This window comes from Bubalus bubalis, chromosome 22 (genome assembly GCF_019923935.1).
Source record: "Bubalus bubalis isolate 160015118507 breed Murrah chromosome 22, NDDB_SH_1, whole genome shotgun sequence".
Classification (NCBI taxonomy): Eukaryota; Metazoa; Chordata; class Mammalia; order Artiodactyla; family Bovidae; genus Bubalus; species Bubalus bubalis.
The window spans coordinates 392,326-938,944 of NC_059178.1; the positions used below are offsets into that span (position 1 = coordinate 392,326).

A 546,619-nucleotide genomic window follows, 5' to 3' on the forward strand; every position below is an offset into this window, starting at 1 on the left:
ACACACACACACACACACACAACTAAGCCAGCTGGCAAGGAAAGGCCTGGAGCTCCCTCCCCCGGTACCTGCAGGAAGTGCAAGCCAAGCAAGCCTGACCATGCCCAGGAGCCCTTCCCCGGGCCAGCTCCTAACCATCGTCAAGCCCTGCAGGCTCTCGGTAGCCAGGAACCCTGCCACAGGCTCCCCAGAAACTTCATTACACGAGGAATTAACATTTTTGTGTGGAATCATTAATCTCAGTATCCAACTTTTTTTTTTTTGATGGGGAGTCCATTTTACATCCATGGGATAACCACAACATCCCAGTCTACAATGTCTACTTAAAACAAAAATCAGGACTTCCCTGGTGGTCCAGTGGTCAAGAATCTGCCTGCCAATGCAGAGGACACCGTTTCAATCCCTGGTCCAGGAAGACCCCGCATGCTAGGCAGCCACAGCTGCTGAGCCCCTGCCCCCGAGAGTCTGTGCTCCACAGCCAAAGAAGCCACCGCGTGAGAAGCCCGAGAACGGCAACTAGAGAAAGCCTGCGTGCAGCAACAAAAACCCAGAGCACTCAAAAATAAACTAACTAAATAAATAAATCTTTTTTAAAAACCTCACTTAGGAACACATACAGGTTAACTGAAAGGATGGCAAAAGGCACAGCCTGCCGACACTGGCCATATGAAAGCTTAATTGGTTACATTATTATTAGACAGATTAGACCACAGGAGGGGCTATTGTCAGGGATAAAGAGGTGGTGACCTGTGATAGAAACAGATCAGGGGACCAGAAGAGGGTCTAGAAGCAGATCCAGCATGTGTACATGTCACAAAGATTCCAAGGCACTTAAATCACCTGAGGATGAATGTAGTCTTTTCAGAATACAAGTGGCTGGAACGATTGAATGTCCACATTAATAATAATGAGCCACTGAAGAGGAAAAGTTAAAATTTTACATAACCTCCTTCTCCTTCTGCCTCTGTAACTCAGCTTGCCCCTTGCAACATCTGGATCACGTAGGTCACGTAGTCTCAGAAAGTGGGGACTTGCAATACTGGGAAATGGACTTTATCTCATTCACCCTTGTCCTGCTCTTTGCAATCGCCCAGACCCTGCAAACCTGCTTAATCGTGCCCGTCCATATAAAGACCAGATATCCCCCTCCCCATCTTGACCACTGTCCCCACGCATGAAACCCCTTAGTTTAAACCAGCCTGTTAACAGCTAGTGTTGCCCACTACAGTCTGTCTGTAAAAGCTCTGTAATCCCTTTGTTCAGGGCTCAGAGCTTGGAGAGTTAGCTCCTCTGGGCCTGCCGGCGTAATAAACCTGAGTTCTCTAACTCTCTGAGTGTAGTGCTTGGTTTCTCAAGTACTGGTTTCTGCAAGACCACAAAGCATATTTCACAAAAATTAATTTAAAATAAATCATAGAACTGCCATATGATCCAGCAATTCCACTGCTGGGCATACACACCGAGGAAACCAGAATTGAAAGAGACACGTGTACCGCAATGTTCATCGCAGCACTGTTTATAATAGCCGGGACATGGAAGCAACCTAGATGTCCATCAGCAGACGAATGGATAAGACAGCTGTGGTACATATACACAATGGAATATTACTCATTAAACAGAATGCATTTGAATCAGTTCTAATGAGGTAGATGAAACTTGAGCCTATTATACAGAGTGAAGTAAGCCAGAAAGAAAAACACCAATACAGTATACTAACTCATATATATGGAATTTAGAAAGATGGTAGCGATAACCCTGTATGCAAGACAGCAAAAGAGACACAGATGTATGGAACAGTCTTTTGGACTCTGTGGGAGAAGGCAAGGGAAAGTGGTCTCAGAAAGTGGGGACTTGCAATACTGGGAAATGGACTTTATCTCACTCACCCTTGTCCTGCTCTTTGCAATCGCCCAGACCCTGCAAACCTGCTTAATCGTGCCCGTCCATAGAAAGACCAGACATCCCCCTCCCCATCTTGACCACTGTCCCCACGCATGAAACCCGTGCGTGGATGATTTGAGAGAATAGCATTGAAACATGTATATTATCATATGTGAAACAGATCGCCAGTCCAGGTTCGTTGCATGAGACAGGGTGCTCAGGGCTGGTGCACTGGGATGACCCTGAGGGATGGGGTGGGGAAGGAGGTGGGAGGGAGGGTCAGGATTGGGAACACATGTACAACCATGGGTGATTCATTTCAATGTATGGCAAAACCACTACAATATTGTAAAGTAGGTAGCCTCCAATTAAAATAAATAAATAAATAAAACAAAGACTATTGGGTATACAAAAAAAAAAATAGATCATAGATCTAAATGCAAAAGCTAATATCATAAAAGTTCTAGGAGAAAGTCTTAGCAGACTTGAGATAGACAAAGATTTCTCAAATAAGACAGAAAAATAGAAACTATATAAGAAAAAATTAATGAATTGGATCCCATTAAAATTTAAAACTGCTTTTCAATGACACTTCAATGATTAAGAAAAATATATCTGACAGAAAATTTTTATTTAGAATATATTAAAAGCAATTGCACATCAATAATGAGAAAGCAAACAATCTAATAAAAATGGGCAAAAGATCTGAACAGACATTTCACAAAAGAATATATACGCAGGGTCAATATGCACATGAAAAGATGCTCAACATTATTCGTCAAAAGGAAGATGCACAACCACAATGAGATACCACCTCACATCCACGAGAACGGCTATAATGAAGAAGACGGGCCACACCACCAACTGGTGTGTCTTCAGGATGCCTGCAATGCTCACTCATTGCTTGTAGTAGAAAATGATATGGGCGTTTTGGAGAACATACTGGCTGTTTCCTATACAATTAAACATGTATTTATCATCTGACTCAGTAATTTCGCTCCTAGTTATCTACTCAAAGAGAAGTGAAAACATACGTTCACGCAAACTTCTGGGCATAGTAACATTATTCACTGGCTTCCCTGGTGACTCGGTGGTAAAGAACCCACCTGCAATGCAGGAGACGTGAGTTCAACCTCCATGTTGGGGCGATCCCCTGGAGGAGGAAATGCTGCCCACTCCAGTATTCTTGTCTGGAGAATCTCAAGGACAGCGGAGTCTGGCGGGCTACAGTCCATGGGTCACAAAAGATTTGGACACGACTGAGCAACTAGACAACAATTATTATGTATAGCTGCCACACACTGGAAGCAACAAAAATGCCCGTCAATGAGTAAATGGATAAACAAATGTGGTTTATCCAGATGATGGAACACTGCTTGTCAGTAGAAAGTAATCAACTTCTGATATCCCACCTAGTCTCATGAATCTGAAAACACAGTGCCGAGCCACAGAAGCTAGACATGAAAGAGGACATGGTCGGAATCCGTTTGCGTGAAGCTAGAGACGGCAGGTCTACCCTGGACTGACGGAAGGCAGGTCAGCTGCCGGCTGAGCAGGGCTTGTTCAGGGACAGTTGACTCAGAAGCAGAGCAGAGAACCCTGGAGGATGACGAAGCGTTCTGTATTCTGAATGTGGTAGCGTTTTCATGTGCACATTTATCAAAATGTGTCAGGTTCTAGGCTTAAAATGGTGGATTTTATGATCACATTTATTTCACAATATCAAAGTGTTCATGTAACTGACCATGGATAATCTACTATTAGAACAGAGGATGAAAATATGGGAATCCTCTCTGCCTGGTAGATTGTTTTATTTTGTTTTGGTTTTTGAGTTTTAATTTATGTTTTGCTAACGTGTTTCTCAATTCTCTTTCCTAGGTTCAGTGTGCCAGACTATATGCTAAGAAAGAAAAAAGCAACACATGAACTGAATATAAATGTTTGTTTTCTTTTACTCCTGTATTATAATCTACCAAAATATTAGAACTGGTGGGACTCTCAAAATCACTAGTCCACGGTCTTCAGCAAAGAGACTCTTTCTCTCCATTAGTGCACAAAAGTACAAAGCATTGATTTCCTAGAGGAAATCAGTGGAAGATTATTAAGGAGCCTTGATTTGACCTGCTATCTGCACGTCACAAACAAAACATTTCAGTTTCAGAGAAAACCGTAAATATATACAGTATTGCCGTCATTAATCATTGATTTTGATGGTAAGGCTGGAATTCAAGTAAAACAAATTTTTAAAGAGCGGGCTATTTCCATACGCCTGTGAACGCCCCGGCAGCGGCGGTGGTGGTCGCTTTCCGCCAAGGCAGGGACTGTACTAAGGAGAAGAAAATCGGCCAAAGAAAAGGACGCTGTCGGACTCGTTGTGCCTGATGAAGAACAGGAAAGGGTGATTGCAGTGAAAACGTTCCCAGTCCTGGGCCGGCGTGACGGCGAAGCCCACAGCGGTGGCGGCCGCAGCCTCCGTGCCCGCCTCGGTCACCTCCAGCACCGACCTGTGCAGCAGCCTCTGGGCGCGCAGCCCGGCGCCCACGGGGCTCCCCGCGAGGCCAGCGGCGCGCAGCCCCGCGGAGGCGGCCTCCAGGTGATAGCTGCCCACCGCCCGGAACCGGGGCAAGTGCAAGTCCACGGCCTTCTCTTCCATACGCCCCGCGCTGGTCCACTCGATTAACTTCTCAGGAGTTATTTTATCTATAATCTGGTAAGGAAAAAAAGAGGGAAGAATGGCTTGATCATCAGTGCAAATTCAAAACAGTGCAATACTAATGTCAGTCAGTCAGAAATTATTAATATTAGCTTTACTAACAAATGAAACCAGAAATTTTATTTCACTCAACTGCTATTTATATATATACATATACCAGCTACTTGTCTTATATTTCTATATTTAAATTATCTGTGTATGTATGAAAACTCTATTGCATGTAAATAAATTTAAGTCATTTCTTATTCTATCAATTTAATATATATTATTTCATTTTTTACTATTCCCCTTTAATCTTTGCTGCTGCTGCTGCTGCTGCTGCTAAGTTGCTTCAGTCATGTCCGACTCTGTGCTACCCCATAGACGGCAGCCCACCAGGCTCCCCCGTCCCTGGGATTCTCCAGGCAAGAACATGGAGTGGGTTGCCATTTCCTTCTCCAACGCATGAAAGTGAAAAGTCAAAGTGAAGTCGCTCAGTCGTGCTTGACTCTTAGCGACCCCATGGACTGCAGCCCACCAGGCTCCTCCATCCATGGGATTCTCCAGGCAAGAGTACTGGAGTGGGGTGCCATTGCCTTCTCCATAATCTTTGTCAACATATGTATTATATAATTTATATACTATCTTATATAATGAATATTATAATATAGTTTATATATTACTATATTATAATGAACTTAATTTATAAAATTATAATGAATGTAATTTATATTATATTAATATAATATATATTATATAGTTGCAATTACATTGAATATCCACTTTTCTTGTTATAAAGTAAATATATTTCACAGCACTGCATATCTCTAAGTATCTTCAAACTGATATTTCCATCAAGCTGATAAATTCCACCTAACACTCATCCTCTCATTCATTTTACAATCATCTAAATATGTATCAAGTGGATGCTGATAGATACTGTGGATGCAGCATCTATTAATAATAAATTATGATTACTATTATATAAATTTCAAGCCGAGCATCCTAGTGTCTGACTCTTTGCAACCCCGTAGACTCTAGACTGCAAGCTCCTCTGTCCATGGAATTCTCCAGACAGCTATACTGGAGTGGCTTTCCATTCCCTTCTCCAGGGGATCTTTCCTACCCAGGGATGGAACCTGGGTCTCCTGTATTGCAGGCAGATTCTTTACCGTCTGAGCCACCAGGTATTTAATGAAGATGCTGCTGATTTGGCTCAGAAAGTAAATTTTATTCTTGAATTATTTCCCTACAGTAATTCCCACAACTGGGCTTTTTGAGTCAGATTATGAATACTTTTAAAGCTTGCAGATAAGTGCCTTGTTAGAACAGGAAGTAGTGTGTCGATCTCATAAAGCTTGCACGTCCTGTCATTTTGCTTTCCCAAAATATTTGCCAACATATAACGCTGCTAATGGAGAAGGCGATGGCACCCACACCAGTACTCTTGCCTGGGAAATCCCATGGACGGAAGAGTCTGGCAGGCTGCAGTCCATGGGGTCTCGAAGAGTCGGACACAACTGAGCAACTTCACTTTCACTTTTCACTTTCATGCATGGGAGAAGGAAAATGGCAACCCACTCCAGTGTTCTTGCCTGGAGAATCCCAGGGACGGGGGAGCCTGGTGGGCTTCCGTCTATGGGGTAGCACAGAGTCGGACACGACTGAAGCAACTTAGCAGCAGCTAAACACGTTTCACAGAAGCAGGAGAGCTTCTAGTATCTTAATAATACAGCATCCATCGATTTATCAAGCACTTTCCAAGAACTGGAACCATCCTAGGCAAATTTTTTCATGTCCTAGATCCATTCTGGGCTTCCCTAGTGGCTCAGACAGTAAAGCATCTGCCTACAATGCGGGAGACCCATGTTCAATCCCTGGGTCGGGAAGATCTCCTGGAGAAGGAAATGGAGGAACCTGGTAGGCTACTCTCCACAGGGTCACAAAGAGTCGGACACGACTGAGAAACTTCACTTTTCAGATCCATTCTTAGAAGATATCTTAGAGTTGGTCCAGGATGTACATGTATATGTATGTGTGTGTGTGTGTGTGTGTGTATTCTAATCATTACAACACACACATTAAGAACTATGGAACTCATTTTATAAATGAGGGAATATTGAGGTTCAAAAAAAAATATTGAGGTTCAAAGAAATTAAGAAACGTCAAAGGGTAGAAAGCTACTAAATAGAATAGGGATTTAAAACAACCTTCCTGTTCTCCAAAATATAGGCTACTCACCACATCAATATTTTAACTACAAAGTAGCTTTAGTTTAAGTGTTAGTCACTCAGTTGTGTTTGACTTTTTTCGACCCCATGGACTATAGCTTGCCAGGCTCCTGTGTCCATGGGATTTTCCAGGCAAGAATCCTGGAGAAGGTTGCCATTCCCTTTTCCAGCAGACCGTCCCACCCCAGGAATCAAACCCAGGTCTCCCCCATTACAGCAGATTCTTCACTGTCTGAGCAACCAGTGGGCAGGACTAAATCAAGGGATTTATGATTAAGGGTCCTATGGACTTTTATTATGAGTCGAGGTAGGTTTATTTGGGGTTAAAAAAAATACACTGGTGAGTGATGCCGATTATGGGGAGGCCGTGGCACGTGGGGCACAAGGTGTATTGGAAATCACTGTACCTGCCTCTAAGTTTTGCTGTAAACATAAAATTGCCCTAAAAAAGTCTTTTAAAAAATGAAATGTCTAAAAAAGGAACTCAGAAAGTCCAATAGCCTGTGAATAGAATTCAAAATTGCTGTCTACGTGCATAGGTGATTTTCTTCCCTGGGAAAGAGGGTCTACAGAGATCAACCACTTTGGAGAATGGTGGGTTATCTTTAGAACTCCTATATGACCTCAAATGTTCATGTTATCTCATCCCCAAATATTTTAGTAGTGGTTCTTCTCAATAAACCTGACACCATTTAATGCTCCTCTTTAGATACCCATCTTTACCTGCTGCAGAGACAGAAATATTTTCTATTTCACCAGCTCCAGATCAGAGCCCTAACTCCAGACTCACCCAGAAACAAGGTGTGGGACAGAGAGCCTCGGGAGATGAAGGCAGAACCAGGAAGAGGCAAGGCTTTACCTTCTCCAGACCGTCGATGTCATTGGGCAGCAGCAGGAACATGCTGAGGGCATGGTTTCGATACGGAAGGCCCAGAATTTTGGCCGGCACGTCCTCCAGGGTCTTGAAGCTAAAGGACTGGTGCTGCGTCATCATCGGCACAGACTTGCTTGTGCTCTGCAACGAGTCAGCAGAGCTCGAGGCGTCAAGGGGCGGAAGGCCACCAAGGGGGCTCCCCAGAATAATTCGCTCAACCTAAGACCATGCTAAAGACCAGAGCCTAGGAATCAGCATTTTATATATACACATATATCACTGTTGTTGTTTAGTGGCTTAAGATGTGTCTGACTCTTTGTGACCCTTTGGACTGTAGCCCACCAGGCTCCTCTGTCCATTGGATTTTTCAGGCAAGAAAACTGGAATGGGTTGTCATTTCCTCCTCAAGGGGATCTTCCCGACCCAGGGATCGAAGCTGTGTCTCCTACACTAGCAGCCAGATTCTTTACGACTGAGCCACCTGGGAAGCCATATACCATGTACATTTGCTCAAATACGACTTCAGAGTCTACATTTTATCTGTAAGCATATCACATAAATTAATTAAAGAACATACCTTATTCAGCCAAAATTCCTCCTCCTTGGTATTTTCTTTCTTAAACTCCCTGTCCCATCGTCCTTTAAAATAAATTACGTTCACCACCACCAGCTTGATGGAGCTGCTTAAAGAGCCGTCTGGAAGCAGGTCCTTGATTTTTTCTGCAAATGAACAGCAACAAGAACAAAATGGGTCCATCTTCAAAATTACAAGTCAGATCTACACATGTCAGATACGATGAACACGGACTTGACCGATCATTCAAACCTCAGCCAGGTCAGCGCCTGAAGGCTTAGCCGATAAAGAGTTCGCTGGCAGAAATCATAGGAGGTTCTCACTTTGCCCATCTCCAATTTATCCCATGGGATAAACGGAGGTGTGAGGGCTAAGAGCTCAGGCTCTGGAGTCAGATTGCCTCTGCTGGCATCCAGCTTTGCCTCTCATCAGCTGAGGGGTCCTGGGTAAGTTACTTAAGCTCTCTGAGCCTCAGTTTCCACACCTGTAAAACAGGAATAAAACCTGCCTCACAGAGCTGCTGAAAGGAAGCAATGATTCCCTATGTAGAGAAGCACTTGGAATATTATCCAGCTCATAATAAGCACTCGGAGTTAGCTATTATTATTTTTAACCCATTCATTATAGCTACCTGAGGTTTAGAGATCTCTTATTTTATTGCAAAGGAGCTGATGTTTTATCTCTGGGTTCAGCCCATCCCACTGAAATTCTGAAGAATACTGCCCTCAACCAACCCTTTGATAGATCCTCTTTTATCCCCCTTTTAAAATTTTCATTTCCTTTGAACTGAGTATGAAGAAAAAATGCAATCTGAAATGACAGCTGTCTCTCTAATAACCGGAATTTTGTTTTTTAAATGTATTCTCCCTGGTCAGGGAGCGCGATCCCACAGACCGCACCTAAGAGTTTGCATGCTGCAGTTAAAGACCTCGCGTGCCTTCACGGAAGATTCCACAAGCCAAAACTAAGACCTGGCACAGTCAAATCCATAAATAAATCTTTTTTTTTTTTTTAATGTATTCTGAAATACTAACACTAAAGTATCAGCACTGCTCTGCAAAATCTTAACATTGCTCTCTGCTATTCCCTGCGAGTTTGGCTCGTACCGGGGCGTGAGGCGGGGCGGAGGAGGCGGGGCTTTGTCGAGTCCCTGCTGCGGACGAGGCTCAAGGCTGCCGCCCTCCGCGCAGGAGCCCAGCCGCCGACGGCCCAGGCGCGTCTTTAGTGAGCTGATGCTTCTCACTGACCGAGAGAAAGGAGCCCTCTGACGTTTTTACTTATGGACCCAGGCTCAGAAAGAAAGGTGCTCACGTAAAAGTCAAATGTGACCTCACGACAGACATGAGCCAGGTATCAGGAGCCCCAAAGTCACTGGGATCCCCAGCTATGCGCAAATAATTCTCCACTACGTGTCTCCACGAAGTTGGCTTCCTGTGGTCCCCTGCCCAATTCCCTTGGCTCTCTCCACATCTGCTGAGGCCATTCCACTGTCTGCAGTGGATTCCCCCAATCCTTGGCTCCAGTCCTGCCCCTCCAAGCTGAAATACCCATCTCAGGTCCCCTCCCAAAGCTTGTACACCCTTATACCCTATGCAGCGTCCAGCACAGGGCTTCACTCACAGGTACTCAGAAGTGTTTTTATGATGAACGATTCATCCATACACTACCATTTGTTTGGCTTTCGACCCAGGAATTAATCTTCTTTCGACTTTCATCTGCTGCATTTACAAAATCAACAGGTTCCAGAGAAGCATGGTAATGTTTTTCAACATAATCTAAGTATTTCTTTAGGAGAAACAGGGAAGGAATAGAAATAGCTTTAAAATTCAATTCATCCATTACCATCATTTCTAAACAAATTTATCTGTACAGGAAGATGACTAACATTGTAAGAAGAGATCTTTTTAGGGCCTGGGTGAATCACTTTGAGTACTTCCATGCATATTTTTGTGCAGGTTCAATAGGGTTAAGGCAAAAATCAGATTTCAAGATGAAAAAGAAGCTCCCAAAAGGTCTGGGTATCTGGAGAACAGGTTGAGAGGCGGGTGGGGTAGAGGGTGAGAGGGAGAGATGGGAGGGACACCCCCAGTGATGTGGGCTGAGTCAAGCACTCAAATTAGGCATCTTGCCTCAAAGATCCCAGTCTTAACAGAGTCATTTGGCCATTCCTGAGTACCACTCACAGATGTTGTGAACTCAGCAAAACTCACTTGAAGGAAGAGGTATGTCTTTTCTCCAAACAGCCGGTTGGCTATTTTCAGTTCATAATCATCATTGGGTTTCCTTATCTCACTCAAAACCCTTTGGAGCTCTTCTGTCTTCTCTAACTTCAAAATCAAAACAAAAACTCGGTGAGTTATCTTGGCAAAAGTAAACCTAGATTCACCACCCTCCCCACACCAAGAAGACACGGCAGCCTTGGGGGTCATCCATGAGCTTGGTGTAGGTTCTGGATGCCATTCTTACCCCACTGGAAACACCAACTTAACAACAATACAAGAAACCCAGGAACCAGCTCAGAGATTCCTGTAGCCCAGAGAAGCATGAACCCAGGACAATTCATGACGTTCACACACCAGCTTCTGCCTGCCACACCTCATGGTGTGACTGGGGGAAAACTCGCAACCCCAAGTCCCTGAGGAGAGAAGCGTGTGGAATGTGTGTCCAACACTGTGACTTTTCAGAGGCTGCCTGAGGGACTGGTTTGTGTCTTGCCTGAATCTAAGCGTCAAGAGGAACAGGCACCAGGTTGGTCCCTGAGCACAAAGGCCATCCACACACACCCTGGTCTGCAGCACTACAGACAGACACCAGGGGGCGCTCCTGAGTAGAAACCAGCAAAGCAGAGAGGTCAGTACTGCACTTCGCGGTGGGTCAGCGGAAAAGGACGCGCCTGCCAGTGCGAGAGACGAAAGAGACCCGGTTCAATCCCCGGGTCAGGAAGACTCGCTAGAGGAGGGCATGGCAATCCACTCCAGTATTCTTGCCTGGAGAATCCCATGGACAGAATGCCATACATGAAAAGCCCACAGATAACATCACACTCAATGGTGAAAGATTAAAAGCTTTTCACCTAGCAGTAGGCATCTGTCACCCAAGGTGTACCTGTTTCTAGTTTGCACAAAGACTCTGCACAGGACCGTGCTTGGGAGAGAAAGTGCCTGAAAACAGCTGTAGCACGGACTGGCTAGATAACGGAGCAGCCATTGGACCCAGCTTTGCTGTGCACACTCCGCAAGGAAGCCTGACTCCTCATATGTGCAACTGAGCCGTGCAGACAACCTGGCCACGTGGGATCGTGGAACGAATGGCTCATACTGTTGGGGGACTCGAGCCACAATGTAATGAGGGCCTGGGAAAAGAGCTGTGATAGAGGTCATGGCAGACGTGACCTGCCAGGGAGCTCTGTCCACCTCTGAGGGCCAGCCCTGACCTGCGGACTCTGCCACGCGTGCACAGACTGCCCCATGAGTGAGGAATACTATAACCCTAGAGCTGGAAGAGATCTCAAGAAGTCATTGGTTCTGGCCTAATATTTTTTTGAGTAAAACATCAACAGAGTAGGCAGAGGTCCTTAAAATAAAAATAGAATGTGATAAAAGTGTTAGTCACTCAGTCCTGCCTGACTCTGTGACCCCATGGACTGTAGCCCGCCAGGCTCCTCTGTCCATGGAATTCTCCAGGCAGGAATACTGAAGTGGGTTGCCAGTCCCTTCTCCAGGGGATCTTCTTGATCCAGAGATCAATCCTGGGTCTCCTGCATTGCAGGCAGATTCTTTACCATCTGAGCCACCAGGGAAGTCTGTAGTAATATTATCAGCCACTATTACCGCAGCGCCCATGGGGTGAGTCACCAGGTTCTGGTTGCTCTACTAGACATTTTACAGAGGCTTAAAGATGAACAACTTGCACAGACTAGCACAGCTGTTAAGTGACAAAGCCAGGATTTGAACTCTAACTCCAAAATGGGCTCCCCGGGTGGCGCTAATGGTAAAGAACTCCCCTGCTGATGCAGGAGACACATGAAACACGGGTTAGCTCCCTGGGTCGGGAAGATCCTCTGGAGAAGGAAATGGCAACCCACTCCAGTATTCTTGCCTGGAAAATTCCATGGACAGAGGAGCCTGGTGGGCTACAGTCCACAGGGTCACAAAGAGCCGGACACGACTGAAGTGACTTAGCATGAACATGTGCTAACTCCAAAACACATTCCCTCTGCTACAGGGACTCTTCAGTCTATTCGCCTTTATGGATATATACCCTAGTGATTAGTGAGCACTAAAGCTGAGGTCTCCTCTTGACACTGGGGTTTATTATTGTATGGTTCTCTATAAGCCACATTATTTGGCTGCCGTTGTTATTATTGCTTAACAGTAAGTATCACACCTTTCTACCCGTTTCCCCAGGGAACCCACATCTACCAAGACATCACTGGATGCTTTAGGACATGTCCTGTTGTTTGTTGTTTAGTCACTGAGTCACTCTTTTGCAACCCCACAGACTGTAGCTCTCCAGGCTCCTCCGTCCATGGGATTCTCCAGGCAAGAATACTGGAGCGGGTTGCCAGTTCCTTCTCCAGGGGATCTTCCCAACCCAGAGATCGAACCCACGTCTCCTGCATTGGCAGGCGGGTTCTTTACCAGTGAGCCACGAGGGAAGCCCATGTCTCCCCACCTCTTTTTCTTCAGCTTTCATTCTTGAGCTTTCCGTGTCACTTTCAGAGAAAGGCACCTAGGAAGAAAAAAAAGTACTATGGCCGTGGTGAGAGCAGAGAAAAGCTCACAGGGACCCAGTCAGGGTAAAATGGATGACTGTTAAACAGGCCTCCTTGGTCCACAAGGAACAGGGCTGTCCCTGCAAAATCATGAGAAGTTCTGGGCTGTGCGCTCATCTCACCCCTACTGGTTAGTCCCTTCATTCATCCCTCCTCGATGCGTCATTCACACCATGTGGAGATCGTGTCATTTCCCCCAGGAGGCTCTGTCCTTCTTGCTCTACCTTTAATTATAAGCTTAATGGCTTTCCCACTTCACGGCAAATAGATGAGAAAACAGTGGCTGGCTTTATTTTGGGGGGCTCCAAAATTAGTGCAGATGGCAACTGCAGCCATGAAATTAAAAGACGCTTGATCCTTGGAAGAAAAGGAGCAAGCTACGACAAACCTAGACAGCATATTAAATAGCAGAGACACTACTTTGCCAACAAAAGTCTGTCTAGTCAAAGCTATGGTTTTTCCAGAAGTCCTGTATGGATGTGAGAGTTGGACTATAAAGAAAGCTGAGCACCGAAGAATTGATGCTTTTGAACTGTGGTGTTGGAGAAGACTCTTGAGAGTCCCTTGGACTGCAAGGAGATCCAACCAGTCCATCCTAAAAGAAATCAGTCCTGAATATTCATTGGAAGGACTGATGCTGAAGCTGAAACTCCAATACTTTAGTCACCTGATGCAAAGAACTGACTCATTGGAAAAGACCCTGATGCTGAGAAAGATTGAAGGCAAGAGGAGAAGGGGACGACAGAGGGTGGGATGGTTGGATGGCATCACTGACTTGATGGATGTGAGTTTAAGTGAACTCCGGGAGTTGGTGATGGACAGGGAAGCCTGGCATGCTACAGTTCATGGGGTTGCAAAGAGTTGGACACGACTGAGTGACTGAACTGAACTGAATTGCTTTGGACAAAGACACTCACCCAAAGGAATCTCAAGCATTTGGGAGCAGAAGCCATGATGGTATTGGAAGAGGGGAAAGGACTTTGCTGATAGGCCTGAAATCGCCCCAGTCAGATACTGTCTTTTCCTGGCACCCGATCAAGGGAGGCAGGTTTTCGAGGTAATGCCAGAGTGTTGCCCCAGAGACAAGCCTGTGGCTGGAAAGCAAGGAAAACCCACGCTACCTCCTGCTCCTGGGTGGCGGTGGCTCCTCGGGTCATGGGGGGCAGCATTCCAATGGTGGTTGAGATGCCCACAGGGGAAAACAAGATGTTGCCTTCATCTGTTTTACTCCGGTCTTTGAAAAGATCCAACCCAAACCAAGTGCTTGCTGGGACCAGCGAGTCCATGATGATTCCAGCAGGACCTGGAACAACAGCAACCAGAACCCGGCACTCAGCCGCAGGGCTTCGTGTCAGGGCACCCTCTCCCGCTTCTCTTCGGGCACTGAGCCAGGACGTAGGGAGTTTCACCCTCGCAGCGAAAGGTCACTTCCCAGCCCTGCTCTTGACGGGACGTGAATCACAGGGCATCACCGCACACTCTGGGTTCCCAGGTCCCAGGGAGCAGGGTGAATCCCCTAGAGGCTCTGCTCTCTCTCCTTCTGTCGGAACTGCCTGCACTGGCACCTCCCTGCTCGCCGCCCCTCCCGGGCTGGCCCAGCCTGGCCCTCCCATGTCGGGCGTGTCCCACTGCGGAGAACAAGGCCAGGGGCTTGTTCTGTAGGAAGGGTTGGCCTCAAGTCCGAGCAGAGTTCTCAGATTCAGCCTCAACAAAAGCAAAGTGGCCTTCTCTGACGCTGTTTTCTCAGCTGCTTCAAATCCAGCACAAAGTGACCAGATACACGAGAGTTCCTAAACCCCAGTCCCTAGCTGCGTGCAAACCCGACCCCAGGCTGAATGCTCCTTAAAGGGCAGTGACGCGTCTCTGGTCATGGATTATTAACTGGGGGCAAAAGAGCTTTTTTTATATAGCTTTCTATATTGTTTCAAGCTTATGCAGTGAGTTCATATTACTTTTGTTTATCTCACAAAAGTTAAAGAGCAATTAACATTTACCAAAAATAACTAGAACATGTTTTGTATTTTCTTCTTCACCAGCTAAATCTGCCTGCAATACAGAAGACCCGTGTTCGACCCCTGGATCGGGAAGATCCCCTGGTGAAGGAAATGGCTACCCAGTCCAGTATTCTTTTCTGAAGAATTCCATGGACAGAGGAGCCTGGCCGGCTACAGTCTGTAGGGTCGAAAAGAGTCAGACATGACTGAGTGACTAAAGCTTTCACTTTCACCAGCCAAATTACAACTAGTTAATAAAGAAAAATCTTAAAACAAAAATGAGATTAAAGCCAATCAAAAGCCTACTCTGAGGGATTTTTGCTCTCAAGGGCCCATCTCTGCAAAGGCATCTTACATCTGCTGTTTAAACTTCCATTTCAACACCATGTTTCCTTGCAAGGATTTCTTGCAGGTTCACTCAAAAACAAAATGAATTAACTTACTGCCAGACAAGATAACATTGTCACGGCTGAGTAAACACTGAATTAAACAAAACCACCCCAAGGCAAGTTAGGTGCTTGGGATTAGTACAAGTACTTCTTTCAAACTAACAAACATGGGGGCTCTCATAACACAGAAATCTCAAGTTGGTGCAGAAGGAACTTACCTGGTTTCTGGAAAGACAGAGGTGACAGGGCAAGGAACCAGGAAGCATGTGCTAAATGAGCAGGTGAAGTCTTTAATTTATAGCTCTCTCTGCCTCTCCCTAGTCATCATGGCTCGCATTTCCCGTGAAACAAGCTTTGGTTTCTCAATGGCTATTTCCCTAATAAAATTAGCATGCAAGGGTTACAACAAAACTGAGGCTTGAATTTTCTGTTTCTTTCCTTCATGATCGCGAAGTTCTGCACTTGAAGTTGTCAGCAACTGTGTTGTGAATAATACACACCTCGACATAGAGGAATAGAGTTTCAATTCTCACTTCTCCAAAGTCTCTGAGACATTCTTTTAGGGGCCCAAGCATAAAGAGATCTAAGTTAACCGGATGACAAAATAAGACTAAAAGCAGGAATACACCCTGGGATGAAAGGGACTGGAATGACCAAGAGAAATGAATTACGTCCCACGCTGGGGGTAGGAGCAGACAGTGATAAGAGGGTCTTCCTCCCTAATGATATGGGGGACCCTCTGAAAAGAACCATTCAGACCACTGGTTTTCCACCCTGGATGCACAGCAAAATCCCCTGGGAAACTTAAAAAGAAAATCTATGGCCAAGTGACCCTGCCGCCCCCCCGCCTCCCACCACCAGACAACTGAGTCAGCATCGTTAAGGCAGGAACAGGCGTCAGAATTTTTATCACCTCAGGTGATCCTGGTGTGCAGCCAAGGTCAGGAAGCGCTGGTTTACAGGCTGGGTGAACATCTGAGTGAGAGCATACTTCCTAACCTCAGACGTACAAAGCACTGTCCTGACAAGACCAGAGCCCGCAATAAAGTTAACTTCGCAGTTGCTTGACTTGGGGTTACCAAATGCAAAGGAAGAAGAAAAGTATGAAAGCTAACTTCCTAGAAAAGAAAGAGAAAAGGTACTGAGGAAAACTGGAGAGGCAACACACACACACCACTCCCGTTCTCAAGGATTCTGCCCATTCATTATGAAACGTCTCATTTTAATTCATTTACCGAACATTTGTTGAGAGTTTACTGTGTACCAGACACAGGTTGTTATTGTCTTAGTCACTAAATCGTGTCCAACTCTTTCGCAACCCCATAGACTGTAGCCTGCCAGGCTCCTCTGTCCGGGATTTCCCAGGCAAGGATACTGGAGTGGGTTGCCATTTCCTTTTCTAGGTGTCTTCAAGATCTAGGGATTGAATCCAAGTCTCCTGCATTTCCTGCATTGGCTGGCAGATTCTTTACCACTAGCCCACCAGACACTGGAACCAGTTCAGTTCAGTTCAGTTGCTCAGTCGTGTCCGACTCTTTGCGGCCCCATGAATTGCAGCACGCCAGGCCTCCCTGTCCATAACAAACTCCCAGAGTTCACTCAGACTCAAGTCCATTGAGTCAGTGATGCCATCCAGCCATCTCATCCTCTGTCGTCCCCTTCTCCTCCTGCCCCCAATCCCTCCCAGCATCAGAGTCTTTTCCAATGAGTCAGCTCTTTGCATGAGGTGGCCAAAGTACTGGAGTTTCAGCTTCAGCATCATTCCCTCCAAAGAAATCCCAAGTGCCAATAATTCATGAACATCCAACAAGCTCACTGATTTCAGGAAAACAACATTATTTTTGAAAACGCATTCGGAAATTACACCTCCAAATTCCAGCCTTTCCTGCCACCCCTAGGGTCTTCCTACTGGCTCTGTTGGCTCTTCAGACGATTCTCATTGGTAAAGTGTGTGAGGATTTTTCGCCATTGCCAAGCAGCGAATCCTAGAAGTCCATCTCAGCTCTTCCCTCTCACCTGACTGTCTAAAGAAGCAGCTTAGTGAAGCAGCTGCTAAGACCATGGATAATGTACGTACCAATCTCAATATTCACAATTTGCTCAATGCAAACAAACAAAAAAAAAAACACTAAAAAATAAAATAAAATGACTTTTTATTTTAATAAATAATATAGCAAAAAATATTTGAGCTGGCCATAGTGCTCTATATTTTAATATGTCCATCAGCTGATATCTCCTAATCCCTTTCTCTGTGACCCTGGACTCTCGGTTCTAGTTCCCACTTATCTCCATAAGCCCTCTGCTTTCTCCTAAAGCATTTTTTCTACCACCTCATTTTTACAGGAAAACTTGGCTTTCCCCTGAAGACCACCACAGACCACAAAGTCTTCGCCTGGGGACAACCACTCTCATCTTGCAATCAGGAGGTGAGGTCCCCATTCCTTGCCTCTCTGCTTACTTCTGCTTCTCCCAAGCCTTTCTTCCTTCAGTCACCTTCAGGGTGACACCTTCAGGGTGTCCTTTAGAGATGGCCCCCATCTTGCTGTGGCATCCTTTCCCCCTCCAGAAGCCCCCTTGGTCCTTGTCACATGTCTTCCTGTCCCCCTGCCTGCCACCACCCCTCTCTGTGTCTTCACATGTGTGTCAGTGACCCTCACCTTCCCTCTGGCTTGTAGCTCATGCACAGGGTCACGCTTTGGATGCTACCATCAGCAGGAACTGTTCCTGCTGTAAACTGCTGAACTCTGCAATTCCTCCCTTGGGTTGTGTGTACGCATGCTCAGTACCGTCAGTTGTGTCCGACTCTGCGATCCCATGCTAATCCATGGGATTATCCTGGCAAAAATACTAGAGTGGGTTGGCATGACTTCCTCCAGAGGATCTTCGGACCCAGGGATCAAACGCGAGTGTCCTGCAGATTCCTTGTGCAGGTGGATTCTTTACCGCTGAGCCGCCAGGGAAGCCGTCCTCTCTTTGGCTATGGATCGCATTATTCTCCTCTTTAAACCTAATTGTCAATGTCATCGCAGCCTCCAGTCGTTAGGCCCTGCCCCAATCCCATTTTCTGTCAGTTTCTTCCTTCCTGTATCAAAACGATCCTAAAGGTAGGAAATAGGTGGATGATTAGAAAATAGGAGAATGCTTTCTATGCTTAGGAGTGAGGAGAAGAAGGAGTTAAGCCCCAAACCAGGGCACTAATGGTTTCCCCACCGCCCCTCAAGTTTTGGCACAACTTCCACATGTCTGTTACTGATACTGCCTATAAGATTCTCATTCTTCATTAAAAGGCATGGTTGCTCCTGGGGTCCCAGTCGGATTGCTTCCCCCACTGCTCCTGCGCCCAGCTGCTGTTTTGCCTGATAGTTCATAGTCACTCTTTTGTCAGTCAAATGACTTCCAGCTCACTGGAAGCCACCTGCCCGGGAAGCTAGGCAGCAGCCTGCCCCCAGCCAAGCCACACCTCAGGTGTGACTCACCTGCAGAAGGGTAAAAAGGACAGATGGGTCCCTTGCATCAGAATGAGGCCAGTTTTCTAGGGCAGCGTGTCCTCCAGAGCCCCCACAGGGTCACAGAAGCCAGCCTCCACTGGAGACCTCAGAGTGGTTAACTTGCCCCTTACCCTGCCCTGGTTCTCTCTGAGGACCACTCCCCTCACCTCCACCCCCCAGAGGACCTGAACAAGCCTCTCTGTCTTTGGTTCTACCCATAGGACAGCTCACCTGAGGCAAGCGTGTTTTAATTATCTAGCCAAGCCCTTTCACTCTTTTTTGCTTCCCCCAAATTCCTTGGCAAATCTTATATATAGTCTCCTTTAGATAAACTCTGTATCAGTTTATCAAGGTCTGTGAAGAATCCTCCGGGGACTTCTCAGAACTGGCACATTAATGGCACGAACGTTGGAGTCTTCACACATTGAGTAGGAATCACACTCATACTACACGTTCTTCAATGGAGTCAATACACAGAAAGAAATGGAGAGACAGGAAAAAACAGTATTCTATTTGTGATCAAACAAAAAACAAGTGTGTCGGCTATCACTGCTTCCGTTCAAAACTGAACCAAATCATACGATACCACTTATATGTGAAATCTTAAAAAAAAAAGTACAAATTAACTTTTTTACAAAACAGAAAAAGAGTCACAGATGTAGAAAACAAACTTATGGTCTCCAAGGAAGGAAAGAGGTGGGGAGGAAGGATAAATTGGGAGGTTGGGACTGACATATGTACATTATTATTAATATATAAAAAAATCACCAACTCAATGGACATGAAATAGAGCAGACTCCTCCTGGAGACGGTGAGAGACAGAGGAACCTAGCCTGCTGTAGTCCATGGGGTCCCAAAGAGTAGAACTTGACTTAGCAACTGAACAAGAACACAACATAAATATACAATCCAATAAAGACCTACTGTATAGCACAGAGAAATCTACTCCATACTCTGTAATGACCTATATGGGAAAAGAGTCTAAAAAGAGCGGATATATGTGTGTGTGCAAGTGACGCACTTGCTGTACAAACTAACACAAAATTGTGAATCAACTCCAATAAAAATTAATTTTAAAAACTGAAGTAAAGAAACTTTAACCACAAACAATTGATAGATCAAATCATTAAAGTCTCAAGACTCAAAATGAAAAAACAGAATAATCATTTACAAAGGAACCCACACATACATTATAAGAATTGAAAAGTGAGTTTAGCAAATTGCTGACTGTGAGGTCAATATTTAAAAAATCAAATATTTTCATATACTAGCAACATACAGTTAGAAATTGAAATTTTCTTAAATGTACAATTTAAAAGATTATCAAAAAAGCATCTCATATTTATTAAAACTGAAAAATGTGCAAACCTGTAAATAGAAAAATATCAAACATAATATAGAAACATTAAGAAGATTTAAGCAAATGGTGGGAAATATTTTGTGGTTTGGAAGACTCGATACTGTAAAAATTTCAATTCTCCCAAATTGATTATTATAATTTCAATCAAAATCCCAAGAGGTTTCATTTTTCAAAATATTAACCAGCCGATTCCAAATTTATATGGAATAGCAGAGCACCAAAAATAGCCCAAATGCTCTTGAAGGAGAAGAATGTAAGACCTGTTCTATTGGAGGGCAAGGCTTGTCATTAAATACTTAAATGTGGTTTTGGCAAAGGGTAGGCCAGAATAGAGGAGGGCATGGCAACCCACTCCAATATTCCTGCCTGGAGAATTCAGGGGACAGGAGCCTGGTATTAGAAAAGACCCTGATACTGGGAAAGACTGAGGGCAGGAGGAGAAAGGGGCGACAGAGGATGAGATGGTTGGATGGCATCACCGACTCCATGGACATGAGTTTGAGCAAGTGCCAGGGGATGGCGAAGGACAGGGGAGCCTGGGGAGCTGTAGTCCATGAAGTCACGAAGAGTCAGACATGGCTTAGCAACTGAACAGCAACAGCAACAATTCTTTTAAGATTTATTTGTTTATTTTTGACTGTGCTGGGTCTTCACTGCTGCTCATGGGCTTTTTAGCCATGTCTAGTTTTTTGGCTCATCTGGTTTTGGCCAGCAGAAGCTACTCTGTAGTTGCAGTGTGTGGGCTTCTAATTGCAGGAGACATGGTTTCGATCCCTGGGTTGGGAAGATTCCCTGGAGAAGGAAATGGCAACCCACTCCAGTATTCTTACCTGGGAAATCCCATGGACAGAGGAGCCTGGCAGGCTACAGTCCGTGGGGTCGCAAAGAGTCAAACACAACTGAGCAACTAACACACACATTATATTTTTAGCTCCCTAGTAGTCTTCTTATATTTCATTCCATTCTTTCACATCTTATCACAGCTGACTTCAGCTCCAATTCCATAAAGGTGAAGCCTCCTTAAATCTGACTCTTCAGGCCAAAAGTTGTCTACACCCCTCTTCTGGCTCTTGTCATAAAGAATTTTCTGAAGTCTCATAGCTTGATGTATCCCATCCTTATTTGGCTCTACTTTTTTCTGTAACCCTGCAGGTTTTCCCTATGTATTCAGCCTTGGACATGGGCTGGTTTATTCAGAACCTATGTCAATTGACAAAACCTGCGTGGATTTCCATCAGCCTCACTGTCATGCATTTGGTTGCTTCTTAAATCCTTTTTGCCATTTGTAGTTAAAACATACTTTGATGCACTAATATGGATATCATTATTTATAAGCAAAATTGTGCATTAGAATATGAGAATTTTTAAATCAGATATTAAATATCCAGAATATACTGGTACGAGGTGTGCAAATATGGGGATAAATTTTGTGGAGCTTTTATTAAGAAGAAAAGAATAAGACAGTAGATTCGGAAAAGCAAGAATACAACGTTAGCAATGTGAAGAAAGAACAACTTTGAAGCTGGCATTCAACCTTGGAGCAAAGAAACCCACGGAGGCAACCGCTCAGCTTCCTTTCCCTGTCGCCACTTACGGGACCTGCAGCACAGGTTAAGGAAGTGGTGGTTTTATTAAAAGCCACACGTGCAAAAGAAGTAAACAGCCATCGGGGACGAAGCACTACAAGTTCTGGCTCGCCCCAGTTTAAGGGGAAACTGAAGAGCAACTTCAGGCAGAAATTTGTAAGAAAAATGTATGCAGTCGAAGAGAACTAGAGCTGCACTAAGACGGGACAGACAGAGCCTGCGCAGTAGGGAGCGCCGGGGCGCCCTTGCCACTGTGCTCGTGGCTCTCTTGCCAGAACATCGAGGGTAGACGTGAGTGAGTACATTTTTGACGATGTTGTCTCATGTGTCGGCCTGCAGCGTTGTGGACGGAGGAGACCTTGGACCAGAAGTGCTGATCCCACCCCCGACTCGCCAGCCCTGGCTGGCCCTCCGGCCCTCACCGCAGCCCACCAACCGGCGGGCCCGCACTGCCTCCGGCTGCCATACTGAAGGGTCGCTCATGCTGGTTTGAGAGTAGAAAAAAGAGTCAGAGGGCTTCTAATTTTGAGCTTAATTCCCCAGGTCTCAGGGGTTCCATCTACTGTGGTTCTGTGGTTCTGTCTCCTCAGATGGCCTGACTCTGACACGCAAAGCAGAGAGGTACCATACAAACCCAAGAACATCTCCACCAGGACTCCTTCTGTTTTTGTTCCCCCAGAAGGACTTCACTTGGAATGACTAAACTGCCTGGACTGGAGAGCACGCTGCCTGCCCTCGCCTTCCTCTGAGTCAAACTCGAGGAGCTTCATCCAGTCTTTCAGTGGCTTCAGAAAGAAAACAGATTTGTTTTAACTTTTTATTTTGTATTGGGGTATAGCAGATTAACACTGTTGTGATGGTCTCAGGTGAAAAGCAAAGGGAGCCAGCCATACATTTAAGAGTATCCCTTCTCCCCCAGACTCCCCTCCCATCCAGGCTGCCACGTGACACTGAGCAGAGCTCCCTGTGCTCTGCAATAGGTCCTTGTCAGTGATCCATTTTCAACACAGCAGTGTGTACACGTCCATCCCACACAGACTCCGGCTGGGAGACAGCAACAAATACGAAGTAGAGAGATGGGTGTCTGGTTTAGACTGGCCGCTGTCTTGTATTTCTGAACTCAGGGGATGGCAGTTGTGGGGAGAAAAGAAGGCAGGTTGACACACAGGCACCTCCCAGGTCCCCTCTCAACCATGCCTTTCCACCCGGCCATATCAACTTGCAATCAGCAGAGGTGTCTTCCTTATTCTGATGATCCACTGGCCATCATTCTCAGATTTTAGAATTACTGTGAGTTTTCATCTTTTTTTATATGTCTTTGTATGTACTTAGGGTGGAAAGCTGGGAAAAGAATTATTCCTGGCACAAGATGTATTACTCCTAAATAACTGAAAAGAATTGTTAGCTTTATAGGGTATGTATTATTGCATTTTTGGATGAAGAGCTTAAAAGTATTTATGTCACTAAAAAAAGTCAGTTGGTAACACATCATACATATTTTATGACAAAATGTTTTATTCACTAGGAAACATTTTGATCAGTGAAAGGTCAGTAAAGATGGGGTTTACTGACTTCAGACAGATTTAAGAATCACACTCTTCTCTTTATTGTAAATAGATTCATTTTCCCTTCGTGATTAAAATTCTGAAAAACCCCAATGCAAATGAGAAAATATGCATAGCAAAGAAAATAATAAGAACAAAAGCAACACCAGACAATGCCAGACCCATAATACAGGTCAAGGTCAGTGTCCAACCGCACTGTCAGGTCAGTATGGAACCAGCCCTGGAAACCCTACCCTCAAAAAGGAACCACGGGAGAGACGATTTTTGATTATCTGAGATAAATTTGACACATGGGAGATGTATTCTGGGTAAAGGACTTGGAAGAACAGCCTCATGTTACCAATGAGAATCTTTTATGCTGTGAGCAAGTCTGAACCATGAGACGCCTGTATAAAGGGCATGACCCTTGTCTCTTCAGAGAGAACGAGAGAGAGAACTAGAGAGAGAACAAGAGAGAGAACGAGAGAGAGCACAGACAGAACCAGGGGAAGGCCCAGCACAAGAGCATGTGAAGTTAACCCGCCTCCTCCTGTAGAAACTGCTACAGCCACACTTCACCAACACAGGGGCAGCCGGAAGGAGGGCAGTCACAGGGCAAGGAAACCGGACCACAAGCCAGACCAGAATCCACCTTTACGGGAGAGTGTCAGTGGTCACTCCAGACCATGCAGTTGAGGCAGAGATCAAGATCTCAGATCGGCACCTCCGAGAACAAAGGCCCTGTGTCCTGGGGTCTTGAACGCTCTGGTGTCTAGCTTGCAGTTGATGGGAAAGGGTTTCCACGAGCATCGTGCCCAGGCCCCAGTGGGCTCTTAGGAGGCCTCTGGGAGGACAGATCGGGCCACGTGGCAGAGGATGGAGGGAGGCACGGGAGGGGCCGCAGTGAGGGCGGCCCCTGCCTCCCTCCCGCAGCGCGCTGTCAGGGGCCACCAGCGCATGCCCGGTGCGGCGCAGCTCCGTCCCTCAGGCGTGTCCAACTCTGCGACCCCGTGGACTGCAGCCACCAGGCTCCTCTGTCCATGGGGTTTTCCAGTATTCTAATACTGGAGTGGGTTGCCATTTCCTTCTCCAGGAGATCTTCCCAACCCTGGGATCCAACCCAGGTCTCCTGCATTGGCAGGCGGGTTCTTTACCGTCTAAGCCACCAGGGAAGCCCTTAGGAGCAACTTCAGAGCAGAATTCTCTGAGGACAGGTGTGAAGAAGAGACAGAGGAAGTGCCTCATGCTGATGGCTTTATAAGGAGAACTGAGACTGCGTCTCTCTTTAATTCACTGGCTACTCTCCCGAGTCCATGTCAGATTCACAAGACAAATGCCACCCTGCTCTCTGCAAAACGCTGGCTGCTGGGGGAGTCTTACTCCCTTGAGCCACCACCAAGCCCAGCCCCACAGGACACCCTCCAGGCAGCAGAAGACAGAAGAGGAGGAGCGCCCCGCCCGGGGCACAGGGTCACAGCAGGAGCAGCTGCGTTTCCAAAACAGATCCCACGGAAACCTTTTCTCTTGCCACTCGTGGAAAAGTGTTTTCTGAGTCTGCCAGTTCCTAGAAGCAGACTAATGACTTGAACTTTCAGGATTCCTTTATAAGGAGGTCTGTAACTTAGAATCTATATCGTCCTCAATGATGCTGACCTTGAGGTCACAGTGGGTAAATTTATATGCTTGAAAGCTTAGGGTGGTGAAAGTTCAGGGAGGGAGCAGGACCTTTTAGCACTAAAGGACTTAGATGAGAACCTGCGACAGGGTGAGAGAAAGGTCAGGAGAAGTGCGGACCAACGGCCGGAGGTGGCGAGCGTGGAGTCGTGATGAAATTCAGTCAGCTTTGGATGCTAGCGAAACGCAAATGCCCGTGTGATACCAGGGGTGAATCGTATCATCGCTTTCTCCCAGCTCCAAGCACCAGACCATGTTCCCCTTTCAAGGAGAGCAGACCCTGCCATAGAAGAGAATGGTTTGGGTTTTGTTGTGTCTGATGAAAAAGAGAAAAGGGCGGTTAGCATTAAATGTCTCCCAGGATGGTGAGGACTTTTCCATGCCGACAACCCCACTGGGTGCGACTGCCTGGGTGCCATTTTCATCCACCTGCACAAAAGTTTTATGGACAACTTTTGACAGGTACAAACTGGGACTTGGAGAGATTCCAGTAAGGTCAGCCTTTGTTTCATCAAAGATATCCGTGATGCCCATGTCTTGTAGAACAGGGTTGAGATCGTAGCTGTCTTCCAGGCTGAACCGAGGGAAGGAAACAGCTACTCTTTTTTCTGATATATTTTCTGAACTGCTCCAGGACACGAATTTTTCGTAGGTGATATTTCTTTCAAGCTACAAGAGGAAGAAAATCATATTCAAGGTCAGATGATGAGCTTGCAAAGGATGCCCTATACACTTCAAAGGGGGGCCTGACTCTATTTCCACCGCTGGTAACAATCCTCAAGGTCTCTGCCTCAGAATCCTCTGATTTCATTTAAAAGTCCTCCAAGAAAATCTCTTTCCTCTTTAAAAGATACCAGAAAATTTGGATTCCTCTGTTCTTTGGTGTCTGACAGGTTAGTGTTCAATGCTCAGCAAAGCTCATTAGATTACATCAGGTGAGCTTGGCCAATCCTTAATATTCTGAAGTTCAACCTCCTCTTTATAAAACAGAGGTAATACCACTGGAGTTTTGCAAGGATTAAGCAAACTAATGTATGTCAAGTACTTCCCATAGTACGGCTGTGCTCAGTTGCTCAGTCATGTCAGGCTCTCTGTGGCCTCATGGACTGCAGCCCACCAGGCTCCTCTGTTCATGGAATTTTCCAGGCGAGAACAGTGGAGCGGAGGGTCATTTCCTTCTCCAGGGGATCTTCCCAACCCAGGGATGGAAGCCGCGTCTCTCGTGTCTCCTGCATGGCAGGCGGGTTCTTTACCACTGAGCGCCCTGGGAAGCCCTCACATAGTGCTGGCACGTGATAAACTTGGAATAAGAGTTATGATTCTCATTGTCACCCTGTTCTCCCATATCCCTGTATTTCTGTCTCACTTTCTCTCTTCCCCACCCCCACCCCACCAAGCTGGACCTTTATTCTTAATTCCTACTTCACAAGTAATCTGCTTCAACATCAGCATCTCCACTTCTGTCCAAGCACGAGGACCGAGGAAGAGGATTAAGCTAAAGGAACACTAAATGAGCTACAGCAAAATAGTGGAGAAGAGGCCAGACGTCAGGATATTCAGGAAAAAGGAAAAGTGACTTCATTTTTGCAATTCTCAAGTTCCTCAGCTTCCAGATCCCTTGGTCTGGAAAAATAACTGCAGAGAACCATGAGATGAGCAAAAAAAGTCCTATCTAATATTTTTGGCATTTGTTCTTTAGTTCCCAACAAATGAAAAATAAATATCTCATGAATTCAGATTCGTATGTATTCTCTGATTCTCTGATAGCCCAGATACCATCCTTCCTCAAGATGATATGATGAAATATGGTGTGTGTGTGTGTGTTAGTCGCTCAGTCGTGTCCGATTCCTTGCAACCCCATGGACTGTACCCCGCCAGGCTCCTCTGTCCATGGGATTCTCCAGGCAAGAGTACTGGAGTGGGTTGCCATTCCCTTCTGCAGGGGATCTTCCCGACCTAGAAATTGAACCTGGGTCTCCTGCATTGCAGGAGGATTCTCTACCAGCTGAGCCACAAGGGGAGCCCCAAATATGCTGTCGTCGTTGCTGCGTCGCTCAGTTGTGTCCGACTCTTTGCGCCCCCATGGACTGCAGCTGCAGAGATGTGCAAATGAAGACTTACCTCTTCCAGGGCCTTCAGGTTGTCCTCAGAGCCGGACGGCAGCAGCACGACCATGTCAAGCTTCCCCTTCGTGTACGGAAGCTCCAAGATCTGCACCTTCAGCTCGTCCACAAAGCCGATTCTGAACAGCCCGTTCTGGTTCATCATCTTCACGTTCTTCTTTTCACTCTGAGGCAGACAAGGTAGAAAGTCACAACATGGCCACAAGAAGCTCACAAACCCACACAGTCCCCAACTTCCCTGAAAACATGGTCAGTCCAGGTGAGAAGGGGCTTCCCCCCGAAAGTTCAGAGCCACAGGGGTCCAGTCTAACAAAGCCTTCTGCCCGCTGACCAGGTGGCCCCTACTTTGCCAACATCCCATCTTTCCATGGTTTTGGTAGGTTCTTCAGCTCCTAAGACCCCTTGTTGGTAGGATGTCCATCCAGGTGTCTACCCACAGCCTCTCCAGCTGAAACCAGCCCTGCCAGCTTCCTCATCCTTACCTGCTCCACCCCAGCCTCTGGCCTCCCAGGATGCTCTATCCCTACTGGCCTGGATGGCCCCACAGAAGCATCAGTGGGAAACTTAGTTAAACGCTAAGCTTCTGGGTACTAAATAACAACTCCTGCCGCCTGGGCTTCTGCCAGAGGAAAGGGCGCAGTAAGCCTCATGACAGCCTCACAGTATGCAGCAGGTCGCCAATGGACAGAGGAGCACGCACCGTGCTGGAGAGAACAGCACAGCTGTTCTTGTGCAGAAAGTTAGAAAATGTAGAAAAATAAACAAATGTACACACCATCTCTCTCTCCTGGCATTACCTATGCTAATAGATAAACGTATGTTCCCTACTGGGTCTCTTTCTATACATGTATAATACTCATATATAGTTATAAGTCACATACAATATACAAAATACAATATATATAATACTGATAATATATATTTGCTCTTTTGAAATGAGGACACAGGTTTTTGAGGCAAATACGTGAATCATAACGCATGAGTTTGGCTGAGTAACCTATGCATTTTTTCCCCCTGGACTCCTAAGTAGGACTAATAATAACACCTATTTCCATAATGTTAATTTGGGGAAGAAATGAAATAATGAAGGAAAAATGCTCAGTGCAGCACCTAGCACAAAAATTCTTCGTAATCTTTAGGCACTGATTTTCATTAATAACCAAATGCTCTTGTAAACGTCAGTCGTAACCCAGAGACCTAAGTTTAGATGTGAGTACACATACTGCCCATCATTCAGTGGAAGTTCTGAGTGAATATCTAGAAAACTGTGCTCTGGTACCTCACTTAGAGAGAAAACAGCATCAACCGTGTTTTCGCAGTCAAAATATTTCTCCCATTTGGCCTTGAAGTAGACAGCATTCACCAGCACCAGCACGGTCTCACTGTTGATACTGTCCTCGCTGAAGAGTTCCTTGATTTTACCTAAAAAAAGTTTCCAGAGAACATCCCAAATATGAATTGTAGCAAAAGTATTCAAGTTAGACAGATTTTTTAAATGCAGTTTAGTATTCCCAAGACTAAAGTATGTCTCATCCAGGAAGTAATCCAAGAAAATTGGTGGTGGTTTAGTTGTTGTTGTGTCCAACTCTTGTGACCCCATGGACTGCAGACCGCCAGGCTCCTCTGTCCATGAGATTTCCCAAGCAAACATACTGGAGTAGAAAGCCAGTTCTTTCTCCAGGGATCTTCCTGACCCAGGGTTCGAACCCAGGTCTCTTGCATTGCAGGTGGATTCTTTAACCAACTGAGGCACCAGGGAAGCCTAATCCAAGAAAACTAAACCCCCAAAAAAGTCAGACAGGGCAGTTTCAGATTGAAAATATTCTTCCATTTTTGTTGAACTCAAATTTTCACTACACATCACCACCATTCCTTCACTCAGAAAATATCTGTAAATCTAGGTAAAATTTGGCAAGAATTAGGATCTTATTTCTATTTCCCTCTGAATAAACAGATTCTATTCACCATCTTTCTACTGACCCTTAGAGAAACATGGAACTAATTGACATCCTGCTGATACTGTACTTGGCTGAAAGGCATCTCAGCTTTACGATGGAGCAAAGGACCAGAAATAAGTAACCACAGCATCTAAGCATTTTAACTATTTGACACCTGCACAACAAGCTTTGGACCCAATCCACACACGTGAGCATCGGATCCCGACAGACCAGTGATCTGCAAAGCTGGGCTGACTTTTTCTTTTAAATGGAAAAGAACATCACCTCCAATGTGTTGGGTCTTTCTTACCTTGGGATTGAGATTCAACCCAGAAGTTAATCTCTTGCCTGGATTTTTCACTGTCTTTCCGAAAATCAACACTTTCGACCGTTGTGTGGTAAAATTGAATCACACCATCTAAGTATTCCTGATAAATTGGGATAAATGGAAATAGTGACATAAAATCATACAATTTAGCTAATAGTTTAGGAGTGAAGCAGTTGTGAGAAGCCTAATGAGAAAGAAGTGCCTAGTCATTTATACTGGGTGCATGGGGTCTCTATCTACCCCCAGACTTATGCACCCAGAGGTCTCACCCACAGAGACATTTCACTTCCTGTAGTGTTAATTGAGGGTATAGAATGCTTATTAGGGAGCAGTCCACAGTTAAAACGACACTAGCTTTCCCACCAGACTTGGACATTCCATTTGTGGAGACTCACAGCTCAGCTGGTAAAGAATTTGCCTGCAGTGCAGGAGACCCCAGTTCGATTCCTGAGTTGGAATGGAGGAGGTCATGGCAACCCACTGCAGCATTCTTGCCTGGAGAATCCCCGAGGACAGAGGAGGCTGATGGGCTACAGTCCGTGGGGTCACAAAGAGTCGGACACAACTGAGCGACTAAGCACAGCACAGCACAGGACAAACAGCAAGTAGCTTTAGAGCCTTTGCTGTAAAATGCTTTAAGTTTTTAAGAATTAGAACACTGATTAATTGTACTGTACAGAGTTTCTATTCACAGTGATGAAAACGTTTTGGAAATAGAGTAATCATTACACAACACCGTGAATACAACTAATGCCACCGAACTGCATACTTGGAAATGGTTAAAATGGCAGTTTTTATGCTCTAGATATTTTACCACAATTTCAAAGAAATATAAGTCAAAGGGTGGTTTTAATCAGCAGTCACGCCTAACTCACCGGGCAGATTGGGAATTCTCGCTCCCCATAAAGCCTGTTGGCAATACTCAGGGTGTAATCGACTTTGATCCTGGCTAATTTGGAGAGAAGCTGCCCGAAATAGCAGCTGAGCAGTCCACTCTCATCCTTTGAAGACTCGGTCTAAACAAAAGAAGAAATAAAACGTGATCTTAAATAAAACGCGTTAAAGCCTCATAAAGCAAGCTGTCATTTCACTCTGTTACCAGGTGGGGGAGCAAGCGGAGAAGAAGCGAGGGACGGAGGGTGGGCGGGGACCCTGTCCCGGCTCCCACGTTGGATCAAGATCAGGCGGGAAACACAGAAACGGGGACTCCACAAAGCAGACTGCATTTTGGACGAGTGTGCCTTGTTTTTCTCTGTTTTCAAAAAGAGTCAAGAAAGAATCCTAAACTTCCTAACGTAGGAGGATATACAAACTGGAGAATATCTTTACAGTTCCTGGTGTATGACAACCCATACAAACCTTCAGGGTCAGTACAGACTCCAGCAGGAACAGCAGAAGTGGAGAGAGAGTCGTGGGGAGCTGCTTCCCCCACCCCATCCTCCTCAGCCTAGCTCCATCCTGGGGAACCGTGGCCTGGAAACCTAGGTGAGTCCTGGGACTATGGTCTGAGCTTCTTGATCCTAAGCAGAAGATTCTAGATCCTACTCTTGACAGCCAAGGACACATAAGATGCATAATCAGAAAGGAATTGGGCCATTTGGGATTCTTGCTGCGGTCTGCCAGGACCTCAGGAGGAGAAACCACTGTGGCCTCACACAGGACAGGCCGGAGGAGCACTTTGGACGGAGGGGCAGAGTTCATGGTGGCCCACCTGCAGGGTCAGGGACCCCGTCACGTCCTTCTGCCCTTCCAGGCTGCTGTCAGCAGGCACTTCTTGCTCTGCTTTTTTCAGACAGGGATCCGGCTCGTCCCCTTTATTCCGGGAAAATTCGTTGAAGTGCAGAACCTGCACGAGAGGAGAGATGGGGTCCTTCAGACCACACAAACAGCAGGAAGTCTGAACGGCTTCAGAAACATTTTTATAACGTGGCAATGATAAGGATTACAGAGTTAAACAAAATAATCATTAACGGTTTAAATAACGGTTAAAGAAAGGTGGCAGCTGGGGAAGGACAGGGTGGGACAAACTAAGAGAGCAGCATGGAGGCAGGTATATTCCCTCATGTAGATTAGACAGCCGGTGAGAATTTGCTGTCTGATGCAGGGAGCTCGGCCTGGGGCTCTGTGACAGCCGAGAGGGGTGGGATGGGAGGGAGGTGGGAGGGAGGTTCAAGAGGGAGGGGACAGTGTATACCTGTGGCTGATTCATGTTGACATTTGGCAGAAACCAACACAATATTGTAAAGCAATTATCCTCTAATTAAAAATAAATTTTAAAAAAAGAAAGGTACATGTTTCTTTTGACTCAGGCTGTGAAGTGGAAGGATGGGAAGTAAACAGAATGCTATGCCCCTGCATTTAAGAAAGAATGTAGCCAAGCTAAAAGATTATCAAGGCATCCGCAAGTCACACTTGGCTATGAGATGGCCTGAATTGACTAGAAGTGTAAAATACACATCAGATTTTGAAGATTTAATATGAAAAAAAAAGAATATAAAATATTTTATGTAAATGTTTTAACTGATTGCATGTTGATATGATAATATTTTCAAGGTATTGGGTTAAATAATATATATTATTAAAATTAGTCTCATCTATTTTTACACTTTCTTAGCATGGCTACTAAAAAGTTTTTAATTACATATGTGGCTTAGATTATATTTGTGTTAGACTGCACTGACCTAGAGCTTGAAATCAGTAGAGCAGAAGATAAGTTATCCAGAGCTTTGCAGAAAGATGGGAGACAAGGGGGGCATCTGGCGTCGTCAGGGTAGGTCCGCTGTGACAGTCACGAGCTGGAGAAGGAGCATCCGAAACCTGGCCTGGAGGATGCCGATTGCAATCTAGCCGAGTGTGGCTAATGGAATAAGGGGGTGTGTGTGTGCACGTGGACACGCTGAGTCGTGTCTGACTCTGTAATCCCATGGATTGTAGCCTGCCAGGCCTCTCTGCCCATGGGATTTTACAGGCAAGAACACTGGAGTGAGTTGCCATTCCCTTCTCCAGGGGATCTTCTGGAGAAGATTGAACCTGCATCTCCCGCATCCCCTGCATTGGCAATCAGATTCTTTACCACTGTGCCACCTGGGATGGTGCACCAAATCAAAGCACATGAATAAAGTAGAATGACCCTACACACCTGCTGCCTCAATCCAGTAATTCACTCCTCCATTTTAGGGACACAGCTGTGCTCACACTGAACCTCTGCACTCTGGACTAGATCAGGCAATTGTAAGGCTGGCCTCAGGAGCCTGTGGTTTACTGGCGGGCATTCATTCGTTCTACACATCTGTATTGGGTTGCTGCTCTAGGACAGAGTCCTGCCCTCTGAGAGGTTACATTCTAGTGGGAGAGGGATGAAATAGTAATTAATTACTCTAGGCGGTATGTCAGAAGATGGAAAATGCATGTGGGGAAAGCAGATGGGACAAGAGGGAATCTCACAGTGTTGGGGGTCAGTATGCAGCTTTAAGGGGCTTCCCTGGTGGCTCAGATGGTAAAGAATCTGCCTGCAGTATGGGAGACCCAGGTTCAATCCCTGCGTCAGAAAGATCCTCTGGAGAACGGAACAGCTACCCACTCCAGTATTCTCTTGCCCTGGGTCTCTATCCAGGGTCCCATGGATAGAGGAGACTGGAGGGCTATAGTCCATGGGGTCGCAAAGAGTAGGACAGGACTGAGCAACTAACACACACTCACACATACACACACACTCACAAACACATGTAGCCTTAAACCGAGAAATCAAAGTCAATCTGTTTGAGAAGGTGAACTCTGATCACAGTCCTGAAGTGGAGATTAAGTTCTAAATCAGTCACCTAGGGGCATGGGATGGAGCAAAGGCCCTAAAGCAGGAGTGGGTGTGGATTTCCCAAGGAAGGGGTCAGGGGTCGGTGTGGCCAGAGAGAGGGGAGGCGAGGGAGAGAGAGTCACCAGGTTACCCAGAACCCGGACCCCCAAACCCTCACAGGCCATTGCAAGAACTCAGGCTTCTGTCATTAGGGAAATGGAAGTCCAGGTTTTGAGCCAACAGGAAACAGGATCTGACTTTGGTTTTAAAGAATCTTTCTGGCACCAGGGCTGAGAACCCTGACAGTGGAAGCAAGGCCACTCGTGAGGAATCTGGATCCAGGCGTCAGGGAGGTGGTAGGGAGGGCCGGAGTCGTAGATGTATTTCAAAAGAAAAGCCAGCAGTCCTTTCTGACAAACTGGATGTGAAGTGAAAGAGAAAGTCAAGGAGGACACCAGAATCTTTCACCACTGGATACATAACTGGTGCTTAATACATTTTTATTTAATGGAATGAGTGAGAGAGAAAACACACGCACATATTAAAAAATACTGGCAATATCGGTATCAATAATTATATAGAGAAAAAGCACCAGACATGTAGACAGACAAAGGCTTCCCTGGTAGCTCAGTAGGGAAAGATCTGCCTACAATGCAGGAGACGTAAAAGATGCAGGTTGGATCCCTGGGTCGGGAAGATCCCCTGGAGAAGGGAATGCAACCCACTCCAGTATTCTTGCCTGGGAAATCCCTGGCGGGCTCCAGTCAATGAGGTTGCAAAGAGTCAGACACGACTGAGGTGGCTGAGCACGCATGCAGATAGACAGAGACAGGAGAGCAGCTATCTAGGTGAGATGCATCAGGCATCCTCAGGGAGCCAGGGGCGCCCCTGAGCCTGGAAGTACGGTTGGATTGAAGAGAAAGCAGGGCGTGCCCCGTGAATGAAAATGCAGTTCCCAGCAACCCCGGGGCGCAGGGAACAGTCAGGCTTGCCAAGGGATCGGGGCTGACTCTGCACCCAGACGCGGAATGCGGTCCGCACCTGGTCGATCTGGCGCGCGCTGCCGCTCCTGGCCCCCAGGCGGACCATGCCGAGCGCGGCCGAGAGGCTCAGCGGGCAGAAGAAGATGTTCTTCCGACAGTCACCTGTGCTGATCTTTTGGAACAGATCAAAGCAAAACTTGGTATTTGCTGCGATGAGAGAGTCCATTGTGAATCTGATGACACTCTGAAACCAACAAGAAAACAAAACAAAAGAGAGAGAGAAACATTCCTCAGGGCACAGTAGGTAAACAGCTGTCGTTTTAAACACCCAAGATACAACCATACACCATTAGTCACCGTGTCATTAAAAACTGGAAAACTAAGGTCATTATCCTCATGGTATATACATGGAGATGTGGATGTTGATGGCCTCAGATAGAGATCCATATTCTTAAGTGGTGTGATCAGTGTACTGGGCCCGCCACAACAAATCGCTGCCAAGCGGGTGACTCAAACAACAAAACATGGACTTTCCCACAGTTCTGGAGGCCCGAAGCCCAAAACCAAGGAGTTTTTCGGAGACTCTCAGGGAAGATCCGTCCCATGCCTCTCTCCCAGCCCCCCGGCAGCAGTCCTTGGCTTGTAGAGACATCACTCGAACCTCGGCTCCCAGCTTCACATCGCGTTCTTACCCATGTCTTCCGTGTGTGTCACATCCGGACACTCACCTTTGGTTTAAGGCTCACCCTAATCCAGCACGAACTCACCTTAACTTGTTTACATCTGCAAACACCCTACTTCGTATAAGGTCTCATTCACAGGTACCGGGGATTAGAGTTTAAACATATCTTTAGGGGAATTCTACTTACTTTGTTGTAGAACTGCCTTTAATTAGGTAAATAAAGTCAAAGGCTACCATTTCCCCAAGGTCAAGTTGACCACCAAGGTCATTCCACCTCCTTCTCCTAAGTGTTTCCCCAGTTCCCTCCCCTCTGGGTTATACAATGTCGGAAACGTCCAGTTGGTCATCCGGGGCCGTGTCCACTGGAACATTCTCACCTCCTGACTCATTCCACATGCAGCCTACAGGACATGGGGCTCTGAAGTCAGTCATTGGCATTGTTCAAGATAATAAGCCTTGAAAGATCTTGGAGGTTTAGAATTCATTAGTGGTTCTAAACCTTGCCCACCAAAAGTCTATTCCAGAAGACTCAAGAGACTCTTACGAAGCCTTCAGCTTGGACCCATCCCTCTCAGATGAGCCGTCCTTTCTTCTGTCTTTTTGCCTGGGACTACTGTGGTGTTCCCAGATGGAAACGTGAGCCTCTTATTTGTGTTTTACCACTAGACTTGAGGCCCACCGTAAGCATTAGGAAATAGTTACTGCATCTTTAGCATCTTCCCAGTTTAGACCTTTGTTAAAAATTTTTTTTTGCATTTTTATTTCGTTGACCACACCATGCGGCATTTGGGAGTTCCCCAACTAGAGATGGAACCCGAGCCCCTGCCCTGGAAGTGCTGAAGCCCAACCAGTGGGCCCCCAGGCAAGACCCGAGTATGGACCTTTTTAGTCTATAAACCCTAATTCAAAAAGATAGCATTAGGCAACTTTTTAAAACTGTGCCAGATGTATGTTTTATATATATTAGCTTTAATCCTACTCTGCAAGTTAGATACTACTGCTGCTGCTGCTGCTAAGTCACTTTAGTCGTGTCCGACTCTGTGCAACCCCATAGACGGCAGCCCACCAGCCTCCCCTGTCCCTGGGATTCTCCAGGCAAGAACACTGGAGCGGGTTGCCATTTCCTTCTCCAGTGCATGAAAGTGAAAAGTGAAAGTGAAGTCGCTCATTCGCATCCGACTCTTAACGACCCCATGGACTGCAGCCCGCCAGGCTCCTCCGTCCATGGGATTTTCCAGGCAGGAGTACTGGAGTGGGTGCCATTGCCTTCTCCGAAGTTAGATACTATCACTCCCTTTTTAGAGATGACAAAACTGAGGAATTAAATCCCACTTGTGGACTTCTCTGGTGGTCCAGTGGTTAAGAATTCTGTTATCAGTGCCAGGGACACGGGTTCGGTCCCTGGTCCGGGAAGATCCACCATGCCTCGAGAAACTGGGCCTGAGAGGCAATGACTGCCCTTTTGCCCCTCGAGCCTGTGCCCCACACAGGAAGCCGCCTCCACGCACCACAACCAGAGACTGCCTGCATGCAGCAACGAAGACCCAGCACAGCAAAAGTAAATTAATCGATTTTTTAAAAACCTCCATGGATTTATCCAGATTAAGTGCTCCCTCTACTATATTTACTATTTATGCTAAGTCGCCCCTCAGTGTCGGGCCTGCTGGCCACACACATGTCCACTGCACAGGCGCACTTCCTCCTCTTGGTCTAACTTTTGGTCCATTTTTAATGTCACATTTTTTTTTCTGCCAAATTTGTCCATAACCGTATTTCTCATTTTGTGCTATTAATACTGGGTTTCGGTAAGGTACTTTCCAAGAAACATATGTTCCTGGTGCGTCTGGAAATTCAGTAATGCCTCACACCTCAGAAAGCTAAACTTGGTGTGTTGAAAAATATCTTCACCTCCAACACATTCTGCCTATAAGCACAGCTCATGTAGTGACAAGTCGACTAAAGAAGTAGAGAAATCAAATAAATTTTAAAATATCTGAGTTGAGGGGATTTCACAGGCTTTTGTTAAATCATAAAATTTTGGATAAAAAATAGCCTTATGTTTTTAAAGCCTTGGCTGTACAACCAATGTGGATATTTGATCAAAATCTTTGGAATGGGAACTTCCCTGGAGGTCCAGGGGTTAAGACTGTACTCACAACGCAGAGGGTGTGGTTTCCATCCCTGATCAGGGAACTAAGATCCCAAATGCCACATGGCCTGGCCAAAAAAAAAGTTTGGTATCAAGGGAGGGGAAGGCCCTGGACATTCTGGCTATTTATTCCCTGCTATGAAAAGAAGATTTGATGCAGACAATATTGAAGAGAAAAATGGACTTGGATTAAAGACTGAATGATCCCAGCCCCGCCCTTGGCTCCCAGCTGTTTGCACAGCATCACCTTGTTCCCTGGTGTGGATGGCCCAGAGTGAAAGGGCGTTGCTTTCTGGCATGACAACGCACAGACCTTAACAATTAGTGTCTTACCTGCTTTAAAAAGAGCAGAGTTGTTCATGCCGGCCACTCCCTTCTTCCCCAGATTAAAAAAAAAAAAAAAAAATGAGGCCGGCAGAGGTGAGGGAACCTGTACACAATGAAACACTGGCGGGGAAAAGATGAGGCTGAGCCCTCCCCCTGCCTGGGCCTGTTCTCACTGAATGTACTGCTTTGGGCCCTCATTTCTCTCTCATTCTGGAATTGTCTTTACTCTGTGAGCTGCAGAGCAGCCCCACCCTAGCCCCACCCCACCACCACCACCAAACTCTCTCTGCCCATTTGTGCGTAAAGAACAAGGAATCTGGATTTCCCTGGTGGCCCAGTGGCTAAGAACCTGCCTTGCAATGCTGTGAACTAAAATCCCCCGTGCCACGGAGCAACTGAGCCCTTGTGCAACTGCGGAGTCCACAGGCCACAACTGGGGAGTCCATGTGCTTCAGTGAAAGATCTCACATGACACCACCAAGACACAATGCAGCCAAATAAATACAGAAATATTTAAAAAGAAAAGAACATGGAATCTGCACTCAACTTTGTGAACTTTGCATGAGTTCCTAATGTGGCTCCAACTACCATCTTGTTCTTTCTTTCCCTGAGCATTAACCGAGTTAGCTGTGATAGCGAGAAAAACTGTGACAAACCTAGACAGCATATTAAAAAGCAGGGACATTACTTTGCCAACAAAGGACCATCTAGTCAAAGCTCTGGTTTTTGCAGTAGTCATGTACAGATGTGAGAGTTGGACCATAAAGAAGGCTGAGTGCCTAAGAGTTGATGCTTTCAAACTGCACTGAAAAAGACTCTTGAGAGTCCCTTGAACTGTTAGGAGATCAAAAGAGTCAATTCTAAAGGAAATCAGTCCTGAATATTCATTGGCAGGACTGATGCTGAAGCTGAAGCTCCAGTACTATGGCCACCTGATGCGAAGAACTGACTCATTAGAAAAGACTGTCATGCTGGGAAAGATTGAGGGCAGGAAGAGAAGGGGACAACAGAGAATGAGATGGTTGGATGTCAACACTGACTCAATGGACATGAGTTTGAGTAAGCTCCGGGAGATAGAGAAGGACAGGAAAGCCTGGAATGCTGCAGTCTATGGGGTCGCAAAGAGTTGGACAGGACTGACTGACGGAACAGCATCAACCCCGTAGGTTCTAAGCTAGTTCTAAGCCTCCACAGCAGGCAGCATAGCTTCGCACCACCTCCCCTCCCAAGGCAGAGATGAAAGCGTAGTAAGAGAAGAGTGCCCTGAGAGTGGCAGTGAATACTGATGACTCTGTGTGAGCATCTATAATAGGGAGAATCCTTCTGGCTTCATGTGAAAGTGAAGTGAAAGTCGCTCAGTCTGTCCAACTCTTTGAGACCCCATGGACTTACACTGTCCATGGAATTCTCCAGGACAGAACACTGGAGTGGGTACCCTTTCCCTTCTCCAGGGGATCTTCCCAACCCAGGGGTCGAACCCAGGTCTCCCACATTGCAGGTGGATTCTTTACCAGCTGAGCTACAAGGGAAGCCCAAAAGTGGCTCAGTCCTGTGCAACTCTTTGCAATCCCAAGGACTGTAGCCCACCAGGCTCTTCCGTCCATGAAATTTTCTAGTCAAAAGTACTGGAGTGGGTTGCCATTTCCTTCTCCAGTGGATCTTCCTAACCCAGGGATCAAACCTGACTCTTCCACATTGCAGATGGACACTTTTACCCTCTGAGCCACCTGTCTTTATACAAAACTCTAAACTATGGAAAACATGAACACTGAATAACTTAATTAAATGACATATGGCAATCATCTTCTGAGGGTTTTTTTTTTAATTTTACAATTAGAAACTGGCTAAATCTGACAATAATCTAATTTTTTGATAAACAAGCATTTATGAAGTTCTCCCACTGGCTTAGTCACTGAGTATGAAAAGATAAACTGAACAAGATAGTTTCTGCCTTTGAGAAATCCACACTCTATTGCAGAACAGGCTTCCCTGGGGGCTCAGTGGTAAAGAATCCACTGCCAATGCAGGAGACTCAGATTGGATCCCTGGGTTGGGAAGATCTGCTGGAGAAGAAAATGGCAACCCACTCCATTTTTCTTCCCTGGCAAGTCTCATGGACAGAAAAGCCTGGTGGGCTACAGTCCTTGGGGTCACAAAGAGTCAGAGATGACTGAGCAACTAACACTTTATGTACATACATATACATATTACATATTTTATTTTAATTCTCTTGATTTGTTAAATTGAAGTGTAGTTGTTTGCAATGTTGTATTGATTTTGGGTGTATAGCACAGCGATTCAGCTATATAAGTGAGTTATTTTTCAGGTTCTTTTTCCTTAGAGGTCACTACAAACCTACTACTAATACAAGCCTGTATGCAGGTCAGGAAGCAATAGTTAGACCTGGACATGAACACAGACTGGTTCCAAATTGGGAAAGGAGTTCATCAAGGCTGTATATTGTCACCCTGCTTATTTAACTTATATGCAGAGTAGATCATGCGAAATGCCAAGCTGGATGAAGCACAAGCTAGAATCAAGATTGCTGGGAGAAATATCAATAACCTCAGATACGCAGATGACAACCCCCTTATGGCAGAAAGTGAAGAAGAACTAAAGAGCCTCTTGATGAAAGTGAAAGAGGAGAGTGAAAAAGTAGGCTTAAAATTCAATATTCAGAAAACTAAGATCATGGCATCCAGTCCCATCACTTCACGGCAAATAGATTGGGAAACAATGAAAACAGTGTCAGACTTTATTTTTCTGGGCTCCAAAATCACTGCAGATGGTGACTGCAGCCATGAAATTAAAAGACAATTGCTCCTTGGAAGAAAAGTTATGACCAATCTAGACAGCATATTCAAAAGCAGAGACATTACTTTGTTAGCAAAGGTCCATCTAGTCAAAGCTATTACTTTTCCAGTAGTCATGTAGGGATGTGAGAGTTGGACTATAAAGAAAGCTGAGTGCCGAAGAATTTGTGCTTTCAAACTGTGGTGTTAAAGAAGACTCTTGAGAGTCCCTTGAACTGCAAGGAGATTCAACCAGTCCATCCTAAAGGAAATCAGTCCTGAATATTCATTGGAAGGACTGATGCTGAAGCTGAGACTCCAATACTTTGGCCACCTGATGCAAAGAACTGACTCACTGGGAAAGACCCTGATGCTGGGAAAGATTGAAGGCTGGAGAAGGGGACGAGAGAGGATGAGATGGTTGGATGGCCTCACTGACTCGATGGACATGAGCTTGAGCAAGCTCGGGGAGTTGGTGGTGGACAGGGAGGCCTGGCGTGCTGCAGTCCATGGTGTCGCAAAGAGTCGGACACGACTGAGTGACTGAACTGAACTACAAAATATTGATTACATTTCCCCATTGGGTCCTTGTTGGTTGTCTATTTTATATGTAGTAGTGTATGTACATATATAACTTTTTAAAATTATATATAATTTTTAAATATGCTGTAAATATACTACTAAACACGGCAATTCATTTTTAGGCATCGCAAGTTTGTGTTTAACACAAGGGCTAAGATTATATTCAAACTTCAAGAGTAACTTATCACAGTGAAATTTGGCTCCAGATACAAATAGGATGTGTTCTCCAAACATTAACAGGAAGTACTTTATATCTAATCTAGAAAAGATCCACCACACAAGAAGCTTCTGTTTGGCTAGGTCTAAATCTAAAGGCTGATTGCTGATGTAAGCTGCCACTTAATAAACTACAACTGGAAAAACTTGTACATAATTTACCTCAGTCATCATTATCTTTAGACTTGAAACAACTTTTTAAGAGAGAAAGGTCCCTCAAAAATCTATTCAGCTCAAGAAATTAGTACTACCTTCACCCATGATGACTTTGTAAAAACAGCTACCACTTCACTTGAGCCTTCGATGTGACCCACATTTCATAAACGTTGTCTGTAGTTCTCAAAACATTTCATAAGTCTAGAAAGTATCTTCATTGTACATCCAGCCATTAAGTGATGCAGCTGATGTTCACACCAGTCAATTCAGCCCAAGTTCAAAGCCTCCCTCTTTCCGCCTGCATCTCGCTGCCTGCGGTCACAGATAACACTCTTGCTCCAGAGCAAACCTGAATACTCTATAATGACCTATATGGGGAGAGAATCTAAAAAAGAGTAGATGTAAGTATATGTGGGGCTTCCCTGGTCGCTCTAGTGGTAAAGGACCCACCTGCCAATGCAGGAGATGCAGGAGACCTGGGTTCGGTCCCTGGGTCAGGAAGATCTTCTGGAGGAGGGCATGGCACCGCACTCCAGTATCCTTGCCTGGAGAATCCCATGGACAAGGGAGCCTGGTGGGTTACAGTTCATGGGGTTGCAAAGAGTCGAACATGATTTAGAGACTAAACACCACCACCATGGCTGGCAGGAGGTGTTTGGGGGACTCAAATATGAAATTATGTAAGTCAGTCTGGATTTGAGATAAAAGGGTTTGCAGTCCTGCAATTCCAATCTACATTTATGATGCATTTACACAGATTTCAATGCAATGTGGAAAAGATTTTCCAGCAAATATTTAATCTAGAGGAGAACTCCTGGGTAGATCACAGGAGTCTTGGAAGAACAGACAAACGAATGCCTGAGTTGCCCAAGGGCAGAGAGGTCAGTTCAGAACAGCCCTGATGGGTGCCATGCTGGGTGGTCCTTTTCTACAGCCCAGGTCCCCGCTCAGTGACATCAGTAAAACATATACCCGCTGGAGGCATCTTCCTGCCATAGGGTGCGTGGTGGGTCACTTGGTGTGGCCATTGTTTTTAAATAATTTTTTCACTGGAATTTAGTTGATTCACAATGTTGGGTTTGTTTCAGGTGTACAGCAAAGTGAATCAGGTATACATACATATATGCTTGCTTGCTAAGTTGCTTCACTTGTGTCCAACTCTTTGTGACCCCATGGACTGTAGCCCATCATGCTCCTCTGTCCCTGGGATTCTCCAGGTAAGAATACTGGAGTGGGTTGCCATGGCCTCCTCCAGGGGCTCTTCCTGACCCAGGGATCCAATCCATGTGTCCTGCATTTGCAGCCAGATTCTTTACTGCTGAGCCACCAGGGAAGCCAGCCCTCGCTGGTGCTACTGAGCAAGTTTAACTCAGGGAAAAAAAGATATCACTTTGATATCAATAACAAAGTATCATATTTTTCCCTATAATACTTCCCAGGTAAGTGACTTGTTATTTAACCTCTAACGAAGTAGAAGAACTTTGATTCTCAAATTCAAATTTGTTGTACAAATGGCAGAATATCAGTAATGAGGTACTTCCATCTGCACAATAAATTTTGGGGGGGTTGTTTGTTTTTTATTTTTGTTTAATTTTTATTGAAATATAGGTGATTTTAAATGTTCTGTTAGTTTCAGAAGCTCAGCAAAGTGATCCAGTTACATATATACATATATCTATTTATTCAGGGGCGTCCCTGGTGGCTCAGATGGTAAAGAATCTGCCTGCAATGCAGCAAACCCTTAGACTCTTTTTTTATTATAGGTTATTACAAGATACTGAACATGGTTCCCAGGGCCAAACAAGTTCAATAAATTTGAATTTTGCTCTCACAGTACTGACAAATTAATTGCCTTTATTTTTCCATGTGCTTTCTAATCTTGCAACCATATGTATATATGAAACATATTTATATTTGTTCACATGAAGCACACACATTTGTATATTTGTTTCCCTTATCACTCTGTCTGTTTTTTATATTTCTATCTTTGCTTCCACGGCTTCCCAGGTGGCTCAGTGGTAAAGAACCCACCTGCAGTGCAATTGTTTACCACTGAATAAAGATCCCCGGGTTCCATCCCTGGGTCAGGGAGATCCCCTGGAGAACGGAATGGCAACCCACTCCAGTCTTCTTGCCTGGAGAATCCCATGGACAGAGGAGCCTGGTGGCCTCCAGGCTAGAGGGTCACAAGAGTCAGACACAGCTTAGCAGCCGACCACACGGTCAGCACGGTCAGCACCGGACCACACTGAGCACACGTCTTTGCTTCCAAAGCATAATTCCCTTAGGGGAGGTTCCATGTTTCTATCCATCTTTGCATCCCATCATAAAGAATGATGGCATATATGAGCACTTGCTACATTTTTATGGATTTATTAGCTATCATTTACTTCTTTTCCATTGTAAGCAATTTTAATGCTTGAAATATTAGATGATAATTATTTCTTATTAACTGTATACATTCTGCAGGCAGCTGTAATCAGTAGACATTATACAATAGAATATAATACAATACATATATATATATAATACAAATATACTTTTGATTAATTTCCTACTATATTAGAAATTATTCACTTATTAAAATATGATTTCCTTTAAAGCGAAAATTTTAAAGCTTAGACTAAACAGATTTTCTAACAACCCAAAACATTGAGTGAAATTATTCTTACCTATATAGAATAGAAAGAAAAAATTTATATCCCCAAATTATTCCATGACTTATAATTTTTTATAATTTCCACAAAGCTATTAAGAACCCAAGAATGAAATTCTAAGTTCACATAGGTGATACCATTTTACTGGAATAAATATAAAGCCTGGTTATAATTAAGTAAATGATAAACAATTCTTACACAAGAAATACTTGTGAAAGATACAGGTATTGCCACATTTACAAAAAATTCAAACCATCGTAAAACAAATTGCTCTGTTTTAAAAGATATTTGATTTAATAAAAATAAAATTGCACAGCCTTTGATTTCCATCAAGTCAGCTTTGGGTTTCGAGCATTTAATGTAAAATTCCAGTGCAATGTCCATCACTAAAAATAACAGGCAATGCAAGCATTTACCTTCTTGCCTTCAGAGGTGCTCCTAACAGCTGGCCAGGCGAGTTTCAATCCACACCCTGTCAGGAATGGAAATATATGAACTCTGCCCCTCCCACACTGGCATTCTTCCAAGTGCCATTTCGGCATCTGGGGTACAACTGTCATTGATTAATGACAAAAAAAAAAGAAACAAAAGAAACAGGAATGCGTGTCCCACATTTTTAAACAAATCCTCACACTCTGTGCCTTCAGCTACATTAAGAATTTAACTTACTATTCATATATTTCCTTTGATCTTTCTAACTGGTTTTCTTTATAGAGACCTCATAGTAATAGCTGACCTGTACCTTTCAACCCAAACCCTCATACTAGATAAAGATGCAGAGAACCATTTGACTTTATACCCATGTCTTGGATATTCTCTTATGCTTGAATTTCTATAGTTTATTCAAAACTTTTTTTTTTTTACTATTACAAATGACTTTCAAAATATGCTTTAAGTTATTTTCAAAGTTTGGGGGGTTTTCCCTGCAGCATCTTTGGGGTGGGGGTTGGGGATTGCTATTTAATTTATCTACTAGAATAGTTGAATAACAATGGGAAGATGGAAATTATCAAGACCTGCTGACAGAGACGGGGTTGGGCAGAGCAGGGTGACGGGAGGTACATTCTAGAAATGAATTAGTTGGCTAAGAAACAAAGGACTGATCAATTCTGGACCAGTGTCTCCAGAAAACCTTTACAGCTTCCCTTCCTGCACTCTGTGACCTGCTCATCTATTTTATTTTTATTTCCTCAAATGACTATAGACCCCAGTTGCTCCCACTTTCTTCCTTTTCTTTCTGTCTTTCCTCTTACCCTTCTTTTCTTTTTTTCTTCCTTATTGGGCTCCGGATAAAGCTTTTATCAGACAAATGTATTCCACAACTGAAAAAAAAAATAGTTTTGAAACTGAAATAAATAATTTCTGATGTCATTCTAGTCCTAGCATTCCACGACCCTGCTTTGTTTATGACCATAAACAGGGCAGTTCCTGAATAGGGTACAAAGGCTGTAACTATTAATGAGAGAGGAACAGTAAAAGCTTTGCAATCAACACAAGTTAGGGACAAAATAAAGACTCCTCTATGGCTTGGTTCCTTTTTTGACAGCTTTGTCTTCCTTTTCTAACTTCTTGTCAGACAACAGTATTATGTGAGCTCCAACCCAACAAATACAATTATTGTATTAAATACAGGTAAATTTAAAAGAAAACTTTTTAAAATGAGAGTATTGCCTTTAAGGAGAATATACACTGTTGTTTATGCTCTATGTGTTTGTAAACTTACATGGAGAACATAAGCCACTTAAGATGATGTATAAATTGAACAAGTGAAAACCACTTTAGAAGGTAAAATATCAACCAGTGGGAATCCGTAGCTCAACATCGAAAGGGCCTCTCAACTCTGCGGTAAACACAGAAAGCAAAAGTGCTGCTGCTTTCCTTTTTTGGTTTACCCCTTGGTGATAAGCACAGCTGACAGTGTACTTCAACAGTGAGACAGAGGGGATAAAATTCAGTGTCCACAAAGTGAATGACATGAATTTACCCAGATAATGCCCAGCACTTTAAGAATACTTTATAATATGAGGTGGTGTATATGTTAATTAGCTCCATAGTACTGATTATTTCACAACGTACGCAGATATCAAAATATTTGCATACCTTAAATATACAATTTTTTTTGTCAGGTATACCTCAGTAAAGCTGGGGAGAAAAAGAACACATTTTACACCCAAATATAACTGGGTATGTGAATCATAGGTCAGATCTACCTGCCCTGCCGTGGCCGTCCTTGCTTACTCACTTTTGCTGTGAATTGCCTTCATTTTTTCACTAGCAAATGCGTATGGATTTTTTTTCTCTAAACGTTTCCATAAACCTCTAAAACCATCATTTTTCAGTTGAGTTTGGTCATTGGTTTTGATTTACAAGGGGTTGGAAAATTTTAACCTGCGAATCAATGACTATTTCATGCCAGTTGATCAGTAACTACTTCCTGAGATTGCTGTCCAGCATTGCCATGCAAAAACGTGTACTATTGACGTTTACAACAGGGTGATTTATTTGCCCAGCTCCCTGGATCTCTGCCCAGCTCCAGTTTGGGTGCCTGGGCAGATCCAATGCTTGTTTGAATATCTTTCATCTAGGATTGCATCTGTTCATTCTTTCAAATAATCCAACAAAGATCTGGTTACAGATGACTGTGTCTTACAACCCTAAAAAAGTTGGGGTAGTGTGATTGTTCTATGGGCTTCTCAAGTAGCTCAGATGGTAAAGAATCTGCTTGCAATGTGGGAGATTTGGGCTCGAGCCCTGAGCCAGGAAGATCCCCTGGAGATTTGTAATGACGAAACCCTCCACTGAGCGTAACTAGATATGAAGGTACTATGATAAATCACTAGAGAAGGCAAGAGAATTCGTTGAGCATCTCCACCATGTGTCAAGCACCACTTGGAACCTTCCATATGTAATTTCATGTGAGTGACTGAAGAAGGTCAGTCTCTAATACCAATGACTTATGGTGTCAGAGAATTAGGCTAGAGTTTGAAGGAATTTTGAAGGTCAGTTCTATGTTCAAGGCAAGTTAAAGAAGTTTTTCTGTGGCAGCAGCTGTAAAAACAGGGTTTCATCAAGTGTAGAGTAAGGTAACTTCACCTACATATGTAAGGATGCATCATGAGTTATGTATGAGCCAATCAGTTAGCCCTTTAGTAACTGGTCTTTTTCTGCCTGGAATATTACATCTGGTACAGGGCTTCCCAGGTGGCGTTAGTGGTAAAGAACCTGCCTGCCAATGCAGGAGACATAAGAGATGTGTTTTATGTCCTTGGGTCAGGAAGATCCCCTGAAGAAAGAAATGGCAACCCACTCCAGTATTCTTGCCTGGGAAATCCCTTGAACAGAGGAGCCTGGAGGACTACAGTCCATGGAGTGGCAAAGAGTCGGACACAAGTGAGTGACTAGCACTTGCTCATCCTTACTTTAAACGACGACATATTATAATTTTTAAAGTCCATGAAAATCTTACATCCTTAGATACATAACCTCTCCTTACATAGAACAAATGAAATAAAAATATGCATCTTGGTTTGAACTTAACCTCAGACAAAAATCTAAGCTCCTTGAGTATTGCAATAAAATAATGACCCAGATGTTTATTTGATAAATAACTAAGTTCTGAGTGCCTACTACATGTCAGACACTGGGTGTACAATGTCAAGAGTGTGATTGTTCCTGCACCCATGACCCCTAATAAGCAATAAGAGCTTATTATCCAGACTGTATGACCTGTGTCTACAAGTATTAAACACTCATGGAGGGCCTTCCAGCTTCATTATCTCATTGAGTCCTTCCAATATGTCAGGGAGGGAGATATTATTATCCCAAGGTGATAAATGAGAAAACCAGGATTCAGGCAAGTTAAGGTGCTCAGTCATGATGCTAGAAAATAGCAGGAAGGTATTAGCACCCGCCTGCCTCTCTGATCCCAAAACTAAGATCTGAAACACATACAGCTTCAATACCAAGACAATGAGTCCCAAAAGGCACCTCCGCCATCAACAGCTTGTCCCATCCAAGCACATACCTAGAAGTCAGTGAGGGCTGTCTCCAGCTAAAGTCTGCTCTGATGAAGTCAGTTCAAGACCAGACAGAGGAAGAAACAGCCACGTCTTACAGCCTGTGGAAACGACTAAGGATAGGTGTTGAACAAGTAATTCTATGTGTCTTAAATAATGACCATGAATCAGAATAATTAACCTATAAGACAGGGATGAGGGGGGAGGGAGACCTACATCTGTGGTCATTAGAGCAATGAGTTTCAAATTAAAGTAATTATCTCTAATTTTGTGTTATCACTCCTTTAGAATAGAATATTCCACTAACACAGCCTCTCTTTACACAGTTTCCCACAGTCTGTCATTCCTGGAAAACACAGGTTACAGAGGAAGCCTTTACAAAGGCCTGCTAGAAAGTCTGGACTTTCTCTCTCTCTTTTTATTGAAGTATAGCTGATTTATAATATTATGTTAATTTCTACTGTACAGCACAGTGATATATAGCCAAAAAGCTTGTTCAGCTTTTTCCAGTACATGTTATGGAAAAACTCAAATGAACTTTTTGGCCAACCATATATATGCGTTCTTTTTCATATTCTTTTCCGTTACAGTTTATCACAGAACATGGATACAGTTCCTTTTGCCGTACAGTAAGACCTTGCTGTTCATCCCTTCTGTGTATAATAGTTCACATCTGCTAATCCCAGACTCCCAATCCATCCCTCCCGCCCAACACCCCTCGGCAACCAGGAGTCTGTTCTCAAGGTCTGTGAGTCTGTTTCTGGTTCATCGGTAAGTTCAGCTGTTTCTTATTCCAGACGTCACGAGTAAGTGGTGTCACGCGCTGTTTGTCTTTTCCTGACTTACTGCACCTGGCGTGACCGTCTCCAGGCCTATCCATGTCGCTGCAGTGGCGTCCTCGCGCTCCTACACGGCTGACCAGTACTCCATTGTGTGTCTGTGCCGCACCTTTTTCCTGGACGCTCTCTCTCGCTTCCTTACTCTCCCTGAGCACCTTACAGAGCCCTTGAAGAGCTGTGAAACTGCGCAAGTTCACAGTTTGTGAATGTGATATGCAAAATCCACAGGGAATGGTTTTCATAGCTTGCCCCAGTCCACTCCCAGCAAACGGACTGAGAGGTTTCAACACCCTATGGTCTCAAGTATTAGTGACTGTGAAGCAAGCAAAGTGTAGCTGAGAGAGAGGGCATTGCAAACACCATGTCCCTGACTCTGTGACCTGCCCAGCCGTGGCTGCAGCGTCCAGGAAACTCACCGGGTGTTGTCGCCAGCGTGACTGTCTTCCTGTGGCATATCAGACAGACCCTAACTAATGAACACATTCTCTCCCCTCTTCCTTTATCTCCCTGGTTTCTTCTCGTTTTTTTAATGAGGTTTTTCAGAATGGTTTTTTAAAACATTTATCTATTGGGCTGCACTGGGTCTTGGGTGCAGCATGCAGGAACTTCTATCTTCATCGCAGCATGCAAACCCTTAGTTACAACATGCGAGATCCGGTTCCCTGACCATGGACCAAACCTGGGTTTCTTGCATTGGGACCGTGGAGTCTTAGCCACTGGACCACCACAAAGTCCCTGGTTCCTTCTCTGTCTCTGTCTTCCTCATCTCTCATTCCCTGTCTTTCAGTGAGTCCCACCCTAACCTTCTTGGGCTCTTGCTCTGTCTTTCTCTCAGAGTTAGGCTATGTCAGAGGAATGATTCACTTGCACAACTCACCAGATATTACCTATCATCATTATAGCAACACTGACTGTTTTTCAAAGCATGATTCATATCTGAAGGAAAATATATCCTTAGAAGACTTCTGAGGTCATTGAATTTCCATAGAAAGTTCTCTTCCTCTTTATGAAATTTCAGGACAGTACATTCAGTGTTCTATCAAAAATCACCCCCAAGCCATGACTGAATGAGCATCAGAATTTGAGGAGTAAATAATACTGTCTGCATTGTATCAATAAAGAAAACCTTATCCCACTACAAAAGAAAACCCTAAAATTCTGTGGAATGTTAAAGTGGTGAAATCTTACCTGTAAACCAGAGAATCAGAGACTCTAAAGGAACTTAAAGTAGTATGCTGCTGCTGCTGCTAAGTCGCTTCAGGCGTGTCCAACTGTGTGCGACCCTATAGACGGCAGCCCACCAGGCTCCCCCATCCCTGGGTTTCTCCAGGCAACAACACTGGAGTGGGTTGCCATTTCCTTCTCCAATGCATGAAAGTGAAAAGTGAAAATGAAAGTGAAGTTGTTCAGTCTTGTCCGACTCTTAGTGACCCCATGGACTGCAGCCTACCAGGCTCCTCCGTCCCTGGGATTTTCCAGGCAAGGGTACATATAACTTCATAATATGAAATTGAGTTGTCATAAGTCAGAATTAACTCACAGAGTAATAATAATATAACTAGGAATATAACTGTAAAAGTGATAAACATTTTGAATTAGAGAGATGATCAGAAATTTGGGGCAGTAGACTATAAATGAATTTTAAATAATACATGTCATTTGAATATGCTAAAGATATTTAATAATATCAATAATATATAAATAAAAATAAAGCTAATTATAAGCCCATCAACGTTTACACTTCCTTTTTTCATATACGCTCTTTTTACATAGTTGACCTCACACTACATTTGTAGTTTTGCATTTTTTTATTTAATACTACAAAGAAAATATTTCTCCATATTATAAAATTCTGTTTATAAAAATTACTTTTAATGGTTTTGTGAATTTGCCATAAACTAGTCACCTCTTCCCTTACTAATTGGGCTTCCCTTGTGGCTCAGCTGGTGAAGAATCCACATGCAATGCAGAAGACCCAGGTTTGATCCCCTGGATAAGGGAAAGGTGACCCACTGCAGTATTCTGGCCTGGAGAATCCCATGGCCTGTGTAGTCCATGGGGTCACAAAGAGCTGGACACGACTGAGCAACTTTCACTCCCTTACTAATTAAACATTTTGGAGGTTTCCGATTTCTATAAATAGTGCTATTAAAAATCTCTAGTGGACTTCCCTGGTGGTCCAGTGGTCGGGAATCTGCCTGCCAATGCAGGGGACAAGGGTTCAGTCCCTGCTCCAAGAATATCCCACCGTACCCCGGGACAACTAAGCCCACTCGCCGCAACCCTGTGCCAATGCTCCCGAGCTGGTGCTCCCAACGAGAGGAGCCGCCGCAGCGAGAAGCCCGCGCCCATGGAGCAGAGCCGCCTAGCTCTGCAGGTAGAGACCGCCCGAGCGCAGCAACCAAGACCCAGCACAGCCAATAAATAAACACAGAAATTTTTTTTTTGATCTTTGGTTTTAGCCTTTTTATTGGAATCTTGGATACTTTCTTTAGCAGAGAGATCTAGGTGTTGAATTAATGGCTAACACTCATGAACATTTTGGGTTTGACCACAACAGGTCAAATGTTCTCCACTCGTGCACAGAAGGGGTTGCCTTTCCACTGTGACTACTGACCAGCTTTTCGTCCTCTAAAACCTGGGAGCCAAACCTTCACCCTCCTAAGAAAGGCACCTGAGAGGGGCACGAGGCGGCCAGCACTCTCCACAGTGCTTCTCCACTAGTCGCTTCAGTGCACGACTCCATGGGTGGCTGTTCAGAGTCTGTGATTCTCTCAAGTCAGCTTTGGAGCCTCCTTCAACTAATCTCTCTGGGGCAGGGACAGGGAGTGACCATCTAACTTTCTGAGTATTCTTAAGGGAACACCTTTATCATATTCTTCCCTGTGAACCCTGTTGTAATTCTCCGTGTCCAGGTATTGAGTTTTTCCTGTGACCCAGCAATGACTTACATGTGGCTATGCCAATAGGAAATGCTATTGCAAAACTTAGAAAACAAATCTCAGAAATGTGATTTAGCTGGTTATATTAGAGATCAAAATCAAAACCACAATAAGGTGCCACCTCACAGCAGTCAGAATGGCCATCATCAAAAAGTCTACAGATAAAACATGCTGGAAAGGGTGTGGATAAAAGGGAACCCTCCTACACTGTTGGTGAGAATGTAAATTGGTACAGCCACCATGGAAAACAATATAGAGGTTCCTTAAAAAACTGAAAATAGAACTACCATATGAACTGACAATTCCACTCTTGGGCATATATCCAGAAAAAATCTAAACTCTGAAGAGATACAGGCACCCCAATTTCATAGCGACACTATTCACAGTAACCAGAATATGCAAGCAGCCCAAACGCTGAACGGATAAAGAAGGTGTGATATACATGTACAATGGTATATTACTCAGCCATAAAAAAATGAAATAATGCTTTTCTGCAGTGACATAGATTAGCCTAGACATTATAATACTAAGTGAAGAAAGTCAAAGTCAAATATCATATGATATCATTTATATGTAGAATCCAAAAACAAAATGATTCGATAAACTTATTTATAAAACAGAAATAAACTCACAAACACAGAAAACAAATTTATGGTTACCAAAGGGAGAATCAGGGGGAAGAGATAAATGGTCAGTTTGGAGTTAAAATACACACACTACTGTCTATAAAATAGACAACTAACAAGGACCTGCTGGCGCCCGTGTAAAGTATCCTCCTGACAAAGCCGGAGACCCAGGAGATGTGGGTTTGATCCCTGGATCAGGAAGATTCCCTGGAGAAAGAAATGGCAACCCACCCCAGTATTCCTGCCTGGGAAATCCCATAAACTGAGGAGCCTGGCAGGCTAGAGGCCATGGGGTCGCAAATAGAGACGACTACAGACTAAACAGCAGCAGCAATGATCATAAAACGGAAACAAGGCCGGGAGAGAGGAAACGACTGTGAACATGAGATCTCAGTTCTCTTTTTCAAAGACAGAACAAGTGGTGTCTCAGCCAACACGGGCAGGGGTCCTTAGGTTAAACGCTGACCAGAAATAAAGGGGGGAATTTCAAGGATAATTCATTCCTATGCAATTTCATCAGTTCCCTTGGACTTTCGAGGAAAGAGTAAAGAACTAGGTACCAAGTCAGGGGATTTGCTTCATTTAATTTGCCACAACTGAACTTCTGTTTCAGATAGTATGAGGTTCCCAGGCACCTAGTGAAGCTAAGGGAATGTGGTTATGGATAGAACACCAAGAACAGAAAATATATGTTCCAGTCCAATTTAATAATTATGCTCAGGGACTTCCCTGGTGGTCTCGTGGTTAAGAATCTGCCTCCTAATGCAGGGGACGTAGGCTCGATCCCTGTTTGGGGGACTAAGATCCCACTTGTTGCAGGCCAACTGCATGGCATGACTGTAGAACCTGAGTATCACAATGAAAACCAGCACAGCCAAAAAAAGTCAAAATAAATTTTAAAAAACAGTAATTTTAAAAGGTATACATCTCAAAAAAATCCTTAGAAAATCTATGGTTCATACATCCACTGTCCTTCCATTCCTCGCCTTTGAACTCACTCCTAGGGCTTCCATCATACCAATTAGATCTTTTCTTATTACAATTAAATCCACAGCATTGATTTTCCTTCTTGTATGCATTTGTTCATCATATTAGGATTAAGTCATTGCTATGTTCCAGTAGTGATAAAATTAAGACTTGCCCTTTTAAAGCGCTTGTTTATCCACCTAAGAGATTAATTTATTTTCAAGGACAATTTAAAAATGTATCAGCTGTTTCTGCACCATTTGTTGAAGAACTATTTTTTCTCCATTGAATTGTCTTGTGCTCTTGTAAAAAAAAAAAAATCAATTGACCATAAATGTAGGAGTCTATTTCTAGAGTCTCAATCCCACCTCACTGCTCCATCTGTCTACTTAATGCCAGTGGTTCACCATCATGATTACGCAAACAAAAGAATAAAGCTGGACTCTACCTAATATCATACACAAAAATTAACTCAAAATTTATGTAAAAGTTAAAACTAAAAAGTTTTTAGAGAAAAAAACATAAAGGTAAATTTTTGTGACTTTGGGTCAGACAATGATTTCTTAGATATGACACCAAAAACACAGCATCAAAAGAAAAAATTGCTAAGTTGGAATTTATCAAAATTTAAAAATTTGGAATGACAAAAGACACCAACAAGAAGCTAAAAAGACCACCAACTAAATGGAAGATATTTTCAAGTCTCATGTCAGATAAGTAACTTGTTTCCAGGATATTCAGAACTTGCAATTCAGCCATTAAAACATAATAAATAAGTTTTCAAATGGGCAAATAACTTCAAAAGAAATTTCTCCAGAGGAGATTTTCAAATGGCCAATAAGCATATTATTAGTCAGTAGGGAGACGCACATCAAATCCAAGGGCACACTGACTCGCCCTCTCGGGCGCTTATAATCCAAACGAGAGATGATGGCAGGTGTCGCCGAAGATGTGGAACATTGGAACCCCCATACATAACTGACAGGAATGCAAAATGATGCAGCCAATTTGGAAAACAGACCGGCGGTTCTTCAAAATCCTAAACATAGAGTCACCACAGGATCCAGCAAGTTCACGCCTAGATATACACTCAAGAGAAATGGAAACACAGGCACACACAAAACCTCACTGAAATGGTGCATCAGTATTATTTATAACACCAACAAGGGAACAACTCAAATGTCCACCAGCTGATGAATGGAGAAACAAAATGAGGTTTACCCATACAACGGAATTTTATTAGACCTTACAAAATAATGAGCTCTCAACACACACTGCAGCATAGAAAATACAGAAAACATTATGCTACACAGAGAAAGTCGCAAAGAGCTATACACTGTGTGATTCCACCTACAGGAAATGTCCACCATAAGCCCCTCCTAAGAACCGGCCTGCCCGTGCAGGACCTAAGAGACCGTTTCCATCCCCGGGTCGGGAAGATCCCCTGGAGGGGGGCATGGCAACCCACTCCAGAATCCATGGACAGAGGAGCCTGGTGGACCAGCCGATGGGGTCGCAGAGTCAGACACGACTCAGTATGCACAAGCGCCAAGCATACACTTTAAAAAGGTGATTTTTTAAAAAATGAGTGAATTTGATCACCTGTGAATTACATCTCTATAAAGCTGTTTTTAAAAGGTATTTGAAATATTGCTTTCCGCAGATCAACACTTCCAACAGAAGTCCAAGTGCTTGAGGTCTTTTCATTCTTTCATGTCTTTTTTCCATGTTGCTTTTATACAAAGTATCATTCAGTAAGCAGTCATTAAATAGCTCTGTACACTAAAAGGATGCTTTTAGAAATAAAGACAGACCTAAAGTTGACGTCTGGTGGACGTCCATTATTCATCAGAAAAGCACCACCACGGCCCACATTTCATTACACTTCCCACCTGTTCTCATTCCCTTCTATTCGGCCAAACGTGCTCCTCCTGGGCTTAACCTCACCTCGAAGTACACAAACCTAACGCTACTTTTAAATAACAGTGATAAAATACTTCTAAAGATTAGTCATTAGATATAAATTCATAGATATGACCTATTCTCCTGGGAATGTTTTAACCCAGCCCCAGGGGGTTTCCATTTAATAATATCTAATTTGTATAATGTTATGGGAATCCCTGATGGCTCAGTGGGCGAAGAACCCAACTGCAGTGCAGGAGACACAGAAGATGCAGGTTCGATCCCTGGATTGGCAAGATCCCCTGCAGAAGATAATGGCAAACCACTCCAGTCTTCTTGCCTGGAAAATCCAATGGATAGAGGAGCCTGAAGGGGTACAGTCCATAGGATCACAAAGAGTCAGACACGACTGAGCAGCTAAGTGCACACACACACACACACACACACACACAAGTCGCTCAGTTGTGTCCGACTCTTTGCGACCCCATGGATTGTAGCCCACCAGGCTCCTCGGTCCATGGGATTTTCCAGGCATAAATACTGGAGTGGGTTGCTGTTTCCTTCTCCAAAGTACACACATACAGAATTCATATAATGCTATTCCTTGATAGTTTGTACTTGCCTCTGTAGAAACTCAGAGCTTTATGGGTTTGTTTTATTCTCCCAGGTTTCCCATAACAAATTACTGGGCACAAAAGAGTAGTCATACCACCCATCCACATTCCTATTGAATTTAGAAATATGGGTGTAGAACTCAGTCATTCAAACTATCCTCCAAGCCTGTGGCTGTCCCGCTCTGTCATCACCCACCGTCCCATCCGTCCGCAGGCACGCCGCAGTGCCTCTATTGTTCTCCCGTGGCCACACCTGAACCCTGCTCATCTGTTCACTCAGTCTGCCCAAACAGAGGAAAGAACACCCGTGGTGGGTCGAGTCAGCACAGGGCTCTGAGGACACAGGAGAGTGGAAGATGGTCCCTCCCGGGGGGGAAACACAGTCTAGCAGGAAAGACTCAGTGCGTTGGATGTCAGCGTGCAAACTTCCACCAGCGTTCTCAGAGCTGCTGATGAATTACCTCCTTCTCCTTCCATTGGAATTGCTTCTCTTACCATCCAATTAGGTTCAATATATAATAAAGTTAAACATTGATAAAATAAAAGTAATAATAGTACCAGCTCTACAGAATTGTTTTACAGGTTGAATAAACTGTGTGTACATGGTGTACCCCACGCAGGACGTAGCGCATCAGATCAGATCAGATCAGATCAGTCGCTCAGTCGTGTCTGACTCTTTGCAACCCCATGAATCGCAGCACACCAGGCCTCCCTGTCCATCACCAACTCCAGGAGTTCACTCAGACTCATGTCCATTGAGTCAGTGATGCCATCCAGCCATCTCATCCTCTGTCGTCCCCTTCTCCTCCTGCCCCCAATCCCTCCCAGCGGCAGAGTCTTTTCCAATGAGTCAACTCTTCGCATGAGGTGGCCAAAGTACTGGAGTTTCAGCTTTAGCATCATTCCTTCCAAAGAAATCCCAGGGCTGATCTCCTTCAGAATGGACTGGTTGCATCTCCTTGCAGTCCAAGGGACTCTCAAGAGTCTTCTCCAACACCACAGTACAAAGGCATCAATTCTTCTGCGCTCAGCCTTCTTCACAGTCCAACTCTCACATCCATACATGACCACAGGAACCATAGCCTTGACTAGACGGACCTTTGTTGGCAAAGTAATGTCTCTGCTTTTGAATATGCTATCTAGGTTGGTCATAACTTTCCTTCCAAGGAGTAAGTATCTTTTAATTTCATGGCTGCAGTCACCATCTGCAGTGATTTTGGAGCCCAGAAAAATAAAGTCTGACACTGTTTCCACTGTTTCCCCATCTATTTCCCATGAAGTGGTGGGACCGGATGCCATGATCTTCATTTTCTGAATGTTGAGCTTTAAGCCAACTTTTTCACTCTCCACTTTCACTTTCATCAAGAGGCTTTTTAGTTCCTCTTCACTTTCTGCCATAAGGGTGGTGTCATCTGCATATCTGAGGTTATTGATATTTCTCCCGGCAATCTTGATTCCAGCTTGTGTTTCTTCCAGTCCAGTGTTTCTCATGATGTACTCTGCATAGAAGTTAAATAAACAGGGTAACAATATACAGCCTTGACGAACTCCTTTTCCTATTTGGAACCAGCCTGTTGTTCCATGTCCAGTTCTAACTGTTGCTTCCTGACCTGCATATAAATTTCTCAAGAGGCAGGTCAGGTGGTCTGGTATTCCCATCTCTTTCAGAATTTTCCACAGTTTATTGTGATCCACACAGTCAAAGGCTTTGGCATAGTCAAGAAAGCAGAAATAGATGCTTTTCTGGAACTCTCTTGCTTTTTCCATGATCCAGTGGATGTTGGCAATTTGATCTCTGGTTCCTCTGCCTTTTCTAAAACCAGCTTGAACATGAGGAAGTTCACGGTTCACATTTTGCTGAAGCCTGGCTTGGAGAATTTTGAGCATGACTTTACTAGCCTGTGAGATGAGTGCAATTGTGCGGTAGTTTGAGCATTCTTTGGCATTGCCTTTCTTTGGGATTGGAATGAAAACTGACCTTTTCCAGTCCTGTGGCCACTGCTGAGTTTTCCAAATTTGCTGGCATATTGAGTGCAGCACTTTCACAGCATCATCTTTCAGGATTTGGAATAGCTCAACTGGAATTCCATCACCTCCACTAGCTTTGTTCGTAGTGACGCTTTCTAAGGCCCACTTGACTTCACCTTCCAGGATGTCTGGCTCTAGGTCAGTGATCACACCATCGTGATTATCTGGGTCGTGAAGATCTTTTTTGTATAGTTCTTCTGTGTATTCTTGCCACCTCTTCTTAATATCTTCTGCTTCTGTTAGGACCATACCATTTCTGTCCTGTATCGAGCCCATCTTTGCATGAAATGTTCCTTTGGTATCTCTGATTTTCTTGAAGAGATCCCTAGTCTTTCCCATTCTATTGTTTTCCTCTATTTCTTTGCATTGATCGCTGAAGAAGGCTTTCTTATCTCTTCTTGCTATTCTTTGAAACTCTGCATTCAGATGTTTATATCTTTCCTTTTCTCCTTTGCTTTTCGCTTCTCTTCTTTTCACAGCTATTTGTAAGGCCTCCCCAGACAGCCATTTTGCTTTTTTGCATTTCTTTTCCATGGGGATGGTCTTGATCCCTGTCTCCTGTACAATGTCACGAACCTCATTCCATAGTTCATCAGGCACTCTACCTATCAGATCTAGGCCCTTTAATCTATTTCTCACTTCCACTGTATAATCATAAGGGATTTGATTTAGGTCATACCTGAATGGTCTAGTAGTGCAAAAGAGCTCTCAACCGGGGTTTCACACAATTCAAAAAGACTCCCACCCCAGTGTTCCCTGCAGCACGATCTGCAGTAGCCAGGACAGGGAAGCAGCCTAAATGTACTGCAAGGAACCTGTTTGCAGGAAAGAATGGAGATGCAGACGTAGACAAAGGGCTTGTGGACACAGCCAGGGAAGAAGAAGGCAGGACAAACCGAGAAAGTAGCACTGATCCAAATACCTCCCCCCACCGTGTGTAAAAGAGACGACCGGTGAGATGCTGCCGTGCAATGCGGGGAGTGCAGCGTGGTGCTGAGCAGCCAAACTTGTTGTGTGGCAGAAACCAACAGAACATTATAAAGCAATTATGGTCCAATTTTTAAAAATGAAGGATAAGAAGACCATGGTTTTCCTAGTCTAGTGGAGATCAGGTTCTGACTAATTTAAGTAATCAATATTGGGTGGAATGATTGGTAGTAGAAAGAGGTGAAAGAGTTAGTCCATCTACGCTCCCTTCGTGGAAGTAGAAAGAAGAAGAAGTTCCAAATTTCTCCTAAAATCAGTTTTTTTTTTTAATTTGCCCAAAAGGGCGGCTCTATGTGCATGTATACGCCAACGCACTGTCCCGTACCTGAAACTAGCACAGCATTCTAAATCAAATACTCCAATAAAAATGTTTAATTTTTTAAAAATTTAAATAAATGTTTCCAAAAAAGGTAAAAATAGAATTAATCTTGTTTTAATTTGCATTCCTCTGATTAATTATAGAGTAATCATCTGTTCAGACAGAGTCAATAGCATTTATATTTTTTCTGTTAAATGCTTCTTTGTATCCATTATATTTTTTAACTTTGAGGTGTTTGTATTTTCTTATTAATTTATAGATGCTCAGTTGATGTTATAAGTACATGTAAACTCCATCTATTCTTCCATTTCTGCCATTTGAGCTTTTAATGTGATTGGTTTTGCTTTCAAACCAGAGCCATTTTAAATTTTTATTAAATCAAATCTGTCTTTTTCTTTATGACTTTTCTAGGAAAACTTTTTATTTTTTTTTATTTGGAACTATTTTAAATTTGCCAAGGTTGCAAGGATGTTACAAACAATAACTACATAACCTTTATTCAGCTTTACCATTCACTAACATTTTGTCTGATTTGTTTCATAATTCCATCTCTCTCCTACCCCTTCTTCCCTCTGTCCCTCCCTCCCTCTCTCTCTCTCTCATATAAATATACACACACACACACACACACATAAATTCAGAAGTATTGGTACATAAGTTGCAAACATCACACCCCTTTACCCCCAAATATTTAGTCATATATTCCCTAAGAAAAATGGTGTTTTCTTACATAACCACAGTGTAATTATTGAAATCTGAAATTTTCACATCGATACAGTAGTCAATCTGCAGTTCTTATTCCAGTCTCACTAATTATCCAAAATGCCCAGTTCAGGATCCAACCCCGGTTTATATGCTGCATTATCACTCCTGTCTCTTCTGTCTTCTTATCTGAACCAGTTTCCCTGCCTTTCTTCACTTTCATGAAACTGACATTTTGAAGAGCACAGACTAATTATTTTGTAAAATGTCTGTCAGTTTAGTTTGTGGTGATTCAAGTTTCCTCGTGACTAAAGTTACACGTTTTTAACAAGAATAATACCTCTTGGGCAGCATTACAGTGATTTTAACGCTGATCATTTGGTTGGGTGGTGTTCTCTAGATTTCTTCATTGTAAAGTCACCATGGTCCCTTTCTATGTTATAAAATAAGAGGGAGATATTTTGGAACTATGGGACTTCCCAGGTGGCGCAGTGGGAAAGAATCCACCTGCCAATGCAGGAGACGCAAGACACGCGTTATTGATCCCTGGGTGGGGATGATCCCCTGGAGGAGGAAATAACAGCCTCCTCCAGTATTCTTGCCATGGACAGAGAAGCCCGTCAGGCTACGACACATCCTCACCTGCCTTCATCAAACATTTTCACGTTTCAGCCTCGTTAATGATCCTTCTTGAATCAATTAGTGCTATCCCTGTTTCAATACAACGTTTTTCTAATCAGTGTTCCTTCTATATCTGTAAGTTGGCTTTCTTGGAAGCCATTCTCAGAATCAGAAAAACATTAACAAAAAAAGAAAAAAGACTGAACCTAGCTTGTCTATATTCTGCCTTCAACCTTTCATCTAAATTTCACTTAAGAAAAAGATTGTCGTTTCTGAGACTCTGGCTCCATAATGTGAATGAATCCTTGTTTTGTGGTTTCAGTTTCCAAACACGTTTCATCTCAGGCACCCGCCTTCCTCAGCCACCCAGTCATTACACCAGGAGAAGCCTGTTAAGTCCAAAACGCTACTGCAACGTCTCACCACTCCTGGAAAAGCAACTCGAAAGACGGGTTCCGCTGACTAAGGTTCAGAAGCACCACATTGGAATATGAATGAGCACAAATCACTGGGGACTTTGTTTGGCTGGGCTTCTCTGGGAGAAAAAGCAGAAGGAAAACTTGTGAATCTCAAGGTCTTTCATATTCCATTAGATTTAATCCACAGAATATAATTTTACAATCAAAATCAGCAAAGTCTAGCTCTTCTGTGCTGGCTAATACCATGCTTTTTCATGAAAGTTCATGGAACAAGACAATTCTGTGAAAAGTAACGTGGGAAAATCTGGCCTCTTGGAGTCATTGATGGTATAATAAGTGGGTAGGATACAGCATAAAAAATTCAGGGTCCTCTCACTTAAAATCCAGGCAAAGGTGGGATGAGAGAATAGCATTAAAATGTGTATATGTGAAACAGATCTCCAGTCCAGGTTCGATGCATGAGACAGGGCGCTCAGGGCTGGTGCACTGGGATGATCCTGAGGGATGGGATGGGGAGGGAGGTGGGAGGGGGGTTCAGGATGGGGACACATGTACACCCATGGCTGATTCGTGTCAATGTATGGCAAAAACCACCCCACTATTGTAAAGTAAGTAGTTTCCAATTAAACTAAATTAATTAAATTTAGAAAATCCCTGCAGGCCTCATACATAGGTTTGCTTTTTTAATGAGTGTCTTCATTAAACACAGATATCAATTACTATTGACTTTACATTGCTTTTGATGACACAAAAAATCATGAGTTCCTATAACTAAGCAATTGAGAGGGAAGCAGAGTGGTCAATCTGAAACTGCACTTAAAGGCTTATTTTTAAAATAAGCTTTTATAATGAAATGCAAATAAATCAGAATCTTGGTGTTTCTTCTGTTAGAACAGGGGGAGGAGGCAAGGGAAACCTTTGTCATCAACGCTTAAATGTGCCTTAAAGGCATAAATGCACCAGTCTTACAAAAAATAAATTTTAATTCAGTCATCACATTTAAAATTTTTCTAATTAAGATGTCTTAGCTAGAAAAAAATGCAATGAAAAATTATATCAAATAAGCAGTAAAAGACTACTCTGAAATTCCTTCAAGGTCAATTTCAAAATCAATTGGAAAGTGAAAAAACTCATATAATAGGGAAAATTGTGGTTAATTGGAGCTGAAGATATGGTCAGATCCACTCAAGGACCTAAAAGGGGGCTGGGAAAGTATTTTTGTCAAAGATACACATTAATGTGCTCAATAAATACACAACAGATTCAGTGGCTAAGGTAAGCTTGATGAAGCGTAATTGGGCCCTTTTACTGAATATTCTTCTTTTTTGACATACTGAGAGTGTGAGTACTGATGAAGAATTTTTTAAGAAGGCAAGTGAATTTAGTGAGTACAGTATCAAAGTGTGTTCAGTCACTAAGTCATCTCCAAATTCTTTGCAACCCAATAGACTTAGCCCACCAGGCTCCTCTGACCATGAAACTTTCCAGGCAAGAATATGGAAGTGTGTTGCCATTTCCTCCTCCAGGGCATCTTCCCCACAAATTGATCGAACCTGTTTGTCTCCAGCGTTGCAGGCAGGTTCTTTACCACTTTGGCCACCTGGGAAGATGTATCAGCTTAAAATATCACACAGTAAAGCCAAAATGGAATTGAGTCCACAATGAGCAAAACTGGAAGCAACAGGCTATGTTAATAGAATTCGAAACTCTGAACACCATTCTCTATGCATCCCAGGACCCCCTCACTTCACAACGTCTTCTCTGGAGGTCATATATAGGAGGAAAACGGAAGATTTCAATCCATTCTCATTCAAGCACTGTTCTCTTTATCTAAACCTATTGCATAGCCACCACCCCCCAAATTTTTTTCAACAGACTGTAAAAGTTTAGACCTAGAAAAATATTAGGGAGGAAAAAATTCCCCCTCCTCCAAATATGGATATTTCCCACAGACCTGTGCGGATTTCTATAATTCTACTCTTGCAGATTACATTCCTTGGACCAAGGAAATCCAAGAGTTGGAAGAATGCTCTAAAAAAGGAGGTGGGAGGCTGTCCAAGTTACAAATGCACCAAAATAGATGGAGTTATGCAAACTAATCTCTACCCCAGCTCTGGGTCAGCACTGAGGATCAGCACCCATTCATTATAGTCATGAGGCAATCTAGATTAACGTGTTTTCAAAGGGATTAAAAACTATGCCTCTGTTTCATTATCTGTAAAATTAAGAGGTTGGACAAAATGAACTCTCAGTGCTGACATTCTGTAACTTCACTCTCGGTCTGAGGGATCATGAGATGCCACATTTAGTCACATGAGAATTGAATGGAAGGACAACTGGACTGACTGGCGGTCACACCAAAACATCAAGGTCGAAAGACCTCACTGAATGGCACAGTCATGATTCAACCTTCTTACACACCCCAGCCACAAGGACTTAACTTTAGATTCATTCATTTCATAGACATACACTGAATGCTTACAATGGACCAAGAATTTATTTATAAGGAGTTTCTATCACTCCCAAGGCCAACTTTTTTTTTCTTTAACTCCTGGTGCTAGTGATAAAGAATCCACCTGCCAATGCAGGAGACTCAAGAGACACAGGTTCAATCTCTGGGTTGGGAAGACCCCTCGAAAGAGGAAGTGGTAAACCACTCCAGTATTCTTGCCTGGAGAATCCCATGGACAACGGAGCCTGTTGGGCTACAGACCACAGGGTCACAAAAAGTCAAACACGACTGAGTGTCTGAGCACATGCTTTGCCCATAATAAGGCACTTAATATTTATCAAGCAAAATTTTAGACAAAGACCCAGACATTGAAAGCATGTTAACTAAACTATAACCATCTCTGGAAACCAAAGTCAACTTTCTCAGGCTAGGGGAGGTTTACGGACACAGTACACAAATATCCTGACTTCTAAAAAGCAAGAACAGTGATGGGATTTGCTGTTCCTGCTATTATGGTTGCTGTTATTGTTCTTATTTTTCTAATCATCCTCATCTTCAAACATAACCCAGAAGCCAGGATTTGCACCGCCTGATTTGTAGACGCACACTTAGAGGAAATCCTTTAGCAAACTCTTCATTCTGGGCTTCAAGAATCCTTTGCATCTACCATGGAGACAATCCCTTTAATCTCAAACAACCCTGATTCTAGGATGAGCACAGGGAGGGGTGAAAGCCAAAACTGTCGAGCAGGCAAACTTCTTCCAAGGCTTTCAGCTCCACCTACAAAATCCCCATTGCTCTCGGGACACCCAGCCCAGGATTCCACCGGGCCATGCCCACGTCCCTCTTCAGCAATCTCTATCCCATACCCCACATTCAGGCCCCAACCTTCCCATCATTCCCTTTAAAGTGGAACACGTGTCAACTAGCTGGTCTGAAAAGCTAGTGCCAGATGGAACTTTTCCCACACGTGACCTCTGACACCCCTGGATTTGCTCACAGCGGTGAGTGTTATCTTCAAACCGAGGAAAGGAAACATCAGGGCAGTGTGAACTTGTAAGGAAACGCTAGAAATGAGCAATTGCTGAGTCTCTTGAACTAACATGATTGAGTCCTACATCTGTAGAGGGTATCTTCCACCAGAATGAGGTCTGCAGGGGTTTCCCTGGAAGTCCAGTGGCCAAGACTCCGCCTTCCAGGGCAGGGGGTGCAGGTTAATGTCTGGTAGAGGAGTAAGATTCCACATGCCACATTTATCTTTTTGATGAGGCCAACAAAATAAATAAATCATGATGTTTTCAGTCATTATCCAGTAGGATACAAGGAATAAAAGTGTGAGCTAGAGCCCCATAAGCCTTGAGGACCAACTATTGGGTTCGTATTAATTACAAAGATACTATTCTCAAGATCTTAGGAAAAACCCTTTAAATCAATGGGAATTATGTGTTTCCATGGCAGCATTCCTGAATTACAGCAGTTGGAGGTTCCCAAACTGTGCTCCTAACAATGTCCTGGGTGCCACAAATTTGAATCAAAATGCTCCTCAGCTACAATTAAATACCATTTTCCCAGTTCATGCAAATTAATATATATGATTATTATTTAAACTTATTAATAATATTAATATATATAATAGTTTCCATTTAAATAATCTGTTAAAGTTTTTGGCATTTGTTGCAAGGGACCTATATTAGAAACATGTGAAGATGGTATTTAATTTAGGAGAATGGAAAAAGCAGAAGTCACAGATATTTGTTGAATGTTTACTATCACCAGGCTCAAACTCAGTATTTCAGTTTATCTCATTTAAGCCTCAATAGCAGATTGGCGCCATTATCTCTACATTGGGCTTCGGAGATGGTGGTAGTGGTAAAGAACCCACCTGCCAATGCAGAACACACAGGACGCGCAGCTTCCATCCCTGGTCAGGAAGATCCCCTGGAGAAGGAAATGGCACCCCACTCCAGTATTCTTGCCTGCGAAATCCCATGGATGGAGGAGCCTGGCAGGCTAGAGTACATGGGGTTGCAAAAGAATTGGACACGACTTAGGGACTAAACAACAACATCTATTTTACAGATTAGGAAATGGAAACAGAGAAGTTAAGTGACTTGCCCAAGCTTACTAAACTCTAGATTGTGTGATTCAAACCCACATCTTCCTTACTCTGAAATCTGTGCTACCTCCAAAACTATATGCCTGTGTTTTATATCCAAAAAACAATGCTATTTGAGTTTAATAGTGAAAACTCTACCGTAGTCTATCCTTGAACCATTTTGAAAACTACAGACCAAGTCTGTAACTTTAGCAGTTTTTCCTCCCTCCTTGGGAAGTCTGCACAATTACTAACCCATAGTTTACTAGAATTTAAGAAAGGCTTTGGGGCTTCCCAGGTGGTGCTAGTGGGAAAGAAGCCACCTGTCAATGTAGGCGACCTAAGAGACATGGGTTTGATCCTTGGCTGGGAAGATCCCCTGGAGAAAGAAATGACAAGCATTCCAGCATTCTGGCCTGGGAAATCCCATGGACAGAGGAGCCTGTCAGGCTAGGGCTACAGTCCATGGGGCCACAAAGAGTCAGACATGACTGAAGTGACTTAGCACAAAAACAGGCAAGAAAGGCTTGGACGCTGCAAGCTTAAGTCCAGGATCAGTAGGGCAAGAGAAAATTAGACTGTTCCCATGGGAACAGTCCCATCTTTTTGGGTGCATGGATTTATTATTATCAGCAAACACGGACTGAACTATCCCAAATATTGGGGGTTTGCCCTTTGGGTTACGGAGTTTATGATGGAAGATGGAAGTCTAGAGTGCCTTGGAGGAACACTACTGATTTTCAAGAATTATTGCTGTAATAACTCTGCCCTGTCACACGGTGTGTACTTAAGTATGAATCCTATTTCTTGTAACAAAATAATGTGGAAGTGTCTGGTACTGGGTAGGAGACCAGCAAATGTTTATTAAATATAATCTGAGCTTCTGAGATGTTCAGAGTCTACTGTTTCTGAAGGCTTTCTCAACTCATTCTCGACGTCTCTAACCCATTTAGAGATGCTGTTCTAATTATTGTGCTTCTGTACGTACTTCACTTAATCACACACTTGCAACCTAAGGGCCTGTGTCTATAAACATGATAAGTTGCACAGGCTGTGGGAGCCTGATAAGTACTTGCTGACTGATGTAACTTGATACCAGTCAGTCATTGAGGGCCAGTCTTTTTGAAGGCAGCAGCATGATAGCAATTTCTGACTTTGGCCAATAGTGTTTTGACCGATGCCTAGCAAGTTAAGTAGAGAAATATGACTCAACCTAAGATAAGAAAGAGCCAACTCACTGGAAAAGAGCCTGATGCTGGCAAAGACTGAAGACAAAAGGAAAATGAGGTGGCAGAGGAAGGGTTAGATAGCATCACTGACTCAATGGGCATGAATTTGAGCAAATTTCGGGAGATAGTGGAGGACAGGGAAGCCTAGCGTGCTACAGTCCATGAGGTCACAAAGAGTCAGATACGACTTAGTGACTGAACAACAGAGGAAAAGAAATAGAATCAAACCCTGAATCCAAGGGAAGGAGAGTCATGTTCTGCTTCACAAGCTGAGACACGGAGAGTCGGGCAGGTCCGGCTGCCTCTCCTGCCACATTCCTTAGAACAAAGGTGGCAGAGGAACAGACCAACCACAGCCACGCGATGCAGCGTAACTGGGAGACCCAAGGCCTTGGGGGAGTGGTCTTCCCAGCGGAGAGGAAAGACTGGGCCGAGACATCACCCACCCAATCCTCAACACCCGGTCATGGTGTGGGAGCTGCCGCCTCGGGGCGCCAGAGAGCTCGCCGCCATGGACCAGGGTGACCTACGCCTCGGGGTGCTTCACACCCAGGGCAGCTGGACCACCTGCTGACGGATGCTTCGGGACGCCCGGGACGCCTGCGCTGCGGTAGGACGGTAACCATGGAGACAGGACGGGACTCTGCAGATTTAGGTGCCTTTGCTGTTTTCTTTCTCTATAGGATGGTAAGCAGCAATGATTCCTTGGAGCAAGAAAGAATCTTGAAGGTTTTTAAACTGTAGGAAGTACCTGAAGAAGGGAAGAAATTCATAAGCAAGATGATGAACAACAGAGGCCTTTAATCTAAGTAGAGTGAAGAAAAAAAGGTAATCTGATTTTGGGCACCAAGGTGATGAACAAGACGTAAGTTTCTGAATGATAGATTTAGTTCACTTCAGTTCAGTCGCTCAGTAGTGTCCGACACTTTGTGACCCCATGGACTGCAGCATGCCAGGCCTCCCTGTCCACCACCAACTCCTGGAGTTTACCCAAACCCATGTCCATTGAGTCAGTGATGCCATCCAACCATCTCATCCTCTGTTGTCCCCTTCTCCTCCCGCCTTCAATCTTCCCCAGCATCAGGGTCTTTTCAAATGAGTCAGCTCTTCACATCAGGTGGCCAGAATATTGGAATGACAGATTGTTTTATTTTTAATTGCACATGTGTGTTTTCACTGATTTGGGCTCCTCCTCCCCCTCCCCAGAAGCCACTTCTCCTCCTTCTGCACACACACAGCCCTCTGTCAGCTCATGCACCATATCCTACCAGCTGCTTATGAAAGAATATTCCACTGTATGACTGCACGCTGAAGTGCTGACATTTGGCTCAATAGAAATCTGTCAACATAATCAAAGTCAACACATCCAACACTGAATTCCAACTATTTCCTCCAAACCGGCTTTCCTCCCACATGTCTTATCTTATGGAATACCCTATCTGTTTGTTCTCTTAAGTTTAAAATCTTGGCAGGTCTGTCCATGTCTCCACTTCACCCACCCCTACCTCCCACTGGGCATCAGGAGGCTTCGCTTGGCCTGCAGACTTCTGCCCATCAGCTCCCTTGTTCTCTGGGCCTCTGGACACCGTCCAGGTTTAGCTGTTCTGTCTCCCACTGAGTCCCCCCCCATTTCAATCCGTCTCCCCCATCTCTGCTTTTTCCCAGCACATTCATCTTTAAATGCACCAGCTCTCATCCCTGGCCATCTCCTGGAAGAGGGTGTGAGGGTAAGTCAGAGTAACACGGGATATAGAATGAAATCCAGAGAAACTGAAAGTAAAGCAGCTGTGAAATCCAAGATAAATGTGCGGAAGGCAAGAGACACGAGCACCCACCGCAGGATGGGCCTGGAGCTGTTTGTCTTCCAGCCCTCCCCAGTGTGCAGCAGCTCAAATGTCACGGGAGGGGCCCAGAGCAGGTTCCATGCTCCGTCTCCCCTTGTGAGCTCCTCATCGCCGGGGCTCCCTTTGGCCCAGCGTCTGGCACCCTGTAGGCCTTTCCCTTTGGTACAAAAGTAACTGCGAACTTGTACGCAAGATGACCCCAGACTGAACTCACCGTCTCCCCCTTCTAAATGCTTTCCTTCTCGAGCACTGCCTGGTTTTCTTTTTGTTTACTTTTGGCTGCCTCAAGTCTTCACTGCAGCACAGAGCTCCCCCGTTGTGGTGCACAGGCTCAGTAGCCGCAGCTTGTGAGCTGAGGTCCCCCAGTTCCCTAACCAGGGGACGAACCGAACCCGCGTCACCTGCACTGGAAGGCAAATTCTTAGCTACTGAGCTACTGGATCACCCAGGAAATCTCCAACACAGCATCAGCATCTTGCTACTGATGCACCGAGAAGCCGAATCATTTTCCAGTCTCATTTCTCTTCTTTGTCTTCACCCAAACTTCCTGTCAAGGTTAACTCCTCTTCAAATGTCTTCCCCCCTTGCTCCCCCCACCTCCCTTGTCATTCATTGACTTAGTTCATATCCTCAGCATTTCCCCTCTAGAATCTTGCAGGAGCCTCCTGGCTGTATTGCCGGCTGCTGCTCTTTCTCCACTTTGCTACAGTGCTGTCTCAGATCCTTCTTCATAAACAAGATGACCATACTCTATGCGTGCTGTGCTTAGTCCCTCAGTCGTGTCCAACTCTTTGTGACCCATGGACTGTAGCCCGCCAGGCTCTTCTGTCCATGGGGATTCTCCAGGCAAGAATACTGGAGTGGGTTGCCATGCCCTCCTCCAGGGGATCTTCCCAACCCAGGGATCAAACCCAGGTCTCCCACATTGCAGGTGGATTCTTTATAGTCTGAGCCACCAGGGAACCCCGATCATACTCTATCTCCTATTAAAAATCTCCACCATTTTCTCCCTTGTTTATTGCGTTGGTGTCCAGAAGGACGCGTAGGCTGCTCTTTGCACTATGCCTCTGACGGTGTGGAGCGCTGGCCGCGCGGAGGCCCCGCTGCATGCTGCTCACCACACTGTTGTGCTCTCAGGACGTAAACGTGATGGTCAAGAACGGCACTGTCGGCGACTTACCGGGTGGCCCAGTGGCTGAGAATCTGCCTTACAGTGCAGGGGATGGGACGCGGCTTCGATCCCTAATCAGGGAGCTAAGATCTCCCACGCCACGAGGCAACTAAGCCTGCATGCCCAACTGCACCCAGAAAGCCCACCTGCCGCTAGGGGGGCGTCTGCGGCCGCGAAGACCCCGAGGGCCACAACTGAGATCTGCAAGGCCAAAACTAGTTCATCGACTAAAATACTTTTATTAAAAAAGGAACAGCACTGTCCAGTAGGATGGTCTGCAGTGAAGACAATACCCCGTGTCTCTGCTGCTCACTGCGGTTGCCACTGGCTCCGTGTGGCTGCTGCTCTCTAGGAATGGGGGTGTTGTGACAGAGAAGCTGTATTTTTAATTTTACTTAGTTTACTAACAACATGTGGCTAGCAGCTATCATAATGGACAATATGGTTTCAGAGTTCAAAAAAAAAAAAACCTTGTGAGATGAAATCTGAGCTTTAAAGGGTAAGAAAACTCAAAAAATGGGAACTCGGATCCCTGGACTCCTACATGAAGCTGCTACTGCTAAGTCAATTCAGTCGTGTCCAACTCTGTGTGACCCCATAGACGGCAGCCCACCAGGCTCCCCCACCCCTGGGATTCTCCAGGCAAGAACACTGGAGTGGGTTGCCATTTTCTTCTCCAGCAATACATCTATAAAGCCTTTTAAAAATAATTTTTTTCAACCTCTTTTTTCATTACCACTGCCCCTTGCCCTAGAAGAAAAAATATATTTAATTAATAAATTTAGCTTTAAATTACATTTCTACCTAATGAGAGAAATACTAAAGAATAAGATTTTATTGTATAGAATAAAGATATGGAGAACCATAATCCACTGCGTTAAGATTTTTTACACCAATTTTTGCCCCACTGAGAATACACGACTTAAAGTGAATGAAAAGTGAAGTAGACATTAGGGAGGAAAATGAAGACAACATTAGGGAGGGGGAAAAAAAAACCCTAATGATTAACACTGGAGGCTGAAATAGTTGGCTTCTTCTATCATCCAGGTCCCATTATGGCTGCGAGGTCTCAGAAGACATCATGTCTATCTCCTTGTTTTGGAAATTAGGAAAATAGCATAATATCTGATAGTTTGGAATAATAATTTAATCTTACTAGACTTGGTGTGTTTGACTATAAATTGAAACAACAGGTATAGATCAGTTATTCTCAATTTTGGCTGCATTTTCCTGGGACATATTAAAGATGTCAATGTTCATCTGTATCCCCAGACCAATTAAACCAATGTCTGGAGGTTATAGTCTAGCCAGTGGCTCTTAAACTTTAGTGTGAATCATGGACTCTGAAAGGCCAGACCAATCACAGCTCAGTAGCACCCCCTGGCGCTCAGAAAAGGAAAATGCAAACATTGGAGAATAAAGGCCTCCAGTGTTCCTCTTGGAGAAGGCAACGGCACCCCACTCCAGTACTCGTGCCTAGAAAATCCCATGGACGGAGGAGCCTGGTAGGCTGCAGTCCATGGGGTCGCTAGGAGTTGGGCACGACTGAACGACTTCAGTTTCACTTTTCACTTTCATGCCTTGGAGAAAGAAATGGCAACCCACTCCAGTGTTCTTGCTTGGAGAATCCCAGGGACGAGGGAGCCTGGTGGGCTGCCGTCTGTGGGGTAGCACAGAGTCGGACACAGCTGAAGCGACTTAGCAGCAGCAGCAGCAGTGTTCTTCTAGATCAATGATTAGAAGCAAATACGGTTTTACAATAAAATATCCCCAGATATACAAAGAAATAAGCCACCATGAAAGAGGATTTAGAGCCCAAGGTTTTCAGCTGTTAGAATTACTGTATACACAATATAACATAGCCATATGTAAAGTGTCTTTAAAAACAACATAAAACTTAGCGTCCAAGAAGAAAAAGTATGTATGATCAGGCATATTTGAAAAGGAACCAAACAGAAATTTTAGAGATTAAATATTTAACTATTAAAGTAAAAAACTGAGTAGAGGGTTAAACAAGTTAGACACAGCTGAAGAAAACATTAATGGATAAAAGATCAAAACACAGGATAACCTAGAATGAAGTGTAAAGATGTAAGGAGGTGGGAAATATTGCTAAAAAAGATTAATATATGTGGAAAATAGGATAAAACAAAGATGTGCATTTTGACTCCCAGAAGCAGAAAATGGAGAGGCAAATTTAAAGAGACTGGGGCTGAGAAATCACCAGAACTGATGAAATAACGTGAATCCACAGATTCTGAAAGCACAATCTTATCAGCAGAAACAAACCCAAGCAAAATGATAACATGGACGGCTTTCTTCTCTGTCCTACCAATTCTTGGAAGTGCCTGTCTCATTTTCAAGCATCTTCTACCGGCGTCCAGATGCCCAGCTCCCCCACACTGCCCCAGTCTATTCAAGCTCATTACACACATACCCTCACCCAAACCAGCACTTTCAAGCTATCAAAGAATGGTAATTAAAATGATCAGATAAACCAGTCCGGGCTTGTATATTTTCAGAGTTAATAAGTTGCCTCTCCCAATTAGATAACGCTTTAAGATGACATTACCGATGTCCCTTGAGGAGTGGCGCAACTATTGGAATTCAGGCACAGCGCCAGAAAGAGCCGGGAAAAGAAAGGCTCTGAGTGTCCCCGTGCACCTCGGTGTGAGAGCCCGCCCTCACGGGTGACCCCCGTGCACCTCAGTGTGAGAGCCTGCCCTAACGGGTGACCCCCGAGACAGGTAAGTGACCGACACACCCACACATACACTCAGCACCCAGTGCACGGGGTCCGTTGTCATCAGAAAGAACAGACTTCACGTTTATTATCAAACTGAGGAGGGTGGAAATCCACGATGGATGCTGTCCCCCGGAGCACCCCCAGCCCTGTAAGCAGTGTATACAACCAGCATCAAAGACAACCGACATACAGCTCTCTTCTGGCTACAATTACTGGTTCAGCGGTGAATTCATCCACTGAGCAAATACTTACTGAGCGCGTCCTCTGTATCAGGCACTGCTGTGGGCAGAGAGAGACTGCACAAATCAAAACAGACAAGACGCTGACCTCGTGGCTCTTACACAGGGGTGAGGAGGAGACGTTACAGATAAACAAAACACTTACATGTTTCTGCGAATATCTTTCTACAAGAATGTGTGTGTGTGTGTGTGTGTATGCGTGCTCAGTCACGTCAGTCGTGTCCCACTCTTTGCAACCCCATGGACTGTAGCCCACAAGGCTCCTCTGTCCACGGGACTCTACAGACAAGAACACTGGAGTGAGTTGCCAGACCCTCCTCCAGGGGATCTTCCCCACCCAAGGATTGAGCCCATGTCTCCTGCGTTTCCCGCTTTGGCTTCTTTGCCGCTGAGCCGCCAGGGACGCCCGTGTGTGTGTGTGTGTGTGGGTGTGTGCTTAGTCGCTCAGTCGTGTGCAACTCTTTGTGACATTATGGATTGTAGCCCGCCAGGCTCCTCTGTCCAGGGGATTCTCCAGACAAAATACTGGAATGGGTTGTCATTTTCTACTATATCAGACTTCCCAGGTGGTGCTAGTGGTAAAGAACCCACCTACCAATTCAGGAGATGCAAGAGATGCGGGTTCGATCCCTGGGTCAGGAAGACCCCCTGGAGCAGGGCACAGCAAACCCACTCCAGGATTCTTGCCTGGGGAATCCCATGGACAGAGGAGCCTGGCAGGCTACCGTCCATGGAATCACAAAGAGTTGGATTATACATATATATATATATATATATATATATATACACACACATATGACTGCAATACAAAAACCACAAACTGGAATCAAGATTGCCAGGAGAAATATCAATAACCTCAGATATGCAGATGACACCACCCTTATGACAGAAAATGAAGAGGAACTCAAGAGCCTCTTGATGAAAGTGAAAGAGGAGAGTGAAAAAGTTGGCTTAAAGCTCAACATTCAGAAAACGAAGATCATGGCATCCGGTCCCACCACTTCATGGGAAATAGATGGGGAAACAGTGGAAACAGTGTCAGACTTTATTTTTCTGGGCTCCAAAATCGCTACAGATGGTGACTGCAGCCATGAAATTAAAAGACGCTTACTTCTTGGAAGGAAAGTTATGACCAACCTAGATAGCATATTCAAAAGCAGAGACATTACTTTGCCAACAAAGGTCCATCTAGTCAAGGCTATGGTTTTTCCTGTGGTCATGTATGGATGTGAGAGTTGGACTGTGAAGAAGGCTGAGCGCTGAAGAATTGATGGTTTTGAACTGTGGTGTTGGAGAAGACTCTTGAGAGTCCCTTGGACTGCAAGGAGATGCAACCAGTCCATTCTGAAGGAGATCAGCCCTGGGATTTCTTTGGAGGGAATGATGCTAAAGCTGAAACTCCAGTACTTTGGCCACCTCATGCGAAGAGTTGACTGATTGGAAAAGGCCCTGATGCTGGGAGGGATTGGGGGCAGGAGGAGAAGGGGACGACAGAGGATGAGATGGCTGGATGGCATCACTGACTCGATGGACGTGAGTCTGAGTGAACTCCGGGAGTTGGTGATGGACAGGGAGGCCTGGCGTGCTGCGATTCATGGGGTCGCAAAGAGTCGGACGCGACTGAGCGACTGATCTGATCTGATCTGATGACGGCAATATGAATGGATGGAGGAAAAGGAAAATAGGCAATTTAAGAATCTGTTTCTAATTTTCAAAGAAGAGACATGGCGTTTGAATCGGGACAGTAGCAACAGAGAAGTCGGTGAATTTGAGACACAGGATGCAGTGATTGGTTGTGTGGAATGAAGGCAGGGGACTACTGGGGGAAATTATATGGGTCCAGTTTGGACCTCTGGGTGGGTGGTGTGGTCCTACACCGAGAGAGAGAAAAGGAGAAGGGAAGGTGCGTTCCGTGCGGCTCCTCAACTGCGTGTGTCTGTATCACAAGCAGTTCACGGAGTCGCCGCATCATCTGCAGCTGGAACTCAGCAGGAAGACCAGGTAACTGAGCCAGGCAGTTACCTCAGGAACCAACTGCGGCCCCAGAATAAAACTCTGAGAACTGTCAGCACGGAAGGGTCGGGCGGGGGAGGCTGCAGCTTGTGTCTTGCAGGCAAGGGGAAGCAAGGACTCCAGGAACGTCGCCAGAGAGGTAGGAGCGGTAGGCACGAGGCGCGGCCTGAGTGGGTGTGTCTTAAAGAAAAGCTGACGGACGTGGGACCAGGGCTGGGACCTCGGGCAGCAGCGCGACGGCGAGACTTTCAGCGCCGCCCGGTGGGCGATAAGAGGAGCCGACGCCAGAAGACCAACTTCTTGGAGTCAAGAGGCTGCCTGCCAAGCAAGAGCTGCGGCTTTGATCTCTGGGTGGGGAGGGTCTCCTGGAGGAGGGCATGGCACCCCACCCCAGCCTTCTTGCTGGAGAATCCATGGACGGAGGAGCCTGGAGGGCTACAGCCCATGGGGTCACAGAGTCGGACAGGACTGAGCAAGCAGATAGAGGTGAATAAGGTCACCTACTCTTTCTGCTTTTGAACTGTGGTGTTGGAGAAGACTCTTGAGAGTCCCTTGGACTGCAAGGAGATCCAACCAGTCCATTCTAAAGGAGATCAGTCCTGGGTGTTCTTTGGAAGGACTGATGCTAAAGCTGAAACTCCAATACTTTGGCCACCTCATGCTAAGAGCTGACTCATTGGAAAAGACTCTGATGCTGGGAGGGATTGGGGGCAGGAGGAGAAGGGGACGACAGAGGATGAGATGGCTGGATGGCATCACCAGCTCGATGGACGTGAGTCTGAGTGAACTCCGGGAGTTGGTGATGGACAGGGAGGCCTGGCGTGCTGCGATTCATGGGGTTGCAAAGAGTCAGACACGACTGAGCGACTGAACTGAACTGAACTCTTTCTGCAGCAGGACCTGGGTCAGGAATAATCATTTACTCAGTGGAAGACTTCAATCCCCTCCCTTGAAAGCCCTCACAAACCGGAGCAGCCCCTGCTGATCTGGGGAGGACGCAAAGGGGAAAGGAGCCACTGAACCCGGAACCGCCCATCTCCCGAATCCTCCCCAGACGGGGATGCGGCTGAGGGCAAGAATGTTGTAGGAGCAGTTTCAGGTCTAAGAGCTAAAACTGAAAAAAGAGAAGCTTTTCAAATACGATGTTAACAGCAAATGGCATACAGTTGACCGATATGACCTCTGAGGGAAAAGCTCAAAATTTTCAAAAAATGTATTAGCTAACCAGGAATGCTCATAAAGTAAACCTTCCTAGAAAACTTTATTATTGTGTACATGTTTATTTGTTTTCTCTTTATCTACATTCATTTGTCTTATATTTAACATAATATTTCATTTTAATGTAAACAGAAGGCATTTGTTAAAAATTTCTATTGAAATATAGTTGATTTACAATGTTGGGTTAGTTTCAGGAGTACAGCAAAGTGATTCAGATGTGTATATATATATATGTTATGTATAGGATTTTTTCATATATATATTCTTTTTCAAAGTCTTTTCCATTATAGGTCATTAGGAGGTATTGAGCCTAGTTTTCTGTGCTTTTCTTGTTGGTTATCCATTTTATACCTGGTAGTGTGTGTGTGTGTTAATCCCAAACTCTTAATTTACCCTCCCACCACTTCCCCTTTGGTGCCCATGTTTGTTCTCTGTATCTGTGAGTCTGTTTTTTAAGACTATTTGTACCATTTTTTAAGATTCCACATATAAGAAATATCACGTAATGTGTGAATGCTCAGTCACCTAGTCGTGTCTGACTCTTTCAGACTCCATGGACTGTTGCCCACCAGGCTCCTCTGTCCATGGAATTTTTCAGGCAAGAATGCTGAAGCAAGTTGTCATTTCCTTCTCCAGGGGATCTTCACAACCCAGGGATCAAACCCACATTTCTTGCACTGGCAGGTGGATTCTTTACCACTGAGCCACCTGGCCATATCATATAATACCAAATGAAAAATGTTTAATAACCAAATGCACAGAAATTATAAACACAGGCTCTGAAATCAGAGAGCTGAGGTTTAAATTCTAACAGCACAACTTACTAGCCTTCTGTGTTCCACAAGTTTCCCGGTGTCTCTGATCCTCAGCTCCTTTAACCTTGAATGAGTCCTCACAGGGTTGTTGTGGAAGTGGAATTATAATATATGTCATGTTTAGCACAGCTCCTGGCTCATAATTACTCCAAGAATGTGGAGTTGATAAGAGTCACAGTTGGAAAAAATAATCACTAACAATAATGATGCAATCATAATAGTAATAAAGATAGAGAAGCATTGGTAGAACACATTGGAAAACCATTTGGCAGCATCCCCTGAAGCTGAACCCTTGAATAATCTATGGCTCAGTAATTTCATCCCCAGGATGCATGTGTAACACATGCATGCTATTTTTTCCTATTTTTCGGCTGTGTGGCTGTTAGTTCCCCAACCAGGAATCGAACCCACGGCCCCAGCACTGTAACTGTGGAGCTGTGGCCACTGAACTGCCAGGGAAGTCCCTGTGGATGCTCTGCTCTTATACCCAGCCATCACCAGGCAGCTCTGCGTACGGCACTGCGGTCACCAGATGAGAGTTTCCCCGGCAAGAGTTAACCCCAGAGGAGACACGTTAAGTTCCCTGAACACTTACTTGGCTTGAAGGAGCACAGATCTCTCCCCTCCTCTAAATACTCCTGAAGCATGTTTCAAGGTCATCCCCCACTTCCCTTCTCACAGTCTGAGAAGAGGGACAATGAGCCAAGAGTGCTAAAACCCGACTTTGGCCACCCCCAGAAATCCTGCCCAAATGGTCTTTTCCTTTTGAGAACGTGGGGCATTTGTCCATTTTTGCACTCAACATTTATTGCAAGAGGAGACGTGTTCTATTTGAGCACTCTGCAGGGACAGGAAAAGGGCTGTGTTGAATATTAAGTTCAAAGACACGGTAATTGATTTAAAACAATGTGCATGACACTGGGGACGGGAAGAGTACTTAATAAGAAAATATTTTAGGCATACACAGCTTACTCGATAAAATTACATTTTGAGGCAGGGCCCAAGGTGGAAAAGGCTGGAGGGAAGTTCCATAGCCTCCTACAAGGCCCCTGGTTTCATTAAACACTTTTATGTAATTGGAAGTTAATCTACCATTTCCCTGGTCCTTTCCTCCCAGGATGACAGGGGATAGAAGGAGGAAGCAAGAGCTGGTGTGCAGGGAGGAAGGAAGACCAGAAATAGGGGCAGTCATTATTCTTATTTCTGTTTATTCTACATCAATCCTCCCCGCAAAAAAACATTTTGTCAGTGGTTGGCTTGGTTCTATTTCAAAATAGAAAATCCAACTTTCATGGGAAAAAGCAAGTCTTGTAATTCAATAATATTTTATTTTCAACAGCATAAAAGGAATTCAATACTGAGCCTTCAGAGCAAGAAGAAAGCTGAACCTATTTACAACAAAGCCGGTGGGGGTTGGAGGGGTGGGGAAGGAGTTCTGCTGTCCTTCTGAATGCAAACCTTCCAGCCACCCTCTTTCTGCAGTGAATTAACACTTGAACTTGTGACACAGATAACTTCTCAGAAACATCTTTAAAAACATACTATTATTGTGCGTTACCAACTAGCTATCCACAGTAACTGAACCCGTAGACGCTGAGAAACATACGCACCGAGGCAGCAGGAGCATTTTCAGTTGCCCACCCAACAGCATTAAGCTCTTCCCCGTCCCACTAACTCACAGCAATGACGCAAGTCCCTTCAACACCCGGAGCATTCTTTTACTGCTACTGTGAGAGTCCGGGTGCATTTAAGTCCCCGATGGCCAGACATCCACAAGCTTGAATTTCCTGCCAGTGGTCTCTCGCCAACCCAGCAACAGGTGGGCATTCTATCAAAATTGAAAGTGATTTTTTTTTTAAGTTAGGCTTAAATTATTTATTCTGAAGCAATCTGTTACATCTTTTACGTTGCTGTTGTTGTTGAGCTTTATTGAGATATACTTGATATAAAACATTGTACCAGTTTAAGGAGTACAATCGGAGAAGGCAATGGCACCTCACTCCAGTACTCTTGCTTGGAAAATGCCATGGACGTAGGAGCCTGGTAGGCTGCAATCCATGGGGTCGCTAAGAGTCGAACACGACTGAGCGACTTCACTTTCACTTTTCACTTTCATGCATTGGAGAAGGAAATGGCAGCCCACTCCAGTGTTCTTGCCTGGAGAATCCCAGGGACAGGGGAGCCTGGTGGGCTGCCGTCTATGGGGTCGCACAGAGTCCGACACGATTGAAGTGACTTAGCATAGCATAGCATAGCAAAGAGTACAATGTAATGATTGAATATTTCTAATATATTACGAAATGGCCACTGCAGTAAAGTGAGTTAACATATCGATCACCTCACCCACTTACAACTTTGCATGTGTGTGGTGAGAACTTTTAAGATCTACCCTCTTAGCAACTTTCAAATATAGGATATGGTATTGTTAACTAGTGGATACCAAGGGGGGAAGGGCTGGGGTGGGAGGAATTAGGAGATTAGAACTGACACATATACACTGTGGATAATATGTATAAAATAGACAAGTGATGGGACATGCTGCATAGCACAGGGAACTCTACTTAACCCACTGTGCTGTCCTAAGGCGAATTTTTATTGAGACCTGAACTTCCCATTGAGGTGCTGCCCCTTGGTTATCACAGGTCCAACTCTGCAAAATTCCACAAAGTTCTGAAAACAAAGTCTTTTCGTAAGCAGGAGACACGCTCATTTGGCAGCAAAACCTGATATTTTGGGCTGCCTAGTATCTTTGTTTGCGTTGTGCCAGTATTTTACATTTTATGGCAGACATATTAAGGTGTTGATTTATAGGGTGCTGTTCCAGTTTCTGTCAGTGGAATTCCATAGCATACAGTATATGCAACATATTATCTTTCTAAAATCCCCCCAAAGTCAGACTTCGAAGGAAAAATTGGTCCCTTATGCTCAGCATACGGAGCCGTGGATGTACTGTCCCCAAGCCTCATTCATGCCAGGAAAGCTTTGCAGCGCCCATGTCCCAGGAAAAAGAGGATGTTAGAACATTCTGCATCCCAGAAAGGGAAGGCTAAGCTTTGGTAATAAAAATCCTCTAGATCCTCCTTAGAGGAATTTTCTTTGAGAAAGACTGTGTTCCTGCCAATAACCCTGGATTGTCTGACAAATAATGAACACGAATTGTTTTCTCTAAGGTGATTCCTTAAAGCACCGTCTTCTAAGGGAGTGGGAGGGAAAATTTAAAAAAAAAAAAAAAGGATTGGAAAAAAGGTCTAAAGGTCTATTAGGGTGAGTACCAGTGGCTTCCTGATCCAGCAGTATTAACAATTTATGGTATTTAAAAAATGTTGTCTAGATGCAGAGTCGGCAGAGAAGTTGGGTGGGACTTAACCCGGGCTCTGCCACTTAAGGAGAACAGAACTTGCCAAAGAAAACGATGTTGCGAGTCTTGTTGTGCCTGATGATATAGATAAAGGGGTGGTCGGCATTGAACTCATCCTTGTGTTGCAGGATCCGTGACCCTGGCACCTCTATGGAATCCCCACCATCTTCAGTTATTTCTAAGGACACTCTGTGAATGACATTTGAGAGGGCCACTCCCTTCGTCTCTGACATCCCAGAGAAATCAGAGGTATCCTCATTAAAGATGTTTTTCAGCCCTAGGTTTTCCAGACTAGCCTTGGGATCAATCATCTTTTCCACCTTAAATTTTGGAATGGAGAGTTTGACTTTGGCATTGGCCATCATGCTGGGATTTGTCCACTGCAGGAGCGTCTCTGAGTTGAGTTGTTTTTCAACCTGAGGGACAAAAAGCAGAGGAAATTATTTTTTTTATTTCCAACTGTAAAAGATCCTGCTCGATTAAAAGCATACAGTGTCATGGAGGGCCTGATTTGGAAGTTGTACAGATGGTCCATCAAAGACAGAACCGACTCTGCAGTTTTGGTATGTGATGAGGTTCTCTTAAAAATGGCCACCAAGCCACCCAGCATCATTCTCCCATACACCTTATGACAATGGTCCCTTCGCTCTGAAATTTATGAGAGCATTTCTTTTAACTATAGAGGAGATCTATAGGTATGAATCCATGGCTTGTGATGATGCATGGATAATGGTGAAATAAATATAAAATTAGAAAACTGTTTATGCATTGTATTTACGGAAAGCTTATTTTAATTCCTCCACTAGGAAACCTAGAATATTCGTGCCCTAGGCATAGCATCAAATTTAATAAATTAAAGCTAAAGTTACCCTTTTTAAAATGAGCATTTGAACTGTCTAGGGTCATTCTTTAAGACCATAGGTGATTAATGCATCCATTTCAGTTGGTTATTTTTAAAATGCTGCTGCTGCTGCTAAGTCACTTCAGTCGTGTCCGACTCTGTGCAACCCCATAGACGGCAGCCCACCAGGCTCCCCCGTCCCTGGGATTCTCCAGGCAAGAACACTGGAGTGGGCTGCCATTTCCTTCTCCAATGCATGAAAGTGAAAAGTGAAAGTGAAGTCGCTCAGTCGTGTCGGACTCTGCGACCCCATGAACTGCAGCCCACCAGGCTCCTCCGTCCATGGGATTTTCCAGGCAAGAGTACTGGAGTGGGGTGCTATTGCCTTCTCCAATTTTTAAAATGAGAGATATGCAATGATGCATAAAATGATTTAGTCATAAAATTCTTCACTGAGCAAATCTTAAATTGCTCCTTGGCCCTCCAATCTCTGCACTGGCTAAAGGAGAAATGCATGTACAACAGAGAATAATACCTTGACTGTTACTACATGAGGCAATCTGCACTGAAGTTACTCATATGAAACCTACAAAAATCAGGGAGATGACAAGGTCACAAACTGATCACCAGCTTTATTTCTAATGGGGGAGGGAACCATTGGACTCTCTTGCTAATCTATGATGAGTATTCTTCATGGATACTGTTTCATTTAAGACAAATTATGAAGACCAAAGCTTCCCAGGTGGTGCAGTGGTTAAAGAACCTGCCTGCCAATGCAGGAGATGCAAGAGATGCCAGTTCAATCCCTGGGTCAGGAAGAGCCCCTGGAGAAGAAAATGGCAGCCCACTCTAATATTCTTGCCTAAGAAATCCCATGGACAGAGGAACCTGGTGGGCTATAAAAAGGAGAGAGAAGAATGAACAGAAGGAAAATAGAGACAGGAATTATGATTCAGTTCATACAGTAACAGATAAAACATAATGAGAACCAAAGTAGCAGGGAGGCTGAGACCAAGCTGGCCCATCCGCTGAGTCAGGGAGTAACTGAGCAGCCCGAAATAGAAGTGAATTCTAGGTTCCTCAAAGAGGCACTACTCGGGGCTCAGCTGGTGAAGAATCCGCCAGCAATGTGGGAGACCTGGGTTCGATCCCTGGGAGGGGGTGATCCGCTGGAGAAGAACATGACAACCCACTCCAGTCTTCTTGCCTGGAGAATCCCATGGACAGAGGAGCCTGGTGAGCCTGGTCTATGGGGTCATAGAGAGTCGGACACTGAGTGACTCAGCAGAGCGCAGCACAGCCTGGAGTTCAGAACGTTAAGAGCGCATATTCCAATCTCCTGGGCTCACATTCCGATTCTACGTCCCCCACACGGGTTTGTACCATGTACCTAGCCCTCAGTGCCTGCGTCCCCTGGTAAACTCAGTACTCAGGGTAACAGTTTCTAACTCCTGCGACTGCCGTGAGAATTAGATGACCAGTGCGTGTGTGAACTTACAGTTCCTGGCACACTGTAAGTACCAAATAAATATTAGCTGTTTTAATATTGAGGAGAAAAACCCCCAAAGAACCCTGAAACCGTTGGAGACCATTAGGCAAGGTTACCGGGCGCCCTCCCACAGCCCCACAAGGCCGCCCACGCGTCTCCTGGCGCCGGTGCGCCTGCGTGCTGCCTCCCACTGCCCTCCTCACCTGCTCCAGGCCCGTGGGCCCATCCTCCACGTCCTTGGGTAGCAGGATGAGCATGCTCAGGTGCTTGTTCTGAAAGGGAAGCTCTATGATCTTACAGTTGACACCATCGATGTGGCCCATACAGAACGTGGCCTCCATATTCATCATCTGCACTGGTTTGGTGTCTGTCTGTAAAAGGAGAAGAAATTTGCTCTGCCTGCTTTTCACACACACACACACACACACAATGTGTATATATATATACACACACACAGCACATAAATTTGTTCCTAATATAGCTTCAAGTCGTTATGGCTTAAAGCGGCCACAGGGGGATCCACACTGACAGAGACGGTCCTGTCAAGAGTTTATGACTTCCACTGAAAAGTTATTCATGTGCTTTATAACTACAGGAACTATACATAATATAATACTGTATTTGCATATATAAAACTTTAAAATAAGATGGAATGACTGGAAACACAAGCAAATATTAACTTAGGCTTTATAGATGCCTGTAATTACAAGATCTTTTAAGCATTGCTGGTGAAGCTCACTTGAAAGTTGATTCCAGCGCAAACCCGCATGTCCATTTACATAGCTTTTCCTCATAAAATGTCTATTATGGAGAAGTCAGCATATAGCAGAGCAAAATCACGCTCACCCAGTCCTCTGTCTGCCCGTGGTGTTTGTCACCCGGCCCCAGCCCCTCTTCTTGCTCTGATCTGATTGGACATGAGGACCTCGGGTTTGGTCTCCATGGACATAAACAGGTGCTGTGCCGTTCAGTGAGCACGGCAGCCTCCCTGGGCTCAGCTCCTCTGCCAGCAGCGAGGGGACTGGGGGTCTCAGGATGGCCATCCCTCTGGGGGAAGGTGGGAGGCGGGAGTGGGGAGCAGCAGAGGGGAGGGGAGGGGGCTACACAGGACAGGGCACCTCTGGCTACACTTTTCCTTTAAAATATCTGAAATGAGGCAAAACATAAAGATTTTACAAAGGTGGTTGTTGGTTCATTGGTGCTTGTTATATTATCCTCCATAATTTACTGTACACTTGAAATATTTCCTAATTTTAAAAATTAAGAATGATTACAAATAAAATTATCTCAAAGTCCTTTATAGCTCCTATCACACAGTCCTTCTCTCCAGGCAGCATCCCAGGCCCTTTTTCTCTGTGTCCCCATTAATATCTGACCTTGTGTCTCTGCCACAGAGGTGACTCACTTTCTAATGAAAAATTAATTCATACTAGGGAGTAAAGACTGATAGTAATTTAGTGCAACTTACTGTCTGGGTTTATACCTCTCACGCGATATTTGCCTGTTTTCTGAATCTCTTTGGGGGGAAATTTCAAACATCAAGTCTGCAGAAATAATAGAACAGTGAAGTTCTTATCTGGCATCTTCAACAGTAAGCTAAACCTTACCCAGAGCTATTTTCAAGCAAACTAGATCTTACTTGTTTTACTGTTTCTATATATACCCATTTTAACACTTGTCACAGTGTTAGAAATATGTGCGAAAGACTTCCCTGGTGGATAGCAATCCATCTGCCAACGTAGAGGACACGGGTTTGATCCCTGGCCCAGGAAGATCCCACATACCGTGGAGCAACTAAGCCCTCACACTGCATCTGCTGTGCCCATGCTCTAGAGCCTGTGACTCCTGAGTGCCTGAACAGCAGCTACTAAGCCCGAGGGCCCAGAGCCTGTGCTCCACGGAGAGGAGCCGCAGCGAGGAGACTGTGCACCCGGAGAAAGCCCGAGGGCAGCACCAAAGACCCAGGAAGACCGAACTAGCTAAGTAGCAGCGTGTGCAGCCAAAAGGAGGAGATACTGCAGAAAAGAAATGTGTGTGCACACGGCAGCCCCTGCCCATCCAGACTACAGGCAGAGCAGGAACCATGACCTACACCTTGGTATATCCCAGCACGGAAGAACTGCTCACTAAACATTCGGCTGTTATTAAATAATTGAAGACTTTGCCTCTATATATAACCAAAAACAAAATTATGATTTTTTAAAAAATACTACTTTTGGAATTAACTGATAATTCTTCCATTTCTCAAAGAAGATATAGATTTGTCTAAAAATCTCCATTAGTTTAGATTACTAATAGTTTCTGAATTCACAAAAACTGTGATCACCAAAAACTGTCATCCATTTCATTTTTCAGCACTGACTGTGGAAACAATAATCCCTCTTTCTAAAATATAAATTAAGACATGTCTCTGAAAATAAGACTAAGTAACAACCATCCCAGAAAATACAGCATGTATGTGTGTGTGTGTGTGTGTGTGTGTGTTCACCTTTGTCAGAAGAGGTATTATACTAAATTTTTAATAATATAACTGCATCAATTTAGTCTAGCCCTTAAAAGACATGAGACCAAAGGACACGGGAAGAGTTTCAGTAGCATCACGCGAAAGTTTGGGAGCTGACAGAAGCAGCTCACGGGAAACATAATAACCTGTGCCTTCAAAAGCAGGGTGTAGCCCCACACAGCCTTGAACGGTGTTTTATTTGATGAACCTCTGAGAGATCAATGGCATTTTAAATCCCTATTAATTCTCTTTCTAGAGTCCAAGACTCCAGGATGTTGATCCGACCAAGCTTTATGATTTAATAAGAATAAAGGAACTGCACATATTCTACCCACCTCTGTAAAACACTCAGTGACGAATGTGAAACACAGACCTGAGCCTGAGCAGCACAAGAGTCCGCGGTGAACCCCCTCGCTAGTGCAGGGTTCTGATGACTCTCTGGGCTGGCCCTGCAGCCGGCATGAGAAGCACCATTAGCAACATCAGCTCAATGGACAGGAGTTTGAGCAAACTCCAGGAGATGGTGAAGGACAGGGAAGCCTGGGGCACTGCAGCCCACAGGGTCGCAAAGAGTCGGACGACTGAGCGACTAAACAGCAGCAGCTACAGGCTCTAGGAGAGACCTGAAAACTAGAGTCATCACAGGGCTCCAGGGTAAATGAGCTTCCTTCCACTACATCGCTGACCGACAGACAGTTCTGAACCTGTGTTCTTATCACAAGCCAGATCCCATCGAACGAAACCAAATCACACCATCCTATACATTTCTGGAGTTTCCCAGGTCCTCTACCTGATCTCAGAAGGAGAGCAGTGAGCAGTCCTGAAGAGAGATCTTAGTTCCCTGCCCAGGAAGTAAACCTGGGTAATCCAGCTGAAAACCAAGAGTCCTAGCCACTAGACCACCAGGGGCTCGAGGCTGGAAGAAATGTAGGCCTGGCTCTTGCCCCTGTTTGAAAGCAAGACTGTTTCAGGGAGGCAAAAACTATAAGAACAGGTACAAAGTTTATTATTAGAGATGCACTCAACATATGCATGAGCAAACAGGAAAAGAGTCTGTTTATCTACCGCAGAAGCAGAGCAGAGATGCACACCCAGAGAGAAAGGGCACCGGCCGCCTCTCCAGTGAGGGGTGTGCGGCAAGTCAGAAGCTGGGCAGAGACCCCCCCGGAGATGCCCTGAGTGAAGAGGGCGCGGTGAGGAGGTAACGCCAGTCACTCACGCGCGACAGTCCCCCCATCTTTGTTTACCTTTGGCCAATTACCTTGTTTCTTTCGTCACACCTGACTGGTCCATGGACCCTCCCCGAGATGCATGTACAACTTTTCTTCTAAAACGGATCCCACCGCAGAGGTCTATGGGTGTATGTCCACACTTATTATGGGGTGAGGTCCCCTCCCTATTAGACCCCCGAGAAGCCTCCCTGCACACGATCAGACAGGGAAGACTTCCTTGACCTCAGGAGTGGGCATCTTATCTCTTTGCTTTAGCAGAGCTCAGCTTTTGCCACTACCTTTGTTTGGGAGTGTCTGGGGGAGAACAAAAGCTCAGTTTTACTCCACGTGACAAACACCAGGCATCCAGCCCAGAGGCCCACTGTCTCCCACCTCATAATGAAACAATCAGTTTTCCAGTCTCAGGTCTATGACTTCTTATTCACTCAATAATATTAAAACTATACTTCCCTACAATGCAAGTTTGTAATTCTTCTCCATAATGACTCTCAGCCCTGGAGATGCGTAAGCTATGCTTTCTCCTTCAAGGTCAGCAAGCACCTCTAAGCACTTTCTAAATTAAAATATCAAACCATGTACTTTACTGCTAACCGATGAGAAGTGAGATCACAAAGGAGTTTATTAACCTGGAATAAGATTCCCAAATGGTTATGTTTCGTGATGATACAAAGATCTCTGACGTTGGGATTTAGTTTGTTTCCTTTTCCTTTCTTATTAATGGCCCCAAATATCTGTAGCTATTTTCTGGTTGGTGATTTAGATTTAACCACTATGTTATAAAGACTTCCCTGGTGGCTCAGATGGTAAAGAATCTGCCTGCCATGCAGGAGACCTGAGATCGATCCCTGGGTCAGGAAGATCCCCTGGAGAAGGGAATGAAAACCCACTCCAGTATTCTTTCCTGGAGAATCCCATGGACAGAGGAGCCTGGTGGGCTACAGTCCATGGGGTCACAAAAGAGTTGGTCACAACTGAGAGACTAACCACACACTGTATTATAAGCTCTGTAAAATCTTACTCAGACCCTAAGGACATCCCAGAAAAAGAATAAGAGTCTCTGGATTATGGAGTTTTTTCTACACTTACCCCCTGGCTGTTGTCTTGGGAAAAGATAACCTTTTGTGCCTTAACTGCCCTCATCGGAGTGAATTCCCAGGGTCCCTTGCGTGGATGTGATTTTTCAGACCCACAGCTGGGACCCTGTCTGCTGCAGGCAGCCCACATACCTGGTTGATTCTGAAAGGGCATTCTTTGGTTTCTGACTCAGGAAATTTCTTCATCCACTTTCCAACAAAGTAGGCAGCATTAACCACAAGGATTTTGGTCTGGTCATTCACACTGTTGTCAGCTAAAATGTTCTCAAAGTGGCCTGCAAACAATTTTAGAAAACCACAAATTGCCCAGGGTTATTCTCCCAAACCACCTCTGATGTCCACATGCAAGTCCACTCACTAGCTAGAGCCACGCCTATAATGTGGCTCGGTAGCCCAGCCCATCTCATTTCAAAAGGATCCCTTCTCTCCTTCCATCCCGCCACACCCAGCCTTTCCAAGAGACCTGGTGAGGAGGGTGACGGGGAGCAGGGGAGGAAGGAGGAAAGCACGGCCACCACCGTGGCGTCTCTACCGTGCCGAGGAAAGCCGTGCCGGACACTCAGGCATGGTGCCCTGCACATCTCCCCCCTTTACAGATGAGGAAGCTGGGGCTCCCTGTTAAGTCCCTTGCCCAAGACGATGCATGAGCAATGGGGAATTCAGGATTCAAAGCCAGTTCTTTGTGACACCAAAGCCTGTGCTCATGGAAAAAAAAAAATGCCAGAAACCTTATTTTCTACCCAGCCCTGCACCCAGTACTGTCCCGTGTCCCATCTCACTTCCCTCACGATGATCCTGGAGGGCAAACGTCATCATCCCCATTTCACAGATGAGGACACTGAGGCTCAGAGAGGCCACGTGGCTCTCCAGGTTCACTCAGCTGCCAAGCACGTTTGATGCCTGGACAAAGCTCTCCTCTTTACCCCGGAGCTCCCGCCCCTCCTCCTCAAATTGCCCGTTGCCAGTGCGTCTGCATCCAGGTCATCTGTAACCACCACCACCGGCTCCATGCCAACTGCAAGCACCACGGAGCTCAGACCCTCAACAGACAGAACAGGTCGATGGTGACAAACCCTTAATAAAGTCTTTGCTTTTGAATAGCATTGATGTTTTTGCAAAAGATTTTTCTTTGCCTAATCTCTTCGATGTTCTCACCACGGCTCAGACCCCCTTCCCGGGCTGTGACCAGTTGTGCAGGGACCTGCACGGGTTTCGTCGCCATCTTCAAATTCTCAACGCAGTTTTTAACCAAAGGCCCTATGTTTTCATTTTGCACTAGGACCTGCAAATTTTGTAACCCATCCTGCCAGTTCTAGGTGATGGGCTGACTACATAACAGCATCACTGAAGAAGGAGGGAGCTAGTTAATGGTGGTGTGTGTGTGTGTGTGTGCGCGCGCGTGTGTGTTAGTCACTCAGGCATGTCCGACTCTTCACGATCCCATGGACCGTAGCCCACCAGGCTCCCCTCTGTCCGTGGGATTTCCCAGGAAAGAATACTGGAATGAGGAGCCGTTTCCTTCTCTAGGGGATCTTCCTAACCCAGAGATCGAACCAGGGTTTCCTGCACTGCAGGCAGATTCTTTACTGACTAAGCCACCACAGAAGCCCAAATGTAGTGGTCAATTGCGTTAACTTAAACATCAAGCTTCTGATTTCAAATTCAGAAGTTTTTTCACTTAACTACCTTGTCCAGTAAAAAAATTTAAACTTCTGAAGATTTTAAAATGGAGGCTGCTGGAGAGAAATGCAACTTGTTAACAATTTTAAAAGCAAAACTGTTACACATTAATTTAAATGGGAGCTCTTCTTCAGGTATGCATTTTAAAATTGTGCCGAACCTGTGGATGTGAGAGTTGGACTGTGAAGAAAGCTGAGCACCGAAAAATTGATGCTTTTGAACTGTAGTGTTGGAGAAGACTTTTGAGAGTCCCTTGGACTGCAAGGAGATCCAACCAGTCCATTCTGAAGGAGATCAGTCCTGGGATTTCTTTGGAAGGAATGATGCTAAAGCTGAAACTCCAGTACTTTGGCCACCTCATGGGAAGAGTTGACTCATTGGAAAAGACTGATGCTGGGAGGGATTGGGGGCAGGAGGAGAAGGGGACGACAGAGGATGAGATGGCTGGATGGCATCACTGACTCGATGGACGTGAGTCTGAGTGAACTCCGGGAGTTGGTGATGGACAGGGAGGCCTGGCATGCTGCGATTCATGGGGTCGCAAAGAGTCGGACACAACTGAGCGACTGAACTGAACTGAACCTGGTATTTCCTAGACCAGATCTTTCTTTATATACAAAGTCAAAGAAAGTTCATTTCAATAACAAATATGTATCAATGTACACATTTGTGTGTGGGCATACTATGGGCTTCCCAGATGACTCAGTGGTCAGGAACCCACCTATAGATGCAGGAGACATGGGTTTGATCCCTGGGTTGGAAAGGTCCCCTGGAGGAGAAAATGGCAACCTACTCCGGTATTCTCTGGAAAATCCCGGGGATAGAAGCTACAGTCCTGGCAGGCTACAGTTCATGGGGTCGCAAAAGAGTCAGACACAACTTAGCAACTAAATAACAACAAGTACGTACCAACAAGAGTCGGACACAACTGAAGTGACTTAGCACACACACAACCATGTGAAACTTGAGTTTGACAACACATGCCCCGCTGTACAGTAAACTCAGACTCCAATCCAAATCCCTCGGTTGGTAATGGCAGCGTCTGGGTTTAAATCTAGGCTTGAATGACTCCCAGCCCACGTCCTCCCCAGGCTAAGCCTGTGGTTAGAGCGGGGGCTCTGTCCCTCCTGAGTCAGAGCGCCCGGGGGCCACCTCACGGCCTTGGGTCTCTGCTGCGGAAACACGTCCCTCCCCAGACTCCGGGGAGCGCAAAGCACCCGAAAAGCCCGCGAGGCTCTGTGTCCCCCCAGATCGCTCCTTGTGTCCCGGGGCAGCGAGGACGTGAACACCAATTTGCACCCAAATTCATCTGAGCTCCGATTGCTTCTTAGCAAGGAAGACAACTCACAGAGAATTTTCGTGGAGGGAGGAGCTAGGAAAAGGAGAGGCCTCAGGGAAGTGCTGAGCAAGAGGCAGGAGCTGTGCTGCTAGAAACCCGGGACCTGGGCTGTCGCCCGGGATAGAGGTTTGAGACAGGTTCTACCGTGGTGGTCTGTCTTGTTCCACTTTTTTGACACGTCTTTTTGATGACCTAAGGCCTTTCCGTGCTTTTTTCCTTAATAAATTTGTAGAATTCTGAGCTGAAAGTAGCTTGGAGGATAATCAGTTTGCAGTCCAAGCCCTTCATTTCCTGATTAAAAAACCAGTCTCAGAAACCGCCCCGAGCTGTGCTTTGTTAGAGGCACAGCTGGGGCTCTAGGAGGGCTTGCGGCAGCCTGTCGGGGAGGAAGACAAGGCTCCCCTGGAATTCCACCAACTCGTGACCTGAGGCAGGAGACGCCCAGAAACCCACGTGATTGAAACAGCTTGGTGCACAAGAATTAGGCTAGTGTACTGAAAACATTCAAAGAACCCTCCAGATGTTCAAGTTTATACTTAGCAGACTCATGAGAAGACACAGTCTATTTACTTAGTGATTTATAGCAGAATAAGTAAAGGATACTTGCCATCTGTGAGTTCCTTAATTGAGCTGTTGATCTGACCTTTCGTTTCTTCCAATTTATCTTTGAAATCAACGGTCTCCATCTCTTTTGCATAGGGTCTCTTGGTGGAGCTGATGAACTCCTAAAAAACATCCAATTCATAAAATCACAAAGTCCTTAAAGTCTGTAGTCAAACCATTGTGCCCTTATACAATTCTAGCACAAGGACTTCTAAATGTCTATCACTATGGACGCCCTTTCAAAATCTGTAACACAATATAAATTGAAACTTCATGGAAAATTCAATGAATTTTCTTTGTATTGCTTCATTTGTTCAATTCTAAGACAATACAAGTATTGAATGCCTCCGTCAATTTCTTTCTTTGGGGGAGAAAAGAAACATTATGCTAAAGGCGCACAATTATATGAATTCCAATTTCAGAAACGCAAAAATGTACATTTATATATGATGGTTTAGAATGGAAGAAATGCACAGACAAGAGAACTCTATGAGAAGAAAAATCTAACCCACACTGAAATAAAGATTATAATGATGCTTGCTACTCAAAGTCTGATCCAAGGACCAAGATGGGCAGCATCACCTGGGACCTTGTTAAAAATGCAGAATCTCAGGACTTCCCTGGTGGTCCAGCAGCTAAGACTTCATGCTCCCAATGCAGAGGATCTGGGTTCAATCCCTGGTCAGGGAACTAGACTGCATATGCAGCAACTAAGGCCCAGTGCGGCCATAAATTTAAAAATATTTAGGAAAAACTGCAGAATCTCAGGCCCCACCCTAGACCTACTGAATCAGAATCTGAATTTTTAACAAGATTCCCAGATGACTCACCTGCACATTAAAGTGTGAAACAGCGCTGCAGAGAACAGAGCGGTGTTTCTAAGTATGATGCTTGTTAAAACTGCAAAAGCCTGAATCCATCCCTGCTGATCTTGATTCAAGTGACCCAAAGCTGAGGATACACATTTTCAACACCAGGCAGTTGTGATGCAATTGGCCCTCCACAGACCACACTTGTTTGTACTGTTACTAGTAAATCTGTAGATGACATACAACCCGCAGAAGCAATGGAAAGCACTCTTTTTAAAAATTGCTTGCAACTCCTGGTTTGAAATAATTCGAAATGTTGAATGGAAGTTCAACCAAACTAAACACAGATTGATTAAATGCCATGTCACTTTACTTCTGAATACAGGACTCCCTGGATTTTTTTCAGAGCAGTCAGAACCTTAGCCAGTTGGATTCTCTTCATTGCAACCCAAACTTGGGACTGAGTTACCATTTACTGACAGAGCTTAGAACATTCCAGAGACCTTGCAAGAGGAAGGGCCTCCACTGTCAGCAACAAAATGCATTTAAGTATCTTTAAAGACCACCCCATGGGCAGAGGAGCCTGGTAAGCTGCAGTCCATGGGGTCGCGAAGAGTCGGACACAACTGAGCGACTTCACTTTCACTTTTCACTTTCATGCATTGAAGGAAATGGCAACCCACTCCAGTGTTCTTGCCTGGAGAATCCCAGGGACGGGGGAGCCTGGTGGGCTGCCGTCTATGGGGTTGCAAGAGTCGGACACGACTGAAGCGACTTAGCAGCAGCAGCAGCAAGGACCACCTAGGGAGTTTTTTAAATGTTTTCATTCTTGGGCCCCAACTCACATCTCAATATTTCTTTAATTCACCCAGGTTATTTTGGAAGAAGAAAGCTGTGTGTGTGTCTTTAAGCAACAAAAACAAACTCACAAGAGTATCTAGTGATCTACACCCCCAAAAGATCCTTGCCAGAATACAAACATTTATTTGAAGATAGTAAAACTAAGGCAAAATATTTAACTGGTAGTCCACCTTTTAGATTTGGAAAGCTTGAAATTCTGACCATCCAAACACAAACTGAACTCGATATTACTAAAGTAGAGAATGAACATCTCTGTAGTTAAGGAAGTTGGCTACGTGTTTCAAGTGAAGATTTTTAAAATATTATGATACACTCTGGATCAAATTTAAGGATATTTCAGTGTTCTTTATATGATTCCTCCTAGAAACTCCTAAAATTACCACCACTGCCTTGGATACCCACCTGACCAGCCTGGCAAAACAAACAAAACTGGTCTGTGACTGACAAAAACTGTCACTTCGTACAGTTATTATTTTTCTTACTGATTTTGGGAAACATCAGAAGAATATTGTGTGCATAAACAAGCAAGGTAAAGAAGTTGAAATCTTCCCAGGTCACCTGCCCTGACGCTGAAGGAGAAAGAGGTTTAATCATGGGCTGTCTTACATCTAGAGAGACGCATTTGTTAGAGAGTTAATAACCCCATTTTCCACCTCTCTCAGTGAGGAAGCTCAGAGAAAGGGTGGGGTGTGTGGGTGTTTGAGAGTGAAAAAAGGAAGCTCATGGCTCCTCTGTATTTTAAGTTAAAATATGTAATTGCAATTGATTCCCACTATATTCAACCTCTCCCCTGGGATTAATTTATTTTAAATAAACCATAAATAAGCATCTAGAAAAAGTCGTTGGTCTAACCATGAGAAAACGTCACCCCTGGTAAGCAGCTGAATCTTGCTAATTCCACTGAGCCACTTACTGTAGAAAGATTCAGAGATTTTTCTACGTAGAGCCGTTTGATTAATTTCAGGGAGTAAAAGGAACTCAGCTTGTTGACATCCGATGTTACTGTTTGAAATCCAAAGGGCACATCTTTGACATTTTCAAAATGAAGGACCTGTGAAGAAAAAAATCCCCATCAGCCATGAAGCACTGCCTGCTCCCGTGGTGGTGGACACATGACGATGGCCAGCCTCCTGGGGACGGGGCCTGACCATCTGACACAGAGACCACGGTGCGCTGTGGTTCCCAGAGAGCAAGGCTGCTCAGCCTTAGCGCTGCTGGCAGTTCAGACAGGATAATTCTAGGGGGAGGGGCGCAGGGGGCAGTGCTAGGGCACCCCGGCACCCTGGATGCCAGAGCATGCCTCCTTCCACTCGTGGCAACAGAAGTGTCCCGGTCATTGCTGAATGTCCCTGAGAGGGTGAGAGAGGGAAGGGGCAGACTGCCCCCAGCCGAGAAACACCAGCATAAAGGTACTCTTCTCTCGACTTAACTATAAGGAAAATTTGCCCTTTCTTCAGAATGATGCCTCTATGCTTTTTTCCAAACTTGGAAAAGATGGAAGTAGGTTAAAACTTCTACCCAATTCAGAGACAAGAAGAGAGAAATTAATGCCAAGAGACAATCACTAGGCAAGTACCAGATTCCAGGACACAGGAGCCTCCAGAGTTCCTTCGGTGCCCCTAACTAGTGCCACATGGGCTGATGGCGTCATGTAAGGTAGGCAGCTCCGTGCCGTCTACGGCCTATGGTTTAGTAGTCCGGCCTTTCACCCCAGCCTGTACCTACTAGAAACGTCTTGCCCAGCTTTCAGAATTTCACTCTCTGCTCTGCAAAATGGATTGACAACACCTAGTTGTCTAAATTGCCGTGAGGATTACAGACACTATCTGTAAAACACCTAGAATATTATATGGATTCAAAATGTTGATAATTATTTTTATAGTAATAAGCCACTTAAAACCAGGATGCTATTTTCTGGAAGACTTAAAACCTTTTATTTTATTCCTAACTTTTTTGTTCCAACCAATAACCCAGCCTCTTCTCAGCTCCATGGTGCCCAAAACATGACATCAGGATAAGGTGCTTCTCTCCCCATCGTGACCCATAATAACCGAGCCCTGATGCCACACCTCGGGTGACATCACTTATGGGCACACTGCACCCGTGAGTCATACAGCTTCAGTCCTGCAGGGTCAAACTGGCTGGTCCAAAGTGGTACATTACTGTCACGCCTATTGACAGGCAAACAGACCAGAAAGTTAAAGAACCCAAGCGCCCACTGTAGGAGAACAATAGCAGGAGCAGTACCAGAAATGCTCTTTTCTGTCTCTTCTCTAATGGTAGGTGAGGAATGAGGAAAGGGAGATGGGGTAGGGATGGTGCAGTGGGAGAAAGAGGGATGAAAAGATGAAGCTCCTCTCCCCACAAAGGAAGTGTCCTTTTCAAGTCCCACTCAATTTCAAGTGTAAATTCTCCATTGAAATAAGCATGGATACATTCTATCTATCCAGTAAGGATATAGAATAGGGCAGAATATACTATAGAGTAGAATATAGTGGAGCCTGCATCTTAATATAAAGCATGATGCTTTAATAAATTCTGTGCATAAGACAGAGGGCTTAGATATCACTCTTCCTGGTTGGGGTATTTGCAGTGGAACATTAACAAACATCCTTTTGATTGACACTTACATTCTAACAGGTAGAAAGATGTCATATGACTTGTCAAAGGCCACTTGTTAGTGGAAATGCTTTTGATTGTCTAGTTAATCCCCGGGTTCTCCCCCACAACACAGTGCCTGTTCTAAACGTGGGTGGCAGGCCAGATAAATGAGCTTTCACATTTAAAAAGTAAACTGAGAGAGTGCTAGAAGTGGCAAAATACTCAGCCCTGAGCAAATCTGACCTCAGAGCCTCACTGCCTTTCCCCAGGGACCACCGGTGCATCTTGATTACTCTTCTCCACTCAAAGCAGAGGCTGCGGCCTTACCTGTGCAAGTTCATCTGCTGTGTCCCCTTTGGCACCGACTTGAGCAAGTGACAGAGAGGTGGACAGACAGATGGGAGAGAAGAGGATGTTGTCCGCTGGCTCCTTTTCACACAGCTGTTTGTACAGGTCAACTGCAAAAGCCGAATTTGCCAGTCGCAGGGCCTCCATTGTGGGCCTGGAACAAAGGACAAGAGAGAGGTTATTTCTAAAGCACCTTTCAAGTGACCTCAACTGCATCCGGCAGCGCAGTAAGAATCCCAGTCAAAGTCACGGGCTAGGGTAGAAGAGAGGCAAGAACTTCCTGTAAATGCAAATCTAAAGCCAGTGGTGAAGCAACTCCTGCCCGCACGTCCTGAGGTCTGAGTGTCCAGATGTGCGGTCCTCTCTCTGGACAGCTCTGCCCTGAACCTCTGAATCCAGGCCCATTCGGCTAGACCACTATCAGGAGTGGGATTAGTGTGACTAATTAGATTAACGGTCAGTCGGGACACCTCTTCTCTGCATGGAGTCAGGACGGTAGTCAACACTGATGAAAATCAGTTTATTTATCTATATTGTTTCAATTAGGATTTAGGTTAAACCATATAAAACTGAATTTTTTGTAGATTTCAAAAACAGTCAAGTCACAGCAGTTCTGTGTGATTCCAGTTAAAGAGAGAGAGGGCACCTTCAGCTAAAAATATGGAGCCCAGGGCTCAGTGGTAAAGAATCTGCCTGCAATGCAGCAGACCCAGGTTTAGTTCCTGGGTTGGGAAGATCCCCTGTAGAAGGGAATGGCAACCCACTCCAGTATTCTTGCCTGGAGAGTCCCATGGACAGAGGAGCCTGATGGGCTACAGTCCATGGGGTCTCCGAAAGAGTCGGACACGACTGAGCGACTAAATAACAACCAAAGTAGAAACATCAGCAGTGGGTCTCCTCTGGTCTTGCCTGAGAACTCATTATTCTGAAGCAGAGCTTCTCCAGGTGGAGCCTACAGATCCCCTGGCAGCCCGAAGATCCTTTCAATGGGTCCATGAGGTTGAAACTCCTTTCATAATAGTACTTAGACATCGTCTTCCTTTCACTCTTAATCTCTCACAAATATACGGTGGAGTTTCCCAGAGACTATGGTGGTGGTGGTGATGGAGTCGCTCATTGTCTATGAAGTCAAATGTTAGAGAGATTTTCAGAAATGAAAAATGATGTTACTCTTCTCTTTGTATGATTTCACTTTAGAAAACAGTTATTTTTCATAAAAGTATGTTATCCATGTTACTATGTAATGGTTCCATTATTGTTAATGAGTTTTTAAAATATTTCAGAATTTTTTCAGCTTTAATTTCTAACTTAATATCAGTAGATACAAGCAACATTAAAAAAAACCTCTTTGGGATTCTCAGTTATTTTTAAGCGTGTAAAGGATCGGAGGCTAAAGCCTGATAACTGCTGTGCCATTGAAAGGCCTGCCTCTCCGTCTAGCCTAGTGCAGCAGATATTGACTGATGAGGCCTGAAGGCTCCTGGGGAAATCCAGCAGTCAGGGCATAGTCCCTTCTAGAAGCCAAGCTGAGCTGCATGAACCCCTCCGCTCTGCCTGACCCCAGGATAGCATGTAGGGGGCATCATTACCCCTGGATGACCATCCCACGGATCAAGGTTGGAAGCATTCCCCCAAGGCACTCAAGCACTGTGCAGTCGTGTATTCAGACAGCAAGAGCGAACATGGCTCTGAAGGTCCTCGGGTCGGAAGCGCTCCCTGGCCTCAGACGCAGCATCACCACTCGAGACAGAGGGCTTCCGTCAATCAGGAGCCAATGCGTTAGAGTCGAACGCACGAACAGGATCTCAACTTTGTACCTTATCCCTGAACAGAATTTCAAAATGCCAAGACAAGAGACTAAGATCAAGGAACGTGCCCCTGGTCTTCAAACAGTTCTTCAGAATTCTCCCTTTTATGAGACATGTGGCTTGTGTGTAGGACAGACTTTAAAAGATCATAATAAATCTCAGTCACAAGTTTACTAGCAAAAAAAAAAAACTTTTCTGTTGCCCCATTCATGCTCACTGATCTTCTCCAGTGACTGCTTTCTCCCATGTCCGATAAGTACAGCCAAGTGACCTCAGCGTTTCCATTATGAACCTATGATAATGTAACCTGGGGCTTCCCTGGTGATCCAGCGACTAAGATTCCGAGCTCCCAATGCAGGGGGCCCGGGTTTGGTCTCTGGTCAGGGATCTAGATCCCACATGTGGCAAGTAAAACCAACTGCAGCCAAATAAATAAATAAAAATAGACATTAAAAACATTAAAAAAAAAAAAAGAAAGTAACCTGAAGTCAGGCCAGGGACCTTACATTTCTTTAAGGCCTAGTACCCTTCTCTTCTCTGGGGATGGTGGGGGCCGTGATAGGAGAGTGAACTCTCGGGGAAAGGGGACCCCAGGAGGAGGGCAGAGGGCAGTGAGACACACAGAAGCACGCGTCCCTCACAGGGAGATTAAAGGGTCTGGGGAATCCCAAACTTTCAGGACAAGAAGCCCGGCTTCTTCCAACAGCGGATTTAACAATAATACTGAGCTTATCTGTGACTAAAATTCAACAGGAGCTATTTCTCTGACAAATGGAAAAGGCTAAATGAGCTATTTCTTCACCCAGCAGAGAAACCTAAACCCAAATGCCTGCAAACTTCTCAAACAGCTGAAGCCCTAACCATACTAATAACAATACGAAAACACACCAACTACACAAGTAGTCCTTCCAGGCATGTATTTCCAACCAGCTGAGAGAAGAAATCTGAATAATTTTGCATCATTTATAACAAACTTTAAAGCTTGATGTCTTTTGTGTGTTTAAAGCCTTGGAGTAATCTGCTGAGGAAGTTTGACTGCAAACATCTAAATGTGGATCCCACGAGTGGATCAAAGGGTGAGGACTGAAGCATCTTTCATTCACACATTATAACATTATGGGATCTATTTCACCCAAATGGCTCCAAGTGAACACAAGGTCGTGGTGGCTTTAAGCACAGTTAATTACACAACATGGTTAGTTAGCACTGTGTTGCAATCCAAGGCTTAGATTCAGTCCCTGTTGGAGAATGTAAATCAGGACTCACTTAACATCTAAGTTGGCCACAGAGACAAGTAATCAGTCAAGTGTTGCCCGGTAAATCTGAGCAGTTGCTTGGTAACTAGCTCCACGTGACCTGAAAGCAGGAAAGCCTCCGGTGCGAGGCGGCTCGAGGGGAGCACTTTCCGGTGCGAGGCGGCTCGAGGGCGGCTCGAGGGGAGAGTTTGGCCACGACAATGGCACCTCCTTGTGCTGCAGGTTGAAGCGTTTCAACAAATCTCGGCAACTTGAGCAAAGCATGCACAAGAAAATGGGTCAGGTTCCTAAGCAGACCATTTTGCAAGAGCAAACGCTATAAAAATTAGAACTACCATATGGCCCAGCAATCACATTACTGGGCATATGCCCTGAGAAAACCATAATTCAAAAACAGACATGTAGGCCAATGTCCGTTGCAGCACTATTTATTAATACAATAGTCAGGACATAGAAGCAACTTAAAAGTCTATCAACAGATGAATGGGTAAAGAAGATGTGGTACATATATACAATGGAATATTACTCAGCCATAAAAAGGAACAAAACTGAATCATTTGTAGAGACATGGATGGACCCAGAGTCTGTCATACAGAGTAAAGTAAGTCAGAAAGAGAAAAACAAGTATCGTATATTAACATATGTGTGTGAAATCATGTATGATGAAATCTAGATTCATCTGGTACAAATCAATCTAGTTCCAGGCGGGAATAGAGATACAAAGAGAGAACCAATGTGTGGACAAGGTGCAGGGTATTGGGGGGCAGGCAGGATGAACTGGGAGATTAAGTTTAACATAAACACACTACCATGGATAAAATAGATAGGGTAGGAACCTGCTGAATCACACTGGGAGCTCAGCCAGGGGCTCTGAGGGATCCAGAGGGCTGGAATTGGGGGAGAGGGATGGGAGGGAGGCCCAAGAGGGAGGCGATATGCACAGCAGAAACTTATACAACTTTGTAAAGCAATTATACTCCAGTTAAAAATAAAAATAAAAACATCAAACCAAAAAGAAAATTATGGATACAGGAATAGAGATTAGCAATTCCTACATGGTAAATTTACATATCGAATGACCTGGTCAGAGTGCTAAAGTCTCTGCAGAGTCTTCATTTTGTTATTCCATTATTACAGAGATAATGTCTTTCATTTTCTTGAACACCTAATGATTAGAACAAGTAAGGAGAATTTCATTTACAGGTTCAACATGGAAGACACTACATCCTTTAGTCACTTAAAAGTTTAAAAGACATTTGTATTTTAATCAGAGAAACGTGAGAGAGAAGTTAAAGTAGTAATGCAAATACAGTAAACAACAAGTTCTAAGAATTTCATTGTAAAGTTGCTGTTTTGTTTTTATTATTTGCAATACATCCTAAAGTCATAAACGTTTAAAGGCAGACAGATCCAGGTTTGGATTTAATCTGGCCCCACCTCTTCATTTTAAAGGTGAGGGAAGGGAGGGGCACAAAGATACAGCGATTCTCCCAGGCCACCCACGCGGGGAGTGAGAGTGGCCAGACCAGACCCGGCACTCACTTCTGAGCTCCTGGTTCCCAACCACGCCCATCACCTTCCTTCTCAGTAATTGTGTCTTTGCTGACATTTGCTTGCTCAGGAGCCTTTAGAGTTCCGAAAACCCTCCGTGTCTTGGATTACCCCTTTAGAGACATCAAGATACCTTACATGTTTTCTTCTTCTTCTTTTTTTTTTTACTTACATGATTTCTTTCTTTTTAATCAAAACAAAACTTTCCCCCCTGATTTTCCTACTGGAAGAAACTCTTGTTCTCTACCATTAGTGTTGCGAACTATCAACACTACACTGCTTTCATTTAATAAGTGTCAACTGAGCACCTAACAGGGTGTGCCAGCGCCACGCTAGACATGAACAAATCAGGTTTCCGCCTCCGAAGAGCTGACGCCTAATGGCATGATAGGTCTGTAGGCGCGATGGGTGTTTTGACCTGGGGCACAAGTTACCACGCAGCTCTTAGGCGACACAGTGCACTCCTAGTAGAAATCTCAGCGAGGCCTCCTCAGGGACAGTGACATCTGATACGGCACACTAAAGGGGGCTCCCGAAGAACAAGGAGGAGTGAGCCATGCACCCAGGCGGACCAGAGAGAACTGCGAGTTCAGAGACCACAGTGAAAGGAGTCCTGGACGAACAGAGACTGGCGCACTGGGTTGTGAGGCCAGGCAGGGAACTCGCTTCTCCAGACTCACATCAGAGATGGCAATGAAAGGAGTCCTGAACGAATGGAGATGCACGCACTGGGGTGTGAGGACAGGCAGGGAACTCGCTTCTCCAGACTCACAGCTGCTCAATGACCCCTGCACGATTTCTAACACTTCTAATACATCTAAGCCAATATTCCCCCAGACTTTTCATCTGTAGACCATCTGGGTGAGATAAAGGTCCTTTCGTGGAGACAGTCCTTAGGCAACGCCTTGAGAAGTTTTGCCTATTGCAACAACTATAATGGAATGTCTAGAAACACAGTATCAGGACTACCCTGGTGGTCCAGTGGTTAAGACTCCAAGCTCCCAAGGCAGGGACACAGGTTCAATCCCTGGGCGGGGAACTAAGATCCCATATGCCGCACAGTGTGGCTAAAAAATACATAAAAAATAAAAACATGGTCTCTGCTGTTGGCTTTCCAACTCACAAGGAAAAAAGTCAGAGCCAGATTAAGAAAACAGGAGATCTCACAGCTTCTTCCATGTGAAAGAATAGTGTGAGTCTGAATGAAATGAGTAAGGAACCTGAAAAGTGCTTTGTTAGCGGGAAAGAACAACATGATTCTCAGTGGTAAGGTCAAATGCTTGATTTCCGATGGAGAGGAGCCTCTGCTTCTCGCAGATATCCTGAACCATCACATTTGCTCCCACCTGTTTAGAAGCCTGATCTTTACCGCTGAGCCATCTGTCTGCTGCCTAACCATAAACTAGAGCCAGACTCACCACATCAGGATGACCAAGACTGCCGAGACTTCACACCCTCAAGTTGAACCCGCAAACCAGAGGGACTGGTTTGCGGAACTCAGGTCCTAGGAAGAAAAGGTATAAACCTGCCAACTCATATGGAGAATCCTTTCTTCAGACAAGCTTCCATCTCCACGCCCACCCAGGAACCTATCAAACACTTACATATACCTAAGGATACTTACATAAACCTAAGTGATGAAGGTTTGGATGCACCCAGTTCTATTCATATCCTCTTCCGTGATGTAGGGGTGACAGAGCTGTTAAGAAAATTCCTGGTGGGACTTCCCTGGCTGCCCAGTGGTTAAGACTCTGCACTTCCAATACAAGGGACATGGGTTCAATCCCTGCTCTGAAAACGAAAATCCCACACGCCAAAGGGCGTGGCCAAAAAAATGAAAAGAAAATTCATGGTGACCTGGAAAAGACCACGAGCTTTGAGTTTGACGGCTTGGATTCCACTTCGTCCTGCCCTGTATCAGCTGAGGGACTCACAAGACAGGGGATGGGGACCCGAAGGATGTGTCAGAGCCGCAGTTCTGTTCATCTGAGCCTGACCTCATTAGCAGCCTACAAGGACAGCCTGGCCTGTTAACCGCTCTTTAGTGTGACAGGCTTAAAGAAAACCATCAACACAGTAGCTTCCCTGAGGAAGAAACTATGAGCCAACCTGTTCGAAAAGTCGCCCAAGAACACACGCTGGAAATATGTGATTCGCTTCAAGTATCTTGAAACCCAGATAGGGAGAGAGACTACTTCCAGCCCTGAAGAACGCAGGTGCAAATAAACGGACAGCAACTGGATGCTTTAAAATGCGCAGAAAAGCGATTCCGAGGTCTGAACCTCACCGCTCAGCGCCAGCCAGGAAGGCGGCCAGACGCTCCTGTGCGTCCCCGCGTCCTCAGGTTAGGGCGCCACACCCTCTCTGGAACCAACGCCGCAAAACACTGAGCTCCAAAGCAGGGCTGAAAACATTCTCAGAAATAACTCTCCCCCGTATATCACTCTTTCCCGCCCGCTCCCCTCCCCATATACACCAAAACCTCCCGGCCGTGCCGTTCCTGCATATTCTGACCTTGTACGTGGCATGCCTGGCTCCCAAAGGACCGGGCGCGGCAAACGCTGCACTTGCAGGGATGGTGGCCACGCGCAGCTGACTAGCCCAGCCGCGAAAAGACTCGATTCTGCCCACTCTGCACCATCGCAAATCATCTCAAAGAGCTATATTCTTTTAAGAATTGCCCAAAACAGGGACACCACCAAGCCCTGCTACCTGCGCTTTGCTTACCTGAAGTTACAGCGGTCCAGGGAAACGCACGGTCGGGAAAAGGAAAGCCAGGTGCAGACAGACCTGGACGTGAGAGCAGCTCTGCTGGGCAGGAGCGACTCACCTGAACTCGCCCGCGGCCACGCCCACCGGGCCCCGCCCCGCCCTGGGGCCCCGCCCACCGGGCCCCGTCCCGCCCACTTCTGCGCCTGCTCTTCTGGCTCCCGCCTCTTGGCAGCTTGTCCACGATTGAAAAGAAGGATTCAGACGGAAGTTGCTGTTGTCTGCACAGCTTCTGAAGGCCTCCAACGTGCTCAGGCAGGACGGGACTGTCGGTGGATCCTACCTGAGGCTGAAAACATGCATACACACAGTAGGGCACCCCTAGTAGGCCACGTGGGGCAGGAAGGTGACATATTACATAAAATAGAAGGAATATGTGATGGTCCTGACAGTTCATACTCTTCAAATATGGTGATGCCACAGAAAGTACTCTCACCTCCATAGCTCATTCTGCTAGATGCCAGAAAAGAGAAAAGTGATCACACACAAAAAAGAATCTATGAATACATTCTACTCAGCAAAATATGTAATACCAGATTGGGAGACATTGTTGACGGGCCTCCGGATGAAATATGGCAATTAGGATTACCCAGCTTTGCTAGAAAATCTCTTTGTGTTTTCCAGAGTTTTCTTGCTTTCCGGCAGCTCCTTTTTTTGCTGGGAGCTACTCCCTTCCTAACTGAATCTGTTCTCAGGAAAGGACCTAAATCTGAGCCAATTACTTATCTGCTATGCTCATTTGATGTTCTCTGTTGTTCATTTACCACGTTATCTCATAATCATCTGTTTTATTGTACAATCTCCTCTATCTCACTATGAGAATCCTGAAGTAAGGACCACGCCTCGTTCATTTTTGTAATACCAACACTTGGTATGGTCTTGATAGATCTGCAGTCAACTAATGCTCGTTGGCTATATGAATGAGAGTGACTAAGAGTGACTAATAGCTTCCCTTCTCCCCATGCCCTGGGTGTTTTATTATGAACCAGGTCAAAGTCATAAACTAAATGAGTTGAACTCTGAAAGTAGAATTTCAGGCATCAGGGGAACTAGTAGAGGCAAGAAGGTCATCAGAGAGTGATGTTGGCCAGCTACCCCTGGAAAATGACACCATTCAGCTGTAGTGGGGAAATGTGGGTTTAAGAGTCAAATCATAAATTTGGAAAATGACTCTATCTTACCATTCATCATCTGAGAAACCCTAGGCAAAGTGCTTAATCTCTCTAGCCTCAGTTTCCTCATCTGTAAAATGAGACACACGGCACATGAACAGACGGGAAATAAAAAGTGTCTGGCGCATAGCATGTGGTGGTGATCAGCACTTGGCCTATTAGGCAGGCACGGTCTCGGGCAATAATCATAATGACCACAAGGCTGGTGCGGGATATTCACATTTAGGTTACCATGGTAACTTACCAGCACCTGCAGCCTGTCTGCTCTGTTGTTGTTGTTTACTTGCTTCAGTCATGTCCGGCTGTTTGTGACCCCATGAACTGTAGCCCGCCAGGCTCCTCTGTCCATGGGATTTCCCAGGCAAGAATACTGGAGTGAGTTGCCATTCCCTTCTCCAAGGGATCTTCCCAACTCACGGATCAAACCCATGTCTCCTTCATTGGCAGGCATGCTCTTTATCACTGAGCCACCAGGGAAACCCCCCTACTTGCTACTGTGCCCCAAAGGTTTGAAGAGAATTGCATTTAAATCAGAAATCTTTGTCCACTCTCTCTTTTCAAGTCTAAATTATCTCTACAACACTCCTGTTCGGGGCTTGTCTAATCTTGGCAGAAACACTTCCAGAGACAGGAATTCAGCAATACCTAGGGAAGCCCAAATACAACTCTAATTCTTGGAAATAAATGTTTCTTTAAAAATATTTAGTGGGAAATTATATACCACTGTTTGTGGCAGAAAGTGTTTGTTTTATAACTCCAGAAAGAATCTATAATTTTCTTTTTTCTAGCCATACCATACAGCATGTGGAACTTCCCCTACCAGGGATCAAACCTGTGCCCCCTGCAGTGGAAGAACAGAGTCTTAACCACTGGACCACCAGAGACAGCCCAATAATTTATAACTCCCAATATCTATAACTTTCTTTACTCTCTTTGTTTTGCCACAAAAAAACCTTGTTGTTGACTTTGTATTTAAAAGAGTAGATGTTAGTAGGGGGTGGAGGGAAGAAATACAGCTTAAAGAAATACAGCATCCATTCACTGTACAATTTTATCAAGCAATAGTTTCCTCTAGCTCAGCAAAAATAGTCATCAGCTCAAATATTTAATAACCTAGGAGATTGTTTTGTTGGTGCTTTTTCTAACCTGTAGGTTGAATCATTGCAAATATTATGAGTTGATTACTCAGCATTCTGACTGGGGAAAGCCTGCCACACCCAGCCACTCCCAGGAACAGCTCAAAGGAGTTTTGTTACAGCACGCTTAGAATCTCTTTCTCCTTCTCTTGCTTCTCTTCCAAGAAGATGAATTTCAGTCACAAATTCTTGAACACTCTCCCCAAATACCTACAAATCATCAAGTGTTGTTTTTTCAAACCTATCAGTGTGATTTTCACCAATGCGTATGACAGCTCCCCTGTACAAGAGGAATAACTTGAACCTTACGTGCTGCCAAAAACAAAGAAATCTCACAAAAGCCTTCCCTAGCCACTGAGGACTGTTACTACCTTTTCGCACAAGGAGAAACTGAGTCAAGGAAGATAAGGCAACTTTACCTCAGAGTTTTTAACTGGAACAGAAAAAAAGTTTCCAAAACGCCAGATATACAGTCCCTAACCCTATGTCCATTTCAAGAATTGAATAGCTTAATATGGCTTCATGCTCTTTGTCTTATCATCTTCTAGTGTTTGAGAAACCTAAAATTTCATCTAGGAGAAATTTTATATGAAATGATAACCTGTTTTGGAAAATAATTTACATGAATTCTAATTTATACAAATTTGAGTGAAATTCTCCTAAGAGGCAAACATAAGGGAGGGGGGGAAAAAAAACTAAGTGAAAAAAGATCAGGACTCCAGAGATAAATCACAGATAACCAGGTGGCATAAGTGGCAGATTTGCCTTTGAAATCCATAATATTATGTGAGAAGGCATAATCCAAGCAGAAAATTCAACACAGACCACCTAGATTTGGTTGATGGATTCGAGAAAACAAGAGGAGACAGTGTGGGAAAAAATCCACCTTGGAGTTGATTCTGAACAGCACTCCCGCTGCTCACCGGGTATTAATCACTAGCAAAAAATTTACCTTCCCTGGACCTCAGAATCCTTTGCAGTGAAGTGCAGAGAGGGGTTGAACCAGCATCATTGTGCTCCTTTTGCATATAAAGGTCAGAGTGAAAGCCTCCCTTTACCCAACTGAAAAGAGCGCAATTACTCTTGAAAATGGGTGGTATGGAATACATTTGGATGTGACGTAAAAGTGAAAAAAAATTAATCATATTAGTTCATTAGTGACTGGATTTGAATTCTTCAGGTAACAGAGCTATGTGATCTGTTGACTTCACATCCAGTAGTTCAAATATCTGTGTATATAAAAGTTTACATTTTCTTTTCTTATATAATTCTTATAGGACAAAAGAAGCAAATATAAGAATCAAAATGCAACTTTTCCAAGATATCTAGTAAAAACTAGAATTTCAACACAACAGATAGGAGTGTAAATCGGCCAACTCTTCTGGGAAATAATTTAGCAATATGTTACTTTTTTAATATTCATCTCATTCCACCCAGTAATATAGCTCTTAGAAATCTTTCTTAAGGAAATAATTACAGACAAGGTCAGTGATTAGTATACAGAAATGTCTATGGTAGTACTATTTATAACAGAAAAACTAGAAACTACCTGAATGTCCATCGATAAGGAAGTAACTAAATTTTTTCTAAGAGTAACACAGATTAAGTTACCCTGTTGTTGTTCTTTAGTAACAAGGTCGTGTCTGACTCTTTGCCCACCACTTTCCTGTGTCTGTGCAATTTAGCAGGCTGGAATACTGGAGTGGGTTACCATTTCCTTCTCCAGGGGAACTTCTCCACCCAGAGATCAAACTTGAATCTCCTGCTTGTCAGGCAGATTCTTTATGACTATGCCACCAGGGAAACCCTTAAGTTGTCTAAGAGTAGGTAAAAAATATATATATATGTATTTATATATTTGGAAATTTTTGCTTTATGCTGTAATGCACTTAAGGTTGTATGATTTGTATTAAGAGATTACATGACTGTGTATATGTGTGTTCTTAGAAGACAAAGAAAATGCATAAAATAATTTTAGCAATAGTTTAATGAAATTAAAGAGGATTTTTCTTTGTATCAGATCGGATCAGTCACTCAGTCGTGTCCGACTCTTTTCGACCCCATGAATTGCCGCACGCCAGGCCTCCCTGTCCATCACCAACTCCCGGAGTTCACTCAGACTCACGTCCATCGAGTCAGTGATGCCATCCAGCCATCTCATCCTCTGTCATCTCCTTCTCCTCTTGCCCCCAATCCCTCCCAGCATCAGAGTCTTTTCCAATGAGTCAACTCTTCGCATGAGGTGGCCAAAGTACTGGAGTTTCAGCTTTGGCATCAATCCTTCCAAAGAAATTCCAGGGCTGATCTCCTTCAGAATGGACTGGTTGGATCTCCTTGCAGTCCAAGGGACTCTCAAGAGTCTTCTCCAACACCACAGTTCAAAAGCATCAGTTCTTCGGTGCTCAGCCTTCTTTACAGTCCAACTCTCACATCCATACATGACCACAGGAAAAAACCATAGCCTTGACTAGACGGACCTTTGTTGGCAAAGTAATGTCTCTGCTTTTTAATATGCTATCTAGGTTGGTCATAACTTTCCTTCCAAGGAGTAAGCATCTTTTAATTTCATGGCTGCAGTCACCATCTGCAGTGATTTTGGAGCCCAGAAAAATAAAGTCTGACACTGTTTCCACTGTTTCCCCATCTATTTCCCATGAAGTGATGGGACGGGATGCCATGATCTTTGTTTTCTGAATGTTGAGCTTTAAGCCAACTTTTTCACTCTCCACTTTCACTTTCATCAAGAGGCTTTTTAGTTCCTCTTCACTTCCTGCCATAAGGGTGGTATCATCTGCATATCTGAGGTTATTGATACTTCTCCCGGCAATCTTGATTCCAGTTTGTGTTTCTTCCAGTCCAGCATTTCTCATGATGTACTCTGCATATAAGTTAAATAAACAGAGTGACAATATACAGCCTTGACGTACTCCTTTTCCTATTTGGAACCAGTCTGTTGTTCCATGTCCAGTTCTAACTGTTGCTTCCTGACCTGCATACAAATTTCTCAAGAGGCAGATCGGGTGGTCTGGTATTCCCATCTCTTTCAGAATTTCCCACAGTTTATTGTGATCCACACAGTCAAAGGCTTCGGCATAGTTTCCCAAATCTTCCAAACTTCCTACAGTCATTCTATACCATTTCTTGTGATTAAAGAGCTATGTTTCTTGACAAGTTACTTTCCAAAAACTGTCACAACAGGGCCTTTGCATAATAAATCTCCCATCAATCACTACTCTGTTGTAGAAACAGATAGTGTCTATTTTAGTTGTTAATAAAGGGACACCCAGGTTTTTTAAAAAAGAAGAAGCTGTGCTTCTTAAGAAGTTAGAAATTCCGGAGTTTCCCTTGATGACACCTAGGACCGCTCAGGGGCGCAGCAGAAGCTGGGGTCACATCAGAGACCAGCAGGCTGCCCTGAGCCTTGAGATGAGCCCGGCCAGGCAGGGCGGGAGCCCGAGGAGCTGCAGCACTGGGGCTCCTCCCACGGGACCCACGCCCCGGGAGGGAGCACACGTGGGGACACGCCTGACCCTCTTTCTCCTTCTTCTCCCTCCTCTCGGGCAGCACCGCCCGCGCTGACTCAGCGGCCTCGCTGCCGGATGCAACAGAGCCTTCAAGGAGAAGGGGTGCTCCGAAGGAAGTCTGGCCGTGCCCAGGTCCAAATCTCTTGTCTCCACATGGCAAAAACTAGGCCCACAGTGTTATATATGCACAGTGTTCAAAGTGATTGGAGACTTCCATGGTGGTCCAGTGGCTGAGAGTCCAAGCTCCCCAGGCAGGGGCGCCAGTTAGATCTGTGGACTAAGGAACTAAGATCCCTGCGCGCTGCTCAGCCAAGACATTAAAAAAAAAAAAAAAAGTGGTGTAAGGACTTCCCTTATATTTTGATGCTTTGCAGTTCATAGGCTTTTATTGCATATCCAGCCTTTTCCCCACAGAAATTTCACTTATATTATCTCTCTCAAAGTCAATCATGTACTATGATTCCAATTTTACAAGTGAGGAAAGTGATATTACAAATATAAGTAAATGATGATTAGAAATGGAGTGTACCTCACACCCACATAGACTCCAGGATGTGAGCCTGATCAAATACTAAGCCACCCTCCACTCCTAAAAACAATTTTTTTAATAGACTGGGGTGGGGGGGACGGAATGAATGAAACAAAGAAAACACCTTATACATTTATTATCAGCTTTCTTTTCAAAGGAGATTTTGAAGGGGAAGCCCAAAGATTCACCGCAAGCTGAACCGCCCTCCTGACTCACCTGGGTATTAGCACCGGCAAGCCCAATCCCGCCCCTCTCTGCTCAGTGCCAGTCACTGGCAGAGGGTCGCGGCTGCCTCTGTGCTGCATTCACTCTCCTTGCAGGACATAATGCGTCCTTACTAGGAGTTTCACATCTACTCTTTTCAAGCTGTTAGTTTTCCGGGATTGGATTCACGTCCTAGCGTTTACCTACTGTTACCAGTCATGACGTCACAGGAAGGGAAGGCGGAGCCTGAAGAAAATGGAGCGAGCCTTTGAGTAGTAGATTTGCAGAATGAATGGCAAGATCCTTCCTCATTACCTGCCCAAAGCATGGCTTTCAGAGATGAGGAGCCATAACAGCAAGGCTAGCTTTCAGTTAGGAAATAGAAAAGCTAAAAAGGAATACAGTTCCTTTAAAAAAAAAAAAAAAAGGCAATAAATTCCCCAGGAAAGAATACTGGAGTGAATAGCCATTCCCTTCTCTAGGGGCTCTTCCCAACTCAGGGATCGAACCCAGGTATCCTGCATTGCAGGCGGATTCTTTACCATCTGAGCCACCAAGGAAGCCTATTGGCATATGAGTTGAGAATTAAATAGAAGAAACACGGGGTGTGAATTAAACTGAGCTTTCTTACCCGATAAATGAAATCTGTAGCATCTGTTTCCTGAATTAAAAGTCGGGGCTTCCCTGGTGGCCCAGTGGTTAAGAATCTGCCTTCCAATTCAGGGGGTGCAGGTTCGAAGCCTGGTTGGGGGCCTAAGAGCCCACACGCCTCCCGGCCACAAAACAAAACATAAAAGAGAAGCAATATTGTAACAAAGTCAATAAAGGCTTCTAAGAAAAACAAAAGTCTACAGTCCACAGCTGGTATTAGTGGTTCCTTTCAAGGAGGAGCTAAATTACCAAGTCATCATAAAGCTCATTAGATGGGTTTTAGCTTAGGAGACTAATAAGACAGGTCTAATGTCAGAAAGAAACTTCTGGGTTTCTTCCTTTTGAAAAACATCTTACGTTCTTTTCTTCATGCTCTTCCACCATAGACAGCGGTGTTTGCATTAATGAGGCTGTCTAACCCAAGGTCTAGGCAATTATATAGTCTGTTGAGACAATCTGGGTGGAGAACACAAATTTTGTGTGTTCCAGCTCCAAGTGAAGTTGCTCAGTTGTGTCCGACTCTTTGCGACCCCATGGACTGTAGCCTACCAGGCTTCTCAGTCCATGGAATTTTCCAGGCAAGAGTACTAGAGTGGGTTGCCATTTCCTTCTCCAGGAGATCTTCCCAACCCAGGGATCGAACCCAGGTCTCCCGCACCGCAGGCAAACGCTTTACCGTCTGAGCCATCAGGGAAGCCCGTAAGTATGGGGATTATTATTTTAACTTCAACATCTCTACCGTGAAAAATCTAAGCACCAACCCCGGCATAAAGAAGACTATTCTGGAGAACTAAATGACATCATCTCTTGCTTAATGGAGTCTCACAATTACATGTGATCTGTCAGCATGAATAGAGCATATTCAAGTCTAATGAAAATACTGTCTTTGCTTTATACAAGAAGTAATCATGCACAGTAAACACTTCTAAGTTAGAGGAAAAAGAGGCTCCCTAGGTGGTTCAGTGCTAAAGAATCCGCCTGCAATGCAGAAGACTCTGGTTCAACCCCTGGGTTGGGAGGATCCCATGGAGGAGGGAATGGCAACGCACTCCATTATTCTTGCCTGGAAAATTCCATGGACAGAGGAGCCTAGCAGGCCAAAATCCAGGGTGTCACAAAGAGTTTAACACCACTGAGTGACTAAGCACAGCACAGAGGGAAAAAAATGACTCACATATCCCAGCCACCAGGTGTACATCACTGAGGGTCAGAATCTAGTGGGAAGGTTTTGTTCTTGTCATACTATAGGGATATCCATAGGAGCAAAGAGTGGCAAATTATTTGTTCTCAGTCATCTGACAACCATTGCTCATCACCTACTATTCATCAGACTAAAATATCAAATGTTTCATTAATAATCCCCATGGCCCAGACAGTTTTCAGTTCTCTACACACCACACAACTTATCGTGTCAGAACTGAGTCAGTAATCTCAGCTCCCCTTTCCTATGGCTTTCCATGTATCTCTCTTCCTTGGCATAAAATTTTAAATTAAAGCATACACAAATTATATTCACATCTTTCATGGTGATGCCATCTTAGCTGGGAGCAAATTGGTCTCATCGCTTCTTTAAGTTTTCATTTTCTTATCTTTAAAATGAAGTTAATAACACCTACTTCTTGGGGAGATGGGAGAAATAATTAGTGCTGAAATGCTTTGAAGATGAAAATTACCACATTATTCTTTGTGCTTGTTGTCTGGCAGATGCTGAATTTTCCATTTGCATTGGCATGTTTTTAGGAAAACCAAAGATGAGACTGTACTTAAACTTTGTATGGTTAACTCTCAACAGTGAACAAATACACTCTATAGTTGCATTCTTCTGCTTCTAAAAGAATACACTCTCCTAAGCAACTGCTGTGAAAACAGATGGAAGGAGAAGGAGCTCAACATTCATTTTTGCTTTTTCTATGCAAATCTCAGTTGACCAAATAGTTGGTCATTTTCTCTTTATAGACGTATTCCAGCTAGTGAATAAAGAGATTATGAGATTGGAACACCATTTTATAGCCTCTAATAAACGAATACATCTAGGCTATGAGCATCCGTGATTGACTCCATCGCGAAAGAGATTTAATCAGGCAGTGTGTATTTCTGGATGGAAGTTTACAGCATTACCTTTGAAGTAGTCTAACCAAAACAAGTAGAACTTGAATATGATCAAGCATCTAAATTTAACTACAAATTTCAGGAAATATAAGAAATAAAGGAGAATTCTGTACCCTAGAAATTCCACCAGCAAAATGCAGGCTCTAAGAAATTCTACAAGCATTTCAACAATTAAACTGCATTTCAACAGTTAAAGTGCAAGCACAAAAAGAGTTCAAAGGGGAATCTGTAATATGAAGAGATTTGTAAGGTGTCAAATAATCATAATTATTTGAAACATGCTTCACACACATTGTAAATAATGAAAATATGAGAAAATTGAGATTTGAAGACTCGTCGGATACCAAAGATGTTATTTCAAAACCAATATAATTTCTTCAGGTGTGATTGTTATAGCAGGGTTACAACTTTTTAAAATTCTTCTCAATCAGAGATACCTACTCATATTTTTACAGATGAAATGAAGGCTCACTATAGTATTTTCTGTACTTGTGAATACATTTGAAACACAGTATCCCTTACTAATGGAGAAGGAAATGGCAACCCACTCCAGTGTTCTTGCCTGTAGAATCCCTGGGACAGGGGACCCTGGTGGGCTGCCGTCTATGGGGTTGCACAAAGTCAGACACGACTGAAGTGACTTAGCAGCAGCAGCAGCATTCCTTACTAAAGTTTTAAAAAGAAAGAGAGAGGAAGAGTTTAAGAAATATACAGCCTCTGGACACAAGAAGCCCAAGAAACTACTAGACAGAATGAGATAATTTTGAAGACAGGCCACTTTGCCAATTAAGGAAAGATTTCAGATCAAGTAGCATCAGAGTGATCAGCACAAGTGACAAGAGAAACCAATACCTTTCCCTTTCAAGCAGATATTCTAGATAAAAACTTACATGTTATAATTGCTAATTGTGATTTTAGTCAAAATTGTATCTGGTTGTGTTATAACAATGGGAAAAGTCACATGAAGATAGAACACAAACTTACAGGAGTCCTTTATGCATATAAAAGAGTTTTCTAGAATTCTCTGAGACAAAAGATTATATACAATGATGAACACATAGGGGAAACAAAACCTAGGTCTCATCTTGATGATGCTATAGTTAAAATGTTTACCAGTTATGATAGAGCAATTGATGCCATAAATCTATTAATTGTATTATAAACATATGTATGGAAAGATGTAGGCCCAGTGATTACTCGTGAATCTCAGTATCTCTTCTGATCTAGAGTACGTTTGTCAACCTCTTAAAGTTCTATCTGTATAAGCTGTGATTTTCACCTAAGGTATGTCGTACCTTAGGATAATCCTACCTGTAGTCAACATGTTCATTAATTCATAGTATTAGAAAATGTTTGAGTGTGAAAGAAAACTTTAGGATGATGAAGAAAGGCATTCCCTAGGTTTATAAGCATTGTATATATATTATATATGCTGATGGTAGTGGTGGCTTAGTACTCAGTCTCTGCCTCCGAGCCACCAAGGAGGCCCATCAATTCAGTTCAGCTCACTACAGTTCAGTCGGTCAGTCATGTCCAAGTCTTTGTGAACCCATGGACCGCAGCACACCAGGCCTCCCTGTCCATCACCAACTCCTGGAGTTTACCCAAACTCATGTCCATTGAGTCGGTGACGCTATCCAACCATTTCATCCTCTGTCGTCCCCTTCTCCTCCTGCCTTCAATCTTTCCTACCATTGGTGTCTTTTCAAATGAGTCAGCTCTTCGAATCAGGTGGCCAAAGTATTGGAATTTCAGCTTCAACATCAGTCCTTCCAATGAACACTCAGGACTGATCTCCTTTAGGATGGACTGGTTGGATCTCCTTGCAGTCCAAGGGGCTCTCAAGAGTCTTCTCCAACACCACAGTTCAAAAGCATCAATTCTTCGGTGCTCAGCTTTCTTTATAGTCCAACTCTCACATCCATACATGACTACTGGAAAAACCGTAGCCTTGACTAGACGGACCTTTGTTGGCAAAGTAATGTCTCTGCTTTTGAATATGCTATCTAGGTTGGTCATAACTTTCCTTCCAAGGAGTAAGCATCTTTTAATTTCATGGCTGCAGTCACCATCTGCAGTGATTTTACAGCCGAAAAAAATAAAGTCAGCCAATGTTTCCACTGTTTGCACTGTTTCTCCATCTATTTGCCATGAAGTGATGGGACCAGATGCCATGATCTTTGTTTTCTGAATGTTGAGCTTTAAGCCAACTTTTTCACTCTCCTCTTTCACTTTCATCAAGAGGCTTTTTAGTTCCTCTTCACTTTCTGCCATAAGGGTGGTGTCCTCTGCATATCTGAGGTTGTTGAATATTTTTCCCGGCAATCTTGATTCCAGCTTGTGCTTCATCCAGCCCAGTGTTTCTCATGATGTACTCTGCATATAAGTTAAATAAGCAGGGTGACAATATACATACTTCTCTTCCTATTAGGAACCAGTCTGTTGTTCCATGTCCAGTTCTAACTGTTGCTTCCTGACCTGCATACAAATTTCTCAAGAGGCAGGTCAGGTGGTCTGGTATTTCCAATTCTTTCAGAATTTTCCACTGTTTATTGTGATCCACACAGTCAAAGGCTTTGGCATAGTCAATAAAGCAGAAACAGATGTGTTTCTGGAACTCTTTTGCTTTTTCGATGATCCAGTGGATGTTGGCAATTTGATCTCTGGTTCCTCTGCCTTTTCTAAAACCAGCTTGAACATCTGGAAGTTCACGGTTCACGTATTGCTGAAGCCTGGCTTGGAGAATTTTGAGCATTACTTTACTAGCGTGTGAGATGAGTGTAATTGTGCAGTAGTTTGAGCATTCTTTGACATTTCCTTTCTTTGGGATTGAAATGAAAACTGACCTTTTCCAGTCCTGTGGCCACTGCTGAGTTTTCCAAATTTGCTCACATATTGAGTGCAGCACTTTCACGGCATCATCTTTTAGGATTTGAAAAAGCTCAACTGGAATTCCACCACCTCCTCTTGTTTTGTTTGTAGTGATGCTTCCTAAGGCTCACTTAGTCGACTTCACATTCCAGGATGTCTGGCTCTAGGTGAGTGATCACACCATCATGATTACCTGGGTCGTGAAGATCTTTTTTGTACAGTTCTTCTGTGTATTCTTGCCACCTCTTCTTAATATCTTCTGCTTCTGTTAGGTCCATACCATTTCTGTCCTTTATCGAGCCCATCTTTGCATGAAATTTTCCCTTGGTATCTCTAATTTCCTTGAAGAGATCTCTAGTCTTTCCCATTCCATTGTTTTCCTCTATTTCTTTGCATTGATCCTGAGGAAGGCTTTCTTATCTCTCCTTGCTATTCTTTGGAACTCTGTATTCAAATGGGTATATCTTTCCTTTTCTCCTTTGCTTTTCGCTTCTCTTCTTTTCACAGCTATTTGTAAGGCCTCCTCAGGCAGACATTTTGCTTTTTTGCATTTCTTTTCCTTGGGGATGGTCTTGATCCCTGCCTCCTGTACAATGTCATGAACCTCTATCCACAGTTAATCAGGCACTCTGTCTATCAGATCTAGTCCCTTAAATCTATTTGTCACTTCCACTGTATAATCATAAGGGATTTGATTTAGGTCATACCTGAATGGTCTGTATGGATGTGAGAGTTGGACCATAAAGAAAGCTGAGCACCGAAGAATTGATGCTTTTGAACTGTGGTGTTGGAGAAGACTCTTGAGAGCCCCTTGGACTGCAAGGAGATCCAACCAGTCCATCCTAAAGGAGATCAGTCCTGAGTGTTCATTGGAAGGACTGATGTTGAAGCTGAAATTCCAATACTTTGGCCACCTGATTCGAAGAGCTGACTCATTTGAAAAGACACCAATGGTAGGAAAGATTGAAGGCAGGAGGAGAAGGGGACGACAGAGGATGAAATGGTTGGATAGTGTCACCGACTCAATGGACTGAGTTTGGGTAAACTCCAGGAGTTGGTGATGGACAGGGAGGCCTGGTGTGCTGCGGTCCATGGGTTCACAAAGGCTTGGACATGACTGACCGACTGAACTGTAGTGAACTGAACTGAATTGATGGGCCTCCTATTCAAGGATGTCTATAACAAGGGATGTCTATGGTGAGGTTGGCATTTGATTGTGTACTTGGAGAGATTCTCCAACACCACAGTTCCAAAGCGTCAATTCTTTGGCACTCAGTTTTTTTATAATCCAACTATCACGTCCATACATGACTACTGGAAAAACCACAGCTTAGACTAGATGGACCTTTGTCAGCAAACTAATGTCTGCTTTTTAATGTGTTGTCTAGGTTGGTCATAGCTTTTCTTCCAAGGAGCAAGTGTCTTTTAATTTCATGGCTACAGTGATTTTGGAGCCAAAAAAATAAAGTTTCTCACTGTTTCCATTGTTGTGGATGTGACTCCATCTCTTCATTCTCTCTGAAGTTATTTCTCCACTGATCTCCAGTAGCATATTGGGCACCTACCAACCTGGGGAGTTCATCTTTCAGTGTCCTATCTTTTTGCCTTTTCACACTGTTCATGGGGTTCTCAAGGCAAAAATACTGAAGTGGTTTGCCATTCCCTTCTCCAGAGGACCACATTCTGTCAGAACTCTCCACCACGACCCATCCATCTTGGGTGTCCCTACACGGCATGGCTTAGTTTCACTGAGTTAGACAAGGCTGTGGTCCATGTGATCAGATTGGTTAGTTTTCTATGACTGTGGTTTCAGTCTGTCTGCCCTCTGGTGCTCTCTCAGCACCTACTGTCTTACTGGGGTTTCTCTTACCTTGGATGTGGGGTATCCCTCTCAGCCGCTCACCCTCCAGCACCACGCATATTATGTATATAGGGCGGCCCATATGATGTATATATACATATACTAATATATAGTCAGAATTGTCTGCCACACAGAGAAGCAGGTGGGCAGAAGGAGCTGCCGTTCACCTGCAAGTTGAAGTTGTCACTTCAGACCATGGGAAGGGAGAGAGAGAAATTCACACAGGGCATATAGACGTCGGTGGGTGACCTGGGTTGCAATTATGCATCGTACAAAAGTAGCACTGCTCAGTAGCATTCAAGTATCATTCAGAGCTCGACTGAACAACGTAGAACCTGGAACATTCCCAGTTTTTGGAATAACCCTCATCCCTCTTTCAAACTCAAAGTCTACATTCAAAACCAAAGTTTTTGTGTTGTAATCCACTAATAAAAATGTACCTGTTCAAAACATATGTGACTGCAGAAAATATACAAGTCCTACATTTAACTGAAAGAGAGGCAGTGAAGTCACTCAGCCGTGTCCAACTCTTTGTGACCCCATGGACTATAGCCTGCTAGGCTCCTCCGTCCATGGGATTCTCCAGGCAAGAATACTGGAGTGCTTTGCCATTTCCTTCTCCAGGGGATCTTCCTGACCCAGGAATCAGACCCAGGTCTCCTGCATTGCAGGCAGACACTTTTCCATCTGAGCCACCAGGGAAGCCCAGAAGCACTATATAGTGTCCCTCCCCTTACAGGTGAGTCCAGGGAACCATGGGTGGGACAGTTAATGACAGTGTCCAAAAGCTTCAGGCTACAGGGAGCTCTTGGTGAGTCAGCATGAACCTGCCCCAGATCAAGGCCAAGTCCCATGAGTGCAGCGGCCAGCGACACCACAGGCCAGGCAGAGGGCTGGACAACAGCTGTGGCCGCAGCCCTCAAAGGTTGTGCCCGACAAGCTGTGAAACGCCTCGAAGAAGGAGACGAGAGATTAAGTATCTCCCTCAATTTTTATACACGAATTAATGTTCCGCTGAGATTCAGAGCAACTCTGGACCAGAGAAAGCAAGCAGTATCTGTTCCAGATGGCCCCTGCCTGAGATGAGCTAACTGGCATTCTCAGAAGGGGGTCTCCAGCAAAAGTCACTAGTATGTCTGTGGGGCATCCATACCTCACTCCACATGGTCAAGATGCCTATAAGTCAGCAGCTGACAAGACTGTCCCACTGGTTAGTCACTCATCACATTACATGCACTTGACCCACTTAAGCTTGTAATACATTATACATGTCTTATTTGGAAGGACTGATGCTGAAGTTGAAGCTCTAATACTTTGAACACCTGATGCGAAGAGCTGACTCATTGGAAAAGACTCTGATGCTGGGAAAGATAGAAGGTAAGAGGAGAAGGAGACGACAGAGAATGAGATGGTTGGATGACATCACCGACTCATTGAACAACTTGAGCAAACTCTGGGAGTTGGTGAAGGACGGGGAAGCCCTGGCTGCAGTCCATGGGTTCACAAAGAGTCGGACACAACTAAGCGACTGAACAACATACCTTATATAAAGAATTTGGGTCATCGGTTCATTTTAATTCCAAAATTGAATTAAACAAACTTGTTTTCATTTTTCCACAACACCTCTCAATGGAAGGAGACAGTAAGATGTATTACAAGAGATCTTTGAGCTCAGAATCCAGTGCTGGTTCCAAAACTCGTGAGATGTATGATCTTGCATTAATTATACAGCATTTCTGAACCTTGAACTGAGAACTGAGTATGTGAACCGAGAACTTCCACATGTTCAAGCTGGATTTAGAAAAGGCAGAGGAACCAGAGATCAAATTGCCAACATCCACTGGATCATAGAAAAAGCAAGAATATTCCAGAAAAACATCTACTTCTGCTTCATTGACTAGACTAAAGTCAAGATCCCTTGAATGTGTGGATCACAACAAACTGCGGAAAATTCTTAAAGAGATGAGAATACCAGACCACCTTACCTGCCTCCTGAGAAATCTGTATGCAGGTCAAGAAGCAATAGTTAGAACTGGACATAGAACAACGGACTGGTTCCAAATTGGGAAAGGAGTATGTCAAGGCTGTATATTGTCACCCTGATTATTTAATTTATATGCAAAGTACATCATGAGAACTGCTGGCTCCATGAAGCGAAAGCTGAAATCAAGATTGCCAGGAGAAATATCAATAACCTCGGATATGAAGATGACATCATACTTATGGCAGAAAGTGAAGAGGAACTAAAGAGCCTCTTGATGAAAGTGAAAGAGGAAAGTAAAAAAGCTGGCTTAAAACTCAACATTCAAAAAATGAAGATCATGGCATCCGGTCCCATCACTTCATAGTAAATAGATGAAGAAACAATGGAAACAGTGAGAAACTTTATTTTTTTGGCTCCAAAATCACTGTAGCCATGAAATTAAAAGACACTTGCTCCTTGGAAGAAAAGCTATGACCAACCTAGACAACACATTAAAAAGCAGACATTACTTTGCTGACAAAGGTCCATCTAGTCTAAGCTGTGGTTTTTCCAGTAGTCATGTATGGACGTGATAGTTGGATTATAAAAAAACTGAGTGCCAAAGAATTGACGCTTTGGAACTGTGGTGTTGGAGAATCTCTCCAAGTACACAATCAAATGCCAACCTCACCATAGACATCCCTTGTTATAGACATCCTTGAATAGGATCCTCCTCATTCAAGCTTCATGTTAGAATTACCATTTAACAAAGTCAGTTTCCTAGTTATACTCCCTGAAAATCTGATGTAATTGGTCTGGGGGTGGGGCCTGATGTCTAGGTTTTAAAAGTTCCCAGGATTACATCTCAGATTGTGAACCAGGAGCCAGTGTTAACAGAACCACCAGGTTTGACTGTAAAATGAGGTTTCCAGGGTCAGAATTTTGGGAGGAGTCCCCAAATCTCCATCTTTAACAACTTCCCCAGTTAATTAGAATGTCTGAAATTCAAGACCAGAAAGATTGGGATGGAACCAGAGTTTCCCAAATCTGGTTGAATAAAAAACAGCTCTCTGAGCCTCACCCCTAAAAAGATGAATTTTATTATATTTTCTCAAGTGTTCTGAGGTTTGGGGATCACTCATCTAGACTTTCACCACTTCTATCATTCAGACAGAAAAGACCAACCAAGTGATAGCTGATCCAAAGGAGTCAGGAGGAAGACCTTCCAAGCCCAATTTACCTGTCACATTTCCACGTGAGAGACCAGGCAGGAGACGGTGCCGACTCAGGGGGAGGGCACGTGGCTCCTCACGTGTTGAGATCCCCACCTTCCCTCTCTGCCTTTGAACGTCTGCCTCTCCAGCTCAAGAAGAGAAAAGACACAGAAGTAATATGTTTATTCAAAAAGAATACATTCACCAATTTACCCACATGAATGCACATGCATGTACATGTATGTGTGTGTATGTGTACACATTACTTTTGTGTCTCCTGCATGGATTCTTTTCACTGAGTCACCAGAGAAGCCCATTTCACTCTTATGGATAGTTTTTCCTGAGTTTGTCAAGTTTCCCCATACTTCACATTCGGTCTTGAGGACAACTGTATTTTCAGTAGGATGATGCTTTTGTTTCATCATTAAAAATTTAGTGGAAGTTTTTACACATTAGAACAACTGTAGGAAAAGTAGTGACAAGTCCAAATGCTGATGAGGACGGGGAAAAGCGGAGCTCAGACTCTGCGAACAGGAAAGCGAAATGGCACAGCCTCTCTGGAGGGTAGTTCAGTAGTTTCCTTAAACACTAAAATTACGCTTACCATATGAGTTGGCACTCTTGGTATCTGAGTCTGTTCCCTATAATGTATGTTCTTACAGATCTTTGCATTCAAATTGTTTCACTGGAAAGGGGAACACCCCTTCAAATGTCTTTTCCAACAACTTTGAGAAGTTGTCATTTTAATTATTAAGCAATAGTTACTTTAATATTAGTAATAAGACAATAGCTCCATTGATTTTGACTTCACTCTTTTGAAAGTTATTCTCATGTGTATATTGTATTGTGATTTGCATTTGCTTAAAAGTTGGCTTAAAGCTCAACATTTACAAAACGAAGATCATGGCATCCCGTCCCATCACTTCATGGGAAATAGATGGGGAAACAGTGGAAACAGTGTCAGACTTTATTTTTCTGGGCTCCAAAATCACTGCAGATGGTGACTGCAGCCATGAAATTAAAAGACGCTTACTCCTTGGAAGGAAAGTTATGACCAACCTAGATAGCATATTAAAAGCAGAGACATTACTTTGCCAACAAAGGTCCATCTAGTCAAGACTATGGCTTTTCCTGTGGTCATGTATGGATGTGAGAGTTGGACTGTAAAGAAGGCTGAGCACCGAAGAACTGATGCTTTTGAACTGTGGTGTTGGAGAAGACTCTTGAGAGTCCCTTGGACTGCAAGGAGATCCAACCAGTCCATTCTGAAGGAGATCAGCCCTGGGATTTCTTTGGAAGGAATGATGCTAAAGCTGAAACTCCAGTACTTTGGCCACCTCATGTGAAGAGTTGACTCATTGGAAAAGACTCTGATGCTGGGAGGGATTGGGGGCAAGAGGAGAAGGGGATGACAGAGGATGAGGAGGCTGGATGGCATCACTGACTCGATGGACTGAGTCTGAGTGAACTCCAGGTGTTGGTGATGGACAGGGAGGCCTGGAGTGCTGCAATTCATGGGGTCGCAAAGAGTCGGACACGACTGAGCGACTGAACTGGAAAGTTCAAAATTTTTTTTAATTTGTGACATATTAATATATCATACAGGACTAAAAAAAGTTCATCTCTTCATTTGGTTGACTAATAACCATAGGCATTTTAGTTTATATATATATATAATTATATTTATATATATAATATTTCAAAATATTAAATTATGTTTCATGTATTCTATAATTCAGAATTTTCCCTTTCCAAAGTCAATTTTTTCTTAATAATTCTAAACCTATGAGGATCTGCTTCTCTCTTTCTCCAAGTGTTCCTTCGTCTCTCTTACCCCAGTCAAACCACCCCGTCTTAGACCCCCATAAAGAGTCTAGAACAGCTCCTTCATTTCCTGATAAGACAGGATATTCCGCTTTTGGTTGCGAATGTGACCGAGCAGGTTCTTTTGCCCGGGACCGGGCACAGTTCCCAGGGAGGTTTGCTCCAATAAAGGATTGCCCCAACAAGCCCCTGCAAGAGAATTGCCCGATTCCAGTTTCTAGGGATGAATGCATTTCTGTTACGCATTCAAAAAGCACGTTTCATCAGGGCGTGGGGCAAGCCCTGCCTTTATTGAATCTTGAAGGGCTCAACACAATGAACTCACATTTTGAATAAGGGCAGGGAAGGAGTTAGGGGATGGATTTTTTAAATGATAACATCTCAGGTCCGCAGCCCCGAGGAGCGCAGACCCCACACTGCACCTTCGAGGAAGGCGAGCTGAGTGCAGAGGCGTCAGGACACGCGCTCTGCCTCAGGGGTTCTTCTCTACGTGGCGGTAAGGAGTAACGCCCGTCGGTGTTCGTTTCCAGAGACACGTTTACATCGGGAACTAGAAGCAGACAGCGTGTTTCCCTGGGGACGCGTTTTCCTAACTTCCTGTCAGGCTCAGCGGCGGCGCCCGAGCGCTCACCGCCCTGAGTGGCGTCATCGCCGCGGCGGCCGGACGGCACGTTTTGAAGAGACCTCCCGTCGGCGTGACCTGCTCACACTTCCGGGGGGTGTGTGCGAACGTGTGGTGTGTGTGTGAGAGAGAGAATAATTTTATAAGATACTAATGCATTTAATTTATTGCCTTTTCAGATATCTAGGCAATTACTCAGGGTTAAAGGAAAATACGCCTTAATGCCCGAGAAATAATAAGCAATGTTTCCAACCACAACACGTTTAAAATAAATGAATGGGGGGGAAATGAAGAAGAAAGAAACCTTTAGAGCCGTGATACAAAGCCATAAACACGGGGTAAGTTCCGTCCACTGTGAGTTCCTCCGCCTCCCTACCAGACACATCCCTTAAAATTCCCCTCAGTTCCAGTATCTGCCGCCGCTGACGGTGCAAACCTCTGCCCACTTCTTCCCGAGCTCGCCTCTCTGTCCGCCGGGCTCTAGAGCGCCCCTGAACCCGCGTCCCCCTACCCAGCCCCTGCTACACAGGCCCCTTCAGAACCTCTGCTCTTTGTGAGCACAGAGGGAGCTTTGTGAGATGTTACTGCTTGGAGCTCCCACCTTCATGCTTCCCCGGTGGCTCAGTGGTAAAGGACCCACCTGCCAAAGCAGGATGTCCCTGGGTTGAGAAGATCCCCTGGAGGAGGGCATGGCAACCCAGTCCAGTATTCTTGCCTGGGAAATCCCACGACAGAGGAGCCTGGCAGGCTATGGTCCTAGTGGGGTCTCAAAAGAGTTGGACACAACTTAGCAACTAAATAACGACAACAAACACCCACCCTCATATGCGTCTTTCCTGTGCGCTCACAGGCCCTCCCACCAGCCCCAGCCGCCAGAATTAGCACACAAGGGTGTTGAAAGGAGTAAGGCAGAAAAGATGTGAAAAGAGGACTCACAGGGCAGGCCTAGCTCCCTTAGGCCCCACCCCTCTCCAATAAGGGCTTCCCAGGCGGCTCAGTGGTAAAGAATCCCCCTGCCAATGCTGGAGACACGGTCCATCCCTGGGTCGGGAAGTCGCCTGGAGGAGGAAATGGCAACACACTCCAGGATTCTTGCTGAAGAATCCCATGGACAGAGGGGCCTGGCGGGCTACAGTCCACGCGGTTGCAAAGAGTCGGACACGACTGAGTGACTTAGTGACTTAGTGCACACCACTCCAATAAAAGGAAAGTCCCTCTCCTTTGGGATGGAGGAGGAAGGGGGCCTGGAAAGGAAGCGGGCAGGAAGTGCTCAGTGTGGGAGCCCACAAGCCGTCTCTTCCTTGGCAGGTCCTTTGGAGGTGGAGGGAGCTCACACCTCCTGTGAAGTTTGAATCCAGGGTCAGGCGGGGCCTGGGCCTCAAACCAGGAGGAGGCCCAGGGGACAGCCAGCTCCACAGAGAGGCTCTCCCTGAGGTCACCAGGCCCGAGAGAGGAAGGGGCAGGCTGAGAGTGTGTGTGGGCACAGGAGGGCCTCTGAAGTGGTCACCCTCTCCGGGGCCCCATGCAGCTGGGATACAAAGCCACCGCATCCTAACGTCCATCCAGGGGAAGGAAAGTGGAAGCGTTAGTCTCTCAGTTGTGTCTGACTCTGTGAGACCCCATGGACTGTACCCACCAGGCTCCTCTGTTCGTGGGATTCTCCAGGCAGAGTCCTGGAGCGGGTTGCCTTCTCCAGTAGATCTTCTCTAGTAGAGATCTCCTTCTTCTCAAGGGGATCTTCCTGACCCAGGGATCGAACCTGGGTCTCCTGCATTGCAGGCATATTCTTTACCATCTGAACCATTCAAAACCATCACATGCTAACATCCATCCTGGGGGAAGACAGTGTGCTTGCGTAGATTCTCCTTCATGCAACTGAGTTTGTTCTGAATATGACAAAGTTTTAAATCAGTAATGCTTCCTCCAGAGTATTGAATGTATTAATAACTGAGTTGGTTAATAAGATGCCAGACTATTTTCTTTTCTCTGTATTAAAACTAAATTCAGTTGCCAAAACAGTTACAGTTTTAATGCCTGATTTTTGAAAATTCATCGAGTTACGTGACTACTTAACCCCCGATCTTCAACGATTTCTTGGTATGCCTGTTCCAGCTCCACACATTAAACTACCTGGAATTTTACTCCCCACTGCCCCGATACCCCATCCCTTATAATCTTCTCTAGTGGAAGGTGAATTTCGCCTAGTCTGCCTTTTGGGAAGAAGGAAGATAGAAGGGAAGGGGGGCGGTGGCTGAAGCTTTTCATAACCATTCAAAACTTGGGTATCACTGAGTAAACCAAAACCAAACACAAAATGGAAAAACATCCACTGAAACCTTACTCTGAAAGCTGCACAATATCCATTATATGGAAATAGTGTTAAGTAATCGCATATTGTTGAATAAATTGCCTCCCTTTTTTCCTAATAGCATCAGGCGGTTGAACAGCTTCATCCAAGCTCCTGGTCTGCGACTCGGACCCTTTCCTGAGGCAAAACCCTGTTCTGGGGCAGAGGAAGTGGGCCCTGTTGGGAAAGTCATGCTCTTCCCCCGCAAGCTGTGGCTGCTTCTAATTAGACCCACCAAAAATTCCCCTGAGGACAAAGACTTTTATAATCAATAGTACATTTCAAGAGCTTAATTATATGCTTATTTTAATTAGTTAACTTATATTAATTAATTCATTAATTTTATACATGCATCTTACATTTAACTAGCCACCCAGGCTCAGATCCCACAAGAAGAGTAAGGAAAGCCTGCCAAAAAAGTGCTGATGAGCAGTCTCAAGGCTCTTCCCATGGGTCCAGGCTAGACCTGTGCCACTGAGAACTGCATCGCCCTGAGAGCCCACAGAGATGCACCAGGGGGAAAGCAGAGAGCCTTGCTACTGTCAAATGGGAGCTTCATACTACCCACTTAAAACACAGCCACAGCCTAGAAGCTGAGCGTTATGCTTTACTCAGTGGAAATTTTTAAGACTGGTCCATCTAGTCAAGGCCATGGTTTTTCCTGTGGTCATGTATGGATGTGAGGGTTGGACTATAAAGAAAGCTGAGCGCCGAAGAATTGATGCTTTTCAACTGTGGTGGTGGAGAAGACTCTTGAGAGTCCTTTGGACTGCAAGGAGATCCAACCAGTCCATTCTAAAGGAAATCAGTCCTGAATATTCATTGGAAGGACTGATGCTTGAAGCTGAAACTACAATACTTTGGCCACCTGATGCGAAGAGCTGACTCATTTGAAAAAACCCTGATGCTGGGAAGGATTAGGGGCAGGAGGAGGAGGGGACAACAGGATGAGATGAATGGATGGCATTACCAACTCAATGGACATGAGTTTGGGTAAACACCAGGAGTTGGTGATGGACAGTTCATGGGGTCGCCAGAGTCGGACACGACTGAGCGACTGACCAACAACAAATCCAGGAGGCAGCATCTCAAATAAGCCTGAGAGAACGGCTCCAGGAGGTGAGGGGCGGAGCCAGGTTATATGGAGGTTTTGCAACAAAAGGCAGGTAGTCTGAACGTCAAAAGAGCATCATTAATTAAAACCAGATATCCCAAGTTGAGGAATTGAGCGCTTTTGCGTGTGTGGGAGGATGCAGGAGTCTGGGCTCCCTGAAGTCATTCCTTCCGTGTGCACCTCCTCTGTGGAGGCCAGTTCCTGTGTTTTTCCACATCCCGAGCTCCCGTGGGGCTCTCTGGAGGGCTGGCTGCAGCCTGAGGACTGGGGATGGTAGGCGTTCCTGTCCTTCCTGAGTGCCCTTAGGGCTCGCTGGCTCACTTTGGAGGGCTGCAATACCGATGTTGTGACGTCCTTGTTCACTGATAAGGCGGGAAATACTCCATTTCTCAATACCCAGAGCCAGCCTGTGCTCAGACCCCGCTGCTCCCATTCCCACAGTGTAAGCTCGGAACGTTTGAAAGCTCTGGATGCATGATGTCAAATCACTCTCCAGAGCCTTGTACAGAGTATCATCAACAATCATGCAAAGGAAACAAATCTCACAGTTCTTGACAGCCAATTTATTCATCTTTGACGATCCTTTTCTAAACAGGTTGTGGACAAATTGTGAGATGCCACCCTGAGTATGAATTATAAATTATGAAACAGCTAATATCATGTCTCTCGTGTTCCTGTCCTTGCTGTTGGAGTTTCTCTGCTCCCACAATGTCTAATTAACAACCTTTAGCCCCACGGGGCTACCAATCCCCTGAAATGTGGCTAATCCAAACTGGGATGTACCGCTAGTGGAAAATACAATCCAGATTTCAAAGGCTTAAGCTCAATAAAGGATATCTAATTAATTTCTTATATGGATTGCATGCTGAAGTGATAATGTTTTAGATATATTGGGTTGAATAGGAAATACATAATTAAAATAAATTTTACTTGTTTGGCTTTACTTTTTTAAAATATATGGCCACTAGGAAATTTAAAATTAATACTTGGCTCACACTTGTGGCTTTTGCAATTTTTCTACTGAACAAACATTCTATTGGGATCCATTTTTCATTTGAATCCAGAGAGCGGTAGGCCAAGATTCCTTCACAGCTGATTTCTTAATCTGTGCCTTTTCTTGTTCCTACCCTGAGGCTACTACCTCAGACAATTTTCAAGGGGGTTACAGTAAAACTGCTTCTTGTTTTTGAAGCCCTGTTTTACAGTTCGTGGAGAAGGAAATAGCAAGACACTCCAGTAGTCCTGCCTAGAAAATCCCATGGACGAGCCTGGTGGGTTACAGTCCAGGGGGTCCCAAAGAGTCAAATGCGACTGACAGTGACTAGAGAAAGAAAGCAAGTGAAGTTGCTCAGTCGTGTCTGACTCTTTGGGACCCCCCTGGACTGGAGCCCACAGGCTCATCCATGGGATTTCCTGGGCAAGAGTACTGGAGTGGGTTGCCATTTCCTTCTCCAGGGGATCTTCCTGACCCAGGGATCAAACCTGCGTCTCCTGTGTTGCGGGCGGATTCTTTACCATCTGAGCCACCGGGGAAGACCGAGTGACGAGCCTCTTTTTTGCTTTACAGCCTCGTGAGTAGAGAGCTGTAGTTTCTGCGGGTAGCCAGTAGAGGGAGCCCTTGCCACACTTTGACAAATGGGGCCCTCGGCACAGCCAGTTACTTCCATGGCTGGTTAATTGCTTTACAGATACATTGGTTGAACCAAGAAAATTGATTAATTCATACCGAATAGGAGAATTTCCTTAAATTGGCAGATGGTCCTGCATTTGGGGACTGCTTCAACAGCCAGAAAAATTATTAAAAGGAATAATACTAGTTGAACTCCTTTTCTTTTTTTCGTAAAACTTTGAATTTCTTTTTTTTTTTTGAAGCACGTTTTAAATAGACTTTATTGTTGCAAGGGAGGCCCTACTGAGCAGGGCCTTATAAACAGATACATGAATTTCAATTTTAAAAATAATTTGAATTTCCCTGTCATACCTCTAGATACTGAAGAATAAAATCTGAAATTTCCTGATGTAACTACTTTATTTATGAAGTAGCTTTATCCTTTGTCATTTGTATAAAATATTTACAACAAAAGGGTAACTTGGTAGTCAATATTTAATGTCCTGCCATAATTAATGTTCTTAATGGAAGTTACTCTCCTGAAGCTAATTGTCCTCGGGTTCTGCTGCCCCTCGGAACCTTCTGGAAATGTTTGGATAATAAATTACTTTAATATGGTATTGCCATTACTCAGAGTTCTTGCTTGAGAACAACAGCAGCAACAACAACAAAAATCAGACTTTTTGTGTTTGAAACAAAGGAGAGGGAATTAGGTGAAAGGACATCTGGACCAGGAGGGAACTGAAGGGAAGCCCAGAGGATCCAGCTCAGGAATTAAGCAGGAACCAAAGGAGACCAGGGCTTCCCTGGCGGCTCGGAAGGTAAAGAACCTGCCTGCAGTGCAGGAGACCGGGGTTCGGTCCCTGGATCCGGAAGATACCCTGGAGAAGGGGTGCGCACGCATTTTCTCGCCTGGAGAATCCCATGGACAGAGGAGCCTGGTGGGCTACAGTCCCTGGGGTCACAAAGAGCAGGACACGACTCAGTGACTGACAGAGGAGGTCAGAAACGCCCCCTCTCACCCACCCAGGGCCACAGCCACACACAAAGCCATTCGCCCCACTGCTGGTGGGTTGTGGAGTCTGACTTCACTACTTTGGGCCACCTGCTCTGGATTCAAAAGCTTAAACAAGAATACCCAAGCTGAGTTTGTAAGTTCACATGCTCTGTCCACCAGGCTGTGCCCCAGACCCTCCGCAAGGAGGAATTTCTGCCTCTGCATGGGCCATCTGCGTGTTGTAGGTCGAATTGTGTCCTCCAAAGATAGGTATGTTCAAGTCCTAACCTTCAGCACCCATGAAGGTGACCTTGCTTAGAAATAGGATCTTTACAGATACAATCAAATTAAGATGAAGTACACAAGGGGGAAAAAAAGTCACTATGTGAGGTGATAGATGTTAACCGTATTTACTGCGATGATCATTTCACAGTGTATACAAATATCAAATCATCAGGGGCTTCCCAGGACTTCCCTGTAGCTCAAATGATAAAGAATGATCCCTGGGTGGGGAAGATCCTCTGGAGACGAGAATGGCAACCCACTCCAGTATTCTTGGCTGAAGAATTCCATGGACAGAGGATCCTGGTGGGCTACAGTTTGTGGGGTTGCAGAGTCGAACACGACTAAGCGACTAGCATACATGGGCTTCCCAGGTGGCACTGGAGGCAAAGAACCTGTCTGCCAATGCTGGAGATGCAAGGTCCCTGGGTGGGGAAGATCCACTGCAGGAGGAAATGGCATTCCACTTCAGTACTCCCGACTGGAAAATTCCACAGGCAGAGGAACCTGGCAGGCTACAGTCCATGGGGTCACAGAGTCCATGGGAACACGACTTGAAGCAACTTAGCGCGCGCGCACACACACACACACACAGACACACACACATCTTGTGTGCCAGATACTAATATAATGTTATATGTCCATATATCTCAGTTTTTTAAAATTTCAGAAAAAGTCATACTGGATTAGCGGGCCCCTAAATCCAAGATGGGTGGTGTCTTTAGAAGGAAAGGAAAATTTGGGGACAGAGGTTCGGACATGAAGAGACCACGATGTGATAACAGAGGCAGAGACTGGAGCGGTTCGTCCACCAACCGAGGAGCGCCCAGGGGCATGGACACCCAGACACCAGGAGAGACGAGAAAGGACCTGCCCCGGGAGCCTTCAGAGGCAGCGTGGCTCTGCCAGCACTTAAGATTTTTTTTCTTTTTGATGTGGACCATTTTTTAAGTCTTTATTGAATTTGTTGCAATATTGCTTCTATTTTACGCTTGGAGTTTTTGCCTGCAAGGCATGTGGGATCTTAGCTCTCTGCCCAGGGATCTAACCTGCGCCCCCTGCACTGGAAGATAAAGTCTTAACCACTGGACCACCAGGGAAATCCCATCTGCCAATACCTTGACTGGGGACCTCAAGCCTTCCAGCACTGTGTTAGTCATTCAGTTGTGTCCAGCTCTTTTCCATCCCTAGGACTGTAGCCCACCGGGTTCCTCTGTCCATGGGCTTCTCCATGCAAGAATACTGGAGTGGGTGGCCACTCCCTTCTCCAGGAGATCTTCCACGGATTTAACCTAGGTCTCCTGCATTGCAGGCAGGTTTTTTACCATCTGAGCCACCAGGGAAGCCCCCCTCCCAGCCTTCCTGGTGTGAGAATAAAATCTGTTGCTTGAAGCCACAAAGTCTGTCCTGTTTTATCACAGCAGCACTAGGAGAGGAAAACACTTAAAAATAAAGGGAGACTTTGGAGATGAGCCGCCAAAAGCCCCAGTCTCAATCTTCTGCTTTATGTGCTTGGACTTTTGATAAGGTTTCTTTTGAATTATTGATTAATGTCTTTCCATCCATCACAGAAATATTCCAGACATAACAAAGAACCACGAAGTCTACAGACTGACTATATTTGGATTTATTCACAGAAATATGTGAATTAATTTGTGAATAAACTCTTATGTACAATGAATAAACTCTGGAGATAAAGATAACGCGACGCCACTGGTCCCAAACGTAATGGACGTGGGGCAGAGGGAGAGGCGACACCTCATGGTCCCCAGGGGCTGCCTTCTGCCACGAACATGTTCCATCTAGCACCACCCCAGCTGGCTGTGACTGTCGAGAAAACCGAACTTTATGTGGACACATTATCCAGCCAAGCTCACACATCCAGTATACGACACCCACTTTTCTTCCCTGTGTTAGGCTAAGAAACGTCCATGGCAGAAATGAGCTGATGAACTGATTGTGCAATAAGAATCCTCTGTGTAATTTCTGTGCACAAACCACGTGGTCAGCACCATCCAGTCCCACGCCTGGCCTGAGCTTCCCCTCCTTCGCTGCCAAGGGTCAGCTCGAGAGCCCGTGCCCGTCAGGAGGCAGCCTGGTCCAGCCGGAAGCGACCTCTTCTTCCTCCTGCAGCATCTGCTGCTGGTAACACTCAGCTCACACTTGTCTCCAGGGACTGTCTACCCGGAGCCCTCATGAGAGGAATGGGTGATAAACTCTGAGAACAGGAATCATGCTTTATACAAGGAGAGGCCGGGAAAGGCATCGCAGCAAATACAAATCAGTGCTCACTTGTGAGAATCAACAGGAAGTCCCAGGTTCAAGAACAGAGAATGACAGATGCTCGAAAGTGGAATAAAAACTCATTTGGAGTTGACTCCTGAATCCAATATCACTGTGTAAAATGTGGTTTTCTAATGTGGTGTAAAAGGGTTTCTAATTTTGCACCTCACGAGATCACTGTTGCTCCAAACAAGATGAAGCAAAGAGGTGAGGTTGCAGGAAAGCTGCCTGCTGTTCTGTGTTTGTCCGAGAAAGAGGAAGCGGCATCCAGCAGCACCCGGGGGGGCGAAAATGCAGAAGCACAGCGCAAAGGGTCGGCGCCGTGCAGGGGTGGCGGCGAAAAGAGGAGCCTGGAAGGAAAGATGGAGAACAGTGCCACAGAGAGAAGATTCATCCAGTCCATACTGTAGCCCTTCAGGTTAATTTTGGGGCCTGCTGGAGCCAATCTAACAAGCATCAGGTGTCAGAAGTAACCGTAAGATCTGAGTAAAGATATTACAGAGGTAACCTCCAATACCTTTGTAAAGTAGTGGGCTCCTACTGAAGTCCATTAACACACTTTCCTAAAATTTCATACCTGATCACCATCTCTATTACAAAAGAGCATTATGCTGTCTACCACAGAAACTGTAGACTGTTATGAAGTCTATTTTATTTTCCCCAAGGAATAATGCTACACTTTGGCATCAAGTGGTTCACGGAGGTGAAGGTAAAAAACACTGCCATTTATTGAATGCCCACAATGGGCCTTAGACATTATAGTTCCTTATCTCTTACCTTTGCGGAAACCTTGTAAAGCAGGAATGTTAGTCCACCCTTAAAGGCAAGAAAAGGCCAACTTGGGCTTCCCTGATGGCTCAGACGGTAAAGTGTCTGCCTGCAGTGCAGGAGACCTGGGTTCAATCCCTGGGTTGGGAAGATCCCCTGGAGAAGGAAATGGCAACCCACTCCAGGACTCTTGCCTGGAAAATTCCACTGACTGAGGAGCCTGGTAGGCTACAGTCCATGGGATCGCAAAGAGTCGGACACGACCAAGCAACTTCACTTTCATTTTCACTTAAAGGTAAGAAAACCAGGTTTCAGAGCAGTTAAGTGCCTGTCCTTGGGTCTCACCTCAAAAGCCCTAATACTTAATGTTACTCCACAATGCCTCAACAATCTGGCAAGAAACAAAGGTACATCTGTAATCCACAGTCATTTCAGGGACAGTATATTTATGCTACGCTTTGAGGGATTGGTTTAAGGCGATAAGAAATTTCAGAGATGATCTAGCTCATCATCATCAGAATCAAACTAAAAATAACAGAAACAAATAATGACTCTCCTAAAGTCAGAAAGCAATGGAAGGGCATAGCTGAGTACACACCTGGGTCTTCTGATGAAATCACACCGAGGCTCATTTCAGCTCCTCTCTTAATGCTAAGAGATGCTAGGAAGCTGTTGAGTGGGAGAGTTGGGATTAGAACCTCGATAGTCAAAGCTTAATGCCCAGAGGGAGCTCTTTCTACCACACAATGGTGTGCCGAGACCACACAGTAAAAATTACAGCATCTCTTTTGGCATTTCTCAAACATATTTGTGTTTAATACCCATTACTTAGACATCAATGCACAATGCTCACCTTTTTCGTTCGGAAAATTTAGAAGGAGCTTGGAGGGTGAGATGCCTTTCACGTAATAGCTCAATTTAGATTTGTTGATTGACATATTGTCCACTTGGATCAATTACATGATACTTTACACTCTAGGGTCTTTGAAGAGAGCCAACTTCTAAACAAGTTCATGTCTCCATCCCTCTCCAAGGTATATATTTTCCCTGACCTGAATCTACTCGGTAGGGGCTTTTACAATATCCCTCTTCTGGAATTCTCACTGGCACACCGAAGCCACTTTCTTTGGGGCGTATTCCTTGCCTCGATAGGAGTATATACTTTCTCTTTTAAGAGAGAACCTGAACTTTTCACTTCTACAAAGTCCCACCATAAAACAGGTCCTAAAAGGTGAGGAGGGAAAGCTGGACTTGTCGGTCTTTCCGCATGGTCACTTGTTTTAGCACGCACGCTGGCTTGACATCTCTACAATAGTGTCTGTAACAACCAGCAAATACTGATCATCCCGCTATGTGGAAGGCACTTGTCATTAACACCAACCTGCAGCTTTCTCCTGTGACTCTCATAGACCTACGTGGTCTCATTGCAAAATCGATTACAAAACTGCTTCTCAGGTTGCTGCTGCTGCTTGGTCGCTCAGTCAAGTCCAGCTCTTGTGGCCCCGTGGACGGTAGGCCACCAGGCTCCTATGTCCATGGGCTTTTTCAGGCAAGCATACTGGAGTGGGCCGCCATTTCCTTCTCCAGGGGATCTTCCTGCCCCGGGGATCGAACTCACGTCTCTTTACATCTCCTGCACTGCAGGCAGATTCTCTACTGAGTGAGCCAATGGGAAAGACTGCTATTAGCTGACATTTGTGTGTTACTGAGCGTGCTTCACATTGATGAAGACAAGGCTCCGTTGCACTAGATTGGATAAGCCTAGGAACCCTTCAAGGATACCAGGGGTGAAGGATGGAATTTTCCAATGAGAAACGCAGCCATTTTGCAACTTCAAAAGCATCACTGGCCAGCAGTTGCCCTTGGGAGTAGTTTGTCTGGCATAGAATCCCCCATTTTCTCAGCATGACCTTAGGATGTTATTCAGTAATGAGATCATCTGGCAACCTTGAATTTTAATACAGTGAAATTAAATAATTGAATTGGCTGTGGTTTTTAACCTATCCTTTCTCTTCCAAGGTGGAATTTGGCCAATATTATGAATAAATGCTTGAGCTTTCAGAACTCCCATTTTGTAATTATAATTTGAATAATGTTAAAGGACAACTCCCCGCAGCAGCACCGAGTGTATTTTATGAACAAATGTAAATTCCTTCGTCACTTCTAAAGTCCCCTCTCCTGGCACAATTCAGACCAGGAATGATCGTTGCAGACCGTCAACATTTCTCACCACTTGTTTTTAATTCATAACACCTACATTATATTTAGTATTCATTTTTCCCTGTGAAGATTGCTCTCTGCTTGCTAACTACTGTTTTTCAAACTATACCAGAAGTTTTGGGGAGAAATGGCCACGTTTGACTTTTCCTTTGGGTTTATTTCAACATCAAATTCAGGCCTGCCTGCATAACGGGAGCGCAGAGTCAGTAGCGGTTGGTTGGGGGCTGGAAAGCATGAGGGTCAGGGTTAGCTATGTCACCAACTCAACTGCCTCCTCGTTAAGTCTCCGTGAAAAGTGCAGTGAAAGTGTTAGTCACTCAGTTGTATCCAACTCTTTGTGGCCCCACGGACCCACCATGGAATTCTCCAGGCAAGAAGACTGAGCTGAGTAGCCATTCCCTTCTCCAAGGATCTTCCAGACCCAGGGATAGAACCTGGGTCTCCTGCATTGCAAGCTTACCCTTTACTGTCTGAGCCACCAGGGAAGGCTTTAGAGCCCCAGGGTTCACCTCTGTTGGGTCTTCCCAGATGGCACTCGTGGTAAAGACCCGCCTGCCAGTGCAGGAGACTCAGGTTCCATCCTTGGGCTGGGAATATCCCCTGGAGTAGGAAATGGCATCCTACTCCAGCATTCTTGCCTGGGAGATCCCATGGGCAGAGGAGCCTGGTGGACTATGGTCCGCGGGGCCACAAAGAGTCGGACACACCTGGGCATACCACGTGCTGAACATGTGTGCTGTATCTCTGTCCCACACATGTGAGTAAGCGTCCATCCCACATGCTTGATTCCAAATACCAGCACGATTACAAGTGGAATTTAATACAAGTGTGAAATGTCTTATCAAGTTACGGTGTTGACCTCAGGATGCATTGATACAGCAGCTCCCAATAAAGAATTTTTTAGGTTTGACAATTCTTAGTTTTTCATCTCACCATTGAAATGTATCCTTTTTGAAGCCCTTCTTTAAAATGGATAAATCACAAAGAAGCTAATTTTCAATCTTACGGTGGTCCAGGTCAAGTTGACCTTTACTCAGTTCAGTTCAGTTGCTCAGTCGTGTCCGACTCTTTGCGACCCCATGAATCGCAGCATGCCAGGCCTCCCTGTCCATCACCAACTCACAGAGTTCACCCAGACTCACATCCATTGAGTCAGTGATGCCATCCAGCCATCTCATCCTCTGTCGTCCCCTTCTCCTCCTGCCCCCAATCCCTCCCAGCATCAGAGTCTTTTCCAATGAGTCAACTCTTCGCATGAGGTGGCCAAAGTACTGGAGTTTCAGCTTTAGCATCAGTCCTTCCAAAGAAATCCCAGGGCTGATCTCCTTCAGAATGGACTTGTTGGATCTCCTTGCAGTCCAAGGGACACTCAAGAGTCTTCTCCAACACCACAGTTCAAAAGCATCAATTCTTTTGGCACTCTTTGGCCAGCTTTCTTCACAGTCCAACTCTCACATCCATACATGACCACAGGAAAAACCATAGCCTTGACTAGATGAACCCTTGTTGGCAAAGTAATGTCTCTGCTTTTGAATATGCTATCTAGGTTGGTCATAACTTTCCTTCCAAGGAGTGTCTTTTAATTTCATGGCTGCAGTCACCATCTGCAGTGATTTTGGAGCCCAGAAAAATAAAGTCTGACACTGTTTCCACTGTTTCCCCATCTATTTCCCATGAAGTGATGGGACCAGATGCCATGATCTTCGTTTTCTGAATGTTGAGCTTTAAGCCAACTTTTTCACTCTCCTCTTTCACTTTCATCAAGAGGATTTTTAGTTCCTCTCCACTTTCTGCCATAAGGGTGGTGTCATCTGCATATCTGAGGTTATTGATATTTCTCCCAGCAATCTTGATTCCAGCTTGTGTTTCTTCCAGTCCAGCATTTCTCATGATGTACTCTGCATATAAGTTAAATAAACAGGGTGACAATATACAGCCTTGACGAACTCCTTTTCCTATTTGGAACCAGTCTGTTGTTCCATGTCCAGTTCTAACTGTTGCTTCCTGACCTGCATACAAATTTCTCAAGAGGCAGGTCAGGTGGTCTGGTATTCCCATCTCTTTCAGAATTTTCCACAGTTTATTCAGGGCTCCCCAGTCCTGCCTCAAGATCCCTCTCCACCCAGAATATCACCCTCACTCAGCGTTCAGACATTTACCACAGTGCCACGTGTCGTTCAGCTGGTAATTAAGTCATGACACATACACAAAACCACAACCAGTTCTTCCTTTTTGACATAATGATATCTCTTCAAAAACGTATGCAGGTGCAAGTATATGCACTTTGAAAAGGAAAATGAAAACAAAGCTTAAGGTCTCAACAGATTTGCTAACATTGATAATAATTGCCAGGGTCCAGCCCCGGTGGATCCAGGGAAATTCGAAGGGGAGACGGTTTCAGCGATCAGGACATGATAGCTTTAATTAAATATTAATTAGAGATATAAAGAGTAATAGAATAAGGATAGCTCAGTAGGAAAATTCAATGCAGAAAAGAGGCTGAATAACTTGGTTTATGTGGAAAGCTAATAAAATTCCAGGGCAAGGAATTTACGTCACCTACATAGGCCGCAGGCGTCCTCCCGTTCTCCGGAAGGAGAGGAGACACTAAGGCCTCCCTGGTCAGATCTTAGAAGCCCAGGCATAATTAGTAGGCTTGACGAGCCTCCACGTTCCAGATGGGGATTCAGCCAGAAGGCGAGAGAAAGAAGGACATGGGGAGACCAGTCTTTCGAGGAACTTATCCCATTTTTTATTTTTCCAGGGTCTGTTTTTATACACTGAGATGTTATACAAAAGTCACGGGGGTTGGCAGTCCTGACTTTTATTAAAGTCAGGTGCTTCATACAAATGTATACAGAGGTCTTAGGGGTGTTACATCATCTTCTGGCCAGGGGGGCCTGCTGACAATTTATGACTCTCTCCTTGTGACAGCGATCAGTCAACCAGAACACTTATTTCTCCAGGGGTGATTATGCTTAAAACAGACGCCACCTTCCAGGGGTACCAGATAAAGTTACATTCCTATAGGGTGAGGGTGTAGTGGGTTTTAATTAAGGAAAGAATTTGCTTAGCCTAAGGTCTAATGTGAGTAATATCAAAGGTTAATACTTATTTCTTCTATATATTCATTAATGTGTATAAGGGCAAGGGATGTGGAGACTTAGCAGCAAACATTGACCCAACAAGTGAAAAACGCTTCACCAATATAATCTCTAATCAATCTTCTAACTGCTCACAGGAATCTGCATTCAGACAGTTTAGAACATCTCATGCCTCTCACGATTGTGAACTAAAACACTCTTGTCACGCCCAGGAACTTTATTAACTGGAGCTGTAATTTAACTCTTTTTCAGAGAGAGTTGGTGGGGGACAGCCCCCCGTAAAGTCAGAGGTGTAGGTGAGAGCACAAAGCAGAAAATAGGCAGACTCTGGTTTCGGGGGTTGATGCTCGAGAATTTCCTGAGGCTTGATCCCGCCTTTGCGTGTGCAGAGCCTCCTTCCTCATGACCTTTGCCATGGGCGGAGTTCCTCACGCTGGCTCCGGGCAAATAAAGAGCTTCTAAAAGAGTGAAGAGAGAGTGACACTATTTTCAGCAGCAGAAGGAAAAAAAACACCACTAAACGGATATCATATTGGGACCCTCGCCTGTAAAACACATAATTGCTACTCTGAGAGTGTGCTCATTTTCCTTCTGCTTAATCTTGTGGTAGAGTTGATTTAATTTAGCAATCATGTCGGACAATGAACAACTAAATTAGACTATAATTCTTGGGAAAATATTGGTGTAGATAACAAAATCCAAAATTCCTTTGCTATTCTAGACAGTCATTACTGGATAATGGCATTCTTGCTATCTGGAAGTTGGTGCCATCCTGTGCTGGGTGTTAGTCAAGATAGTAGCTAAATTCTTCTCCTAAAACTAGTCCATGAGAAATAAATGGAAGTTTATTTTTGAACTAAAAATGATTCCACCCCAACAAATCTCACCCCAGATCTGTGCGTTAGTTTGGCAATAGCAAACGTGAGAGATTTTACCTGCTCGAAAGACAACAGGGATGAGTCATTCTGGAGAAGGAGCTCTCAGTGGACAGCAAAGGCTTATGTGTAAACCAATTTTGCTGCTAGAATATGTATCGATCTGCATATTTCTAAGATACAGAGAAGTTGTTCCTCTTTCTAAACCAGATGCTTCCACTCCACAAAATTTTCCAAGGCAGTGATATTTCATGAAGTCTTTCTTTCTAAGCATCTGTCGTTATTCATTCCACTTTTTTTTTCTTTTTGGTGAGGTATAGTTGATTTACAATATTGTACTAGTTTCAGATGTACAACATAGTGATTCAAAGTTTTTGTAGATTATACTCCATTTAAAGTCATTATAAAATATTGGCCATACCCCTTGTGCTGTGCAATATATCCTTGTAGTTTATTTTATGTATAGCAATTTGTACTTTGGGAACCACTAATTCGTTCTCTGTATCTGTTATTCTGCTTCTGTTTTGTTATACTCACCTGTTGGGTCTATTTTTTAGATTCCATATATAAGTAATAAATTACTGCATTCCTCTTTCTCTGCCAGTTACTCCATTTTTCTAATTATCTTAATTAACGTAATACTGATCAGAGCCCTGTAAAACATAAATTAAAGAACCAACAGAATATGGCAAAGGTGAAGGGATTTTGTGGATGTGATGAAGGTCCCTAATAATTTGGCCTGGAGTTAATCAAGGTTATCCTGGATGGGTCTGACCTAATCAGGAAAACCCTTTAAGAGAGAGTCTGAGTCTTCCCTGAAGCCAGAGACTTGAAGCAGCCAAGATCGTGTGTGTGTGTGTGTGTGTGTGTGTGTGTGTGTGTTTTCTTGGCTTTGATAAACTAAGCTACCATGAATTTGGCCAACAACTTCAGGGAGCTTAAAAGTAGCGTGCATGTGTGCTTAGCTGCTCAGTTGTGTCTGACTCTTTGTGATCCCATGGACTGCAGCCCACCAGGTTCCTCTGTCCATGAGAGTCTCCAGGCAAGAACACTGGAGTGGGTTGCCATCTTCTCCTCCAGGGGATCTTCCTGACCAGGGATTGAACCCACATCTCTTACATCTCCTACATTAGCAGCTGGGTTCTTTACCACAAACGCCACCTGGGAAGTCCATCTAAGTGCCCACAGTCCAGAGAATGATCACCCAGCTTGCAAAACTATTGAAGGTGGGCCCCTCACCTTTCCTCCTGAGCAGATGCCTTAGAGCGCGTTCACCATAGACCAGCCACTTCACCATAGACCAGCCACTTCACAGTAGACCAGCCACAGTGAAGAATGGATGCTTCCGGCCATACGCCCATCCTCAGAGGGCTGACTGACGTTGATGGGCTGGTTCCTAAACCCACTAACAGTCCAGAACCCTCTGTAGCTTCATATGAATAAAATGAACAACAGTAAGCGGGCAGGGGTTGGGCCTCCAGGTGACCAGCACACTCAGAAAGGTATGCTGCCTGAAGCGGAGAGCAGGTTTCCAGCCTGAGAACCCCGGTGAGTCACTCCCTTCACATGGTCAGCTGGCGATGCTTTGTCTGTCTTATTGCTGTGTCCGGGTCAGGGAGGGAGCAGGTGACTCAGCAAGCAGAAACCTGATCCTGGGTGGACGTGAAGACCTGCCCTACTCATGCTGTAAGGGCTTCAGACTGTGCGCTTCCTTTAGGGAGCCCGAGGGAGACAGATTGTTCCTGGACGGATTGATGGTGAGACCCTGCAGAAGGGTGAGTCCACAGATGCCATCTGCCAACCAACCAACCTCCCAAATCACTAAAGATCATTCACAAGGAGACTTCATTTCATTCAACAGACCCTGGCTATGGGCTTCCCAAGGGTCGCTAGTGATAAAGAACCCACCAGCCAGTGAAGGAGACGTAAAGACAGTTCCATCCCTGGGTGGGGAAGAACCCTGGAGGAGGGCACGGCAACCCACTCCAGTATCCTTGCCTGGAGAATCCCATGGACAGAGGAGCCTGGCGGGCTACAGCCCATAGGATCGCAAAGAGTCGGACACGACTAAAGTGACTTAGCGTGCATGCACAGCATGTGAGCAAATACCGAGTGTGTGCGTGGGGAACAAGGACACGGGGCCAGCTCAGTTCAGTCACTCTGTCGTGTCCGACTCTGTCAGAGGAGGAGGTTATAAAATGAATAAGGTGACGTCTCAGCCCTTACTGACCTTACAGTCTAGAAAGGAAGTGAAGTCGTTTCATGGACAACGATTTTTGAGTATCTGTTATGCTCCAGATACTGTATTCGGCACTTAGCTTCATTACCTGAGGACAATTCAAGGTCCCAAAGTTATGAAAGTTTAAAGAGGTTTTGAAGGTGTTCTGAGCAAGAGACACTGAAACAGGTCCTTTGAATAGGTACGATTTCAACAGGCTGAATGGGTGAACGCAATAGAGGGACGGAGGGTGTACTAATCAAAGTCCAAATTAGAGTTGTGCTTCAAGGATGCGGAATCGCCGTTAGGCTCAGCAGATCCTCTTTCCTGAAACGTCAGGCTGTCAAAGTAGCCTCTTGCTTGACCTTCCTGTCTCCGCTCTCTCCCTGGTCCCTCCTACAAATACATTTTCATAAAACCAATACAGGTCTCCCTTGCTTTTTGAAAAGTTGCTCTGCATCACTTTGCTTTCATAAAAGATCTGCATCGGTACCTGTTTTTGCTAACTGAAAGAAATCTGAAGAGAAGTTTTACTTTCATGAAAAAGTCAGGGGGAAAAAATACCATTTACAGTTTGTTTTGCAGTGAATTGTAGAGGTAAGCAGGCTTCTCTTGTGGCTCAAATGGTAAAGAATCTGCCTCCATGCAGGAGACCCAGGGTTCAATCCTTGTGTCGGGAAGATCCCCATGGAGAAGGGCATGGCAATCCACTCCAGTATTCTTGCCTGGAGATTCCATGGACAAAGAAGCCTGGAAGGCTACAGCCCATGGGGTCGTAAAGAGCTAGACACAACTGAAGCGACTTAGCACAGCAGCACAGCACATACCAATACTTCTCTTACATACTCAGTTCAGTTCAGTTCAGTCTCTCAGTCGTGTCCGACTCTTTGCAACCCCATGGACTGCACCACGCCAGGCCTCCCTGTCCACCACCAACTCCCAGAGCTTACTCAAACTCATGTCCTTGAGTAGGTGATGCCATCCAACCATCTCATCCTCTGTCGTCCCCTTCTCCTGCCCTCAATCTTTCCCAGCATCAGGGTCTTTTCAAATGAGTCCATTCTTTGCATCAGGTGGCCAAAGTACTGGGGTTTCAGTTTCAGCATCAGACCTTCCAATCAATATTCAAGACTGATTTCCTTTAGGATGGACTGGTTGAATCTCCTTGTCATCCAAGAGTCTTCTCCAACACCACAGTTCAAAAGCATCAATTCTTCAGAGCTCAGCTTTCTTTCTAGTCCAGCTCTCACATCCATACATGACTACTGGAAAAACCATAGCCTTGACTAGACAGACCTTTGTTGGCAAAGTAATGTCTCTGCTTTTTAATATGCTATCTAGGTTGATCATGGCTTTTCTTCCAAAGAGCAGGCGTCTTTTAATTTCATGACTGCAGTCACCATCTGCAGTGATTTTAGAGCCCCCCAAAATAAAGTCTCTCACTGTTTCCACTCTTTTCCCATCTATTTGCCATGAAGTGATAGGACCAGATGCCATGATCTTTGTTTTCTGAATGTAGAGTTTTAAGTCATTTCTTAAAGACATTTCTTATGTACTTCTGGTCATCAAATATGTGAAGACTTTTCCTCATACCCAGCAACTTTCGACATGAGCTGAGTGTCTTAAAATTTAATTCAATTCTGACACTGGAGACAGCGTCAGATCCCACACATGGAGGGCTAAGTCCCACAAGACTGCCTTCCTGCCCCCACCCCGTGACACACACCCTCCTCAGATGCCAGTCACAAGCCTGGTATATTACCTGTGCTTCTGGCTGTAGATCAGAGTTCACAATGATCCTCCTCCACAGGTTCGATTAATTTGCAAAGCAGCTCACAGGACTCAGAAAAACATTTAACTCATTTTCATCAGTTTACTATAAAAGGTTTGGATAAAGGATACAGGTGAACATCCAGACAGACGAGGTGCACAGGGCCGGGTGTGCGGGAACACAGGGCTGAGTGTGCGAGAACACGGGGCTGGGTGTGCAGGGAACACGGGGCCGGGTGTGCGGGAACGGGGTGGAGGTCCCGAGCCCGTCGTAGCCCACCACCCTCCCAGCACCTCCACATGTTCACCAGCCCAGAAGCTCTCTGAAGCCCGTACTTTGGGGATTTTTACGGATGATTCCCCACATCGCATGGGCATGAGCAATCATTAACTCCACCTTCAGCCCTTCTGCCTTCTTAAAAGAATGGCGGGTGGGGCTAAAAATCCCAAGCTTCGAATCATGGCTTGTACTTCCTGGTGACCAATCCTCATCCAGGAGCCTACCCAGGGTCACCTCATTGGAACAAAAGATATTTCAATCACCCAGAAAAGCCCAAGGGTTCAGGAGCTCTGTGTGAGGAACTAAGGGCGCAGTTCAATATGTATTTTCTGTTTATCTCACACATGTAAAAGGAAAAAAGTTTCTATTCCACTAGAAGGTAAGCTCCAAAGAGCAGGACTGTTTAAGGAAACATTTTATCTTAAAATAACATTTACAAGAGAGAGTTTCAAAAATAAAGAGAATTCCCATATATGCTTCACTCTATATCTCCTACTGTTAACGTCTTAAACAAATATGGTATATTTATCAAAACTAAGAAATTAGCATCATTATAATACTATTAGCTAAAAGATGTATTTTTATCGATTTTTCCACTGTCTTTTTCTGTTTTATAATTCAATCCAGAAGCCCATACTGCATTTAGTTGCCAGTCTCCTGAGTCTCACTTCCCGGGTGGTTCAGATGTAAAGAACCCACCTACCAATGCAGGAGCCACAGGAGACTTGGATTTGATCCGTGGGTTGGGGAGATCCCCTGGAAGATGAAGTGGAAACCCACTCCAGCATTCTTGCTTGGAAAATCCCATGGACAGAGGAGCCTGGCGGACTACTGTCCTTGAGGTTGCAAAGATTCAGACATGACTGAACAGCTGAGCATGCACGCACAGACGCAATCCTAAAATCTGTGATGAGTTTCTCAGTCTTTCCTTATTTTTTAAGACTTTCACATTTTTGAAGCACACAGTCAGGTATTTTGTAGTTTTCTTTTAAAAAAAAAAAAACCAAAACTTTAATTTGTGTTTTTATGCTACTTTCTCATGATGAGACTGAAGTTTTAAAATCTCATAGGTGACACTTTTCTCATTGCACATTAGGGAGTACATGGTATCAACTGTATAGGTTATAAAAGAGAAATTACTGACTCTTTGGTTCACATCCAGCACCTAAATCAGCCTGGCACATAGTGGTACTCAATTGTGGTACTCAAATAAATTCTCTTTTCATTATCACATGTCTGTGCCTTCCACTAAATTGTAAGATCCTAAATGGCAAAGACCACATCTTATTCATATTCATAGGTTCCTAATGCGAAGTAGACTTGTCTTTAGTGGGAGTTTGGTAAACCTTTAGGGATTGAATTGAAAGGTAAATTGGAGTCTGGTTGTATCTTCAGGCAAAATCAAGCTTGAAAGTCATTAAGGAACCAGAGATTGTTCTACGCAGCTCAGTTAAATAGTTTAATATTTACTAAATGTCTAGTATGTGCTGCCATTCTAAGGACTGGATTCGCTATAGTATTTTATCAGTAACTGGAAGGGGACAGAAGGGTGGGAAGAACTGGTAGACATAGGCAGAGAGGGGTCTTCAACTTTGAGCCTGGATGATGGAAAGCTGGTGGTATTTATCTTGAGGCGCAAAGAGATGGAAGTTTGGAGTACACGATAATTAATTTGACTTTTACTGCGTTGGATTTTTCCTGTGGGAAAATCCCATGGCTTTTGGAGCTCTCTGGGAGGCAGCTGTCAATGATGGGCAGAGGACAGGGAAGGCCTAGAGATTTAAATTTGAAGCCATTTCTATTCTATTGCATCTAGAACCCAGCAAGGAGATAAGATGGGCAAAGCTTGAGTAGTGAAAGAGAAGAGGGTATCAGACTCTGAGGGAACTCCGCCCTTAAGAGTGAGGAGGGGAGGAAGTGGAGAGGATAAAGGACATCAACACGCTACCCAGAAGAGCTTTCAAGAACTGGGTAGTTGCCAACACTAAATGACGCAGGAGGGAAGATCTTTATTTAGGAGACGCCAGATGTTCAGAAAGAATTAGGGAATGAGTGGGAAAGAAAACGTTGGAGTGATTAAACATCTATTTTGCTTTCCTTTGCGAAGCTAGAAAAGGAAGGGGGAAAAAAGAAAGAATCGTGACTGCAAGCAACAGAATGCTGGGGAAAGGTCTTATTTTAGTTCTGCCACTAATATCTGACTTCCATCGTCCCAGAGAAAGCACTTAGCTGCTCAAGCCATTAACCTTCCCTGCCACCATGACTGGAATAAATAATATCTGATCTGACAGTTTCAGGGCTTCCCAGGTGGCACTAGAGGTAAAGAGCATGACTCCCAATGCAGGAGACATAAGAGACGTGGGTTTGATCCCTGGGTTAGGAAGAGCCCCTGGAGGAGGGCACAGCAACCCACTCCAGTGTTCTTGTCTGGAGAATCCCATGGACAGAGGAGCCTGGTGGGCTACAGTTTATAAGGTCACAAAGAGTCAGACACGACTGAAGTGACTCTGCAGCAGCAAACAATTTCACAGGATTTGTTCAGCTGCCACATCCCCACCAATCTACTGGAAACTCCTTGAAAGGAGGGCCTGACACAATTTTCATTAAAATTCTCAGGGCTTCGTCGAGCCATGACAGTAACCATTTGGGAAAATGCTTGTTGGATGAAAGGTAAAGTGTGAGCAGTAATCAGCTCTAACACATCCTGAGACCTTCCTGTTCACGCATCGCTGCGCCGTGCGCCTAGGCTCGAACCACTGGCATTGTCCACAATCCTGAGATAGGTACCATAATGGTCCCGTTTTGCAGAGGAGCAAATGGTAACCATGACACCACCTTATAACAAAAAGCAAACAAGAACTAAAGAGCCTCTTGATGAAAGTGAAATTAGAGTGAAAAATCTGGCTTTAAACTCTATATTCACAAAACTAAGATCATGGGATCTGGTCCCTTCACTTCATGGCAACTAAATGGGGAAACAGTGGAAACAATGACAGACTTTATTTTTGGAGGGCTCCAAAATCACTGCAGATGGTGACTACAGCCATGTAATTAAAAGACGCTTGCTCTTTGGAAGAAAAGCTATGACCAACCTAGACAGCATATTAAAAAGCAGAGACATTACTTTGCCAACAAAGATCCGTCTAGTCAAAGCTATGGTTTTTCCAGTAGTCATGTATGGGTGAGAGACGGACATAAAGAAAGCTGAGCACCGAAGAATTGCTGCTTCTCAACTGTGGTGTTGGAGAGACTCTTGAGAGTCCCTTGGACTGCAAGGAGATCCAACCAGTCCATCCTAAAGGGAATCAGTCCTGAGTGTTCAATGGAAGGACTGATGTTGAAGCTGAAACTCCAATACTGTGGCCACCTGATGCGAAGAGCTGACTCACTGGAAAAGACCCAGATGCTGGGAAAGATTGAAGGAGCGAGGAGAAGGGGACGACAGAGGATGAGATGGTTGGATGGCATCACCGACTCGATGAACCTGAGTTTGAGTGAACTCCGGGAGCTGGCGATGGACAGGGAGGCCTGGCGTGCTGCAGTCCATGGGGTCGCACAGAGCCGGACACGACTGAGCGACTGAACCGGTAACCGGCCCACAGCCTCCACCAGCGGCTCCTGGAGCCCGGATGACAGAGCGACAGAGCACGCCCCACGCTCAGTCGCGCGAGAGGCGCCAGCACCAGTACACCGCAGCCGCAAGAGTAAGAAGCAGGAACAGCGCTCCACCCCAGCGGCCCCCTGCTCAGCGCAGCCGTAGTGCGCCTACGTGCAGGCTGACTTCCGCCAGGCCTCAGCGGGGTTCCGGGACCCGCGTCCCGGCCTCGCGAGGCCCAGGGCGAAGGCGAGACCGCGACAGCCGGGTATGGGGTGGGGCGCGTGCTGATGACGAAAGCGGAAGTTCTGCGGCAGAGGCGGGACGCGAGCCCGGCGCCGGGGGCTGGGATCGCGGAAGCTCGGTGGCGAGGGTCGGGCGCTGTCTGAGTGCCGGGTGGTTTCCGAACAGGTTCCAGAGGGAGGCAGCCGCGAGGTTCCAAGCCGCTGGCCTGCGTGCGTTCGGGCCGCTCCAGGTGTGAGTCGACGTCGGCCTGTTGCCTGCCTCCGCCCCAGCCCCTCCCCGGGGAGCCGCCTCGGGTCTCCACCATGGCGTCCACCCCGACCAACCTGCAGGTATCACCGGCGCGGGAGGGTGAGGGGCGGGGAGGGCGGTGCCCGCGCCCCGACCCCGGGGGAGAAGGCCGGCTTTCCGCCTGCTCCTGGGCTCGCCGGAGCTCCCCGCGCTGTAGGACTCCTGACTTTTGTTGAGACTTTTCTGCCGTGTGTATGTGTGGTGTTTTCCCCTTTTCAAACCAGCCTAGTTTGAACCGAACTGGTTGAAGCTTGAGGGAGAGGCATAGACCCCAGTCGGTGTAAGGGAGAGAGGAAAGAACGGAATGCATGCAATGCACTGTTCTGGATCCGACGAAAATAGGAAGATTGGAGTCCTCTCCTGGTTCCTCAAGCTGCTGTAGCAAAGCCTTTCTTTCGAGCTGTCAGATGAGTAGAATCGTGAGCTCAGAATCTGAGGAATCCGTGAATTCCTGGACTCTGCGTTCAGGTGCGCCGTGATGGCTCCCCAAGTGTGGCATGTAAATAAGATCATGGAGTAGGCTTTAGTTCCTTTGTTACTTCACCTTTCCTACCGCAGTGAGTTCCGTGTTTTATTCGTAAAGCACGTGATCCTAATATTTTAGACAGTTGTTCAACCTCTGTGGAATGAAATTCTTTGAGATGAGACATTTTTTAAACAGTGCCTCCCATCCCTCGAACGGATCTAGGACTTAAGTGGGGTTTCAGTTAGTCGCTCAGTCGTGTCCGACTCTGTGTGACCTTATGGACTGCAGCGCGCCAGGCCTCCCTGTCCATCACCAACTATCCGAGTTTACTCAAACTCATGTCCATTGAGTCAATGATGCCATCCAACCATCTCATCCTCTGTCATCCTCTTGTCTCTCCTTCAGTCTTTCCCAGCATCAGGGTCTTTTGCAGTGAGTTGGCTCTTCCTATCAGGTGGCCAAAGTATTGGAGTTTCAGCTTCAGCATCAGTCCTTCCAATGAATATTCAGGACTGATTTCCTTAGGATGGACTGGTTGGATCTCCTTGCAGTCCAAGGGACTCTCAAGAGTCTTCTCTAACAGCACAGTTGAGAAGCATCAATTCTTCGGCATTCAGCTTGCTTTATAGTCCACCTCTCACATCCATACATGACTATTGGAAAAACCATAGTTTTGACTAGACAGACCTTTGTTGGCAAAGTAATGTCTCTGCTTTTTAATATGCTGTCTAGGTTGGTCATAGCTTTTCTTCCAAGGATCAAGCATCTTTTAATTTTATGGATGCAGTCACCATCTGCAGTGATTTGGAGCCCTCAAAAATAAAGTCTCTCTCTGTTCCTATTGTTTCCCCATCTAGTTGCCAGGAAGTGATGGGACTGGATGCCATGATCTTTGTTTTCTGAATGTTGAGTTTTAAGCCAACTTTTTCACTCTCCTCTTTCACTTTCATCAAGAGGCTCTTTAGTTCCTCTTCTCTTTCTGCCATAAGGGTGGTGTCATCTGCGTATCTGAGGTTATTGATATTTCTCCCAGCAATCTTGATTCCAGCTTGGCATTTTGCATGATGTACGCTGAATGTAAGTTAAATAAGCAGGGAGACAACAGACAGCCTTGACGTACTCCTTTCCCGATTTGGAACCAGTCCATTGTTCCCTGTCCAGTCTAAGTGGGGTTTAGAATGTGACTTAGCGTCGAGGGCAGCAGTCCGCTAGGTAAGTTTGGGACAAAAGAGTGGTATGAGTGCCTGTATCGAGCCCTCTTCTCGGTTTAACAATTGAAAAGGCGTCTATGCGCACAGGCACCGAGGACAATCCGCGGAGGGTCTACGCAGCCCAGAGCGGTTGGTCCTGAAGAGGGGTCACTGAAAGTGGCCCGACTTAAATCGAGATCAGATTTTCACCGGAAAGGGGGTGACGTGCTTGCTTGGGACTTTTATTTAGAAAATCGACCAAAAAGATTATGGAAATGTCTTGCTTCACAAAGTATAACTGCAGCTGTGGCTCGCTCCCCAGAGACGCCGCGCGCTGACTTACGTGTGCGGATCTTAGAGACGTCATGCGCTGACTTACGTGTGCGTCTTTCTCAACAGGCGTTCCCTAAACTAAGACGCAACACTCATGTGACCCCGTTCAGAAGGGGTCCTAGAGAGCCATGCGTAACTTTATGTGTGCGTCTTTCTCAACAGGCGTTCCCCAGCTAAGACGCAACACTCATGTGACCCCGTTCAGAAGGGGTCTTTCTGGTAAATGTACTTGGGAAAGCATCGGTCACTTGATAAGAGGATTGTCCCCTTGGGTATCGGAGGCGGCTTCTTCTGAAGCGCCCGTCTTGTCTTCATCCCTGTTGGTCTGTCAGCTACCTGCACAGTCTTATTCCACCGTCTTTAAAATGTGTTTTTTATTGAAGTTTCATTGCTTTGCAGTTTTATACTGGTTTCAGTTGTACAGCATAGTGATTCCCTTTTTCTACAGATGATGCGCCAGTAAAAGTGTTCGCAAGATAATGGCCGTGATTTCCTGTGCCCATCTGTTTCCTTGTTGCTCATCCACCTTCTGCATAGTCCACCAACGTTTCATTTGTCAAAAATCTGCATGTGATTTGGGCTTCCTACAATATAATCCTCATCTACTTATCCATGTTTTTTCTTTTGCAAGATTGCAGTTTCATTCTATAATGGTTTGCATTATATTGGAATTGGACTATGCATGTTCTTCAGTGAATCAGTTTGAGATTGACCTGTCTTAAAGGCATAGTTGCTAGTGTTAAACAGGAAGAGAGAATGAGTTGTATTTTTGTCAGTGGTTGGGTCAGGTGCACTTTCTCATTCAACCTTTTCGTGGGTGAAGAATATTTAACTGACAAATAACTTTCCAACCAAACAAGGCAAAAGTCCCCATAGCCAGATGCTTATAATCAAATGGAGGAAAGCAGATAACTAAAAATCAAATCAAATAATGTAATGATGCTCTAGTGAGGGAGGGCAGAAAGGAAGGGCTTGTGTAACTCTTTGAGGAGAAATGAGAACGGTCCCACAGAGGAGGTGATGGTGAGCTTAGATAAAGCGAGACACAGACACTAACTAGGTGTTCGGTGTGATCTCATTTAGTCCTCAGAACAGCTCTTCAAGGAGAGTATTGCTTCAGTTTCTCAGTATAAGAATCCAGGGCTTATTAAGGTTATGATTTACCCAGAGACATACAGTTAATTTGTTGAAGGTAGTTTTGAATCCAGGCCTATCTGCTTATGTGTTGGTGCTTTTGCATGATAAAATCATGCCTTCTTGGTCAGGAGAGTAGGAGGCATTCCAGGTAGAGAAAATGAACTTATGCCTCAGTCTAGAAGTGAAATAGGCCTTGGAGAGAGTCGGGAGAAACTGCACGTTCATTGTGCATGGAACTCACATTTCCTCAGTCCGGAACGTTTGTTTTTAAGAGTGTCTACATGTTGGGGCATCATAAAAGAAATGTATCATCCTTGATTTCCAAGGGCTTATATGCTGATGTGAAAACAGACATACAAAGTGACTGTTGGGGTATTTTGTGGCCTTTGGAAGGATGTGCAGGGGGCAGTGGAGATTTAGAGGACACATGGTTAGGTCTCCTAGGCTTGCTGGGGAGGGCTTCCAGCAGGAGGACCACAGTGCCTGTGCTGAGTCCTGGAGAAGCGAGTTTTAGAGGGAGGCGCTGGGCACAGTGTTCCGGGTGGGCTGCAGGCTGCACACGCAGGTGCGGAGTCTGAGCCATCCAGGTTGGCCCAGTAGTTTGGCGTGATGGGAACGGAGTGTGCGGGAGAGGTTGAGCCTAGGCTGGCCACGTCCCGAGCGGCAGTGCACGTGCAGGTGACTGACCCCATCCTGCTCCACGTGGGGAGTCAAGAGAAGCAGGAAGCTCCAGTTTTTGTTCTAGAACAAAACCATTGTGTGTGTACAGGGACAGCTTGACGGATGGCAGGCCTGGAAGCACTGAAACCAGTTAGGAGGCAGGTTCTGTCTCTGCAGTGGGAGGAGGCGGAGGCCAGAGTGGTACAGTAGCTGTGAGAATTGAGGCAGGGCTGGTGAGAGACGGACCTAAGAGGAAGGGGAGCTGGGCCTGGCTCTCCACTCAAAAAGTGAGTTTTCTCCCAGATTCCTTGTTGGGTGTCTGAGTGGGTTGGTTCTGGGATTACAGGAAGACAGGGGGCATCTTTGGGGCCGGAGGGGTCCTGAGCTTTTGGGGCTTGAAGTGCTTGTGGGGACAGTCAGGTGGAAATGTCCACTGAGCAGTTGGGTTCCTGTATGTAGAACTTAGACTGGGTGGGGATAAGGATTTGGGGGTTCCAAGCACACAGAGCAACCCACTCCAGTGTTCTTGCCTGGAGAATCCCCGGGACGGGGGAGCCTGGTGGGCTACCATCTATGGGTCGCACAGAGTCGGACACGACTGAAGTGACTTAGCAGCAGCAGCAGCACACAGATGGTAGCAGAGGTTGGGGCATCTTGGAGTTTATGGAATGAGGGGAACAGGGACCAAGGCACAAACTGAGTGGAATAGCAGCGTTAGGAGAGAGAAGGGAGCCTGAGAAAGAGTGGTGACGTAGCCAAGAGTAACGCCTGGGAGGACAGAGGAGGCCGCGTCACGGGTCTGGCTGATGAGGGCTCACCTGGTTACCCGGAACCCGGCGAGTGAGAGCTCGGGCCATCAGGGAGCAGGAAGACGACTGTGGGAGGAACCGGGAAATCAAGATGCATGCAGGGTTCTCCTTGGGACTTGGCTGTGGAGGTGAAGAGATAGGTAAGTTGTTAGTTGCATGGAATCTTAGAATTAGGGAGAGGTGGTGTGTTTTGTTGGTGTTTTGTAGCTGTGAGTCTAAGATAGGATTTACATACATTTTTATGCTAAGGATTTCTCCCTTAAAAAAGGGGAAAGTTAGGTTGGGGAGAACAGTTGCGCTGGTATAATTGAGGGGAGTAACTGTCAGAGGATGAAGCGGGGGTAGGTTCCAGAGCACTGGGGAAAAATTAGTCTCGAAAGACGGAGGCTGGACCATCTTTCCTCTTGAGACAGGTGGTTCTGGAATTTTCCCAGGGTTTTCTCGCACACACGTGTTGCGGTCTCCTAACTTGAAAAGAACAGTCCCAGGAGTCCCCGGCCTTTGTAACTCCACGTCGATGATTGGATCCTGGCTGATCCCAGCGTCCAGTCAGTCTCGTGTTAGACTCCGGAATATAAAAGAGCCCTTATGACAGACTCCTGTCCTCATGAAGCTTATATTCTGGTAGGAGAGGACAGGCCAAAACCAAAACGACCTGCACAGAAAGAAGCTGCTGGGAGCATTTTAAACAGAAGAGTGATGTGTTTGCAAATTGAATTAATTTGGGAATCATCAGCCTAAAGATAATCAGTTTTAATCATTGAGAACAGCTCACCTAGGGAGGTAGTAAGCAGAAGCCCCACCCAAGCCCAGAGGAACCTTAATATCTTTCAGTGTCAAAAAGAAGAATCAGCAAAGGAAACTGAGCAGGATCTGTCAGAGAGGTAGGAGGACAGTGTAACATTCTTTTGTAGAACATTGTCAAGGGATCACGATGAAGACAGAGCTGGCCTTTGGATCTGGCTTCACAGAGAACCTTGATATGAGCAGTTTTATTAATAAGATAAGGGACAGGAGCCCAGGTCGTTAGCTGAAGGGTATGCAGAAAGAAGGAACTGGAGAGAATAGAGGCTGCTTTGGTGAAGTTTGGGTTCTAAACAGTAGCAGAGAAACAACCAAGCTGAAGGGGGTGTTAGTGTCAGGGCTCTCTGAAGGAGGGTTGTTTGCAGGCACAGGGAAACATCTGGTGGAGAGAAGTTGTCAGAGATGACAGATGGAAGCCCCCGTCCTGGTGGAGGTTCTCCATATGGAAGGAGATGGTCAGTGAGTGAGTGTGCCGGGGTGTGATGGAATAAGCGCAGGGCAGGCGGAGAGCTAAGCATGAGGATGGGGTGCAGCCTTTTAAACAGGGAATCAGCCTTTGAATGGAGCCTCCCTGAGGACGGGCTTCCCTGGTGGCTCAGCTGGTAAAGAATCCACCTGCAGTGCGTGAGACCTGGGTTTGATCCCTGGGTTGGGAAGATGCCCTGGAGAAGGGACAGGCTCCCCGCTCCAGTATTCTGGCCTGGAGAATTCCATGGACTATACAGTCTCAAAGAGTCGGACACGACTGAGAGACTTTCACTTTCTCTGGGAACTGGTATTTGAACTACAATCTGAGGGAAGAGCGTCCTCAGCAGATGGACACGAGTGCACGGGGGCCACAGGGTTTCAGCTGAGACCCAGAAAGAGCCAGGCCGGCGCAGATCACGACCCAGCACTGGGGACTGATTGTCTGCAGAGGGAAACCGCCAAAGGGTGCCCCTCCCTGGTGCTGTACGGGCTTCAGCATCACGTGTAGAGCAGGCTGACCGCTAAGAGGAGGCTAGGCAGTAAGTCTGACAAAAGCGTTAGAGGACGGAGCCGGCAGCGATTTTAACTTTGTCTCAAACGCAAAGTGCTAACAGGGATGAGGATGCAGTGAGGCGCTCAGCAGGAACAGCAGAGGCTCGTCCTCAAATCCTCAGCTCTGAGTGAAGGTGAGACCCTTGCTGTCCAATGTGGCTGCTGCCTGTGGCAATTCACATGTCACTTAAATGAAATTTAAAGCTCACTTTTCAGTCACATTAGCCAAAAGTTTCAAGAGCTATATTTTCCTGTGCTGGACGATGCAAATACAGAGGTGTACTTCATAAGAAAAAGTTACCATATATGGAACTAGATTATTAAGTACTGACTATACAGGTTTCAGCTGGTGTCATTTTGGTTCCAAAAAGAGGGCTGACTGATGCATCCACCCTTTATATCCTGCTGGGCTGACCAGACTTGCAAATTAAGCGTCGAATTCAACAATCTGAACTTTGAAGCTTGTACTGCTGCTGCTAAGTCGCTTCAGTTGTGTCCCACTCTGTGCGACCTCATAGACAGCAGCCCACCAGGCTCCCCCGTCCCTGGGATTCTCCAGGCAAGAACACTGGAGTGGGCTGCCATCGCCTTCTCCGCTACATGTACTGCTACGTTTGATCAACTCTAAAACACACCATTTATTTTTCTTCCCTCCTGCTGCAGCAGGTGGAAGGCCTGTTCCATTTATCCCATTTATATTCAGTCCATGAGCAACTGCTTCCAGATATACTATTTACAGCATATGATTCGTTTTTGCATTATATGAATAATGTCTAATTGTATGCTTATTTTTGGTATAGCATGACCGTGATCACTTTTTCTACTGGCTCTTATTTCTGTTAAATACAGTTTTACTACCTAAATTAATCCGGGCGGAATGTTTCGGTAAGCATGCTTGTTCTTTATTTGTATGTGTGTGCGTATTGTAGAATCGTACAGAAAGCTTTCTCAGTGAAAGCTCACTCTGAGGCGTGCACAGGCCCGCGCGCAGGTGTGAGGAGCAGGTGTGAGGAGCGGTAGAGCCCGTGCAGCCGTCGCCCTGGTGCCCCCAGTGGCAGCGTCTCGCGCAGAGTGCCAGCCCGGGTGTTGGCCTTGGTACATTCCGCTGTGTTACTCAGATTTCCCCAGTTTTACTTTGTGTGTCTGTCAGAGTTCTGACACACGAGTTCACTCTTGAATCCCCTCCCACAGTCGTGATACAGAAGAGTTCTATCCACGGGGATCTCTCTTGCTGCCCTTTTATAGCCACAGTCCCCTCTCTGTCCTCCCCCTGCATCCCTATCTCCTGACGATGCTTAACTGGTTTTGTCATTTGAGGTTATATGAATGGAGTCGTGCCCTTTCAGGATTGGTTCTTCTCACTTAGCATACTTCTTCCAAGCTGTGTATATCAGTAGTCCATTCCTTTTTGTTACTGAACAGTACTTACTCCCTGCTGTGGGCGTACCAGAGCTTAGCCATGCAACCTTTGAAGGACATCCAGGACGTTCAAGTACAATTTTTTGTGTGAACATAGTCTATCTTTCTCTGGGATAACCACCCAAGAGTGCAGTTGCTGGTTCATATGATAGTTACCTGTTTAGATTTGTAAAAAATAAAAAAAACCTATTTCCTAGAATAACCGCACCGTTTTACATCCCAGCAGTGTAGAAGCGACTCCCTTCTCTGCGTGCTCATTGCCGTTTGGTGTTGCCGCTTTTTCTTCTAGCCGTTCTGACCCGTGTTCCGCGCTGCCCGTGGCATTCAGGCTGCACCCCCTCGCGGCTCCTGTTCCGATGCCCGTGGCGTTCAGCCTGCATCCCCTCGCGGCTCGTGTTCCGATGCCCGTGGCGTTCAGCCTGCATCCCCTCGCGGCTCGTGTTCCGATGCCCGTGGCGTTCAGCCTGCATCCCCTCGCGGCTCGTGTTCCGATGCCCATGGCGTTCAGCCTGCATCCCCTCGCGGCTGGCGGTGTTGAGCGCCGCTCATGCGCTTACTCGCCGTCTGTGTATCCTCTTTGGTGAGATGTCTATTTATGTCTTTAGCTTGTTTTCTACTTCAGTTGTTTTTAAACTGTTGGTTTCTGAGAGTTCTTTCTATATTCTAAGTACTGGTCCTTTCCCTAATATGTGGTTTGCAAACACCTCCTAGTCTGTAAGTTGTCTTTTCATCCTTTTAATAGGGTATTTTGTAAAGCAAGGGTTTTTGACGAGGCCCAGTTCATCGTTTCTCCCCCCACCTTTGAGGTGTAACTGATACATAGAGTCAGATGTGCAGCCTGGTGCGCTGTCTGTGTACGCTGCGCGAGGATCCCCACGGTGAGTGGAGTTAACGTCCGTCACCACGCACGGTTTCCTTGTGGTGAGAACTCTCTGGTAATAGCCACTCGGATGGGTATGAGGTGACATCTCGTTGTCTTGATCTGCATTTCCCTGACGATTGGCACTCCTGTGCCCCTTTTCATGTACCTGTTGGCCATCTGTATGTCTTCTTTGGAAGAATGTTTGTTCAGATCCTCTGCCCATTTTTTTTATCAAATTGTTTTGATTTTTGCTATTGATTTGTTTTCCTGACACTAACCCCTTGTCAGACATACGTGATTTGTAAGTATTTTCTCCCTTTCAGTTGGTTACCTGTTCGTTCTGTTGATTATTTCCTTTGCTGTTCAGAGCTTTTTTTGTTTGATGTAGTCACACTTATTTATTTTTGCTTTTGTTGCCTTTGTGGTGTCAAATCCAAAATATTGTCACCAAGACCAGTGTCAGGGAGCTTCTCACTTGTGTTTTCTTCTGGGAGTTTTATGGTTTTAGGTCTCATGTTCAGATCTTTAATCCATTTTTGAGTTAATACCTGTATATGGTGTAAGATAATGCTTATTTTCATTCTTTTGCATATGACTATCCAGTTTTCCCAGCACCATTTATTGGAGAGACTATTCTTTCCCTCCCATACATGTTTTGCTCCTTTACAGTAAGTTAATTGGCAGTGTCTGTATTGGTTTGTTCCTGGCCTCTTTCTTCTGGTCCATTGATCTATGCATCTGTTTTTATTTTTCCTTCTCACACGTTGTATTTTGGTGTCGAGTCTGAGAACCCTTTGCCTAGCCCTTGATGGTGAAGGTGGCTTTGTTTTGTCTAAAGATTTTATGGTTTAAGTCCATGATCCATTTTTAGTTAGTTTTTGTACAGAGTACAGAGTTTGGTTTGCGATTTCTCCTCTCTCTTTTTTATTTTGGCTCATGGATGTTCAGTTGCTCTGGAGCTGGTTCTGAGGCCTATCTCTCTGCTCTTACCTGCCTTTCTGTGTCTTTGTCAGAGTTCAGTTAGAGGTGTTTGTATGGATCTAATTCCGGTAGTTGTTGTTTTGTTTTTTGTTTTTTTAATGCTACCCAAAGTTGCCCGTTTCATTATAGAATTTTTTAAGTTTCCAGGTCTTCTTTTATTTGTTAAGACTTCTCTGGTTACTCTTTGCTCATTGAACCTTTTAGTTAATTACAGAGTTAAAAGATTTGGGTACTTTTCACACTCTTGGTTTCATTGCTCTGTTGCCTCTGAAGGGCTTTTCCCCCATTTAAATTTTACTACTGTCATACGCTTTAGACGTAACAGCATTTGATTTTTGAGAATTTCTGTCAATGTTTTTAAGTTGAATTTTCATCTTACTCTGTTATTCCTTACTAGCCCTGAGCTTGACTTTTGTTGGGTGAAAAATTATGTGAGACTTAGTGATTGGTACTAGGTAAAGTCATGTTCAGATAGCGTTTACCTATATAACAAACGTAATTTGCATTTTATAAATAGTTACCATTTATAACGTAATGCAGTTGTGATTTAGAGGAAAAAAACATTTGTTTTAAAGTTGCTTTTATTTTTAAAGAAAGCTTTCAATATGGTTATTGACTTCAGAGTTATCCTGTGCTTTGATTTTGATGGTATGGTTTTTGTCTCCCTTCAAACAGAAAGCCATAGATCTTGCTAGCAAAGCAGCCCAGGAAGATAAAGCCGGAAACTACGAGGAAGCCCTTCAACTCTACCAACATGCTGTGCAGTATTTTCTCCACGTGGTTAAATGTAAGGTCATCGTTTGTTTTGTTATTTTAAAAACAATAAAATAGAAAAGATTATTCATTTCTGTTCCAAGAAATAGAAAAGATTATCCTATTTCATTTATAAACATTGAAATACAATCCTAGAAGATTGTAAAACATCACTTTGCAGAGAAGCCCCACCACTTACTGGTGGGTCCTGAGTCCTCAGCCAGCGAGTGTGCGCAGCTGCCGCGCTTACTGCTCTGTGCACCGAAACACTCAGATGCCGTCTAGCCAAGGAAAAGGAGGGTTTTTATTTTACTGGTAATGTACCCAGATCTGTAATCTGGACTTACTCATTTTCTAAACGTCTCTTTGAAAATAATGTTTTAAAAAGAGCTTGGGGGACGTTTCATTTGTGTATGTCCAAATTTGTATTCAGTGTTAACACCACCCCCCGCCCAGTCCCCAGCACTGTTCTAAACAGTGGGATATGCAGTAAGGGAGAAACATAAAGAAAAACCTTTTAAACCAATGCTGAACGCATGTGAAATAAGATGTTAAAAAAGTGTCTTTCTGTCTGTTACTGTTTTAGATAAAAATTTTAGCAGTTGGGTAATTAAGGATTTTCTTCTGAGCTTCCCTCTTTAATTCTGAGGTTTTTCTGTCAAATTAAAGTGAAACTAAGAATGAGTCATAACCTGATAAGATGGATAGGGCTAATCTCATGAACTGCATATATTGCTGAAGTCTCCTTTCAAACAGCCCTCACTGGGGCCTTTATGTAATAAAAGTACTGTATTAGTGGTACACACGGTATCTGGGATTTCTGACGCTTTCTATATTCTGAAATAAAGCTTACATAGGCATTAGTGGGAATGGTTAATATTGCTTTATTTTTGTTTGTCTCATAATTGGTTTTGTGTGAGATAAGCAGCTTTCAACTATCTGCGAAGAATGTAAGGAAAGAGTATGAGTCCCACAGGATATTACAGGATTTCTGCTTATTCTTTAACAGGAACCTAAAGTATACTAGTGTCTTGCTCGGAACTCTTTCTGACTCGTACTCACTGTTGAACCCTGCCGGAGGAAGGATCAGAAAAGATTGATCATCATTTGATTATGATGAACCAGAGATGATCTTTTCTCTCTCCTCCAAAATAGATTTTCCTTGTTTGAAAAGTGTGTCTTAAGAGTTTAAACCTGTCTGTAAAGAATACTAAAGGAAAAAATCTCTTGCGTTTCCCTTCACTAGATGAAGCACAAGGTGATAAAGCCAAGCAAAGTATCAGGGCAAAGTGTACAGAGTATCTTGACAGAGCGGAGAAGCTGAAGGAGTACCTGAAGAAGAGAGAGAAGAAGCCCCAGAAGCCAGTGAAGGAGGGGCAGCCGGCCCCCGCCGACGAGAAGGGGTATGCGTCTCAGAGCGAATCACAAGAGTGCAGGAGTTTGTGAAGGAAATTTCTTTTGTTGAAACTAGACGTTTTAGAAAAGGGTGGCTCCTGGGCCACATCTGACCCACGGCCTGCTTTCTGATGCTGTATGGGGGTACGGCCTCCTCCCTTCAGTTCCCTGTTGTCTGCGGCTCCTTTTGCGTCAGACCTGCAAAGCTGAGTGGTTGTGACAAAGGACTGTGTGGCCCACAAAGCCTGAAATGTCGACGGTCTGATTCTTTACAGAAAAAAGTTTTCGAACCCCTAGTTTGCCAAGCTCAGGAGGTGATAGCCAGCAAATCACCTCCTTGACTGGCTGGTAGCAGAAGAAACGCTCGGCAGGAATGCTCCCCAGTTCTTTCCCTCTGACCATCGTGTAATGAGGTTTCAAATCGTAGGAGTGGAGCGCAGGCTCCTGGGATCATCCCTGTGATGGCCAGGCACAGGGTCCCTCGAAGGCAGTGCTTGGGGGCCTGTGGCTACTCCCATAGGCAACTGTGAGATCTAAGAGTTGACAGGCTCCTTCGGACTACGTGGGAGAGTTGGAAGAAACTTTTAGTAGGCTCAGGATTTTTATATTCTCTGTTCATGACATGGTCAGAGAACCAGGAGCTCCTGTGACATCCTAAGAATATTTTATCTTCTCACAGCTCTAGCATTGGCAGGACAAAAATGAGACCCTCGCTGACCTTGTAGCTTACCGAATTTCAAAATCAGTTGAACCTCACTGGTTTTCTTATGTGAAAATCAGGGCATGTCTCTTAAGTTGAAATGAAACTGCTGGGAAGGATCAGTTGACCTCGGGTCCTCGGGCCCTCAGATCTCACCGAGGCCCCCTTGGCAGCAGAAGCGCCCCCTCCCCTGCGGGCTGAGGCCCTCCTGGTCACGCTTGGAGAGCCTGTGGTGTCCCTGCTGAGGTGACGCCCTGCTTCTGTAGTGGACGGCAGGACCAGCTTTAAACTGAGACGGGGTAAAGCAGAGAAGCCATTACTTCCTGGTAGTAGAGGTGCAGAATGCATGGAGAGCGAGCACAGAGGCTCACGGCCCCCGGTCCCCGCTGCGGCATCTCGGGCTGAGAGGCTGGTGTGCTTCCCGGAGGGAGAGCGCACTGCCTCTGGAAGAGCTCGCTGCAAAACCGGCGCTGAAGGCTGTTCTTGTTGTTTGCCTTTCCTCGGAAAAGCAGTAATCCTCTTTGGCTGTCTTGCAGTTAGTGAAAATAGGTACTGATATAGGTCTTCTGTAGAAGCACAGTGTCATAAAGCACCTTTGGGAGACCTGTAGCGCTTTCCCTTCCAGAATCTGAGGGCCAGGGAGACAAGTTTGGACTCCATATGGCTAAGGGCCTAGGAATGGCAGGTTTTCTTTAACCAAGTACTGTCTGTTGTACAAGAAAGTGTGGTAGAGAGAGGTTAGAGAGTTGGTAGACCCCCAACTCTAAAGTCAAGGTGAGTCAGTTTGGAGTCTCTCCCTCACCCATAAATAACCCCACCATCCTGTGAGAACCACACAGTCCTGTTTTGAGATGAAACCTGCCAAGTTTTTATGTAATGACATTTTTTAAATATTGTAAAAAATGTGTCTTAAAGGCATATTTTTTGCTTTAAAGATTGCAGCATGTTCTACATGCTAATCCTTATAGTTGAATGCACATTATTACTGATTTTTTCCCTATTGTCAACAACATGGGCATGATTATCCTTGCAGTCAAATCCCTGAACTCATTTTAAATTACATCCTCAGAATAAATCCCTAGATAGGAAATGTCTGGATTGAGCTCCTTGTTCTTTGGGGTCAGTTCATTTTCATCAGAAGTTTAATCTGTCTTTTGGAACCCCCAGACTAAGGTACCGGTCTTTGTACCTTAAATAGTATTCTGGGTTTTTTCCCTCCTAGTTATGGCTTCTTGGTCTAATATATAGTTTGCCTGGTCCTGATTTTTTTAATTGTTGTTGTTTACAACATTCTTGTAATTCATCTTAAATCTTCTGTGGAATGAAGTATGGGTCATGCATTTATGAGTTAATACATGCATAGGTATGTCACGGGAATTTGGAGCTAGTTCCTGACTTCATTCTGGTCTTTTTCTCCATTTTCTGTTCACAATTCCATTTTGATAGGTAATAGGCCGGCTTCCCGCCAATGCATGTTCATCCCTAGGTGGGGAAGATCTCCTGGAGAAGGGGATGGCAACCCACTGCAGTGTCCTTGCCTGGAGAAGCCCATGGACAGAGGGGCCTGGTGGGCTGCAGTCCATGGGGTTGCAAAGAGTCAGACACAACATCACAGCTAAACAACAACAAATGCCTGCTTCCTGTTTTGTTTAGTATGTTCTTCAAAGTAATAAAATGAGCTAAGCTTTTAGTGCCTGTCTTTTTTTGCTACTTTCATTACAGATACTTCTTTTCCTTTATTTTTTGCCATATTTTGATAGCAATGAGTGATCATTTGAATGTATTAAATTCTTTTTATTAGGAATGACAGTGATGGGGAAGGAGAATCTGATGATCCCGAAAAAAAGAAACTGCAGAATCAACTTCAAGGTCGCTTTAGATTTCATTTTTAAATTTACTTATTTTTTAAAAACTCATAGTGAATTGTCTGTTTGAGTTGGTTTTTCTTTCCCACCTGTACTTAAATGAGGCCCAAGAACTGGCTTTGGTCCCAGTGATTGCGTGCTGGCTTTGTTTGAAACCGTTTTTGTAAGATTTCCTCTCTAGGTTCTCAGATTGGTTGGTTTTTTCCTAGGCTGTTGTTTCATGTTACATCTGCCTTAAAAAGTTTACTCCTTCACTTTGCCTTATTTGCCCGTTGTAGAGAGCGTAGCAGCTATACTGCTAACGTTCTGTGCAATCTGACGGCGTTGGCGTCTCCTGTCAGGAGCAGGATGGGTTCAGGCTCACGCTTGGCCGTCCTCACAGTCGCTGCCACGAGGCCACTGGCGCCGTTTGTTTCATGGTCCTGCCTGCTCTTCCTCATGCTGTTTTACCCTGTTTCAGTGCTCCTGTTTACACTGCTCTTTCCCCTTTAATTTTCACACCTTCCACACTGTAAAAGCCCTTTCTCTCTGCTGTAGGGAATGGGATGATGGGGAGGGTCTAGACTGGGGCTCCGTTCACATCTGGCTTCCACTGCAGGCTGTGCTGGGCTGAGGTCTTTCTGATCTGGGGCAAGGAGCCTGACGCCTCAGAGCCTGAGAGCCCCAGCTCTAAAACGCAAGTTAAAAATGCTTTCAGGGCTCTGAAAAGGTTAGCAACAGTGTAAAACTACCTAGTGTTACATCTGACAAATACTAGGGATTCAGTACCTAGTCCCTGGAGAAGGGAATGGCTGCCCGCTCCAGTGTGCCTACCTGGACAGTCCCATGGACGGAGGAGCCTGGTGGGCTACAGTTCATGGGGTCGCAAAGAGTCGGACTCAACAAAAGCAACTTAGCATGCAGAGGAAATAGTAGCTCTGTGTATCTAAAAAGGCATCTCATTAATTACTGACTTATTTAATTCCTGAGATTTGATTGTTCTTTGATATATTAGCAAATGGTTTTTCAAGTTGAATTTTATGCTCAGTCACTTTATTCATTTAAATCTTGCCAGGCAGAACGTGTTGTGTCTGGGAACGATAGCCATCCCCCAGGGCCAGCCTCAGGGACTGGTGGACGTTCCTAGCTTGGACAGACCTTTAACCTTGCTGTTCAAGTCTCTTCATTTTGTTCGTATTTCTGTCTTACTGACCCCACCGGGATGGATAGGGGAATCCTATAAGGATAATACTTTAGAAACCCTACAGTGATCGAGGATGTTTTTATGTGCCAAGAGCGTCAGTGGTGGGTGTAGTCCAAGGGCGGTAACTGCAGGTCCCACTGCCTCGAGCGCACTGGGCCTGCTTCCTCCTCGGTCAGCTTTTCAGGGCCACCCCGTGGGCCATGCCAGGTGGCTTTGTTTTACTGATAAGGCAGAAAGCCTTTTTCTCTCCATTCTTTTGGTTTTGTTCCCCATCTCTCTGGCTCTGCCCCACTGAAGGAAAAATTGGAATTTTTAATATCTTTAATTTTGGAAAAGATACAACCCAGTTTTTAATAAGAAATTTTTTTCAATATTTCCTATCAGTGATGATAAGGCCCAAGGATGTATAAAAATACAGATGCTTAAAACATTTAAATGAGGAAATTTATTTGGAATTTCAGGATGAAATAGAATATGGAGAGAGTCCTAGCTTTTCTTATCTGAGAATCCTTTTTTCCCCATCTTTTAGTTTCATGGTTTGCTGATGGATTTCATTGTAAAATAATCCTTTTTTGAATCTTTTCTCACTTTTCCTGAAATAGTTTTCCAAATCTTTTACTTCTGTTTTAGGTTATGATATTAAGTGTAATATTTAATTATTAAAATTAATGATTTGAGTCTTCTGTAAATTTTGATATTCAGTGACTTTGAGGTTAAATAACATATTAATATCTGGAGTAGGAAATGGCAACCCACTCCAGTATTCTTACCTGGAAAATTCCATGAACAGAGGAGCCTGGTGGGCTACAGTCCGTGAGCTTACAAACATTTCGACATGACTGAACAATTGAGCACGCACATACAGAGCATGTTAGTATAATAAGTAATGCCAAAGGCTGGATGGATTTATTCGGTTGGGAATAATCAAATTGTTTGGCTTTTATTTTCTAATAATCCTTCCCTTTTAATTTTAAAAATCATGAATCCATGTCTAGTAATTAATATTACTTTCATCTAGATGTTCTTTTATCACTGAACATTCCAAAGTCACCTAGTTTAAACTTTAAGGAGAAAATAAGGAGAAAAGCATTAATTAAATGTGAAGATAAATTATGTCATACTTAGAAAATTCATAGCAAAACCTTTTAGTTGACGAGATAATGCTTATGTATAAATCTACTTTTGTTTAATAGACACAAAATCTTGTCAGATGACATAATGTTTTTCTCATGTAGGGTTACTAATCAGAATGGAACATAGGAAAGAAAAAGTGAATTGGGTTTTCCCTTAACTTCAGTTGAGTCACAGTCATGTCTGACTTATTTGGAACTCCATGGACTCCAGCACACCAAGCCTCCCTGTCCATCACCAGTTCCCAGAGCTTGCTCAGACTCATGTCCATCGAGTCAGTGATGCCATCCAACCATCTCATCCTCTGTCGTCCCCTTCTCCTCCTGCCTTCAATCTTTCCCCACATCAGGGTCTTTTCCAGTGAGTCAGTTCTTCAGTGGCCAAAGTATTAGTGCTTCAGCCTCAGCATCAGTCCTTCCAGTGAATATTCAGGACTGATTTCCTTTAGGATGGACTGGTTGGATCTCCTTGCAGTCCAAGAGACTCTCAAGAGTCTTCTCCAATACCACAGTTCAAAAGCATCAGTTCTTTGGCATTCAGCTTTCTTTATAGTCCAACTCTCACATCCATACAGGACTCCTGGAAAAACCATAGCTTTGACCAGATGGACCTTTTTTGGTAAAGTAATGTCTCTGCTTTTTGATATGCTGTCTAGGTTGGTCATAGCTTTTCTTCCAAGGAGCAAACATCTTTTAATTTCATGGCTGCAGTCACCATCTGCAGTGATTTTGGAGCCAAAAACATAGTCTCCCACTGTTTCCACTGTCTTCCCATCTGTTTGCCATGAAGTGATGTGACTGGATGCCATGATCTTAGTTTTCTGAATGTTGAGCTTTAAGCCAACTTGTTCACTCTCCTCTTTCTATCAAGAGGCTCTTTAGTTCTTCTTCACTTTCTGCCATAAGGGTGGTGTCATCTGCATATCTGAGGTTATTGATATTTCTCCCAGCAATCTTGATTCCAGCTTGTGCTTCCTCCAGCCCAGCATTTCTCATGATGTACTCTGCATATAAGTTAAATAAGCAGGGTGACAATATACAGCCTTGACGTACTCCTTTCCTGATTTGTAACCAGTCTGTTGTTCCATGTCCAGTTCTAACTGGACTTAGTTATACTAAGTTTATACTTAGTCTGAACTTTCAGAATGCAAAAAGAGTTCATAGTTTTATTTCATGTTAATGTATAGCTAAAGAGTTCCGTAATTTAGGGAAGTTGCCAAGTATACGCATTCTTTAACAGATGACCTTTGAAAGCAAGAAGAATACCCGTAAAGTAATACCCTGGGTAATGAGTAGACTGTGTAAGTGGTGGTGCCGCACTTACCGCAGTTACGCACCATCTTAGAGCAGGCTCCCTCACGGCTGAGCCGTTTCCGTAGACCAGAAGATTGGGAAGGCTTTTGATAAAAGGTTTGTAGAAAGATCAGCAGTAAGCTACAGTGAAAGAAATGTTTTGTGGACTGTTACTGATTTTTACTTGTTCTTACTGTAACAGTTTGCTATGACTTCTGAATATATTATGTTCAAAAACTAAATCATTTAAATAACTTTATTAACGCACAGAAAGTGTAAATAGATCTATTTAGAAGTCGAATGGAAACTGGCAGATCTTGGGAAATGTGCAGGTCTGTAAGAGCACACCTCCTCTCTCCATCATCCCCTTCTCACCCTCCTCTTCCCCTCTCTCCGTCTGTCTCTGCCTGTCTGTCTTCAGGTAAAGTGGTTAAATGTGCTTTATTTCTGTGGTTAAGGGGAGCATTAGATCACTGATTCTTTTGGTTAAAAGGAGAAATGGGAGATACTCCAGAACCAGTGGTCAGATACCATGAGTACAACACGTGCTGTTCGGTGCTCTTCCCGGCTCTCTGGTGTTTAGTGCTTCTTTTGACCTTTACACTCACCTGTCTTTAGTAGTCTGGCCAGATGATGCTATTTCTATTTCACAGCAAGGTAGTGGAGATAGAACAGTTGAATGGCTTTATGCTGGATTATCCAGCTACCCACCCCAGGTCCCGACTCCTCCTCACTGCCCCCCAACAACCACTTTCTTGTCACACCCTTCTAGAACTGTCTTTAATACATAAAACTTTTCCAGACAAATTTATAAAGCATTTCTTTAATTTCATTATGTCATGTTGTTATCTAAATTTGATGAAATAGCCCTCTTTGATTGAAAGATGACTTAACTTTCTGTAGGTGCCATTGTTATAGAGCGACCCAATGTGAAGTGGAGCGATGTTGCTGGTCTGGAAGGAGCTAAAGAAGCTCTGAAAGAGGCCGTGATCTTGCCTATCAAATTTCCTCATCTCTTTACAGGTGAGATGGCTTGTAGATAATTTTTTTTATGATTTTTTAAAAAGCACACTGATGCCTGAGGTAAAGTATTGTGAACTCTTGTCTCTGTGCCGTAAATTGTTACTTTAAATCCTCTTATAAGGCAGTGGTGTGCCCTTACACGGATGCTGACTTCATATGCATATACGTGCTGTAACATATATATATGTCTCAGAACAAGCTAAATGTCAAGCAGCAGCGCGTAAGGTGAGTCAGGGGACACGGTGGAGGACAGTGCACTCACCAGAATGTCTGTGCCGTCTTCATTATAATGCACGTGAAAGAATACCTGCCTGTATTGTAAAGCTCAAAAAGCAAGTTATACAGTTTGTATCCAGTTATTTAACAGTTTCAGATGAAGCGTGTATCGTCTAGTAGCTCATGATCACTGCAGGGAGAAGGTTGCTAACCCACCTTCTGGATCGAGTTGGAGTTACAGCTCTGCCGTAGGTGGTTTCTCCGTGCTGAACCATCCTTCATGTTGTCCCTTTCGTGACCCATAGCCTGTGTTCGTGATACAGCTATACCCACAGTCTTAACAGTGAAACAGAGGTTTTTCCTTTTAAAAACAAGCTGGTTTATATAGAGAGCAAATCTGGGATACGGGCCTCAAACTGAGCGGGTCCAGACAGCAGTGTCCTGTAGAGCAGTGATGAGGAGCAAGAGCCCGCTGTCCACCCAGCTTCAGGCTGCAACCCAGAACCTCGCTTCAGGAATATGAAACTAACAGTGTAGAAGTTGTCATCAGAATCCTATAAAGGTACAAAAATGCAGTTGAACTTACGTTGCTTATCCCAGTGTTTGCCAAACATGACTCCTATATGTCATCTTCATGAATTTTTCCATATACGTGTACTATTATTTTTTTAATCTTCTTCTTTAAATCACTTTTAGAGAAACTTACTAAACTGGAGTATAAATATACAGAGACATGGAGGAACCCATGTGCATTCAGCCTCATAATTATTACAGACAGTAATAATCCCCCAGATAAGAAATCGATGTGAGGAACTTAGAAATCCATCCCTGTGTCTTCCCTCAAGAGAGGGACCTCTCTCTTGACTTCTAACATCACAGCTTGTCTTGCCCACATTTGAACTTTTAAGTCATCTCCTTTGTTTTTACTTAATAACTCTACTATAGAATAATTACTAGGGGGTCTTCCCTGGCGGTCCAGTGGTTAAGATTTCACGCTTCCAGTGCAGGGGTGGCAGCTTTGGTCACTGTTTGGGGAACTGAGATCCCATACGCTGTGCGATGTGGCCACAAAATTTTTTTTAAGTAATAAAAGACGTCTTTGTGTCGCTCTGGGTAAGTAGTGTTTTCATAGAATGCATTGTAAAAATTATTCAAATGGAAAGTTTGTATACCACCTAAAAGCATTTCCTCTGCCAGCACTGGTATGTGGACCACACTTAAGGGGACACTGACTGACAACTGCAGACATTTAACCCCGAGAATAGAATTCAAGTGGAAGCTGCGGCTTCCCTCGCAACGAGCGGCGCTTGGCGTTGGCCCGCCGTCTGCGTGTCACTCTTCACAGACACCTGTGTCGCCCGCAGTGTGCACCTAGTAGCTGTTTGGCTTTTTTAAACGTGTGATATTTTATTGCCAGTTGTAACCCAGCCTGGTTTATGTAAGGCAACATTATAATTTCTCATTAGTAGAACTGAGGTTCAAAGATCTGATTGTGTTCACTTGTTAACTATATTTTGGCAAAACTGGAATTTAAGGTGGAGTCCCCCTATTGTTCTCCAATCATCAGAATGGAAATCTGCCACCTAAAATAATAATATGTGCTCCTGTGAAATCAGGAATTGAGTGTAACGTCACGAGTCATCAAAACTGTTAGTCTCACCCCTGCAAATGTCATGAATATTAAAGGAAATACTTGCAGCTGCCTTCCCCCTGGGGGTCTAGTTTCTCCTACAATATTCTGAATTTGAGCAGCGCACATAGTGGATGATCAGCAACTGCCTTTTAACTGAGTGCTTTTCCGCCTAATAGACTGGAGGGCCTTGGAGGTCAGAGATCCTTGCACCGTAGCTCTGTCTGCCACTGTGGCTTCCATACATAGTGGTCGGATGGTGGGCGTGCGGATGACTGCCTGTTGGGAGGATTATAGTGTACAAACACAGTTTTGACAAAGTGGTCTCTAAAAAGGAAATAAAGTACATTTAAGACATTTTCACCTTAGATTGATTGATTTAAATTGTGTTTCATCCTCCTGCCAGCTTTAGAGTGGAACCTCTTCATGGTATGCTTCACGGTGGATGACGAAGTTAATGGTCTTGAAGTTCTCATGTTGTTTTTTAATACACATTTTAGGCAAGAGAACACCTTGGAGGGGAATCCTGTTATTTGGGCCACCTGGAACAGGAAAATCCTATTTAGCCAAAGCTGTAGCCACAGAAGCAAATAACTCAACATTTTTCTCAATATCTTCCTCTGACCTTGTTTCTAAGTGGCTAGGTGAAAGTGAAAAGTAAGTAGTAAATTGATTTTTTTTTTTTAAGTTTTTCTTTGCTTGGTAGTCATTCTATCAGTCTATAAAGTAGTAGGTTTCTTACATCATTAATAGGCATTCCAAAAAGTGCTGTAATACAGGTGGTATTAATTTCTCTGTCAAACTGTTCCCTAGTTCAAAATTCATTTCAGAGGGAGAAGAGAGCATACATGGCACACGTATGGTTTAGCACATGTGACACACGTGTGGAGAAGGAAATGACAGCCCCTCCGGCACTCTTGCCTGAAAAATCCCAGGGACAGAGGAGCCTGATGGGCTACATACAGTCCATGGGGTCGCAAAGAGTTGGGCACAGCTGAACACTCTTAGAGTTCCTATTGATACATTGTTTTATTTTAATGTTTTCATTGTCATGTGTTATTGGCTAATTTTTAGAAATTGAAACTTTTAATTTATTTTTAGGCTAGTTAAGAACTTATTCCAGCTTGCCAGAGAGAATAAACCTTCGATTATCTTCATTGATGAAATCGATTCTCTGTGTGGTTCAAGAAGTGAAAATGAAAGTGAAGCTGCAAGAAGAATTAAGACAGAATTCCTAGTTCAGATGCAAGGTAGTGCTCAACTGACTTAATTTCTGCCCAGTTGTAATCATCTCGGTATAAGTAGCAAAGGGACTTATTTATATATTCACTTATAGCAGAAACAATATCAATAGAAGGAAAAAGTAGACTTCAAATTTAAATCTTTGGAGAAATATTTTGAAAAGAATATTAATAGTATTTTCCCACAGTTTAGGAGATTCTACTGTTGGGAATATTTATATCATATTCTAGTAGTATGAAATATGATTAAATACAGTGTTTTCAGAGAGAGACTCTCAAGGGGAAGCATTTTTAACAAAGAAATACCACATTCATAAGAGAAGATACAGATGAGGTTTAAAGAACACTGAAATGACAAATTACCTGAAACTGTATCTATTTTGCTGTAGGGGTTGGCGTGGACAATGACGGAATTTTGGTTCTGGGAGCTACAAATATACCCTGGGTTCTGGATTCTGCCATTAGGCGAAGGTATGACAATACAGGGAACACTGTATTTCTAATTACAGTGTAGTAAGTGAGTATCAATTCCCATTCTGCCTAGAGAGAGGGCATTCTGACAACTCTAGAATGTTTTTCAGTGTGCGTAAGCCCTGCTGACCCCTGACTTGGCCCGGGGAGGCAGGCATTTGTTGTTAATGTGTTCTGGGTATTTTTCCTTTATTACCCTAAATATATGTTTAATTATGGTGGATATGGGCCCATTTAATGTGTTCAGCTTAGCTCTGTATAAAAGAGAATATCTAAATATCTTGCTTAGTTCTTGGAAAAGTAATTTTTAATAGAAATTAAATATTATCATATGATAATCGTGATGTAATTTTTCTTTGATTTTAAGGTTTGAGAAACGAATTTACATTCCTTTGCCTGAGGCCCATGCCCGAGCGGCGATGTTTAAGCTGCATTTGGGCACCACTCAGAACAGCCTGACAGAAGCAGACTTCCGGGACCTTGGAAAGAAGACTGAGGGCTATTCAGGGGCAGACATAAGTATCATTGTACGGGACGCACTCATGCAGCCAGTTAGGAAAGTGCAGTCAGCTACCCATTTTAAAAAGGTAAGGAACGTTTATCTGTCTTTTCATATATTTTTAAAATCAAGTTTTGAGACCACTGTTGACTTGTCTTTGAAGAATTTTAGGAAGATTTCAGTTTTGTGTAATAAATAAGTGGATTTACATAATAGACGTGTCCATTCCACTGAAATAAATTCTCCCAACGTGTTTTAAAACCACTTTGTATGAGTGCTTTGGAAGCATGTTACCCGTACATTTATACCTCCTTATCAAAGTAAAAACAATGATAGCTGGCTGTCGTTTAATAAACTCACATGCTTGGTACTGGGGTCTCAGCCACCCTCCTCTCGTGCTCCTCCCGTGCGCCACTTGGTCTCACGAGTGACGTAAGCATATATGGTTTGAGAGGGAATTTTGTGCAGTCTTGCCGCGGCTGCTGCTAAGTCGCTTCAGTCGTGTCCAACTCTGTGCGACCCCTTAGACAGCAGCCCACCAGGCTCCCCCGTCCCTGGGATTCTCCAGGCAAGAACACTGGAGTGGGTTGCCATTTCCTTCTCCAGTGCATGAAAGTGAAAAGTGAAAGTGAAGTCGCTCCGTCGTGTCCGACTCTCGACAACCCTATGGACAGAAGCCCACCAGGCTCCACCATCCACAGGATTCTCTAGGCAAGAGTACTAGAGTGGGTTGCTATTTCCTTCTCCGTGCAGTCTTGGGAGACAATTTAAGTAACTGTAGACTAGGTAATTTGGACCTACACTCTTGCTGAGAATAGCAGTCGCCGATATGTTCATGAACGTAGATGTGAAAATCCCAAAACACTGTCAGCAAACCTAATCCATCAGTATATAACAAACTAATATGTCACGGCTCTGATAAACATATGCGTGTGTATTGTATACCGTGTGTTACCATGGTAAATAATTTCTTTTAAAAAATGAGGAGCTTGAATTAAAACCTGAATTTGAAGCCTGACTCCACAATTTACTTATTTTATCTACTTGACCAAATTGTGCTGTTACCTTTTAAGTCTCTCTTTTTTTTTTTTTATCATCTCTTAAGTAAGGATGGTAACACTGCTCTGAAATGCTTTTATGAGAATGAAAAGAGGAAGATTGATAACACAGCAGTCATGGTACCTGAACAGTCCAGTAAATGTTACTCACCTCTTCCTCCGTCATTTCAGTACCGAGAGAAGCACAGTTAGCTCGGGACCAAGGTTTATGCCACAGCCGTTGGGTTTCTCCTTAATATTCTCTTTGCCGTTTAGAAGGAGCCCAGTCCTCCCCTGCTAAGAACTTTCCAGCCAGTTTTCTGTGTTACTGTTGGGGGCAGCTTATACAACCCCAGAGCCAGGCCCTCGTTAGGAGGATAAAGGTGGAGCAGCCAGATCTCTCAACATCAGGCGTTCTGTATCCCCAGTCCAATAGATCTCTATGGCTCCGTCTTCTCTTCCGCATTTCGATTAGTAAGAACAAGTTTGCCTGTGATTTTATTTATTAAATGTATCAGCGCTAATCTGGGCCCAGAGGTAAGTCAGAAAGTACAGTGGTCGAAAAACAAAAATCTCTGCCACTGAAATTTTTGTGAGAGGAGACAAACAAGAAAATACGTAACAAGTAAAGTGAAAATGTTTATTTCTCTGCCCCTACCCTAATCCTAAGACAGTATTTGAGACCGATCATTTAAAACAAGCGCGAAGGACGAAGCAGCCCCCGACTTGATGCGTGTGTGGCGGGGCTGAAAGCTGTATGTCACTATCACAGAGCTTCTTTTTCTGGATATTATGAAAATTCTTTACTTTAAATCAGTTACGAGTTACAAGTTCAGCTAGCACTTAAATTACACTCAGCATTTAATTTTGTACTTATATTTGAAGGAGTTTTTGTTGGAGAGACAGTAATTTCATAATAATAAACCTCCCAAAGATCACAAATTTCTTACTATGGAAAATAGAGTAACTTAAAGGAATTTTTAAGTCGGTCTGTTGTTTATTAATTTTTTTTGGGGGGGGGGCGGTGCTTGGCTGCTCTTTTTTTTTTTTCCTGGTTTTAATTATTTATTTTTTTTTTTAATTTTATTTTATTTTTAAACTTTACATAATTGTATTAGTTTTGCCAGATATCAAAATGAATCCGCCACAGGTATACATGTGTTCCCCATCCTGAACCCTCCTCCCTCGTCCCTCCCCATTCCATCCCTCTGGGTCGTCCCAGTGCACCAGCCCCAAGCATCCAGTATCGTGCATCGAACCTGGACTGGCAACTCGTTTCATACATGATATTTTACATGTTTCAATGCCATTCTCCCAAATCTTCCCACCCTCTCCCTCTCCCACAGAGTCCATAAGACTGTTCTATACATCAGTGTCTCTTTTGCTGTCTCGTACACAGGGTTATTGTTACCATCTTTCTAAATTCCATATATATGCGTTAGTATACTGTATTGGTGTTTTTCTTTCTGGCTTACTTCACTCTGTATAATAGGCTCCAGTTTCATCCACCTCATTAGAACTGATTCAAATGTATTCTTTTTAATGGCTGAGTAATACTCCATTGTGTATATGTACCACAGCTTTCTTATCCATTCATCCGCTGATGGACATCTAGGTTGCTTCCATGTCCTGGCTATTATAAACAGTGCTGCGATGACCATTGGGGTACACGTGTCTCTTTCCCTTCTGGTTTCCTCAGTGTGTATGCCCAGCAGTGGGATTGCTGGATCATAAGGCAGTTCTATTTCCAGTTTTTTAAGGAATCTCCACACTGTTCTCCATAGTGGCTGTACTAGTTTGCATTCCCACCAACAGTGTAAGAGGGTTCCCTTTTCTCCACACCCTCTCCAGCATTTATTACTTGTAGACTTTTGGATCGCAGCCATTCTGACTGGTGTGAAATGGTACCTCATAGTGGTTTTGATTTGCATTTCTCTGATAATGAGTGATGTTGAGCATCTTTTCATGTGTTTGTTAGCCATCTGTATGTCTTCTTTGGAGAAATGTCTGTTTAGTTCTTTGGCCCATTTTTTGATTGGGTCATTTATTTTTCTGGAGTTGAGCTGTAGGAGTTGCTTGTATATTGTTTATTAATTTTTATTGCTACATTGGGGTATAGTTGCTTAACAATGTTGTGTTAGTTTCAGATGTACAGCAAAGTAATTCAGTTATATGTACACACAGATCCATTCTTTTTCCAGTGCTTTTCCCATTTCGGTTATTACAGAATACTGAACAGAGTTCCCTGTGTTATACGATATGTCCTTGTTGGTTATCTGTTTTAAATATAGCAGCGTGTTATGCAGGTCTGTTCTTGGTGTCTGGGATTATTACCATTTAATAGCCATTAGAAAAGAAAAAAGGTATTTTTAGGCACAGGGAATTTTTTTTTTAACTTATTTTCTCCCTATGATCATGTAAGTAATCTACTGTAGGAAATTTCAAATATAGAAAATCATCAAGAAAAACATTAAAATCAAGCACAGTCTACCCCATCACCCGGAGATAATTGCACTTTTTGTTGTATATTCTGTTTATTTTCAGAACTAAGCATTTTAATAAAACATGATAATAGTACATGTTCAGATTTCCTGATAATGGTTTAAATCTTAATATTTATTCAATTTGTTCAAGTAAAGATCTCAAATGACTGTTTATTGCAGGTTCGTGGACCTTCACGAGCTGATCCTAACAACATAGTAGATGACTTGCTCACGCCCTGCTCTCCAGGCGACCCTGGTGCCATTGAGATGACGTGGATGGATGTCCCTGGGGATAAACTTTTGGAGCCAGTTGTTTGCATGGTTTGACGTTTTGTTTGCTTTAAAAAAAAAATTATTTAGCATTATATTTTATAATTTTGTCATATAAAATTTTCAGTTTTATAAAATTTAGTTTAAAACTGCTAGTATGGTCAGCCATGTTTAATAGTAATACTTCAAAGGTTATAGAGATTAATAGAATCTAAAGTATCAAATAATTATCTTTAAACTTTTTTTGAGCTTCAAGGAAAATTTAATTATAAGTGAATAAGCTGTTTTTTAAAACATACAGGTTTCTGACGTAGATCTTACAGTAATATTGTGAAAATATTTTTCCTTGAACCTCTGATTTAGTAAAACATGCAGAAACACTATTGTGTGAATCAGAGTATTCATAGCAGTGTTTTTCTGTCTTACGTCTCAAGGCGTCACAGAAAGTTTAAATAATGCAGTACTTTTTTAAAAGCTCTGAAAACAAAATTTTTATTATAAGAAGTTACATTTCTGCAGTTTATATTGAAGGAATTAAAATATTCATAAAGAATTGCATTTCTGTAGTTTCTATTGAGGAAATGAAATAATCTGTAAGACTGCAGGGGGCACAGGTTTGATCCCTGGTGAGGAAACTAAAATCCCACACAGCAGCCGCCGAAAAAGAAAGGAAAGATGCGCATTTATTATGAGCGTTCAGTGTTTTCCCCCAAACTTTAAACTTTTTGTTTCGTGTTGAGTTGTAGCCAATATGAACATTGAGTTTTAAAATCTTCTCTTAAAGATTTTTCAGATCTATATGTCAAAATTAACTAACTTTCACATGATATGTAGATCTAGATTTATAGACATATGTACATAAGCTTGTGTGTATATGTATATAATAATATATATGTAAGCATCTAGAAATATTTATGTGTTAATTCACCACTGCTTATCTGAGAAATTATTTAGAAATCCTTTACTTTTTAAAGCTTTCATTCTTTTGATCATTTTTCCATACTATTTTACAGGAGACATGGTCTAAAAGTTAATTTTTTAATAAATTTTTTATATTGATATTCTTACCATTTTGATTATGATTTTAGCTGATAGTTTAACTTTTTGATAAATTGGTTTTGATTAAATGGTATTATTCTGTTTCACATATGTGAATGAATATATCCCTTCTGAGTTGCATTTTGACAGCTGCTTTCTTAAAAAGTAAACATACAGCCAGAAAAAGGATCGGGGTTTAATTCTGGAGGCCTTGGTCCTCAGGTGAAGAGGACTGTACTTCCTTGGGTGCCAAGGAGCCTTTGAAGGTTATGATCAGGACCAGGCAAGCAACTGAAAGTTTATAAGCAAAGGAATAGCATAGTCGAAGTTGCTCTTTGCAAAGAAAGAAAACAGGAGAGTTTATCATCAGTAGTCCGTGACACACTGCAGATGTTCAGATTTAACCTTAGGCGAAAGTTAGTAATAATAATGCTGCTGATGAAATGTTTTTTATTCAGTTAAATCAATGACTAATCCTCCCCCGTTCTTTTTCCTGACAGTCGGACATGTTACGGTCACTATCTAGCACAAAGCCCACGGTCAATGAACACGACTTGTTAAAACTAAAGAAGTTTACAGAAGATTTTGGCCAAGAAGGCTAGACCAAAGACGGCAAGGATGACGCTGACCATGCGTGTTCTCTCGCGTGGGCAGTTTTGCTTTTCCTGTATGGCAGTCAGATTCTTTCCTGTAAAAGTCTTACCGCAGGGAAACAGAGATCTCATCTCAGCGTTCCTTTAAGTTTTGTATGTACTTTTGCTCCATTACCAATTAAATCCTCCTGTTAACAAAAATTATAAAATAATGGGCCATAAGAAAATGAGTGATAAACAAAAACAGGAAAAAAAAAGAAAATGAGTGACATATAAATAGCAGAAAAATAGAAATTACCCAGTGAAAAGAAAATTAAAATTGATTGACATACAAATATTTTAAATTGCTAGGAATAGTGGTCTTTGCAAAGAGCATTCTTTTTTTTTTCCAGCTAAAACGAAATGGGGTTTATTTCATATTTTGGAAAAAAAAAAACTTAAGCATCATTCTCATCAAAGTAAAATACATTTGCTTTACTAAAAACAATTTAAATGCTTTACTCTCAGGGATGGGCAGTAAGACAGCAGAGAGCACTGTGGTCAGGTTTAGAAGGCCCTGGACTGTGTTGTAGCCAAGGGGCTTGCTGACTTTTAATAGGATGGCTTGTTTCTCCATGTAGATTTAAATAGTTTCTATAAAAGCTGCAAGCTTTTTTATATTTAACTAAGTAATACCTTTCACTGTGCAATCTTTAGAGAAAGACTCTCTAAGTTAGGCGTTGTCTTTGTTTTGAAGAAGAAAATTAGTGTCTTTTTGTAGTGTCTTTTAGTCTTTCAGTGTCTTTTTGTAGTAAGATTGACCAAAACAGGTGGTGAATAAATATGTACTTTTTAAATAATTCTGTCATGAAATACTGTATGGGAACCTTTACTTAAAGGAACACACGGCCTCCCTTTGGATTATGGAAAGTTTCTTGTATGTGATATCGGGGTATGCGTGTGTGTATATATATACATATAAATTTTTTAAATATTAGATAGCTAGAGTCTTGTCTTTGACCTTTTAAGTTCAGGGAACAGCTTGTCCTGACCACACATGTTATCAGTGTAATGGTTCATGACGCTTTAGAAATGAGCTGATAGTCTCCTTAAATAATAAAATGCAGACATGATTTTATGTTATTTTAATACCCTAATCTGAGGGGTGTGTCACACTTCAGCACCAACACTAAGCTGTGCCTTGTACATTTGCATTGGCCTCTCCATGCAAAGTATTATTAAGTCAGCTAGAATGAGGTAGATTTCCTTAATTTACTATAAAGTTCTGCCTTGCAAATGCTATAGAATAACTTGCATTTTAAATTCTATTTGCACATTTTACATATTATGCTATATGGTTGCCTTGGGGTTTTCTGTACAGATTGTTTTTGTTGATATTAAATGGAAATCATAGGCCCAAAATACTCTGTTCTTCCGTGAAGTAAATTGCTGTAACCACTGATGGCTGTATCCTGTGCACGCGTCTTTCTTTCGGGACCTTCTGTATGGGAGAAAATACATCTAAACGGTTAGGCACAAGAGGCCATTAAAAATTATCAATTAAAGATGTATCCATGAAAATTCTACTTTAGCTGCCTCAGAATCATACAGTATTGCTATTAAAATCTTGTCATTAAGAGAATTAATATAACTATATTATTATAAACTATATAATAATTGAATCCAGAATTCTTTGTGAATCCAAAATTAGTTTTGAGGAAGTATTTTACTTCAATTCACCAAATAGTGTGTAAGTACAGCATTAATGACAAGTGAATATTTTATCACTTAATTCTTTTGTGTGCTCGGAAAACCATGCCTCAGTATCTGTGTCACTTTTAGCCATTTTCCACATTTCTGGTTTTAAAACTGTTTCTAGAATCTACTTATTTTAAACTTATTCTAGAATGGTGGAGCATAGACCATCTCCATGTGCTCTTTATGGGCAGATAACTACTCAAGAGGAAGCTGAATGCTCAGGCTCTCTCTGCCTGGATGTTGACCATTACAATTTTTGCTGCTATTGAGTTGCTCGGTCCTGTCCAACTCTTTGCAGCCCATGGAGTGCAGCACACCGGGCTTCCTTCTCCTTCACCATCTTCGAGAGTTTGCTCAAACTCATGTCCATCACGTCGGTGATGCCATCCAACCAGCTCATCCCCTGTTGTCCCCTTCGCCTCCCGCCTGTCTTTCCCAGCATCAGGGTCTTTTCCAGTGAGTCAGTTCTTCTCATCAGGTGGCCAGGTATTGGTGCTTCAGCTTCAGCATCAGTCCTTCCAATGAACATTCAGGGTTGATTTGCTTTAGGATGGACTGGTTGGATCTTGCTGTCCAAGGGACTCTTCGTCTTCTTCTGAGCCAACAAGTAAAGCTGACTTTCCTTTGCAGTAGCATGGTGCTTGACACTGTTTATTATGTTTATTATTTCAAACCTTTACTTAATAAAGGCTTGAAAAAATTGGAGTTATATCCATATTTATCAACTTCCTAGATTATCTTTGAGAGTTTTCATAAAAGAGAGAATTTGAAGTTGCTTTGTTCCTGCTGGTCTCCTGCTGTGGTTCTTGGTTCTTAGAGCTGAAATCAGAGGTGTACCAGAGCTGGCTGGCTCCTCTTGGCCCCAAGATCCAGATTTTCTTATTCCTGACTGCCTGGGCAGCTTGAAACCTGTCACGGTGGCTGTGCTCTTCACCACAGAATCCAGCAAGTTTCCATTTACATGGCACGGTACAAAGCAAGAACTGTAGTTTAAAATCAAAAAATTTGTATTTACTGTGTTTACAGAAATAAAGGAGAAAAGTTATGTCTCTGAAGAGTCATAAAAAGCCTTTAATAAAATTCCAGCACCATTTGTGATTTTTTTAACTTTGTAAACTAGGGATTGAAGAGAACATATTATTTTAATAAAGAACATCTACCAAAGAAACAAAAACTCTAATGAGTACCATACTTTATTGTGAATTATTGAAATTTTGGCTCCCAAGACATCAGGAAGAAGACCAAGGTGCCTGCTCCCACCACGCCTTTCACTTCTGTGCAGGAGATTCTACACAGTTGTAGGAAAAATAAAAGTTCAGGGTTAAAAAGGAAGAAACTCAATTGTCATCCTCAGGTGACATGACTCTATATGTAGAAAATCCAAAGTAACAAACGGAATCTGAATTTAACACAATTAGAAGATAGAGGTTAGTAAGTAAAAATTGTATTTCTATATTGTAGCCACAATTAGAAACTGAAATGAAAACAACCCCACCCCTGCTTTATTTTTCTCTGTAGTTCTTACCATCCTCTAACGCACTGTGTGCTTTACCGCTTTTCTTATTTGTGATTTCGCCTTTTCACGTGTGTCCGGAAAGCTGGGGCTTTCTTGTCTTTTTCCTCTGCTGTCCCTTCAGTATGCCTGAGGGGTGGTCAATAAATATTTATTGAGTGAATGAATCTTTGTATTTTTCCTAAGTCTGAATACTTGACAAAGAATGTGTATAATTTTTGCCCCTCTCTCTCTCCCTGCCAACCCTACAAATTTTACTTGTAAAAGAAGAAAATTAGGAATGAAAACACAACAGGAATTTGGTGGTTTAGTTGCTAAGTTGTGTCCAACTCTTGTGACCTCATGGACTGTAGCCTGCCAGGCTCCTCTGTCCATGGGATTCTCCAAACAGGAATACTGGAGTGTGTTGCCATTCCCTTCTCCAGGGGATCTTCCCAACCCAGGGATCAAACCCAGGTCTCCTGTATTGCAGGTGGATTCTTTACCAACTGAGCCACCAGGCAAGCCCACATCAAGAACAGTGGCTAAATCTGTGTGATAGAAATATGGATACTTACTAATTTTTTTTTTGATACTTACTAATTTTTTCTTTGTTTTTATCTTTATGTTAATTTCCCCAAATTAAAAGTCTTTAAGAAAGAATTGCAGTGAACTTGTTAGCTAGTAACAGGAATTTGTCTCCTCTGGAACCTGATGAAATAACAGAAAAGGAACGGTTTTAAGGAAAAAGGACAGGAAGGATGTTCACCAAACAAATGTACTTTGGAGGAATGTTCAGCCCCATTGCCTACAAAGTTGTGGGGACACCCTGCCTCCGGATCCAGGGAGCACAGTGGGGAGGCCCTCCTCAGGTGGCGGACCCCGCCTGGGCCCCTGACCAGCTTTGGCTTTTCAGGCTCTGCTGCTCAGTCCTTCAGTCTTGACCACCGCAAAGATGGCAGGACTTTGAAAACAAGGTCACAGCAGCATCGACAGCATCCTAAGTAAGTGGATGGGACCCTGGTAGCTAATTGTTGTCTGTGGCCTCGTGGAATGAAGTGCCCAGTGAGGGAAGACGAGCAGGAGCCGGGGGTTCCATCCCTGGATCAAGAAGACCCTCGAGGAGGCAGTGGCTCCCCACTCAAGTCCTCTTGCCTGGAGAATCCCATGGACAGAGGAGCCCGGTGGGGCTACAGTCCATGGGGTCGCAAAGAGTCGGACACGACAGAGCGTCTAAACAACAGTAGCACTAAACAAAATGAAGGCACCAGAACGTCGAAGGCGCCCACTGGACAGCCGGGCGCTCAGGCCTGTGCCGCAGGAGCGGCAGCCACAGTACTGAAGCTGCCAAAGGCAGAAGTCAGCATTGGATCGTGCAGGTTGCCAGACTATATGCTGGAATACACAAATTTCATCACGATTTTTTATGTGACGGTAAGGAAATTTAGTCGAGTAGGAGCCATACTATTGAAATACTTATATTTGTGAGGATTTGGAAGATCCTGAGTATCAGGCAATATGTGGAGGGCTGTGTGGGAATGGATGATGTTGGTGATGAGCCAAGAGTCTGGTTGGGGAGCTTGTAGCTAATTACTGAATTTATCAGTATGGGTTCAGTAAACATTCTGGATTTAGAATTTTGGTTTGAGCAGCAGAGAGTGATTTCAGTTGTTTGCTAGACTGGTTAAAGAAACTGAACTTGACCGTCAACTGCTCTGAACTCCAATAAAGTGACCCCTGAGTTGGGAAGATCCCCTGGAGAAGGGGAAGGCTACCCACTCCAGTATTCTGGCCTGGACAATTCCATGGACTGTATACTCCATGGGGTCGCAAAGAGTCAGGCATTACTGAGCGACTTAAAAAAAAAAATGGTGTAAAAGAAATCCCATATCTAGGAAATAGGAGTGCTGGAGTAGATTTTATCACATGAGAACCACTCACAAAACCACACGTTCCTGGAAGAGACCCAGAACCCAGCCCCTTAGGCGGGGCACTGACAGGTGAAGGCGTGCATTCCAGAGTGTTTTCCAGGGCCTTCACTTGCATCGGAGCTGGAGCCGTCTCGGCTGCAAAAGTCAAGTAGTAGCAGTTAGCACGAGCCAGGGGGACTTGGTCACCACATTAAGCAGCAGGGCTGGAGTGATAATCAGAGTGGACTTTCCTGCAGAGATGGTGAAAGTGATGGCAGGGTCCTGAAGACCATCAGTAAGGCGCTGCGGCAATAGTATAAACAAAACACTCCTAGCCTGGTGAGCAGGGGTCTGGCCGTCGTGATTTCCAGACCTGAATCGGGTCATAGAATCTGTGCCACTTGAAAGAAGTGGAGACTCTTGTTGAGAAAGGCTTCTGCCAGAACATCTCAGGTTCAGAGGGAGCTTTGCCTTCAGCCTTCCCCAAAGGGTGTGGGGCTGCTTCAGGCTTATTGGACCGTGACTCTGAGCTAATATTCTTTACTAGAGAATCAAGAAGCCCTTGTGGTCCACTGTTCAAGAGAGAATTTATGGGGAGCAAGCGATGAGTGCGGTGGACTTTTGACCGGACTCTGCACCATAGCAGGCCCAAGGGAACTCTGAACAAGTCAGCCGTGGTCAGGGTCATCTTGGCTGTTCGCTGGTCCAGGGAGTGAAGGTTAATGGAAAAAGAAGGGCCCCGGGAGCTCCACCCTCCTGAGAAAACAGTGAAGTAGTATTTACAGCCCTAGGAGAAATCCCACAAATTCCTGCCACCGTTCAGGCAGGAAGCACGCAGGTGTGGTGGTATCCAGCGGGGGCCCATTTAACTCCTCAGGATGGACAGTGCAGAAAAGGAGCGCGTTTTATAGAATATCAGGGCTGCCTACTTACATGTTCTTCTGTTTGCCTAATGTATCATTAAGATGTATCTGAGGTGGTTGAGAATTGGAAGGGGTGTGTTAAAAAGAATACAAACGCATGTTCCCTGGTGGCCCAGTGGTTAGGGTCGGTGCTTTCACTGCTGAGGGCACAGGTTCAGTCCTTGGTCAGGGAGCCAAGATCCCACAACACGATGCGGCCCCCACAAAGTAATAAAATATTCAAAAAATAAAAACAAAAATCCTTAAAGGGGTCAGGTATTACATAAGCTTAATCTTACAGAAAGGGTAGTAATGCCAGGTTTCAAAAATTGATGGAAAAAGAAATAGAGATTTTACAATGGTGAGAGTTTCAAATGTAAGCCAACAAGAATTCTAAGTGGTGATATTTACTATGAAAAATTGGGAGGGAGAAGAGAAAGGTTCATGTAAGGGAGCTAAGGTCGCGTCTATCAAAAGAGGAGACGATGCCTAAGGTCAACAAATCAGAACATAATACAATAAGCAGATACGGTGATAACCCCAAAAATGACTTCAGTTCTCTATTACTGCATTAGGCATTCCAAAACCTCATGGCTTGAAACACGACTTTCTCTCTCAGTGGGTCAAGAGCTCAGGGGAGCTTGGCTGAGCAGCTCTGGCCAGGAGCCTCTTGCCCAGCTGGGGCCAGTGGCTGGAGCTGGGAGCATGTCTGGGACAGCGGACACCTCTCTCCAAGTCTCGGGTTCTCTCCAAGCGGTGGGCGCAACACCAAACACACTCAGGAATTGTTCCCACCGGAAGTGTATATTCTGAATCCAGCCAAACCATAGACCTGACTGCTGGTTACAGGAAATTTAGGAGAGAGCAAAATAAAGCACATCATGGGGAACCAGTCCAGCCAAAGAGCCTGTAGGACGTCTGCGAGACAGCTGGCCCGGCCTCCAATCAGTCAGTGTCGCTACCAAATGGAAGGTTGAGGGGATTTCCTAGGTTAAAAGGATCCTCTAGGCCAGAATACTGGAGTGGGTGGCCTTTCCCTTCTCCAGGGGATCTTCCCAACCCAGGGATCAAACCCAGGTCTCCTGCATTGCAGGCAGATTCTTTACCAGCTGAGCCACAAGGGAAGCCCCAGGTTAAAAGAAACTGAGGACAACCCAGAACCTAATGCATGGTAAGAACATTAATTTGAATCCTGGTTTGAGGGGAAAACAGCTTTATTAGACACTGGAGGTAATTGAAGAAATCTGACTACAAACCAGGTATCAGATACTTTGGAATTGTTATTGTCTTGGATGTGATCATGATATTGTGATGATGTTGGTGTTTGTGGGGCCTTGTTTTCAGGTGATACACCCTGAATTCTGCACATGCAGAGATGGGGGAGGAAAGCCCATGATGTCTGCAACTACTTTAAAGCTGTGCCCACCCACATTCACATCCCCACATAGCAAATGTGACAGAGTAAATAAACAGGACTGAAGGGTGAAGGATCGTTTCTGAAGGAGATGAAATTCAAGAGTCAACTTTAAAAACATGTAGTGGTTTTTAGAAAATCATCACCAACTATGTGATCTTCATATTTCCCAAGCACTTAACACAGACCCAGGACTTCCCTGTAAACAGAGTCGTGGAACTGTCCTTGCTGTATACAACTGAGCACGATCCTGGTTGAAATGGTGAGGTACTCGAGTGTAGGAATTCCTTGATATGGGAACAGTTGTGTCTTAGAGACTTACAGCCTGCTTTTCCAGACTTCTATAACATTGCCAGGGGCTTCTTGAAAGACTTATGGCCTAAGACATCCTGTGTTGAAACATTAAAAGGCTTTCCTGTATTTAATTGCAAGGTATGATGTCTTAGGCCATAAATAATTCCTTTAAGAATTCACTGACAATTTTATAGAAACCTTTAAACATTCCATATTAAAAAGTAGTAACAAAGTATCAAAGGAGTTCTAGGTTATTAAATAAAAACTTTGAAAATGGAAGAAATTGGTAGCAGCCACAGGTACGTGAGGGTTTCCCTGGTGGCTCAGACAGTAAAGAATCTGCCTGCAATGCGAGACCTGGGTTTGATCCCTGGGTTTGGAAGATCCCCCGGAGAAGGGAAAGGCTCTATTCTGGCCTGGAGAATTCCATGGACTATATAGACCATGCGGTCCCAGAGTCAGACACGACTGAATGACTTTCACTTCACTTCACTTCACAGGAAAGTGGGGAGGATGATGTTAAAAGTGTCTAACATCAGGGATACGGTGGGCACAGCACTGGCCAATCAGAATAGCCGTCTGCTCTCAGCACCTGTCAGTCTCCAAGGAGACAGGTCTAGAATCTTAATAAAAGCACACACACACACACACCTTTCCAATAAGAGGTAGAACCTGTGTTCTCACAGATCCCTTCTGCTACAGGTTTGACTACAGAGTAGAGAAAACCCTTTGACAATTTTTTCTATTTCTTGAGGGAATGCTGAAAATATGGGAGCTCGCTAACAGCAAGTCTAAATTTCAGTTCACAGACTCCAGACAGAAGCATCGTATTTCTACACTATCAGTAAGTCAAACCCGAACCCGCTGTGCTGTCTGGAAAATCACTGTTGGTCTTCACTAGACCTCTTCCTCCAAGGATCACGCTGAGGTTCTCCGGAGCAGGACGTAGATCTCTAGTCCAGAACCGCTGCGGCCGTTTTCATTCTTCAGGTTCGCTGATGTCCCTCCGCTCTAGTTTCCGCAGCCGCAGGAGGCCGAGCATCTGCTCAGGCGGGAACCCCGCCCCGCCCGGTGTGAGGCCCGGCGCTGGGGCAGCAGGTGGGCCAGCCCTCGGGTCTCTGGGCAGAGGAATCCCCTCTCCCGCCTGCCCGGAGCCTGCAAAATCTCCTCTTTCTCCTGCTGCCTCCAGGGTATTTAGCTTGACCTCCTCAGTGACATGAGAGGTTAGGATCTGTTGGTGGGGGAGCCAGAAGGAAGGAGAATATTGCACAAGAGATTGTGTTTCTGCCTGTTTACTCGATGCGAGGGAAGCCTGCCATCTTCAGACAACAGGGGAGGAGAAAATATAAAACATAATAATCCTGCCACACAGGGTTAGCTCATCCCAGGAAGGTGTCTCCAGGAAAGTCTGGAGCTAAAAACAGCTCCCTTTGAGTTGTAGAATTGCTAATTAAACATTTTTTCTTTACGCCCTTATTTTCTAAGTTTTATGACGGGAGCATTTTTTTATTGAGGTAAAATATGCATTATATAAAATTTACCATTTTTCATATTTCTGAGTGAAATACAATTCAGCGGCGTGAAGCACATTCACAACGCTCTGCAGCCGTCAACACTATTTCCAGAGCTTTCGACCCAAATAGACACTCTCAGCCCCACCTCCCCTTTCTCCCTTCCCTCCAGCCCCAGAACCACTGTCTGCTGTCTTTCTCGGTGAATGTGCTTATTCTAGGTTCCTCATATAAATGGAATCTGTAGCACCTTCCCTTGTGTATGCTTTAGCAATGAAGCATGTATTAAAACAAAGCATTCAAATAGTTTCAGTAAAGATTATCCCTTATGAGTTACATTGTTGATAACTCAACCTACGCTACATAAATTCAGGAGAAAGGATCAAGCTCATGCCTCACAATAAAAATGCTACATAGTGTAATTATAAGCATGTAATGCCAACATCTGCTGGATCATCGAAAAAGCAAGAGAGTTCCAGAAAAACATCTATTTCTGCTTTATTGACTATGCCAAAGCCTTTGACTGTGTGGATCACAATAAACTGTGGAAAATTCTGAAAGAGATGGGAATCCCAGACCACCTGACCTGCCTCTTGAGAAACCTGTATGCAGGTCAGGAAGCAACAGTTAGAACTGGACATGGAACAACAGACTGGTTCCAAATAGGAAAAGGAGTACATCAAGGCTGTATATTGTCACCCTGCTTATTCAACTTCTATGCAGAGTACATCATGAGAAACGCTGGGCTGAAAGAAGCACAAGCTGGAATCAAGATGGCTGGGAGAAATATCAATAACCTCAGATATGCAGATGACACCACCCTTATGGCAGAAAGTGAAGAGGAACTAAAGAGCCTCTTGATGAAGATGAAAGAGGAGAGTGAAAATGTTGGCTTAAAACTCAACATTCAGAAAACGAAGATCATGGCACCTGGTCCCATCACTTCATGGGAAATAGATGGGGAAACAGTGGAAACAGTGTCAGACTTTATTTTTCTGGGCTCCAAAATCACTGCAGATGGTGACTGCAGCCATGAAATTAAAAGACGCTTACTCCTTGGAAGGAAAGTTATGACCAACCTAGATAGCATATTCAAAAGCAGAGATATTACTTTGCCAACAAAGGTCTGTCTAGTCAAGGCTATGGTTTTTCCAGTGGTCATGTGTAGATGTGAGAATTGGACTGTGAAGAAAGCTGAGTGCCAAAGAATTGATGCTTTTGAACTGTGGTGTTGGAGAAGACTCTTGAGAGTCCCTTGGACTGCAAGGAGATGCAACCAGTCCATTCTGAAGGAGATCAGCCCTAGGTGTTCTTTGGAAGGAATGATGCTAAAGCTAAAACTCCAGTGCTTTGGCCACCTGATGCGAAGAGTTGACTCATTGGAAAAGACTCTGATGCTGGGAGGGATTGGGGGCAGGAGGAGAAGGGGACAACAGAGGATGAGATGGTTGGATGGCATCACCGACTTGATGGACATGAGTTTGGGTGAACTCCGGAAGTTGGTGATGGACAGGGAGGCCTGGCGTGCTGCGGTTCATGGAGTGGCAAAGAGTCGGAAACGACTGAGCGACTGAATAACAATATGAGTCATTGCTCGTTCACTCATAATTTTGTTATGAAAACAAAATAACAGAAAGCCATCAGTGTAATCGAGTTTCATTTACTGTTTTTCAGTCGCTCAGTCGTGTCCAACTCTGTGTGACCCCATGGACTGCAGCACGCCAGGCCTCACTGTCCGTCACCAACTCCCGGAGTCCACCCAAACTCATGTCCATGGAGTCGGAGATGCCATCCAACCATCTCATCCTCTGTCGCCTCGTTCTCCTCCTCTCCTCAATCTTTTCCAACATCGGGGTCTTTTTTAATGAGTTGGCTCTCCGCATCAGGTGGCCAACAGTTATTACGAACTGTTGCGTCATAATAACTCCAAAATTCAATGGCTCGAAACAATTTATTTTGCTCATAAAACAATTTATTTGATGACCATTTATTTTGCACACGAAACTGCCAAATGTATGGGCTCCATGCGCTGTCACTGTGCGCAGAGGATGCTCTTTGAAAATGGCTTATTCACACAGCTGGCAAGTTGGTGTCGGCTACTGACTGGGAGTCCAGCGGGACTGCGGGCTGGAGGCCTCAGCTCTTCTTTGAATGGACCTCTCCATAGACAGGCTGAGCTCACTCAAAGGACAGCGGATCACTGCAAGGGCGAGTGCTCCAAGAAAACCGGGGAGAAGCTGCGGGGCCTTTTCCAGGTTGTTACTACAAGGCTCGCCGTGTCACTTTGGCCACAGTCCTTTGGTCAAGGCAGTCACAAAGGTCCACCCGCGTTCATAGACCCCACCTCTCAGTGCTGGTCACATTGAAAGAACTCATGGATTGGAGAGATTGTGGCCGCCATCCTTGGAAAATATAGTTTGTTGCAAAAATAATTCTCTGTATTCACCACTTTTATGCATACTTTCCATGAACAGCCTGTACAATTGTGTCCTTCTCCTTTTTATGATTGTTCCGATTACATTTATTAAAATGCACTTTTAAGTCTGTGGACTCTAATAATAAATCATTAAAGGTTGTATTTTGCGAGTCTTTGTTTTGGTTTGGTTTCATTTTTCTAATTGGTTGGCCACAGAAAGGAAATCAAAAAGGAAACTGGACATACAACACGACTTGAGAAGCACTGGTCTCGTTGAAGAGTGAAAAGGACAGTACTGCCTGGGGGTCGCCCGTGAGTCCTGCAGAATGCGGGGGACGCTGGGGGCTCGAGGCAGCACGTGCTGGGAGAGGCAGCGGCAGGGGGCGCTGTGAAGGGTGGTAGTGCTGCCTTCCCTCCACCTTCTGATTTCTTTATTTTTGGCTGTGCTGGGGCTTCCCTGCTGCTTGGGCTCTTCTCCAGTTGCAGTCTCTGCGGTGCTTCCCTGCTGTGGGGCACAGGCTCCAGGCTCATGGGCTTCAGAAGCTGCAGCTCCTGGGTGGGCTCACGAGGGCTTAGTTGCTCCAAGGCATGTGGAATCTTCCCTGATCAGGGATCGAACCCGTGTTCCCTGCATTGGCAGGCGGATTATTTACCACTGAGCCACCAGGGAAGCCCCTCTCTGCCTTCTTTTTATAACCTCTCATTAGCATAGTTTGTAGTAGTGTTGTTTGCCTGTATAATTACACCTTATTTAGCCCTGGATCCACTTCCTTTGATGGGATCTGTGAGTCTTTACCATAAACAATGATAAAATTTGCATACTTCTTTTGAGTCGATAATATATTTCTGTTTTTATTTATTTGGCTGTGTCGGGTCTTAGTTGCAGAACATGGGATCCTTCTCTGCGGTGTGTGAACTCTGCAGCCTCTCTGGCTGTGGAGCTGGCTTGGTTCCCCCGAGGTCTGTGGGATCTTAGTTCCGAAACCAGAGATTGCACGTGTGTCCCCTGCATTGCAAGGCAGATGCTTAACCACTGGCCACCAAGGAAGCCCCCAAAATATATTTCTTAATGTTTACCTTTACAGTGGTAAATATTTATACTTCTGTGACTTGATTTGTCAACTTTAACCATTATCTTTGGGCATCAGGTGCAAATGAGGCAGTTAATAAAGTCATCCTACCTTCCAAGTGTTTTCCTTCTTCCCCTCCCAAAACGTTCTATTATTTCTACCTTGTTAAGGTATAACACTCATATACAATCTTTACCCTAGACGCTACATTTGTTTTAATCTTTGTTATATAGTTAAACTTATTTCATTTGCCAAATTCTCAAAGGACAGTCCTTTCATGCTACTCTTCTCAGTCATCTTGTGACTGGCTGAAGTTTCTGCTAGAAACTGAATGTCTGCATGCCCCAAACTCACATGTGAAACCCTAACACCCAAGGTGATGGTATCGGAAGGTGCGGTCAAGAGAGGTGGTTTTGGCCTCACGAATGGGATCAGCAGCCTCGTTAAAGAGACCTCAGAGAGCTCCCTGCCCTTTCCAAGTGAGGCCATAGTGAAACCATGGCCTCCGGGGACCAGGAAGTGAACTCTTACCCAACACCCAGCCTACCAGTCCCGTGGTCCTGGACTTTCAGCCTCTACAATGGAGAGAGATGGATTTCTGTTGTTTATAAGCCACCCAGTCTATGGTCTTCTGTTATAGCTGCCCAGACAGACTAATATAATAACCTTAATGCTTTTCTCAGGAGGCACTCATGGGGAAAGTATTGATCATTACATGTTCAAGCGTAAAATACAGATTAGCTGGATAGAAAACTTTGGCTCAACATTTCCTTCCTGGAGGATCTTATAGACATATCATTGTTCTCACCCACTGAATGTCATTGTGGAGAAATCTGAAACTAGCTGGATTTTTTTTTTTAAACAAGTGACCTGATTTTTTTTTTTTTTTTGGCCTGATTGGCCAAAGTTTTTCTTCTTTTAAACCCAATGTGGTTTTTTTTCTTATAGTTTTACATTTTAGCCCATGATCCATTCTATATTAGATTTCTCCAGAAAACCAGAACTAATAGAAGATATGAATATACATGTGTATGAAATATAAGATATTGGCTCCCATGATTATGGAGGCTGGCATATTCGAAGATCTGCAGGGTGAGTTGGCAAGCTGGAGACATAAGAAGAGCTGATGTTTCAACTCAAGTCCAAAGGCAAGAAAAATGGGCAGTGTTCCAGTTAAAAGTTCATCAGACAGGAATAACGATCTCTTCCTTGGAGGAAGGTCAGCCTTTTGGTTCTTTCCAGGCTTTCAACTGATTGGATGAGACCCACCCACACTGGGAAGGCTAACCTGCTTTACTCAGCCTCCTGATTGAAATGTTTGCCTCATGAGATACACTCTCACAGAAGTACCGGGAGTGAGGCTTGACCACAGAGCTGGGCACCAAGCGGCCCAGTCAACTTGACACGTAAAATTAACCATCATGTTATCTGAGTCAATTTTTGCAGAAGGTGTAAACTTGAGGTTGAGTTTCATTTTTTTTGTCGATGGATGTCCAATTTTCCTGGCATTGTTTCTTGAAAAGGCTACCTTTCCTCCATCAAACTGCTTTCGCAGCTTTGTCAAAAGCCTGTGGCATGTGTCGTGGGTTCTGGGTTCTGCTGGGTTCTGCTCTCTCTGTGGCTACCGCTCTGTCTTTGTTGCTGTAGCCATGTAATAAGTCTTGAAATCACGTAGACTGATTGATTACTCCCTCTTTTCCCCCCATGTTTTAGATATTCTAGTTCCTTTGCCTTTACATATAAATTTTAGAATAATCTTGGCTATAGCTACAAAAAAAGTCTTGCTAAGATTTTGATTGGAAAAACACACTTTATAATAAAATAATAAAATTAATTTTAAACATTGAAAAAATAACAGCAAAAAAGTAAAACTAAGCCCATGACGTCCAACAATGGGCAAGGAGCTGTCCCATCAGGTGGGTGTCTCATGTGGCATGCCGTCCTCAGAGTAAAGGTCTCAGAGAGCTGGAACAGGGATTGGAATGGCTGTGATGGGGAGTGGAGCAGGCTCACATGCTGTCCCGAGTGCGTGCAGACGTCAGCATGAGGAAAACCAAGAAAGGGGCTGCTAGATACACTTCTCCCCTTTTCTGGGGGTTCTGGAGGAGAAGGGGTGCGGGAGAACGCCGACATGATTGCACAGCTCTTCTGGTGGAAAGAAGATGGTGGTACCACTATGGTTTACTCTTTTTTTCTTCACAGTGCCTCAACTTTCTCATTTTTCCACCTGACACAGTATTCCCAGGGACCAGTGCTTCAAGTGTGGCTGCCGAATCAGGAATCATCCCTAAGCGCGAGACTGTGACTATACTTTGAAACCTTTACACCAGAATCCCTAAGAGGCTTATGGGTGGATAACAACTTCACCTTGCCTGGCAAACTCATGAACTGATCCACCTGACTGACCATGAATGCAGATATATGGCCTATGCTGTGCTGTGTGCTCTGCTTGGTCCCTCCGTCATGTCTGACTCTGTGTGACCCCATGGACTGCAGCCCGCCAGGCTTCTCTGTCCACCGGGTGTTCCAGGCAAGAGTACTGGAGTGGGTAGCCATTCTCTTCTCCAGGGGATCTTCCAGACCCAGGGATCAAACTCGGGTCTCCTGCATTGCAGGCAGATTCTTTACTGTCTGAGCCACCAGGGAAGCCTAGTGGTTGCCAAAAGCCCACCAGCGGTATGCCTGCATCATCCTACCATACACAAATCAGAGTGGACGGAGAGGAGAGTTTTTCTAGATTAGTATCTGCGCCAGCAATCTGGAAAAGCAGAATACTAGGCTGAACGCCATGTCCCTTCCAATGTGTTCAGTACTAGGTTGAACACAGTGTCCCTCAAACACAATGATTTGAGTAAAAGCAAATCATAAATAGAAGCAGAAGTAACCAAGCAAGGTAACCAAAGAAAAAGGAATGAATCAATGGATTATGTGACAAGGAAAAACCAACGTTACACGAATTCCTTGAGGGAAGCTCAGAGCACGCGATGATAGTCTCTGAAACCTGCAACCCCGAGCAGCATGCTTTGGGAGACATTTTGGTCAGATGATGTGTTGATAAGCTGGACCAACTGTTGGTAATTGAGTGAAAGCCTAGCAAATGTGATGCTATCTTTTTTAAATTGGGGCAGAGCTGCTTTACAAGGTGTTGTTAGTTTATCTTGTACAATGAAATGAATCAGCGATGTGCACACATACAGCCTTTCGCTCTTGGACCTCCCTCCTACCCAAGCTGCATCCCACCCCGCTAGGCCACCACAGAGCACCGAGCTGAGCCCCTTGTCTGATACAGGGGGCTGTGTGCCCACTGGCTGTCTGCTTCACACGAGGGAGTGTATGCATGGCAGTCCCAATCTCTGAATTCATCACTCTTCTTTCCCCTCCCAGGCCCACACGTCCGTTCTCTATATCTGCATACCTATTCCTGCCTGCAAATAGGTTCATCTGGACCATTCTTCTAGAGTCCACATATATGCATTAACATACAATATTTGGTTTTCTCTTTCTGACTTATTTCACTGTGTCTGACAGTCTCTAGGTCCGTCCACATCTCTGCAAATGATTCAGTTCCACTCCTTTTAATGGCTGGGTCATATGGTAGTTTTATTTTTAGTTTTTTAAAGAACCTCCATACTGTTCTCCATAGTCACTGTATCAGCTTACATTCCCACCAGCAGTGACAGAGGGTTCCCTTCTCTCCAGACCCTCTCCAGCATTTATTATTTGTAGATTTTTTGAGGACGGACATTCTGACCTGTGTTTTGATTTGCATTTCTCTAATAATTGGTGATGTTGAGCATCTTTCCATGTGCCTCTTGGTCGTCTGTATGTTTTCCTTGGAGAAATGTCTGTTTAGGTCTTCAGTCCATTTCATTCTTCTTTTTCAGGCTGTGTCTACTACTCACACCTAGATAGGGTTTCCCAGGTGACTCACCAGTAAAGAATCCACCTGCCAATGCAGTAGACACAGTTCGTTCCCTGGTCGGGTAGATCCCCTGGAGAAGGAAATGGCAGCCCACTCCAGTATTCTTGCTGCAATATCCCATGGACAGAGAAGCCAGGCAGGCTACAGTTCATGGGATCACAAAGAGTTGGACAGGACTTATCAACTAAACAACAACAAGAAACACACCTGGATATGATGTAACACTGGCATCATCTCAGCAAGATTGCAATATGGATACTGGTGGTTAAATCTGTTGGGAAATTGAATTAAGAGCCTCCTACTTCACATCGCCTCCTCCAAATACTAGGCATACATTTGTTCTGTGGTAGAAGAGCACTGGATGGCCTGGACCCCAGAGACATTCTTGCTCTTTCCTTTGGCTTCTTGGAGGTGTTCTCCCTCAGACCTGATGGAAGCGTCCTTGTTCAGATGAGGGCTGGCGAAATTGGACTTTAGGGTGGGGCCTGCCCACGAGCTTCCTTGGTTGACCTGCCCTAGTTGGCAACTCTCCATGGGAGCTGCCACACCAGTGCTGGGAGGCCCATGTCTGGAGATTTCCAGACTGTGCCCTGTTGCTGTTCAGTCGCTAAGTCATGTCTGACTCTTTCTATGACCCCATGGATTGTGGCCTGCCAGGCTCCTCTGTCCATGGAATTGCCCAGCAAGAATACTGGAAACTTCTCCAGAGGATCTTTCAGACCCAGGGATTGAACCTGCAGCTAAGCGTCTCTTGCATTAGCAGGCATATTCTTTACCACTGAGACACCAGGGAAGCCCAGACTTCACCCTATGTACAACTTGTCTTGGCTGACCCGCATAAACCATAATCATGAGTGTAATAGCTCTCACTGGGCTCTCTGAGTCCTTCTAGCAAATAATCAAACCTGAGGGTGGCTTGGGAACCCCTCCTCCAAACATTCAGTTGATGTCAGAAGTCTTGGGGACTCAAAGCTTGCGATTTGGCTAATTCTGGGCAATAAATTAAGAAGAAAAACTCAAGATCAATTCCTTTGTTTCTGAGCTCTCTAGTATTTCTAAGAATAACTCCAAAAAAGTAAAGCACATAAGTGAACAAAATATATGTGCCTTTTGCAAACTAAAACCTTAACAAAATGTCACTTCACACCCACAGTGGAGGCGGTAATTAAAAAGACAGATAAAAACAAGTGTTGGTGAAGATGTGGAGAAACTGGTATCCTTATACAGTGCTGGCAGGGATTATAAAATTGGGCAGCTGCTTTGGAAAATGGTCTGGCAGTTCTGGTTAAATAGTTATAAGATCCAGCAATTCCACTCTCTTGGGTGGGTATACACCCAAGATAAATGAAAAACTTCTGCATGAATATTCACAGCAGCATTGTTCATAATAGCCCAAAAGTAGAAACAACCTAATGTCCATCAATTGATGGATGGATAACTGAAATATGGTTTGTCGACACAATGGAATTTGGTCATAAAAACACGAAAATACTGATACACTGCACCACATGGATGAACCTTGAAAACGTTATGCTGCCTGAAACAAGGCAGCTACAGAAGGCTGCCTATTCTATAATTCCATGTATATGAAATATCCAGAATGGGTAAATTCATGGAGACAGAAAGATCAGTGATTACTTAGAGCCCGAGGGGGTAGGAGCACACGGGGAGTGACTGTTACCGGGTAGTGATTTGTGTGTGTGTTTTCGGGGCGCAGCTGAATGACGGTGGTGATATGTGCACAACGCTGACTACATAACGCACGTTAAACAGGTGTATTGTATGGTGAGGGAATTAAGATTTCTATAAAGCGTTTGGCTTTTTTAAACCCTGCCCTGGTAAAAGGTGAACTTTGAACTCAAGGAAGCTGAGTGACCTGAGCGATTCTAGAACTCCCTGTCCAGGCCTTCCCGGTCCTCGGCAAGCGAAAGTGCGCGTGACCATTTTCTAAGCACGAAAGAAAATACGAAATGGAGCCCGAGATTCGCGGGCCTGATGCCGGGCCTCCCGCGGTGGAGCGAAGCCCGGAGGTCAGGTCCGGCGCGTAGACACCCCCGGGCCGCCGCCTCCGACACGGGGAGGCTCGGCGCCCGGCCCCACAGCCCTAAGGAGGCCCCGCCTCCCCGGCGGAGGGTGCTGGTCCGGTCCGGGCGCCGGAGACGTGGGGCGCCCAGGGTACTCCCGCCTCCGCGCCCCGCCCCTCGCACGGAGCCGACCCCGCCCCCCTCCGCCACCGGCCGCGCCCGGGGCCAAACACCGGCTTAGGCCCCGCCCCCGGCCCCGCCCCCCGCGCCACCGAAACCCCGGCCACGCCCCCCGCGCCACCGAAACCCCGGCCCCGCCCCCCGCGCCACCGAAACCCTGGCCACGCCCCGCGCCACCGAAACCCCGGCCACGCCCCGGCCCCACCACGCCCCGCGCGCCGCCGCCCCGCGCGCCGCCGCCCCGGCCCTGCCCCGCTGCGCGTGACCGCCGAGCCTGCGCCGAGCTGCGCCCGGGCCGCCGGCCGCGCGATGCTGCTGCTGGCCGCCGCGTCTCTCGTGGCCTTCGTGCTGCTGCTCTACATGGTGTCCCCGCTCATCAGCCCCAAGCCCCTCGCCCTGCCTGGGGCGCACGTAGTGGTGAGTGGCCCCTGAGGCCGCGGCGGGGCCGTCCCCGGAGCGCGGGCCCCGGAGCGCAGGCAGGCCCGCCGCCCCGCCGCCCCGCGCCGTCTCCTCCGCGGCCTCTGCTCCCCCGGGGCCGGTGCGGGCTCGGGGGGCGCGCGTTCGCGCCCGGGGCGTCTCCGGGGTCCGAGGGTTTGGGGGTTTTTGTGCTCGGGCTCCCCGATGAGTCCGCCGAGGGCCAGAGGGGCTGCGGGACTCCGCCGGGACCCCGCGGTGTGCGGCCCTGGCCGGGGTCCGGGGCTCCGCCGGGGCGGCCCCCAGAAGGCGGCCTGCGAGAGTGACAGCGGGCAGAATCTCTCCGGCGGAGCGGCAGTCCTCGCGAGCGGCGTTGGGGCCCTTCTGCCCAGTCTGCACGGCCTGTCCCTGATGGATTCGGCCTGGGGTCGGCAGGTGCCGCCCCGGTGCAGAGTCAGACGGTTCAGCCAGAGAACCTGGCTTGTGCGTTGGGAATGAAGGGGACGTCTATGGGTTGGTTTGTTTCTTACCAGAAACTCCTGTCTTCGACGATCCCTTTTCTGCAGGTAGACCACCTCACTTAAACAGAAAGCCTTCTTTACTGCGCCCGGTATGCCACCATTTGCTATGGCTTTCTGGGCCCTTTTCTTACTTGAATTTTTTTTATAAGCCCGAGGCACGTAGAGACGGGAGGTTATGAATAAGAAAAGTTAGTTACTAAGCAGTTATCGCAAGTCCTCCTGGTGTGGGAGGTGACATATGGGTGTCCTGGCTAAGATCCGAGCATCGCTGGGATGAGATGGAATGGGATGGTCGTTGCTTTTAGTGTGTCTGACGTCCCGCGGAGAGTTTGTGAATGGAAACACATATTTTGTTTAATTTCTCTCGTCAAACTATTAGTGTACTTCCAGCTCCTGCCATTCCTGATGCAGAAGATAGATAGGGAGGTGAGTTGTTAGTTCATTAGCAAGGGAGAGAGGAGCAAAATTTTACAATCGTGTTACCTTCTGAAAGGGTCACATCTGCAAGAGAACTTCTGCCTCAAAAACTGTGGCTGTGAAACTTTGGTTTTTAGCAGTGATGTTTGCAGAGCATACCTTGAAGTGTTTATAAGGGACTCTCACTTAATGGCGACTCTGGTCCTACCAACCCCCTCATGCTTCTGCAGGCCGTGGATAAGATAATTAACACGTCTGCTGGGGTAGATCCCACAGAATTTCTTACGTTCACCATCTCATTTGGCTGTGCCACTGTAAATAATGTGAGGACGACATGAATAATTCACATGATGTCACCATCTGTCTTCTTTTTTTAATGACATAAAAAGAGTAAAAGTGTAATTGTTTTTCTTGGGATTTGTTAGGACTAGACCCAGTCGTGTCAGGAAGGGGGCCAGTGTTTAGAATGTCTTGCTGATGGGGAAGCATGAGCAGGCTTAGGTCAGAACTAGTAATTATTTTGTTTTTAAAATAATTCTGATTGACTAGTGTTCTCTCTCTAATTACAGTGGTAAAGCTGTGCAGCAAGTCTTACACAGTGTTTGTGTGTACACGCACATGTGCACACACTTAGTCACTCAGTTGTGTCCGACTCTTTGTGACCCCATGGACCGTAGCCCGCCAGGCTCCTCTGTCCACAGGATTTCCCAGGCAAGAATACTGGAGTGGGTTGCCATTTCCATCTCCAGAGGATCTTCCCGACCCAGAGATTGAACCCACATCTCCTGCATCGCGGGCAGATTCTTTACCATCTGAGCCACCAGGGAACCCCTCTTACACAGTATATACTTATTTAAATCAGCTGTACTGTTAAACTGATTTGGTGAGAACTAGAAAATCAAGCCCGCCCTTTTGGGGAGATGGATGGAGAAGCTGTTCTGACAGCAAAGCACTCTCTCTTGCCCTTGATAAGAGGTGTGTGGTGCAATTGAAGAGATACTAACATTTAAAACAGTAGTGGCAAAGAATAGTCAGAGCGAGTGATAAAGAAAGGCATTAAGTTGCTATCTTTAGGGTCTCATGTCTCAAGTTACCAATCGTCAGGCAACTCAGTACGTATTTCCAGTTTTCTCAGCCATTAGGAAAATCTCTTATGTTTTCTTATACCAGTCAAGGGTAACGTAGCCTGGATTGACTTACGCATGTTCTTAGATACCTTCTATGAATTAGCTGGCTTGGACTGGAAGGTCAGTTTCCCATGAACCATGACTCAGAAGTTGGAAGTCTTATTCTTGTTTTTATGGACAAATCTTATAAAATTACACCTTGTTCTTCGTTGTGCAGCAGTTTGATACAGCTTGCTTACCTGTTTCAGTCTAGAAATAGGACGGTAACAGTCATATCTACAGAGCACTTGAGAGCATATACATTTTCTCAGTCACCTCATCACTTCAACTTCCATGTATTCATTGAACAACAGGGAATTTTTACTTACAAGTTTTGGCTTTTTTTTTTTTTTTTTTTCAGGGAAATGGCATCATACACCACTTTGCAAATTAATGCTAGGCAGGTACTTATTTAGTAACCATTTATGCAGAGTGCTGTGCTAGGAATGAGGATGGTAGGTCAGACTTGATATTCCTCCTCAGCGAACTTGAGTCTGACCTGGAAGCTCAGGCAGGCACAGAAGGAACTGCAGAAGGTGCAAAAGTGACAGACAGGACAGAGCGACAGAGTCCGGACAGGCTTCTTGGAGGAGGAGATGTTGGGACCGGCCTCTGCAGGTTCCATAGGATTTGGAAATGCAGGTGTGTGGGAGATGTTAGGTGAAGGGACCTGTAGGCAGCAGTAACAGCCAGGGACATTTTTAATGATCTTGCTAATTGGAATGTCTGATAAAAAATAATAAGCCAAAACCACCTATGAAATATATATATTTTGAATATTTATCTACATTGACTCAATGGACATGAGTTAAAGCAAACTCAGGGAGATGGTGAAGGACAGGGAAGCCTGGCGTGCTGCAGTTCATGGGATCGCAAAGAGTCTGACACAACCGAGCAACTGAATCACATTTATTTATATGGATAGTCTGGATCTTAATTGCGGCAACCACATTCTTTCGTTGTGGCAGGTGAGCGCTTAGTTGCAGCATGTGGGATCCAGTTCTCTGACCAGGGATAGAACCCAGGCCCCCTGCACTGGCAGTCTTAGCTACTGGACCACCAGGGAAGCCCCCTATAAAATACTTTGATAGCAAAGAGCTCTCCAGAGGTGACTCTTAGGTGGGATAGCAGATGTATCTTAACAGTAACTGGTAGATAATCGGTTAATTAACCCAAAGAAATCCCTTCATTAGTGAGAAGCTGAGGCTCAGGAGAAACAGGGGAGTTCCATGGAGATAGGTACATTGTGTAGGAAGGAGTCTTGATGATCTTTAAAGTCATGAGATGGGATCAGAGATATTCTTTACAGCAAGATTTATATCTAACAATAAAATATTCAAAACAATCTAGATGTCTGACTCTAGGGGAATGTTAGCTAAGTTTTGATATAGCTATCTAATGCAATACTGTGTGTCCTTTTAGTTTTTTGACTATACTTTTTTTTTTTAAAGGTAGGATACAAAATTGTGTAAGGGCAGATGCCTGTCTGACTCTTCTCTTCCTCCCTCACCTGCTCCCCTGGCCTGTGTTATATAATGTGCGTAGGAAAAATGAATAGAAAGATAATGTTACATTTGTGTCATTAAGTTAAATATATTTTTGAGCCCTTTCTATATGCCAGGCATTATACTAAGGGCTGGGAATATAGTGTGTGTGTTAGTTGCTCAATCGTGTCCAACTCTTTGCAACCCCATGGACTGTAGCCCGCCAGGCTCCTCTGCAGAAGGAGAATTCTGCAGGCAGGAAGACTGGCGTGCTTTGCCATTTCCTTCTCCAGGGAATCTTCCCAACACAGGGATCGACCCCATGTCTCCTGTATTGTAGGCAGTCTTTACCATCTGAGCCACCAGAGAAGTCCAGGATATAGTGGGAAGCCCAAATAGAATTGGTATTTTTAGGGAGTCTGTGGAGTGGTAATGGGAGAGATGATTGTGAATCAGATAGTCACACAGGTAAATGCACGGCTGTTTGGTTATGGAGTGATGTAAAAGCAAGGGGGAAAAGGCTGCGGGGCTGAAAAGCGGGCGGGGGCAGGGGCGGGGGGAGGGGAGCGGCGCCGAGGGCAGCCTGTGAGGCTTTCCCGAGGTCGTAATCATTTGAGCTGAGATTTACTGGATGAATAGATGCCAATTAGATGCAAAGAGGGGAGGAGAGCATTTCTGGCAGGGAAAATAGAATGTGCAAAGGTCCCGTGGCTGGAGAAGGCACGACTGGGAGCCAGCCAGTATGGCTGGTGGACGGTGAAGACGCGAATAGTGCCAGGAGAAAAGCGTCGCTGTTCAGTGTTTCCACGTGATCATGTATTACTTTATAATAAGCAGTCGTTTAAAAGACCATAAGATATATGCTGGCAATTATTCTTTTCATCTCCTGTAGAACTGATCACTCATAGAAGATATGTAGAAAAACAATGTTCGTTTGAATTTGGACACAAAGCCAAAGTAATGTGTTTATTTTTATTTATTAATTTATTGAAGTACGGTTGATTTACAATGTGTTAATTTCTGTGGTATACAAAGTGATTCAGTTATATATTATATATAATATATACATATACCTTCTTTTTCGTAATGGTTTACCACAGATTGAATGCAGCTCCTGTGCTGTACATGGGGCCTTCTTGTTTATTCATTTTGTGTGCAATAGTTTGCATCTGTTAAGCCCGAACTCCGAGTCCATTCCTCCCCCCGCCCCGCCGCCACCCTGGAAGCGCACGCCTGTTCTCTGTGGGTCTGTTTCATAAGTTCACTTGTGTCATACATCAGATCCTACATACAGCCATATCATGTGATACTAACATTTGTCTTTCTCTGTATCGCTTACTTCACTTAGTACGACAATCTCTGGGCCCATCTGTGTTGCTGCAAACAGCATTCTTTCTTTCTTAAAGCCGAGTGGTTGTCCACTCCATTCCATATGTGCACGCACCCATACAGTGCGTCCACACGTCTTCTTATCCGTTCGCGGGCGTTTAGGTTGTTTGCGCGTCTCGGCTGTTGTGACTGGTGCTGCCGTGAACATAGGGGTGCACGGATCTTTTCGGATGATCAGACTGAAATGTAATTCATTAGCTAGATGTATAGGGCTCTTTCCCCCCAGTGGTCTCAGAAATATAGGTGTGCAGTGGACAGTTCAGTACTGGAAACAGTCAAAACCACATGCCCTGCTGACAGTTTGTTCTTAAACTCCATTCATTCTGTCTGGGATGACGATGCTACAGTAGCTGAAGATTTAGTTCTTGTAGGTTAGATTTTGGAGCCCATCATAGTTGTTTTATTTGTTTACGTTGGGTCTTAGTTGCGAGGTGCAGGCTTCGTTGTCCCGGGGCGTTTGGGATCTTAGTTCCCCAACCAGGGATCAAACTGCCTCCCCTGCCTTGCAAGGCAGATTCTTTCTTTATTGTTATTATTTATTTACTTTTAATGGAGAGGTAATTGCTTTACAGTATTGTGTTGGCTTCTGCCAAACATCAGCATGAATCAGCAGCAGGGAACCCACGTCCCCGCCCTCTTGACCCCGCGCCCTCTCGGTTGTTCCAGAGCCCGGGTTTGAGTTCCCTGCGGCAGACGGCAAATTCCCATTGGCTATCTGTTTTACATATGGCGGGTTCTTCACCCCGGACCACCAGGGAAGCTCCCCGCCCCCGGTCCTAGGTTTTTTAAATTTCCTACAGAAGGGAAGTTTCAAGTGCTAAAATTTCTTCATTTCTGCTTTTAGGTTACAGGAGGCTCTAGTGGCATCGGAAAGTGCATTGCTATCGAGTGCTATAAACAAGGAGCCTTTATAACTCTGGTTGCACGGAATGAGGTAAGTCTTCCAGTAGATTCTTAGGTACTGAGTCAGCATGGTGTGAGTCACAGAGGCCGTGCGAGCCTCGCAGTGTTCAACCTCGTCTGTGCTTGGAGCTGTGATTCCTGTGCTGTGCTCAGTGGTGTCCAACTCTTTGCAACCCCGTGGACTGTGGCCCTCCAGGCTCCGCTGTCCATGGGATTCTCCAGGTAGGAATACAGGAGTGGCCTGCCATGCCCTCCTCCAGGGGGTCTTCCCGACCCAGGGATCAAACCCAGGTCTCCCGCATTGCAGGTGGATTCTTTACCATCTGACTGGTTATTTGTGTTCCAGGCAAAAACTCCCTGGTTGAAGTCAGGTTAGCTCCACAGATATTTATTCAGGGCCAGAAGCTCTGAGGCAACATTGCAGAGACTGCAGACCTGGGAGCGGCAGAGACTTAGGTGCACCCCTGGCCGTAGGCAGACCTGGGAGAGGCGGAGACTTAGGTGCACCCCTGGCCGTAGGCAGCCAGCCGCCTGCCCGGAGCCACCGGCAGCAGCGTTGTAGGGCCCATCTGAGTCCTGAAGGATGACTGTAGGCGTTTCTCTGTAATTGGCTTCTGATGTAATCTCCATCTGTAGTGAGACCCAGACTGCACAGGGGAAATCTCCCTCCTCCCCAGCAGTTCCACAAAACACGGGTTTTTCTGTGCCACGTCAGCACCAGATCTGTTTTCCTTTTCTGTTCAGTGTCTGTTTTCCTTGCCAGAGCCCAGGGCGCGGCTCTCTGTTCTCCCCGCTAGTCCTGCGTCCTCCTGCTCCCCGGGTTGGGGGGACCACGATGGGCCTTCTGGCTTGGGCTTGAGCTCGGTCACAGTGGGCGCTCGGGACATCTCTGTTGGTTTTAGAAATGAAAGGAGGACGATGGACCGAGGGCAAGTGCAGCGCAGCGTTGTTGATGGGGTTTGATTCACCGGTGAACAGGGAGGGTGGCGGGATGGTAGCTGCCCTGGGGCCGGGGAAGGGGGGCACACAGCTGGGCAGTGCCCCTGGGGGATGGCCGGCCACAGGGGTCCCCGGGGACCGTGCAGATCAGGCTCGGGCAGCCACCATCTCTTTAAAAATGAAGAAAGGCAGAATTGGCTCCCTTTTATTTGTCCCTGGACTCCTCTAACAGCGCATCTGCTGTGGCGTCAACACCACCTCCCACGACTGAGGCCCGGCTGTGACGAGACGGCACCTGTGAGATTTGTCCAGCGCTGAGGGTGCAGAGAAGACACAGGAAACGGGACGCAGGCCAGGTCCGCGTGTCAGGGCCTCCCAGGCCTTCCGTGGCTCCTGGCATTGCTGGGGGTGAACGAGCCTTCTGGCACCAAGGCCATTACTCTAGTGTAATTTTATACTCCGACTCTGGCAAAGTCAGGTGGTGTCCCTCTCTATTAATAGAATAGTACGATTTTATTACAGGCACATTCTTGTATAGAAAACCTCCACGTCTTTTGAAAGGACTCCCTTCTCCTTTTGTTCTTCTCTGCTGTCATGCTGTATTTAAATTCTAGCACTTATAGCAAATTGAGGCACTGTAAACGGATCTCCATCTTCTTGAAAAAGACTAAAACAAGCACCATTGAGACCTTGGGAGAATTACTTAATTACCGGATAGTTTTGCTTGTCCTCAGAGTATTTTTGGAAATAGGCAAGCGTAGGTTTACCTCTTCCATCTCACAAGTGATTTTTACTTTATTTGCTTTTTTGGTGGAAGAGGGACTCTTTAGATGATCTTGCAGGAAATCATTATGCCATGAAATCACACATACCCTTCAGTTTGGGAATATGTTTCATATCTCCGTAATGACAAATAAAAACATTTATTAGAATTGATGGGAGACCCTTAGCAATTAATACTGATGATTGGGACTTTGAGATTCATTAATTTTTTTTATTATCTTTCTCTGCAGTGAACGTAAAACCTCACATCCCTTAGTCACAGCTTAGCCTACTTTATAGCCGTGTGGTCCGTAGCTCTGCACACACAGGTGCTGTCCCGTGTGCTTTCTGGCATTTAATAAATCCTTGTACAAAAATTGCTTTTTCTCTCCTTTTAAACAAACAAATGGACAAATAGACCATCACCAGAACTAATTGTTCTCTGTTGCTTTCAGGACAAGCTGTTGCAGGCAAAGAAAGAAATCGAAAAACACTCTATTAATGATAAACAGGTAAAGTCACTGTGCTCATGATGTATTTTCTGTATAATCAGGACAGGTGTGCAAAGGAAAAGACCATGACTTCATCTGTGAATAGTTTGTTGAAAGCAGTTCAGTTCAGTTCACTTCAGTCACTCAGTTGTGTCTGATTCTTTGCGACCCCATGAATCGCAGCACGCCAGGCCTCCCTGTCCATCACCAACTCCCAGAGTTCACTCAGACTCACATCCATCGAGTCAGTGATGCCATCCAGCCATCTCATCCTCTGTCGTCCCCTTCTCCTCCTGCCCCCAATCCCTCCCAGCATCAGAGTCTTTTCCAGTGAGTCAGCTCTTTGCATGAGGTGGCCAAAGTACTGGAGTTTCAGCTTTAGCATCATTCCTTCCAAAGAAATCCCAGGGCTGATTTCCTTCAGAATGGACTTGTTGGATCTCCTTGCAGTCCAAGGGACTCTCAAGAGTCTTCTCCAACACCACAGTTTAAAAGCATCAATTCTTTGGCGCTCAGCTTTCTTAACAGTCCAACTCTCACATCCATACATGACCACTGGGAAAACCATAGCCTTGACTAGACGAACCTTTGTTGGCAAAGTAATGTCTCTGCTTTTGGATATGCTATCTAGGTTGGTCATAACTTTCCTTCCAAGGGGTAAGCGTCTTTTAATTTCATGGCTGCAGTCACCATCTGCAGTGATTTTGGAGCCCAAAAAAATAAAGTCTGACACTGTTTCCACTGTTTCCCCATCTATTTCCCATGAAAACATGTCAACTGTTCCTAATTACATTGTTTTTAAAATGGTGAAATTGTTTGAATTGTTTTGGATTTCAGGTTATTACCAAAGCAATGCATATCCTCTAACACACATGCACACATACAAGTGATCCAATAACAGAATGCTTTCCTAGAAAATGATCTCATTTCAGTTATTTATTCAAATTAACATAAGGGGAAGGAGGTATTAAAAATATTTTTTGATTATGCAATTTTTTGATGAATGCAATGGTATGTGTATGTATACAATATATCTTTTAGGCTAAAACATAATGATAAATTAATAGCCACACACTCATTACCCAACTTAAGAAATGGCATTTTCTAGGTTGGGGCCCCTGAAATCTCCTCTGTTTGCCCACATCAGCCTTATCCTTCTGTCTCATTCCTAGAGGTAACCCCCAACTTGATTTTCATGGTTTTTTTTCCTTTTGTTTTTTAGTTTTTTGGCTGTGCCACGTAGCATGTAGAACTTTAGTTCCCTGACCAGGGATCGACACCTCGCCCCCTGCATTGAAAGTCTTAACCACCGGACCAGCAGGGAGTTCCCTTCCATTGTTTTTTTTTTTAGTAATTTGACCATAAGTGCATGTCACCCTAAGAAGAGTGTTTACTTCTGCTTCTTTTTGAACTTTATGGCATCATTCTTATTTTGATAGCTTTGTTGAGATAGAATTTCACATACCGTTTAGCTCACTGATTTAAGGTGTACAGTTCAGTGGGTTTTAGCATATCCACAGAGTTGCAGTTATTGCCACGTTCAGTCATGGAACACTCTCATCCTCCTGTAAAGGAGGTCCATGTTCTTTAGCAGTCAGTCCTTGTTCCCTTCCAGCCCCTTCTGACCCTCGGCAATCACTAGCCTATTTTCTCTAAGTTTATACAACATCATTCTTTGTGTATTCTTAGGCAACTTGATCTTTTCACCTGATATTTTTGGTAAAATCCCTCAGTTGCTGCATGAAGTAATCATTCATTTTTTTTTTATGCTGTCTAGAGTTTTCTTCTATGTGTAGACTGCCCTCCATCCATCAGCTCTCTGTCTAGAGTGTCTTGTCTGTGTAGACTATCCTCCATCCATCAGCTCTCTTTCTAGAGTTCTCTTGTCTGTGTAGACTGTCCTCCATCCATCAGCTCTCTGTCTAGAGTTTTCTTCTATGTGTATACTGTCCTCCATCTATCAGCTCTCTGTCTAGAGTGTCTTGTCTGTATAGACTGTCCTCCATCTATCAGCTCTCTTTCTAGAGTTCTCTTGTCTGTGTAGACTGTTGTCCATCCATCAGTTCTCTGTCTAGAGTTCTCTTGTCTGTGTAGACTGTTGTCCATCCATCAGCTCTCTGTCTAGAGTTCTCTTGTCTGTGTAGACTGTCCTCCATCAGCTCTACTGTGGATGGGTATTTAGGTTGTCTCCATTTTTTTTTTTTTTCAGTTTGCTTTCTTTCTTGCTGTTGCTAAAGTTTATCTCTGTGTACTTTGTACAAGGATGGAATACACCTAGAAATGAAATTGTTGAGTTGAATGCATGCATCACCAGAATGGTTACACTCCTGCCAGTACTGACTCCTTGCCAATACTTGGTATTAACAGACTTTCTAATTTTTGCTTTTCTGATGGGTTTTAAATGGTGTTTCACTGTGGTTTGAATTGCCTTATTTTTTCCCTCCAGAAATACGTTAGAGAACTTTGTTGTTGTTTTTGTTGTTAAGTCGCTAAGTCATGTTCAACTCTTTGTGACCCCATGGACTGCTGGACTGCAGCATGCCAGGCTTCCCTGTCCTTCACCATCTTCCAGAGTTTGCTCGAACTCATGTCCATTGAGTCAGTAATGTTAAGATACTAAGGTGGTGAAGCAAAGAGAACTTTGCACATCAGTCAGATAAATCTGCCTCGTCTCTTAAAACAGCTGTGGCATAATCCTGGGTACCCCAGAGTTTATTGAATCAGTTCTCTTTTATTGGCTGTTTGCATTTTTCTTCCTTTGCATTCTGTGCTGCAAGCAGATGTCCTCATTCACCTCTCTTTGTGTGTGTGTGGTTTTTTCTCTAGTACCCGGGCCTCTGTCTGTACCCCCTTCTCTGAAGCCCACAGACATTGGAAAGCCGCCAGCTCGGTGGGTCCCCCCAGTTTCGTTGTTTTGTTTTCCTGTCCCTGTGAGCTCTAGTAGAGAAGGGGCATCATCTGGAACACGGATCTGGAGCGTCCTGGTGAAGGCCAGTCTCGCTGACGCCGTGTCCACTCCCTCTCCCTCTCGTTAGCCCCGCTCTTCACCGGGCAGAAGCCTCAGGTCGTGTGGAAAGTCCTTGACTTGCACGTCCAGGAAGGGGAATGTCCTCAGGACTAGGGCGTGCAGGAGGGGGCCAGGGTGGCCTCCCTTCCCAGAGCTGGCCTGTTTCTCTGTGTAGCATAAGCAGGGCCCTGGCGACATTTTTTCCCTGGTAGTTTGTTAACAGTTTTTTTCCCCCCTGACAAAAATTGCCCATGTGTGCGGGCTGATTTGCTTCAGTCATGTCCCGCTCTGTAGCCCCCCAGGCTCCTCTGTCTATGGGATTCTCCAAGCAAGAACACTGGGAATGGGTTGCCGTGCCCTCCTCCAGGGAATCTTCCAGACCCAGGGATCGAACCCCTGTCTCCTGCGTCTCCTGCGTTGTGGGCTGAGTCTTTTACTGCGGAGCCACTGGGAGGCCTGCCCTCCATCCCCGATTTGCGTCTCCTAATGGCATTGGCGTCAGGTTCCAAGCCCTGCCATCAGAACATCCAAACTGCGCTCCTTATCTACTGGAAAAATGTGCCTTTAATTTTTAAAGACGGTTCTTTTAAAGCCGTGCAGAGCTTTGATCATTTTTTTCTCTTTCTAACAGGTGGTGCTCTGTATATCAGTCGATGTGTCTCAAGACTATAGCCAAGTGGAGAACGTCATGAAACAAGTAAGAGGCTGGGTCAGTTGAGGTTAATCCACTCGCCTTTCGATCGGTCCTTGCCGGTTTGATGTGTAGCTTGGAGTTGGCATATCTTCCCTGTAGGTCTGATAGTTTTATAGATTTTATTTACTGGCTTGATGGGCTACTAACGGCTTCTTTGTTTCTCTTCCTTGATGCCCAATTTGATAAACTTCCAGGCGCAGGAGAAGCTGGGCCCGGTGGACATGCTTGTAAACTGTGCAGGAATGTCACTTGCAGGGAAATTTGAAGATCTTGAAGTTAGTACTTTTGAAGTAAGTAAAAATTTGTTTCTTTTCTCACTGTGGTGGCCCATACACTAAAAGGGAGAACTGCTGCTGCTGCTGCTAAATCGCTTCAGTCGTGTCTGACTCTGTGCGACCCATAGACTGCAGCCCATCAGGCTCCCCCGTCCCTGGGATTCTCCAGGCAAGAACACTGGGATGGGCTGCCATTTCCTTCTCCAGTGCATGAAAGTGAAAAGTGAAAGTGAAGTCGCTCAGTCATGTCCGACTCTTCGGGATCCCATGGACTGCAGCCCACCAGGCTCCTCCGTCCAGGCCAGACTACTGGAGTGGGGTGAAGGGAGAACTAGTTCATGGCTAAAAGCTTTATGAATGAAATAGGTGAAATGCATTCCAGTTTAACAGAAGCTTCAGCAAACTAGAGGAAGGCTGGACAGGGTTTTAGTCCCAGTGACCATCTAGCCTTAGAAGTTTACTCAGGCCGCTGGACCTTGGCTTCCTCAGCTGTAAAATGGGAATGCAACCTCCAACCTGACACAGATTAGTATTGACTTACTGAGGTCATATTATCAACAGAGCTCTTTGTAAGCCAAGAGATGCTGGATTTTCTTGTCGAGTATCAGTGTTTTTAACAATGAAAATCAAAAAAAGTTGAAGAGCAGACTCGGGCATTCTCAAGCCAAGAGAAAAAGACAATGCATCATATTTTGGTTTGTTTTTTAAAAATGTCAGCCAAAGAAGTGCACAACAGACTTGAAATCCTTCTTAAGTGTATACATAGCATGTTTTCTTCATTTGATGTTGCGCCAGCTGTCTCTCTCTTGCTGGTCTCTAGAGCCTTCACAGTGGCGACGGGCTTTGAATGATCTTCTTGGTGAAGTTAGGGTGTTTTCTTCATTTGATGTCGTGCCAGCTGTCTCTCTCTTGCTGGTCTCTAGAGCCTTCGTGGTGGTGATGGGCTTTGGATGATGTTCTCAGTGAAGTTAGAGCGCACCCGCTTTTGTTGAAGAGGAGATTCCCAGAGTAGCAGTTCAGACATCCTGCTCTGGCAGGCTGGGGGAAAGCACTATGAACTCTGCGATTTCACGTCAAGCTGGGCAAGTCCAGCAGAGGCAGAAGCAGAGTGATGCCTTAGTTGGGACTCTGGTATTGTAAGGCTTCTTTATCAGCTCAGCAGAAAAGATAGCTGTTGGGTCAGGACTTCCTGGTGGTCCAGTGGTTACGACTGCCTTCGATCCCTGGTCTGGGATCTAACATTCTGCATGCCACTCAGCACAGCCAAAGGGGAGGGGAATCAAAAGACAGATGTCTTGACCTATATGCCTTTATCTCTAGGTATTGACAGGGAGATTTTGAAGATTATCTCAACAGCTTGGAGGAAGTAGCTGTAGTCTAGGCATGAAGGGATGAGGGGAAAGACTTCAGAGGTGGCTGGTGCCAGAGGACTGTGAGTGTGTGTGCCTGTGTGTGGAAGATGATATGAAGGGAGGTCGGCGGACTCCTCGGTCGACCATGGACGGTGAAGAGGACCGGTGTGCAAGGATCTGTGTGGTTGCAGCACGTAAATACACAGCCGTGCAGCCGGGCGCCGGGGAGCAGGGTCTGTCCAGGGCAGAGGGGGAGGGTACCCGCATCTGTGTCTAACGGAGGTCTGGAGCTCAGAGTCAAAGATCTGTGGGGGTCATAGCTGAGCAAGAGCAGCAGGAGCTAAGCACATAAGACCAGGTGACTGTGCGGGCCTGCCCTGGCAGTCCTGGTTAAGACTCCGTGCTTCTGCTGCGGGGCTCACGGGTTCAAGCCCGCCAGGGGACTAAGATGCTGCTTACCTTGTGGTGTGGCATTAAAAAAAAAGTTCAGGCAGCTGCGGGTGGGTGTCAATGACAAGGAGAAAACACGAAACAGGTGAGATGAAGGAAGAAATAAAACACATGTATAGAATATGAAGTATGCTGCAATATTTAAAAAATGCGTGAATCTAATCTTTTAAAAAAACTTGTTTATTCTCAGCCTGTCTCCCATCACGCTGTCTCCTTCCCTCTGTCTCTCTCACTTTGTTTGAAAAGCAGTCACAGTCATTTCTTTGGCACCCCGCCCTGCCCCACACCACCTCCACACCAGCACTTCTGCACACGGACTGCTCGTCGCTCTGTCCCAAGCAGTGGTGTCGTTTGGGCTTCTCTCTAGTTGAGGCGCGTGGGCTCAGGCGCTTCACAGCATATGGGATCTTAATTCCCTGAGCAGGGATCAAACCCACGTCCCTGCATGCAAGGCGGGTTCTTAACCGTTGGAGCACCAGCGAAGCCCCAGTAGGAGTTAGTTTTGACTGGGATTGCACTGACATTATAGATACATGTGAGGGAAACTGACATCTTAACAATATTTGGTCTTCTAACCCATATAACATAATATATATCTCCATTTATTTAAGTTTTTTAGCAAAATTATCTCAGTCTTGTTTTGTAATTTTCAGTGTGTGGAGCTCGCATATTGTTTTCCAGTATTTTATATTTTTTGATGGTAGTGTAAGTGGTTTTTTAATTTCAATTTCTTGAGTTTTCATTGCTCATGTAGAAAAAACTACAGTTGATTTTTGTGCATCGATCATGCAGTGTTGCTGAACTCAACTATTAATTCTAGTGTTCACTGGACTTTCTGCATCCAAGATCATGTCATCTGCAAGTCTTCCCTCTTCCATTGCTCTCTAGATACGCTTATTCCGTGGGCTGGAACTTCCAGTGCAGTGTTGACTAGAAGTGGCCAAAGTAGACATTTTTGTCTTGTTCCTGACTTTAGGGAGAAAGCAGTTAGTCTTTTAAGTATGATGTTAGCTTTGGTTTTGTTTGTTTATTTTTGGTAGATGCCCTTTACCAAGTTTAGCAGTTTATCCTACTTTGCTGAGAGTTTTTGTATGAAATGGGTGTTTAATTTTCTCAGGTGCTTTTCCTGCCTCTGCTGGGTGACCATAGCGTTCTTTTCATCGTCAAATAGTGTGTTAATATGGTGAATTACACTGACTAATTTCCAGATGTTTCCAGCCTTGTGTTCCTGGGATAAACCTCCTTTGGTCAGGATGTGTTATCCTTTCTGTGTTCTTGAGGGATATCAGCTGTAGCGTTTTGTAATGTTACTTTTTGGTTTTGTGTTACTTTTTGGCCTCATAGCATCAGTAGAGGAATAGTCCCTCCTTTTCAGTTTTCTGGAAGAATTTTTCCTTAAATGCTTGGTAGAATTCACCAGTGAAGCCTGAGATTTTCTTTGTGGAAGGTGTTAACTTTAATTGCTTTAATAGATGTAGTGTGTGCCTGCTAAGTTGCTTCAGTCACATCTGACTCTTCACGACCCCACGGACTGGAGCCCACCAGGCTCCTCTGTCCATGGGATTCTCCAGGCAGGAATACTGGAGTGGGTTCCCACGCCCTCCTCCAGGGGCATCTTCCCGGCCCAGGGATCCAACCTTGTCTCCTAGTCGCCTGCGTTGCGGCGGGTGCTGTGCCTCTAGCGCCACCTGGAGGGCTTCCCTGATAGCTCAGCAGGACACGGAGGAGGCAGGGGTTCCACCTGGGAGCCTCTATTATTTTTTCTGCTTTATATGCACATGGTGATAGACCTAGTTTTTTTTATAAGACTTTTAATGTAGAAGCATTGTAATATAGTATCATGAGATTTTCAGGTTGAAAGTGTAAAAGTTTTTCAGAGTTTCCAGGACGAGGGCAAAGGAGACCCTTGGTACCCGTGCGTGTCCTCCCCCGTCACCAGAGCCCACAGGCCCTGGGTAGTTACTGCGGGGGGGCGGGGAGGGGCCTACCTTCTGCCTCCTCTTTCAGTCCTTGCCGCAGGCCTGTGAGATCACACCGTGTGAACCCAGTTTTTGTGGAGGAATTAAGCAGAGTGTCCAGCTTTGCTGTTCATCATCAAATAGGTGTGACTGGTAGAGCCCGGCCCTGCAGTCGGCGCTCTTAACCCCTGTCCTGGCCTCTGTGGTCTCTCTGTCACTTAGAACTAACAGGGCAGGAGGTATTTAGAAGCTCTTTGCTCAAAGTGTCTTTCAGAAGGACTACCTGCACCGTGCAGCGTGCTTTTTCCAAGGAGAAGACTCATTTTGTCCAGCTTCAGCACAGACCTAAGTGCTGTCGTGAGAACGTGCGGCTAGAGTGAAGCAGGAGATTGAAACAGGCTCCCACGGGCGGACACAGGGGAGGGGCGTGAACTGGGAGGCTGAGACTGATGGGTGTGCGCACCGCCCTGTGTAAACGCGGAGTGGGAGGCTGTAGGCCAGGGAGTGAGCTCGGCGCTCTGTGATGACCCAGAGGGGCGGGATGTGCGTTTGCACGGAGCTGATTCCCTCTCTTGTACAGTAGAAACAGCGACATTGTGAAGCAGCTGCATGGCAGCAAAGAAGAAGGAGCGAGAAAGCAAAGAAACAGCCCAGCAGGCAGCCGTGTGTGTCACGGTCACTTCCGGGACCCTTTAGTTCCTGTTTGTTCAGCAGCTCCGCTGAGCGCCCGGTTACCCGGGCTCCGGCTCGGGGCGGGTGCCCGAGGAGCGTGCCGGTGACCCGGGGCAGGTGCCTGTGGGGCGCACTGGCGACCCGGGGCAGGTGCCCGAAGGGTGCTCTGGTGACCCAGGGCGGGTACCCAAGGGGCGCGCCAGTGACTTGGGGCAGGGTACCTGAGGGGCGCAGGTGCACCGGTGACCCAGGGCAGGTGCCCGTGGTGTGTGCCCTGCTCAGGCTCCAGGCCTCTTTGTTCCTTGCAGAGGCTGATGAGCATCAACTACCTGGGCAGCGTGTACCCCAGCCGGGCCGTGATCGCCACCATGAAGGAACGCCGCATGGGCAGGGTCGTCTTCCTGTCTTCCCAGGCCGGGCAGCTGGGCCTGTTTGGTTACACAGCGTACTCTTCATCCAAGTTCGCCCTCAGGGGACTGGCGGAGGCTTTGCAGATGGAGGTAAGAGCGTCTTCACTTTTACGTTGATTCCTTTCAGCCCAGGGGGATGTGTTCCCCTTTCACTTCAGTTCAGTCGCTCAGTCATGTCTGACTCTTTGCAACCCCATGAACTGCAGCACGCCAGGCCTCCCTGTCCATCACCATCTCCTGGAATCCACCCAAACCCATGTCCATTGAGTCGATGATGCCATCCAACCATCTCATCCTCTGTCGTCCCCTTCTCCTGCCCTCAATCTTTCCCAGCATCAGGGTCTTTTCCAACGAGTCAGCTCTTCGCATCAGGTGGCCAAAGTATTGGAGTTTCAGCCTCAACATCAGTCCCTCCAATGAACGCCCAGGACTGATCTCCTTTAGGATGGACTGGTTGGATCTCCTTGCAGTCTAAGGGACTCTCAAGAGTCTTCTCCAACACCACAGTTCAGAAGCGTCAATTCTCTGGCGCTCAGCCTTCTTTATGGTCCAGCTCTCATCCGTACTTTGAAACTAGGACTTCATAGATCTGTCTTCAGTGTAAGAGAATTGACTCCACCCCTTGAATTTGCAGTTACCCTGTTTTCATTGCATAAAAGATGATAGGTGTTGACAGAAGCAAGATGGCTGTGAGGTATTTGGCTTGCTTAATTTAATATGCACTTTGCTTCTGAACTGTGGTGTTGGAGAAGACTCTTGAGAGTCTCTTGGACTGCAAGGAGCTCCAGCTATTCCATCCTAAAGGAAATCAGTCCTGAATATTCATTGGAAGGACTGATGCTGAAGCTGAAACTCCAATACTTTGGCCACCTGATGCGAAGAACTAACTCATTTGAAAAGACCCTGATGCTGGGAAAGATTGAAGGTGGGAAGAGAAGGGGATGACAGAGGGTGAGATGATTGGATGGCATCACCGACTCAATGGACCTGAGTTTGACGGGAGTTGGTGATGGACAGGGAAGCCTGGCGTGCTGCAGTCCATGGGGTCACAAAGAGTCAGACATGACTGAGCAACTGAACCTAACTTAGCAGTACTAACATCTTCATAGTATTGTGGGCAGATGGCAGAGCTCTTGTGTTTCAGACATCTGCAGTAAGGTGAGTATCACAATAAAGGAGTCACATGAATGCTTGGTCTTCGGCGCACGGGAAGGCTGTGTTTACACCGCGGTGTGCTGTTAAGTGTGCAACAGCATTGAAAGGAACTATACACGTTCTCAAGTTAGAAATACTGTATTGCTCAAAAGTGTTAACCGTCTTCTGAGCCTGCAGTGAGTCCTCAGTAGTAACATCAAAGATCACTGATCACAGATCACCGTAACAAATATAGTCGTGATGAAATGTTTGAAATATTGGGAGAATTAACAAATGTGTCACAGAGTCATGAAGTGAGCAGCTTCTGTTGGAAAACTGATGCCAGTAGACTTGCTCAATGCAAGGTTGCCACAGACATTCATTTGGTAAAAAATGCAGTATTTATGCATGAGTGCTAAGTCACTTCAGCCATGTGTGACTCTGTGCAACTCCATAGACTGTAGCTCACCAGGCTCCTCTGTGCATGGGATTCTCCAGGCAAGGACACTGGAGGGGGTTCCCGTGCTCTCCTCCAGGGGATCTTCCTGACTCAGGGATTGAACCCTCGTCTCTAATATCTCCTGCATTGGCAGGTAGGTTGTTTACCACTCTCGCCACTTGGGAAGCTCAAACCTTCAATTAGTAAAAAATGCAGTATCTATAAAGTGCAATAAAGTAAAATACAATAAAGTAACTATGTCAGACTTCCCTGGTTTTCCAGTGGTTAAGACTCCAGGCTCCCACTGCAGGCAATATGGGTTCAACAACCATTCAACACGGTTGGGGGAGTTCCACATGCTGTACAGGCGGCCGAAAAGTGAATAAAAACAAGGAAGATGCACCTTGATTAGAAAATAATAATAATAAATAAATAATTTTAAAAATCCCAGTAAGCTGTGACTGTATTAACCTAATACTGTGTGAGTATGCATAAGGGTAACCAGATACTTTGTTCCTTTTTTTGTCATTGTTCTTTAACATTCTTTAAAGATATTCCTTTAATGAAACGATCCTTCCTTTATGCATGTGTATTCAGGTGTTCAGTTGTGTCCGACTCTTGGGAACCTTTGGACTGTAGCCCACCAGGCTCTGCTGTCCATGGGGATTTCCCAGGCAAGAATACTGGGGTGGGTTGCCATTTCCTCCTTCAGGGGGTCTTCCTGACCCAGGGATTGAACTTGCATCTCCTGCATCTCCTGCGTTGGCAGGCAGATTCTCTGCCACTGAGCCACCTGGCCTGACTAATAAGATGAGTATGTGTGTGAGGGAAGAGCTACTGTGTAGCTCTCAGTTTTTAGACAAATCATTTGACTTGATCTCATCATCCTTGTTGGTAAAACTGAGAATAAGACTTGGACTAAAAATTGCACTTGGCTCTCCTGATACTTATGTTTTAATATCCTAAAGAAATACTGATGAACGGGCATGCTTTGTATCTTCATAGTTAGTGAGCGTGTCGTGGAAGGAGGGTGTTTGGGGTCAGCGTCCAGTCGACGCCTGTCAGGCGTGTGCAGCTCCCCCCGCTCTGTGCTGCAGCCACCGGGGGTGCTTAGAGAGCACTGCACGGATCTTTCCAAAACCATGTGCTCTAAGGTGAAATTCTTTCTAATTCTATATGTAGTTGACCTTGAACATCGTAGATTTGAACTGCACAGGTCCACTTGTGAATGGCTTTCTTCCAATAAAGATGATAGAGCTACCTGATCTGAGGTTGGTTGAATCCTCAGATGCTGTGCCGTGGGTGTGGTGGGCCCCTTGGAAGGCTAAATGTGGATTTTAAAATAGGGTCACCCAGGGAGTCAGTGCCTTTGACCTCCATGTTGTTCAGGGGTCAACTGTGTACTGAAATGAAACACTACCTCATGATGTGAAAAGCCCAGAAGAAAATTAATTGTGGCCGTTTCTCTTAATGGAGAAGGAAATGGCAACCCACTCCAGTATGCTTGCCTGGGAAATCCCATGGACAGAGGAGCCTGGCGGGCTGCAGTCCATGGGGTCGCAGAGAGTTGAACACGACTTAGCGACTAAACAGCAGCAGCAATCCTCTTATAGTAAGAGTGTGGTTTGAGGATCTCATTTCATGATTTAGATTAGGAATGGGTACTCCCCCCCCGCCCAAAGCACCGGAGTGAATATTTTAGCCTTTGAGGGCTAGATGGTGCCTGTTGCAACTACTCAGATCTCTTCTGGCAGCAGGAAAGCAGCCTTGTGGTGGTTTAAATAAACAGGTATGGATGTGTGCCAATAAAGCTTTATTCATAGAAACAGGTAAAGGGCCAGATTTGGTCCTCAGGCCATAGCTGGCCGACCTCTGATTCAGAAAGCCCCCAGAGAGCCCTGGGTGGTGCCGAGCAGAGTGCCATGCTGCCCTGACGCTGGATGAGCTCGTGTGACAGACAGGTCCTGGGTCAGTGGGAGTCCCCACCAGCCTCTTTGGGACCAGCACGCTGTGCCCATCTCCTCCCACAGGAATCAGCCACAAATTTCGTTTTCATCAACGTCCTTGATACGCTTAGTTGATAAGAGGTCTTTGTAACATATGCTTAGCCAGTGGGGCACATATGGCTGTGAAACTTCCAACAAGAACACAAGTAATTTCTTGTGTAGCTTTCACTTTGATATATCCCTCTATGAATAACCATCTTCTTTTATAACAGTTTCCTGAGATACATGAGGCAGATGTCCTTGTGTAGCCTTCTAGATAATAAAACTGAGTTTTCCAAAACTCTGTCCAGTTGCTCAAAGCCACATCATGACTTTGTAACAGAAATAGTAGCAAAGTCTGTGCCTTTTGGTCCTGCCTTCCCGCTCCCTGCCTGCTCTATGATGTGTCTGTAATTTAGGTCAGGGTTGCCTCAGCTCTTCCCTTTGGTCTCAGAAACCCAGCAGGAGAAGGCACGTTTTGGGATTGAAAGGCGTGTATGAGGGCTTTCTGTCCCCAAGTCTGTCTCGCAGAAGGACTCCAGGAGTCACTCAGGGCACATGTCTGATCTGCGTGGCCTGGTTCCCTTTTGGGTGGAAGGAAGAAGCTAATAAATAAGAGGGAAGAGACAGGAGCTGCCCTTCTGGGCGAGTCTCCGAAGTCTCTCAGTGACATGTGTGATTCACAGGCTGCAAGTGGCCGGTCTGGACTTACCAAGCGGCTTACCTTTGCTCCATATTTGGACTCTATTAAAATAAAATGTCCTCATGTAAGCAAAAACTAAAATCAACATGTACCGTGGAAAATAGAGTTGAGGGGAAGTAAGTTCAGTCATCAAAATCTAGCATGTTCATAGCAGAACTTCCACCAATACGGTTGTTTCCTTTCCAGCTTACACTGCTGTGTTCTTGTTGGTCTGTTTAGCCAAGGTGGTTTTGTGCTCTTTGTGAATGAAACGTTCTATACTTCAGGCTCTAATTGCCTGTGATTATTGTTTCTGGTTTAATAAACTCTTAAGTCTTTCTCCACCACACTCTTGCTCCCTAAACTAGAGTTGGATCTAGAAATGCTTTATGTGCAATGACTAAATTTGAAAGAATGCTTTGTTGGCATTTTTTTGCTTTCTTTTTTAAACTCAGTCTTTTAGGTGTAAAGACATCACTTAAAGATTTTAGAAGTTGTTCTTTTAGGAAAGCAGACTTTTGAGGTGGGAGTAGCTGAAGATACGGCAGCAAAGACCAAATAAAAGAAAGCTAGGTGCCCTGCTTTCCATGTCCCTGCTCCTGATCACCCCCACCCCCTCCCTCATCTTTTCCTGCTCAAAAAGAAGCTGAAGCTTAAGTTCTGAGCTTCACTGTCAGCAGCTCTAATGCTTTTTCCAGCTCCCGGGTCTCCGTCTTCGCTTTTCTTTTTTAATGGTTGTTTGTTACTTTGTTTGGCTGTGTTGGTTCTTAGCTGTAGCACGAGGGCTTTCTGGTTGCAGCTCACAGGCTCAGTGGCTGCAGCTCAGGCTTCATGGAGGGCTCTCTGGTTGCAGCCCACAGGCTCAGTGGTTGCAGCTCGGGCTCACTGCCCCGCGACACGAGGGATCGCAGTTGCCCAAGCAGGGATGGGACTGAGACCTTGCATTGGAGGCAGGGTCTTCACCCCGGACCCCCAGAAAGCTCCTCCCTGCTCTCTGCCCTTGTCTTTGCTTTGATGGGATGAGGAACAGTGCACCTTTAGGTGAAATTATTTGGGTAATGAATTGGGTCCTGAGTAAGTGGGCATCTCTGAGACTGAGGCCAGGTGGAAGGGAGGAAATGATGGTAGGGCAGGACCAGGCAGACCTGGGGCGGAGAGGAGAGAAGAGTTGGTCAGCAGGACCAGGGAGACGCAGACAGTGGCTAACAGTCTGCAACAGAGAATCAGTGCGGTCCTGGCTTAAATTTTTCGCAGAAGTGGTCCTGAGGGGTCAGCACTGTCTTAGCAAGAACCAGTGAGGCCACAGCACCCTCGTTTCCTTTTCTGCCGGGGTCGGGGGTTGATGTGTCCCCTACATGCGAAGCTTCAAGCTGTGAACTTTCAGAGACGCGAATGTGCCTTTGGTGCATCTGGTCCGCACGTCGTGAGCGAGGCTGTCCCTGGCCCTCCGTCCCCTCCTGCTGACGATCCTTCAGCCCTGCCGTCTCCCGCCCCTTCTCACCCCTCCAGTCAGAGACGCTCCTTGCGGTTCACGCAGTGCCAGCCCCTGTAAGCCAGCTGTTGTACTGCACTTCAGTACTTTTCAAGGTACTGTACTGTTAGATTTAAAATGTTTTATTTTTTTATGTATAATTTTTGAAAACTATTATATACCTATTACAGTACAGCACTGCAGAGCCGATTGTGTGGGTTGGGCACCTGGGCTAACATCGTTGGACTTAGGAACAAATTGCATTTAAGCAAACTCGCTTAGAGTGCAGCTCATCTGTATGTAGGGGACTTACTGTAGTTAATTAAATCAAGATGCGGAGTTAATTTTGGGGGGCTTCCCTGGTGGATCCAACCAGTCCATTCTGAAGGAGATCAGCCCTGGGATTTCTTTGGAAGGAATGATGCTAAAGCTGAAACTCCAGTACTTTGGCCACCTCATGCGAAGAGTTGACTCAATGGAAAAGACTCTGATGCTGGGAGGGATTGGGGGCAGGAGGAGAAGGGGACGACAGAGGATGAGATGGCTGGATGGCATCACTGACTCGATGGACGTGAGTCTGAGTGAACTCCAGGAGTTGGTGATGGACAGGGAGGCCTGGCGTGCTGCGATTCATGGGGTCGCAAAGAGTCGGACACGACTGAGCGACTGATCTGATCTGATCCCTGGTGGCTCAGATGGTAAAGAATCTGCCTGCAGTGCAGGACATCACCTCCAGCACAGAAGACCTGGGTTTGATCCTGGGTCGGGAAGATCCCTTGGAGGAGGAAATGGCTACCGTCTCCAGTGTTCTTGCCTGGAGAATCCCATGGACAGCAGAGCCTGGTGGGCTACAGTCCAGGGATTCACAAAGAGTCGGACACGACTGAGTGACTAAACCACAACCAGAGTTAGTTTATTTAGATTTTAACAGATTATTTAACCAGGAGTTTCCACTGCCTGTAAGCTCCATGAGGGCATAGAAATAATGCAGCAAGTATCTGTTGGGTTGTTGCTGTTGTTCAGTCGCTTAGTTGTGTCCAGCTCTTGCAACCCCACCGTCGAGATGCGCCAGGGTCTCTTGTCCTCCATGGTCTCCTGGAGTTCGCTCGTGGACTCACGGCCATTGAGTCAGTGATGCTGTCTAACTGTCTCACTTTCACTTGTTGGATAAATAAATACAATGGGGACTTCCCTGGTGGTCCAGTGGCTAAGACTCAGAGCTCCCAATGTAGGGGAAAGTGTGTTTGTCTCTCAGTTGGGTCCGACTCTTTGCAACCCCATGGACCCTAGCCCGCCAGGCTCGTCTGCCCGTGGGATTTTCCAGGCAAGAACACTAGAGTGAGTCGCCATTCCCTTCTCCAGGGGATCTTCCCAACCAGGTGATCAAACCCAGGTCTCCTGCATTGCTGCTGCTGCTGCTGCTAAGTCGCTTCAGTCGTGTCCGACTCCGCGTGACCCCATAGACGGCAGCCCACCAGGCTCCCCCGTCCCTGGGATTCTCCAGGCAAGAACACTGGAGTGGGTTGCCATTTCCTTCTCCAGTGAATGAAAGTGAAAAGTGAAAGTGAAGTCACTTAGTCGTGTCTGACTCTTAGCGACCCCACGGACTGCAGCCCACCAGGCTCCTCCCTCCATGGATTTTCCAGGCAAGAGTACTGGAGTGGGGTGCCATTGGCTTCTCCGCTCCTGCATTGCAGGCGAATTCTTTACTGTCTGAGTCCCCATGGAAGCCCTGAGATTTGGCACAGCCAAATAAATAAACAGACATTCAAATAAATAAATACAGTGGTTAAGTTCGTAGCCACTGGAGGTATCCAGCCATAGGCTGAGAGGGTCATCTGGCTCCAGGATTATACCGAGGATACCAGTACTCAGAAAGGGGTTGGACTGGTTTCTCCCAACCCCACCCCTGGGAAGAAGCTGTTCTGAAAAGCGGTAAGCTCTTCTGGCAGCTCAGCCATAACCTTGAGTTGGAGAAACGCCGCTCTGACATCCTGCCATGGAGCTTACAGCCCCACCGTCCTGGCCCCTGACATCCTGCCATGGAGCTTACAGCCCCACCGTCCTGGCCCCTGACATCCTGCCATGGAGCTCACAGCCCCACCGTCCTGGCCCCTGACATCCTGCCATGGAGCTTACAGCCCCACCGTCCTGGCCCCTGACATCCTGCCATGGAGCTCACAGCCCCACCGTCCTGGCCCATCGTGGGGGACAGGAGCACTACCTCTGCAGCGGCCATGCCTGAGCCGCCAACTTCAGGCTTCGGGTGGGCTGTCCGATTGCCGCTCACTGACTTGCTTTTTGATGACAGCGGTGTTTCCTCCTGTCTGTGCCCAGCGAAGGGCAGGGCCGTGGGAGGCACTTTCTCAAGTCGCTATCATGAAAACAAGTGGAAGAGAAATTGCTTGCTCATCAGCCTCCCTGCCTGGCCCGAGTCCAGAGCCGTTACGAGCTGGGCCTTGGGGCTGCCCACCCCATGACGCTAAGCAAGTGCGTCTCACGCCTGGGAGTCCAGGGCCCAGCCAGTGGGGACCGTGTCCCTTGCTAGTGCCCCTCCCAGGCTGAGCGGTTCAGCTGCCCTGCCCCTGCAGCTCCTTCCTCAGCCTGCAGGACTGCATCACGAAGGGAAGCAGGGAGAGAAAAGGCTGGATGTCAGACAGGCCCCAGAGTGCTCCGAGGTGTCATGTGACTCACCTGTCGGCCTCCTTGAAACGCGCGGGGCCTCCCTCAGGACCAGTGCCTGTCTGGGTCCCCTTGGTGTTCCCGTGGGACTCAGCAGTGGGCCAGGAGCAAGCAGAGTCGTGGCCAAGGTTCCGAAGGTTTGAATCACCCCCATTAGCATCACTGAGCTGCAGGGGTGTGCAGCAGGGGTCCATGGGGCGCTGTGTCCCGGCCGGGCGGCAGGACGACCTTGGGGGTCATCAGTGTATTCTGAGTGGAGAGGTTCCAGGGGGGAGACGCGTTAGAGAGGGAACCAAGCCTGGGATCCTGTTCAAGATCGGGCAGGGGTGCTGGAAGAGGAGCTGGGAAGGAGTTTCCGCGTTTAGATGCGGGTGAGGTGGTCCTGGTCTGACCTGGGGGAAGCCCCAAGGAGCACCATGTTTGCTGAAGAGGTGAGCCCTGAGCCCTCCCTGGTGGTGGGGACTCCTGGGCCAGCTGACTCTCGGGATGGAGTCACTCTCCACCTGGGTCTGGGGCAGAGGGGAGGGGTTTGAATGGTCTCAGCCTGTATCGTAGGTGAGATGAGCAGAGCGGCAGTTTGAGAAGCACCGTGAAGGAGAGCAGCTTTGCAGCCGGATGGCCGAGGGACAGACTTGCCCGTGGCCACGGCTGCCGTGCTGAGTGCTTGGGGTGGGGGTCGGGGTTTGGGGACGAGCAGGCTTCCTTTTAGCACCGTTTGCTGTCCTCACGGCAACTTCCAGGCCCTGGTCAGTGGGAGCGAAAGAACCTTAGAAGGAGGCGAGCGAACCTCTGTAGCTCAGGGCCAGCTGATTTCTGGAATAGAGGCTCTGGTGAGCTCTTTAACTTTATTTCTAAATGATCTTCAGGGCCAAGAGTTTCCTGATTCAGCCAGTGGTAGGGGCTTCTCTGGTGTCTCAGCAGGGAAAGAACCCGCCTACAATGCAGGAGACACCAGAGATACAGGTTCTATCCCTGGGTCAGAAAGATCCCCTGGAGAAGGAAATGGCAACCCCCTCCCGTACTCTTGCCTGGAGAATCCCATGGACAGAGGAGCCTGGCAGGACTGCAGTCCACGGGGTCTCAAGGGGTCAGCATGACTGCACACATACACACCGCTCCTCTACAGAACCAGCCTGTTGGTCTCACTACCTTTTGAGAAAATCAGGGCCGCGTGCGGAATGTCTGCCTGGCAGCCAGTGTGGGTTGATAAGGGAGGGTGTGAAAGTGTGTCTTGTTTTACTAAAGTTCCCGATGTTGTCTCTGAAATGCAGGTGAAGCCTTACAATGTGTATGTCACAGTTGCCTACCCACCAGACACGGACACCCCTGGGTTTGCAAAAGAAAACCAAACCAAGGTGAGTATGCCTCTCTGTGCCCCGTTTCCAGTCTTGAACGTTAGAAACCCCTTTTCCTGTTTTCTGTTTTACCGCCCTTCAGCTTGCAGGCATTTTCATCAGAAAATTGAGCTTCTTTCAACTTATGTGCTTGCAAGAGGCCTCAGAACTTTCTGGAACTTTCATTTGAAATCTTGGGGGCTATAGCCCTATTTTCTTTGTTATTTTTTGGCAATGCCGCACAGTGTGTGGGAATCTTAGTTCCCAAACTAGGGATTGAACCCAGGCCCCCGCAGTGGAAGCGTTGAGTCCTAACCACTGGACCAGGAGGAAAGTCCTGGTTTGACCCTGTTTTCAGAGGCCATTATTGCTAAGTCTTCGGGCTTGATGTAATGAATGCAGTGTTTTCTTTCTGATGCAGAGTATAGCTTGTAGTTTTATCTAACAAGTTAATGGTCTTCGGCTTCCCAGGTGACACCAGTGGTAACAACTGGCCTGCCGATGCAGGAGGCTTAAGAGACACGGGTTCGATCCCTGGGCGGGGGAGAAGTCCATGGACAGAGGAGCCTGGCAGGCTCCAGTCCACAGGGTCACCAAGAGTCCGACATGACTTACTGACTTAGCATGACACATAATACTCTTTACTGATAATATTTTCTCCTCTGGACTTAATTTCATTTAAGGACTTGAAGTGGTTGCTAATCCATTGTCTCTGCCTGGAGGTCTAATGGCCACCTCAGATGTAACATTTCAAAACAGCACTTTAATTCCCTCTCGTTCCCGCTTACGATTTTCCATCTCGTTTCTGGTGCCCGCCATTCCCACAGCTGCTCAGGCTGGAAGCCCTGAAGCCAGCCTCGATGCCCCCTCTCACGCCAGCCTGGGCTCCGCTCTCAGGACCTATCCCCAGTCGGACTTTTCTTTAAACTGCAGATGCCACTACCATCCCAGCAGTGTGAGTTGCCGGTATTTTCCCCTGAACTGTTCTAATGGTCTTCAACTTGGTCCGCCTACTCCTGGTTCTTGCCCCGCTGGAGTCTTTTTCATAGCATAGCTGGTGATCCTTTTAAAGGACAAGTCAGCTTTTGTCACTCCCCTGTGCAAACCCCTCTTGTAAGTAAAAAGCCAAAAAGCAAAACTTAAAAAAAAACAATCCAAAACCACAAAAGATCAAAAACTCTTGTGCAGCATGGTCTAATAAAATGTTCTGGAATGGTGGAAATGATCTATGTCTGCAGCTCTCTAATGCAGTCACATTGTGGCTGTTAAACACTTGCCATACAGCTAGTGGGACCGAGACACGGAATGTCTCATTTTATTTAATTTGAAGTTAGAATTAAATGCCGTATGTTGGTGTTGATGGCACTCTGCAGTGTGCGGCTCCCCGGGCTCCCAGCATGCTGGGAGTAGAAGCCAGGGGCCTTGAGCCGTTTGGGACCCCGTCTAGACCCCGGCCACCCGCCCTCCGCGATTTCTCCTCTTCCAGGCCTCCCGCGCAGGGGCTCCGTCTGCCCCCTGCGCCTGCCGGCCGACCCCACGTGTGGGCTGCACTCTGGCCGCCCTCTCTCTGGGTGTCCACGTGGATCTTCCTCCTGTGCTTCTTTTCGTCTCCGTGTAGCTGTCATCCTGGAGAGGACTCCCCTGACGTGCTGTGTCTGAGCGTCCCTCCCGCGGGATGCTCACCGTCCTCCGCCCTGGCCTTGTTCTTCGCTGTTTTCCCGCCTCTGGACTTAAACAGTAATACAGTGACTGTCAGTCATCCCGAGCCGAAAGCAGGCTCTGTGCTTTGTTCATGTGAACCTGCCTTGACACGTAGTAGGCACTCTCTGAGCAAGCAGAGTGGGGAAGAAAGGAATCAGTCAGAACTTCCCCTCTTGAGCTTGTCGTTTCTGGTTTTCCTCTCTTTTGTAGCGATTCTCAGGAAGTGTGAATCCGCACCTCATAAACCTAGCACTGCCGCCCATGGCTGTATGTTGCCAGAAGGATGTATATTTCCAGAAGGATGTCTGTGGTTTAGAAGCCTTTCCCCCATTCATTTCTTTCTGACTCTGCTTCCTAAAATGACTACTATTTCAAAGAAATCAAGTTAACGTGAATGCCCTGTTTTAAAATAAGGGAAATCTGCTAAGCAGATTTGCAACATTTGATAAGTGGTCTTTTAGGTAGAAGCCAGAGCTGACAACAGGTGGTGGTTTCCCCTTGAAGATTTGATTTTGATGTTAAATTGCTTTTTGTTTTTCCTTGGCTAAGATGTTGGGCTGACTTCTGTGGGTAGATGAACTTCAGCCTTGCTCCGTGAGTCCTGTAGAGGGCGCACAGAGCCTTTGCCTCTGCCGGGGTCTGGCCACACGTGGTCGTGCTGGCCTGGGGACGTGGGAGAGTGGTGGCACCTTCAAGAGGACTTTTCTCTTAATTCAGGTTCATCAAGAAACACTTGACTTGTATGAGCTCTACGCTTTTCTATCTTAAGGAAATATGTTCTGGTTTTTATTTTATTTTTTCAAGCCCACATGGTAAATAAAATTAATCGTTTCATACCATTTAAGGCTTAAGTTTTGAAACTTCTAACTGAAACTCCCTTCTAAAGAATTTTTGAGCACATGGGTTGCATGTTGCTCCAAAGATTTAAAAATAAAAAAGACAAAGCAGGGTCTTTTTTTCCCATATTTTAAATGACGCTCTGATGGTTCTCACTGGAATTAGGGCTCTTGTCCCACAGAGTGACTGGGGCGCCACAGGGCTGAGCTGTACACGGTAACCAGGTGGGAACTGACCTGCAATCCAGGTGGCCTCAGTTCTAAAAGTAGGAATCCGTTCAAAGGTAGAAGACTAGAATTATGTATAAATTAGGGGAGGCGGACTGTCAAAATTATTTACTTTTTAATGTAGTGGGTAGTAATGGTATTGATAATGTCTATTTTTGTTTCACCTTTTTAGCCTTTAGAGACACGTCTTATTTCAGAGACCACATCGGTCTGCAAACCAGAACAAGTGGCCAAACAAATTGTTAAAGACGCTGTAGTAAGTAAAACCCTTGTTCCCTTGTGAATAGTTACAGTGCTATATTTCCAAAAAGGTATTTGTCCCAGGGTTTTTTTTCAAAATATAAAATTACTAGCATTTGTGTCTGTGTGTGCATTAAATTCATCATATCTAATATCATAGACTGTTCTTTTCTTCCCTGGTTAATTCCATGTTAATAAGTTCTGGAAACTCGTTATATCTCTTTTTATTTTTGAATTTTACTTTTGATTGCACTGGGTCTCTGTTGGTGCGTGCGGGCTTTCCCTGGTAGTGGCAAGCGGAGGCTCCTCTTCCTCGTGCTGCAGAGGCGTCTCACTGCGGCGGCTTCTCTGCTGAGGAGCGTGGATGCTCCAGGCGCCCTGGCTTCTGTCACTGTGGCTCCCGGCTCTGGAGTCTGGGCTCAGCAGTTGTTGGCACACAGGCTTAGTTGCCCTGCAGCATGTGGGATCTTCCTGGATCAGGGATCGAAGCTGTGGCCCCTGCACTGGCAGGCGGGTTCTTACCGGACCACCAGGGAAGTCGCATGGTTGTGTCTCTTAATCTTAGGAGCAGGTTGAGCAGTCTGAGAGCCTTAGTTCTTTGAAAGGAAACCGAGATTTGCCTGTGACGCGTAAGCGGTTACAGACTGTGTCTGGTGTGTTGTCATCTTCCTTCTCTGCCACAGTATTTTCAGTTCTAGATTATTTTTTTAGGTGTCTTAATGCCGCACTGGTTTAAGGATTTTCCTTTCCCTTTCCTGCTTCCCGGTATAATTTCCCCAAATGTTTACTAACAAGAAAGTGCTGCCCGCCCCCTCGGCCATCGTCCTGGTGGCCCTCCGCGTTCCAGAGTTTATTCAGAGTCCAGAACGGTCTTTCTCGAAACCAGGTGCTGTTCTGTAGGACGATGTGTGGGCCACAAGCTTTTTGGCAGCGTTCCTGTTAACCCACATGCAGAAAAATACACATATCCAGAGGACATATAAAATACATGTAATCCTTAGGCCCACATTGGATTTAGGAAACTTGGGGATGATCCGAATGAGAAGTGTCAGCTGGCTGGACCTTGGCCTTGAAGGAACATTCGTTGCATGTTCAGGCCGAACCCAGCAGAATACAGGAAGCCTTGAAGGCTATTAAAACATCTGCGGACGTGGGAAGGACTTTGCCCTGATTGTGTTCAAAGGCGTAGGAAGATGGCACCAGTGGATTGGGTGGACTTTGTTTTTCCTGCTTATCTCAAGTCAAAGCAAACACACTCCATGTTTTTAATGATTCGAAGCAGCTCTTTGTATTTTGGCAGGATTCCTTTAATCTGGAGGTTCTCACGCTTCTTTCGTCTCTTGAGCACTTTCCACCCTAACCTTGTCCACAGCCCCAGAGAACTTTTGGTTCCATGGCTTATCCTTATCAATATTTGCTGCATCAGAAAGTGAAACTGTATCATTTAAAAAGGATTTATTCATTTAAAATGACAATAATAAATTCAGTGTATTTTACTGTAACATTTTTATAACAAAAAGTATTTTTCAAAACTTGGGGGAGGGGGGCATTGTTTCTCGTCCCGCAGCCTCTTTAGTGTCTGTGCTGACTGAGAGCAGCTGGCCCGTAGCTGCTCCTGCACGCCGTCTGTCAGGTCGTCCTGCATGAAGGGTGCGAAGCGAGGCTGGCCGTGCAAAGACTGTAGCTGGAAAAGGAAGGGAGACTCTGTGGGCTTTTCAGATCATTGTGGACATTCCTCTTTTTTTAATATAAAAACCTAAACTAGATGAATGGTGGTTTCTTAAAGGTTAGTCGCAATGTGAAATTGGAAATTCTAGCAGTGAACTCCGGAGAAGGCGATGGCACCCCACTCCAGTCCTCTTGCCTGGAGAATCCCAGGGACGGGGGAGCCTGGTGGGCTGCCGTCTATGGGGTCACACAGAGTCGGACACGACTGAAGCGACTTGGCAGCAGCAGCAGTGAGCTCTTTGTTCTGTGACAGCCCATCAGTCTGCCTTGCACTGTTTTGTACCCATTCATGATTGTGTAACATTATGTATTCATCCTTGGGAAAATATGAATTCCCTGAGTTACCCCCCAAAATCGCGTTCATTCGTATCACTGCTGATCTTACGATAGAAGTCTTTCTGTAACTGAGAAGGTGACGCCTCACAATGGCAGGCACACGTTTTTGCAATTCTGGCTCAGACTTGCACACGGACTACAAGAGCTGCCCGCTTCCTTGAAGCGACAGTCGTTTCATGCATTCCTGCTAGGGATCTTCCAAGTCCCCCCGTCCGAATGACCACAGATTGTCAGTCCTGGGTCTTGCTGTAGACACGGTCCGCGGAAGCAGCGGGACCCTTCCTGACCCGCGCAGCGGAAGCCGGGCTCGCCCGCGAGGCGTCCGTGCCCTTCCGCCGGCGCAGAGCGCGAGCGGGCGCCCGTGTGATGCTCTTCGTCGCGCAGAACAGTAAGAAGACGCGCCCGAGCGGCGAGCCGCTTCCTGTGCTGTGCGGTGGGCCCCGTTGGTGGTCTGCTGACTCACAGTAGGGTGCGCACGTCCGTCCTGACGTCCCGGTAGGTCCCACGCCTCCTTTCTCCCGTGGTCGTCTATAGTTTGTTCCCCACACCTGCCTCTGTTTCTGCTTTGTAAATACATTCATCCGTACCATTTCTCTAGATCCCACATGTATGTGTTAATGTGCGATACTTTTCTCTTTCTGGCCGAGTTTTCTGTGGGGACCTAAATGGGAAGGAGACCCAGTGCAGGAGGGGGTGTGCATGCGTGTGACTGAGCCGCTGGCTGCACACCAGTTGTCGTGAAGCCACTATTAATCAGTTCAGTTCAGTTCAGTAGCTCAGTCGTGTCCAACAGACTCAGGTCCATTGAGTCGGTGATGCCATCCAGCCATCTCATCCTCTGTCGTCCCCTTCTCCTCCTGCCCCCAATCCCTCCCAGCATCACAGTCTTTTCCAATGAGTCAACGCTTCGCATGAGGTGGCCAGAGTACTGGAGTTTCAGCTTTAGCATCATTCCTTCCAAAGAAATTCCAGGGCTGATCTCCTTCAGAATGGACTGGTTGGATCTCCTTGCAGTCCAAGGGACTCTCGAGAGTCTCCTCCAACACCACAGTTCAAAAGCATCAGTTCTTTGGCGCTCAGCCTTCTTCACAGTCCATTACTCCAATTAAAAAAAAAAATCAGAAAAAAAATGTCCTCCAGGGTCGAGATTGAACAAAACGATTCATTTTACTGCTTAACAAGTGCAGTTTTAAGCAAAACTGACCTTTAAAATTTTTCTTGAACAGTTTGTTTTCTTCCTGTGTTTACTGACCATTGTAAATGTTGGGGACAGTGGGGAGGCGCCCCCACTGTGGTCCATGCTAACCAGACATCGGCATTTCCCACCAGTGCACGTGCCACGGGTGAAAATAGGCGATTAGTGTCTCAGTGTTGGCATGACTGTGGTTTTGTCTTTGGGGAGGGTCTCCCGACACTCAGAGTCCATGGCCCTGGCCCACATTTTGAGAAGTGTCCGTCCAGCCACCCCAGCCTGCCACGGCCATGTTCATCCCCGAGCTCACGCGTGTGCCCGTGACCGTTCCTCCTCCCCCTGACGTGGACTGGACGGACGCGGGTCATCATTTCTGGTGTGCTGAGCTGATTCCTTTCCATGATGCTACCACTGCCTGTTTCCTTTCTTTCTGTTTCAGCAAGGAAATTTCAACAGCTCCATCGGTTCTGACGGGTACATGCTGTCATCGCTGACCTGTGGAATGGCTCCAGTAACGTCCATCATGGAAGGGCTCCAGCAGGTGAGCCGTGCCCGAGCCTCAGGACAGACGGACACCCGACAGACAGCCGGGCCTTTCACTGAACCTCAGTGGGCAAAGGCTGAAGGGAGACATGGCAGCTGTACCTGAGGGTGTGAAGAGTTGTTCCTGAAGTATCAGCTTTTTCCTTCCTCTACCCGGGAGAAGTAAACAAGAAATATTTTAAAGTTGTTTAGTCACTAAGTCACAGCCCGACAGGTCCCTTTGTCCGGGGGCTTCTCCATTAACACTGGAGTGGGTCGCCATGCCCTCCCCTAGGGGATCTTCCTGACCCAGGGATGGAACCCACGTCTCCCGGGTGGCAGGCAGATTCTTTACCGTCGGAGCCACCAGGGAAGCCAGGTTAAAGATGTAACGTGAGGAATTTAGACTGGGAAGAAGTCTTCCACGTGGGGCTGCAGGTGTAGAGAGAAGGCGCCTGCTCTGCTATTAGGGTGTTAATCTGGTTTTCCTCTGAGAACGCTTCCTGTTCTGGAATTGAAAAATGGAAATCTCTGTATTTAGGGGGTTGCGTGCATGATAAGTTGCTTCAGTCATGTCCAACTCTTTGTCCCTATAGACCGTAGCCAGCCAGGCTCCTCTGGGATTGTCCATGGGATGTCCATGGGATTCTCCACGCAGTAATACTCGAGTGGGTTGCCATTTCCTTCTCCAGGGAATCTTCCCCACCCAGGGTTCAAACCTGGGACTCTTAAGTCTCCTGCACTGGGAAGCAGGTTCTTTACCACTAGCGCCACCTGGGAATCCTGGGAAGTCTCTAAGGGTTAGAGGTGGTCTTGCCTGAAAGTCCCAGGATACCAGACCAGAAACTGTCCAGTGAGTCAGACCACAGAAGCCCAGGGAGGTGAGTCAAGGGTGCGATGCAGTTCCTGCACTCCCGGCAATTACAGTTCATCCGGAAGAGACATAGAAATTAGCTGCTCCTTGATGAGCCTGCTGCCGTGTCCACTGTTGGAGAATCAGAGGTAAGGCAGCAGCCTCTGGACGCTATGAGGCTTGCGGTCTGGTGGGAGAGACTGAGGAGACTGATGAGAGAGCGCAGCGCCGCGTGATGAGGGTTTTCACAGAGGGATCGCTCTGGAAAGACCGAGGCGGGTGACGGAGGGGAGATGGGGGCTGGGCAGCCCCTCGGGGGCGGTTTATGGCCGAGCAATGTGTGGTCAGCCTCATTCACCCTGGAAAGTCCCGATGAGTCAGGTAGGGAGAGGCTTCCTTCTCGCTCTGCTTCTCCCAGGGGGAGATCCTCGGAAGCCCCGGGGGGTCCAGTGGTTGAGTCCACTGTCGCCCAGGGGCGTGCAGAGTCAACCCCTGCTCAGGGAACCGAGACCCCGCATGCCTCAGGGTTTGGCCAACAACAACAAAAAGAGCAGTCACTAAATTTCTTGTAGATGTTTATAGAGAATGTGAGTAGAACCCCGTGAGTTCCCACAGACCTGCTCTCCACTCCCTCCGGATGTCTTGCACGCTGGTGTGGCTGGCTCTCTGTTACAACTGATGAGCTCGTATAGATACATTATTACCACCCGAACCCCATAGTTTGCCTTGGGATTTATTCATGGTGTCATCCATCCATCCTGTGAGTTCTGACGACTATAGAGTGACCCATATCCAGCATTAAAGTGGCCTACAGATAATCCACTGCCCTGAATAGTGCACTGTGCATGCTAAGTCACCTCAGTCGTGATCGACTCTTTGTGAACCTGTGGACTGTCACCTGCCAGGCTCTTCTGTCCATGGGATTATCCCAGCAAGGATGCTGGAGTGGGCTGCCGTGCCCTCCTCCAGGGGATCCTCCTGACCCAGGGACCGAACCCACGTCTTTTACATCTCCTGCATTGGCAGGTGGGCTGTTTACCGCTAGGGCCACTGGAAGCTCTGAATATTCCCTTGGGTCCACCTATTTCTGAAACCCTGGCAACCACTGAGGGTTTCACTGTCTCCAGAGTTTGCCTTTTCCAGCTTCACTTTGGTTTTTACACTTTTCAAAATTATCCTTCTGCCTACTTGAGAGAATGAGATCATTTTTGAGACTTGATATGAAAAACAGCAGACCTTCATCTCATATCCCCCATTCACCCTTCTCAGAAGCAGTCGGGCTCTGACCTTTACCTCCTTATCTCTGGAGTAGACACTTCCATGGAGGCTTTTAGCTGATTTCTTGGTTCTGGATCAGGTTGATATCCTGCTGAAGGGTGCACACGGAGCTCCCCTTTCTTACCCTTCTCTCCTTGCTCACACCTACCCCTCCCCCAACTCTTACCCTCCCTTTTTAGTGATACTGTGATTTTGGTTAGACTGCACTGAAGTAGCCATCATTAGGGCTATTTCAATGCTGTTCACAGCTGAGCTGTGTAATACACACAACCCATTCTCTTTTCTCGTACAGTCTTTTTTATTCTTCCCTGAAACGAAAGGGTAGCTGGCCTTTTACTAGGTATTATTCATAATGATTGTGTTCATCTCCTCTTAGAAATATCAGGTACTGTGTCAGCTTCACCTTCTGGAAGGACTTCCTTGTGGAGCCTCCTGACCTGCCGTCAGGACTGGCTGTTGCCCCCGAGTCTGGTGCTTGGGGGACCCCGGCCCCCCTTCGCAGTCACCCCAGGGACCCTCCGCCTCTTTTCAGTGTCGGGTCCCCTGCTTCCTTGTATCACAGGGCGTTGCCTTTCTCTGTTGATGCCCTTCTCTTTGGCTGTTTCCCTCTTCTAGTAGCTTCTTGAAAAACAGGTGCTGCTTGGGAGGCAGTTTTTTTGTGGCATTTCTGCATGGCTTGTGGGATCTTTGTTCCCTGACCAGGGATCGAACCCAGGCCCTCAGCAGTGAGAGCACAGAGTCCTAACCACTGGAGGACCAGGGAATTCCTGGGAGGCAAATTTTTTGATGCTTTGTATCTTTGAAAATGTTTCTCCTTGTAGTTTCCTGCCTTTTAAAAGTTGCATTTACAGGTGTTACAGTGAGAGCGCCTTACTGGAAAGGGCAAAGGTTAATGGGTCTGCTTAGTCGCTCCCTAACCCTGAGACAGTAGTCGCCCCTTTCCAGTTGGCTGTGTGCCCAGGTCTGGAGCGAGCTGCTGGCAGCTGGCACTAGGCATTCTCAGCGCCTGGCATAGGGTCTGCCTTTTACAATCAGTACATAAACCTTAAACCAAGAAGCCTCGATTGTAGTCTGGATATTGGAGATGCTTCTCTGGATCTTTCCTAGCTCAGAGAACCCTAAGGCTACTAAGAATCTCTGTTTTGTTCTCCGTGTAGTTGCATATGTTTCAGTAACTGGACGACGATTTGTCGTTGCCCGTCTGCAGGCACTGTGCTGTCCAGCAGCGCAGAGCAGACGCCTGCTGCTCTCTCTGTTCTGCTGGTGCGTACAAAGCTCTCATATATACCCTGATCCTTGGAGCTGGTGCATACGAAGCTCTGACCATATACCCTGATCTTGGAGCAGATCACAAAGCTCTGACTATATACCCTGATCCTTGGAGCAGATCACAGAGCTCTGACTATATACCCTGATCCTTGGAGCAGATCACAGAGCTCTCACTATATACCCTGATCCTTGGAGCAGATCGGAGATACGTCTTAGGGATTGTGTATCAGAGACGTATCCGAAAGCCCCCTGGATGGGTGAGTGTGCTGTCCCGCCGTGTGAGCTCACAGGTCTCTGTCTTGCAGGTGGTCACCATGGGCCTCTTCCGCACGATCGCACTGTTTTACCTTGGAAGTTTCGACAGTATCGTTCGTCGCTGCATGATGCAGAAGGCGAAATTGGAAACTGTAGACAAAACTGCGTAATTCTTACCCCTTGGAAAAAGACTGTCTGAATAATTTACCAGCTTGCTGCTAAGTGGGACACAGTTTTGGGCTTGCAGACATTTATGTCTTGCTTTCTAATCTGTGAGATTGGACCAGTGATCTTCAGAAACCTGGCTGCAAGCAAGGGGATCGCCGTTCAACTCCAGACTATTATTAATACTATGCAAATACGGAGGAGACTACTTGATTCTCTGAGGTGGAGAGGTGATGGTAAGGGAGCTCATTCCATGTGAGCAGGATTCCGGAACGATCACTGAAATGTTTCTTCTATTTTTTTTCCCGTTAGAAATCATGTCCAGAAATGGGTTTCTGGGACCTTTTCTTTTTTTCTCTTTTTTAACTTGGTGTGTTTTATTCCAGATGCATTTTACACATTGCCGTGGGGTATGAATGCATAATAATGTCCCTGACTCACTCTGATGCTGGTGGTCACTGTGGTTTCTTTCTCTTTGATCCCATAAAACTACGTGGGGGATGGGAGAGGACCATACAGAGGAACGAAGGAGATAAATATTTTCCAGTAGGAAAAAACAATGACTTTTTTTGTCTTCTTTAGACTTGAATGCTTAGGGCACATCTCATTTTTCATTCATGGAGAAAGGGAGCCTCCTAAAATATTTTCTGAAGAGGAGTAAAACCTTAGAAGCTTAAAAGTTTACAATTTCTTCAATAGCCATAATGACCTGAAGCTCACCCATTCCATTGTAGTTTCTTATTCTTCCCATGTCTTCCTTTCCAATTTTGCTTAGACTGCTATAATATTTTTATAAAAAAAGAAAAGAGAGAGACCAGTTTTTTTTTCCTTGACTTTAAAAATTAATTAATGAATTTATTAAAGCAAATGAAAAAGTTAGAAAGTGTGACCTTTTTCTCCTCGTAGCGTATATGTAGCTTTTAAAAAAGACTGAAGGGGGACTTTGCCAGTGGTCTAGCGGTTAAGACTGCCCTTCCAATGCAGGGACACAGGTTCGATCCCTGGTCAGGGAACTAAGATCCCACATGCCATGTGGCGCAGCAAACAAACAATGCTGCCAGCACATTTAAGCTGGGTTTCCTGGGATGGCCCTGCGGGTTTCCCCCTTTGTTGTGCCCGTGTGGCGCCGTACACTGATAAATGTTTGTATTGAACCTTCCTTGCACTGCAGAGATAGAGTCCATCTGGCCAAGGTGTATAATCATTTTAATATGCAGCTGAAGCAATACTTTTACGGACCCACCTCCTTATAAAATAAGTTAGAAGATGTAGCCCCTTCCGTTTTCTGCCGGTGTTGGGGCAGGGGGCGCTCCTGCGGAGGCGCCCTCGAGGCGGGCACTGGCAGCAGCCTCAGTTTACTCATTAAGAAAAAACAAGCACGACAGGGCTGCCCGGTGTTGAAGACGCTTGTTTCTGAAATGAAATGATCGCCCTATTCTTTCCATGACTCCACTGACCTTGAGAACATCTACCGCGTGTTAAGCAAGCCAGCCGTGGTCGCTGGCACAGCGCAGGCCTGGACGCGTTTTGCTCCCGGGACGCGGCGCGCTGTCCACTGGCGGATCCGCTGCGAGGCCGGTGAGCCGCAGCCGTGATGCGCTCTGCAGACCTGAGACCCGAGGGCGGCGCTGTCGTTGTGCCGAGCCCCGCGCTCTTGCACACGCCGTGAGCTTATGCATCTCCACATTCCAGTTCCTTTTAGTGAGAAAAGACCACTGCTTTGGAAGAAAACAGCAGTTGTACAAGAGATTAAAGATCTGAACACTAACAAACCTTTTTTACTCTTGAGTTTTTGAACTCTTGACTTTCAAATGACTTAATTTTTACAAAGTAAGATATTTAATGGCTTTTATCCACAGTGTCTTTTTAAAAGACATGAGAATAACACATGTTCAAACACTGACAGAGACAGAAAAATTATTATTTAATATATAAGTTGCTTGGGATGACTTCATTGCAGTCTATCGGGGTGGGTTGAACCCATAAAGTTTTCATGAGTCTTTCAGCCTTCAGGAGCCATCGTCTGCAAACTCTGTTGAGTCATATGGGGCCCCTTCTAAAAGGGAGTAATGACTGTATTTTCCTCATTCCCAGAAAACAGATACAAAGTAAAAGCTGGGTGTTTCTCAATTTTATTCTTATTTCTCATAAGTGTTTCTTGAATGTGGGTATCTTCTACTGATGGTCTATATTAAAGTCTAGTCCAAAATGGTGCATTCTTAAATTAACTATTTTACAGTAGTTATTCAATATACATTTCTCAAGGTATTCTCAGAGAGAGTTCAGTCATTCCAGGTCACCTACTACCTGAACAAATCTAAGAGCCCCTGTTCCACAACAGGGAGATATCCCCAACTGAGATGAAGCTCGAGCATGAGAGCAGATTCGTGGAAATTATAGCATCGGGGAATTATAGCACAAGATTCATGGAAATAGAGCATCTGTCAGAGTTGGCAAAGGTCTACAGTTTTGTAAACAAAAAGGTTTGAAAACTGATGTGTTCCTTTTTTTCTTCCTACACTTGGTGCCATAACGCACTTGATAGCAAAACCTGACTTGAGATTCCTGTAGTTTTTATTTATGTCACACCATGGGCTGATCACTTGTCTGAAGAAATACCAACGGTTTTGATGACAGGGATTGCCCCAGACTCTGTGGAGATGTTTTTTTATAATATCCAGAGTAGACCCCATATTACCTTTTCAAAATGTTAAAGAAAAAAAATTTTTTTTGGATGGGTGATTGTAGACACTTAAGAAGCATCACACAGTGACCTGGATTCATCTAAATCGTGAAACTATTACAAGGCAAATTCTATTTTTTATCTTTTTTGGCTCAATTCTTGTTAAAACCGTTTATTACACTGATTTCTTTTTTGCTCAGAAAGAAGAGAAAGACTGAATCAGACTGCAGATTGTTAGGGAAACTATTGGCTTTTTTTTTTTTTTTTTTTTTTTAAGGATCACATTGATTCAACACTTTCTATTGTGCTCAGAAGTGGGTAAGTCTTACTTGTGACAGAAGAAGTTTAATCATAATTCTGTTGAAAGGTGGATTCTGTGTATGTGACCAACAGTAGCTTATTATGTGAGTTTCAGGTCTGATGTGCCTGCCTCTGCTAGGTTGGGTTGTACTATTTTATTATAATGTATTTGTGAGTATATTTATTTTAATGTTTAACGTTATTCAGCCATTGAAATTGCAAAGTATGTTCAAGGACCCTATGTCATTGAAAAAGGTATAAAAATTCTCATTTATTTTTGCCAAAACAAAGTCAAGAGTGTTGTTCTTTTCTATGTATTTAAAATTTAACGTTGACAGCTGAAAGGAGAAGAAATTAAAAATGCTGTTACTGATGGCCCCTTTACATGAAATTGGATTTGTTTCATTATAAGTCTCTGTTTGGATCCAGTAAACCATTTATTTTTGATTCTTGGAAGTAAAAATTTGACAGACCATTTCTAATGTTAAATGACAAAACCTTTTTCATAATAGTTGCTTTGATTCAAAGAATTGTATGTCTTTGTCTTTTCAGAAGAAGGTAGTCCCATAATAATTTTTTAAAAATGGATTGTATCAACATATTTAATTTTATTATATCATATTACAATTTAAATATCTTAACTTACTTGAGGACACTTAAGCTATTCATACTTTTTAACCTAAAATGTTTTGTATCTTTCTCATTTCCTTAACTTCTTAGTGACTCAGCGTTGAAAAATACCTACTAACCATAATCTTCCATATTCTGGACTAAATCTTGTTTAGTTCAGAGCAGTGATGGCAGATTCGGTATTTTGAAGAGGAGAGACTAGCTTTATATTCTACACTTGCTTGAGGTGAAACTCTAAAGGCATTTTTAAACTGAGGAGCATATGGCTATTTTGATATAGAATAGAACCTGTGTTTGCTACTTTAGAAGCTTTTGTGGCAGAATTGTAACCTAATTTTCATATCTTGTATTTCTGAATCACGACAAAAAATAAATGGGGAACATGCTTTACAGATTTGAAAATGTATTTCTTAGAAATGTGCATTTTTAAAGACACATTTAAGCAAAACACCAGTCTCTTTCGTGATATTATCCTAACCTTACATCTTAAACACTTGACAAGGCTTAATTTTTATCGTTTTTTATGAAGTATTATTTTTACAGTAGATGTTTCGGCCCTTGTTTCAAATATGTTCTGGATTTGTGTGACTCTAGTGTGGGGTATATGAATAAAAAGAAGAAATACGGAATTTAAGAAAATTTCTTAGGTAATTATGTTTCATACACAAATTGATTTTCTGTGCTTTAAGGCTTCATATTCCAACAAGGAAATATCTTCTAGACTCTGAAGGGCACAGAAGAGAGAGATGGGAAAGAACACGCCTTAATATTTCTCGATCCTTAAATAGAAAAATTGTGGTCACATTGAACAGAGATGCCTTGGATGGCTTGATTGGCAAATTGAACCTTTCTTTCAGTTTGAGCCACTTGTATACATAAACGGCATAGGATATGCCCTCTGTAATTTTTATGTTTGGATGTTTAAAAAGGAAATTATTTCTTGACTTCTGTCCCACTCTTGATTTTATACACCCCATTCTCATTCGGCCTGTATTTATCGAATGCCTGTGAGGAGCTTGGTATCCAGGCACCGGCGGTGTGAACAGTACCGTGTAACAGTCTGCCCCTCCCGTGGGGATCCCATTTCTGGTGTGTCCCCCGCTCACCTCTTCATCCCTCTGAAGGCTCTGACCAGTCTTCCTGAGAAAGAGGAACCGCTCCCCATTCCTGTCTTCAGGCTTCTGACCGTTATGCCACCATCGTTTGAATGCCAAGCTCTGTTCTAGGCTGGGAATGGACAGAGGAAAATATGGTCCCTGCCCTCAAATAGTTTATAATCTGGGGCAGGGGGACGCATGTCAGAAATTCCATGGTGGGATTTCCCTGGTGCTCTAGTGGTTAAGACTCCACACTTCCGATGCAAGGGGTGCAGGGTCAATCCCCATCGGGGAACTAAGACCCCACAGTGCTGTGTAGCACTGCAGAAGAAAAAAGAGAGAGTGCCCGGAGATCCGACAATACTAAGGCATCATAACTAACGTTTGGAGATGTAACCCATGCCGGTCCCTGTTGTGAGCGCTTTTTGTCTAACTCGCTTAAACCATACACTAACCCTGCCAGTGGTACCCTTATACCCCTATGTTATAAGTGGGGGCACAGGCACAGAGGTTAAGTAACTAGACCAAGGTCACAGCAGCAAAGCGATGAAGCCTGGATCCAAACGGGTTTCTGACTTGGAGACTCCTGGCCTCCACGTGAAACCTCTTTTAGCGGCACGAGTAGAATCCCTGGACTGTCTGGGACAGGCGGGCAAGGTCACGTGGAAGGAAGAAGCGCTTCAGATCAGCCTTGAGGAATGAATATGAATTTGCCACAAGAAAGCTGGATTCCTTTCAGGGAGACAAGCATATGTGCAAGGAGAAGAGGGGAGAGACCCTGGCGTCTCCCAGAAAGCCCGTGGCGGTAACGCAGCTCCAGGAGAGGGTGAGCGGACTGGGCGGGGGGGCGGTCTCAGGGTGGGGGCTTTGGGGGGAGGTCTCGGGGGGCAGGCTTGGGCCACATCACCCCACGTGGAGGAGCTAAGGCTTCGGCCTCTGAAGACTAACTCTGAGCACAAACAGGGAATGGCTGGAATTTGGAAAGATCATGGCTCTCTGAAATTTAGGGGTTGCTGAGCCCTTGAGCTTTGGAATAAACATTCCTCAGTAGTTTGGGGGAAAAAAGTCAGATACATATTGTTATCGGTTGGCCTGTGTGTCCTTAAAAGATGCTCATGTCCTCATCCTCAGAACCCCTGGACGTGACCTTACTGGGAATGGGGTCCTCACAGACACGACCAAATTAAGGTGAGGCTGCTAGTGCCCTCGTCCGATGACTGGTTACCTCATGAGAATGGGAGAAAGCGAGAAACTGGGAGAAGGCCACGGGAAGACAGTGGCGTGGATAGAAGTACTGCAGTTGCAAGCCAAGGATTGCCAGCCTCCAACGCAAGCTAGGAAGGGGTAGGAAAGATCTTTCCCTAGAGCCTTCAGAGGGAGCATGGCCCTACTGACACCTTGATTTGGGACTTTGAGGCGCCGAAACTGTGGGAGAATAAATTTCTGCTCTAAGTCACCCAGTTAGTGGTCCTTTGTTACTGCAGCCCTAGATAACAAATGGACTAACTTTGCTTTTTCTAAACGTGCTCATCGGTAGTTCATGTCTGGGAGATACTGTGTCTTGTGCTAAAGAGCATAAGAGGGGGCTTGCCTGGTGGTCCAGGGGTTAAGAATCTGCTTGCGCGTGCAGGGGACACCAGTTCGATCCCTGCTCCAGGAGGATCTCATGTGCCCCGAGGCAACTAAACCCCTGTCCCTGAGCCACAGTGCTCCAGAGCCTGGGCGCTGCCACTGCTGACGCCCGAGCACCGAGAGCCCGTGCTCCACAGCAGGAGGAGCCGCTGTGTCCCCAGAAGCCCCTGTGCGTGCAGACCTAGTCCAACAAGGAGTGAAGAGCATAGGGAATAAACATTAGTTATTGTGCATAAGAATATAAATTCTTTGCCTGTTCTCAGTCCTATGGTGTTTCATGTTAATCCAACAAGGGGAGTAAGCATTTGAAAAGTATAAGTTCCTAATCTCAGTTTATTCACTTCAAGTGCCAAGTCATTAATCTGAAAGGAAAAAAATTGCCAGGAGTGAATTTACTGTGCTTTCCTTTGTAAACGTTTGCTGGCTAAATTTGCACAATACAATGATTTACCTGCACTTCACTGCCTGGTTTCAAAAGTTGTTGCTTAATTCCAAACATTTTATTGAGCTTTAGGACCCACTAAAAGTTAGCCAGGTGGGTTTCCTGGTTACATCAGGGCTTGTTGGTTTAGATCTCATAAAAGAGGTTCCTGATGAGGACAGGCATGTACAGAAGAGGGGCTCTGGAGTGTAAATGAGTCAGGAATGCTATTACTGTTACTATACTAACTAATGTGGAATTAGTATTATAACATTATCATGCAGTGTTTGCCACAAAGTATGCAAACCGTCCTAAAGCACATGGCAGTATGTAGCATACGCGTCTATAATGTGTAAGATACTATGTCCGTTACATCTCAGTAAAGCTGGAAACAACGTAGAAATACTCGAAATTGGAAATTAGTCTTTTGGCTTGCTTGTCTATGCCTGTGAGAAGTTAGTTTTTAAGCAGTTCATTTATCTTTTATGCAGGCTCCCTGCTTGTTTTTACTTTCCTTAGTTCATTTTATTTATGGATTTATTTGCACTTGTTTGCCTAACTGGTTTGGGGTCATGTTTTATATTTTTAACTCATTCATCTTGCCTATTAGTTGTCAATTCCCACACAGTTAACACTATCTTTCTATTCTTGCTTTAAATAAAAATTTTAATGGTTTGGAAGAATTTGATACATACCTATATTAAATATTAGTATGTTTAGATTAGAATAATGTCCTTTTGGGTTTCATAAACTTTGGGAACATTTATATTGGTGATGAATAGACAGGGGGAAAAAATGGAAAAAGTGACAGATTTTATTTTCTTGGGCTCCAAAATCACTGTGGATGCTGACTTCAGCCACAAAATTAAAAGACACTTGCTCCCTGGAAGAAAAGCCATGACAAACCTAGACAGAATATTATAAAGCAGAGACATCAGTTTGCTGACAAAGGTCCATGTATTCAAAGCTATGTTTTTTCCAGTAGTCATGTGTGGATGTGAGAGTTGGACTATAAAGAAACCTGAGCACCTAAGAGCTGATGCTTTTGAAGTGTGGTGTTGGAGAAGACTCTTGAGAGTCCCTTGGACTGCAAGGAGATCCAACAATTCCATCCTAAAGGAAATCAGTCCTGAATATTCATTGGAAGGACTGATGCTGAAGCTGAAACTCCAGTACTCTGGCCACCTGATGCAAAGAGCCAACTCATTGGAAAAGATCCTGATGCTGGGAAAGATTGAGGGCCCGAGGAGAAGAGGGTGACAGAGGATGAGATGGTTAGATAGCACCTGTGCTATCTAATGGACATGAGTTTGAGCAAACTCCAGGAGATAGTGAAGAACAGGGAAGCCTGGTGTGCCGCAGTCCATGGGGCGGCAAAGAGTCAGCCATGACTTGGCAACTGAACAACAATATTGGTGATGAGGAGAACTTTGTGAATGATACCATTAAATATCAACCAGCAGGTGGTGAAAACTGGCAATAAAACCCTTTTTGTTTGGCAGATTGGAGAATAAAGAAGGGAAGCACAGGCCTTTGAGACGCTGGATATGCTTTCCATTCCCTGCGTCTTGTCCTTTTCTCTCCTGGTGCAAAGCTGGGAAAAGGACCAACCGTTAGCCCTTAAAAGTGCAGGGCGTCTGGCAAGTGAAATCCCACAGTGCCTGCATTTGGAAGGTTATTGGAAGGCCTCTAGGTTTGTAGGGCTCCTGACTCAGACTGGTGCTCCTCCGACTAGGTCACCAATACTCAAGCAGTTAATTCACACACTTCTGAGGACTGCCTGCCCTGACACTTTTGGTGGAATGTGATAAGCATGCAATCTGAATGGAGGAGTGGTTTCACTATTTTGATTGAAGGAGTACCCAGAACATTCCTAGGAAATATTTAGCCTTAGTCAAGATTAATGCAGACCTGTCCTGAGAATGTTGGATTATGATCAAGGTGCCACTTAAGTGTGGAAGAATCATCTGTGGAGTAAAGGAGAGAAGGAGGCAGGCTTTCCTTCACTCGGAATGGGCTCTGTTTCCTTCTGGTCTCCCCCCTGGCAGGAGGACAGCCTGGTTCCAGCTCTGGCCTCTCGTTTCCTCACTCGCATGCTAGGTCGCAAGCACTGAGGCTTTCAGTTCCTCCTAAGTAACTTCAGGAGTTAAGGCAAGTTCTGAGAAGACCCCTAACCAGGACGGGTGGCCTCAGCTTGGCTTTCCTCTGTTTCTGCGAGAACAGATCCCCGGGCCACCGCGCTTCGTCGTCACTGCCGTGGAGAAAAGGTGACGGTCCCAGCAGCTGGAAGCAGGAAGGGCCATCTTCCTTCACTCCTTGCCTGGATAAGACATTTGTACCAGGTACACACTCCTACAGGCAAGAGGTGGGCTGGCATGTTGGCTGACTGGCTTTGATAAATGAAGAAATGAAAATAATTTGCTGTGCTTATTTTACCAAAGAATGAACATGTTGATTTTAGTCTAGGAAGGAGACCAAATACAGTGTGAGAAGGTACGTGTAGACAGGGCAGTAGTTGATCCTTGTATTTCTAAGCCCACAACAAACCAGACTCCCGGTAAGTTTTACTTGAGCCCTATCAGGTGTGAGTCACTCAGTGGTGTGTGCGCGACTCTTTGCGACCCCATGGACTGTAGGCCGCTAGGCTCCTCTGTCCATGGAATTCTCTAGGCAAGAATACTGGAGTGGGTAACCATTCCCTTTTCCATGGGATCTACCTGACCCAGGGATGGAACCCTGGTCTCCCTGCGTTGCAGGCAGATTCTTTACCGTCTGAGCCACCAGGGAAGCCCAATTAACTAAGCCGCCATGCTATTAGTAAACAATTTTTTCCCTGGCACTTTGTCAAAGACTTTTAGAAATAAAAATAAGCACATGCAACTTGTCTGCCCTCTGTGCTTTTTTTCTGGAGGCCATTTGTACTGATGAATTTTTAAAAATGTTTACGTATATAACATATATATGAATGTGTATAAAAATATTAAAAATGTGTACACATATGTGTATATATAGGTTGGTGTATGTATCGATAACTCGAGAAGGTGCGGACGTCTAGAACTGAGTGCTGGACAACCGCGGAGGCCTTTAGAAACCCACCTGCCCTGACTGTGGGGCTGCGGGCCTGAAATTGCCCCGTAGGCCCCACGGCTCCTAATAACCCAGGGCCGAAATGGTTGGGAGCGAGGAAAAAAGAATCTGCCTGCAATGCAGGAGACCTGGGTTGGATCCCTGGGTCAGGGAGATCCCCTGGAGAAGGGACAGTCTTGTTGCCCGGAGAATCCCATGGACAGGGGAGCCCGCGGGCCGCAGTCCCTGGGATCGCAGAGCCCTCCGCCACCACTCGCACCGGACAGCGCTCGGCCGCCCGGGCCGTCCGTCCGCGGGCCCCGGGAGCCGCGTCTAGCCTGGGCCCGGGTGGGGTCTCCGAAGCGCGCGCTCTGCGTGGACAGCCAGGAAGCAGCTGGAAGGAAACGCGAGGCTCGGGGCTTCCCTCGCCGAGGCGCGCGCGGCGTGGCCTCTCTTCTCGGGAGGCCGGCGCCGAAGCCCCTGCTCGGGGTCAGCATCGGCCGAGTGTGGACACCCGGGGTGCGGACGCGCGCGCCCGCCACGCGCGCGCCCGCGGCTAGAAAGGGTCCAAGCGACTCCCGGCGCCGGTTTTCTCGGTGTCTCCCCCCTCCCCGCCTCTGCCCCCGGCAGCCGACCCCGGCCGCGGGCGGTTCCCCGGGCGCCCCCGGCCCCTCGCGGGCCCCGGAGACCCCTCGCGCGCGCCCGGCCGCCGCAGGCCCGAGGAGGCCCCTCGCGCGCCCACCGCGCCGCCCGCGCCCCCCACCCCGGCCGGGCGCGCGGAGCGGGCGGGGCGTCCCGGACCCCGCCATTCCCGCGGCCCCCGCCCGCAGAGCCCCCGGCGGGGCGCGCGCTCCGCGCCGGCCGCGGCGCCTTTAACCCGGCCGGGGGGGCGGCTCCGGGGAGGGCCCGTCCTTTCTTCTTTTTTTGAATGAACCGTGTGACGCACGCACAGGAAACCGGGCGGTTCGAGCGGAGAATGAAGTCAGAGGCCGGGCCCCCCGCGCCGCCCCCTTCCTCCCGCCGCCCCGCCCCGCGCCCGGTTCCCCCGCCGCCGCGAAGGTGCGGGCGCCGGGCCCCCCCGGGCGGCGTCCTCGGCCGGAGCGCGCGGCGCGGGGGCGGGGAGAGGGTGCGCGGCCCGGAGGCGGGGTGCGCCGGTGGGGTGCAGCGGAAGAGGGGTCCGGGGGGGAGAACTTCGTAGCAGTCATCCCTTTTTAGGAAAAGAGGGGGAAAAAAAATAAAGCCCTCCCCCGCCAGCGCCGCCTCCCACCCTCGCTGCACCACACACAGCGCGGGCTCCTCGCGCTCGGCACCGCGGGGCCGGCGCGGCCAGCCTGCGTCTATCGGCAGCTCTTCGGAAAATGCATTGGCCGTTCGGAGTTTGATCCGGAGAGGATCCCCGCCCGCGTCCGCGGCTCGCCCGCCGACTCCGGCCCGGTGTTCTCTCCCCGGGGAGGCGTGAGGCGGCCCCGCGGACACAGATCCATGTGTGTGCCCGCGCGTGTGTGCGCGCGTGAAAATTGCCGAGAAGGGGAAAATCACAGGACTTCTGCAAATACCGACTGAGAAATGGTAATTCATCCGCCGCCGCCGCTGCCTTCCGTTTGCTCGTGCTCTTGAGATCTCCGGTTGGGATTCCTACAGATTGACATTTCTGTGAAGAAGTCTAGGAATCAAACTGGAAATTCTCCTAATTTTTTGCACCCCCCTCCCCCAACTCCTGATTCATTTGGAAGTTTTCAGAGCAGCTCTAACTGGAGAGTTCTGAAGATTGAGGGAATCTTTTTGCCTTTTCATTTGTTTTCACAAAAAAGGAAACTTCACAGAGGATCATGCTGTCCTTAAAAAATACAAGTAAGTTCTTTGCACAGGAAATTGGTTTAATGTAACTGTCAATGGGAACCTTTGCGATTTTCACTTTAAGTGCATTGGAGTAAGTTTAATTTCCAGGCAGTTTAATATATTCTTCTCAGCGTGTAACTTGTAGTGTGTGTGCCCTGCTTTCAACCTGCGTATAGAGGGAAACGCACCTGATTTTGACTGATTCGTTTTTTAACCTTTCAGCATCACGGAGGAGGTAGACTGATATTAACAGTAATTAATAATGTGCCTCATGAACTAAAAATCCAAAAGGAATTTAAATAAAAATTTCCTGCATCTCATGCCAAGAGGGAAACACCAGAATCAAGTGTTCCGCGTGATTGAAGACACCCCCTCATCCAGGAATGCAAAGCACATCCAATGAAATAGCTGGATTATAACTCTTCACCCCTCTTGCGGGGCCGTGGGGCGGGCAGCGGGGGGCGAGAGGTGCTGTGGGGACCCGGCTGCCCTTTCGCGGCGGAAGGATGGCGCACGCGGGGGGAACAGGCTACGATAACCGAGAGATCGTGATGAAGTACATCCACTATAAGCTGTCGCAGCGGGGCTACGAGTGGGATGCCGGAGACGCGGGCGCCGCGCCCCCCGGGGCCGCTCCCGCGCCGGGCATCCTGTCCTCCCAGCCGGGCCGCACACCCGCGCCCTCCAGGACCTCCCCGCCGCCGCCCCCGGCCGCCGCCGCCGGGCCTGCGCCCAGCCCGGTGCCACCTGTGGTCCACCTGACCCTGCGCCAGGCCGGCGATGACTTCTCTCGGCGCTACCGCCGCGACTTCGCCGAGATGTCCAGCCAGCTGCACCTGACGCCCTTCACCGCGAGGGGACGCTTCGCCACGGTGGTGGAGGAGCTCTTCAGGGACGGGGTGAACTGGGGGCGCATCGTGGCCTTCTTTGAGTTCGGAGGGGTCATGTGTGTGGAGAGCGTCAACCGGGAGATGTCGCCCCTGGTGGACAGCATCGCCCTGTGGATGACCGAGTACCTGAACCGGCACCTGCACACCTGGATCCAGGACAACGGAGGCTGGGTAGGTGCTCGTCTGGATGTGAGTCTGAGCGGGACACCTCGGGTCCCAGTGCGGTCCGAGTGGTGGGGTGTGGCTGGGCCCAGGGTCAAGGGCAGGCCAGTGGAGTAAAACCAGGTGTGTGGCCTCCCTTTCTCTTCCCCTGCAGAGAGCTCTCCCTGCCAACCCTACCGTGATCACTCCTTCCCTGGAGACATTGCTTCCCTTGAGCCAGCCACTGAGGTCCAAAGATCCAGTCTTTGCTGCTCAGTAGAATTTGGGGATAAAGGGCATCCCTTCAAGGTTTCCGAAACTTGGGGATCCAGGGATCCCCATGATCACAGTACCTGGTGGAGTAGCTTATTGAAAAGGAGCATTTCAGGGACAACTCATAAACTGGACGCCAGGCTGAGTCCTGACTATCTGCATCAGAAATAAGCTCCCCTGGGGGTTTCTGCTTTGTCCTAAGATTTGAAAACCACTGGATTAGAAGAGCAGACTCCTCTAGAGGCCCAGGGGCCTGCCTTCTCTGACTCACTTGGTAAAATCTACCCAAAGAGGAAAACCATTGTAGCCCCTTTCCCTAGAAAACTTGGATGATTGTGAACAGGTAAGTTGACTTCCAGAGTCTGTTGACACTGACCTCCAATTTGTGGCACGTTCATAGCGGGCATGACCTTGTGTCTTGAAGAACCCTGGGCTATGGGTGTTTGTTGCATCTCTGACAGATTTCGCATTGGCCGCCTACCTTGTGTTCTGTTTCTATAATGTGTGTATGATTTAGAAGTTTGCTGGAATTTTTAGAATATTTTATTTTCCACGCTGACCTACAATGCACATCGTTTGGTGGGATACTGTGCTGGGCAAACTTGCGTCCAGAGTATCTCTATAAAGATAGAAGAACTGATTTTTAGCTGTGGATTCTCACGCTGCGATTTTAGTTGAGTGATTGATGCTTGTATTTTTGAAGAACATCTGTGAGTTGTGTTTTTCCCCTGGTCCTCTTGTGCTGGACAGAGTCTCCGTCATGTCACCATTAAGTTCTTTTTGTGAAAGTGATTCTTTGGGGGAGGAGTACAGCTCCTAAGACTGAAGAAGTGTCATTGACATCTATCCTTCATATCTGAAATGATTAATTTGTGAAAGAGTAAAAGAGGAATAACTCTGGTTCAAGTTTTTGCAGACTTTTTGTTTTAATCTGACTAGCTATCTTTGAAGCCATTCAGTGCTTCCTTTTACAGTCTCCAGGAGGATTACTGCTATTACTATTGTATAGGACCTAACAGGAGCAAAAATCTTAGGAGTCACTACACGTGGGTTTGATTTCAAGAAGCACATTACATATTTTATACAGCTTACAAAGTGTGCTAGTATGAGGGGGCTGAAAAGAGAAGAGTCCAAGAAAAGTAGGTGACTGACATGAACACCTGACCCCACGCGACCAAAGTTGACGAAACATTGATGCCACTGTTTGGTGTTTGAAAGTGAAATACCTATTTAATCTCTGAAATTTGTTAATAAATGCTTTTTGTGAATTGTTTGTTTCTTTGAGATCCCAAATTATCAGATCTTTAGTAATTCTGGAAGAGTTCTGTAGAAGGTGTAAGGAATATTTTTGTTAAATGTTTGATTAAGTAGGTGGTTTTGTTTTTAACCACTATAACCAAAGAGGTAGGGACTTCCAGACGCCAAAAGGATCATTTTGAGACCAAAGTAAAACTAACTGAACAGTTTGACTATTACATAACTTTTGTGAAAAAATATTAAAAAATGTTTCTTTCTAGTTGAAAGAAAGCCAAGGTGGTAACTGTCATGTGTCAAGTAATTCAATAAAAAGATGGGAAACGGAGACATATGTTCATGATAGAAATTAAGATGTAATCTTGATCTTTGTTGTCAAATTGTGGTACATTAACATCTCATACAATTGAATTTTCTTTTTAAGTGAAGGCCCGCTCGTTCCTCCTTTCAAAATAGAATTTTCTTAGTAGAGCCTATCTTTGTGGTCAACAGGTATCTGAGGTTGATAAATGTAGAGGCTACATTTTATGATGCCAAACCACAATGACGTACCATAGAACATGATAAACTTTTTCTTGACAAAACCTCTTATAGTAAAAATAAATCATATAGAAGCACAAATTGCTGATGATGAAATGTGTAGCGTTCAGGACAACATAGAGATGGATGGCTAAATAGGAAAACAAAGGACTTTGGAAGAAAAAAGTGTGAGGAAATGCTATCATAAATGGACACTTTGGAATAATAAAAGAGGTAGTATTATTTGAGAAGTATGTTTGGGAGACTGATTTACATGTCCTTTCCAAAGATGCATTATGAACCTAAATTTTTATTTTGAGTATTTGGCATCCAGACAGATTTTCCTCCCAATTTGCACCAATCAGAGTTGCTTCTCTCATAACACGTGTTATGGTACAGCATAAAGGACTCGGTGAGGATGAGCAAGTTTCAGAGGAGAGCTGGCACATTCTCTTGACGTTGGACAGTAACTTGCGCTGCTTACAGGACTCAGTGGATCAGCCCATCTGCTGAGTCTGTTCTGATGGGGGCTTTAGACTCGAAGTCACACTTGTTCTTTGCTGCTGCTGCTTCGGAGGCTGAGGGAGAACGGTTTGCATTCCATGCTCCGTAAGCTGCAGAAGGCAGGGCCTGGGATGGTAAGTGTCTGAGAGGTGGTCTCAGAAGTCTGCACGTCACACAAACAATGGAGAAGAGACTGGCTGTGGAGTGGACGGGGCTCTATCCCTGAGTCTGAATAAACATCCAGAGGGAGCAGGAGGCAGAGCAGCGACACAGCAGTGGTTCTAGGGAGCGTCTGAGACCCGCCTCCCGCATGTGGGAGCTCGCGGGCGCCCCGGGAGCGTCTTGGAGGAGCGGCGCCTCAGGTCCCACCCAGAGCCTCTGAGTCAGAGCCTGTGGTTCGCACGTCTACAGGTGTTGGGGTGCACGGGGGGTTAGAGGTGCCGGCTACCATCACCGAGCACTGATTCCCGTGACGTCTTTTAGGAAAAATGGGAATCCGGGAGGGGTCCTGCAGCGTCCCCTTCCAGTGGCCTCCTGGGATCCGTGGTGGTACCTAGGATGCCAAGCACATCCCAGGTATCTGCTAGATGGGCTGAGCTTTGGAGGAGAGAGGCTGGAATGCTATAGAGACAGGAGTGGAATGATCACAAGCTCTGACCTCTCAAGGATGTTTTCCGTGGTAACTATACAATCTGTGGGCCTTCCTTGGTGGCTCGGCGGTAAAGAATCCACCTGCAGTGCAGGAGACAAGGGTTCCGTCCCTGAGTCAGGAAGATCCCCTGGAGGAGGGCATGGCAACCCACTCCAGTCCTGGCGGGCTACAGTCCATAGGGTCAAAGAGAGTTGGACACGAATGAAGCAGCTGAGCACAGGACAATATGTACCGGCACTGGGGGCCCTGTTAAAGTGAGATAGCTTTCCCACTCCAGTTCAAGACAGGAAACTTAACTCTTAATGGCTATATTCAGCATTGCTTTATCCCCTTGTAACTCAGTTCAAATTTCTGTAGATGAGTTTAGGGGCCCTGGGACCACTTCACAGCCAAGGTGGCTTTTGCAAGCACAGGCTTGAGATGTAGGCAAGTTTATGGTGAACAGTGCGCTCTGAACTGAGAAACATGACCTTTTGCTTCATGTCTTAGGAGAGCGGGAGACGTCTGACAACTGCAAGGAAAAGATGCTTTGATAGGCGACTGGCTTCCTTCTGTTGAGATGGTGGGGCAGCTTTTGTGTGCTCATGTTTTGGTCTCTGTGGTTTAGGAAGACAGGAACTTGCTTCTCCACATCCAGTAGAGGTTGGCTTCCTTTTTATTAGTTGGTCAGCAAGCAGTTTCTCTTTTCTGCACATAGTCCACATCCACTCAAACACTTGAGTAGCTGGAAAGCAAGACCGTTCTCAGGCCAGTGAACAAAATACACGAGAAAGCATCGCTTTCAGTGGTTGAGCATTAGCTGCTTAAGGCCAGTTTTGGCAGCAAAATGATAGGGTTAAAAATAGCCCAAAGACGATCCGGTCTTAGATAATATATTTAATGATGAACTTTCCTTGGGAAAGTGCATCTTTCTGCCTGCGAAGAATCATATGACCCCTTTCAATAATTTATTTTGTAGAGAAAAGATACATTAGGGCTCCTAGAGTTTGCAGTCATGTGCTGTTGAGCAATCACATTTGGGGACTTTTGTAAAATTTGACAGTTCACTCAGTTCTCTTTTCTGTTTTAGGGCTTTTGTTGCTGTTTAATGTCAGTCGAAAACATGGCTTTCTTCTGTGCATCCTGTTACTTTTAGCTGTGCTTTCTAGTGAGAACAGATAGATCTTTTTAGCAATCCTTGGTTGAACTGGTACATTTCAGAGTTGCTAAATGTCATTAGGCCACATAGTAGACCAGGTAAGAGAAAGCCACATTTTTTTTTTTTTTTAAGCCAAACTCTTATAGTTTATCTCTCCTCCCAGTCCTAGTCAGCTTTTTGGAGGCTGATAAACCCACTCATAAAGCAGGTGTGTGGGTACTGTGTGTATTAATAGCAACCTGTCCCACTCAGCACACCGCCACGCCCACTGCCGAGGTCGTCCGTCGAGTCTTCGCAGGAGCAGTATTTCAGCAGTGGTGCGGCATTTGTGCTAGAAAAACAACACTGTCTTTGTAGTGCACGAGTGAAAAGGTTTTTTTACCCCCAGAGATATATTGTGTTTGAGGTTCAAAGGTCCTGTTAAACCTTTTTAAAGTCATCTAATAGCGCCTGACTCAGGTATGGCGGTAACCTCGCACGCTGGTCCCCCTTCCCCCAGCTTCATACAGGGGACCACTCGGAGAAGTGAGCCCAGCACGGGGCTCTTCTTTCATCCCTCTTGGTTTGATTCAAACCAAGTGAGTGTGTGAGGTTGAAACAGGATTAAGGATGAAAGTTAGCCGAGGACAGGGATGCTTATTCAGCAGACCTGACTGCACGTCCCCTCTGTGCCAGTCCTGGGTCAGGTCGGGCTGAGTCCCCTCTGTGCCCGGTCCTGGGTCAGGTCAGGGTTCAGGGAGGAGGGCGTTTTCCCTGGCCTGGTTGCCGTCACGGGCTGGGGCTGGAGATGTCGTGAATTCTGTTGCCACCAGCCCAATGAGATGATTCTAAACTCTCAGATTTAGAGGGAAAAAAAAAAGCTAGTATGTGTTATTTTGCATACACTTCAGTATTTGTCTGAAAAAGTTATTTCTAACCATATGGCTATTCATGTGTGCATTAGGCCTGATTTAACTAGGAGAGGAATATAGATAATTTGAAAAAATACTGTGTTACACAGACATGTGCTTAAGAGAACTGAAAGGCAAGGGGAGTTCCCTTGTTAAATATTTACCCATTAGGCGCTGTTTATACATATTATGAAGACTTAATAAACACTAGTCTGCAGTTTTTAAAGTATTTCATTAATTCTTTTTCAGTAAGAGACAGTCAAGCTCTGATGAAGATGGTTGGAATAGATTAATTTGAAGAACTATCTTTCTTAAATCGTTCTGGTATGCAGAAAAGTCAGAGTCGATTTGAACCAAAACAGGGGAGAGATGAAAATAAAAGCTTTTGTTTTGGCTTGGTTTTAGATTCTAGTCCTATTTCTGTTTGTTAAGAGGCTTCTCTTCCAAAACTCTACATACAGAAATTCCTAGTCCACTGTGACATTCCTGTTCCTGAAGAGCAGGTGTTTACCATCTAACATCTTTTATTCGTGGTCCTCTTTCTTTAATGAAGGTTGTAAAACTTTCGAAATCACGACAAAGCCATTTTCGTTTCTAAAAGTATTTTTGTAGATTGCTGCTTGTTCTGATCTGCTCGATTCTGTAGTGCCAACATGATTTCTCTGCTCTTTATTTGTCAGACAAAAGATAAACCCAGCTGTCCTTCCGTGAGCATGGTGACCGGGTGTTTGTTTCTCTCTCTCCAGAGCCACATGGGCTTTCTCATCAGGACCTACCCCCCTCCACCCTGCACCAACCTCCATCACTGACCCCTACCTGCCCATCATCCCACGCTGGGGGACCTGCAAGGTCAGCTCCTTGTGAGCCTCTAGCACGTGAAGGGTGGGCTCACCTGAAGGAAAGAGCACTGTGTCTGGATAGCAAGGGAGAGGGGCAGGAAAGGGGTCTGTCCAGGCTGGAATATCTGAACCCCATCTGCATTCTCGCCACAAGCAGCCAGGCAAGGAAAAATTCTGTGATCAGATATGATGGCTTTCCCTCCAAAGACCATAAATTCCAACCCTGTGCAGGAAAAAGATAGGATCTGCTGGAAGAGTCTACTGGCTCCGATCTCTGCAGTGGGAGACTAGAGTGGGGCTGATACTCTAGCCTGAGATGAAGTTTCACTAACTCAACGCAGCTAAAATAGCTTATACTGAAGACTACTTCCCCAAACACCCTCTTAAGCATGTTAGAAAGGGAATCTCCCTGCCATGCTGGCGTGGCCATTGGTAGCAGTTATAAATGCACTAAGGGCTACTTGGCTGATTTTCTCAGGCGATGGACCAGGTTCTATGAGAAAGTTCCCTGATATTTCCATTCTGCTCCTTGTTATGCCTTCAGAATTTCAGAGATCGAGCCACATTCCATTTTCAGTTAATAATCAGCTCATCTGTGCTCTGGAGCTTCAGCATAACGAGTCAGCTTATGACCAACCCCCTCACCTCTCTATTCCTGGGTCCTAAAACCGACCCAAGGATCCGTGGTATCAAGTGAAGCTGAAATTTCTCCTAAAACCGACCCAAGGATCCGTGGTATCAAGTGAAGCTGAAATTTTTCCTAAAACCGACCCAAGGATCCGTGGTGTCAAGTGAAGCTGAGATTTTCCAAGGGAGATTTTACCGTTGAGAACAATACATCTTTAATGTGACAGTCCCAATTCCTGCATTTCTGTATTTTTAAACTGCCTTTTCTTAAGCTGCAGAAGAATATGGAGAGTTTCTGACTTCTGGTGCTTGGAGTGCCGGACCAGGCATCAACGTTGTGGGTTGTCTTTTCTTGACTTTTTCCAACTCTTCTTCACCAATACTCAGATTTCTTCTGCTTTAAGCACAATGAATGCCATACCTATGTGTTACCTTTGAAATAGAGTTTTCGAAGAGAATATGGGATAAGTACTTAGTCCCCTTAGTTCAGTGCCTGCTTACAATTAGCATAGGAATAAAATTAATTGCATCATTATATCATCATATTTAGATATTGATATTTTATTTCTTGAGGGAAAAAGATCTATAAAGGATGTTTGTTGACACCTCTAAGTCTAAATTTCAGGACTGTCTCCTCCCATTTTCTTTATGAATTCCTGCCTGGATTGTCTTTCTTGACCTCTCTCTTTTTAACACTGAAAATTTTTACAGGTGGTTTGAAGCTATTTTCTAACAAAATTGTAAATATAATAATGCAGTCACTTACTATTTAAGTGACAATATAAGAAGAAAAATGATGTGAAGAAGTCTTAATCAAGGAAAATGAGCAATTGTTTGCAAATTGTAACCACGAGGAGTTCCTAGCAACGGGCAGTGATGGGAACGGAAGGGTTTTAAAGATCCTGCTATTGTGTAGGGCACGGACACTGCCTATTTCCATTGAAAAAAATTTATTGAGGGCTTACTATGTGCAAAACTCTATGCCGGGTGTTTCACTTGAGTGAAAAATATGGAAGATAACCTTTGCATCTAAGGAACTCTCTGACCAGTAGTGAAACTGAGATAAGTGCTGTGTAAATTGCTATGATCCTTGACACACCTCAGTGGACGGCGATCCGGTCCAGCCAGAGGGGATCTGGCTGAGTTGCATGCAGGAGATAATGGGTAGGAGATACAGGGGAGGGCAGGCCAGGTAGCTGAGCTGGAGGAGGCAGGACAGGTGGGAATGCTTGCGGCGTCACTGGGGGGTTAAGAGTCGACTGGTCTGGGGCGTAGAGAGCCCTGGCGAGCTAAGACTGGTCCTAAGTCTGTGTTTAACTTGGTAGATGTTAAAAGGATTATTGAAAGCGTTCTGAGTCAAGGCGGGATGTGTGGGCTTGAGGAGGATGACAGTGGCTGAGGCTGGACAGTGGGAGCCAGGTGGGAGGCCTGCATCATGGCGGCTGGGGAGTGGGGACCCGGAGGACTAAATGGACCGAACATGAGGAGGGGGACAGGGGAGGAAGCGGAGGCGCGAGTCCAAACCCAGGCTGTTTCCCAGAAAACAGTGGTGGTCCTTAAGAGAGCAAGGAATGATAAGCAACGTGACTGGTGGGATAAATGTGATGGAATGAATTTTGGACAGTTTCAACTTGAGCTCCTAATAGAATCGCTCAGTCATGTCCGACTCTTTGTGACCCCATGGACTACAGCCCACCAGGCTCCTCTGTCCATGGGATTCTCCAGGCAAGAATACTGGAGTGGGTGGCCATGCCCTCCTCCAGGGGATCTTCCCGACCCAGGGATCGAACCTCTGTCTTCTGCACTGCAGGTGGATTCTTTATCACTGAGCCACCTGGGAGTCCCCCTGCTCCCCGCCAATAGGATGCCCGGATGGGAATGCCCCGTGGCAGTTGGTCTTGAGGATCTGGAGCTCGAGAGAGACTCTGAGGCTGGAGTACGCTCTGCCTTTTCCCAGTCCCCGTTGATGGCCCGTTTCCCTTCTTCATTTCCCAGCCTGGGCCTGGCTTCCCCTGCTGGCTCTGCCTTCTTTGATTACTGCTGCTTCCACAGCACCTTCCCGCCAAAGTCCTCTGTAGGCATCTAGCGATTGAATGGAGGTGTTTACCTCGAAGTTTTACTCTTCAGAGCTTGGCTCTCCACTACTGGTTGCCTACTTAAAAGATAATTCACTGAGTCAGATTAGTGTTATCCCAGCATCCCTATAGCATCCTCCCTTTGTAGGGATCTTACACGGTCAAGGTGTTCTCCTTCACTGGCACTTTCTCACTTGATAAAAAAGTTCTGGGCCTTGCCTGGCGGTCGAGGGCTAAGACTCTGAGCTCCCACTGTAGGCACGTAGATTCGGTCCCTGGTTGGGGAACTAAGATTCCGGATGCCTCACATGCACCACAGCTCCCCTGCCAAAAAAACAAGAAAAGAAACGGTCCTCCTATCGCATTTAAGCTGCCCCCAGCGTAGCAGATAATAGGTGTGCACAGTGACTGTTGATTGAATAGACGGATTGTGACAGAGGCAATTTTTAATATAATTTTTATTTATTTTATTTTTGGGTCCGTTGGGTCTGTATTGCTTTGTGCAGGCTTTTCTCTAGTGTCATCTAACGGGCTGCTTTTTGTGGTGGTGTTGGGGCTTCTCAGGCAGTGGCCTCCCGTTTTGTGGTCCCCAGGCTCCGGAGCACAGGCTCAGTAGATGTTGGCACTCAGGCTCAGCTGCTCCGCGGCCTCTGGGATCTTCCTGGACCAGGGATCAAAGTGGTGTCCCCCGCCCTGGCCATCGGATTCTTATCCACTGGACGAGCAGGGAAGTGGGATAGAGGGGCTTCGAACATCAAACTCACCCTCACGACTACTGTCCCCACCTATTCTATAGGCACATGTGTCCCACTCCATGATGTCCCATTAGAGGGATGTATGTGTTCCCTTGGTTCTGACACTGAAGCTCCAGTACTTTGGTCACCTGATGACAGGAGCCAGCTCATTGGGAAAGACCCTGATTCTGGGAAAGATTGAAGTTAGGAGGGGAAGGAGGTGGCAGAGGATGAGGTGGGTGGATGGCATCACTGACTCGATGGACATGAATTCGAGCAAACTCCAGGAGATGGTGAAGGACAGGGGAGCCTGGCGTGTTGCACTCTATGGTGTCACAGAGTTGGACACGACTTAGCAACTGAACAACAACAACAAAATGTGTTCCAAATGTCCTGTCCCACTGATCTGTTGAGGTTTAGTAGCAGCAAATGAAGAAACATACCTAAGTGTTTTAATTTCACCCATTATTGAATTGAAAAAGTATGTCATTCATACCTGCAAAGAAATCTTTTAGATTTTGCTTCATATTAAACATTGAACTTTCATAAAAGTCCTTAATGCTAGTATTAGAGACTAGCCCTTCAGTTGCCTCGTTGTATCTGTTTATACAAAAACTACACGCGCACGGGCTGCATATATGTGCACGTGTCAGTCCCTCAGTCGTGTCCGACTCTTTGTGACCCCATGGATTGTAGCCCGCCAGGCTCCTCTGTCCTTGGGGATTCTCCAGGCAAGAAGACTGGAGTGGGTTGCCATGCCCTTCTCCAGGGGATCTTCCCAACCCAGGGATCGAACCCAGGTCTCCTGCATGCAGGCAGGTTCTTTACCGTCTGAGCCCCAGGGCAGCCCTGTATATGCACAGCTGCTCTCAGTTCTGCTGTTCTATGTCTCAGACCCAGTTCAGACAGTCTTGACGTCTAGGATTATTTTCATTTTCTTACCGTTTAAGAAAGAGGACTCCTGCATGGTTCTCACGGTGGGGACAAAGTGGTTTCTCCTTTCTTATCAACGTTGTACACAAGTATGAAAGAACTATAGCATAAAAGTCACAAGGGTAAGTGGTCCCCTAGTTCTCCTCCCCTGAAAACAGGCAGCCAACGGAAGGTGGGAGTCAGTGCAGCTCAGTGTTCCCAGGGGAGAGAGCACCCGGGATTTCATTTCCCCAGACACTGACCACCAGGAAGACCACCAAGGATGGCAGGGAGCAGCCCACTGGCCTGGCAGCCTGGGGCTTGGTTCTCTGTTATGGCTGAAGCAGACATCACAGCTCTCTGTGGTTTCTAAGAACTGGTGGAATTTGCATGTTGAGAATCCTCGTTCCTTGGCATGAAGCAGACTCAAAAGCATCGTTGCTCATCATTTGTCATCTGTTGGAGAAAGAGCGTGTGATTTGTTTACTTGTAATGAAGCTTGACCGTACTTCTCCAGGGGCCTTTGCAAAAGAGGGATGTGTCAGCTTACAGACCTGTCCCCATGAATAAAACCACAGGCAAATGCTCCCCCCATCTACCCTTCTCCCCTCTCATTTCTGTGCTTTATGTCCCCACTGCTGGGCCCTCTTCAAGGGCTTATATGTGGGTGGGTTCAGAAACTTCAGATGATAAAGGACACCCAGATAATTGGCCGGTTCTCCAGAGTGTCTGTCCCCTCAGCTGCTGCCAGATTCCCTCTTAATGAGTCCGTGCAGTGACGGTGGGGTCTGAGCTCCTCCAGCTCCGTGGGAAAATGAGCTTCCCTGCATTGTAACAGCTTGCGGCTCGGGGGGAGGATGACAGCCATTGCACAAGTTTCCTTTGAATGTAGTTTTCTTTCCCATAAATGATACTTGGAGAATACACTTAAGGGGTTATTAGTTTTCTATTTCATGCTTGGCCTGTGTGTGAGAATAACACAAGCTGTCACTGCAAATCAGCAGCTCAACACGCTTGTCGGGTTAATGTGAGCATTTAATATTTGGCTCGATTAAAAATTAACGGATGAAAGTACATGTCCAGTGGAATTTGAAAATGCCTTTTGTAGGGACTGTTGGAAGGGCATGGCCAGTGAGTAAATTAGTGGTTTGCAGATGTGGAGACTTTGGGGAAATTCAGTACAAGTTGAGACACTTGACTCTTCCTTCAAGCATCTCTACCTGTTTGGCTTATCATGAAGTTGAAACAGACGTCCTCGTTCATGTTAGAATGGACCCACTTGCATCTCTGTGCTTTCTGGTAAAAGAGTGCGTGTGTGAGCCTACAATTGAAGCAGACAGAGCAAGAAATGGGTTATTCCTTTATCCCACATTTTTTTTTTTTTTTTGAGTTGCCTGCATGCTGTAGGCCAGCGTGGAGAGGGGACAGCTGGAGTCCATGGGGCGGAGTTCATTCGACAGCAACTGTAGGAGCACAGGTGGGTGCTGGGGATGAAGACGTGCACCCCCGTCGCAGTGTTTATCAGAGTTGGGAGGTCCTCCCAGGACAGGTGCTGCAGAGGCTGGGCTGGGGGCAGAGTGCCTCCAGCAGGCAGAGCCTGGGGACAGAGGGGTCCAGGCTGCGTGAGGGTGGGACCCTTGCCTCCAGCACAGGCAGGGGGTGAGGGTTCCGTCCCTGCTCAGGGAACCGGGACTACCTGCCCCCCTGCCCGAGGCACCCTGCCAAAAAAGCAGGTGAGGCTGGAGTGTACCTCCATGAGGGGTTTATTCTAGAAAAATTACTCTGGCTCCACTCAGCTAACGAGACCAGTGATGTTACCGACCGGTGGAGGCGGGCCCAGGAGCCCTGCAGACCCTGGGAGCCCACAGACAGACGTGCAGCGAGGACCGCAAGCAGCCGCTCGCTTGGAGCCACGACTGGACTGGAGAGACTTGTAGGAAGATGTGCAATTGCCTGAATGCTTCAAAGCGTCACTCGTGTCTTCTTCAGTTCTAGTGGTCTTTTTCCTCTAGTCGCTTTGAAAAGAATACGGTCAATGTTCTGGTTATATATGAGTAGTTTTTAAATTTCCCATTCTCTTAAATTAACACTGCCATATTGAAACATTTTTTGTTAGAATTCACAAAAATCGTGAATCTTTTTGTTACAATGCGGTAATTCTTCATTAACAATCAGTTACTAAAGGTGTATTTGAAGAAAGAATTCAGTTAGGAAAGCCAGGTTTCCTAGAGTTGTGTTTCCAGGGGAAAACATCACAACAGTGGTCTCTCGCCTTGATGGTGTATTTTAAAATTGCCAAAGGAGCTTCGAATCTGTTGGCCCATTTCATTTTCACAAAACTCTAGGCAGAGCGGGGTTATGTCCTCACTTCTTTTTGCCTTTCTCTCCCACACCCTTTTTATTATTTGTTTATTCACACATGAAGAGAAAACGTTGACTCACAAAGCTACAGGAGACCCAGTAAGTCCAGAGAAGCGGGAGTTCAGTGTGACTCAGAGTCCAGGAGATACTTCTCTCTGTGCTGCTTCTCAGAGTCTGTTTTCATAAGGACACCGGATTTCTTAATAGAAACCTAACGAGTGCATCCGATTTTGGAAAGTAGTATCCTTTACTGCTCTTTATCTCAAGCACTTTCAGGAAAAGTAAAATGTGGTCTCAACATTTCAGGTTATTTTGAGATGTGTTTTGTGTTAACGGCAGAGGGACATCTCATGTTTGCCACAGGACGCTCTTGAGCTGGGTGTACTTGACCTTGAAACTCCTCAGGGGTCAGTAACGCAGTGAATGTGAGAATTTGCTAAAACGCCACGTGAGGGTTCTGGAAGACAGCCCCTTTCAGCAGGGGGCAAGTGGGATTGTATGAATGTAAGTGATTGCTGCTGGCTGGCACCTAACTAGCAATCTGTGTTTTTATTTACTTTTAAGATCAGGCTCCTGTCTTTAGGGAACCAACATCAATTTGGAGAGTGAAGGGTTTTTTGAACTGAAACAAAGATGGTGCTTTGATCAGTAGAATTTCCTGAGTTCCTAAGGGGCATGTGGATTATACTTCAGTTCAACTTTGTTCATTCAATGAATAATTGTAAGAGTGCTGAATCTGTAACAGAAATCACGACAGCCAGGGACTGTCTCTCATTCCTCTGTGAATCCAACATTGGGGGGAAGGCAGGACAGTAAACAGGCAAGTGGTTGACAATATAATAAATACTGAGGCTGCTGCTGCTGCTAAGTCACGTCAGTCGTGTCTGACTCTGTGTGACCCCATAGACGGCACCCAACAGGCTCCTCTGTACAGCCCTGGGCTACAGCAAAGCAAAAACAGGGGGATTAGGTACAGGAGTGCTGATGGGGGAATTTAATGTCTTGTATTCATTTCTGAGTTTTTCCAGTAGTATTGTTTTTTACCCAGAGGATGAGTGGTTTTTCATTTAAAAAAATTTTTTATTTTATGTTGAAGTATAACCAATTAACATTGTGATAATTTCAGGCAGACGGCAAAGGGACTCAGCCATATAAATGTATTCATTCTCCCCCAAACTCCCCTCCCATCCAGGCTGCCACACAACACCGAGCAGAGGTCCCTGGCTGTACAGCAGGCCCTTGTTGGTGATCCAGTTTAAACACAGCAGTGTGCCCATGTCGATCCCGGTCTCCCTAATTATCTCTTCTGTCCATCCTTCCCTTCTGGCAGCCCTGAGCTCATTCCCTATGTCTGTGAGTCTGTTTCTGTGTTATAAATAAGTTCATTTATATGTTTCTTTTTATATTGTGCGTATAGGGGATGTCTATGCTGTTTCTCCTTCTCTGTCTGACTGACTTTACTCGGTATGACAGTCTGTAGGTCCATCCATGTTGTGGCAAATGACATGTTTTCATTATTTTTAATGGCTGAGTAATATTCCATTTATGTATGTACCACATCTTCTTTATCCTGAACGCCTTTAAAAAATTAACAGCTGAGAACATGGTGTTATATCTTAAAGTGAATCTCTCTCTCTCTCTCTCTCTCTCTATATATATATATATTACAGCTTGCATATGAGTTTAAAATGGGTGTCCATGATTAATACAGGATTAAAGAAGACCTGCTATCTTTTAAATTTATTTTTATTTTTTGGCCATGTCACCTGGCATGTGGGCTCTCAGTTTCCCAACCAGGACTCAGACTCACACCCCCTCACTGGAAAGTGAGTCCCTAACCGCTGGACCACCAGGGAAACCCCGGACCTACTGTTTTTGGCTCAGTGCCTGGAGCGCTTTCCCCGTTACCCCTGCCGATCCTGCCACACCCCCTACTTCCATTCCCCCCACACTGGTCATTGGCCTCAGTCACTGGGAGTCAGGAGGAAGGAAGGAAGCTAATATTAATTGGACCTCAACATGTGCCAGCCTCTGAGTTTAACACCTTTATGGATAGAAGATTATTTAACCCTAGTAACCTCCCCTCTGAGGGTAGGAAGTAGAATTATGGATGAGGAAATAGAGGTTCTGCAAAATCAAGTCACTGCCTAGTAAGAGGCAAAACCAGATCCTTTTTTAGGCCATCCAAGTGGTCATTGATAGCCTCTGAGACGTCAAGAAACTTTTTAAAATCTAAAAACAGAAATTATGAAAAATAACAATCTGATGCATATGACTTTTTGGTTTCTTTTGCATCTTTTTAGGAAGCCAGTCAGCCGTCTTTATTTTAGTAACTAGGAGGTGAAATCTTTCATTCTATGGACTTTTAAAGTTCTTTTATAGTTGAAAAGAGAGAGAGAGAGACGCGCACACACAGAGAAACAAAGTGTTTCTTCTGTCTCTCTCCTCTTTGGCTCCAATAGTCTGTATAAATAGCCTTTGAAAAATACCATAGTAATCACTGTTTCATACCCAGACCAGACACCTGATTCAGAAACCCTCCCCAGGGCCCGCGTGGGGTGGGGTGTGTGTGTGTGTGTGTGTGTGTGTGTTGGAATAACAAACCCACAGTGCTTTCCTGGTTCAAGAGAAATGATCTCACTGTCCAATTGTAACCTGCCTAATGCCTTCATCAAAACAGGGACAAGTCTGCGGTTTTACCCCTGGTTTGATCCTTGGCCCTTCACTGTTCTTATTTTAGGCATGACCTTCATGTTTTTTCCAAGAGTCCAGAGTTGGAATGACATGTTACTACCCTTTGCAAGATGACGATGTATCTGTTTTTACATTTAGCTGTAAATTTTATTCTGCTCATAAACAAACCCACCTCCAGCAACTGTGCCGCATCAGGAGGGCTCTTTCCGTCCCCTCAGTGTGATTTGGACACGTTTGGCCAGAACAGCACAGTGCTTCCAGCATAACATTCCCGCAGGACGCTGTGTTGATCTCAGGGCTCAGGGAGTGTCCGCATGGGCCAGGAAACTATTCTTAAAAGAAACTAAAACACCAAATTCTGACAAGATAGGAAACTCTTACTAGGCTCCTTATGAAACTCTTCCCCACCCCCCACCCCCACCGCAATCTCATTAATTGTTATATCTCTTGATGTTATTAAACATGTAGAGATGGAATGTTTAATTTTAGGTTCATGTACAGAGTGAAATAACTCAAATTCAAGAGGGGAAAAAAAAAAAGAACTGTTTTAAGAGATTTGCTTAATAAAGCATTATAACTTTTAGAGTAGACCTTCATGATATTTCATAAGGAAGCAAAAAAGGAAGGGGAATTATTTTTCAGGCAGAGGGACAATAGTAACCTTTCATTAAGCGAGACAGAGTTCAACATCAAACCCTCCAAGCCCTGGGTTCTGTGTTTGCCAAACTGAACAGACCACCTGATACAGCCTCTCTCTCGTGGACCAGACTGCTTTCAAAACACTGTTCCAATACAACCTGAAATGTTTCATTTATAAGCTCTCACCCAACAGTATGATATTTTAAAAGGCTGCCTCTGCTCTTTTACAAATCCTCAAACATCCCAGTGACTCCAGATATTTGGGATCTTTGTTCTCTTCATGACCAAGTACGTGACCTCAGGGTTGTCTGGCTGGACCTCAGGACGAGAGGAGGCTTTGGAGTCTGTGTCCAAGACGGGCTTCCCGGCCTGCTCTGCGCCAGTTCTCCCTGGGATTGCCCAGGCGCCCTGTGCGCTGTGAGAGCACCCCTTTGTCACCGGTATTGTTACTTGTGAGCGAAAGGCCTTTGGGACTGCAGACACCATTCACGCCTTTGGAGACCTCTGCTTTGGTGATTCTGATGATCCTCAGGCCAAATAGGAACGAGGAAGTAATTTCAACCCCTGCCTTGCAGAGGGATGTCACAGAGTTCATCACATAAAGCATGTGACGAATAAAAGCATGGCCATCATTCTTAAGAGGTTTGCTTTAAAATACATATATACATATATTACATATCTGTACATACGTGTGTGTGTATCTAGTGATAAACCGTACGTAACTAAAATGCACCATTTTAGTCATTTCTGGGCACAGTTCAGTGCTAATACGCACGTTCACACCATCATCCAGGGCTTCCCTGGCGGCTCAGACGGTGAAGAATCTGCCCGCAGCGCAGGAGACCTGAGTTCGATTCCTGTGTGGGGAAGATCCCCTGGAGAAAGGAAAGGCAACCCACTCCAGTTTTCTTGCCTGGAGAATTCCATGGAGGGAGGAGCCTGGTGGGCTAGGGAGATATAAATAGTATTTACCTCTAGGGACTGTCCTGACAATTAACAAGTGAATACTTGCACAGCCCCTGGAGTAGTGCCTAATACACAGTTATCACTGTATAAATCATAGCCATTGTTACAATAAAAACAATTTCAAGCTGTACCATCATTCATGCCCAGAACTTTTCGTCGCCCGGAGCGCCCTCCTCCCGCTAGGTGCAGGGAGCCGCCATCCTGGGCTCTGTCTCGATGAACGTGACTGCACTAGGCATCTCAGGTAGGTGGGATCATACAATCCTTTTGTGTCTGGTTTATTTTGCTTAATGTAATGTTTTCAAGGTTCATCCATGTTGCAGCATGGCTGGGAATTTCATTTGTTTTTAAGGTTGAATAATTTTCCACCCAATTAAAAAAAAAATACATCTTCTCTCAAGGTTAGTTATCATTTTTCCCCAGCCAGTAGGAACCGTGGATATAGTTAATTAGCACTGAGTTGGCAGAGGAGGCCAGCAAATTATTGAAAAATTATTTCTAAGAGTCTGATTGTAAGGAACAAGATAAAAATGCTATTAAGATTAGCCCATGGAATAAAGAGCACGGCCGTGTGAGGCTCCTCTGTGTGGGGCAGGCAGTAATGAAGATCTCGGTGCCCCTGAGGTTATCGGTGGGGTGTGAGCGGGGCGGTCTTCCTTACTCCTGAGGATGCTGCTGACTCATCAGCTCAGGCTTCGCTTCCATAGGAAGAGCCGAAGAGTTCAGGGAAAGTGGGTGATGCATTTCAGAAGTACTTCTGAATCTTATCCATTCCGAATTGTTATTTATGTATTTATTTTTTTAAGATTAGGCTTCAGTCATCTGAAAAATCCACTTAAGTGAAATGATTCATTCCAGAGAGTGAAACAGAGGAAGGAAAGCAGTAATGGTGTTAAAAAAAAATTTTTTTTAAAGACCGAAAGACCTTAAATGATTTTTATGTACCTGCTGTAATTTTTCTTCTCCTGCCTCGTTTTTTTGAGTGGAGAACTAGTAGGAACTCAACCCAAGTGGCTGTGACTGTTCTGACTCCTGGGGGCGTTTTTGCTGTCTCGCTGCACTTCCGTTTTCCTCTCCGTGCACACATTACATCGCTGGCATGTTTAGAAGAGCCGCGTGACACAGAGTAGCTCGTGTGAGGAGCTGCTTTATAGTCAGTGCCTGAACTCTGAGCATCTGACTCCTGACTTCAATCTGAAACGTGTGCGTGTCTGAATCTTTGTGACCCCGTGGACTGCAGCCGGCTAGGCTCCTCTCTCCATGGGATTTTCCAGACAAGAATACTGAAGTGGGTTGCCATTTCCTCCTCCAGTGGATCTTCCCTGCCCAGAGATTGAACCCGTTGTCTCTTGAGTCTCCTGCATTGGCAGGTGGTTTCCTTACCACCAGCACCACCTGGGAAGCCCTCAATCTGAAACCATCTTACAATGAAATGTGGTCCTTTGTTCATTTCACATTCTCTGTGCCTGCTAGGGGTCTGGACGTGATCTCTGGCCTCATGGAGGGCAGTCTCCAGGGAAGACAGACACAAATACATGCGACAGTCCAGTGAGTTTTTTCCTGAGAAAGTTAAGGTGGCTTCTCAGAGGATGAGCCATTTGGCCTGGGTCTTGAATGATGAGTAGGAGCTTGTCCCATGGACAATGGGAAAGGCTACCATGTACGCATTAACGGAGTCCAAGAAGGGTCTGACAAGCTTGACAGTGGTACAGGGGTCAGCCTGACCAGAATGTGGGGATTACAGGGGAAAGGAAGGAGATGAAGCTGAGGCACAGTGAGGCTGATTCATTCAGGCCCTGAATGTCTCTGTAGGGAATTCAGCTTTGATTTTTCGTGCAGTGGAGATCTGGTGAACGTTTCTAGCAGGATGGTGGTGTGTATGTGTGTGTTGGGGGGAGGGTAGCACGGAGCGGGATGGGGGATGGGGTGGGGGTCCTTCTTGGGGTGCAGCTGGGCACCAGCCCCTGCACGCCTGCCCCATCTTCCCACTGAGATGGGACAACCATAGTAGGCTTTCAAAGGCAGAATCAGAGACTTCCTGGCGGTCCAGGGGTTAAGACTCCACGCTTCCACTGCAGGTTTGACCCCTGGTTGGGGAACTAAGATCCCACCTGCCACGCATGCAGCGTCCTCCCCAGAAAAGGTAGAATCCGTGAGATTCGTTGGAGTTGAGGACTTTGGATGCCATTTGACCATCATTGAACACTCCGGGGCCAGCACAGACTGGGTGCCCGGTAGATGCCAGCTGTCTCGCTGGTGGAATGGACAGTTGCCGTGGGGCCCTCCGAGCGCTACTGCAGGCTTCTCGCGGCGCCCGGCTGTGCTCGTGATGAAGCAGAGGTTCCTGGGGTGCGCGCTCCGTGCCGGACGCTTCCTGAAGCTCTGCGTGATCGCGCCTGTTGGTTCCGGCCGTCGGTGAGCTGGGGTTAGGCGCGCTTCACGACCTCTCCCCTCCTTCCACAGTCTCCCGAAAGCTGCTTCTCTGAGGCCCCAGAAAAGATGACTCGGGCAAACCGAACCCGCGGCAGGACGCGGAGCAGCCTGTTTAGGAAACCACTCATCTGCCGCAGAGGCACCATCTGAGATGACCGCAGTAGAAGCAACGGGGCAGTAATCACCGCGCCACAGTCTTTTCCCTGGCGTGAGAAACCGCTTTTGTAATGAAAATGGAATTTCTCTGGGAAATCGTCCTAGAAAGAGATAGGCAGCTGAAATAAAATAACAAAGATGTAAATAGTGTCGAACAGTTTTCTGCGTGTTTTCCCCGTGACACTTGCCTGCCTGGCGGTGTCACTTACGTTGTTCACTCGCCATCTGCAGTCGGACCCCTCGGCCCGGAGGAAGAGACAAGGAGCGGGGCGCGCCCCCCGAGGCCCCCTTATCTCGAGCATGCGTCGCACACGGGGCTGCCGTCTGGAGGGGCCGCTGGGGTCAGCGTTGCCCCCAGGGCAGCAGCCTGTGGCTTTCTAGAAGGAAGAGGGGGTGAGTTTGGTTTTCCTGGGGGCCCACGGCGTTCAGGTGCGTGTGTCTGCCTGGATGGGTGCAGCCCTGCGTGGGGCTGTAAACACAGGCCACAGGTCCGAGTCGTGGAAAGTAAACTCTTGTCATAACCAAGGAGGTGGCGGTCAGGTCTCATCTCAGAGCTCCTTCACGTTTACCCCGGAGGACCTTGATGTTCGTGTCAGTGTGGGAGGGTTCTGTTGCGATGCTGATTCTGATTGGGGGGGTCTCTCTTGCTCTCCCGCCCTCGTAACTGGGGACCAACAGCAGTGGCCGTCGCAGCCCAGAGGGAGGGCGCAGCCTGGAGACCAGCCAAGTCCCCTTGGCTCCAACCTTATGCAAATCTGCTCAACAGAATGCGGATGGTTTCACAGGGATGCAGGACCCCGGGCTACGTGCTCGTCTGTTTTCAGCCTCTCCTGGGCGCTTAGCAGCAGCCGCTTCACAGGCCAGGCCCGCAGTGCGGCCGGTTCAGGATGCCTTGGAGGAAGGGCTCGGAGCGCCGTGGAGACCTCGCTGGCCTTTCCTCCTGAGCAGCAGCGTCCCTTCTGGCTCCTGAGACCAGGGCTTCCATGTTGTGAGAGCAGGAACAGTTCAGCACGGACTGGTGGCTTTTGTTGTTGTTTTCAGCTGCTAAGTTGTGTCCGCTTCTTCGCAACCCTGTGACCTGCAGCATGCCAGGGCTCCCTGACCGTCACTGCCCCCTGGAGTCTGCTCAGGCTTTTCAAGCCCTGTACTGCCCCTCTCATCCCAGTCTGCCTCTCAGCACTTGGCATCCCACACGTCGACTCACTGCGAAGCAGTGTGCTCAGCACTGATCAGAGGCTCATGTGTGCCAGAAAAGTGTGGACCTGAGTCTGAAATCTACCCTGCACTGTCCAGTATGGGCCCCCAGGCATGGTGGCTCCGGGCCCTGTGAAAAAAGGGGAAAGTGAAAGTCACTCAGTCGTGTCCAACCCTTTGCGACCCCATGGACTGTACAGTCCATGGAATTCACGCCAGAATATTGGAGGGGGTAGCCGTTCCCTTCTCCAGGGGACCTTCCCAACCTAGGGATCGATGCAACTGGACTGTAGAATACACACTAGGTTTCAAAGACTTAGTGTGAAAAGATGAATGCAAGCTACTCATTAGTCACTGTTCTGTTAATTGTGTGTTGAAATGATAACATTCTGGATATATTGGATGGAATAAATATATTCAGTGTGGCTACTAGTGAATTGAAAACGACATCTAGGGCCCACGTTTTATTTTTATTGGATGCGTGGGTCTAGACTGCTCACCGTTTATCGCATAGTGTGGCCCTCTTTTGATTCCTGTGTTTGGATGTTATTATAGAGGAGGGCTGGAGAAGGCAATGGCAACCCACTCCAGTGTTCTTGCCTGGAGAATCCCAGGGACGGGGGAGCCTGGTGGGCTGCCGTCTGTGGGGTCGCACAGAGTTGGACACGACTGAAGCGACTCAGCAGCAGCAGCAGCAGCGGCGTAGAGGACGGCAGAAAGGCGTGCCGTGTAGACAGTTTTGTGTCATGTTATGTAACTTCGCCAAGTGGGTTAAAGCCAGGTTCTGGTTGATCCTATTGTTGGTCCATCAAGGTAGCAAAGGCCTGGCCACACTTAGTTTATAGTTGAATGTTTTTCAAGGATGATTTCACTCGCAAGTATAATTTCAGACTTTTGACTTATAGTTCACTGCCTGTAAGAAATAACCTGAAAATTACCTGTGGAAATATCTACCATGTCAAGATAGTGGAATGAGGTCCTATCTAAAGTAACTAAGTCTGTGTCTGTAAATGGACTCAGCCATGTCCTCCAGCCCAACACGACGCTTTAATCAGAGAGTATAGCTGGTGTTCAGTGGAAAGAATTGACTCATGTGGAATGTTTGTATCCGTCAGGTCAAGGGCAGTGGAGGGTCAGGCCATGGAGTCATGACAGGGGACCGTTCCTTCTGTTGGAAGTCAGCCACTGTCGTGTCCGACTCCTGGTAGCAAAAAGCAGAGTCAGTGGATCTCACCTGTCAGGGAGGTCTGAGATTGAGTGGGGTCATTCGTGGGATGGAAGGACAGACATCTGTGGGGTGGAGGACAGAGCAGGACCCTGGCTGAAGCGGCAAGGGCCGAGATGCAGGAATTCACATCCGGGTTTTACTCCCAACACTTCTGACAGCAAATGTGCGGGGTTTTCCGGACGCCAACAAGCAGTTCTCCAAATTCCTGGATGTCAGCTGGGTGTCCTACACTTCAGCTCAGTTCGGACACTGACTCCCTGGAGTTTCGAATCAGTTCCCCCGCACATTAAGGGCTCCGTCCCTCAGGACTGCCGCACTGTGGACTCCAGTTGGAAGCCTGGGCCACTGAAGGGCTCTTGGAGCCCTTCCTCGTGCTCGCCGATCTGTTAGGGCGGCTCACAGGGCTCAGATGCGCTGCTGTTACTGTCGCTGGTTTGTTCTAAAGGGCACAGCTCGGAAGAGCCGTGTGGGCAGCGGGATGTGGAGGGGGGGCGTGGACCTCCGCGCCCCCTCTGGTTGTGCCACCTGCCAGCACCCCAGAATCCTCGCTGACCTGGAAACTCTCAGAACCCCATAGGGGAGGGGCTTTACTGCCGTTTCATTGTGTAGACATGATGTATTAATGTCATCCATTTCTGGCCCTTAGTGATCAACTCCGTCTCCAGTTCCTCCCCTCTCCCCGGGAGGTCTGGGGTCCCAACCCCCAAGCACGCCTTGGCCTTCCTGGTTGACCAGCCTCCACCCTGAAGGGATCCCGCAGCCCTCAGGCATCTCCTTAGCACACAAAGCACACTCCTCACTGGAGATTCCAAGGGTCAGGAACTGGGGAGAGGCCACACTCCATCACAGGTGCTCCTCTCACCCCGTCTCTCAGGGAGTGACGAGGATTTTCAGAGCTCTGTGCCTGGAACCAGTCGGTGTGGTGGTCAGGCTGAGTCGCTTAGTCACGTCTAGACTCTGGGAGACCCCATGGACTGCAGCCCCCCAGGTCCCTCTGTCCATGGGATTCTCCAGGCAAGAATACCGGGGTGGGTTTCCATCTCCTCCCCCAGGCGATCTTCCCCACCCAGGGGCAGAGCACACGTCTCCTGCTCTCCTGCACGGGCAGGCAGGTTCTTTAGCACCGAGCCACTGGGAAGCCCACCAGGACTGGAGACAAGGCCAAATGCCTCTTTTGCATCGTGTCACACAGCGAAGACGGACAGAGGATGGAGAGGTGGACTTCTGGGAAAGAAGAGAGGAGCTGTCAGGGCCACAGCCAGGAGGAGGGGTGGCAGTGAGGTTAGCGCGGTGTTCGGGGCCCTGAGAGCCGAGGGTCTTGGCTGTATCCTCCTGCTCCTCCGCAACCTGCTCTTCGGCGAGTCACACTCTTCTCTGAGCTTCAGTTACTTCATCTGCAAACCAGGGAGGCAGGTTAGAAGGTCCGTCTAAAATTTTGTGATTCTCTGAGCTTTGAAGGCCAGAGAATGAGCTGGGATGGTATTAATAAGGTATCCATGAGAGTGTAGCGTTTGGCTTTTACTGCTGTTCTTCCTTTTGTCTCATCTACTCGGGGGCCCTGAGACCCACGGCAAGTGTCAGTACGATTGTTGGTCTGGACCATTCGTTTGGCCCCAGATGAGCAGAGGTGGGGTCGGGGTTGCCTTGCGGCTGCAGCCTGCACACGTGTGTTGCAGTGTAACAGCTGAAAACACGCACGCTTAATTTACTTTCTTGGCGCTCTCTGTTCTCCTCCTCCCCATACCTTCTGTGATTTATAATTATTTCTCCTCTCATATCTTGAGAGTCTCAGGTAGCCGTTTTCCCACATGGATCACAAGCTTTAATAAATCACTCCTGTTCTCTGTCTACCACTGTTTTCTCTACCCTCTACTTCCTGTGAGTTTAAAAAGTTTCTGGGCCACTGCTGAGCTGGAGAACACTGTAAGAATTTAACCACCTTTCCTTTTCAAAGACTATATTTTAATTGCTTTTAGTAAGTGCGGGAGACAAAAACCCTCCGATCCCAAGGTAGCTTTGAATTTGGTCGAGCATCGCTCTGGAGCCCAGGCCCCCATGGGGGCCCAGCTACCCCCGCCCCCACCTCGTCTCCTCCGCTCAGTGCCAAGGAGCCTGGCACGGTTTCTGTTGGAATGAAAAGATTGGCTGAGGTGCCCTAGACAGCAGCCCCACCAAACTGTGCAGAAGGTTTAGTCTACATACCAAGGCAGCCTGGGTATTAATTGCATTCTCTGTGATCACAGAAAAGGCGCTGAATTATTCTCTTCGCATTTTGAGAATGACAGGCTGTGGCCGTGCCAGCTCGGAGCATCACACGTGGGCACACGCGGCACAGAGATGCTGCGCTTGGCTGTTTAAAACGCATGGACGTGACGGTCTATGGTCGGCAGGCAGCTCCGTCTTGAAAAAGGGCTAAAGTTGAACTGTTTCGTAACTGGTCCCTGTCGAAGGTCAGGAGCCTGGTCAGGAAGGGTTGCCGCAAGCTGGCGTGAGCTATGAGAGCGTTTCCCGTGTGGGAACCTTCCTGTGAGTTTGAAGCGGGGCTGCTCTGGCAGCCTTGCTGCGGTTGAACCTCGGCTTTGTGGTTGTGCAGGGGCTGGAGAAAAAGGGGCCCGGCGCCTTCCGTGTGTCCTTGTCTTCGCCTCTCCCAGGCCTGTGCCAGCGTGCACGTGCGCACCCCAACAGCTCGGCTCAGAGCTGCGTTCTCGCTCGCCGCGGCCCCTTTGAGTCCGCGTTCCCTCTGCGCGGAGCACCCCCGTTCACCACGCGCGTTTCTCTCCCACTCTCTTCTCTGACCCTGCTGAGGCTTTCGGCTCAAGAGCTGCTGGTGAAGACTGCCCAGCCGCGAGGAGAGGGGAGAAGCAGGCGTCAGCCCGTGTGGTGGGGTTTCCTTCGCTGAAAACTGTTCACTCTGTGCAGCATCCCACCCTTCCTTCTCAGCCCCCCCAAAAGAGGGGGCTCTGCTGAGGGTAGGGTTCGAGTGTGTTTTGGTTTAAGGTGTTCAGTGGTTCAGAGAACCTCTCATTCTGGGCAGTGCTGTCCAGAGAAGTATTTAAATTTCCTAAGATTGAACCTCGACCTCCCTTCCTTCCATCCCTGTGGCTCCTGGACCGCCCTGCAGGGTGGAGGTGGGGGAGCAGCCACTGGGAGCCCGGCTTGGCCGCGATGCTGGGGGGGCCTGGGTCGCCTGCTGCGCGGGTCACGTGTTCACGGGCTCTTCGTTTTGGAGCGTCCCCATCTGAGTGCTGCTGTTTCTGTTCAGCTGCTCGGTCTGCCCCATGAACTGCAGCATGCCCTCTCCACTGTCCACTGTCTCCCAGAGTTTGCTCAGATTCACGTCCACTGAGTCGGTGATGCTGTCTGACCATGTCATCCTCCGCCAGCCCGCCCTCCTCAGCGTGTGCCCGCGGCCACAGAGAGGCTCCAGAGACCACCAGGTGGGCTGAGAGCCGCCCTTGGTATCACTTGTCACCCGCGTCAGGACAGAGGTGCCCGAGGCCCGAGCAGCTTCTGCCTGAGCCCGCACCTCCTGCGGGCGCCGGCTCCTCTTTGCTTGTGTGTGTGTGAGTGTGAGGGTGCGTCTCCCGCGGCGGAAACTCCTGCAGCAGGCACCTTTTCTAACAGTCCCTCTCCCCACCTGCACACACCTGTTTCACTCACAGAATCACCGAGAACTTTTAAGCCAGCCTTCAGTGGCATGTCCTGTGGCTGAAGAACCATTCATTTGAGACCCAGGGGAATGGCTCTGTCTTCCTTCAAAGACCAGCCTGCCTGCTGCCCGTCCTGAGTGCCTGCCAGGAGCCACGCGACATGCCTTCTCCTTCCGTGTGTGAGCCCCCCTCTTGATCATCAGACCGCAGCTCCCAACCCAGAGTGCCGTATGTAAGTGCAGGAGAGGAAGGCTGGGTTATTTATTAGATACACTGTGCTATCTAGAATTTTCTAAAATTGTGATATTCTGTTTCAGTGTTCACATTAACCTATTAGATCACCATTCTTTCAGATCTAGGAAGACCATAAAATTTGTTGTCCAAGCTGGGGTACTTGTGAGAATGAACAGAAGGTATTAGGAATTCGTACTCTTGGACGTCAGGGTAAACGGGTGGTCCCAGCAAACTGGCATGCATAGCAATAACCCTGGCACATCCATCTTTTTAAGGATTGGACACCATTATTTTTTTCAGTTTTGTGCCAAGTCTTCCAGCATTTTTCTGAAAACCAGATGCACTGCTTTGTGGGTTTCTGTGTCCTTCTGCTAAAACATCACCCTCCAAACTCACTAGAACCACCTTTCTTCTACTCAGTCTCTCGAGGTCTCGTCCGGCCCTGCGTCTCCCACCCTCGGGACGGAGTCCGGTCGCGAGTTCCTGGTGCCCGGCTCTCCTGTGAGCTCAGCTCTGCTTTACAGTTGGCTTCTAGGCTTCTTGGACTGTAATTGAACTTCCTTCCCATGGGATTCTTCTCTCACACAAATTCGTCTCTTTGTTTAGGAGACTAAGAATAGGAGGAAGAGACATAAGCTAGACTCTGTCTGCTTCGGCAAGGTTGTCTCCCACCTTCCTACGTGAGGAAGGGATGTATCTGAAGAAGGCTTGCAGCAGTTTTGTTTGTTTCATTGAGGGGAAAAAAGAACAGTCATGAGTAGCCTGGGATCTTGTTGGTGGGACAGAAATGGTTCCATACGGACTGAGTTCTAGGGCTGTTTGCTTGTCTCTGTGCTGTTGAAACTGCCCTTCTGTGCAGCCTTACAGGGGGGATAGGTATTGATTTAAATTGCAGACTCCAAGAGGGTGAAAGTCACTCTGTTGTGTCTGACTCTTTGTGACCGCATGGACTGTAGCCCGCCAGGCTCCTCTGTGCATGGACCCCCTGGTAAGATTACTGCAGTGGGCCATTTCCTCCTCCTGGGATCTTCTGACCCAGGGATCGAACCCCGGTCTTCTGCACTGCAGGCAGATTCTTTACCTTCTGAGCCCCCAGGGGAGCTCCCCAGGAGGGTTGAGGCCCTGTGTGTCTCACTCTCTGTGAACGGCGCCCAGGGCAGGGCTGTGAGTCTGCCGACCCTCGACGGGCATCAGCTTCCATGCTCAGGCTGACCTGCTGAATAGCCTCATGCCACATGTGACATTGGCCGCCCTGCCACGTAACTTTCCTGTCAACACCGTGTTGTGAGTCTTTGATAAGAAAAGTGATGACTTTTTGAAGAATGTAGAATTTTCTTTTTGTAACCACTAACTTCCATCTGCCCATTCAAAATAATAATACATTTGGGGAACAACTCAGTGATTCTTTCAACAAATAAAGAAGAATGGAAACCCAGCAAACAGGCCCTCAAGAACTTGATACTGGAAGAAAACCAGCCTCATCTTACCAGGTAACTCTTGTGAAAACCTTATCCTTTTTTTTTTTTTGCTTTTTTTGCACGTTTCAGTCTGCAGCTCAAGTAGGCCACAGGAAAAGCATGGCGTACCTTCAAAGAGCCGGTTGGGCTGGCTGGGCTCTTTGTATTCGTGGAAAACAGCTGTGGGTGCCGAGCGCAGAGGTCGGGCTTTTGTTCCACGCGAAGGTGGAAAGGCTCGGTCCTGAGCCGCGTCGATCTTCCGTGGTGGAGGAGTTGGCAGATATGGAGAGCTTTCTCAGCGTCTTCGGGGCTTTTGAAATGAGTTCCTAATGAGCTGGGGAAGAGAGATGCGGGACAGCCGTGGGAGGAGGAAAGAAACACCTTCCCACACAGCGCTCGCATCTTCTCTTGGTTAGTGTCTGGGCTGCTGCAGAGTGAATGAATTAGATTGTTTGTTTCCATTGCCTTCTACCGAATAATAGAAGTACCGCTCGAAGCCCTGCGTTCCAGTTTTCCTGCAGCCTGAAGCGGGAATGAAGCCTGTGAAAGGAGAGCTGTCCAAGCCCTGAGTTGTATTTCCCTCCTTCCCTCGCGCTCTCTCTCAAACGAAACGTCAGCAGTGGGGCTTAGCCTAAGCTTCGGTTGTAAAGGACTGCAGCTCTCGCCTTTATTATGAATGAGGTGGTGAGGTGTTTCATTTCAAGTTAGAAACGAGCTTTAGGAACTCGCTCTGTGTTTGGGGGAATGTGTTGAGTAAGTGGTTTGGAAGGTCCTTTAAAGCCGCTATTAATGCCGCTAGCCTTGACACCTCTGTCTGTCCATTAGTCAGTCTGTCTCTCCCTTTTCTTGACTCTGGCGAGTGACCTCCGTCCCGGCAGCTTGAAAGTCGCCGGAGGCAGCTGTTTCTCGGACGGGCACTTCCGAGAGCCCCAGCTCTGCTTCTGTGCTGTTTCCTGAGGAGCCTTCCCACCTGATTTTCTGCTGGCAGCTCCCGTTTCACGTGTGATCAGGACTACATTCCTCACGGCCCTCCAGCACCTGTCTTGGGCTCAGCGAGTCTCCCTTCACGTGATCGCTGTTCTCGTGGCCTCCCAGTGCGCAGCAGGAGTAGTGTGAGTCACTCAGTCGCGTCTGAGTCTCTGTGACCCCGTGGACTGTAGCCCGTCAGGCTCCTCTGTCCATGGAATCCTCCAGGCAAGAAGACCGGAGTGAGTTGACGTTTCCCTCGCCAGAGGATCTTCCCGACTCGGGGATCGAACCTGGGTCTCTTGCATTGTGGGTGGATTTTTTGCCGTCTGAGCCTCCAGGGAAGCCCAGGGGTGCCGTGGAGGCTGTATCTTCCTGCTTCTGCTCGCTCACTCCTGACTTCCCTGGTTCTCCCTGCATTTTGCACCCCTAACTCCTGCCAGGTGGCTCTTTCAACCGGCCTCAGTTTCGCCTCACTCCAGTTTATCTTATGCTTTGTAACAGAGTTGATCAGAATTCTTGGCTGATTTTTTTTTTTTTTGTCAAAAAAGGGCTCCTCCTCTCCTCCAAGATAAAGGATTCCACTCTTTAATAAAATTCACTTCTAATGGTGAATTTTCAGCTTTCAGCAGCCCTTGCTACTCCCAAGCAAGATTTCCTACTCTTTAAACTCATCCTGTCTTCTTTGCTCTGGGTGTTATATTTTCTTGCTGTTTTTACATCCCAGAAGGCTCTGCTTTCACCTGTTTTCTGAAAGTCTCCATCCCGAAGGCTCAGACCTCCTGGAAGAAGGTGACCTGGCTGGCTTCCACATCTCTATCCCCTCCTAATCCCTGTTGTGACTCCATTCAAAGCTCTGTGACATGCTGTCTGATGTGGCTTTGATACGCAAGTGTTTGCCATCTTTTTCCCCCCTCCTTGCTGAGCTTATAAACTTGCTGGTATCTTCTTGCCTAAAAAAGTCTCCTATGTGTAATTACATTTGCTGAGTGAATGAGGTTAGTGGCTTTGCCATCTCTTATTGAAGACCTGTTTACTTCTCTCCTTCCTTCATTCTTTCGACAGTCATAAATTGAGAACCTGCTCTAGTGCTAAGTGTGGAGATACATCTGAACAAAGCTAAGATCCCTGCCCAGAAGGTGCTTACATTCTAGATTCTCCCTAAGACAAACCGTACTTGCACCCACGCTCCTCGGCTCTTGAAGAAACGGGAAGCATTGTAAATGTGATTATAGATTGTTCCGTGATTAAACTTGGCTTCCACGAACATTATGCCTTCTTAGTAGTTTCCAGCTTTGAGGATCTGACTCTTAGAATTGACGCTGCATCCCAGTGGCTATGCTGAAAACTCTACCGCTTTTCCTTGCCTGACCGTGAAATCAAGTCATTTTGCAGATTGTTCTGAAATAGTGACAGAGGTCCCCTAGATTCCAGTCTTATCTGTAGTGTTGAAACTCTTGCTAGGGAGCTGCCAGTTTGCTAGAACGAAGTCCATGCTCATTTTCCTTTGGTTATTTGCTACATGTTGTAAAGCAAAAGGGCTTCCCTTGCAGCTCAGCTGGTAAAGAATCCACTAACAATGCAGGTTCGATTCCTGGGTCGGGAAGTTCCCCTGGAGAAGGGCTAGGCTACCCACTCCAGTATTCTTGGGCTTCCCTGGTGGCTGAGATGGTAAAGAATCTGCCCGCAATGCTGGAAACCTGGGTTCGATCCCTTGGTTGGGAAGATCCCCTGGAGGAGGGTATGGCAACCCACTCCAGTATTCTTGCCTGGAGAATCCCATGGACAGAGGAGCCATGTGGGCTACTGTCCATGAGGTCGCAAAGAGTCGGACACCCCTGGGCTAATAAGCACAGCAGAGCACACAGCATAAAGCAAAAGCAAAAATAAAGCAGCAGTGAACTACATCTTGGCATCCATACCGTGGAAAGCAACTGATTTTCAAAGTTTAAACTATGTTATGGATGAGGAAGAAAGACTGTTGTGTGGATTCATAAAAATGTGGTGTGGAAGCATATACATTACCATGTGTTAATTAGATAGTGGGTGGTAGTGGGAGATTGCCGTGCGACACGGGGCATCTGTGACAGCCTAGAGGGGTGGAATGGGCTGGGAGGGGAGAGGGAGGTTCCGGGAGGCTGGGGACAGAGGTATACCTGTGGCTGATTCATGTTGATGTATTGCAGAAACCAACATGACATCGTAAAGCAGTTATCCTCCAATTAAAAATTTAAAAAGGAAAAAAAAAACTATGGCAATGTTAATGACAAATGCATTAATGGAGAATGTGCCTAAAATCTTGATTGGATCAGGACAGCTCTCTACTTGTGTTTTTGAATGACTGTTGTTCTCAGGCTCACAAACTCAGACTGCTCTGATGTGCTGTTTTCATGTAGGACATTAGAGTCATGAGTTCCTTTTTTTCTTTTTTTAATTGTAACTACCGTGAAATGGTGTTTGCGGAGAGATTGCTTTCAATGCCAAAACCCAACAGTTTTGTTTTCAAATTCCTGAAAACTAAAAAAAGAAATCTTGGTGACATCAATGTTCCAAATTCAAAATATCCACAAGACTCCTCAGCTTCCTCCTTGAACCCACTGTTCCCGCGTCTCTCTGTCTGGTTAATGATACCACCGTCCGCCCAGACAAAGCCCCAGCTCCTACGTCATCTTCAGCTCAGTTTTCTCATCTGTAAGGTAGAGCTGTCCTGGAGGCAGATCTTTCTTGGGAGGTCCTCTCCTGCTCTACACGTCTGCACCTCTGAGGCCCCTTCTTCAGACATAGGCCCTGTCCTTCTGAATTCCACCTCGGAAATCTCTCTCATCCAGATCCCCCACTTTTTTATCCTGCTTCTACTGAATTCGACTTCTCATTACTCCTGGACGGTTCTCTAACCTCTCAGTTGGTCCCCCTGGCATTATATATTGATATATAGTAAATATCACTTTTGTATAAAGTTTGGTGAGTTTTGACAGAAGGATGGAGACGTGGCCATCACCATAATCTGGACACAGAGCAGTTTCCTCACCCCTAAAAAAGTTTTCTTGGGACTTCCAGGGTTGCCCAGTGGTTACGACTCTGTGTTTCTAATGCAAAGATGGGGTTCAATCCCTGGTGGGGAAACTGAGATCCCACTATGGAGCAGTCAAAAAAAAAAACTTTTTTAAACCTGAAAAATATTTATTCTCTTGCTACCCCTTGTAGTCAAATCATCCCCCATCCTTAGCCCCTGGTAACCACTGACTTTTTCCCACCCCTTCTCCAAAACGTCATATAAATTGGTCTTCCTCTCTTTGAACACCTGATCCAAGTCCATCCCTTCTTTTCAGTGATGCCATATCTTTCTAAAATGCATCTCTATCATAGACCTTGAGAAATCCTTAATTTCTCTGAACTTCCGTTTGCTGGTGACTGGGCAAGAGTATAAAGTAATTAGCCCGAAGAATTCATTTTTATTTTTTTTAATTGGAGGGTAAGTACAATATCGTGATGGTTTTTGCCATACATCAGTATGAATCAGCCGTGAGTACACAGGTGTCCCCTCCATCCTGAGCCCCCTCCCTCCTCCCTCCCCACCCAGCTAGAAGAATCCTGTTCCTCCAAAGGTTGGCTCCTAAGGAGGACCCTGAGTGACTCTTGTGGAGGCCAGAAAGGCAGTGCGTCGCTCTGATCAGGCAGCGGTGCCCTGGAGCTGCTGGGGCAGAAGGAGTGGAGGGACCCGGGGAAGCAGCGGCTGTGGCAGGTGGGCCGGGTCTGCAGGGGGAGCCAGGACGAGCGCCCCGGAGCACCCAGGTCGCCTTCGGGTGCCCGGGGACCCCTGCACGAGAGACTCCCCTCAAGCCCCACAGGGCTGGGAGGGTGCCTTCTGAGTGAGTCTTCGTGTTGAGAAGGGAATCAGGGGACCCGGTCTACACAGGAGTCTGCTTCACGGGTCACCGTGAAGGTAGTGGGGGCAGTGAGCGGGGCTCGGATGCTAAGGAAATGCTGAGCTTCTTCCCCTGATTCTGGGCCATTGGAGCCTCTCGTTTTACATCCTGCCCCTCACCCCGAATCACCCCAAACCCTAAATGGCCCCTACCTTGGAGTCCAGCCCCACCTGTGCCCCAGCGGCATCCGCTCCGCCTCCTTGAATCCTGTCCCCACTTCAGTCCCAACTGATGTCCCTTTTGTCTGCATTCTCTGTTTTCATACATACCTAGGTTTTGTATCGTAATTATTCATCTATGTCTCTCTCCTCCCTCTTGAGCTTTGTTGAAGGATCTCAGTTCATGGCTGATGAAATGAAATTATTTCCTAAGTAGTTTGAGAATAGTGAAAAAGAAAGTAAGGCATTTTCCCCCCATCCTGCTCCTATTTTTATGCTCAAGTGGCTGGTCTGTGACGGGGCAGGCTGTAGTCTTGCACGTTCCCTGCAGTCGTGAATATATCAGGCGGTCTGGTTTCAAACAGCCGTCAGACGGTCAGCGTTCCTCAGGTGACCTTCTGTGTGCACAAGCCGAGGACTCAGTCCAGGCAGATCCGGAGCAGTGAGGGCTCCCCGCAGTGACACAGCCAGGCACCCTGCTGTTGCGAAGAGTTGGGGGGAGGCCCCCCGATGGCCTGGGGCACCTGACCACCACCCTTCCTCACCCCTCACCCCCATCAAGTCCTGTGTGTGCTGTCAGATCGAAGTTGCCAACAGAAGCCTGGGATCACAGAGACATGCTTGCTAAAGGTGTTGAGTGGATGACCTTCCAGAGTCTTCCAAGCCCATGCTGAGACACAGCACACTCCTCCCCCGAAGCTGGTATCGCCCCCACTTCACTGCCTCCCTGAGCCCGTCTGTGAAACCCACGCTCGGGATTCCGTTCCAGGGCAAGAGCCGGAGCACGTGGCTGACACATGTTTGGTCTGTGGCCCACACGAGCCCCGGGGGCATCCAGCCCTCTGCAACCGCTCCCATCTTGTATCTGCCTGTGTTTGGTTTACCAAGACACGAGGAGGATGCCGGCTGCAACTGCCTTTCTCCCAGGGCAGCTCCCACCCGGGCCGTGCATCCCTGGTGAGGGTCTGAGGAGTCCCAGGGGCCTCCCCACCCAGGCTCGCTTCCTCGAGAGAAGGCGTCAAGGACGGAGCCCCCGCTGACACCTGTCTGCCTCCCCCAGCCAGTCGCCAGGACAGTGGTCCCCAGCAGCGAACAGCAGCCCTCCTTCCTGGCTGGGACAGCTGAGTACACAGGGCTCTCTGGCGGGTAAGAAGTCTCCCCTCATGGTCTTTATTTTTCCGTTTAAAAGCATCCTTTCTCTAGCCTCCTGCCCCCCCTCAGCTGCACAGACGCCCCTCTCTGTGCCTGGGGTGGTGCAGCTGCAGGTAGGCCAGCTGTGGTGGGCCCTGAAAGGCGGGCTGGAGAACCTCCGCGCCCCGGGGTGCCCGCAGAGCCTCTCTCCTCTCCCCCGGGCATCCGCACTCGCTGCGGCGGAGCCTGAGGGGGCAGCCCCTCCGGCGTCCGGAGTCTGGAGCCAGAGCTGCACGCGCCTTCATGAGCCCAGGAGAGAACAGTTCTGAGCAAACCCCACGTTCACCCGACCTCGACCCCGGTGCCCCGAGTCCAAAAGTCTAGTCGAGATGCACCCATGGCGCTTTAAAGGAAGATGCTCAAATACCAGGGAGGCACAGAGCTCTCTGCTCTAAATATTTTTGCTTTTGAATCACAGATCTGAAGCTGCCTTGTTTGGATTTAAAATTCCACAATGTTGATTATGTTCCCTGTCACTGTTGCAAAGGCTGAGTCTGGTCCAGGCCTGTGGGATCCAGGGCCACCCTAGCAAAGACCACCTTGTTGTGAATGACCTTCTAAAGAGCCTGAACGCTTTTGGTACAACCCAGATCCTAGGAATGTCTATAGGAGAGACTGATGGGTACATTTGCGTCCTTTTGCTCAAGAGCCCTGCAGGACTGTCCGTGACCCTCCCTGTCCCGGTGTGGGGGTCCTTGGCCGTTTTAGTTGGGAGGATGCCACGGCTGACCAGGGCGGGTGCGGGGGCTTTCCCTTCAGGGCAGCGATGGCTCCTCAGCTCAGCGCTGGCCTCTCACATCTCACAGAGCGTTCCTGAGCTCCGTGCCCGAGGGCCCTGCCACTGGCCCACGTGTGTGTGGTGCTCAGTCGCTTTGGTCGTGTCCCCCTCTTGGCGACCCCGTGGACTAGCCCACCTGGCTTCTCTGTCTTTGGATTTTCCAGGCAAGAACACTGGAGTGGGCTGCCATGCCCTCCTCCAGGGGATCTTCCCGACCCAGGGGTCAAACCCGTGTCTCTTACGTCTCCTGCATTGGCAGGTGGGCTCTTTACCACTGGTGCAGTGGACTGAATAACTATAGCATCCTCCCCCCAGATTCATATGTTGAAACCTAACGCCCAGTGTGACGGTATCTGGGGCTCGTGAAGAGGTCATGAGGGAGGCACCCTCAAGACTGAGAGATCAGTGCCCTCATCAAAGAGACTCTGGAGAGCACCCCCCCTTCCCACACAAAGACTGTCCTGCGCACCAGGACGTGGGCTTTCCCCAGACGCTGAGCTTGCTGGCTTCTTAATCTAGGACTTGCCAGCCTCTGGAATGGTGAGAAATAAATGTCTGTAGTTTATAAACCACCCCGTCCATAGTATTGTGTAATAGCAGCCCTGATAGACTAAGACACAGGGGCTCTCAACCTTGGCTACACATTAAGATCACCCAGGGAACGTTTAAAACCCCAGTGTCCAGACTGCCGTGTGTACAACAGTGAGCTAGTGGGAGCCCACTGCACGGCACAGATGCTCTGGTGACCTAGATGGGGGGCTGGGCGGTGGGGAGAGAGTGCCGCAGGGAAGGGGTGTGTGTGCACACAGCGCTGGGCAGTGGGGAGAGAGCGCCGCAGGGAGGGGGGTGTGTGTGTGCGCACGGCGGGGAGTAGAGGATAGGACCCAGGAATCGGCATACCTTAAAGCTTCAGAGATGCTCCCCCAGGCAAGGCTGAGCCATCACTTTCCTCAGGACCCTGAAACGGGCATCGTTCCCGTTTTGTTGACCTGTGCAGTTCCTGTGACAAGAACTAGGTTCTGGTTGCCCAGGAAAGTAAGGCTTCTTTTCTGTCACTGCAAAGTCTGAAGTCAGATTTTCCACTGGGATAGGAAACAAACGCCAAGTTTATTTTAAAAGTGCTCTTGATCTACCTAAGACTAGGAAGTATAAAGCATCCCGTGGGAGCGGTTTATTCTCACGTTTGAGTGCATCTCGGCTTCCTCTGAACCAGGCCAAAGTGGCCCCGTGATTTCCTAGGACTGTCATTGAACTGAAAATTCTGGGGCCGTGCCTTGGGTGACCAAGAAAATGATTGAAACGGTTTTTCACCAGACAGTGGACAGTAACTTGGAGAGACGACAGATCCTATAAATCGCACTCTTTTCTGTTGCGTTTCCAGACTGGAGGACACATGAGCAGAGGATCCCTCCTAGTTGATTATGTTCAGTGATTGTTTGTTTAAAACTTTGAAAGAAGAAGAGCAGATGCGGTACGCTGGCTCTCAGTTAAACACGCGAACGTTTTCAGGCTAAGAAAATAAACAACCAAATTGGTGATTTGTTTTATTACCAAACTGGTCAAGTTGCAGAGGCAGGGAAGAGTCCAGCTCCTAGACTGGAAAAGGTTAAGTATTCTTGTCAAGAAAGACTGAAAACTCAAAAAGCTTTACTGTTGGTTGAATGTCACTGAAATCAGAAAGTGATTCGTTTGGTACCTACCGACCAAAGACCTTTACCCGTGACATGGAATGTGTTTAAATCTGAGAGATGGGCTTTCCAGAACTCTGCAAATGACGTCTGCTTTGGCATTTGGCATTTGGGCGCCATATTTAAGGCCTGATCCTGGTGGGAGTGGTGCTCTGGGCCTAATTACCCAGAAGGCAAGGAAAAAAAACCCCTCGAATAGAAAACAGGGGAGGGGAAATAAGTCTTGAAAGTTTCATTAATTGCAAAATGAACTTAAATGGAGCGTTCAATAAAAGTACTTCTCAGAACCAATGGAGGGTTTCTCAGAAAGAGCCCATTAAAGCTGGATCCTCTAAAGCAGTGGAAATCCCAGGAACAAAAGCCAAATGCCTGGAAATTGAGTTTCCGAAGAATCTCTGAACTGGTACAGCTCGATAATTTACAGAATAAAGTGGAATCACTGGCTGTTCTAAAATCTGCTCAGCTGAAATGGAATAAGGCGTTTATAGCTTCCATGGACCATGCACATGCAGCTCTTGCTAATGTTATTTTTTTTTTAAACTGCCATTTATTAAACATTTTCCTGTGAGCCAGGACCTGTGTTTTGACATTCATGATTCTGCTCTTGGTGATTACACAGACTCAGTGCCTGTCACAGAAGTCATTGGTGCATCATGGAAGGGTCCCCACGCCAACTCTTTGGTGTTTGGAGTAGGTAAGATCTGTAATCTGATTCTGCGAAATCTGACGTCTGAAATATTATTTAGCTGTGTGTGAAAGCTAATCTTGAAAATAAGATTTCCATTCCTGTGACATGTTTTACGAATTGGACCTCCATTCAGGAGGAAAAAAAAAGAAAAATAAAGGAAGTCTGCTTTCTTTTTAGCTTAAAGCATGGGTTAAACTGGGTGTTTGGGCAGATTATTTTCAAGGCCACTGTAGGCCAACGCATATAAATCTGGGGTTTTGAAGATTGGAAGCAATTCAGATAAACCGCCAGGGTAAATTCCTGCCCTTCAGCACATGAGAGAAGTAACTGCTAGCTGCATCTTGGGGACTGGAATTGCCGTTTAAAGATAATCAGAATTGCAATTAGGCATCATCAAAGGGTGACCTGAAGCTTAACTTTCTTAATTACACATATCAAGAACTTGGGATACCAACCCTAATTGAAATGAGTGATAAGTCAGGTAACATCAATGCCCTTCCACTCAACTATCATCTTTAATTTACCTGACCAGCACCGAGTCCACCTTAGCTAATGAATGCTACAATCAAAGTACAGATAGAATACTTAGTAAATCTGATAACGTTAGTTACTGCTGCGGACTAATTTTAGTTCACTCTTCACCATAAGAAATTCCTTTAGGTATTTATATTGAGTATTAGATGGAATTAAAGAAAGAAACTCTGGACAGCCGAGTAACCTGGAGCCCACGTGGACGTGCCGGTTCCTCTCTCTTGGGAACATGTTAAAATTAACTTCTCTGGTTTGGGGACGTACCTTGCAATGGCAATTGACACCATTTCTTTTTTTTTTTATTTGCCCAAGCAGAACCTCTGTGCCCCTCAACTGCCCATTCTCCTCTCTCCCCCAACCCCTACAATCCCCATTCAACTCTGTCTCTTATGGGTTGACCACTCGAGGTACCGCTTGTGACTGGACTTATCTTTGTGACGGCTTGTTTCACTTAGCATGGCTTCAAGGCTCATCCAAGTTGCAGCATGTGTCAGGACTTTCTTCTTTTTTTAAAGATTTTTTTTGAATGGACCATTTTTTAAAAGTTTTGATTGAATTTGTGACAATGTTGCTTCTGCTTTATGTTTTGGTGTTTTTGGCTGCAGGGCATAGGGGATCTCAACTCCCTGACCAGGGGTCGAACCTGCCCTCCCTGCATTGGGAGGCCAAGTCTTCATCCACTGGACCACCAGGGAGTCTCAGAGCTTCCTTCCTCTTTAAGGCTGAATCATATCCCATTGTCTGCGTAGACCATGTTTCTCTTGGGTACTGATCAAGTGGTGGGATTGTTGTAGATGTAATACCAGACAGTTGTCCAAAATGTTTATATCAGTTTACATTCCTGCTTGGTATGTATGAGAGCTCCTGATGTTTTATTTACTCTCCAACCTTAGACTTGTCAGTCTCTTTATTTTTAGAAAATCAGCTGTGTTCGTAATCATATCACAGCGTTGTTTTTTGCTTGTTTTTATGTTTCTCTGATGATTAATTGCTCACTACCAGTTGCTTACCACAGGGTTCTTGGCTGCCCTCGTCTGGGCCATGCCTGCTCAGGCCTCTTGCCCGTTTTGCAGCTGCGTTTCCTTGTCGCATTCTTGTGGATTTCTAGGCATCCTTTACCTCTTCTGTACTACCTTTCAGTAGTCATAGGGTTGCATATATCTTACTCCCCCTATGGGACTTACCTTTTCACTCTCTTAACAGCATCTCCTGATGAAATGAAGTTCTTCTTCTTTTTTAAAAAATACTTATTTATTTTGCTGCGCCAGGTCTAGGTTGTAGCACACAGGACCTTCGGTCTTCGCTGCGCGATGCCAGACCTTTAGTCTCGATGTTTCAGTGTAGCCTGCCCGTCGTCTTTTCCTTTACGGTTACTGCTTGTGTTTTGCTATCCCGAGGTCACAAAGACTTTTCTTTAATATTATCCTCTAAAAGTGTTATCCTTTTGCTACTCGTTTACATTTATGCAGTACACCAGGAATTATGTGAATGTTTTGAGCTGGGGCAGAGGGGCAAGTTTTTTCTCGTGTGGTTATCCAGTCAGCTCAGCCCTGTTTCCTGGGGAAAGCATCTTTTCCCTACTACTCTGCAGTGTAGATTTCTCAGAAGCGCGGCGTGTGTGTGTGGGTCTGTTGGCGGGCTCTGTGCTTTGCTCCGCTCGTGCGTTTGCCGCTGGTGGGCCGGTGCCCCCCTCTCCTCCGTGTTGGGGCTTTGACCTCCAGCAGGTAGGCTGTTTTCTCGCTGTCTTTTCATTCAGTGTCTCGGCAGTCTTTGCCTTTTGGCTTCTATGTGACGTTCAGAGTCAGCTCACCAACTTCAACAAAAATGCCTGTTGGGATTGTGATTAAGAACATGACTTACCGATAATTTCTGAATAAAATTCATCTCAAAGAACGGGGTCAGGAACAGAACGCAGTGAGGGAGGACCGGGATTTGGCCGTCCTGAGATGCCTGTTCTGCTTTCCGAGTGGCCTCTGTTGTGTGTGGAGTCGTAGACGCTGGTTCTTGTTGAGGGGCTGTGACGTCCTAGGGAGTCCTGCCTTGGGCTCCGCGGTGCGTCTGTGGGCAGGGTGTCCCACAGAGCGGTGCTCGCCTCGCAGTCCGTCCCACACGGCCTGTCCTGAAGAGACGGTCACTTGAAAGCCTTTCCCCGCCTCCTTTCCGCTGGCTGCTTGCTCTCCTACTCGTTTTTGACTCTGAAGAGGGTGCAGCGTGAGAGGCAGGGTCAGGGAAATGAAGAGCTCGCTTTGCGGCCGGTCACGGGCAGGGGCTCGCTGTCACGGGAGGGCGCGCCCCTCCGTGGAGCCGAACTCCCCCGCTCCTCGTTTGTCAGAAGGTGCTCACAAGTTGCCTCCACGCGGCAGCATTGCTCCTGGTGTTGAGGAACGGGAGCCAAGTCCTTGGTCTCACAGACATAGTTCTGGTGGCAGAGAAAGTCGATAGATGGTGGAGGAGAAAGTTTAAAGGGGAGCAGGGGTGGCGGGAGGGTGCAGGAAGCAGGCCTGTGGGTGTGAGAGGCGCCCGTCCAGGGGGGGCCACGGTGTCCTCGGGCGGGAGCGGGGCGCCTTCAGAGCTTGAGGGGGGCCCTGGAGTGTGGGGGGGAGAAGGGGCCTAGACCCAAACTCTGCTTCCATAGCCCATCTGCAGCCACAGTGCTCTCACCCTCCTGCAGCGAAATCTGTGCAAAATGCAACCTCCCACCCACATCCATTACCAACCATCCCTCTGACGCCTTAACTGCGCTGTCCTGGACGTACAGAGGAGAGGCAGTTATAGGAAGTATCTCCACACGTCGGGCGGAGGCCTGACTGCACGGGAAGTCGCAGTGGCTTCTGCGCGTCCTTGTAGGCTCCCTGGGCCTGTGGCGGCGAGGGAGGCGGCCCGCGGGTGTGACTCGGCGACTCTCCGTGCCGCCCTTTGTGACGTGATGCTCCTGATACAGCGAAACTCCTTAGTCAGGTTCCAAACAAAACAAAGCCCGTCCTCCCCTGTCGCATTCCTCGCGGTCAGATGTTCATGAGCACTGCAGGGAAAGCACTTGGTGTTGACATGTCACAGGGCATTAGGACGTCCAGTGGGCGCTGGAAGCGCAGGGCACGTGGGCGTTTCTGGGCCGCGTGGACCGTCCTGGGCGTTTCAGGTCCAGCCTCAGAGCGAAGCTGATGACCTCAGCTGTCACAGGAGCCCTGGATCAGCCCCCAGGGACCCCCCTGGTGCCCCAAAGCGACTCTGCTCCCGGGGGACACGGCAGGTGGGCCTGGTAGACTCTGGCAGGCGTCCTGGGTTTTGTTTTGTGTGTGATGTGCAGCGAGAAGACAGCTGAGAAGAGAAATGATCTGTGTGTGTGTGTTTAATAACAATTTTAGTGATTGATTGATTTCTGGCTGTGCAGGGTCTTCACTGTGGCACAGGCTTTTCTCTAGTTGCGGTGAGTGGGGCTGCTCTCCAGGTGCGGGGTGCGGGCTTCTCCCGCTGCGGAGAATGGGCTCCAGGGAGGCGTGCGGGCCGTGGCAGCTGTGGGTCCCGGCTCTAGAGTGCACGCTCAGTGGTTGTGACTCACGGGCTCAGCTCCTCTGGGGCGTGTGGGATCCTCCCGGACCAGGCATCGAACCCATGTCTCCTGAATCAGCAGGTGGATTCTTTGACACTGAGCCACCAGGGAAGCCCCGTGATCTGTGCTTTAATCTCCTGCATGCACACGATGGAGTGGAGACTGAGGTTTCAGAGTCTCTCAGCAAGAACTCACCCCTCCCTCACCCCCCAGGAGAGCTGCAGAGGTGTGAGCTGACCTCAGTCCTTCCGGTCCAGAGTCCATCTGTCTGTCTGTCCTAGAGCATCCAAATGGCCCGTCCCAGGGCCTCTCTGAAATATCTCAGCAGACTTTTGCTGTCCGCTGCACAGTGGCATCTCCATGGGGTCCTCTGAACCCCAAACACTTTATAATAAGTACAGGTGTTGGCAGTCACCTCAATCAGTACCTTGGCATCCACTCCCCCAATCCATTTTCAACCGCTTCCTACAGTGAAGATGAAATCCATGCAAACTAGTTGGAAGCAGCTTTGCAGCTGAACTTCACACGTGGGTTGTTTGGCCCCGCAGGCCCCCTCCCACCCTCCTGACCCCCTCGGGCGCACACGCACCCTCTTGGCTCTGCTGCCTTCTGCTCCAGGGTTTGCTTGGGGTCTGCGAAAGCAGAAGCGTTTCCTGTAACTGGAATCCCTGTGCCAGGCCTGCCAGACAATAGATAGATAATTGGATAAGCCCTCAACTGGAAACTGCTAACAATAACAAAGAAAGCTGCACACACTGTCGGTGGTGTGCTTCTCCGAGAGGGGCTGTTTGCACATGAAACCACTTAAAACTCATCTTTTGTTTCTCAACAACAGTTTAACTCGTTTAGTCATGAAACCGGGGCGCTCTCAGAACATGTTCTAGAAAAGTCAGGCTCTGTGGTGTTTAGTACCGGGGGAAGGGCTTGTTCTAAGTTCTCTCCACCTCATGGCCGCACGGGTATCGGGTTGAAGGGCCGTGCTGGTCACGTCCGGCGGAACGTGCCTGGTTGAGGGTTGGGGCTCAAAGGACACTGTGGAGCTCTCACAGAGCTTGCTTGTGTTTTCATGAAATCTAACGTGATGAATATGACCTCAGTCTTAACAGGGCTTCCCTGGTGGCTCAGAGGTTAAAGCGTCTGCCTGCAATGTGGGAGACCTAGGTTCGATCCCTGGGTTGGGAAGATCCTCTGGAGAATGAAATGACAACCCTCTCCAGTATTCTTGCCTGGAGAATCCCATGGACCGAGGAGCCTGGTGGGCTGCAGTCCACCAGGTCGAAAAGAGTCGGAGACGACTGAGCGACTTCACTTTCACTTTCAGTTGTTAATGGTCTTCAGATCACCCACACTTTGGCTATCAAAAATTATTTATTGATTTTTGATATAAAAGGAGATTGGAGCAAATGAGCAAATGTGCACGCCGTAGTAGCTACCATAGTAGCATCAGATCAGATCAGATCAGTCGCTCAGTCGTGTCCGACTCTTTGCAACCCCAAGAGTCACAGCACGCCAGGCCTCCCTGTCCATCACCAACTCCCGGAGTTCACTCAGACTCACGTCCATCGAGTCAGTGATGCCATCCAGCCATCTCATCCTCTGTCGTCCCCTTCTCCTCCTGCCCCCAGTCCCTCCCAGCATCAGAGTCTTTTCCAATGAGTCAACTCTTCGCATGAGGTGGCCAAAGTACTGGAGTTTCAGCTTTAGCATTATTCCTTCCAAAGAAATCCCAGGGCTGATCTCCTTCAGAATGGACTGGTTGGATCTCCTTGCAGTCCAAGGGACTCTCAAGAGTCTTCTCCAACACCACACTTCAAAAGCATCAATTCTTCGGTGCTCAGCCTTCTTCACAGTCCAACTCTCACATCCATACATGACCACAGGAAAAACCATAGCCTTGACTAGACGAACCTTTGTTGGCAAAGTAATGTCTCTGCTTTTGAATATGCTATCTAGGTTGATCATAACTTTCCTTCCAAGGAGTAAGCATCTTTTAATTTCATGGCTGCAGTCACCATCTGCGGTGATTTTGGAGCCCAGAAAAATAAAGTCTGACACTGTTTCCACTGTTTTCCTATCTATTTCCCATGAAGTGATGGGACCAGATGTCATGATCTTCGTTTTCTGAATGTTGAGCTTTAAGCCAACTTTTTCACTCTCCACTTTCACTTTCATCAAGAGGCTTTTGAGTTCCTCTTCACTTTCTGCCATAAGGGGGGTGTCATCTGCATATCTGAGGTTATTGGTATTTCTCCCGGCAATCTTGATTCCAGCTTGTGCTTCTTCCAGTCCACCATTTCTCATGATGTACTCTGCATATAATACCGAGGAATAAATCTCCCTTGAGAACCACACGCACATGGCATGTGGCCGAACCTGTTTCTGTTGTTGAGTATATTGGTAAGGGAATGTTTTGGGTCCTAGAATGTAAATGACAGCAGGACTGTGCTCTCTGTAGCTTGGGTGCAGGTGGACTTGGATGAGATGGTTGGATGGCATCACTGACTCAATGGATGTGAGTTTGAGCAAACTCCAGCAGGCAGTGAAGGACAGGGAAGCCTGTCATGCTGCAAATAGTTGGACACAACTTAGCGACTGAACAACAACAGCAACCAGTTAGGTCGGCAAATACCTGGATTCACCCAAGCGCCTAGAAGTCTCTTCTTTGGGGGAAGGCGGGGTGCATGGCAGGGCTGCCGCTGGCTGCACACCCGTGCCTTTGCTCATACGTGGCAGGGTGAAGAGAACCTTATTGCTTCTAAAATAAAGGTGGGAAGAATCCAAATGTTAGCCTTTGTGGCTATCCAGTGTGGGAAAAGTGTTATTTGAAATACCATTTGTTGTTGTTCTTCAGTTGCTCAGTCATGTCCAACTTTGTGACCCCCATGGACTGTAGCACACCAGGCCCCTCTGTCCATGGAATTCTCCAGGCAAAAATACTGGAGTGGGTTGCTATTTCCTTCTCCAGGGGATCTCCCAGACCCAGGGATCAAATCCACGTTTCCTGCATTGGCAGACGGATTCTTTACCACTGAACCACCAGGGAAGCCCCATATATAAGCATGCTGCTGCTGCTGCTGCTGCTGCTAAGTCGCTTCAGTCGTGTCCGACTCTGTGTGACCCCAGAGACGGCAGCTCACCAGGCTCCCCTGTCCCTGGGATTCTCCAGGCAAGAACACTGGAGTGGGTTGCCATTTCCTTCTCCAATGCATGAAAGTGAAAAGTGAAAGTGAAGTTGCTCAGTCGTGTCCGACTCCTAGCGACCCCATGGACTGCAGCCTACCAGGCTCCTCCGTCCATGGGATTTTTCAGGCAAGAGTACTGGAGTTGGGTGCCATTGCCTTCTCCGATATATAAGCATACAGCCTGTTAATTAAATAGGGAGAATTAAGGTCAAGTTGCATGGCAGATGGACCTAATTAATGTTTCCCGGGAAGTCTCAGAATTCAGTGTATGAAGAAATGATCCAAATCTGGCTTAACCAGAAGATAGAAAAATTCTCTCTCTGTCTCTCCTGATCTTAATGGGGGATGGAAAATAAGAAGAATCAGAGCCTCACAAATGGGGAGCAAGGGAGCAGGGTATGCCAGGATCTTCCTATATCCCTTCTTGAAAAAGCAGTCCAGCCTTTCCAGAAGTGGCCTTTCCCTTCTCCCAGCTGTGTCTCTCTTCCTTTCGGAGGCATGCCCTCTTAATCCTCCTGGTTCATCCTTTGCATCCTCTCCTTACTGCTCATTTGCTATGAAATGTTTGTAAAAGCAGAAAACAGACAGCATCTTGACCAGGAAGGTCTGGAGAAGGTCTTGTCTTCGGCCACTGCCATTGCGGCAGGGCCCAGAAACCAGTGGAGACCGAGCCTCAGAGGCGATGAGACCGGAGGAGGGCTGGGGGTGTCAGAGTGGGCGGGGAGCCCGCGCCTGCGATCACCACCGCCACCTGTTCGAGCTGCAAGGAGCCCAGTCACCTTGCTCTGTGGCCTCGTCTCTGAGATAAGAAAACTAAAGTGCATGCCAGGGGCTGAGCCTGTGGATCAGTGGCTGGGCCAGCAGTCCAAGGGCAGATACTCGAATGAGGAACTTTGTGAAGAGAGGCTCACAGAACTGAAAAGAAAGCGTGTTAGTTACTCAGTCGTGTCTGACTCTGCGACCCCGTGGACTATAGCCCGCCAGGCTCCTCTGTCCATGGGATTCTCCAGGGAAGAACACTGGAGTGGGTTGCCATCCAGGGGATCTTCCCGACCCAGGATCGAACCCCTGCACGGAGGGGCATTCTTTACCACCTGAGCCACCAGGCAAGCCCACTGAAAAAAGGAGAGAGTAAACTGGACTTCACAGATTTTTTTTTTTTTTTTTCCAGTAGGTATAGGCTTTGTTCATTCTTTATCATTGTCAGTTTATTTTGGTTTGCCTTTGACCTTCACCACCCCAGCTGGGCAGCGTAAATTGTGCTTGTTAATTTGCCTCCCTTGACAAGTTTGTGAAGGCCTCTCTTTTTAAGGAGTTTGTCAAGTTGAGAAGAGAGAGAGTGTTTGTGGTACGTTGCATACCCCTACTCCATGATCCAGTCCAGAGTGGCCTTGGAAGTTCTTAGTGGGCTGACACAAAACGGCTCTGGTTTGCAAAAGTCTGCCTGGATACATCTCCATGTGCATTGATTGATTGGTGTTGCAGGAAAATCCAGCCAAGACAAGGCCTTCTGACACTGGCATTAGCCTCGCTCTTTATGCGTCCAAATTATACACTCTGCATTTTGTCTATGAAATTTGCTGCTTAAAAAGAATTATCCTTTCATAGAAAGTGGACTTGATTTTTTTTTAGCATATAGCATTATGGAAATATTGCTGCATTCCCAAACCCTCCTAAAAGGTTGAAAAGCTTATTTTTCTTTGATCCCTGTCTTTGCTGTGATTTGAGACTGGATTGTAAACAAGCCATAATGCAAGGGACTGCCAAGAGACATGCAACAGAAGCAGGCTCAGAAATAGAAATTGAGTTTATAGGCAGTGAGATAGGATAATTAGTTTTATATTTAAAAATATCCTCAAACCAGAGGAGTCTGTTGTCTCAGATGGAGAAAGGAATTGGGTTTGAATCCCAATACTTTAAATAATAGCTTAGTGGAAATGGCTTTGTATAAAATTTATACATAAATCTGCATATGTGTGTACATATGTATGTAATAAATATCTCTTCCTCTCAAACACAGGAATTAAAGTGTCAGTTTAAATCCAAAAATTCAGATTGCACAAATCATTTATACTTATAATTCCTGGCCGTAAGTGTTGTTCATATAGCTGGTTGCCCCACTATCTGTGTTTTTTGTTTTTCCTTTGAGCAGTTATTTGAAGTCCCAAATTCAAACAAACAAAAACGTCTCCTGCTTTTTTTGCCTGGAGAGCAGGAACTGTATCTGGTGTTTACTCAGAGTTTTATGTTTTTTATCCAGCTGTTGTTCACTACAGAACATGCATTGAAAACCCTAGATGTAGGTAGAACAGTCTAAGACAGAAGAGTGTGAAGTGGCTGCTGCTGTTACGTATGTAAAATTCAGCATACCTTCTGCAAAGGCCAGGGTCTTAGCCACTGTCTCTGTGGTTCTGAATGGTCAGATCCTGGTTTTGGATCTTGAACAGGTTTTTGATTTTGCAGGCTTGCATCACGACTCTGGGAGGGCATCCTGTCTGAACCGTGCCATCTCCCCAGCCTGGGTCAGTGGGCACAGGGGGAAGTAGCCCCTGTGAGCTGGGCTGAGGCCTCCCTCTCGGGCAGCCAGGCCCTGCTCTCTGCTGAGGGCTCCGCTAGTGAAACCACTGCTGCTGCGTCTTGTGTGTCCAGAGAAAAGTCTAAGAATGGGGTGAACTTGTAAACAAGAGGAAGCTGAGCCGCCTTCCTTTCTTGGTCTGCCTTTGAGCAAAGAGCGGTCAGAAGCATGTACCCCTTGGTACCTGCTCTGTGCTTCCTAAGAGCGTTTCATCAACCCTGCGATCTCTGTCTCTCTCTCTGCCTCCTGTCATAAATCTCTGTTTCAAAGGAAAAAAAAGAGAGGGTTGTTAAAGCATAAACCTCTGGGTCAGCTCTTATTACATCACACTCTACGATGATGTCCCAAACCTTTTGTTGAACTGAAATGCTAGATTGGTTTGAAATAAACGGAGCCACCCATCGCCTGGGGATAGGAAATCTTTCTGTTGTAAAAGGGTGGCTGTGTGGCTGGTGTGTGGTGTGTTTGCCTGTGCGGAAAGTGGGCTGGGCTCTGGAACAGTGTCTGCCCCTTGGGACTGAGCACAGAGAGCAGCAACCCCCCACCCCGGCAAATGCCCCTAAAAACCAGAGAAAGTTGGATGGGGGCTCTTCCATATTTGTGGACCAGCTTTCATTCAGGTATAATTTCTTTCACTGGCTTGAAGTTTGCGGTGTCAGATCGCGTTTTCTGTCTTGCACCCCAATACCTCACATGCTTGTTTGCCATCTGCTCGCTTCCATTGCAAACTGCTCTTTACACAGTGTTACTCGGTGTTAATTAGAACATGTGTCTCTTTGTCATTCATCTGGGGAAGGGGGTTAATGATGATTTATATCCCTTTAATTGGTTTTCCTCCAAACTGTTATATGTCATTTATTATTTTACAAGAGCTCCAAGAGAATAGAAAGAGGACGATCACCTCGTTTTTATTCTTCATGACCTTATTTTTCAAAAACCACTGCTATATTTAAAAAGGATGATCAACAAGGACCTATGGTATAGCTCAGGGAACTCTGCTCAACATTATTTAACAACCTAAAAGGCAAAAGAATTTGAAAAAGAATAGGGACAGATATATGTATATTTGAATTGCTTTGCTGTATACCTGAAACTAACACAGCATTGTTAATGAACTATACTCCAATATACAATAAAAAGTTAAAAAAATAAAAAGTAGGAGAAAACCCCAATCTTGGCCTAAATGTTTTAGTGTTTAAAAGATATGGTCCTTCATATTATAAAGTAGTAATGGAGTGTGTCTTTACTGCTCACCTGTGAACAGGTTATTATTAGTTCTGTTTGTCAAATTAGTTTTGAACAGGTAACATGTTCACATGATTCAAAATTTCGAAGGGCCTGGCAGATGCGAACTCATAGGCACAGAGTGGGCGAGCAACAGCGAAGTCCTGCGGTGCGGCACACGGGCCCACAGAAAAGAACGTGGAAAACAGCGTGTGTGCAGAACTGAATCGCTCTGCAATACACTAGAAACTAAACAACATTGTAAATCAGCTGTACTTCAGTAAAAAACAAACAGGAACTCCAAAAGGTCCTGGAAGGTCTGCAAGGGAGGGGCCCCCCGCCCCCCGCCCCCCGCCATTCCTCTGCCCGAGCGCCTGGTTGCCTTTCCCAGCAGTCTCTGTGTTATCAGGGTCTTGCACGTATGTGTGCATTAATTCTTGTGTATACACATATATTCAGTACATCAGTATAGGTATATGTGGGTGTACATTTAAGTACACGCATGCACGTGTGTGTATATATTATTTCCCCCTTTTTTTACATCTATGGCAAGCATAGATGCTGTTCTGGATGTGGGCTTTTCACTTAAATCCATTTTGGAATTCAGTGTATAAGTAAGTTAAGAGCGAGCCCCCTCTTTCTTTGTTATTATGGCTTATTCACTAGTCCCTTACTGATAGATATTTAGACTGTTTCCGACTTGTTCTGGGACAGATAATGATGCGGTGGATAGCTTGTATTGAATTATTTTGAGCGTCCGTAGAAAGAAATCCTGGAGGCAGGATGCCGCAGCCACAGTGGGTGCGTTGGCACTTTGGTCCTGTCCTGCCCTCCGTAGGAGTCAGCAGTAGACAGCAGTACCTACGGTCCAAATAGTCAGCGGCCTTTCTCATAGGTGTGGAAACAGTAGGTGAACTAACCGTCTGAGTTTACGGGTCAGTCTGTCCTGTCCTTTCTCTGTTTTGAGTGGTGTTGGGCATGTGAACAATGTAAACAGCATGTATACATTTCAAAGATGGAAGCCTATCTGTGCCTCCCCTCAAAACACTGATAAATTATATCTGGTTTCTAGTAAATTAGACAGCTCATTTCTGTACTGCTGTGTGATTAACAGTGCATACGCTGTACATGTTGGAAGATACCTAATATTCTCCCTTACATGATTACTGGAGCACACTGCTGAAATCAGGTTTCAACTGAAATTATTTTTGAGGATGATGCATTTCAAACTAATCTAATCCAGGCTTTGGTTTATAAGGGTACATTACCTGATATCTTTGAAGATACAATATTTTAAGTCAATTAAACACGGACATGTTCCTTTTTACTGAGAGTACACAGATTCTAGGAAAATCACATTTTGACAGACACGTTGGGGGAAAAAGAAGTCTTTTTAGATTAAAAAATGGTCACTTTTCTCCTGGATATTTTTCTTTGTGTTGAGCTCTACATGCAGCCTCTCATGGCTGTTTATGCTGAGTCTTGTCTCGCTGTAATAACTGAATTCATCTGGATGACGCCGTGACCCCAGAGGGAGAGAGGAGGCAGGCAGTCTGTTATCAGGTTAGGTCTCCTTGTCCGTATTTCTTGCTTGTTCTCTCAAGTCACATAAATCTCTACAAGTGGGAAAATACGTTGTCCATTTCTTGGTAGACTGAACTTTCTATCTTACGTTTTAAAAAGACAAGCCTGTAATTTACATAGTTAAAGACTGAGTAGTCATCTATGCCTTGCCTGGTATTTTCTCTCCCCTCAAGAGTCCCTCGCTGTGGTTTCTTCAGGAAAAGAGGTGGCTTCTTTGGCAAGTAGGACTTTTGAAAAGTGCGCGGCACTTGCTGTATTTTAATAGTTGGGGTTTCCCTTTGGGCTACGTGTACGTGCCATTGCAACAGACTTGGTGAGTGATAAAATTGGAATCATTCTATTGTCCAGTCAGAAAATCAACTAATTTCTAAAAACAAAATTGCCTTCAGTATTTAATTGGCACTTTTGAATTGCTGAAGTAGTCCACAGTGTCACGAGACCAATTTTTACCCTCCTTCTGGACCGCACAGTCTTAGAGCCAGAAGGGGATTTGGAGATGGTCCAGTAGTTGGTCCCAGTTTTGTAGCAGAGGAGACCAAAGGCGAGAGAAGCTTTGCATCATGTGAATGAGTGAGGGGATAGTAAAGCTGTGGTCCCAGGATCCTGGTTGTTCCAGAAATCTTGCTTAAACATAATTTTATTTTTAGTAGAAAAGTGTACGCTCTTTCAGAAGTCAGTTCTCAGGGCTCTTAGTAGAATCCTTTGGGAGGTGTTCTTTAAGTGAGATTGATTTCTCCGAAGCCCCTCGGCAGAAGAGAAGACCATAGACCGCCCTTTCTAAGAAACACCTAGATGGTGCAGCTGTTGAGACAGACACATGGAAAAATGAGGTCTTCTGGGATGCTCCCCATCAAGTGGAGATGTGTGTACAGGACAGAGACAACTTTCTAGTGACTTCTGCTCTGTATAGAGACAGAAGCAAAAGCGGGGGTAGGAATGTTGGAAAAAATAAAGGCTGCATCACCCGTTAGCAGGGACTGTCAGAAGAAGGTTGCTTCACATAAAACATTTAAAGAAACCTCTTATGAAAACTTTTTCCTATTTTTGGAAAGGAAGGAGGAGGTGGGTAGAGAGAAAAAGAGGAGGGAGTGTAAGAAAGGAGAGAGGGAGGGATAGGAGAAGAGAGGGATGGAGGGAGGAGCCTGGGTCTTACCTGCATCACAGTTAATGTGTCTTCTCAAAACTCTTTCACTTGGACCTGAGAGACCATTGCCACTTGGTAGCAGCTGCCTTCGCCAGTCCAGAACCCTTAAGTACTGCAGATCTGTCTGTATTGCTCAGGCTAAGCCCAATCCATCATCTGAGTTTAGATGCCTGTAGCTAACCTTGGATTACCTAGGAGACCATCTGAACCTCAACAAACCTGGGACCTCACCTACTCTTACCTCCACCCCCGCCAGCTCTTTCTTCTGAATTCCTTATCTCAATGAGTTGCATCTTTGGGCTTCTAGAAACCCAAGACAGACCTTCGGGAATCATTCCTGGTTGTGTCTTCTCCACCCTCCCTGCCTCCAGGGCCAGCAGCCCAGTAGACCCCACCTCCTCTGTGTCTCCCAGATGCTGCTTCTCCCGCTTCCCTGCTGCCTCTGCTTTGGATCACAGCCTCCTCACTCCTTCTCGAGCTGCTGCAACATTCTCTGAGTGGCCCCTCTGCCCCCCAGTGTGTGCCTCTCCAGCTTGTCTTCCAGGCCACTGCCAGGGAACTCTTTCTAGGAAAGCCTGTCCGAACACGGAATTCCCCTGCCTGAACCGCTCCGTTTGCCTGCCCCCTACAGAAAAATGGTCCAGTCTGGCCCACGCTCACTCCTTGAGCCCCGTCTCCATCTCCCCTCCCCCACAGGATGCCCTCCACTCGGCCCTGAGCTCTCCTGTCCCCTGCCTTTTGCTGTGCCTCCTGCGTGGCTCATTCTGCTTCTGCCTGCTTCCCTCCTTCTGGTCTGCTCCTGCAGATCTTTCTGAGCTCAGCTTGAATGGCACTTATTTTAAAAGACACTTGTGTACATTTGCTGTGTGCCAGGCGCTGGTCTAAGGGCTTTATGTAGAGTCATTTATTTACTCCTCAGAACCACAAGAGGAAGGATTATCATTCCTATTTTATGGATGAGGAAACTAAGAACACTGGTGAGAGCTTTTCTCGCTGGCCCACTGGCTTCGAGGCTGGACCAGAAGCCAGCTTTTGCCACTGTTGGCATCTGATTTTGATTGTGTGCAGCGTATATCATACATACACTTATGTGTGTGAACGGGCTTCCCTGGTGGCTCAGACGGTAAAGAATCTGCCTGCAGTGCAGGAGACCTGACTTCCCTCCCTGGGTCGGGACGATCCCCTGGAGAAGTGTATGTGCTGTGTGTTGTTCAGTCGCTCAGTCTTGTCTGACTCTGTGACCCCATGGACTCGAGCTCTCCAGGCTCCTCTGTCCATGGGATTTTCCAGTCAAGAATACTGGAGTGGGTTGCAATTTCCTTCTCCAGCGGGTCTTTCCAACCCAGGGGTGGAACCTGGGGTCTCCTGCACTGCAGGTGGATTCTTCACCACTGAGTCGCCCGTACATATGGGCTTCCCTGATAGCTCAGTTGGTGAAGAATCCGCCTACAGTCAGTGCAGGAGACCCGGTTTGATTCCTGGGTCGGGAAGATCTGCTGGAGAGGGGATAGGCTACCCATTCCAGTATTCTTGGGCTTCACTTGTGGTTCAGCAAGTAAAGAATCCACCTGCAATGCGGGAGCCCTAAGTTCAATCCCTGGGTTGGGAAGAACCCTGGAGAGGGGATAGGCTCCCCGCTCCAGTACTCTGGCCTGGAGAATCCCATGGACTGTATAGAGCTGGAAACTACTGAGTGACTTGCACTTTCTTTTCACAGCATGTACTTCCTGGTGGCTCAGGGGGAGGGTGGAGAAGATGCAACCAGGATGAGTCCCAAACTTCTGACTGGGGTTGTTGGAAGCCCAAGATTCAACTCATTGAGAAGGAATTTAGAAGAAAAAGCTGGTGGGGGGGTGGAGGTAAGATGGTAGGTCAGGTCCCAGGTTTGTTGAAGTGCAAATGGTCTATATATATAACATATATTTTATATATATATATATATATATATATGCACACACACTTGTTTTCTGAATAGGCATAAGTACATATTATTAAATTTAAAAGATATAAAGTATACAATGGCAAGGGAGTCTCCTGCGTACCCTTGTATTCCAGCCAGCACTTCCCTTCTCCATAGACACGCAGTGTTACCCATCCCTCGAGTGTCTCTCCATGAGGTACACACAAATACGTGTGTATACGCTACATAATTGTGTTCTGACATTTGTGATCACATATCCTGCTTGCCGTTTTTACTGTGCTCTGTTTGCTTAGCAATATTCCTTGGGGCTTATTCCATATCAACACATTAAGAGCTTCCTCTCCTCTTTTATGGCTAAATAATAGTTCATTATGGGGAGATGCCATAATTTATTTAATCAGTCTCCTTGGGGTGGATATTTAGGTGGTTCTCAGACTTTGGCTGGTACAAGCATTGCTATGAAGACTGGTTTTCTATGGGCATCATTTTGCATGTGTGTGAGTTTATCTGCTGGATAAAATCCTGGAACTGGAGTTTTGGGTCAGAGGGTAAAGACAAGTTATAATTTTGATAGATAGTGCCAGATTGTCTTCCTAACGGATGCATGCATTTAGCCTCTCATTAGTAATTTATGAGTGTGCCTCTTTTCTTATACTCTCACTAACGCTTGTAAAATAAAACGTTTCAGTGCTCACCAACCCTAATACATTGTTCGGTCTGCATTTCTCTTATGATGAGTGAAGTTTGATGTCTTTAACGTGTTTTGAATTGTTTTGAATTTCTTTTATATCAGCTGCCTGTCCATTTGGTCTTGTTGGGTGTTTTCTTATTGGTTTGTAGGCTTTCCTTATATGTTAATGAATTTAGCCTTTGTCTATGATTTATGTTCCCAATAGTTCTCTGGTTTATCTTTTGTCTTTGTTTAGGGTGTATTTTTCCCAGGCAGAAAATGTTTATTCTCCTGTAATCAGATTTATCAGTTTTTTTTTTTCTTTTGTAGCCTCTGGAGTTTGAGTCATAGCAAGGCTGGCCTGGCCCATGCCTAGATTATAAAATTCTCCTCCATGTGCATGCGTGTATGTATAAAGTTGTTTCAGAGAGCAAATCAGTAGAGTGTAAGAGCTTGGAAAGCAGATTCTGGAGTCGAACTGACCCGACTTTTAGCCCTGGCTTCATCTCTGACTTGTTCTGTAATATCGGGTGACATCTTTAGATGGGTTGTTAATGCCTGCATCCGAGGGTTGGCTATGACGTCAAGCGCAGCAGCACAGGGAGATGCCTTGGGTCTGGTTGCTGATGGCTGTCCTTACCGTGTTATTGTTTCCTCCAAGTTCCATGATAGCGGACGCGGGGACAGAAGTCCCCTCTCTCTTTCCCAGCGCCGCCCCCAGCCCAAGTCGGGGCTCTGCTGAAGCGCTGGAGTGTCCGTTCTGAGTGCTTTGCTGTTAGCCTTGACTGAGCGGCGAGGCTTGGGGTTCTGGCTGGGCCGCCTGGAGCGGGTCGGGTGCCTCTCCGCGGCCTCCGATGTGCTGCGCGGCCATGCTCCCAGCCCGGCGCCCCGCCAGGCCTGCAACCGCGTTCCTCTTCGTGGGTCACCCGTGAGGGTCCGCGTTCTTCCTCGGAAGCACCTCGCGGCCCCCCCTGCAGGTCCCTCACCTCTGTGCCCCCTGCCCCGCCCCGTGGACAGTGTCCCGGGTCGTGTGGGCAGCCGCTCATCTGCCTTTTTGCCCCTGCGGACTGCTGGCGCCCGTCCTGGTCTCGTTCACAGGCGGAGAGGCCCCATACAGGGCACCGCTCGCCCTCCGTGCCCAGAAGAGGCTGTGACCCAGCGGCTTGGGAGGGTGGAGGCTTTCATTGTAAGAGGTGTAAGCAGCTTGGCTCGGTTGGTGTCCATTCCCATGGACCATGAAGAAAGGATAATCCCAAGTAGGAAGGTTTTTAGTGGATGATCATCCTTAAAATTTCCATCATGTCAACTTCTGTTAATATTTACTAAAATTTTACTGAATTGTCATAGATGCTAACTCTTTGGAAAAAAAAAAAAAAAGACTTGAGATAATGGAAACTGTTCAAAGGCACTGAGAACTAGGACTTTGCTGACTTGCGTCTCTGTCAGTCTCTTTTAACTCCTCCTTTGCCTCTTTTCGTATTTCCTTTGTGGACTTAGTTTTAACATTGTCCCCTTGATATTCCAGTGGCAGGAGCTGCGGCAAAGCAGTAAGATCATCTCATATTTGATTTTGCCACTATCCTTGTCAGTAACAAAATACCAATTGGAGCGCAAGTGTCGAGTTTTACGGTGGGCTGTACCAAATTTTAATCATGACTCATAGGAAGCATGCTAGTACACTGCCAGAGAGATGGTTCAAGGGCAGATGGAACCCTCTATTTGTGGGGCATAGATTACCATGGTGAGTGAGTCACAGCCCCTGAACTCAGAGGCAGGGCACTTCACTTAGAATTTTACATTTGAGATTTGCCTGTCCTAAAAGATGGGCATCTTCGTTCTGATTGTTTGGAAGTTGAGTTGACGAGAAGTTGACTTTGACCTCATTGTGGTCGCAGAGGCAGGGTTAAGATGGTGAACCTGGTTCCCAGGGTTTCCAGGGTCTTTGCCCGTGGGTTGCGTTTCCTTCCAGGAAGATAGAGTCTGGTAAAGGGCGCAGAGAAATAAAGAAGGACGCGACTGTTTGCAGTGAAGAGGAAAAACAATGACACGAAAAGAAGAGAAAGCGACGGATGCCCTGCACCCTCTTTCTGGTTGGTCACTTTGGCCTGGAATTCCATCTTGCAGCTCAGATGGTGATCGTGCCAAAGAGAAAGGCCACTCTTCCACTGTCCTGCTCCCCAGCCCCCAGCTTGATAAAAGAAGGCCCTCACCAGCTGCCTCCCCTGCAGGTAACAAAACAGGTTTTAGAAACATGTATAAAGAAGCACGGGCTGTTCCTCCTGGCTGCAGTCCCAGGGAAGTACAGTTCCACCGGCACCTTCTGGAACCCCGGCTCAAGGGGTTAAATGTAAAAGCCGCTTGAGGCTCCTGAGTTCCCGTGCTATGTTGCTAGCATGTTCTGCGGCCTTAAGGACGCTCAGCCCTCACATCCCCCCACGTCCTAGGGGGACGGGTCAGCTCACCATCCACACCGGCCGCCCCTCAGGGCCGACATTTGCTTTGCTTTTCCTTGGAAGGCTTTCAGCTCCTCTGTGAAAGATTTCTGTTATCTCCTCTCTCGCTTCCAGAAGTAGCGTCTTTGCCCCAACTGGAAAACTTGCTGTGGTCCTGAGTGTTTTGGAAACAGAATGTGCAGTGAGAGAATCCCTGCTTTGTGAATACTGGATCGCTTTGTTCCCTGGCACAACAATCCCTCCTTTGTGTTAAACATCTGAGAACAGAAGTTCTAAATAACATTTTTACATTCCCTGCTGATGTGAGCTCTTTATTTGGGGACAACAGCTCTGTGCTCGTTCCTCTCAAGTTCTGGTGTCTTTTCCCGTCTTGAGTGGCAGGGACGCACTTGCATCGTGGGGGCGAGCGGTGCCTCCTACGGGGCCTCTTCTGTGTCCGGTGAGCCGCGGGTCGTGCTGGGAGGGCTGGCTGCTCAGAGCCGAGGCTCTTGACTGGGAGCCGGGAGGCTGTGCCGCCAGATACAGCGGGGCCAGGTGGGCAGGCAGACCAGAGGAGCCGCTCCTCCGCCTCCTTCCCGAAACGCAGAGGAGCTACCCCGCAGGCCCGCGGAGGCCTGATCCGGTCAGGAAACGCGCTCAGTGTGAACGGGAGTGAGTGGCGGCTGGGGCGTGAGCTCCAGCCCTCCGGGGTTCTGCAGTCCTGGCTCCACTCACCTCCTCAGCTCCATCGGCCAGGTCAGCACGAGTGACTAGTGAACACCCTCAACGAGAAAGCACGGCCCATCATTTCCCTTTATTTTGTACTTGGGTAGAGTGCTTGTCCTTCTACTCCAAAGGAAAGGAAGTGTACCCCTGGCGGTCCAGGGGTTAAAACTCCACGCTTCCGATGCAGGGGGTACAGGTTCAATTCCGGGTCGGGGGACGAAGATCTCACATACCACCTGGCTTGGCCAAAGGGGAAAAAAAGAAGTATATGCACTCCCTTCTTTAGGCAAATCTAGGTTATAGAAAATCAGTTTTGTAAGACAAAGGAGGACACTTTGTTTCTTAGAAAATTTATCACTGCATTCCAAGCGGCATAGATGGAATAATAAAAATATGATCCACTCCCAAAGAATGCATTTATGTGAAAGTTTCAGGACCATCCCCTTTTCTTACTGCTTTGACAAGTACATGTTGAGTTATCCTGTGTGAGGCCAGATGGCTGCCCCACAGCTCATCCAGGGAGCTCATTGGCTCTGGCGTTTTATCACTTTGGGTCAGAGGTGTCCTTCCTGCCTCTCATTTCTTCTGTGAATGGTATTCTCGTGCCTCCCCGGGGCCCAGCGCCGTGCTGGTGCTCTCCACCATCTGCCTGGTTCCTGTTGGAGCAGTGATGCTCTTCACCCTGGAGGAAGGGGCAGTGCCTGGTCTCCCCCACATCCCAGCAGCTGGTCCTTGATACAGCGAGGGGGGCTCCTGGGAAGCTGAGACACCCTCAGAGGCCTCCTGAGCCTGAAGCACTGGAATCGATTGTATCATTTTATAAGTGAAAGAACATTCTACTTCTCCTATTTAACCTTCCCGTGCAAACTCAAATGGGAAAATCACTCCCCGGACAGACTGGCTCAGGGGATAATAAAAAATACCCTTCAGGAGGCAGGCTGACAGTACCCACATTAGTGTTTGGATAAGAACAAGCCTCTCGAGGGGAAATGGAGCCCTTCTTCGGACCTTAATTGATTTTTGTGTTCCTTCTGCCTCTTTTAATTCTTGGTGGAAAAGTGATTTGCAGTGCAAAGTGGCTTTCCGTGTTATAGGTGCTGGATTATGTAATACCGGTCTTATCAGAAGATCATTTCTGCTTGTTTTGCCTTTTTTTTTTTTTTTTTTTTCGCCCCTGATCCAGCTCATGTTTATTTTTCCTTTTCGTTTTATTTCCTTTTGCTTATAGAATTATTGTTCCTCTTGTGGCTCCCCCACTTCATCAATCTGCATCATCTGCCAGGGGGATGGGGAGAGAGAGGATGCACTTGGTCCTTTTTTTTTTAGGTCAATTGGCTGGACCTCTTTAGGCATAGTCACCTTCCCCCAGTGAGTTTGTTACATAATGTGGAGCCTCGTTAGTTGACCCCTAAGAAACTGGCTTATGTTACTTCCTCGGTTAAGGAACCATCGGGGCCTGTTTGTCCCGTTGGGTCCTGTGCCAGCCTGTCTCGGCTGACCAAGGTGAGCCTGGCTCTTGAATGGGACAGCTCCTTACGGAGGTACCCTGTAGCGTGAGAAAGTTCTATGGAATGTGTGTGTGTGTGTTCAGTTGCTCAGGCATGACTCTTTGTGACCCCTGAAGTGTAACCTGCCGGGCTCCTCTGTCCATGAAATTTTCCCAACAAGAATACGGCAGTGGGTTACCATTTTCTCCTCCAGGGGATTTTTTCCCAACCCAGCGATTGAACTCATGTCTCAGGCGTCTCCTACATTGGCAGGCAGATTCTTCACTGCTGAGCATCAGGGAGGCCTGTTCTATAGACTAGTAGCTTCTAAAATCTCTTTTTGTAAAAGGAGCTTGTGAAGCCCTCCATCATGGGCCTCTCAAACAGTTTGCCTAATAAATCAAGAACTCGAGATCTTGAGGGTGTTGGCATATTTTCAGTTATGCTGCGAGGGAACTCCACCGTGCCCTCCTTGCTGTGTGCACAAGCCTGTGTGTGTGTATGCGTGTGTATGTGAGGGCTGAGAAAAAAGCGATAGTCGATTGTTGGGTGCTTTAGGGAAAGACTTGTTAGGCTTACATCATAACTAAAAAGACAGCATTTGTTTATGGCAGTACTGATGTGATCAAGAACAAAGAAGGTGAGGAGGAGCCAGAAGTGATCAAAGCACATCTAATATCTCAGGTTTCTGGAACATCTGAGTCTCGAGGTTTGGTCTTCATTATGATATGTTGAGAGGTGGTGTTTTAAAAGCAAGAAGGGGGGAAAGGCCAGCTGTGGAGAAGGGCGGCTGAGACAGTGAGAAAGCAGATGTGTGCGTCTGACTGGAGTCCCTTCTACGTGGAGCCACACTCACTTCTCTCTCTGGGGGGCTGCAGGGGGAGGTCCCTGAGAGGCCACTTAATAAAAGTCAGCCGTCCTGCTCCTTGTGTTCAGTAGGGATTCACTCATCCGGTAGCTTTGCCAGTTGTGACTTGATTTCTCGTGGGCCCAGTTCATACCTGCCTTGGGAAGTCCACTCAGGGAAGGGACAGCCCTTGCTGGGTCTGGACGTCTAGAGCCTGGCCGGCAGGGCAGGTGAGGGGGGTGGCTGGGAGGGGTTACCCGGAAACCGGATGCTGAAATGGGAATACAAGCAGGCGGGTGCCCCGGGGGTAGGGCGTTGACTGCAGTCGGATCCTCGTCCTGATGGAACGCCGCCCCTTTGTTCTGCTCCTGGCGCTTTCATCCCGTGTGATGGCCGTTCCGTGTTTCGTTCCGTGTTCATCCACCTGGCACAGCTTCAGTGCCAGCGCCTGGCAATGTACCCCCAGCTGTCTTGGGAGCTGCGCGCACGTGGGCGTGAGCAGAGTGTGTGCACACGCCGTGTGTGTCCTCTGCCGCTCAGGGCTGGGCGCGCTGGGAATGCTGCCCGCTGTCCTGCCCCTCCGGCCGGCTGCCGGGGCCCTTGCACCAGGTCCCACGGTCATCAATAGGCCTTTTCATGTGGGAGGTGACCACACGCTTTGCCACAGCATCACTGGCTGCTGGGCTCAATGTAACCATTCTTCTTAGAGCGAGCGGAGGGCATGGGACCTCTTCTGTCCATCTGTCCATCCGAGAAAGTCACCGCTCGCATCACGGATCCAAGGGACTTAATCCAGGCCACCAGAGAGCACTCAGCATTTCTTTTTCTGGGTTAAATAAAAGTCGATGAGCGAATGATTGTGAGTAAGCCCTATTGTGAGGTTTTCTGTGTAGCAGAGTCGTGGAAATCTTTGTCAGGCGTTGTTCTGCGTGTTCATCGGGAAGGAAGCCTGTGACAGACTCTCTGAAGTTCTCTGTTTTCATTGGAGTCGATTCTTACTCATCCAAGTCAATAGGGAAAATTACTGTCATTGATGAGACAAACCCACAGAAAGTTCAAAAATACTTGAGATGGGGCCAGCAGGCGTGTGAACGCGCATGTGCACACTTAGCCGCCGTGTGTCCCTGAGGACAGAGGGGGACAGTGTCCAGGGCGGTCCGCTGCAGGGTGGAGGCGGCCGGGGGGCGGTGGCCGCGGGGGTCCTCAGTGCTCAGGGCTCAGCATCCACCGCCGGGAGGGCTGACCAGGTTCCTGGTGATGCCCTCAGGGCTGTTTCATTTATGCTTTTCAGAGGTTGGAGTAACCCAGGCTTGTGGTTAAAAAGTCAAGAGGACAAAGGCATTTAATACAAAATAACGGCCTGTACTGCGCTGGCCCTCCCTTAGACTTGATTCCCAGAGGCAATATCTTTTAACCCTCCCACACTTTTTAAAGTTCTTTTGGTGATTTAAATAATATATGTTTATTATTATCATATTATATTTGTACATATTATATACATTATATGTAATGTAATATATATTATTTAAAGAGTTCATCTCTTTAAATAATGTTTATTGTTATATGTCATCTATAATATAATATGTATATTATATATAAGTAATATAACTAATATACTTATTTAACAATATATTTATATAAGATAGTATTATAATTATAATGTATTATATGATAATATAAGTATATTATAATTATTATATAATTATATGTATTATATAAATGTTGATGTTATTTACAGAGTTCTTCATATCTAAATAATGTTTATTGTTATATATTATCTATAATATATAAATGTTGATGTTATTTAAAGAGTTCTTCATATCTTTAAATAGTGTTTATTGTTATATATTATCTATAATATATAGACATATTATATTATTAGTATACTTAAAAGAGTTATTTATTTAAATGTTTACTATTATTATTTATATATTATTTTATTAATATTTAGGGAGCTCTTCTTTTTTTAATTTATTTATTTTAATTGTAGGATAATTACTTTACAATATTGTAGTGGGTTTTGCCATACATTGACGTGAATTTGCCACGTACGTTTACCATTTGGACTCAGGTCGTAGGGCTGCGAGAGCCAAGTACCGCAGAGCAGGTGGCTTCACGCAGCGGGAGGTTATCCTCCCACGGTTGGCGACTGGAAACCCAGAGTCGAGGTGTCGCCGAGCTGTGCTCCCCCGAAGGCCTGGAGCAGCCTCCCCAGCCCCCTCGGCCGCGGGTGGCCGTCCCCAGCCCCGCGGGCGGCGTCGCCTCCAGTGGCCTCTGCGGGCGCGCGGGCCCTCCCTGGGCCTGTCGTCACGTGGCGTTTCCTGCTTCTGGTGAAGCACCAGCCACTGAGTCAGAGGACAGTCTTACGTCTGCAAAGGTCCCGTTTCCAAAACGGGTCACGCTGGCAGGTACCAGAGTTAGGACTGGAATGTATCAAAAACGGGCACTATTTGAGACACGAAGTCAGACAGAGGAGGGCAAGTATTGGATGACGTGCCTCACGTGCAGAATCTAAAAGGCGTGATGCAAGTGGGCGTGTTTACAAGGCAGAAGCAGACCGCAGACTTCCGGAATGAACTTACGGTTTCCGGGGCGGAGGACGGGGAGGGGACAGGTAAGGAGTTCAGGATGGACATGGAGACACTGCTGTATCTAAAATGGATAACCAAGAAGGACCCACTGCAGAGCACAGGAAACTCTGCTCAGTGGCATGTGGCAGCCTGGATGGGAGGGGAGTTTGGGGGAGAAGGGATACATGTGTATGTATGACTGAGACCCTTTGCTGTCCGCCTGAAACCATTACAACATGGTTCATCAGCTATACGCCAATACAAAATAAAAGTTTTTTAAGAAATGAAGAAAAGGGGGCACGATTCAGCCCCGAATGCAAGCTCTGCTTTTGTTGACCTCACGCCTCACTCAGCCCCATTTCTCCCCCGAGTTTCTCCCCTTCATGGTGATGTCACCCTTCCCAGCCCCTCACCCGCAAGGGTGTTGCTTACATTTCAAACGCATTCTTGAAACTTCATTTCTTATTCCATTAATCGTAGAGATTATCATTTAATTACCCATTAAAAAGTGGGAACACTCTCTCTCCTGACTCCCCTTCTCCCTCCCACCTCCCAACCTCTGTCAGCCAGTGCCAAGACTGGTGACTCCTGGGTTCTCTGTGGCTGGCTGAATGGTTAAATCCTTTGCCATCTGCCCACAGATGCAGAATTGCTGTTTCTCTGAAGCTTCTATCAGTGGGTCTACAAGGGGAAGAACAGTAAACAAGCTTTCATTCTGTTGTTGTGTGTGTGTTTGCTGGATTGCATTGTCTTCATACGCTCTGTCTCATATGTTTCATGGACATATGTTTGGTTCCAATGGACATTTGAACATAACTGCTAATTTCTCCACTTATTCTTGCTTGATTAGGACTTCCCTGGTGGCTCAGACGGTAAAGCGTCTGTCTACAATGCGGGAGACCTGGGTTTGATCCCTGGGTTGGGAAGATCCCCTGGAGAAGGAAATGGCAATCCACTCCAGGACTATTGCCTGGAAAATCCCACGGACAGAGGAGCCTGGTAGGCTACAGTCCATGGGGTTGCAAAGAGTTGGACACGACTGAGCGACTTCACTAAGACTCACTAAGACTAACCAGAAAAGCAGTTAGCATCAGAAAGCAATAATTAAAATGCTTTCTACCTTTGGAAGAATGGGACTATAAGAGTAAGTTTACGGTGCTTTAGAATTTATATTTCATTTGATTTTAGACGACAGCATACTTTTCCAGCTTAGTTGTAAACTCCATTTATTAGTACAGCTTAAAATTCTTTTGCATTACAGGTTGAAATGAATCTTTGTGTCTTATTAGGAAATATTTGATCACATAAAATAATACTCACTCTTTATGGGTCTCTACTCTTTAGGAGTTTCTAATAGCAGGTAACTCATTGTCAGGCAGAGCCAGCCAAACTTGTGGATTTCAAAAGTCTTTTTATTTTACCTTTTTTATTTAAGGGCCAGTATAGAGCTTCTGACTTCTTGTTTTGCCAAGTTGGGATATTAAAAAATCAGCTACTGTTTATTCTCAGGGATAAAGTCTGTTTAACATCAAAAATAGGAAGGACATATTTTAGGGTAAATTGCAATATTAGGGTAAATTGCACTATTTTGTTTTTTTAATATTTATTTGGCTGTGCTGGGTCTTGGTTGCAGCACGTGAAATCTAGTTCTGTGACAAGGAATCGAACCTGGGTGGGCCCCCTGCATTGGGAGAAATGGAATCTCAGCCACTGGACCACCAGGGAAGTCCTAAATGGCACAATTTTAAATGAAATGAATCTAACTTTAAAAATCCCACTTTCCCTATCTTCCCCGTTTTGTGTGGACTGGATGGACGGTGTCCTGGATCAGCCTTGTTTCATGGACCTGTGTTTGGTTTTAATGGATGTTTGAACAAAACTGTGAATATCTCCACTTATTCCTGGCTGGTTAGGTTGGTTCTTTAGCACCTGCTATGAAAGACACTCAAGACTGGGGACAGGCTCCGTGTGGGGTGAGCAGGTTGAGCTCCCTGTTTTGTGACCCCAATCTAGAAATAGACCCTCCAATCCCTAACTGTGTCCACTAGTCCAGGTCCCCAGAGCAGCCCTAAGTATGCGTGTTGAGCATGTGAGCGAACAGGTGAAGGGGTGTAAGTCCACACATGCAAATCTAGTCTGCAGCCCTGGAGTGAGTCACCCTCTAACTCTGTCTTAACTTCTTTTTCCATTAAGTGGTCACAAGACAGTGTGCCCATCTGTGTTCTCCCAGGGCCATTTTGGACTTGAGGTTCTAGAACTGGCAAACTTAAGTACTTGATGGTTAGCCAATGACAGCATTTTGATAGAGTTTTTAAACTAAACACAATCTAAAACAGAATGAGATTATTGACTGTTTATCCCAATAAATAAATTTGATGAATTAACCATCTGCTTGAGTTCTTTCTGTCCTTGAAGCACTTGTGTATGGCAGAGTGAGTGAAAGTTGCTCAGTTGTGTCCGACTCTTTGCCACCTCATGGACTCTACAGTCCATGGAATTCTCCAGGCCTGAATACTGGAGTGGGTAGCCTTTCCCTTCTCCAGGGGATCTTCCCAACCCAGGGGTTAAACCCAGGGCTCCCTCATTGCAGGCAGATTCTTTACCAGCTGAGCCACAAGGGAAGCCCAAGAATACTGGAGTGGGTAGCCTATCCCTTCTCCAGGGGATCTTCATGACCTAGGAATCAAACCGGGGTCTCCTGCATTGCAGGTGGTTTCTTTAACAACTGAGCTATAAGGGCAGCACTTATGTATGGGAATATCATCATTTCAAGCTTTTAGTATGTTCCTTTGCCATATGCAATTGAATTTAGTTTCTAGAATGTTCACGTTTTAAATATGACATTGTATGAAGTCTCCCCAAATAAGATTGGAATTAATTCCTTGCTTTGAGTTTTTTTTTTTTTTTTTTTTTTTTGTAAGAAATGGTGTGTGTGTGTGTGTGTAACCAACCACGACAATCACAAGTGAAGGAAAAGTATATATAGCACACTGCACTGCCCTGGGACCGTGTGGTTTAGAACACTGAACAGTGTTCTGTTCACACTATAACACTTCACATCTATAACACATCATCCCTGAGAAGCAGTCAGACAGCATCTTCCCACGTTTTTCACACAGGGGAAATCCAAGGTAGACCAAGGTTAAGACATGCGTAGCCCAAGTTTACTCAGCAATCCCGGGGCAGAGTAAAGGAAGTCACTCAGTCTCTTGAAACTGCGTCACCTCTCTCGGCTAGCAAGTGGCATTTCTCGGAGTCCATACTCTTGACTTGCAGGATTCACACTAGACCAGTTTGGTTTCTGAAGAACTGAATGAACGACAGTTTAATAAATGAACTGAGCGTGGTATTTCCAGTTGGAAGTACAGAGTTGTGTCCCTGGACGTTTCCCTTGGAGAAATGGAGGAAGAGACAGCTTCCGTGCTCCTGAGGGCACCCAGTCCCCATCAAGGGAGGAGCTCTAAACCCACAGCATCCTTAAATCTGTTTATTAGGAGTGGTGCTCTGGGTTCAGCAGGCCTCTTTACCACCCCATTTCATTGCCGACCAGTACCGGACCCTACAGAAAAGGTCCGGCTGTAGTTGTTGGAACTGGAGAAGGTGACGGGGCTGGCCTTACCCTTCTCTAGCCCTGTGGCACTTGGCCCTTTAAGACCTTAGCTGTGCGCTCAGTCAAACGGGAAAATGACGTGAATGATGAGAATGATGAAGGCAGAGGATGCGACGGGCCCTTCCCACCGTGTGCTCTGATCACTCCAAACGCTCCCGAGAGGCGTCCCGCCCAGCAGCAGGCCTCCCCCGAGTCTGGGCCCCGCTCCAGCAGGGCGAGCCTGGCCCACGTCACGGTCTGCCCCTGTGTCTCATCTCTGCCCGAGCTCCACGCAGACCCTCAGCAGACCTCATCCCTTGCTGTTGTTCTTTTGCTCCCATCCCGTGGTTTTTGCTGAAATCCAGGGAATACGTTTCAGGTGTGCTGTCAGGATGATGCCTTGTGATCTACCTAAAGATACGATCCACACTGGAGTTGAAGTCAGAGTTTTAGTGTGAAGGAGGGAGAAAGTGAAGGAGGGAGAAACATCTCAAAGATTTGTTGTTGTTCAGTCGCTCAGCCGTGTCCGACTCTTTGAGACCGCATGGACTGCAGCACGCCAGGCCTCCCTGTCCTTCACTGTCTCCCAGAGTTTACCCAAACTCATGTCCATTGAGTCGGTGATGCCATCCAACCATCTCATCCTCTGTCGTCCCCTTCTCCTCCTGCCCTCAATCTTTCCCAGCATCAAGGTGTTTTTCCAGTGAGTTGGCTCTTCACATCAGGTGGCCAAAGTATTGAACCACCTCATATTGCATCTTTTCTGGAACCCATATTTGGAATCTATGTGTTAACTTACAATATAGACATTGAGAAGTTTTACGTAATATTGGACTATTTTTAAAAAAGACTTGCATTGGTGGCCCTGGCCCCAATTATGAGATGTACTCATCCAAGAATGATGGGATTCAACGCAGGGACATTAGTTTTTGTCCAGTTGTGTTGCACATGGGAATCATGATAAAGTAGAAAACCCACCAAGTATCACTTTATCTCCCAGCAAACATTCTAAATAGTAGAGAGTTTGCTGCACATAAAAGGAAGCTTTCTCTCACGCAGAAGCTGGCCAAACAGATTGTGACTCCTGAAAGTAAAAGCCCAAAGTCAGAATAACTTAGATAAGCTTTCAATGGGTGGAAGATAAACATTAACTTTTTATGTATTTCAAAAATGTAAAAGACACAGGTGGGAAGTGAATCCTCCTTGAAAAGAAAGAAATGCCTCATAGGGTGGGGAAAAAAAAAAAAGAAAACATTCAGTAGTTTTTGGAACTGTGCAAGTCCAGACAGTTTCTTTCTTTCTTTTTTTTTTCTGGTTAGCTACTCCTAGCCACAAATATGTATATTATTTCCTTCTTGCCCACAATTATACTAAGAATCATCTTTCTAATATACTGGGGAATCCCAGATAAAAATCTCATTTTCCTAAAAAAATAGACAAGTCTTTAACTCTGGCAATTAAATTCTTCAATTCTTCACATCTAGGATGTCAAAGAAATCATCAACTTGTTATAATCATAGAAGTCTCTGATGTGCACCTCAAATCATTTCCACCCTGTATTTCTACTATAAACGGCTGGTGTTCTTAGGGACGTGTTTGCCCCGGTCACTGATGTTTGGAAACAGCACTTAGAAACCTCCATCTCGCCAGTGATTAGGCTGACCCAGTTACGCGATGTCGCGGTAGGATCGCAGAATGCTTTAACCCTTTCGTGTGTGTATATTTCTATATGGGAAGTGGTGTCAGCTACTCTGAATGTACTTCTCACGCAGGTGGGTCAGAATAGGAAACCCAGCTTGAGCTCCACAGTTGGAGTCTGGATTAGCAGCGTGGACCTGACACAGCCTGCCTGGATTCAGGTCTCAGCTCTGCCCTTCTCCACCCAGTTCTCGATGTTTCCTTTTCCTCATCTGAGAAGCGCCAATTACGATAATAACACCTTGCTCGTTACGTGTTGAGAGTTAATAGGAGTCAAGAGCTTAGAACGCTGCCTGGCCTGCCCTGACACTCGGAGTGGTGGCTGTTGTTCCTGTCATGATGAGGTGGACAAGGAGCTGTGTTCCTCTCAGGGATGATTCTATTTGCCATTAAAATATGTTTTGTTTATAGAATTGGGGCTTCCCTGGTGGCTCAGTGGTAAAGAATCCGCCTGCCATACAGGAGACACGGGTTCCATCCCTGGGTTGGGAAGATCCCCTGGAGAAGGGAATGGCAGCTCACTCCAGTGTTCTTGCCTGGAGACTCCTGGAGGAGCCTGGTGGGTCCGTGGCATCACAGAGTCAGACCCGGCTGAGCGACTAACATAACAAACTGTTGTCTATGCAGTCACATAAAGAGACGTATCTGAAACAGCAGTTGCTAGGAAGCTATTTATTTTGCCTGTTCTGCTTCCTTCTTTTTTTAAGGAGGAAAAAATTTTTTTATTTGGTGATACTGGGTCTCAGTTGTAGCACATGGGACCTAGTTCACTGAGCGGGGATCAAACCTGGGCCCCTTGCATTAGGAGTGCAGAGCCTTAATCTACTGCACCACCAGGGAAGTCCCTGCTTTCTGCTTAATTTCCACCTGCTATACCTCTTTTCTTCTAGATCTAGTAGATTTCTTAGGCATATCTTCTCCATGCCAGACCTACACAGTGACCACGGGGATGTGGTCATTCACCTAGAGCCAGACATCCTGGAGTGTGAAGTCAAGAGGCCTTAGGAAGCATTACTGTGAACAAAGCTAGTGGAGGTGATAGAATTCCAGCTGAGCTATTTCAAATCCTAAAAGATGATGCTGTTAAAGTGCTGCACCCAACATGCCAGCAAATCTGGAAAATTCAGCAGTGGCCACAGGATTGGAAAAGGTCAGTTTTCATTCTAATACCAAAGAAGGGCAATGCCAAAGAATGTTCAAACTATTGCACAACTGAACTTATTTCACATGCTAGCGTAATGCTCAAAATCCTTCAAGCTAGGCTTCAGCAGTACGTGAACTGAGAACTTCCAGAGGTATTAATACAAGCTGGGTTTAGAAAAGGCAGAGGAACCAGAGATCAAATTGCCAACATCCACAGGCTCATAGAGAAAGCAAGAGAATTCCACAAAAGCATCTACTTCAGCTTCATTGACTGCACTAAAGCCTTTGTGTGGATCACGGCAAACTGTGGAAAATTGTTAAAGAGACGGAAATACCAGAGCGCCGTACGTGTCTCCTGAGAGAGGGGAATACCAGAGCGCCGTACGTGTCTCCTGAGACCGGAAATCCAGAGCACCATACGTGTCTCCTGAGAAACCTGCATGCTGGTCAAGAAGCAGCAGTTAGAACCAGACATGGAACAATGGACCGATTCAAAATTGAGAAAGGAGTTCATCAAGGCTTTATGTTGTCACCCTGCTTATTTAACTTTTATTCAGAGTAGATAATTCAAAATGATGGGCTGGATAAATCCTAGGTTGGAATCAAGATTTCAGGGAGGAATATCAATAACCTCAGATATGCAGATGATACAACCCTAATGGCAGAAAGCGAAGAGGAACTAAAGAGCCTCTGGATGAAGGTAAAAGAAGAGAGTGAAAAAACTGGCTTAAGACTCAACATTCAAAAAACTAAGGTCATGGCATCCAGTCCCAACACTTCATGGCAAATAGAAGGGGAAAAAGTGAAGACAGTGACAGGCTTTATTTTCTTCGGCTCCAAAATCACTGCAGATGGTGACTGCAGCCATGAAATTAAAAGACGCTTGCTCCTTGGAAGGAAAGCTATGACCAACCTAGACAGCATATTAAAAAGTAGAGACATTACTTTGCAAACAAAGGTACATTTAGTCAAGGCTATGGTTTTTCCAGTGGTCATGTATGGATGTGAGAGTTGGACTATAAAGAAAGCTGAGTGCCAAAGAATTGATGCTTTTGAACTGTGGTGTTGGAGAAGACTCTTGAGAGTCCCTTGGACTGCAAGGAGATCCAGCCAGTCCATCCTAAAGGAAATCAACCCTGAATATTCATTGGAAGGACTGATGATGAAGCTGAAACTCCAATACTTTGGCCACATGATATAAAGAGCCACCTCACTAGAAAAGACTCTGATGCTGGGAAAGATTGTCAGGAGGAGAAGGGGATGACAGAGGATGAAATGGTTGGATGGCATCACTGAGTCAATGGACATAATTTAGAGCAACTCCAGGAGACAGTGAAGGACAGGGAAGCCTGGCGTGCTGTAGTCCATGGGGTCGCAAGGAGTCAGACATGACTTAGCGCAGAAGAACAACAATACTAATAATCTAATAAAAATCTAGTGAATGAAGAGCTCTTGGATAACTTTTTTGAGCTCTAAGAAAAACTAGCATTTTTTATATTTGAAGGATAAAATATTAGTATAGGTATAAATTTACCCTTGCAACTCATTTTTGTCTTTTTAAAAATTTTCCAAATGGCAAGCTTAATGAGTGTACTATTTGACACTGACTAAAAAATTCATCCTGACATTCAAGTATAAAGTACCCTCTTTAGTCATTCTTTTTCTTAATATAACAGTCATGGTTGACTTTGATGCATTAAAATTAAAAATTTCCCCTTCTACCAATGTTGAACCTTATACATAAGCGGAGTTGCACAATAATTATTATAAAGAGCACTATAAACCCTCCCAGGCCAGTATTTTGTTTAATTTGATTATTCATAGACTTGTGACCATTATTATTTGTTGTTGGCTTATTGTTGTCAGTCTTAATACTTGGACCACATGTTGCTTCAGAAACTCTCCTAAAGACACTACTTCCACTAGTAAATGGAAGAATTACTTAGTGTTCAAAATAACTCAAAAATGCAAATAAAGGAGTTTTTGAATTTTTAAATTTAGATTACTGAGAGATGAATGTGAAAAAGTATACTCGTAATTTATCAGTTGTTTGCATCTGAAATAGTTCTTCCTTCATTAGAACCACAGGAGTTTTGAAAAGTGCATGTTTTTGATGTGAAATGAAAATATGCTACCACCGCCATCGCCATCATCTTAGTACCCGTGCTTGTGCCCCGCACTGATTTCATGACCAAAGTGGTCAGCATGTAACGAGAGAAGCCAGTAACACCTCACAGTAATGGGCATGCAAAGCTTTGCAAATGTATTATGTGTGATATTCAGTAATAGCAGAATTGAATTCTCATTGCTTGACTCACTTGGCTTCCAAGGTGACACAGTGGTCAAGATTCCATCTGCCAGTGCAGGAAACCCAAGAGATGCCAGTTTGATCCCTGGGTCGGGTAGATCCCCTGGAGGAGGGCATGGCAACCCACTCCAGTACTCTTGCCTGGAGAATCCCACGGACAGAGGGGCCTGGTGGGCTCCAGTCCATAAGGTCACAAAGAGTCAGACGTAACTGAACACGCAGGCACTACATTTGATTCACATGGTTCCATTTTGATTAATTAAAACAAATTTCATTCCATTAACAGGGAATTCAGAGACCCACTCTCTCCTTCACTTTCACAAGTGAGAGAGTATTTTGATGGAACAAAGGCTCTCTCTGTTCTTCCTTCCTTGCAGCATTGGCCGTCGTCTCTGCCACTAATTTCAGATATGCAAATTCCTGGTTTCGTATGTAATTCCACATGCTTTTCTTGAGGGCCTCTTTGTGGAGGGAGCGTAATACACTAGCAGGAGGATGTGTTTTGAAATCAGACTGTCCTTGGCTCAGACCCTGACATGGTTTCTCGCTCACTGTGTGGCCCTGAGCTGCCGTGTCTTTTCAGTTGCCTGACCCAGGAGTGGAGGAAACTCCAAGATGGGAGATGCTGGAGTCAGGTGGGAGGGTGGGGGTGCATGTGCCCGGTGTTAGGGGGCTTTCTCTGGGATTTCCCAGCTTCCCTCATCTTCTCTCTCCCAGGAGGGCCCTCCCCTGCATAAGCCCTGCCTTCATTATACCTGGACAGCAGAGCAGAGGTGCCTGAAACCACCCTTCCCTTTAGGGAGCCAAACTGTATTGTATCCTGTCATCCAGTACTTTGGCCGCCTGATTCAAAGAGCCAACTCGAAGAGCTCAAACCAGTCAATCCTAAAGGAAATCAGTCCTGAATATTCATTGGAAGGACTGATGCTGAAGCTGAAACTCCAATACTTTGACCACCTGATGAGAAGAACTGACTCATTGGAAAAGATCCTGATGCTGGGAAAGGTTGAAGGCGGGAGGAGAAGGGGACGACAGAGGCTGAGATGATTGGATGGCATCACCGACTCAATGGGCATGAGTTTGAGCAAGCTCCGGGAGTTGGTGATAGACAGGGAGACCTGGCGTGCTGCAGTCCATAGGGCCGCAAAGAGTCCGGCATGACTGAGCAACTGAACAACAAAAATCCTAGGCCAGTCCCTTCACCATGGGGTCCTTGGTTAACAACCCTGTTAAATTCAGGGCTTGACCTTTACTTTGTGTTTCTTTCTAAGAGCACTTCCAGGTCTGACCTTCTGTGAGTTGAATATGTTACAAAGCAATAGGTTAAAGAAGAGGAAACTCACAGACTGTGTTACATGGGCAGAATCGAACACAACGATGTATCTTGGAGGACTTAAGGACAGACTGGATGTGATTAGACGTGAATCAGAAATTGCTCAAAAGTCAAGTTCCTCAGTATGTCCTCCACAAAACTCTTAGTTCCTCGAGACGGTAACGGGTATGAGTTGAAAAAAGGTTTCTGAAAATCACATGGGAGCCTCTGACTTCGCAGGTTTCTTTCCTGTGCGTGTGTGCTAGGTCGATAGGTCGCTTCAGTCGTGTCCAACTCTTTGCAACCTTGTGGACTGTAGCCCTCCCAGCTCCCCCGTCCATGGGATTCTCCAGGCAAGAATACTGGAGTGGGTTGTCGTTTCCTTCTTCAGGGGATCTTCCTGACACAAGGACTGAACCCACATCTCCTATATCTCATATGTCTCCTGCATTGGCTGGTGGGTTCTTTACCACTAACCTGGGAAGCCCTTCTTGCCTGTGGGACTTCTCAGCATCTTTCAGATCCTCAAATACTTTCTGATTGCAAAATGAGGAAGTGGACTCACTGTCTGAAGTTTTTCCAAAACGTATTTCATCATGGAATCAGAGTTATTTTGCACTCAGGTAACATCTTGCCAGGCTAGTATTTCATGGAACGTATTTTGCAAAACACTGCTCTATGGTTTTAAACCAGGAATGTGGTAGAACACGGGTGCCATCGATTCAGCCCATGAATACACCAAGCATTGACCACTTGCAAGACCCCGCAGAGGCTAGACATGAGTAAGATCCAGTCACTGCAACAATCCTGGTGAGCGGACTCCAGGTGTGAGGTTGGTGACCAGGCTCGGGGCAGGAATGGGCTGGCACACAGGGTCCCCGCATGTTACCGACGCAGAGTCGGTGAGGTCACGTCTTGAGGGTGAACAGTCCTGGTTTATACCTTGTGTTTATTTCTCCCTCTCTAAAGTTCTTATAATGGGTGTTTTAAAATTCTTTTCATATTAGTGAGATTCCAAGGAGAGAATGAGCATTCAGTGCCCACCATAAATGGAGTCAGTCAGGTTGGAAGTTTCAGAAGATTTTACAAACCTGAGCTTTAGTTCTCAGCTCAGTTCTGAGGTCACCCCCACCTCGCTCCGGAACCCAACTCTGAGGATGCCCAAGTCCCTTGTATAAAATGGCCTAGTATTTGTATATAACCTACGCCGTCTTCCTGAATGGCTCAGCAGGTAAAGAAACCGCCTGTAATGCAGGAGACATAGGAGATATAGGAGATGTGGGTTCGATCCCTGGGCCAGGAAGATCCCCTAGAATAGGAAAGGACAACCCACTGCAGTATTCCTCCCTGGAGAATCCCATGGACAGGGGAGCCTGGCGGGCTACAGTCCACAGGGTCGCAGAAAGTTGCGACTGAGCCTGAGCCTGGACTCCGCAACGCTTAAAATCCCTCTAAATTACTTACGTTGCCTACTGCAGTGTGTTGCTGTGTAAACAGTTGCAAATACAATGTAAATGCTGTGTAAATAGTTGCCAGCCTGCGGCACATTCATGTCTTGCTTTTTGGAACTTTCTGGAATGTTTCTTCTGTTTTCCATCTGCAGTTGGTGGAATCACAGACATGGGCCTCATGGACACAGAGGCCACTGTTGCTGGGTGTTTTCACCATCACATTGACACGGGCTCTCATGTCCAAACACAAGCAGAGGAGAGGCAACAGCACAGGCCGCCGACTCCTTTACACGAGAGGTGGCCTTCAAATGTCGCTCGAGCCCGATGGCGTCATCTCTGTGTTTTGTTTTTGTTTTTGTTTTTTCTTATGGATGAACTGTGAACTGGGCCTCGTGGCGGGTTTTACCGGGACGAATCTGCTCTCACAGTAGATCTGTGGGCTGTTTCACCACTCGATTGTTCTGCCGGTCAGGCCTTAGGAAACATTTTGGCAGGTTGCGCCGTTATTTTGCTCATGTTGTGAGTAGCATTTCTCTTGACCTTTTGTTATTTACCGAAACAGTCCAGCCTGTTTTCTTTTAAGAGAAGCGTGAAATGAAGGGGAGTCGGCACAGGCTGGCTTTGGTATGGAAAGACAGACTTCAGGCTCTTGGCTTCAAGGAGACTTTTCAAGCGAAGGGGTCAGTGGCCTACTTATTCCCACGATTTTAAGGGGTCTTTGGGGGGAAGTTTTTTTTTTTCTCACTAAAGCAGATGCATGTAAGGTTTCTCATTTATTTATAATAAAACCTTTCACCGCATCTAAGAACACAACTCTTAAGAGTTTAACCCTGGCATCTTGGGCATGATGGGTGGTGCCCAAAGCACCTCCTGCTTCGAGCAGGGATGTGACGTGTTTCGGGAGGACAGCTCTGGACTGGTCACCGGGGGTCGGTTGGGCGGCCTTCCCCCGCAACCTCTCCCTACTCTTGTGTCTCACGTGTCTCTCAGCATCTCACAGGGCTGCTTTTTCCCTTCCTCCCGCACCCCCCACCTGTCTCACTGGTACTTTTCTGCTCTTTGCCCAGAGCTCCCTATTTACTACAGGTAAAGGAAGTACCAAGATCTCATTGCATCTTTGAAGATGAGAGTGTGTGTGTGTGTGTGTGTGTGTGTGTGTGTGTTTAGATACACGTTTGTCCTATCTCCCCATCTGTTTACCAACTACTGTCTCGTTAAGCCTCAGACAGAAAATTCAACAGGAGGTAGTATCTTTTCTTTGGGATCCCCATGGCTCTTGAACTCAGCTGCTCACGTTGAAAACATCACTCAAATTTTTGATGTGTTTATTCTCTTAACCAAACAGAATGATCTTGACATCCATAAATCAGCCCGAATGATTTCTGTGTCATTTTATAACGACCGTGAATTTGAGAATTGCAGCAGTCTAAGAATGGGCCATTGCTTTGGGGGTGTTTCATCCACTCTTCAGACATGCAGCTGACAAATAACGACTGTGCTATCCTCGGTGTTGGGATTCACTGGTGAACAGAAGCCACTGGCTTCTCATGGAGCTCCTGTATGAAGGCATGGATACAGATGATGCCTTAGTAAAAAAAAGTTAGGATTTGGTAGACACCAGAAACATAATGCCTGATAAGTGGGGAGGGGCAGACTAGTTTAGATGATGAGAAAAAGCAGCAGCCTAGAACTTCAAATACAGTTAGGCAAAGTTGGGCAAGCTGCTGCTAGACAAGAACAGGAACTTTTTATCATGGCACTTTTTAGAAAATTTTTAATTGGAGGATAATTGCTTTACAGTATTGTATTGGCTTCTGCCTCACAACCTCTTGAATCGGCCACAAGTACACATATGTCCCCTCCCACCTGAACCTCCTCCCCACCTCCCACCAAAATCTACAAACAATAAATGCTGGAGAGGGTGTGGTGAGAAGGGAACCCTCTTGCACTGTTGGTGGGAATGTAAATTGATACAGCCACTATGGAGAACAGCATAGAGATTCCTTAAAAAACTAGGAATAAAACCACCAAACAACCCAGCAGTCGCCCTACTGGGCAAATACCCTGAGGAAACCATAATTGAAAAAGACATGTATACCTCATGGCACTTTTTAAACTTTATATCTTGCAGTAAGTATAGATGCAAAAAGTTGCAAAGTAGCACAGAGAGGCCCCAGGTAGCCTTCACCTCGCCTCCCCCAGTGGTGTGTTGCAACACCTCCCCCAGTGGTGTGTTGCATACAGCACAGTGTAATTGTGGCATCTAGTCTGTTTATAGTATATACGGTAGCAACACTGGGACATTGACATTAATGTAATCTCCAGACCTTATTCAGATTTCACCAGTTTTTAGACATACTTGTTTGTGTGTGTGTGTACTGTATCCCATGTCTAGGATCCTAGAGCTACCCCCGTGATCAGTATATAGAACTATTCCATCTCCTTCAAGAAACTCCCTTCTCTCATGGTGCTTCTGGGTGTGAGAAGCAGCAGCAGATGTTACCTTGTTTCTTGTCTGGGTCATATTCTGGGTGAGTCTGCAGTGAGAGAGGTTGGATACGTCTCTGAAACCTGTCACTTGGCTTGGCTGCCATGGGATCTGCATAACTGACTTACAGATGGAGATCCTTGGTCTGACTTGTAGGAAGAGCACTGATCAGCCCAGAAGAAAAAAGATGTGAATAAATAGCCCTGACCTCATCCAGGGAGCCTGTCAGTTGCTATCAGTTGATTTAAGAGGCTGACACCAGCTCATGTGACCGCCAAAGGTCACTTCTAACAAGAAAACCCTTACTGATGAAGTCCTGATTTAACTTCGGGGACTTAATCTTGTGTGTGTGTATTAGGCGCTCAGTCATGTCCGACTCTTTGTGACCCCATGGACTGTAGCCCGCCCAGCTCCTCTCTGTCCATAGGATTCTTCAGGCAAGAATACTGGAATGGGTTGCCATTCCCGTCTCCAGGGGATCTTCCTGACCCAGGGACCTAACACAGGTCTCCTGCATTGCAGGCAGATTCTTTACCGTCTGAGCCAGCAGGGAAGACTAAACCCTAAGGGCCTTCTCCTGTAGTAGTTCTTGAAGATGGCCAAGGAAGCACACACACTGGTAGTGAGTAAGGAGGTTACCTCCTGAGTGGACGCATCCTTACAGAAAAGAGAAGCAATGCTAGCAAGATGCCTCTTGTGTGTGGACGCGCAGTTAGCCAGAGCTTGAGGTGCAGGCTGAGAGGGAAATAGCAATAAACAGATTGAGGAAGAGACAATGGATTTAAGGGAAAACATCTGCCTGCATCAGATGTCCAAATGCCGCGTCTGTGGCCTAGGATCAATCTTGTGATGTTTAAAAAAGGAATGCGAGGGGGCCCAAAGCGGGCTCTGAAAGCTTCTTTCTCTCCTCGAGATTTCCTGTCTGCTTTACCCAGAGAGCTGCCAGGGTTCTGATGAAATAACTCATGTGGGCCTGCTTCTCGAGGCTGGAGTAGCACTCCTTGGAAGCTAGCTTTGGAATGACTGACTTAAAAAGACATGTTACCTGGATTGTTCTAGACACACTAATCAGAGGAGCCCATTACTTAGCTAAACAAAACCTCTGGAATCTCCAGATCGACTCCACATAAGGGTTCGTATTTCAGGTAGAAGTTTTCAGCGTTAAAGAAGCTGGAGACCAGGAGAGACGAGCAGATAAGTTCACAGGAAGCCTTGGAAGAGATTACGAGCATCTCTTGATGCTAAATTGAACTGCAAATAAGTTCCTGAGCTAAGTATTACTTTTCTCTGGCACGTTACTTGTTTGTGTCTCGTAAAGAAGCTGATTTAAAGGAAATAGAGAGACTCTCCTGGCAGTCCAGGGGTTGAGACTTTGCCTTCCAAACCAGGGGGTGCTGGTTTGATCCCTGGTCAAGGAGCTGAGATCCCACATGCCTCGCAGCCAAAAAATCAAAACATAAAATAGAAATAGTGGGACAAATTCAGTAAATCTTTAAAAGAAAGAAAAAAGGAAACGGAGCTCTTCCCCGTGGCCCTGCTTGTTCTCCATCTCCTTGGGTGCAAGCCAAAGGGGATTGGGAGTCACGGGCTCCCTGCTGGCCCGTCACCTTTCCCCCACCCCGCTGGCACAGCCGCTGCCAGTACGTGAACACTTCATGCTCGGAGAACGTCCACCACCCAATCCAAACCCGGAAGGTCATCACAACCCAGATGGAAGAGGTGGTCCTCAATTATCGTCAACAGCGGTTTTGGGAATTTCACAACACACCCTCACTTTACCCTTGCCTCTGATTGTCTAGCTCACATTTCCCTCTTTTTAGCTCATCTTTTTTTTGAGGGGGGGTCCTCTCCTCTAGTATATGGTTTCTTTTTCTTGTTTTTAAGTGGACCATTTTTAATGTCTTTATAGACATTTTTACAGTATTTCTGTTTTATGTTTTAGTTTTTCTGGCAGCAAGGCTCCCCAGCCAGGGATCAACTCGCACCCCTCTGCTGAGAGACCAAGTCTTAACCACTGAACCACCAAGGAAGTCCTGTTAACTTGTCTTTATTTTTATGCATCTTAGTCCCAACCAACATTGCAATGAGATTCCTATGTGCCTTGGCCACATAGGTGGTTTTAAGCAATTGGGAGTTTTATCAAATAGGAGTTATGTTTGTATAAATAATACCCCTTCACATACGGGATGCTGCTCACTCGAGCTGTGTTCTGAATGACGGTGGCGGTGGGCTTCGTGTTTGGCAGCCGGTGGGCGTGGGGTGTCGCAGTGGGAATGACTGATAACGGGGATGGTTGCTCGGCAGTGTTGCCGAATAGCTGTAAGTGGTGATCGCTTGCTCCTTGAGCCCAGCACCTGTGGCCTGTTTATCTTCCACTCTCTAACGCAAGCACGTAGCAGACTCTCCAGATTTGCTGCAATGAACTGGGCCAGATACAGTATGGCCTCTGTTTTCCAGACTTCCCCTCTGTCATGTGTTGTCCTAGGCCTGTGTTAAAGTTAGGACAGCCTACAATAACCTGAGATAATTTGCTTCAAGTCACACAGGTTGAATACATGGGATCTGAATTCAGTATTTTCAGCCTCCCAACGGTACCTTCCATTCACAACTCACGTTCCTCATTTTCTTAAGGCACAGTGAAGTCACTCAGTCGTGTCCAACTCTTTGTGACCCGGTGGACTGTAGCCAACCAGGCTCCTCCTCCTCTGGACTTCTCCAGGCAAGAATACTGGAGTGGGTTGCCATTCCCTTCTCCAGGGGATCTTCCCGACCCAGGGATCGAACCCGGGTCTCCCGCATTGTGAGCAGAGGCCTTACCGTCTGAGCCACCAGGGAAGCCCCTTCTTAAGGCACGGAATCCTTCTAATTGTTTGGTCTGGGTGTTGAGACACTTGGTGTAAGGAAGGGCCCCAATTTCATTTTTTTCTTTCTTCCAAGAAATTTCTAGACCTGTACGTGACACCCTGGCGATGATGGGTCCAGTTTGCAGATCCTCGCCTTAGAATAGCCCGTCTCACAGATCATCAGCTGGGTGTTCACACGGACGTGGTTTGCTGCATTTCCGCATACCTCGAAAAGCACAGGTTGACTTTTTCCAAGCCAAGCAGTTGACCTTAGGACTTGGCACTTACACCATAATTTAAATCCAAATCTTTTTTTTTTTTTTTAACTGTAAATACACACAGAAGGTGGCTGATAGTAAGGCAGAGAGTAAGGATGAGCAGGGAGGGCGCTCTTGAGTCAGGCCAGGGTGGCAGGCTGGGGCGTCTTGCTTTCATCGCCTTCTCGTGGCTGCCTCTTACTTTTCTGTGTGTTCCCTGAGCTTTTCAGATTCTGTTGTGCTCTTTGTAGCTGGATGTTTTCCAGAGGGTCATCAAGAGAAAGGAGTATCCTCTGCATTAATAACCTCAGAAAGAATTTTAGCTGTAAAATCAGAGACCAGACCATCTGGTGGAAAGGCGGGTTGGGGGTGGTGGCGGTGCATTTATTCCCTCTTCCAGGAAAGTGTCAAGTTCACCATGCTCCAGCATCACACCCTTCGTCCAATAACTCGGAGCTCTCATACCAAGTGTGCTCAATAAGCATGATGTAAATGGCGAAACTACTACTCTCATTTGGGGAATAAGAATTGTGCCTTTTAAAGGCATACGATATACAAAATAAGTGACTTTAAGTTCTTACTTCCTGTTTTTTTTTTAATGAATTCATTAATGTGGAGTTCCCAAACAACTCTTGAATGTTTGCATTCACTACAATTATTGAAAAACACAGGTGCCCTATGGAAATGTAAAGAATATCCTAAGATGTATGACAAAGACAGGGCTTCTCTGATGGCTTATCTTAGATGGTAAAGAATCTGACTGCAATGCAGGAGACCCAGGTTTGATCCCTGGGTTGGGAAGATCCCCTGGAGGAGGAAATGGCAGCCCACTCCAGTCTTGCCTGGAGAATTCCATGGACAGAGGAGCTTGGCAGGCTACAGTCCATGGAATCACCGAGTCAGACACGACTGAGTGACTAATACCCTCTACTTTCTTTACTCTGCCAAAGATAAGCACCGTAGATGGGGGATGAGAAAACTGCGGCCTGTGGGGCACACCTGGCCACTTGGTGTTGTGAATAAAGTTTTATTGGAACACAGCCATACTCATTCGCTTCTAGATTATCTGTGGATGCTTTCCCATTATAAAAACATAGTTGAGTGGTTATAAAAGACGCCAAATGCCTTAAAATATTTGCTTTCTACACCTTTACCGAAAGTGTCCCAACTCATCAAAGACATCTCTATGATATTTATTTACTCACTCATTCACTTGTTCAGTGAATACCAAGTCTGTTAAAGACACGTGAGAAATGTGGAGATGAAGAAAGCAGGGGGAGGGTGGGGGACGGGAGGACTGGGAGGACGGGACGAGCAGATGCAGCCGAAAGTAAACAGGCCAGACACCCCGCGGCCCTGCTGTGCAGCACAGAGAGCTGCATTCGCCATCCAGGGATAAGCCGTAATGAAAGAATATGGAAAAGAGCACACATCCCCATGAGACTGATACATTGCAGTATATCAGAAATTAACACGAGGCTGTAAATAAACTACTTGAAATGAATTTTTAAAAAACTGTTGAACGGCAGTGGGGGAGAACAGGCATTTCTCATCCCTTTCCCAATCTCATAGGAAATGGAAGTGAGCAATGCTCTTCATCAGATTCAGTGCTCTCCTACTCTTGGTTAGCTAAGAGATTTTATAACAAAGGGTGTTAGATTTTATAATTTTTTTGCATCTCTTGAAATAACTGTATAATTTTTCTTTCATTCTGCTGCTGCTAAGTCACTTCAGTTGTGTCCGACTCTGTGTGACCCCACAGATGGCAGCCCACCAGGCTCCCCCGTCCCCGGGATTCTCCAGGCAAGAACACTGGAGTGGGTTGCCATTTCCTTCTCCAATGCACGAGAGTGAAAAGTGGAAGTGAAGTCACTGAGTCGTGTCCGACCCTCAGCGATTCCATGGACTGTAGCCCACCAGGCTCCTCTGTCCATGGGATTTTCCAGGCAGGAGTACTGGAGTGGGGTGCCATTGCCTTCTCCGTTCTTTCATTCTAGTAAGTGGCAAATTAGAATGGTTGATATTTTAAAATCAGTCACTTAAGTTAATCTCACATATTTTTGGAATAAATAAACTCAGTTTTGAGAATTTTTATTTTTTAAAAGAAAAGAAAACAGTCCTTAATGTCCAGGAACTTTCCACATTAACAGAGAGAAGTCATGAACTCAAACTGCCACCTCCTGCAACACATAGAGTAGACAAGAAAGAACTAAACCGCCGTGTGGCTGAGAGATGGCGAGCCCCTGGGTGAAGGCAAGGCATTGGGAGAAGGAGAAGGATAGCTTTTTACGACCGTGGCTCCCTCTGATTTCCCCACGGGAACTTCATGAGAAGGAAGAGTCATTTCCTTCATGGAATTTTATACATCGTTGTATCCAAAGGGTGGAAATGATTTAGGATAGTACTTCGTGTCCAGATTTCTTTACCTGGAAGTGTATTTCTTCTGGAACTATGGGGATAATTGTATTTCTAGAAAAGTGTTAAAGACTGGAAGGAAGGCTTCCTTCTTCAGAGTAGGAAGACAAAGGGCATTTTCCTTCATCCCTGTTCCCTGAAGAAAGTTATATTAAATGGCCTGGGTCTTTAAGACCCCTCAGATACGAGATGGGTTAAAAACAAGGTACAGTTCCAGACCCCCAGCCATGACCAAGCATGACTCATGACTTAGAATGCCAGAGCCAACAGGTGTGAAGGGAGCTTTGGCTGAAGGTTCCAGGCAGATGCCACCTCTCCCTGGAAGGTTCAGTGTGGGAAGCCTTCCCGAATCCTCCAGTTGGGATTTTGTGTGTGTGTGTGTTTGGTTGTGCTGGGTGTTCGTTGCTGGACACAGGCTTTCTCTTGTTTCGGTGAGTGGGAGCTACTCTCCACTTTCCGTGTGTGGCTTCCCTTGTTGGGGAGCACAGGCTCCAGGCACACGGGCTTAGCTGCCTCTTGGCTTGTGGAATCTTCTGGGAGCAGGGATTGGAACTGTGTCCCCTGCATTGGCAGGTGTATTCCTCTCCACTGCGCCACCAGGGAGGGCCTCCAGCTGGGATTAGTGTCTGCCTCTTCACTTGTGACTCACTTGAAGGCAAGGTTCCCTTTTGACGTCTGCATCACCAAGAGCGCCCACTATTTCTGTTTCCCAAATATCTATTGAATTCGTGTGGTTGAAAGCCCCCTGACGCTGTCTATTCAAAATCTAGGTGGCTGATTTTGGTTAAAGAAGCCCAGAATTTCAGCTTTATCTAAAAATGAAACAAGTGAGAATCTCTCCATTCCGCTGCCATCAGAGGATGAAAAATGTTGGTTAAATTCTGGTCACCCATTCTCTATACTCATAACAATACAGCCATAGAGCAAGTGCAGCTTATTCAGGTTAGAACACAACCCTGGGACATTTCATCCGCTGAAATCATAGTATTTTGACTGATAAAGGGAGTATGTTCAGTGAGAAAGGTCCTGAAAGAAAGTGATACCGGACCCCATTAGGTCACTTTAATCTTTGGAAACGCCAAGCCAAAATATTTCGCATTTGCTCCCTCTGAATCAGAGGACCCCTGAAGTTAACACCCACCTCCCCCGCCTCCTGGGCTCCGCCTTCCCGTTACCAAGGAGCCCAGATCAAGTGTTCTCAGTAACCGGGGTACCAATCGACAGGGGTGTCCCCAGGTAAAGACCAGAAGACTGACACATGTTCTGGAAGCTCTCCTTGCCTGTCCCCCTCCCCTCCCTCAGCCCTCAGAGGAGAACCCAGCCCTTGTGTAAGAACACACTTGAGGGCATTTTATCGGGAGACAGATAACGTCACTGCAGAGACACGCCGTGCTGTCTTCTATCAAAACCGTCTGAAACAACACGGACTCTCCTGCCTCCTTTAAGGCCCACCGTGTCTTTATGAATGGGCCTGCTTCCTCATTCGCTCTTCCCGTCGGTATCGGGGGTCAGAGGCATTGCCTCCAAAACGGGGAGAGAACGCCGGGCATCCACACGAGAGCTGGCGGCACACGGAATCCCGCCAGCCCTTCGTCACGGACCTGCCTCCTCACGGTCCCTCGGGGATTCTGCCTGAGCTTTTCTGATCTGTAACAATCCCTTTGAAGGCCTACCAACGCTTAGGTGAGATGAAATGACTGATTACCCTGAAGTTCTGTCTGCACTGGAGTCTTTCTGAGCGGCTGCCGATTCCGGCCCGTTGAAAGCATTCGGTGGCTTGAATCCACGGTTTCTGCCCACATCACCGCATTCCTGGGATGCCTTTCTCTGGGCCTTCGCAAGATCATCTGACAGCCGCCTGTGAGGTCAATGAACTTTATACATAATTAAACCTTGGCAGTTAGGAGAATTAAATTTTTTTTTTTCTCCTCGAAAAGCGGAGAAACAGGACGTGTTATGTGGCCCTCCAGTTACTGAGTAAAAGTTCTCTGGAGTCATCAGGCTAGTCTCACATGATTTAATGCTGAACCGAATAGGAGAGTGGCTGCATCCTCTGCTGGGCCCCACGGAACACTCACCACCCACACTGTTTATTCAGACTCGGATCTGGGCCATTTGGGGTTTAAGCCAGAAGAAAGGGGGAAAAAATCCAACCCTGGAATGAACGCTTTTGAAACTCTGTATTCTTGATGAAATGCGGCCAAGGAGTCTTTAAAAAATTCTATTTAAAATCAATTACCGGGATCATATTTTCATTACAATGGATTGTTAGCAACAACTAATTTTCGTGTTTCCATCCAGCTCTGGGCTCTAGGCTGGGACTGGAATGGTCGCTCTGTTTTCCTGGGTATCTGATGCCACCACCCAGCTATGCGTGGGTATTGGGCAACTCTGACCAGCAGCTTTCCATAAAACAACAAGGAAAGGTGTGAGGAGGCAAGGAATCGAATGAAAACAAGCCCAGAAGAGTGCAGCAAGTGTGCTCCCGGGAGAGGGCCGGGGCGGGGGGGAATAATACCGGAGAGAAAGAGAAAGCAAGGGCAGGAAGTCCGTCTATGCCTGGGGACACGGACACCAGCGCCGCCAGTCAGGATTGCAAAGATGCCGTCTCGGATGGGTCAGGCCTCCAGAGAAGATTCTGGAAGCTCCCTGGGTTACCCACCCTGCTCTGTGGCAGTTCGCACCGTCGGGAGATGCTTACTTCTTTACAGCCTCTTTGCAGCCTGCCGTGTGCGCGTGTGCTGCTTCCGGGGCTGCGGGGCCGCCGGGCGCGCGTCACTCCGAGAGCGGGCGGGGCCTGCGAGTTGCTTCTGGAAGCTACGATTGGATCGCCGTGTCCACATCGGTCCCAGCGCCCGAGGGTGCGGCTGCACCGCGGGCAGCATGGAGCAGCCTTACCGAGACTGCAGACAGCGGTGCCGTTGCCCTGCTCCCCGGGCGTTGCGTGTGTCACCAGGAGAGGACGTCGCGGCCGCGTGTCCAGGAATGAGCCTCACACCCACGTGCCAGCGTTAAGGACCACTCTTTTGGATTTTAAGAGGTCCTGTTTTTAAGGAAAAACCCTTGAAAACCAGAAAGGACTCTAGCATTTCCCTGGCCTCAAGATGGTGGCTCAGCCCCGCAGTTTCTTGAAGATCAGGAGCTGAAAGTCAGAGCGCGGGGGTCAGCGCTGGACCAGGGCGGCCGGCCCGCTGGAGGCCCGGGCCGAGGGACGTCCTCCGAGAGTCCTGAGGTCACCGTTCTCACTTCCCCTGGCCCCTTCCGCTTCCTCGGCGGATGCACCGGGAAGGCAGCACCCCCGCGAGGGAGTTCCAGACTCATTGAGAAGTCGTCAGATGACCGGGGCAGCATGGCTCCTTCCCTTTTTTAATCAGGTTATGTCATCGCCCTGCTCGGGCTGCGGTTTGTTCCAGGGGGAAGAGGTTGTCTTCCCCTTCATCCGCCTACCCTCGTTTGCAGCAGGTTCCAGTTCCCCGTGGGGGTAAATCACTGGATGAGTGGGGTGAGCGCTGTGATCTCACGGTGAGGGATTTGAGCCCACAGACTCCGAAGCCCTGTGCCCACCATGCCGGTCCCCGCCTCTCATCCCCTGTCCAGTGATCACTTGCCTTAGGGGCTCCTCGGAGTCCATGGTAGCATCTAGGCAAGAAGATGGGAGTGGGTTGCCATTTCCCTCTCCAGGGAATATTCCCGACCCAGGGATCGAACAGAGTCTCCTGCATTGGTGTAGATGCAGACATGGATTTTGGGGTCTTAGGGGATAAACACTGACTTGCTCTCAGTTTACACTTTGGAACCATGTGTGACAGTTCTTGCTGACCCGTATCTTCTCCAAATCTGGGCGCTATCAGTCTTTTTACATTTTGCTAATAAAATAGATTCAAGGATATCTTGTTGTGGTATTGAATTATACTTGTCTGGTTTCTGTTGATTTATGCTTTTCTTTCTCACCAGTTTTGGTCATTTGGGTTTCTTTTTCTATGTATTGCCAGTTCATAGATTTTGCTCATCTTTTTGTAGTGGGTTTGTTTTTTTTTTTTTCCTTACAGATTATCAAGCATTCATTACACATTCTATATATTTAAAAAAAAAAAAACCTACCCTTTCTATATCTTGCCTTTAACCTTTGTTTTTGATGTCTTCTGTCACATAAGTTTTAAAGTCAAATTGGTCAACATTTTCTTCCTTGATTGCTTTATGGTTTGTGTCATTCCCTAGTCTGGGATTATAAAAATAGTGTCTATATTTTTCTTAAATATTTTAGAGTTAACTAATTCTCTTGGAATTCATGTTTTGATATAGCATGAGTTAGAGGTCTATTTTTTCCCTGTGAATTACACATGGTCTCCGGACCGTTGAGTGAACAGCTCAGTCATTTCCCACAGTTTTCATAACGCTGCTGCTGTCGCACCCCCGTTCCTGTTCACAGGGCTCTCTCTGTTACGTTGGTCTAGCAGCTGCACCCATTGGGTCTTAATTATAAGGCTTTAATAAATGTCTTGATATCTGACAGGACAAGGGTCCATCTTACAGTTTTTCAATATCGTCTTGGCTGCTTTTGACCCTAATTCTTCTACATGAATTTTAAAACTAGGTAAAAACGTTCATGAAGAACCTTTCTGAGATTTTACTATGAATTATTTTCAATTTATGTATTAACTTAGGAGGAACTGATGTCAATGTTGAATCTTTTCATCTCTGAGCATGAGATATAGCTCTCTTTACTTAAGTCTTAGGACTTTCACTGAAGTGTTTTAAATTTAAATTTATCTTAATTGGCAGATAATTGCTTTATAATATCGCATTGGCTCCTGCCATACATCAGTATGAATCAGCCATAGGCATACACTGTGCCCTTCTTTAACCTCCTCCCACCTCCCACCCCGTCCCACCCCTCTAGTCATCACAGAGCACCTCAGTGCAGCTTCATAACTTGTTTTCATTTAACTCTTGCACCCTTTTCTTTTGATTCATTCCTGGGTTTGTCATAGTTTATTGCTATTGCTAATGGGATCTTTTAAAAGTTGCATTTTCTAATTGGTTGTTGCTGCTGAGGATGCCATGGATGTTTGTACAATATGTTAATCTTGTCTCCAGTATTCTTGCAAAACTCTCCTATGACTTGTAACTGTTTGTAGTTTCTCATGGGTTCTCTATGCAAACAGTCTTATGTGCAAATGATTCTTTTTTTGTTTCTCTATTTCAAATCCTTATTTCTCTTACTCCTTTTCCTTGTTTTATTGTATTAACCAGATACCTCACGTAACGATGAGTAGAGTGGTGATAGAAAATGCATATTTATTTAGTTCCTGACTTCAAAGGAAATATGTTCCTAAAATTTATTGTAGGTTCTTAATAGAAACTGCTTAGTACAAACTGCCTTCTGTTCTTGATTGGATAGTTATTTTATTGTATTTTTAAATTGTGAATGGGTACTAAATTTTATGAAATGTTTTTCTGCATCTATTGTGATAATTAGTTTTTCCTTCTTAATGTGTCAGTGTGGTGAATTACAGTAGGATTTTCTAATGTTGGAGTCTAATGTTGAGCTTCTGGGATAAACTTTACTCATCATCACAAACACACATGCACACACACATGTGCACTATATATTTACCATGTGATAAATATGATATATGTGATCATGATATATATCATATCAAAAATATATATTTTAAAATAAATATACATCTCATGCACACTACACTGCTGGGCATGCTTACTAATATTTAGATTTTTGCATTGATATTTTTAGCTCAGATTGACCTATTGCTTTCTTGTTTTGTACTATCTGCTTCTAAAATATATAGCTTTAGACTGAACTTTTAAAATACAGTCAGGAGCTTTTGTTCTTTTTCTATTTTTGGTGTCAGTTTTGATAACATATTTTCCTAGGAGATTTTCCATTTCATCTGCTTTTAGTTTTATTGCTTGAAAGTAGAAAATTGAATTCTCATACTTAAAAAAAACTTGATTGTATTTATAGTTATGACTCCGTTTCATGCCTAATTTATGCCTTCTTTGTTTCTCTTACTCATTCTTGTTGAATATCTACCTATTTTACTAGTCTTCTTAAAGAATTCACATTGGTTCCTATGTGTTTCTTTGTTTTTATTTTATTGATTTGTTATTATCTTTGTTATTGCTTTCCTACTACTTTATCCATTTGTGGAAAAAGAATTTCCTCCTATTGTCTTTGAGTTTACATTATTGCTTAACCTTTTTATTTTCTTAATCTAATTTTTTTCTTGTTTTCTGATCATTGCATTTAATGCTAAACACTCCTTCTACTGATATCTAGGGTTTTAACTATTGTTCAGTTTCAAATAGTTTGTTACTTTCATTTCAGTTTTATTTAATAGTTTAGCAGCATGTTTTTGAAATTTTAAGATGTACTGGGGTTTCGGGCTGTGGTTTTGTTATTGATTTCAACTTTTATTGTATTTTGGTTGATGAGTGTGGTCTGAATGTTAGCAGTTCTTTGAAGTTTGTTGAGACTTGCTTTGTGGCCTAGAACCTGGTTAACTTCTGTAAACATTTCATGTGTATTCTTTATTTATTTTGTAGAGGTTTCTTGTCATATCCATTAAATGACGTTTGTAATATGGATTACTTAAATTTGTCACTTTTTTTAAGCTTGGTCTGTTGATTTCGTAGAGATATGTGCTAAAATCTCTCACTATAATTTTGAATTTGTTACCTTCATATAATTAAATCAATTTTGCTGTACATATTTGACACTGTGTGATTAGGTATATGGAAGGATTCTGGTGAATGTATCTTTTTATTATTAAGGAGTGGTCTTCTTTATCTCCCCCAAATGCTTTTGGCTATAATATCTATTTTATCATATTAATTGTTATTCCATTGAAATATATATTTATTAAGCATTTATTATTTGTAAAAACACTTATTAGTTGAATACATTTTTTATGTTTATCCTTCCTGTGACATGTTTTAGGCTTCTCTCTTATAAACAGCTCAAGTTTTATAAAATTCACTCTGAGGATTTCTGCCTTTTAATGAGTTAGTTTAAGCCGTTTACGTTTATTATGATGTCATATGTCTGGAATTCATGAAGAATCCAAATGCTTCCATCTAGCGTGCCGCTTCTTATTTTCCAGTCCTGTTCTGTCTTCTGCTGGGTCGCTGGCGTTGTCCTCTTCCCCTTCGGCGCGCCCGCTCCTCGCCGCTTGTGTGGCAGTAGGCCCCCGGCCCTTCCCTGGTGGTTCAGTGGGAAAGAGTCCGCCTGCCAGTGCAGGAGCTGTGGGGTCGACCCCTGAGTCGGGAAGATTCCCTGGAGAAGGAAATGACAGCCCACTCCAGTGTGCTTGCCCGGGAAATCCCACGGGCAGGGGAGCCTGTCTTAGGAACTTAGCAACTGAACCACCACTACCAGGCCCCCAGCCACAGCTGTGCTCGGGGTCCAAGCCCAGGCGGATATGTTTCATGACGACCAGAAAGGCAGAACCTGTGTGGGAGCTATGTCCCCAAGATCTCTGAGTTGGATGCATTTTTGAAGGAACCAGCTCTCAAGGAGTTAACCTGAGCTGTCTGGATGCCTCTTCAGCCCAGAAGCAAGAGGAGGAATGCAGGAAACAGCAGGAGAAGGGGAGCAGAGAGGAAAAAGCAAAGGGGAGATGAAGGCAGTTGTCCCCCCAGAGGCTGAGCGAATGGCGCGGAGAGGACTGAGGTCCTCTGGCAGCACCGGGAGCCGGGACCCACGGTGTCACTGAGCGGTCGTCAGGGCCACCGCCTGACCGCAGGCACAGATGCTTCAGACTGAAGATGCGAAGTTTTGGAGAAGGTGTTTGAGCTGTTGAACAGCCTTCACATCAAGCTGGAAGGCTTCCAAAGGGACCCTGACAGTGATACAGAGATCCACACAGCTTGTGCTGTTACATGACGACATCCTGAAGAACTTCAAGGAGCTCGAGAATCCCAGCGGAGAATGAAGAGAAATGGCCTTCTCGTTCAGCAATGGGTCCGGCAGAGACCTCGCGGCCCCTTACCGGGGACTCCAGACTCCCCCACCTTCCTTCTCAGCTTGCCTCCCAAGCACAGAAATAGTCATGCTGTTAAAACGACGCTCACTCTTTTCCTCTTGATTTGTCACGTTTTGTTCTGTGTCTCAGCTGTTACCCTTAAACCTTACAAATCATGTTTGTTCCAAAGTCTCAAATTCAAGTGTTATTTGTATCTCTGCTTGCTTCCCAAACAATATACTGTAGATCTCTCAGAGTACTGACCTCTACCCCAGTTTCTCTCTCTCCTTTTCTAATAGGGCACAGTCAGCTATTTTTATCCTGTATCATCTTGCTTCTGTTCTGTCTGCATACATTTTTTTTTTGACAAATCTACTTTTTAAAATTTATCAAAATGGATGCCATTTTATTTACATTGTGGGTAAGACTATGAAATCCAGAACCAGACTGCCTTAATTTGAATCCCAATTTAATTGTGAATCACTTAGAATGGTGCCTGGGATGCAGTGCAGAGCAGGCCCTCATAAATGTTACTGATGTTGCTTCTTGGCTTCTGTTTCCCCAACTCAGTTCAGATTCCTTCTTATTGAAATCCATCTCTGAGTAGTTATTTCATCAAGGATTTGGGAATATGAAACTATCTCTGTCATTCTCTATCTGGAAATATTTTTAATTCACCCTTACGTTACGTTACGTTACGTTACGTTAAGTCACTTCAGTCGTGTCTGACTCTGTGTGACCCCATAGACGGCAGCCCACCAGGCTCCCCCGTCCCTGGGATTCTCCAGGCTAGAACACTGGAGTGGGTTGCCATTTCCTTCTCCAGTGCATGAAAGTGAAAAGTGAAAGTGAAGTCGCTCAGTCGTGTCCGACTCTTAGCGACCCCAAGGACTGTAGCCCACCAGGCTCCTCCATCCATGGGATTCTCCAGGCAAGAGTACTAGAGTCGGGTGCCATTGCCTTCTCTGAATTCACCAAAAAAAAAAAAAATTCTAAACAAAAGACAGACTGACGCTGACTGCACCCCATCAGTAATAGATGTCCAAAACAACAAAATAATATTTTCAAATGCTGAGGGAAAATATTTATGTAGAATTCTATACCTAGAAAATTATTATTCAAGATTAAGGGTGAATTGACATCTATTACTGATGGGGTGCAGTCAGCATCAGTCTGTTTTGTTTAGAAGTTTTTTTTTCCCTCAAATTGGCAGTTTCACTATAGTCCTATTTGGGATTCAGTAGGTCTCTTGAATCTAAGGATTCCTGATATTAATTGATTTTAAAAAATTCTGTCAAAATCTCTGAGTATTGTTCCTCCCAGCTCTCCTTACTATCTTTTTTAAAAAAAAATCCTCTGTTGTTTGTTGTTAGACTGTCTTCTTTTTTTGTTTTTTGAGCAGAAAAAGGTTTATTGCAGGGTCATGCAAGGAGAAGGGTTTATGCCCTATAAAACCCCAAGATCCTAGATCTTGTTCTTCTCCATACTGTTTTTCTTATTGCCCATATCTCTGTTTTTCTGTGGTCTGTTTTTTTTTTTTCAGTCTCCCCCTACTGTGTCCATTCCTGTTCTCCTAAGGTAAATAAGGTCAACAGCTGGTATGCATCCTTCCACATGTGTCTCCAAACTCATGTACAAGCGCATATATAGTCCAATAAATTAAATAACAGTGTTTTGTTGTTGTTTGCAAAAAGTCCAATCATGCCTTGTACATTACTTTACAACTTGACTTTCTCTGTTAATAGTACATTAAGGATATATTCCAAATAAGTAGATAGAAATTTAACCAATTAAAAAAACAGCTAAGTAGATTCCATGGCATGGGCGTAGTAGTTTATTCAGCTGTCCTACTACTCATGAACATTGAGGTCATTTTCAGTTTTATGTCTACACAAACACTGTAGATAAAAACATTCTCATACATATTTACTTATGTGCTGGTTCCTTAATTTCTATGGGAACAAATTAATTCTACCCCACCCTACTTCCCCCCACCCCGCTTCTCAAGGAAGTCCACTTTCTATATATTAGCGTTTCTTCTGGCATTTCAGGGACTTCCCTGTTGGCTCAGATGGTAAAGAATCTGCCTGCAATGCAAGACACCTGGGTTTGATCCCCGGGTCAGGAAGATCCCCTGAAGAAGGGCATGGCTATCCACTCTGGTGTTCTTGCCTGGAAAATTCCATGGACAGAGGAGCCTGGTGGGCTACAGTCCATGGGGTCACAAAGAGTTGGACACAACTGAGCAACTCACTTTCACACTTCTGGCATTTCTAAATAATGTGTATGCTGTGATCTTTTATCAGTGTTACTCATGATGTCTTAACTTCCTATTATACTAAATATAGACTTAGCTCTCTTACATAACCGTATCTATTGCTTTGCCAACCCTGTTCTCTCGGCACGACTACATTGCAATACGAGGTTAAATCTGTTCTCAGTGCTTTCACTATTTGGCCTATGGAAGGAGCATTAGCAGTTAAAGTTTTTAAGTTTTATGAAGTTAATATCCATCTTATTGAGAAAAACTGTATTGGATTATAGTTGAATTGGCTTCCCTGGTGGCTCAGATGGTAAAGCGTCTGCGTGCAATGCAGGAGACCTGGGTTCGATCCTTGGGTCGGGAAGATCCCCTGAAGATCCCCCTGCAGTACTCTTGCCTGGACAATCCCATGGACAGAGGAGCCTTGTAGGCTACAGTCCATGGGGTCACAGAGTCGGACACGACTGAACGACTTCACTTCACTTCACTTTCACAGTTGAATTGCGACGTTTTCTTCATTTCAGGTGTACAGCCAAGTGAGTCAATCATTCATATACACATGCCCATTCTTTCTTCACACTGCTCGCCCATATAGTCCATGACAGAGAATTGAGACGGGTTCTGTGTGCTCTCCAGGAAGTTCTCGTTGTTCGGTCGCCCACTCGTGTCTGACTCTACGGGGCCCGTGGACCGCAGCACACCAGGCCTCCCTGCCCCTCTCCCGAGGTTTGCCCAAGTTCACGTCCATCTGTGTTACATCGAGTAGTGTGCGTGTACCAGTCTCAGTCTCCCCATTACCCCTGGTAACTCCAAGCTTGTTTTCTACATCTTGACCCTACTTCTGATTTGTAACTAAGTTCATTTTTACCCCTTTTTAAGACTCCATGTATCAGCGGTATTGGGTGTCAATGTGTCTTGGTTTTTTGGTCGTTTTCATTTCCTTCGTGTTCTCCATCCTTGTAGGGGAAGCTGTTCTTCCTGTGTCTCTCACAGGCTCACAGTACACTTTTCCACCAGGCTGATCATACTGGAAATCCGTGAGTTCTCTTTCTTGGTAACGTTCCTTCTGGAGACTTCCATTTCCCTTCCGTCTGGATGTTTCTTCAGGCCTGTTGCACAGCTGCATGCTGGGATGTCTCTTCCTTGGTATTCTAGAACTTTCCTTGACGTTTGAGTTGGATCCCCTTTCTTGATCCACTCCATTGTTTGAGTGAGCATGTCCCCAGTGGGGTCAGGATGACAGCCTAGTGCCGTGCTGGTGGTGGCCCTCACCACGTGTTTTTCCCGATCCACTGGCCCGGTCAGCTCCCCTCACCACGTCACCCCTCTGCTTTATCCCTGAGTCAAATCACATAAATTTCCTCTTTTCCCGCTCACACATTTTTGTGACTCCCAATCTACAAGTCGCCTTTCCAAAATAGATCCAAGAGAGAGATTCACACTTTGAATGTCTGAAAGGACTTTATATGTTTTTTTAAAACATTTTTATTATGTATTTATTAGGCTGCCCCTGGCCTTAATCATGGCGTGCAGGGTCTTTGATCTTCCTCGCGGTGTGTGGACTCAGGTGCGGCCTGTGGGATCTAATGCCCTGACCAGCGGTGGAATCCAGGCCCCCTGCACTGGGAGCGCAGGTCTTAGCCACTGGACCTCCAGGGAAGTCCCCTGAGAGGTCTCTGTCTTCTCACCGGAAGGCGTGTCTGTCTTGTACAAAGAATTCTAGGTCAAAACCAAATCACCTTCAGAAGTGTGAAGGCATCGCTCTGTTGTATGCTCCCCGCCAGTGTTGCTGCTGGAAGGGGGAAACCATTCTGGTTCTTAATGCTTTGTACCTGACCTTTTTTTTCTTTCCCCTGGGACCTTGTAGAATCTTTTCCTTTCCCCAGTATTCTAAATTTCACAATAACTTTCCTATGTGGGAGTCTGTTTTCATCTATTGTACTGAGCATCAGCATGTTCTTTCAAGCTGTCGAATTCGCTTTTGGTGGCAAGTCTTTCTTTCCAAAACTCCTGTTATGTGGGTGTTGTACTTTCTAAACCAGTCCTCTGATTTCCTCCTGTTTTCTATCTCTTTATCTTTTGCTCTTTTGGGGGATGATTTCTTCAATTTCCAACCTGTCTGTTGGGTTTTCATTTCAGTTATTGTTTTAAATTTCCTCTTTTCATCTATAAATAGTTGAGTTTTTTTTTTTTTAAGCATTCTGTTCTGTTTTCGTGTGTGACATTCTCTCAGTCTTCTGAAAACATATTACTCTCTTTGGACGTTGTCTTCTCCCTTCATGGCCTCTGTTTCCTCCGTGTTGCCTTTGGTTTGCTTGTTTGCTTTGTACTTTGTCTTTCGGTAGAGGCTTCCTTGCATGCCTGGTAATCCTTGGGTGGTTGGTCATCTTGAAGAGTGAAGAGCTAATCATTTCTTTGGAAGCTCTGAGGATGTGTGGGGCTTATCGACTTTGAGCATTACCATAGAATAATATGTTAATGCCACTTGTTGGGAAATTCCGCCTGTCAACCCCTAAAGTCTCCTATGAAGAACCTACACAGACGGTCAGACTCTCCAGGGAGAACCCTTCCAAACTCTGCTCGGGGAGGTGAAGCTCTGCCTCTTCCAGGGCTGAGTGATGAGCCGAGTGAGACAAGGGCCAGCGTTCCGTGGGCGTGTTTTCTGTTCTGTGTGACGTATGCTATTCCCCAGTCCAGGAACCCTGTCTCTGGAGACCACACCTCCAGTTTCACCAGTTGGGAGAAAGACCGCTGCCCAGCAGGGTAGAGCTGGGAAAGGGACCTGAGGCCTGGGAGTAGAAGAGTGAAAACATTACTTGCTTAGTCACGTCCGCCTCTTGGCTCCTCCATCCACAGGATTCTCCAGGGAGAATAACTGCACTGGGCAGCCATTTCCTTCTCCAGGGGATCTTCCCGAGCCAGGGACTGAACCCACGTCTCCTGCACTGCAGGCGGATTCCTCACCATCTAAGCCACGAGGGAAGCCGTGGTTCTTGAGCGACTTCGTCGCACCTCCTCGCTCAGTCACTCCTCCCCTCTCCTCGCTTCCCAGTTCCAGAGGCAACCATTGCTGTCTGTTCCCGGAGCTTCTGAGCCTGTGACGTCGCTCCTGACTTGACTTATTCCTAGTTCAGGATTCTGCCTTCTTGGTTTTGCTAGTTCTGTTACCACTCGCCCACCTGCTTTCCATCTTATTGCTGGAAATGTTATTGCTGTGACCCCTCACCGCTTCTCCTGTCCTTCTGGGTTTATGTCTTGGAAGTGGTCACTTTCCTGAGTCGTATTGAGGTTTCAGAGGGACCCGTGTTAGATATAGTGTGATCAGTTCTCCGTTTTCACTTGGAAATCCTGTGTTACATTTTGCTTGATTTCCTTCATTCTCTTTTTCCAGTTCACTAATTCTATATTTGTCTCACTCTACTGTCTAACTTTTCCATTAAGTTATTTTCAGGAGTTTCATTCTGTTCTTTTTCAGGTCTGCTATTTTCTTTGTCTTTTTTAATTCACTCCTATTATTCCATTATGTTTTTTAGTCTTTCATCATTTTAATACTTTTAAGAAATCTTATTTCATAGCCCATTTCAGATTGTAATATTTTTCCAGTTCTTAGATTTTAGTTAAAAAATCATCTTTACAACTGGTCCTCATGGTACTGAATTCTCAGGGTGTGTGTGTGTTGGCAAGTTCATCTTCACCGAGATTTTTTTTTCAATGGGAATCTTGTGAGTCCTGACTTGTGAAATTGTCGCAATGTAATGGTCACATATTTGTTTCTTTCAGTGATCAAAGGTGTTTTGATGGTCCTGGAATTGTGTTTATGTTCGTTTCTTGTCCTATACCCAGATACACAGATAATGTAAATTCTGATATTACAACTGAATGTGATTTGTGTTTGGGGTTTTGATTTCTCAGAGGCAGCCTGGTCTCTGGATCTAAGGCAGTTGTCTGCCCTTCATCTTGAGGCAGTGGGCATGGTCTTTGTCCCTTTTTCATGGACGGGGAGACTGTAAGATTTATGAAAAGGGCTCAGTTCCACCTCCCTCCCTCCACCTCAGCCAGGATGAAGCCCACATCTCTTCATGGGCGTTAGAATCTACTCATTGTCCCCGGATCCCCAAGGGCATTGGTGTGGGTCTGAAACTCACTTGGACACCAAGGAGTCGACTTATTTCTAAAGATCAAGCTTCAGTCTTTCTTCATTTCTGGAGCCCATGCTTTCCCCCCTTGCTTCTTTCCTTCCAGGTGCAGCATTGTGATTTTTCTTGAACATTTCATTTCTTTGTAGTAAAAAGGAATCCATAGGATCAGCCCAGTGTTTACCATTTTGCCAGAAATGAACACTTACATCCACTACTGAGCTAAATCTAGAGTTAATCAATTAAACTAAACTAAAACTAAATACAACCTAGAATTGACTGTAAAGGACCAGAAATTGAAAGGTTCTTAGAGATCACTTCATCCAACCATAGCATTTTATTGAAGGGAATTGAGGCTCAAAACTGATGAAACCACTTGCCCACAGACACACGGCCAGTTAGTGAAAAAGCTGAGGATAGAAGTCAAAGTGGCCACTTTTTTCTCACCACATCACAGGGAGGAATGCTGTCATCTAGCAGCCAGAGCTTGTCTGCTCTTGACGCCCGCGCGGTGACTGCTGCGCCTTGAACCACAGGGAGCTCTGGGGAAGGATGCAGAGACAGCTAGTGCTGGTTTCGTCTTGCTTTTAAATCTTCTGGGCGATCGCGTCAGAGTGCTCATAACATCACCTAAGTGGTTTATTCCTCTGCCTTTTTTTTTTTAAAGGAAAAATATCATTTTTCTTTTCTCCTTTCTTCCTTTCAGTTCAGTTCAGTCGCTCAGTCGTGTCCGACTCTTTGCGACCCCATGAATTGCAGCACGCCAGGCCTCCCTGTCCATCACCAATTCCCGGAGTTCACTCAGACTCACGTCCATCGACTCAGCGATGCCATCCAGCCATCTCATCCTCTGTCGTCCCCTTCTCCTCCTGCCCCCAATCCCTCCCAGCATCAGAGTCTTTTCCAATGAGTCAACTCTTCCCATGAGGTGGCCAAAGTACTGGAGTTTCAGCTTCAGCATCATTCCTTCCAAAGAAATCCCAGGGCTGATCTCCTTTAGGATGGACTGGTTGGATCTCCTTACAGTCCAAGGGACTCTCAAGAGTCTTCTCCAACACCACAGTTCAAAAGCATCAATTCTTTGGCGCTCAGCTTTCTTCACAGTCCAACTCTCACATCCATACATGACCACTGGAAAAACCATAGCCTTAACTAGATGGACGTTTGTTGGCAAAGTAATGTCTCTGCTTTTTAATATGCTATCTAGGTTGGTCATAAGACCCAGTTCAGGTTCCATCATCTCCCAGAAACCTTCCCTGAAGTCAGCAGCCCATCGAGGTTTTTTATTCCTCTAACTCCTTTTGAAATTGTCATTTGAACCACATAATTGGCACCAGATTATGAATCTGTCTGACCCTGTTTAATTATTGAATGTGGATGTGCTTTGTCTCCTCAACTGAATGGTAAGTGCTGGTTTGCAGAAACCACGCTTGTGCATCTTTACCATTTCCCAAAGTGTTTTTCGTGATTAATTGATGAGGAAACAACTTAGAGGAAATATGTTCCCTGAGATAGAGCCTGGTTTTGGTGTCAGGAAGCCTGGATTCTGCCCTATTCTTGGCATCAGCCCCCTGGTGTTTTAGAGCAAACCGTCTTACTTTGTATGGACGGGCCACTGTATTCTGACTGTGCACTCATAGACAGAGTGGTCATCTAATTTATCATTCAGATGGGGGCAGTTATGAGACAGAAGGGGGCAGTTCTGTTAATAATTCTGCAGGGATCACAGATGGCAACTGGGAGTCTTCCTTATAAGCAGGGACATGTGGTCACCTTATGGCATAGATCACCTTGAGCCCTTCAGAAAACTTTGCTCAGCTGCTACCAAAATACCAGTCTTCAAATAAAAAAAAAAAATGATTATCCCTTACAAGAGCTTTCATCCACCAGCACAGCTTTGCAGGTGAGAAAATGTTGAGTTTTCCCAGACGTTCATGTTTTCTCAGCTCCTTTCCAAGCCTTAAGTGCTTGTTGTAGTTGAACTTAAAGAAAGCGATGAGTTTGAGGATTATTACCACTAAGAGACAAATGCCTTTATTTTCCATATCAACCCGCTCTCTATCCTGTAAAAAAAGAATAGCCCCAGTTTTCAGAGTTCTGAGCCTTGTTTTCTTGGGTGCTTTTGAAACCTGTGCTCTTACCTCTAGTATATCCAGTGATGGAGGGAAGGTCTGTGAATGCCCGTTGATCTTCACAACTGGATGTGTCTTCATATAGTGGTATATTGCTATTGTTTAGTTGCTAAGTCGTGTCTGATTTTTTTTTGTGACCCCATGGACTACGGCCTGCCAGGCTCCTCTGTCCATGGGATTTCCAAGACAACAATACTGGAATGGATAGCCATTTCCTTCTCCAGGAGATCTTCCTGATCCAGGGATGGAACCCACGTCTCCTGTATTAGCAGGCGAATTCTTTACCGTGAGACCCCAGGGAAGCGCAATATAATGGTATATTTGGTGGTTTAGCATAGGAGGCAAGGTGTGTGCGTGCATGCTAAGTCGCTTCAGTCGTGTCCAACTCTTTGCAACCCTATGAACTGTAGCCCGCCAGGCTCCTCTGTCCCTGGGATTCTCCAGGCAAGAGTGCTGGAGTGGGTTGCTATGCCCTCCTCCAGTGGATCTTCCCGACCCTGGGATCGAACCCATGTCTCCTGCATTGCAGCCCAATTCTTTACTGCTGAGCCACCGGGGAAGCCCAGTAGGTGAGGTAGGTCTTTAAAAAGACATCTTACACACTCCGTGGTTCACTAGCTGGCTTGCTTCTACGTCTCCTGCCAGAGTACTCTGTAGGAACATACACGGTAGGTAAAGTCGTACGGAAAACCAATGGACTTTTTGGCCAACCCAGTGTGTCCTACGTGTTTGTTAGCTTGAAGTTCCTAGGAGCACTTGGCAGACGATGATGGCCAGTACACTCACTTCCCAGTGCTGGTACCTCCACCCCTGCTGGTGCCAAAGGAGTCCGCCCGTGGTTGGCCACGGTGTTGGAATGCAAAGACAAACAGATACAATCTCTTCCCTCCAGGATTTTATGATCTAGAAGCAGCCTTGGAGTCATAAACAACTAAATCTAAGAAAGTTCAGGGGGAAGAACAATCAGTTTGGATCTGGGGGAGTTGGCTGGCATGTTAGCTAGGTTTGAAAAGTAGGACTTTAGGACAAAGTTGGGTGAAGGCCATTTCACACAGTGGAAATGGCACAAACAAAAACCTATAGGAGTCCAGTTGCTTGGCATCTGAAATCAGAAGTCCTGTGCGCCTGGAAGATAAGCTGTAATAATTAGGATGTTCTTTAATGTCAAGCGAGGGAACTCAGGTTGTGTTATGTAGATGGGAATCACATGAAGTGTTGGATTCTTGCTGTGATACCAAGCAACTCATGCATGGGGATAATAACCCAGTTGCAGGGAGAACAGTAATAAAGAGGCTTTGGTGTTTAGGAGAGATATCAAGGCAGAGGAATTAAGAGGAGGAGCCAGATAGGCGATAGAGAGCGGGCAGTTGGTTGCATGTCGGGTTGAGCAGGAGAGAAGAACCAAACACAACCGCAGACAAGAAGGCTGGAGAGGAGCAGAGCCAGGCTGGGAGCGAGTCTCTGACTTCTCACGAGGTCTGAGAGGGGGTTATGTGAATGGTACATGAAGAAACCTTGAATGGGGCTTTGCATGGAGTAGATGTTGGATAAACCCTGGATTGAAAGAAGGAGGGGATGACGGAGAGGAAGGAAGGGAATTCCTTCTCACTCTGCTCTGGGGGATTTTCAGGGTTTTAGGAGATCCAGTGGGAATTGTGCCCTGGGGCTCGTCCCATCAGGAAGCTTGCCAATACGCGAATTTTTGTATGTTTTTAATATTTATGTGTGTGTGCACTTGGATGTGCCTGGTCTCACTTGCAGCATGCGGGAGCTTTCCTGTGGCACGGGAACTCTTGGTCGCAGCATGTGGGATCTAGTTGCTCACCAGGGATGGGCCCTGGGCCCTGCATCGGGAGCATGGAGTTTTAGCCACTGGACCACCAAGAAGTCTCAATACTTTGATGTAGTTAACTGAACGTAGAAACCTGGAGAGGGTTCTGATCGGATGAAAGACCCAAGTTGGTGGGTGTCAGACGGAGGAGAGGTGGGCTTTTAGCCAGACGTAGAGGAAGAGAGGGCTGTAGGTGATAAAGAGCCACACTGAGACCAGGGGCAGCTGCCTGGAAGGGAACGCACCACCTGTGTGAAGAGGGGAAGGGATGTGCTTTACCATCAGAGGTGGCTTTGCTTGTAGAGGACTGTCGTGGGTAAGTGGTGGGCCTCTTCTGAGGCTAGGGTATTGCTTGCCTTCTGGAGAGCTTACCCTGGAAGTCTGCCGGGAGAGCCCGGTTCTCTGTGACAACCAGTCCGGTTCCTGCCCGTTTTTTTCTGACCATTTGGAATAATAGCGGGGCAGTCTTTTTGTGTGATTAGAAACCAAGTCACGGTGACTTTTCCTCATGAGCCATTTCAGGCTAACTCTCCATAAATCCTTTTATTGGATGTACTGGCCAGTGCTTTGTCTCACAAAATGCCTTTTGGTTCCTTTGCCTCGGTCTTTGATTATTGGGTAAACATTTTAGTTTCGTGATTACATGGTGTTCAGATGGCAATGCATGAATTCGCATCACTAAAATTGTTTGCTTTCAGTTATATTACATCTGCTTCAGGAATGCCAGAAAGCATAAACATGGCTTATTTAGTAAACTACCTCCTTTGGAACATCTGAGAGAGAGAAAGCGTCAAGTCTGGCAGTTGGCATGACGTCTCCTCTCGCACCAGAGGATTTTGAAGCTGGAAGGTCTTTGGAAGCCGTGTGCCAAACACCTTCTTGAACACTTCGAATGAAAGGGGGTTCTTAGAACATGTCAGCTTTTAGAAACAGGCAAACCACAACTGGATAGAAAACTTAAAATTGATTTCTCCTAACATTGATCAGAAACTTTAATTGGCTACAGCCTAAAATGAATGCAAGCCAGAAGTTCCCTGGGAATATTCATAGTTTTATTTGATCTACAAAATCCCAGTGTTTGTTGGATGCAGGGCTTGTCACTGACTTGTCTTTTTAGGGGTGGAGGAAAGCTTTTTACATCCTCTTATCAACGAAATTGACCTTCTATGGTTTCTAGCACTTTGGTCTTTCCCTTGGGTATTGTATTTTTCCTTGATATAGCTTCCAAGATGTGGCTACATTTAGGGACGTGATATTATTAAATGGACTGGTCTCTACAACAGTTATGGTTCTCTCTAATTTTGGATTAAATCAACTGACTGACATCTGGCTGTGTTTTTGTGGGCATCCATATAAACTTTACAAAGGGCTACTGAGAACTTAGCAGCTTCCCCGGTGGCTCCGCAGTAAAGAATCCACCTGCCAATGCAGCAGATACCGGTTCAATCCCTGAGTCAGGAAAATACCCTGGAGAAGGAAGTGGCAACCCACTGCAATATTCTTGCCCAGAAAATTCCATAGATAGAGGAGCCTCGTAGCCTACAGTCCTTGGGGGTTGCTGAAGAGTCGGACATGACTTAGCGACTCAATAACAACAGTTGAGACTAAGCAATTCTTCTTCACTGTTTCGCTTATTCATCTTTTTTATTTAGAAATCCTTCAAGGCCCACTGTGTTCCTTTCCATTTCCACCACTTCTTAATTAGAGGCCATTATGAACTCTCACTGACACTGTTCCTTCATAAATGACTTTTTAGAATAACTGCATTTGTTTCTGGCTGCGCTGGTCCTCATTGCTCTGTGAGGGCCTTCTCTAGTTGCGGTGAGCTGGGGCCGCCCGTTGCCGTGTGAGCTTCTCACGGGAGCACAGGCTCAGGCGTGGGCCTCCTTGGCTGCAGTGCACGGGCTGAGCTGCTCCCAGGCGTGTGCAGTCTCCCTGGACCAGGGGTCAAGCCCTTGTCCCCCGCACTGGCAGGCAGATTCTTATCCACCGAGCCACCAAGAATGTCCCGTAAATGACTTTCAGTCTCTGTTTCGGGGGGCCGCTGCATAATATACTAAAATGTCACTTTGATTGCTGCCCCCACCCACTTAAAAAGGTTCATGGCGTAATTTTTAAAATTATATATATATATGTATATATATATATTTGGTTCTGACAGCAAAAGCAAGATATGGTTTTTGCAGAAAATCTGGAAAATAGAGAAGAGCAACAGGAAGAAAAAAAGTCACTTATAATCTACTACCAAAACCACAGTCTGTGGTTACTATGTTGATCCACAGCTTAGAAGCTGTTCTGTCTTTCCTAACACAGAGACCCTTCCCAGTCCGACCCCAACCCTGACATTGCAACCTTCTCTCTCTAGTTGCTTCCTCTCTGGGAACCTGTACTGCTGTGCATGGGACTTTTCATATTTACCTCTCAATGCTTTTTTTCTGATTCTGTAAACAATCTAAGAGCCTGTATGTTTTAAAATATATATAAAAGGAGCAAAGTAAAAAAATTATATTTAAAACATCTCAACACCTTGAAATAAAACTACCATTTTCTGTTTATAGACGTGTGCCTAAGCACACACGACTTCCTATAAACGGGTTCGTGGCATCCATGTGGTTTTTATGGTTGCCCTCTTCTTTCATTTTCACTTATTTCTTTCCCCCACTCCCTTCCTTCCCTCCACCCTAATCCCTCTCCCCCACGTTGCCAGTGTTATCAGCCTTGTGTGTTATGCTTCTGTACTTTACTCCTCTTTAACACATGTAATTATATTAAACATCTGGATGTAACACAAACATGTGATTTCTGTCATTGCTTCATGAAAATCAGATTAAATCCTATGTTCCTCTCTGCATCTTTTTGTTTCTCACTTTACAGTGATACGTTGTTGAAACTCTTCGTCTTTCTTTTTCAGGGCTGCATACTATTCCTCGGCTGCCCATAGTATAACCTGGTGAATGATTCGGGGCTGCATACTGTTCCTCGGCTGCCCATAGTATAACCTGGTGAATGATTCGGGGCTGCATACTGTTCCTCGGCTGCCCATAGTGTAACCTGGTGAATGATTCGGGGCTGCATACTGTTCCTCGGCTGCCCATAGTGTGACCTGGTGAATGATTCCGTCCCAAATGGTGCTGTAGGCACAGGGACATGCGATGGCTTCATCCACGATGGTATTCTTGATTTTGGATAGATATTTCCAGAGTGCCTTCTAACTGGAATAGCAGCTTCTGTGTCCACCAGCAGAGCATGAGGCGACTGTTCTGTGTGTCCTTGCACGTGGGTGTGGCAGCATCAACCGCGAGAAGCGGTGCTGCTGAATTGCAGGGCAGGGGGGAGATGGGGGTCCCAAACGTCAAGACTAACATGCAGCCATACAAGACCATTACAGTACCATATATAAGAGAATTCATTAAGAAGAGATTATGGTTTTCATGAACTGGGTTCTGGTGAAGAAATATTTGTAAAAATGAATCTTATAGCTTAAGGTGTTATTTTATGCTTAGGATCTTTATTTTGGCTTTAACCAACATAACTTTATTACCTTACATTCTAGAAGTCAGATATACAATGCAGATCTCACTGGGTTCAAATGAAGAAGTAAGGAGGGCTGAGGAGAAGGCACTTCTTCGCTTTTTCCAGGCTCGAAAGAGTCCCTGCGCCTTTTCTCCATCTTCAAAGTCATATGCTTAGGATTTTTTTTTTTAAAGCAGACAACATTTGGTTAGCATGGCAGCTATAAATTTCCCTCTTGGCTTTAGTTGTTTTTCTTTATAAGTTTTGGCAGAACTCAAAAGGTGAAGTGTATCACACACAATTTCTGAATCTCTGCGTTCAAAATACACACGTGGATGAATGGCAACGTGGGATCTGTGAGAGTTCCCACGACACAGTTTACATTTCCAGTGCTTTGAAAACAACTGTCCCCGTGTTAGAAGTCTGCAGGCAGGAGGGTGGGCCCGTCTCCCAAGCCGGGCTGTGGCTGTGCCTCAGCCTCCGAGATGGGGCCCGGCTCCATCCCCTTCCCTCCTCACTGCCTGTCTCCCTGACACCTGGGCCCTGGCGCAGTCCACTCTCGCCTGGAGGCCGGGCTCTGCGCCCTGCGGCTGCCCTTGCTTCTCTCCTCCGCTCCCTCTGTCCCTCTCCCTTCCAGCTCGCCCGTGTTCTTGCCTTTCCCCAGAGAGACCGGCATTTGCAGGCGATGCGGCACGCCCTGCCTCCCTCGTCCCTTTGGGTGCAGCCTCACGGCCGTTGACCTGTCTCAGTGGTTTTCATCCCTGATTTTTCTGCTGATGGCTCTCCACCTGACAGAAAGCTTTCCCCCAGACCCCCCACCTTTCATTTTTTAAATCTGAACTCATGTTGGGTCCTTGAGTCCCTGAGGGCCTGAAGCCTCCTTGTACTCCGAGGTAGAAATAGGTCCCGTCTCTGACCAGTCTGTTCTGTGCGAACGACTGTCAACCCTTGGTGTCCCCAGGAAAACCAGCTCGATAATTACAGGAATCAGAATTGCACGGAGAACGAATGGGGTGGTCCAGAGGCAGCTCCGCCATTTCTCAGTGTCGTCTCGATGTCCAGGAGAGCCATGAGCAGGATTCTGGTTCTAATGCCTGAATTCTATACTTACCCACCTTTGTGGATTAGACAGAGCCTAAATTTTATTTTGAGAGAGAGAGAGAGAGAGAGTGTGTGTGTGTGGTTTTATACGTACAACTTGACTGAACACAGTAGCTCTGTGGTTTATCTTTTACTGAGAACTGCTTTTTTTTTCCCTTTTCTAAGAAAATGCTAGTTTCCAAAACTGAAGTCTTTCTTGCGAGTTTATTAGCAGTGAGGGCTGTTGTGCGAGGCCTGCTGGTGATTCTAAGATCAAACAATCACCCAGTCCAGGTGACTTTGACACAAGTCATACTGACTGAAATAGTACTGAGCATGTGATGCTGGCGTGTGACATTTGAATATTTGCCAAGAAAAGCACCCGAGTCACTAACCGGCTGCAAGAGTAACAGATTTGCCTGCTTCACTGTTTCTACATGCATTTTTATGTGGGAATCTGAAACCAACCTTTATAGTTTGGGGAGGGAAAGTAACGTATACAGTCAGCATGAATCTGTGTGCCTGCTCTTCCCTTTCACTGTGTACAGGAATTTAGGTCACTTTCCTAATCAGGAGCAATGTATGAACTAGGGGCCATGGATGTTAACAGGTTTGAATTTTCCATATGTTCTTTCTCTCCCACCCACCTCTCTTGCAGTTCCTTTCCACACTTTTCCATCCCTCTTATAAAGACAGTGATCTGTACTTGATAAGGCTTGGGATTTAGGCCTAAGGTGCCTGGGTTCCGGTTGTGCCCTGTGGCTCCTTGTCACTATGAGACTCTCTCTCTGGCCTTGGTTTTCTGATCTCTAAAATGGGACCCCCTAAATCCTATGCCCACTGAAATCATCATGCCTTCCTTCCCTTTCCTCCTTTCCTGTGGGGAAGCTCATAATCTTCAAAACTGTCACATTCAGTCTTTTTAGGGCTCCTTAGAAGTTTCCTGTAACAATAGAGGGCAGGTAGAAATGCAGTGTTCTACTATCATAGGCATTAAAATCCGCCCCACCCCAGAGTAAACTGGTTACGTTTCTGATAAAAACCTGTGTAGGGACAGGAGAACTGAGGACAGTCTGTCCCCTGGTTTCACGATGTGAGCGCGTCCCTCTGGTGCCTCTGTAAGTGCCTTTGAGTCTCATGGCTCTGTTGTGTTGGCAGGCGTGTCATTAGCCAGGGAGAGGCAGAGATTGTAGCCAAGTCAGAGTAACACCATGTGCCGCGATATTTTACACTCAGGAGAAAAAGACTCTACCTGTCAGCACCATCGTTCTTGTCATTTACTGATTTCACTGCACGCGGTAAAGGACCAAAATCAGGCCATACTCCCTAAGATGTGGACCATAAGGGACGGCCAAAGCTCCAGTGTTCGGCCAAAAAGAGTATTAGTGAAGAATTGAGGTGACCACTTAAAATATACAGTCAGCTTAAAACTGGAATTTACAGGTGGCACGGTGGTAAAGAATCTGCCTGCCAATGCAGGAGACACAGGTTCCATCCCTCAGCCGTGAAGATCCCCGGAGGAAGAAATGGCAACCCACTCTAGTCTTTTCACCTGGAGAATCCCACGGAGAGAGGAGCCTGGCGGGCGACAGTCCATGGGGTCACCAAGAGTCGGACATGACTGAGTGGCTGAGCATGCACGCGCCCAGAGGATACCACCTGCAGGGACCGCTGTGGGTGCAGAAGACCAGAGCTGAAGGACTGGGCAGAGCAAACAGGACAGGGCGCTCTCGAGAGGCGGTTTCTGGACAGAGAAGCGTCTGAGCCTGGGACTTGATGTTTGGGGCCAAGTGGAGAGAAGTAAAGAGAAGAACTGGCAATTCGGAACTGGGTCAGAGAACAGTGAGATCGCAAGTGAGGAGAGAGCGTGTGGGCTACAGGGAGTGACAGGCGGGGCCCGGCCTTCAAAGCCGGGCTCAGCAAGAAGCCACCCATTTATTCCGCGGAGCCCTGCAGAAATGAATGGCAAGAAACGAGAACCCGCCACCCGCTCTGAATGGCAGGGGAAAAAATGAACAGAGGGAAGCAGAAGGCTTAAGGGGGAGATAAGCTCGTTTTGAGACATATGACTGAACTGAAACCCAGATAAAATATTATCTGTGAATCCAATATCTTGCATTAGTTAGAAATTCAGTTTCTTTGTGTCTCATTCACAAAAGAGCAGTATGCATTTAAGGGAACACGTTTGCCGGTGCAGACCGCTGGCTGCAGACTCCTTACTGATGAGAATGTTACCAGCTAAGCAAATTTTAACCAAACACACTGGGAAAGCGTAACACGGGAATGAAATTTGAAGCCAATGATAAGATAATACAGATGCAATGCTAATTTTGCATTCACTATTTTGGAAAGAATAAAAGACTGTTCTCTCTGGGGCCTGAGTCCACACTGAGCCCCTTCCTCACCACCAAGGCTGTTACCAGGGAGGGGGTCATAACCCCAAGGCCTTCATGAAGTACCTGCTGTAGACTTACATCTGTCCTCCATTCAATAGTCCAGGCCTTTCCAGGGCTCCCCAGACTTCCAGAAACTTCCGGAACCTTCCAGAATCTTCCCTACCTCCCCTTCACTGTCCACAAGTGTACTTAGGATGTCCAAATCATGGGGTAAATGGTCTTTAATTCTGCTGCTCCTTTTGGGCTACCGTTGTGTCTCCTCCCCGTGGTTTTTAAGCAGATGATCTGCCTCTAACTCCACCACCTCATTCCCTGCTCCCTGTCCCCCCCCCCCGCCCCCCCACCGCTCCAGTGGGTCTTCTGTTTCCATCATTCTCATGAAACAGCTGTCTTACTTACTCACCAGTTTCTGAGGACATCCAGACCACTCTGGCTTACTCTGCTGGAGCCGTTGGAACCCCAGGAAACACCGCTCCTGAAACACTGGACCTTCTTGAGTCTATTGCACAAGCCGTATTCTCCCTGCCCTCGCCCTGAGCGGCCCGGAGACCAGCTTCGTAGCTCCCCTCTCCACTCCCTCTGGGTAAATCCAGATACCGGCTCGGGCCTTCTGCTGTCTGCCTCTCTGGTCACATCTCCGCCCCCTGAACGTTCCTGCCTGTGTGCACGTGGTTCCCGAACCCCTGGGCTCTGACCTTCAGCCCGTCTCCATCCCACATTCACGGCTCTCTGCTGCTCACATGCCCCGGGGGGCTCCCCACTATTTCCTACTAAGTCTGTCCCTCTGCCAGACGCCCCCTCGCCCTGGCGCGCCTGCCTCTGGCCCCGCGTCCCAGCCGGCTTTGGCCACCTTCCCACCGTCGTCCACCCCCCGCCCTTGCGCCTCGTTTCCTCCACTTCCGCCCCTGTCCTCACCGTCTTTCTAGACGTGACCGCTGTGGGCAGGCTCCTGAAGGCTTACTTGATCTGTGTAAGCAGAGCAGGTCGAGGTCATAAGTCAGTTCTAGTGAACAGAAGTCAGACTTGAATCATAAAGATGGAGAGTCATGGACCGTCAATCAGTTCTCAAACCTGGGCCAATTTATAGACCCAGGGCCCCTTGAATGAAGGGGAGGCTGGTTCCCCTTGAGGAAGGACCCAGCTGCACTCCCCCTAAATTTATACTCTTAACCTGTCTCCCAGCCTTGCCTAAAGGGACCTCCACCTTTTACCGGGGTGACAGTGTATTGGGGAAAAGGAAACGCTAGACCTTTGAGGACTGCGGGACGCGGGATCCAAACGGACACTGATTCCAGGAGACCCAGTGCCTCCAGACTGCGGCCGCCAGTGAGACCGGGGGCTTGGGGCCGGGGGTCCCCGTGGTGTCAGCTCTCCGTGTGCCCCTCCCTCTCCCGGCGCTGCAGGGCACCCTGCGACCTTTCTTCTCCTGGATCAGTCCTTCCCCGGGGCCCGGGGCCCGGCTCCTGGAGAGCCCGGCCTCCCCCACTGGATGGCCGCGCTCTATTGCAGAATAACCCCCTCTCCAGCCTTTGTGGCTGCAAGTCCTCGGCCCACGCCGGCCGGCCCCCCGCCCCCACACCACGTGCCCCCTCCACTCCGCCCGCCTCCACACGCCCCCCACCAGGAGCCCCCCTCCTCCTCCCTTTGCGCTTACTCTGGTCCCTGCACCTGGAATTCTTTTTCGCTTCTGTGTCTGGATTTGTGTGGTGCCTGTTTTTAGCACAAATACACCACGTCCCCCTTGTAAAACCTTTTTTTCTCCACTTTAGCTCGTAACAGCCAGGGAAATGAGCTAAAGAGTGTGGATGGATTAATTCACCAGTGCCAGGGACAGGAGGGGTCCTTCTACAAGTGGGTCGTTAACAGTCTTCGTAAACAAAAGATTGCCTTGTTTATACCTGTTCTTCAGAGTCAGCATTTCTTAAATCTGCTCAAGGTGGAAGGGAGTGCTTTGTGTTTAAAAAATCATATGGGCAGCACGGAAATAAGAAATGTTCACTTTGTTTCATGCGAGAGTCTAGTCCACGACAGGTGGCCTCTCCACTGGTACAAATAAAGCAGAATAGGCCGGTTGAAACCTATCACAGAGCAGGCAGGTAAAGGGCCAGGTGGCAGGCCCCAGACCAGATGGGGATATTTACTTAGACCTTCAGTGCTTCTTGTCAAGAGTCCCTTTAATCAAGAACCTTCCTTTGGATGTTTAATCAACTGCCAGGGTTGATTTTGACAACTTTGAATGTTAGTCTTTTTTTTTTTTTTTAAAGAAATAAAGGTGATTCTCATTCCAGTTTTCCTCTCTCCAAAGTTGAGATTAGAGTAAACAGTGTTGGTGGACTCCATGCAAGCCGGAACATCCCGCTTCCTTTCAGAATTCCATTCCAAGTTCCCAGATCTCATAGTCAAATTGACACAGCGCAGGTAGTAAATTGAAAATATTATAAATCCCAGGGATATTTTTTTCATGCCAAGTAAGGCATCGCCACCCTGGGGGTCTGTGCAGGCTCTGTGGTCCTCTGGGCCATGGGCTGGCCCACCCAGCCGCTCTTGGGGACCAGGCAGCCTGGACCCTTGGCGTGGCGTTGGGTCTGCAGGAAATCCTGTCACTCTGCACGACGTGTTCGTCCTTGACCGTCTTTGAGTTCTTCTCCTTTGATGGGACTGGGCTCTGTTGCTGGTTTTCTTCTCACTTTTCTGAAGACTGTGTTACTCTCCCCTCTCCAAACAGTTACAACGTGTTCGTGGAGCTCCTACTGGGGCCAGGCCCGCGCTCACCTGCTGGGGTCTCTACGAAGATGGACAAGCCCGCCCTGCCCCTGCCTCTGAGCCCTCCTCCTCCTCTGTGTCTTTCAATTCAGTTCAGTTCAGTTCAGTCGCTCAGTCGTGTCCGACTCTTTGCCACATGAATCGCAGCACTCCAGGCCTCCCTGTCCATCACCAACTCCTGGAGTTTACCCAAACTCATGTCCATCGAGTTGGTGATGCCATCCAGCCATCTCATCCTCTGTTGTCCCCTTCTCCTCCTGCCCCCAATCCCTCCCAGCATCAGGGTGTTTTCAAATGAGTCAGCTCTTCGCATCAGGTGGCCAAAGTATTGGAGTTTCAGCTTCAGCATCAGTCCCTCCAATGAACACCCAGGACTGATCTCTGTTAGAATGGACTGGTTGGATCTCCTTGCAGTCCAAGGGACTCTCAAGAGTCTTCTCCAACACCACAGTTCAAAAGCACCAATTCTTTGGCGCTCAGCTCTGTGTCTTTGCTCCTCCACAAAGGCTTTTATTTTCATGACTTCCATTATGAAGCTACGTTCCCAATTCTGGTTGCCCATCTGAAGTTGAGTATTAAATTTCCTCTTGCTTCCCCCAAATTCAGGGTGTCCTCAGGACAGCCAGCTCCCTTCTGCCTCTGTGAGGAGTGGTACAAGTTTCCTTCTTTCAAGACCTGAAACCTGGAAAGCATCCCGTGTCATGCGTTTCTCCTCTGTGCCCAGGAATCAGCCTTCAGCCTTCCTCTGAGGATCTTGCTCATTCTCCTTCTTTGCCGTTTCCATGGCCTGTGTTCTACCTGGGCTGATGGCTGCACACCTGCCGGGCCCGTCGGTGAGCTCTGCACGTCCAAGCCCACGTTCCCTTTGTAAATGCCATCTCACCCGTGTCTCTCTTAAGCAGCAGAGGTGATGTCTTACTCTTGACAGCATCTCACTCACCTCCTCACACACAGCTGGTGCATAACCAGCGCTTGTTGCTCTCTTGGCAGAAGCATAGCGGCGTGTTAGCTTGTCAGCCTCACTTCCTAGCTTTCTTTACCTGGCGGAACCTTCTAAGATGATTCCCCGCGGTGACAAAGTCCCTGGTGTCATAGCTGTGGGGAAAGTGCAGTGTTGCCGAGAACAGTGAAGCGAATCCACAAACCAGGACGTGAAATCAGGGAGGGAAGCCCAGGAATCAGAATTACTTGATGTGGGAGAAGCAGAGATGGTGAGAACTGGCGGGAGGGAGACGCTGCTGCCCTGGCTGTCTTGAGAGGATGGTGTGTGCCCTTCAGCCCAGGCGGTCCGCCTTCTGTTTGTTGCCTGTTCACCACTTTATCTTCGCTTGTGCTGACGGAGTCCAAGCACCAAGGCCATGGCAGGGTGCTGTTGGAGGGTGCGGTCCAGGAGGCCCCAGGGGTTGGGATGGCCGTGACCGAGCACATCTGGAGAGGAGGATGTGAACACAGGGAAGGGGGTGATTCAGACCTCCTCCTTGAAGAGGTGACGCTTTCATAGGGTCAGACCGGAAACAGCAGACCCATGTCAGAAGGGGCAGAGGCGAGGGCCAGGAGGAGAGCTACAGGTTCCAAGTAAGGGACGCGCTCCAGTGAGAACTGTCAAACCCCGAATCGGGTTATGCAGAAAGCTGTGGCCTTCTCTTTCCTGGAAACACTAGACTGGAACAGACAAACCCTTCATGGTGGCTTGAGCGCCGGCTTCTCTGGAGGCCTGGGGTGGGCCCGGCTTCCCATCCCCACGGTTGGCTTGTCTGGACCTGGCTTTGCAGGCTTGGTCTGCTGCAGGTTGCTGCTTACTCAACCACAGAAGTGAAATTTGTTACTGATGAGAAATAATAAAAGATCTTTCTTTTTCTAGACTTCCTCTATGGGTGTTGTTGTTTTCTTTCTAAATGGGGGAGTTTGTTTTGCTTTTTCTCCTTTCATGGCCTTCAAATTTAGCTTGTAGGTATACCCTGCCCAGTGGTTCAGGGTAAGTTGGTGAGAGAGGCCAGCCCCAAATACGATGGGTTCTCACCGTTTTCTTCAGAGCTGGTGTGTGGAGCTTGTGTGCAGGCAGGAAAGCTGGGCTGCTGAAGATCTTCGAGGATGTATCAGCACTAACAGGGGAGACCTTGGGGATGTCAGAGTGTTGTCTGTTTCTGTGACTCAACAACCGTTTATGAAGAACATGCTCTGTGCCCTGCATGGTTCTTGCCAGTTTCAGAAGAAACAGAAATGCATGAGGCACAGTCCTTCCTTCCAAGGCATTTACCGTCTAGCAGGGAAGATAAGCTGTGCTTACAGATCACCTTGTGCATTACAGAGAGAGAGTTATTCTGGTTCAATGGAACACTTGAGACAGATGACATCACGCTAGAATTATAATAATTTGAAAGTCTACTTTTTCGATCTTTGTCATTGCTACCTTGGATTAGTCTGATATTTTACTTTAAAAACATGATTTCTGAATAGGTAATAGGTTCACATGGTTCTCACACTGAAACAATTAGCAACGTTTTTATTGATGAGTTTCACTCCCACTTTGTCCCCATCCACCCAGTTCACCCCTTTACTCCCTAGACACAGGTGACTATGTATGTTAATTTCTTGAGTATGTATACAGACTCTTTTCATGCAAAATAAGTGTGTGTGTTTGTATATATATATATATATATATTTATTTATTTAAATCTTCCTTTTTCCTACATAAAAGGCAGCCTTGCTCTCCGGTTGGCCTGTGAATTTATCAGTACATCTTGGAGCCTTAGCATGTCAGCGCATCCTTTTCCTCTTTTCAGGGGTAAGCTGCTACCTTCATAGTATTTCATTGTTTGGCAGAATATTATGGTGGATCCATTATCTATCGCTGGGTAACAGACTTCTCCATGACGTAGTGGCTTAAACTAAAACAACGGTTTTATTTATTCACGGTTCTTCAGCGGGCTGTTGGACTGGGTTCCGCCGGGTAGTTTTTCTTTCATGGATTTACTGGTATGAATGGGGCCATCTGGCGGCGTGACTGGGCCTCGATGGCCCAGCGTGGCTTCACCTGCGTGTTGGTAGGAGAGTCCACCGCCACCGGCCCCTGGTGTCCGGGAGACCAGCACAGGCTCCTTCCCATGGTGACTAGGTTCCAAACGCGGAGAAGGGTTTGCCCCGATACAAAAAGGCTTATGAAGGCCCTACGTGCAGCATGTTGCTGATGTTCCATGACCCAAGCAGGCCACAGGGTCCAGCCCAGCGTCAGGGTGAAGGGTCTGCCCAGGGAAGGCTTCACTGGAGGCCACTATGCAGCTATCATCTCCACGTTTCGTTACCACCCTTATTGATGGGCACCTGGTTATTTCCAATCATTTGGTCTTACAGATAATGCTCTAACAGATGACCTTTGTCATCAGTCAGTTAAAATGTGGGCAGGAGACATTACCAGAAGGGTTACTGGGGCAAAGGGTAAATGCTTTTTAAATCATCTATCTATTCTATTTCTGTTATTTCTCAGGTTATTTTAAGCTTGTATTCTTCAGGCACTTGTGTAGGAGCTTTGAAAATGTGAAGAGTTCAGACAGGAAATATGTATAAGCTGAATTAATTAAAAACATTCTTTAAAGGACAAAAGCTAGACTAGAAATCAAATAATTTTGAACAGGGTAACATGTATTTGAATAAATATGCTTATTATTATAATAATGCTTTACATTTGTATTGTGCTTACGGTATAGAAAGTTTGCTTGTAATGTCCTAGTGCTCAGAATGTTATGAGTTGAAGATATAATTGGCCCCATTTTATTTATATTTATGTATTGTTGTTCAGTCACTAAGTCTTGTCCGACTCTTTGCAACCCCATGGACTGCAGCACGCCAGGCTTCCCTGTCCTCCAACTCCTGGAGTTTGCTCAAACTCATGTCCATCCAGTCGGTGATGCCATCCAACCATCTCATCCTCTGTCATCCCCTTCTCCTCCTGCCCTCAATCTTTCCCAGCCTCAGGGTCTTTTCCAGTGAGTCAGTTCTTCGCATCAGATGGCCAAAATATTGGAGCTTCAGCTTCAGCATCAGTCCTTCCGATGAATATTCAGGGTTGATTTCCTTTAGGATTGACTGTACATATAATTATTGATTATATGTAAATATACATTATATACATATAATATGTGCATAGGTATAACATACATATAAATATTTTTTCTTTTTTTTAAGACTTCGAGGATTACCTGACTTGCCCCAGTCACAGATTACAGTTGGGCTGTGTTTCCAGCCCTTGGCAAGGAACTTGAATCATCCCATGAACAGCGTCTCTTTTTGTAGGGACTTGTGTTGTATCCTGTCTCAGGCTTCGCTGGTGGCTCAGTGGTAAAGTACCTGTCTGCCAATGCAGGAGAAACGAGTTTAGTCCTTGGGTTGGGAAGATCTCCTGGAGGAGGAGATGGCAAGCCACTCCAGTATTCTTGCTGGGAAAGTGCCTTGGACAGAGGAGCCTGGTGAGCGACAGTCCATGGGGTCACAGAGTCGGACACGACTGAGGGACGGAGCACAGCATGGCCCCGGTGTCCTGTCTTAGCCTCAGATACATGCATGTGCTCCACTTGCTTACTGCCATCCGAATACCTCACAATCACATGAGATGTCTTCTCAGGAGGCTTTTTTTAAGAAAATCAGAAATAGGTCATTTCTAAGTTCTAAATACTTGAGAAACATCCTGCAATATTTCTCTTGTTTTGCATGTGACATCGTTGACAGCTGTATTTTCTGATCTGAGTCACTAGTAAATCTTGAAAGAGGAATTCTTTTTAAGCTCATGTGCTTGCTTTCAGCTTTCAGGAAAGAGGAGGGAGTTATTTTTAAATAAAGCCTTGTCTTGGCCCTCCTGCAGCGGACGTGGAAAGTAGACTGTTGAGTTTTTTTTTCATTCACACTCAGATGTTTTCATAGGGGCTCGGTCACGGCGAAGTGGGCCCCACACTCAAACCACCCACTTCCCCGAAGCTTGATTGATGAGCAAAGCTGTTCTGCCTGAGGGCAGCCTGTTTGCAGGAGCTGGGATGATGACGGGTCTGACATGCACAGATTTCAAACCAGGTCTCTCATCCCAGGACTGCGGGCTGCAGGCCAGAATGTTTGTTTTTGAGGCAGGAGAGGGGGACGGATGCACATCGGGAGCAGGGCAAGCCGCATGGATCAGGAGTCACTCCACATTGTAGAATCTCCCCAAGAACGTGGCGGTTCAGGCCAAAGTCATCCTTGTGGAGAGAACTCCTGCTGGTGCCCGCTGCCACGAGACACAGGCCACGGAATGTGATGTGCAGGTGAGTGGAAAGATACTTAGTCCAATCCTGTGCAAGTAGAAGGGGGCCCCGTCGGACTAAGAATCTCTACGCATCAAAGAGACGCATATGTTTAAAGGAAGATAGAAATTTGATGCCGAGTCAAAAGAGCCTGTGATGGAAGTTTGGAAATAGAGCCAGGCAGTGACACTGTGAACAGGATGAGTCGGAACCTCGTCTTTGCATGTCCGCCTCTCTGCTGTATCCAGTGGTGTCTTACAGAGTAGACTGAGCAGAAGCATGGAGTCCCCAGATGCTAAGGTTCAGTGTAACCTTGGAAACCATCTTGCCCAGGTTCCCATTTTAGGGAGAAGTAAACTGAGGCACAGGAAGGTTAGGAAAACGGCCTGGGGTGGTTTGCCTGGTAGAGCCAGGTCTTCAAAATCTTAGTACAGTTACTTGTCAGCGGATTGTGCCGCCCAGTGCTCTGTGAACGTTATGGGAATGAATGAATAAATTAATTTCTTTTTTAAAGAAACTTATTTAAAAGTTGGATAGGGGCTTTCCAGGTAGCTCAGGGTAAAGAATCCCACCTACCAAGCAGGAGACGTGGGTTTGTTCCCTGGGAAGACCCCCTGGAGAAGGAAATGGCAATCCACCCCAGTTATTCTTGCCTGGGCATTCCCACGGACAGAGGAGCCTGGTGGGCTATAGTCCATGGGGTTGCAAAGAATCAGACATGACTGAGCAACTGAGAATGCCCGCAGGCATTTAGAAGTTATTTATTCAAGTCTTGTCCCAGCTGGCACATCCTGTTGGTGGTGGTGGGAAAAGGAGGGCTGTAAGGATGAACTGCTTAGTGTTTTTTGAAGGACCTTCAGGAATCTGGTTTGTCTTAAACGTCAGTATTGGATGAAAAAACTGAACTTTTCTGATGACTTGTTATCAGCTCCAGGTGCAGATAGACTGGGCGTCGGGGAAAGTCAGCCAAGGCTGAGCTTGGTCTGTGTGCTGTGTGGTGAGCTAGATACCAGTGTACCAGGAGGGGCAGAAGCCTTTAAGGAAGAGGCCCAATCTTGCACTTGTTTCCTCTGCAGTGCGGGAGGCTCACCGCCCGCTTCACGCAGAAGGTGCCTGACTTCCTCCAAACGGGCTTAGAGCTCAGTGGGTTCAGACATCCAGGCGAATGTCACCCCTTCCTTCAAACTGATTTTCTTTCCACCACGTTCTGTCATCTCTGGCTCTTGACTGGCTGCTGGGACACAGGAGAGCTCTCTCCAGTGCCTTCACAGAGGTGTCTTCCTGAGTCTGTGGTCGTGAATCCATTCACCTGGGAAAAGTGGGACTGGAGGCTCCCTCTCCCCCGCGAGGGGTCAGGGCTGGTCATTCTCTCCCTTTTGGGATAGAAACCAGGTATTGTTCTGCCAGCCACTGAACACGTTCTAGAAACCCATTTATCGATATCTACAACACTGCCTCACATTTGGTTTCCTGTGTCGTCAAGAAAAACCTGCAAATAACTAAAAGTAGGGATTCCAATGAAACGTGGGTTCCACTTCGCTAGGTTTGGTGTGGGAGGCTGTGTAACTCTAAGAATACCGGTAGTGGTATCTATCTACATTCTAAGAATTAGGGAGGCGAGGTTTGTACCGAATTAAATCACCCTGTCATATCTGTGAGGCTTCCTGCAGAACGAAGGCAAAAATAAACCCAAACAAACAAAACAAGAACGTGTCTGAAAGTGAGCCCTGCACTTTCTGAGCAGTAAAGAGTTTGCAATGGGCCTGGAAAACTTCCTGCAGACCTGCTGTCTTGAAAGGTGCTTCTGCTGGCCCTGTGGGGGGAGGTGGGGCTTGTTGCTGTTTTGCCTGTGGTTCTTACTACCGTGCTTACCTGGGGCGTGGCTGCCAGTGTTGGGATTTTCTTGATAAAAAGGGGAGGACAGAGAAGATGCTGCTGTCCACAGCACGGAGCACGTGGGACGAGTCCAGCTCGGCCGTGTGCATGCATGCGTGTGCGTGTGTGCATGTGTGTGCGTGTGTGTCCGTGTGCGTGCGTGCGTGTTTCCGTGTGTGTGTCTGCGTGTTTCTCTGTGTCTATCTGTGTATCTGTACCTATCTGCGTGTGTCTGTGTCTCAGTGTGTGTGTGTCTAGGTATCTCCGTGCGTCTGTGTGTGTGTGTGTGTGTGTGTGTGCTTCTGTGTGTGTGTGTCCGGGTGTGTTTGTGTGTCTCTGTGCTGACCTGTATGTCTGTGTGTTTGTGTCCGTGTGTGTCTGTGTCTCTATCGCTGTGTCTCTGTATGTGTCTGTGTGTGTCTGTGTGTGTTTGCATGTCCATGTGTCTGTCCCTGTGTGTCTGTTGATGCGGATGCAGGAGTATAGGGTTTCAGGCTGACCCTCCTTCCTTCAGCATCACCGCTGTCCTTTCCTTAACCTTAATTGACTTTGTTGAGAGGGCAAACACAACGACTTTCTCACAAAATGACCAAATAATCTGAAAAACTCAAATAAAATCCACCTTCTGACTCAGTATTAAAAAGCAGACATTTTCCACAGACAAAGGCCCATCCTGGGCTGGGGAGGGCAGGCCAGCTTAGCCTGAGTCCTCTCTGGTCCCGGCTCTTCCACCCCTGGCCCCACTTTAAAAGAAGCGTCTCCTGGATGCCTCCCACCTCTGCGCATGACTTTCTTTGGAACCCCAGGTCAGCGGTGCTGGCTGGAGAAGGGCACTGAGAGCTGGAACAGAGCTCTCTGCTCACCAGCCTCCCCTGCCTCCAGGTGGGAGCTGCAGAAGGCCGCCCCTGCAGGGCCTGTGCCCGCCAGGCGCGCTCCTTCCGAGGCGGGAGCTCTGCAGGAGGCGCGGCCATGGTTTGGCTTCCAGGTGTTACCTTCCCCGCATCAGGCAGGACAGACCAGAAGGTGGGACCATAAGAGCCCCCAGGTGCTGAGTTCTTACCACGTAGCAGTCACAGTGCTGGTCGCCTTGCTCTATCTGAGTCCAGAAGACCACAGGCTGGAACAAGCATTTACAGACAAGGGACCTGAAGCTCCAAGAAAGTGAGTGGTCTGTGGACAATGGCACGGCTCGGAAGGGCCAGCCTGGGGCTTGAGCCAAGGGCAAACTCTGAGACAAAGCTCTTGGTCCCTGCAGCACCCTGGAAAGAAGCCAAGCCCTTAGGGAACATATTCAAGTCAATTTCAGCCCTTATGGGTTTGGTAGCCACATGTCACCAAGCCATTATCTTTCTTTTTTAAAAACTTATTTTACTGAAGTATAGTTGACTTAGCCATAACTTTCTTACACGCTTCAGGGAAATGTTACTTTTCTCACTTGGTTTGACATCATCATCCTATTTTCTGTTCTAAGAAATCAAAACATGGGAAGAAGATAGATTTCGAAATTGTTTTTGGCCACTTCTTATTCTGAGGTGCAGTCTGGGAGATGCAGGTTAAGATGCTAAAACATTAGGATTTGTAAGACTGATTATCATATGTATATTGAAGATTGAGGGCAGGAGGAGAAGGGGTGAAAGGGGTGACAGGGTGAGATGGTTGGATGGCATCACCAAATCAATGGACATGAGTTTGAGCAAACTCCAGCAGATGGTGAAGGACAGGGAAGCCTGGTGTGCTGCAGTTCATGGGGTCGCAAAGAACTGGACACGACTTGCCACTGAACAGCAGCAACAGCAATTAAGAGGAAACTTTGGTCTAACGTGGAATTAAGAAAGCTGAGAATTATAGGAACTCCAAGTGGAGAAGACCAGCAGCTATAACGTTTCCAGGTGTTGGGAATTGCAGTTCACCTCTACTCCAGCCTTGCAGAAAGGCCTTTGTATTTTACCCCTGTGATAAGGGCCACGTGATGCTTTCTTGCTGCCTGTGTAGCTAAGCATCTTAACGGCATGAAATGCTCACCTGTCATTAATTTTCCATAGGCTCACTTGACTTGGATCTTTTCATAGCGAGGTCCAAAAAGACCATATAGAGGGAGAAACAGTCACATTACGTCTCTTCCTCCAATGTGTATTGTAATACATACGCATTTCAGTCCCGAGTGATCCCTTTCAGGAAAAAGGTCTTGGGAACTAAGTGACTGAGTTACACAACTAAACTTTCTCCCTCCTCCTGTGTTAATTAATATTGACTCTTTTCTTGGCCAAAACTATTTAAAATCTGCACAAATGAACTTTTTCCATAACTGAAGCTTTTTAAAGGATATATTTGAAATATCTTGAAGCCTAAGAGAATAGCTTCGAAACAAGTTATGCATTGATTTCCTCTTACCCTGAATTATTTCTCGCCTGATTTTCCTGGGGTTGTTCCTGAAACATTCTTTGTGGTTCATTGAACACAAAAAACAAGCCATGTACCAGGTCTGGTGGGGGTGGTTCTAGGGGTGTGGGAAACACTGCATTTATTTTCATGGAGCATAAGTTTCATGGAGGAAATAAGCCACTTCGACAAATAGCCAAAAGGTAAAATAGAAAATTCTCAAGCGCTGTAATTTTCAAGCTGATTATTACATACCTAAAAGCTGGTTAAATTACAGTTTTATTGAATGCTAACGAATTATTACTCCCCTCCTGCATAGAACTTTTTCAGCTCTTTACTTTCTCTGGCTTATAATTACGGTGACCACATTTTCCATACCAAAATTAAGACATGTGGTCTGACAAAGGATTCTTGTACCACTTCTAGGTGTGAGACCACCCATAGTTAGATTTTTTTTTTTTAAGCAGGCTTTTTTAGGCCCCCTTTATAAAAATTAGAGGTTTGTTAAATAGGTGTGTTTTTAGACTTTTCATTAAAAACCTACCATGCAAACAGTAGTTTATTTTGTATCTGAATCAACATGTTATATCCTAAAGTACAACTTTACAGCCTAAGGGTATGTGTTAGCCTATTCATAAAAACATACTTCTGCATAGAGTAGTAATACCTGCCATTATCCAGGTGTAATAAAAATGGTCCCAAGGGTTCTGCTCCGGGTCTTTAATTTTTCTTTTGAAGATAAAGCTCTATTTCACTTTCAAGGTTCAATGTTTTTGAACCTTGCAAATGATTACCATTGAGGCATGCCAGATGTGAGCAATTGTGAGCAGTAATTCCTGAAAAGAGGGTGAAGCAGTGACTTTTCCTTCCTTATTTTCCTCCCCTATTATCATCTGTGGTTTCTATACATATGGTTTTTCACAACAGACCGGCTGGACTGCCATAGTGCAGGCATGGGGCTTTCGAGCTTTCAGAGATAAAATAGGCCAGTGTCGATCATTTTTAAATTTATTATCTGTTTATTTTTGGCTGTCTCAGGCCTTCTTGCTGCGAGGGCTTTTCTCGAGTTGCAGCGAGCAGGGCCGCTGTGTCGTGACAGTGTTTGGCCCCTCACCGCGGTGGCGTCTCTCAGGGAGACGGGCTCTGGGGCGTCGGGCGTCCGCGGTCGTGGCTCTCGGGGTGCGGAACGCAGGCTCAGTAGCTGTGGCCCACGGGCTCAGTTGCTCCAGGGCAAGTGGGATCTCCCTGGATTAGGGATCAAAGTCATGCCCCCTGCGTTGGCAGGCGGATTCTTAACCACTGGACCACCAGGGAAGTCCCTGATCCCGTCATTTTAGAACCACGTATTTGATGTCTGGCCACCACACTAGTATGGAAGTATAAGTTGAAAAAATTTAGGGCACTTTTTTGCCAGTGAACATAATAAAAAATATCTAGTAATGTTACTTCACTGGACACAATGGAAATGTTTGAAGTTATTAAGTCCATGTTCTATTTATGTCAATATATTTAAGCTTCTGAATGGCGCTGATCACTGAAGTACCCTCTCCTCTCACAAGAAGCATCTTCCAGAGATCACCTCACCCCGGATTAGCTGGCCAATGACCACAGTGACATGTGCTTCTCAGATAACACATGACATTCTATTTGGCTCAGAACTTAGTGGTTGGCTCTGCTAAAAATAAGTCTTTAATGGTTGATTAGGACATTCATCACGGGGTGCTAATATTCGGGAGTTTTCTTCATGCCATGAAACATTTATGGACGGCTGCAGAGTGGATGAACCTCGTTTCTTGGATGAAATGTGATAAGGATTTCAAAGGTGTTTTTGTCCCCAAAAGTAACAGTTAGCAGAAGTATGGGATCTGCTAGTACTTGGGGGCCCAAATTCTTCCGTGTGTCTAAACACAGAGATGGGACCGGGGCCACGTTCCTGGGGAGGAGTGAGAAGCTGGGGCAGGAGCAGGGAAAGGTCTTTGGTTGGCTTTGCTGTTGTTTAGTCGTGTCTGACTCTTTTTGTGACCCCAGGGACTGTAGCCCACCAGGCTCTTCAGTCAGGGGAATCTTGGCAGCAAAAATACTGGAGTGAGTTGCCATTTCCTTCTCCAGGGGATCTTCCCGACCCAGGGGTCGAACCCGTGTCTCCTGCATTAGCAGGCGGATTCTTCACCCCTGAGCCACTCTTGACTAAACCGGGGCTGGTGTCGTGGCTGTGGGCCTGGGGTCACAGGCTGTTGTCGCCCCAGGAGCCCGCTGCCTCAGCGCTTCCCATGTGTGCAGGAGGGGTGTCTGGGGACGGGGGCGCTTCAGCTGCTCCTGTCCCCGCTGTCTCTGGGGGTCCCTCTAGTTTGGGGTCTTTGCAGAAGAGTTGGGTTTCAGTTCATCTGATCACTCCCAGTACCTCTTGTCAGGCTTAGGATGACCCCCAGACTCCTCGTCCTGATTTACAAAGCGTTTCACCCCGATCCCTTCACACTCCGAAGCCCACGGCTCACAAGTCACAGGGGCTGATTCCTGACACTCTAACACGGCGTGCTCACCACTCAGGAGGTGAGCCTTTCGCTGCCTGTGACCTCTGCCTGGCCTGGAGCCCTCCTGATCGTCCTGGGACTGGCTTCTTGGCCTTTCAAGCCTCTGTTTAAATGGCCCCTCCTCAGAGCAGCTGACCGGCCAGTCCTTTCCCTCCGCTGCCCCCACTTTCATCCTCTGGATCTTTACAGTCAGGGCTTGGCATGCTTACTCTTTCAGCTTCTTGAGAGCAGAGGCCATGCCTGTCTTCAGTTCTGTTCAGTCGCTCAGTCGTGTCCGACTCTTTGCGACCCCATGAATTGCAGCACGCCAGGCCTCGTATTCTCTACGAAATCAGAGCAGCGTCCAATGAAGGAAGGAGGCGCTCAAACTGTAGGCGACTACATTTTTAGATTTTTGTTTAAACATGAGAGTGTAGTTAATTTACAGTGTTGTGCTGCTTTCTACTGTACAGCTCAGTGAATCAGTTCTGTGCAGACATGTATCCACTCTTTTCCAGACTCTCTTCCCGTGAAGTTCATTACAGAGTACGGAGTAGCTCCCCGTGCTCTCTTTAGGTCCTTATTAGTCATCTGTTCAGCATGTAGTGGTGCCTGTTCCCAGTTCCCAGTTTATCCCTCCCCTGCTTTCCCTCTGGTAACCATAGTTGTTTTCTATATCTGTAACTCCATTTCTGTCTTGTAAATATGTTCCTTGATACCATTTTTTTTTAGATTGCACACATAAGCACTATTACGATGTGTGTCCTTCTCTGCCTGGCTTCACTGAACGTGACGGCCTCTAGGTCCAGCCATGTCGCTGCAAGTGGCGTTCCTTGGTTCTTTCTATGGCTGAGTAATATTCCAGTGTGTGTGTGTGTGTGTGTGTGTGTGTCACATCTTCTTAATCCATTCATCTGTTGATGAACATTTAGGTTTCTACCATGTCCTGGCTGTTTCACACTTGGAAATAGTGTGATGAACGCTGGGGCGCAGGCATCTGCTCAAATTATGGTTTTCTTTGGCTGTATGTCCAGAGTGCGATTGCTATCATGCAGTAACTATATTCTTAGTTTAAGGAATTTCCATACTATTCTCCACAGTAGCTGTTTTAGGTTATCTTATTAATAATGCAAAAGAAATAAAAAGTCCTTTTTTTAAAAAAAAATTCACACTCACTTCAACGTTTATTTACTTCTATTTGGTCAGAGATTAATCAGTTACATACAACAGCCTGTCCTAAGGGGATCCAAATGCACTGCTCTCTAAAGCTTTGCAAATAAGCTATCCTAAACGTTTACTCTGATGCTGGGAGGGATTGGGGGCAGGAGGAAAAGGGGACAACAGAGGATGATATGGCTGGATGGCATCACTGACTCGATGGACGTGAGTCTGAGTGAACTCCGGGAGTTAGTGATGGACAGGGAGGCCCGGCGTGCTGCGATTCATGGGGTCGCAAAGAGTCGGACACGACTGAGCGACTGAACTAAACTAAACTCTTACTCCCTGGCACTGATTTCAGAATCTCTACTTCATGCATCAGGACCCTTTAGGGCTTATCCTGGACTTCAGGACTGGTTTCACTTCTTCCATAAGCCGCTGCTCTGCACGGATGCCCAGAGTGACTGATTTCCCTGAAACCCGTCTAAGATGCTTAAACAGAGTTTGATGGATTTCACACACGCAAAAGGCACTTTTTCGTTTGAGTAGGTTAGTGACACTATTGAATACAAATGATCTGTTCCTGAATATCCTGGAACCTCATGAAAAATCTTCTGGCTAGAAAGTGGGATACGGTCAAAGACAGGCCTGTCACAGACCGACCCAGGGGATTGATAGTAACTAAAAGACAGATTCTTCAAGCGGCTTCACTTGCTGGGGCAGCCCCAGGGTTTCTAGAGCTTAGAAAACCATCCCCGGGGGCTAGACCTTCAGAAAGGGAGCTGGGAGAAAGCCTTCTTCCCTTGCAGGGGGAGGGGGTACAGGAGCTGTGGCCCTGCTTTCTGAAAAGTGAGATGTGGGCTCTGGCAGGGAAAGTCTTCACTCCCACAGTACGCTGGTGTCTGGTTTCTAATGCTTTGTGCAACATGTCCTGTGCTTGGGGGTGTAACCGTATTAATTGGGGGAGGAAATGTAGATTGAGTTTCAAAAACCTGACTTCTGCTAGGACATGGAAGCAGCCTAGATGTCCATCGACGGAAGACTGGATGCAGAAATTGTGGTTCACATATACAGTGGAATGTTATTCAGCTTTAAAAAAGAACATATTTGCGTCAGTCCTAATGAGGTGGATGAATCCAGAGCCTATTGTACAGAGTGAAGTGAGTCAGAAAGAGGAAGACAGACATTGCATGTTTGTGCGCGTGTGTGGAGAGGCGGCACTGATGGACCCGTCTGCAGGGCAGCTGTGGACACGCAGGCCTAGGGAACAGGCCTGTGGACACAGTGCGGGAGGGCAGGGTGGGGCAGACCGAGAGAGGAGCACGGAAGCATATACATGACCGTATGCAAAGCAGACAGCCGGGGGCTTGCCTTGTGACTCAGGGAGGTCCAAGAGGGAGGGGACACGTGTGCACATATGCACGGGACATGTGTGCGCCTGTGGCTGATTCATGTTGGCAGAAACCAGCACAATACTGTAAAGCAAATATCTTGCAAAGAAAAACCTGACTTCTGAAAAAATTTTAGAAAATTAAATAAATAAATATGGGCTACATTTATATTAGCAAATCCCAGAGAATATATACTATGGCACAGAATCATTTAATCAAGCTTTGCATTCAAAACTAGTGAATTAATTGCTCTCATCTTAATGGTGTCCAATTAGCTAGGGGATCTTTATCAAGTGTGGACTTACTTCAGATTTGGACCATGGGAAATGATGGGAAATAGCACTTTTTCAAGTTTTTTATCCTAGGAGGTGGGCATCTATTTTTTTGCTCAGTTTGACAGTAAGTGTAAAGAAAAGAATGTGAACTTTTGATGGTGTGATCATGGGTGAGTAATATGGTAAACCTCAGTTTATCTCAAGTACAGTAAATGCTTCTGTTAGCTAGAAGAGTGAGGTGTTCTGGTTAATTCAACCCCCTTTGAAAAAAAAAAAAAAACCTAGACCACTTCTCTGACTAATTTTTACAGAATTCAATACAACAAAACACACCCGACCACACAACTACACCAGACATACGTATGTGTCTTAATGATTCAGAAGATATTTGAGGGTTTCCCCAAGCCCAGAGGTCATCGAGAAACTCATCAGTCATGTCAAAAATGGCCATTGGCGGGGACTTGGGGCTGATAGAAGGCTGGCCTGCGACTGCTGGTTGGAAATAACACCTGCTTTTCCTTGCGGAGAGACAGGGGAGGGGAATCGAAGAGCAGGCTTTGATATCGTTGCTGCTGTTGGCCAGAGGTGAAGGCCACTGCTCATTTCCCAGGGCTCATCAGGCAATATGTGAGGCTTTTATTGGGCTTGTAAACACTTGCAAATACACAGGCCCTAAAGTGAGATAATGTATGGAAAGGATTCAGTGCTGAGTCGAACACACAGAACCCCTCAGTCAGCGTGAGGCACCTTGAACACGTTTGTCTGTGATCCATTCGGTTTGTCGTCGGAGAGCTCTTCTCACACCTCCCTCTTGGCTGGAGGAACTTGATTTGCCTGAGCTAGGACCTCCCGTGCTGTTTACATTTTTGAGAACTGCAGGGAACCATCATGAACTTAAGGGTGAATAGTGAAATCAGTTAATATTATGGCTTCAGATTGTACCTTCATCTCAGGGACAAGAGAGAATTGGGCAAGTGTGAAGAAATCTAGTGGGTTTTTTTTTTTCCCATGCTGCTAAGAGTCTTGTGAATTTTGGGAGGGCGATTTGACCTTGATTTTGAAAATACTAACTTTACGTGCCCTTTGACTCGGTTTCATTTCTAGGAGACTCTCCTACATATATGTAAGGACATCCATTATGGCATTATTTTGTTTTTGCAGAAAAAGCCAAAAAACAAAGTGGGGAAAAAAAAGAAATAGCCATGTAGAAGACTGGCTAAATGAAAGTAAATTGTTTTGAACTGAAATGCAACTATTTAAAAAAACGTGGTAGACATAAAGTCACACAGGAAGATGCCCAATTATCGTAGAGTGGAAAAGTTGAGGTCTGTATGGAGCATATGATTTCCTAGTCGAGAAAAAATTAGAAACATGCATATATGCATGTATGCACATAACATTTTCTGGAAGGATATGCAATATACTGTTCTGTTACTATTATTCAATAATTGTGAGCATTATGAATTAAAATGATTAAGTATGACAAAATACAAATTAAGATTAGTTGAGAAACACATATTAAGTGTTTATAGTAAAATGGGTATTAAATTGCTTAAGGATTTGCTCTCATGTTTCAGTATTTTCTAGTTAACATTCTAATTTACTTATTCAGACTTCTATGCATATCACATATACAGTTAAACTTCAGTTCAACTTGTGTGCGTGTGTGCGGTGTCGCTTCAGTCCTGTCCAACTCTTTGAGACCCCATGGACTGTAGCCCACCAGGTTCCTCTGTCGGTGGGATTCTCGAGGCAAGAACACTGGAGTGGGTTGCCCTGCCCTCCTCCAGGGGACCTTCCCGACCCAGGGATCCAACCTGAATCTCCTGTGTCTCCTGCGTGGGCGGGCCGTCCACCACAAGTGCCGCCTGGGAAAGTTCAGCTTCGGGGCGTTCATAATTTCTAAATCGATATTTTAATTGCATTTCTGACAGTGTCGGAGGTAGTGGTGATCACATTGCTTGTTAAACCCCCACCTCTGTATTAAACACTTGTACTTATGTTTTCTTTTAACCGCACACAATTCTGAAAGCTGATGAGGAAACAGAGGCTCTACCAAGTGAAGTAACTCTCCAGGAAGTTTGGGAACTAGCACTCAGACTGGGTCTGGCTCCAGGGACCCTGCTATTTCCACGCGTCCTTCTGCCCGAGATACGTGGCGCTGGTGAATTAACTGCTCAGAGTCTGTTTTGCTTTTGAAACAGATAATTTTGAAAAAAAAAAAAAAAAAAAAAAAGATATAACAGAAAACACGTTTCCATTGTTTGCTCTTGTCGATTTCTAGCACATTCCACTCGTCATCATTAACTCTTCTGTGCTGCACATGTGTCTGATCTTTGAACGCAGGCTTACGAAGCTGATGGAAGCCTCCCAAGCCCGTCCGACTCTGCTATTTCCATAGCGTGAACCAACCCAGTGCGCGTGGGGCCCAGTGCACCCAGCAGTCTAGAGCCGCTCCATCCTTCGGGGCTGGACCCAACTTGGATGAGAACACCACACCACCGTACCATTGTTTATTTTCTTGAGATAAAGAACAAAGGAAAATACAGGAGTGAAATCTGCTTTTGAAAGCATTCAAGTGGTGTCATTTTTATTAGTTGAACTCACTTTAGGTGTGGCCTGGTTTTGCTCCCAGAGGTTTCCGCAGTCTCAGAGCGGACGCGCAGTGCGGCCCTGGGGCGGGAAGAGCAGCGCCCCAGACGGCCCTTCCCAGCCCCCGCCGCCGCTGGCTTCTCCGTGTCCTTCCCTCCCTCCTTTCCCGCACCTCTTTCCTTAGATCTCGTTTTTGTCTGAAGGTGATCCTGGCATTTCCAACCCAGTAAAATGGGATTGGCACCGGGGCTATGTTCACGAAATGCCGTCTGACCCAGTTTGTTTGATTTATTTATTTATTTGGCTGTGCTGGGTCTTTGTTGCTGCGAGGGCTCTTCCTAGTTGCACAGAGTGGGGCTGCTCTCGAGTTGGGGTGCGCGGGCTCCTCTTGTTTCGGAGCGCGGGCTGTGCGCGCACGGACTTCAGAAGCTGTGGCGCATGCGCTCCGTGGTTGTGGTGCTTGGTCTTAGTCCTCCTGAGGCACGTGTGATCTTGCTGGATCAGGGATCGGACCAGGGTCCCCTGCGTTGCAAAGTGACTTCTTAACCTCTGGACTGGAGAAACCCTGACCCAGTTTTATGAAAGGCTTTTTAGAGGAAATGATAATGATTCTGAGACCTGAACGAGAAATAACAGCTGCACCCCATTATCCAGGAAGAGAGGTCGGAATGTATAGAAGCCCAGAGGTTCTCTCGAAGAACTCTGCCTATTGATCCAGCTGTGTCTCCAAGCGTCTTTGAATGAGGATATTGGCTACAGACTAGGCCCTTGACCCGTAACTTAATGGCTCATCATATCAGTATAACTAGGATACAAAAACATTCCTGGAATCAATGGCTTTTTTCCTAAAAATCCCTCCAACATCATTATTGATACTGTGGGAATTTATGACTCATATCTCCTGCATCTCTCAGTCTTCTCTTCCTAAAGTCACATTGGCAGACGATATGCCTAGTCAAGGTGAAAACTTTAGGAACTTGTGTAGAGTGAAGTGATAACTGCTGATTCTTGAAAAGGGACTGTTGGTATAATATCCTTTTTGCACAAATCGGGAAACGTTTGAGGCTGGAGTTTCTGTTTTCAATAACGAAGATGGACATTCTCAGAAGAGGAGGCCAAGGGAGCACAGAATGCTCCAGCTGCACGTGGCACGTCTGGGCTTGTTTGATTTGTCACTGATGGAAACACCAAATGAAAATTCTCCTCTTATTTCTCTTCTCTTCACTAAAGCATGCTTCTGAACCTTGAGCTGTATTATCTTCAGACAATACACAAACCTAGTTTTTCCCAATTTGTATATGCCAGAGTTTGGGGTCTCATCTACCCTCTGGCTAGTTGAGGAAACCTTTCTTTGGAGTTCTTTTCCTTATTCTGTTTCAACACCTAAATTTATTTATTTATTTATATTTTTGCCCATGGGTACTAAAACTGAAAGGGTGCAGGTCAAATTTGAAAATACCTCTTTGCCATTGGGCTAATCAACCTGAAAAGTCCCGGTTGTGGCACATGGGATCTTTTTCCTTTTTTTTCAGTCATGGTACATGGGATCTAGTTTCTTGATCAGGGACCAAACAAACCTGGGCTCCCTGCATTGGGAGCCTGGAGTCTTAGCTGTTGGACTACTAGCAAAATCCCTGTATGATGATTTTAAACTGACAGATCTGTTCTGGTTCAAGGTCAGCCATAAGTTGAATTGTAAAGAAAAGAAAACAATACAATTTATAATTAACACAATTTGCAGTTAATATTAAGGGACAAGCATGGTCAGATCATGGGCTTCCCTGGTGGCTCAGACGGTAAAGAATCCACCCACAATGCAGGAGGCCTGGGTTCCATCCCAGGGTTGGGAAGATCCCCTGGAGGAGGGCATGGCAACTCACTCCAGTATTCTTGCCTGGAGAATTCCGGTGGACAGGGCAACCTGGCGGGGTACAGTCTATAGGGTTGCAAAGCATCGGACACAACTGAGTGAGTAACACAGCGCAGTACACATGGTCAGATCGTATACGAAATGAATTTAGCGAAAAGAGAAACAACAAAATGCTATTCTTTTAATTGACAGCAAATGTCCACTAATTATAAATTAAAGACAGTCCATAATTCCTTTCAATAAAAACCCTAGTTGGAAACTGAGACTCCTGGAGTAAATATTAAGCATCGTAGGATCGGGTACATTAGTCACACGTGTGTAATAAAGGCAGTAAACTGACATAACTGTGGCTATGATGAAATGTGGATAAAGCACTGTGAACCTCCACAGAAATAAGCAGAGTATAAATAGATAGCATGCTCAGGCAGAGAGAAAATCAAGTGCTATTTTAGCACTTGGGCTAGTGATAATTTATTGTTCAGGCTCTTTGGTTGAGTCAGTGTTTATATGGTACTGTATATTAACTGAGACAAAAATAGTCTGTACACATCACTGTCTTGGACAGATTCCTGAGTGATCAGCAGAAACTGTTCCAACAGACCACTCCCCTACAAGGAAGGGATTTATAATATTTTAAATATTCATCCTAAAAATCCAAGCTGTTTTGACAATTTGTTTGGTAATATATCTGGTTCAAAGAGAAGCAGTGTGGCGTGCGCAGTGGGAAAGACAAAGGGGCTCACACTCCAGGCTCTGGGGCCCAGGCCGCCTGGCTTCAGCGCCCAGCTCTGCCGCTGCCTGGCTGTGTCGACCTTGGGCACGTCACTTGGCTTCTCTGTGCCGGGTCTTGCTCCTCGGTCAGTGGGGTTGCTGACAGTCCCAGCCTCACTCTTGTTGAGACAGTGAAGTGGCTTGATGCAGTAAAGCGCTCGGCCCAGCGCCCGACGCAGAGCAAGTGTGAGCCGCCCTCGTGCCGTCTCTTAACCTTTCCCTTCCTTGTGATATTTTTCTCTTTTTAGTATTTAAAAAAAAGGTGTTTATTTGGCTGCAGCAGGTCTCAGTTGAGGTGTGCAGGGTCTCTGGTTGTGGCGTGAGGGCTCGGTGGTTGCAGTGAGGTCTTCGTTCCCTGAGCAGGGGTCCCTGCATTGCAAGCAGAGTCTTAACCACTGGGCCACCAGGGAGGTCCCCACGCTGGGTGTTTTTCAACAGCCTTCCCTTGATCACGTCCCGCGTGTCCAGCACTTTGTTCCAATACTGCTTCATCTTGCCTGTCCGTTATGAAGTCACAGTCAAGTATTTGAGCCCAAGTCTATTTGGTTCGAGACCCATCCTTTCCATCATGACACTTAACTGCTCTTTCTTAAAAATAAGCCCTTTGAGTTCAACTCCAGCCAATTCTGGCTCACTCCTCTATCTATTTGAGCTCTATTTTTATTTGAAAATTTGAGTATGTTTGGTCACTTTAGTTTGTATCTCCCCAACTAAATTCTGTATTCTTTTTTTATTAACTAATTTATTTTAATTGGAGGATAATTAGTTTACAGTATTGTGGTGGTTTTCCCATACGTTGACATGAATCACCCATGGGTGCACATGTCCCCATCCTGACCCCCCCCAACCCCTTCCCTCCCGGTTGTCCCAGAGCACCAGCTTTGAGTGCCCTGCTTTATGCATGGAATTTGGTCATCTATTTTACATATGGTAATATACATGTTTCAGTGCTATTCTCTCAAATCTTCCCACCCTCTCCTTCTCCCACTTAGTCCAAAAGTCTGTTCTTTACATCTGTGTCTCTTTTGCTGCCTTGCATATAGGGTCGTTGTTGCTGTCTTTCTAAATTCCTTATATATACATTAATATACTGCATTGATGTTTAAATCCTGTGTTCTTCGAGAGGAAGCATCTTTCATAACTCCTTCTGGCAACCTTTTTGACTGCCTTTCAGTCTGATTATACCAGAGTCAGGCATGGCTGAAGGATTAAACAGATTGGAATTTCTATCAGCCATGAAGTTTTCCATATACCTAAGGAGCAGAACAGATGCTCATGGCTTCCATAGAAACCATGCACAGCACCCAAGCCTGTAAAACACAGGTCATTTCTGAGTCTACATTGAGTCTTCATTCAAGAAAAAGTACAGTAATTCAAGTAGCTGTGGAAGCCTTTCCACTGTCTGTTGGGTCAATCCTACAGGAGGATTAAGAGGATAACCTCCAGGAGACCCCTGAGGGGGGCATTACTTGTTGAACCCAGCATCGTCCAAGGTCTGAACTTCATCCTGGCAGCCTGGAGATCTGGTTTGTTGATTCCTCAAGGACAGATCTGTCTCTTAGGGACTGACTCCATGAACAGCCCACTGGACAGGTGTTCAACCAAAAGGCCAGTAGATTCATTTGTAAATGAGACAGCTTGTGCTTTGCTGTCCCAGCCCATACTCTCTCTCCAGGCAGGTTTTCTTCGGAAACCAGATGGGCTTCAGAGGTAGCTTGGCGAGCACAAGATCTGAACAAAGAACGTGAGGAGACTGGGTCGGTTTGAAAACAATGACAGCAAGATGACATCACATGCTTATTCCCAAGATTGCCTCGGTTACGCAGCCAAGGTTGGTGTGGAATGGCCAAGGCTGGCCTCTCCAGCTCACTGGCCTGCAGCTGACCAGTCTGCTTCCCGGCTGGCACGGTCATCCGCTACATACATCCGTCGGGTTGGAGTCAAAGCTTTCCGGAGCAGATCCATTTGATGTCTTCAGAGTGCCTTTCTTCCTCTGTGCTGCCGCCTGTGTGGTCCTAGAGATGGGGCACATCTGAGGGGCAGGGTCCGGGGCAAGCTCCGGAACGGAGTGTTGGTGCACTTTGGCGAGCTGCCATCCGAGGCAGCTCAAAGTCAGGCAAGAAGAGAGGCATATTCTGTTATTCTTGGTAAAATAAATCACACCGCTGAAAGTGCACCAGAGACAGGAAGGAAAGAGAGCAGAGGGCTTCTCTCCGGGCAAGTGTTTACTCTTCCAGCTGTGTGATCACGGGCGTCCACACCGAGTCCTCAGACACGTTGCTTTTCAAGCCCCCACGCGTTCAGGGGCAGCGTCCCGGTCTCTCCTTCCTCTGAGCCCCTGCTGCACTTGTCTCCGCTCAGAGGTCAGCCCGCGTCTTCAGCTCCTTTCTCAGGGCTGTCTTAGTTCCCGGTGTGTTTGAAATTCCTCTCTTGTAGAGGCAGCTTCAGCTCTCCGAGGTCACCATGGGCACAGCTGAGCTGGTGGCCGCGTGGGCCCCTCTTGTGGGGAACAGCATCCTGAGCCCAGGGTCCCCCCGCAGCACTGCGCCCCCCGCCCACCCCGCAGCAGCGCTCAGCTGACTTGGAGCCTGGTGAGGCGGGCGGGTCGCTCATCAGCCTCTCCTTCGGGGGCCTGGCTTCCTCACTGGGGGGCCTAGAGGAGCAGACACCCCACCTCTGCCCACCTGTGCTTGGTCTTGGCCTTCAGCCAAGAGAGAGGTGGACGGAAGGGTCTGCCCCTTTGCTCTCTGAGCTGCTGACTGGTCTGACTCTGTGTGGAAAGCCTCACACTTGTTATCCTTCCCTAGCACGTCCTAGTCCGTGGCAAATAGTGGGTTTGAGCCATACCTTCAATATGACGTGGATTTGCCCATTCATTGGTGACCTGCATGCTCTGAGCTGTGTGTCACATATAACACATGATTTCCACAGCAGTACCATGACCTCAGTGGTCTCAGAAGACCCCCAAAGCTTTACTGCGGCTCGCTTCCCAGCCTGTTGATCCCTGGTGGGCCGCATCCATGTTACACCGGGAATTCTTTAAACAAGTTGTCCTCATCCTTGGCTTCCCTGAAGGCTCAGACCATAAAGAATCTGCCTGCAGTGAGGGAGACCCGGGTTTGATCCCTGGGTTGGGAAGATCCCTGGAGAAGGGAAAGGCTACCCACTCCAGTATTCATGCCCAGAGGATTCCATGGACAGAGGAGCCTGGTGGGCTGCAGTCCATGGGGTCCCAAAGAGACAACTTAGACAGATGCCCGAAGTAGAAACATGAGGTTGTGTTGGTCCAAAAAACGTCCTTAAGGAGACCGACACAGAGCAGAGCTGCACGGAAGGTTCCTGCCCTTCTCGGGTGTATGTGTGATGAAGCTGGGAGCGGGTTGCAGAATGGGCTGTGACGCCAGCCGAGTACGCATCTTTATGATGGCAGTCTTGCAGGAGAGTCTGCATGGCCGCTCCCAGTCCGGCTTTTTAATCAGCAGGGAGGCCGAGGTGGCTGCCCTTCCGTCACCCCTCGCCCAGCCCCCCGGGCCCCAGGGGAGCCATGCAGGCTCTCCCCAAGTCCCTCCGCGGAGACCGGATGAGGCAGCCTGTCCAGGGACAGGATCCGCACCCGTGTGGTCAGCCAGAGTAGTAGGGCGTTTTCTCAGCAGGTGTGGCTGGAAGGTCACCCGAGGTCACCTCCTGCATTTTCATGGTGCTTTGTGGAGGACAGTGGCCAGAGGACCGCCACGAGCGTGTTTAGGTGGGTTTCCGGGTTCTGCCAGTTGTATGTGGCAGCCTTAAGTAAGGCCACCCGCCTCCAAACCAGCTGCACCCTAAAATCACCCAGGAGTATGTCGTAGGCTGATGCCCAGACTGAATCCATCAGACTCTCTATGGGTGGGAGCCAGAATCCCTGAGTGACTATGTGAGTGATTGGGTTAGCAAGGCTGAGGACTTACTCTGTGGTGACCTAAACGGGAAGGAAATCCAAAAAAAGGGAATAAATGGAGCTTCCCTTGTGGTTCAGTGGTTAAGAATCTGCCTTGGAATACCAGGGTTGTGGGTTCATTCCCTGCTCTGGGAAGATCCCACATGCCCTGGGACAACCGGGCCTTGGGCCAAACTACCGAACCTGCAAGCGTTGAGCCCACGTGCTGCCCCTAACAGAGCCCGCACACCAGCGCGTGTGCTCTGCAGGGAGAAGCCCGCACACCACGACTAGAGAGAGCCCTCGGACAGCAGCAAAGACCCAGAGCAGCCAAAAATAAATACTTTTTAAGAAAGAGAGGATATATGTATACGTATAGCTGATTCATCTTGCTGTGCGGCAGAAACTGACACCCCATCGTTAGCCAAACTTACTCCAGCAAAAAGTAATTTAAAAGAAGACTGAGGACTAACTGCTATAAGGAAGGGAGAGAGGATGAAAGCAAAGCAGGGTAAGAGGGAAGAAGGGAATTGAGAAATACAGAAGAAATGGAGGGCTGCCCTGGGGTAGTGGAGAGAGACGGTTCCTAACCAGCAAGTGCCTGGGGCTCCCTGCAAGAGGGAGGTGTGCCAGCCCAGTCCCCCCAGGGTGAATATGGGGATCGAGGCCGCATGCCCCAGGGTTAATATGGGGATCGAGGCCATGCCCCCCAGGATGAGTATGGGGGTCAAGGCCACGCCCCCCAGGGTGAATATGGGGATCGAGGCAGCGCTGAGGTCTAGGTGTGGTCGGATGCGCCTGCTCTTGCTATCAGGTGAACCACGTACCAGCTGTGTGTCTCAGGGCACAGAGCTCCCCTGAACTTCCCTGAGCTTCTGCGTTCTCTGATGGCCCCTACAGGGCTGTGCGATGGATTTGATGGGATGACGGTGAAGGTGACATGCGACAGGTGTTCTGCACGTGGTTGCTCCATAGTAAGAAGCTTTAGAAGAAATGCCTACTTCTATTCCAATAAAAAGTTACCACCTCTTCACATCAGTTATTTCTCTGCTCTCCTGAAAGACAGTGGTTCTGAAATACTGGCTCAGGAGAGTTAATACAGAGCTCAGAGGCTTGGCTCGCAGAAGGACTCATATTTACATCAGCCTCTGGGGTGACTGACACAGGCAAAGCCCGGGAGCCTTTCTGTAAGGAAAGCTGGGGCGTCCCGCTCTGTCGTGAGAACCAGTAGGTGCCGGGAGGCACTGCCAGGGAGCCTCAGTGCCTTCTACTTGTTTGCTTCACCTCCTTGTTTCCTGAACTTTCTAATGATTTTGGTGAACATCTGCCCCACCCCAACATAGACAAGGGCCAGCAGGCACCCGGCGGGGTAATTTTGGTAAGGTTCCACCTTTCATTTACAAGTCAAACTGAGACAGGCTCTAAAACTGGCATCCTCCGAATTAGTAACCCCTCGCCAAACAAGGCAAGAGCCTTTTCCTCTGTGCCTGCAGAGGCGAGAATGAGTCGTCTCACTCACTCTTTGTGCTCAATGCCCCTGAAAGCGTCTCATTTGAAGCCTTCGATCGTCAGCTATGAGAGTGCAAAGTGAAACAGCACCCTCTCAGCGTTTAGTATTTATTTTCAGAGGCACACGGAGCCCTTTGGACCACAGTGAATCAAAGCGTCTGCGCACGGACAAGTTTCCATGGGTGCTGCGAGAGTGTCGGCCTGTGGGAGTCCACAGGGACGCCCGGTGGATTTACTGCTTATAGTTTCTGTTGTAACTGTAATAGGAAAAGAGGGTGTGTCTGCCCGGCGGAGCAGCTGCTGGAGGGGCCTGAGGACTGGGTGCTGGAGGGGCTTTGGTGATGGAGTCCCTCGGCCAGTCGGGGTCTTCAGGGGATGGAGGGGGTCTCCTTCCTCTGCAGTGTGGTCCCCACTGCTTCTTGGAGGCAGAGTTCCCACTCTGAGCAGCCTGGCCACTTGCTGGCTGGTGGAAAGTCACTCACGTGGCCCTGGTAGGCCTGGGAAAGTGGAAACGCCATGGAGACCAAGCCCGGCGGGGTCAGCAGGCAGCTCGCCTCCGCCCCTGCTCCAGGGGGGTAAATACTGTCCCAGGAGCCACTGTCTCACGGGCAGCCCGTGGTTCGTTTTGTTTCATGAAGGGGAAGGGATTCCTGCTGCAGGCTTTGCTAAAGGATGAGAATTCCTAGCAACACCAAGGGCTTCTGCTTTATGGGCAGGACTTTAATTTCTCTCTTTTCTGTCCTTTATGATTTGGTGAGGGTGCTGGAGTTTGAACCTTTTAAGTGGCCTTTATCTTCCTAAAACTAAAACTCATTTTCCGTGACCTGTCAGGGGTTAATAAAATATCTGCTAGGGATCTCTGGAGTCTTTGGAAGGGAGAGGAAGGGAAAAGAAAGAGGAAGTGTTGCAGAAATGTAAGGTTTTTTAAAATTCATATCCAAAATTGTGCTTAAATGATAGATACCATAGGTTGCCATATACTGAGTTAATGCTTGTGGGGGTGTGGGGTGGGGCACAGGAATATCCTGGAGTTCTTTCATGAGTGAAGGGAGTATTAAATATTCATCAAAATATCTTTTTGATATGTATCAGTATACAGAAATGGCTAAATGAAGGAATAGTCAGAAAAATGCCGGTGATGAGATTTAGTATCTGTTGCGTGCGCGCTGTGTGCCGGGCGCCATTCTCCGCACAGCACGCCTTCGCAGGCCCTCGCTCCGTCTTCTAGCCCGTCGGTCAGACAGGCTGTCAGCCTCCTCTTAGAAGGGGGCAGGGGCCAATCTGATAGAAACCTCTCGGCTTGAGCGATCAGTGTCAATGTCCGTGCAAGTATCAACGGTAACATCCAGACCTGGAAGCAGTCAAGCCCCTGGCTGAGAGGTGCCTTCCTTCCTAAGGTGGAGTTGGGATCCTTCCTCCCACACCCAGCATGTGGCCCTCTGGAAACTGGAGCTATGGGACTCGAACTGCCCTGGCTTCACCCTTCTTGCCTCATTTTGCAAATGGCACCAGGAGGGAACGTGTGGAGGGGTTCCTCTTCAGAGCCGGGCGTGGGCTGAGATGAGACTCGGGCTCTGGAGGCATCCAGGGCTGCCTCCTGGAAAGCTGCAGCGTCCGGTGTGTGTCTGAGAATCTGGCAAGGCTGCCAAACCAGGCCGCTTTCTTATCGTCTATTTGATGCTCTCTAGACTCTTCTGCCTTGAAAACTGGAAGCTTTTTCTTTCCCAACTGCAGTAACTTGGCTGAGCACCTCCCTGGCTCTCAGGAAATGTTCTTTGGTGGGTGGACCATTTCTTCTTGCTCTCCGTTGTGAAATCTGTGTGTATCAAGTGCGGGAAAGTAGGTGAAAACCGTTGCTTGGTGCCCACGCTGTGGTTCAGGAAACCTGTTCAGAGGTTCCCAAGCAGGGTCAAGGATGGAAGCAGAGAACCAGCCAGAATATTCTTGCAGCTTTACTATTATTTTTGAATGACAGTCTTGTGCTTTTCCATCCGTTTTAATTGAGTCAAGTCCCATGACTTCTGTGAGCCCCAAATCCTCCATAAATTCACATACACTGGCTTCCCCCAAACCCGCCCTCCTGCCTTGAAACCCTCTCCCGTCCCCTCCTGGGAACCTGCCCTTTAAATTGGACATGGCTCGGATTTTAATCTCTCCTCAAAGGCACAGTGACAGTTTCACAACAAAGCAGGCAGTTGGGTGGGGGAAGAGAGTTTTGCTTTCTGCTCCCATTAGGAGAGCACTGTTCTTCCTCTGTCCCGTGGGCCGAGTCTTGGCGGCAGGCGGGGAGGCCTTGAATTTGGTGTCGCAACATCCATCAGACCCGAGTGAGTCTGGGCTCCTCGAAGGTGAACTGCAGCTGTTTGGATAAAATTCTAAAATCTTGTTTGTGCGATTCTCAGCCCTTGTTTTACAGTCGCTCTTCCTAGCAGAGAAACCAGGAAGCTTTCCTTTCCCAGGATCCAAGGCAGGTAATTGTTTTCCCAAACTGCATTTTAATCGCTGATGGAAATGGACATTCTTCGCCCTGAGAACCTTCTCCCTCATCTATAAAGCCTATAAACCATCCGCATTCTCTCTGGGCCTTGGATTCAACCCTGAGACTGGATTACAGACCGTCCCTCCCTCCCTGAGATGGATTTCTATCTCTGGTTGTAATTTAGGGCCATTTACATTTCTCAACAACACTAATGAGCCTTTGAGTCTCTTGGAATCTTGGAGCGCTTTCCTACTCAGCGGCTGGCCATGGCCAGGTGGCCTGTGATCTCCAGAGAGGAGGGGTTGGTAAAGTCTGTTTCTCGGTGTCATTAAGGAGCCTAACCTGCCGCGAGCCGGGTGTTTTCATGGCCCCCGGTCTCCTGTTGACGTATCAGGAGTCCCCTGGCTCAGGAGATACAACCCAGGAGGCCCCCGGGGGCCCCGATTCTGTTCCCACCCCTACAGCCCCGGGACTCTGAGCGTCGGGAAGCAGCCTATGACCCGACACTGTTTAGACGTGTGTCCTTCCTACACCCCGTGCCGGGGGCTGGGTGGGGCTATTCTTCCGAGCAGGAGGAGTGGGTTCATTTTCCACCCTTGTCCCCTCCTGGCTTGCTCCATGGAAGGAAAGCAATGCCAAACCTAGACAGCGTATTAACAAGCTGAGACATCACTTTGCCAACAAAGGTCCATCTAGTCAAAGCTATGGTTTTTCCCGTAGTCATGCACGATGTGAGAGTTGGACCATAAAGAAGGTTGAGCACTGAAGAATTGATGCTTTGAACTGTGATGTTGGAGAAGACTCTTGAGAGTCCCTCGGACTGCAAGGAGATCCAACCAGTCCATCCTAAAGGAAATCAACCCTGAATATCCATTGAAGGAATGATGCTGAAGCTAAAGCTCCAATACTTTGGCCACCTGATGTGAAGAGCCAACACATTAGAAAAGACCTTGTTGTTGGGAAAGATTGAGGGCAGGAGGGGAAGGGGGCAGCAGAGGATGAGGTGGTTGGATGGCATCATTGACTCAATGGACATGAGTTTGGGCAAACACCGGGAGATGGTGAAGGACAGGGAAGCCTGGCATGCTGCAGTCCATGGAGTTGCACAGAGTCGGACATGACTGAGCGACTGAACAACAACTCCTCTGGGTGGGGAGAGTGTTCCCCTCCCTGGCGACTGGCCAACCTGCAGACAGGGAGGCTCGGAAACTCAGACACATCCCGGAGCCCTCCTCCTCCAACCCCTCTGAGAGTCCATCGCCTCTGCTCGCTCCAGGGCCAGGGCTATGTCCTGAGGGTCACTACAAGCGTAAAAGCCAAGATTCTTGAAAGGCAAAGTCTAACTTGCCAGAATATCTTTACTGTTCATCAGCAAACATCCGTCCATCAAGCCTGGCGCTAGGTTCTCTGATACCAACGAAATCGCCACCCAGAGATTCCAGTCCAAGGTCAATGCTGAGGGGGGCAGGTGGTGAGCACTGCGGCGAGGCCAGCCTCTCGGGCGCCGGGGAGCGGCTCTTAGGGGGCTGGTGAGGGGAAGACAGGGCGTCCCGGGCTGGCGGGCAGCTGACAGTGGGGTGGGGGTCAGGATAGGTATTCGGAGAGACCCCCCTCCACGCGTCGTCCTGGAGGGGACCTGTGCCTATGGGAGGCCCCGGGTGAGCTTTCCGCCTTTGAGTGTTCACGTGCCATTCTTCATGTCGCGGTAAAGATGCAGGAGCTGAGAAATGCAAAGATTGGGTGAATAGTTAGGCCTTCACCTTTCTTCCCCAGTGGCTTATCGGCAAAGAACCCGCCTGCCAATGCAGAGACATAAGAGACATGGCTTCAGTCCCTGGGTCGGGAAGATCCCCTGGAGGAGGGCATGGCAGCCCACTCCAGCATTCTCGCCTGGAGAATCCCTGGTCAGAGGAGCCTGGTGGCTACAGCGCGTGAACTCACAGACTCAGACACGACTGAGTGTGCAGGCACGCTGTTAGGAAGTGTTTGGTCCACTCTGCCTGCGGCGGGGCGGGGAGTGTCCCAGGAACTGGCTGAAGTCAGGCTCACTCTCTTGCCACACACCACACGCCTGCCACTCACTCATTTTTCACTGACTCATGCGTTCATTATTGCATCTCCTCATTCTCTCACTCACTCAACAAACATCTCCTGAGCAAGCGTTTCCTACACGCCAGACGCCGCTAGGCAGGCGAGGTTCCTGTCAGGAGCTGCAAGCAGGAAGCTTGTAAAATCCTAGTCCCCAGAGGCCTGGCCACCCGCGTGGCCTCCCAGGCCTCCGTCTGCACACTCCGCGGGTCCCGCGGGTCAGAATGGGGTGCAGGGAGGACCGGAAGCAGGCCCGCCTCTCTGGCCATGTCCCATCATTATGGAAAATACTGATTAGTCTGCAAGTGATGTTATCACCAGGTTCTCAGAGCACCGGTTTCCACTGCCGCCGCCGCACTCTGTTCTAATAAAGCGATGTCCTTGTCAGTGGACCATGCAGAATGCTGACGGGCACAACCCGCATGGTTTGTCCGGGGACGCACACAGCCAGACGACAGAGGTGGTAGTTGGAGCTGAGATGGTTGTTTAGAGTTCCCTTTGCTTGAAATGCCACCCACAGCTTTCACCCTCCTTCCCATCACCCGAGTCAGCTGGACTCCCTTTATCCCAAGTCAGAGCTCTGGTGTGAGAACTTCCCCTCTGAGGCTTCGAGATTCTGGTGAAGTGGGTGCTACTGAGTGGCCCCTGACACTCTGTTCTGAGAGGCGCAGGCCGCACAGAAACCTCAAGAGCAGAGATCCCCTGTTGCCAGGTTCTGAGAGCGTGTCTGAATAGATCATCTCCTCAGTGGTCCCACTAGCTCACTGTCCCATGGGGCGTGGGCTCAGGCCCCCGAGCCTCCCCAGGAGCATGCTTGGTCACCTATGTCCTGGGAGGTGGAAAGAGCAAGGGTCAGAAAAATCTGAATTTGAATCTCATCTCTACCATCAACGGTGGATTGGTCCAGGCCATCTCATCTCTCTCTCTCTTTTAATTGAAGTGTAGTTGCTTCAGGGGCTTCCCCAGTGCCTCAGCAGTAAAGAACCCGCCTGTAATGCAGGAGAACGAGAGACACGGGTTTGATCCCTAGGTGGGGAAGATCCCCTGAAGGAGGAAATGGCAACCCACTCCAGTGTTCTTGCCTGGAGAATCCCACGGACAGAGGAGCCTGGTGGGCTACAGACCATGGGGTCGAAAGAGTCAGACACGACTTAGCAAACAAACCGAAACCAGCACTACAGAGCTGCTTTTCGGGGCTGCGTTTCTCCCGTACTGCAGAGGGAATCAGCTACAGATACACATGTGTCCCCTCTTGTTTTTTGGATTTTCTTCCCATTTAGGTGACCACAGAGCACTGAGTAGAGTTCCCTGTGCGCTCTATGGTGACTGCTCGCTAGGCTTCTGGTTTATACTTAGTGGTGTACATATGTCAGTCCCAACCTCACAGTCCATCCCACACCACCCTCCTTGCCCCCTCGGTGTCCATATGTTCCTTCTCTACGTCTGTGTCTCCAGTTCTGCTTTGCAAATAGGTTCATCTGTACCTCGGCCACCTCTGAACACCTCTGAGCTCGAGTTTCCTCACGGCCGAGTTTCTTCTTAATCCCACGAGGGAAACAGGTTTAGCGCCAGCAAAGGAATCTCAGATGATCTAACCAGGACTGGGATTCGTCTGGGGCACCCAGCACAGCTGTGCCAGCTCTTTACAGGCGGCTGAAGTCTGTTGGGTCCACACCAGGCTGGTTGTTCAATATTTTTGAGTATGACTCCTGGAAATAATTTATGTGAAAGAGTTTGTAGACAGTGTAGCACACGGCTAGCTCGTTTGATGATGGTCTTGGGATAGTCACCACTGCCAAGTCTAATGTTAAATATATATTTTCTTTATATATATATTTTTTCATCATCTGACAAATAAGTAGTCTTCAAATTAGTGTGTGTCTTTTGAGTCTTAACAAAGGAGAAGTAACACAACATTCAGGTTCAAACATTCTTATCTAGTATTTTTTCATGAGTCATCCTGATTTTCCAGGAATCATTTCTGAGCCTCAGAGTGACTGAAGGAGCACTCGTGTTGGCCTTTTGAATGAAGATTGTATTTAGTAAAGGTGACTTTTGACAAGATACGATTCAGTCTAGACTTCTCTAGAATGTCCCGGCACCCCTACACTTCAGCTGGTGACCCAGTGTGACATCTGAGGTGAACTGGCAGACCATAGACCTTGTTAAGGGGCCTCCCCAGCGGCCCAGTGGTTAACACTGCACTTTCATGGCCGGGGCCACAGGGCGCGGGTTCGATCCTAAATGGGGGAACTAAGATCTCGCGGGCCATGCAGCCCCCCAAAGAGGGTGTTCTCTGTGGTTCTTAGTGGAATGCCACAAAGTTCAGTGTTGCGCTGGAGATGACAAGAGATGCGATTACATTTGAGGAGGGCCACGGAACCCCTCTTTAGGCGACTTATAAAGAAAGGACAGTGATGTTCCATTCTTCAGTTGGGTCTCAGAAAAGAACAGTACGATTTGGTGCTTAATTTTAGACTAGAATATAACTGACAGGAGACAGACCCACAAGCACCAGGAAAAGAAGAGTAGGGAGACTAAAAAGTAAACATGGCCATCCCCTCACCTACCCGTTGTGCCAAAGCACCTGCTAGAAATGTTAAGTCCCAGTCTTGCTTCTCAGTGAGTAATGTTTAGGCTTCATAGTCTTGTTTGGGTCCCATATCTTTTTGTGAAACGAGTGCTACCTTAGAAAACATGTGGTCTGGGTTCGTGAATGACATGTGACTCTGGACAGGTCGTTTGCCTCTGCTAGGCTTCAGTTTTGGCTTCCCTGGTGGCTCAGATGGTAAAGAAGCTGCCTGCAATGCAGGAGACCCAGGTTCGATCCTTGGGTCAGGATGATCCCAGGGAGAAGCCAATGGCAACCCATTCAGTATTATTGCCTGGAGAATCCCGTGGACAGAGGAGCACAGTGGGCTACAGTCCATGGGGTCACAAAGAGTCGGACACGACTGAGCAACTAAGCACAGCACAGCACAGGCTTCAGTTTATCACCTATAAAATGAGGGCCAAGTAGCCCTGACTCTATCAGATCAGATCAGTCACTCAGTCGTGTCCAACTCTTTGCAACCCCATGAATCGCAGCACACCAGGCCTCCCTGTCCATCATCAACTCCCGGAGTTCACTGAGACTCACATCCATCGAGTCAGTGATGCCATTCAGCCATCTCATCCTCTGTCGTCCCCTTCTCCTCCTGCCCCCAATCCCTCCCAGCAGCAGAGTCTTTTCCAATGAGTCAACTCTTCCCATGAGGTGGCCAAAGTACTGGAGTTTCAGCTTCAGCATCATTCCTTCCAAAGAAATCCCAGGGCTGATCTCCTTCAGAATGGACTGGTTGGATCACCTTGTAGTCCAAGGGACTCTCAAGAGTCTTCTCCAACACCACAGTTCAAAAGCATCAATTCTTCAGCGCTCAGCCTTCTTCACAGTCCAACTCCCACATCCATACATGACCACAGGAAAAACCATAGCCTTGACTAGACGGACCTTTGTTGGCAAAGTAATGTCTCTGCTTTTGAATATGCTATCTAGGTTGGTCATAACTTTCCTTCCAAGGAGTAAGCGTCTTTTAATTTCATGGCTACAGTCACCATCTGCAGTGATTTTGGAGCCCAGAAAAATAAAGTCTGACACTGTTTCCACTGTTTCCCCGTCTATTTCCCATGAAGTGATGGGACTGGATGCCGTGATCTTAGTTTTCTGAATGTTGAGCTTTAAGCCAACTTTTTCACTCTCCACTTTCACTTTCATCAAGAGGCTTTTTAGTTCCTCTTCACTTTCTGCCATAAGGGTGGTGTCATCTGCATATCTGAGGTTATTGATATTTCTCCCGGCAGTCTTGATTCCAGCTTGTGTTTCTTCCAGTCCAGCGTTTCTCATGATGTACTCTGCATATATGTTAAATAAACAGGGTGACAATATACAGCCTTGACGTACTCCTTTTCCTATTTGGAACCAGTCTGTCGTTCCATGTCCAGTTCTAACTGTTGCTTCCTGACCTGCATACAAATTTCTCAAGAGGCAGATCAGGTGGTCTGGTATTCCCATCTCTTTCAGAATTTTCCACAGAGAATTCAATGAGTATATGTGTGTGTATACATAATTAAATATCTGTGTGTCTCCTTGGAGAATTAAACTGAAGCTATATCCCCTGTCTCCAGAAAAATTCATGAACGCAAAAAATTTAGCCAACTCTTTTCAAGGAATTTCTGGACTTCCTAAAACTAAAGTGAAGTCACAAGTGAACTCACTCAGTCGTGTCCAACTCTTCGAGACCCCGTGGACTGTAGCCCGCCAGGCTCCTCTGTCCATGGAATTCTCCAGACAAGACTACTGGAGTGGGTTGCCATTTCCTTCTCCAGGGTATCTTCCCTACCCAGGGATTGAACCCTGGTCTCCCCCCGCATTACAGGCAGATTCTTGACCTTCTGAGCTACCAGAGAAGCCTAGGATTTCTAAGCTCAGTTAATAATATACCAAATGATAAAAGGTCAGGTACAAAAAAAGGTTCTGTATAATTATTATAGTTCATAGTAATAGGGTTTGCTATGTAGTAACAGGAGGGACATTTATATGGACATATATTAATTTATTTCTAAGCTTAACTCAATATGAGGAGTAGTTTTTCATTCCTCACTTGTACAGGGTGGAGATGTACTTTTTTCTTTCAGTTTGTTTTTCCAGACCTATTTGGAGCAGTCAAAATAGGAAAACCACCACACCGGTCCTAAAATTCACTTCCTCCATCCGTTTTCTGTACTCTGCTCCAGGTTTGATGAGTATAACTTTCTAAACATGTAATTTATTTTTATTTTTATTTTAGTCTAAATGTCCCTTCAAAAATACCAGGGGAAAATATTTTTAGCTGAGCTAAGAAAACAAACATGTTGAAACGACACCCAAAATGTTCAGAAAGAATTGGTGTTTCTAGTGTATTTTAACAGTGAGCCCAAATGATACATGCTGAAACCGAATTTTTATTCATCTTAGGTGTGTTAATTTCTTCAAGAAAAAGACAAAGAGGACAATTGAGTCCAACTTTTATGTCGGAGCTAAATGTTTGTTGTCTTAAAAGATAATTTCAGGGTAGACACTCTACTGCCTTTGCCCCCAGGTTTTTAATTGCTATTTGTAGCCATCCTGGGCAGAGCCAGTGGAAATGCCAATAATGGTGCAGACGAGGCAAAAGATGAGAAGAAGAACGAGTGCTGAGCTCAGCCCCACGAATGCACCATAGACAGGCTTTCCTGCCATCATGACCTCCTGGAGGCTTCGGTAGAACTGACAGCTTAGGGTTCATCAGGTTCCATTTTGATCCTTACTCTGAGAGCATGACTTGGTTCTGTACAGATCCAAGGGGAGAAAATGATTTTCTTTTGATTCAAAAATATGATCCATTTTACCAGCTCTTCAAGGCCAAGCATTATTCCTGCTCCATAAACAGATGAGTGGGGACCAATAGTAATGAATGAGTGGATAATACTGACCGAGTGAGTAAGTGAAAGAACAAATCAGGTTTGTTCCATCTGGTTTCAGAACTTGTTCATTGAGATTGCGTTTAATTCGCTGGGTCTTTAACTACACAGACCTTGACTCAGCCCAGCGCTCTGCCTTCTTGGGGTCATGGGAAGAATCTGTGTCTTGGACGCCTTAGCCCAGCTACAGGTCAGAGTTGAAATCTCTGTTCTATTCATTATATGTATTATCTTCATCTCCTAGAACTTGAAGCGTGTTTATCATATATATTTGGCTAGCTTTCTTCCAGATGGTTCTCCAGTCTCATTTTCCCCATTGCATTGTGTAGTTCTTTTGTGAATGCACTTTAACTAGACTTGTACGTGAATAAATGACATTATCAACCCATTGGTGGTTGTCAGTAACTTCCTTCTCATCTCATGATTACTAGTGCTTTTCTCTTGCAAGCCTTCTGAACCCTGCTGGGCCCCCAGTTGCTAAGCATTTTCATTGTACTTTGTCTAACTTTATCAGGATCTTCTAACCTCTCTAACCCATGCAGTGAATTGGGCTCATTCACACTGGGCTTGTAAAATTGCGAGATGGACACTATGAAATGTATCGGTGGGCTATTTAAATCCTTTCCCTTCCTAAAAGGTTACAAGGCCAGATCTCTGAAATTAAGGGTTTTGTTTTTAAACCCATTAGGCCAACGTGGGGACTAAAACTTGAAAATTGCACATTAGAACATTGGCAGGGTGGTGGATTCACATCACACACGTGGCTATGGATCAGGGAGCAAAACATGGATTTTAGACTTATACAAAAAAGCTCACTTTGCATTCAGAATAGAAGAAAACATCAATTATAACAGAGACAAAAATCCCACAGAAACTCAGTTTATGCTATTTGGTTAACATTATCTCAAAGATAAATTAACCCTTTCCCAAAACTTCTCAAAAAAAGTCTATTTACCAAGAATACCTAATGAAAGGGTTGTTTCTTTTGCCCCTTAAGCTTTTGGCAGAAGGCACCTGGTTGGTGTGTTTTCCTTTGTCCCGATGCCCAGCCAACCGCCAGCAGCAGTGAGGTGACCTCTGGTGACAAGCCTGGCTGATTTCAGACCCTCTTTTCACGTTATCACTTGTACGTGTGTCTCCTTATGTGCAAAAAAGAAGTGCATGTGGATGAAGGTTGCAGAGGGTGCAGGCAGCCCCAGGATTTGAGGACTCACGTATAAAGAGAGGACGTGAAGGGCAACCTGTAGGACAGTGAAGCGGGGAGAAAGGACCCCAAAGAGGACCCAGTTTACAGTCGCGTGTCAAACTGTGACTCTGTGTCTCACCGTACGAGGCGAGGGTTCCCCCCGGCCTCGGGCTGGGGTGTGGGCCTTTTCTCCCTGAACGCCAAGAATGGCAAAGAGGAAGCCAAGTGCCTTGCCACAGAGTTCTGCAAGGCTAGGTCAAAGGTGGAAAACAACGAATCAAAATAGAAGTAGGGCCCAGCTACTACTTACTACTTCCGGGTAGCAATTAATACCCTGCTTATTACGCACCAGGCACTGTTCCAAGCTCTTTGCTGTATTATTGTATCTCCTTTAAAACCAGGTTCTGGAACTTCTGTGGTGGTCCAGGGGTTGAGTATTTGCCTTCCAATGCAGGGGGATAAAGTGTTCAATCCCTGGTTGGGGAGCTGGGATCCCACATGCCGCATGGCCAAGAAGCCAAAATGTAGAACAGAGGCAGTGTTGTAACAAATTCAGTACAGACTTTGAAGACATGGTCCACATTAAAAAAAAAAAAAAAAAATCTTAAAAAAACCAAGTTCCTGAGTGCTGCCCCGTCTGCTAGCTGTTGATTAGCTCTATGATTTATTCATTCATACAGCACGTACGATGTGCCAGGCCCACACTGCTTTAAGCTATTACATATGACTCGTTTAATCCTCACAAGAACGTCGTGCGGCTGTACTGTCACTAATCCCACTTTACAGATGAACACACTGAGGCCCAGAGATGCACTTAGCACCTTGCCCAAGATCGTGCTGTAGGAAGGGGCTGAGCCGTGGTGGCGCCGGTGAGCTGCCAGCCACCATGACAGCGTCTCGGGTGCTGATGCTCGCTGATGATGATTATGGTCCGGCTGCTGGTTATGGGAGTTTGGTCACTGTAATCACAAAGTAAACATTGAAAAATATAAAAGGATGTAAACAGATAACCTCTGCTGTCCTCAAAAGGTCAAATTTTAGATAGGGTTAAAATCACTTTGATGATGTTCGTTGATGTCTAGGGCTTCCTGCACGGCTCAGCGGTAAAGAACCGCCTTCCGGTGCAGAAGACACGGTTCGATTTTGGTCACCTGTGTCATGGGAGGAAGAAAGAGCGGGGGTCCGAAAATCTGAATCTGAATTTGAATCTCCTCTCTACCATCAACTAGTGGATTGGTCCAGGCCACTTTTTTTTTTTTAATTGAAGTATAGTTGCTTTAGGGGCTTCCCTGGTGGCTCAGTCAGGAGAGAATCCGCCTGAAATGCAGGAGACCGCTTGCAGCACCAGAGACTCGGGTTCGATCTCTGGATCGGGAAGATCCCCTGGAGAAGGAAATGGCAAAACCCACTCCAGTGTTCTTGCCTGGAGAATTCGATGCACAGAGGAGCCTGGCGGGCTACAGTCCATGGGGCTGCAAAGAGTCAGACACGACTTAGAGACTGAACAGCAGCTGCAGCAGTTGGTATCTATCTGTAAACCAAAAGGTGATTCTTTGTCTGCATTTAATGGAGAAAGCAGACCCTGGGGCGCTTGACAACTCAAAGAAACCCCCGTGGAATCGGCTGGGGCTCGTCTGTCATGAGCATTATCAGGTGCCCAGAGACCTGCGGGGCCCCTGGCAGGATCTAAGATCAGGAGCGGGAGTCTCTCCAAGACCGTAAACCAGAGCTTCAGAACCAGAGGCCATGATTCAGTGCCGTTGGACCAATAAGCAGCTCTAATCAAAAACAGTTAAGCCCCCAGAATAAAGACTCAAGACCACTGATGCAGAGACTTACCTGAGGTGGTCCAGTGGTTAAGACTTTGCCTTCAAATGCAGGGATTCGGGGTCAATCCCTGGTCTGGGAATTAAGGTCCCACATGCTGAGGGGTGTGGGAGAAAAAAAAATAGGCCACGGGGCTGCCAGGGTGCAGGATGCCATGTTACTTGTGTTCAGCTGTTGCGTGTGGCCCATCCCTTGGGTTTGGATATAGTAGAGAAAGAGCAGTAACCATTGGTCAGCTGTGTTTCTAGACACTTCTCTCCAGGTTCCTTTCTTCTTCCCATGGAAGATGTGCAGACCACCTAAAAAGCCCTGCCATTCCGGGAAGACTTTATCCTTAACAGAAGATAAGGGAACCTGTAGAAATTCATGCTACAGAGACCAAATTAATTTACCAGTGAGTGGAGCGGTCTCCTTTTCCTTCCAGCTGGAAACAGATCAGAAGCTTCAAGGCATTAGAAAATGCAAGCTACATAACAAAATTCTGAGTCCAAGCCTCTCATGGAGTTTTGGCTCTTGATGTTAACGATGAATGACTGTAACCCAGGTGTGGCTCTCAGGGCAGAGCTGGCAGTCTTTGTTAGAATGGCGGCCAGCTGCAACAGTGAGCCCTGAGAACATGGAAACAGACCCTCCAGGGCCACCATTTCTCAACTCAGCGTTTGACTTGGGCAGCTCGTCCCAGTACTGAAAGGGTAGCAGCCACCTGTGGTCCAAGGACACGTAGGGGCTCTTGGCAGCAAAGGACATGAGGATGGACAGGAGCCCTTGAAGAGCCCTCTAGTCGGCCCAGCTGCCTCTAGGCAGGACCATCTCACCATTTCAGACAGATGAGAAGCATCCTGACACAGACCTCCAGAGGAGGGATGCCAGGGAGCCAGCGCGGGACAGGGAAGCCTGACATGCTGCAGTCCATGGGGTCGCAAAGAGGCAGATGTGACTGAGCGACTGAGCAGCAGCAAACTAGGGGAGGAACTCCAAACTCCCTCTGTCAGCTCTCACTTTAGCGAAACGGTCTTGGGTAGCGAGGCTGTTCCTGCGGCAAGGACAGGAGTCTATCCTAGAAAGTTACGCGATTTAAAAATGTTACAGATGGGTGGATGGATGGATACAGATAGATGATGATGGAGAAAGAGAGAGAGGTACATAAACAGATGATGGAGAGAAGAAGAGAGGGAGAGACAGACCGAAAGGGTGAGGATGGGTGATTGTGAAAGACAGCCAAAGCCCCAGCAGTGAGACACTTGAGAAGCATTTATTAAAGAACTGTTTGCCAGTGAATCCACCAAACCCAGTGCAAAACAGATGCCCCCTTCTGTCACGTTCCTGACGCACTGTCCACATGCCTCTGACATGGCACCTTATCACATTGCGGCATTAGGATCTGGTAGCTGACGGTCTGCATGGCTGGAGCGTGAGCTCCTATCTCATTCTTGTCTGTAGTCTTAGCATCTAGCCCAGTGTCTGGCTCCATGGAAGGAAGGAAGGAAAAAAGAAAAGAGGGGGGAAGTGGGTCAACCGACAGGATGAATAAACTTCCATCCTTAAAGGAGTGGATCGTCCCTGATGCAGCAGTCGTGAGTGCTTTCCTACCCAGACCTAACCTATCTGATGTCCTGTTTCCCCGCAGCCAGGGGGGAGCTGTCAGACTCAAAGTCAGCATGATGATGTATGACTTGCCTGGCGTTGGAAGGGTTTGTGGATACTTACCCCCATTTAATACCTTTCTAAGGAATGCTGATCCACCAGGATGCTGTCTGTCTTGAAATAATCTCCCCCCTGTGTTTCATTAGAGTTCCGTGTTTGCATGTGTGTATCTTCCGTAGCCCTGGGGTATGGTCTCAGCTACTGACAGCCGGTGTGACACCTGGTAAGGTATCGTCTCGGCCCGTGGTCACGAGCGAACCTTACACAGATGTCCTCGGGCAGCGCGTTTCCTCTTGTTGAGGGTGTTCTGTGTCCTCTGATATGCTGCCCTTGACACACGATGGCTGATGAAAGTGGTGGAGTGAGGGTCCCGGCTCCAAAGGCCGCTGTGGGAAGTCAGCGGAGAGGCCACAGAGTCCGGCTGGTGCTTGAGGTCTGCTGGCGGTCCCAGGACCCGGGGAGCCCGGGAAGGGCGCCGTGGGGGGTGTGGGGGCATCGGGGCTGCCGGGGGCCTGGAGGCATCCTTGGTGGGGCGGGGAGGGGACAGCACCATGATGGGGCCTCACTGCAGCCCACCTGCCCGGGGTCACACTGCCGAGCCCCCTGGAAACGAGCCCTCGGAGTGTGGTCCTGCCCGGGCCCCCGGACACTGACCTGGCGGGAGTGATGTCCTTCTGCCTGCATCCAAGCCCTCGCGTCTTTCCAGGCTCAGTCTAAGGTTGGTTTGGGCAGGTTTCTCCTCCTCCACGGGATCTCCTTCTCCTTCCCTTGGAGCCCTCTCTCGGGCAGCCCCTGCAGTCCTTTGGTCCCCATGACGTCTCTCCGGGACCTTGTCCCCAGCAGCCTCCCAAGCCCCAAGCAGCAGCCAGGTTCACAGCCCCTTCTGGGGAGCGCGGCCCGCGGTGGCTTCTCACGCCGAGGGCTTGGGCCTTGTGGACCTGCACCCTGGCCGTCACTGATTCTGGATTGGGGCGCGCGGTTTAACAGAGGACAATGGATTTGCTGTGCGGTAGACAGCACAGCTTGGCAAGAGACCTGGCGCAAGCCCTCTGCCCATCTGGGGCACTTCGTTGTTTTCATTCTCAAATGATATACTGTTTTTTCATACCAAACGGTACAAAGAGGAAAACTCAAGTGGTCCACAATTTCGCCACCCAGATTATTATTCAACATGTTAAAACAGGGCAAAAATAAATGTCAGTTGTCTTATTCACATGCTCTATTTTGTTCATTTGTACGTTAATTTTTAGACTGTTGCTATTCATAGATCAGTACGTCTGTTTCAGAGATTAGGAACTCTTTAAGTTTTAAAAATCACGTTTCTTATGTAAATCCCCAGTTTTTAACTGGTTTTATTTCAGTTGGGAACAGCATTATAAAGATTACAAAGAACAGCTAAGTTCCCAGGTTATCTAAAAAGGACTATTTAACTCAAAATGTATCTTTCCCATAATAAACACTATGGGCACCCTGGTTTATGCCAATGATTGAGTCAGTTAGAGCTTCCCTGGGAGTCATCTGTGTTCTGTAACCTTGTCATATAGTTTGATTGTTATCCGCACTTTCCCTGGGGCTAAGGTCTTTTCTATTCCTTTGCTAGACCTGAAGGCCCTCTAGTCCAGCCTCTCACCTAATCCTGCCTTTCTCCCCGCTGTTGCAATTCCCTTCTCCAGGGGATCTTTCTAACCCAGGGATTGATCCTGTGTCTCCTGCATTGCATGCAGATTCTTTACCATCTGAGCCACCACGGAAGCCTGTACCTGGCTCTTGGCATTCTGTAAATGTTTGTCGAGCAGGAACATGTGAAACACACCTGGCCTGATGCCTTCACCCAAGGAATAAATTATTCCCACGGCTTCTTTTCAGCTTGTGAAGCCCATGAGGCTGAGCGAGACTGGGGATCAGCAGGGTATCCTGCATTACTGACCACTGAAATCCCGGCCACCGAGCAGGGCGGTGGAGACAGGGAACCAGTTGGCCAAGGCTGTAGTTGGAGGGATAAACACAGGTGATTCTTGAGGGCTCCCCAGGCCTGAGAGTTCTGAGGCTTGGGGCCTGGGAGATGGGGATAAAACTGTCCCAGAACAATGAAGACAGAGCCAGAGACGTAAAAAGTGACAGCGATGAGTCCAGGGAGAGGGATAGAGAAACACAGAGACAGAATTATAGCAAATACGTTTGTCCAAACGAGACGGCTTCTGCCAGAGCCGGTCGGCCCCTAATGCCTGTCTCCTCCTCCTGGTTGTAAATCCCTCGGGAGCGGGGCGCACGACTTGTTCGCCTGGGGGCTGTTCAGGGCCTGCCAGGGCCGGGAAGGGGCCTGGCACACAGCAGCTCCCAGGAACGGTTTAGAACCTGAACTGAGTTGATAAAGGAGGATTTCACTGCCTGTTTTGACAGCATATCCAGGGCTCCCATGGTTTCCATCGGCTGGAATATTATGAAGCGCTCTCCTTAAATCTAACTGTACTTTCCTGTTACAGTTTAAGTCCATTTCCTCTCAATGGCTTGCAATGCACAGGATGATTTTTCAGCCATTCAGGAAGAAGGAATGCTGTGTATAAAGCCTGGATTCAATAAAACCAGATTTTTAAAAAAAATAGCTCTTAGCATCTTCTACTACAGACACTGGTCTGGGCAGGGCTTTTTATTTTATTGAATCCAGCTGAATAGCTTGACTACATTAATAATGGGGCTTCATTTCCAACCAGTGGCTCACAGTCTTTTCCCCTAAAAGCCTTATGGTACTTAAGCAACTGCTAATACATGAATAATTGCTGGTGGCATCATTTCCTGCCATGATTTGACCACCAGGACGAGGTTTTTCTTCTTGAACCTAATCTGGTATTCTCAGGCAGGCCATGTGTGGGCCTGCAGGATCATACTGAAAATGCAGTAAACAGATCTAACGGCAGCTATGATTGGGGTTGTATTAGGTTTCTTTATGTGGAGAAATTAAGGATTTGGGGGCGATTCTGATGGGTGGATAGTCACATTGGCCTGAAGGGGATGCTCCCTCAAGGTGGCCCAGAGGTTTGAACCTAGTATTTTTGCTGAGCATGGTCAGAGCCGTTCTGCAGGGTCCCTGGGATGGACTGGGAGATTTTACTCCCTTTACTTTAAAGATGCTCTTTTGCTCTTTCGGGACTTCCCTGATGGTCCAGTGGTTAAGAATCTGCCCTGCAATGCAGGAGACTCGGATGTGATCCCTGGTTGGGAACTAAATGGTGCATGTGTGTGCTTAGTCACTCAGTCATGTCCAACTTTTTGCGACCCCCATGGACTGTAGCCCGCCAGGCTCCTCTGTCCATGGGATTCTCCAGCCAGGAATACTGGAGTGGGTTGCCATTTCCTTCTCCAGGGGAATCTTCCCAACCCAGGGATCAAACCGGCGTCTCTTATGTCTCTCGCATCAGCAGGCGGGTTTTTTTTTTTTTTTTTTTTTTTTTTACCACTAACACCACTTGGGCTTCCCTGGTGGCTCAGCTGGTAAAGAACCCGCCTGCAACGTGGGAGACCCCGGTTCAATCCCTGGGTTGGGAAGATCCCTTGGAGAAGGGAAAGGCAACTCATTCCAGTGTTCTGGCTTAGAGAATTCCACGGACTGTATAGCCCATGGGGTCTCAAAGAGTCGGATGCAGCTGAGTGGCTTTCACTTACTTTTGGGAACTAAGGGCTTCCCTGCTAGCTCAGACAGTAAAGAATCCGCCTGCAATGCAGGAGACCTGGGTTCAATCCCTGGGTCAGGAAGATCCCCTGGAGAAGGGAATGGCAACCCACTCCAGTATTCTTGCCTGGAGAACTCCATGGACACAGGAGCCTGGTGTCCACGGGGTCACGAAGAGTTGGAGACGACTGAGTGACTAACACTTTGACTTTCTCTTTCTTGGGAACTAAGATCCCACGTGCTGCGGAGCAACCAAGCCTGCATGCCACAACTAGAGAGTCCATGCCCCAAAACGAAGGACCTGACGCAGCCAAATAAAGAATAAATCAACGTGCAAAGAGATGCTATTTATTTAGCTCCCATAGAACCACGCTTCTCTTTTTAAAAGTTTCCCTGCAGGATGATACTTAACCATCACTTGAGTGATGCTATTTTTTAGTATACCTAACTAGGGCAACAGAGAAGGCACTGGCACCCCACTCCAGTACTCTTGCCTGGAGAGTCCCATGGACGGAGGAGCCTGGTGGGCTCCAGTCCACAGGGTCACTAAGAGTAGGGCACGACTGAGCGACTTCACTTTCACTTTTCATTTTCATGCACTGGAGAAGGAAATGGCAACCCACTCCAGTGTTCTTGCCTGGAGAATCCCAGGGACAGAGGAGCCTAGTGGGCTGCCGTCTATGGGGTCGCACAGAGTCGGACACGGCTGAAGTGACTTAGCAGCAGCAGCAGCAGCAACTGGGGCAAGATACCCGTGTAGAAGACAGATACCTCAAACATACTTGTTAATGGGAATTCAGCATAGCACCTAGGAGTGCAGCCTGGAGTCTCATGACCTGAGCTTGAATCCAGCCATGGATCCACTTTCCAACCATGTGGCTTTATATGAGTTACCTGTTCTGCCTCAGTCTTCTCCTGTGAGAAGCGGGGTTATAGCAGTATCTACTGCCTCTAGATAAATTGATGTTTGCTAAATTCTTGGATGCATGCTTGGGCACAGTGCTCTGAAATACCTGTTATGCTCATGTTTGTCATTTTGTTGAAAATTTGGGGCATTTGTTCCTCTCCACATGGCCTCCACTTAGGACGCATAGTGAAGTTGATCTCCCAGCTGAGGGTTTAAGGTGGGGTAAGACCTCACATACAATACTTTTTTGGCCAAAATAAAGTATTTCTTTTAACTGGGAACTTTGCATGCCCATTGCTGTGGGGTTCAGTACTGTGGGGATAAATGGGAACACAAAGCAGGATTCCCCTCCTCAAAGACTCTGCGGTCCAACTGGACAAATGTGACTGTCGGGCCTCAAGTGGAGCTGGAGGGCAGACAGGTGACATGTGGGAGGCCTTCCAGAGATGGAGGCACGTAAGGCAGCTGGCCTGGGTGGCCAAACCAGGCTCCTGGAAGGATGATCTGAGTTTGGAAACAGGGTGCAGACTTGCGGGATGGAGGTGGTAAGGTGACAGGGAGTTGGGCGGTGGAGGCGGGGATGAAGCGTGTTGGGGGGCTCGGAGGGGGCGGGTGGGAATCTGGGGGACGGGCTCGGCTCGGTGAGGAAGCAGCGAGGGCAGGCCCAGGCCGAGGGCAAACCGCACAGTGAGCGCAGACGGCACCGGGAAGTCAAGCGAGAGAGGCCAGACTGCGGAGGTCTTCACAGAGCAGGCAAATGAGTGCTTAGACTTGGTTGACTAGAGAAAAGGAAGTGAGAAGGAGCTCTCTGCAGGCTCTCTGCGAGCTTGGCAGCTGTGTCTCCCGAGGCCCTTCCCGCCACAGCAGCGTCCCCACTCCGGGCCCTGCGCATCCTCCAGTGACGAAGACGAGCTGGAGGCATTAGGCTTTTCCCCCGACGTGAGTTACCAACCACCACAGACCCCAGGAACACTTTTCCGTTTTAGGAAAGGCCGTGGTGGCTTGCTTGGAGGTGGTGAGGCTGCTGTCTCTACTTTTTTACGTCTGAAATCTCGACTAGGACGCAGAGAGACAGGGTGGTGTTTACTCAGGTGAATGCTCGTCGTCCTGCGTCTTCCTGGGCTTTGCTCAGAGCTCCGTGATCATCTGCTCATGCGAAGGAAGTTTACTGGCCCGTCTGCCCCGCTCTTGCCTCCTCCGGTCTTGTCTTTGCTCTTGTTGGAAGCTGTGTTTTGTTTCCTCCTCATGGGCCCATTCCAGCCTTGAGTGAGGAGCAGGCGGTCCCCGGCAGCTCATCTGTATCATCGCTCGGTGCCTGTGAAGTGGAGGGAAATAAACAGCACGTGGGAGGGGGAGTCTGTGTTCTAAGAACTGCTTTGGTTTACACATCTATAGATACACTCACCCAGCACTGCGGGTCACATGGACTGGCTGGTGAAGCTGAGCATGAGTCACTTGTAAATTACTCATAGAGAAAGAAATATGTTTCTAAAAGCCAAGCACCGTTGGCTTACACATGAAGCCGGGGGAGTGAACAGGCAGCCTCATAAAGCACTCAGGCCTCCCGTGACAGCTGGCGTGCACGGTGCATCTGGTGGGAAGAGTGAGTCTCTGGGCCTGAGAGCTCGCTGCCCTGTGCCGGAGCTGCGGCTGAGCATCTCCGCCGGCGGGACCCCCGCGCAGGAGCAGGGCTGCTTGGGATCGCTCCCACCTTTAGCCAGTCTTTCTCATACAGGCTCACTTTGGCGCAACAACTCCTCAATGTGTTTAAGACTGTTGTTGTCGTCGTTGTGGACCATTTTTAACGTCTTTATTGAACTGGTTGCAATTCTTCTGTTTTATGTTTGGGGTTTTGGCTTTGAGGCACCTGTTCTCTCTGACCAGGGATGGAACCCGCACCCCTTGCTTTGGAGGGTGAAGTCTTCATCCCTGGACCACCAGGGAAGTCCCAAGAACGCATGTATATCTACACATATGGCTTGGAGGATGAGTACTCGAGATGTTGTGATGGCCTCTGCTGAACATCAGTATGAATCTGCCACGGGCACACCGGTGTCCCCTCCCTCCTAAAGCCCCTCCCAGCCCCCTCCCCACCAGTCCCTCCAGGCTGTCACCGAGCACCGGTGAGAACTCTTGATTGAGGCCTTCAGTAAGATAGTCAGATGGTGGAGACCAAGCATCTGAGCCTGAAATATGGAGAAGTGTGTCAGTTGGACAAGAGGTCAGGTCTGGAGGGGCCAAGGAAAGGAGGTCTGTGAGGGTCTTGGAGGACAGGAACCTCAGGAGAGCCGTGAAGGAGAAGGAATTCCATCCCAAGCAAGGTGGAAAAACCATCTGAGCAAAAAGAGCGCTTCAGGGACAAAGGCTGCCCCTTCATTGGATCCGTTGGGAGTCTCAACTTTTTTGACACACGCAAAAAATAGAGAAGACGAGAGAACAATCACCAAGGGAGGCCAAGGCACTGCTTGCTAAATTAGCCCAAAGGAGGGATTTCACCAAATGCAAATTGAACAAAGAACAATATGTGTGACTCAAAATATCCGTTATGCTCTTAATGTGAGAGGGTGTGAGGCAGGGAGGTGACCTTTGAAAGGTTTTAAAGTTGTAAACTTTTGTAACCACATTGTTTTGATTGCTGGAAGATTTAAGAAAGGATTACCTCCAGGTACCATTTTGGAAAAGTGATTTAGAAAAAAAAAAAAAAACCACCTGCTTTCTACATAGTATGTTGGGACTTTTTTTAACTCTGTTTTTGCTTTGAAGAGGTCCGATTCAAATGTCCATGAAGCAGCTCCGCCCTTCATGAGAAACGAGACTGGAGGTGCGGCTCCTGCTTTGTCTGGTCTTCTGCCCCTGGCCTCTCTGCCAGAATTCGGGTTCAGTGGGTCGGGGCACCCCTCCATGCTCCCCAAAGGAAGTGCCTTTGGCCTTGTTTCTTCTCCCGGCCCCGCCCCGCCAGGAGGGCTGCATCCTCGAGAAACAGTCTCTGTCCCTCACCCTGAATTGGTGACTCCGGGCCAGACATTCCCCTGAAGGCTCCTCGGAAGTTTGGGAAACAGGAAATGTGGAGAAAATGTCTAATTTGCCCAGTCATGTGAACTCCTCTTTCGATGTTGCAATAGAATTTTGGAAAAGAGTGCTCAGAGCCGTGGTCGCACCCTCCCTGTCAGAGAGTCTCTGCTCCTTTGAGAATATGGTCGATTTGACTATCCCGCCTCAACTTCCCTCTTTCTAAACACGTTAAGCCCGATGCCTGAAGAACAGAACCAGAAAAGAGACGTTCTGGGCCTCCAGTGGCATGGTCAGGTCGCCAGCAGGGCTGCTGAGAGGGGCCCACGTGCTGTCGTCCCTGAAAAGTCCCTTGGCATCTCTTACAAACGCCCATCCCTGCCAGCGTGTCCGTGCAGGCTCACGTCGCGTCTCCGGAACCTTCACAAGCTATGTCTGCAGTAAATGATTGATGATGAGGCTGGCTTCCCACACATTTGGCTCTGATCATCTCCATGCTGAAACATTCAGATGCAAATAATTTTCAAACTGAAATGGCTTCAAGGGATCTTTCCGGGAGGATGGAAAAGCGTCCATATCTTCAGAGGGGAGTGGCTTCCGCTTTTAGTCCAGATCCATCCAACTGTATACACACACACAAATGTTCGTTTTTCTATAGGTAAATTATACCTCCAGGAAAATGTTTAAGATTAATAAAGTGGCTTGGGTGTGGAAAAAATAAAAAGTGGACATGATGTAAATGACTCCACTGAAAGGGATTTCAAAAACAGTAAGAGCTGGCCAGTAGAAAACTAAGAACTATACGTGGGCAGTCTCCCCACCCCACCCCACCGCCCCGTGCGGGAAATCTTTGCAAGGTGAGCAGGTTCAGCCCAGCTCGTAGAAACTACAGCTGGTTATGTGCATGCATCTGTGTTTTCATATGTGGTTTGTTATCTTGATGTCCATTTTTGTTTGGCTTATTTCCCTATTCAATTGGATTTTTTTTCTTCTATTTCCTGAATCTGACTCCCCCACAGTACCAGATATCCCAGGCCTTATGGAAAACAAGTGCCCAATAAATGTCCCTCATCCCCTGGGACGGTGTCTCTCCCCACGCTCTGGAACAATCTACTGAAATGAGCCAGTGCATGTTGGCCTCCAATGCTTGTGTAAAAATGGAAAGTGAAAGGAGAAACATATACACTTGCAGTTTTCAGAAAATTCCCAGCTATGTCAGTTTCTGAAAAAAAAAAAAAAAAGAATCCATTTCAGAACTTTTACTTGGGGAAACTATTTTTGCCCCATAAGAAAAACAAAACATGTGCTCAGTAAGTAGTGATATTTATTTAAAAGTAAGAAAACAGCGTTCACGACTCTGAATGAATGTGGGTGAGGGGCAAAGCTTCCCTTTGCTTTCTCTCTCTCTCCTCTCCTCTTTATGGCCGCTCAGAAGAACAGGTGTGGAAATTCCCACACGTGTCAACTCTGCCCGTTTACACGTTTGTATACGGAGTTTCATGTGTTTTTTTTTCCTTCTGACAAGTCAGTGTTTTTGTCATCATCTCATCTTGAAACTAGAGAGGAAGGGAATGGAAGAGCGAATTGCTAATATGAGAGGCTTCTGGAAATTCCCCTTTTATGGTACATGAGTCTTTCTTAAGAATAGTTCTCTTTCAGTTGTGTTTTTGTGATTTTGGTGAAAATCACTTGCCCAGCCCTACCTCTGTTTTGTTTAAGTCTGACTTGATCCCAGCTCTCTTTAGTTTATTTTCCTCACCTCTCTTTAGAATCAGGGGCTGGAGAAGGCGGGGCAGAGGATAACTTGATTTTCACTGCTTGGGAGAAAAGAACCCAACTGAGGTACTTAAAAAAAAAAAAAAATCACCTGAGTATAAATCTATCTTCACATGATCTTAGATCATGGATTCATCCAGTATCTTATAACCTGAATGACTCATGACTGCCCGGATGGTGACGAGCAGCTTTATAAAACACTCCTGGCATCTTGCGTGTTAATGAAGACTGATTGGTTTCAGTTACAACCTGGTTGTAGGTAAGCTGACCGACCTGTTTCCAAGTCAGTACAATACAAGGTGATTCTCAAGCAAAAAAGCTTTTTTCCCACATCGCTTCAGAGGATGCCTTCTTGAAGATGGGTGTGGGTCTTGGACCCTGGGGCTAGAAGCCGGTGTGCCTGCAGGTGGAAGGGCCCCTGGAGGGAGGAACAGATCTCACTGTCCCCTGAGTGGCTGGCAGACCGCCGGGGAGGCGGGGGCTTGAGGGCCCCCGTGGTGAGCGGACTGAGGCCTGGAATGTAGGAGAGTGTGTGACAGCCAGTCCAAGGCCTGGGCTACCGGGAATATGCTAATTAGCAAGATGCCTGCGAGGGCCGGGTCACCGGGCGGCCAGGTAAACAGTATCGGGTTATTTCTGCGTTGGCAGAGGGAGGCAGTGGCTAAGTGCCTTCTGTCCAGTTGTTCTCGGCAGTTACTTATTAATTGCACCTCAAGGCACTACTAGGGTAGACTAGAAAACGCTCCTCCAGGAACCCTCTGCCCTCCTTCCCCCAGCGTCCTCATGACCCGCTCCTGCAGCGTGGGCACCAGGGGCACCTCTACCTGGGCACCTTTCTGAGGACAGCTAGCCTCCTAGGGCCCTGGGGGGCCACAGCCTGCTCCCACCCCAATCCCAGGACCCCTGGACTCCAGGCCAGGTGAGGTGAGACCCGGTCAGAGCTTTTCTTATGAAATCTCTTGACTTCTGAGTTTCTTTTTCCTGCTACGTTGAGCCCCAAATATGTTTGTTTTCTTTCTAATTTTGGCTTTTGAAAGAAAAAAAGAATGGGTACAGTGTAAGTTTTCTCGTATCCAGATTGGAAATTCCCTGGTCACCCTGAAACCAGGCAGGTGCAGTTTGTATCTCTGTCAATAAACAGTGTGTACTTGGCCTGGACAACCTCTGGTGGCCTCCGTGGGCCCCGGGATGGGGTTCGAGAAGAGCCAAGCTTCCCTGCGTCAGAAGCTGGGCCTGCCTCTTGCTCTTCTTTTTTTCTTTTTGATCTTCTGATTGAGACCACATAGTGTTCTCTTCACGGTATTTTGATGACATATGACGTATAAACACAGGTGTGACCTTTACGCTGTACATGGTGTTACCATTATAATGAGTGAGAGAAGATACAGTCAGCTGAGTTCAAGGTGAAAGCCGGAAGCAGCCAGTACTAATTTTCACTGAAAACAGCATCGCAGAGCCAGGTCGGGGAGCCCCTCTGGGGGCTCTGTTCAGTTGCCTCTTGTGTTGTTTTATGGACCAACCCCACCCAGGTGAGGGGTTTCCATGGGATACGCCATCTCTCACAGTGCAGACATATCGGGTGACACTCACTCTGAGGCCCCCTTGCCCCCTGGGGCCAGCCTTCACATCATGAGGTGTCTGGTCCTGTCGTCCGTGCTGGCTGACGTCGCACTTCTCTGGGACTCCGTTTTCTTGCTTCCTTTGTCTTCTTCCTAACCCCAATTGACGACTTGGTTCCTTGGGGGGAAAGCCGTCAGAGCCACAATTAATGTGATTGTTTACTTGTGTGAAGGCTTTATTTATTAACAGCTTCAGGACTGTCTGCGAGACGGAGGGCGGCCTCCTGCTTGGGCTCACGTGAGTCGCCGCTGTGTCTTTTTCTCACCAAGCAGCCAGCGCAGGGAAGAAAAAATGAAGGAGAAGACGGCTGGCCGACCGTCAGGGTTCGCTCCTCCAGCCCTGAGCTGCCTCTGGGCAAGCGCTCTGACCCACGTCTCCGGGTGTCCAAGACATGGGGAGGTTAGGACTGCAGGGGAAGAGCCCCTCGCGGTTCTGAAACCCACGGGTCGGCAGTTCCTGAGCAGAAGGGGAGAGGGCCTCCCAGGCCTTGTTTCTCTTTCTGGACGTTCAGGCGGACGGGTGGAGCACAGGGGGCATTCTTGCAGCGTCAGGTCGGGCGAGGTGCAGGGGGACGCCCAGCCTGGCGTCTGGGGGAGCCCCCGGGGCTGGGCGGCAGGGCTTCCCGGAGGGCGAGCTGCCTCCCAGGGCCCAGTGGCAAGGTCGGCCGGTGTCTCTGTTGTCCCGAGGAGGCTGGGGCTTCTGGAGTCTAGTGCGTGAAGGCCAGGGGCTCTGCTGGAAATCCCGTCTCAGCACAGGTTTACCTGGAGTGGTCCACGCCCGCGGCCTTGTCGCGTTCTGTGAGCTGAAAGCGCTGGGCTGCTGTGAGTGGAAAAGTTACGTGCCGTCCCCTCGGCCCAAGGGACGAGCCCTCTGCTGCCCGAGGGCCTTGCCGTCCACTCCTCGTCCTCCCCTCTGTCCGCAGCCGCCCCCCAGCTAACTGCGTGAATGTTCACTGAGGCGCTCAGGGCAACAGGCTTCTGGGCCCCCTCGGGGAGACCCGCGGGCAGGCCGGGCAGGAGAACCGGAGGCCCGGCCGTGCTCAGCGCCCTTTCTCCGTCCCATCGGTGGTCCACACCAGGGCCTGGCAGGCCCCCGGTGGTGACCTCCGACCTGAGAGAGAAAGTGGGGGTGGGGGAGTTGAGGGCAGAAAAGAGAGGCTGTGACGAGCACTCCAGGGACGGAAAGGAGAGGGCTCCGCAGGCCCCGTGGGCGTCCTGCCCGCCGGCAGGCCCCCTGCCCGCCCTCTGCTCCCGCCGCGCCGACAGGGGGCAGCAGAGGCGCGGGCGCAGCGCCCCTCGGACGCCCCCGCCCGGCCCCGCTGCCGCCCGCCCGCAGGCCCGCCCCGCTCCCGCTCGCCGCCCGCGCCAGCCTGGCTGTGTGGCTTCCTGACCCATCTGACTCCATCAGCCTCGTGGGCGGCCTCTCAGCCTCTCCAGTGAGGGCGCCTCGCCGCTTCAGGCGGAGCGTCGGTCCCTCGAGGCGGGAGCTGTGCTCCGTCCCGTGGCCCCGGGCCGCAGGGCCCGGTTCAGCCCTCTCTGTGGGTGGCGCGGCCTGCCCTCCACGCCCCGTGCGAGGGACCCGCTGGGGAAAGCTGTCTCAGGGCCGCTCTCGCTCCAGCCCTGCGAGCCAGTGGCGCCATGCCTCGTCGCTGTAGATGAAGAAACGTGCTCAGAGGGATTGGACAGCTCAGGCAGAGTCTTGCAGCTACGACGTGGTGGACTCGGAAGTCCGCCTCAGCGCTCTAGACTCGACCACATTCCACGCGGGCCCAGCTCCAGAGTCCTGAGAGTCTTCGTGTGTCAAGAGTCCATCTTCCTGGAGCATGGCGCAGCCTTTACGGATTGAGCTGTTTGAATTGTCTTGATTCCAATTTATTTATTTATTCATCCCACAAATCCTTTCACAGCTTTTACCCAGCGCCAGGCGCCGTCGGAACCTGGTGAATAAGGGGAATGAGACGCAGGCCCTGCCCTCGGGGAGAGGAGGCACATGAGGGCTCACCAGGGGCGGTGATGGGCAGGATGCGAAGTGGGCACGGTAGGGAGGTGGTGGGGCTTGGTCAGGAAAGGCTTCGTAGAAGAGGTGGTGTTTGAGCAGTCTTTTTTTTTATTTTGCATCTTCTTCTAAAGAATTTTAATTGGGGAAGAGTTGCTTTACAATGTTGTGTTGGTTTCTGGTGTACACCAACGTGAATTGGCTGGAGCACACGCGTCCCTTCCCGCGTGCGCCTCCCTGCTGCGCTCGCGCGCCTCCCACCTCCCGGTTGCCGCAGAGCGCTGACCGCCTCCCCGTGTACGCAGCCGTTCCCCACCAGCGAGCTGTTGCACACACGGTAGCGTGTGCCTCTCGGTGCTGCTCCGCCAGTTCGCCCCAGCCTCCCCGTCCCCCGCGGGGCTCACCGGTCCATGCTCTGCGTCTGGGCCGAGTCCTGAGGAGCATGGAAATGCAGTGTGAGCCGGGGCCAGCTGAAAGGCCAGGCTTGGGGCTGCTGCTTCCAGCAGCATAGGGAGCTGAGGGGCGGACGGGCTCGCGGAGACGTGGGGCTGAGGGCGTCAGCGGCCCGCTCCCTGGGACGGGAAACCGCTCAGGGCCTGCGAAGGAGAGAAGGGTGCAGTTGTTCTGCTGTTTGAGGGGCGCTCCCTGGCAGCAGCGCCCGGAGCAGGCTGGAGGGACAAGGCGAGGCGGGGAGCACTGGAGCAATGCAGCAGGGCTGAGGGGTCAGCAGGGCTGAGGGGTCAGCAGGGCTGAGGGGTCAGCAGGGCTGGGCCGAGGAAGAGGAGGTGGCCTCGTGGCAGGCGGCGGTGGGCGGGAGCGGAGAGGGGGAAGAAGGTCACTTGCGGGCTTCTAGCCGGGCTATGGCTTCAGAGGAGCTGACAGGGTTTCTAAAGGCAGATGGAGGAAAGCTTAATGAGCTCCCTTTGGGGAGTGCTGGGCTTGAAGTCACTGAGATATGTGGATATATTTGATTCTAAATTAGGATTTACTTGGAAAAGACCCTGATGGGGAAAGATTGAAGGCAGGAGGAGAAGGAGATGACGAGCACGAGATGGTTGGATGGCATCACCGACGCAATGGACATTGGTTTGAGCAAACTCGGGGAGTTGGTGATGGACAGGGAGGCCTGGCGTGCTGCAGTCCATGGGGTCGCAAAGAGTCAGACACGACTGAGTGACTGAACAACAACAACTTAGGATTAGGGGCTCATAAGAAATTTGGGAGCCATCAGCCTACAAGCCTGTTAGCAAGGTTGTAGCTGACTTGTTAGGAAGGATGTGAGGCGTCAGCTCCTCGGGGAAGGTATGTGCCCATCTCCATAAATCTTGTGATATAGTATTGCGTTGTCTTTTGTCCCAAAACCAGACTTAGTCCCTAAACTCCAGTTGCCCAGAATTGGAAGGTTCAGGTGTGTGACGAAGGAGTGGTTTTCCTCCTTTTGGTACCAGTAAAAGTTACATGAATATCTCTAGCATACGTATTCAGGTTTCCTCCTTGCAGAGCCACTCATGATTTTTAAATATTGTCTTATGGAAGGTTCATCTACCCTTGACTGTGTCTGCTGTCTGTCCACCTCTGGACCTGCTGTTGACTTTTTGAAGTAGCTGGCTCTCATAGAATATTCCAGGTGGGGACCTCATGGCTTAGGAAAAATCAGAAGTTTTTTCTGTTGAGGTGGAAATCCCAGCTTGATGAGGACGGGCTAGCCCTTCTGCACTGAGGTCGGGAAGGCATAGCTGCTTCTGACTCCACAGCTCTTGCAGGCTTGGGTCTGATGGCTCAGAGGTATCGAGTCTAGTTTGAGTTGTTTTTTCAAGAACTTCCCTTGACTAATGATGCTAAGGGAATATTAATAAGATCCTCAAATCAAAAACTACAAATCCTGCAAAAAGAACTTTACCAGCTTCAAGCTTTCCACACAGCTTTTTTCATATTTGCATTTCCTATCACTTCTTTGAAAGAAGAGGAAAATTGAGATCTCTGACAGTTAAACAGAAAGATGAGGGGAGTAGAAGTATTCACAATGACCGATGGCAGTGCCTATGCTAAAATGCTTCACAGAAGTCGTTTATTCTGATGGCAACATCGAACTAGAGCCTTCTTTTCTGTATTTTATGAATTAAGACATGGAGGCTCTGAGATGTTGAAGATCTCATCTCCCAAGTTAGATTGAAGCATTCCGGGGGAAGAAAAGAGAACAACAAACTCATCCGACTCATTGACACGGCTGGGGGTTTGCAGAGTTGAGGTTGCAGCCCAGTTCTGCCTTCCTCTGACGCTTGTGCTCTGTCCTTAGCATCACGCCGCCTCCGGGGGCAAAGGGTGGAGCGCAGAATCAGAGGCCAAGTGAGATAGGTTTCCAGGTGGCAGAGTGACAGGCGGTGGGTCTCCTGCAGCTGGACTGGATGCCAGTTCCGAGCTAGCCTAGCTGTGGGCAGAACTGGCATCTCGTGGTATTGGATGAGAGCTGACATCCAGGCAGAACCATGTTCCATGGGTGTGCTAGCCTCCCGTACCCACGGCCAAAGGCACCATGGTCAGACTGTGTGTGCTCACTGCCTTCAGTCGCGTCCGACTCTTTGTGACCCCATGGACTTCAGCCCACTGGACTCCTCTGTCCATGGGATCCTCCCACAGAGAGAATCCCATGCCCTCCAGGGGATCTTCCTGACCCAAGGATTGGACCCATGTGCCCTATGTCTCCTGCATTGCAGGCGAATTCTTTACAGCTGAACCACCGGGGAAGCCCTCCATGGTCAGATAGGTAGGTAGAAAATACTGAAATTGAAAACTGATGAGGCATTTTCCCCTGATCACCTACCATCCTGATACAGTGGGTGTCCTAGAACTTCACCAGACCCACATAACTGTATCTTCCAATCACACACTGGATTCTACGGCCCTATTTTAAATGGACAACCAACAAGGACCTTCTGTAGAGCGCATGGAACTCTGCTCGATGTGAGGGGCAGCCTGGATGGGAGGGGAGTTTGGAGGAGAAGGGATACATGTACACGCATGGCTGAGTCCCTTCGCTGTTCACCTGAAACTGTCAAAACATGGTAATCAGTTATATCCCAAACAAAAGCTTTTTAAATTAAAAAAAAAATGTAGGTGCTGACAGTCGGCTTCTAAGTTACTACCTTTTGCCTCCTGGGAACACTTTTTACACTTTATCATTAACATTTAGGAGTAGCGCTCTATAAATAAGTTGGCCAGTTAGGTTGACAAAAGCTGGTGATACCAGTGCTAGGAGATTAAAGAAGAGATCTGGCCATCGGGATCCCTTCTGCCTTCACATGACTTGACAAGTAAAATCTCAGGCTTTTGGACTAACTTGGGGAAAGGTTTTGACGAATTAATGAAAAAATCTTTAATTTTAGAATTTCTTGAAAGAGGTGTGTTTTTAAACTTTCAAATACCTAGAATTGGGCACACAAAGTGTTGCCAAGTGGTAGGTCTGCTTAGCAAATAGTGACCACATCAAAACAGCAGGCTCGGTCTGGCGTGCTGTTTCTTCGCCCATAGCAGTTATATCTCTTTGGTGTCAAATGCATGTTTTTAAAAATCTTGAACAGTGTTTTCTCTTAGTTAGATAAACAAACTCCTTGCTGGCTATTTATAACTATTGGTTAGTGAGTCTCTCATAAGCCCCACCAGGCAGTTAGAACATGAAGTGGATGTTTTGCAGGTTGGCTGTGGAGCAAAGACCGCCTGTTTTGATCAGAGCCTCTGTATCGCCCAAAGTTCTGAATTAGTATTTCTCAGATTCTCGCCAAGAGCTCTGCTGCCAGCCGCCGTGGGTTGTATACACCGGGAGCAGTGACTGCGTCTCCTCCTAGCTGTGTGGGAGCCTGGCCTTGGGGATTCACCAGCGGGCCCATTTCACTCTGTTTTCCAGGTCGTTTATCCAAGGGCTCAAGGCACCACCGAAAACCTTCCTATCACAGACAGCCAGTGTTTGAGGGGCATTTGGTTTCAACTTGCTTGTGTTTGAACACTCATATTTATAATCATGCTAGTCTCTGAGGCACTCAGATCACATTAAGAGCTTTTTCTAAGGCTGCCAAGGAAATGAGCGTGTATCCACAGGGCTGGGAAGGAGGAGAACTTGGGTTGGGCCTCCAGAAATGGAACAGGCTGTGACGTCCATTTCAACGAGCCTTTCCAGGAGCTTTTTGTTTGGAAAGCCACGCGGCCAGGAGTTGCTCGTGGACACGGATCCCCTCCTCCACTCTCACGCAGGGCTCCCGCACCGAGGCCCCTGGGCCTGGATGGCCTGCAGACCCCGGCCCCTCCTCCGTGAGCCCGCTCAAGGGCCACATGGCCATGACACGCCTGCCCCAGGGCCGCTTTCTCACGCACCCCCTCCTGCCTTCCCGCACGCTTGTCTGCGACTGGCGGGGAGGAACGGCGCTTTTCCCCCAAGTCCACCTCAGAGCTGAGGTCCTACTGGCCTCCGAGCTGATGCCTGGGAAATCCTGTAGGACAGACGGGCAGGTGCTTGGGATGGCAGGGGGTGAGCCACAAGGGGAAGCAGCTTAGGGTCAGGACAGATACTGTCAGGGCGGGGAAGGGAATTTTGGGGGGAAGTCTGAACAGATGCATTTGACCCATCTACTAGGCTAATTTATAGAAAATGCACAAGAAGGGGGAAAATTCCCTTTGAGCAGCGAGCGAGGTGAAAGAGAAGCAGGGGGTGTCCCTCATCTCATTACAGAAGAGGAAACCGAGATGACTTCTCGAGTCGTTTATTGAAACCACCATGAGGGCTCAGTGTAGGCAGGTTGAAAAGAGGCCCATGTGCCTTCTCAGTGGAGACGTGGCTTAGGACTTTTTGAAGAATATTGCCTGTTCAATTAGAAGAATATGACAAGAGTCACCCAGTGGAGGTTGGAGAATTCATTTCCATTCTTGAAACCTTGGTAATGCCTTCCTAGGCAGCAAATTTTATGTTGCATTCCAGCATTCCTAGAACATTTACTGCCAGAAGTTTCAAGAAAACATGCTTACTAAGCTTCAGGGTTTTTAGGAATTCCATCTAGGTCTACTTGTTTATCCCTACGTGGAGACTGTTGGTGTATCAACCTAAAACACCTCACTAGAAGCCTGGGCAGAGCCTGGTTCTAGAATTTGTGCCAGGCTGTGGGGGTTCAGGAAAGGCTCAGTAGTGTAGTTTCATAGCTTGGGAAGACTGTGCCTTGAGACAAGCTAGATGGGAGCAAAGACATGCAAAGAGAAGGTGAAAGGATGGCACATTAAGAGATACAAGGGAAGGACAAAGAGTAGACGTACAGAGCAATAAAAGAAGAAACAGGAATTCCCTGGTTGCCCAGTGGTTAGGTGCTTTCGCTGCTCTGGGCCCATATTCAACCCCTGGTCAGAGAACTAACATCCTGCAAGTCATGTGGTACTGCCAAAAAAATAATAAAAAATAAAAGAAAAAATTCATTATAATGGGCAGTGGACAGAAAAGTGACGTCTCTATTTTCCTCTGAGCCTGCTAGACCCACCACTACTGCTAACAGATGAGGGCAGAGCGCGCTCTGTGGAATCCACTCTTGAAAAGGAGAGAACCCTTAGGAATCCTTCTACCAGACCTCTGTGTCTTCCATTTTCAGGTTGACTCCAGCCAAGTGGAGAAAAATCACATCTGGACAAAGGAAATTTATCTCCTCAAATCTAAAAGCCTTATGTCAAGAGAATCCTTACTACAGAAAAAGCTAGGGAGCTAAACACTGAATTTGATTCCAACCAAAAACTAGATAAAAGGTTAGAGATCAATATTATTCACGCCATCTCCTTCCATCCTCACTGCTAACCCTCGGCCAGGCCCCTCTAATAATAACAGTGTTATTTTTCATGCCTGAAAGGAAAATCAGAGATTCCATCAAGAAAAGGGCTTTTAAAGGAAGCCTGTGATATTGCAATATTATTTGGATTCTCCCTCTAAATAATGAATGATTCCAATTTCTCTTAGTATGGGTTGAGGGTGGCAGAATTAAATCTCGCTGGGTTAGAAATAAGTCAAAGCCCCGTGTCAGCCAACATTTATGATAGAAGTGAGCTTGATTTTTTTTCTCAATTGTTAAATGATGTCTCTTTTTCAAAGAGACAGAGCTGTTATAAATAAGCAAATCACAGCTGTATTCAGCTTATGCCATCTTGGTTCTGTGCAAGCCCGTTTAGCTGGGAGTCGTAGAACTCCGATCAGGGTGGCCGTGTGAGATAGTGGAGAGTGGGATGCTTTGTGTCAGAATTCTGGGTTTGAGTCCTGGTTCCGCCATCAGTTGACCATATGTCTTTGGAAAAGTAACCTCTTCGTGAGCATCCGTCTAATAGAGGTGACAAGAGTCACGACTTATCTATAAGTTGTTGGGAGGATCAGGCCAGTTGATGGATATGGAAGAATTCTATCAACTGCAGGGTGCCCCATGAATATTCATCTTCATTAAAAACACTTTATTTGTTACTATTTTTTATTTTGGGCTGTGCTGGTCTTGGCTGCTGCGCGGGAGCTTTCTCTTAGCGGCTGACTGGGGGCTACTCTCCAGTTGCTGCGAGGGCTTCTCGTGGTGGTGGCCTCTCTTGAAGCCGAGCTCGGGCTCCAGGTGCCTGGGGCTCGGTAGTTGTGGTGCGTGGGCTCAGTTTCTCCGAGGCATGTGGGATCTCCCCAGACCAGGGATTGAACCCGTTTCCCCTGCATAGGCAGGTGGATTCTTAACCACCACTGGACCACCAGGGAAGTCCACATTTTCATTTTTAATAGGTACCTTTATATTAATGGGAAAGAGACATGGTTTCATCCTCAATATACATTCACTGTTAATAACTCGTTAAGTGCCCTGCTCATTCCAGCCGGCAAGCCAGAAACAGACCAGTGGCATTCCATTGTCACTTCCCAGTATCACATCGCAGTGATGTGAGCTTTACTCCTTATCCAACATCAAACGATAATTTTTGGCCTTTAAAAATAAAGCCAAGACCCAGAAAGATTAAGAATTAAGTTAATTTTTAAAGCAACAAATCTATCTGTATATTCTTGTCTCCTTCATATGGTGCCGGTAATTTTTAAAATTAGATTTTCCTCTGGGCATTTCATACTAAAAATGATGAAGTTCCTTGTCCCTTGTAATTGCATTTCTTTTGATTTTCTTTTATTATGACTTGCATATCACTGACACTTTCCCCCTGGAATGTTAAAAGTATACATCATCCAACTAAAAGGAAAAAATACTGTCTTCATAAAAATGGAAAAGAGAAAGTAGAGGTTCCTCTCGGTTCCAAACAAGGCAAAGTTCTTTGCTCTTCGTATGTGCCAAGGTTGATGTCATGGAACCAAACCAGTTTTGAGTTATCTGCAATGAAAAAAAAAAAAAAAAAAAAAAAACAAGTTCAACAGTCTTCTGGATTGAAAAACAAATTTTCCACAGCGTGATAACCCGAAAATGACTGAATGCATTCTCTCTGTAATTTCTGGGGCTGGAAAGAAATAACAGGCAACCTTGAGTTCACTGGTGGCTCAGCAGTAAAGAACCTGCCTGCCAACTCAAGAGACACAAGTTCAATCCCTGGGTTGGGAAGATCCCCTGGAGGAGGAAACGGCAACCCACTTCAGTGTTCTTGCCTAAAAAATCCCATGGATAGTGGAGCCTACAGTCCAAAGGTCACAAAGAATTCTACACAGTCGAGCACCAGGGACATGCGCTCGCGTGCACACGCTCACGTACTGCATCCATCTGTTATCTGAGGAATGGATGAAAAACCCATAAGATCCCTTTGTTTGATGTACTAACATATCATCCAAAGTTACCACTAGTGAGTGTTATTTATGGGTGATAAGCAGGATATCATGGCAACTAGACGGGGAAACAGTGGAAACAATAGCTGACTTTATTTTTCTCGGCTCCAGAATCACTGCAGATGGTGATTGCAGCAATGAAATTAAAAGACGCTTACTCCTTGGAAGGAAAGTTATGACCAACCTAGACAGCATATTAAAAAGCAGAGACCTTACTTTGCCAACAAAGGTCCATCTAGTCAAGGCTATGGTTTTTATAGTGGTCATGTATGGATGTGAGAGTTGTACTGTAAAGAAAGCTGAGCACCGAAGAATTGATGCTTTTGAACTGTGGTGTTGGAGAAGACTCTTGAGAGTCCCTTGGACTGCAAGGAGATCCAACCAGTCCGTCCTAAAGGAGATCAGGCCTGGGTGTTCATTGGAAGGACTGATGGTGAAGATGAAACTCCAATACTTTGGCCACCTGATGCGAAGAGCTGACTCATTGGAAAAGACCCTGATGCTGGGAAAAATTGAGGGCAGGAGGAGAAGGGGACGACAGAGGATGAGATGCTTGGATGGCATCACTGACCCGATGGACATGGGTTTGGGTGGACTCCGGGAGTTTGTGATGGACAGGGAGGCCTGGCGTGCTGCAGTCCATGGGGTCACAAAGAGTTGGACATAACTGAGTGACTGAGCTGAACTGAACTGAAGCAGGATATATCCAGGGAAGGCATCTCTTAGTTTTTCAGAAAATCATCTTTGAGTTATTGAAATTCTGTTTTCATTCCATTTGACGTGTAGTCCTACATCACTGTTGCATGGACTTGTAAGCAGGAGTGGGTGGTGGGAATGTTAGGGGCCCTGCCCAGGAGTCTCATTTCTGGTTCCTTGTAGGTTGGTTGTTGTTTAGTTGCTCAGCTGTGTCTGACTCTTTTGCCACCCCATTGACTGTAGCTGCCAGGCTCCTCTGTCCATGGGATTTCCCAGGCAAAGCGTGGGTTGCCAATTCCTTCTCCAGGGGATCTTCCCAACCCAGGGATCAAACCTGGGTCTTCTGCATTGGCGGGCAGGTTCTTTACTGCTGAGCCACCAGGGAAGCCAGTGCCTTGAAGGTTTGAGTGCTTCTTGCTGTTGACGCCTAGAGTAGCAGCATGTTCCTAGCTTCCTCCCCTCAAATCAGCTCTAGGATTAAGGCATCCACTGTACCTAAAATAGACGGAATGGCAACTCTGGAACTTTTAATGAGAACCAAGAAGTCCCTAGTGGACTATGTCACCCAGTCTCCCAATTATGTAACCTTTTTTCTGCCTGCTTTTGGTGCACAGACACTTAAAATGGAGCCCCAGAATCTTCAAGTTACAAACTTTAGGACCGGAAAGGGCCTTCAGAGGACAGGAGGGGCCTTTCTCATCCTGCCACAAATAAGGCCCTTGAAACCTGGAGCAGAGACTCCCTTGACGGCAAGGAGAGGATCTGGGCCTGGGGTAGCTGACTCTTGGACCCCATAGCTTGCCCACTGTGTGGATTGTCATGGGAACAAGGAAGGTACAATGGGCTTCTCAGCAAAGGCACACATCTGCTCAGGCTCTTGCCTCCGAGAGGGTGTGCTCCCTCGTTCAACATTAGAACTGGGGAGTTTCTTACCCTCTCATCAAAGGTCTTATAGACTTGATGGCAGTCAAATCCTACACGTTTTTAAATAATATGAATTTTTAATGTTTTGGCGGTGCTGGGTCTTGCTTCTGCGGGTGGGCTTTCTCTAGTTGCAAGGAGCGGGGGCTGCTCTCTAGAGGTGGTGCGTGAGCGTCTCATTGCAGCGGCTTCTCTCATTTCCGAGCTGAGGCTCCAGAGGGCTGGGCTGCAGCGGTTGTGGGCTCATTCGCTCTGGCTCGTGAGGGATCGAGCCTGTGTCCCCGGCATCGGCAGGCGCACTCCTAACCCCTGGACCGCCAGGGAGTCCTGAATTGATATGACTGATGTAAAATACGGTCTCATTTCAGATGCACAGTGGTGATTCACTCTGTGTATATATTGCAAGACGATCACCACGGTGTCTTATTAACAATGCATCCCTCACCAAGTTATAAGATCAATTCTTTTAACAACTTTCAAACATACTATATGAAAGTTGCTAAAAGGAATTACTTATTTTATATATAGAAGTTTATATTAAAGGTCTTATAGACATGATGGCAGTGAAATTATACTTTTTAACGTTTAAAATGACCCTTAATAAAATGACCTTTCCCAGCTGATGTACCAAGTAGTAAAACTTACCTATTTGAATCTGCAATTCATCAACCAAGAGCTTATGACTGTGGTCAGATATCCTTCAAAAACTCTCCAGGTGTGAGTCAAACAACCTTAATTTTTTTTCAATTTTGGGAGTTGAGTAGGTGAGGATTACCTCAGAAGACATTTAAATGACGTTTCAGGTTCAAATGGAAATGGAAAGCACATAAAATTGTAAGGCTTAAGAATTTCAAGAATTTGGCAGAGGTGAAAACTCACAAAGAAAGCACACAATTAGACATTTTCATTCTGCCCGTTTATCCGGCACAAATCCCTCTCCAGTTGGCCCATCATTCCCCTGCTGGCATTTAACCCCACAAGGGTTAACGGAGGATTCTGGAGCCAGCGGCTGGCTCAGACTCCAGCCAGGATCTCAGGCCCGGCGTCCTCTCCAGGTACCGTGGCCGGAGGGCCACACGGACGCCTCACGTGACCCTGCCCCATCTCCTGTGACCTTCAGGTCCCTTCGTGCCCACGAGCTGGGTCACTGAGCCAGGAGGAGGGCTGGGAGGTCCTCACCAGGCCTTCCCGTGGCCGCTGAGACGGCACTGGTCCCACAGAGCCCACATGCAGCCCTCCATACATCCAAGAGGGTGGACATCAGTCTCTCCCGGGAAACTCAGGCAGGCGGGTTGTGGGGCTCAGAGGACCGGCTTGGAACCAGCACTGAGGCTCCCCTCCCCTGCCCAGTGCCAGGCCTCGTGTGCTGGGGGCAGCGGGGAGCGGGCTTGCTGAGAGCCCCTGCACACGAGCCACTGTGCTCCGCTTGTCCATCTCAGAGCTGCCCTGGTGGCTCAGGTGGTAAAGAACCTGCCTGCGATGCAAGAGACTCGGGTTTCATCCCTGGGTCGGGAAGACCCTGGAGAAGGGAATGGCAACCCACTCCAGCATTCTGGCGTGGAGAATCCCATGGACAGAGGAGCCTGGCGGGCTACAGTCCATGGGGTTGCAAGAGTCGGACACGACCGAGCGACTAACACTGCCTGCATTTGTGCGTCTTTAGTTTGCTTAGAGGCCTTGTCCTGAACATGCTCTCTCTCAGCTGCCACTCCTGAATCGTTTAAAAATGAAAAAAGCACTTCGAAGTTTGGCCTGACCACGACAATCACCAACTCGCCCCGCAAACATTCAGCCTGCCAGACACAAACGGAACATGAAAGGATGGAGTGCCCAGCGAGCAGACGGGTTTTGTAAAAAGCTCCGTGGGCAGCTTCCTAGGGATGCAAAGGCCTCTGGCTTTGTTCAGTCATGAAAACACGTCCAAGCGGAAGTCAGCGGAGAGGACGGCCTGTGGTCTGCGTGGGGCGTGGGCTCCCAGGCGGGGTCTGCACCCGTGGCTGGGCCTCCCGGCCCCCCACGCTGCCCGCGACGGGCCGGCGGGGACACGGTCGCTGTGACTCAGCGGAGCCCGTGAGCCGAGCCTGCGCAAGGGCCGAAATCCTCTCCCCACAGGGGAGGCGCCAGAGTCTCCCTTGCTAGTGTGCTGAACAGGCCTCAAGCTGGATTGGTTTTTGAGACGCAGGGAAAGTGCTTCACATTCCAGAAGTCCCGGTGAAACAACCCTGCAAGGAGGCAGAAGGAGTTTCTCCTTCCGGACTCACATCTCTATCCACGTCATTTTTATTTTTTAATTTATATATAGTCCATGGGACCGCAGAGTCGGACCTGACTGAGCGACCAACACCTCCACTCTTTCACTTTCATAGCTGACTTGCCGTTTCAGGTGCACAGCAAGGCGATTCAGTGACACATGTATTATTTTTGAAATTATTTTCCATGATAGGTATTGCAAGATATTGACTATAGTTTCCTGTGCCCTACAGTAAACCTTTGTTGCTTGTTGCATATCTGTTTTTTTTTTTGTTAATTAGAAACCTAGCATTCTATGCATACTAAGCCAAACAAGTGGAATCAAAATGTCATAAATTTTTTAGTTAGGCAAAAAGTCCTAAGTTTTCTAAAATACATTCTGCACGTCCTTTTTGAATGCTCTTGAGGAGGGCAGCCACCAGGGCCAAACCACAGAGAGGGATTCCAGGAAGCCGCACGTGTTCCAGGGGATCCAGACTGCAGAGCCACTGGGCGGGGGGCTCTGGAGTTGTGCGTGTGTGCTCCCTGCTCACGGCGCTGCTTCTGCTAGAGGCGCCCTGCGCCCCGCACCCAGCCTGCACGCACAGGCTTACCCACCGTGGTGTGGCCCCGACCCTGCCTTGAGTCTCCTGCCCTGAAATCCAGCACCTCCTTTCACCCCTTAAGCAAAGTCCCGCAGGCCTGGAGCCATACCTAGGGGCTGAACAGTTCAGACTGCAGCTGTGTGACCTTGGGCAAGTTGTATAACCTCTCTGACCTCTGACCAAGTTGAATAACCTCGACTTATCTTTTCTGTCAGTCGCTCAGTTGTGTCTGACTCTTTGTGACCCCATGGACTGTATCCTGCCAGGCTCCTCTGTCCATGGGATTTTCCAGGCAAGAATACTGGGGTGGGATGCCATTTCCTCCTCTAGGGGATCTTCCTGACCCAGGAATCGAACCTGTGTCTCTGCGTCTCCTGCATTGGGAGGTGGATTTTTTTTTTTTTACCACTGCACCACCTGGGAAACCCCCATACTACACTTGATCTTAGCCAGAAGGCCATAATATGTAATGTTTATGAGTCACCTCATGGGGTTGGTGCAACAGTTCTCTCTACTCATCCCAGAAGTCGACTTTAAATAAATGCTGGGATGAGTGGTTTGACTGGGGTTGGATTGCTTGCTTCAGATGCATCCAAAGAAGAAATCAAAGCCAGAGGAATGAAGGCTATTCTCATGAAAAAGCCCCATGCAGTGCCTGCAAAAGCTGTCCAAAATTTGCACCATTTTTATTGTAGGAAGCATGTTACACGTGGATCCAAGATCCATGCTCTTGGCCAAGAGGTTCCCTCAGTGAAAAATAACAATTTGTTAGAACCAAAGTCTTACCCGAAGGCTTCACCACCCCAAACTTGAACTTATCCTTGTGACCTTAGGGGTAAATGAAGTTTCCAGGGGGATACTTGCGTCTCTGAGCCATCGCACTAGGAGAACATTTGCTGAGTCCTTGATCTGAAGCTTGGCATTGGGTGGGAGAGTCCCTTGGACAGCAAGGAGACAGATAGTCCATCCTAAAGGAAACCAACCCTGAATACTCATTGGAAGGACTGATGTTGAAGCTCCAATACTTTGACCACCTGATGCAAAGAGCTGACTCATTGGAAAAGACCCTGATGCTGAGAAAGATGGAGGGCAGAAGGAGAAGAGGGTGGCAGAGGATGAGATGGTTGGATGGCATCACTGATTCAGTGGACACTGACTTAAGCAAACTCTGGGAGATGGTGAGGGACATGGAAGCCCGGTGTGCTGCAGTGCGTGGGTTGCGAAGAGTCGGACACGACTTGGCGACTGAACAGCAGCAGCTGGGTGGAGGAGAGCACTGTCACAGGGGCGCCACGGTCCCCTGAGTCTCTCTGAGCGCAGGGCTGGGCGTGGAGCAGGCAACAGCTGTGAGCTTGCGTCGTGGAGCTCAGCTCCAGCGGTGCTGCTCCCAGGGGTCAGGGCAGGAGGAGCTGTGAGGCAGGGCCTTTGGACGGGACACCTGCGCTGACCTGCCAGGGCCATGTAAGAGTCTTGAGTCAGCCACTCGCAGAGGAGGAGATGGTGGAGGAGGCCCGAGTGTGGGTCAGAGCCCACCTTGGGTCCAGCCGGCCACGCCCAAGCCCCTCTGGAGGCGGGCCCCCAGGCTCCACTCGGCCAGCCCCGCACTCAGCTGAGCTCGCATCGAGAGGGCCGGTGGCCTGAGAAGTGCAGCTCCCCGGGCCCACTGTCCCCCAGCGGGGCCCACTGCCCCCCAGAGGGGCCCGCCACCCCCCATCGTGGCTGCCGCCCTCCACAGACCCGCCATCACCCCCATCCAAGCCTTCCGCCCCTCAGCGGGCCCACCGCTAGCCACACTGACGGCCTGGCTCGGGGCGCACGCGTCCTCTCGTGCCTTGCTGGCATCCACAGCCGGCTCGCTTCACAGCAAGGGGCCCCGTGAGGAGTCAGCAGTCCCCCGGAGGCTGTGTTGACGGAAGGTTTTCAGCCCCTCCACCCACTCGAAGCCCATCCAGGATCCCCGCTCTCCCTGGGAGTCGTCTGTCTCTGTCTCTGTGTATGTGCATGGGCTTCGGGGTGGCTCAGATGGTAAAGAATCCGCCTGCAATGCAGGAGACCCGGGTTGGATTCCTGGGTCGGGAAGATCCTCTGGAGAAGGGATAAGGTACCCACTCCAGTATTCTTGGGCTTCCCTTGTGGCTTAGCTCTTGAAGAATCCGCCAGCAATGTGGGAGACTTGGGTTCGATCCCTGGGCTGGAAAGATCCCCTGGAGAAGGGAATGGAAACCCACTCCAGTGTTCTGGCCTGAGAATCCCATCTGTGTCTCTGTCTCTCCATCCCACTCTTTCTGTTTCTCTCTCTTCTCAGTCTTTCCCTGTCTCTCTTTCTGTGTCTCTCCTGTCTCTTCCCGTGAGTCTCTTGTCTGTCTGTCTCCCTTTCTCTGTGTTTCTGTCTCGCTGTCTCTGTGACTCTGTGTGTCTCTGTCTCCCTCTCTGTATATATCAGTCTCCCTCTGTGTCTCTGCCGTCTGCCTCTGTCTGTCTCTGTCTCTTTGTCCTCTGATTGTCTCTCCTCTGTCTCTCCCTGTGAGTGCCCTTCTCATTCTGTGCGTATTTAAAGCCCATGTCGTTCTGGCGGCAGAGCACACGCCGTCAGAAGACCTTCCCAGGGAGCATCTATCTAGACGAGCAGCCACGCCAGCAAAGCTGCACCTAGTGAACGAACCCGCGTCCAGGACCCGAGCGCGGCCCGTGCCCGGCTCTGCGCGTCCGAGGCCGAGGCCGAGGCCGCCGCCGCGTGCTCCTTATGAGGAGAGGTCTGCTCTCCTCCCTGGACGTGGGAGGACTGTCTGTGCGGGAGGAAGAGGCTTGTCCGAGAGCCGGGCAGCGCGCCTCGAGATGCATCTGTTTCCATTCATGTTGAGTCCTTCCAGGTGAACTGAACTAAATCATAAACTGCAAAATGAAAGCAGACCTTCCCGTAGCACGCCCAAATGGAGCCCACTGAGCAGGTCACCACCACGCCCCTGGCCCCTCCCCAGCACTCAGTCTTTCTGGAAGGCGGGTGGGTCCCGGGTGCGCAGGGACCGTCGCACAGTGACTCACTGGGCAGCGGGCAACAGGGTACGGCTTCTTGTATCCTGGGGTGCTTCTCTGCAGGATGTGAGCGTCCTGGGAGGCAAAGCAGGGCTATTTATAATGACTCACTTGCCACGGACTGAGGACCCAGGATCAGCAGCGGCGAGGCGGGGGCGGGGTGCTCCCCCCTCGCGGTGGGGGCGGCAGACGGTTCCCGAGCCTGTCGTGGAGGGAAGGCCCGGGCCCGGGCGCGGCGCGGAGCTTCCAGAAGAGATACCGTGCTGGTTTCTCAGCCAGTCCTGAAAGCAGGTGTCAGGGCAGGTCCGGCCGGAGGCTGGCGGGCTCCCGAGGACGGCGCCCCTTCCTGCTCCGCCGCTGGACACACGCCCTCCAGGTCCGAGGCCACTTTCAGCAAGTTCCTGTTGGGAATGCGCTTCTCTGCGCTCTCCCCACACCACCCTCAGTCAACACCTGCTGACTTAAACCGGCGGAGAGTCAGGCCTGCGGCCCTCGACTCGGGTCTGTCTGGGAAATCAGGGACCCACGCACCCCCGCCCCCATCGGGTGTCCCCATGACAGCACTCAGGCCGCGCGGCGGGGCTCGGCGAGCATCCGCCCAGTTCCCATCTCCAGCCTATGAATTCACTCGGGGACGGCGGGGAGGGCCGTGGGTTCCTCGGCCGGCCGGACCCCGCGTTCACGGGCCACGTGGCCGGCGCAGCCCAGAGGGGCCCTCTGGGGCCGGGGCGCGTCTCCCTGCTGCCGGCCGCACCCGGTGAAGGCCACGCTCACATCCGGGCAGGTCTGGACCCTGGCGAGGGGGCCACCCCTGTGAGCAAGGATTCTAGAACAAGCGGCTCCTTCTGTCCAATTCCGTGTGGCATAAAAATAGCTTAGTGCCCTTCTTCATGTAGTGTAAAAAATACGATTTTAAAGAATAATTGACAAACCTTAAAATTCAATTCGAAGTGATTGACTTTTAAAAAATGTTTATTTCCGGTGGTGCTGGGTCTTGGCCGCTGCCCGCGGGCTGCTCTCCAGATGCAGAGCCGGCGGCTCGCAGCTCCTCTTGCTGTGGAGCGTGCGCTCTGGGCCGCCCGGCTCTATTTGGGCCCAGCAGCTGCGGTGCATGGGCTTAGCTGCCCAGTGGCATGTGGGATCTTCCCCGACCAGGGGTCACACCAATGTCCCCTCTATTGCAAAGCACTGGACCAGTGCGAAGCCACTGGACCATGAGGGAAGCTGACTGCTTGGTTTTAGTATTTCTAAGGTCGTGAGACCCATCACTGTTCTCTAATTCCAGAACTGTCTATCACTCTGGCAAAGAAAAAAAAGTCCTGTGCCCGTTAGCAGTCACGGTCCTCTCGTCCCTCTCCAGCCCCAACCCACTCCTGTCCCTACGGATTTGTCTAATTTGGATATGTCATAGAAATGAAAGTGAAGTCGCTCAGTCTCGTCTCCAACTTTGCAACCACATGGACTGTAACCCGCCAGGCTCCTCCGTCCATGGGATTTTCTAGGCAAGAGTTCTGGGTGGGTTGCCATTTCCTTCTCCAGGAGATCTTCCCGACCCAGGGATCGAACCCGGGTCTCCCCCACCGCAGGCAGACTTTACCATCTGAGCCACCAGGGAAGCCCATAGCATCGTGCAACATGTGGCCCTTTATGCCTGGCATTTTCATCCAGAGTAACATTTCCAAGGTGCATCCATGCTGCGGCTCGTATCAACGCTTCATCCCTTTCTGTGGCGGCATAATACCCCATGGTGGGGATGGCACCTACTGTTTCCTATTAGCTGGTAGACATTTGGGTCACTTCCACTTTGGGCTATTATAAATCACACTGATGTGAGTATGTGTGTTCACGTTTCTGTGTGAACATATAATTTCAGTTACCTTGGGTGTACATCTAGGAGCAGAATTTCCGGGTCGTGGGGTAACTGCTCACTTCTCTGAGGAAGCCCCACTCTTTTCCACAGAGGCTGCGCTCGCTTCTTTTCCCATGAGTGATGGGTGCGGTCTCCGCTTTCTCTCCTTCCTTGTCAGCACTGGTTATTGTCCACTTTTGACGCGAAAGCCATGCTGGTCAGGGTGAAGTGCTATCTCATTGTGGTTTCCATTTGCATTTCCCTAAATGACTGATGAGCTTCTAGACCATTTGGAGATCTTCTTCTGTGAAATATCTATTCAAATCTCTGGCCATTCTTTAATTGGGCTATCCGTCTTTTTATTGTTGAGTTGTAATAATTACACTATTTTTTGCTTGATGTGCTTTCATTCCAACAAAATTCCATCATAATGGGATGTTTCCCCCTAACAGTGAAAATAACATAAGCCCAGAGCAAGAAAGGACCAAGTGCCAGAAAATGCACGGCTCTCTTGCCAAAAGAAGGTAGTGAAATGAGGAAGGTCAGGAAGAAAAATGAAGTCACTTTGATTCAAAGCCAAAACCCTGCAAGGCAGTTTCCTGCAGCCTCTGGGCCTGAAGGGTCCTGGGGGAGCCACCCTTTGAAGGAGGACAGCAGCCGTGGTCTCCTTCCTCGAACCCCAGAGCCCGAAGGGCAAACGCCTTTGTTGTTTACTCGCTCCGTTGTGTCGGACTCTTTGCGACCCCATGGACTGCAGCCCGCCAAGCTCCTCTGTCCACGGGATTTCCCAGGCAAGAATACTGGAGTGGGGTGCCATTTCCTTCTCCAGGGGAACTTCCTGACCCAGGGATTGAACCTGCATGTCCTACACTGGCAGATTCTTTTTAACACTGAGGCACCTGGGAAGCCCAAGAATGCATACACACACACACACACACACACACACACACATATATGCATGCATTTATAGAACTCTCTTGCTCACCAAAGCTGCTGTGAATGAGTGAGAATATCAAGGAGCCATTCTTATAATCCAGGCCTGTGTCTTATTTAGCTTTAAGACTCCTCAGCACCTTATAAAAAATGTCTGGTTCCCAAATGAATCAGCAAGTCAAAGATGAGATTTCAGGGTCTTCTACAGATACAGCTTTAGTCTCACGTTGGTTTATCATCTGAACCTGATGAACCAAATGGTACAATTATTTAACATGCACATTTTGCTATAGATGCACTGCTTGGCCCATTTCCACATACACCTTCTGAATCTCTGGACTGTCCTCACCTCCTAAGCCCACAGGTGGCCGAGTCCCCACTCCTGCAGTATTTACACAGCTAGCGCAGCCTGGAATTCCTCACTGCACTTCTCTCCAGACCGCAGCAACTACCCAGCCCTGGAGCAGTGAGACTAGCAGAACCTCTGAGGTCCCACCGGGCCGGCAGCCTGTGGTTCCAGCCTCCAGCACATGGACACGGCCCGCTGCCTTGGAGCTGGTCCCGTGGCTGCGGGGTCCCCAGAGCAATAGACGCCTTTGCAAATGAGGTTCACACTCTGCCCTGCTCTAGAAGGGAAGGAACCCTTGGGGTTCTCATTTTTCTGCCCTCTCTCTCGCTCCTCCTTTGGGCCCCTGCCTGATTTGCATCCTCAGTTCAATTTGCATCACAAAATACACCCAATCTTCCCTGGATCCGAGGAGGCGGGCTGGGCCAGTCCTGTGTGGGCTTCTCATCTCCTGCCATCGGTTCTCTAGCAGGTTTCTGGTTACACCCAGATGACACTTGGATTAGGTTTCATTTTTATGTCCTTGGCTTGTGATGCAACGAGCCCCTCCCCCTGGGCCCAGAGTGCCTCCAAGGTGGAGCCCCCTTTACTGCGAGGCTGGGGGCCCCTGCGGACCTCGGTTAAGGGTCCCGCCACCTCTCACGTGGGCCCCCATCTGCGGGCCAGGCAGCTGTGTGTCCTTCAGTTATATGCTCCAGTTGTCAAGGTTTTTTCTGTTTCCTTTTCCCCCAAGCCCGGAATCAATACTTCGGGAGTAAAAGGGGGGGCGGGGAGGAGGGAGGAAGCGCCCAGGGGACTGGAGTTTGCCACCGCCCACCGTGGCTCTCTGCTCCAGACGGAACCTTCCAGTCTCATTCAGCACAAAGTGGCTGCAGAGGAAATCCTGCCGGGCCAATGATAAGGCAGGAAGTGGAGTCACTTCCTCACCAGCTGCTGCGTTCAGGTAGACACAGCCCTGGCTTCCTCGCGTGTGCTGCGCAGGCCACTGCGCCCAGCGGCCTGGCCGCCGCTCCCCCCTTTGATCTCAGCCCCAGTGGGTGTCCAGGCATCGCTGCCTCCCGGCTTCAGGCAGAGCCCTGCTCTCTGCTATGCAGGTGTCTCCCTCCCTGCGTGGCTTCCTCTTCTTTTTCCCACCATTCCAGCTCGCGTGGGGCTTGGACGTCAGTTGCCTCTGGGCACTGGAGAAACCATGGGTCCTGTTGATTGGGAGCAAGGCTCATGCCCTCGCTTCCGAGGTGGCGCTAGTGCTGAGCATCCACCTGCCAGTGCAGGAGGCCTGGGTCCCATCCTTGGCCAGGAGGCTCCCCTGGAGGAGGTAATGGCAACCCACTCCAGGATCCTTGCCTGGAGAAAATCCCATGGACAGAGGAGCCTGCAGTCCATGGGGTCGAAAAAGAGTCAGACACAACTGAGCAAGTGAGTGTGCGTACACACACTCATACCTCTTAGGAGATTCCAAGACAAGGGGCCACCAGCGGTCTTGATGTTCCCATGAAGGTCTAGGATCGCCTTGGCACCTCTGGTCATCTGCCCTGTCCTGTACAGGGGCACCAGCGCTGCCTCTACCGCCGTGCGCAGAATTACTGCTTTGTTAGCTCCACTCTGCATTCTCAGTCTTCACAAGACAGGGATCTCCCTGACAGAGGGACAGATGGTTCAGTGGGCTTGGAAATGCCCCACAGCTTATACCTCCCTTGGAGACTGCAGGGCGTTCGAGTGGGATCCTGTTCAAAACTGTTGAATATCACAATGCCACCACCAATGTGGCACGGACACCGGCCAGTCAGACCCAGCGCTGGCCGCTCTGAACGATCTGAACTTGAGTTCTTCACCGGAAGACACTAGAAGCTGCTGCAGCAAGAAAAGGCATCTGATTTTGTTCCAGTGCAAAGTTTATTTGTCCTTTGTATATGCTCCTTTTGAAAAACATCATCTATTAAAATGTGTTTGGAAAGCCTGGTCTACAGTAAGGTGTATTTCAGCTCCACAAGCATATGCTGAGTGCCTGACATGTGACAGAAACATGCTCCAGGGATCCAAGGATAAATAAAACATGGTCCCTGCACCTCCAGGTGCTAATAGCTGAATGAGGGGGAGACAGACATGTAAACAGATGACCTTCAGAGAATACAGTGAGCAGGGACTGGTTGCGGATTATTTAGCTCAGCCCAGGGACTTGGAGAAAGTTGCCTGCAGAACACGATTGCACCGAATTCCTGAGGGAACTGGATGAACTTATCAAGTGACAAGAGCTGAGCAGGAAGCTGGGGGGGGAGAGCACTGGGAGCCTGCGTGCCATGTTAAAGGATCTTAATTGCAGCACAGAAGTGACAGACTGGCTTCTGAATGGATCCTCTGGCTGCAGCAGAGAGAGAAGATTGAAGGGTAGGGCACTAGACTAAAGGCAGAGAAATTAGGTGGGAAATCCTAGCACTGATCCTGGGGAGAGAAGGCAATGAGGCTAGAGAAACAGTGAGGGGGCCAGATCAGCGGCTCATATCCTGCCCTGTGGAATTCGTCTTGCCATTACCACCTCAGAGCTCTCTAGCCTGACTTCAAGCTACAGGAGATGTAGCATCTGGACCTCTTTCCCCAGTGGCTTTCTCTAACCCCTTTGCCTGTGCACAGGGGACCAGCCAGCAGTGCCGGAGTACGGATGCCTCCATAGGGGCAACCCTTAGCCAGCGAGTGGGAGGAGTCGGTGTGTCAACACCCCAGCTCCCTAGCCACTTGGTGGAATGACGGAAGGTGCGTGCTCTGCACTGGCCCTCAGGTGGTCATGTGGGAGGCGATCCCCGTGGAGTAAAATGGTAAAGCCTCGGGTAACAGAAAATACCGAAGGCGTTTGATGGCAGCGTTTGGCTTCCTCTTAGTGCCCTCTGATTTTCTCCTTGCTTTTGCTCCATGCAGAGCAGAAATGGCGGCAGGCCTCCATCTGGCTGAGGTTCACATGCACGTGGGAGCACACAAGCCGGTTCTCTAGGCCAGGATCTGTTTAAAGGCAGGATGGCTCCCCCACTCAGGCTCTTCCATGATCATGTAAGGCGTCCACAGTCAGCTCAAAGACTGGAGCCTACCTGAATCTCCCTCTGTTCATGGCCGACCAAGGTCACCTTCCCATTTCCCTGTGAGTGCTAAGAGCCAACGGGGAGCCTGGACTGGCAGAGGCTGCTGCGCTGTTTCACTCAGTGTTATGTTGGGGACATCTTTCCTTGCCAATAAATATAGGGCACAATTTTTAGTGACTGATCCATATTCCACTGGGCTTCCCTGGTGGCTCAGTGGTAGAGAACCCACCTGCCAATACAGGAGGTGCAGGTTTGATCCCTGGATCAGGAGGACCCCCTGGAGAAGGGAATGGCAACCCACTCCAGTGTTCTTGCCTGGGCAATCCCATGGACAGGGGAACCTGGTGGGCTACAGTCCACGGGGTCACAAAGAGTCAGACACGACTGAGCGACTAAACAATAACATATTCATTAACATATTTTCAGATGTTTTTGTTTTAAAGTTTTATTAATTTTTTCAAGATAAATAATTAGAAGTAGAATCACTAACACATGAACGGTATTTTTAAAGCTTCTGTTGTGCATTTTCGAACATGAACCGCTTCTCCGCTTCCCTTCTCCGGAGAGCCCCTGAATTGTGTGAGGGTATCTGGGCTCCTGCCCCCATCCCCACAGCCATCCTATTTTAGTGGAACTCAGTGGTCTTCTTCAGTTCTTGACATTGTGATTCATTTGTTTTTAAATCTCATTTTATTCGGAGCCAGAGAATAAGAATACTCTGAGAATAAGAATAAGAATGAGAGCTCTTAAATGAAACTTTTTGAAGGATCTGAAGGGGAAAGCAAAATCTTGGAGAGTGGGCTGCCTTGAGGGAGGTGTTGGGGGGACGGGGGCGGGAGGGATGGGGCTGAGTGGTCCCAGCGCAGGGAGAAGACCCTCTGACCCCCTACCCCCCACCTTCGCTGACTTGAGCTGTCTGTTCCTACCCGGTCAGTCCACACCTCCCTGGCCAACCCCCAGCCCTGCAGCCAGGGCCTGGGCTTGGGGCACGAGCTGCCCTGCTCCTCTGAGGTCGGTGCTGATGGAACTCAGACTCCGGCCATCTGTGGCCTCTGAATGTGACGTCTGTGGGGAGGCTGCCTGCAAAAGGGCCTCCAGAGCTGGGGGGCTGCCTGCCTCCCCTCTGAAGTCGGGGGCTAACAGAAGGGGAAGGGCCCTCCCCTGGAAACCCACCGTGCCCATCCCTGAGGTCGGGCAGAGCCCTGGCCAGTCCCGACACGACCAGGGGCTGAGTGCACCCCGAACATATAGGCGGGGGTTTTGTCCAAATCACATGACGACGGCCCAGGTTTTCTTCTTCCCTCTTTGTTGCTTTTAATACATAAAATGAGCATGTGTTTATTTAAAACAGCTTTCAGACTTAAACAAATAATGACAGACTGTTCAAACAGACTTCGGAAATCACCCTGATCAGGATGTTTGAAAAAGCAAGAAGACTCCCCCATGAAAACAGCTTTTGGAGCTTCACTCCTGAAACCACAGGGTCTGCTCTGCACTTTAGAATCATAGATGGGCAGATTATGGGGTAGATTCCATCTCAGGGGCCGGAGGGGGAGGGGGGCACGTTAAATGATGCCTCTCAGCCCTACAGCCTGACTTAATAATCTATGAGGAAGTAAAGCTGGGCGTGTGTTACCGCTTCCAATTTTCCACCAGAACACATCATGTGTGTATGTTTGAATTCACGATCTCTTTAGAAATCACCAAGTACCTTGAGAACCAAGAGCTGACACCTTAGAGGGAGTTGGACAATCGTTTCTGAAAATTAGCAGGCTCAGCAGACCGCCTGGAGGCCAGGGCAGTTTGAGGAGGATCACAGCAGGTTAGCAAGAGGACAGACCAGAGAACACAGTGATGTTTCCTCTAGTTCACGCTCGGGGCCACGTTTACAAATGGCCCGAGTCACCTACGTTTATCTTCACAATAACCAGTTTTATGGGTGAGATAAATGAAGCTCAGCCTCGGGTAATTTGTTCAAGGTCACAGGCAATAAAATGTCAAAGCTAGGATTCCACGCAGACCTCCTCCCTTGAGGTCAGGGCTCGTTCCCAGATCCCTCTGTGCCCATGCTTTGGGTTAAGAGATGCTATGTTAGCTCATCCCACTTCAGAAATGATTTCTTTCTTTGTAATGCACATCAGAAATGGGCCGTGAAGCACAGTTATTTATACAAGCGGCTGGGGCTGGGCAGGGAGGTCTTCCAGCCCCGGGGGTGGGGTGCTGGGAGAGGCATCTCGTCTGCCCGGTGAGGGTCGAGCACCAGGCAGAGCGGCCCGAGTTTCCCTGCTTCCCCCATCTCCCGAGGGGGGCGCCTGGTCTGGAAGGGTCAGGTGGCTGAGGCCTTAGTCTCTTCCATATCCCGCCAGAGACAACTCCATCGATAACTAAAGGGACGTAGGGCCCAGCCACCGACCCTCCCGACATGGAGCTGAAGTGCCTACCGCCCAGTGCGCTCTTCCGAGGAGTCGGGGCGCCTTTGGCTGGTGTGTGGGGGTTCCAGCCTTCCCGTTGTTAGAGAAAACAGCATGGAGGGGAGGGCTGTTAGACGTCTGCTGCTGTGTCCGGGGGTGCACTCTGCAAGAGGCAAGTTTCTCTATATTGGTCCTGACTCCTTCCTGCCCCGTTTACCCCCGACATGTAGGGAAGGTCGGTGTCCTGACAAACAGCCGTGATTGCTGGCTCAGCTCTGGGCCAAGGGCACTAAGCACGTGTGTCATTTATATCTATTGCCCGGCTTTGCTGAGACTCAAACTCAGAAAACTGTTTAACAATAGATGAAGAAAGAAGAAAACCCTTGCGCCCTCTCCTGGTAAAAGTTAATCCAGTACCTCTATAACACAGGGAGCCAAGCCTGGCACTGTGATGACCTAGAGGGGTGGGATGGGGGAGGAGAGAGGGGCTCCAGAGGGAGGGAATATTTGAGCGGTTGTGTGTTGTTTAGCAGAAATCAGTACTACGTTGAAAAGCAATGATCCTCCAATTAAAAATAATTTAATTAAAAAATAAAAAGAATTGGTTAAATAAAGTACAGCATAGATACAGATATATAAATATACGTGGTGGAAAATTATGCAGTCATGAAAAATAATTGTGCACGTTTATATTTAGTAACACAGGAAGTTCCCCTAATGATGCCTTAAATGTTCACCTTTGAGATTACTGCCAAGATTTCCAGAGGTGGTTGTATGTAAAAGGAATAATTTCAAATAGGCAGAGTATCTGGGTAATGTATTAGGCCAAATACAGAATTCAAACCAATGTGTGATGTTAGAAAACCTTAATCATTAATTGAACAAACATTTCTCAAACACCCACATGTACTAAGACCACGCACAGCACTGGGGAGACAAAAATAATACCTGATCCCTCTACTGCAATACCTGCCCCAGACAGACGAGAACACAGCCAGCGTCGTCAGACCCTCCTCACGCAGTGGCGCTGGACCTCTGTGAGCTCCGTCTCCCTCAGTGAAACTGTGTGCTCTAATTCCAGGTTTGGGGGCTAACTGGAACTATATCTTGTTTTCCCCTTCATACCTGATTAATCCACCAAGGGAAAACACTTCACTTACTGCTTTATATATTCAGATATGCATGCATGCACGCTCAGTCGCTTCAGTCCAGTCCAACTCTCTGTGACCCAAAAGACTGCAGCCCACCAGGCTCCTCTGTCCGTGGGATTCTCCAGGCAAGAACACTGGAGTGGGTTGCCATGCCCTCCTCCAGGGGGTCTTCCCGACCTGAGGATTGATCTCGCATCTGCCTGCAGCACTGCAGGCGTATTCTTTACCACTGAGTCACCTAGGAAGCCCATATATTCAGAGAGAGTTGTCCAAATACTCATTGGGTCCAAACACAGAATCTAATCTTCCCCAACAAATCTAGGAAATGAGCATTCAATAGTCCCAGCTTTTTTCTTACAGCACAAGAACAAAGTAAAGGACTCTTTAAGATGGGTATGAAGAATAAAGAAAATAATGCATGTCCGGCATTCGTTACAAGTGCCTGGCCTATAGCAAGCATTCAGTAAAGGAGTAGTTGGGGTTTTTTTTTAAATTATTTTTATGAATGTCCATGCTAGCTAAAATTGCAAAGCCTCCAGTATTTCTACTGCTTTTCTCTTTTATTTTTCCTGTTAGCACTTCCCGCTCTCTAATACGCTTTACGATACATGTAAGTTTTGCTTACTGTCTGTCCCACTTCACTGGGTCAAAAACGTTTGAGCTTTTGGTCTATTTCACTTATGGCTGTATCTCTGCTGTGCCTGGTATGTGTGTAAGGTCTCAATAAGTATTTCCTGAATGAAAGTGAAAAGAGTGGGTCTGAAATCATTATCCCCAAAGTACATTTGACCTTTGCCCTCACCCTTCTGAAGGTACAAGGCACTTCAGATGCCTCTGCCCCTGTAGGCTGGCACTGCGCGGGCACTTTTTTTGTTATAGTAACAGGAAATATTTAATACTCTAATACTCTTTCTCCCACCCTCTCCCCCTACAGGACGCCTTTGTGGAGCTGTATGGCCCCAGCATGCGGCCCCTGTTTGATTTCTCCTGGCTGTCTCTGAAGGCACTGCTCAGTCTGGCCCTGGTGGGCGCTTGCATCAGCCTGGGTGCGTATCTGGGCCATAAGTGAAGTCCACAGGCCTGCCGCAAACAAATATGCAAAAGGTTCAAGAAAGCAGTAGAAATAATATGCATTATCACTGATGCACCACTGAAGTGAAGCTGTAGTCTCTTAAAAAGAAAAAAAAACAACCAACCAATCAACCAACACCACCACCACAAACAGCTTTCAGGCTCAACGTTGAATCAGCTACTTACTGCCAAAGGGAAATACAATTTATTTTTTACATTATTAAGAAAAATAAGATTTATTTATTTAACACAGTCCCGTTGAATCTCCTGTCTTTGGAAACCCCACCACGAATTACCAAGCCCCACCTGGATGGCTCTACCTGGCTCTCTCGTGCCTGTACACACAGATTTTTGTTCCATACTGTTGGCTGGACTGAGTCAGCCAGCTGAAAAGCAAACAAAGTGACAAAGGACCCGACTGTTCCAGAAGCCGGGTTTCTGGCTGTTGGAGGTTCGGCAGAAGGTGTTCATTTGCCTTTTTTTTGGGGGGGGGGGTGCCTGGAGGTTGTGTTCTTAGACGGAAGGCGCTCGGAGGGGAGGCCGTTCTTCCCTGGCCTGAAGAAGGGGCGCTGCGCCTTTGGTACACACCAGGTTGGAAGAAGGAAAAATCGGGGAATGCAAAGCCTCCAGTATTTCTACTGCTTTTGCTCTTTTATTTTTCCCGTTAGCACTTGCAACTCTCTAATACACGCCACGATACTAGTAAGTTTTGTTGACTGTCTGTCCGTCTTCACTGGACCAAAAACGTTTGAGCTTTTGGTCTGTTTGGACTTCGTATTTGCCAAGACCTCCACCTCAAAGGACCGTGACGGGAAGAATGCCCATAAACCATAGGAAAGTATTTTTTTAAGCTACCGATTGTGCCGAGAAGCAACTTACACAATATCATCCAGTACCTTAAGGCCTGACGTGCTTCTTCACCTATTTTGGATTCGCTGCCCCTGCAGATACTGGCGTGGCTGTCGGCGTAGGAAGCGGATCCTCCGGGACGCGAGGACGCGGGCGCGCGCGTGACGCCGCCGGCACCAGCGCCCCGCGCGCCGGCTTCCCGCCGGGGGCCGCGGCCCGCAGCCGCGCCTTGCCGCGAGCCGCGTGTCGCGGGCGGCCGGGAGAGGAGGCGGGAGGCCTGCGCCCCGGGTAGGCCCGCCTGCAGCGCGGAGCGGGGCTGAGGCTCGAGGGCGCGCGTCTCCGGAGGAAACCGCAGCGGCGGCGAGCGACGCGGGCCGCCCGGGGAAACGCGCGGCCTGCCCGCGCTGGGCCGCGGCCGCCAGCCTCGGCGCTGCGGCGCCGTCTCTGTGGAGGAAGCCGGGCGGGAGGCAGGAGTCGTCCCTGGGCCGCGGGAAACGGAGCAGGTGCGCAGGCACGGGAGCCGCCCGGGGAACGCGCGGCCTGTTGTGCGGTGGGCCGCCAGCCTGCGCGCGCCGCTTAAAGGGAGGTTTTTGAAAGACTCTGGGGAGAGTTACAAATCCTAAAGGAAGCGTTGAAATGGATTAACTGACCTACGTCGGTGGAATTAGGATGTAAAGCGTTATCTTGTCATTGCAGTTTGGTTTTATTTGAAAAACCTGACGGAAAGGGATGGGGGGCGCGGCGGGCAGGGAGGCCCCCGGTGTGGAAGGCGGGGATTCCCTCTATGTCCTGGGGCGTTAGAAAAGAAGAGAAAACTCAGTGCTGGAAGACGCTCGAGGAGCAGCAAAAGAAGAAACATCTCCAGCTCATAAACGACAAAATATTTTTTTTCAAGTTTAGAGTCAGCCTTGAGATGTATGTGGAATAACGGTGGCATTATTGCATTATAACATTTATCCGTATACCCTTTATCTGTATTAACTTTGGAATGCACTTGTGTTCAGTGTTTAATGCTGTGGTTAATATTTCGAAAGCTGCTTTAAAAGAAAAGATACATGCATCTCAGCATCTTTTTTTTTTTAATGTATTTAGTTATGGCCTCTACACTAACTGTTAGCAAAATGATCATTTTCCCTTTTGAGATTTTTGGCTCTTAATTCTTTAAAAGCATTTCTGAGGAGGTGAGACAAGCCCTGGTTCTCAGCTACCTGAGAAATCCTGGAGCTTGCTGGCCACTCAACCACTTTGTATCAATCTACATCCACTTCCATGTCAACAAAATTGTTTATTGTGAGGGACAGTATCTGTTGTCCCTCCGACCCTTTTCCTTTAGGTTCACCTGTCTTGGCCAAATCAGAATTTAACTTACATCATTTAAGAGTGCATACATATTTGGTTAAACCCATGAGGTTCATTCACTTGGAAATCCAGATGGAAAATGACCAGGGGATTAAATTCTGGCTCTGATGGTTTGACGCTTAAAGATGGTTTCTGGGGCCTGTTTCCATGGAAACCTATTTAGAGTCCTCCAACTCTCCTTCCATGGTCCTTCTCCGCGGCCATCCTCAAGTTCTTCCTGAAATGCAGTGGCACTTAGGCCCCACGCAGAGAAAGCTGGAAACCCATGGTATGAAGCCAGACCTCCCTGGCGGGCCTCAGGGAACAAGACGATCAGACCTTTGAATGATTCTAATTTTTAAGCAAAATGTTATCTTATGGAAGGTTTACACTGTCAAAAGTGATGAAATGGAATATCAAATTCTGTGCTGCTATCCTGCCAAGATCATTGTAATGGAGTTGGTTTGCAGTACACTCCAAGTGGTGAGCTCCTCCAAGCTGCTTTAGAAGTAACCATGAAGAGCACGGACATTTTTAATATAAAACTTGTTTGTCTTTGGTTATTGTTGTTGTTGTTATTGTTCAAATTGAGATTTCCAGAGTATTCTAAAAATGTATATATAAAAAAGGTCATAGAGGCTAATTTCAGGCTGGTTTCCTTTTGCTGTGGGATTCCATTATCTGGTTTTAATGATAAGTGTTGCTGGTTGCCTGACCCCAGAACTGTACAGTATTGTGGCTGCACTCTCTCAAAGAGATCAGACCTTTGAATGATTCTAATTTTTAAGCAAAATGTTATCGCTAAGAGTAGTTGAAGTTGCATTTTTCTTGTTGTTAAAACTGTTAGAAGCAATGAATGTATATAAAAGCCTGGGCTAGTCATTTTTTTTCCTCCTCCCTTTTTGCATTTTCTCAATTATCTTGCATTTGGACAGCATAGACTGAATTCCTACCTATTTGGTGGGGAGGAGGGATTCACACCAGAATTGCCCTCAGCATGGTACACAGGCCACCCAGGTCAGGGTTCAACAGAACACATGCACTCCCGAAATGGAGTTCAACGGTTCTAAAAAAAAAAAAAAAACCACAAGGAACAAAGCACCCAAGAACCTCCTGGGTCCTCCCAAGCCCTCGCTGCACAGACAGCCCGAAAGAGGGATCAAAATGACAAATCGCATCTTCTGCAGCAAACAGCTCATCTCAGATTTTACAGTGGCTGAAAAGTCTTATGGGCTTGAGATTTGGATTAAAGTCACATTCTGAAAGAAGGAAGCACTTTGCTATGGTTCAAGCCAAAACCCAACATCCTCTGCCCCAGCCCACTTATCTCTGCCTACTCAGATATGACCTTCCATTTAGATGTGACTTCTGTTTCATTAGTACATGTTTATGCTTATCATTTAAAGACCTAGTCCTAGCCCAATGTGGGAAATTAGGAAGTGACTGTAAATCAAGAGAAGTTCTAATAAGTAGGGTTAACCTTAAGTATGTAGGGCAGTCCCAATACATGTCTGGCTTTTTCACATCAAGGATCTGAATTGCAAGGGATGAATTGCAAATTGTATTGGAATTAAACTTATGCTAAAGCGACAAATTTATACATGTGAACCTAAATTCTAATTTCAATTATACTTTAAAGGCAGCGGCTGTTTTTATACTTCCTTATCACTTATAGTCAGTAATGTACACCTCTTCTATCAGAAAAAAAACAGGAAGGGCTTGAAATATAAACCATTCTAAGGAAATTAGGGAGTCAGTTGAAATTCTATTCTGATCTTACTCTGTGGTGTCTTTTGCAGCCCAGACAACTGTGGCTACACACTTCTTAAGAAACACAGTTGTGCATTGTCCGGCTCACGAGCCTTCCAGGCAGATCTGTGCATTGTCAGGCTTACGAGCCTTCCAGTCAGACCTTTATTGTTACTCAATTTGAATCTTCCCAGGGATTTTTTTTTTTTTTTTAATTATTATGAGACAAAGGACATTTGTTGCAGGGGTGGGAGGAAGAATTTTCAAATGAGCAAAACATTCTCAAGATTGGATCAGGGTGTGGAGTCTTTCAGAACAGCCAGGACTGTAGGATATGAAATAGAACCAAGTGAGAACTTCACAAGGATCAGTGTGATGCCTCCGGGAAAGACTTTATGCAACACACAAGAAACACTTTTAAGTTCTGTGGTATATTTAGCTTCTAGAGACAGCAGAACAACTCAGAGTCCAGCTCTGTATGACAATGCAGATGAACCAAAATTCTAAACATCTGCCATCAATGGTATTAATTTCAAGCCTGGATATGTCTAATGGCTATTTAAACAGTAAATTTGCAATTTTTAACCAATGGGATGGTTAATGAAAACCTTCTGGTTGGTAGGGACATGTATTTCTAAATGCTTTATTGTGCACAATACAGGGGGTAGGGGTGGGGAAGTGAGACTGAATTGGGTAAGTAATAATAATACAAGTCCCTTATCCTTACCCAAAGAATCATTCAGCTCCATGTCTGTGCTCGTAAGACTAGCATTAGACAGCCATGACATACACATCTCCCGGGGCAGAAAGTAAACCACATGGAGTATGAATGGTATTGCCCCAATTCATCATAACTATCCCAGGAAAGTAACTGAAAGCCACTGCATATCCTATTGATGACAAGGTTGTTTTGGGTCCCAAGGTAAGCTCAGCAGAGAAAAACACTTGTGGAAGATGGAAAAGCTTAATCAAAAGATCCAGGCCTGTTACTAAATATGACTATAGTGTATTAGTAACTCTGTATTCCTAAACCTTTTAGGGAATCTGCAGTAGGCCTTCCAGCCAGCTCACTTCATTGTTTTTGCCTCTGGGGTAGTGTTTGAAGGTGTGATACCTGATCACATTTCTTTGGAGGAACCCTGTTTTTATTATACTATCTTCTTAAGTTTTCAACCAAGTTTTGCTTTTGTTTTGAATTATTGAGATCATTTTCAATAAAATAAATGTGTAAAAAGTGGTTTTGTATTGGAAGCCTTTGTTATCAAGATGTTCACACTTCTCCCTTCCATGGGCTGTTTGTAAGATGGATATTTCTTAGGGGTGGCTGACATCCTGCAACATTGTACACACACAGAAATACGTGCTAAGTGAGCTTTAAATAGTTAAGATAAAGTAAGTCTCTAGTTGGCCAGTGTTAAATATCACGAGGCTTTCTTTGTGTTGTTGGGGAGAGCCACGCTACCACTCAACTCTCCTTGCCTGTTCAGTTAATATTGTGAAGAAAAATAAAGTGCCGTGTAAGGTGCTGGTTGTGCCCTGGAATTGTTTGTAATGTGGTAATGTGATTTTGCTCCATCGTTCAAAGAACTTCTTAACAAGCCAGCAGAGCCACTGGGAACCTAAAGCCCTGGGGGCTCAGTCTATGGATCTGTCCTTCTGGAGAAGCCACCTTAGAAGGAGGCTTTATTTCTTGGTTACTCACCCTCCTGGTGTGACCCAAGGTGGACCAGCCTTGCGTTCTACTTCTGGAGGAAGCCATTGTGCCTGCTGGCTGTGTTCCCTCACACCAAGTGAGGATCCCAGCCTCTGTGTTGCGTAAGATTGTATGGAAAGAGGAGAAAGAATCTAAAAGTTGCAGTTTGAAGTGAGTGTTTTAAGATAACCAAAGCAGTCACTTGCTTTGGAACATAAAAACCTTAAATAGCTGGGCACCTGTTGTTGTTCAGTTGCTGGACTGCAGCACACCAAGCTTCCCTGTCCTCCACTATCTCCCTGAGTTTGCTCAGACTCATGTCCATTGAGCCAGTGATGCCATCCAACCCTCTCATCCTCTGTCGTCCACTTCTCCTCCTGCTCTCAATCTTTCCCAGCATCAGGGTCTTTTCCAGTGAGTCAGCTCTTTGCATCAGGTGGTCTAAGTATTGGCGCTTCAGCTTCAGCATCAGTCCAGTGAGTATTCAGGACTGATTTTCTTCAGGATGGACTGGTTGGATCTCGTAGACCAAGGGACTCTCGAGTCTTCTCCAGCACCACCATTCGAAATTACTAATTCTTTGGCGCTCAGTCTTCTTTATGGTCCAAGTCTCACATCAGGGCAGCTGTGTTTCCCTGTGGTACTGCTACCCTAGACAGGCCTCAGTCCTCCAAGGCTCTTCCCTCCAACTCAGCTGGTCAGGCCCTGATGGCAGCATCCAGCTGTCGAGTCCCTGCTGGCTGCCCACCCAGGTTCTCAGGACCTTGGAAGGTGGGTGTTGGCTTCTATTTTATAGGCAAAAACTGAGACTCATAGACAATATACCCAAGTCCTCAAACCTCGTGAACTGCAGAGGCAGGCTTTGAGCCGCAGCCTGGCTCCTCCCGGGCCTTGCTTCCCCAGCAGTGTCCTTCAGTCGGCCGCACACGGGAGCCTTGGGGCACAGCCTCTGCGAGGGGTAGGCTGGCTTGGGGTGATGGGAGAAATCCACGTTCTTGGGCATCCTGGGGTGCTCTCTGTCCTAGACAGCCGTGAGGTCAGGCCAGTTCTCCTCTCCCACCCTCCCTTCACGATCATCTGCAGCAGCTCATAAAACAGAGGCACACACAGCCGTCCCTTCTGGAGTCTGGCTGTGAGGCTTTGCGCCCTGTGCCGGCGGCCTCGCCATGACCGCGGGGAGCATCATCTCTTCCCAGCTCCGTGTCAGTGAGGTCAAGTTGGTAGCTTGAAATTGGCCCCGGTGGAAGGATTTACACCATAGAAATGAGCACAAGTTGCAAAGCAGAGCTTTCTGTCCCTCTTGCGTGCTTGCTTCTTCCTTTTTTCCCAGAGAGCCAGTTTACCTGCACACCCCTGGGCGTTGTCCTGGGGTATTAAAACCACTGGGTTACCAAAAGATACGCTAGGAGATCCTTGGGCTGTACTGGACAGTAATGCCTGGGGAGCTAACCCTTTTGCAAATCGCTTTTCCAGTCCGTTGCTTTCAACACAGGTGAAAGAGCACCTACTGAGACAGATGGCAGGTGTAGTTCTGTTTGTGTTTTTTTTTTAATATGATTTCAGAATATAATTCAGAAATCCGGAGCTTAGTAACATTACTATAACAAAACTCCTTCCGCTGCCTCATTCTCAGTATTTGAACAGCATTCCTCGAAGCTTACATCCATAAAAACAAAGAATGGGCTTGAAAAACAAAGAAGAGGCTTACTAGCTCTTTCTATTAATAGGTAGTTTCTGTTTATAGATACACGTCCTTCTTGGTGGGGAGGGAGAGGATGACAAACCAGCCCTACTTATTCCATTGTCATTTATAGTCAGGGACTTCCCCAGTGGTCCAGGGGCGAAGACTCCGAGCTCCCAGCGCTGGGGGCCTGAGTTCAATCTCTAGTCAGGGAACTAGATTCCACTTGCCACGACTGAACGATTCTACATTCTGCAACTAAAGCTCTGATCGAAGCACCTGAGTGCCACAACTGAGACCCGGCACAGCCAGATACATAAATATCACCCCAAAAACCAAAACCCACCTGTATTCAGTATTCCAATAAAAGTAAAAATTTATATTTAATAATGGTTTATCAAAATGTATAATCTATTTGTATATTTTTCTCGGTTGGGTAATAATATTGTATGGGCTTCCTTCATAACTCAGTTGGTAAAGAATCCATCTGCAATGCAGGAGGCCCCGGTCCGATTCCTGGGTTGGGAAGATCCACTGGAGAAGGGATAGGCTACCCACTCCAGAAGTCTTCAACCTGGGAACAAAAATACAAAGCCTTATGGGCTTCCCTGGTGGCTCAGATGGTAAAGAATCTGCCTGCAATGTAGGAGACCAGGGTTCGATGCTTGGGTCAGGAAGATACTCTGGCGAAGGGAATAGCAACCCACTCCAGTATTCTTGCCTGGAGAATCCCATGGACAGAGGAGCCTGGCGGGCTGCAGTCCGTGGGGTCACAAAGAGTTGGATACCCCTGAGCAACTAACACATGGCCACAAAACTCATAGACTTATGTTGCTGTCGAAAGTTGTGAGAGGTTAACCAACTGTAAACTTTCCATTGGAAGACTTATCATATTAGGATAAAACGGAGGATTAGAGAGAGGAATTTGAGAGAAGAAAAGGAACAATGTAAGATTTCCTGGTGTCAAAAAATAACCTGTTCCTGTTTTTTTCATGTAGTTGATGCTGAATATCAGATTATTATCGTATGTAGATTCCACTGTCTATGATTAAAAATCGAGGCAACAAAGGTATTGCACAATGTCATTTGCTAAAGTGACTTCTCAGATAAACGCGTTATCAGTGTGTGTCAACATTCTGTTTCAAACTGGCCTCGATTCAGGGATTCTTTCTGGGAAGAGACGTTCAGAGACAAAGGGATGATGCCACAACCAAGGGCCGGTCCGGGTCTGACGGGCGTGTTTAGAGAGCTGAGCGGGGACCCTGACCGCTCAGGTTTCCTTAATCCCATTCAAGTCCATTCGGAAATTACTCGAGCATTTTATCAAGAATCATAAGTACTTCACAGAAGGGGTTATAAATTACCTCACACAAAAAAGCTCTGCCGTAAGTAGTTTGGGGACAGTTTTCTTTCTCCTACTACTCACAACGAATCTGAAAGAAAATCCTTTGCAGCTATTTATATTTAACATTTAAAAGTTAAATGTCAGCTTGACCATGTTGAAGGGTGGTGCATGCCTTTTCACACTTCTTTCAAGGGCACATCCGCAACTGTTGGAAGACCCCTGCCCTGTCTGCCCCTCTAAGCTCTCCCTGTGGAGTGGTTATTTTGTTTTTGGCTGCACTGCAGGGCTTATGGGATTTTAGTTTCCCAACCAGGGATGGAACCCAGGCCCCCTTGACAATGAGAGCAGAGTCCTAACACTGAACTGCCAGGGAATTTCAGGAACAAAACAATTAGTAAATAAAAACAAAGCCCTAGGATTACAAAAACTCAGGTAAATGCACAAGCATGCTGCTGTCGCAGAGAAGTGTGGGGGGCTAGTCAATTTTAAATGTACTGTTTTCATTGCATATTTATGCCTTAAAATGCCTTAATTCTGTTTCTTTTGCGTTAAAAAAACCCACAAAACTACCGCTGATTGCCCTTTTTACCCTGCTTGTCAATTTTCTGCCTGTGTGTCCTTGGCTGTGTGCTCTTGTATCATGTTTGATCTATGCTGATGAAGTATCTGAGCCCATGTCTGCAAGGAAAGGCAGACTTCCCTGGTGGTCCAGTGGTGCCAGTGCAGGGGACATGGGTTCAATCCCTGGTCCAGGAAGATCCCACATGCCTCAGGGCAACTAAGCGCATGAGCCAAAACTCCTGAAGCCTGGGCGCTCTGGAACCTGTGCTGCGAAACAGAGAGAAGCCACCGCAGTGAGAAGCCCGCACGCCGCAGCTAGAGAAAGCCCGGCATAGCAGCACAGACCCAGCGCAGCCACACGAACAAACCAAAACCTTCCAGCAGGAAAGGCTCTCAGGGTGTGACCTTTCCTTTTGTCTTTGCTCACCTCCGAGAGCCCTCTGACTGGTCTCCTACAGTCCCCCACAGACTCAGAATAAGAATCTCAGAGCAACTGTCAAAAACTCTGGAGAGCCTGAAATCTCCCCTACTTGCGAGTTAATATGTCAGCCTGCCACCATCTCATGGATGCTGGTGAGAACGTGAAGTTCCTGGGTCAGCAACAAGGACAGCATGTCACTCACAGCCACGGCAGTAGCCACGGTATCGGCACTTCTGAGATGGCTATCCAAGCCCCGCCCCACCAAACGACAAGCAGGGACAGAAGACATCTGCACGCAGAGGGGCGTGATCTAGGAGAGGAGCTCTGCGTTTAGGAGCTTGCTGCTGCTGCTAGGTTGCTTCAGTCGTGTCCGACTCTGTGCGACCCCATAGACGGCAGCCCACCAGGCTCCCCCATCCCTGGGATTCTCCAGGCTAGAACACTGGAGTGGGTTGCCATTTCCTTCTCCAATGTATGAAAGTGAAAAGTGAAAGTGAAGTCGCTCAGTCGTGTCCGACTCTTAGCGACCCCATGGACAGCAGCCCACCAGGCTCCCCCATCCCTGGGATTCTCCAGGCTAGAACACTGGAGTGGATTGCCATTTCCTTCTCCAATGCATGAAAGTGAAAAGTGAAAGTGAAGTCGCTCAGTCGTGTCCGACTCTTAGCGACCCCATGGACTGCAGCCTACCAGGCTCCTCTGCCCATGGGATTTTCCAGGCAAGAGTACTGGAGTGGGGTGCCATTGCCTTCTCGAGTTTAGGAGCTTAGGAAGTGCTTATCTTTAACGGTGACTGGTCGGCCCATCAGCCCTTCATGGTGGAAGAAGACACCAGGTCTGTCCTCTAAGGCTACAAAGCTTTGCTCTGGAAGACACTTAATCTCTGCCTTCCAACATCCTTGGACAGGTGGTTTGGAACAAAGAGCAGTCCACGCCTCGCGTGCAGCATCAACAGAAACATGACAGACCCATGGCGAATTGTCTCCTAAGAGTGACCTTGACAAGTCCACCCCTGCTGCAGGTCAGGCCTAAGTGCAAAGACTGCAAAATGAATCCCTGTAGGCGTCGCTCCTTGAGGCTGAATGTTCTAGCCACAATTTTCAGCCCTACTCCGTCCTAATTCCCCCCACTGGACACACCCCGTATACCAACATCTCTTTAAAAGGATTACAGAAAATATGATCATGGTTCCTTAGCCAAGAGCTGACTCGGTGCTGCTGACCCTCAAAGATAAGATACCCTCCTTTTTTTGATAGTCCTCAGTCTTGAGGGGCAGAGGGGCGGGAAAAGCAAGGGAATACTGTTTTGGATAAAGAGATTAATTGTCAACTCAGGAGGGGAACTTGGTTTTAGGGGGGTCTCAAGTTTCAACACCTTTGGCCGGTCATTCCTGCTCAGCGCTCTTTGCACGGGTTGATGAGCAGATCCAACAGCTCAATGAACATTTATTGCGCTCGACTCCTAGGACAGCATGGGACAGAGCCAGTCCTCATCCCAGGAACTCTCTACCTAGTGTCTAAGGCCGTGCAGGGCCCTGTGGGGCCCCTGGGCGCGTGGTCTTACCGTGTCCCCCATTTCTTTGATTATGGGAAACCATCTTCATTCAGCGTCCCTGACCAACCCTGAGTTTCAGTGGGCAGACAGGCAGTTGCTAATTAGGGAAGGGAGGGGATGCAAGACCAGGGAGAAACAGTCAAGAGCACCTTTGGGGCTAGGTCCTGTTTCCCCATCAACGGATACACACAACAATACCTTTGAGCTATTTTACAGACACTGAAATCCCTCCAGGTGGGAGAAGTTAACCATTAATGATGGTATGCTGCCCACAAGCATGTAGACCCCAGACCACTTAGACCTGAAGGTTGATGATGCTGACTCCTACTTACCTCACCACCAACTCATCAGAAGAATGTCCACGAGCTGACCACACCATCTTTGAATAATTACTAGAAAACTTCTCATTATCTCCCCCAAGTTGGGACAGTTTTGAGGGCATTAGGCCGCCGAGGCCCCCTTGAATAAAGCTGTTTTTTCCCACTTCACCCAAACGGGGCCTCTGAGATGTGATTTGGCACCAGTGTGCAGAGAAGCTGAGCTTTTGACATCATGTCTTGCTTATTTGATCTTCTTTTAAAAATCTTTGTCAGTAAATATTGAATAAGCTCTTTGTTTTCTGAGGTCATCTTACATCAATCAGGCCAACTTGCTATTTACATCAGTACGTGCTGTCTTCAGAAATGGGTTGGTTTTGGACTTCCCTCGGAGAAGGCAGTGGCACCCCACTCCAGCACTCTTGCCTGGAGAATCCCATGGACCGAGGAGCCTGGTGGGCTACAGTCCATGGGGTCGCTAAGAGTCGGATATGACCGAGCGACTTCACTTTGACTTTTCACTTCCATGCACTGGAGAAGGAAATGGCAACCCACTCCAGTGTTCTAGCCTGGAGAATCCCAGGGATGGGGGAGCCTGGTGGGCTGCCGTCTATGGGGTCGCACAGAGTCGGACACGACTGAAGCAACTTAGCAGCAGCAACAGCAGCAGCAGGACTTCCCTGGTGGTCCAGTGGTTAAGAGTCTGCCTGCCAATGCAAGGGATATGGGTTTGGTTCATGGTCCAGGAAGATACCACCTGCCCCAGAGCAACTAAGGCCGTGCACCTCAGCTGTGGAGTCTGTGCCCCAGAGCCTGGAGCGGCAGCTGCTGAGCCCACGTGCCCGGCCCAGAGCCCAAGCTCTGCAATCAGAGAGTGGCCCCTACTCACCGCAACTAGAGAAAGCCTGAACACGGCAATGAAAACCCAGTGAAGCCAAAAAATGAATTAATTAATTAAAAAAAAATTTTAAGGGTTCTTTAGAGACAATTTCCTACAGACAAAACTCATAAATATCTCTTCCTAGCCAAGCCTTGGAATGTTCTGTCTGAAAAAAACTGGCTTAGATGCTTTGTAGCTATGGATTTTTCTCTGCCTTTTCTGTTTTTTCCAAACTTTTGAGCCCACTTCATCTCAGGGCCCAGCAAGTTAGGCTGGGGAAGCTGCACAGCCTAGGAGGAGAGCTCAACAGCGAGGGGCCGGGCAGCCCCGAGCTCACACCCAAGGGGAACCCCGTGTCCCGTGTCCACGTGGAACTCCTCAGCCAGGGGACCCAGGAAAGAAAAGGAGGAATCAAGTATTTATAGGAAAATTATTTCTCACAAGCAATCATTTGTTCTAAAAGCTTTTAGAAATATAATTATTTTTCTCCTCCGGGTTTCTCTGTTTTTAATATGGAACACTTTCAAGTCCCCTGGTTGAGTTTCCAGGAAGCAATAATCCATTTTGCCTTGGGTGGATTATAGGAAAGAAACTAGGTCTCAGAAGTGAACTCGTTTCCACTGAAATCGCCACATGCAACTCCTGCTGCTCCTCTAATGTGCTTGCATAACATGGGGGGCCCACCCCCAGGGCAGGGTGGACCAGTTTTCCCCTGGCCTTCTGATCCAGGAGTTCCTGTCTTCTCTGAGGCATAGCTGGACTCCTGCCCTCACTCAACCTCACCTAAGTTGTGTCCAAGGGGGAAACCTCTGGCGCAACGCCTTCCAGTAGAAATAGAATGTGAACCTTGTTTGTGCTTTTTCATATTCCAGGATTCATATTAGAAATTAAAAACAATACACGAAATTCATTTTAATAATGAATAAATAATTTAAATAACATTTTTAACCCAATATATCATATCAACATACAATCAGTGTGAAGATGAATAAGGTTGTTTCCACCTTTTTTTTCTTAACATATATATTTATTGAGGTATAGCTGACACAGCAACTCAGGAGCACAGTAAGGCGATTCAGCTATGCATATACACATATATTATTTTTCAGATTATTTTCCATTATAGGTTATTATAAGATATTGACTATAGTTTCCTGTGCTATACAGTAAATCTTCATTGCTTGTTGCATATCTATTTTTTAAAATTAGAAATCTAGAATTCTATTCATACTAAGTCAAACAAGTGGAATTAAAATGTCATAAATTTTTTAGTTAAGGCAAAAATTCATACATTTTCTAAAATACATATATTATACAAACTGCCCATCAGGCTCCTCTGTCCATGGGATTCTCCAGGCAAGAATACTGGAGTGGGTTGCCGTTCCCTCCTCCAGGGGATCTTCCCAACCCAGGGATAGAACCCAGGTTCCCCACATTGCAGGTGGATTCTCATCTGAGACACCAGGGAAGCCCCACACAAAAGCTTTTCTACTGCACTTGATAAAGTCTTGAGAAAGAACATTAAAAAAAGAGAGAGAGAAGAGATGGAGAAGCTGGAAAACATAAACTAAATGAAATTCTATTTTTTTTATCTCAAGTCTTTGAAATCAGCATGCAATTGACAGTGGGAGAACATCTCAATTCCAGAGCCAGGTTTCAGGGGCTCACTTGCCCTGAGGGGCTGTGTCACCCACGTTGCATGGCAGCACTTTAGACCCTGTGCAGACGTTTACTGCTCACACATGAACAATATGCCTGTAAAATGCCTTCCTCTGCCTGCCCCAGTCCTCCTGCATGCTAAGACACTTCAGTTGTGTCTGACTCTGTGCGGCCCTATGGGCGGTAGACCAGCAGGCTCCTCTGTCCATGGACCCCCCCACTCCCCTACCCCTGTGCTAATTAAGTCGGGAAGGCTGGAAACCATCTTTCTCTCCTACTGCCTCTGTTAGGGGAACCACTGACCGAAACTGACCAAGCACAATAGTGACCACTTGCATGAGTTGTCTTACAACCCGAAGTCCTGGTAAGAACTTGGAACTGACAAACTACCACTAACCAGAAGGACTGGGAAAGGTCAAAAGAAGAGAGGAGAGCCCAGTGCATACGTCCTACCAACCTCCCAGAATCCTTCTCGCTGCAATCTGTCCTGGCTGAGTGACGCGTGCACCAACAGGAAGGACCCTGGGTTGGAACGATTGACCGGAGACCTCCTAGAAACTGACCACATCATCATAAAGCCTGAGACTTTGAGCCACACGGTAGGGCAGCTCTCCCCGGGCCCCTGGCCCCGCTGCCTTCCACCCGGTTTCCTTCCCGATTCAGTCTCTTACTCGGTCAGTGCACTTGCTTCCTCAGACAAGTCATTTCTCAGTGTTAGGTAAGAGTCCACTCTCTGGAGAGGGTCCCCCTTCCTGCAAAACTTCAACCCCTCTGTTTCAGGCTTACCCAAAAGAATTCTTACTTTTGAAACATTTGCTCTTAGGTCATATGGGAAACTAGATTGCTGTATGTTCAATCAAAATATTGTAAGCCCTCATGGTGGCCTTTGGACACTTGCTATCAGAAGATCTGGATTCAAATTCCGGCTGGCGAAAGGTACGAGCTTAGGGAAAGCATTCCACCTTTTTAAATCAGGTTTCTCGTCGGTTCCATGGGCTGTAGTCCCGGCATGTCCTACCAGCCATCTGGGGCGGTGGTGTGAAGATCAAAATGGTGAATGTGAAGGTGTTTGGAAGTGCCATCCAAAACAGAAAATCACACTATTTATTATTTCAAAGCATTAAAGACTGTGCAGCCACAGAAAACCACAACCCACAATATTTACAAAGACAGCAGAAGGATTTATATGAGGAAACTGAATCAAAGACATAAATTCCTATAATTACCCACAATATTAATCATTTTCTTAATTATTTCCAACCTTGACTTTTCATCTTTATTTACTGAGAGAGACAGAAAAAGAGAGAAAATGATAAATAATCCCCAGGATAACTGCGGACCTTGGAGCCAGGTACACGCCCTGAGAATCCACCTGGGTCATACCCAACTATCAACTTCATAATGATCTTGACAGTGACTCCGCAGAGAACATTGCACGTGGACCTTATTTTCAAAGACCCCCAATTTGAGATGTCTATGGAGAGTTCCTGCAATCGCTCTACCCCATAACCACCTGGATAGCCTTGCCCTGATAGCTTTTAGATTAGTAACATTAGCTTCTAACATTTCCTGTGACACCACTTAAACATTACCTTCTCATTGTTTTCTTTAGAATGAGATCGGTGTGCAGGGGACAAGGGAAATAATGTTGTCTTCACTCCTAAATGGCTCTCTCCCAAGTGTTACTTAAAAACAAACTTTCAATTTTGGACCTTTCCCATTTGCCTTCACTAATTACTTCCTTTATGTCTCAGCAGTGGGAGCACAGCTAATCCAGAATTTAGTCACTGTGTCCTCCCGTCCAGTCGCTGCCCGGGGGAAGCAGGCACACCCTCCAGAGCGAGGCCAAGAAGGGCCTTGGGCTTCATGGGCCACAGCTGGCGCTCGGCTCCGTCCACATGCGACCCAACTCATCCGTGTCTCGGAGCACAGAGCATGCTCTCATTCTAAAGCCAAACCTGCCAGTGTGTGTAAATGAAGACCAACCCAATGGGAGGGACTTCCCTGGTCCAGTGGTTAAGAAGCTGCCTTCCAGGACTTCCCTGGTGGTCCAGGGGCTAGGACCCCGAGCTCCCAACACAAGGGGCATGGGTTCAATCCCTGATCAGGGAACTAGATCACACGTGCTCCAACTAAGAGTTTGCATGCCTCAACTAAAGATCCCGCATACCAAAAAAAGAGGGAGACTTTCCTGGTGGCTCAGTAGTAAAAGAATCTGCCTGCTAATGCAGGAGACATGGGTTCCATCCCTGCTCCAGGAAGATCCCACATCACTGCAGAGCAACTAAGCCCGAGCAGCACAGCGATTGAGCCTGTGCCCTGGAGCCTGGAAGCCACAACTACTGAAGCCCACGCGTGCTCTGCAAGAAGAGAACCCACCTCAGTGAGAAGCCCGCATTCGACAGTGAAGAATCACCGCTCACCGCAGCTGGAGAAAAGCCCCCGCAGCAACAGAGACCCAGAACCCAGCACAGTCAAATACATAATGAAAAATGAGTATTTTAAGAAAAGAGTTGACCTTAAACACAAAAACACGAATCTGCCTTCCAATGTGTGAGATGAGGGTTCCATATCTGGTTGGGGAACTAAGATCCCACGCGCTGTGGGGCAGCGAAGCCCCTGTGCCCACCTAGAGATCCTGTGCCCCGCAGTGAAGAGCCAGCCAAACAAAACAAGCAAACAAACACCAGCCCAGTGAGAACAAGCAAAGGCTGTTTGTTCAGACCTTGCTATATACAGCAAGGGAGCCAGTCACCCTCCCTTACCTCTGGCAGAGACTCAAAGGCAGGCAGAGGAGTGGGAAGGCTTCCCAGGTGGTGGAGTGATGAAGACACCGGCCAAGGAAAGAGACAAGGGAGATGTGGGTTCGATTCCTGGGTTGGAAAGATGCCCCAGAGGAGGAGATGGCAACCAGAATTCTTGCCTGGAGAATCCCACAGACAGAGGAGCCTGGATGGCTAGAGTGCATGGGGTCGCACAGAGTCGGACACAAGACAGCAACTGAGCATGAATGGGAAGGCTCTCCAGTGGAGAAAAGCAGGCGCTACCCCAACTGAGGCTGCCGACCCGGAAGCTAAAGGAGAGCCAGCCAGAGGTGGCAGCCTGTGCGACTGGCTGGGGGGCAAGTCAGGCTTCCTCTGCTTGGTCCTGAGTCGGAAGTGAGGGCAAACATCAGGCAAGCTGCCAGTTATCAAATCCTGGTCAACTGGGGCTGACTGCTTCAGAGGCTATCGCTTGGCATCTTGGATGGTTACTGGAGACCAGGTCTGATGTCCTGCAGTCTGATTTACAGAGAGCAGGCTGTCTTCTTGGGTGGTGGCTGTAGGTGGTGGGCGGGTTCCTGGGCTGGTTGCTGTGGGTGGTGGGTTAGAGCTCTACTTTCTATATAATGCCTGGCCCTTGCCCCTTTGAGTGTTCAGTCTCCCAGGTGCAAAACAAAGCCGTCAGAATGGCTGAAGGGATCAACGGGAGTGATCAGGAAGTTATGGAATGAAGTCATCAGGGTTATGCCATATCTTGGCAACCACCCAGCATTTTGTTAATGGCATCCTCCAAGTCCTTCTCCCCTCCATCACAGCCACATGGCTTAGTGACATTCTTCAGTTGCCACTGTGACATTACTGGAGTGAGTGCCTTGGGTGCCCCTCCGGCCCTTGCAATGCCCTTCAGGATCATGGCTGTGGGGAGCTGGGATGCAGGACTTCAGTCACACGTCTGTGGGTTCCCAAAGTCTTCTGGGACAATGGACTCAGGAGCATCTCTGATAATATGACTTTTTAAAACACACGGTAAAGCCATCTACCATGTATGTGACTTCCGCTTTGTTAAGTGCTTCAGATACATGGTCTCACAGCAGCCCGATGGGGTGGGGACCGTGACTGCCATGTCTTACAGGTCCCACTGAGCTAAAGTCAAGGTGTCGTCTGAGCCACCTTCCTTCTGGAGGCCCTGGGGGAGGCTCCACTCGCTTGCCTTCTCCGGATTCCAGAGGCCACCCCCAGCCTTGACTCGGGGCCCCCTCTATGCATCGCTCCAACCTCTGCTTCTCCCATCCCCTCTCACTCTCACTCTGACCTGCGTTCTTCTCATCAGCATCCCTGTGACGACATTGGACCCACCCAGACCACACAGGGTGCTCCTCATCTCAAGAGCCTTAACTGAACCACGCCTGCCAACTTGCGTAGCGGCCCAGGGGTTGAGAGCCCGCCTGCCGGTGGAGGGGACCCAGGCTCCATCCCCGGTCCAGGAGGATTCCACATGGGGTGGGACGGCTGGGCCGAGCATCACCACCGCGGAGCCTCCCTCCGGGGCCCGTGCCCCGCCATGAGCGAAGTCAGCCCGGTGAGGAGCCCGCTCACCACGCCAGAGAAAGCCCTCAGGCAGCCACGAGACCCAGGGCAGCCACACAGCTCAGTGTATAGAATCACACCTGCAAAGTCCATTTTACCACGTAAGGTGACATATTCACATGGTCCAGAGATGAGGACATGGATGTTTCAGGGGCAACGGGGTCATCATCCAGCCTACCACAGTAGAAACCGAGGCTCAGAGAGGTTGGTTTATTGTCACAGAGCCTCTCAGCTCACAGCAGTGCAGCTCAGGTTTGCGTTTTCCAGCGACATCAGACTTCCCCTGTGAGTTCACCAGCAGTGCCTCTGAGGCCAAACAGCGCAGGGTCACGTGTGCAAAGTGTGACCTTCACCTTTGCCCTTCCTGGCATCTTGGTTCCCAAGACCATTACCCACACAGTTGTCTCCCAGCCACGCGCACACCGTGATGGGGAAGACCCGCAGTCGGGGCACCAGCCCCGCAGGGTCCAGGTCTGGGGTGTGCCCCGGCCCAGAGCCCGCCTGCGTGTCTGCAGCCACAGCCTGGCAGCTCTCCGGTTTCGGGTCGTCCTCCCCGCGCCCCTCTTCCCTGCTTAGGAGCCCTTAAGATCCCCCGGCTCTTCCTCAGAGCACACAGGGGCGCTGCCTTTCCTCCAGCTCCTCCTTAGAACCCCTCGGAATTTGGAAGCATGTCTGGTTTAACAGACAGTCATCTCCAAGGAGCGTGGAGCCACCAGCCCCTGGATGGTCGGAGTGCTGAGGAAAGAGGACCCGTTCCGGAAACCGGAACCACAGAGACATCTCCAGGCTGAGTCTGGGCAGGAGACGGGCTCAGCTCCAGGGGAGGAGGATGCTCTCGGCATCGCCACTGAGGCCTTGCCTTCTGCTCCACTTTAACTCTCCCTCTTGACCATAAGGGAGGGCTTCCCAGGTGGCTCAGCTGGTAAAGAATCCACCTGCAATGAGGGAGACCTGAGCTCAATCCCTGGGTTGGGAAGATCCCCTGGAGAAGGGAAAGGCTACCCACTTCAGTATTCTGGCCCAGAGAATCCTATGGACTATACAGTCCATGGGGTTGCAAAGAGTCGGACAAGACTGAGTGTGTTAACTTTCACTTGATAAAAAATCTAGGGGAGCCCTTGCTCAGCCATACCAGGCAGAATTCCAAGAGGCCAGAACACTACTGCCGAGCTTGCAAATTCTCCAACCTTCCAGGTTCCGGTCCTCTGTTGCCTCACCCTGCAGTATTCCATGGATGAAGTGCTTCATCTGTTTTTTCGTGATTTGGTCTCTTGTTTCAAACCCCACTAGTTGGTTTGCTATAATGCAATGCACTTTCTTATCATGTAATTCTTCCCCAGTGGCTCAGTGGTAAAGAATCTGCCTGCCAATGCAGGAGACCCAAGAGACACAGGTTCGATCCTTGAGTCAGGAAAATCTCCTGGAGGAGGAAATGGCAACCCACTCCAGGATTTTTGCCAGAAGAATCCCATGGACAGAGGACCTGGTGGGTTACAGTCCAAGGGGTCTCAAAGAGTTGGTCACAACTGAGCACAAACAGGTCATGTAATTCACCCAAGATCCTCCAGAGGGATCTTCCCAACCCAGGGATGGAACCCAGGTGTCCCGCATTGCAGGCGGATTCTCTACTGTCTGAGCCACCATGGAAGCCCAGGAATACTGGGACAGAACTTCTCCCACTGCCCCAGTAACTCAGTGTCTGTTCAATAGAATCGCATGCCCAGGGCACATCAGCCTTTTATGGTGTCTCCTCCAGCAAGTCAAGGCCCAAGAGTTAGAGAGACACACATCTCTTGTGCCAAGAGAAGAGGCTTTGCTACTTTCTTTGGTGTTTCCTTTTTGCACGAGGATGGGCAAGGGCTTGGTGGAACACAAGGAGAGGTATTCATTATGAAGAGGAAGTTAATAAGCAGCACAGTGAGCCCAGATTCTTTCTTTTATCTTCTCTCTCTACCATGGTTTGGTTAACTGTTGAAATAATTGCAGATCAATCTCACTTAATTAATAACTTAAAACAATGGTCCAGAATTCTCTTTGATCTCCATGGGGACAAATTCCTTGTATCCAGGGGAGCCTAGCAGCAAAGGGGGCTCTCAGAGGAAGTTTCTGGGCCCCCCGCTCTGGGTGGGGAGGCCTTTTTTAAGAGTCCCCAAGTCCTGAATTCCCCATCCCTAGGGCTCTGTGGAGCTTTGTTTTCATTTCTGTACCTGAGCCAGGCTTCAGCCCTACCACCCAAGATGAATCCTGGCCCCTCATCACACCCGGCACTGCATAAATCCTGGACACGGCTGAGTGAGAGAGACATTTACTGTCTGTTGTGGCTCTAAGTGAAGCTAAAAGTCTTCGAAGAACATTCGGGACACACACGAGCGGTAAGTCTCTAGCACTGTCTTCCAACCCTGATTCTGACCAATGCTGCCGACCGACCGTCGATGTTAGAACGATGGGTCCTGTGACTGCCAGGCCTTCTCATCTAATTGATTCCAGTTTCCAAGTGTCCTAAGGGGCATAGCAACATTACTAGCACAGTCCAGGAAAGGGAATAAATAAAGCAATTTCTCCAAAAATTAACCCAGACTTCCTTTTTCTTGTGAAATTCACAGGTCACTAAAAAAAAGGAAAATAACTTAGACATAATTAACCATGACAGGTTGAGCAACTCCAGAAAGAATCAGTGTTTTGGGGGACTTCCCTGGTTGTCCAGTGGTTAAGAATCTGCCTGCCAATACTGAGACACAGGTTCGATCCTTGGTCCGGGAACTAAGATCCCACGTGCAGTGGGGCGACTAAGCCCATGGGCCACAAGTACTGAAGCCTGCACCCCCTGCCCCCGCCAGAGCCTGCACTCTGCGACAAGAGAAGCCCCCACAGTGAGAAGCCTGAGCACGCAGCTAGAGAAGCCCCCTCCTGTCACAACTGGAGAAAGCCCTCAAGCAGCAATGAATACGCAGCACTGCCACAGAGTAATTAATTTAAAAAAAGAAGAATCAGTGTTTTTATACTGCAAGACCACCATTACATTACATTCCTTTACTTGCAAACCAACACAGAATATGGAAACACATAATTTCATACTGCCCAAAGTACTTCTTGGAGAAGGCAATGGCACCCCACTCCAGTACTCTTGCCTGGAAAATCCCATGGACGGAGGAGCCTGGTAGGCTGCAGTCCATGGGGTCGCTAAAGGTCGGACATGACTGAGCGACTTCACTTTCACTTTTCAAAGTACTTATACAGTTTGAGTCTCAATTAAAAGTCAAATATGCATATGATACAGAAAATTCTTTGAAAAATGAAGACTGAAATAAAGGACATCCTCAGGATTCCAAAACAGCCAAAATATATATTTTTCATAAATTCTTGGATCTCCTTGGGAAAGTCATTCAACCTTTATGAGTCTCAGTTTCTTAAAATTCAGCGCTGATGAGGCCCTGGCTGGCTCATCTCTGAAGCACTGTGGTTCAAGAGAACTTTCTGTGACGACATAAGTGTCCTGTATCCGCACCGGCCATCTCGGCAGCCGCCCTGAGCGCACGACGTCATCTAGAGTGACTGACGAGCTGGACTTCAAATTTCATATCATCTGATTCCATGTGAATAGCCACGTGTGGCTAGTGGCTATGCGACAGGACAACCCTAAGGGGTCCATGTTTTTTAAAGTTATCTTATTTTTGGCTTCACTGGGTCCTCTCTGCTGTGTGCGGGCTCTCTGGCTTTGGAGGGCGGGGGCTCTCTCTGGCCGTGGTGCTGGGCTTCTGGCTGCAGTGGGTCCTCTTGCTGTGGAGCACGGGCTCTAGGCGCACGAGCTTCAGGAGTTACAGCACTTGGGCTCAGTAGTTGCTCCAAGGCATGTGGAATCTTCCCACACCAGCGATTGAACCTGGGTCCCCTGCATTAGCAGGCAGACTCCTATCCTCTGTACCACCAGGGAAGCCCTGACGGGTCCATTTTGACGTGGGGAAATCACAAGTGGGTGGAGGTGGAAGTTCTGGGACTGGGTGGCCTTGGGCCTACGGTTAGCTGCCACAACTGCAGGGAGTGACTCCTCTGCTCTCAGACCTCCAGCTGAGTGAGCGAGAGAATGCTGCAGGGGACAGCAAACCACACGCTTGCTCTGTGATTGGCGAGACCACTTAGCATCCAGTGCAGAAAGGAGAGAGGAACTGGTGAGTGCCTTTCAGTTACGACTCGATCACTCACGGCATCAGACGAGAAAGAACAGGACTTCTTCCACCATCTGTTTGGCCTTCCTGGATGTTCTGGGTTTTTGGAGAGAAGGTGGGAACTGAGTCCAGTTAGATAAGAGAGCTGGCCCCTTGCTTTCAGTCACAAAGCTTTTAAGATGGAAGCCTATGAACTACATATTCAATGCAAAAAGCAAAAAGTTAAATGGAGTTAAAATTTTCGGCTTAGAAGCACTCCTGAGCACCAGAGTCCTGGTTCTAACAACATAAAACCTGCGTTAAGACGTCATTTTGTGTTGGATTCTAATCTACCTTTCCTAAGGGATCAATGAGGTCCATCAAGGTATTTCCCTTGTTCGAGGAAGGGGGCTGGTGTGAAATATGGTACGTTTCTACCTGCCCCCAGAGTTAATGTCCTTTCTGAAAGAAACAAAAGCAGCAGAAACACTCATCTGTGCCGTTGTGTTTTGCACAGTCACTCGCCTTTAAATCGTCACGTTAAAAAAAAATGCTTTTCAGGCCCTGTGGAGTTAGGTGATTATGTTTAATATAACTTTTGGGGTTTTGGTTTCCTGCAAACCAACAGAGAATATGGAAACATGTAATTCCATACTGCCCACAGTACTTCTACAGTTTGAGTCTCAATTAAAATGTTTGTTTACTTATCTGCTAATCTCATTATTATTTTTTCCCCCTCAATTCACTCTCTGTAAGCAGGACTTGGGAATCTGAAATTCAGCCATTTCTGAAATATGACCAAAATGAAACCTGGAGAAAGAGAGTGCTATTCACCGACGGAAAAGAAATACATAAACCCCAAGTGAAAGGCCTGGAGTGTCCTTTAACTTTTTCTAACAGAAAACCATTTTCTATGGAGAAGGTATGCACACAAAGGAGTAACTTTTTAGAAATTTACCAGTGATTTTATCGTAGTAAGTTGAGCCTTGATCCCAAGGAGAATACGTGCTATTATTACTCGAGACGCATAGAGCCTGTATTTATTTTCAGAGGAGTTTGGTATCATTTTTATTAGTTGCTCTTCACTGAAAAGCAAAACAGAAACCACCTCAAATCTCTGAGAGGTAGATCAGATTTTATCTTTCCTTTTTTTCCTTCCAAATGAGAAAACCACACAAAGTGATTTGCCCTGGGGTCAGCCAGCCCATCGGTAGCTGGACTGGGGTTAGGAGATCTGGTCTCTAGATTCTCAACCTGCTAAGTGGTTCTTGGAGCCAATCCTTCCATCCCCAGTGGGAACACACCATGGAGCACTGAGCAAGCAGTACCTGTGCCGACAGATGGGACTTCTGTTAATGCTCCCCAGTTCCACCAGCATGCGGGGCTTCCTTAGTGGCTCAGTGGTAAAGAACATGCCTGCAATGCAGGAGACGTAAGAGACGCGTGTTTGATCCCTGGGTCAGGAAGACCTCCTGGAGAAGAGAATGGCAACCCACTCCAGTATTCTTGCCTGGACAGTCCCATGGACTGTGAATGCTTGTTTCACTGGTCTTGACCTCAGACGTCGTCTGTCCTTTTGTGTTGTTTCACTCAGAAAATGCTTCCCAGCTGATACTAAAGGGAAAGAACCCACTGGAAGACTACTCTTCATTTCAGAGGTCTCCCAGGACCTCCTAACCATCAGCCCTGCTCCACGGGAGGTGGAGACATTCCATTCTCCCCTAGCCAGAAGGTTCCTAAAGCCATGTTTCTGCTGAAACAGATCCGGGTTTGTCCCACTCAGTTGTTGTTCAGCCAATAAATCGTGTCCGACTCTGCAGCCCCATGGACGGCAGCACACCAGCCTCCCTGTCCATCACCAACTCCCGGAGCTCAAACTCACGTCCATTGAGTCAGCGATGCCATCCAACCACCTCACCCTTCGTCGCCCCCTTCTCCTGCCCTCAATCTTTCCCAGCATCGGGATCTCGTCCAATGAGTTGGCTCTTCACATCAGGTGGCCGAAGTATTGCCCCACTCAGAGGACTATCTGATTCTTCTGACCCTTTCCACCCAACAAGTGGGGCTTTTCTCCAAATTCCATTTTAAAGAACACGGTCTTTTCTAACCCCATGGAATCCCGAGGAATCCAAAGGAGCACTCCTGAACCAGGTTTCTAGTCTGAGCACAAACGGTTTCCGCTTTCGTGTTCTCAGCCTTCTACTCCTGCTCAGAAGAACTTTATCTCCTGTTTCCTCCTGATCACTCACCAGGATCTTTTCAAGTAACTGAGTCCGGCCCTCTCTAGCCATATGGAACTGTGTCCTTCTCCTTCTTCCTGCAGTATTCACAGCCATGCACACGTGCAAACACATGCACACACAGTCTCCTACCAGGGCCACGCCACTCTGTGACACCAGCCTCCCTTCCAGCTTTCATCGTGGGTGTAAACAACTTGGCGCAGTGTAAACCGCAACGCCCAGTGGAGCAGGTGAGGCGCCATCATCCACCTGTCAGCGCCTCCTCATTACAGCGAGCTCAGTTGAAACGAGGGGATTCTTTGCCTCCCACCCCCACAGCCCAGTGGGAGCTGCTCACACAGCAGCTGTCCGTCCGCTTGCCCACCACGTGGTGACCGGAGGCCGGGGCCTCCAGCTGGCAGGGAGCCTGTGGGCGTTCGGGGTCACGGTGCAGAGCGGAGACGCAGAGCCAGCAACACGTCCCGGGAGGAGACAGACGCCGGGCAGAAAACACGCCACGAGGATGGAAGGAGCCCAGAACAACGGAGAGGGGCTGGTTCCTCATTTCTGGTCCAGGGTGAAGGGGCAGCTTCCGGAGCCCTGGGTCAGCTTACCGGTGGTCTTTCACCAGCAGTCTCCCTCGACCTTTCTCCCCCACTTTAATTCTTGGAATCACGCAGAGCAGACAGACCACTGACCTTAGGGTCTCTGTCACCAAAGACTCTTTCAAATTATTGCTGAGCCACTGGTGGTCTCATAGCAGGGGGAGGGTGGCAAGGTGAGAAAGATCAGATGGGGAGGTTGGGGATTGGATAAGGGTAGCAGAGACTGAGAGGTCAGACGGGGGGGCTGCCTTGTGGACCACATCCATTCAAATTCAGCAATGCTGCTGCTGCTAAGTCACTTCAGTCATGTCCAACTCTGTGCGACCCCATAGACAGCAGCCCACCAGGCTCCCCCGTCCCTGGGATTCTCCAGGCAAGAACACTGGAGTGGGTTGCCATTTCCTTCCCCAATGCATGAAAGTGAGAAGTGAAAGTGAAGTTGCTCAGTCGTGTCCGACTCTTAGCGACCCCATGGACTGCAGCCTACCAAGCTCCTCCATCCATGGGATTTTCCAGGCACGAGTACCAGAGTGGGGTGCCGTTGCCTTCTCCGAAATTCAGCAATGGCAGAACACAAAGGTTCTCCATACAGTGTGGAACCAGGGCAGGTCCCTCTGCCCCCCAGGCCTGGAAAGGAACTGGGATCAGGTGGCCTGTGTAGAGAGGCTGCCGCAGGCAGGCAGAGACACGGGCTGGCTCACCTCTGGCCCCAGGTGAGACTCGGGGCCCCGTGAGAGCCGCGTTTAGGTCACACGTGCACACACCCCACGGGGGTTTCTTTTAGAGCATCATCTGATCCTCACAGCCTTTATTCCCACTGGGGCTTCTGTATCCTCGAGTTCACATAACAGTCCAAACTATTTTTGTGAGGGACTCGGGGCCTCAGTGAGCCTCTGCTGATGTCAGAGAGCAGAGGTGGCCACAGGCTCTGGCTGCAGGGTCCCCCTGCCCCTGCAGGGAGCCGGCTGTGGTCCCTCAGAGCCAAGCCCAGAGGAGCAGAGAGCGAGTTCCCTCCCACGCAGCCGGGGGCGATGCCCACAGTGCCCTGAGCAGACCCAGCACAGGCGTTGGCAGAAGGGCCGTGCCCTAGCTGGCTGGCCGGCTCTCCTGGTCTCAGCATCAGTAGAGCAAACCCTGGGCTGGGGGTGGCCCCTGTGCAAACTCGGGGTCTCCTGCCCAGGTCCCCTCTAGTCCGGCCTCCCTCTCCTGCTCTCGGTCACGTGAGGGTTTGTTTGTCTCTCTCATTCTTTTTCTTTTTTTTCCTGAAACTTGTGCAATCACCACTTTGCACAAACATTATCCTGCTTGGGAATTTAAAAAGAACCCGCCGTGGACGGTCCTTGGGAGGTCCCGTCCCTCCAGCGGTGAGATGGAAGCGCAGGATCGCGCGGCTGCATTGGCCTGTAACCAGCTCAGAGCATGTCTGAGCTCTTCCATCCTCTTCTATGTGAAGCCTTCAGGGCAGCCTGAGGACCTGAGAGGCGACTTTCTGGGTGGCAATTTGGGGACACAGCTGTCAGACAGACTATTGCTCCTTCTTTTTTTTGGTTTCTTTTTTTTTTTTTAAAGAATTTATTTCTACCTGGAGGATAAGTGCTTCACAATACTGTGTTGGTTTCTGAGGTACGTCAGCATGAATCGGCCACAGACATACATATGTCCCCGGGCTTCCCTGGTGGCTCAGATGGTAAAGACTGTCTGCAGTGCAGGAGACCCGGGGCCGATCCCCAGGTCAGGAAGATCCTCTGGAGGAGGACCTGGCAACCCACTCCAGTATTCTTGCCTGGGAAACCCCATGAACAGAGGAGCCTGGCAGGCTATGGTCCATGGGGTTGCAAAGAATCTGACACAACTGAGCGACTAACACACACAATGTCCCCTCCCTTTTGAACCTCTCTCCCACCTCCCACCCCATCCCACTCCTCCAGGTTGTCACAGAGTACTGGGTGTGATGGAGCAAAAGCCTTCATGAATCACCAAACATGCGGCAGCCCTGGATTCAGGGTCGTTCTCCTGGGCCAGCTGTCTGCTCACCCCAAGTGGGGTCTGTGTGCGGCCTCCGTCCTAAGGTGGCCCACCCAGCCCTGGCCAGGGTCAACGACAGCCCCGGCACCTCCTGAACCAGGAAAGGAAACCAGAGCCCAGGCTGATGCTTGAAGGAGTGAAAGGAGAATCAGCCACGGGCCTCGCCACCAAAAACACACACCCACAGCGCATCAGACCAGCTCGGAAACTAAAAATAGGCAACGCGAGGGGACAGCGAAGACAGCCCTGAAGGAAGTTCGTTGTTGACCAGAGGGGTTGGAAAAGCACCCTTCTTCCCTCTATTGGCAAAGCGACTGATTGTGCAACGCGCGGGGAGCCGGTGGTTATCTGGGACGGCAGTTAAACCGGCGGAGGGGCCCCGGCCGCGGAGCAGCTCTGAGCTGGGCGCCCGGGGCCCGCCCGTCCAGGTGCCCTGCTGGCAGCAGCGCCCACCACTCTGGGCTTGTCCCCGCGCGGGCTCAGGGCTCCCGCTTCTCCTGAGAGGCCCTGACGGCCTCTGGTTCACACGCCCCCCACCCTCGCCCGAACTCGAAGCCTCAGGCCCACCGGAGCCTCATCAGTCCTTGGCGCCCCGGATAGTCACAGGTCGAGTTAATAAGTTGACTCTTGAGAGGCCACCGTGCACCCCTGAGAGATAAGGGAGGCCCCAGCCTGGGGATAAACACTGTCCGAGGTCAGGAGGCTGTGAGGCAGGTGTCTCTGCAAACGCTCTTTGCTCGGGTCACGGGCGCCTTCGCCAGGTCTCGCGGGGGGACGCGGGTCTCGCGGGGGGACGCAGAATCCCGCCCGCGCCCGCGCGCCTCGGGGGCTGCGGGGGGCTGGCGGCGGCCGGTCCCTTCTGCAGCCGTGCGCGAGGCCTGGGCCCTCCCCTCCTGCCCCGGAGTCCCGTGAACCTGGAAGGACTGCGGTGCCGTCATGTGCTTGAAGATAAACACAGCCCCACACCCTCGGGGTGAGAATCCCAGAGTTCTTACTTTCTTGGACGATGACTTAGATGAGGATGTCGCGGCTTCTCCTCCTCCCTCGTCTCTCCTTCCAGTGTCAGATTCTTTCAGGACGTTTATTTCCCTTGGTGTCCCCGTTCCGGACGAGGCTGAGCTCACCGCGGGTCCTACTCACCTACTCTGTTCTAAGAGCTTCGTCTGCCATTTGGTGGTGGCCCCATCCTGGTTCTCAGCAAACAGCTTCCAGCTGTGAGCAGAGCCCCTTGGTCACCAGGACCCAAACCAGTCCCCAGGATGAAGTCACCAATTCTAGCGATGCCAATAGTCCTTAAACTACAGATTTGGGGACAACTGGTCTACCTACCATGCCCTTGAGCCAGGAGCCCAGAGATCCTGGGGCCAATCCAGGCTCTGCCTCTGATGGGTTCTGTGTGTTGTGCCAAGTCACTTCAGTCACGTCTGACTCTGCGACCCCATGGACTATAGCCCACCAGGTTCCTGTGTCCATGGGGTTCTCCAGGCAAGAATACTGGAGTGGGTTTGCTGTGCCCTCCTCCAGAGGATCTTCCTGACCCAGGGATCAAACCTGCGTCTCTTGCATCTCCTGCATTGGCAAGCAGGTTCTTTCATAGGCTTCTAGTAGGCTCTAATAGGCTCTTGGTCAAAACACTAACCATCCCTGAACTCCGTTTTCTCAGGGTTTAAAACGAAGGCATTTCCTCATCTGTAAAGTGACTAGAAGATTGCCCAGGTCCCTACCAACAACTGCAGACTGTGTCATTGGCTGGATTTGGGCCCAAGCTGGACTGTATGCACCCCTCTCTCAGGAACACCTCTGTCTTTCCTGCCTTGAGCTTAGTTTCTGTCTAGAAAGTTGTAAGAGTTGAGACAATGAGAGGAGGCTGAGTTTGCTCCCCTGAATCAGGGGTTCGGATCCAGTTGAGGGATGCGGGGGTGGGGAGGGGGAAGGTTCAGTCGATACCTAGACCTGACACATTAACCACTGGATGAATTATTTTCACTTCTGTGAAAAAGGCTTTGGCTGTGGCTTCACGGAGAAGCCTGCCGCATCGCAAAACCACGGGTGTCACGAGCTGTCTCCTGGAGAGTGGAAACGGGCAGGATGTGGTTTGAACCGACAGAAAGACGAGGCAGTGCGTTCCTCCTTGGGGAGCTTGGAGTGACCATCAGGGGCAAGAACCAGAGGCTGCGACTTTCTGACTTGGAGCCAACAGTCAATTCAGGATCGGGGAAACCAGTTGCTTAGTGCCAAGGTGTTCAAAAAACAACAAGGAAACATACACACACAACCACTACAGAAAACAATCAGCTAACAATATTTCTAATTTTCACGAGTAAAACTTTGCATCTCTAACAGCAACTTCTCTGGTGGCTCAAATAGTAAAGAATCCACCTGCAATACAGGAGACGCAGGTTCAATCCCTGGGTCGGGACGATCCCCTGGAGGAGGAAATGACAACCCACTCCAGTACTCCTGCCTGGATCAACCCATGGACAGAGGAGCCTGGTGGGGCTACAGTCCATGTGGTCGCCAAGAGGCAGATATGACTGAGCAACTAACTCTTACCTGCTTACTTACGCAGCAGCTTACACACTTTAAGACACTTTCAAATACATGTAATGCTTGACGTAACCTACGGAGAAACACACAGTTGTGTTGATATTCCTATTTTCTGGATAAAAAACATTGAACAGGGCCTAGTTATGAAAACGGAAGTTTCAAAGTAGACCAGGAATCCAGGACTCGTGATCCTCAATCCAAACCTGGTGTCTGGTGCTTCTCAATTCATGTAAACAGAACCCCCCTTCAGAGAGAAAAGCAGATTCCTAAGGTAGAGGCCCCCCGAGTTGTCATTTGTTGTCTAGTCGCTAAGTTGTGTCCAACTCTTCAACCCCATGGACTTTAGCCCTCCAGGCTCCTCTGTCCATGGGATTCTCCAGGCAAAAACACTGGAGTGGGTTGCCATTTCCTCCTCCAGGGGTCTTCCTGACCCAGGAGTCAAAGCCGTGTCTCCTGCATTGTCAGGCAGATTCTTAAGCGCTGAGCCACCAGGGAAGCCCCCGAGGCATCACGGCTTGTACCGTATTCACTGCCGTGAGCCGGGGCCGCATCCCAGGCGTGTGTCCACAGTCACCTTGCTAGTGGACTGAGTCCTTCAGCAAAAGTACAAACTCAACGATTGTTTATGCTGAATGAAAACACACACTCAAAGGCCACTCCTCTCCTAAGATTTAGATCCAGAATTCTCTGCGCTACTACACCATCCTGTGGTGGAAAGGTCTCTGCCGCACCTCCCTTAGCCAGTTAGAGAGATGAAAAGCCTTTTTCTTCTATTTCCTGGAAAGGAAAAGCGTTGATGTGAAAAGAACAGGAGTTCAATGAGTACCTAGAAATCGCTGGAGGTCCACAGTTCCCAGAACTGTACCAGTCACCTGGCTTGATCACTTTCCCACCCAGGACCACTCCCTCCCACCAGAGAAGACTGCATCGCAGCTGCAGGGGCCTTTCTGACCGAGGCTTTGTGATACTTGACATCTCTGCTGAGAGGAACCGTTTTGAAGAAGGTGATGCTCCTCGCACCTTTGTCAATTGGATGGTGTAGCCACATTTTAGATCACTGTCCTTCCAATGATTTGAGGGGGCGTGACCTGAGGCCTCCGGGCCTGTTTGGTCATCTCTAACATCGTGGCAGCACCCACACCGCGGGTGGGCCTGTAGGCGCTCAGAGGCGTGCCGGAGTCGGGTGAGCGCCCGGTACGTGGCCGCTTGGTGCCTCTCTTGGGGTTCTTGAAGCAGGTCATTGCTTTTAAACCATAAAACCCCAGCCTGCTTTTTTCCTTCTGAGACATTATCCAGAGCAACAGACCTTGTTTTATGTTTTTCTGGCTTCCTTCCCTCTGTTTGCAATCTCTGGGGAGGAAGGGGGTGGGGAGGGCAGAGGGAAAAGGTTGGATGCCCACATGTTGCAAACGCCTCAGATTTATCCACCACATTCCACTCAAAGCATGTGTTATTTTTAGCACATGTAGGCATTTAATATATGATAAATATGACACCATACATAGGTGAGGAAAGAAAGGACCACTCCACAAATGAAGCTGGAAAACTGGCTAATTACTTAGGAAAATATGAGTCTTTCTTTTATCTTTAACCATGCTCCCAAAGAAATTCTATGGATGGATCAGAAATTAATGCCCTCCCAAATCCAAAATCAAATAGATGTACTTCAGAATGAGGAATGCATTTCTAAGCATAAACGTGATAGAAAGACATACAGATCTGACTACGTACAATACAAGCCTGGGAAAGCCACAGAAATCAGGTTAAAGAGTAAATGTCACATCAGATTAAAATATAACATGTGAAAGCCCATTATTTCATTGGGTCACTTATCTTTTCATTCACTTTTAAGAGCTCTTTGCATATGAAGGAAATAAGCACTCGTGTCTCACTTGTGTAATATGCCATTAACTATTTGCTTGTGGTATTCCCTGTCTTGCAGAAATTTTAACTCCTATGCAGTTAAATTTGTAAATCTGCAGAAATTAATTATAAGCTGACTTCATTGTATATATATATATTCTATGTAGTCACCCTTGATGTCACCTGAGCTCTGTGCTTTGCCAAGAATAGCATAAACTATGCCAAAGAGCTGTTTGTTGCTATTAGAGTTTTAGTAGAGAGGGATTATACAGAATTTTGGACCTAAAGTCTCCTGCTGCCTTAAGAAAAGGGAGGGGGGCAGCTGATAACTATTTTTGTTGGAATTTTGACATAAAGCTGCCATTCATAAAGACTTCAAGCCCTGTCTGTTTTCAATCCATGCCCTCATTTCTTTGTCTGAAATACCAACCAAGTCGCCAACTCTCACTGAATGTTTTCAGAGACACACGCCAGGAAAGTTATCATATCCGTGAGTGACAACGTGTGACAGACTCCATGCTGGGTGGCAGACACTGAATATTCTGTGATGTTATTCTTCACATCTTTCCAGGTCTCCTCCATCTGGGTAGGCTGGATATCAATATACCCAATTCCTTGACTAGTTTCTCATTCTGTCTTTCAAAGCTGGGCATGCAGAATTTCCTAGTAAGAACTAAAACAGGTAGCCATGGAATTCAGCCCTCCTGGTTTCACTGTGTGTGTGTGTTAGTTGCTCAGTCGTTTCTGATTCTTCTGATTACAACCCCATGGACTGTAATCCACCAGGCTCCTCTGTCCATGGGATTCTCCAGGCAAGAATACTAGAGTGGGTTGCCATTTTCTCATCCAAGGGCCCTTCCTGACCCAGAGATCGAATCTGGGTCTCCCGCATTGGAGCCAGATCCTTTACCGTCTGAGCCACCAGGGAAACCCTGGTTTCATTAGGTGTTTTTATTAGTTCTGGTAACCAAGAATGAAAGAAAAAAACCCAGTCGTTTTTTAAAGTCATAACACTGAACTCAATGCATAAGGTCCTCTAATTGACCTCGAGGAAGCTCAGGGACACCATAGATCAGCTGCTAAATGACTTGAGATGTTTCGATTTAGAGAAGGTGTCTGGCTTCCTAACAGATTTGTCTGCCCATAAATTTCTTGATTAGGCTAAAGGCCTCTGCCAACAGAGCCGGGTCTTCAATTCAGCACGTCCTTCATTTGAGCGGATACTGTGACTGAAAGCATGTTCGATCTGGGTGACACAATATTTAAATTTAAAACTGTGCTCACAGTTCATTTTCAAGAGATCCTTTTCTTAATCTAGGTGGGAGATGGAAACTCAGGCTGGAGTTAGGATGTTCTTGGAGATTTCTTAAGTGCAACTGTGGGCTGGAGAGAGATCCTTCTGACTTCATACTACCTGCCAAGGATGGCTTGTTTCAAGTATCTCAGTGCCCCTTGTGGGAAAATACAGTTAAACACTTCTTTCTTTAAGCCACTCCTTTTGTGAGTGACTAGTTTCTCTCAATCTATTATTATTATCATTTTATTTGGCGGCACCGTGTCTCAGTTGTGGCCTGAGGGGTTTAAGTTCCCTGACTAGTGATTGAATCTGGGCCCCCTGCATTGGAAGTGTGGAGTCTTAGCCACTAGACCACCAGGGAAGTCCCTAAACATTTATTTTTGATGGTCCAGTTCAGCTTCCATAAGACACCACTGAAATGCCCAAAGTAAGTTCTTAGTATTAATCTCTGGCATCAAAGATAATACAAGAACGTCTCACTGTATCTCTGCTCAAAACCAGACAATTGGTTAAGAATCTGCATGGAATTGGGGGCTTATTTACCAACTTTTCCACTCTTCAACTATTGGAAGTAGAGGTATATGAAAAACATAGTTGCTTTTTTGAATTGCTCTGTTCCCCCCCACCTTTTTTTTACTCCTAATATTCTTTCTATCAAGAAAACCAAGCTGATAATAGTGGAAATGTGAAAATCTTGCTTAGAAATACTTAAAAAAAAGGCAAGCAAACAAGCCTCTAATTTTTTGGTTTTCTAGAACTTTCTTTTCCCAAGAAAAGAACCTATTTTCTTCTGGGTAGTTAGTTTCCCCCAACCAAGTATAACTAAAGAGTTCTCTCAACCAGGAAGATTCAGGACAAAAATAAGTAGGTATAACTATGGATCCCGTGCAAACTGAATTGTTTGGGGATAAAATTACTTCTGCCAGTGATTCTTTAACAATGGTAGTTAAAACCATTGACACTGGATCAAATATTCCAAGCATCCTAAATTAACTGGACATTAAAGAAATAATACCCAGCTATTTGACTTCTGGGCTTCACAGGTGGCTCTGTGATGAAGAATCACCCTGCAGTGCAGGAGTCAAGGATTCGATGCCTGGGCTGGGAAGGCCTCCAAGAGAAGGCAGTGGCAGCTCCTGTGGTGTTCTTGCCTGGAGAATCCGGCGGATGCAGGAGCCCGGCGGGCCATGGTGCATGGGGTCACAGACAGCCAGACAGACTGAAACGGCTCGGCACACGCGCGCAGGGTCTCAGTAGCTGTGGCTCCCAGGCTCTTGAGCTGAGGCTTGGAAGTTGTGGCACACTGGCTTAGTTGCCCTGTGGCACGTGGGATTCTCAGGGACCAGGGATTGGACTTGTGCCCCCCGCACTGCAAGGTGAATTCTTAACCACTGTGTCACCAGGGAAGCCTCCAAGGTGATCACTTGCAGGCAAGTTACCCTGTTGCGTCTGGGTCAGGCTTGGACAGGGATCTCTGCCAAGAACGAGAGCCCTAGGGTCCAAAACTGTGCTTCCTTGGCGTCTCCCCAGGGGCTCCGTGCCGCCACCAGGCACTGCCAGGGAGACAGAGTGGCTCGGCTGCTTTCCCTCCAGGGAGACCACCATATTGCCCCACGTGACTCTTTCTGCCTCCTTCCCTGCTTCACCCAGAGCCACGCTGTAGACAAGCAAGGCTCCTCGTTGTTCTCTCTGGTAGTTCCTCTTGTGTAGTCGTCTCTGCTCTGACGCTGCAGCTCGCCGTGGTCCTAGGCTCTCGCCCCTGGCACCAGGGCCGTAGCCTCTCAAAGCTCTAGGTCTAGAACAGGACGGATGGTGAGTGCCTGCGGGTGAATGGCAGCTTTGACGCTTCTCACACGTCGTTTCAGGGCTTTAATGATCTCCCCTTATCGCAGCCACGCGTTTGGGAAGTTGTTTGCACAGGGGAGGTTTCTGCAGACCCTGGGCCGCCACGTTGCTCCCGAAGTTGCTCACCGCATGCTGTCTGTCTGTTCCTGCCGTAGTCTCTCCCCACCCTCTCTTTCGTTGTTGCTGTTTTCTCAGTCCTTCCGGTACTTCTATAGCCAAATTTCTGTATTAAACTCTGTTTGAAATACTTATTATGGTTTATGTTTTCCTGATTGGCCCTCTGATACACAATCCCTGAGCCTGTCAACAGTGTCTGCCTCCCTACGCATGCGTACCCACACAGACAGATGCACAGACACGCACTGTTCTGTGTCCAGCCCTGTGCCACGTGGTAGCAAAGTGTGAAACCACTTCAAAACCAACGGTCTTTTCAGCCAGGTTTGACCCGTATCAAAGGTCTGGCCATGTGCAAAGGGATCTGAACTGGACGATTGCCCCAGATAGAGGTAGGACAGCTGGCAAACATCATTTTCTTAGCGTGGCCCCTGTCCCACCTGGAAACACGCCTCCCTGTGACTTTAACATATAAGGCCTTGACTTACAACCACAAAGAGCTGCTCTTTATAAAAAGGTGAATGGAAGGTGTGCTTGTTTGCCCAGGCATTGCCTGTGATTCACAAAAATGGCCGTAACTTCTGTTCTTTTGATATGCCTTTCGTTTAAAGAGAGAAAAGATCACTGGCAATACCCCAGACTCGGACCGAGGGAGACAGCACAGGTCAGGTTGGGTCTGAACCTGGGTGGGGGTCACGGGGAGAGGCGCGCCCGTGACACCTGATTCCCTGCTCGGTCATCAAGGCTGCCGCTTGCCATCCTCACTGCCATTAGGGACAATCGAAGATAAGTTTTTAAAGGAAGTAGGTGCGTGAACGCTAAGTCACTTCAGTCACGTCCAACTCTTTGTGACCCCATGGACTATAGCCCACCAGGCTCCTCTGTCCATGGGATTCTCCAGGCCAGAATACAGGAGTTGCCATGCCCTCCTCCAGGGATTGAACCCGCGCCTCTTACGTCTCCTGCATTGGCAGGTGGGTTCTTGACCACTAGCGCCACCTGGGAAACCCAAAGGAAGTAGGTAACTTTCCCCGACATCCACGGTGTGAGTGAGTAACAGAGGGGTTTCGGAGTCACACACGTGGGTGAAGAGCCCAGCTGCAGGGAGAGCTCGCTGTGCCCAGCCGGGGCGCCCTTGCTTCAGGCTGCCAGCGGCTCAGGGCAGACCCTGGAGTGGCCAAGGCCAAGGATGCTGCTGCAGACGTGGGCGGAAGCCTTCCCAGCGCCAACGCCCTCCTCCCACCGAGCGCCGCACAAACCGGAGCTCCGGGCTGAGACATGGGGAACCTGACTCAGCACGACCTGCTCCCACCTGAGCCATCTGTCCTGGAGCCATCGCTGAGCCGGGCTTCTCCGTCAACCCCAGGGCCACCCGAGGAGGAGCTGAAGAGCAATGAGGCAATATCCTCAACCCCAGAGTTCTCACTCCGCAGAGGAGTGTCAGTTATAACTCTGCCTCCTGCATAAGCCCACAGCCTCACCTCTCTCTCCATCTGCAAACTGCTTCCCTCCTCCGAAGGGCCTCCCCAACAAGGCTCCCTGGACCAGCCACAGAGGGGCCTCAATGGGCGTCAGCTCCGTCTGCATGCTCTTCCCACGGGCATCCTGGAGGCGGGGAGGGAGCTCGGGGGCGTCTTCCGTGTGCGCCGGGCACTGACTATGTGCTGAGCACAAAGTAGGAGATGTGAGCCTAACACTCAAGCAGTCCCCGTGCTTCCCAGACAGTGCTAGTGGTAAAGAACCCGCCAGGCAACGCAGGAGAAGAAAGAGACGCGGGTTCGATCCCTGAGTCGGAAAGCTTGCCTGGAGGAGGGCATGGCAACCCTCTCCTGTATGCTTGCCTGGAGAATCCCATGGACAGAGGAGCCCATACAGCCCATAGGGTTGCAACAAGTCAGATACAACTTAGCTCTATGCAAGCAGTTTCCAATCTACTGAGAAAAGGAAAAAAAAAAAAAAAAGCCAAGCCAAGTTTCTTCAAGCACGTGATTTCATGCCCCGGGGAGCTTATTCTACAGAATCCAGGCGGGTGTGGAGAGACCCCTGAACGCTGGAGGAGGACATGCTTCCTGGTGAAGACGCAACCTGAGGTTGGCCCAGAAAAACCAGCAGAAGGTGAACGGGAGGGAGGCGGGGAGGAAGAGGGCCAGGGTGCAGGGGACGGAAGAGGCTGCCCGCCCGCGGCCCGGAGCGGCCTCTGCCCCACGCTCCCTGGACCCCAGACCTGCCCGCTTCCCGCATGGGCGGGCCACACCTTGATCTGTGCCTCCCTGCAATGGGCCCAGGGTCCCCACCCCCATCCTATTCCTGGAGGCAGGGGCTGTCCCCCCTCTGTCCGCAGGCCTGAGCTCAGTACCTGGGGCACAAGATGAGGGAGTTGGATGGTGACTGAAAGGCAAGGGAAGGAGGAAGGCCTGGATGCAGAGTGGGGCTGGGGGTGTCTGACCCCCTGGCCCTCAGCAGGCTCTTGGTGATGTTACAGCACCCCAGGGGAGCAGAGAAATGTCAGCAGGCCATGGGGGGCGCAGGCGCTCCTTCCACGGCGCCCGGGGTCTCCCCCTTTCTCAAGCCCCTGCCTCCTTCAGCTCGTCCTGCTTGTTCCTGCAGACTTTGCTCCAGAGGTACTGGCAGCAGCGCCTTTCTTCCCAGTGGCCGAGTTTGGGGACCACCCTGCAGGGGGTGGGGGGGCTGGTCCTCCTCCTGTGACCCCCCCACCCTGCTCCCAGAGGCCGAGGCCCTGCTGGAGACGCCTCTTCTCCTCCAGGCTCTTCGAACCCTGTTTCTCACTTTCTGGGTCCAAGGATCCCTGTGCTCTGACCTGCAGGGACCTGACTCTCCGGCAGGCTGGGCTCTGTCTGCGGAAGAGACAGCTGTTCGTCCGGCAGGGTCTGCTCGGGGAGCGGGGGGACGGGGTCAGCTCTCAGAGGACCTTGAACATCACCTTAAGAATTTACCCCAAGGTTAAGGAGAGCCATTAACGAGCTTTCAGCAGGGGAGACACACGGTTAGATCTGTGTTTCAGAAAGATAACCTCCAGCTTTTTTAGCTATAAAGGGTTGAGATTTTTAGCTATGAAGGGTTGCCTAGGCTAATGAATCACTTGTCACAGGTCTTGTCTCATCAGGCCTCATCCATCAATACCCATCTCTAATCCATTACCCAGACACCCAGGCCACCTGGATTTATGGGGATGTGAGAGAGCCCGGTGCAGAATGTGGGGGTGGGGGATTCCGAACTGGGAGCCTTTGAGGTCCCTCTGACCTGAGGCGTTCCATCACCCCTGGCCCAGGTAAAATATGATTTCTCCATAAACCACTGGGATTTTTCAAAATGTCTCTTTCGCAGCCCACCAGAACTAGGTTGCCATATACTCGTTCCAACAGGACAGGATGTGTGTAAATCATCTGATTAAGTTGTTACTGGGTAAATCAGGAGCATCTGTCTGCATGAGTGAGCCTGAGGCCCGGTGTTGGTGATCTGTGGCACCAACAATGGTGTCTTCCCGTGGTCGGCATCGCAGAGCCAAGAAACGCCTACCAGATGCTCCCCGTGACTACCAAACGCGGGCTCCAGGGTGCGTCTGCTCGGGCTTCTTATCATTTCACCGCACCCCTACCCCCGCCGCAATCACCCACCTATGGAGACAGGAGCAGAATCGGACCTCTGTGTGTCTGTTACTTGCCCGTTGACTCAGCATGCATTCTTGGTCTGTCCATGTCCAAGCAAAGAGCCCCTGGCTGTGTCCCAGCCTCTGTGACGTTCCCACTGGTGCTTTGTCCCAGCTTGACTCCAGAATGCCTGCTTGTCTCCTTGGATCATGTCAACCCCATCTAATTAGTAATTAACATATTTGCAGAGATTTAAGACTGGGTGCCTGGGATAACTCTAACTAACTGTCTGATATGAATTAAACCAAGGGTATTTGTATTTCAAGTTTCCAGAATATTCTAAGCACTCCATAATGTTTGGTGAATGAATAAGTGACATGAAGGGCAACAAAAGACGGCACCATCTGGGCTCTCGTAGATTCATTATTCCATTGCGCTCATCACACACTGAGTCAGGCCGTGCTGTGAGCAGTTATAAAATGATCTCATTTAATTTACTAAGTGTAAACCTTAAATCATACTGTAAAGCTGAACAGTCATGAAATCACATCAATTAATTCTGGTCAACTGACCAGATACTTTGCTACTTGATAAACTTAAAATGCAGTGTTTATTGATATAGATTAACTGTGACTTAAGGAAACTAAATTTACAGACTTACACAATTGACAGATTAGAGGCTGTTTGACTTACCAAAGCAGTCTTCAGCTCTACAAAAAAAAAAGATCCACTGGAAGAATCTATAAATTTCAGACTCTTTGTGAGTGTTAACAATATAATTCAATTTCTGAAATTCATTTTTTTTCAGGGATACATCCACTGTACAAATAAATCCAACTCTAAAATACTACTGTTGAACTTAGTAGAAATGTCCCAAGAGCAAATGCAGGTGCTAATGAGTATATAGAACTTGTAAAAGAATAAAATGTAGAAATGTATTAAAGGTGAAAGATGGGAAGAACGACCAAAGGTGACCAAGAAAGAAATTATTGGAAGAGGAAGAATGTCAGAAAGGCTAACAGCCAGACAGAATCCAGGCCTGTAGGGTATTCTAGGGACAGCAGGAGTCTCTGCATCCATCCCTAGCTTAGGAGAACAAAGAAAGACCTGAGCCCATGGAGCAGGCAGCAGAGAGGATCCGTGTCCCTCAAGTGTCCCAGCCAACGTGCACTGTGGAGACTCCCTCTCTTAGGCCCAGTGTTTTGTTTCTGTGGGATCTCAGTTCCCCAACTAGGGTTTGAACTCTCAGCCCCTGCATTGGAAACATGGAGTCTTAACCACTGGACCACCAGGGAAATCTCTTAACTGTCTCTGACAGAGCCGATACCCCAGCAGAGCAGAGACATGGTGGAGGCAGACCTTATCCAGATGCTAGCAGGGCGGCTGATTAAGGCGCTCATTTAAATCCCAGGGGAATCAATCTGAAATGATGTCCTCATGCTGATAGGATTTGGTCAGTGTCTCCCAAGTGTTTTATGGGTTCCACCAGATAACCCTCTCCACACATAAAAAGATATTCCATAGTCTTAACAATTCACTTGGCACAATAATAAAGACTCTGAGAACTTTGTTTTTTTTTACAAGTAAGCCTATTAATATTGAGAGAAACAGTTCTTCCATGAGACGCATTGTGCAAGCCCACCGTTGGCTGCGTAGCTGCACGCAGGGGCAACTGCTCAGTGTCAGCCACTGGGAACGTCTCTAATCCAGATCAGCAGGTGGTGAGCTAGACCCTGGTCAGGGCAACTTTTGCTTTTTTAATCAGTGACTTGTGTAAGGGGTAGAATCCAAGCTTATCAGTGATTGGTGGAAAGACAGTTAATGAAACAGAAGTCAGAGTCAAAAATCAAAATCACGTGAGCAGTGACTACTTGGTGCTCCTTTCTGGGCGGCATTTACATTAACTGCACAGGAGTGTTCCAGGGGAGAACTGACTCAGCAACCGGTCATGCCTGGACCACAAGCACAACCTGGGTCAACACCATAAGAGTAACACAACCCAAAGCCACGTGAACAGAAGGTTGCTGTCCAGACCTTGTCTGGAGTGCACATTCCAGCCTAGATGCTGCATTCAGAGAGGGCCACTTGAGACTGAATTACGTGCCGAAGCGTTTGGACAGTGTGAAAAATTCCATTATATGAAAACTATTTGAATCTATTAAATATGCTTAGTGAGAATAAGAGAAAACCAAGAGGCTGAGGTATTGATTTGTCTTCTACATATAAATAGTTATCTTATGTACATTGTATAAAACTTGGTCGAGTGCTCAAAGTCTAGATAGTGAACCAAAGGGTAGACGTAGAATTTCACTCAATATACCACTTTATATTTTGTGTGGCCCAATAACGGAATGTGCTTCCCCAGTGGCTCAGCAGTAAAGCATCTGCCTGCAATGCAGGAGACACAGGAGCCTTGGATTCGACCCCTGGGTCGGGACGATCCCCTGGAGGAAGGCACGGCAACCACTCCAGTGTTGTCACCTGGAGAGTCCCATGGTCTGGAGTCCATGGGATTGCAGAGTCAGATGCGACTGAGCGCGTGCACGTGCGTAACAGCGGAGCAGGCCGTCCTTGCAAGTAGCTTCCCATCTCGGGAAACGTTTAAACAGACGCTGAACGCCCAAGTGTCAGGGCTGAAGAAGAAGGGGTGACTTTCAGCTCAGATTCTAATTTTTTTTCTGGTTATTTAATTGCATAAGACAAACGCTAAGTCGCTTTGGTTGTGTCTGACTTTGTGCGACCCTATGGATGGACCCATGCAGCCCGCCAGGCTCCTCTGTCCATGGGATCCTCCAGGCAATAATACTGGAGTGGGCTGCCATGCCCTCCTCCAGGGGATCTTCCCAACCCAGGGATCAAGTCCATGTCTCTTGTGTCTAACCTGCACTGGCAGGCGGGCTCTTTACCAATAGCGCCACCTGGGAAGCCTATTTAAACAGTACTGCCTCCTTGGGAGGGGATGGTAGTTGAGATTACTTAGCTTGTCCTTGCCCTAATTCACAGGATCGTGTCCCAGGCCAAATCCTCTCTGATGTTTCCGCTTTTAATTCTCAGTTCAATATGAAAATGAGAAACACTAGCCACTGAGAGGCCCAGCAGTTCCTGCTCTTCCTAATCGCTGTGTCCAGGTCATTATTTAATACCGCGAGACTCTTACATGTCTTCCCAGCAAATTCCTCTCGCGGTTCCATCTGGCAGACTTGGTTTCTATTCCTGACAAATTAAAGAACTTTGACTACAACCCCTCAGGTCTCAAGTCTAGTGCCTTTACAATGTTATCTCAAGAGAGGACCGTTCAAGCTTATTGGAGCAGGAATTCTGGTCGTAGTCTCATAATATACTTATTTCCTGTCCTTACACCTTGGGCTTTGAACTCCACAAATACTACAGCACCAGGAGAGGGGAGTGTGTGGCTCCCCCTCTAGTGATCTGCTCCCGGGTGTGGTATGGTCTCCGAAGAACCCAAGAAGGCTGCTGTGAACAGATTTATTTACATTTTCATCACAAAAAAAAAAAATACATGTCCTGCAAGGCACATTTTTATTTGGAAGGCAGCCCTTCATTATGCAAATCCCAATTTCTCTGTGAAATGTCTCACTAATGGTGTAAGTCTTATACCTATTGTTTCTGGCCTGGAACCAAGAAAATGGCACAGCCACTAAAAGCTCACTTGTTACACAGCTGGTCTGACAGTTAATGAATGGGCTTTATTGGGCTGGAGGGCAGCAGGCCTCCCCGAGCCGAGTTTAGGACCCAGTTGGGTCTCAAAGGTCGGGGGGCTTCGAATGAAGCTCTAACGTCATGCTGTTAACTCCCGGGCTCTTGGCAGACCAGAGTTTTCTGTTTTGAAAGTAATGGCCTCATGTTTCTCGTGAACAAGTCCTGTTAGAGATCAAAGCAATCTTTCATAACCTCATTTTGATGAGTTAAGGGAAAATGAACCAGAAACATGAGGATTAAATGTCCCTTAAAATTCCCCTTGGGATGTAAATACCGAGAAGAATGTGCTGGGCCGAACTCTGTATGGGTTTTTATCAGACCCCAACTATGCGGGGGAAGCAGCGTGAGGCTTCTGACAAATTGAGACACGTCTGGGTTTGTCTCTGCCTAATTGGTCTGCATTACAGTCCTTGAGGGGGTCTCAGAATGGGAAGGGCACCTGTGCTCTCCTGGGGGGCTGCTCCCGCCTACGGGCTTATTCTCATCAAACGGACCAAGTGCAACCAGCCAACACAACGGTTGTTACTTTTGCTTTAAATCAGTCATTACATGAAGCAATTCCACCCAGTTAAAGATGTCTCTTAGGCCTCCAAGCTTATAAGGAAAAATGATTTTGTTTATGTGTTAATTTCTCACTAAAAACACAGTACTCTCAAAGGAATTTCTATAACATATAACCAAAGAGGAATGCTAATTCAATCTCTCTTGTTTTGTTTATCTAAACATTTATCCTAAAATTGTTAACAACTCCTTGCCTACAATTAATCAAAAAATATCCTTAAAAGAGGGGTGGAAGAGAGATGAACATCTACGAGAGGAAATTAGGAATAATCCGTTGCTTAAATGTGCGATGAATTTAAAACCATAGAGGTGTTTTTCTTTATTTTTTTATTTTTTAAAGATTTTTTGATGTGGACTGTTTTTTTTAAAGTCTTTATTGAATTCAACAGTATTGAAACAACATTGTTTCTGCTTTACATTTTGTTTTTTTGGCCACAAGGCATGCGGGATCTTACCTGCCTGACCAGGGATCAAACTTGCCCCGTCTACACTGGAAGACGGAGTCCTGACCACTGCACTGCCAGGGGAGTCCCCAAAGAGGGTTTTATTTGTTCATTTTGATTGAGGTGAAATTCACATGACATAAAAATAACCATTTTAAACTGAACAACTCAGCATTTAATACAGTCTCTGTGTTGTATAACCATCACCTTTACTTGCAAAATATTTTCATTGCCTTAAAAAATGAGTGAGTGAAAGTCGCTCAGTCGTGTTCGACACTTCACGAACCCATGGACTATACAGTCCATGGAATTCTCCAGGCCAGAATACTGGAGTGGGGAGCCTTTCCCTTCTCCAGGGGATCTTCCCAACCCAGGGATCAAACCCAGGTCTCCTGCATTTCGGGTAGATTCTTCACCAGCTGAGCCACAAGGGAAGCCCAGGGATACTGGAGTGGGTAGCCTATCCCTTCTCCAGCGGATCTTCCCAAACCAGGGGTCGAACCAAGGTCTCCCACGTTGCAGGTGGATTCTTCACCTGCTGAGCCATAGGGAAGCCCCTTAGAAAATGAATGTGTCCCATGAAGCAGTTGCTCCGCAATCCCCTCACCGCAGCCCCTGGCAACCACCAGTCAGCTTTCTGTGTCTGCAGGCCGACCTGTCCATCAATGGAATCATGCAGTCAGTGACCATCTGCAGGCCGACCTGTCCATCAATGGAATCATGCAGTCAGTGACCACTGGTGTCTGGCTTCTTTCACTTACAATATTTTGAGGTTCATTCACCTCGTATCGGGTATCGATACTTCATTCCTTTTTATGGCTGAATAATGTTCCATGATACGTACATACCACATTTGATTATTCGTTTGCCCACGGAGGACGTTTGAGCTGTTTCCACCTTTTGCCTATCGTGACCAGTGCTGTGAACGTGTATATACACGTGTATTTATTTGAATACTTGCTTTCAATTCTCTTGGGCATATTCTAGGAGTGGAATTGTTAGAAGATCGTTTGATGCTTCAAAGAACTGTAGCTATACTCTGCAGGTCTATTTCATTTTCAACACCGTAACACACACAGGTAACAATCCCCATGGCTCTCTTCATCACTCTCCACTACCAGTAGACCCATCACTGGTTCCCCTGCCCTGGAACTAAACTGAGAGCTGGTGTTTCTCTTCCTGACACCACAAAAAGCATAAGAAAAAGGGGGCGGTTACGGGGTTGCTGGAGGATTGGCGCTGACCATCGAGGGAGGTAAGAGAGCTCCCACCCTAGGAAGGAACGTGTTCACGGAAGCTGGGGCTGACCCCTTAGGGTGTCTCTCTGTACTTCCCGTCCTATGGTCAAGGTCACCAACAGACTACATCAACTCCATACGACACAATCACCAAGGGTTTACCCTTCTCACGACTAAAAGTTTGGATCATGTTCTCAAGCAAAGAATCAACCAGTGATGGTGCTGGTAAGGGCGAGTGGTAGGGTGGACGGATACTCAACCAACCTTACTCTTACGAACTGTTGCAGAAAAGCAGACTGAATTTTTACTCTGCTTTTTGTGTCTAGATAGAAGTTACCCCCTCTGTATATGACCTCCAAAATGAAAACATACAAGAACTTGTACACCTCTGTTCACAGCAGCACTATTCATAGTAGCCAAAAATGAAAACAACCCAAACAGCCGTCAACTGATAACGGGATAAATAGACTGTGGATGCGATAGAATATTATTCGGCCATCAAAATAAATGAAGTACTTTGGGCATGGAAAAATGTGAGGTATCCCAGATGCAATAGAAATGACAAAGTCGTAAGGAAATCTGCTGCACAATTTTATGTCAACAAATTTATAAATATAGATAAAATTGCTAAGTTTCTAGATAAAATATAACTTTCCAACACTGAAAATCAAATAGAAAGCTGAATAAAGCAATTTTAACATTAAAAAAAAAACTTGATCTGACAAATATTTGCACCTTCCAAACACCTTCCCCCTACAATGCTAGTCTTAGATGATTTTACTACTGAATTTTACCAAATCTTCAAGGAAAGGATCATCTGTATAAGTTCTTACAGGTGTCACTAGTGGTCAAGAGCCCACCTGCCAATGCAGGAGATGGAAGAGACGTGGGTTTGATCTCTGGATCGGGAAGATCCTCTGAAGGAGGGCATGGCAACCCACTCCAGTATTCTTGGCTGGAGAATCCCATGGACAGGGGAGCCTGGAGGGCTACGTTCGACAGGGTCACACAGAGTGACTTAGCACACACCCACATAAAGCACAGACAAGAGGAAAAACTAGCAGGTCGCTTGGTTTGGAAAGCTAGTACAGGCTTGACAGCAAAGTGAAACAGGGCAGTACAAGAGGAAAAAACCAACAACTGTAGGGTAATCTCATTAATAAATGTAGATTAGAAGTCATAAATAAAAACAATTGACATACAACCCTCTCAAAACACAAATATTTTTATAACAAAATATATCATAAAGTTAGAGTTAAAAAAAAGAAAAAACAGGCTTTTGGGGAAGATATTTGCAGGATCTATAACAAAGGTCTTGGTAAATATATATTTATTTTATCAGATAACTTATATTTAGTGGAGAAAGAACCTAAGCAAATAAATAAAAAATGAAAGCACTCCAAGAGGAAAGCGGGGGAAAACATGAGAACAGGTAATTTTGAAAAGTGGAAATCCAAATACCATTATTACATATATTTTTTCTTATTTAAAAGATTACTTACATTACTTAATTACTTAGATTATTTAAACTACTTAAAATTATGGTATTCATATTGTATAATTTTTTCACTTAAAGAGCATTTCTGAGAATTCAAATGTATCTTGCATGCAAAAGTTTATAGAATGTTAGCATCGTAATTCTATTTATAAAACATTTGAAAAAATAAAGCAACAATATATCACTTGAAAATATTAAAAATGCGGGGAAAACACCATGAGAAGCTGGAAGCTTGCACAGTAAAACTCCAAAAGTGGTGTCCTTCAGGACAAGGCTGAGGGTATCAGGGAACCTGAAAGATTTAGTTGCGTTGTATTTCTGAGAGAAAAAAAAAAGACGATGTGCTGGTAGCCATTAATGGTTTGGTTTGGATTCTTCTCCTCCATTTCCCCACTCACACAGAGATGATAGTTTTTTAATGTTCCCCTCTTTTCTTTCTCTAATGTGAGAAAGACAAACTCACTGTTTGATCTATATGTTGTAAGATGTTGCAATAACATCATGAGAAAAATAATGGAATGTTCTTGGTATAAAAATTACAGAGGGGAAACCCCATGCTGGATCCCCCCAAGATATGCTTAAAAAAATAAGTAAACTCCTGTAGTTTATTTTCAATTCAGTTTTAAAAGATACATGCACTTCAGCCTCACGAAGTAGAGAGAGAAGAGCATAATGGTTCACGTATAATGATTTTAGGTTGTTTGTCCTCGTGGCATTGTGACGCTTCTTGCAATGATTCTACACGTCTGTGTAGCTGCAAATGCAAGTCTCCCGAGGCCACGCTTGTGACACGCACTTGTCATTCACGGGCCGAGCCACAGGATGCCACTGCTGGGTTTATGCTACGATGGACTTTTACTTAAGCTGAGCTGAATGAGGAAAGAAAAAACACCTCTTTCTCATAAACAGAAAAATGACAATTGTTTAAGATTTAAGATTCAAAATCTGATGAGCTCTAACTTTAAAAGTCCTTGAAGTTGGGTTTTGAACATCATGGATTGAAATTGCATGTCTTTTATTAATTGCATTTCAGAATCAAGTCAAAACAAAATATTTTGGACCAGTTTAAAAATGTGAGCACTCACAAGTGTTCAGAACAAAACCCTCCAAGAGTTACATTTTCAAACTTCATTTCTATGCCAGTTACGTGAAGTCGATTGCATCATTTATAGACTCACAGATCTCTGTGGTATATCACTTGCTAACACTGACCATGTATTCATTCCTATTTGAACCTATCTAAAATCGTTTTTTTACATGGGGCTGATGTAGTTCTGAAATCAGAGTTTTGGGTAAATCACATTACCTTTTCTTCTGATTTACTCAAAGATACTTTATTTGTATTTCTGAACTGGACCACAACGGACAGTTACACTTGGCACTTTAAAATTTCTTTCTCACCTAGTTCCAGACTCTAAGAAGTAATTAAAGGTTTATAAATTAACCATCATAGGTCCCCAAGAAACAGATATTTAAAGGGAAGCATTCCTTTTGTTTTATGAGTAAATAAAGTGTGCAGTAAAGCACCCCAGAAGTAGAATACGTCCTGTTAAAGAGTGACTATACTTACGAACATCCGGTCGACACGTGGGAAATAAACTATAGTCACTCAGAGACTGTAGTCTAATTAGGGACACATGGATGGCGCTAGTGGTAAAGAATCCACGTGCCAATGCAGGAGACTTAAGAGACACGGGTTCGATCCCAGGCTCAGGAAGATCCCCTGGAGGAGGGCAGGGCAACTCACTCCAGTATTTTTGCCTGGAGAATCGCATGGACAGAGGAGCCTGGCGGGCTACAGTCCTTGGGGTTGCAAAGAGTCAGACACGACTGAGCGTCTGAGCAGCAGGCAGGACATATCCATATGAGAACAGCGCCGTGAGGCAACAAAGTGCTAAAGTTCAGAAGAGGAGTCCCTGAGGACTGGGGTGTCCAGGAAGGGCTTTGCCACACAGCGCTCGTGGTGCAGCTGCAGGTTCGGGGACTTCCCTGGTGGTCCCGTGGCTAAGGCTCTGTGCTCCCAGTGGAGGGGGCCCAGGTTTGATCCCTGGTCAGGGAACCAGAGACCACATGCTGCAACCAAGAGTTCACAGGCTGCGATTAGAAACCCCACGTGTCATAGCGAAGACCAAAGATCCCTCGTGCTGCAGCTGAGACCTGGTGCAGCCAATCAATAGATAAATATTAAAAAAGAAAAAGGCCGCAGGTTCAGCACCACCCCCTCGTAGACTGCCCAGCACTTGGTCCGGCCATGCCAGTCCCTTTCCTCTGCGGAGTCAGTCAGCCCCTGTCTTCTGAAGATCTTCATAGCTCTTTGAAGATGTGTTTAGTTATAACTCTCAAAAATTGTTCGTTTATTTTTTTCAGTAAATACCAGGCACAAAGGATACAACGAACAAGTTCCCTGGCCCTGAAGCTTCTGGTCTAATCTGTGCTTTGCGACTTTTTTACTTGTCTTTCTCTTCCATGGGACTAAGAGCTGCTCGGTGTCCCCAGTGTGGAGGACGGAGCAGATTGTGGAGGAGGAAATGGCAACCCACTCCAGTGTTCTCGCCTGGAGAACCCCCACGGACAGAGGAGCCTGGCAGGCTTCAGTCCATGGGGTCGCAGAGAGTTGGACACGACTGAGAAACTAACACAATGCCTGATCCACAATGGGGTGGATCAGGGGCGATAGAAAACATGGTGACGGAGAGATGGGCAAGTTAAAGAAGAAGATGAGGGCTTCCCTGGCAGCTCAGGGGTAAAGAATCCACCTTAGGAGACATGGGTTCGAGCCCTGACCCGGGAAGATCCCACATGCTGGGGAGCAGCTGAGCCTGGGAAACACAAGTCCTGAAGCCTGTGTGCCTGGAACCCGCGCTCCACAACAGGAGACACCACCCCGCAGGAAGACTGTGCCCCCAGCTGGCGAGTAGCCCCCACTCACCACAACCAGAGGAACGCCTGCCCAGCACCAAATGCCCAGCAAAGCCAAAAATAGAGAAAGAAAAAGATGAAAGAGGGAAGAGACTTGCTTCCCGTGAGCAGTAGGGAGAGGGCAAAGCCAACATCAGCGCCAAGGGTGGCTTTTCCACGCCGGCTTCTTCGGGTGCTTGCTTTCCTCACTAACCCTCCGCGCCGGCCAGCCTTTCACGTTGCAGGATTAACCGGGTGCCCGCCTAGTTATTCTGCCCAAGGGTGCCTGGGGGCACCAAATGGTCATCGCGCAGTAAAGGCAAGGCCCTCAGAAGGTCAAAGCGGAGGCCCTGGGGGCTCTGGGGAGAGCAGGCTGGAGCACGTGAGTCCCGGGGCATCCGTCCCAGGCCTTCCTGGCGTCTGAGCCGCAGGTCTCAGGTGGTTTAGAGCTAGAGGTGACTCCTGGGGGGCCAGCGTAACTCAGGAGTGGGAGATGAGCAACGCGATGGCCCGAGTGGCTGTTAGACGGTACATTTTTGAACCTAACTAGAATACCCTGAGTCTGATATTCAGGATATTGGTTCCCTGAGCAACAGAGAGTGAGAGCAGCAGTGAGCTGTGACCGGGAGTGTCAGACAGAGCTGCTACGCTCACAACAGGGCACCAGCGGCCTCGGCGCTGCCTGCCAGACACGGCCCAGCCGGGGAAGTGCCCACAAGCGCGCTCAAAGGAAAACAGAAGCCCACGGCCAAGGTCCACGCTCCGAGCAGCCCCTAAACTCAGGCAGCTGAGAGAACGGGAAATGTGGCCCTACCTTCTGCCCTTCCTAATCTTAGGACCTGTGGGGGGTGGGGGCTCCGCTTGCCCCTGGGGACCTCAGACTGCCCGCTTTCAGGAAGAGACGTTGTAGAGATCCAAGGAACAATCAACATTTATTTTTTTATTAACTTATTTTTTGGTTGTCACCTCATGGCTTGCTGGATCTTAGTTCCCTGACCAGGGATCGAACCTGTGCCCCCTACAGTAGAGCCATGAGGTCTTACCCACTGGACCACAGGGGAGATCCTCGCGGACACTTGAAAGAAGGGAAACACTCTACACAAAAGGTACTGCTCTCTCTGAGAGCTGAAAAGCCGTGTATCAGCTGAGGAAGAAGAACAATAGAGCTATGATAGTTTAATAAGAAATGCCTGTCAGCCAACAGTTTGGATGAATGAGATTATGTGAACAAAAACTCAATCTTTAACAACTGTGAAGAAAACCTCGTTACGTCAATACTTGTCTTCGATGTTTGCAGAACCAGGGTCCTGGGTGAGTTGGAGATTTTTCAACAGGTCCTGAATGAAGACTCATGACAGTGGAGACCCTCTCCGCAGTCTTGCTCTGACATCTGACTCCAGTGGGGTCCTCCTCGGTCTTGCTCTGCTGTCTGACTCCGGCGGAGTCCTCCTCGGTCTGGCTCTGACGTCTGGCTCCGGTGGAGTCTTCCTCCTTGGTCTTGCTGTGACGTCTGACTCGTTTTGCTCACACGCTGCCGACCATGCACCCGGGGCCGTGCTGACCCCTCACTGCTGTGTACACGCTGTCTCCTGGCCTCCGGGCCCCTGTGTGAGTTCTCCTCTCCGGCTCCGCTGATGTCCTCTGTCTCCTGTGTATTTCTCATTGCCCTTCTCTCCTCAAAGATCAGACCAGCGCATCAGTGACGTCCACCCTACATAAGCCACATGGTCTCATAAAACCATCTCTGAGTAAGTTCGAAAACCTAAGAAGTAAATTCACTTCCCTTGCAGTGCTAACATAATTTCTGCTTTCTTTTGAGTCTAATCTGCTTCCCCTGATTTCTCCCTTTTATTTTGTGGTCTCCTTTGCTGTCTTTAGGACACGAACTCACATTTCTGGGCAAAAGACACCCAGATCTGTCAGTTCAGCTGGACCCTTATTCTGCACTTATGTCCAGAGTCCTTCGTGGCCAGGACGCTCCACCCGTGTGCTCTGACCACAGCTCCTTTGTCCGAAGGAGAAGAGAAGAAATTCAAATGAGCCCACCGAGTGGCAACGCTGCAGTGCCGGTGGCTGCGGCGAGGCTCCCGGCTTGTCTGCGTTTCGTTCCCCTCGTCCCCCGAGCCCCCGCATGATGCAGGGAGCGCGCTGCGACGGATGCGTGAGACCGAGGAGCAGCAGGTGCGTGGCTCTCCATACCCGTTCAGAGGCTGCAGCCAGCTGGCTTACGCTAAGCGCTGGGCGAAGATGGAACCCGCCTTCTGCTTCCCAAGACTGGGCAGAAAGCAGAAACAGTCACAACGCGATTAGGGCACAGAGTGAACCCATTTTTGCAAAAACAAAACAAATGTGTCTCTTTCATTTATTCTAAAAATGCTTACTGACCGCTGTGACTGCGCTGAGAGATGGCCACCGACTGGGTGGCCGGGAGCCGCGGAAGGCTGTCCTCTCTGAAGACGGAAGTCCGTGGGAGCCGCGGAAGGCTGTCCTCTCTGAAGACGGAAGTCCGAAACCTGTATCTCGGGGCGGAAACCCAGGTGTCAGCAGTGGCCACTGCAGAGGACTTGGGGATGAGCCTGCTCCCGGTCATGTCCGGCTTCCGGTGATGCCCGCCTCCCTTGGCCTGAGGTCATCACTCCAGCCCGCAAGGCCAGAATCTCGCAGTCTCTGCTCTGTGTTCACATCGCCTCTGCCTCCCTCTTACAAGGATACACGTCATCACACTCAAGGCTCCCTGGCTAATCCTGGGTAACTTGTGTCTCCAGATCCTTAATCACACCTGCAAAGGCTTCCCTGGTGCTCAGATATTAAAGAATCTGCCTACCAATGCAGGAGACCAGGTTTGATCCCTGGGTCGGGAAAATCGCCTGGAGAAGGAAATGGCAACCCACTCCCGTGTTCTTGCCTGGAGAAATCCCATGGGCAGAGGAGCCTAGCAGGCCACGGTCCATAGGGTCACAGAGTTGGATGACCAAGTGACTAAGCACGCAAAGGTAACAGTTACAGGTCTCAGAATTACGGTGGGACTACCTTGGGGTGGTGGGCATTATCCGCAGACCACTCACAAATACCTGTGGTGTGTCAGGGGCAGCGTGGGGCGAGTGGGCATGTCTGCGGGGCCTGTCTTGTGGGATGAGGACTGAGGACTCAGCCGCATGAGCGCCACTGCGGAGCTTGACAGAAGCCGGGGGGGTGGAGCAGGGGAGGGGAAACCTAGGTTAGTGAGCAGAACATCATCTGGTCGGGAAGGTACCAAAATAATCATGGTTGTCACCAGATGGTTGGAAATACTGCTGCCATTGTTATCTTCTTTTCTCTTGACTATATATATATATATATATATATATATATACATAAATAGCTCTTTTAATGTAGTGAACGTCAGCTGATTTTAGAAAAATAAAATGATCTTACATCATAGATGATACAGCAGAAAAAAATTATCTGGAATTGTGTTAGGTTTAACTTTTTTCTGATTTACTTTTAACCTGCTTTGCTCATCTGTCAATGTGTTCATGAAAGTTTAGAAACAGGCAGAAATGGATGTTATCATTTTTAAAGTTTGGGGATATAATGTAAGACACCTTTATAATTTATTTAAGCAACTCACTGTTGTTAACCATTTGACTTGTTTCCAACTAATTTCCTATTATTGGACAACTTGGTTGCTTCCAACTTGGCACTAACAAACCAACACAAGGTCAGAATAACTGGATGAAAATCAATCACAGACTGGGGGAGGGAGAAGGAGGAAAACAACTGAAAGAATTCTGGAAAGATAGACCACAGCGCTTAAAGGAAGAAAAGGTTTTACAAATGCCCCTTGGAGCATACAGTTTGCCAGTATTTGTTGACAGGAAGGAAGAAAAAGAAAAAAGAGAGAGGGAGGAAAAGAGGGAAATCAACGGTGCTACCAAGTTACTCATTTTCAATCAAATCATTAGTAACAATTTGGGAATTATTGACTCAACTAAGCTGTTCCTGACAAATCCTGGCTTGTCTCCTTCGGGTCAGGGCTTATGTATCCCCTTGAAGAGCTGTTGAGCACCCCTGGTAGAAACTGAAGGAGTGCTTCTCTTGGTATTTGCAAGGTGACCTTCGAAAACCCAGTGCCTTCTCTCCAATCTCAGGTCTGGTGGCGAGCCTGGCAGAGCCCTGACTCAGGCCCCGGGCAAAGCAGGCGGAGGGCACGGCCTCACACCGAGCGCTCAGACCCAGTGCCCGGGTGGGGCTGGTTCCCGGCCCCCAGCGGTGGACACGGCCCTGTCCCCGCCCGGCAATCACAGCTCCCTCCGGGCTTGAGCAGAGGGGGAGGCGGGGGAGTCTGGGCTCAGGGTCCAAAGCTCGGCTGGGACAGGAGGGAAATGCACAGCCATCCTGAAAATGGTCTGTTTCCCCGCTCCAACCTGGCCCTCAAACAGTAAGAACATGCTTCATACGCTTCAGACGGAAACGGTCTCCCAGCAGTGAGACCACGGTCACAGCACCCACGACCTCTGGAGCAGGACCGTCCCCAGTTCAGACTCAGAAACAAGAACGAGTCCCGGCATAAAGCCGCAGCACGGATTCTCATTTCCAAGGGCGGTGCGCTCACTTCTGGCACCTAAAGTTGCTTAGCTGGTTCTTCAGAGTTACAGCATTGAATTCATTCCCAAGTATGAATCAAACCATCATGCCTTTTATTATCTCAATCTTTCGCCAGGAACAAAGGTGAGAACCCCGGCCGGGTGAGCCCCTTAGGATACACTCCATCTCCCACAGGAAAGCGGCACCCATTCTGCCTCTTCTCTGGGCAACGTGTTCTTCTTCTTGTATATATGTAGGCTTCAGCTGATCCATTTGAAAGGATGTTCCAGGCAGCATGACATTTACCCATGAATACTTCAGCAAGCGTCCTGCAACTCCACCACAACCCTATTATCACACTGAAGAAAATTTGCCTTAATATCTGTTTTAAATTAAGATAAATAATAATAATGTACATAATATTATAAGAAGGACAGGGAAGCCTCGGGTGCTGCAGTCCATGGCATCACAAAGCGCTGGACCTGACTAAACAGCAACATAAATAATAAAGAATAGTGTACGGTCTACATTCAAATTCCACGAGCATCTTCACAATGTCCTTTGTACCTTAAAAAGTTGTACCATATAGTTGCAGTTCATAATGTGTTTTTTTTTTAGTCTCAAAACATTGTAACAGAATAGCCCCCTGCCTTCCTGTTTTGTCTTGCCTGTTTTATACTACTTGGATTTTAAGTTCATACCAACTGTCCTATAGAACCTTCTGCTTCCTAGGATTGCCTAATTTTTCCTTGATGATTAGGTTCAGGTAAAGCATTTGGGGCCAGAATGTGGTACAAATGATGGGTGACCTTATCTTATTACACCAGAAAGCAAGTACGCTTGCTTATGTTGTCCCCGTGCTGTTGGATTACCCTGTAGCCAACTTACTTTTTAGAAATAAAATGAACAAACCACACAGTGAACGAATCTGTATTTTTGAATCGCCCCACGTGCAATGAAAACGCAGTGTATTTTTTCATAACAATCTTCATATCCACTTTTGTGATTTTTTAATTCCACTGTAAAGAATAAGCCCTCTGCATTCCTTTGAAGGGGACGTTTAACAAGTCTGTGAACTAATGCTAGGCACCTTTTGCAGAATCTGGAATTTCTCCTATCAAGACCAAAACCAAACCAGATGAAACAGCACCTTGCGAAAACAGAAAAACCCACCCTTCACAGCTGGGAGTGTTCAAGCCAAAATCCAAACCGTGGCGGGTCGTCAAGGACAGGGGCAGTGCGGTGGTAAATGCAGCCTTCACCCTCCCTGGGGCGTGGTTGGTCACCCTGCTCACCTCTCTCACCTGATGGGAGCCCTGCACCCCTGACAGTCAAGCCCAGCCAGCAGACCCAGGGCTGAGGGCGTGCTCACATACTGGAAACCGCCTCGACAAAGATCACTGTTGCCGACTGAGAAACGAGGTCTGCGTGTTTGTATCTGTTTGCCCCAGAGACAAAGCAGGCTGGGGGCTTGGACTGAGCACTAGTCATCTTGGGATCCCCAGCCCACGGCAAATCTCACGGCTCTACACGGGGGCTCAAGATGGATTTGCAGCAAGCCCTCCGTCATCCTAGCGACTCTGGGGCAAGGTGTGATTTCTGGGGCTGGAAATGGCTTTTCTGTGCCCCCAGGTCTTCCCTAAATGCTAGAGCTAAAAATAAAAAACAACACCAATTTTGTGTTCCACAGCATTCTTTTTTCTTAATTTTTAAAAAATTTATTTTTAATTGGAGAATAATTCCTTTACAGTATCGTATTGGTTTCTGCCGTCTATCAGCATGAATCAGCCATAGGTATACAGGCATCCTGGAGAAGGCAATGGCACCCACTCCAGGACTCTTGCCTGGAAAATCCCATGGACGGAGGAGCCTGGTATGCTTCAGTCCATGGGGTCGTAAAGAGTTAGACACGACTAAGCGACTTCCCTTTCACTTTTCACTTTCATGCATTGGAGAAGGAAATGGCAACCCACTCCAGTGTCTTGCCTGGAGAATCCCAGGGATGAGGGAGCCTGGTGGGCTGCCGTCTACGGGGTCGCACAGAGTCGGACACGACTGAAGTGACTTAGCAGCAGCAGCATACAGGCATCCCCTCCCCCTTGAGTCTCCCTCGCACCTCCCTTGCCGTCCCACTCCTCTTAGGTTGTCACAGAGTAGCGGGTTTGAGTTCCCTGATCAGACAGCAAATTCCCGCTGGCTATCTAAAACATTTAAACATATCTTTATTTCACTTTATTTTTCTGGCCAAGCTGCATGGCATGCGGGTCAGGAAACGCAGGATCTTGGTTGCCAGGCCAAGGATGGGACCCCTGGAGGCGAAGCACAGAATCTTAACCACTGGGCCACCAGGGACGTCCTCACGCCATTCTTTCGAGAGGCCTGTGGCAGTTGTCTGTCCCTGAGAAGCCATCTACTCGACGAACTAGGTCCTAATGAAACATACAAGGCCCTGAGGGGAGCTTGGGGACAATAGACGCCACGCTGCACACCTCTCTTGATCCCAGCGTGGGGCTGGCTTGAGCTGCCTCCCTGACTGCCGATTTGTTGACTGCTTTCGCTCTGTTCTGCAGTTTTTGTCCCTTTCTTCCTCTCCTGTTATCTTCCTCTGTAAACTGATGACTTTCCACAGCGGTGAACTTTGATTCCTTTCTCTTCATCTTGTGTGTGCCTACCCAAGGGTTTCATTTCGTGGTTACCCTGAGGCTCCCTTGAAGTGTCTTAGAGACAGAAGTCTATTTTAAGCTGGTAATAACTGAACTTCCATTGCACATGCAAACTCTACCCACTGACTGCCCCCCACACACACATTCTATGTGTCTGATGTCACCATGTCATCTTTTTACATATCCAGTACCAAAGTATTTTACTTATAGCTATTTTAGGGTTTCCTAGGCGGCGCTAGTGGTGAAGAACCTGCCTGTCAATGCAGGGGACATGAGACTCGGGTGTGACCCCTGGGTCGGGAAGATGCCCTGGAGGAGGACATGGCAACCCGCTGCAGTGTCCTTGCCTGGAGAATCCCATGGACAGAGGAGCCCGGCGGGCTGCATTCCCCCAGTCGCAAAGAGCCAGACACGACTGCACGGACTGAGGATGCATGAGGGGGGTGCAAGCAAAGCAGATCGGGGTGCAGGGCCCCCAAAGCTGGGAGGCTGCTCACTGCCCTCTCTCTCTTTCCTGTGAAGGGGAACTCTTGGGGGGCGGTTTCCTTCGTGCACAGAGCAGGGATGGGCTCAAGGGTGGGCAACGCAGGCAAAAGTGAAGCTGTGCTCCTCATCACTCCGGGCGCTTACCCTCAGGTTTCTTCCATCAAGTGGCCTTCTGAGCCCTCCCAGGGCTGTTTTTGTTCTGGGATTGTTGCTGTTGTTCAGTCGCTCAGTCGTGTCCAACTCTCTGTGACCCCATGGACTACAGCACGCCAGGCTTCCCTGTCCTTCACCATCTCATGGAGTTTGCTCAGACTCATGTCCATTGAGTTGGTGATGCCATCCAACCATCTCATCCACTGTCACCCCCTTCTCCTCCTGCCCCCAATCTTTCCCACATCAGGGTCTTTTCCAATGAGTCAGGTGGCCAAAGTATTGGATCTTCAGCTTCAGCATTAGTTCTCCAATGAATATTCAGGACGGATTTCCTTTAGGATTGACTGGTCAGATCTCCTTGCAGTCCAAGGGACTCTTGAGAGTCTTCTCCAGCACCACAGTTTGAAAGCATAAATTCTTCGGCACTCAGCCTTCTTTATGGTTAAACTCTCACATCCGTACATGTGCATGGGTCTCTGTCTAATTATTGATCTCTCTTTAGGAGACCCAGGCTGGGGTCTCCTACTTTGAGATCTTCATTAGGAAGAATTTGGGAGTGGGGAAGGGAAAGGAGATTTTTTTTTTCAACTAGTTGGAAATGGTTAGAATCCTTTCTCTGCTGAAATTTCAGGCTTACAAAATGGTTTTCAGGAAGAGAAGTAATTTGTCTGAATAAGTTTGAGTGTGTCTTAGGATTTTGAATTTGATCAGAGCTTTATTATGGTCAAGTAGACAGAGGAGACGTTTTCTGTTGGGGCAGCTTTTTCCAGACTCGTAGCCTCTTCCCCCTGAATGCAGACCTGGTTCTGCCACACTAGACGGATGTTCCAGCCCCTGCAGCCCTCATCACGGTTTCTCATGTGGGGGACATGCACTGCTGATAAGAAAATGGGCTGAACATTCAATCAGTGGTCGTGACATAAATATTCTCAAGTTGTGTAAATAAGACCGCTTTTAAGTGAACTATATTTCCAGCTCCTGGCAGCAGCAACCTGAGCAAATGCTCTCTGGGGAAATGCCCTCAATAAATATTAAGGTTGAAAAGAGTTTTGTGAACTCGGACTCCTCCATGAAGTCACAAAAGACAGGCTTTCTTTAAAATCTAGTTGCAGCTGCCGTGTCTGATTTCCAGGTCAGGAACTGTCTGAGTCTTTGAACCTGAGCTTCACCGTTCGGTTACGAATCCAATTGCAGAACCACAGGACAGGCAGGTAAATATGAAAGGGAGAGCTGACCTGGTGAAAGAGAGACACGCTTCGTCCTGCCGACTGTGGGCCCGAGAGCTCCGCGTCCTTCGTGAAAAGCCCCTGGCAGTGTCAAGAGCGCCCTAGTCTCAGATCATCCCAGGGCCGATCTCCAAGAGGGGGCGAGAGGGGAGGGAAGGGGGTGATTCCCTGACTGCCATCCCGTCTTCCCTCCACGGGAGGAAAGCGGTCTTCACGTGACAGAGTGAGTGAAACAGGCCGTGTTCATTGTCTCCAGCATCCAGTCGGACGGAAGCTGAACCCAGTGGTGTTAAATAACTACAGGATTGAAATTGCCTTGTTTGTGTTACCTCAGGAGTGCCTTGTTTTGTAGACACTTCAGATTTATTGAGACAGATTACACCCCTGTGCGTAAATCACTTTGTAAAAGTAAATCAGGCAGTTTTCCATAATTCCTTTCGGCCTCTAGGGTTCAAGCTAATACGCTACAGCAATAATTTACTATTAAGTGGGGTCCTGGGGAATTGTCTTCTCATCGGGAGATGTGTTCACGAGGTCATAAGAAGGAAGCGCTCTCGGCGTCTCTCTGCTCCTGTCTTTCTCTGTTCACGTGTCCAAAGGGGGAAAGTTCAGGCTCTGGGTTTGGAAGGTGGAAAGTTGGGCTTTGTGTTTCTGCTTTGAGGAGGGGTTATTGTTCTCAGTAAAGAGGAGGAGACACCACATGAGGGACCACGACCTTGGTCTTGACCTTGGGTCCAGCAGGACCTGCTGCCTTCAATCACCCGGCTCTGTTTGTCAGTCTGAGGAAAGGCCAGCCTCGGTGCTCACACTCAGGCTCCTCTGGCACTGAGCGGCTCGTGCGCAGTTGCTCAGGCGTGTCCGACTCTCTGTGACCCCATGGACTGTGGCCCACCAGGCTCCTCTGGCCATGGGATTCTCCAGGTAAGAATATGGAGTGGGTTGCCAGTTCCTCCTCCAGGGGAATCTTCCTGATCCAGGGATCGAACCCACATCTCCTGAGTATTCCTGCGCTGGCAGGTGGAGTCTTTACACCATGCCCCCTGGGAAGCCCGTACAGGACACTGTGAATACCAAACACTATTTTCTCTAAGGTATTTCAGTTGCATTTTGGTTTAACTCAGGACATGGCCCTCTTTTAAGTGTTTCAAATCATATTTCTGATTTTCCAAAATAACAACCAAATGGTCACTTAATCCTCAACGGCTAAAACCAAGAAGTAAAATGTGGAGGGATGACAATTACGTATAAAGTTGTGCCTTGAAATTAAAAAGACCCATTTAAGAATTGGTGGCTTAAGTTTATTTAAAATGTAATTACTTTGGGCCTTTGTGATAGGGTTCCTCTTTCACGGGCAAAGACAAGAATTCCACACACAATGCCAGTCAGGGGAACCTAATATTCAAGAGAGGATTTGGGTGGTTCAAGATGAAATTAAATCACATGCTTGGATGGGCTGCGTTATAAGCAACCTCCCAGCTTCCTTCTCCATCTCCTGGTTCCTCTTCTCCAGCGGCAGCGGGGGCGTCCCTCCTCCCAACACCAGTCACTGCTTTAATTGCCCTTCTGATGACCAGCCTCCTAATTGCTCTGTAACCCTCCTTTCACACCTACATTTTTCTCTTTATTAAGTCAACAGAGTTGAGACCACCTTTCCCCTCTGTAAGGGTCTCTTCTCATGGCTCTACTGTTTTACTTTTGAATTTAATCTCTTCCTCCCAGCAGTTTCTCATTACGTGATTCACAGACAAAGAGACAAGAAGAGATTACTCGGGACTGCACACTCACAGCCCCCATGAGATCAGCGTTCACATCCTCATTTTCAAGGGTTGGGGAAGACTTCCTTAAACCACGAGAGAGGGGAAGGTTCATTAGAGCTGCAAATTGTCCGGAGTTGTTTTAGAAAACACGGCTTGACTGCAATGGAGATGTTTGCTGATGCTGCTGCTAAGTCACTTCAGTCGTGTCTGACTCTGTGCGACCCAATGGACGGCAGCCCACCAGGCTTCCCCGTCCCTGGGATTCTCCAGGCAAGAACACTGGAGTGGGTTGCCACTTCCTGGAGATGTTTAAGAAGTAGAAAAATGTCCAGAAAGTCACGACATGTGCCTAAGTGTGCTCAGTCCCAAAGTCGTGTCTGACTCTTGGGGACTCCATGGATTGTAGCCTGCAAAGTTCCTTTGCGTGTGGAATTTCCCAGGCAAGAATGCCGGAGTGGGAGTGATCTTCCCTACCCAGGGATTGAACCCACGTCTCCTCCACTGGCAGGCGGGTTCCTTACCACTGAGCCACCAGTGAAGCCCAGCAAAAGGTCCAGAAACTCATGACACCATCATGTGTAAGTCAAGCTCTGATTTGCAAAGTTACTGAAAGTCATCCCTCTGCCCAGTAGGACTGGAAAGCCCCGTCCTTACGGTCCCCTTCCAGGAGCTGTGCACACCTGGCCGTCGGGACAGGCTCTCCTCCTCACCCTCACCCCTGCAGCTCGGCAGCTGGCTGCCTTCATCAGCCCCACAGAGCAGGTGAGAGGCCTGAGTAACCACCCTAACATGCAGGAAGACTGTCCAAGTCGTCCCAGAAAGGGCTGGAGCTCGCATTTCCCGCCCGCTCCCGCACGCCTGGAGAACCGGCGCGAACGTGACTTCAGCGGGGCGGACACGCCTGGCGACGTCACGCCGGGGCGTCAGTGCGCGCGGGAGCTGGAGCCCCGGGGTGTTGCTGCAGCGGGGAGAGGGATCCATGCCTTCCAACCCGGAGGAGGCAGATCGGCCAGCGTCTGAACTGCTCCGAGATCTTTGCAAACAGTTCCTACACGCCTGGTATTGTTCAGATACCTAATAATACAGTAGTGCTTTACATAATTGCCTTTCGTCAAAAACTATAAATAGTCCTCTTAATATGCAGAGAAGTGCTTATACCCCAGATGTTCCCATGGTGAAGGGACTGGGGCTGTGATTTCCACCTGCTTCAGAAGCACTGAGACACGGCCGCTCAACAAGCACACTCTTTCCTTTTGCCTGCTACAGAGCCCCCCCTCCCCCTCGCCCTCCAAAGCAGTTCAGGACGCCCTGATCCCCGTCCGCTGTCGGGCTCAAGGGCACCTGTAGTGATCCTTTGAGTCTTTACGCTCTCCGAAACTCACCTCAAGCGAAGTCCTTCTGGGAGAAGTGCTCTGACCTCTGCTCCAGGAGAGTGTATTTCCTGGGTCCCGGGCCTCCTTGTTCGTTTTGCAGGCTGCTGGAGGCGGTGGAGCTATCTTCCAGGGTTGCCTCATTGGTTCCTAGTCTTGACTGCTGGCTTTTGCCTCTTCACATAACCACTGATGGGTGAATCCAGCAAAGAGTCTTTCTCCACAATTTGGATTAGAACCTTGACCAATACTTACTTGGAGCCTTTTTTTAGGCTGAACTAACATTTGCAGTACAGACAACACTTTGTTTTATTCGCTTTGCAGATACTCCGGTTTTTACAGATTGAGGTTTGTACAGCCCTGCATGGGTCAAGTCGATCCACGCCATTTTCCCAACAGCCTTTGTTCACTTTGTGTCTCTGTCACGTTTTGGTAATTCTTGCGATATTTCAAACTTTTTCATTATCATTGTATGTTACAGTGATCTGATGCTAATGATCTTTGATATTATTACTATGACTTAGGCTTAGGGGACGGTGAGCATTTTTGAGCAATAAGACATTTTTTCAAGGTATGTACTTTTTATAAAGTATACTTTTAAAGTACATACTTTTTTCTAGACACAATGCTATCGCACCCTTAATATACTACATTGTAGTGTAAACGGGCTTCCCTGGTGGTTCAGTGATACAGAACCCACCTGCCAAGGCAGGAGACATGGGTTTGATCCCTGGATTGGAAGGATCAAATGGCAGTCCTCTTCAGTATTCTTGCCATGGACAGAGGAGCCTGTTGGGCCACAGTGCATAGGGTTGCAGAGAGTTGGGCCTGACTGAGCAACTGAGCACAGCGCACGCGTTCTCGTCTCACACGCGTGACTGCTGACCAGACACCTGCCCCTGGAGGGAGCGGCAAAGCGGCAACAGGAAGTGGGCTCCCTGCTTTCCCCTGCTGCTCTCTGGGACGTGGGATGTCACCCGGGAGACACAGTGTAACACAGTCTCCTGAACTGAGAAAGGAAAGCAGACCTTTTCTAACAGGAAACCGCAGTCTAACTTGGCTGACTGATGGGGCAACAGAGGACTGACTTTGTTAATTCGTTTACATGACAGCCAATTTCCATACATTAAATGAACTAAATGATTGCTCCAGTGTCTTGAATAAAATAGATTTAAAGCCCTTGATAAGGTAATTGCATTTATCAAAAATATCCTATTAGTAAAGGTGTACTGTGATTAACTAACAATATTTAGATTTTCTTATATATTTTGGGTGAAATAAAATGCCTACGTGATAGATATTAATAATAAGCATAGTCAGTTGTCATTTATTAAGTTTTAATATATCCATCCTTTTTGGTTATATTTTCCCCAAACTGAGAAACTAAATAACTCCAAGGACTGGATAACAAATCTTTTTTTCAAATCAAATGGGTTTCTTGTCGGGTTCTTTTTTTTTTTTTTTTTTTGGCTTTTAATAAAATTGAAGGAGGACCTAACTGAGTTGTCAGCTGATAGATTAATAGAATAATTTTTGAAGATGGAGTAGAATGTGATTTTTGAAATATCTCTTGGAAGAAGTTCAAAGGACTGAGTGCCAAAATGCCCGCGTTCTGTTTATGGGAACAGAGAGCTATAGAACTTACATACGTACAGACGGAAACTATAAAGAGGAGTGACGCTGCACCCGTCTTACTGCACAGTCAGAAATGCTCGTCTGTGGACGAACCCACGCTTTAAGAGAGGCGTTTCTAATGACTTTTTATATGTAATGATTATATATCAAATCAACATTTGTAATATATTGTTGTGATCAATTGCAAACTAATAATAATTATAGCAATAACTCCATTTTATCCAGATGAAAATGAATGCTTAATGCTTCACAGTCACTAGAAATTTAAACAGTTAAAAATTCGAATTTATATGCATACATCTGCGGCAGAGAAGTATAACTGAGCAATCAATTACTACCCTGAAGCACAGACTTTCCATCAGAATAGAATTCTGTGGGAGAAGTAGAATGGGAATGTAGGCTTGAGAAGAAAAAAGAATGACACAGATGTCCCAAGCATTCAGTAAAAGTGGGGTTCACATCTGTTTTTAAATGAATGATGGAGGTTTTCATTCTGGGTCAGTTTGTTTCTCAAACGCCAATATTAACAAGCACCCTGGAAAGTACATTTTTTGTGACTATTGTAGCTTATGATGAAAAATTTACATATCAACCAAAACTGTGTGAGGAGTGTCCAGCTTTAATTATTCTATGAGCTCCAGGAGCCCATTTTGAAATCCACTGCTCCAGGAGATGCGGGTTTCTTCAGCTCTTCTGCTTCGTTTCTCTGAGCTTCTGTTAACAAGCAGCCCGCCTCCCGGGGGCCACGTGGGACTGACTGCCCCCTTTCCTGCTGCCCGCGTGTCTGTAAGCTTGAACACCGCTTGGGCCTTTCTAAGGTGGCGCTAGTGGTCAAGAGCCCGCCTGCCAATGCCGCGGACGTAGGAGACGCGGGTTTGATCCCTGGGTCGGGAAGATCCTCTGGAGGAGGAAATGGCAACCCACTCCAGTATTCTTGCCTGGAGAATTCCATGGACAGAGGAGCCGAGGGGCTACAGTCCATGGGGTTGCGAAGGTTTGGACACAACTGAACGACTTAGCACACACACAGAAAGAGAAAATATCATGTGGATCTCTGTATTCGCTTAAATAATTTTCATAGTAATGTTACTTGAAAAGTGACAGTGAAGTCACTCAGTCGTGTCTGACTCTTTGCAACCCCAAGGACTTTAGCCTTCCAGTCCCCACGCCCCGTCGAGGTCGTCACGGAGCACCGAGCTGAGCTCCCTTTGCTGTGGCCGCTTCCCACAAGATCTGCTTTGCGCGTGGGGTGTGTGCATGTCAATGCTCCTCTCTCATTTGTCCTGTCCTCTCCTTCCCCCACGCTGACCACAAGTCTTTTCTCTACATCTGTGTCTCTATGCCTGCCCTACAGATAGGTTCATCAGTACCATTTTTCTAGATTCCATATAAATGCATTAATATACAATATTTGTTTTTCTCTGACTTACTTCACTTTGTATGACAGAAATTTTTTTTAAGTTAGCAACAAAATGAAAATATGAAATTAATAAAATATCTATCATAGGGCACTTACAGGCCCCCATCACATCCTCAGACACTCAGAGGTCCACAGCCCAGTTTGAGATGCGAACAATGATCCCAGCTGTTACCTACAACCTGAACACATGCAAGTCTTACTAATTTAGGCAGGTGCAACGAGTGAAGGACAGGGAGGCCTGGCGTGCTACAGGCCGTGGGGTCGCAGAGTCAGACACAACCGAGCGGCTGAACAGCAAGAAGACGTGTAGGCCAGAGGGGTCATGGAAAGGTCTTCCCAGCTAATCCTCTAAGCAACCAGAGCGAAAGCATCTTCCAACTGTTCACTGTGCCTGGCAGAGTGCCCAGGGCTTGTGGGAAGATTCCATTTGTTAAAGTGATTTGAATAAAAGATCCAAGTCATTAAGTCACCCAGGGTGAGCCTCTGATTATTGGCTTTGTTTCTAAATACCCAAGCATAGGCTGCATGGGCTATTGTCTCCATCAACCCCAACGGAACCCTCTACAACTAGATTGCTGTGGCTCCTACGAATAGAAATCCTGAGTATGAGTTATACATGTCAAAGGCTTCCCTGGTGGCTCAGTGGAAGAGAACCCACTTGCCAGTGCAGGAGATGCGCATTTGATTCCTGGGTCAGGAAGATCCCCTGGAGCAAGGAATGGCAACCCACTCCAATATTCCTGCCTGGGAAATCCCATGGACAGAGGAGCCTGGAGGGCTACAGTCCATACGGTCACACAGAGTCGGACACGACTGAAGCAACTTAGCATGCACATAAATATTTAAATATAAAATAAAAAGATAAAGAGACACTGGGTTGAGTGGAGCTCTGGGAAACTCATCTTGAAGTCTTGGCAGACCATCAGGCATGCGTAGGTTGAGTGTTTCTGTTGAGTGGTTTTGGAGGGAGCCAGTGGAGACTGGGGTCACCACCACGACCTTGGCACCCTGAATCTTCAGATGCTTTGCATATGACTCTCTGCCTTGTCCTCCTAACAGCAGCTTCCAGGACCAGGTTTTCCATAGAGAAAGGCATTTTCTCAGCCTCTTCTCCAAGCTTTTGATTACTGCGTATTTTCCTTAGTAGAGGGCTTTCTCTTTAAGATGCCATCTAATTCCAACTGAGAGGTTTTGGTTTTTTTCAAGTAAAGTCATGTCTGCCCTATAATTTTTTCAGCCCTATAAACATTTTATTTACTTTACCCTTGGGATTATAAGTGGACTTTGCCTATGACTTTTAGAATAGTGGGACATTAGGACCTTGGAGTTGGTGGAATCCACGCTCCCGTGTGGTGGAGGAGGAGACAGAGTGGGGCGGGGATCCCTGAGACCCCCAGCCGGGCTGTGCAGCGTTGAGGCTCCCGTGTCTCCCGCGTCCCATGCTCCTTCCAGTGCAACTCAGCTAGCATATTTTGAGCTTTCAGTATCCCAACAACCTCAGGTCTTCCGGCTACATTACCACATCCATTGTGCGCGTATGTGCATAACCCATGTGCATCTGCAGCAAATGTTTCTCTGTGCCACGTGGTCTGAGGACTGAACACACAGGCTTTAGAATTACATTAGCTGGACTTCCCTGGTGGTCCAGCGGCTAAGACTGTGTGCCCCTGATGGCGGGGACCCAGGTTCAATCCCTGGTCAAAGAAATAGACCCCACGTGCCGCATACACCTAAGACCTGGCATACCAGATAAATATTTTTAAAAGATAAATAGAAATTTTAAAAACAGAGCTACATTAGCTTGGTTTACATCTCATCCTTACAACTTATTTGCTCTCTGGCTTGAGAAAGTCACTTACCTCCTCTGAGCCTCAGCTTTCTCATTTTCCGAACGGCTGTGAAGGGTTAGGCGAGCCAGCGCACACACGGTTTCTAGCACAGATTCTGGCACAAAAGAAGCCCTCAATAAATCGTAGCTGTTCTCCTGTCATTGCCTTCTAAAATATAAATTCACTCATGGCTCTGGGAATAAAATTGTTTGAATGAGAATTCCAAAGGCTTTTAAAGATGTAAGCCCTTTCCTGTAACTTGACTTCTTCCCGAGTCCTTCCGGAACACAGCGTGGTGTCATATACACACCCTGACGCAGGCTCCGGAAAGCAGAGCAGCCGGCTTCCCGGCCTGCAGGAGCCCAGCAAGAGCGCGCTTTGGGGGTCAGCTCTGCTCTTAAGAAATAAGGGATGGACACATCATTTGAAAAAAGACAGAAGATTCTGTTGGATCCAAGAAACCAACCTTACTCATTTGGGCTTTAGGGCTTTTCTGTTATGCTCTTGAGTTTTTTCATGCTTGACTAAGTTTGTTTTTTTTCTTTCTTTTTCTTTACTTCTAAGTGACAGAATACCACTTCCAAGTTACAGAACTTTCAAATAGTTCCTCTGAACTATTTAACTATAGAAACTATTTAACTATAGAAACCTCTGAACCCAAAGGGGCAAAACTGGGCTGAACAGGAAGGAGCACCGGACTCCGCAGCGCCCGAAGGCGGGAAATGAATCACTGCGGCCCCCAACCCTCCTGGCGGCCTCCCCGGCCCGCTCCCCACACTCTAGTGCTCACACCTGGAGGAACCACTTTGAACTCTCCTAGCTGTTGCTTCTGGCAACCGCCTTCCCATTATTATATAATATGCTTATATGGTTTGTTCTTGATTTCTGCATCTTTGATGGTGTCAATTCTGTTATGATGGATCACTATTTTAAACTAAAGCACATTATTATGACTGTGAATATTACTTATTTTGCTCCAGACACTCCATCAGTCCTGCCATCTGTCTGTCTTTTATCTGACCGCAGTGATCTGTTGTTGTTTAGTCGCTCAGTAGCCTCTTTTCAGGCTCCAGGGACTAGCCTGCCAGGCTCCTCTCGCCATGGGATTTCCCAGGCAAGAATACAGGAGTGGGTGGTTATTCCCTTCTCTGGGGGATATTCCCAACCCAGGGATGGAACCCGGGTCTCCTGCATTGGCAGGGGGGGTCTTTACCACTGAGCCACCAGGAAAGCCCCAGCCTAGTGACCCAGCGTCTCAGATATTCTAAGGAGCCCCTTTACTTCAGGGTTTCCTCCCGGGACCGTCTGCCTCCTGCTCCGGGGGAGCTTGCCGCTCTTGTTTTCCGGAGACTTCTCTTCACCCTTCTCCTGGGTTGCATCCACCTTCCAGTATCTTAGTTCATTGTCTCTCTTGGTTTACCCCTTCATCTGTATGGAGCATAAATGTCACTCACTTGCTACGCCAAAACGAATGAGAGGTAGGGATTCTGAGTCCTAGGATGTCTGGAAACCTCTTTTGCCTCACACTTGAGCCAGTTTATCAGAGGGCCAGCTTCTAGATTGAACACATGTTTCTGAGGGTTTAAAACATATTACTCCCCTTTTTTCTGCTTATAATGTTGAATAGGGCCTCCCTGGTAGCTCAAATGGTAAAAAATCTGCCTGCAATGCAGGAGACAGGGGTTTGATCCCTGGGTGGGGAAGATTCCCTGGAGAACAGAATGGCATCCCACTCCAGTATTCTTGCCTGGAGAATCCCGTGGACAGAGAGCCCTGGCAGGCTACAGTCCATGGGGTTGCAGAGTCGGACAGGACTGAGCAACTGACGCTCAGTTGAAATGCTGGACGCCATGCTTTTGTTTTCCTGGAAAACTTTTAGAAATATCCCTTCACCTCTGCTCTTCACAGCAGCTACCTGGGCGTGGATCATTTCTGTGACGTTTATTTGGAGTTTCCTGGCAGCTGTGAGAGGCAGATCTGAATCTGAGCTGTATGCTACCTTACTGTAAGGTGGGCAGCGGCGAGGAAGAGAAACGCAGTGGCGTTTGGAAGCCCTGAGCTTAAATGGCGCAGTTGACCCAGCCCCTGGGCCGTGGACCGTCCCCTAACTTGTCTAGGCCTCAAGGTGCCCACCTGTGGAAAGGTGGGCATCTCACGAGGGAACACTTTTGCAAGGCAGTTTTCCTGGGCCTCAATTCTTAAACCAGATATGGAAACAGTCCCTGATGTTATTAGATTTCCTTGGGAAACACTATGGAGAGGGCTGAAGCCCGTGCTAGGCTTTTGAAAACACAGTTTTTGCAGTTGTTTTTTAAAATATTCATTTATTTATGACTGCGTTGGGTCTCCGTGGCAACACTCCAGTGTCTCCAGGCTTCGAGGCCCCCAGGCGTGTGAGATCTTGGTTCCCCTACCAAGGGTTGAACCCGCGTCTCCTACATTGAAAAGCAGATTTTAACCACTGCACCACTGGGGAAGTCCTTGAAAACACAGTTTTGAGAAATGAAGTGTCTTGTTTCCCTGTTTTCCACTTGCCCTGTGTCTACCCAGGTCTTCCTCTTAAGTGTCTCTGCTGGGCTTCTGTGACCAAGGAGGAGGCTGCCACGGAAGGCTGCTCAGTGGCCACGGGCTCTGGGGTCAAGGCCCTGGGTCTTTCACCCATATTATCTCAGGCCTGCTGTTTTAGAATTATACTCAAAACACAGGGTAGGTTGGTTACCCTGGGTGCTTGGGTTTTGAAATTTGTAAATGGCCTACTTGGTTCCAAGTCAATTTCTGTGTTGAGGTGAAGCTAATTAGAACTGAGCTGAAGATGGCATGAACACCTGGACACTCATTCCTTCAGGCCTGTTGCTTGTACCAGTCCAGTGATAGGTCTGACCTCTAACGGACAGTCCCTCCTGCTCACTCAGCGCTGGACAATGGACTCGGGACACGGAGGAGAGCGCCCCAGCAGCAGGACGAGGCACCCCAAGGACAGTCCCTCCTGCTCACTCAGCGCTGGACAAAGGCTGGACTCGGGACACCGTGCCTCTAACAGACAGTTCCTCCTGGTCATTCAGCGCTGGACAAAGGCTGGACTCAGGACACTGAGGAGAGCGCCCAGCAGCAGGACGAGGCCCTGTTCCTCCTGCTCACTCAGCGCTGGACAAAGGCTGGACTCGGGACACCGTGCCTCTAACAGACAGTTCCTCCTGGTCATTCAGCGCTGGACAAAGGCTGGACTCGGGACACTGAGTGCCCAGCAGCAGGATGAGGCACCCCAAGGATAGTTCCTCCTGCTCACTCAGGGCTGGACAAAGGCTGGACTCAGGACACTGAGGAGAGCGCCCAGCAGCAGGACGAGGCACTGTTCCTCCTGCTCACTCAGCGCTGGACAAAGGCTGGACTCGGGACACCGTGCCTCTAACAGACAGTTCCTCCTGGTCATTCAGCGCTGGACAAACGCTGGACTCGGGACACTGAGGAGAGCGCCCAGCAGCAGGACGAGGCACCCCAAGGATAGTTCCTCCTGGTCATTCAGCGCTGGACAAAGGCTGGACTCAGGACACTGAGGAGAGCGCCCAGCAGCAGGACGAGGCACTGTTCCTCCTGCTCACTCAGCGCTGGACAAAGGCTGGACTCGGGACACCGTGCCTCTAACAGACAGTTCCTCCTGGTCATTCAGCGCTGGACAAAGGCTGGACTCGGGACACTGAGTGCCCAGCAGCAGGATGAGGCACCCCAAGGATAGTTCCTCCTGCTCACTCAGGGCTGGACAAACGCTGGACTCAGGACACTGAGGAGAGTGCCCAGCAGCAGGACGAGGCACCATTCCTCCTGCTCACTCAGCGCTGGACAAAGGCTGGACTCAGGACACCATGCCTCTAACGGACAGTTCCTCCTGCTCATCAACGCTGGACAATGGACTCGGGACACTGAGGAGAGCGCCCAGCAGCAGGACGAGGCACCCCAAGGGGGGCTGTCACACCAGTGACTATGCCACGCTTTATCTAAAAGCTTGCACATTTTCTGGGATGGCCTGAGCCTGTATTTGATTCTTCTGTTTGGTTCCAGGTATTTGCTGAGGTTGTACCGGTGCTGGAAGTTGCTCAGTCACGTCCGACTCTTTGTGGCCCTGTGGACAGTAGCCCCTCAGGTTCCTCTGTCCGTGGAGTTCTCCAGGACATCTTGGAGAACATATTCTCCAAGAATACTGGAGTGGGTAACTATTCCCTTCTCCAGGGGATCTTCCCGAGCCAGGGAAGGAATCCAGGTCTCCTGCATTAAAGGAAGATTCTTTACCATCTGAACCACCAGGGAAGCCCAGATTGTATATGTATGTGCATAAATATCTTTTTCCCTCCAGCCTTGAACTTAAATATTAAAGATGACAACCTTATTATTGTTAGAAAGTGTAAGTAAAAGAAAATTCTCATTTTGTGCACCCAAGCAAAATGACTTCATCAATTTCTCCTTGACTTGCACAAAGGGAATTTGAAGTTAGAGTTCATGCTTTAGAAGGCATTATGTAAGATACTTTTTTTTTAATCCCACACTGCACATCAAACTGACTTTTTATTCAACCGTGAATGATATGGGGATAATTAAGATAAGCTTCTCGGAGAAGGCAATGGCACCCCACTCCAGTACTCTTGCCTGGAAAATCCCATGGATGGAGGAGCCTGGTAGGCTGCAGTCCATGGGGTCACTAGGACTTGGATACGACTGAGTGACTTCACTTTATTTTTTCACTTTCATGCATTGGAGAAGGAAATGGCAACCCACTCCAGTGTTCTTGCCTGGAGAATGCCAGGGACGGGGGAGCCTGGTGGGCTGCCGTCGATGGGGTCGCACAGAGTCGGACACGACTGAAGCGACTTAGCAGCAACAGCAGCAGATAAGCTTCTAAATTACTGTATGAAGACAAACGGAAACTTCACTTACAGAGTTAAAAGAGGCATTTTCATAGTGTTTATTGCCAATGAATGCATTATATAATTGTTTGTCATTATAAGTATTGGCAGGCATTATGACCATACAGCACTTTTCAATTCACTCATTTTCCATAATATAGAGGAAATTGGTTCATCTAAACAGAACAAAACAAAAGAAAGAGAAAAAGGCTTGACTGTAGGTGTCCTCTGAAAGAATGATGTCCTTTTAGCGGCAACTTGCAGTAAAATTAGCCGATTCTCAGCTTGTTTCATGCTTTTTTTTCAGTTTCTTTCAAGGTCATTTCAGGTTTCATCTCTGATGAAGCTTAGCTTTACTATATCTGGGTGGGATGGAAAGGATTTGGGAGTGTGGGAGTAACTGGAATAAAAAGGCAACAGAGCAGGACAGAATCTGCTTAAAAGGCAGTAGGGTGACGATGCCTGGGGCCTGGCTACTCAAATACGGCCCAGACACCTACATCCCTCAGGGGGTCTTGTTAGGAATGCAGATTCTCTGGCCAACAGCCACGTGAAAAGACGCTCAATACTGCTACTCATCAGAGAAATGCAAATCGAAACCACAATGAGATATCACCTCACACCTGTCAGAATGGCCATCATCAAAAAGACCACAGACAACAAGTGCTGGTGAGGATGTGAAGAGAGAGCCCCGTGCACCGCTGGCGGGGTGCAGACCGGTCCAGCCACGGTGGAGGGCAGTATGGACGCTCCTCAAAAAGCTAAAAGTAGCACTCCCATGTGGCCCGGCTCCCACTCCTGGGGTAAAGTGAGGGTGCGAGTTGCTCGTCACGTCCGACTCTATGTACCCCACAGACTGCAGCACGCCAGTATATATTTCTGGAAAAAACAAAAACAATAATTCAACACCCCAATATTCATAGCAACATTACTTACAATAGCCAAGATATTGAAGCAATCTAAATGTTCATCAACAGATGAATGGATAAAGAAGATGTGGTGTATATATACACAACAGTCCAAAAAAAAGAAAAAGAAATTTTGCCATTTGCAACAACATGGATGGACTTGCAGGGTATTATGCTTAGTGAAATAAGTCAGAGAAAGACAAATACTGTATGACATCACATATGTGGAATCTGAAAAATATAACAAACTAGTGAATATAACAAAAAAAAACAGATTCACAGAGAACAAACTAGTGGTTGCCAGTGAGAGAGAAAGGAGCAGGGGCAAGATAGGAGAAGGGGACGGAGAGCCCCGAACCACTAGCTCAGCTCAGCTCAGTCGCTCAGTCGGTTGCATCCAGCTCTTTGCGACCCCATGGACTGCAGCACGCCAGGCTTCCCTGCCCTTCACCAACTCCCGGAGCTTGGACATGAGCTCAAACTCCTGTCCATTGAGTCGGTGATGCCATCCAGCGATCTCATCCCCTGTCGGCCCCTTCTCCTCCCGCCTTCAATCTTTCTCAGCATCAGGGTCTTTTCCAGTGAGTCACTTTTTTGCATCAGGGAGCCAAAGTATTGAAGTTTCAGCTTCAGCGTCAGTCCTTCCAATGAACGTTCAGGACAGATTTCCTTTAGGATGCACTGGTTGGATCTCCTTGCTGTCCAAGGGACTCTCAAGAGTCTTCTCCAACACCACAGTTCAAAAGCATCAGTTCTTCTGCACTCAGCTTTCTTTATGGTCCAACTCTCACATCCATACATGACTACTGGAAAAACTATAGCTTTGACTGTGCAGACCTTTGTAGGCAAAGTAATGTGTCTGCTTTTTAATATGCTATCTAGGTTGGTCATAGTATAAAGCAAATAACCTGCAAGGATATACTGTACAGCACATGGAAAATAGCCAATATTTTATAACTATAAATGGAATATAACCTTTAAAAATTGTGAATCACTATGTTGTACATTTGAAAGTTACAATTTTGTACATCAATTACACATCCAAAAAAAAAGTTTGAGGGCTTTCCTGGTGTCAGGACTTCCCAGGTGGCGCTAGTGGTAAAGAACCTGCCTGCCAATGCAGGAGACGTAAGAGACACAGGTTCCATCCCTGGGTGGTGAAGGTCCCCTGGAGAAGGAAATGGCACCCCACTCCAGTATTCTTGCCTGGAGAATCCCATGGACAGAGGAGCATGGCAGGCTACAGTCCACGGGGTTGCAAAGAGTTGGACACGACTGAGGCGACTTAGGACACACACACACACACACACTGGTGTCTCAGTGGTAAAGAATCTGCTGCCAATGTAGGAGACACAGGTTCAACCCCTGGTCTGGGAAGATCCCACATGCCGTGGAGCAACTAGGCCCATACGCCACGACTGATGGGCCTGCACTGTAGAGCCTGGGAGCCTCAAGTGCAGAGCTCACATCTGCAGCTACTGATGCCGTGTAACAAGAGACGTCACCGCAATGAGAAGCCCGTGAACCACAATTCAAAGCAACTCAAGAAAAGCCCGCACAGCAATGAAGACCCTAGAACAGCCAAGGATAAATAAATAAGATCATTTTTAAAAGTTTGAGCAGCACTGATTTAGATCAGAAGTCAACAAACAATAGCCATGGGCCAAACCCAGCCCATCCCCTATTTTTGTATGGCCCATTGTTAAGGAGGCTTTTTACCATTTTGAGTAGCTGAATATTTATTCAAAAAAGATTATTATTTTATGACATGTGAAAATTATAAGAAATTCACATTTCAACATCCATAAATAAAGTTTACTTGAAATGTTTTTTTTAAAAAAAGAATCTGCCATAAAGCCAAGGCAATAGTTAAATACACCATAAAATGAAAAAAAAAAACAACAATTCTTATGTAAAATTCATGGACTACATATTCAAATATAATTTTGTTATTTAAAAAACTTAGGAATAGACTCACAGACATAGGAAACAAACATGATTAACAAAGGGGAAAGGGTGGGAATGAATTAGGAGTTTGGGACTAATGGATACACACACCACTACATAGAAAATAGATAAATACACAAGGACCCACTGTGTTGTTTAGCACAGGGAGCTGTATTCAATACTTTGTAATAATCTATAATGAGAAAGAGTCGAAAATAATACATATATGTATAACTGAATCACCTCGCTGTACACGAGAAACTAACACCACATTGCAAATCAGCTGTACTTCAATAAAAATTAATAAGTAAATTAAACAAAATGTAGGAATAGGAAGAAAAGAAATGCAGATTCTTGGGTGCCACCCAAACCTAATGAGTCAGAATCTGTGTTTTCACAAAACGATCATTAGCTAATAAGCAGCACTGCATTTTGCTTTCTGTTTGAGATCAGCTAATTCAAACGCTGAGCTTTAAGCCAACTTTTTCACTCTCCATTTTCACTTTCATCAAGAGGGTCTTTAGTTCCTCTTCCCTTTCTGCCATAAGGGTGGTGTCATCTGCATATCTGAGGTTACTGATATTTCTCCCGGCAATCTTGATTCCAGCTTGTGTTTCTTCCAGCCCAGCATTTCTCATGATGTACTCTGCATATAAGTTAAATAAGCAGGGTGACAATATACAGCCTTGACGTACTCCTTTTCCTATTTGGAACCAGTCTGTTGTTCCATGTCCAGTTCTAACTGTTGCTTCCTGACCTGCATACAGATTTCTCAAGAGGCAGGTCAGGTGGTCTGGTATTCCAATCTCTTTCAGAACTTTCCACAATTTATTGTGATCCACACAGCTCAACATTCAGAAAACGAAGATCATGGCATCCAGTCCCATCACTTCATGGCAAATAGATGGGGAAACAGTGGAAACAGTGTCAGACTTTATTTTTTTGGGCTCCAAAATCACTGCAGATGGTGACTGCAGCCACTGTGGAGAACAGTGTGGAGATTCCTTAAAAAGCTGGAAATAGAACTGCCTTATGACCCAGCAATCCCACTGCTGGGCATACACACTGAGGAAACCAGAAGGGAAAGAGACACGTGTACCCCAATGTTCATCGCAGCACTGTTGATAATAGCCAGGACATGGAAGCAACCTAGATGTCCATCAGCAGATGAATGGATAAGAAAGCTGTGGTACATATACACAATGGAGTATTACTCAGCCATTAAAAAGAATACATTTGAATCAGTTCTAATGAGGTGGATGAAACTGGAGCCTATTATACAGAGTGAAGTAAGCCAGAAAGAAAAACACCAATACAGTATACTAATGCATATATATGGAATTTAGAAAGATGGTAACAATAACCCTGTGTACGAGACAGCAAAAGAGACACTGATGTATAGAACAGTCTTATGGACTCTGTGGGAGAGGGAGAGGGTGGGAAGATTTGGGAGAATGGCATTGAAACATGTATAATATCATGTATGAAACGAGTTGCTAATCCAGGTTCGATGCACGATACTGGATGCTTGGGGCTGGTGCACTGGGATGACCCAGAGGGATGGAATGGGGAGGGAGGAGGGAGGAGGGTTCAGGATGGGGAGCACATATATACCTGTGGCGGATTCATTTCGATGTTTGGCAAAACTAATACAATATTGTAAAGTTTAAAAATAAAATAAAATTAAACTAAAAAATAAATAAATAAATAAAAGACACTTACTCCTTGGAAGGAAAGTTGTGACCAACCTAGATAGCATATTCAAAAGCAGAGACATTACTTTGCCAACAAAGGTCCGGCTAGTCAAGGCTATGGTTTTTCCTGTGGTCATGTATGGATATGAGAGTTGGACTGTGAAGAAGGCTGAGTGCTGAAGAATTGATGCTTTTGAACTGTGGTGTTGGAGAAGACTCTTGAGAGTCCCTTGCAAGGAGATCCAACCAGTCCATTCTGAAGGTGATCAGCCCTGGGATTTCTTTGGAAGGAATGATGCTAAAGCTGAAACTCCAGTACTTTGGCCACCTCATGGGAAGAGTTGACTCACTGGAAAAGACTCTGATGCTGGGAGGGATTGGGGGCAGGAGGAGAAGGGGACGACAGAGGATGAGATGGCTGGATGGCATCACTGACTCGATGGACGTGAGTCTGAGTGAACTCCGGGAGTTGGTGATGGACAGGGAGGCCTGGCGTGCTGCGACTCATGGGGTCGCAAAGAGTCGGACACGACTGAGCGACTGAACTGCACTGAACTGAATTCAAACGTTTTATCAAAGAAGGAATGGCTTTATCTAAGCCACTGGCGGGCAACAAGATTGCTCGCTGTTGCTTGTAACACCCTCTAGCGAGCTGGCTCAGCTCTGCTTCACTGGTACTCACAGTACCCTTTCAAAGTCCTGATGCAGTCTATTCGTGTTTGTTTTCTTTTCTTCTGGATAAATATCGCTAGATTCTTGTTTCCCCTACCCCAAAACAACTTTGTCGATCCTCTCATACATATGTTCTATTTCATTAATTTCTTTTTAAATTTTTAATTAATTTTTTATTGGTGTTATCGTCGCTTTACGATGTTGTGTTAGTTTCTGTTGTGCAGCAAAGCGAATCGGCTGCACGTCTCTATACACACATGTCCCCTCTACCTTGGATTTCCTTCCCATGTATGTCATCATAAAGCATTGAGCGGAGTTCCCTGTGCTAAACCAGGAGCCCCTGGTGGCTCAGACGGTAAGGAGTCTGCCTGCAATGCGGGAGACCCAGGTTTGATCCCTGTGTCTGGAAGACCCAGGAAGATCCTGTGTTGGGAATTTCCCCTGGAGAAGGCAATGGCAACCCACTCTGGTATTCTTGCCTGGAGAATCCCATGGACATGGGCTGCAGCCCATGGGGTCGCAAAGAGTCGGACACGACTGAATGACTTACTTTCACTTTCTTTCAGGGTTCCCTGTGCTAGGCTCTCTTTAGCTATCTATTTTACACATGGTCAATCCCAATTCCCCAATCCACCCCACATTTGTTCTCTACATCGGTGTCTCCATTTCTGCTTTGCAAACAAGTTCATCTATACCATTTTTCTAGATTCCACATATACACATCAATACATGATATTTGTTTTCTATTTCATTCATTACTGTTTTACCTCTATTATCTTTATACTGTCTTTGGGTTTATGCTGCTATTTCTTCCCTCTAAATCTTTTTTTTTTTTTATTTTATTTATTTATTTTTAATTGGAGGATAAATGCTTTATGATATTGTGTTGGTTTCTGTTCTAAAAGAACGTGAATCAGCCATAAGTATACATATATCCCCTTCCTCTAAGTCTTAAGTTGGCTCTTTTTCTTACTAAGTTTTAGATTTTATTTCCTAACAAAAACATCTGAATTTGTAAGTTGTTCTCTAAGCACCACTTAGCTGCATCTGGTACGTTTTGGTACATAATTTTATAATTTTTAGTTACTGTTTAGTTCTAAATATTTTCATTCTATTGTGATCTTTAAGATTTTACTTATTTTTATTTTTGGCTGTGCTGGATCTTCATGGCTGCGCAGGCTTCTCCCTAGCTGCAGCGAGCAGGGGCCACCCTCTAGCCGTGGTAGCAGGCTGCTCACTCTGGCGGCTCCTCTTACGGGGGCGCAGGCTGCTCCCCGGCTGCAGCGAGCAGGGGCCACCCTCTAGCCGTGGTAGCAGGCCTCTCACTCTGGCGGCTCCTCTTACGGGGGCGCAGGCTGCTCCCCGGCTGCAGCGAGCAGGGGCCACCCTCTAGCCGTGGTAGCAGGCTTCTCACTCTGGCGGCTTCTCTTACGGGGACGCATGTATTCTGCAAGTGCAATTTTCGTTGGCCTTTCTTTATGAAAACTCACATCCGGGATGGAGATGATATTCGCAACAGAACTAGTTCTATTAGAAACAGGTGCCCTTGGAGGTTTTGAAATGCCCTGGAAACGAAGTAGCAGGGTTTCTGAAGACGCGTCACTACTGCAATGGAAAGTCTGAACTAATTCTCGATGTCAAACAACAAGGGGGGCGTGTTAAAGTGGAACGATGGTGTGGGCTGCTTTCAACTCTTAGCAAGCTCAAGACTACTTTTCTAAAGCAATAAATGTTTTGCAATCCCCCTTTGTTATCCTGAAATGAAATTCACAAGCAGTATACCTAGGTAAGTGCTTTTTTTTCCTTAAAAAGGGATAGAATGGCCTGACTATAATATTAAACAAGTCAAATAGGATAAAAATCCTAAGCATTTTTAATCCATTCATGTCCAATGGGGAAAACAAAACACTCTAGGTATTTCAAACAGAAGTAAGTTAATCCAGGGAACTGGTTATAAAGGTTTGGGAAGGGCTGAAGAGCAGAGGAAGCCAGGCTGGTCCAGGGTTAGGAGCGACATGGAGTCACCAACCCCTGGAACTGGAGAAGCAGGAGTGGAGAGAGCAACGCGGGGCCTCCCGTGGCCAGCGCTGCGGCCGCCACCACGCACAGCACGCCGCCCAGAGCCCGGGGAAAACACCGGCTTCTGGGTTAGGACCCACATGGACTCACCACGCCCCGGAACTGAAGAAGCAGGAGGGAAGAGAGAGATGCGGGGCCTCGGTGGCCAGCGCTGTGGCCGCCACCACGCGCAGCATGCAGCCCGGAGCCTGGGGAAACACCAGCTCCCCTCGCTCCTATTCCAGCCTCCCCAGTGTTTCCCACTGGCAGACGCTCAATGCAGCCAGATGGGGAGGAATCTGGAAGATATAACTTGGAGGTTTCCGACCCCAGAGATGGAGAGCAGGGCTTGGAAGGGGCTACAGAGCTGACAGATAACAGTTGCAACTTGCAAATTTTTAGGCGCAGCTACATTTGAAGATATAATGAAGAAACCAGATGCTCGAATCTGCTTTTAAGTAAGTTGGACTTAATAGACGCAAGATAAGGCACCACTATGTTTGTGGACACTTTGTGCATCTGACTCTGCGAGTAAGAGGCTGATACACGTGTTTCCGGGTACTGTGTATACATGCTGAGCTGCTTCCCATGGACTCGACCCGCCAGGCTCCTCTGTCCATGGGATTCTCCAGGCGAGAATACTGGAGTGGGATGTCATGCTCTCATGCCCTCCTCCAGAGGATCTTCCTGACTCGGGGACTGAACCCACGTCTCTCATGTCTTCTGCGCTGAGAGGCGGGTTCTTTACCACTAACAGGCCTGGGATGCCCTGTGTCCACACGCACTACAGACGCAATGATTACAGACAGACAGACCAGGGGCGGGAACACTGACTCAGATGCTGGGAGCGGCTTTCCTATTGCGGATGAGGCTTTCCAAACGCTGCAGTTGAAAACTCATAGTAAAAAGTATAAACAAAACCAAAGTCATTAGTTGCATTGCTGTAAAATTCAGTGTATACTAAAACCAGGCCGAAAAGCTTTGTGGTTATACGTGAAAAGGAGCTGGGCTGAAATCATTTTAAGATTTTTTTCCCATTGTTGTAAATATCCACCAGGACATTCAAATTTTGAGCTGGACTAAGCTTTGCGGGACACCTCATTTCTGGTCTCTTGCCTTCTAAGTGCCAGCTACACATCGCTCCGCAGCTCTCTGCAATCCCACGGACTGTGACAACTGAAAACGCCCCCACTGGCCTCTGGTCCTCTCCTAAGTGGCAGTACCGCTCCTCGTAAGACCACCGAGGCAGCTGGAAGCGTCTGACACGGAAACATCATGAGCTACTGAATGAAAAGGAGTTCCTAGAACAGTATGACAGGATGACAGAGGATGAGATGGTTGGATGGCATCATCAACTCAATGGACATGAGTCTGAGCAAACTCCAGGAGATGGTGAAGGACATGGAAGCCTGGCGTGCTGCAGTCCATGAGGTCGCAAAGAGTCAGACACGACTGAGCAACTGAACCACAAATTACAGAATGACTGTCTTTGATTATTTTAGAAAGTGTTTATACATACATATGAGAAAAGATTCAGCATATAGAAATCAAAGTGTTTAACAACAGTTATCTCTGAGGTTGGAATTTGAGGAATAATTTTTTTCTTTTATCTTGTTTAGTCGCTCAGTCATGTCTGACTCTGTGACCCCATAGACTGCAGCACGCCAGGCCTCCCTTGCCATCACCAACTCCTGGAGCTTGCTCAAACTCATGTCCATTGAGTCGGTGATGCCATCCAGCCATCTCAGCCTCTGTCATCCCCTTCTCTTCCTGCCTTCAATCTTTCCCAACATCAAAGTCTTTTCCAATGAGTTGGCTCTTTGCATCAGGTGGCCAAAGTATTGGAGTTTCAGCTTCAGCATCAGTCCTTCCAATAAATATTCAGGATTTTACAATTTTCTTCTTGGGAAATTGTAAAATGCATTCAACAACAATAAAACCGAAAACCAGCAGGTCAGGCCAGGCACACATATGAGCGAGGAGCCTTCTTGGCTCAGAGGACCAGTCAGCCGTCAAGTCTGTCAATAATGGCTGGCGGCTTGACACAGATACCTGTTACAAGCATTTGCTCAAACTCTGGTCCTCCCAGAAACGCTACCTCCTTCCTGCACACAAACTATTCTTTGATGCTCACTGAGCCTCCAGGATAGTGAGCAGGGCCTGTCCTTGGACAGGTGCCACTGGTCCAAATTAGGTCATGCTGTATTATACTGTTGGCTTTATAGCACAGGGTTTTCCTTAAGAATCCAAGCCCCCGCTGAACTAAGCACTTTGTGTTGTACAAACTATTCATCCTCATGCCTGCACCATGAATCTCAGGTATAAATCCCCTAATGGAGAGACCCAGTCCCAGTCTCAGACAACCACTTCCCTCCACGGGCCAAGCCACGGCGGCAGCACCAGTGAGATGCCTCGAGGCAGGCGGGTTGCAGGCTGGATGTTAGTGGCAAGCCTGTCACCGGGGCCCTACCAGGACACCAGGAAGGATGGTGGGATGGGAACACCCATGGGGTGCTGTTGGCAGGTAGCCCGTTGGGATTCAACCGAACGCACGGTCTCCAAACCCAGCCCCCAGCCCCCAAGACCTCTGCCTTGCATGGGGCCTGGCGTGTGGATCACCGGGCGGGCTCTACCTGACGCACACACACCCCCTAGGCCTGAACGACTGGGCCAAGACCAGGGATGGTTTCCAGATGTGGGCCTCGCATGGGGGCCAGCCATCAGGAGGCTGCTTATTTGAACAAAAACTGTAAGTACTCAAAGAGCCCCAAGGTCCAAAGAAGGCTGCCAAGACCTGGCGAGCAGATGAGTGCAGAGCGGACCTTAATTTACGGCTCCAGGAGAGGAAGAACCTGGGTTTTGTGGGCCACATTGACGCGTGCGAAGCTGGAGTGTCTGCTCTTACAGGACAGGTGACGGCTTCATTCATGGCATTAAAATCAGGGTCTGAGACTCCAGCAAGAGTGGAATTCTGGGCTGAGGACAGGCTTCTGTTTACGACACCCCATCTCTTGACCCCACACCCCTTTACACACCATCCTGTAACCCGTATTCTCTGGAAGTATTTTCGAAACACAGAATTTTACAGCTTTTCAACATGGTGGCTGCTTTAGTGCACCGTGCCCCGTGGACACACTTTCTTCTGCTCATAACCACGTGGCTGGAGAATCTCCCTCAAGAGGAGAAACCGAAACGAAGAGATGCCATTAGCCACCGTCTCTGGAAGAGGCCAGGGATTTGGCTGCGACCCGGAGCTAAATCTTTCACTTCCAGGAGAGGAGAAATTTGCTCCTCTGCCCGAGCTGCCACAGGCTGAACTGTGTTGCCTTCCAAATCCGTCTGTTGAAGTCCTAGCCCCCGGCACCTCAGGAGATTGTATTTGGAAAGGGGTAATTAAATTAAAATGAAGTGATGAGGGTGGGCCCTGATTCAATTCAACAAGTGTCCTCCTAAGAAGAGATAAGGATGTCGACGCACACAGAAGGAAGACCCTGTGAAGACACGGGGAGGGGCTTCCCTGGCGGCTCAGTGGTAAAGGATCCGCCTGCCAACGCAGGAGACATGGGTTCGATTCGATCCCTGGTCCGGGAAGAGCCCACGTGCCTCGGGGCAACGAAGCCCGAGCACCACAACTACTCAGCCTGAAAGCCAGAACGCAGGAGATGCAACTACCGAAGTCCGTGCCCGCACTCTGCAACAAGAGAGGAGCCCCCGCCCGCCTCGACTGAAGAAAAGCCCAAGCAGCAACAAAGACTCGGCACAGCCAGAAATGGATAAATAATTAAAAAAAAAAAAAAAGACACAGGGAGAAGACAGTCATCCTCAGGCCAAGGAGAAGGGCCCTGGAAGGAACCAGCCTGCCACACCTTCAGCCGGGCCTTCCAGCTGCAAGGAAAGTGACGTAGTGAACTTCTGTTGTTGAAGTCACCCGGCCTGCGGCTCTCTGTTCTGGAAGACAGCAAACGACTAAGACGGTGAGGGGAAGGGGGCATGCCTGGCGAGTGCTGGGGGCCGTGAGCTTGCTGACTCGAGGCCAGCATGCAGCGCGGCCGGGGGGTGCGATGCGGAGCCCTGGGTGCAGGCCTGAGCCCGAGGACTCCGCCATCGTCCCCGTGTGCGTCATGACCCTGCCACTGCCATAACGTTCCGGTCAGGGTCGCTCCCTAGCTCGGGCTCCATGTGGGCCTTAAGGACAAGGTCCCCGCTGAGGACAGAGGAGTGGGGGGCGCTTCCTTGGGCCCTGAGGACAGTGGTGCCCTGGGGCAAGTCCAGACCCAGGAAGGGGCAGGGGCGCGTGCCCACTGACAGGGCAGCCTCCCTGGGGTCTCAAGAACAGCTCGTGGGTGGCTGAGGAGTACCCGTGTCCTTTGGCACGCTGCTGCCTGTCTGTTCCATTCCTGGGCGGATCACATGCAGAATCTATATTTTACCATCTGTGATACCTTGGGGAAGTTACTGAAACATTCGGGTCCTGTTTTGGGGGTACGAAATAAGGATAAGTGTCCTTTCACAGAGTTAAGGATTCAGTGAGATGATGCATACAAAGACTTGGCATTTTCTCTTACTTCTGGAGTACCTTCTGTGTGCTGGGTACCGTTCTATGATTTGAGGATATAATAGAAAACTAGAGTAAAAAACACCTCCACCCTCATAGGACTTCTACTGTGGAGAAGGAGAAACTATGAAGGGAACAAATGTGGAAAGTGACATGGACGGAAGGACTGGTGCCCAGGCACCCAGTCCAGGGGAGGCGAGGGGGCACCCGAGTGCGGGCCCATGGTTCCGGCCGTGTGAGCACCGCACAGACTGGACTCTGGCAAGGCTGACACTTCAGGGAGAAGAGGCTGGAAAATCTCTGCTCGTTGGCCCAGGAAATGACTAGGAAGTGTATGCCTGGGGTATGCATTTCCCAAATGAGGGGAAAATGCCTCCTGGTTGAAAACAAAATGAGTTTGGAAGTTCCTCAAAGTATTATAAACAGACTTGGTAGGAGACCCAGCAATTGCATTCTGAGGTACCGACTCCAGAACTGAAAACAGGGCTTAGGTCCAGTGTTCACGGCAGCACTGGTGAGAGGAGGAAGCAATCCAGTGGTCCGTCAGCAGGTGAGTGGGTACGCAAAAGGTGGGCCATGAGTACAATGATTATTAGTGAGCAAGTGTACAACAGAACACTACTGAACATGTGCACAACGGGATCTTACTGAACCTTCACAAGGAATGAAATTCTGATACACAGTAGATGTGGCTGAACCTCGAGCACATTATTATGCTATATGAAATAAGCCAGACACAGAAAGACAACTCGAGTACAATTCCACGCACACGAGGTACGCAGAACAGTCAAATGCACGGGCAGCAAGTACACAGGGGTTACCAGGGTCTAGGGGAGGAAGAATGGGGAGTTATCGCTGAATGAGAATGGAGTTGCTGCTTGGGCTGATGGAAAAGTTCTGTAAGTAGGTCATGGTAATGGTTGTCGAGTATTGTGAATCCTGAAAGCCACTGTACTGTGCACTGGGAAATAGAACAATATGGTAAGTTTTATGTTATGCACTTTTTACCATAACAAGAACAAGAGAAATAAGTAAAAACGAAGCGATTTGCCCCAGATCTTAGAGCTAGGGCGGTTTCAGATGCTGAACTTGGAACCCTGGGATCCAGTTCCCTGGCCCAGCTTTCTCCAGAAATAGGAAGTGAAAGTGTTAGTCGCTCAGTTGTGTCCAAGTCTTTACAGCTCCATGGACTGCAGCCTGCCAGGCTCCTCTGTTCATGGAAATAGAAACCACCCTCTTAACAGCGGCCAGCACTTACAGCCGCGGCAGTGGTATCGAAGTCGCTCGGTTTTCTCCCTCTATTCCTTCTTAACTGTCTTTTCCTGTCCTCCCTTTCAATCTCTTCTGAGGTGTGCAGTAGTCATTAAGTGATTAGGGCCATGGACAGAGGAGCCTGGTAGGCTACAGCCAATGGGATCGCAAAGAGTCATACACGACTGAGCAACTTCACTTTCACTTTCAGTCATTAAATGAGGGCTTCCCAGGAGGTTCAGTGGTAAAGAATGTGCCTGCCAATGCAGGATCTCCTGGAGGAGGGCATGGCAACCCGCTGCAGTATTCTTGCCTGGATAATCCTGTGGACAGAGGAGCCTGGCGGGCTAAAATCCATAGGGTTGCAGAAGAGTTGGACACAACTGAGTGCCTAAACATCAGCAGCAGTCACTGACTGAGACCACCCTGTGTACTGACTAGGAGCCTGCACCCTGGAATCGGGCTGCCTGAGTTCAGATTCCAGCTCGGTCACATCCTGGGCGGGTAGTTTGGGGCAAGTCTCTTAAATTCTGTTCTTCGGTGTCCCCACCCATAAGGACTCTAAGCCTGGCATTGTTAGGGCTAAGTGCGTGTTTCCACTGTTAATGCCACAGGGCTAAAAGAGCTGCCTCAGAGGGAGGCACTCTGGCCAGCGCAGAAGCTTGTTGGGCTCTTAAACCCCTTCTGCACGATTCTTACAGCCCCAGGACTCCTAGAATGCTGCATCTGAGGCAAGAAGAACAGCCAAGATGGACATCCTTACTTACTCAGGGACATCCAAAGACCTCCCAGTTCCTGTCCCAGTTTCAGGACACAGTTCATAAACTGCTAGGCTGCAATGAGAGTGAAACTGTCAGTCGCTCAGTCGTGTCCAATCCCTTGCGACCCCATGGACTGTAGCCTGCCAGGTTCCTCTGTCCATGGGATTTTCCAGGTAAGAACACTGGAATGGGTTGCCATTCCATTCTCCAGGGGATCTTCCCAACCCAGGGGTCGAACCAGGGTCTCCTGCATTGCAGGCAGATTCTTTACCGTCTGAGCCACCAGGGAAGTCCTAGGCTGTGATAAGTGCCATTTAAACACCAACACAACATTGAAAAGCAATTTTCCTCCATTAAAAAAAATAAACAAAAAAATTTTTTAAAAAGTATAAATTAAAAATTGATCTGCTGCAGATCTGCAGCCTGATAAATGGTGGACTTTGACAATAAAAGTGAAACCACTCTATTGCTAACAAGACAGAACAAAACTGTGACGTGTACACAGAAGAGTCCACCCACGCTGGGAAGCACATCGCCTTCCATTGTCAGTGCTGCCCCCTCTGGGCAGTCGGAGAACTGCAGCGCAGGTCACACACCGTGTGGGCCGCGGGTGCTGCAGGCTCAGGCCTGACCGTATTATGTTTCCCCGACATGAGCCCGCTCCCGGTTCTGTTCCCTCTGTTCTCGCTAAATGGATTTGTGAGATACTTACAGTGCTCCTGTTCCCATGAAATGAGGCTTAAAGAAAAGAAAAGAAGAAAGGCAGCCAGCCCCTGAGAACCCAAGGAGCTGCCGGGCAGTCTGGGCCCTGGGGCCTGCCAGGGGCTCCTGGAGGCCTGGGAGTGCTCCCCCCTGGAGGCTTGGGAGTGCTCCCCCCGGAGGACATCGCTGTCCCATCACTGTCCCTGGTTCGCCAGCCTGCGACTTGATGTCTAGAAGGCCCGGCGATGAGACCAGTATGTTCCAGTCCACTCTTTAAGGGCTTCCTGGGTAGCTCAGTGGTAAAGAACCCGCCGGCAATGCTGGAGACACAGGGGACAGGTTCTGTCCTTGGATCCGGAAGATCCCCTGGAGGAGGGCATGGCACCCCACTCCAGTGTTGTCACCTGGAGAACCCCACGGGCAGAGGAGCCTGGCAGGCCACAGCCCACGCGATCGCCTAGAGCTGGACACCACTGAGCTCGCACACTGTTTAAACTTTTGCATGGAAAGGAAAAAAACCACTGTAGGCTAATTTTTTCTGAATGACAAATGTAAAAAAAAAAAATCTTGCAGTTCATATGATAAAACAGGGATGCTGCTGCTAAGTCTCTTCAGTCGTGTCCGACTCTGTGCAACCCCATAGACGGCAGCCCACCAGGCTCCCCCATCCCTGGGATTCTCCAGGCAAGAACACTGGAGTGGGTTGCCATTTCCTTCTCCAGTGCATGAAAGTGAAGAGTGAAAGTGAAGTCGCTCAGTCGTGTCCGACTCCTAGCGACCCCGTGGACTGCAACCCACCAGGCTCCTCTGCCCATGGGATTCTCCAGGCAAGAGTACTGGAGTAGGGTGCCATGATAAAAGTTCCTAATACAAAAAAAGAGCACCTAGAAATAAGGTGAAAGAAAGAGAAAGAATCCAGTAAAAAATGTGGGCATCATGGACAGAAAGCACCCCTGAAACACGTTTTCATCCACTGCACTGGCAAAAATCTTATTTTTTAATACCAGCTCTGTCAGCTGGTCTGTGGAGAGACAGCCACTGTGGAATGTTGCTGGTGGGATGTGAACTGGTATTTCCATTATGGAGGGGATTGTGTCTCATCCATCAAAAATTACAAGTACGTGGGGAATTCCCTGGTGGTCCAGTGGTTAGGACTCTGTGCTTTCACTGCTGAGGGCCTGGGTTCAATCCCTGGTCGGGGAGCTGAGATCTCGCAAGCTGTGTGGTGCGGCCAAAAAAAAAAAAATTACAAATGCATGATCCCTTTTCTGAGATTGCACCCTGTGGCCTCAGGCAGGCATAGAAGAGGACGCACGCAGGAGAGTGCTCACTGCAACCTGCCTGCGATGGGAAACTGCAACCAGCAGGGGGCTCCTCCCAGACCAGGCCTCCCGGGGGTGGACGCTTCCCCGACGAGACAAGAGGGGGCGTGTCCTCGGCTCGGATGTGAAAGCACTCAAACAAGCGAGCTTCAGGACAGTGCGTAGGACTTGCCACTTTGTGTAGCAAAAGTGGTGGAAGATACGAGTTTATGTTTGCATTCTCTTGGCTTTGCAAGGCAAATCTGAAGGGATTTAGGGAAAAGCTACCAAAAGAGCTTATGTGTTAGGTGGGGAGTCTGGATGGATGGGGTAAGGCTTGGAGACAGACTCTCCATCTTCCCCTTTCTGTATTGACTGCTGAAAGGAAGAAAGGGCTTCCAATTCAGACTTAGCTAAGTATATCCTTATAAGGGGGTAGGGCAGATTCGCCTATATCATACCGGGAGAATAAACACTCCAACATTTTTGAAATGGACTATTCTGAAATAGTTCAACATTTCTCAAGTGTGAAGATTCGCCTATATCACGACAGGAGAATAAGCAGTCCAACAATTCTGAAGTTATGCACAAAAAATTTCACTGGAAGTATCTTGGCTGTATGTTGTTCACAGGGGAAAACTACAAGTTTTTGGAAGATGGACATGTTAACTGTCCTGAGGATGGGCTGAATTAACTGTGGTTGAGTCACAAGATAGAACAGTAAAAGCTAATTAAAATAACGAAGTACAGCTGACCCTGAGCAACTGGGGGTGATGGGTGCTATCCCACTTCCTGCAATGGAAAGTCTGCATATAACTTCATGGTTGATCCTCCTATTCATGGTTCTACATCCGGGGATTCAACAGACCATGGATCTTGCAGTACTGTAGTACATATTTTTTGAAAAAAATCCATGAAGTTCAAATCTGTGCAGTTCAAGGGTCAACTGTATATGTATTGACGTGTCTTTGAATGGAGAAGTTGGTCATTGAATGGAAAAGCAGATTACATATTTGTATGATCTGATGTAATATTTGTAAAAATGTAGACATAGATATAAATAAATTATTTGAGAATAATACACCAAAATGTCATCAGTGGTTATAGCTACATAGTAGGGCATGATCAATTTAAATGTTTATTTTTTACTTATCTAACTTTTTAAATACTATGAATCAATACTGGAATTAAATTAATTTAAAATAATCTTCCCAATATATGTGTAATTTTAAATCCTGGGATCATTACTATATATCCTGTTATGGAACCTGCTTTTTCAGCTTGAGCATTCATTAAATGCTAATGCTGGGAAACTGAGGGCAGGAGGAGAAGGGGACGACAGAGGATGAGATGGTTGGATGGCATCACTGACTCAGGGGACATGAGCTTGCACAAACTCCGGGAGACGGTGAAGGACAGGGAAGCCTGGTGTGTGGCTGGAGTCGAAAACAGTCGGACACGACTTAGCGACTGAGCAACAGGACACATGTCAAGGGAACTGCGTGGTGGGGCTAAAAGTTTTATGTCTGTTTGTTTTATTTTTTTCTCATTTGGATCTTCTGAGTTTTCTACTGTCGACATTTAGCAATTTATGCACTTAAGAAATAAACAATTTTTAAAAGAAATAGTTGGTGGCTTTCAAAGCTCTTTTGGGGCAGTCTGCGCACAATTTATGGGAAAGCAGGCAGGGCACGATAACTCCATGTGGAGAAACAGACACTGAGGTTAGGAGGTTTGCTGGGAGATTCTAGGCCATCAGAGTGAAGCTGGGTCTGGACTCCAGTTTCTAACACATGGCTCATTCTGCCTGCTATGCACATTCCCAGAGTCCTCCCAGACATCTAAAAGGCTTGGTCTCAGTTCCTGCTCCACTAGGGAAAGCGTACAAGGTCGTCTGCGATGCCCAGTGAAAATGCACAAGAGGAGGGGCTCCCCGACACGAGGGAGCATCCCTCAGGAGATGCTCGGTTCAGGGCCCTGTGATGAACTACAATGACATTCTCAAGAATCCTCTTCCCACTTTTCCCTGAATAGGCTTACCACTGCATGTGGGCAGATTCACAAATATTTCTAGAGGAAGTGATTTCCATTAAAAGAAAAGAAAAGGTATCCCCAGTTACATATTTTTTTTAAAAAATGTTATTAAAGGGTAAACTAATATTTTTACCTCTGGATTTCGATGCTTAGGTAGTTAGCTCAGAGGCACTTGATCACTTGGATGGTTGCCATAAGTGAGTGGATAGATGGAAAGATAATTATTTGAGATGCATTAGTTGAAAGAGGGAAGGAAGAAAAAGGAAGGTAGGCAGGCAGGAAAGGTTGGGGGAGGCTGCTTGGCTTGGTTGGAGAGATGAACCGAAAATGGCTGGGATGGAAGAAAGATGGTTGGCTCCCAAGCGGGAGGGATGTGATGGAGCAGTGGGTTGGTGGATATAAGGATAGACTGATGGATGGATAGAATAAATAGATAAAGCTGAAATTGATACTGAAGTATAACGAGACTCTCATTCAAGTACTGGGGCCTGGCATAATTCATAATTCTCTCCTGTGGCGCTGGTTTAGTCGCTCAGTCATGTCCAACTCTTACAGTCCCCTGGACTGGAGCCCACCAGGCTCCTCTGTCCATGGGATTTCCCAGGCAAGAATACTGGGGTGGGTTGCCATTTCCGCCTCCAGGGGATCTTTCTGATCCAAGGATCGAACTCACGTCTTTTGCATTGCAGATGGATTCTTTACTGCTGAACCACCAGGGAAGCACCAACTGTCTTCTAGGAAGGATGGAGATTTCACAGATTCATATACGAGTCTCTAACAGCTGCCAAGGTGGACGCAGGGCTCTCCACTGGGACCCATCCTCCTCACAACCGTAAAACGGCAGAGAGAGTAAGAAGAGGCTGAAAAGAGAACATGCAAGAGGTAGCATCTTTGTTTTAGGGGAGGTAGTGAACTGAAGAAGGAGAAGGAAATGGCAACCCACTCCAGTGTTCTTGCCTGGAGAACCCCAGGGACAGGGGAGCCTGGTGGGCTGCCGTCTATGGGGTCGCACAGAGTCGGACACGACTGAAGCGACTCAGCAGCAGTGAACTGAAACCCCCTTGCGGATAATGAACGTCCAAGCTATTAGAGACTTTGTAGAATACTGGGCATTTAAGATAAAATTGTAGAGCACAGAAGGGAACAAAAGAAGAGAGCGGGGTCATGGAAACCATTCAGTGGCATGGGACAGGCAACCCCGCCGCGGGTGCGGCCAAGGCTAAATGGCAGTGAGTAATGCCGCCTGCTCTGGTGTTCTTCCTGTCACTCCCCAGAGCTTTTTTTTCCATTTTATTTTAAGAGTGCCAAAAGGTGTGTTTCTAATTTTATTCTTCTCCAGTTCTTTTTATAGTACTCAAACCTGGGCGAATGTCAGGAATATAAAGGCGCGTCATTTTTTGGAGTTTAAGTCAGCCAGGAGTTGAGGCATCCTGAATTCCCTGCTCCTTTGCATCACCTGCTGTTTGCGGTGCCGGCTGCACCCGCGTGGTCTTCCGAGTGCGCATCTGCTCGCTGACGGCCTGCCAGGCCACTAGCAAAGCTGGCGGACAGGCACACACTCGGGTGTTTTTTTTTTTTAGATTCTGTCCCTGTAATGAGAGCAAAGCCCCAGGCTTCCTGCAACCCCTCCCAAGGTTTGCAAGAGGACCAGGAGGTGGCAGGGTTCCTTCAGACAAGGCCAGTGAGCAGCAGGACGCTCCGAAGCACCTTTCTGGCCCCGAGAAAGGTTCTTGGCCGGGTCTTTGTGCTGCCTGTGAAAGAAGCGTGCTCTCCTGCAGGCTTGGAATCAAGGCGCAATAGCAGATGCTGCCCGAGCCCGTCCACACCCTTGTCCTTCCCCTTCGGCCGTGACAGGCTGGAATTCCAATGGCCAGGACCTTGTCCTGTGGCCCAAAGACTTTCTCTTGACCTGGAGCCCCCGCCTGGCAACCGGTGCAGCAGGCCACAGTGCCCAGGAACGGATGCCTCTGGAACAGCCTCCCGACAGGGCGGGACAAGGGGTGGTGTATGAGCGCCCTGGCTCCCTTACCCCCAAGACAGGACACTCTCAGAGGCACATTCCACACTGGCTTCCAGAGCTTTCTGAGCAGGTATAAGCTTCAGTCACCCACGGCGGCAGCCGGTTTGATATCACGTGCTTAGCTGTCTTTCCTTTCCTGTCCTGTGTCCCCATGCCCCTGCCAGCGTCTCCTGGGATCATCTTCCAAATAAACTGCTCCATCTGGAGTCTCTGTCTTAGGGTCAGACTCAGAGAGATCCCAAAGATGGGCGCCCACCTAAGCCAGTGGGAGACTGCTGTGGAGGATGGAGGGATCGGTGACAGATTCCCTGCCAAAACCAGAAGTGCGGCTCCTTCTGGAGCCTGAGCTGTAGCACAGGACTTGGAGGCCCCGTGATGCACTTTGGGGTCCTCCGGCCTCCGTCCCAGGAGGGGTGAGTTGACAGAGAACCCCAGCCCGAGATGTAAGTGGACAGAGGCTGAGTGGCACTGGCGCAGTGGCGCCACAGGAGGGCGCCCACGTGCTCCTGCCCTCATCCATGCGCCCTCCTCACCTGCCCCTCCTCCCTGTGAGCTCGCAGGTGGACGGGTCATGAGAAACGGAGCACAAGAGCAGCAGGGGAAGCAGAAGGCTTCTCTGTATCCTGCTCCTTTCCTTTAGATCCAACTTACGCTTTTTCTCTGAAGTATATTTAATAGTGTATTTTTTACAGAGGATCTGCTAGGGGTAAACTTTCCACTTTCGGCTTCTCTGGTGGCTTAGTGGGAAAGAGTCCGCCTGTCAGTGCAGGAGACACGGGTTTGATGATCAGGGAGGATCCCACACGCCGAGGAGCAGCTAAGCCCATTCGCCACGGCTACTGAGCCTGTGCCCTAGAGCCGGGAGCCACGGCTACTGAAGTCTGCACGCCCTGGAACCTGTGCTTCCAAACAAGAGAAGCCACCGCAGTGAGAAGCCTGCACAGCGATGAAAACCCAGCACAGATAAAAATAAATAAATAAAACTATTTTTATAAACTTTCCACTCTTATTTAATTGAAGCTGTCTTTATGGTATCCTTGCTCTTGAATAACCCTTTGGCTAGGTTTTGGAGCCTGCCTTGGTACTTACCTTCTGTCAGCACGTGCCTTTACTTCTGACTTCTCTTGTGGAGAAGGCTGTTTTCAGTTGGGCTGTGTTGCTTTGTAGGCAAGCCCGTTTTGTTTTTTAATCTCTGGCTTCTTTATCAAGAGAGATTTAATCTCTTTTCCCTCTCTGGTGTTCTGCAATTTTATTTTCATCTGTAGGTGTGCCTATATTTTTACTTATATTACTCAGGATTCCCTACCACTTGAGTATGAAGGATCATGTCTTCCGTTAATTCTTTAAAAAACAAACAAACAAAAAAGAACTCAGCCAGTATCTCTTTGAGGATTGCCACTGTCTCATTCTTTCTCTTCCAGCTTAAAATTCCTATCAAGGATATGACAGTTCATGTTATTCTATCCTTCATGCCTCTTAAGCTCTCTTTAATATTTTCAATCTCCCCTTGGCTCCCTCTTCCAATTTACAAACTTTTCCTTTAGCTGTGTCTAAGCTGCTGCTTAACCCTATCCACTGAGTGTTTTATTTAAATAATCCTATTTTTCATTTCTACAAGTTCTATTTGGCTCTTCTTCGAATCTATCTGGTCATATCTATCTCCATTTATTACTTGCTCATCTGTGGTTTATATTTTAAATGCATTACTCCATGCTTTCTGAATATTCTATTACCTAAAAGCTACAGTGTTTGCTGTGGACACTTAACTCTTGATGACTGTGTCCTCTAGCATTTTATAATTATTCATCTTTACTGTAAGCTTGTCTTCCACAGGGAGGATCACGTTTTGTTCTCTGCGAGAATCCTGTGCGATGTGGAACACAGCAGCGTCCCTGCAAAGTGGTTTTGGTTTTGCTGTTGCCAGCTGCTTGCGGGGAGCCGGAGCAGCTAAAAGTGACTACGTCGATACAGCCTCTCGGGTCCGTTTTCCTCAGTTGAGCCTTGGAACCTCCTCTTCTGCTTGCATAGACCCCCAGACACATTCCTATGGCACCTCAGACCACACTCTGTTTTCAGGTCATGTGTCTGTTTCCTCAATTAATCTCCGAGCCCCTCAACATTCATCAAATCTGACACAGAGCTCATAAACATCTGCTGACTGAAGCAACTTGGAGAAAGAAGTCCTCAGAGCCTCAGCTTTTTTGAATGGGATGTTATCTTTCATCCTCACTTTACAGAACTGGGGGGAGATAAGCCTTCAGGGTCAAAAAGTACTTTAATTCAACCCATAAGATCACTGCATCAAATGCTTGAAAGTGTTAGTTGCTCAGTCGTGTCCAACTCTTTGTGACCCCATGGACTGCAGCCCACCAGGCCTCTCTATCCATGGATTCTCCAGGAAAGAATACTGGAGTGGGTTGCCATGCCCTTCTCCGGGGATCTTCCCCATGCAGGGATTGAACCTGGGTCTCTTGCATTGCAGATGGGTTCTTTACCATCTGAACCCCCAGGGAAGGCCCATATTCCTGGCATGAGAGAACCAACTACAAGGCGCTCACCAGGTATAAGGCACCCACAGAGGTACGCCGCTGAGCCCCACTGTGCTGGTGACGGGGCCACCGCGCGCGACTGTCTGCTTCCCTCGTGCTTTGTGAGGCAGGAATGGTTTCAGTGGAAAAGTCCATCATGCAGTAAAACAGGCTCTGAGAAGTAACAAACTCTTGAGAGTCCCTTGGACTGCAAGGAGATCAAACCAATCAATCCTAAAGGAAATCAACCCTGAATATTCACTGGAAGGACTGATGCTGAAGCTGAAGCTCCTATACTTTGGCCACCTGATGTGAAGAGCTGACTCATTGGAAAAGACCCTGGTGCTGGGAAAGATTGAAGGCAGGAGGAGAAGGGGATAGAGGATGAGATGGTTGGATGGCATCACTGACTCGATGGACATGAGTCTGGGCAAACTCCAGGAGACAATGGAGAACAGCGAATCCTGGCGTGCTGCAGTCCATGGGGTGCAGAGTCATACACGACTGAGCGGCTGAACAACAAGTAACAATTTCAAACTTTTCTGAGATCAAGACTGGACCTGAGGTTGATTCCCTTCTAAATCAAATAGCAGCAGCCAAAAGAGCAGCTCAATGAGGGTTCTCTGAAGACAGTGACCCTATACACTGGCACACGTAAGCCAGAAACACGTGCTAAACAGCAGGTCTGAGTGAATTTTGACTCACTGAGTTCCAGTTACAGGCAGGGTTCCATCTAATACTCAACACTCTATCTGTGAAATACAAACTACCTCCGAATACCAGAAGCTCTTGATAGTGGTAAAGCCATTCTTGTGCAACGCTTGTTCTTTTTTTTTAACTCAAGCGTTCTGTGGTGGGAAAGGACTGGGACCGCAGTGGTTTCACTGGCTCCAAAGAGCTGTCTTCCTCTGCCCCCTAGTGGCCTCATGACAAATTCTAAGACCCTCCACGTTGTTCTTAGTCTATTCTTACTGTTTTTATCATTGCTCATGAAAAAAAATTTTCTTAATCTTGCTGCAACCTCGACGTTTCCCACAAGTGAAATGAATGAAGGGGGACTTTACTGGAAACTGTCTGCAGTCAGAGGCATCGTGCTAGAATTCAGGAAGTGATCCCCTGCCCTCCCCTTGCAGGCTGCATCCTCGGCTTCCCATCCTTGGTGTAAACATTTTCCGGGGCAGCTGTTTGCCATCTGGGAAGCCCCTGCTCAACAGCTCCACCCAGTCCGATCTAGCATGACCACCTCTTTCCCAGCAGCCCTGTGCGACCCGGCCCTTCCCACATCAGAGCCAAGCCCGCCCTCGCAGGATGCGGGCACCCCTCAGCCACCCCCGTCTCCCGTCCAAACCAGGACCGGGCCCTCTCGTTTGCCTGGACTCCCGGCACCCACATCCCACCTGTGTTCTGACAGCTCATCAGTGCAGGGGAACCTGGGGGAACCGGATCCTGGCCCTGAGCGCAGCGTTCACGGTATGGTCCAAACCACACCAGCCAGGTACTTCTGGGGAGGTACAGACCTCGCAAACACGTCATTATCCATGGCATCATATCTACACTAGCTTCTCATCAAACAGGGTGTCTGACCGGCTCCTGCTGAGCTTGAGTCACCCTCACATCTCCAGGGGCCAGCTCAGCCCGCCCTCATCCAGTCCTCCTCACTTTGGCTTCTCTTTTCCATATAATCGTGGGAACTTTCTGTTCATCCCTGCTTTCTGCCGGGGGATGGAATCACAGTGTGACCATAAAGGGAGCTTCCATCCTGAAGGATGCTGACCACAGGGGAGGGCACGTCCTGACAGCAGAGAGACAGGCTGGCCCAGGGGCCAAGAACCCAAAGCGCACTCTTGGCCCCGACCCTCTCTGCTCAGCAGTGGCGTGGAATCCGCCTGACCACACGCTTAGGAGAGTTGAAGGAGGGGAAAGCGCTTTCCAGAGAGAAGATAGTGTAACCTTGAATGGACAGCTGAAGGATACTAGACAGTCTTAGAAACTTCTTCCAGAAAACCACACGATATTCAGGAAATTAGCTCTCCAGTTGCCAGCTGGTGGGAACCTCAGTTCATAAATCCACGTGCGTAAGAAATACTGCCTTTCTCTAGTCTCCTTAATCCAATTCTGAATCTCTGTATTGGTTTCCTAGGGTTGCTACGATACTGTAAACCACTGTATGGTTTAAACAATAGAAATGTATTAACACAACACTGAATCAACTATATACCACTGAAAAAAAGATGTGTCCTCTCACAGCTCTGGAGCTCATGGAGTTCTCTGTGTCTCTTTGTTCAAATTTCCTCTCCTGTAAGGACACCAGGCATAACGGATTAGGGCCCACCCTAGTGACCTCATTGTAACTTGCTCACCTTTATAAAGACCTTATTTCCAAATAAGGTCACATTCTGAAGTACTACAGGTTAGACTTCAAAATATCTTTTGAGAGGACACAATCCAACCCTTAAAAATCTCCGTCCGCCAAGTTAACAGGAAACGCAACCTTGACCACCATTAATTAGCTACTCGTGCACACACACACACACCCATATCCTCTAGCCCAAGACTGAGCTTCTAATGTTTGGGGCCAACCCAGAGCACCTGGGAGACCCTCTGTTCCTTCGTCTCTCCTGGTCGCTGCCAAGTGCCCAAGCTTACTCTGTGTCTCCAAACCAATGGCCAGCCACTCATGCTTTGCTTGAGGGCTCCAATCTCTTTGTCACTGTTGGCAACTCCGGTGTCCAGGGCCCAGGCAATATGGCATCCCACATGGGAATCCTTTCAGAGTGTTGCCACTTCACCAGAGACCTGGCTCTTGCTAGTCTTGAGCCTACCAACTTCTTTCCTCTTCCCTCTTGAAGCCCCTAAAGGCAACTCCTCAAGCAATTCCAAAGAAACAGAGCTACTGGCACTAAGCAGACTGATCTTCAAACTTCCCCCGTCACTCAGAGCCTCTCTGGTGCATGAAATGGAGGCAGGGGAAGATAGAAGATGAAGAACAAAGCTCGTATATCAACGCGTTACCCCACCAGGCTTCTGACTGCGTGCCCAAGGAATAAGCCACTAGCCAATTCACTGAGCAAAGCCAAGCTGGCTGGGGACCGCAGACCTGAACACAGTCTCGCTCCTTCCTCCACATTCAGCTCCAGGACACCTGTGGGCCCAAGCGTATGATGCTGGGACCTGCAGGTGACCAAGGATGAGTGAGTTCTTCTGGGGTCCCAAAACTCAGGGTCATCTGTGAGTTGGACACAGAGCCTGGAGCAAGAACCAAGAGACAGTTTGAGAAGAGATGGGTGCTGAGGGGCCCACCGTCTCTCCTGAAGAAGAGGGGACCATACGTTTGGGCAGGGTCACCACGGTATGATCAGAAATACTCGGTATCTCACGGGGATTGGTTTCAGGGGGCCCCCACTCCCATTGACTACCCAAATCTGTGGATGTTCAAGTCCCTTAAAGAAAATAGCACAGTATTTGTATATAACCTACACACATCCTCCATCTCTAGAGTACTTCTCACACTTAATGCTATGTAAATACTTGGAGGTACATGGAAAACTCCAGTTTTGCTTTTTGGAAGTTTCCAGAATTGTTTTGATCTATTCAAGTAGATATTTGTTTGTTCGTGTTCATAGCAGCATTATTCACAATAGCCAAAAGATGGAAGCAAACTGTTGTCCATCAATGGGTAAATGGATACACAAAAATGTGGTCTACGCATACGATACCCTTCAGCCTTGCAAAGGAAGGAAACTGATACCCGTTACAACATAGAGGAGCCTTGGGGACATTATTAAGTGAAATAAGCAGACGTGAAAGGACAAGCACTGGCGGTTCCACCTCTATGAGGCGTCTGCAGAGTCAGATCCACAGAAAGCAGAAGCTCCTGGGAGACAAGGGAGAATGGGAGTTGCTATTTAACGGGTACAGAGTGTGCTTCAGAAGATGAAAACGCTCTGGAGATCTGCTGCACAGCAATGGAGATATATTAGCACTGCTGTACTGGCCACTTAGACATGGTTAGGATGGCGCACGGTGCGCTGCGCTGCGTAAAATTTAAAACTTTTTAGCGTTTAAAATTTTAACAATTCTGGATGTGTATGCTGGTGATAGTTGCCCAACACTGTGAAGCTACGTAACGCCACTTAATTGTATACTTAAAAATGGTTGAAATGATGATGCTTTATGTTATGGGTATTTTTCTACAATTGAAAAAAAGACTTGTTATAGAGCTGCAGCAACTAAGACAGTGTGATAAAGGCATAAAAACAGACAAGTAAACTAATGAAACAGCTCAGCACGTCCAGACGCAGACCGAAACGCGCATGATCACCTGACCGATGACTGTGGTGAGAACGCGATGAGGAAAGACCAACCTTGACAGACACGCCGGACCTGCTGACAAACACGCGGGAGGAAACGGAGCCTGGGCACTTGGTTCACGCTGCACACAGAAACCAATTCCAGATGGACTGCAGAACTAAATGTAAAAGATGAAATGCCAGATCATCTAGGAAAAAACAGAGGAAAAAATCTAAAATGCACTAACTCTAGAAAAAGACACTGGTCAACTAGACTTAATTGAAATTAGAGACTTTTACTCATCAAAGCAACATTAAGAAGGTGAAAAAGCAAGCCTCAGAGTGTAAGGTGACATAGTACATATACCCAACAAATAATTTATCTTCAGAATATGTAAAAAGTCCTAGAAGTCAACAAGAAAAAGATGTGCAACCCAACAGATAAATGAATAAAAGACTTGAATAGTTACTTCACAAAAGAATATAACCAAATGACCAATAAGCACATTAAACATATTAAAAGCTGCTCAACATTAAAATAAAATTTTGTAAGGCTTCCCTGGTGGCTCAGCTGGTAAAGAATCCGCCTTCAGTGTGGGAGACCTGGGTTGGGAAGATCCCCTAGAGAAGGGAATGGCTACCCTCTCCAGTATTCTGGCCTGGAGAATTCCATGGAGAGAGGAGCCTGTCAGGATATAGCCCATGGGGTCACAAACATCAGCATAAAATTAAATTAAATAAATAAAAGACAGAGAATACCAAGGTTTGATGAGATTATGGAACAACTAAATCTCATGTACTGATAATGAGAGCATCTCAGTATAAATACTCCAGAAAATCAATCATCCATATCTACTGGAGAATATGCACACCTTATGATCCAGAAATTCCACTCCTAGGTATAAAATTCCATGGAAATTCAGCAAGAATGTTAACAGCAACACTATTCATAACCACTTCAAAGAAGAAATGACTAAAATGCCCACGAACAGTAGAATGAATACATAAACTGAAGCATAACTCAAAAAATGAAATTCTGCACAGCAATAAAAAAGAACCAACCACGGTTACACAAGATATAATGGGCGAACCTCACAACGTTGAACAAAAGAAGGCAGATACAAAAGTGACCCCATTTACATATAGTCCAAAATCAGGGAGAAGTCATCCACAGTATTTGCAGTCAGGAGGGTGAGCCATGCTCCCAGTTCACGGGGTGCAGGTTCAATCCCTGGTCAGGGAACTAAGATACCGCATGCCTTGTGGCACAGGTAAATTTTTTTAATGCAAAACAGTACGAACGACCATTAGGAAGGGGAACTTGCAATGCCTCCTGATATCCCATACACATTTATCCTTTGACTCAGGAATCCCACTTCTAGAAATCTATCCCAAAGACACACTGGAAAGAAAAGCAAAGCAGTGTTTGTGCAAAGCATGATGGCATTATATGTGACAGCAAAACATAGAAAGCAAACCAAACGCCCAGGCACAGACTGAGTAAAACAAGTTGTCCACTCTTCATGAGGCAGTAGGCACGCTACTGTAAGAAGCCATAAGGAAGATCTCTAAGTACAGACATGGAGAGATCTCTGATATACTATTAGGTGAAAAAAAAAAATCAAGGTGCAGAACAGTGTTTATAATATGCCATCTTTGGGGCTTATCTTAACTGAGAACATTCAGATGTACAAGCTGGATTTAGAAAAGGCAGAGGAATCAGAGATCAAATTGCCAACATCTGTTGGATCATAGAGAAAGCAAGAGGATTCTAAAAAAAAAATTCTACCTCTGTTTCATTGACTATGCTAAAGTCTTGGACTGTGTGGATCACAACAAACTGTGGAAAATTCTTAAAGAGATGGGAATACAGACATCTTACCTGCCTCCTGAAAAATCTGTATGCAAGTCAAGAAGCAACAGTTAGAACCAGACATGGAATGACAGACTGGTTCCAAATTGAGACAGGAGCACATCAAGGCTGTATACTGTCACTCTGCTTATCTAACCTACATGCAGAGTTGTTGCTGTTCAGTTGCCCAGTCATGTCCGGCTTGCGATCCCATAGTCTGCAGCACACCAGGCCAGATGTATGCAGAGTACATCATGCAAAATGATCAGAAAGCTCCACCCAGAAGCCTCCCACGTTCCTTGCACAGCCTCACCCCCAGGGCCCTGGCTGCACAGACATGTGCTCAGAGCCACGTGAGGCTCTGCAATAGGACATCAGTACAAATGGTTACTGCTCGATGCATAATTTGGTTTAGTCACTAACTCCTTACAATCAACCCCATGGACTGGAGCCCACCAGGCTCCTCTGTCCATGGGATTTCCCAGGCAAGAATACTGGAGTGGGTTGCCACTCCCTTCTCCAGGGGATCTTCCTGACCCAGAGATGGAACTCGCATCTCCTGCTTGGCAGGTGGATTTTTACCATCTGAGCCACCTGCGCTTCCCACTCAGAGCTGATTACTTGTGCAGGATTTTATTACAAAGTCTGGTTCACCAGGAACTAGCACGACACTCAGGCCCTGAGGAGAGGAAAAGCCCTGACAGATGGACCCCAGAGGGGGCAAGACCAGGGGAGGTGGGCAGGGTGGGCAACCTGGTCAACTGTTAACACAAAGCCTCTTCAGGACCTTCGGGGAATTGTCTGAGTGTGTGTAAGCCATGATGGAAGCGGGTGTGCTTACCACATTGCCCCCAGGGACAGCAAGGAGATAAAACCATTCAATCCTAAAGGAAATCAACCCTGAATACTCATCGGAAGGACTGATGCTGAAGCTGAAACTCCAAGACTTTGGCCACCTGATGTGAAGAACCGACTCGTTAGAAAAGACCCTGATGCTGGGAAAGATTGAGGGCAGGAGGAGAAGGGGACGACAGAGGATGAGACGGATGGATGGCATCACTGACTCAATGGACATGAGCTTGAGTAAGCTCCAGGAGTTGGTAATGGACAGGGAGGTCTGCTGCAGTCCATGGGGTCACAAAGAGTCGGACACGACTGAGCGACTAAACAACAACCAGGGCTTAAGTGCACAGGCTGGAGGAGGGAGGGTATAAAGGGAGAGGGGCTGCTCCTGGACAAGAAAATGGCCACCCAGGATGGTCCGCTCGGGTGAGTCTGGCTCCAACACTGTTCCTCAGAGTTCAGGTTCACAATATGATGAATTCCAAGAGGAATCAGTTCTTCGAGCATCAAAAATCCCTCACTGGCAGGTGGTCTGGAGGTGGGAAGCTTCTGCACCTGATAACGCAGAGACTGGACAAGGTCCAGGTGTAGTTACGTCTGTCTTCAGACTTCAACAGTTGGGCGAGATGATACATACGTAAGTGTTCCTTAGGCTGGAGGGCGCTGCACAAACGATGAGACCTCTGCTATTAAGACGCCTTGGACTTTAACTCAGTGGAAGAGACTGGCGTGAATAAAAGAAAATAAAATCCTGTGAATTAAAATAAAATAAAATCCTCATGTCAGACTCCAAGTTCCAGCCAGCTCTGCCACTTTAGACGCTGACGTTTAATTCAAGCCAGTATGAGACAGGGCCTGAAGAAAGGTGCAGAGAGAGAGGAAGCAGGGCGGGGAGGAGACCCAGAGGCGCTGGAACGGGGCACAGTTAACCTCTGGAAAGTCTGCGAGGGGACCTGTGTTTTCTCACCCCACTGAGGCTCAAAGGTTAACTGGTTTGCCCTGCAGAAGGGCCAGGCCTGAGATCCAGAAGCACCAGCTGGATACCTCACACACCCTCATTCTGACGGGAAGTCAGAGAGGAGGGGTGTTCTCTCCCCAGGGGTCACCTGGCCACGGGGCTGAGCTCACCTCGCCCCACCCAGGTCCCCCAAGTCACCCCCGGGGTCCATGCAACGGCAGCCCTGAGGTCTTCCGCCAGCGGTGCCCCCTGGCCCTGTCCGGGGCCCACGTGTGCTCCTCCGGGGAATCGAGTTGCTGCCACTCGGGAGCCGCCGCCACTTCCTGGTCATGGTCCTGTCACCGTCCCCACCCTCCTCCCCTCAGACGGGATCCTGTCACCGTCCCCACCCTCCCCTCAGATGCAGGGATTCTGACAGGAAGCGCCCATTTACCAGGGGAGATGCGTTGCCTGCAGGCCAGCTGGCTCTGGGAACTGGTGGCCCTATCGGGCCCTGTTCCCGACTTTGAAGGAGTCTCTTGAGGTGAAGCAACATGTCAGGCCTTGTTCTTCTGTGAACAGTGCTCTGGTTTCCAGTTGTTAAATGGGGTACTTGAGTCCTTTCCTCACCCAGAGCTGGAGAAAGAACTCTCCATTTTCCCCCCTTCTCCTCCCATCACTATGATGTCCCCCTGGAAGCACAATGGCATCACCTCGGGGGCTTTCAAAAATACTCATGGAGGTCCCACCCCCAGGCCACTTACATCAGAATTTCTCGGGGTGCGACCCTGGCATCTTTTTTTAATACTCCCCAAGTACTCTTGTGTGAAGCCAGGGTTGAGACTCTCTGCCAAGAAGGGCTTCCAAGGTGGCTCAGTGGTAAATAATCTGCCTGCCCGGGCAGGAGAACCACAGCGGGGAAAACACAGCAACAGCTCTGATGAGCCCATCGGATGCACGGTTCCCAAAGCTTTCAGGACTCGTGGAGACGGCCCTTCATCTCCTGGAGTGGTTAGTCTCGTGCCCCCAGTCCTGCCTGACCTCAGACCCTCCTGGCACAAGACCCAGCCCCCAGTGCACTGTGTCCACTGCAGACGTCAGGTCAACTCTGCCCGTCTCCCGTCCCAGCCTACAGTCTGGTTTCCAGAGCATCAGACCCAGGACAAAGCCGACCTCACACAGGGATCTATTCTAAAACTAGTTGCTTAAAGATCTGCAAGGGGGTACCCACCACCAGATGAGAATAATGAGAGTTTTTTTCACTCTCCTTTTTCACCTTCCTCAAGAGGCTCTTTAGTTCTTCACTTTCTACCATTAGAGTGCGTCCAGTATATTCTATCAAGATTTCAGAGCTCAGTTCGAGCCGCACTGCACTCAGGGCAGCAGTGTGTGTGCAGCGTGTGTGCCTGTGAGAGCACGGGTACCCGTGATCCTGAGCTCAGCTGTGGGTTTAGCTTCATAACCTCAGATAGGACACTCGTCTCTGAACATGTGCACTCAGATCACTTCATGGTTTTCTCCACATTTGTGTATTGGAAGTGGATTTTGTATTGGAATCATCATCAAAAACAACACACAAGAGGCTAAAGCCTCTTGAGACAAAAGTCTCCCAACAGGTGTTAGAATCCAGTTGTCATTACCCAATTGGTAAGTCGTGTCTGACTCTTTGCAACCCCATGGACTGCAGCATGCCAGTCTTCCCTGTCCTTCACTCTCTCACAGTTTGCTCAAATTCATGTTCGTTGAGTCACTTCTGCTATCTAACCAATCTCATCCTCTGCCACTCTCTTCTCCTCCCGCCTTCAATCTTTCCCAGCATCAGGGTCTTTTCAGGTGGCCAAGGTATTGGAGTTTCAGCTTCAGCATCAGTCCTTCCAATGAATATTCAGGACTGATTTTCTTTAGGATTGACTGATTTGACCTCCTTGCAGCCCAGGGGACTCTCAAGAGTCTTCTCCAACACCACAGTTCAAACGCTTCAATTCTTCGGCAGTCAGTTTTCCATAAAGAAAACTCTCACATCCATCCATGACTACTGGAAAAACCATAGCTTTGACTGTATGGACCTTTGTCAGCAAAGTGATGCCTCTGCTTTTTAATACACCGTCTAGGTTGGTCATAGCTTTTCTTACAAGGAGCAAGCGTCTTTTACCTTCATGACTGCAGTCACTGTCTGCAGTGATTTTGGAGCCCCCAAAGAAGTCTCTCAGTGTTTCCATTGTTTCCCCATCTATTTGCCATGAAGTGATCAGACTGGATGCCATGATCTTCGTTTTTTGAATGTTGAGTTTTAAGCCAGTTTTTTTTTCACTCTCCTCTTTCACCTTCATCAAGAGGCTCTTTAGTTCCTCTTCACTTTCTGCCATTAGAGTGCATCCAGTATAGTCTATCAAGATTTCAAAGCTCAGTTAGAGTCGCGCTGCACTCAGGGCATCATCCACTCTGTGTGTGTGTGAATAAGTTTTGGTAGAGCAGTCTGGAATTTGCCCTCAAACAGTAATTCTCCAATTTCTTTCTCGAGCGTTGTCACTGGTGATCTATTCGGGGGGAGAGCAGCTGGAAGCAGAGCATTCCTCAGTGTGAGCTCACCACAGAGCCTCAAACGCAAGTCTCCTGAGTCCAGACACCAATGTCCCAGCCCTGCACATACTGCTGCTGTCATGGGGGAACCACAACCCTGGCTTGAGTGCCTGCTTCAAGGGAACAAAAGCCACAAAGAGCGCTGGCCGTTGTGCTCAAAGCTGTGGCCACATGGTAGACGCTCATCAATGCTTTTGCCACCGTGGAGTGCACAGTGCTAAGCAGTTGCCTGTCCACAGGAAATAATAAGGTGATTCATTTTTATCTTGAAAACTTCAATATTTAACACACATTCTATTGATATTTTTTGTCCCCAGCTCCTGCCTCCAATATTTAATTGCAATGTATTGTAGCTGCAACAAGTTGAATCCATTGAGATTGAAAAATGAGATGTAAAAAAAAAAAAGTGTAAAATGTATCCTTTGTGGTCAATATTAATCTAGCAAAAGGGTTTTTTTTTTTTTTTTTTTTTTGTAAGGAAGCCTGCCAAGAGTGATAGAAAGTGATTCATGGAGTCAGCAGCTTCGGAGAGGTCAGGAGGAGACATAGCTGGCCCTAGGATTTGGCAAAGAGAAGAGAGTCAAGAGGTTGGCGAGAGACCCCGGAAACGCATCCTGTGAGAAGAAAGGACGAGTCTGTGTGACCGACCACGGGGCAGTCAGGAGGGTGGGGTCCACACTGCTGGCGGGGCGAGGGGCGAGGACATGACCTCCGCCCTCCCACACCTTGGCTCCCAGCAGGGCCCCTCCCATTTCCTGGAAGCCAATGTTCCCTTTATGTCATCAACCTCTCCATGACCTAACTATCCTTCACCCGCCAGGCTTCTTTCTGCTTGGGCTGTCCCAGGGGTGACCTTTGGGTGGGAGCCTTCTCAGTAAGAGATTGAATCCCCGGGGTCATTCACTTGGGACCCCCGGCACTTAGTTCACCAGACTAAGAAAGCTGAGGCTAAAAGATGCTGTCAAAACAAAATCTCCCTCGACTTTCTGCAGCCACCATGGCCTGGAATTATCCTAAGTATTCTGTAAGCCATTCTCGACCTTCAGAAGAAGTCACAGTGAAGGAGGAGGAAGTCATTTGCACGTCCACTTGGACGGCTGGTTTGGTCACCTGCCGCCTGGGGGCCTGGTACTGTTGGTTGCACTGGGGACACTTCACAAATACAGGCGAGTTTTCACTCCCATGAAGCTTCCAATATGACGGAGGAATGCTGCACAAAGAATAAACAAGCTCCTGTTAGCACTGACAAAGAATATGAAGAAATCAAAATGCAGCCATGTAATACAGGGTGATTCTGAAGGGGCCACCTTAGGTTGGGGGGTCAAGGAGACCCTTCTGAGGAGGTGACATCTGAGCCAGGATCAGATCTGGCTGATGGAGGTGGACAGAAGGAGGCAGAGATGAGACCATCTAAGGAAGCTGCAGTCATCAGGACAGTGTGGTCCTGGCGCAGGAACCGAAACACAGATCAACGGAGCAGGAGAGAAAACCGAGACGAACCCCAGCACCCAGTCACCTAATCTGTAACACAGCAGCAGGAGCACACAGGGAGAAAAGACAGCCTCTGCAGGGAGTGGTGCTGGGAAACTGGCCAGCTGCACGGACAAGAAGGGAACCAGAACACTCCCTCACACACAGAAATACACTCAAAATGGATTAAAGACGCAAACACAAGGCCGGACACTGTAAAATTCTTAGAGGAAAACATAGCTAGAACACTCCATGACATAAACTGCAGCAAGATCTTTTTTGATTGACTTCCTAGAGTAAAAAAATAAATAAAAAATAAACAAATGGGATTGAGTTGAACTTAAAAGCCTCGCAAAGGAAATCATAAACAAGGAGAAAAGAAAACCCTCAGAATGGGAGAAAAATATTTGCAAGTGAAAAAACTGACAAAGGATTAATCTCCAAAATATACAAACAGCTCATGCAGCTCAACATCAAAAAAACAAAAAACCTCATCAAAAAACATGTAGCAGAACTAAAAAGACATTTCTCTAAAGGAGACATACAGATCTCCTGGCACACACAAGAAAAGATGCTCAACATCACTAATTATTAGGGAAATGCAAATCAAAACTACAATGAGGTATCACCTCACACCGGTCAGAATGGCCATCATCAAAAAATCTACAAACAATAAATGATGGAGGGGATGTGGAGAAAAGGGAACCCTCTTGCATTGTTAGTCGAAATGCAAACCGATAGTTACTATGGAGAACAGTGTGGCGTTTCCTTTAAAAACGAAAGTGAAAGTGTTAGTTACTCAGTTGTGTGCAACTCTTTGCGACCCCATGGACTGTAACCCACCAGGCTCCTCTGTCCATGGGATTCTCCAGGGAAGAATACTGCAGTGGGTTGCCATTTCCTTCTCCAGGAGATCTTCCCAATCCAGGGATCAAACCCGAACCTGGGTCTCCTTTGTTGCAGGCGGACTCTTTACCGTCTGAGCCCCCAGGGAAGCTATTAATACATCCATGTAATCACATGGTGAAGACGGGCTCACCCACGAAATGGTTAAGCAACAGCGATAAGAGACCGTCTGGGGGCCAGCCAGGCGGCTCTCACACCTCCAGTGACCTGACCTGCGGCTGATCACTGGGACCGCCCGAGCCTGTGCTTCCTGTGAAAACAAGGATTATATCAGTCTTCACCTCCTAGAGCGGCCATCAAGATTAAGCCAACCACTAAGGTAAAGCAGCGTCTGACACTTCTTTAAAGCAGGGTATGATTTTTTTCTTTTTAAGATTTTTTTGATGTGGACCATTTTTAAAGTCTTTATTGAATTTGTTACGATATTGATTCTGTTCATTCTGTTTTCTGTTTTGTTTTTTTGGCCGCGATTTCAGCCACGAGGCTTGTGGAATCTTAGCTCTCCAACCAGGGATCAAACCCTCACCCCCTGCACTGGATGGGAGGTGAAGTCCCCCTGGTGTCCCAGGGGAGTCCTGCGGTATATGAATTTAATTCTCACAACTTGCAGAAATTGCAAACCCTCAAAAAGGGAAGAGCTGGTATTTTCCTTCCACATCCAGCTGTTCCTCTGTGCATCGAGGGCCGAACACACACTCCGGGAGACCACTCTGTCCTTCAGGCTCCGGAGGAGGCTTCGCGCTGGTGGTGCTGGGCCCCCCGGGGCCAGCTGTGTGCACACACCCTCCACCCAGGCCCTACAGCAGGTCCTCGAGGAGTCTGATTGAATCAGGCCACGTCCATTTCATGTGCTAGGGTGAGTCGTGCTTCCTGAGAAAACCCGAAGGGTGCCTGTTCCAATTTGTGTCCGCTCGGGAAGAACGTCATGAAAGCAGTGAGCTGCCCACCAAGGCAACCGTGGCAGAGATCATTAAAGGCACAAGTCAGCTCATTATCCAGACTGTGGTTTCCACTTGGTTTTGGAAGAATTTACTTGATATATATTGATTATGGAGAATGTGAAATGGCTTGTCCTGGGCTAAATAAGCAATTTAAAATAGAGATACAGGGAAAAACCTAACCACAAAGTGGTCTGTTCCCAGACTGTTAATAAACACACCTTGGACAGAAGGTGACCCTGTAAGGGGTGGGCGCCAGCTCACCAGGCACCTCTCCCAGCGCGGGGGGGCTCGTCTGTTAAGCTGAACCACAGGAAACGCCTAGTCCACACAACAGCTCAGAACGGTCGCACCTCCGACCTGAGCCAGCCTGGCATGGAGTGCCCGCAGCAGGACTCAAACAGGGAGGACTCCTCCCCGGACAGCAAGGGACCCTCCGCAGACCGGGGACATCACCGCGCCCCACGCCGCCTGCAGCTCCTGCCAAGAACTGAATTAACACAAGTCACGGTCCTCAATCCAGGGAGGAAACGAACATTTTGTTGAACGGCAGACATTTTGAAACTCAAAGCTCCTTCCAGCTCTGACCGGTCAGAGGGGCTGCCAGGGCGGCAGCACGCGGCCCCTGCGTTTCTCTGTGCAACCGGCGGTAGAACCGCGGGCAGGCTGGACAAATCCACGGGGGCCCACGTCCGAAGCCGCCCGGAGGCAGGTTCCGCCGCGGCGGGCTCGCGGAGGGGCCCATCTGAGGCCCGCGGGGCTCGTGGGGCCCGAGGCCTGGGAGGGGGTCCCGGGGGCGTGTGGACGGGGGAGGGGCCGGGGATGAGCCCCCACTGGAGGAGCCTGGGTGAGGGAGAGGAGGAGCACGGAGCCTGGCCCTTAAGATCCGGGGAAGAGCCTGCGAAACGGACAGAGAGGCAGCCAAAGGCAGAGCGGGGGGAACGGGGCGGCGCGGGGTCTGAACAAGGCGAGCGCAGGCGCGTAGACGCCGGCCTCGTCCTGGAAGTGGCCCCGGCCTGGTCATGACTGAGCTGCAGCCCCCAGGGCAGCTGGAAGCTGGAGGCGCAGCAGCTGAGGCCGACGGAGGAGACGGAGGCGCTGGAGGCCGCGGCGGCCCAGGGCGCCGCCAGGATAGACCGCTGATGCTCGTTCTGGCCCAGGTGGAGGATGGACTCAGCTCAAGGACGGAGCCTGGAGACCCTGGGGGTGCTTCTAGCGGAAGCCTGGCTGAAGTGAGAAATCAGTGATTTCCAGCGGAGGCCAAGGCGCACGTCCAGCCTGGGGTGGGGGTGCCGACCACTGGAGGGCTTCCCTCCAGGATGTGCATTGCCCCCGCCTCCTACTGAGTGAAGCTCATCCTGAGTGTGCAAACTTTGTCAACAGATGGGCATGTGTATCTCCATCCCGAGGATGGGCTGCAGGACGATTGCCCTGGGGCCGGTGCGCTCCTAACCCCCACCGCCTCCGTCATCCCCCAAGTGGGGACACAGAGCTGCTCAAGTGAAACTCCGCCAGCTGGAGAAAAACAGCCAGACACGGTCTTGCTGGTGTTCTATGAGCAAGGGAACGTTAGTCCTGCTTTCTGCCCAAGAGCCGAATCTTCAGAGCTCTGCGGGCGCAGGCCCAGCGTCCATCTGCCCCACGCCCGCACCCTCGGCGCCTGGCCCGCGAGGAGGAGGAGGCGCTGTGCGAGGCGGCGACGAGGGCGGAGCCATCAGGGGCCTCGGCTCTGCGGGAAGGAAGGCAGGCAGGCGAGCAGGGCGTTGATGAGAAGCCGCTGATGGCGCGTGGGCCTCCTTTGTGACCTAGAGGTGGGAAGTCAGCGGTGTTATGGCACGGGATCCAGGGCAGAAACGCCTGAAGGTGGACGGAGAAGCTCCGCACAGGGCGGGGCTGAGAGAGCTCTGAGCCGGGGGTGGACTCAGACCAGGAGCAAGTCTTTGCCCTGACGGCCCACCCGCCCCTGCATTCTACGCATGTTTCAAAACGTGGTTTATTCCTCACTCCCGTGGTCCTCTCCCTGCACTCTGGCCACCCCGGCGCTTCTGCTCAGAGTGAGGCTCAACCTCTGCCTGTAGGCGCTCGACGAAGCAGGTCTGTTTGGAGCTCCAACAAGAAAGCACAGAAGCCCATCTGCAGATGGTTTGGACTCTGCTCAGGGGTGCGCACTGGGCGGGCTCCCGGGTCATTTTCTCGGGTCATTCCTGCTCCACGGTGCTCAGCCCGGCTTCCGGTATCGAGAAGGCTGCCACGCAGGCACGCTGGCGGGCTCAGGCTGCCTGCCCACTGCCTTTTCCTCCCCCAGTACACAGTATCTCATCCTTCAGAGCGTGTATTAATAACGGAAAAGGAGAAAAAAACAAAACCCAACAGCTTATAATCCAAGAAACGCCATGGTTTTTTTGACTGTGACACGCTGCGTGCAGGACCTTAGCTCGCCGCCCAGGCATCGAGCCCATGCCCCTACAGTGGACGCGCAGACTCTCAACCACGGGACTGCCAGGCTAATGCTGTGATGAGACTTTCAAATCTGAAACGTCCTAAAACGTTTACAGGAAGAGTATACACAAATGATACGCAGACAGCATTGTCATACATGCTTAAAGAGGCTTCTAGGGGAAAAGTCCTGTGGGTTTACCTGGGACAGAGGGTGGTTTCATCTTCTGAGGAAAAGCTCTGAGTGGCTATGCTTAGGGCACCCAGGGCGGGACGCTTCTCAGTGAACCATCACGAACCTGAGCGGCTCTACGGAAAGCAGTACTCGAAGAGCTCTTAAGATGTGTTGACCATCCAACTAACAAGAGACTTCGTTTTGTGTGCACAGTTCATTCCTGGCTGACATGGCAATTTCTTTTACATGTAAAACTGACTCAAGAACCTCTAAATGTTAACTGCAAAGCAGTTTTCCTAAAGACGCAGAAAAGCAAATGACCTGTAAATGAGTTCAGGAAAAGACAACAGCTGGAGGTGCCCCATTTGGGAAATGATCTGAGCTGCCATTTCAACTTTCCTCCAAATAGATAAGAGCACGAATTAGGGGGAAGTTCAGTTTATTAGAATAAGACCAAAGCAATGACTAGAAAGTACTTGAAATTCAGTCTGAAGCCAGTTTTACTTTCGTGGCTTTAGAAAAAGAGAGGAATCGCAATGGGAGCAGCTCTAGTCACAGGCAGACGGAGAGGATTCTCCAGGTTCTGCCGTTCCTGTTTGGACAGAATAAAGCATCATGCTTCTGATCTAGAAGAAAACGAAAGCATGATGAACTGGAACCCAACAAAAGTAGCGCTTGTGTCTGTGTCTTAACGCAGGGAGTGTGGCTTCCTACGCAACCACACGGCCGGGAGACGGAAAGCCGCCTGGGGCCCCCTAGGCCCCCGTTCTGCTGTGGAAGGTTCAGCTTCAGTCCTCTGGAAGGCAGTGCGCAACACGCAGGGCCCGAAATCACCCTCAACTGGCTGAGACCACAACCGCAGGGCGTCAGATGGCCACCTGGGCACCCCAGTGCCCCATTCGTGGGCCCAGGGCTGAGCACGGGGTGGTCTGCGGCACTTCCTGTCATCGCCCAGAGCTTCGTCTACTTGCTGGAGTTCCTACTTTGTTACCGATCAGGGTGATGGATTTGCCAAGCTAAGTCTGAACTTGGTTGCAATTTTGGTAAGGCTGGGATGGGGGACAACCTTTAGAGCGATCTTCCGACTCTGCAGCGGTAGGAGTCAGTTCACGACAGGTCAACAGCAACAGTGAAATAAGGCGAGTGTAGATTCATTTGCCCAAAACGCCTTTTGGGGGATAAACTGAAAGAAAATGAAATTCAGTGGCAAGAAATGAGAAAACCTGCCTTTTGTACCGTTACTTCATCCCTTCCTCCTGTAACAGTTCCAACAGACGTTTCTCTAGGAGTTTTTTGTTTTCTCTCTAGATTTTAATTTAAAAAAGCATTTTTGCCGTGTCCCAATTATGTTTTCTCTGATCACCCTTAGGTGTTCATTTACAATAAGACAACACTTCCACTTACATAAGATGCTACTGTCTGTCTACAAATTACCTGGTTTGACCATGGGGAGGTAGGGAGGGCAGATACCATAACCCTCACGTTTTAAAAAAATTCTATTTCCTGACACGTCCCTGGGAATCCAAAATGCCTTCTGATGAGGTTTGCATGGGAATTGTTCTTTATCTCCCTACTGGGCAGTGTCAGCAATGAGCTGACTCTCAGGTACAGTCCTATTAGATCCAAAGTGTATTACAGTTTTTATTTTTCACTATGAAAGTGAAAGTCGCTCAGTCGTGTCCAACTCTTTGTGACCTCATGGACTGTACAGTCCATGGGATTCTCCAGGCCAGAATACTCGAGTAGGTATCGTTCCCATCGCAGGGGATCTTCCCAACCCAGGGATGGAACCCAGGTCTCCTGCACTGCAGGCGGATTCTTTACCAGCTGAGCCATCAGGGGAGCCCTTTCTCCACTATGAGGAACAGAGGATTAGATGGACGCGGGAGACTGACTTCCTCTCTCCCAGGTCAATGCCGTGATTCCTGTTACACCTCTTGATATGTCTGCACGTTGGTTTCCCAGAAAAACAGTGCCCATCACAGGAACCAGTCAACCGTTCCACCTTACAGAGCAGAACTCCAGGGGGAACAGTAACATGGCTTAACGTGGCTTCTCTGACTACTCGATAGTGCTTGGGAGTGCTTTCTGTCTCAGGTCTAGGAATGACCGAATCTGTTTGTCCTGGAAGAGTGAAAGGTGGAGAAAGAAGGGAGTCATGCCCGTTTCCACCCAGATCTCATCTCACCAGCAGGTGGCACTGTGACAAAGCCATTGAGAGAAGCCAGGTCTGATGGGTTGGGCGTCAGGGCCCCTGTGCCCTAGGGGACGCCATGGCACCATCCCGGGTCAGACAGTTGGGTGTTAGGGCACCCGGGGCCCTCTGGGAAGCCATGGCGGGCACACCCGGGGCAGCCTGCAGCTGAGCCCACACCCGCGACTCCCAGGGTCCTCAATGGGGGCTCTGAGTGTGTCAGCAAGGCCCCGGCCTCGCTGGAGCTCTGCAACCCTTCCCAATCCTCTGGCCTTCCCAGAGGAAGGAGGGAGTTGGAGGGGCAGGGGGAGCCCGTGTCCCTCACACTCACCCTGCAGATCCCGTGGCTTTGGGGAATCTCCAAATGAGCAGCTCTATATATGGTACATTAGATGCTACCTCGGTGAGCTTCCCCGGTGGCTCAGAGGGTAAAGAATCCGCCTGCGATGCAGGAGACCCAGGTTTGATCCCTGTGTTGGGAAGATCCCCTGGAGGAGGTCATGGCAACCCACTCCAGTGCTCTTGCCTGGGGATTCCCATGGATGAGGAAGGAGCCTGGGGGGGGGGTTCAGTCCATGGGGTTGCAGAGTTGGGACACGACTGAGCGACTTCACTTTCACCTCAATGGGCTGCAGTGAAGGCCCCCAGGCAGCTCCAGGGAAGAGCAAGGAGGCTGAGCAGGAGCCCTGTGCCCACTGGCCTCTTTCACTCACTCACTATTGGCCCCACGCTCCCCAAGAGTGAAGTCTTGTCCTTCATCTCCAGAGTTCCTTACATGGGGCAAGTGGACAGTGGGACTTGCTGGGATAATGAACTAGAAGCAAGCGTGCCCTGAGCTGCAGGTCTTGGGGAAACAGCCACGCCCACGCCCCATCGCCCCGTCAGCTGCAGAGGTCGGGCGCAGCCTCGCTGGTCCCAGCGGCCGCCTCTGGCGCAAGCAGCTGCCGGGCATCCTCTGTGGACCCCCAGGTCATGCTGCCTGTGCTGGCCCTGCTCAGAGCAGAAGTGGGCTTCTCTGGGGGTGAGCTGTGGAAGGATGGGGTCCACATGGTCTGTCTGGGGTGGGAGCCACACAAGGTGACCGACAAGCCCCACCCGCAGGGGGTTCCACACCAAGGAGTTAGAGAGCGCCTGGAACTTCTGGAGGGACTGAGGCACGAGGTGAGAGCGCTGAGCCTTCCGGGTCTGCTCAGATCCGCCCGGAGCAGCGGGAAGACAGGTGGGCCAGGTGCCGGTGAGCAGGCAGGGCACAGGGTCCTGAGCTGGCCTCACTCCAGGTCCATAGTGGAGACCCGGGCGCAGGTTCCTGAGCCGGCCTTGCTCCGGACTTAGAGCAGAGCCCTACCTGGGTCTCCGCTCTCGGTCACTGATCCCTCGTGGGGCTGTGCGTGTGCCAAGTTGACTCGCTTCAGTTGTGTCCAACTCTTTGTGACCTGTGGGCTGTAGCCCACCAGACTCCTCTGTCCATGGGATTCTCCAGGTTAGAACACTGGCGTGGGTTGCCATGCCCTCCTCCAGGGGATCTTCCCGACCCAGGGATGGAGCCCATGTCTATATGTCTCCTGCATGGCAGGTGGGTTCTTAACCACGAGCGCCACCTGGGAAGCCACACTTACGGGGCTGAGATGAGCTCTGTCTTCTTCCACAGTCTTAGTGGTTTGCACAGTGCACAGTGTACAAGAAGCCCGCCATGGAGTGAAGAACGGACATCACCAAGACAAGGAGTGGTCCACTCATCTGGCCACCCAGAAAGGGGACGGACAGCCCATTACGGAGTCTACAAGAGAGACTAGTTGCTGTGTCCCATCACTGAACCTGCCAGGTACCCCTCTGGAGGGCAGACCTACAGAAGGGAAACCGTTCTACCTGCAAAGCTGGTCCACATGAGACGCGGCAAAGACCCAGAGCGTCTCCAACACACGGGTCACAGATGCAGAGTGGGACGTGACACACAGGTCACAGATGCAGAATGGGATGGTGCCATTTGTAAGTGGGGCCAGGCAGCCAGCAGGAGCGCAGGACCCCCTAGAGGACCCCACGGCACACTCACAGAGGGGTGGGGAGTGCAGCAGTTGGCTCTGGATTTTCACTCTATGTGCACTGTTAATCAACTACACTCCAATACAAAGAACAACTATATCCTATTAAAAAAAAAAGATTGACTAAAAACTGGTTCACATGATTGAGGGGCCCCTGAGAGAAAGGGAAACAAACTTGGCTTTGTGGGATTTTCCTGGGATCTCCTCTATGCCACCTTATCCCCTTTTTA

General features: G+C 47.2%; 6 protein-coding genes, 1 long non-coding RNA gene and 1 other non-coding gene across 19 annotated transcripts; 4 read left to right on the forward strand and 4 right to left on the reverse strand.

Moving 5' to 3' along the window:
- Positions 1-2,493: 2,493 nt before the first annotated feature.
- Positions 2,494-15,735, reverse strand: SERPINB13 (serpin family B member 13). Of its 5 annotated transcripts, XM_044934594.2 has the most exons (8): positions 15,628-15,735; positions 14,148-14,329; positions 12,893-12,983; positions 10,463-10,575; positions 9,920-10,037; positions 8,256-8,398; positions 7,664-7,819; positions 2,494-4,588 (listed from the first exon to the last, which is right to left on the reverse strand). In XM_044934594.2, the coding sequence occupies exons 2-8, from the start codon at positions 14,310-14,312 to the stop codon at positions 4,208-4,210; spliced, it is 1,167 nt and encodes a 388-aa protein (XP_044790529.1). In that variant the 5' UTR covers positions 14,313-14,329; positions 15,628-15,735; the 3' UTR covers positions 2,494-4,207. The 5 variants fall into 5 exon arrangements, with proteins under 5 accessions (XP_044790529.1, XP_006045448.2, XP_044790527.1 ...); XM_006045386.4 differs by lacking the exon at positions 12,893-12,983 and having other exon boundaries at positions 10,463-10,579; XM_044934592.2 differs by lacking the exons at positions 12,893-12,983; positions 15,628-15,735 and adding an exon at positions 14,436-14,581 and having other exon boundaries at positions 10,463-10,579.
- Positions 15,736-23,336: 7,601 nt separating this feature from the next.
- On the reverse strand, positions 23,337-47,924 carry SERPINB12 (serpin family B member 12). 3 transcript variants are annotated; one of them, XM_044934563.2, is made up of 10 exons: positions 47,808-47,874; positions 45,037-45,105; positions 44,200-44,255; positions 34,281-34,466; positions 31,161-31,295; positions 30,325-30,465; positions 29,432-29,549; positions 28,464-28,606; positions 27,183-27,350; positions 23,337-25,730 (listed from the first exon to the last, which is right to left on the reverse strand). In XM_044934563.2, exons 4-10 carry the CDS (start codon positions 34,446-34,448, stop codon positions 25,326-25,328), a joined length of 1,278 nt encoding a protein of 425 aa, XP_044790498.2. In that variant the 5' UTR covers positions 34,449-34,466; positions 44,200-44,255; positions 45,037-45,105; positions 47,808-47,874; the 3' UTR covers positions 23,337-25,325. The 3 variants fall into 3 exon arrangements, with proteins under 3 accessions (XP_044790498.2, XP_006045446.4, XP_044790499.2); XM_006045384.4 differs by lacking the exon at positions 45,037-45,105 and having other exon boundaries at positions 47,808-47,890; XM_044934564.2 differs by lacking the exons at positions 44,200-44,255; positions 45,037-45,105 and having other exon boundaries at positions 47,808-47,924.
- A 30,934-nt stretch (positions 47,925-78,858) lies between these two features.
- On the reverse strand, positions 78,859-102,830 carry SERPINB5 (serpin family B member 5). Its single transcript, XM_006045383.4, has 7 exons — positions 102,687-102,830; positions 95,324-95,498; positions 93,309-93,446; positions 90,730-90,847; positions 87,236-87,378; positions 82,478-82,645; positions 78,859-80,360 (listed from the first exon to the last, which is right to left on the reverse strand). The coding sequence occupies exons 2-7, from the start codon at positions 95,489-95,491 to the stop codon at positions 79,968-79,970; spliced, it is 1,128 nt and encodes a 375-aa protein (XP_006045445.1). The 5' UTR covers positions 95,492-95,498; positions 102,687-102,830; the 3' UTR covers positions 78,859-79,967.
- A 43,362-nt stretch (positions 102,831-146,192) lies between these two features.
- VPS4B (vacuolar protein sorting 4 homolog B) lies at positions 146,193-176,346 on the forward strand. Its single transcript, XM_025273646.3, has 11 exons — positions 146,193-146,445; positions 156,761-156,872; positions 158,085-158,241; positions 160,735-160,802; positions 165,308-165,427; positions 167,774-167,930; positions 168,375-168,523; positions 168,904-168,985; positions 169,353-169,572; positions 173,185-173,325; positions 174,813-176,346. The coding sequence occupies exons 1-11, from the start codon at positions 146,419-146,421 to the stop codon at positions 174,912-174,914; spliced, it is 1,335 nt and encodes a 444-aa protein (XP_025129431.1). The 5' UTR covers positions 146,193-146,418; the 3' UTR covers positions 174,915-176,346.
- A 17,672-nt stretch (positions 176,347-194,018) lies between these two features.
- On the forward strand, positions 194,019-235,416 carry KDSR (3-ketodihydrosphingosine reductase). Of its 2 annotated transcripts, XM_025273632.3 has the most exons (10): positions 194,021-194,194; positions 200,013-200,102; positions 202,228-202,284; positions 205,902-205,967; positions 206,159-206,254; positions 210,980-211,171; positions 220,746-220,829; positions 223,746-223,829; positions 227,509-227,610; positions 231,297-235,416. In XM_025273632.3, exons 1-10 carry the CDS (start codon positions 194,087-194,089, stop codon positions 231,414-231,416), a joined length of 999 nt encoding a protein of 332 aa, XP_025129417.3. In that variant the 5' UTR covers positions 194,021-194,086; the 3' UTR covers positions 231,417-235,416. The 2 variants fall into 2 exon arrangements, with proteins under 2 accessions (XP_025129418.3, XP_025129417.3); XM_025273633.3 differs by lacking the exon at positions 223,746-223,829 and having other exon boundaries at positions 194,019-194,194.
- Positions 235,417-242,293: 6,877 nt separating this feature from the next.
- On the forward strand, positions 242,294-437,453 carry BCL2 (BCL2 apoptosis regulator). 5 transcript variants are annotated; one of them, XM_025273635.3, is made up of 3 exons: positions 242,294-243,091; positions 243,302-244,140; positions 255,918-256,464. In XM_025273635.3, the coding sequence occupies exons 2-3, from the start codon at positions 243,586-243,588 to the stop codon at positions 256,188-256,190; spliced, it is 828 nt and encodes a 275-aa protein (XP_025129420.3). In that variant the 5' UTR covers positions 242,294-243,091; positions 243,302-243,585; the 3' UTR covers positions 256,191-256,464. The 5 variants fall into 5 exon arrangements, with proteins under 5 accessions (XP_025129420.3, XP_044790555.1, XP_025129419.3 ...); XM_044934620.2 differs by having other exon boundaries at positions 242,297-244,140; positions 255,918-256,004; positions 256,324-260,195; XM_025273634.3 differs by having other exon boundaries at positions 242,297-244,140.
- On the reverse strand, positions 412,910-433,309 carry LOC123331205. Its single transcript, XR_006547729.2, has 2 exons — positions 433,177-433,309; positions 412,910-413,524 (listed from the first exon to the last, which is right to left on the reverse strand). It is a non-coding gene; the product is annotated as an uncharacterized LOC123331205 (long non-coding RNA).
- An 81,524-nt stretch (positions 437,454-518,977) lies between the features above and the next one.
- Positions 518,978-519,050, forward strand: TRNAE-UUC. Its single transcript has one exon. It is a non-coding gene; the product is annotated as a tRNA-Glu (tRNA).
- The last annotated feature ends 27,569 nt before the right edge of the window (positions 519,051-546,619 follow it).

Coding starts and splice junctions, on each gene's coding strand:
- SERPINB13 (XM_044934594.2), bottom strand. CDS start 14,312: ATGGACTCGCTGGTCCCAGCAAGCACTTGGTTTGGGTTGGATCTTTTC. Junction 12,984..14,147: donor CCGCCACCCAGGAGCAGGAG/GTAGCGTGGGTT, acceptor TTTTCTTCCTAG/GTGCCTTTCTCTGAAAGTGA. Junction 4,589..7,663: donor ACATCGACGGTCTGGAGAAG/GTAAAGCCTTGC, acceptor TTTCCTTACCAG/ATTATAGATAAAATAACTCC.
- SERPINB5 (XM_006045383.4), bottom strand. CDS start 95,491: ATGGAGGCCCTGCGACTGGCAAATTCGGCTTTTGCAGTTGACCTGTAC. Junction 93,447..95,323: donor CAGCAGATGAACTTGCACAG/GTAAGGCCGCAG, acceptor TTTTCTTCACAG/GTCCTTCATTTTGAAAATGT. Junction 82,646..87,235: donor GCCCTTTCAGAATCAACCAG/GTATGTGGGCTG, acceptor CTCCTTTTACAG/ACAGACACCAAACCAGTGCA.
- SERPINB12 (XM_044934564.2), bottom strand. CDS start 34,448: ATGGACTCTCTCATCGCAGCAAATACCAAGTTTTGCTTTGATCTGTTC. Junction 31,296..34,280: donor GCGCGCGCCAGATCGACCAG/GTGCGGACCGCA, acceptor CCTCTCGTGCAG/GTTCTGCACTTCAACGAATT. Junction 29,550..30,324: donor GAGAATTCCCAATCTGCCCG/GTGAGTTAGGCG, acceptor CCAATTTATCAG/GAATACTTAGATGGTGTGAT.
- BCL2 (XM_025273635.3), top strand. CDS start 243,586: ATGGCGCACGCGGGGGGAACAGGCTACGATAACCGAGAGATCGTGATG. Junction 244,141..255,917: donor TCCAGGACAACGGAGGCTGG/GTAGGTGCTCGT, acceptor TTTTTTTTTGAG/TTGCCTGCATGCTGTAGGCC.
- VPS4B (XM_025273646.3), top strand. CDS start 146,419: ATGGCGTCCACCCCGACCAACCTGCAG. Junction 168,524..168,903: donor ATTCCTAGTTCAGATGCAAG/GTAGTGCTCAAC, acceptor ATTTTGCTGTAG/GGGTTGGCGTGGACAATGAC. Junction 169,573..173,184: donor CAGCTACCCATTTTAAAAAG/GTAAGGAACGTT, acceptor TGTTTATTGCAG/GTTCGTGGACCTTCACGAGC.
- KDSR (XM_025273632.3), top strand. CDS start 194,087: ATGCTGCTGCTGGCCGCCGCGTCTCTCGTGGCCTTCGTGCTGCTGCTC. Junction 200,103..202,227: donor CTCTGGTTGCACGGAATGAG/GTAAGTCTTCCA, acceptor TGTTGCTTTCAG/GACAAGCTGTTGCAGGCAAA. Junction 206,255..210,979: donor TTGAAGTTAGTACTTTTGAA/GTAAGTAAAAAT, acceptor TGTTCCTTGCAG/AGGCTGATGAGCATCAACTA.